We start from the raw sequence: 503,761 nt of genomic DNA on the forward strand, positions 1-503,761 counted from the left end.
GAATAACATGTAACTGGTTTCCAATTTACTGTGCCATTTCCTACATGTCCAACTCTGGATGTATTACTCAACATCTAGAAATCTCTTCCCTCAGTTGTAAGTAGGGGCAGAAGGAAGACAGAATCCACTTCATAGGGTTAAATTATATAATATAGTGGATTGTTAGTGCAGGCTAGCATTCCATTCTTTCTCTGTTATTTATATGTGAATATACACACATATTTATATAGATGCAAATATTGAATGGAAAGAATAGACCTAGGATGACCCCAGGTTTCAGGCTCCAGAATGATGGTCATTGAGATGGGGAGTATTAGAGGAGGAATGGATCTGAAGGAAAAGGTGAGTTCAGTATTGGAAACATTTGAGTAATTTGAAATGTGAAAGTGAAGTTGCTCAGTCAGTCCGACTCTTTGTGACACCATGGACTGTAGCCTCACAGGCTCCTCCATCCATGGGATTTTCCAGGCAAGAATATTGGAGTGGGTTGCCATTTCCTTCTCCAGGAGATCTTCCCAACCCAGGGGTTGAACCCGGGTCTCCCACATTGTAGGCAGACGCTTTACCATCTGAGCCACCAGGGAAGTATTTGAGTAATTTAGGGATATTTAAATGGCCTAGGGCATTGGGTAAGTGTTGCTTTAGCAAAAAGAACTCGACCATGAATAGACATTTGAGTGTCATCACATTGTAGATTATGGTTGAAGTTGAATGGATTCAACTCAGGGATCAGAATACAGAGGAAAAGCAGAGGTCATCAGTGAAGGGTGTAAGAAGGGAGAGTAGTTGGGAAGATGACTGAAAAGCATGGCTGGAAGAGTGGAAGAAAGTCCAGGAGCATCACAGTGGACAAAGGAAGGAATAACCAAATGGTACAATATTTCTCAATCCTGGTTTTCATCATATAGGTCCTAGGAAGCCTCTGCAGGGTTGTATTTAGCCGAGCAGTAGAGACTGAGGCTGCATGATGTGACTTGGAGAGTGAATGGGAAGAGAGAAAGTGGCGACAGGGAACCTAGGGAGCTATTTCCAGAAACTTGGCTCTGACCAAAATGGAGCAATTGAACAACAGCTGGCCTGAGGGAAGGTCAAGGAATGGCATCTTAGTTTGCTCGGACTGCCACAACAGAATACAGCCAACAGGTGGCTGAAACAACAAAAAATCCATCTTCTCTGGAGGCTAGAAGGCTATGATGGAATCACTAGCAAGTTGTGTTTCTGGTGGGAGCTCTCTTCCTATCTTCTGGATGGCTGCCTTCCTGCTGTACTCACATGGCTTTTCCTCAATGTGTCCAATGGAAAGATGGAGATTAGGATCAGGGCCCACCCTTAGGACTTCATTTCACCTTAATTACCTCCGTCGAGACCCCATCTCTGAACAGCCATGCTAGAAGTTAGGACGTCATCGTATGAGTTTTGGGGGCACACAAATATTCAGTCCATAACAGAGGGTTCTTATGAACAAGATAGAAAGGATTTTTTGTGTGTATTGATGCAGAACAACCAATAATGAGGGAATAACTAAAGATATAGAAGAGATAACATGGGCTATTGGAAAGATGACGATAAAATCAAAGCAGAGCTTTGGATCTCAGAGAGAAGGGAAAAGTGTTGATGCCAGTGGAGGTGAACATCAGTAGGTGTCCTGGGAGGAGATTCCAGCCCAGTGTAGGAAGCGAAGTCATCTGAGAACAAGAGGTAATCAGGAGCGGGGTGTTAGAGAGGCAGGTGAATATGTGATTGCTGAAGGTCCAGCTGTGCTTGGAGACTACAGACTGATAATGGCCCATTCTTCCCAGTTGGGTAGTGATGTCTAGTTTAGGCAACCATCTGACACATCCCTGAGGTTGCTGACCTGCTTAACTATTGCTGCCATTTTGTATCATCTGTCATCTACAGACAGCAAACTGAAGCTTGAATTAAAATTCCTGCTTTTGAGACCAGAAGAACAGGATGGAAAAAGTACAGTAACATATCACTTTCAACTACAGGGGAACTTTAGTTGCCGGGACTGTAAGAGTTAATGATGCTAGGGGCATTTTTGGGCTGCATTGGTACAAGCACAGTATCTACACCAGAGAAGGTGAAAGTCTGTATTCAATCTGTGCCTGTCAGGTTATTCTGGAGAATTTTGAACACCACACATGAGAAGAACATGAACTGTACTGTAGTCACACAGACCATTGGATAGGAGTCAAGCTGTGCCACGTGACACATGAGTACAGTCACTGGGGCACATTTAGCCTGAAGAGAAGACAGCGGTATTAACTGTTGATTTAATCAGTGTATTTATCTTGTGTCTTATGTGCTTCCACTTGAAGAAGTTTCACACTCGCTGGTTCCTTGTTTTCCTCTGACTTCCCTGGGGGATAGGGATGTTATCACCAAGATTTCACAGATGGGGACATTGAGACACCTAGAGGACAAAGACAGGAGACAGCCTGGGTGTCCAGCATCCACCAACTTGCTCCTTAACCATTTGGTCCTTGATTTTCATAACAAACATTTCCCTTCTGTCTCTTCCCATAAAAATCCCCCCATCTTTCAGAGCCCAGCTGACATTTCCTTCCAAAGAATCTTCCTCAGCATCATTGGGCTTTCAATGATTTTTGCCTGCTTTGAAATTTGACAGTATTCAGAACATTTTACTAAGCACCTAAGCAATATAAATTGATATCTGTTGCTAGAGTCTGTAGTACTTCATTCTATATTATTTTGTGCTATTTACTCCAGTGTTGGTCCCCTCTCCCTACGTATAATGAAAGTAAGGATTATGTTTTATTTTTTTCATACCTCTCATAGGGCCTAGCCAGTGTTGAACCCTGAACAGATGTTCAATATTATGCCTTTGCTCCAGAGGGGACAGTAGCGCCATCTTCTGAGGTTGTCCACTCTTCACACATTCTTGAAAGAGGAGTCTGAAACAAAGAGCAGTGTCTCTACTGTGGAGATGGCAGAATGTGAGGGCCCCATGGACGTCTCCCACTTGTAGGTCATTCTCAATTGGTTACAAGTATTAACATTTTAGCAGCTAGTAAGAGTTGCCAGTTATCTCCTTGACATTCTTGTGATCAATATAGTACACTGTCAAAAGTGGATTCTCCTGAGATTCAAAGGGATTGTTTTGTTTTTAAAATATTGTTCTGCAAGTATTTTTATTTTTCCTGAATTAATCCTTAAAAAACAAAATTTTTCATGACTGATTTGAAGCATCAGTTTTTCCATTTTAAGTTTTACTTCTGTCCTGATTCTGTTTTTAAGATCTTATGAATTTGATGGCAATACTTTTGATTTCCTTTGCATCAGCCCCTCCACTGGCTGGTTATCCAACACCAGTCCTAATACACTGAGCACACGATCCTTCATAATGTAACCTCAGTCTCATCCAAACATTCACTCATATAGCTTCTGCCCCCGCCTAATTCTGGAAGCATCTCAAATGTGTCTTCCTCTTCTATACCTCTATGCCTTTGTGTGTGCTGTTTCTTCCATTGGAAAACGTACCCCCCCTTTTTTTTTGCGAAGGGAAACTGCTACTTGCCCTTCAAAACCAGACTGAAGTTTTGTCTCTTCTATAGAACATTTGTTTTGCTCCATAAGCAGAGTTAATGGCAGCCTCCTTTGTAATCTTTTTCTCTACAATGGTGCCTCATATATTGCACTGTAATTATCTATTTACATAACAATCGCAACAAGTCTGAGGGCAGAAGCCATGTCTCTGTATTCCTAGTGCTAAACATAGCAGATGTTCAAGAAATGTAGTCTTTGAATGAATGAATACATTGGGCTTCTTGGTCACAACAGCTGAAATAGACTCTGATAATCTCAAAAAGAAAATAAAGAATTTTTTGGATGGCTACTGGGGACAGATCAATGAATGGATGGAAGACTGGATTTGAAAAACGCGCTGGACCCAGGAAGAACCCATGAGGGGAAATCAGGAGGGACAAATAAATTCTGATTACCATTTATATCATCGTATCCCTCCCACTGGTTTCTCAGGCTGGGGTTCAGTTCAGTCGCTCAGTTGTGTCCGACTCTTTGCAACCCCATGGACTGCAGCATGCCAGGCCTCCCTGTCCATCAACAACTCCTGGAGCTTGCACAAACTCATGTCCATCGAGTCAGTGATGTCATCCAACCATCTCGTCCTCTGTTGTCCCCTTCTCTTACTTTCAATCTTTCCCAGCATCAGGGTCTTTTCCAAGGAGTCCATTCTGCACATCAGGTGGCCAAAGTATTGGAGTTTCAGCTTCAGCATCAGTCCTTCCAATGAATATTCAGGACTGATTTCCTTTAGGATAGACTGGTTGGATCTCCTTGCAGTCCAAGGGACTCTCAAGAGTCTTCTCCAACACCATAGTTCAACAGCATCAATTCTTTGGTGCTCAGCTTTCTTTATAGTCCAACTCTCACATCCATACATGACTACTGGAAAAACCTTTGACTAGATGGACATTTGTTGGCAAAGTAATGTCTCTGCTCTTTAATATGCTGTCTAGGTTGGTCATAGCTATTCTTCCAAGGAGCAAGTGGCTTTTAATTTCATGGCTACAGTCACCATTTGCAGTGATATTGGAGCCTCCCAAAATAAAGTCTCTCACCATTTCCATTGTTTCCCCATCTATTTGCCATGAACTGATGGAACCAGATGCCATGATCTTAGTTTTCTGAATGTTGAGCTTTAAGTCAACTTTTTCACTCTCCTCTTTCACTTTCATCAAGAGGGTCTTTAGTTCTTCTTCACTTTCTGCCATATGGATGGTATCATCTGCATATCTGAGGTTATTCATATTTCTCCCAGCAATCTTGATTCCAGCTTGTGCTTCATCCAGCCCAGCATTTCATATGATGTACTCTGCATAGAAGTTAAATAAGCAGGGTGACAGTGTACAGCCTTGATGTACTCCTTTCCTGATTTGGAACCAGTCTGTTGTTTCATGTCCACTTCTAACTGTTGCTTCTTGACCTGCATACAGATTTCTCAGGAGGCAGGTAAAGTAGTCTGGTATTCCCATCTCTTGAAGAATTTCCCACAGTTTGTTGTGATCCTCACTGTCAAAGGGTTTGGCATAGTTAATAAAGCAGATGTTTTTCTGGAACTCTTGCTTTTTCAATGATCCAACGAATGTTTGCAATTTGATCTCTGTTCCTCTGCCTTTTCTAAATCCAGCTTGAACATCTGGAAGTTCATGGTTCATGTACTGATGAAGCCTAGCTTGGAGGATTTTGAGGATTACTTTGCCTGTGTGTGAGATGAGTGCAATCATGCGGTAGTTTGAACATTCTTTGGCATTGCCTTTTTTTGGGATTGGAATGAAAACTGACCTTTTCCAGTCCTGTGGCCACTGCTGAGTTTTCCAAATTTGCTGGCATATTGAGTACAGCACTTTCACAGCATCATCTTTCAGGATATGAAATAGCTCAACTGGAATTTCATCACCTCCACTAGTTTTGGTTTTAGTGATACATCCTAAGGTCCACTTGACTTTTCATTCTAGGATGTCTGGCTCTAGGTAAGTGATCATACCATCATGGTTATCTGAGTCATTAAGAGCTTTCTTGTATAGTTCTTCTGTGTATTCTTGCCACCACTTCTTAATTTCTTCTGCTTCTGTTAGGTCCATGCCATTTCTGTCCTTTATTGTGCCTATCTTTGCAAGAAATGTTCCCTTGGTATCTTCCTGAAGAGATCTCTAGTCTCATACTCCGGATGGGGGGAGTATGCCATTAGTTGACTCCGTGTCACATCAGACTCTGCTCACTTTGTGGACAGACTGGGTTGAAGTCACCTGCTGTTGTCAGGTTGCAAGGCTGGGAGTTGAGTAGGTACTATGACCACTAAGATTACACACAAAGGGGAAAAACAACTTTGAAAGGAAACTGGGATGATAGCAGAAGGAAAATGAAATGTGTTTAATTAAGAAAAAGACAAAAAGACTGACAAGTGTCTATTACTAAGACGAGACTTTGCAGAAAAGGAGACTATGTGACTTAAAAATCAACTTAATATTGGCTGGCTTGCTTACTAGCAAAATCGCTCTTGACATTTAGCACCTTTCTTTATTTTTCTTGATGAACTCAGAGTTCTTGCATAAATTTAATAATGTGTTATGTATCCCCTGGGTATCTGATTTACTGACTTGAGCTGAATGATTGGACTCAATACAGAAAAAGAGCCTGCAAACTTTGCCGATGGCTGTCGAGCCATCAAGGAACTAAGCTCTTTTGCTCCCTGGAGAAGCTAAAAATTCTAAAATGAAGTGCCCTCTGCTCTGGTTTCTGCTTTTCAGCATTTCTCTTCTGCTTTCACATACTTTTGCTGTTTTAAAATTAAATCTAAGAAACTCATTCCATATTTTTCATCATCTGCTTTTGAAAGTGAATGTTATGAATTTATGGTTTGGGTTTCTTTGATGTTAGAGTAGCAAACTATGCTTGCTTCACTTGTTTTCATTTCATTTTTTTAACATCTATGAAGCTTTGATAATTTGATTTATTAAAACACCACAGTCAATGTAGGGGAACTGACACCGTTTGGATTGTTGGAAAGCATCATCAAACATCAGGCACTAGTTCCCTATAGAGAACTTATGCCTGTTATGATGGACTCCTCCTCTTTGGTCTTCAGGGAAGTCTGGAATTAAGCAAAATTTCAAGCTACACCCCAAGGATATTCATTCCTAGGACATTTCAAGAAGTTTGAATTTGCTCCCACTCTCCTAATTTTGATTTTATACTTGCTAAGTTATTCAGAATGATCAGTTATTTTCTTATTAAGAGGCAAAAATGTTCCTTCTTGTTTCCTGTACTGTGACTATGGATCTGCTGTATTAAAAGTTTCATTTTATATAGTATCCCTTTAAATGTATTAAGGAGGAGAGGGGATGTGGAGTGGAGACAGAGAGATAACGCAGGAGAACTCTACCCTGAGTGGAAAGACTGGATAAGAAGACCACCAGCAGAGCTTAAAACTATGTACAAAAATGTTAGTGTTGAAAGAACATCTAGATGTATTCATTGCAATCCTGGTGGCTCAGACAGTAAAGAATCTGCCTGCAACTCAGGAGACTTGTGTTCGATCGCTGGGTTGGGAAGATCCCCTGGAGGAGGGCATGGCAACCCACTCCAGTATTCTTGTCTGGAGAATCCCATGGACAGAGGAACCTGGTGGGCTACAGTCCATGGGGTTGCAAAGAGTTGGACACAACTGAATGACTAAGCCACACACAATATCATTGGGTTTCAAGGAAAGGAACCACGTGTGTGCATGCTAAGTCACTTCAGTTGTGTCCAACTCTTTGCAACCCCATGAATTGTAGTCCACCAGGCCCCTCTGTCTATGAAATTTTCTAGGCAAAAATATTGGAGTGAATAGCCATTTTCTCCTCCAGGGGATCTTCCTGACCCTGGGATAGAACCCGCATCTCTTATGTCTCCTGTATTGGCAGGTGGGTTCTTTACCATTAGCACTACCTGGGAAGTCCAGAAACCATCATGTGTTAACATTTAGTAAGTGTGTGTGTGTGTGTGTGTGTGTGTGTGTGTGTGTGTGTGTGTAAGGGGGCCATTATAAGACTATGACAGGGACTCTCTTAGCTATCTGAGGAATGGAAAAAAGCCAGGTCACATGGGGACCAGAACTGCAAACTCAGAAACCGGGGGTTCTCGCCCTCTGCACATTTGTCAGGAATTGTACATTCTCTTCTTAAAACTGATCATTCAACGCACTGTATGATATAGGCTATTACAAGTTTCTTTCCTTGATAAAGTAAAAAGGCAATTAGAAATGTCAGGAGATTTAAAAAAATCATGGTCTAAAAATTAAACAATTTCAACTATGACATGGTTTTGAACTGATGGAGTATTGAGAGAGAATCCATTCAACTTTGGTATTAGGAATAGTCTCCTTAGCATGGCGCACAGGTTTGATAACATAAGAGGTACACATCTTTCAAATGGGTCCATTTGCACTATCAAACTAATAATTAATTTTTATTTAAATTCTTACTAAGTGACAGGCACTTGCTGAATGCTTTAGATAATTTCATTTAATTTTCAAACAACTCTATATGCTAGGTACTATTATCCCAAGTTTTTCAGATGAATAATTGAGGCACAGAGAAGTTAAATAACCATATCAAGTCACATAGTTCTTAAGTGGCAGAGTTATTTTAATTTATATGCTTTACCTCTATGATATATAATATTTTGGGCTAGGATATATTATCCCGATGTGGCAAGAATACACAGAAGAACTACACAAGAAAGCTCTTAATGACCCAGTTAACCACAATGATGTGGTCACTCGCCTAGAGCCAGATATCCTGGAATGTGAAGTCAAGTGGGCCTTAGGAAGCATTACTATAAACAAAGCTAGTGGAGCTGATGGAATTCCAGTTGAGCTGTTTCAAATCCTGAAAGAAGCTGTGAAAGTGCTGCACTCAATATGCCAGCAAATCTGGAAAACTCAGCAGTGGCCACAGGACTGGAAAAGGTCAGTTTTCATTCCAGTCCCAAAGAAAGGCAATGTCAAAGAATGCTCAAACTACCGCACAATTGCACTCATCTCACACACTAGCACAGTAATGCTCAAAATCCTCCAAGCCAGGCTTCAACAGTATGTGAACCATGAACTTCCAGATGTTCAAGCTGGATTTAGAAAAGGTAGAGGAACCAGATATCAAATTGCCAACATCCATTGGATCATCGAAAAAGAGAGTTCCAGAAAAACATCTATTTCTGCTTTATTGACTATCCCAAAGCCTTGGACGGTGTGGATCACAACAAACTGTGGAAAATTCTTCAAGAGATGGGAATACCAGACTACTTTACCTGCCTCCTGAGAAATCTGTATGCAGGTCAAGAAGCAACAGTTAGAAGTGGACATGAAACAACAGACTGGTTCCAAATCAGGAAAGGAGAACGTCAAGGCTGTATATTGTCACCCTGCTTATTTAACTTACATGCAGAATACATCATGTGAAATGCTGGGCTGGATGAAGCACAAGCTGGAATCAAGATTTCCAGGAGAAATATCAGTAACCTCAGATATGCAGATGCTGCTGCTGCTGCTAAGTCGCTTCAGTCGTGTCCGACTCTGTGCGACCCCAGAGACGATAGCCCACCAGGCTCCCCCATCCCTGGGATTCTCCAGGCAAGAATTCTGGAATGGGTTGCCCACCCTTATGGCAGAAAGTAAAGAGGAACTAAAGAGCTTCTTGATGAAAGTGAAAGAGGAGAGTGAAAAAGTTGGCTTAAAACTCAACATTCAAAAAACAAAGATCATGGCATCTGGTCCCATCACTTTATGGCAAATACATGGGGAAAATGTGGAAACAGTGTCAGATTTCATTTTCTTGGGCTCCAAATTCAATGCAGATGGTAACTACATCCATGAAATTAAAAGATGCTTGCTCCTTGGAAGAATAACTATGTCAAACCTAGACAGTGTTTTAAGAAGCATAGACATCACTTTACCGACAAAGGTCCATATAGTCAAGGCCATGGTTTTTCTAGTAGTCATGTATGGATGTGAGAGTTGGACCATAAAGAAAGCTGAGAGCCAAAGAATTGACACTTTTGAACTTTTGTGTTGGAGAAGACTCTTGAGAGTCCCTTGGACTGCAAGGAGATCCAACCAGTCCATCCTAAAGGAAATTAAACCTGAACATTCATTGGAAGGACTGATGCTAAAGCTGCAACTCCAATACTTTGGCCACCTGATGCGAAGAACTGACTCAGTGGAAAAGACCCTGATGCTGAGAAAAATTGAGGGCAAGAGAAGAAGGGGACAACAGAGGATGGGATGGTTGGATGGTATCACTGACTCAATGGACATGAATTAGAGCAAACTCAGGGAGATAGTGGTAGACAGAGAAGCCTGACATACTGCAGTTCATGGGGTTGCAAAGAGTCAGACATGACTTACTGACTGAACAACAATAACATATTATCCCAATCAGGAATAAATGATATTTACATAATCATTATAAAAATTATCTATAGATAAAGTATGTAAAATCTGATTATAATTACAAAAGAGAATGCCAACATTATTGATCTTGGAGCAGTATAGAAGTAAGTTGGGGCAAAGAGGGAGAAAGAGAAGGGAAAAGAGTATGTATTGCCTTATATTTCCCAGTAAAAGAGATATTATTTAATGTTACTGTATCAAAAGAGCAGAATTTTTAGTTATATAAAAGTGCTAATAGGACTAAAAATAAAAAATAAGCTAAAAAATGGAAGAATGTTGAGAATAACTAAGCCAATTTTTTTACTTTAAAAGTAGCACTCAATAGATTCTTCTTAAAATTGATAAATCAAGAAACAGTATAAACATGTTATTCCAGTTATGTGGATGGCTACCAGAAAACAAAAAGCTATAAACAGATGAACAAGTTACCTATGAAAAGTAGGCCTGGAGTGGAAGTCATGGAGTGAGATTTTTACTTTTTATTTTATACTTTTCCATTTAAATGATTATTTCCATGTGTATACATTATGTTTTATAATAAGAACCATGCCCATAATATTTACTTCAGTAAGTCAACAGCTAGGTTTCCATCCCAGAAAAATGCTCATTGTAGACGTACAGAAGTGGCTCTGAGTGAAATTCCAGAGGCTGGAATTACAGTCCGTGTAAGGTGTGCTAGGCAAACACTGTTGCCCCAATGGTCTGGGTTTCCCTTACATAAATCTTTAAATCCCCACCTATCCAACATACAGCCTAGAGATGGGAGTAAACAAGGACCCTCCTGCCTGAATTTCTTAGCCTCTTTTCTTTCACGTTTACCTCTGTGTGAGAAGGCGTAGTACGTTCTACTTCCTCTTCTGATCTCTGTCTAATGCTGATTCCAGGGTACAATAAGCCTCATGGCTGGACCTTAGTAGTAGATGGGGTACAGGAAGGGAAAATATCTTACTGAAAAGAGTGCAGAATATTGGGAGGCATTTCAAAAGTATTATCTCCCTTGTTGTTGTTTAGTTGCAAAGTTATGTCTGAATCTTTAGCAACCCCCTGGACTGTAGCCCACCAGGCTTCTCTGTCCATGGGATTTCCCGGGCAAGAATACTGGAGTGGGTTGCCATTTCCTTTCTCCAGGGGACCTTCCCACCCCAGGGATTGAACCCACATCTCCTGCTTTGGCAGGTGGATTCTTTATTACTGAGCCCCCAGGGGAGCCCCATTATCTTCCTAATATGTATACAAAAATGCATACAAAAGGTCTGGAAGAATACAGACCACTTAATGGCAGTGGGCATCTCTGAGGAGGGGGATGGGCAAGGCGGCAAATGTATTCATGTATTGTCGTGGCTTGTTGATTTTCTTTTGGTACTACTGATGTTTCAGTGCTTTCATATTTTTTACATTTTGATTATTGCAGTAGCCTGCAAAGTTCGTTTTTGTCTCTACTTAAGTTTTTTTCTGAATTAATAGAATTTATATTTTAGAATTGTTTTAGGTTTACAGAAAAATTGAGTGGAAAGTACAGGGAGTTCTCATGTATCTACCCTCACCTCCCTCCCCAGTTTCTCCTATTACTAGCATTTTGCATGACTAACATCTTGTGGTACATTTGTTACAATTAATGAAGCAATATTAATACATTGAAGAAGTGAAGTGAAGTGAAGTGAAAGTCGCTCAGTCATGTCTGACTCCTTGAGAGCCCATGGAATTTTCCAGGCCAGAATACTGGAGTGGATAGCCTTTCCCTTCTCCAGGGGATCATCCCAACCCAGGGATTGAACCCAGGTCTCCTGCATTACAGGCAGATTCTTTACCAACTGACCTACAAGGGAAGCCCATTGATACATTATTATTAGCTAAAGTGCATGGTTTCCATTTGGGTTCACTTTATGTTGCACATTCTGTGGGTTTTGACAAAGGTACCAAAACATATACCTACCATTAGGGTATCAAACAGAATAGTCTCACTGTCTTAAAAATCCCATATGCTCCTATGTGCTTCATCCCTCCCTATAATTGATTTTTTTAAACTTTTTATTTTATATTGGGGTATAGCCAATTAACAATGTTGTGATAGTTTCAGGTGAACAGAGAAGGGATTCAGACTTTCATATACATGGATCCATTCTCCCCCAAACTCCCCTCCCATCTTTATTTATTTTTTCAATTCGAGTATATATCCTTTGGGCTTCCCTGGTGGCTCAGATGGTAAAGCATCTGCCTGCAATGCGGGAGATCTGGGTTCGATCTTTGGCTCAGGAAGATCCCCTGGAGAAGGATATGGCAACCCGCTCCTGTACTCTTGCCTGGAAAATTCCATGGACAGAGGAGCCTGGTAGGCTACAGTCCATGGGGTCGCAAAGAGTCGGACATGATTGAGCAAATTCACTTTCACTTTCATATTTCCTTTACAGTCCCTCCCTGTAACAGACGTTTAAAAAGTCTGTGGTAGTCCTGATTCCTGTACTTGCCCTGTTGGCTATTCCTACTTGCTCAAGAAATGAAACCCAGCCTACTGCACCTGCTCTTTTCATTACTCACCCTGCTCTCTGTGATAATAGCATCATGAGTGGTCTTCAAGCACCTCACATCCTGCCACTACCACCACCTGTCAGGGGAAAACCCAGACAGGATGAAATCCGCATTCCCAGCTGTCCCTGTCTTCCAAGGAAGAGAAACCCTAAACCAGTAGCTGAAGAGTGAAACCAGACATCCCAGGGAAGGACTGGGGATGCCAGGTCTCTGGTGGTCTGAAAGAGGCCCCAAGTCAGAAGCCCAGAATTGCTGGGAAAACCAGCAGGAGGTGTAGATAATGCCAGGTAGCATCTCAGGCACTGTGAGGAAGGGGCCTCAAATAACAGGACTTGGGGTTTGTTCCTTGCTGAGTTATTAGGAACAGTGTAGAGCCCTTCTGCTTCCTGAAAATAAAAATAAAACCTCATTCCCAGTGTTGGCACAGAGGGCAGTCTCTTGTGGAGACAGCTGAGAATGAGGCTGGAAGGTATTTCTCTAGGTAATGTTTTTTAAATATTTTTACTGTGATTTAGAGTAAAAACATATTTCGTATTAACATCTAGTGCACACACAAACACATGCACACTGCAAATAGTATTAGCATCACTTGGGAGCTTGTTGGAAATGTAAGATACGGAGCTCACTTTTGACCTACTAGATCAGAATCTGCATTTTAATACAGTTCCCAGGTGATTATGATGCACCGTAAAATTTAAGAAGCACGGCTTCAGGGACTCCGAGCTAAAAACAAGTAAACTGTGCCTATGAACCTCAGGTGGTCTCTTCCATGGGTTCTCTCCATTTCAGACCAGAGCTCTTAGTAAGTACTTCAGGCAATAGGAATCTTGGGGTCCTATCTCCCATCTTGTCAAGACCCCACCAAATAATAATAATAATAATGGTAAGAATAGTGCTGCTGCTGCTGCTAAGTCACTTCAGTCGTGTCCGACTCTGTGCGACCCCAGAGACGGCAGCCCACCAGGCTCTGCCGTCCCTGGGATTCTCTAGGCAAGAACAGACGAGTGGGTTGCCATTTCCTTCTCCAATGCATGAAAGTGAAAAGTGAAAGCGAAGTAGCTCAGTCGTGTCTGACTCTTAGCGACCCCATGGACTCCAGCCCACCAGGCTCCTCCGTCCGTGGGATTTTCCAGGCAAGAGTAGTGGAGTGGGGTGCCATTGAATAATTGTATTATAGAGCTAAGCATGTGCTGAATACTGTTCTAGTGCCTTGAATGTATTAAGTTTTTTAATTCTCCTAACTTAATTTCTAGCTTTTTGCATTTTATGTATGAGAAAACTAAGATACAGAAACCTTAAAAAATTTTCTCGTCACATGGTAATAAATGGGGAAACAAAAGTATAAGGGAAAAAGCAGGAAGCACACTAGTGATGGAAAACAGTCAACAGATTTCCACAAGATGGAGAGTGGATGGGAGAAGGCTGTTGAGCAACACACACAGGTAGAGAAAATTACGACCTCACGTATTCTCCCTGGAAGGCTACAAAGGTGACTGGAGCCAGTCTGTCTGAAAAAGTCACCAAGAGGCTCTGTGCCTAAAATCAGCAGGTATGGCTGAGGCTCACGGTAATCACTGGGAGGGGAAAACTAGACAACTGCCCTGTTGCACATCCCTGTCATCCCTGGCCTCCCACCTTAGTGCATGAAGCACAGCAGCTGACACTCATCCAGGGCAGAAAATCTGTCAGTTCTGCTCTAAAACAGTTTGAATTGGAAACCTAGGGGAAAGCTAAGATGTCCCATATAAATAAAAATCTCATTTGGACATGAGGGAGTTCCTGGTTTAACAGTTGGTCAGAGTTTTATATCAAGTCCAGTTATTAAGTGTGAGAGTAAAAAAAAAATTCTCAGAACTGTGAGGACTTAGAAAGTTTTATCTTCCGTGCCCTCTTTTGTGGGAAGTTACTTCAGGAAGTACGCCAGCAAAATAAGGAAGTAAGCCAAGTTGCCATCCATAAATTAGCAGCTCTGACCCAAAAGAACAGGGACAGACAAAAATCTCTGGGATGACAGCAGTACAGCAGGCCCAGATGTGGGCAAGTCCAGATTGGTACAGGAGGAGAGAAGACTTTCAAAACAGAAGGACTTAGGAGGGGGAGGCCAATTCACTCAGTAGAAAAGATGTTATGATGGAGAGTTTGGGGCATTTTTGAGAATATGATAATGGAAAACACTATGAAAATTTTAAAAAGGGCCAGGGGAAGCTATATAAGAACTTAACCAAATGTGATGTGATTTAAAGCAAATGATAAATGCAGGAAAATAGACTCCATTAGTCATTGATGCTATAAATATTCTACTTGAGGTGGTCCTTGGTTAAATAGGACCAATAGGGAAGGAACTGCAATTCCAGCTTACTGCTTGCCTAGGTGTGGAAGAATACTTTGTTATAAACACGCAAATATTTTTCACTGGTGTCTAACTTTTAGAGTCAGCCTATTGGCAAAGCAGAGAAAAGTTAGACGTTATACAGACTATAAATGTCAACATCAGCCATAAACTGCAACCAACAGAAGGGAGGATGTAGAAGAAAAGGGAGAAGGAAGACAGAGCAACATAATTATTGCCTCATTTTTCTAAAATAGGGAGTGAAGGAACACTGTTCGAAGTGAATAGAAATTTGTGGGAATGTAAATTGGAAGAGTTTTTTTGGAGAACAGTTTGGCCATGCTGTTATTGTTATTTAGTTGCTAAGTCATGTCCAACTCTTTGTGACCCCATGGACTTTAGCCTGCCAGGCTCCTCCATCCATGGGATTTCCCATCAAGAATATAGGAGTGGGTTGCCAATTCCTTCTTCAGGGGATCTTCCCAACCCAGGAATCAAACCTACATCATCCTGCATTGCTGAGCCACCAGGGAAACCCTAAATTGACAATAGAGCTAAGCAAACTGAAGATGCCCCCTACTGTATACTCCAATCATTCTAAAGAATTGCTTACACATGAGTACGAAGAAGCTCGTAGCAACTTGTGGAACAGTTCAAAGGAATCAGCGTAGATGAAGAAACAGTACATAGTGGTTAAAACAGGGAACTCAAGCTAGATGGTCACTAATTAGCTGTTGAGATGTTGGGCATGTGACTTCCTCTCTGAATTTTCTTATAGATGGTTGAGGATTGCTACAGGATCATATTAGCCAAGCAATGGAGAGTACTTGGAGCAACGTGGCTGAGAGTAGGCACTCAGTATTGTTGTTGTTATTATTACTATTATTTTCCATCAACAAGGCCTGAATACTGCAGCACATTCATAGAAGGAATACAAGGCAACTGCTGAAATGAAAGGACTATCATTTACTGTGTTAACATGCATACAATTTGAAAACATCAAGTTGAGTGAAAAAGCAAATTATAAAGTGTTCAAAGTAGTAAAACCGTGTACACACATTTTTAAACATAAACAATACTATGTATTGGTTATAGATATGTACAAATGTGTATACAAAAGATATTTAAGAAATAAATAGGTGTTATATTATTCTCTATACTCATATTTCATAATAAACATTTAAGATACAAAACTAAGTTGCTGAAGCAAGAAATGGGGATGTAGTACTTTATATAAAGTTTTAAATTTCAAAGATAACTAATAGAATAAGAGTATAAATATTAAATATTGCAAGGAGGAGGAGGTGAGAAAAGGAGGGATAGGATCATTTTTTTGTCTTTTACATTGGAGAGGCAATAGATATTGTTTAGACTTGATAAATTAAGAAGTATACGCTCCTATGAGAGGTATGGAGGTTACTAACAAAAGAGGAGCATGTTCTACCCTTGGCTTTTTAGAACTATGGAGGTTACCAACCTCTAAGGGTAGAACTATGGAGGTTACCAACAAAAGAACTAAAACCAGAAGTTAAAATAAAATTTCTCTAGAGACTGAAACTGGATACAGTCTCTTATAGTATTTTATTCTGTGCTATGTATCATTTTGATGAAAGTTTAATTCAGATTTAAGCTTAATATAGATACAAAAAGAGTCTTGAGTTCTCCTTGAGACCAGAATTTTCTAAGCTTTACAGTCTCTTCTCCAATGACCAACATCACCAACACTGAGTCAACAGTGAGGCTGAAATAAGTGAGCCTCAGAAAGATAATCAATTGCAGACAGTAGGCACTGAGGTCCTACTGCACTTGAAATAACTGTTTCCATGGCCAGGAGTGACAGATGGGCTTGCTTATGTTAAGGGGGCTCCTGGATTTCCTTCTAGGGAGACAAGGGCCTTCTGCGAGACCCCTGTCTCTGCCCCACTCTGGTCAGTCAGGATTCTGGGGCAGGAGATAGAAGCAGTTGAAGTTTTAGAGACAGTTTAATGAAGAGATGTACAGAAATGTGGGCAAGGTAAAGTAAACCAACAAATAGTGCTGGGCAACCCTGGGAAGCTCAGTCACCACTTCTGGGCCTGCAGGGACGAGGGAAGGAAGCCCTGTGTGAGCTGGAGCCACTGCCGGAGATGCTGCTGTTGCTTTGTTCTGAGATCACCTGTGTGATGTGGACAGTCCCCGTGATGCTGGTACTTCCCACCCTAATGCCCTGCATCCTGCTTCCCTGCATGAGGGCTGTCCCCAGTTCCAGGGTTCTGACTCAGCCCTTGCACAGGACAGAGCTAAAGAGCCAAGGGTAGAACATGCTCCTCATTTTACAGATGAGGCCTAGGGGGAATAAAGTTATGTTGCAAGTCTCTTAACGCCTCAGTCAGTCAGCATCACTGGAATAAACATATAGGAGTCCCTATTGCATTAAATAGACCAAGAGTCATAGGTGTACGGTCCGTATCAGGCAGGAGTGGATCAGAGGAGTAGATCTCTGGGAGTGATGTGGAATGAAGCATTCAGTAAATGGCTTAGACTGTGTGCAGCCGTGTGCGTGCCAAGCTGCTTTCTCTGCATCTTGTGTTGAGCCTGAGGTCCCTCTGTGTCGGCGGCAGTGGTAATTGGGAAGGAAATATGAGTGTGGTTAAAAGCCAGGGCAAACTGATACCCATCTGGACAACTGGACTTCACAAGGACAACCTGCCTTTGCCCTCAACAATTCCAGTCTAGGTACTGGGTTGCTCTGCTGGAGAAGCTGGTCCCTTTGCCATGGAGTGACACCAGCACATGGCCCAGGACTTGGAGCCACTGAGGAGGATCTGTGGGCCCAGGCAGTGCCCCTCACTGAGCCAGGGGAGCCAGCAGATCAGTGGCAGAGTGAGCAGTACCTGATACCCACACCAACCTTCAGAGCATAAACCTGGAAGCACCATCACATCCATGAGTTTCTCATGTAGCCATCTGTATCCCGGAACCAAAGGGGTAAGGAAATTCTGAGGCAGGTAATTTCAGCTTGGCTAAGTGGACACATCACACATTTTGCATAGATTTTACTGACTTGAAAGTGCCTTGGTGGAAGCGAAGGCTCTATGAAGTGTTACAATTTGACACAACATCTAAGAGGATGCTGCACACAAGATACTCTGTAACTGTGTTCCATTTTGATGAAATAATCTAAATATTATTCTTGTTGGTTTGCAGTCCCGCACAAGTCAGCCAAACACAGCTGTGTAGCCTTCAGAGCCTTTAAATGATCCCCAGATGATGGCAGCCCACTCTCTACTCCTTAATTGCTTCTCCATTATAGCTTCCAAGTTGCCAAGTGTACCATTCATTTAATATCCCTCTACACTTAACGATTGCTCATGATCTGAAACCTTGTCAAAAAGATTTGAAGAAAAAGGGAAAAATATTAAGATCCACAGAAAAAGCCCTTGAAACTTGGAGTGGAAAAAATGACCAATAATAATAATAATAACCTGCTGTGGTGCAAGCCAAGAGGGCAGTAATTATAACACAGCTTTGGTAACCGGAGGGGCAAGAGCGAGGCATTTCTGCCCAGGTGAAGATAAAGCCAGCAGCCCCCAATATTCACAGCACCAGAGATGTTTCCAAATCCCACTTCAAATCTCGTAATCCCTTCAGTCCTTAACTGCTGGGGATGACATCACCTTTCCCTCTGTTTCAGACAGAGGCTCCCCGCTTCTTCTCCAGAGCACTGTTGTGGTCTAGCAGGCATGCAGCTTTCAGACTGACTTAGAAAATCCAGTCACACACAATTTAAAAAATTATGATCTCTTTTTTCCCCTTTATAAACAGATGCCATTAACATTGAATCTAAGCAAGGGCGTAACTGTCCTGGCTCACTGAAGGATTTGTGGAATGTTTTTCAATATTGTTGAAGGCATGGATTTTCCTGCTGCAGAAAAGCTGTAAATATGGCATCACTGGGAGGCTGAAAAGTGTCTGTTTTCAGGGATTTGCCTCCCCGAATGTCTATAAAAAGGGAAACAAAAAGTAGAACGAAAGAGTAATGTACAGGCATGCTTAAATCTAGATTTTGCTGCTACTTGCTTGAGTTATTTAAAGTTCTCTCATTCCACTCACAGGATTTTCAAGAAATAGGAGATTTCCCTTCCTTTTCCATATTCTCTCTTCATTCTCTGTCTATATCTCTTTATAGCTATCAGTCTGTCTCTCTAGATCTATGTAGTGGCACAATAATTTGACAGTTCTTGTTAACATAAACACACATTCATTCATACATACACTCACTCATTCATCAGACATTTCATGAGCAATTGTTATGTGCCAGACACTAAGTTCTAAGTATAAAAGAACAAACAATTCCTGCCTTGGGTCTTACCAGTCTATTGGTGATAATAGCCTTTTAAAGGATAAATTACAACATATTAAGGACATGCTCAGTGAGAAGAGAAGGGAGCAACTTATTATGCTGAGATAACCTTTCCCAGTTGTTCCAGAGAACCCTGGTATGAATATTTTCTGAGTCATAAAATATCCTTACAGGTCACTTTGAGTTAGTTTTGCAGTATTGAGTTAATTCAGTGGAAAGAAGAATCATCTTTCTCTGCCAAAACTTACCCTTATGTCAGGAAGAAGAGGGGTGGATGGAGAAAAGCACAGGGAGGGGGCCTGGACTCGGCCTGCCGAGGGACCAGCTTATTTAAATTCCCTGGTGCTATTAGGCTGTTAAGAATGTTGTGTGTACTCATGTGTATGCTTAATTGTCTACTCTTTAAAAACTCCCTCCTTCCCCTCTCTTCTTTCTCCTTCTTCTTTTTGAAATGGTCAGAAGAAATCACAAAGACAGGGAGAAATCTTGTTTTATTGTCTTTTCAGTAAATTAGACCATCACATTGTGACATTTGTCTGAATCATTTGGAAATCTTCATTCCAAAGTCTGTAAAATCCCATCCATGCCTCAGGAGGGAGGGGAGAATGTACTGTTGCCAAACTTCACACTCTCCCGATCCTTGCTAAATTTGGACCCAAGTGCAGAGAACTGGGGTTCTGCACTCACTTAGAACTGGCAAAAGGCAACTGAAAAAGGACTTCATGGCCATCAAAAGCTGTTATAGTATCATATGGTGATGAGTTTAATGGAAATGAACCTAAAACATCTGGTTCAAATTTCCTCTCAAATAAACAGCGTTATGAAAATTGGTGTGTGAAAAATATCTTCTGGGCAAAGGCACTTTGGATTATTCCTAAACTCAAACTGTCTGCAGTGATGGTTTAAGAAGAGGCCCAGGTGAGGCTGTCCTGTTGTTTCTGGTGGCACCTGAGTCTACACCCAATAGGGCTGGAGCATAAAGGACTGACCACATGAGCTATCATCTTCCTAATGCATAAAGGGGAGTAATTCATTCATTTCTCAGTTATTTACTGAGCATCTGCTGAAAGCCAGCTATGATGCTTTGCCGAGGAGAATCTGTAGGAAACAAGACAGACCCTGCTATTTGGGGGTTTGCCGTGTACAGACAACTTGAAGGTACACACATGAGGCAGGCAGGTATCACAGAACATGGTAGTTGTTTCAGATGGTCAAAGAAGCCTGTGAGTCACCAGCTGAGTGTGGGTGGACTGAGTCTGTGGGAACGTGGCCTCTGTGCTGAGAGCTTCAGCGTGTCTGGTTGACTGCTGCACTCTGCAGGGCCAGTCTCCATGCCTGATACCTGGCAGGGCCTCAAGAAATATCCATTAAATAAATGGTTCTCCAAACAGATACTGAGAGGGGAACTGGGTGAGGAGGAGAGGAGGTGTGTTTGGAAGCAGTGAACAGTGCATGCCCAGGGCTGGGGAGAGAAACTTTAGTAGGCAGGGGACAGAAGGGCTGGGCAGGGATGGGAAAGAAGGAAAGAGGCTAGAGGAAAGAGGAGTCCTGATACTGGAGGGTCTTATAAACCCAGTTAAAGGCTTAGACTTTATCGTATGGACAATGGGACATCCTTGAAGAGTTGTAAGCAGAGAAGTGACATGATCAGAGTTTTATTTTAATTTTTTAAGGATGACTTTTTTATATATATAAATTTTTAATTTGGCTACTTCAGGTCTTCGTTGCAGCACGCAACTTCATTATGGCATATGGGATCTCTTTTAGTTGTGGCATGCAAACTCTTAGGGCTTCTCCGGTGCTTAAGTGGTAAAGTGCCTGCAATGCAGGAGACACAAGTTTGATTCTTGGGTTGAAAGGATCCCCTGGAAGAGGAAATGGCTACCCACTCCAGTATTCTTGCCAGGAAAACCCCATGGACAGAGGAGCCTGGTGAATTATCAAGTCTACAGAGTCGCAGAGAGTCAGACACAGCTGAGCAACTGAAAGCACGCACGCACGCACATAAACTCTTAGTTACGGCATGTGGGATCTAGTTACCTGACCAGAGATCAAACCTGGGCCCCCTGCATTGGGAGCATGGAATCTTAGCCACTGGATCATCAGGGAAGTCCCCAGTTTTATTTTTGAGAAAATCTCTCTTGACTACCATGTGGAGGTGAAGGTGAAGGTGAAGTTGCTCAGTCGTGTCCGACTCTTTGTGACCCGGTAGACTGTAACCTACGAGGCTTCTCCATCCATAGGATTCTCCGGGCAAGAATAATGGAGTGGATTGCCATTTCCTTCTCCAGGGGATCTTCCCGACCCAGGGATCGAACCCAGGTCTCCCGCATTGGAGGCAGACGCTTTAACATCTGAGCCACCAGGGAGAGTGGATTTGTATATTACAGGCATCCAGGAGGCTTTTATAGTACTACAATGGAAATGAGAAAGTGGGTCTGACCTTAGATGGGGACAGTGGGGATAGAAAGAACCAGACAGGTTCCAAAGATATTTAGGAGGCAGACTCAGTGGGACTCAGTGATCACTTGATGGTAAAGAGTGAGGGAGATTCCATGAGAGGGGCTCACCTTGAGATAGAGATGTGCCAGCCAGTGATTCCTTAGGGAAGTGCTCCCGAGTGGGAGGAGCAGAACAGGAAGGGAAGGAAGCTAAGGCAGGGTGTGACTTTCAGGCAAAATCCCACAGACAGTGCATTGTCTTGCTGCTACAGGGGAATTCTACCTTATCTCAAACGATTTCAGCTGATTTACTTATTTATACCAAACTTGTTCCACTTAGGATATAAGGCAGACTCTAAGGATGTGTAAAATGCAACAAGACTGCTTAAAGATCTAAGACAAGAAGAAAGAAAATGGGGGAGAGCCTAAGAAAGATGCCGGGATTGAAGGTAAAATGTGTACTTTAACATATTCCCCCTATGTGGGCCACAAGCTTGGTTATAATATGAAAGGGAAGCTTCAATTATGCAACTTGGTGTTCAGAAAATAAATACCAACTTCAGAAGTGCAACTATTTTTGACACTAGAATGGGATGGAAATTTCTTCAGAATTATGATATGGGATAACTGTATGGTTTTATAAGTAACTTGCTTAAAACTCCTGGGAAAAAAAGCAATAAATCTCATGACAGTTTTAAAAATAATGATCCTCAACAGAAGCTGATAGCATCTCATCAAAAACAGAATTCAGCAAAATCCACCTGTCAGGGATGGATGTGCTGTGGGCCAGGTTACTGGTTCTCAGCTGTCCTTGCTTGACCGTGGGTAGACTTTAGAATACCTCATAAAGTGTCGCTTAAAAAATAATAGATGCCCTCCTTCAAGCAACCCACATTGTCCTTGCAACTGAATGCTTACTAATATTGACTCATCGTGCACTTGAATTTTCTTCTTTATTCTCTATCTCAGTTGTCAGTTCAGTTCAGTTCAGTCGCTCAGTCGTGTCCAACTCTTTGCAACTCCATGAATTGCAGCCCGCCAGGCCTCCCAGTTCATCACCATCTCCTGGAGTTCACTCAGACTCACATCCATCGAGTCAGTGATGCCATCCAGCCATCTCATCCTCTATCATCCCCTTCTCCTCCTGCTCCCAATCCCTCCCAGCATCAAAGTCTTCTCCAATGAGTCAACTCTTCGCGTGAGGTGGCCAGAGTACTGGAGCTTCAGCTTTAGCATCATTCCTTCCAAAGAAATCCCAAGGTTGATCTCCTTCGGAACGGACTGGTTGGATCTCCTTGCAGTCCAAGGGACTCTCAAGAGTCTTCTCCAACACCACAGTTCAAAAGCATCGATTCTTTGGTGCTCAGCCTTCTTCACAGTCCAACCCTCACATCCATACATGACTTCTGGAAAAACCATAGCCTTGACTAGATGGACCTTAGTCAGCAAAGTAATGTCTCTGCTTTTGAATATGCTATCTAGGTTGTAGTTACCCTCTATTTCTAATTGGCTGTAGACCTACATGACTTAGTAGACATTTGTTCTGAGATTAGATTTAATGTCATTCCATAAAAACTAAAAAATTTTTTAAAAAGAAAGATGCAGGTGTGACTCAGCAGCCATATTATCTATGCTTACAGCTGAGTCTGGGGAGGACTGTGGGTAGAGCAGTCTCCTCAGAAACCATTTGAATCTATGCTAATGCATAAGCTCACAAGCTGCCAAGACCAACTGTTCTACGCCCTATACCACAGTTATAATACTAATAGTTTCAGCCAAGAAAAAACTTCCAAGGATGTATATGCAGAAATCTATCTCGTAAACAATTTGCAGTTCTCGATCTGGCTTGAAATGCCCCACCTGCTCGTGATTTCTTAAACTTCAGTCTGATAGTCTCTGGGTGTATCCATGTCTCTGCATATGAACTTATTTTGCAAAACAGAGATAAAGACACAGACATAGAGAATGGACACATGGGTACCAGGGGTCGGGGGAGCGGTGGGATGAATTGGGAGAATGGCATTGACATATATACAACTACTATGTGGAAAGTAGATAACTAATGATAACCTACTGTAGAGTGCAGGAAACACTTCTCAATGCTCTATGGACCTAAATGGGAAAGAAATCCAAAAAAAAAGGGAATATATGCATAGCATGGCTGATTCACTTTGCTGTACAGCAGAAACTAACACAACATTGTAAAACAGCTATTCTCCAATAAAATTAATTTTCGAAAAGGTGGGTGAATACACTTAGAATGGTCTTCAAACTGTTCTCGAGCCACAGTTTTCCCATGGTGTTTCATTTATTCAATATTTTAAAACCGTCTTTAAAGGAACCAAGTAGAGAGTGACCTTGACCCACAAAAACTGGGGTCATTGACCTTCCTTTCTGAGACTAACAGAGCTGAGCCTTGTGGGACTCAGCCAGGAGCCAGGTTTCTTTTCACATAGTTGTCTTTGGGGAATGTATTTCTTGCAGTCAGGAAATACCAAATGGCACTGTGCCAACATTTCCTGTTGATTTCATCTATGAACTGTCTCTTAGATTTTCTCTCCTTCCCAAGTCTTTGTCCCCTCAACATAAGATATTATGACCCCTCTCTTTGCTTATACTCTGGTGTTGACCGGTCCATTTCATCTTGCACACAATAGCCAGATTTGTGTTTTCCTTCATAAGAAACTGTTTCCATTAATGTCACATTCCTGGTGAAGCATGATTGGTTACCATCTTCCTATCATGCTGAATCAAGAGTTCTCTAACTTTCAGCACCCTCTACAATCTGATTCTGTCATACATTCCCAATGTTATTAACCATTATCCTCTTTCTCCTCTGAATTAACACACTGTTTTGCTCATTCTTCTTCTATAAACACTTGTTAGTTAAAAACTTACATACTATCCTCTTTTACATTTATGTTTTCTTAATACATTTATTTCATATAATAAATGTATATCAGTTTAGAATTATGATATATTTTTAATGTATCAAACCTTTTATCATTTTCTAGTGATCTTATTTACCACTAGCATAGCAGCTTTTCTTCTTAAAGATCTATTTGATGTGATAGAGAAATGGAAATATCAACTTTTTTTTTTTTTTGGCTTACATGCCTGAAAGCTGGTTTTATACCCGATGTACTTAAAACCTTTCAATGTTCTTAAGAATATATCTATATATATGTTCTTAACAGCATATATCTAGATTTTCTTTTTTACATTTATTTTGGTTACCAATGTATTTACATTTATTTCTGTCATCTTATTTTGTACCTTCTATCTGCCTTGTCTCCTCTGTTAACTTTATTTTCCCTCTTGGATTAAATTTATATCCTTTATATTTCTCCTTGAATGAGAATTTTTTTGTATTAAGCTTTCTTTTTTGTCTGTGTCTTTTTTTATACTTGTTTTTGGTAGTTTTTCAGTGTGTAAAAATTTTACTCGACTTATTTTCTTTTGCATGTTGTAAATATTACTCCACTGTCTTTTGCCTTTCATTTTACTACTGAGCACTACTTGCTCCTTGATATTTGTTCTGTCTTTTCTTTCCAGATGTTTTCCTGACTTTCTTTATGTCTTTGCTGTTCCTTGGTTTCATTGTGATATGTCTAGATATATTTTTCTAGTTATCTTACTTGGGAGTCATTGGCTTCCTGAATATCAGGTTTGTGATTTTTCAGTAATTCTAAAAATAATTGAAACACTTACTAGACTTATGGTAGACTTTCTCAATCTGTCCATAATTCTTAGCCACTGTTTCATATTATCCATTTTTTTGTTTCCTTGACTAACTTCTGGATAATTTCTTTAAATTTCTTTTTCAGTTTATAAGTCCTCTTTTTATCTGTTTCATTTGCTATATAATTACCTGTTCTGTGCTTATATTTTCAGGTCTATTATTTCTTAAAGCATAGTAAACCTGTGTTTACATTCTGTGTCTGATAATTTCAGTTCATAACTCTAATTTTGCTGACTGTCATTTACAATGCCTTGTGTGTTTATGCTTTGTGACTGTGAGTTCATGTTCCTGGTACTTGTCCATGGGAGTTCTTTGAAACCTGAGTTGCAATTGGCAACTTCAGAAAAGATTTGTGCTTCCTGACATTCAGATGGCCAATAGGCACATGAAAAGATGCTCATAATCACTAGTTATTAGAGAAATGCAAATCAAAACCTCAGTGAGGTACCACCTCACACCAGTCAGAATGGCCACCATTAAAAAGTCTACAAATAATAAATGTTGGAGAAAATGAACCCTCTTATACTATTGGTGGGAATGTAAATTAGTGTAGCCATTGTGGAAAACAGTATGAAGAGTCCTCAAAAAACTAGAGTTGCCATATGATTCAGCAACCCCACTCCTGGGTACATACCTAGACAGAACTACAATTTGAAAATATACATTCACCCTTATGTTCATAGCAGCACTATTTACAATAGCCAAGACATGGAAGCAACCTAAATGTCTATTGACAGATAAATGAATGAAGAAGATGAGATACATATATACAGTGAAATATTGCTCAGCCACAAAAAGAACAAAATAATGCCATTTGCACAACATAGTTAGACCCAGAGATTTATCATAGTAAGCAAAGTAATTCAGAAAGAGAAAGACAAATATCATAGGCTATCACGTATATGCGGAATCAAAAATACCACACAAATGAACATATTTACACAACAGAAACAGACTCAGACATAGAGACAGACTTGTGGTTGCAAAGGGCGAGGGGAGGGAGGAGGGAAGGATCGAGAGTTTGGGGTTAGCAGACGCAAACTAGTGTATGTAGAATGGATGGACAACAGAGACTTATGTATCACACAGGGAACTGTATTCAATATCCTGTGATAAACCAGAATGGAAAAGAACATGCAAAAGAATTTATATATGTGTGTATATATATAAAATGGAGTCACTTTGCTATATGGCAGAAATTAATACAGCATTGTAAATCAACTATATTCAATAAGAATTTTTTAAGTCAAAAATATTTGATAATTATCAGACATGTAAGTAGATTTTATTTCATCCACGAGTAAGAGTATATTGATACACAGTAAGATCTGTATTTCCTGTTGTTAGCTGCCGAGGGGAAGTAACAACTTGGAACTACTTTTAATAATTCTTCACTTAAGATTTTTAGCCCACAGAGATAGTATGAATTCATGTCATAAACCAATATGAAGACTAACTCTACCCAGTACCAAGTTTTCTTGACAGCTGCCTCTATAGTGTGAGCTTATTTCCAGGCTACTGTAACTCAGACATGTGGTTCACTGGGATCCCAGCCTTATGAGAAGGTCTCCTGTTTGATTCCTCAGCTTGATTGGGTCCTGAGCCTTTCATCTCATCTCACATCCTAAGCCATCATCACAATAAAAGCCCAAAGTCACCAAAATTTGATGGATACCCCTCTAAAGTTCCTGCTTTCAGTGAATTTTTGGTCTCTGCAGAGTCATTACTTTCCTTTAGTTCAGCAAATCATTTAAAATTACTATTTAAATCATAATTTAAAAATATTTTATCAGATGGACTTTTCAGATGATCTAGTTGACCATATTTCTGGAAAAAGAAGGGAAAGCATTTACGTCTTCCTGCTTTGGTAGGTTATAAGCTCCTTGAGGAAGAGTTATTTCCTATCAATCTTTGTGTCTTGTTTTCCATGACTGTTATTCACGGTTCCTAGTACAGTGTTTAAACCATTAGTACGGTGGTACTTAATTTTATGTATCATCTTCACATGGCTATAGTGACAAACTCTTTGGTCAAACACCAGGCTAGGTGTTGCTGTAAGGGTATTTTTAAGATGTGATTAGCATCTACAACCAGCAAACCCTAAGCAAACCATATTACCCTCTATAATGTGGGTAGGCCTTATCAATCAGAAACCTTAAGAACAGGCTGAGGCTTCCCAAAGAAGAAAGAATTCTTCCTCAAGCCTGAAAGGTAGAAACCCTGTCAGAATTTCAAGCCTATTAACTTGCCCTCTGGACCAACTCTTACCTGTCTGCTAGTTCACCTTATGGGCCTCCCAGGTGGCTCAGTGGTCAAGAATCTGCCTGCAAATGCAGGAGACGCAGGTTCAGTCCCTGGGTCAGGAAGACCCCCTGGAGGAGGAAATGGCAACCCACTCCAGTATTCTTGCCTGATAATTTCCATGGACGGAGGAGTCTGGCAGGCTGCAGTCCATGGGGGTCACAAAGAGTCAGACACAACTGAGCATACACACATACACAGTTTGCCTATAGTGTTCAGATTGTCCACCCCCACAATTACACAAGCCAATTCTCTAAATAAATCTCTCTCTCTCTCTCTCTCACTCCACACAAATAAATATATCCTATTGGATCTGTTTCTCTCAAGGATCCTGCCTAATACAGATCCTCAATAAATATTTAGAAATATCTGTTAAGTAAATGTACTTATGAACAAAAGGCATTGAATAAGTGCTTGCTGTTTAACTGTATGATTTATCGAAGCTTCTGTCTGGAGATTTGCCTCCCTCTTAGGACTTGCCATTTTTTAAATAAAAGAGTATGTACCATTCTGCCTCAGCTCTGTTCTACTTTCCATTTAATAGTAAAGCTGTGGGAGAGATTTCTAAATTCATATCCTGTTCCTCAATGTATGTTCAGTTTTGTATGATATAGGAAAACTTTGTGCCAGAGTCAGAATGAAGACTGCTGCTCAGAACTGGTACAAGTTCTTAGGACATCCAGGAGAACCACAGGGCCTCTGGGACTACAGTCTCCCTTGTATAAGTTCGTGGTACAAAGTTCTTCCACATAATCTTCTGGCCAATACAGCATTTCTCGGCTATTTCTCTTCACATTTATTTTGTGATTCAGATCCTAGGCACATTTTGTTTTCAGGTTGGCAGAAAACCTGGGGATTAAAAATGGAAACTCAAAAGTCAAGGGTTACAAAAGAAATAAGAAAGAGTGGTAAACGGTTCAAGGGAGACATTTGCAGGCCTTCTGAAGGTGAAGAGCCTAATAAATTCCACCTCTGACTTCTGCAAGCTCATAATTCATGGTTTTATCCTCATATGGAAAGCCCTTCACTGCTTTCCAGGCTTAAAAGAAGTTGGGATGCTGAAGAGCTAGTTCTTAAGTTGTCACATGGCTGGTTTAATGGCAACCCACTCCAGTGTTCTTACCTGGAGAATCCCAGGGATGAAGGAGCCTTGTGGGCTGCTGTCTATGGGGTTGCACAGAGTTGGACACAACTGACGCGACTTAGCAGCAGCAACAGCAAAAGGGAAAGCTTTGAGTTGTTTTGTGTAGCTTTATGTTACAAAATTTAAGTGATTTAAAAAATCATAATTAATTTAACATGATTGTTACTCCATGGGGAAGACTTGGGGGCTAGGCCAGGAAAGGCTAGTCTAGCATTAAACATGAAGCTCTTGTTCATGAAATGCTCTGGTCAGAGCTGCTCTTTTTTGGCAACTCCAGGTCCTTAATCTGGGGGTGGCTAGATGGGAACACACATTTGTAACAAATCATCAAGCTGTGTATGTAAGGTGTATACTTTCCCCTGACATTTAGCTGTACCACTGTATTTCAGTTTAAAGGAGACAAAGAGGATCTGACAATGTAGAGGGCAGACTGGTGTTGAGTCCATCTTTTGAATTCCCGTTAGCACTTAGGGACACAGACTAGTGTCTCCTTAGTCCAGCCTTCTCGTCTGTTCCCACCTGTGTTCCTGACCTCTCCACAGCATCACCTCAGCCTCCACAGGAACATCATCGCCTTTTCCTTCCCTACCAGCAAATGGGAATTCAACTGGAGTCTTCTTGATAGAGAGGGAAAATCACATCAAGACTGGGAAGAAGGTTATTCTGGCATATGAAAACATAGCTCTGGTCCTGTGGTACACAGCTGTGGACTCTGCATTCACAGAGCTGACTCAGATCTTGGCGAGGATCTCTGACACGCAACCTCTGCTCTTTGAAGCTCCCTCTTCTACTTCTGAAGAGAACCCATGTTTTATAAGTTTCAAACTTCTCTCAGAATAGAACAGATATTGTAAATCTTGCTTGCTTAGTCGCTCAGTTGTGTCCGACTCTTTGTGATGCTATGGACAATAGCCCGCCAGGCTCCTCTGTCCATGGGGATTCTCTGGGCAAGAACACTGGAGTGGGTTGCAATGCCCTCCTCCAGGGGATCTTCCCAACCCAGGGATCAAACACAGGTCTCCTACATTGCAGGCGGATTCTTTACCATCTGAGCCACCAGGGAAACCCACTTATGGGAAGGCAAATATAGGGCCTGCCCTGGAGGTGAACGAAATTTTGACTTTATCTTCTGTTTCTCTTTGCATAGCTGGTGCTATGTTGTTGGCCAGTAGACATGAATACAGAACTACCCTGAGGTGGGATGTTTCAGCCCATAGCATGCTCACTTTGACTCTCTTTCATGTCTCTTTTCTGATTCAGTCAAGTTCATAGAAGCATTCGCTACTGGAAAATGAAGTTAAAACAAGCTCGGTTCTTTTCAAAAAAAAAAGCAAAACTTGTAATGTTTATTAAAGGCAGTAGGGGGCGGGTAAATACATCTACCTCACTCATCACAATCATCTTCCTGTCCTCCTGACCTCTTCCTCCCTCTCTTATCCTCCAACCCCATACTCTGTTCTTGAGCTATAGGCACACCCATAGCCACCCCTCCATCACCTTGTATTGATAGATTTAGGTAAAACATCCGCTTTCGGTGTATGAATGATAAGCTTTGGTAAGAAAATATTACACATTCACCAGATTTATGGGCACCAAATGAATATTTTTGTACATTTCTACATGGCCAAATGTGCCTAGCTGGTCATTCGTCAGTACTGCCTCAAAATAAAATGTTCTCCTGCCTGCCTCCCCAAATTTCAAGGGGAAAAAAAAATGAGAGTGGAAGCAAAGCATACACAGACATAGTTTGGCGGCTTAAAAATGGTCTTTAAAAGTTTTAGTTGAAACTTGGCTTTTGTCTCTCAGCCCTCAGGGGAAAAATATGAGCTTGTTTCCTCACTGAAAAAATATCATAGCCCTTGACAGGCTGGATTCTTTGATCCTCCAATATTACAGTGATTTCTCCAGCGCCCTCCTACACCCCATCCCTCCTCACCCCTCCCCACCCCCACGTAACTGGGGCTTTGTAACCTGATGCTCCATAAAGAGCATTTCCACAAGAGCATTAGGACATGTCCCCACATAATATTAAACCTGTCCCCCCATTGCCCTCCCCTTACTCCCAAGCACAGTCCCCTCCTGAGGCTTCCGCCGTGAGGCTGGGTTGGCAGGAGAGGCTGGCTCAGCTGTTTTGAATTAGGGGCAATGGGAGGCTTCCTTGTAATATATGACTTAATCAGGGGTCCCTGAAGTAAACAGTCCAAACTGCGTCTGGAAATGACCCGAAATTGGACTTCATAAACCTCCTTTGGCTTTGGAGCTGGGAAGGAATTTGAATCTCTCATAGGTGTGTTATACGTTATCGTTAGCAGATGGGTAGCTGTCCTCAGACCCCCGTAGGAATGAAGTCTGTTGTGTGGTGGTTGAGTACAATTAGGGTTACCAAATAAACTACAGGATGCCTAGTTAAGTTTGATTCAGATAGATAATATTTCTTTCATACCGCTGTCCCAAATATTGCGCAGCTACCATGGTGTTATTGATGTTATTGTGCCAGTCTTGTAGTATTACCGCAATAATTTCCAGGAGTGAAGGATCCTTGGTGTTCTTGATATTACCTCCTTCCTACTGAGGCAAGGCTCAGACCTTTGTAAAGCTCCATCTGTAAACTTTGGGTCATTGTTGTTTTTATGACTTCTCCTTAAGACTAGTATCCTGTCACTCTTTTTTCAGGTGAGTTAGCATCATGAGTTGCATTGGAGAAGGAAATGGCAACCCATTCCAGTGTTCTTGCCTGGAGAATCCCAGGGACGGGGGAGCCTGGTGGGCTGCTGTCTTTTGGGGTTGCGCAGTCAGACATAACTTACGCGACTTAGCAGCAGCAGCAGAAGTGTCAAGAGTAAGAAGGAAACTGCTGCCCATGGGCGGTCTTCCCCAATAAGCCAGAATTTAAAACCTTGAAGTGTTGTCATTATATGCATGAGGCCAGCAGACAAGTGAAAAGATGTTCGACATCACTAATGATTAGAAAAATACAGGTAAAAACTATAAGTTGGAGGTGGGAGGGAGGTTCAAGAGGGAGGGGACATATGTATACCTATGGCTGATTCATGTTGATGTATGGCAGAAACCAACATAATATTGTAAAGCAATTATCCTCCAATAAAAAATAATCTTTTTTAAAAAGAAAGAAAACTATAATAAAGTACCACCTCACACCAGTCAGAATAGCCATCATCAAAAAGTCTACGAATAATAAATTCTAGAAAGGGTGGGAATGTGAATTGGTGCAGTCATGGAAAATAGCATTCCAGTTCCAGTTCAGTTGCTCAGTCGTGTCCGACTCTTTGTGACCCCATGAACCACAGCACGCCAGGCCTCCCTGTTCATCACCAACTCCCAGAGTTCACCCAAACCCATGTCCACTGAGTCAGTGATGCATCCAGCCATCTCATCCTCTGTCGTCCCCTTCTCCTCCTGCCCTCAATCTTTCCCAGCATCAGGGTCTTTTCAAATGAGTCAACTCTTCGCATGAGGTGGCCAAAGTTTTGGAGTTTCAGCTTCAACATCAGTCCTTTCAATGAACACTCAGGACTGATTTTCTTTAGGACAGATTGGTTGGATCTCCTTGCAGTCCAAGGGACTCTCAAGAGTCTTCTCCACAGTTCAAAAGCATCAATTCTTCGGCGCTCAGCTTTCTTCACAGTCCAACTCTCACATTCATACATGACCACTGGAAAAACCATAGCCTTGACTAGACGGACCTTTGTTGACAAAGTAATGTCTCTGCTTTTCAATATTCTGTCTAGGTTGGTCATAACTTTCCTTCCAAGGAGTAAGCGTCTTTCAATTTCATGGCTGCAGTCACCATCTGCAGTGATTTTGGAGCCCCCAAAATAAAGTCTGCCACTGTTTCCACTGTTTTCCCATCTATTTGCCATGAAGTGATGGGACCGGATGCCGTGATCTTAGTTTTCTGAATGTTGAGCTTTAAGCCAACTTTTTCCCTCTCCTCTTTCACTTTCATCAAGAGGCTCTTTAGTTCTTCTTCACCTTCTGCCATAAGGGTGGTGTCGTCTGCATATCTGAGGTTATTGATATTTCTCCCGGCAATCTTGATTCCAGCCTGTGCTTCCTCCAGCCCAGCATTTCTCCTGATGTACTCTGCATAGAAGTTAAATAAGCAGGGTGACAATATACAGCCTTGATGTACTCCTTTTCCTATTTGGAACCAGTCTGTTGTTCCATGTCCAGTTCCTCAAAAAATAGACTTGCTATATGATCCAGTTGATCCAGCAATCCCACTCCTGGGCATACAACCCAGACAAAATGATAATTTGAAAAGACGTACGCACCCTAGTGTTCATAGCTACTATTTACCGTAGCTGAGACATGTAAATAACCTAAATCTCCATCAGCAGACGAATAGGTAAAAAAGAGGCAGTACATGTATACAACGGAATACTACTCAGCCATTGAGAGAGTGGACTAATGCCATTGACAGTAGTGGGGATGGACCTAGAGATTATCAGACAAAATGAAATCAGAAAGAGAAAGGTAAATGCCATTTGATATTGCTTGTCTGTGAAATTTAACATCTGACACAGATGCACGTATCTACGAAGCAGAAACAGACTCGCAAACATAGAGATCAGACTTGTGGTTGCCAAGCAGGAGGGAAGGTGAGAGCAGTGGATCGGAGGTCTGAGATTTACAGTCTGACCTATTATATGTAGAACGGGTAAATAGCAAAGTCTTACTGTTAGCACAAGGAATTATATGCAATATCCTGTGAGAAACCATAATGGAAAGTGAAAAAGAATGTGTATATATATATGTATGCTTGAATCACTTTGCTATACAGCAGATATTAACATGCCACTACAAGTTCATTATATTTCAATAAAATAATTTTTAAACAGTGTCAATATATGGATCAGTTCTGTATCTTAGAGCTTTGTTACCCTATGAGTTGTATTATTTGATGTTACTCAGATGAGTCATTACCATTCAGTTCAGTTCAGTCCCTCAGTCGTGTCCCACTCTTTGTGACCCCATGAACTGCAGCACGCCAGGCCTCCCTGTCTGTCACCACTCCCGGAGTTCACCCAAACTCATGTGGATCGAGTCAGTGATGTCATCCAGCCATCTCATCCTCTATCGTCCCCTTTTCCTCCTGCCCCTAATCCCTCCCAGCATCAGAGTCTTTCACCTGTTATTAAATAAAAAATAGAAACATACAAAAGGAACATTTGAGTTGTTATCATTTCCTCTAGTGGTGATAATTTAGAAATTTTTGTCATGTTTTTCAACTTTGTAACAAAGCTTTTTTACAAATTACATTTGTCATTGCTGTTTGATGCCCACAGAAAAATGGCTTATGAGAAATGAGGTAGAAATGTCAGAACTGCTTTAGCGTAATAATTGAAAAAGAAGTCAGAAGGTTCAGGGAGGTGGCAGTGTTAGAGTAGATTTTCTATGTAAGACTCAAGAATCTGCCTCTCGACTATGTTCCCTGGGAGGACTCGGAGTATGTTCTTCTCATAAGGGTAGAAGGATTGCATTATGGCAGCATCATCTGTATTTTTGAGCTTGTGGTAAATGATGAGAGATGTTGCATGGTCCTAGAGAACCCTTGGAAAGGCACAGTCCTGGGACCCCTGCTGCTGCTGCTGCTAAGTCGCTTCAGTCGTGTCCGACTCTGTGCAGAATCCCTCTTTTCTCCCAGTTGCTCCAACAGCAAATCCCAACATCCTGTTACATGTACCCCAATCCCAAATGGCTATGCTAGTGATGAATGCTGCTGATAATCCTGCCTAAGGATACCTCCCCTGTCATATGGCAGAGTCCTGCTGGGAGATGTACACCCAAAAGAGAAAGTTTTTTGATCATCCCAGACAAAGGTATAGCTGGTGGACTAAACAGGAGGGGAAAAAAAAACCCCATTGTATTCAAAGTTTATTAGATTGGGTAAAGGAAAAGGAAGCCCCAAATCACTCCTCATGCCAGTTAGGAAGAACAGGGCATCTGAGTATTAAAGGGATTATCCTCAAGAAATACAACAGGAAATGGGGGCGGAGTTTAGAAACAGTGACAGAAGGAAACAGTGTAAGATGAATTAGGTAAGATTTGCAAGAGTCAACAGTGAGGAAACCAAGAGATAGAACATGGCACAGAACACAAAACCAGAGAAGAGCTTGGTTAGAAGCACCAACTCCACACAGAAGATACGATAAGAAAAGGCAAGAGACGAAATTATTCCAATGGTGCAGGAAACTCACTTGCCTGGAAAATTCATAAAGAAAGGGCAGATACATTAACATCGTCAACAGAGGAGGCAAAAACAAAGATAGATAACAATAGAGAATCTGATGGTATGATCAAGAAGGGAAAGAAAGGGATTAAAACCTGGAAAGGAAAATTAAACAGGCAAAGATACAGAATTTAAATTTTTATTTTTATTTATTCCTGTTCCCACATTTTATTGTATTTCCCTGGCAGACGTCCCACACTCTGGTAAGTCTGGGGAAAGGGAGGGGTTGGCAGAATAATGTTGCTTTGGGGATTTGAATCTTATTACTTGGTGCTGTTAGTGCTGGGCAGACATTTATAAAAATTGCATGCTGTAGTGGCAGGTCATTTGTTTAAAAATGAATCTTGAGCTTCAAATTTAGGACAAATGTGCAGGGTTAAAAGAAATAAAGAGAAATACTAACAGAATGAAGGCAAAGAGAAGGTGGGGTGTCAGTGGGCAGCAGTTGGCTTGGTGGCAACTAGAAAACCTGCCAGTGATCAAGAATGAGAGAAACCCAGATGCCAGATCCCCTATGGACGAGAGACACTGACTTCCTGGAAGCTGTCTTTTTGGCTGCTTACTTCCCTAGGGATTTTCCTTTAAATTAATATTAGCCATAAGCTTAGACAAAAGTCACCGGAGTTGGGTTTGGAGGTGAGATACTGTCATAATTAGTTCTGCTTTTCACATTTTAATTACCATTTTTCTCTCTTTCTTTTTTGGGCCTCATCTTCTGCTCAGGAAAATTTTATTCCTGAGCACATCATCTTAGTCCCCTCATGTGCCTCCCCATTCTCTTCTGTCCTTCACTCCTCTCCGTCTTTGTGAGAGGACAGGAGGCATGTTAGGGCAACCCCTGTCTGAGGTTGGGCTCTGACCTCCTGCATTCCTCCTACGTTGATTCTCTCTCCTGGAAGCGGTCTGAGGTCCCACGGAGAGCCTCATGGCTGGGACCACCACTGCCTTTGCAGCAGCTTCTCATCTTCTTGCTCCTCAGGAGTGTGGCATCCTTCTTCCGAGCCAGGCACTGCAGGCTGCCTTCCTTTTCCTTCTTGCTGCAGCTTTGCAGAGTCATTTTCTAAAACATTCACCGGAAGGGAGAAGGAAGAGTTACTGGTGCCTTTTTTGCTAGGTGACTTTTTGTTAAAAGGCTGCTTGGGAGAGTATTTACAATCCAAACAGTCCACAGAGATTGCCTCCCCGTGTGATATCCTCTTTAGCTGAGTTCTCTGGGGTCCAGGTGGGGGAGACAGAGTCACCCACACAGGGCTCCCTCCCAGCACTGTCTGGCCTGGCCCCTGTCTCTGCAGAGTGCTGAGGCCGCCTCTGAAAAGCAGATCCTGTAAAGTGATATTTTCCCCTTTTCTAATCTCAGAAAAGCTGTCAGACTGGTTCTGAGCCTCCCCTCTGTTACAAAATTTGATGTGTGGTGCTGGGTTTTATCAAGAAACTAGTGTATCCAAGGCTATCGAGACAGATTTTCACAGGCAAATACTGGGTTGGACAAAAAGTTCATTTGGGTTTTTCCGTAAAATGTTATGAAAAAATCCAAATGAACTTTTTATCAAATCCATATCTTTGAAATGATTCTCAGTTGCTCAGCATCTTGCTTCACTTCTGTTTTTCTTGTTAGCTTGTATGCATTTTTTAAATTTCTTCTGTGTGGTACAGACAAAAGAAGCATTTTCCTCACTAGCATCCTTACGTTTATCTCTTTTAACTATGTTTTGGAGACTCAAGTGGCATTTTACTTCAAAATTCCCTCATACACATGGACTTGGAGAGATACAGACTAGCATATTTCCTGTATTAAAATACTTGCTCAAGATACACTGTTCTTTCTGGTTTATCAAACAAGCAAATGTGTCTCCCGAGAATTTTGAATTCAGACAGGAACAACTCCGTGAACCTTTCTGTGTGTGAATCACTTGAGCTTTGGAAAGGTTTCCTCGTGGGATTTATGATTGCATAAAATATCCTACTTCCACCTGAAATGTTTCATGAAATGATCTCTCAGCAAAGACTGTTAGTTTTATAATGGATAAACGGCATTTGAGAAAATAAACTCTGCATGAACAAAAAGCTTTCAGCTTCTTGTATATATTCTGTCTTCTCAGAAAACCAAAGAGCTCTCATGAGCTCATGAAATTTGAACCTCAAAGATTCAACTAATTAATCTATTCCTCTTTCCATATTTTATTCCCAGTGGCCAGTTTCACACCCATTATATTTAGGAGAACTGGAAAACTTGGGGGATATTTTCGGCCTGGGTTTTTTTTTTTTTCTTTAACTTTTAAAAACGTGCTATTGGCTCTCTCTCTCTTTTTTTAAATTTTGCACCAGCCAGTCCAACTCTTCATCTTGTTGAATTGCCCCAGGAGACTTAAGCTCTGAAACCCAATTCCCCTCAAGCAAAGATATTTCATAGTCTTTTAGAAGTGAAAAGCACCCCAGTTTCACCCATTTCAACAGTTTCAACACAGGAAAGGATCCAGGAGAGGGAGAAGGAACTGTACAATATTGGGGAACTTTACACAGCAAGAAGAGATTGTTGGAAGCTTCAGATTCCGTATGCTTTCCACCAGCGAGCCCTATAAAGTGGCCGACATCAACAGAGACAAGAAGGAGGTGTGAGTTAAAGATTTCACTTTTGTTTTGGGTTTAAAATGAAGCGACAGTGTTCCCTACAACTCATTTCTTTAGCTTTCAGACTGTCTAGAGTGTCTTGCCTTTGAGGCCAGGACTGAGGTGAGCTTATCACAATTTCCACAGCCTGAGGCCTACAACTTCACCTCGGGCTCCTACCATTCATTTGGCTCAAGTTCAGCTTTTCTCCAGCTCCTGCCCTCCTCCCCAGCCTCCTGGGGAGGCTCTGTTGCCTGATCTTTATTGCTCTTTTCCCACACTCCATTATACAGCGTGATATCAGCCTCTGAATTTATTTATTAGGACTCAAGTCTACAATATACAACCCCACTTTTCCTGTCTGACACGGCACCTTCGCAGCAGAGGGGGCAAGAGGCGCTGCTTGTCATTAACAGTGGTAGAAAGTCGGCACCCAGAGGGGAAGGGCCAGAGGCTTGCAAAAGAGCCAGCCCTCTTGGAGGCCCCTCAGAGCCAAACTGGTTTTTCAAAGTTTCACACTTATAGTTTCACGGTCCAGACGGGCAGCCACAAACAGCTCCTTGTGGGGGAGTGCATTTGCAGTTGGCAACCTTATACTCACATGTCTGGCCTTCACTTGGGACAATGGCTCCATTTTTTAAAAATTAGCTTTTTGCCTAATAAGCTTAATTTTTGTCATTGATGTTCCCATTCAATATGTGTAAACAATCTGCAAACCTAGATTGTGTATTTTTTTAAAAAACAGGTAATACATTTACATTGTGTATAACTCAAAAGGGTAATAAACATATGTATTTGTTGAGAAGTCTCACTCCCACCCCTGACTAAGTGGATTCATCCCCATCCCTACCCACGATGTGTAACCACTTGTATTAGTGTTTTTATGTCTTTTCAGTGCTTCTTTTTCTACCTGTTTTTAAAATAAGGCTTTTATTTTAGAATAGCTTTAAATTTACAGAAGCATTGCAAAGATAATATAAAAAGCTTTCGTATTCTTCTCATCCAATTTCTTCTATTGGTATTATCTTATACTACCATGTATATTTGTCACAACCAAGGAATGAGCATTGTATGTAAGTATGAACTAAATTTTACACTATCTTTCATGAACATCCTTTTTCTGGTCCAGGATCCCACTAGGATGCTACACTGGTCATCAGGTCTTTCTTGGCTCCTCTTGGTTGTGATAGTTTTACAGATTTTTACTTTTTTTTTAATTAAATTTTTACTGGATAAAGTTGGTTGATAAAAATGAAAGAGGAGAGTGAAAAAGTTGGCTTAAAGCTCAACATTCAGAAAACTAAGATCATGGCATCTGGTCCCATCACTTCATGGCAAATAGATTGGGAAACAGTGGAAATAGTGGCAGACTTTATTTTTCTGGGCTCCAAAATCACTGCAGATGGTGACTGCAGCCATGAAATTGAAAGACGCTTACTCCTTGGAAGGAAAGTTATGACCAACCTAGACAGAATATTGAAAAGCAGAGACATTACTTTGTCAACAAAGGTCCATCTAGTTAAGGCTATGGTTTTTCCAATGGTCAAGTATGAATGTGAGAGTTGGACTATAAAGAAAGCTGAGCACAGAAGAACTGATGCTTAAAAAACTTCAAAAAAACTGAGGTGTTGGAGAAGACTCTTGAGAGTCCCTTGGACTGCAAGGAGATCCAACCAGTCTGTCCTAAAGGAGATCAGTCCAGGATGTTCTTTGGAAGGACTGATGTTGAAGCTGAAACTCCAAAACTTTGGCCACCTGATGCAAAGAGCTGACTCATTTGAAAAGACCCTGATGCTGGAAAAGATTGAGGGCAGGAGGAGAAGGGAACAACAGAGAATGAGATGGTTGGATGGTATCACAGACACAATGGACATGGGTTTGGGTGGACTCCGGGAATTGGTGATGGACAGGGAGGCCTGGCATGCTGTGGTTCACGGGGTTGCAAAGAGCCAGACACAACTGAGTGACTGAACTGAACTGACATAAAACATTGTGTAAATTTAAGGTTATAGCATGGTATTGCTTTGATCTATTTATATATTGTAATATGATTTCCATTGTAATGATATTTATCATATTACATACTTACAGTACAATACTATTGTCTATATTCCATATATAGTCTATTAGATCTCTGTGGCTTATTTAGTACTCATTACAAGTTTGTACCATTAAACACCATCTATCTTATCCCTCAGCCCCAACTCCCCTGGTAACCACCATTTTATATTGTTTGTTTGTTTACAGTTTGACTTTTTAGGTTCTACATAAAAGTGTTTCTGTCTGACTTATCTTTCTTGTCATAATGTGCTCAAAGCCCATGCATGTTATTGCAAATGGAAGGATTTCCTTCTTTCTCATGGCTGAATAATATTCCATTGTGTGTATATACTACATCTTTCTTATTCATTCATCCACTGATGGGCATTTGAGTTGGTTGCATATCTTGGCTATTGTGAATAACTGCTGCAATAAACATGGGAGTATATACATCTCCTGTTTTCATTTCCTTTGGGTATATAACTAAAGGTGGAATTAATTTGTTGAGAAACCTCCCTATTATTTTCCATAGTGGTTGGGCTTAATTTCTATTCCCACTAGCCATGTGTAAGGATTCCCTTTTCACCACAGCCTCACCAGCACGTATTGTGTCTTGTCTTCTGAATGGCAGTAGTGAGGTAACATCTCATTGTGGTATTTAGTTGCATTTCCCTAGATTTTTCTTGCGTTTAATGATGCTGACAGATTTGAGGAGTGCTGGGTTGGGTATTTTGTAGAATACCACTTTGGGGGTTTGTTTGATATTCTCCTCATAATTAGGCTGGGAGGAAGACTGCGGATCTGTTGTGGTTGTTCAGTAGCCAAGTCATGTCTGATGACATGGACTGTAGCATACCAGGCTCCCTTGTCCTCCTCTACCTCCCAGAGTTTGCTTAAATTCATGTCCACTGAGTTGGTGATGCTATCTAACTATTTCAACCTTTGCCATCCCTTTCTCCTTTTGCCTTCAATCTTTCCCAACACCAAGGCCTTTACCAGTGAGTCAACTCTCTGCACCAGGTGGCCAAAGTACTGGCCAAGAGCTTCAGCATCAGTTCTACCAGTGAGTATTCAGAGTTGATTTCTTTTAGGATTAACTGGTTTGATCTCTTTGCAGTCCAAAGACCACAGAGCTGGACTGTTATTCTCATCTCATCATATTAGCAGGTACCTGCTGTCAACATGACTTATTGCTGTTGACATTGACCTTGATCACCTGGCTGGGGTGATGTTTACCAGGTTTCTCCATTGAGAATTGACTTCCTTCCCTCTCCTTGCTTTGCATACTCAGCTCTTTAGAAGCAAGTCCCTAAGAGTGGCCCACAATGGGGGAGGGGTTTACATGTTCCTTAATCTGTATTTGGTAAATTGGCAGGGCCCTTTGGAGCACCAAACGTTGTGCTAAGACTGTTCCTCTGAGCGGAGGCTCCAAAATCAGACTTTCTCAGCAGGATCTCACCTTCTGATACATTCGCACATTCTCAGAGGCAACTCACACACTTGCCAGCTTGCTGAGCTCTCAGGCTATCATTTTAATCATGCTTTAATAGCGACCCCTCTACATCAAAATCCACTTTTACGAGGGTGAATACCACAGTGCTCCGGCGCTAGGAAAATGCTCTCTCCATTAAATTTCAGTGGATTTACACTGGATTTTGTTTTAATCTGAGTTCTGAAAAAGAATGTGTGGCTCATAGGACAGTCAGTGTTTGGGGGGTTTGATGCATACAGACTTGTAATGGCGTGTGTGCTTTGTAGTCCCAGCTCTGGAACTTCCTGTCGGGAAATAAAACTCTTTGAACTGATTGCTGTTTTACCACTCCCTCCCACACTGTGGACTTGAGAAATTCATTCTCCTGGGACCTCAGAATTGCCACCTGCCAAGTGGAGAGGGTGACATGAGGCCCCAGCAGAGCATTTGGCTAAACACTTCATAACTGGAATCAGACGAACTGAAGAGGGGCAGCTCTTGATGACTAGAAGTGATGCACTGCAAAGACTCTGGGGCACAAAACTCCTCCTCTGTCCCCTGGGAAGGGGTCATGGGGCAAAGAGCCTGGGTGCATGATAGCATTCATGAGCTCTCCGAGGTTCTGGGGAAGGTGGCTCTATATGCCTATGAGCAGATATTGTCTGTCCTGTTATTGCAGCATAACATGGAAACTCCTCTTTTTTCAGTCAGCTTATAAAAATAAGCAAGGCAAAACAACAATCTTTAGTGGACATGCATAGTCTTGAAAAATAGAAATATAATCTCAGGAATGGGAGTTTTTTAATATGTATGTATGTATGTATGTACATATGTATCCAACTCCCAGCTCATAGTTGTGGGACAAAGGATCTTCAATCTTCATTGCAGCATGCAGGATCTTTTAATTGTGTCACGCAGCGTCTTTTTTCTTTCTTTCTTTTTTTTGGTTGCGGGATATGAATGCTTAGTTACAGCATGTGGGATCTACTTCCCTGACCAGGGATCCAACCCAGGCCTGCTGCATTAGGAGTGCAGAGTCTTAGCCACAAGACCACCAGGGAAGTCCCAGAATGGGGGTGTTTTTAATGAGAAGCAAATTACCTGTATCAACTGATGTGGCTGATAGAAGTGACTGACGAAAGGACAATCATTTACCAAATTCTGGAAGCCCCTTCAGTTCAGTTCAGTTCAGTTCAGTTCAGTTGCTCAGTTGTGTCTGACTCTTTGCGACCCCACAGAATTCAGCACGCCAGACCTCCCTGTCCATCACCAACTCCTGGAGTTTACTCAAACTCATGTCCATTGAGTCGGTGATGCCATCCAACCATCTCATCCCCTGTCGTCCCCTTCTCCTCCCATCTTCAATCTCTCCCAGCATCAGGGTTTTTTCAAATGAGTCCATTCTTTGCATCGGGTAGCCAAAGTATTGAAGTTTCAGCTTCAGCATCAGTCCTTCCAATGAATTTTCAGGACTGATTTCCTTTAGGATGGCCTGGTTTGATCTCCTTGCAGTCCAAATTACTCTCAAGAGTCTTCTCCAACAGCACAGTTCAAAGGCATCAATTCTTCAGCGCTCAGCTTTCTTTATAGTCCAACTCTCACGCCCCTTCAAGACCCCCCTAAATGTTCACCTCTGTTCCATCACGCCCCTTCAAGACCCCCCTAAAGGTTCACCTCTGTTCCAGCACAGTCTTAACTGTAGGTGAATTGCATCATGTCAGGTTCTCAGTACTCACTTGCTCTTTCAACCAACAGGCATTTCTCTAAGCCAGGCACTGTGTTAGTAGTAGTAGTAGTGAAAGTCAGTCAGTCATGTTTGACTCTTGCGACCTCAGGGACTGTAGCCCGCCAGGTTCCTCTGTCCATGGGATTCTCCAGGCAAGAATACTGGAGTGGGTTGCCATTTCCTTCTCCAAGGGATCTTTCCAACCCAGGAATTACTGTGTTAGTAATTTACCCTAAAAAGCATGAAAAATATTGTTCTAAGTGTCAGCACGACCTTCGTGACTCATTAAAATCTTTCAAATACACTTGTCCAGACCAAAATATACATCTTCAAGCCAAAGGTTATATTTTTTCTTGGCCACACCCTTCATCAAGTCATCTTTTCTCTTCCACAATCTGCTCTGGCCCCAGAGAGAGTCAGGAGAGGGAAGTATTTGCAGGATGTTGTGGGTCAATCAAATAGAAAGGATATGACAACTTGTTGTGGGTTTGTGATGTTTCAATTGGGTTGTTCCCAGTTGGGGTGACAGATTTGTATGGGGCAATCCTGTCATACTCCTCTTGCTGTCCTTAATCACAAAAATGTGCTGGAAAACTGGATGTTGTGGATAGACTGTGGAATTATGTGATTCCCACAGAGCATGGTGTTTGGCAGTGGTTGGCAGATGATGGTTGTCATTAAGTGCTTCTGAATTCTCTGAAATACTTTCTTGTGAGACAAACAGCTGAGCTTTTGGTCATTCCTGATAGAGGCCTAACTATTACATCCAGGGTTTGTCTTGTTCTGTGTGCTGAGTGAGCCATTGACTGATAGAGAGAGGTCCCCCAATGAAGAATATTCTATCCCCATCTCCCCATTACCTCCTACTACCATCAACCCCTCCCACCAACATGTCTTTCTCAGATATCCTTGGATGCCACCACTAGTCTTTTAACTGTGAATGTTCTAAAGAACTATGCATTCACTGATACGGATAATGCTTCAGTCCATCATTAGCCATTAGCAGACTAAATGTGTTTATTGGATTCATTTAGCCAACTCTGCCAGGCTCAGATAGATTAAGGGGACAAATTATTTTTTTGGTAAGGGGACAAATTATTTTTTTGATGATGGAGAAGAAAAATCTAGAACAACAACAACAAATCTAGATTGATTGGCAGCATAGAACACTGGTTAATCCTGTGACTCTAACAGTCAGACATCTGCCCTCATGATCTTCTAGTTTCATAACTTCTTTCCTTTTAATTATCTTTTATTGAAGGATAATTGCTTTACAGAATTTTGTTGTTTTCTGTCAAACCTTAACATGGATCAGCCATAGGTATACATATATCCCCTCCCTTTTGAAACTCCCTCCCATCTCCCTCCCCATCCCACTCCTCTAGGTTGATACAGAGCCCCTGTTTGAGTTTCCTGAGCCATACAGCAAATTCCCTTTGGCTATCTATTTTACATATGGTAATGTAAGTTTCCATGTTATTCTTTCCACACATCTCACCCTCTCCTCCTCTCTCTCCATGTCCATAAGTCTATTCTCTCTGTTTCTCCACTGCTGCCCTGTAAATAACTTCTTCAGTACCATTTTTCTAGATTCTGTACATATTCATTAGAATACAATATTTATCTTTCTCTTTCTGACCTACTTCACTCTGCATAATAGGTTCTAGGTTTATCCACCTCATCAGAACTGACTCAAATGTGTTCCTTTTTATGGCTGAGTAATATTCCATTGTGTATATGTACCACAACTTCTTTATCCATTCATCTGTCGATGGGCATCTAGGCTGCTTTCGTGTTCTAGCTATTATAGATAGTGCTGCAGTGAACAATGGGATACATGTCTATTTTTCAGTTCTGGTTTCCTCAGGGTATATGCCTAGGAGTGGGATTGCTGGGTCATATGGTGGTTTCATTCCTAGTTTTTTAAGGAATCTCCATATCATCTTCCATAGTGGCTGCCAGAACCCCTGTGACCCAGGTAGTTTCATAACTCCTTACTGCGTCCATTTGTACAACAGGAATGACAATAACAAGAGTATCTACCTTGTAATATTGCAGTTGGGAGGATTAAAAGAGAACAGTTAGATGAGTGCTTAGAAATGCCTGGCATGCATCAAGTGCTTAATAAATATTACGTATTGGAGAGAGACTTGAGCAACTAGCTGTTAGCATAAAGGCCCTGGGAATGTGGAGAGGAAGAAGAAACGTCCCAGAGTAAAACATAGTCCAAAAAAAGACTTGCATTCATGTTGCTAAGAACTGGTTTCTATCCCCGAGTGTGGAACTCATAAGCTCTTCTTCTCAACCCTCCCTCCAGTACCTTCCAAGATTCCATCCACAATCAACAAAGGGATTATCTGCTCCAGTTTCTGGGGAGAGTATCATTTTACCCTTAAACCAGAAGAAGGGGGACTCCCTGCATTTTCTGCCTCGGGGGTCAATTGTCGTCAAGTTTTCCATTCATTTCACAGGGATCATGTCCCCACCCAGTCACGGCAGTAGCTTAGGTGACAAGTAATTCAGTAAATTGACTGTTGAAGAATTGCTTGAGTCCAGTACAGACACAAGGACAGAAACAAGGTCAAAAGTTGAAGCTTAGAAGACAGAGAGAAAAGCAATCTTTTCAAGTCTAGACAGCATATTAACAGAAGGGCTTAATGTGCTTCTCTGTTTATAGGAGCTTTTTGCTGACAGCAGTGAACCTGAGCCCTTTCTTCTCCCCATCCTGCAAGTTCCCTTCTGCTGTGTTGTTAGAGGCTGCCTCTTCCCGTGAGCCTGTGGAGGACTGCTGCAGGGCAGGGGGAAACAGGGAGGGAAAAAATAACTGGAGGGTTTATATTTTGGAGGCTGAAGGTGAATTCATCACATCAATCTAATGTGTGTGTGTCTGTGTGTGTTTGTGGTGTGCTTAGTCACTGGGTCATGTCCAACTCTTTGCGACCCTATGGACTATAGCCCGCCAGCTTCTTCTGTCCATGGAATTTTCCAGACAAGAATACTAGAGTCGATTGCCATTTCCTCCTCCAGGGAATCTTCTGAACCCAGGGACTGAACTCGTGTCTCCTGTCTCTGCATTGGCAGGCGGGTTCTTTACCATTGACCCACCTGGGAAGCCCTCGGAGAAGGCAATGGCACCCCACTCCAGTACTCTTGCCTGGAAAACCCCATGGATGGAGGAGCCTGGTAGGCTGCAGTCCATGGAGAAGCTAAGAGTCGGACACGACTGAGCGACTTCCCTTTCACTTTTCACTTTCATGCATTGGAGAAGGAAATGGCAACCCACTCCAGTGTTCTTGCCTGGAGAATCCCAGGGACGGGGGAGCCTGGTGGGCTGCCGTCTCTGGGGTCACACAGAGTCGGACACGACTGAAGTGACTTAGCAGCAGCAGCGGCAGCAGCAGCAGCACCTGGGAAGCCCTAGCAGTTCACAAATATACTTTAGTCCCCCAGTGATTTTTTTCTAGAAATGTTATAATTGTAAGTGAGAGAATAGGCAGATTATCAAACATTTTTTGTTTGTATTTTTATTTTCCCAAGGAGAGCAGCTTGAGAATGATATTTTCTTTCATTTTTAATCATTTTTTTAATTATAAAAATTTCTATTGTTATAAGTCTAACTCTGACTGGTTAGAGTATTGAGCAGTAGCTGATGAGAATATAAATTCATTTCCATTTTCTGGAAAGCATTTTGGCAGCATATAATAAAAAGTCATCAAAAAGGGCATATCCTTGGCCCAGAATTTTCATTGCTAGGATTTTATACTATGGGAATAGTAGTATAAATATTTATATGACAGAATGTTCCTCACAGAATTATTTAGAATGCCCCCCAAATGGAAATTTTCTAAACACTCTGAAATAGGGAATGGGTTAGAGAGAATACAATGGGAATGCCAGGCAGTCATTCAAAGCCTTCCTTAGGGAAGCATGTAATAGCAGTGAGAGATAAGGTAGGGCTTCACATCACAGGCCTCAGAGGCCTTAAATTTGAGCTGCTATATGCAGGTGGTGATAACTCACAGGGGCATTAGAAGGACAACAGAAATGAAGATAAAAAATGAGTTGATGATGATGTCATTGTTGGGTAAAACACAGAATGACCAGTATAGTCATAATATATCATTCATTTAAATATTATGTATATGTGCATGACTTTAATACATGTATATCTTAATATATGTATACACATATAGTACATTATATGTACATGTAGATATGTATGTATATGATATGCATAGAAGAAAGACTAGAAAGATATACACAAAATGTCAAAAGTAACTCAAAAGTAACTAACTCTGGGTAGTGGAATTACAGGTGTATTTAATTTTCTTATTTCTCTGTATTTTTCAAATTGAAATTCTGAATACACATGGCTTTGATCATCAGAAAGTTTCATAACGTCAGGAGTAAAATCTACCATTGATCCCTGAGATTAAAATGCTTTATCTGTTCTCTATAAAGAACAAGAATTTTCAAGGGATGCAAAGTAACATGCACCTTCCAATGAGGCTCTTTAACCTGGAGAGAGACTGCAGGAAGGACTGACCTCTTCGGAGGCGTCCAGCTGTTGGAACAAAGTTCCACCACAGTCAGAGCTCAGAGCTGCGGAATCCGCCTGCCATTGTTCACCTGGGGCACCTGAATGGCTCTGGCTACATAAACCACTAGCTGTTTGTATAAATGGCTATTTTACTCTGGTCTGAATTGGAAAGAGTCTGTTTGATAGAACAGCTTATATAACTGAAATCTGAGACTGAAGGAAGGATTTGGCTTGGACTGTTGATTGCATGGGAGGGTGGGTTGGAAAGGAAACTTCCAGAGTGAGAAGCTCTTATTTTGAGGCAGTGAATTAGAACAAATTGTTCCTCGCACTCCACCTAACCACATTAATACAGTGGGATCTAGCCCATCCATAGAAATGGGTTCTATTCCTTCTTCCAGGGAGGAAACAGGGCTGTTTTTCTCCAGGGATCAAACAAAGTTAAGACACTCATGCCCAGACGCTGGTGGGAATGCCACATTTAATAGTCATTCCACGGTCCGCAGGCTGTGCCCCATTGACATTTCAACCCCTTCTGTTTTTAAAAGCTCAAAAACATTTTCATAAAGGTTTTCTTGGGGTGGGATTTTATTTTTGCAAGAGTGGGTGTGTTTGTTGGGTTTTTTCCTCTTTGAAAACTGTTTCAATTTTTTTCCTTTTTCCCTTCCTGAATTTTAATGGGTCTGAAAGTAGGAGTCTGCCAGAATTTGAACATTCAGAGAAAAAAACACTATAAGATCTTCTTTTCTCGAAAGCCAGCCTGGCGTGTATTTTTCAGGCCTTTCTCCCACACCCACTCAGCCTGAACCATGCAGGCTGTTTGGTGCCGGCCAAGGCCTCATGCTGTAAGCGCACTTGCTTCCTGTTTCGTCTTTCACTTCATCTGGACCCTGGGGCAGACTCAATTCTCATCTCTGAGGCTCTGTTATTTCAGTCTTTGGTCTCAATGTCACTTAATCAGGAAAATGCTAATTCCTCAGCAGGGAGAGGAAAGTCATAACTCTCTTCTTAGCCTTATATTAAATCCCCTAGAATCCCCCGAACAAGTAGCCCGATGCTCTTACCTCTATTTTTCCATCTGTAAAGGGAAAAACCATGAAGTGTGTTTAGTCTTCATACACAGTAATCCATGAAAGCCTTTTGGGAACAGTTTAGGTTGTGCCTCATTATCTCAAAAGGGGCAGAGAAAGTATCACATCGTTCAAACTTCATTCATCTTAATCAATACATACAAGTCAAATGTGTCTTGGTCCATATTTAGAGCAGAAGTGTGTACTCACGGAGGCAGAGTAGGTATATGTAAACTCTGGCCACACCCAGATACTCAATGACTGTTAGTGGGATCCCCTTTCACCTCCTGGTCACTTCTCTGTCCCTGCTGCTGCTGCTAAGTCGCTTCATTCATGTCCGACTCTGTGCGATCCCAGAAACGGCAGCCAACCAGGCTCCCCTGTCCCTGGGATTCTCCAGGCCAGAACACTGGAGTGGGTTACCATTTCCTTCTCCAATGCATGAAAGTGAAAAGTGAAAAGTGAAAATGAAGTCGCTCAGTCGTGTCCGACTCTTAGCAACCCCATGGACTGCAGCCCAACAGGCTCCTCCATCCATGGAATTTTTCAGGCAAGAGTACTGGAGTGGGATGCCATTGCCACCCCCACCAAAAGGACCTCCTTTTAACTCAGGACCCCAACTCCATGAAGAACTTGTGCAGATTTCAAACCAGAGGGATGACAGTCTCTTAAAATAGTTTTTATGGTAGTGTGAATCACTAATATGACTAATCCTCTTGGGGGCTGCTGCTGCTGCTGCTAAGTCGCTTCAGTCGTGTCCGACTCTGTGCGACCCCAGAGACGGCAGCCCACCAGGCTCCCCCGTCCCTGGGATTCTCCAGGCAAGAACACTGGAGTGGGTTGCCATTTCCTTCTCCAATGCATGAAAGTGAAAAGTGAAAGTGAAGTTGCTCAGTCGTGTCCGACTCTTAGCAACCCCATGGACTGCAGCCTACCAGGCTCCTCCATCCATGGGATTTTCCAGGCAAGAGTACTGGGGTGGGGTGCCATTGCCTTCTCCAAATCCTCCTGGGGGCAGTTGCTAATTTTTATTCTGGGGTGTCCTCTTGTAAGATCCATAGCCAGTTTATTAATAACTTTAAGGGGAGGAAAGAAAAACTACTACATGAATAGTGTATAGAAACAGGGAGATAACATCTCAGGTTCAGAGAGTGAAATGCACAAAACATTGGAAGATCTGTGAAGAAGGCATTCGTTCACTGTGGTCTAATAAGAGCATAGATGCTAGGGACTTGCCTGGATAGGATCCCTGCACCATGGTCGGCTATGTGACTAGGGCAAGTGACAGCCTCTCTGTGTCTGTTTCTTTGATCATAAAATGGGGATAATAGTGCTAGTGGCTCAGAGTTATTGCAAGGATTAAAGGATTTAATACATGTTAAGTGCTTAGAACCATACTTGGTAACCAGTCAACAAACACTAGCATAATTGTGAATCCAGATGAAATTTTATTTTTCTTCTTCCAAATAAATCTAATGAAATATAGAGAACTTCTCCCCAGGAAAAAATACAGACAAAGATAAAAATCTGTACAGACACAGAAAATTTATACACTAGCTCAGGGGTTTCCAAGGCCCTGTGTGTGTTAGTCGCTCAGTCGTGGCCGACTCTGCGAGTCTATGGACTGTAGCCCCTCAGGCTCCACTGTCCATGGAATTCTCCAGGCAAGAGTACTGGAGTGGGTTGCCATACTCTTCTCCAGGGGATCTTCCCAACTCAGGGGTTGAACCCAGGTCTCCTGCACTGCGGGCAGATTCTTTACCGTTTGAGCTACCCAGAAAGCCCTAAGTCCTTGTGAAGTCCACTCATATTCCTGATCCACTTGGTGGAATCTAGAGAGATCTGCTTTGGGCAGCATGGTGTGGTGGCTCAGACCCTGGGCTCTGGAGTCAGGCCAACTTGGGTTTTAAGCCTGACACAGCCATTGATTAGTTGTGTGGCTGTGAGCAAGTTCTGTGACCTCCTTACACCATATCTCCTCATGTATGATATGGACAACAGTACCTGCTCTGTGAATTTAGGCCTGTTGATAGAAATGGATTCTATGCAGTAAACTGGGGTAAAGAAATCATGCATTTATCTGGGAATGGAGATTATTGCTGTTGCTCCCAGTCTGTTTCCAGACACGTCTCCCTTTGCGGAAGAGCTGGGAATTGGCAATCTGGAACCATAGTTCTGAAAATGTCCCTCACAAATGAATTAGGGGAAGAGTAGCAACAACAGCAACACAATTTATAGCAACACAATTTAAACTGTGAGGTGACATATTTCTAAATATTTAAGAAATCGATACTGTACTAAAAGTCTAAATAAACATTCTTAAAATGATGGTGGAGTCAGATAGGAAGGTGCCAGAACTTGCTCCCAAGAGCTGGTTTATAATCCCTCCCCAGCCTTGGAGAGGCTTCCCAGGTGTCCCTAATGGTAAAGAACCCACCTGCCAAAGCAGGAGACATAAGAGACGTGGGTTCAGTCCTGGGTTGGGAAGATCCCCTGGGGGAGGACATGGCAACCCACTCCAGTATTCTTGCTGGAGAATCCCATGGACAGAGGAGCCTGGCAAGCTGCAGTCTGTGGTCGCAGAGAGTTGGACACAATTGAAGCGACTTAGCATGCACATAGCGTGAGTGGAGACTATGAATGGCGATCTCCCTACTCAGACTCTTCCCCCACTAACATCAGTTTTGAATACCAGGAGCCTGGTGCATTTTAAGATTTTTCTAAATGTCCAAAGGATCCAGCTTTCAGCAGGTAATATTTATGCACATGCCACATATGTTTATTTGTTTGTTTTTTAAGGACCTAAGGAAAATATACTGAAATGTTAAAGCTGTTATGCCTGGGATGTATAGATACAGATTATTTTAATTTTCTTCTTTACCTTTTTCTTTACTGTGGTCATCTGCTTTGTAATAAGTATCTATTATTTGAATAATTAATTCAACAATTAGACATTTGTCTATATGAACAGTACTCTGCTAAGCATTGAGAATACAGCATCCATTATCTCCTCATGTCTATGATCTAGATGGGAATAAGACATTGAATAAGTATTTACACTAATAATTTATGCTTCCAATGACAATAACTCCGGATAGAGAAGTCTAGGTAACTGAAATCAAGAGCGATTGACCTAACCTAGAGTCTGGGAAAGCTTCTCTGAAGAAATAGTATTAAAACTGACATCTGAAGGGGGAGAGGAAGAGGAAAGAAAGAGAAAAATATTCCAGATGTGGAGATTAGCATGTACAAAGACCCTGAGGCATGGTGATTTAAGAAGTTAAAAGGAGGCCAGAGTGCTTACTGCTTGGGGAAAGGAGGAAATTCACATAAGAGCAAGATGGCCTCAGAGATCCTGTTAATGGTCTTTGCATTTGATTTTAAGAGGAATAGAGAGCCAGGGTTTTAAGCAGAATAGTAACATATAGCTATTTCCATTTTGGATTTTTTTAAATAGAAAAACAAAAAAGTATTTCAAATCATTTGTTATTTATAGTTTAGATGTTCTTGAATTTAGAGCTTTTAAAAACCAACTCAGTAGACTCACCCTATATATTGAGTTGGCCAAGAAGTTCAATCGAGTTTTCTGTAACATCTTAAAAAACCAAACAAACTTTTTGGCCAACTCAACATAAAAATATTGAGTAAAAGTGTTTTTATAATAGGTGGTTATTCTTTTCCTTTTTTAAAAAAATATTTATTTAGGCTGCACCAGCTCTTCATTGCAACATAAGGTATCTTTGTTTTCTAGTTGTGGCACGTGAACACTTAGTTGGAGCATGTGGGATCTAGCTCCTTGACCAGGAATTGAACCTGGGCCCTCTCCATTGGGAACTCAGAGTCTTAGCCACTGAACCACCAGGGAAGCCCCTAGGTAGTGTTCTTGGAACATCTTTACCCAGGGAGGACAGTGACAGGAGCTTAGCCCTGCAGCCTGGGCCCCCTCTCAGTCCAAGGCCATGGGACATGCCAGTGTGACCAGAGCAGGTGGTGGAAGCCAGGCTACAAGGACCCTTCCTCTCACCACCCCAGGGAGTTGAGGTAGAAGGCAGCCAGTGAGCATTATGTCAGGAAACATGCCCTGGAAATGCAAAACGATGCAACTCCCAGACTGGCTGTGGTCAGAGCACAGCTGGACAAACTACAGCATCTAGAACCTGACAAGTTGTGAGGGTGTTTTTCTGCTCAGGAGTGCAGGGCTGGGTCTCTGTCATGTCAGTTAACTACAACTGGAGCTCAGGGGATATATCAGGGACCTCCATAAATGTACATCCTGAAATGCCATTTTAGAGATGCAAACACACCAACTTGGAGCCTACATTTGTTGTGAAGCTTTTGAGTTTATTGAAAACAACTTCTTAAACCACCACACTCTATCATCTCGTGAAATCACTGTCTTAGAAGTAATTGGTCACTTGGCCACTGAATAACAGAAGAGATGTTTCCAGCAAATGCTCCTCTCCAGCGTTCCTAAATCAACAGGGTGTGTCCTGGTTTCTGGGTTGTTTGAACGGCAGGGGGAGCTGCCAAAACCCACCCTCTCCTGGAGGAACTCAAAACTTTAGTGGGCTCTGGAGCCATGGTAACAGGCATCTGGTAGTCAACTTTTCCTGTAATAAGAAGGTATTAAATATTCACATCAGGAATTGGGACTTTTGTCGGCCCTGAACTGGTCTTCCAACCTGTTACCTATTATGCCTCACACTTTATATACCCCCGAATACAACAAGAAGAAACTTGTGAGTGTTCTATAAAACCTGCCACTGACATCAGGGTGGGTCTTTGAGGCTTATGGTTATCCTAATAAAAGCAAGGAATGTATAACAGGCTGTAGCCAGCAGACCACCAACCACTTTATTGTAGAAGCACAAAAGAAAACCTCTGGTAAACCTACCGTACCTGCCGCACAGCGTGTGGCTGTTTCTTAACCCTTGAAGACTCCGTTATGCGCACAACTTGAGACGACATCTGTATGTTTCTGGTTTCCCTTCCTCTGAGGTCTACTAAGTTACACACTTAGACAAGAAATACCTATTGATGGAGTGCTTATGAATTACAGATTGGAGGTTACAAATCAATTCAGGATTTTTCTAATATAAATTCAAACCAGATCTGTGAAGCCAGCTTTTCACAGGCCATATAGGCAGATGGGCAGCCAGGCACCCATGCAATAGGTGTGAAGGGGTCTTCTATGACCCCAGAGTCCTCTTTCTGGATGTCTTCCATTCTCCATAGCTTCCCTCATGCTCAGGAGCTCCGTGTCCTACTCCTGCCCAAGCGCAAACGCAGGAAAGAACCTATATCGGTGGAGGGATGGCAGGAAACTCTCGAAAGAGTTATTCACACTGCAAAGAATGAAGTGAAGTTGCTATTTAGCAAAACGTAGCCTGGTAAACATTGGAAAAGACCCTGATGCTGGGAAAGATTGAAGGCAGGAGGAGGAGAGGATAAGATGGTTGGATGGCGTCACTGACTCAATGGACATGAGTTTGAGCAAACTCCAGGAGATAATGGACAGGGAAGCCTGGTCCATTGGGGTCACAGAGAGTCAGACACGACTTAGCGACTGAATAACAATAAGGCTGGTAAAGAGAATTGGTGAGAGGCTAGAGAAGCACTCAAGGACTCTAACCATAGGGAGCTACTCCCACCCCAACATCAAGGGGCTAGATGTGGTGGAACCCTTATGAGAATCCAGCAGGAGCTTCAGCAAGAGAAGCTGGTGGTGCTGCCTACAGCAGCCAGTGTCCTGGGGCACAGAGTGCCCATGGAAGAGCAGAGAATCCATCTGGAGGGGTAAAAGCAAATGGCCAGCACAGGGTCAGACATCAGGTTAGGCAATCTATTACTTCACTCAGATTCTTTAGCATCCCAAGCCTAATAAGCATGAAAGAAAAGTTAGAGGTTGTGCAGGCATCTTATTTTTAATCCTTGTCCTAAAGGGTTTTCCAGCATCAAAGAGCAGGTATGGCAGGGAGAAAGAGGGAGCTGTCTCTGTTTTGAAACCCAGTAGCTGGTGGCCTCTGATCTTGGGATGCTTAGGAATGAGGGAGAGCTTTCAGAGGAGACCGGATATACAGGGGCACACAAAGTCTTCACCATCCCAAAGTGCTCTCATCCACTGGACAAGTATGGAATGCACTGCAGCATATCTGTATCTGAAAGAATTCTCCTATTCAGCTTATTTAGGAGTCATGAAGCCATGCCCCTCATCTCAATCCTGCATTTTTGACCAAGCCTTGCCAGTAACTTTCCTGCTTCTGGTCATGCTCCCTCCAAGCCACAGTCCTCCACATAATCATCAGAATATCCCATCCTAAAAAATCCCCACTTAAAATTCTGCCATGATTCTCCATTGCCTACAGCATAGACCACCAACCCCCCAGTGTATTCCCAGATACTTCTGCAGCCTTATCCCTTTTAAGTCTCCTCCTTGTCCTTCAGATACCTACCATGTCAGTACTTTTGCTCTTGTCATCTGAGATGCCTGAGGTCCTTTTCTGGGTCTTCTGCCCCTCCCATCTACCTCCTGACACTTACTGGTTGTTTTGAGGTGTGTCAGGAGCAAGACCTCCAGGCTGGGATTCAGAGATGCTGACCCCCCTCCTATACAGCACCCCCACGTCACACTGAAATGTCCCATCTCCTTATGGGAGCATCAGAAGGCCGAGGACGATGCCCTGTGTATGAACGCATCCTCTTAATGCAGCACCAAGCAAGAATTACTGTTAGAAACTGATAAACTAAACCAAATGACAACTTGCCAGCAAGTGTTTCCCAAAACCAGGTTCCCTGGGAATTAGACATTTCTTTAAGCCCTGTAGAAACACAACAGTATAGATATTTAATTAATGTTACTAGTTCTCCCTATATATTCTGTGTACACCTTAGCTGCTTACATATTAATGTAAATGAAAAATCAAACACTTATAAAGGATGTTTTTGTGGAATAACTAGAAAGAATAGAAAAATAAACCATAGGACATCTGATTTAGGGAGGCTTTAAAATACCCTCCAGTGGAAGAAGTAAAGTGACATTGTTACCTGAAGATAATAGTATGATCCTTTGGAATTACCAGCCTTGATAGGCTGACCTCTTTGTCCCTATGGCTCTTAAATTTTCTGTAATTCTAAAATGGCTTTAAAACAAACTACTTCAACTGCTTAGTGGAGACATAATCACTTAGTGTCTATTGTTTCACAATTGTGCAGCTGTAGGATTACTTCATATAGTTGGGGATTTGTTCCTAAGACATGGGCGCATTAAATGAAGTGGGTCGAACATACCTCACTTCTCACATGCTCTGGAAACATTATTTGTCCTTTAAAATTGATATCCTGTAGTTATCTTTTACTTCCTGGTATTCTCTAGTGCTCCTGGAATAGTGGGCTGGGCCACCTTGAGACGGCAGCTTCTTTCATTTTAACGGAGATCACCCACTGGAGTTACTGGAAAATGTCCATTTTTACATTCAGCATGTTATCTCAACCATCAAAATAATCTGGAGTTGGTTTATTTTTTAGAAAACTATTTGCTGCAGATCAAAAGTTGTCAGTCGTAAAAAGGATGTTAATAACAGAGAGACATCAGTAGTGTAAACAAAGCGAAAACACTGGCTGGCGTTGCACAACCTGCAGAAGGCACGGTGGGGGCTGGTGCTTGGTTGCTAATAGCTCTCAATCTATAGAGCAGCTCATCGATTCCACTGGCACAGTCTGGGGGTCTAAACAAGAAAACTCCATGGAGTCAAAAAGAGCAAGGCATAGTTCAGAAACTCCAAATCCTCTTGACAAGTATCCAATGCTGGGACACAAATTTGACACCAAATTATTTATTAAAGCCTCCCTCCCTCCACATACCACCACCATTGCAACACAGTATTTTCTTCAATGCCCTCTCCCCACTCCCGAATATGAAGTTCAAACTAATTGAATTCAGTGGCAATTGGAAACCCCAGTATTATAAAGAGTGTATTTCATTGTATATCAGTTCAGTTCAGCTCAGTTCAGTCACTCAGTCGTGTCTGACTCTTTGTGACCCCATGAATCGCAGCATGCCAGGCCTCCCTGTCCATCACCAACTCCCGGAGTTCTAATTCTGGATAAACATACTCATAAAACCACACCTCCCCACTTTTGTCTCCATCTGAAGAGGCATCTGTGGTGACTGCAGCCTCCTCAGCATAGCCGCTGCTCCTCTGACAAGTGCTGCTCAGACACAGGGTGCTTCTCCGGAAGTTGATGGTAGAATTGGGGAGCAAACGGAGTAGTCATCCACCCAAATGCAAACTGCAGAAAGCATCTGTTATGTAATTTTGAAGGTAAGATGTTGACACAACAATTGTGAAGACCATGAAGAAAAGGTATTGAGGTTATCATTTCATCCAGGAATTGCTATACTTAGTATTTACCCAAATGAGTTGAAAACTTATGTCCACACAAACCTTCCATACATGGAAGTTTACAGTAGTTTTATTTCATCCTTGCCAGAACTTGGAAGCAATCAAGATGTCCTTCAATAAATGAATGCATAAGTAAGTGACTGTATTTCATCCAGACAATGGAGTATTATTGAATGCTAAAAAGAAATGAGCTCTCAGCCTTGAGAAGAAGGAAATTTAAATGCATACTACTAAGTGAAAGAAGTCAGTCTGAAAGATTACATGTTATAGGATTCCAACTATATGACATTCTGGAAAAGGCGAAACTATGGAGATAGTAAAATGATCAGTGGTTGTCAGGGCAGGATGGATGAATAGGTGGAGCACAGAGGATTTTTAGGACAATGAAACTGTTCTGTATGATACTACGATGTTGGATACAGGACATTATACATTTGTCAAAACATGTAGAACATTCAACACAAACAGAGAGCCCTAGTGTGAACTATGGACTCTATGTGATGATGATGTATCAGTGTAGGTTTATCAGTTGTAACAAATGTGCCCTCTCCAGTGGGATGCTGTTAGTGGGGAAGGGCATGCATGTCTGGACAGGGAGTATCTGGAAACTGTGCTTTCCACTCAATTTTACTGTGATCCTGGCACTGTTCTAAAAATTAAGCTGTGTTTGTTTTGAAGTCTAGAGCTTCCCTTATAGCTCAGTTGGTAAAGAGTCCGCCTGCAATGCAGGAGACCCTGGTTCAACTCCTGGGCCAGGAAGATCCACTGGAGAAGGGATAGGCTACCCGCTCCAGTATTCTTGGGCTTCCCTTGTGGCTCAGTTGGTAAAGAATCCACCCACAATGCGGGAGACCAGGGTTTGATCCCTAGGTTGGGAAGATCCCCTGCAGGAGGGAAAGGCTACCCACTGCAGGATTCTGGCCTGGAGAATTCCATGGACTATGCAGTCCATGGGGTTGCAAAGAGTTGGACATGACTTTCACTTCGCTAGAGCACTGAAAAAAAAAAAAAAAAAAAAAGACGCAGAGGAAGCAGAGTAAAAGGGAGTCTTTTAGATATCTGATTTAAATATCAGTGTTTGGTCACCCAGAGGTATATAAAGGGGTAGAGTAACCAAAAGTGGTGCTTTATGTGTCATGCGTCTTTACTGATACAGCCCCATCCTCAAGCGACCACTTTGTTCAGTGTTAGAACCCCACTCCTGCATTCCTCAGTGCCAAAACCTGGCCACCCATCAAGCTGTTTCCTGCTTGGGCTGCCTGTGGGGCCTCAGGAGAAGTTCCTGAAGTGAGGAGGTGGGAAGACCATGCCTTCCCTAGCACCCCCTTTCACATGCACCCTGAGACTCAGGATCTGATCTGAGTGGCCTGTGTGAACCTGCTCTGAGTTCCTGCAGGAAGAAGTTGCTCCAGTTAAAGACTAACTTCCACCCAAGACTGAACAGTCACTGAGTATTAGACAGTCATTGCTCTGCAAGGTATGAGTGATCACCAAGGCCAGGCTGAACCCCATTGGCTGACAATGGCCTAGATGAACAGAAGTACACGCAGCTCCATTCCTTATTCCCTACTTAGAAGCCTGATAATGATACACAGAGAAGAGACACAGCATAAATTCAGGTTTGGGCTTCCCTTGTGGCTCAGCAGGTAAAGAATCCACCTGCAATGCAGGAGACCTGGGTTCGATCCCTGGGTTGGGAAGATCCCCTGCAGAAGAGAAACGCTACCCACTCCAGTATTCTGGCCTGGAGAATCCCATGACTGTATAGTCCATGGGGTCGCAAAGAGCTGGACACAACTGAGCAACTTCCGGTCCCATCACTTCATGGGAAATAGATGGGGAAACAGTGGAAACAGTGTCAGACTTTATTTTGGGGGACTCCAAAATCACTGCAGATGGTAATTGCAGCCATGAAATTAAAAGACGCTTACTCCTTGGAAGAAAAGTTATGACCAACCTAGATAGCATATTCAAAAGCAGAGACATTACTTTGCCGACTAAGGTCCCTCTAGTCAAGGCTATGGTTTTTCCTGTGGTCATGTATGGATGTGAGAGTTGGACTGTGAAGAAGGCTGAGCGCCGAAGAATTGATGCTTTTGAACTGTGGTGTTGGAGAAGACTTGAGAGTCCCTTGGACTGCAAGGAGATCCAACCAGTCCATTCTGAAGGAGATCAGCCCTGGGATTTCTTTGGAAGGAATGATGCTAAAGCTGAAACTCCAGTACTTTGGCCACCTCACGCGAAGAGTTGACTCATTGGAAAAGACTCTGATGCTGGGAGAGATTGGGGGCAGGAGGAGAAGGGGACGACCGAGGTTGAGATGGCTGGATGGCATCACGGACTCGATGGACGTGAGTCTGAGTGAACTCCGGGAGTTGGTGATGGACAGGGAGGCCTGGCGTGCTGTGATTCATGGGGGTACAAAGAGTCAGACGTGACTGAGCAACTGAACTGAACTGAGCAACTTTCACTCACTTATAAACTCAGAGCAAGAGTGAGTTAAGGCTAATCATCTTGTGACAAGGACTAATTTATCTGAGAAATTTGAAGTACTGACTTGAAGCCTACTTGTTCATACAGAGTCATTATCAAAGCATCCATTTCCCCAACATTGCAATCCTACCTCCAAAACCACAGATTTGTTTCCCTTCAATCTCTCAAGCCTGACATCTTTGTCCATATTTCTTGATTCTGCTGCCTGAAATAAAGGTTGGTCATGACTGAGCACGTGCAAACACGCACACGCGCGCGCACACACACACACACACACACACACACACACACACGCAAGTCCGTGAAAATAGTGCCAAAAGCAAGGATTCCTTTAAAAAGTACAGTGGGCAAGAGTGACCCCTGCTGGATAAATGAGGACAAACTAGGATAGCCAGGAACTGAACAGAACTGAACACAGGAAAAAAGAAAATGTTTTAAAGTTGTGCTTTTGGAGGAGAAGAAAAATGGTTTCATTTAATCATCTTTTTAAAATTTATTGGATTAAAGGACAAACCTGAAAGTCGTATTCCTTTTTAAGTTTCTAGAAACAAACTTGGTTGCGTGTTTGCCACTTCTGCAGCACCTTGATACTTACGGTAAGTGATTTTTTAGGAGCTCGTCTATTTTGCGCAGGGCATCTAAAAGCAGCTTAATGGTGAACTGTTTCTTTTCTATCTAATTGCCTGCCAGGGCTCTGAGTTCTTTGTGCACAGGCAGGAGTGTATCTGTTTCAGGATCAGGAGTAATTCTGATAAACCTGAAAGCATATGGTGAACTTCAAGACTGAGTTTTCAGAACTGCCTGGGGAAAGGGATGTGTTTGATATAGGTCAACAGGGTTGGAAACAGTCAAAGAAAACGTGACACATTTTACCAAACTTTTTCCTATGGTCACTGTGTAATTTGGATATTTTCAGAATCCTTGGTCCTTAATTTGGAGGATGAATGCTTTTTTTTTCCTAAAGAGAATGTTTCCTTATGCACAGTATATATCCTGATGCACTAAAATGTGCTGTGCCTTGCAATATCGTTTTTAAACACTGTTATAGGGGCATGGAGGAAACAGTTCAGTGTTTCAGTTCACTGCCTTTTATGTCAAAATGCCAAATCATACCTGTTTTTAACTCTGCCATTCCCTAGTTAGGCAACTTTGGGCAAGTTCTCTAAACTTCCTATGTCTCAGTTTCCTTCTTTGTAAAAGGGGGTTGCTTATAGCGCCCACTTCAACAGGTAATTGGGAGGGTTCAGTGACTGATGCTGAAACCTGTCTCCTATCATCCTGGGATAATCCCAATTAGCTTTAGATGAAAATGTTGAATCTTAGAGATGAAGATATAGATATTCATGATTAAAAAAAAAACATGCTGAAAGACTGGCACTTGTATATGTCAGTTGTTGAGAGGGAAGTCATTGATGGTAGGCAAGCCTTTAATTTGGGGCAAGAATAAAAACAAGTCAATTTTAAAGTTTCTCTGCCTATATGAACACCTCCAATGAAGCACAGAGTTAGAAGCCTCCAAGAAATTTCAAACCACTTTTCAGGAAGGAATCTGGTCTTCTGGGTGTAGATGGGTTTCCCCAATATATTGCCAGTATGCCATCTGTTCCTCCTTCACCAGCTCTGTACCTACCGGGGTGTTGGAAGAAATACTGATAACAAAGATCCATTCTCTGCCCATGAAAAGGATGCACTCTGTAGGGGGAGGAGGAAAAAGCTTCTGAGTCCTTCAGGATCCTGAGATTCGCACTGTCCTTCTTCACTGCAGTCTGACACACTCTCAGAGGGACTGTCGAAATCTTTGGCAATCATTCTCCTCCACTGACCAGGGTTAGACTTAGAGTTGAAGACATAGAACAGAGCAAAATCAATTCCTTTCAAGGCAATTAGCCAACCGGTTTAGCCAAACCAATTTCTAAACATTGTCCTTTAACTTCTTGGTAGGATTAAGGGTGGAGAAGGAAATGGCAATCCACTCCAGTATTCTTGCCTAGAGAATCCCATGGAGAGAGGAGCCTGGTGGGCTGCCGTCTATGGGGTCGCACAGAGTCAGACACGACGGAAGCGACTTAGCAGCAGGAGCAGCAGGATTAAGAGAGTATCTTTCTCGTCAGTAACTGGATTGTGGACCTCACAAACACCTAGCAGGAAAGAGGTTAATTGAAAGGGTTTAGGTTGTTATTTAGATGCCATGTAAATACCTAACTAGTCCTGGCCTTTGCATTTGGCCATATCTCGACAGGGATTATAGGATGAACTTGGCACTTGTGGGACTCCCAGGAGAAGTCTTGGGATTTGGGAATATATGCTTTTGAAGTTTGCCATCCACTTCAATCTGTTCTTTAGGCCAAATCCTCATAATCACACCTGTCCTCCTTATGAGGGTTTGATTGTGGATGAGGCAATTTTTGCCTTTTCTCCCCAAAGGAGAGATCATTATCTTAAAAAAAAGATTGTCTTATAAGAGGCAAGTTCAAATACAGATGAAAATAATAATACTACTTAGCATTTCCACTTCACCTTTCATCTACAGAGCTCAAAGTACTTGGCAAACATTAATTAATTCTCAGAACACCCTTGTGAGGTAAAGTAAGGGTATTATCTTTATAATAATATATAAATACTGGCTGATTCATGAAAGCAGCCACTTTAAAGGGACAATTCTGCAGGATCAATTTCAAAAACAACCTTCTCACCTGGTGTAGACTTAATCCTTTTGGGTAACACATTTGGGAGCGCCAAATACAACATTCTAGAGGAGGCGTATCTACCCTTTCAAAATGATTTCTTTAGTGACTTTCAACAGTCTTAGCTATTTTGAGGAATTTTTTCTCATTAAAAAAACACTCGTGGCTTATCTAAATGATATCAGTCTCTACATATGAAAGAATTCAAAACTGTCCTTATATAAAATTTAATGCTGAGAATTTGGGATCCTATTTCAAATGCATGTGGATTTGAAGGGGTGTAATAATTTCAGGATTTTGTAATGTTTTCTATCCTTGTCTTAAATTCTGAACACATTGCAAACCGTAGTTTCAAGAGTCATCAAAATGGGTACCAGTCAAAACAAGAGACTCTGACAGCTGGCAAAAGCTGACCAAGAATGGATTGGTCATCTTGCCCCCACTTTCCTCTCTTCATGTGGGTTGCAATGAATGCTTCACGCCAAAAGGTGGTCTATTTTTCTCTTGTATCCCTTCTATCTTCTGTCTCCTTTAGCAAATAGCATAGTATTCCCTTTCTCAGTTGCTAACCTGGGTCCTAGCAATTGTTCATCAGGACTGATTTCAGAGTGTATCACCTCAATGAAACTCACCATACATCACTACATTCCATCATATGTAACTTCATTTCTTGTTTTACCCACAACTATATATTTCATAACTTCATTCCCATTTACACTTGCTCTTCCTGGTGACAATGCTCATCTGTGTGAAGTTTGGCTGGCTTTTTGATCCTGGAAAGTCAATTTTTTAGGCTAGTAGAAATAATCCTTAAATTAAAAGATACTTGCTCCTTGAAAGGAAAGCTATGACAAACCTATACAGTGTTTTAAAAAGCAGAGACATCACTTTGCTGACAAAAGTCTGTATAGACAAAACTGTGGTTTTTCCAATAGTCATGTACAGATGTGAGAGTTGGACTATAAAGAAGCCTGAGTGCCAAAGAATTGATGCTTTCAAATTGTGGTGCTGGAGAAGATTCTTGAGAGTCCCTTGGACTGCAAGGGGATCAAACCAGTCATTTCTTAAAGGAAATCAAACCTGAATATTCACTGGAAGGAATGATGCTGAAGTTCCAATACTTAGGCCACCTGATAAGCCAACTCACTGGAAAAGACCCTGATTCTGGGAGAGATTGCAAGCAGGAGGAGAAGGGGGCAACAGAGGATGAGACAGTTTGGTGGCATCATTGACACAATGTACATGAGTTTGAAGAGGCTCTGGGAGATGGTGAAGGAAGAAAAGCCTGGTGTGCTGTAGTCCATGGGGCTGCAAAGAGTCAGACACAGCTTAGTGATTGAACAACAACATGTCTTTAAATCCATTTCCCATCAAGAACTATGTGGCATCCAGGAATCACTCAGTAAACATTGTCAGGATTTACTTTGTTCTGTGGAAATGGAAAAACATCCCCGGACTCTGAAACCTTTTTTTATAGTCTTGGTTGGGTAAATCCCCTACATGAAAATTTTATATATGTATCTCTGAATTTTCTGTTTATCGAGCCTTGTAAGTGAATTATTCTGCTCAGCCCCGTAAGAAATGGTACTGGTGTGTACCACTTATCTCTGGACTATGGATCCGCTAAGTCTATCTACTTGCCTCTGTCGATGGCTTTACTTAGCAGCCTCAAGAGAGAAAACCTGGTTTTGGTCTCATAACATTGGTTGAGCTGATGGTCTCCAATCTCCAAAGTGGGATAAACCAGATTCCTTCACTGTGTTTATTTTGGCCCGCCATGTCTCTTTATGGAGAAAATGGTCTAAATAAAGTGCTTCCTCTGTGAATTTTGACAGGAAACACTACTAATATGCTTTCCTTTTGTTGTGTGCCTTGCTCTTTTCTCCCAGTGTTGTTTAAATATTTTCAGGACAATGACATATTTATTAATTCACTCCTCTCTGCATGGGGCATGAAATGATTGGTTCCTCTGTAAAACCCTCTTAGAAAAGGTGGTTTCTCCAGTGAGAGTTAATAATATTACCACTATTCATGTTAAAAAAACGCTGAGACAATCTCTTAAAAATGGAACACATTTATCTAAAACAGCTGGTAAAGAAAGCACGCAGGCCCAGCCAGAGGCAGCGAGGCCAGAGGTCAGGGTTAACACCCATTTCGGTGGAACTTTGAAGCTGACATTTTACAGATTATATGTGTCTCAATGCACAGTGGGCATGGCATATAAATTGGACTTAGAGGCCCCTATTTGTTCTCTGCATTTTTATGAGCCCACAGAGCTCTTCTTTGAAGCAGCATACATCGAAAATAAAAACTCATTTTAATGTTGTGGAACTATTTACAATAAATCACCTTTACATCCTGGCTTTTTTTAAGTATAAGACCTCTCTTTCTTCACACACACACACACACACACACACACACACACACATACTCATGGGTAGCTTTTTTTTTTATATTTACAGTGTGGTAAGCCCAGCTCCCCTCTTCTCCTTGCTTTGACTTAGGAATCTGATCAGAGATGCAACTGTATTTGGTACCACAGGGACGCCTATTGTAAGTCACGTGAGATGATTCAGCTGCAATGAGCTATTCTTTACCCCCAGGAAAATCCCCTGATACCATAAAATGCTGGCTATAGCATGGCCCTTCAGCACTAGAAAAAAGCATCTGATTTCAAAGAGATTGAGTTCCACTCTGGAACTAATTATATCATTCGTTTTATGGATATTTTAAGTTGCTAGGTGTTTTAACTGGAGAAGGCTGGCGACCCAGAGAGAAACACGCATTGGCAGAGACTGCCATGGGCACTTTAGCCACCTAATTAATTTTCAATAAAAGCTCACAATAGTTAATTTGCTCTAGACTCAATGTAAATCAAATGGAGACAAATAGGTTAAAATTAGAAATGGGTGATAGAAACCATGTTTACGGTCAAAATTACCTTTCACCCTGGAAATTACACAGATTGACAGGGGAAGAAAATGAGACCACACAGATTTTTGTTCAAATTGATTCTTAAGTGAATTAAAGATTTTATTAAGGAGAAAACCAGAATCTCCCCTCCCCAGTTTGCCCCACTGGAGAGATCTGAGATCTACAAAACAAAACAAAAAAATGTTACTTTCTGGAAAAGTGTAGTTTAGAAAAATGGCACTTTAAAAAAAAATCAGAGAATGAAGACATTGTTTCCATTATACCAAGTTGCCTGGTGCCCTCTCTTTCCCCTGCGCCCCCCACCCCCACCCCAGGCTTAACATAGTATGGGTATAATAGTAAAAATACTATAAAGTTATGAAGTTCCCAGGTCTAAATTGCCAGGCTTGCCTACCCAATGCTATTCCTTTAGCTCCTTCTTTTCAAAACATTGGTTTCTAACATCAAACAACCATTTTTACTTTTACAAGAACACAGACACAGATTTCTTATGATTTTATAATGATACTTCAGGCCTCCAATTAAAATACCTAGACAATATAGATATCTTTGGCTCAGTCCATTGGACAAATATTATTATTAAGCTTCTCTCCAGGATTTTATATTTGCAAAATATTCTGTGGGCTTTAATCATTTTAAATTGCCTTAACTTTGCCCATTTTCTCCCATGCCTCTCTGTTATTCCTTAGGCAACCATTTCATTTTAACCCACGAACTACTCATGTGATGCAAGGTGAACTAAGCTTTTTTTTTTTTTTTAACATGTTGGAACGTTAGCCTCAGAGATAGTTAGCTTTTCCCTCGTCCTTTGCTGAACATGGCAATTTAAACCACCCCGGGATTCTATTTTTATTTCACTTTTGCCAAGTTCATGAAGTAAATTCCCTCTTTTCCACTCAATCTGGTTTTTCTTCCTGCCCCAAAGGAATGATGTTGTCACTGTAATGTCTTCTAATGCACTATAAATGCCGTGATGAATTGGAGGCAGGCTGGTTTCTTCTGAGCAGGAGTCCATTATCCTGTCACAGTGTTCCTTCCCTGTAACTTAATTTTTATTGTAACAAATGACTAAGTACCAAAAAATGAAACAATGTGATGGGCCAATCTAAAGTGGCCTGACTCTGATGGTAAGTGCAGTGGAGTGACAATTGTTTGCAGCTGCCTTCCAAGGGCTCTCTCCCTGATGACATCCACTATCCAAATTGGAGTTATCAAAAGCATTTTCTGTATGTTTATGTAAGATCTTCATCCACACTGACTGACTAACAATACTAATATAAATAAAGCACTTTGCGAAAGACATAAGCTAAGTGTTAAGAATGAGCATGTTAAGAGACCGTCTTAACTGTGTATTAGAATCACCTGGAAATTGGTTCAACTGTGCTATAGGATGCCAGCTTCCATCACAGAAGAAGCCAGTATATTTGGCCAAAAATGAAGCCGAGGAATATGCATTTTAAACAAGCATCTCTCTTAATTTTGTTCGAGTCATATAGATTATATTGTGAGAAGCCCTTGCTCAGAACTCTGGTCAATAAATCTTTTCAATAAACATCCGCTGCATACTTGACCTTATTTTATAACAAGACATCGTTTTTCTGATTGGCTAACATAGTTTTAATTTGAACACAATATATTCATAAATGGTCCATTTCCCCTTCTTCTGTTTTATAGATTGTCACCAACATGTCTGGAAGATTAAAATCACCTTTATATTACTGATGATAAAAGAATATTAATCGGGAATCCATAGATTCCAGGAAATTCTATCAACTTGGCATGCAAGTGAATAGAGGTTTTTTTGCAGATCAGCAGTTTCCACATATTCTAAAATGGGTCTGTGACCCCCCAAAAGGTTAAAGATCATTGTTCTAAAAATGGAAAAACTTAGCAGTATTGGCCTTATTAGTATGAAACTTCCACATCAAATAACTGGTTGTAATGTCTAAACAGTACAACTGATTATGTATCTAAATAGTACAACTGATATTAAGACTATAGCTTAAAAAGAGACTATAGTTTTATAGGTGATCAACATTTTATAATCAAATAAAGTTTATTTCAAACCTCCTTACATACTCAAACATTGTCTGATGTTTGAAGTTTAATATGTATTATAATCAGATTGTCCCAGAAGCACCGAAACTTTTTTCCTAAGAAATATTTAGTAATGAAGGATAGAACCACTAGGTTTCACTTCCAGTGTTTTAAATGGTGTCTATTTTAGAGGCAACATGAAACTGAACAAAGTTTGGAAGATAGTGGAATCTCAGCATCAATTCATCTATTAAATATTTATTGAGGGCCCATTAAGAAAAATGAAAAACGTTTGTTTATTGAAGCCTGAGGTTAGCAGGTCTGGGAATTTTCCCAGTTTCATCTAAACACACCTGTAAGTTCTCATGATAGAATCCTCCAATTGTAAATTCCCAATTGGACTGCGATTTCAATAAAAATCACAGTTGACGTTATCAATCCATGTAATTTATAAGGACAATGGGGCTGACTTTAAAAAGTTTGACCATCATTTACTTAAAAGCCTGGATGAGAATGGGAGAGTGTTGGGGAAAGAAGTAAAAGAATAGGTTTCTGAGTAAAAACACCTTAATCAATTGATGTCCATAGAATAATGATAGCTGTTTTGAATAATTATTGTTCATGGTTATAAAAAATGGGAGCCATATCAAAGAACACCAAATATTGTATCTCTACCTTAACAGCTGCTGGTAGTGAGACAAGATGTCCTTAAAATGGTCTCCAAGTATTTCATTTTAATCATAAACCATGAGGTGTTAAAGGGGTTAATGAGGTCTCAAGTCATTGTCAACTAATTATCTTTAAGTTGTTGTCATCACATTCTAATTGTTATACTTCTGCCAGCTCTGCCACTGGGGGTGCCCAATCTTAGAGTAATTGGTTAAACACTCACACACACTCACGCACACAAACCGATGGTTTCTAGCTGCTGTTTAGTTTGCTAACCTAAACCATTGTCACCAACACACACGTGCGTGCATACAAACACACATACTTGCATACAAAAAGCTTTTAGGAACTTTCATCTTTTTAAAAGGGCAGGGGGAGAAATAAATAAAGTGGTAGCCTGGCCAGCAGTAGGAGATGGTTGAAGCAGCACGGGTGGCGGAGCTGTATGAGAAACAGATGTAAGCTCTTTGGGGCCAGGGCAGGCCTTTCTCTTTACAACAAACTCAGCCAGCCAATGGAAAGCAATTAATGTCCCTGCCATCCGTCACCCACCCCTGGCCCCCAAAGATTATTCAGTCTGTCTGTTGAAGCCAAGAGCTTCATCCACCCAGCTGGAGAACCTATGATTTAGGCTCACACTTCACTCAAGTAGTACGCAGTCTTAAAAAAGATTCGTTTCATGGTCTGAATCAGCAGGGAAGTGCTTTCTTGCTGCTCCGTTTTGTACATTCTACCATCAGACAGGTCTGCATTCACCTATTGCTCTTTACATTCATCTCTTTCTTTTTCAAATTTGTTTTACTGGCCTGGGAATCATTTTGGAGTTGATAAAGGACAGGGACCAGACACAAATGGGTCATTGCCAGTATGGTTACTTAATCAGTTTCAAAGGAGTTAGATGTTACAAGCTTAAGGATTTGAAATGATTTTTTAACCACATTGAAAAAAATGGCAATTTCTCAAAAAGACAAGCAGGCATCTACCCTACAACTCAGCAATCCCAGTCCTAAGGATTACTCAAGAGAAATCAAAAGATACATCTACAGAAATAATTACATGGCAATGTTCATAGTAGCATTACTCATAACAGTTTCAAATTGGACACAACCCACTTGTCCATTAACAAGAGAAAGGATAATCAAACTGTAATACATGCCTGCAACAAAATACTACTGGTACACAAGAATACGGGGAATCGTAAAAGCATTAGGTTGATCAAAAGAAGGGAGATATGAAAGAGCATATACTCCATAATTCATTTATATGAAATCTATGAATGGCCAAAATTAATCAACAATAATAGAAGTCAGAAGTCAAAAAGCTTGCCTCTGGTATGGGGGATACTTGATTGTAAAGGGTCACATAGGAACTTTTTGGAGGTGATAGAAATGTTCTATATCTTGTTTTAAATGGTTGTGTTTGTGAATGCAATTGACATAACACACTGAACTGAACACCTAAGACCTGTATCTGGTACTGTGTGTAAATTATCCCTCAAGTTTTTTAAAATTAAGAAGTGAAGAATTTGGGGAATACAGATGTTGTACCAGGAAAAAAGAAATGACTGAGGAAATCAGGAAATAGAAATGAGGGGAAATCAGAGATGCTGGAGGATGTGAAACTCAATAAGGATGATTATACATGTGGATACAGAAATCCCTAGCCAGCTACCTGAAAGTTTCTTGCGTACTTACTGTGTACCAAGCACTGTGCTAATCACTTTCTTCTATCTTATCTATTTATCCTCCCCTTTTTCTTTGACACTCCAGTGCATAAAATTGGATTAGCCCTATTCCTTGGTTCATGACGTATTCTTATCTTTGGTCCATGCATGGCTAGTTTTATTCAGTTAGCTAGTTATTCATCATATATACTTGTAAGACCTTCACCTAAGAACTAACTAGAACCTTGACTGTAACCTATTATCTAGCTATATAATCCTATCTCCCATTTTCCCAACTTCCCCCAGCTCAAGGTAACCATCATCCTCAACTCTGTGTTTACCATTCCTTTTCTTTCCTTTTTACATAGTTTTATTAAAGCTTGTGAATTATTGTACAAGTAGATTTAAATGTTACTTAGCTTTAACTTTATGAAAAAATGTATTCTATATAATCTTTTGGCATTTACTTTTTCACATTATATTGCTGAGATTCATGTAAATTGTTATGTCTATGAGTCATTTAATCTTTATTATAGCCCTATGAAATAGGGATTTTTAGCCATATATTGAAGATAATATTGGGGCTCAGAGAAGTAAATTAATATGTCCAAGGACACAGCTAGGAAGTGGTAGAGACAAAGAATTAAAGCTTAAAATTGGTTAACATATTTTAACCAATATGTTACACTGCCTTCTCTGTTCTACACCATCTGTAATTTATAAGCATATCTCTATCAATACCTCTACCTATTCTTATCTATACCCACCTCTGTACATATATACATAGAAACATAAATGTCAGCATGAAGCCCAAGTTATGGAGCATGAAAGAATCCATCAAGTCTATGTAATAATTTACGGGTGGGTCCTTATACTCTGGTGGAGAAAAATATAAAAGTTATACATGCGTATCACTTCAAGGATTTTGGTCCTTTAAAATTCAGAATATACAAGCAGGTAATGCCTTGGGAATAGTGTCAGAAGGTATATAGTAGCATGTACCCATGCGCTTTCTGGGGTGTGTATTATAGAATAGCATCCTTCTTTTATTTCATCTCATATTCTAAAAGAGCAAATGCATGGGCCTTGTTTAAGCAAGTACTGCTCTGTACCTTATAACTGTATATCAGAGGCTGTAGAAACTAGATCACTCTCAGGATGCCATTACAGCCAAGCAGAATCTCATTAAAAATCAATTCCTCGGGTCCATAAAGCCAGTTTATTTTATCTTCCTGGAGTGCCTGCTGCTAGCCGTTACACAGTTCCATTGTGTGGCAGTCTTGTCTGTAAAGAACATTGCACAAAACAGCCATTTAAAGATTTTCCATTTTTATGTTAAACTTTATAATTTTGCAGTAGTTTAAGTTTACAGGGTTTGCTTCCCAAGTTTGAGATATCTTGTTACATGTGTTAGAAGTAGTATTGTTGATCCTAGGTCTCACTAATTAAATATTTGCCTTTATAAACTAGATGCTGTCCAATGTGAATGTGCAGATTTAATTGGGTAGCAGGGGTTCCGGAGCTAAGAATGCCTGATTTGGTCAATTTCTGCAACTTCTCACCCATGCTGCTTTCTGACTGTTGAATTGTACCCACAGCCTCTCTGGGTAATAATGCAAAAATCAGGTCGGGAATTTGCCGTTTGTTGTGATTTGAATTCAGGTATCTCTAAACATTCTAGAAATCAATATGTATCAGCCAAATTTTATAAATGGGGAGTTGAAAGCACACAGAGATTTAGTGACCTGTACAGGTCACACCCTCTGAATGAACAACAGAGGCGGAAGAAATTGGAGAGGCTGCTCTGGCCCCATCTGGAATCTTTTAACTCTTCTGACCCCCTTCAGCGATTTAGGGGCTGGCAGATTTCAGAGATCAGTGAACTTCTTGGAACAGTGCTTGGCAGTGAAACAGAGGCTTGGATTCCTTAGATTTTAGCTCTTCCAGGATGCAGGCTCGGTTTGCAATTTAGAAGACAGGGTGTGTGTTGTGAGGGGAATAAGAAGGGATGGACAAGTGTGAATTGGGCTGGGACTGGAGTAGGAAAAGGGTTAAGATGGCTACAGATACCAAATCCTCGTCCCCCGCATGCTTGGGACTAAATAAGCATATCATTAAAAAGATTTTAGACGTTGAGATCGGAAGAAACCAAGTCCAAAATAAACCTCAGTATAATCTATTTAAAAAATTTCAGTGGAAAGCAACAGGATTCTCCTCTGCTGTGAACTCCTGCAATTCTGACAAATGTATTTCTCCTCACAAAACCACCGCTGGGCACCATTCTCCAAGATGCCTTATGTAGAACCCCGTATCTACAAGATGGTGATTAGTGTTTGAACAAAAAGAGGTACTTGCTCAAATATGTTTGCATAGTTTGGCAGTATTTGATCTCACTCCTGGAGAATCATAAGCTAAAAGCTCTGAAAAGTCCTGCAGGGGGAAAAAAACCTATTTGAACTTGTCTGATCATGGACTTTCCCCACAGTGTAGCAAAGCAGCTACAAATAGCATCTCATGAAAATAGAAATAACCTGCAGGAGACATTTCAGGGGAATGATTTTTTATGTATAAATTAATTTGTTAATGTTTGGCTGTGCTGGGTCTCCGTTGCTTTCCATGGGCTTTCTCTAGTTACGCTGAGAAGGGGCTACTCTTAGCTGTGCTGTGCGGCTTCTCCTTGCGGTGGCTTCTCTTGTTGTCGAGCACAGGCTCTAGGCCCCTGGGCTTCAGTTATTGCAGCATGCAGGCTCGATAGTTGTGGCTCTCTGGCTCTGGAGCAACGGCTCAGTAGTTGTGGCTCACGGGCTTAGTTGCTCCGCAGCCTGTGGACTCTTCTTAGACCAGGGATCGAACCCATGGCCCCTGCATTGGCAGGCAGATTCTTATCCACTGAACCACCAGAGGAATGATTAATCCTTCAACATTAAAACAAAATATTAATCCTATGCCCAGTCCACTGTAAACATTTCCATCTAAATCTCAAATCACAGAATTCTATCACTGGAAAGGCATCCAGTGGTTTAGTCCACCAGCCTCATTCTGCAAAGAGGCACAAAGCGTTAGATAACTTATCGGAGTCACATGATGGAAAAGCGGCCATGCACAGGATCTCCTCCCAAGTCAGTGCTCATCTGTGTCCCCATCCTGTCGCTCAAAGCACGTAGTTTTCATCTGGGCTTGAAAACACAAAACTGAAAGCTTCTTCACCAGTATCCTTGTTAATGTTTGCCTAGGATGAGACTCGATTAGGGGAAGAGTACTAGAACTTGAAAGAAGGGTGCTCCAGGATTGGGGAGAATTTTAGAGACTATGAATGCTTCCCTGGTGGCTCAAATGGTAAAGAATCTGCTTGCAGCACAGGAGACCTGGGTTCGATCCCTAAATCAGGAAAACCCTCTGGAGAAGGAAATGGCACCCCACTCGAGTATTCTTGCCTGGAGAGCTCCATGGACAGAGGAGCCCGGCAGACTCCAGTCCATGAGGTCACAGAGTCAGACATGACTGAGCAACTTGCTTGGATTGACTGAAAGCTTTTAGAGCACTTTCCAGGTGGTGCTACCCTCCTGCCAAGGCAGGAGACATAAGAGACATGGGTTCAGTCCCTGGGTTGGGAAGATCCCCTGGAGGAGGGCATGGCAACCAACTCCAGTATTCTTGCCTAGAGAATCCCATGGACAGAGGAGCCTGGCAGGCTATGGTCCATAAGGTTGCAAAGAGTCAGACATGACTGAAGCGACTTAGCAGGCACGCACGCAATGCTTTGCTTTTAGAAATATTCCAGATTCAGAAAGCAGGCAGTGCCCAGTAGACACTGAAGATGTGTAAAGCCAGCAGGTGGGAAAGCTGTCAAACTCGAGAGTGTCCAAGGTACAGAAACGGTGGAGTTGCAAGGAGACACTAATCATTACAGGGAGAAATGCTCACCAGCCTTTGAACCAGGGGTTTGACTCAGCACTGGAACGGGGATGGAGAGCAAAGGCAGATGGAAATGTATCTTCCAAAGGGCCAGGAGAGGATTTGTCTCATAAGAAACGTGTAACTCGAAACAGCTTGATCTGCCTGAGTAACCTATAAACCTGCTATTCCCCATATTTGTGTACATTTTATGCTACTAAAAATTGGCGTAAGAATCTGTGTCTGCGTACGTTAAAAAAAAATCTGATTCTATGAGCTTGGCTAAGGAGGGAGGTGAGGAGGGTGGGTATAGATGGTGGGGAACAAGAAACACATTTTTGAAGGAGAAACGAAAACCTGATTCCTTGGTCAGGGTGGTAGAGGGTGGGGTTGAAGTGAGTCTTCCACCAGCTGAGCCTAAATTGACTGGGAGGCTTTTATTTAGAACTCTCTCTTGGCAATATTTTATCACAGTATGGTTTCCATTCTTGGCTAAGTAAAAGAACTGAGGTGGAATGGAATTAGCTCCGTCTTAGCTCTGACAAGACAGTCATAATAATGGGAGCCATCTTTTCCCCATAACTTTGAAAAACATGAAAGCAGATATTGGCTCTGAACATGTCTGATGGTCTAACTTTATTTCCTGTCAACAGAAATAACTCTGATTTATATTTGGTCATCAAGTTCACACACTCACATACAACTTGTACTGAGAGAGCACAGAGAGATGTAATATACAGACCTGTGATGTATGCCTGTCCAGCAACGCTTCCTGGTCCAAAGGAGACCTCAGGGACTGAGAAAGACACTTCAGTATTCTCACTCTCCTCACACCCTATCCCCCTGTGCATCCTTCCAGTGACGTATATTACTTGGGCTTCAGATGAGCTCCATGTCGGCTTTGATCTTTGAGCCCCTCACCTACACTCTTTGTGATCCAGAAGGTTGGTTGGCCTGTATCCAGTAATTACAGTGAGATGCTGAAGACTGAGGGGATGATCCATGCTGGCATCTGGCACATTGTTTTATTTTCTAATATCTGAGTACATCAGAGAAGTGAGAGAATTTTTAAAATTCCATTTCTTTTTCAAAATTGATCGATAGTCCAGACAGTGGAAATTGAGTGAATATGCCTTTTCAGTTAATGCCTTCTTGTGTCATCTGGTTTTGAATTCAGAAGCATTCTTTCCACTGCCCTGTTATTGTACCATATAATTCATTGAATTTAAGATGCTATCAATCATGACATGTCCCATCATTTTATGTATCACTATGAAAAAATTGCTGCCCATTAAAAGAGAAACTAGTAGCTCCTTATGTTTAAATTTTTGTATTTTATCCTTATTCAAGGGATTGTTAAAATACTTATTTAGAGTTTTATTATATGACCCACTTGTGCAGAAATAAAAAGGAAAGTATATGCAAAATTAAACTGGCTAACTTTCCCCTAACATGTCTTCATACCCAGAGCCCAACTGTTCTTAGTCCCTCTAGAGACAGATCTTTCAATGTCTGTGATTATGCACAATGCAGTGTTTTGCCCCAAAATATGATGATGGTGCAACACAATGACACCCACACCATGACCGTGGCCTGGCTGACAGTGAGTCTAGGTGACAGCAACTGGAAGAAGCCATGGATAGTGAGAAACCAGGAAATTGAAACACAACCTGATTTTAGAGATGTTAAAATGTGGGGGTGGGAGATGTCTTAGAATGGAAGAAATATGGTGTCTCTCAGTCTCAAAGCATGGCATGTACGAGATTTGTGTATACAAAATTCAGAAATATGTTACAAAAATTTCTCTTTTTGTTTCCAAGGCTCAACTTCAACCTCAGAAAAAAAAAAATGCGAAGTTTAAAATTAGCTACCTCCAAGTTACTGTCTAAGTTTAAGCAGTTCACCAGATCCTAGTGAGCATACTTACTTTGCTTGCTGAGAGACTATAGGCTTTCTTTTTTAAAAAATGTGGCCACGGGGAGGGTTTATCTGTCAGTTTCTTAAGACTGTGAGCCAGCTTCATGTAGTTCCGGGGAAAGGTGCCTGCCAATATTTATTAGCCTCTCACTATAAGAAACCCAAATTCTAATTTCAAATAAGTCAATCCTAAAGCTGAGCGCTGAAGAATTGATGCTTTTGAACTGTGGTGCTGGAGAAGATTCTTAATAGTCCCTTGGACTGCAAGGAGATCCAACCAGTCCATCCTAAAGGAAATCAGTCCTGAATATTCATTGGAAGGACTGATGCTGAGGCTGAAACTCCAATACTTTGGCCACCTGATGCGAAGAACTGACTAATTGGAAAAGATTCTAATACTGGGAAAGACTGAAGGCGGGATAAGGGGACAAGAGAGGATGAGATAGTTGGATGGCATCACTGACTCGATGACATAAGTTTGAGTAAGCTCTGGGCGTTGGTGATGGACAGAGAAGCCTGGCGTCCTGCAGTCCATGGGGTCTCGAAGAGTTGGACACGACTGAACTAAATAAAAATTTCTAATAAAAACCATTTTCCTGCCTATTTGGCAAAGTTATCTGGTGAAAAGTTGCAATGAAGTAGATGGCATGTACTTTTCCAAGAATAGTGTCAAGAATCTTCTCTTTATGACATAGCTCTAAAATAAACACACAACTTTTAGCAGAAAAAACAAATTGGTAGTAATCACTAGAATTATATTTGAAGGAAATAGTCCATATAATTTGAGTATAAATGAAAAATAAACATTCCAGTTTCTTTTTTGATAGATTAATTGGAATGTACTAAAACACAGAATTATTATGCAGTTTATAAGCATTCGTATTTTATTTACTCTCAGGAGCCTTAATTTTGGAAACTAGTATTCCACATGAGCATTCAGTTCAGTTCAGTCGCTCAGTCTTATCTAACTCTTTGTGACCCCATGGACTGCAGCACTCCAGGCTTCCCTGTCCATCTTCAACCCCCGGAACTTGCTCAAACTTCTGTCCATCGAGTCGGTGATGCCATCCAACCATCTCATCCTCTGTCGTCTCCTTCTTCTCCTGCCTTCAATCTTTCCCAGCATCAGGGTCTTTTCCAATGAGTCAGTTCTTCGCATCAGGCGACCAGCATTACGCAATCACCTAAGATTTTTTTCCTTTCCCACCTGCGTGAGGCCCAGAGGTAGTTAAAGGCTGGGATTCTGTCTCCGTCCAGCGGAGGGCAGTAGTGCACATCTTTAGAAGAGAGTCCGATTGCAGATTGGCCAGAGGCTCATCAACTAAGTTGTACATTGCGTTCCCCGTCTTTTGAGTCAGGATCTGGTGACAGTCCTTGGCAGGGTCCACAAGGCCATGAAGAGTTGGCTTCAGGGCGCCAGGTGGCAGAGTTGAAGGCTTCTCTTCCCAGTTCTGTGGGATGTACTCCCTCAGCCCAGGGTTGTGTGCTGCAGGAACGATTCAAGACTCTGTGATGAGCAAAGCATCTGGGACCAAGCCTTGCTGCTTGGCTGCTTGAGTTCACCTTTGACCACAAACTGGATGGGATGCGGTTAAAACATGACTCATTCCTTTCTCAAGATCTGTCCTTAGACTGCGTTTTCTCCTATTTTCTGCTCTGATGAAAGGCAATGAGGAGACATGGAGGCTTATAGGTCCTGTAGGAGCTTCTGCCTCTCTGTACCATCCCTGCCCAGAGCTTTGATTCCTTCCTGCCATATTTGGACAAACTGGGAATGGCCAACCTACCAGAATTCCCAGGGAACCAACCATTGAGTGTGCTTGGTGCCTTTGAACTTTCAATTAGAATGGAGTGCTTGGGCAGTAGTCCATCTAAAGTCATTTCAATCATTCAATTTAAAGAAACTGTTAAATCAAAAAGAATTTTCAGACTTCTTAACAAATTACCAAACGCTTGAGAATGACTTCTAACCATGTGCATTGCATGAGTCTATAGAAATACTGGAAACACCCCAGAAAGGAGTGGACTCTAAGAGTGTTATAGACCATCATGTTCTAAGAGTATGAGGACCATCCCCACCCCAAAAGCCTTTCACAAGGACAGGGCATATTCCCTGGGTTATTATTTTTATCAATACTATGCTATCTGCGTAGTCTAAGGGTGCATGCTCAGTCGTGTCTGACTCTGCGACCCCATGGACTGTAGCCCACCAGGGTCCTCTTGGGATTTGCCAGGCAACAATACTGGAGTGGGTAGCCATTCCCTTCTCCAGGGAATCTTCCCAACATAGGGATCAAACCCTCATCTCTTGCATCTCTTTACCACTAGGGCCACCTGGGAAGTCCTGCATAGTTTAAATGATGTTAGCAAAATGGACTCCTGTGTGTTCACTTTCTAGTTTAAGAAATAGAATGTGACCAGTACCTTTGATGCCCCTGTTTGCCTGTCCCTCATCCCTGCTTCTTTCTTTCGGCCTCCTCTTTTCTCAGAAGTAACCACTCTCCTGAATTATAATCACTTCTGGTCTTTCCTTCATGCTCTGATGGCCTCTCCCTTCCGTTCCATTGGTCTAGTTGTCTTCCCTTTTGTCTAAAATCACCCAGTTGTCTAAATAACTGAAACTTTGCAGTAAGTCTTCATTTCTGGTGGGTCAAGGGAAATTCCCCTTCCACCTCCTCACTCCCACATCCCCCTGTTCCTTTTTTTTTTAGGAGTGTCTTGCCTATGTTTGTTCCCTTATGAGATTACTCTTAATATTCAAAGAGGACGAGAAATCGAGTGCCTTAGTGTGGATCCTCAGTCTGATAAGCTGGTTTGAATCCTGGCTCTTCTTTACTGTCTGTGTTACCTTAGGCTAGTTACTTTACCCCTCTGAGCTTCAGGTTCCTCGTCTGTGCCCTGCAGATTCACAGGACTGTCATGAGGATTACAATAGGGGGACGTTGTTGGTAAGGTATTGAGAACATTGCCTGGAAGGCATCGCTACAGACTTTGAATAGCTGGGAGCTTCTGCAGTCACAGTGACCTCCTTGCTGTCTCTCGTCAACCATGTCACCTTGGACTAGTTTCTTTATTTTTCCAAACCTCTGTTTCTGCATATGCCCAATGGGGATAATATTAGGGTTTGTTAATAGAAGTTGAAGGAGGAAACCAAGGAAATTGCTTAGCATGTTGTCTGGGAAATGCTTAATAATTTCATTTAAGCATTTTAAGTAGATTTGATTTTATAAGTGAATTATACCTTCTCTTCTTGGAGAAACTTCTGGGTATCTACAAAAACACTTGCCTGGAAATCCAAAACGTTTGCTTAAGAGAAGAATGCTGATTGTAAAGGCAAGTTTGTGAAACCATCTCTTGCATTCTTGCGACTTTTCCTTGCTTTCATCTTTTTGAAGAGCAGGATTCTCAGAAGGAAAAAAACCAAAGCCAAACTCTTTCCTAGGCTGTCTCTGATTCCACAGCCTGCTTTGCTGGCTTAGGTCTGACCAGGCAAAACTGTTTCTTAACTTGTTTTCCAGAATCAGAGGAAAGTTTAACATAACAAAATTTTATAGCTCCTGCCCAGTAACATATATTACTTTAGAAAAATAAAAACACCTTTCCCTTATCATGCATTATTCTTTTACATGTACAATTTTCCTGACGTATTGAAGTAATATTCCATGGTTTGCTATGACTTGGAGGTTTATGGCCCTTCTGAGGCAGATCAGACTAAACATAATTCATTCATAGCTACTTAGTGCTCAGGGAAATAAACCCCTGAACTTAAATAACTATGGTGTGACCTCCGTAAAATATTATTTATGGTTTGAAAACTACTATTATGTAGATATCAAGATGTGCCAAATGTTATAAACCAAACATCAGCCGGCAAATGGGACCACTAGTATGCCATTTATTTTTGCTTTTCTTTCTGGATATTTCTCTACAATTGCTATTTTCATTTAAATGGTTTCTGGAGTAATTATCTGGCAGAGGAAAGCAGTGTTCATTTACATTTTATTATAGAATACTACAGTAAGTAAAAAATCCTCCTCTATAAAGAAGCACCACAAAAATATAAACATTCCATTAACTTATTGCAGTTTAGTAGGAGAGACACTGAGGACTTTTGAGTATAAAGTAACTGTCCCTTCTATCAATGAATTAATGTAACCCATCTGCTATTCATCGCTGCAAATTAGTTTATGGAGGAAAACTGGACTGCACATGTAAGTTATCCAAATGGGAACTCTAAGCTTAGACTTTGGCACTGTTAAAAATATATGCACCTTCACGACACTCCTTACTGTAACATTTTCAAAAGTTTAGGGTGTCATCTTTGTTTCCTCAGTGGTTTCCTATGCATTTAATGATATTGTAAGAAATAATCTGTTCAGTGGTAGTAAAGTAATGGAATCACAATTATTTCCTAATAATCATTCATTTGAAGACCTACCACAGGCTAGTCACTCAGCTTGGCATTGACAGTAATAAAGACAGATGAGATGAAAAAATCCTCAGTGCTCAAAGAACTAACAGTTTGAATATGGAGGTATATAACCAAATAAGCAGTTTCTAGACAATGCATCAAGTGCTGTGAGGAAGGAATAAGCACAAAGGGAAGACGAGGCTGAGGGCAGAGAGTGGAAGGGCAAAGATGGCTTGTGGAGGACTTCACAGAGCACAGTGACCCAAACACTGAGCAGAGTCTTGAGGATGACTGGGACACATTCTGATGGTCAAGTGGACATGCAAGATGAGGATGGGCAAAGACATGAGAAGATGCTGGGCTCAGGCCCCTTCAAATCATTCAATACAGCTGGAATCTGGTGGAGCCTTGGAGGAAGAAGGCATGAAGATTCAGAGCGAGGCCAACCATGAAGGCCTTGTAGGCCCTGCTTAAGGAGCTTAGACTTTCTCCTGCAGGCTGTGTGTGGACGTGAGAGAGTTGAAGTTGAGGGTCATGTGATGAGATCTGTGTTTTGGCTAGCTCCTTGTGGTTAGGATGTGGAATATAAACTAGAGCCCAATTAGCAGGCTCCTCCAGCTTCCAGATGGAAAATAACAAAGTCCTGGGCCAGGGCAGTGACAGAGGGAGACCTGATTGAGCGTGCATTTGGGATCTAGAAGCGACAGGCTCTGATAACTAGTTGGATGTGGGAAGAAACAGAGGGAGGAGCCAAGGAGGCAGTTCAGGTTTGGGGCTTGGATGACTGAGTGGGACCGATGAGTCATTTTCAGCATCTGGGGCTATTCCTGGAAGAATGGGTTTGGAGGAAAGGTCAGTGGGTTTCCTGCTGACCACGTGGAGCTTATGCTATTTGTAGGACATTTAGGCGTATCCCAGAGGCAGCTAGATGTGTGAGTTTGGAGAGAAGTTAGAATTGGAGGTAGAGATTATGCCATTTACTTATATGATGGTCAGTAATGTTTTTAAAGATTCATGAAAGGGAGTGAACAAATGAGCTAAGTTGCCTCCTAATGGTACAAAAGATACCATCATTCAGTTACTTACAAATTACATTGAAATATCAAGTCTTCAGCCCTAAAGCCCTGTAGGTAAAAACAAAAAGCAAAGAGTAAAAGTGTTTTCCATTCTGTATTTGGGCTTCCTTGGTGGCTCCACTGATAAGGAATCTGCCTGCAATGCAGGAGACCCGGGTTTGACCCTGGGTCAGGAAGATCCCCTGGAGAAGGGAATAGCTACCCTCTCCAGTATTCTTGCCTGGAGAATTCCATGGACAGAGGAGCCTGGTGGGCTACAGTCCATGGGGTCTCAAAAAGTCAGACACAACTAACACTTTCACACACTTTCACATTTTGTCATTTGGGTTTTCCCTGGTGGCTCAGTGGTAAAGAATTTTCTGGTGGCTCCTGTCTGCAATGCAGGAGATGCGGGTTCTATCCCTGGATCAGGAAGATCTCCTGGAGAAGGAAATGACACCGTACTCTAGTATTCTTGCCTGGGAAATCCCATGGACAGAGGAATCTACAGTCCATGGGGTTGCAAAAGAGCTGGAAATGATTTAGCAACTAAACAACAACAACATTCTGTCATTCACTATGGGTAGGAAGTGATGGAGCTCTCATTTTGGATTCTTTAATAAAAATGGAATGTCTTTAACTTATTAAAATCATAGCAAGACTTCATCAAGTCTTCCTTTGAGAATATTCAAGTGCCCCCATTGAAATGACTATGACTGCCTCATCCAGAGGCTGTGCTTTTGTTGTAGAACACTGCTTTCGTTGACTTTTGAACAAAATTGAGCAAAATAGAATGAATTTCTCCCTCATCAGTCTTGATGACTTTCTAAAACCTCATGCATTTTGATGGTTAAAATTAATGAAACTGTATAATAGTGTTAAGCACCTTGGACTTTCAGAACAACGGCCTTTTAGAAGAACAAAGTATCATAATTAATGACACATCATTCACAGTTTTCATCAGTAATGTAAGGTTTCAGCCACTTTAATAGGAATTCAGTTAAGAACTCAATGCGGAGAGAAAGGCTATTAGAGGAGGTGCTTTACAGTAATATCTTTTGCTTCTAAGGAAAAAGGTAAATCACACTAAAACTCATCAAAAAGACAAGCTGAGAGGTTCAGAAGGAGGTGAGCTACCATCCACTTACTGAATTTCTCCAAGGTTTGTCATCAGTGAGGTCACTGGTGGGCTCTGCCCTCTGCAGTGGGTTCCAGTCACAGCCAAGTCTCCCCCTTCTGGACACCCTGCTTCATGCTCCAAACTGCACCTTTTTTTTTTTTTTTTCTTTCGTTTCTCCTCTTGCTCCACACCCCCAGTCTATGTTAGGTTTCACTGCCTCAGGGTCTTCATTGTGCTATGCTGAGCTGCTCAGCCAAGTGCATAAATAAATGACACCTTGCTGTGGTGAACTAATTTACATCATTACCACTAACAGTGAGAATTATAACGCCAGGTGGCAAACCAGTGGGGAAGTATTTTTCCCTGAATACACGTTGTTAGTCTTATCAAAGAAACCATGGGGCATGGTAGTATATAGTGAGTCAACAACTGTTTGTAATTTTTGCAAATTCTTTACACAAAAATACTACTCTCGGGTAAAATCTCTCTGGGAACTTAATATATTTCAGTCAGATTCACTGAATGACTTTCTTAATGACACTTTATGTGACTGCTTTTGTTAGAGGGAAATTATGAGAAATTCTCCTGGGGGGAAAAAATTGAAGTCAAAAAAATTCAATTTTGTCATCTAAATCAGTCAGCTATGTTTTATCTGTGGGAAAAAATCTAGGGTGCAAAGAAATGCCTGATGAAAATAAAGGAAGAGGGCAATTACTATTATTACAGTTACTTGTACACAGTAACTGATATACCCAGGGGCATATAAGGAATTGATTACATTACAGCTCTACCAATAACTCTGAGTTTGCTCAAGACTTTTGAGATCCCCAATGACGAGAAGAGGGCACAGATACCATGATGCAGAAAGGGTTGTGGTTATATAGTGTGAAGTGGTACTTATTACTAAAGAAAATCCCAGACTGTTTTTCTGTCTCTGATTTGAAACAACTCTCTAGTCCTTGAATTGTTGACTTGATTCTGGAGATTCTTGGAAAGTCTTTCTTGTTACATTTTTCTGTACTGGGAGTTCCCGCCAACCACATTAGTTTCTCTTTTGTTTGTGGTTTACTTTACAAAGTAGATCAAAGCACATTTTCAGTCCAATTGTTGAGGTTCACTTTTCAGTCTCATTCCAAACAACACAGCTCTAGCTAGGAAGCATTTACTGGACAACATGAGACTTCAAACCCAGCTAGAATCCAGAGATACTAAACAAAACGCTACAGTGCAGGAAAATGTTTCATCTTTTGTTTTCAAAGTTTCTGAAGTTTTGTAGTCCAAAATACCCAATAAATAATTGTAATTTAGAATTTGGGTAAAATGCAGAAATGGAGAAGTAAGATTGCTGCAGTCACATTCTTTAGTAACTTAATACTAAATATTATTAAAAATTGACCACATTTTACTAAATTCAAACAACAGTCAAGGATTGTCTGATTCATACTACATGTTGATATTAATGTAAGTTCAAATTCTGTGTTAGGAAGTTAACACTGAAAGATTGAGTTCATCTGAGCTTTATTCTGAAAGATGATTTTCTTGCTGCAGTATAAATCTGCTAATAACAAATGAGCAAAGTGGATGGTAGCTGGTAACTTAAAACGTTTGTGGCTTTAAGATCATAGTTCAAAAGGATTAAGCAAATGTGATAACAAAGGCAACACAAATATAACCTTTATTCTCTTTCAAAAACCCAGAGAAGAGGGCCTGGAACCATATTCATTGATTTAATCAGAATACCTTTAATTTTGTAGACTCATTTAAAATTTTATAGCAATGAATACTGTAAAAATGGTAGTAATATACATGGTTCTTCTCAACTAAGTAGTAAAAAAAATGTGGTAAATTATAAAGAAGCAACTACTTGATCAAAAATTCATGATAAATAAAAATTACTCTACATACATATGATCATATATACACAGCCTAAAACAACACTACAAAATCTGACAGTAAAACTGTGTCATATTCAGGAGTTGGGAAGCCAACATACTGGGATTATAATATATTTTTTGGTTTATGTAAATACTGGGACAGAATCTCTTAAGTCAAAACTGTTCCAGAAGATCCAACAGATGTCAGCGAACACGCATGTTGTCTATGTCTATTATTTTTCAAAGAACCAGAAGAATAAAATAAAGTTAATATAAATTATTCAGTACAATTCAATATTTCTGTGACTCAATTAAAACAAAAAACAAAAAACTTCAAAATATTGCCCTGCCTTATGCCGCTGCTGCTGCTGCTAAGTCGCTTCAGTCGTGTCTGACTCTGTGCAACCCCGTAGACGGCAGCCCACCAGGCTCCCCCGTCCCTGGGATTCTCCAGGCAAGAACACTGGCAAGAGCAAAAATTGTAGTAACTGGAAAGTAGCCATAATAGAGAACAGGCACTAAGGGTTCTGACAGAACACCGAGTACCTGTTTGCTTTCAGCAAATAAACTTGTGCAGATGGTCTCACTTTTTAAAGTTCTTTTGCCATAAAAGGGTTTTTAAAAATACTATTATCTTACAATAACTTTATATACCAATATATTAAAATGAGTTTAGAGTAGTCAAAGTTTAACATTATCTCAATGGTTCAAATAATTTTTGAGTCTAGTTTACATAAGACTAATTTCTTAGCATTCACTTCAACATATTATTAAAAACAAACATGGTTCATTTGAGAACATTAACTTTTTTTAGACACAAGGGAAAAGGTATGAACAACATAAGCATAAAAAAATCACTAAGCATAAAAAATCATTTAGATGACAAGACTGAGTCACAATATGACTTTAGGAAAAACATTTTCCCTCCAAGGTCCCCTCCAGCTATCTGATTCTAAGGTTAAAACCTTCCCACTGAATTGTACAAACTGACCTGACATTTTCAAGTCTCTACACAGTACCTGGCAAAAAAAAAAAAAAAAAAAAATTCAATTTCTTGCACTAAAATATCAAATGAATTGTTGCAAAACCCTGCTCTGCAAATCTGTATGCCAACTAGCTGTTTTCACTACTCTGCATGTTACAGAGAGCTTCCTATGTTCAAGGAGGAGTGAGACCAAACTGGGAACATTATGCTTGTCACTGCCCCTGGGAAAAGATGACCACCTGAAAACCTGGACGGGCAGTGATGGAGTCACACCTAGCCTCAGACATATAAGGAAATAGGCAACAGTATCCTACTTGCTGCCTGGTTCAGGGCACTGATTCCCTTGAGGGAATACAGAAGGAATCTCCAGATGGGTTTGTTAAAACTGCAGCTTCGAGGGTCTCTCTAAAGCCTTAATGTGTCAGAGTTTCTGGGGATGGGGCCTTCTAATCTATCTACATTTTAAAACAGTATGTTCTCCTCCCCTTCTCCATGCCTCTGCTGGTTATTTGTAGGCTTCACTCTCTACACTTACCCCCACCCCCAAGAAAAGAAAACCACTGTACTACAGTGGTTAGAGCTCTAGCTTCAGAGTCAGAATCAGAACCAGGAGCCAATGAGTAGCTGTTAGATCTAGAAAGAGTTGTTTGACATCTACAGGTCTGTCTCTTCATCAGATGGAGTTTGAATAAGAATGTATAAGCAAGCGTCCATTCCTCGCTCAAAGAACCTAACATGTCCACTCGTGAAAGAGATGGGGGAAATTTGTAGGAATGTCTCGCTCTAGCAGTTCAAACACCCTAAAAGAGCCTGGAAGTGCCTGATCAGGTGTCAATTTCTCTCTCTCTGGTCCCCTCATCCACAATAGGAGGCAGTGTGAAGCGAAGTTGGAATTGGGTGACAGAGAGGGAGAAGCCTAAAGAAATTTGCAAGAGTTTTGGCAAGGAGCAGAAAGGGTACTTTGAAAGCAGGAATCACTCGTCGTCCTCCTCGTCGTCGTTCTGGTCCTGGTAGCGAATGTAGACGACCAGCATGACAAAGCCCACGAAGATGCAGAGGGAGCCGACCAGCAGGTAGGCGAAGCCCAGGAATGGATTCTTGCCGCCCATCCACGAGATGCTGCTGAAGATGAGGCGTTTGTGGCCGCTGAAGGCGCGCACCGGGTAGTTGTAGGTGATGTTGACGCGGTAGGCGCCCCGCGGCAGCCCGGCCGAGTAGTTGCCCTGGCGGATGCGCGCGTACAGCTTGCGGAACGTGGGCAGCGCAGCGGTGCGCATCCACACCACGAAGTCCTGGTTGATGAAGCCGGTGTTGTTGGGGTCGGGGCTCAGCTCGTAGACTGGCCGGTGCCAGTTGGGCGGGGGCGCGGTGCCCCGGAAGGCCAGCGCCAGGCTGCCGTTCACCAGCGGCGGGTTGCGGAACTTGACGTGGTAGTCGGTCCACCAAGCGATGCCGGTGCGGTCGAGCGGCACCTCGACGTAGGGCCCGTTGGGCTGGCGCTGGTGCCACAGCGAGAAGGAGTCGTTGAAGAGGCTGTTGGCGATGGCGCCGCAGGGCGCGATGGGCAGGCCGGCCGCGCTGTACTGGTAGGGGGCGCACTCGTTGACCGGGTGGCGCAGCGAGCCCGGCAGCCCGCTCAGCTGCGAGTCGTCGCGGGACACGCCGTAGCGCCGGTTGTTCTGGTAGAAATTGGTCAGCTCGTAGTAGAGGTACACGGGGCCCTGGAAGAGCTCGGGCAGCGAGAAGTACCAGGCGCACGAGCAGGGGGGCGGCGGCGCGCGGTCCTGGCCGGCCGTGGCGCACACCGAGCAGTTGCCGGTACCCCGGTCGCCGGTGTAGTCGTACGCGAGCTCCTTGATGCCGTTGGAGGAGTAATAGAGGCCCAGGCCCAGGCCGATGAAGGCCAGGCCGGCGCAGAAGAAGAGCGGCAGCGCGATGCTGGCCGACAGCAGCGGGTGCCAGGCGGGGAGGCGCTGCTGCGTGAACGCGGTGTTGTCGGGCTGGTGGGCGCCCCGGGCGGTGGCGCTCCAGGTCATGGCGCCGCGCGGACCCACGGAGGGGCGCTCGGGTGCTGCGGCCCGGCGGGGTGCCTCGCCCTCCGCGCTGGGCGAGCCTGGGGCTACTCCCGGGGCGGTTTCCGCTGGCTCAGGTGAGTTCTGGCCCCGGCCCGGCCTCAGGCCCCTGCACAGGTGAGCCTTGGTACCAGGTTCTTCTGGTGGTGGCTGGATCCCCTCAGTTCCGCCTCGGCCCAGGTGCTCGACCGGCTCCGCCCCTGCGGGTAATCGCGAGCCGCGCCCCGCCTCTTCTGGGGTGAGTAGGGCGGGCGTTCCCTTCCCTCACCTGGCGGACCCAGGGTTCGCTTGTCCTCTCCATTCAGGTGGGTCCAGACGCCAGCTCCTCCTCCTCGAGGTGAGTGGCGGCCCCAGGCTGCTTCTGAGTGGCTCCTACCTTGCTCAGGTACTTCTTCCCTTCCGCTTTCTCTGTGACCAGAGTGCCTGGGCCAGTCTTGCCCGAAATCATAGAAGCTGCAGCTTCTAGCACAAAGTTCCACTGAGGGATTGCATCATGCGTCCTGGAGCCTTGAAGTTTACAGGTAATTAATCCTCTTTTATCTAAAAGGCGGGAAAAGTGTCTCTAGCGACTCTTGTCTTTGTAGGTTAATTTAAGGACCCTTTTCAGTTATCTTTCAGCGATAAATGTTCATATCCAAAGAATCGCACTGTAGTAAATCTGTTTGGAATTCCATGCCTGCATTCAAATTCTAGCTTTTTTTTTTTTTTTTTAAGGGAAAATGATTTTCCAGCTAGGTGCCGCAATCTGGCTGTAGAACTAAAAAAAGTGAAAAGTTCTCTAAATATAAAATGACACTTAAAACAGAGAATTAAAGATGCAAGAGGTTCAGAGCCTTTAAATATCTCTAGCTGGTGGAGAAACCGCACAAACAGAAAAATGCACTTACATGTAATTTCTTTCTCTTTTCAGATTATTTGCCTGACTGGGGAAAAAAAAAGCCTTATCCAAAGTACCAAAAGATCTACTGCTATCCACAGTCAAGGATGTTATGACTTTTGGCCTAAGGAGGTGAACTACAAGGATTTGTATTTCTTAGTGCAGAGAAAACCCAAATTAGTTCTGAACATTGCTTGGGATTCCAACTTTTATATCTAGGTTGGTACAATATATACAAGAAGGTGTCAGGCCATTTCAACTTCGTGCTAAATCCTTCTTAGGTATTGAGGTGTTTCTGTCTCTCTTCCTGCTCATAAAATGCAAATAACTTAAATATTTTCTATATTACAGTTCTGCACCTAGAATAATATATCACATTCTGGAGTCAATTGAAATTTGGAAAGTTAGAATACTTGCTAAATTAAACAACAGGAATTTTTTTTGTATATATGTATATATTTTTTTCTTTTCTTTTTATTTTTCTTAACTCCAAAAATATTTTGTATTGGGGTACAGCCAATTAGCAATGTTGTGATAATTTCAGGTGCGCAGTGAAGGAAACTCAGTCATACATATACATATATCCATTCTCTCCCAAACCTCATCCCATCCAGGCTGACACATAACATTGAGCAGAGTTCTGTGTGCTATACAATAGGCTTTTGTTGGTTATCCATTTTAAATATGGCAGTGTGTACATGACCTTTTCAAAGTCCCTAACTATCCCTTCCCCACTGCAACCATGAGTTCATTTTCTGTGAGTCTCTTTCTGTTTTATAATTTCATTTGTATCATTTCTTTTTAGATTCCACATATAAAGGATGTTATATGATATTTCTCCTTGTCTGTCTGACTTACTTCACTTAGTATGACACTCTTTTAAGTCCATCCATGTTGCTGCAAGTGGCCTTATTTCATTCTTTTTAAGGGCTGAGTAGTATTCCATTGTATTTATATACCATGTCTTATCCATTCCTCTGTTGATGGACATTTAAGTTGTTTCCATATCTTGGTCATTGTAAACAGTGTGCAATGGACATTGGGGTGTATCTATCTTTTCAGGCCTTGTTTTTCTCTGGATACATGCTCAGGAGTGGAATTGCAGGGTCGTATGGTGGCTCTATTTTTAGTTTTTAAGAAACCTGCATACTGTTGTCCATAGTGACTGTACCAATTTACATTCCCACCAACAGTATAGGAGGGTTCCCTTCTCTCCACACCCTCTCCAGCATTTGATGTTTGTGGATATTTTGATAGTAGCCACTCTAACTGGTGTGAGGTGATATCTCAATGTAGCTTTGATTTGCATTTTTCAAATAAGTGGTGATTTTGAACATCTTTTCATGTGCCTATTGGCCATCTGTACATCCTCTTTAGAGAACTGTCTATTCTGGTCTTCTGCCCATTTTTTGAGCAGATGTTTGTTTTGATGCTGTTAAGTGTCATAAGCTGTTTGTAAGTTTTGGAGACTAATCCCTTATCAGTCACATCATTTGCAAGTACTTTCTCCCAATCTGTGGGTTGTCTTTTTGTTTTGTTTCCCTGATATCTCAGTTGGTAAAGAATCTGCTTGCAATGCAGGAGACACTGGTTCAGTTCCTGGGTTGGGAAGATCTACTGGAGAAGGGATAGGCTACCCACTCCAGTATTCCTGGGCTTCCCTTGTGGCTCAGCTGGTAAAGAATCTGCCTGCAATGCAGGAGACCCTGGGTTCAATCCCTGGGTTGGAAAGATTACCTGGAGAGGAAACGGTGTACCTACTCCAGTATTCTGGCCTGGAGAATTCCATGGACTATATAGTCTGTGGGAAAGAGTCAGACATGACTGAGCAACTTTCATTTTTTCTTGCTGTGTGAAAGCTTTTAAGTCGGTCTCATTTGTTTATTTTTACTTTTATTTCCATTATTCTGGGAGATCGATTAAAAAAGATCTTGCTGTGATTTATGTCAGAGATTGTTCTACTAATGTTTTCCTCTAAGAGTTTTATAGTGTCTGATCTAACATTTAGGTCTTTAATTGGGAATTTTGTTTTTAGCATTTTTCAAGTGTCAGTCTTATTATGCTAGGGAATGTAGAAGACAAAAGACAATTAGACTAAAAAGGACCCTTGATATCAAGGCCTTTTACAGTCTAATAGAAGACATATTACTTAAGAGTAAGAAAGACTCAAAATAGAGAAGAGACAGCATATACTTAAGTACCAGATTATACTTTACAAGAATGATATTAGAATTAAAAAGTAATCTTTGAATAATGGAAAATTCACTCTGTCTTATTGAAAAAAATGAATGCAGTTTGGAAGCTTTAGCTTTTAGAGCAGACTGAGGGAGACCCAGCTGACTTGAATTCCACTTCCCTCACTCCTGATCATCTTCAAGAGAGAAAATCCCAGCATTGTCCATAAGTTCCTATAGTATGATCCAGTCTCCACTACACCTGTCCGTCAATGAGATAAAAGAATAAACATTTCTCTGTATCATTTCGATGAGTTCCATCCATCTCTTTTATCATTGAGTCATCAGTTGGCTTGACATAGAGTCCACAAAATTAGTCTCTAGGAAGGAATTCAGTTCCTGAAACTTAATCTAGTGGGTTTTAAGTTTAACAACTGCCCTGCCACCGCCCCCCTGAAGTGTGAGCCCTCCTGTTGAGCTGAGAGCCTTACTAGCTCTCCCCTCCTCAGGCGACATTTGTTTTTTCATTCAAATAACTATCCAATAACTAAGGTCAGAGTGGAGTGTCCCAAAAGTCAAGAGAATATTTCAAGACAAGGAATGGTTAACAGGGTGAAACAGCTGAGAGTTTCTAATGAGATATGAAATGAAAAGGCACCTTTGGATTTAGTTTCTGTGGGAACGGTTTGGGTGGTAGAGTGGGAGGAGTCAGGTTATCTCAGATGAGGCAAGGAGGACCTGGAGACAGCCAAGGTAGGACAGCTCCTTTTAGAAGTATGGGGGAGGGGAGGAGAAAGGCAAGTGTTAATCATTTAGAAGAGTAGGTATCCATCTCAAGGAAAAGGCTTCTTTATAGATGACGGCAAGAGTTGGAGGGGAGAAGGGTTTGAAGGAAGACGATCATAGTTTAGGCAAAGTTGAAGAGAGGGGCAACAAGCTCATGGTACAAAAGTGGGAATAGGCAGGAGGTGCTGGGTTCGAGAGCACATGCAGGGTCAGGTCACCTCTGAAACTGGCAGGCAGGGAGTAAGGATGGATGCAGAATGCAGCTAGATTTTGGGCTTGGCTCAAGGGAAGAAATTTCTCATGTAAGAATTTCTGTACAGTAAAGTGTGTTTTGGTGGGGGCGGGGGTGGGGGTGGGGAAGCCTGAGACTAGGCAGGATCACCAGGAGCAGGAGAGGAAACTGGCCAGGGGTATATGAAGGGATGTTGGGTGGCTTCATCTAGCGAAGTCCTGCAACCCAGGCTGGGCAAAGACAGTGAACACATCCAGCTCATGGGGCCTTTCAGCTCAGATGAATTAGAAATAAAGATCTAAGATATTGCAGTTTATGGTGGACAGGGTAGCTAAAGTGATATGCTTTAGTCTTTAAGCAGAAATACAAAGAAAAATGAAACAAAGCTGTGGGAACAAAAGAGAGCACAGGGACACCAGCAGACTGGCAGTTCTAACGATGTTACTAAGCAGGTGGCATGAAAGCTGAGAGGGGAACAGCCCTGGCTTGAGACGGGATGTTGAAGAGTTTGCAGGTGGAGCAGTGTCGAGATCCAGGTTTATGTCATGCCTTCTCTACCAGCTTGTAAATTCTGAGAGGCCAGGGATGGGTATACATTGCTGTGTCCCTCAGTTCAGTGTATGGTGAGGGCTCTGACCTGTCTTTCATTTGGCTATATGTTATCATGATGCATTAAAGGATACTTGGATCATGTCAATCTCTCCCAGTTCCAATAAAGAAAGTTCATTCTAAACAAGTCTTTATTGCATCTCTTTGTCATGAAGAGAACTCAAAGTGAAAGAAAAAGTCATTTCCAATTCCAGTATTCCTAAAATCACTTTATTTTTTCTTTTATTTTCTAGATTTATCCATATAATTATTTAATTGATTTTAATTACAAAAATACATTATCATTCTATGTGTTAAATTACCTCCTTATGGAATGAGATGAATAAAGTAAATATTTCTGTTTCTTTGTGGTCTTCATAATTTTTAAATGGTTCCAGAATCCATGCTTCTGCCATATTAAACTACTTTACTATTGCTGGGCATGTAGATTATTTTTATTTTTTCAGTATTCCAAAGAATATGGTAGCAAACATCTTTTTGCATATAACCTTTCATTTTATATTATTTCTAAATTTCTAAAAGTAGGAAAGAGGCTTAAAAATCAAAGCTGTTAAAGATACATACTGCAGGAGTCTTTGATCTTGCTGCAACAATGTTTACTTGGCTACATTCACCAAAACTTTGCCAACAAAACCAGTTGTTAGCCCCAGAATGTGTTCAATCTGCATGAATAAATAACCAGGTACTAGGAGAAGCAATATAGGATAGGGGAAAGAAAGTTGCCTGACATTAAGTAAGTCCAAGTTCTATTCTAAAGTTTATCAAGAAATAGCTGTGTGACCTTTGTCAAATTAACTTCTCTGGTCTCCTGATTACTTATCTGTATGAGTGTGTTTGCCAAAATGATAGTAAATATCATTTTCAGTGCAAAGATATCTGGTCTTAGCCATCCTAAGAGATCTTTCGTGCACTGCACTGACTCACTGAATAAATTGTTAGCCTTTCTTGAGTACCTACTGTGGGCCAGTCACTCTGTAGGCCCTTCATATGCTGTAGCTCATGTAATTCACACCCGAAACCTAGGTGGTTGGTGCTATCATTAAAGCCATCAAACTGACACAGAACTAAGATTTAGGCTAAGGAAATGGAGACTAGCCAAGTTTTTATAGCGGTAAGTGGGAGATCGGAAAGTCTAAATTCCAGGCATCCTGCATTTTCAGTCACTACAGTGTAATGTCTGGGCATACTTCCTCTTAAAAAATCCCCAAAGACTTGAACCGATTTTTAACGTTGCAAGTCTTTTATAGCCCAGAGATAAGAGAATTCTGTTCCATTTATGCCAAGTCCCAGAACATCTGAGTTGCCTTATTTTTGTTTAACAAAAGCTTTCATTTTAAAGCCAACTTTTGTTCAGCATGTCTATTTCTCTTGCTCAAGTAAAAATAACTTCACTTGTCTGGCTGTACTCAGGTTTTGCATTTATTTCATTTAATTCATGACTATTTATCTTACCATAATAGAGCCAAGGGTTTTTAATTGGCATTCCCTTATATAAGTTTATACTGCTCAAGATTGCTGCCTATTACTCTGCCCATGGGGCAGCTTTTATTTAAAAGGAATCAAATTAAATTGCTTCATAAAATTACAGCATGTGTTCAGAAAAGTTTGAAAAAAATCCACTGTGCCTGGACTTCATTTTTCATTAAGAACTGTATTCAGCAGACTTCCTGTTTCAAAAATTATGGGGTGGTACCCCCTAGTGGAAGATACAGAGAAACTTGAATGAATCAGTACTGCAAGCACTGAAGGCAGAAAAGACAGGAATTCTTTCCACTCTTTGCTGTGGTGTGTTGGGATTTTTGGTCATCAACTTCCTGAAAAAACAGTGGAGGTCATGTGTAAGAAGAATTGGGTGAGTTGAGCTGCAAGGGGCAGTATAAAATAAACAATGGGACTGAGATAGGTGACCATAGGTCTCAGATGTTACTGGCATTGGGTATGGGATGGCCAGGTTATAAGGCTGGGCAAACCAGCAGTGATGGGATTGGACTTGAACTTTGTGCATAAAGTTTGTTTGCAGGAGTTGTACTTGGTGAGTTGGCAGAAGAGAGAGACATCCAAAATATCAGGAGGACAAGTTGGGTGACAGAATTGAGATAGAGGGGAAGGAAGAGCTTTGTAACTAGAAATAAGAAAGTGTATAATCAAAACTGAATTGGGCTATGCACTGTGAAAGGTGAGATGGGCATATACGAGGGTGAGGATGGGAAGAGAGAGGGGATATGGGCAGAGCAGTGTCTAAGGAACCAGCCTGTCTGTTGAGGCTAGAGGGCACCCTCACCTGGATGTGATATATCCTCTGCCTTTCCCTTTCACACAGTCATGATATCTCTTTGTGTTTTTAAAAGTTAATTTACTGAACTGCACTGGGTCTTAGCTGCAGCACCCAGGGTCTTTGATCTTCCTTGTGGCGTGTGGCATCTAGTTCCCTGACCAGGGATTGAACCCAGGCTCTCTGCATTGAGAGCACAGAGTCTTAGCCACTGGGCCATCAGGAAAGTCCTGACAATATCTATTTGAAACTTAGGAATTCCTGACTGAATCAGGAGTGAATAGTTAAACACTTAAAATTTTTTTCAAAAAGTTATCAGCTTTGAAATCAAATAAAGCAGATGTCGGTTGCCACATGAGGGCAAAGCCTTGTGTTCTAACACCCATAATGTGAGGAGGGAGGGCTCATCTTAGTAAAACTGAAGTGCCCAAGAAAGAGGTGCTTAATGGTCTTTGATAGCATCAATGAACTGAAGAAACATACTTCTAATTTCACTATCTAGGTCACTGATATAAATATTTAAATACCTTGGCCCAGAAGCTGGGAACCTGTACTTGTCATGTGTGCTGATCAATACGCCTTGTTTCTCTCTGTGAATTTGAAAGTGGTTGTGTCTAAAGCTTTCAGTTTTCTTTTAGTAGGAAGGATACTGTGAAGATAGCTGCATTGTGTCAACTTCTAAACCAGAGTTTGGGAATCTTAAAGGGACCAAGACCCTACATGATACCTGACCCAGTGGTTCCCAATCTAGCCAAGTAGCAAAATCATTGGGGGAGGGAGGTGGTGTTTAAAAATAAACATTTCTTATAATCTGATTCTTGCCACTAAATCATAAGCCCCAGGGGCTGGCACCCAGGAAGGTTACTCAGAGCAATGTGAGATCATTGGGGCCACTAATCTAGCCTCATAATCCATCTGGGGATTCATTTTGATTGTAGTCAGGGATTTTGGCAATGGCTGGCTATTGTTCAGACATGAGGAATGTCACAGGAGCAACTGAGGGAAGTGCATCTAGCTCTCATAGGAGGAGAAAGTCATCAAGCTTCTATCCTCTCCCTGTACTGTTTCTTGCCCCTGCTCCTCCCTGACTTCAGTAGGTACCCTCCACAGCAAGTTTGCTTCTCCAGATCTGGACTTCACATGCTTTGGGTTGCCACAACTCTGATGTATACATGGGTGATGGATCATCTTTTAGCTCCTTCTGACTTTGCCAGTTATGTTCTTTAGTTCAGGGAGACTCCAGCTTGGGTCACTGCTCCAGCCCTGGTCCAATCTGTTGTGGCAGAAGTGGGAAAAAGTCCCAAGATAGATACATGGCTGCCTGTGTCTACTTCTTCAGTAAAAGTTGAAGTGACTCTTCTAAAGGAGAGGGTGTGATCTGGCTAAGAACTCAAAGGCTGTCCACCACACCTTTGTAACCTCAATGAGAAGGATGCTTGAGCCTCTTTGAGTTTGAACACTTCTTGTGACAAAGAACTCACCAATTTGTGCAGTCCCTAGCACAAGCTGGAATCAAGATTGCAGGGAGAAATATCAATAACATCATATATGCAGATGATACAACCTTTATGGCATAAAGAGAAGAGGAACTAAAGAGTCTCTTGATGAAATTGAAAGAGGAAGTTGAAAAAGTTGGCTTAAAACTCAACGTTCAAAAAAACTAAGATCATGGTATCTGGTCCCATCGCTTCATGGCAAATAGGTGGGGAAACAATGAAAACAGAGACAGACTATTTTCTTGGGCTCCAAAATCACTGCAGATGGTGACTTCAGCCATGAAATTAAAAGACACTTGCTCCTTGGAAAAAAAGCTATGACCTACCTAGACAACTTATTAAAAAGGAGAGACATTACTGTGCCAACAAAGGTCCTTCTAGTCAAAGCTATGGTTTTTCAAGTAGTCATGTATGGATGTGAGAGCTGGACCATAAAGAAAGCGAGTGCTGAAGAATTGATGCTTTTGAACTGTGGTGTTGGAGAAGACTCTTGTGAGTCCCATGGACTGCAAGGAGATCCAACCAGTCCATCCTAAAGGAAATCAGTCCTGAATATTCATTTGAAGGACTGATGCTGAAGCTGAAACTCCAATACTTTGGCCATCTGATGGGAAGAACTGACTCATTTGGAAAAGACTCTGACACTGGGAAAGACTGAAGACAGGAGAAGGGGACAACAGAGAATGAGACGGTTTGATGGCATCACTGACTTGATGCACATGAGTTTGGGCAAGCTCCGGGAATTGGTGAAGGACAGGAAAGCCTGGCGTGCTGCCGTCCATGGCGTCACAAAGAGTCAGACACAACTGAGCAACTGAACTGAACTTCCTTGTCTAGTTCTAAGATTTGACAGCTTTTTGGATAATGACCATAATGTATTCTAGGTTCCTTCTCTAGAGGAATACAGAATAATCTTACTCCTTGCCCTTTAAGAACGGTGAAGATGGCTATCATGTGTGCACCAGGATTTTTATTTCCAGAATATTCTTACTTAGTTTCCTGATTTGGTCCTCTTTGAGTTTAGACATTCATCATCCTTGGCACCTTCCATTGCTTGATTTGGTAGATATTCTTTTAAAATATCTGTTTATTTAGCTGTGTCAGGTCTTAGTTGCAGCATGAGGATCTTTGAATTTCATTGTGACATGTGCTTATCTTTTGGTTGCAGCTTATGGGATCTAGTTCCCTGACCATGGATCCAACCTGGGGCCCCTGCATTGGGAGCCCAGAGTGTTAGCCACTAGACTACCAGGGAGGTCCTGGAAGATGTTCTTAATAAGAATTTTCTTACATAATGTCTTAAAAAATATCAAGGTGGCTTTAAAATATGCAATAAAACAACATACAAAAAGTACTCCAAAGCAGAAGACTGAAGGCTAAGGGAATATATTTTATAAAACAAGGTGGAGCTGAGGGAGAAGTTGGTTCATGAAGTACCTGCTGTGAGATTGTGTGACTTGCTGGGGGTAGTCTGCAGGCTTGCTTCTGAAGCTTTCTAGTGACCAACGCCAAGAGCGAGGGATCAACCATTGCATCCATAGGAGGAACAAACCATTAGCTCAAAAGAATGTGATTTCTGGTCCAAAGACTAGGAAGTATTTCCTCCTTGGGGTTTTCCCAGAGAGGATGTCACAAAACCAGGTAAACGATATCTTTAACAACAACCTTGCAGTAAATACTGTGTTTGTTTCCTAGCGCTGTTTCTTACGTCTGCCTGAGTGAGATACGCTGATGCTTGTGTAAAGCACAATTCCGTGAAGCCGTTCTCGGAAGGCCCCCAGTCCAGGCTGCATGTGCCACTCTGTGCTCTGCCCCACTGTCTATGAATGGTGTTAGAGGATCTATCAGTGGTCCTCAGGCTATGTTCTGAGGGGTCCATCAGTGGTGGAACTAAGCTCCCCGTCCCTCCTTTGCATCCATTTCTCTGATCCTGGGCTTTTAAGAAAGACATTGTTTGAACAAGAGTTCTTTGGTTAAAAAAGAAGTTTGAGAATGGCTGATCTTAAAGAACGGGTGCTCTGCTGTCCTTCAGGTAGTCTTTCATAAATATTGTTCATTTTCCGAAGTTTTCAATAGTTAAGGAGCAGCTGTGAGTTCCAAGATTAAACATCATGGTAAGTTTGGACTTTCCTGGTGGTCGAGTGGTTTGGAATTTGCCTGCCAATGCCGGAGAAGGCAATGGCACCCCACTCCAGTACTCGTGCCTGAAAAATCCATGGACGGAGGAGCCTGGTAGGCTGCAGTCCATGGGGTCGCTAAGAGTCGGACATGACAGAGCGACTTCACTTTGACTTTTCACTTTCATGCGCTGGAGAAGGAAATGGCAACCCACTCCAGTGTTCTTGCCTGGAGAATCCCAGGGACGGGAGAACCTGGTGGGCTGCCGTCTATGGGGTTGCACAGAGTCGGACACGACTGAAGCAACTTAGCAGCAGCAGCAGCAGCAGGAGACATGGGTGTGATCCCTGATCCAGGAAGATCCCACATCCTGCCGGGCAGCTGGGTCTATGTGACACAACTACTGAAGCCTGGGTGCTGCAACAGGAGAAGCCCCAGCAATGAGAAGCCCACGCACCACAACTAGACAGCTGCCCCTACTCACTATAACGAGAGAAAGTCCACTCGCAGCCATGAAGACCCAGTGTGCCCAAAAATCATTTAATTAAAAAACGAAAATGAAAAACATCATGGTAAGTTCCTAGAGCCCCAGTTAAACTCAGAGCCATGTGTTTTAATAAGCAAGCAAGCTAGGGAGGGATTGACAACTTCTTATTAACTCGGAGGTAACTCACAAGCACATATGGTGGACAGAAGGCCACTGCACCTCCACCTGGAGGTGGGCTAAGAAATGACCATCTGTTGTTTCCCAGATTCTCCTTAAGAAATAATTTGGCATTTGCTCTAACAAGTTGATATTCAATGTATAGCCTCAATGATTTTAGCTTGAAAAACTTATGTCTCTTATAATCGAACACTCATTTTATCCATAAGCAAATCTCAATAAATTACTCGCAGAACATCTACCTTTTATATTGAGAATGGTCTATGTATGTTTAAAAATTATGTAAAACCAGAAAGTTGATGGTTTTGGATTTAGAACAACTGGCTTTTCTTTCGCTTACTCCTTGGAAGAAAAGTTATGACCAACCTAGATAGCATATTGAAAAGCAGAGACATTACTTTGCCAACAAAGGTCCGTCTAGTCAAGGCTATGGTTTTTCCAGTGGTCATGTATGGATGTGAGAGTTGGACTGTGAAGAAAGCTGAATGCTGAAGAGTTGATGCTTTAGAACTGTGGTGTTGGAGAAGACTCTTGAGAGACCCTTGGACTGCAAGGAGATCCAACCAGTCCATTCTGAAGATCAGCCCTGGGATTTCTTTGGAGGAAACGAGGCTGAAGCTGAAACTCCAGTACTTTGGCCACCTCATGTGAAGAGTTGACTCATTGGAAAAGGCTCTGATACTGGGAGAGATTGGGGGCAGGAGGAGAAGGGGACGACAGAGGATGAGGTGGCTGGATGGCATCACGGACTCGATGGACATGAGTCTGAGTGAACTCCGGGAGTTGATGGACAGGGAGGCCTGGTGTGCTGCAGTTCATGGGGTCGCAAAGAGTCGGACACGACTGAGCGACTGAACTGAACTGAACTGGACTGAATGAAGGACAGGGAAGCCTGGTGTGCTGCAGTTCGTGGGGTTGCAAACAGTCAGACACGACTTAGTGACTGAACAACAGCAGTAGAAAATGGGGTCAGCTGGCTATTATGTCTTTCTGGTTCTTCATACTAAGATCATGGCATTGGTGGTGTCTGATCCATCGATGGACTGTTATTGCTGACTTTGAAACACAGTAGTGTTAAGTGTGGATTCCTTGTAAACCTTTCAGGTGAGAGTGGAAATGGGCCTGGGGCCTCGATATCGAGCTTGTATATCTCAGTCTACAACTGATTACAGTCTTCAGAGTCAAAGGTTATAGAAAAATGATAAAAGCAGCAAACTCAGGTTTTTCTTGTTAGATTGCTCCACTGGCTTGACAAGGAGTTTAATAATGACTGATGTTAGAATAGCTGTGCCCATAGTTCCCTTTGTGTAGAACATTGGCCCAGGAGTCCTAGAATTCCTTCAACAGGGAAGTGACATATACTTTAGATAGACCATCTAGTAAATTAGGAGAAGAGCACATGACTGCCTTTGGGGAAAATGTGATAGATGTAACTCTGGTCCAATCAATGAGGAAAAATTAAAACACTGTCAACAAGGGATCTTTCCTATCTACTCACAGAGCCATGTGATAACCGTTTGAAAGAAATATCTGTGAGACTAGTATGTGTGAGGATCCCTGTGTACTTAACTGTAAATGACTGGGCAGTGAAAGTGGGAAATTGTAAAATCAATCAAAGGTAAGCTCATCTTTATTAACTTCCCAGGTTGGCAAAAGGAATCTGTTAAGGCAAAGCCCTAGAAGGCCTGACTGACCACAGCCTTGTGATCCAGTAAGCCTCCTGCCTTCTTTCAGGGCCTGCCAGCTAAGGCTCAAAGAAGAAACTTCTGGCTACCTGTAGGCCTTTTTTTACCCCATCTCAAATGACCATTCCCAGGACAGTGCCCTAGTGTCTGGACAGGGAGGGTGACGGCAACAGAAAGCAGCCTTGGGAAGTGCTGGTCCTAGGTCTTCCTTCCAGAAGCAGGGGGATGACCCCTATTTGGCCTACCCCCTGTAAGTTCACACAGTTGACCTCTGGCAGTCCTTACATTCAACTGGAATGACATCTCATTCCCACATTGAAATGGCAGAGTTCCCAGTATCCAACTTGTACAGACACTCATCTTGGAGACCAAATCACTTCATTTCCCAAACAGTGAGTTTGCTAAGATCCGCGTTCTCTGTTAGAAGTGATCTGTGGGTGATCAGTCTTCTCTAAGAGTTTTACTTAGCTTGATTTGTAAACCATGTTCAATGATCTTGCCAGGTCCCAGTCTCTGTCTGCGCACAAAGCAGTCAGCCTTCCTTCAAGCTGTGAGAAGCTAGCCTCTGGGTAGCACCCATGATCTAAATATCAGGATTTCTCCCAGGAAGATCTTACCAGGGAAACTGCCCCATAACCTGCCAGTCCATAGAGTGGGCGACCAAGCTCTTCCGAGGTAATCAGTTTGCACTGAGAGTTACCGTTCTCATCGTGTGTGTCGCACCACTTCTCTTGCTATGCTTTGTTGCTACTGACTGAGGTGGGTGGTTGATTTGCCTGCCCTGTCTTCACCCCCTTCTTCGGAACTCTCCCCAGTCCCCCAAATATGGGGATTGGTCAGGGAGATGCTACACAGACTTGAAGTTTTATATTTGTTGTTTTACTTCAATTTAGAGTCATAATTGCATTTATTGCGATGATTTACATTCTGCTTCTTTAGTGCATTAGCCATCTCAGCTAGTTTTGTGTTATCTAAATATTTGATCAAAATAACCTTAACCCCAACCTTTAATCCTTCATTCAAGTCACTAATCAAAATGCTGACTGGGGGCTTCTCTGACGGTACAATGGACAATAATCCACCTGCCAATGCAGGAAACACGAGTTCGATTCCTGGTCCGGCCAAGACTCCACAAGCAGCCCGTGCCCTACTGCTGTTGATCCTGTGGTCTAGAGCCGGGGAGCTACAACTACTGTGTCCACGTGCCCTAGAGCCTCTGCCCCACAACAAGAGAAGCCACTGCAATAAGCCCGCACACCCCAAGTAGAGAGTAGCCCCCACTTGCCTCAACTAGAGAAAGCCTGAGCAGCAAGGAAGACCCAGCACAGCCAAAAATAATACGTAAATAAATAAATAATGAAATCAGGATTTCTTTTTTAAAGAAGTTACTGGAAAATGCTGACTGGATTTGCCTCAGTGTTGACTTGTTAACTGGTGTAGATTTATTTGATGGTAAGATGAGCTTCAGTGTGTTGTTGGAGATCTCTTTATTGTCATGGAAAGGTGTCCACAGTATACTGAAAACTGAAAACATTCATTCAATAGCATGCGTTTTTGATTCTATTGTTAAAATATTTGTGCATTTGTGTAAACATGATGGACAGGGAAGCCTGGGGTGCTGCAGTCCGTGGGGTCACAAAGAGTTGGACACAACTGAGCAGCTGAACTGAACTGATGTAACCATGGAAGAGAGAGAGTTGCATGCAAAAAAAGTCAGTGTTTATCTCTGAGGGGCCACACTACTAATAATTTCTTATTTGTTTTTTAATTCTTGTATGTATCTCCCAGAAAACTATTTACTGAGCATGGCTTGCTTTTATAAATAGAGGAAAGAGCAAAGCATTTTACAGTTTAAAAAATTCAAAAGAAATAAAGAGAAAGATCAAAGATATCCCTATGGCATATCCCTAAAGACCTTCCTCCAGATCCAAGAAAGTGTTTCTCAGACCATTGTGCTGAACACACTTATTTGAAGAGATTTTTAAAAATATCTCCCCTGGGAGAAGCACCAGGTGAAACTGCTATTGCCAGCCCCTGGACCAGTGAGTGGACAGAACCACTTAGTTATAAATATACCTTACTTGGGGGCTACTCCGGCGGCCCAGGGGTAAAGAATCTGCCTGTCAAGTAGGAGACGCAGGTTGATCCCTGAGTCAGGAAAATCTGCTGGAGAAGGAAATGGCAACTCACTCCAGCATTCTTGCCTGGGAAGTCCCATGGACAGAGGAGCCTGGCGGGCTAAAGTCCATGGGGTAACAAAGAGTAGGACATGTTAGCAACTAAACCACCAAGCTGCAAAATATCTTTTCTCTTCCTCTGCTCTTCAAAAATGGGATAGTAACATCTATCTTCAAGAATGGTGATAAGGCTGATGTGAAGTAGTGCACACAAGATGCCAAATTGAGTGCTTGGCACATGGTGAAGCCAGGTAAGTGAGATCCTGGTCTCCATGGCATTTAGCCCACAGTTCTCCAATTTCTTCTCAAACCATTCCTTATCACATCTCTTCCCTCTTCTTCCTTTCCAACATATTTTAGGAACTTATCTGAGTCCAAGAAGAAAGCAAAGAAAGTGATTGTTTAGTATTGACACCAGTTTGCAAAAATCATCATTTCTAATGATCTCCATGCACACGTGCATGCTAAGTCTCTTGAGTCGTGTCCAACTCTTTGCAACCAGACTCCTCTGTCCGTGGGATTCTCCAGGCAAGAATATTGGAGTGGGTTACCATGCCCTCCTCCAGGGGATCTTCCCGACCCAGGGATTGAACCTGCACCTCTTATGTCTCCTGCATTGGCAGGCGGGTTCTTTACCACTGGTGCCATGTAACATAATAAACCTTACATAAATAGCTTCTGTTTTAACTTTTTTATTTATCTCTTTTGCTGCTTTTTTGTGGCTTTTGCATTATGAAGTCCCCTTGGATTCTTGTAAGCCTGGCAGTTAATTCAAGAAACATTTGGAATTGTACATAAAGCTGTATGTGATTTTCACTCCCCAAAGAACTTAAAGGCAGGTAGAAAAGACTACACAATAAAATATCACTTTTCCCCATTATAACATTTTGGTGGAATTTTGGTCATTTTGAATATTCTATGTGATGAGGGAAGAGTGAAACAGCACACTTTATTGTTTAAATCCCTTCTCAATTGGAGCAGGCTATTTTGGAACAATTCTTACAAGAAGTTATAGATTTCTATAGCCTATGGTTCAAACCACCTCAGAAAGACTGAGACCAAAGAGACGTAGCCTTGTAGAGGCTCATGAAAGGAAGGGAAGGTGACTCATTTGACTTGGGAGCCCCACACCCAAGTCTCGGTCTGGGAGGCATTGTTCTTAGAGTCGCAAGCTTGACTAAGATGGTGCACAGCCATGCTCCTCCCATCGCTTCTCTCACTTATGCCCCCAGAGCTGGATGGCATGTGTGAGCAATGGAAAATTCCTTAGACTCCAGAGCTGGGCTGGCAAAGGGTCATGCCACATGCTGCAGCTTCCCCAACAGAATTAGTGCATGCCAGCTTAAGGTTCCTTCTCTGGAGTCCAAGATGCATTCGGCAGACCCATCATGTCCCCAGGGAGAGTGTATGAAATAATTATTTCCATGCAGAAAACTGGTCCCACATTAGCCTTGTAGAAAGCAAGATAAAATCCTTCTATTGATACTCCTAATTTACCTCTTTAAAAACAAATAGAATAATCATAGTTGAATATATTATTTCACCCAAGGTGTTTCTAATGATTTTGTTGTTGCCGTTTAGTCACTAAATCATTTCCAACTCTTTGCAACCCCATGGACTGCAGCATGCCAGGCTTTCCTGTCCTTCACTATCTCTGGAGTCTGCTTAAATTCATGTCCATCGAGTCAGTGATGCCATCCAACCATTCATCTTCTGTTGCCCCCTTCTCCTGCTCCCAGTCTTTCCCAGCTTTAAAGTCTTTTCCAATTAGTAGGCTCTTCACATTAGGTGGCCAAAGTATTGGAGCTACAGCTTCAGCATCTGTTCTTCCAATGAATATTCAGGGTTGATTTCCTTTAGGATTGACTTGCTTTGTCTCCTTGCTGTCTTGGGGCCGCTCAAGAGGCTTCTCCAGCACCACAGGTTAAAAGCGTCAATTATTTGGCCTTCCGCTCTCTTTTTACTCCAGCTCTCACATCCATACATAACTACTGGAAAAACCATAGCTTTGACTATACAGATCTTTGTCAGCAAAGTGATGTCTCTACTTTTTAATATTCTGTCTAGGTTTCTCATAGCTTTCCTTCGAAGGAGGAAGTGTCTTTTAATTTTATGGCTGAAGTCACTATACACAGTGACTTTGGAGCCCAAGAAAATAAAATCTGTCACTGCTTCCACTGTTTCCCATATATTTGCCATGAAGTGATGGGACCAGATGCCTATTTTAGTTTTTTCAATGTTAGTTCTCTTCCTCTCTTTCAGAATATGGTTTGGGGCCATGAGGTGGCGCTGTTCATCTCAAATATGAAAATCACATGAAATTCCAATGCCAGGCTGTGCAGGAGAAAGTAATATGTTTAGTTAAAATTGTCACATTCTTGTTTCAGTGAGGGCAGAAACGTTTTATTTTTTACATAAAAATTTCCACTATTAAAATTTTCTAAAAACAACCCAGAACATTATCCCACAGTCCTACATGAAACTCTCCTTGTCGAAAGCAAATGTTCCTTCCTATGTAACATAAAAGCAATGCCTCTTAGACTTTCAGACTGGAGTGTTGGAATCCTGAGTCGAATGAGATTAAAAAAAAAACACTCTTCCACGTGCCTTTTGGAGCATTATGCTCCTGATTTTCTAATATTGTTGATAAATTTGTACTGTGTAGCTATATTCTCTGACTTCAAGGTCCTTATTCCTGGAAGCATTTACAGATAGGATGCAAATTCATTTACGTGGTATCCAAAAATGCTAGCTTTAACTCTGGAAAAGAAGAAAATGGCTTTCTTAGGAGCTAGCTTCATGACTTTCTTTCACCAGCTAATGGAAGCTGTTTCTCAAGTCTTCTCCCCAGACAGAATATACCACAGTGCCTGCTTCACCAATTGTCTGCTGTTCCCATTTCCAGCCTTCCCTCCTGCTGTACTGCCAGTCACTCTAGAGCCCTGCCAGAGGCCCCTTGTCCTCCCCTCCCACAGTTCTCCCGGAGCAGTCTCTCCCCTGCCCAGCACTCTGGTTACCTTTTGGTGTCATTGTTTCCTAGTCTTCCATGTATCCGCTTCTTCCACTTAGATGTCTTCAGGCACTGTTATTCTGAAATCATCTGAAATGAGCTCTACCTACTTCCAAACTAGCGTTCCCTCTCTGGGGCAATGCCACCTTCATCCATGGAGTTGCCTATGCAGACATCTGAGATTCAGCCTCTGCCCTCTTTTGTTTTCATTCCCATCCCATCCCCATCCTTAACATTTTGTCACTACTCTGGGCATGGGTTGGATCATCTCTCATTTGGCTGATGATTGTTAACCTTCTCCTGGTCTTGGTCCCTCTGAGCTCATTTAAAAAAAATTGTAGCCAGACTGATTCTTGTATACAATAGGTATATCACCATGTTTAGATCCTGCTAGAAATCCTCCATAGCCTCTTGTCTCTCTCAAGACAGATTCAAACTCCTTGACATGAACATAAGGCCCTGGGCCTGTCCCACCTCTCTGGCCTTATCTCCCCTGTCTCAAACTCTGTACTCTGTCCTTTGACACACCTGTCAGCCTATCAGATCAGCTGGACTTTCTCCCTCCTACTACTTCTGCACACACCTTCCCCCCTGAAATTCTTTCCTCTCCACCACCCACACCCCACCCCCTCCATATCTCCTGTATACTTCCTAGCTTAGATGTCACTGCCTCTGGGAAGGGAATCTTCTCCATAGAATCTCCAGATAGGATGAGCTCTCTGCTTCAGTTTAGTTCAGGTCAATTGCTCAATCATCCCCAACTCTTTGTGACCCCATGGACTGCAGCACACCAGGCTTCCCTGTCCACCACCATCTCCTGGAACTTGCTCAAACTCATGTCCATCGAGTTGGAGATGCCATCAACCATCTCATCCTCTGTCATCCCCTTCTCCTCCTGCCTTCAATCTTTCCCAGCATCAGAGTCTTTCCCAGTGAGTCAGTTCTTTGCATCAGGTGGCCAAAGTATTGGAGCTTCAGCTTTAGCATCAGTCCTTCCAATGAATATTCAGGACTGATTTTCTTTACGATGGACTGGTTTGATCTCCTTGCTTACCACAGCCCTTATCACACTGTATGGTAACAGTGTGTTGGTCTACTTTGCAGGTTGTAGGAAACAAATTTCTTTCTTTCTTTGGCTGCGCTGGGTTTTAGCTGCAGCATTCAGGATCTTCAATCTTCATTGTGGTATGCTGGATCTTTAGTTTTGGCCTTTGAATTCTTAGTTGCAGATCTAGTTCCTCGGTCAGGGATGGAACCTGAGCCCCCTGCATTGGGAGCAAAGAGTCTTAGACACTGGGCCACCAGGGAATTCTCATATAAATCTCTTACTCTCTACCTATCTCCATCATCCAACACAGTTCTTAACACATAGTAGGTCCTCAATAAGTATCTTTTGAACAAATTAATGAAGACTTGATCTACACAGCTCACTTCCACTCACTCTTTATAACCCATCTCCATCACCTTCCCCACTCACCCCTCAGGAGTGAGTCCTTTCCATCAAAGACCATCATGGCCCTGAGCACAGACCTCAGTCAGAGCATGTATGTTGCGTGGCAATGGTGTGAACCATCTTCACTAGACTCTGCATGCTTCAGGGCAGGACAGTGTTCTCATCAATTTCCTGAGAGTGGAGAAGCAACAGGGTTTCCCTGCTTCCAAAGATCATCAGCAAAATATGATGAAGACAGACTAAGTTTTCATCTGATTTGGGGGTTTAGGCCTGGTTTTGTTTTTATGGCTATTACCTTCAACAAGCAGGGGCACCTGTTGTTTGTTCTCACTCCCCTCAGCTGCAGTAGGGGCCCCAAAAAAGCCTTGCCAGAAAAAAAATTTTAAACTCTAGGGTTTACAGCCACAAACCATCGCTTGGTGAAAACTACTCATGCAACCATTTAAGGGTGTTAGGTCCCATAACGTGTGAGTGAAGCTGTTAGAGTTTCTGGTATGTGTGAGGAATGTGTGTATGTGTGTGTGTGTGTGTGTGTGTGTGTGTGTGTGTGTGCGCTCTGACTCCTGTTTCCCTCCACTAGCCCCTCTGTGTACTCACTTCCTTCAGAGGATGGGACTTGATTAGCCCTTCTGTAGTAATACCATATAGTATTATTTCTTAAACACATGTGCCAGATGCTGTTGTAAGCATTTTACATGTGTTAACTCAATCCTTCAAAGCCTTTGACACAGGTGTTAGCATACCCATTTTAGAGAGGAGAAGACTAAGGCACCAAGAGATTTAGTAACTCACCCAGGAATGAGCAGAGGAGGCAGGATTTGGACCCAAGCAATTTGCCTCTAGCTCATGACCTTATTTATCTACTATATATATTATATGGAAATTTGACAGGAAATATATTTATGATTATTTTGATTGAGGATACTAACAGCCATAAAACATTGTCACATTCAGTATGTCAATATCTGTAAGTAAAAGGGCAGATTGTTACCGAAACCTCCCATCTCCTCTGACTCAGATCAGAGCATCCTCAACCCCAAACTCTGCAAAAAGCCTTGTAACCCTTTTCCTTGCAGGTGTTTAAGCCTACTTTCCCATCTCCCACAGACTTTCTTGAGATAAGCAGTCTTGCTTAGTTCTCCAAAAGTGGAGAGCCTTCTTTCCTGCTTTTTTTTCTTTTTATTCATTCATATTTTTACAACGCTGTGTTAGTGTCTGCCAACAACGCTGTGAATCAGTCATGTGCATACATACATCCCCTCCCTCTTGAGCCTCCCTGTCACCCTCCCATCCCACGCCTCTAGGTCACTGCAGGGTACCAAGCTCCCTGTGCTATACAGCCGCTTCCCACTAGCTAGCTATTTTACACATGGTCGTGTATATATGACAATGCCACTCTCTCAATCACCTCTCCTTCCCCTGCTGTTTCCACAAGTCCTTTCTCTCGGTCTGCACCTCTATTCCTGCCCTGCAAATAGGTTCTTCCTTTTCTTGATCACAGATCTCTAACTGCTAAGTTACTTTTCTTCCATTTTCCTGATGCTAATTTGGAGACTTCTTAAGTTCCACAGGCTCTCTTGCTAAACATTATTCACTGCGTCTAATAGTATAGCACACATCTTATCTCTAAGAGTTCATATATATTTGAGTACACTCCACCCGACTTGAAATCAAACCAGAGCACTGCAGCTCACAGGATGGCTACAGAAGTTAGCAAGCTCTATTGTTAATTGGTATAACACAAAGTGGTCATACGTATTTATCCATTATGAGACAGGCTACTTTAAAATAAATGTTTCAAAGGATAAATAAATTTTTTTTCATACAGATTGAATACTATCTGACATTTTAGAAAGTGATTTAGAAAGAGCTCCTTCCCATATGTAAACTTTTCTTCCTTTTATAATCTAAAGCCTGTGGCCTCATTTCCCCATTTCATTTTATCTCACAGTTTTCCTTTATCTTTTCTGTTTTTTCACTTAATCTTGGACTGGAACATTTTTGAGCATTTCATTCAATCTCCTATCTAATATTTGTTGGATGTTTTATTTTTCCTCTGGGGTGCTGGAATACGCTTATGGAATATGTTTCCTTAGATAACATGTTAACAGGAAGGGAATCCTATTTAAAGGGAAAATATTTAGATACTTTTTTCAAGACCAATAGTATATTCTGGCTCAAAGAACCTCCATATGAATATCATTCGACTACTTGCTCAATCAGTATTTATTGAGTACCTACTAAGCCTGGACTCATGCCAGGCACTGGGGAAATGAGATAAAAGCACAATCTTATCTTCAAAGAATTCATAGTGTAGGGTAAGAGAGTAACTATTTTTAAACAATAAGAATGCAGTATATAGGTGCTGTAACGCAGATATACGCTGGAGGGCTAAGGAGCAAAAGGAGAATTTATGTCCTTTGGGTGGCTCCAGAAAGATCACCTTGCAAAAGGATCACAGGACGTCAGGACTGGCCAGTTATTTTCATTGCAGAAAGAAACACAGTTGGGTTTGAACTGTAGAACTTTAATTCAGAAGGAAAAAGGAGTAAACATTTTTCAGATAAGGCTATAAGATCATGTTGGCATTATATTATCTAACATATCTTATGGAACTTCAAATTTCAATTATTTTAAAAATTGTATACTTAAAATTTCAGAATGTTTCAATTTTTTAATTTTCCTGTTGTTGTTTGGTAGATACAACCTATTTATTTTTAATTGAGCTGAAATGTACATAACAGTGAAATGTACTCATCTTAAGAATACAATGTTATGAGTATGCTAATGATACATCCTTGTAACCAGCACAAAAAATTGGCTGTGTAGAACTTTTCCATCATTCCAGAGAACTCTCTCAAGACCTCTAACAGGCACCAGACTCAACAGGCAATGACTGATCTGAAAGTTTTGTCTGTTCTATTTCTTTAACAGATATAGGGCTATTCAGATTTTCCGTTGTGTCAGTTTTTAATATATTATGTTTTTTCAATATTTCCAATTGTTTTAAGTTGTTGAATTCACTGGCATGATGTTAAGTATAATATTCCTTTATTATTCTATTAATATCTATATGACCTTTGGTGAGGTCTCCTTTTTATTCTTAATATTGGTAATATGTGTGAGTTTTTTTCCCTTTATAAATCTTGCTAGGGGATTAAATGTTACTAATCTTTTAAAAAACTGATTTTTTACTTTATTCATTTTCTGTGTTTTCTATTTTATTGATTTCTGCTCTCAAGTATTTCCTTTCTGTTACTCATTTTGGGTTTAGTTGGCTTTTCCTCTCAGCTTTTAAGACCTTATTTTTCTCCAATGAAAATACAAATATTTAAAATTCCCTGTAAGTACTGCTTTAGCTGTATCCAACAAATTTTGACATTTTTTGTTCCTAAATAACTCAGGTGAAAGTATTTTTTAAATTCCCTGTGATTTCTTTTTTGACATAGAAGTTATCTAGAATCATGTTGTGTGGGTATGTTGTAAGGGTGTTTCTACAAGAGAGTAGCATTTGAATCGGTGAGCTGAGTAAAGCAGATGGCCTTCCCCACAGTGAGCGGACCTCATCCAATCCACTGAGCACCTGAATAGAATAAAAAGGAAAGTGACCTCTTGAGCTGGGTTATTGATCTTCTCCTGCCCTTGGTGCTCATGATTCTTAGCCATTCAGCCTCAGTCTAGAGTTTATAACATTGGTCTCTGGTTCTCAAGTCTTTAAAGGACATCACTATTTTTGGGGGGGGGTCACCAGCTCACAGACAGCAGATCAGGGCCTTCTCAGCCTCCATAATCGTGTGAACCAATACCTTGTACTAGAATCCTTGTCTATCTATCTGTCTATCTGTCTGTCTGTTTACCCATTTACCCACCTATCTATCCTATTGGTTCTATTTCTTTGGAGACCTTTCACTAATAAAGTACCTATTTTATACACATTTGAAAATATGTATGCATTTGTATTCTGCAAATACTAAGTATGATACCCTGTAAGTATCAGTTAGATCACGTTGGCTGATAATATTGTTCAAATCATTTAATCCTTATTCATTTTTTTGTTTGTTTTGTTTCATTCTATCAGTTACAGAGAAGGGTGTTAAAGTCTTCAACTATGATTATGGATTTGTGTATTTGTCCTTTAAATTCTAATTTTTGCTTCTGGTACTTAGAGCTTTCTTAGTCCCATAGATATTTAGATTGTTTTATGCCTTCATGATGAAATGACCATTTATTAATAAAGAATTATTACTCTTCAACTCTGATCATTTTCCTTGACTTGAAGTTTATCTTGTATGATGGTATGAACACCAGCTTCCTTAGATTTATTTGACCTGTCTTTGTACTTTCAATTTCTTTGGTCCTTTAAAACACATCATGTGCAAACAACATGCAGTTGAATCTTGTTTTTTATTTATCCTTGCAATCTCTTCCCTTTCAATGGATTAGTCAGTTCATTTACACTTAATGTAATTATTGATTTGGTTGAATCTAAGTCTTTTATCTTGCTAGTTGTTTTCTATTATCCTGTCTTTTTTCTCCTCATATTCTTCCTTTTTGTTCTTTGTTTTGTTTAATAAAACATTTTTAGCACTCTATTTTATTTAATTTTAAAGAATCGGAAGAGCTGATACATTCATTTATTTAACAAATAATTGTAAAACTTCTGTATGCCTGCCATTGAGCCTGGTGTTACATACAATAGTGAATAAAGTGAATATTTCTGCATCTATTGAACTTATAGGATAGCAAATCTAAGATGATTAGTACTCTATTTTAATTGAATTCCTCTATTGGTTTTAAGTTATACATTTGTGTATTTTTTTCCAGTGGTTTCTCACATTCTCCAGCTAAACTTTCTTCCATAATGCAAATATTTCATGTGCTTTTCCAATATAAGAGCTTAATATGTGACTATTAAGACCTTGAAATGTGGCTAGTAGAACTGAGAAACAGAATTTAAAATTCTGCTTAATTTTAAAGTTTAAGGTTCAGTCACTCGTGGTTTTTGTCATTGCTGCTCAGACATGCCCAACTCTTTGTGACCCCATGGACTGCAGCACGCCAGGCTTCCCTGTCCATTATCAACTCCCGAAGCTTACTTAGACTCATGGCCATCAAGTTGGTGATGCCATCCAACCATCTCATCCTCTGTCATCCCCTTCTCCTCCTGCCTTCACTCTTTCCCAGCATCAGGGTCTTTCCTAATGAGTTCAGCTCTTCGCATCAGATGGGCAATGTATTGAAATGTCAACTTCAGCATCAGTCCTTCGAATGAATATTCAGGACTGATTTCCTTTAGAATGGACTGGTTTGACCTCCTTGCAGTACAAGGGGCTCTCAAGAGTCTTATCCAACACCACAACTCAAAAGCATCAGTTCTTTGGTGTTCAGCCTTCTTTATGGTCCAGTTCTCACATCCATACATGACTACTGGAAGCCTTTATTGGCAAAGTAATGTCTCTGCTTTTTAATATGCTGTCTAGGTTTGACCTCTGTATAGGATGACACATTCTTATCATTCTTTTTATTTTTTAATATTTCTTTAAAGATCAAAGCCTTCTTTTTTTTTTAATTATTTATTTGGCTGTGCCAGATCTTAGTTGGAGCATGCAAGATCTTTACTTGCAGCATGCAAACTCTTAGCTTTAGCATGTGGAATCTAGCTCCCTGACCAGAGATGGAACCTGGACCCCCTGCGTTGGGAGCACGGAGTCTTAGCCACTGAACCACCAGGAAAGTCCTCCATCCTCATCATTCTACTTAGAGTTAATCACCTCGTGTAAAATATAAGAACTTCATAATATTATCATTTTAACTCTACCTTCTTTGTTATTGCTTGTCATATATATTTACTACTACATGAGTTAAACCCCCTACAATATGTTTGTCTTCTAGCAGTCTTTTGTCACTTAAATAAATTATGAGAAGGAGAGAAGAAGACAGTCCTTCACGTTTACACACCTGGTTGCATTTCTGCTGCTCTTCCTCCTGCAGTGGTCTTGATCCTGGTGCTCCCTCCCTCCAGCGCAGGCTTCCTCTTGCTGTCATTTCCCATCATCCTCAAAAACTTTTCTGTTCCTATTTCTTATAGTTCACAGTGAATTATTCCAGCATCCATTTATCTGAAAATTAACAATATTACTAATATTAATAAATTATCTTAATATTATTTATTCTTATAGTTCACAGTGAATTATTCCACCATCCATTTTTCACTTTTGAAAGATATTATTACTGCATTTATAATTCTGGGCTAACTACTATTTCTATCATTTTCATGATGACATTCCACCTCTTCTGGGCGCCATTGTTTCTAGTAAGAAGGCAACTCTCACTCGCGGTGCTGTTTCCCTCTAGGTAATTGGCTTTTTACTCTTTATCTTTGGTTTCCAGTTTTTTGACTGTGACATACCTAGGTGTGATATTTGAATTTATTCTGGTTGGATTTTGTTGATTATACAATGTGTAGGCTGATGTCTTCTGCCAAATTAGAAGAGTTTTCAGTCATTGTTTCTTCAACTTTTATTCTACTCCATTCTCTTTCATATTTTTTTACTAGGACCCAAATTACATACACAAACACACACACAGATATATACATATGTGTGTAACATATACATATATATATATATATAGGTACATATATGTTTATATATGTGAGTGAGTGAGTAAATGAAAGTTGCTCAGGGTCTGACTCTTTTCGACCCCATGGACTGTAGCCCGCTAGGCTCCTCTGTCCATGGAATTATCCAGAAAAGAATACTGGAGTGAATAGCCATTCCCTTCTCTAGGGGATCTTCCCAACCCAGAGATTGAACACAGGTCTCCTGCCTTGCAGGCAAATTCTTTACCATCTGAGCTACCAGGGAAGCCCATATGTGTGTGTCTAAAACTTTTTACTTCTAATATATCCATTTGGTTTATTTCTTTGCTGATACTCCCCATCTGTTTACTCAAGATACTCATCCTCCTCTGTTGACCCTTAAGTATATTTATAATAGCTGTTTTAAAGAACCCCATCTGCTAATTCTAATATTTGGGTTCTCTTGGATTCTGTTTTTATTGACTGCTCCTTTTCTTGATTATGGGTCACATTTTCCCGCTTCTTCACATCTCTAATATTTTAAATATTATTCTTGAATATTGTTATAAGTGAGTTATGGAGAGTCTGGATTACTTTATCTTCCTTTAAAGGGTGTCAAGGTTTCTTCTATCAGGCTGTTAAATTACTGGCAAATCTTGACCTTGTTGGGCTTTGTTTTATTATTTGTTAGTATAGTTCTGTTTCAGTTTTGTCCTTACTCCTGGGCGTGGCCCTTTAGGGTATGGCCCTTTCTCTGGGGCATGGTATTTCCTCCTAAGGTGTGGCCTCTTTGGGGTTTCAGCTGAACACATTAGGTGCTTAGTAAGGCTGTGCCACTGTGTCTGAGCCAACATTCTCGCGTTTCCAGTACTACATGGCCTATGATATCTCGGCCCAGCTCTCTTACTTGCGTGAGCCCATTCTCAGGGCTCATGAAGTCTTATTCTGCACACTGGCTGTAGGGAAATACTCACGAAGTCTTCTTTGTCACCCTCCTCTGAACAGCTTCTTCCTTTTTGATATCCTGCCTTATAAATTCCAGGGACCATGTATATTCTAAACTCTGTCTGTACCCCTTTTGTTCAGCAGAACATGCATATCCCTTTGGATTCTACTTCCTTATCATTCTATTGGTGTCCCCAGGCAGAGACCTGAAGGAGACGTGGAGCTCTTGGTGTGTTTCCCTTCTCCCAAGTATCATGGTCCTACAGTGTTTACTGCCAAGTGCCAGAGATTGTTAACTCAGATATTTATGGTGGTTTTCAGTAGAGGGCCAGCCGAGTGCCAGCCACTCTGTAGGGCCAGAAGTGGGTGTCCTCTTCTGCATGTTTTGGTACAGTATGTGCACCTTAATAAAATACTAGAACAAAAGATCACTTTCCTTTTTTTCACATAAAGATCTTTATTTCATTGCTATGTCAGGGCACTGTTCTTGGTGATTATTATGTATTATTTGTTAAATTTTATTAGAGTATAATTGCTTTACAGTGTATTAGTTTCTACTTATGACGCAGTGAGTCAGCTATACATATTCATATATCCCCTCTGTTTGGGATTTCCTTCCCATTTAGGCTACCCCAGAGCACTGAGTAGAGTTCCCTGTGCTATACAGTAGGTTCTCATTAGTTATCTATTTTATGTATAGTATCACTAGTGTGTGTATGTCAATCCCAATCTCCCAATTCATCCCACTCTCCCCCTTCCCTCTTGGTATCCATGTTTGTTCTCTTCATCTGTGTCTGTATTTCTGCTTTGTAAATAAGACCATCTATACCAGTTTTTCCTCAGATCCCATATGATTATTATTTATTCTTAATCAAACCTCAATATCATTACTTTGTTGAACTTCCTTTAAATTATTATAATTACCACTTCTAAATCATAAAGATCAATAATTAACATTAATATCTGTGAGACTCATTATAGTGCTTATCAAACTTTGAAAAGACATTTTAAAGATATTAATACAAACTATGAATAGAACAAAGTATAATCTAATGTCCTCCTATTTAAAAAAATGGGATATAAAACAATTATGAGACAATAAAATGGTGTATATAAACCTTGCTGTTCACTGGAACAAAATCCAATTTGTAATTTTGTTAAAAATGACAAAAATAACCTTTTTCACTGGTTGTAATTTGACTGGCACATCAAAGTAAATGCTCGAAACAAATTTTCCCAACACTGAATTTCTAAGAAACTGATATAAATCATCAACTGTACATTAATTTATGTTTTATTGTTTAACAAAACATATGCAAGTGATATAAATGATACCACTGTTTGTATAACTCAATTAGAGAGATGAGATATGTTGAGTCTGTAGTTTACTTGAGACTAGAGCCCACTCTGAGGAGCTCTGGCCCCACATTCTGGAGACCCAGGAAATGTGTAATAAACAGCATGAGAAATGCCCACATTCTGGTTCTGGCTCCTCATCTGTAAGATAGGTTTGCCCTAAAATTCTCAGGCATGCCTTCCAGATCAAAGGACCCATCCTTTTTGTGTCTGTATTTTTACTTTCTGACCATCTTCTTATTACAATGCTGTACTTTTGTCTATCATCTTAAAATGTTCACTCTATACATTTATTTTCACCTCAAAGAAATGATAGCTGTATTTCTGGGTGGTTATTAACATTCATTGAATACTTATAAATGTGAACAAAAAACAAACCTGTGGCAGAATGCCAGGTAATTTTAAAACAAAAAAGAAAACAGTCACCCCATAAATATAATGCACTGAGTCTCTGATGGCTATTACAAAAATGGACCCAAACTCAGAGAAATAGCTTGTCCGTTTATATGGAAATATAGACTCTGGAATGATATCACTGCCTGCCATCAGTTATCTCAAACTGAGTCCAAGTTTTTAAAGTCATTTCCTAACTAATGTTAACAAGCCCAGGTGTTTCCTGATTTCAGTTGTTCAGACTCTCAAAAAAAAAAAAAAAAAAGAGTAAGGCAGGGAAATGTGTAAAATTCCTTTGTTGGCTTCCTTTCGCCCATATCGAACCCAAGTTTCATCTTCCTACTGTGAGTGGTTTTTGTGTTTCCCTGTCCATTTAGCCCATGAGCTTGTTTTTCTCGCTACTTGTTATACTCCTCAGAAGTCTCTTCTGTTTTTCTTGTTACCAGTGTTATTTTTTTCCAAGTTTTCCTCCATATTTAAAATCTCAGTATGAGTGATTATATACTTTGGGTTGTTTTGGGTTGTAATTACTGCATTTATTCTTTTTAAAAATATTTTTTCTACTTTTTATTTTATTATTGGAGTATAATTGCCCTAAAGTGATACATATGTTAGTTTCTGCTGTATAATGAAGAGGATCAGCTATGTGTATACATATGTCCCCTCCCTCGTGAGCTCCCATGCCGCCCCTCTGGGTGCGTTACAGTGCACAGCTGAGCTCGCTGTGCCATACAGCAGCTTCCTACTAGCTATTTTACACATGGTGGTGTATATATATCATTGGTATTCTCCAGATCTGTCCCACCCTCCTCTTCTCCCTCTGTGTCCACACGTCCACTCTCTCTGTCCTGCCTTGCAAATAGGTCCATCTGTACCATTTTTCTAGATTCTATATATATGTATTAATATACAATATTTGTTTTTCTCTTTCTGACTTACTTCACTCTGTGTGACAGACTCTACGCCCACCCACATCAATTGTTGTTGCTCAGTTGCTAAGTCTTTTCTGACTCTTTGCAGCCCCATGAACTGCAGCATGCCAGGCTTCCCTGTCCTTCACTGTTTCCCAAAGTGTGCTCAAACTCATGTCCATTAAGTTGACAATGCCATCTAACCATCTCATCCTCTGTCGCCTTCTTCTCCTTCTGCCCCTAGTCTTTCCCAGCATTAGGGTCTTTTCCAGTGAATCAGCTCTTTGCATCAGGTAGCCAAAGTACTGGAGCTTCAGCTTCAGCATCAGTCTTTCCATTGAATATTCAGGGTTGATTTCCTTTAGGATTGACTGATGCACAATTATATTTGAACTAAGAGAATGTGTCAAAAATCCTGCCTCTGACTGAAGAGCCTCCGCAGGTGCTGGGATTGAGCCCCTGGTCTCGAGTACCAGTTCCTCAGCCCAGGGGGATAAATGGCATAGAGTGTGAAGCAGCCAGAATGAGGTAGGGGAAGGGAAAGTGAACAACAGGGTAAGGCAGAACTGAAAACATTCATATAATGCTGTAGGACTTTGCATGTGCGTTAAAGTGCAGTTCTCATTTAATTCTGTGTTATTATGTGACTTCTTTAAGGTCATCTAGCCATTTTAGAGGATGCAAACCTGTCTTTGAATGCTTTTGTCCCTTATGTCTGGGCTTCTTGAACTGGAGTATAAAAGAATCACCTGAGATTGTTAAACTTTATTGAAAATGCCAATTCCTGGGTCATCCCACTCCCTGTTTCACTCCAAAAATCATGGCCAGATGGTCTGAATTGCACTTCTCTCACCTGTTGGCTTCTAGAGCTAAAATTATATTGATGGTATAGTGGTTATTTCCATTAAATTATTAGAAAGCAAACAGTACCTTGATTTAGTATAAAGTATTTACCTTTTCTAGTATCTAAAAAAAGTTTGCTAACTTTCTGTGTTCTAAACAAATACCTGGATTCAGAGTTTTAAAAAGGGCAAAGGGGAAGCTACTTGGGTGATTTTAATGTCCTCAAAATGATTGAGGCTGATGTGAAACTTTCACACTTCATTACCAAGATTTCAAGGATGGAAAGTCTTTTTTTATGCCTCCTTATTATGAACTATAAGCTCTTGGGAACGGGGGCCAAACTGCTTTTTTATTTCCAAGAACCGGAAGACGTTCAAGCTTCACTAGAAAGATGACAGGAAATGATTACAATTTGAAGGGGTTAAAGTCCACCTATCTGTGATTTGGTGTGGAGTTTTTAATATTAACTAAAAAAAATTAAATTACTGAAGTGTTCAGCAATTATAGAAAAATAGAAAAATCACAAAATACAGAAAAATGAAAAGAAGAAAAAATCATCCATAATAAACAACATTTATAAAGTTGCTTACCATGTTCCTGGCACTATTTCAAGGGCTTCACAAACACTTTCTATAGCGCTCACAGCAACCCACTTCACAGCTGAGAAAACTGAAGCATAGTAAGAATAGGTAGAGCCTGAAGTCACGCTGCTATAGGGGATAGGATCTGGGTGGAGGCAATCTGCCTCCAGAGACCATGTTTTCAAGCTCTCCACTAGCCAGACTCTATTCTATAATCCATTACCCCAGATAGTCATGCTCGCACTTAGGGGTCTACCCTTCCAAAAATATGTGCACACACACATATGCATACATGTACAGCATATACACGCACACTTTACACTAAATAGGATCCCTGCTTTCTTCACTAATAGTATATTGTGAACTTCTATAATGGCTACTATAGTAAATAGTAACTGCTACATCCTGGCAAAATATTCTATTTAAAGTGAAGCTCCTCCCCCTCCCTTTGTACAACTAAGAGAAAGCACAGCCATGAAGGCCCATGTGATCTTCCTATTAAGATTACTTGACTTGGCAAAAGCTGTTCCATGTACTAAAGTTTATTACTATCTACTATTCAATTCCAAGGCTGAAAGAACATGTTACACATGACCTAAAGGCGATTCTTGAAGGCTCTGAAAACCCTGAGTATGCTGCCCAGTGACCAGAATGGAATGCTGATTAGATGGTCACTGAGTCAACCTGAGAATGCCATCGATGAGACATAGAGAAAACCCAGCAAAGGGCAAAAGAAAGATACCATCAGAGCAAAATAATCAGTTTCCTCTCACAGATTTCTTACACAACCCGTAAAATCTAATAACTTGCTTGCCACTTAATAACCACTTGGTTTATTAATGGACTAGAACAAAATGATAAAAGTTAATGGAACAACCTGACCATTAGCTACATTAATAATAGGTTTAGAGAAAATTATTACTATTTTAAACCATATATGCTTGCTTTCTATTACTAGTGCTTTTTAGAAATATTAAATTGTTAAGAAACATACTAAAATGAAAAGTTATAGGAAGTTCTGTATTCAGAATTAAGGAATTTTACATTCTTTTAGTTTCAAAAGATATTTTTGTCTCATTTGGTGACATGCTACTGTAGGTTGTAATTATAGAAGTAGATACGAAGAAATAATTAAAGTTACTAAATGCAGATTTGCCTTCAGTTCAGTTCAGTTCAGTCACTCAGTCGTGTCTGACTCTTTGCGACCCCATGAATCACAGCACGCCAGGCCTCCCTGTCCATCACCAACTCATTACCAACTCCCGGAGTTCACTCAGACTCACGTCCATCGAGTCAGTGATGCCATCCAGACATCTCATCCTCTGTTGTTCCCTTCTCCTCCTGCCCCCAATCCCTCCCAGCATCAGAGTCTTTTCCAATGAGTCAACTCTTCGCATGAGGTGGCCAAAGTACTGGAGTTCCCCTATTTATCTCTTATTTTATATGAAGGTATGTCTTTTTTAAAAAGTCTACCAGATTGTAATCTAGGCCAAGGACTTTTATGAATCTGTTTTTTAACAGAATGCCTGTAAAGTTTTCCAGGGTTCCATACTATATTAGGATTGTAAGAGGTGGCTCAGTGGTAAAGAACCTGCCTGCAGTGCAGGAGATGAGGGTTTGATCCCTGGGTCAGGAAGATCCCCTGGAGCAGGAAATGGCAACCCTCTCCAGTATTCTTGCCTGGAAAATTCCATGGTCAGAGGAGCCTGGAGCCTGGTGGGCTGCAGTCTGTGGGGTTGCACAGAGTTGACATGACCGAGCAACTGAACGTGAGCATACTACTATTAGGAAAGGCTCTTGGGTGATGTAAAAGTTTCAAGTGAAAATATTCTAATGGGTAGATTCGAGTAGGTGAGTTAGGTCGAAAGTAAACCAACCATGGGAGAGATTTGTGTTTGTTCCGTTTATATTCAGAAAATATTTAACTTTAGTGGAGTTTCCTGTTCGAAAACAATGGCAGAAATGTCTTATCGAGTTATTACTCCCGATCACCAGGCAATGTTTAGGCAACCTGACTGCTTTTTTAGGGCGTATTGCTTTGATGTTTGTTCCTCTGTTCTGAGATCAGTCCCTGGAAGGCTGGTCTTTTGAGGAAGGCTGAGGAGGTGTGAAAGCTGAGCCAGTCTACTCCATCCGCTCTTTAGGACTTTGCCCCTCAGCCTTCCTTTCCCTCATTCCCTCACTCAGCACAGCTGTTCATCCATGACATAGACTGTTGGCGTCAGCACCCTGTGGCTCTCTGATCATCCCAGACTCCTCCCACCCCACCCTCCCTTCTGACTTGGCCTGTTTCTTCTTCCATGTCATTGAAGATTTTCCTTTTATCCTGGTTTCAGAAGCCTCACAGTGATGTGTTTAGATGTGGGTCTTTATTGCTTCATTCTGCCTAGTACTCTGTGTCCTTTCAATATGAGACTCATGTCTTCCTTCCATTCTGAGAAATGTTATTATCTCTGTGATGTATCTTACCTTTTTCTATGCTTTTTGGAACATGTATAAGGACATTGTGGCCCACCTTTGCCACATTATGTGCCTTTATGCATATACCCTTTTACATACTTACCTTTGCATATTTAAAAATGGATGAGAGGCAGCACTGCTATAACCGCTGCCCTGTGTACCACTCGCTTCTGCCTGCTGAGAATCTCCAACTTCCTCCTCTCTGTACTCCGTGTATTTGATAGTTTTCATTCCTATTGTGCAATAAAACCACCTGGGATAGGGGTTAGGCATGCATTTTTCAAAAAATGAGCCAAATCTTACCTCTTTCATGTATTAAGTATGTGATACAATTCACTTAACCATTCTGTCCCTCACTTTTCCTGTGTGTAAATAGAGACAATAATACTTACATCCATGGTTGTCATGGGACTCAAATGAAATGTGTGTCAAGTGCTGGTGAATACTTAATAAATGCTACTATGGCAGTCAGAGTAACAACTGAAATGTACCATATGCTTGACAATGTATCACACGCTTTGTATCTAATCATTAAATATTTTATCTTCAGAGCCCCCACAGATGAGTACATCATTATTCATTTGTAAATTCAACATCTTAAGAACTGTTTTCTTTTATCCATGTTGCATTCCAATTTTAATCCTTTGGTATACATATTTTATATATTTCATGACATATTTATATTTCTTTCTTTAGATTTTTAAAATGTTATTCACTATTTTTTCCTATGTTGTTTATCATATGTCATTCTAATGACTATGTGATATTCCACTGAGTTGTTATTCTGTAATTTACTCAGTCATTTCACTATTGCTGGAAGGAAAGTTATGACCAACCTAGACAGCACATTAAAAAGCAGAGACATTACTTTGCCAACGAAGGTCCATCTAGTCAAGGCTATGGTTTTTCCAGTAGTCATGTATGGACGTGAGAGTTGGACTGTAAAGAAAGCTGAGCACAGAAGAATTGATGCTTTTGAACTGTGGTGTTGGAGGAGACTCTTGAGAGTCCCTTGGACTGCAAAGAGATCCAACCAGTCCATCATAAAGGAGATCAGTCCTGAGTGTTCATTGGAAGGACTAATGCTGAAGCTCAAACTCCAATACTTTGGCCACCTGATGCGAAGAGCTGACTCATTGGAAAAAGAGGACAAGAGGAGGGAAAGATGGAGGACAGGAGGAGAAGGGGACGACAGAGGATGAGATGGTTGCATGGCATCACCGACTCAATGGACATGGGTTTGGTAAACTCTGGAAGTTGGTGATGGACAAGGAGGCCTGGCGTGCTGCAGTCCATGGGGTCGCGAAGAGTCGGACACGACTGAGCGACTGAACTGAACTGAACTGAGATAATGTAGTAGGAATTGTATGCTGCTGCTGCTGCTAAGTCGCTTCAGTCGTGTCCAACTCTGTGTGACCCCATAGACGGCAGCCCACCAGGCTCCCCCGTCCCTGGGATTCTCCAAGGCAAGAACACTGGAGTGGGTTGCCATTTGCTTCTCCAGTGCATGAAAGTGAAAAGTGAAAGAGAAGTCGCTCAGTCGTGTCCAACTCTTCGAGACCCCATGGACTGCAGCCTACCAGGTTCCTCCGTCCATGGGATTTTCCAGGCAAGAACACTGGAGTGGGGTGCCATTGCCTTCTCCGGAATTGTATATAGAGAAGTCCAAAGTTATAGTGTGACTAAGACAAGAAAAAAGAATACAGTAATTCCCCTACATATGAACCTCAAGTTGCAAACTGTCAAAGATGCAACTGAGCATTCCATCCGTGTCAGACATGAGTGAAATCGCAGCTTGCCTTCATCCCCTATTGCTGATGCTCCTTTAGCGCTACCATCTCTCCTCTCTCCCTCCTCCAGTCAGTAACTCTCCTTGCCTCTTCACTTGATGCCAGCCCCTATATGCCAGCTCTAGTACTGTACTATTGTACTTTTTGAGGTATTGTACTGTAAGATTTAAAATGTTTTATTTTTTGTGTTTGTTTTTTATGTATTATTTGTATGAAATTATTATAGACCTATTATAGAGCAGTACTGTATAGCTGATTGTGTTAGTTGGGTACCGAAGTGTAATTTTGTTGGACTTAATGAACATGCTCTCAGGATAGAACTCATTTGGATGTGGTGCATTTTACTGTAGTAATAAGTGGAGCAAAAACAAACCTCTAGTCTATTAAAAAAAAAACCTATAATATATACTTAAAGCAGTCTATACAGATACATGCAGCTTCCCTTGTAGCTCAGTTGGTAAAGAATCCACCTGCCATGCAGGAGACCTGGGTTCGATTCCTGGGTTGGGAAGATCCCCTGGAGAAGGAAATGGCAACCCACTCCAGTATTCTTGCCTGGAGACTCCCACGGATAGAGGAGCCTGGTGGGCTACAGTCCATGGGCTTGCAAGAGTCGGACATGACTTAGCAACTAAACCACTACCATACAGATATGCAAGTTCTACACTGTATTCTGTACAAGCCACTATTGATAAGGGTGGGATGCATATAAAGAGTGAACTTCTTTCTCCCCTGCCTTCATTAAAACTCAGGAGGATCAGCCCTGAATAACAGCTGTCATGTAGGTAAGGTTTGTATCGGCATCCAGTCCTTCCCTAGAGGGACTTTGCACTAGGTGCTGTCTATCACCTGTCTAGTGTCCCCTACGAGCCACCTAATGACACATGACATGGGCTGGAGACAATCAGAGTCTTCCTCAAGATTGATTTAAAGACGCCAGTAGAAAAAAATCTCATTCTACTGAGGCTGTTAAACTAGAAAACCAGGAAGTCGAGGTTGCTGGAGACCATCTCCCTGGCTGTTGGCAGGCAAGTTTAGACAGCAGGCTAAGAGCCACAAGCATAGGTGCTTCTTAAACTAAGGTCCGTTTTTTCACCTATGCCTTGGATGACATTCACTCCTGCAGTCTCAGAACTGTGCAAACCCTCTCTTTTCCTGCACAGCTCTCCTTACTCAAAAGCCTTCCACCTGGTGAGTCCATCTTCCTCCTCAGTTCTCACTCTCCTCACTACTCCAGCCAAATGTCTTGAAAGAGTATCTACACTCACTCTCTTCACTCTTATTTTTCACCTCAACCTACTCTAAACAGGCTTCCACATTTACCCTTCTACTGAATCAGCTCAAAGATTACTCAGGAACTGTCCAACTCCACAGGCTTTCTTTAGTCTTGTTTACTTAATGCTTTAGCATCCTCTGACCTAGCTGACCTTTCCTTCCTGCCTGAGAACTTTTGAGTCGGTTTCCACAATAACTGGAAAACACATCCTCTTGAGTTTTCTCTCACTTCTGCCTGCTGCTTCTCAACCCCACTGTCTGCCTCTCCTTTACCTGTAGATGTTGGGGTTTCTGGAAGTCTGCAGCCTAAGCCCCTTCTTTCTCTCAAAGTACATTCTCTTCCTATCTTTTCCTGTAATGGAGCTCTCATCCACTATTTTAGCTTTGATTGTGATCTCCATACTAATGGCTTCTCCACTTATGCCTTTACTCCTGACTCTACCTCTGACCTTCCCAACCACATAGCTGCTTGCCCACTTTGGATTTCCACGTAAATGTATCAAAGGGATATCAAACCTGACCTGTTTTGAACTGAACTCTTCACCCTCCTCTACAAATCTGCTCCTCCCCTAGTGTTTCCTAATCACTCATGGCTCTGTCATCCACACAATTGCTCAAGTCCATTTCCAGCATGCTTCTTTTAGCACTTTCCTCTTCCTCATTCCCTTCTTTCCATCCATCACTGAGACCTGCCACTCTGTCTCAGTTCCACCTCCTTAGCTTCATTACCGTCACATCACCCACCTCTGTCACCATCCTTTCCCTTCTAGACTTCAGCCACAGCCTCCCCACTGGTGTCCCCACGCCTGTGCTGGCTCCTTCTAGTCCATTTTTTGCACAACTCCAGAGAGAGATTTTAAAACCTCAATCTCATCCTGCCCTGGCTCTGCTTAATAGTCTTCCAGAGGCTTCCAGCTGTTCATAGTTAAGGTCCAAAGACCTACCAATCTGGTTAGTCTTGGCCCTCAACCCACCTTTACAGGCTCTGTTCAGCCACTTGCCCCTCCAGCCACATGGAATCCTCCTGGTTCCCCAAACAGGACAAACTGTTTTCTCAGGAACTCTGAATAAATAGATCCTTCTGCAGTGATTTTTTTTAGGTAACCCTTCTCTGATTAGCCTCCCCTCAACCCTCCGGTTACATTACCCCAAGATACCTTGGTCTGTTCCCCAACTTCACCCTCTATTTACTGTTTTTCCTCTCTTGTGGGACTGTTAAGCCCCAGGAGGGCAGGCACCATGGCTGGCCTGCTCACTGCTCTGTCACCACTGCCCACCTACGCCTGGCACTGACTGATAGGGCAAAAATGGAGTATTTGGTGGCCTCACCACCTAACCCCAGGGCACCTGTGTAGCTGCCCAGCATTTGGGACTGTCTTCTCTTAGTGCTGAGATCCAATAGCAGCAAATCCATCAGTGGTTCTTAAAGCTAGAGTCCTACTCTTTGGAGGAGAGGATGACAAAGTTGACCCAAATGATCCCCTTGACTTTTCCCACTGGGGCCATACAGGAGCTCCCTCGGTGTTGGAGAGCTTGCTTTACAGCTCTGTCTAAAGCTAAGGTGTCGTCTGGGCGATGTGCTACATCCCTGCCCCGTTCTTCTAAGGAAATGCTGTTTTTAAGACCCGCCTTTCCCCACCGACCATTGTTCTTTTCTGTTTTCATTCCACAGTGTGCCTAAGTGAACTGCTGAGAACCGAGTTGAGAGCCCCAAATAGGGCAGTGGGAAGAAGGGAATAGAAAGGCTGACCTGCTCCCAGGAGACTCAGAGTCGCCAAAGAGAATGTAATTAGGGATCTTAACAATGGCCTAAGCTTTATGGGAGACAAATTGGTTGAGGTGGCCCTCAGGGAGTGAGGAGATCCCAGGGGACAAAAACTGCAGGAGCCCCGAGTGGAGAAGCAGCTGGAGGCGGCCCCCTCTGACTCACAAACAGAGCAACAGCCTAGACTGTTCCTAGAAGAGGCGATTTCTTCGGCGCACGTGTACTGGGGACTGTGTCTGTGTGTGCGTGTGTGTTTGTGTGAGTGAACATCTTCTGCCCTTGTCCTGTAGGGCTGGGCGGACCAGGAACCGCCCCGCAGAGGAAGAGATTTAGTAGTCTCGGCCACGTCTGCCTTCAGAACCGACCTTTCCTGCTCTTTGTGCAACAAGACACACCTCTCCGAGGAAGGAGGCGGACATCATTACTACTGCCCTATTAAAACACACACACACACACACACACACTCACACACACAGCAACCGTGTAATTACTCTCCGCAGGAAAGGCGCACAACAGGATGGGCCCGAGCTGAACTCGGGATGAGCCATCCTTGTAAAGATTAGGAAAAGGAACCTCCCTGCCATGCACCCGTCTCCGGCCAGAGCCTCTCCCACATGGTCAGGCTGGGTGGCCAGACCACCTCCTAGGGTGAGAGGGTGGGCGCGGGCGTCCCCCAGCCGCGCGAGTTCCCTGTCCTCCTACCCGCCTTCCAGCTCTCGCTGGTTCTGTCTCCCACGCCTCAGGTGTTTACTGGGGCTGGGCCACAAGCCCTTCCCATTTTGGCCTGCACCTGGGGTAACCTCCAGCCCCGAGCGCCCCGCCAGACTGCTGCAGCGAGTGCGCCCGGAGCGGTGCGAATCGACCCGCGCGGGGCTCCCCGGGCTGCGTGCGCCCCGCCACTGCCCGAACGCAGGGCTGGGCTCCGGCTGCGCGCCACGCCCCCGGGCTTCGCACAGCGCGCGAGCCCCTTGGAGGGTGTCTGTGAACGTGGAGCCGAGCGGCTCGAGGCTCCTGCCCGGGATGCGGCCGCAGCTGCTTCCTGGTTTGAAGCTCGCCGAGTGGGGGAGAGCGTGAGCCCGCGGAGGCGGGGGCAGGAGCCCGAGCCGGAGCGGGCGGAGGCGGGGGCAGGAGACGCTGGAGGCTCGAGCTAACCGGACGGGTCGCTCCGGCTCTCCCGGGAGAGGCGCTTCCTGGCCCTGAAGAAGGGGCGAGTCCCGTGCGAGCCCCCGGGAGGCGCCGCGCGCTCGAGAGGGACGGTCGGGCGACCCCGGCCCGCGGAGGGCTCGGCGCCCGGCTCCCCTCCTTTCCACCTCGCGAGGGAGGGAGGGAGGGAAGGAGGGGAGGGAAGGTCCGGCGGAGGAGGCAGAATGGCCTGTCGAGGGGAGCTTGGGTGCTGCTTTTCCCGGGAGCTGCCTCCACTCCAGCGGCCGCCGCGCGGGCTGGCCTGAGCGAGGGCTCCCCGCTCTCCGGCTGCGAGACCGCGCGGTCCCTGGGGCGGGACAGCGGCGTCGGCATGTCGTCCGGCACCATGAAGTTCAATGGCTACTTGAGGGTCCGGATTGGCGAGGCCGTGGGGCTGCAGCCCACCCGCTGGTCCCTGCGCCACTCGCTCTTCAAGAAGGGCTATCAGCTGCTGGACCCCTACCTGACGGTGAGCGTGGACCAGGTCCGCGTGGGCCAAACTAGCACCAAGCAGAAGACCAACAAGCCCACGTACAATGAGGAGTTCTGCGCCAACGTCACCGACGGTGGCCACCTGGAGCTGGCCGTCTTCCACGAGACGCCCCTGGGCTACGACCACTTTGTGGCCAACTGCACCCTGCAATTCCAGGAGCTGCTGCGCACGGCCGGCACCTCGGACACCTTCGAGGGCTGGGTGAGTACCTGGAGCCCTCACTTTGGTGTCCACTCCACACCTTTCCCGTCTTTCATTTTACAGAACTTGCCTGGGACCCGCTTTCCCATCTTCCCAGGCTCGGCGGCTCAGGGAATTCCCTCCACTTTTGGTCCACGTCCAGGTGGCCCGTGGCACTGGTGATGCGACCGCGGTGGGTGTGCGAGGGCATAGTTGTGCCTCTAAGAAGCCATCCTGGATACGGTTCCTCTTGGGGATGGCAGCTTGGGCTAACGGAAAGTCGGGGGAAGGGGCGATCACCCCCTTCTCCCAGACTTTGAGTAAGGCGCCCCAGCTCTCTGCACGCGGGTGATACAGGAAAGGCAAGGAAGGTGTGTTAGTAAAGTGACTTGCTTTGGATAAAGCTCTTTAAGCGTTTCTTAAGCGAAAGGCATGCATTCTCGCAGGTATTATTCATAATGTTTATGGATACGTGTTGGTTCAGCCGCTCAGACGTGCACACGTGTTTCAGCATGCACATCCATTACATCCCAGAGGTAAATAACCTACACTAGTAGGGATCAGAGTGCCTGGGTCTGCAGTTGGCAAAGTTTTGTTAAGCAGTTTTTCAAGGAGATGAGATTTACGTGTGTTTGCAGGCAACTTCAGTTTCAGCCCAAGAGGTCTGATTCCTGCAGTTAGTGTTTCTGCTGTTACTGGTCTTGAGAGTTTCCAGGGCACCTCAGCAGTTTGTGAACCACCCCTGGTTTCTCACCTCACCTGCTTGAATTTCTGTGTATTGACAAGTAGTTGCCCGCAACTTCCTACTTGCCTGTGCTTTTCACATAGTTCCCATGAGGCAAAATGTCTGCTGCAAATAAATTAAAATGTCTAGAGACTCTACACAGTGCTAAAATGCATTTGCTTCCTAATCTTCATACTGCCTTTGTGATGCAGGTGTTATCCTTCCCACATGTACGTGATGAAATGATAATTAGAATGAAGTGGTCTGGTCTGGCCGAATAAGTCCTTTGAAGACTCTTAGGAGTTTAATGATTTAAATTCTGGAGGATGTCAGTTTTGAGGCCAGAATGTGAATCAGTTTTGAAAACCCTGTTTGAAATTAACAAGTGGGGGAATCAGATGGATAGTAAGAAAGACTCATTTAGATATTTATTTTATACTTTGAGGAATTGATACTTTTATCATATATTTTGTAAAATTATAGCTAGCTTGTGGAGTAGTCTCTTAAATAGGAGAAAAAACCATAACAACTGTTTAAGTGTAACATCAAATTATATCGAGTTAATTTCTCTTCAGCTGAATTTACTTTGTGTAATTTAGAAGTGGACTGGAGAGGAATGGCCAAGAGAGAGACTGACATTTTATTTTGTGAATTTCTGAATAGGAAGTAGAGATCAGTCTAGGAATCTGAATGGAATTATTAAATTAGTATCCAGTTAGGAGTTAGATTGGGCAAAGCTCTAAAGAACCGGGTTCTGAAATATAATGGTGCAGGCTGACCGATGGCCATTAGAAGCATGTTTTCCAAGAGAGATCCTAGACTGGTTTTCTTTACCCGTAACCCGCACATTTGAATCACCTGAGGGACTTTTAAAAACCCCTACTTTTAAAGACTCTAGACGAGACTCTCTGGCTGTGGACACCAGCATCAGTATTTTTCGGTTCTCCAGGTGATTCCAATGTGCAGTCAAGTTTGAGAACCTGTAGTCTAAATGAATACCACAAGGTAAGGGCTGGAAGAAGCAGAAGTATAGGAAGATTCAGGTTACTTGAAAAAGTGTGGTGCCTATTTAGATCTGCCTATTTTCCCACTGGCTGTAGATTTAAATGTAAATTAAATTTACATATCTTATTTGTCTGAATTAATTATATTTAGGTGTTTAATGTAACCCAGTAGTGGCGTTCTGAAAAATACGAGGGTTTGGTAGGGTATATCAGCATTTAAATGACCTTGACATTGGTGATTTGTCAGACACTCATTCAGTGAGGAGGCAGAGTTTTTAAAATTCTTGGTATTTTGAAATTGTGATGATAGGGTAGATAAAATAGGCAGTGAGTTTCCTTTTTAAAAAATTTTTTGTTAAAATAATTTTGTTAAAATATTTGGAAATATATGGAATCCTTGTTTTTTAAATGATCCTCTATAGGTCTAAAGTGGTTTTGAAATTTAGAATTACAGAATTACTTATTTGTCCTTAGCATATTAAATTGAAATGCATAGTTTATTCAGAAAGCTATAAATGGAATAATTTACTCCACGATAAATTTATTTTTTGCAACTGAAATTACAGATTGCTAAACAATGAAAATAAACTAGCAGTTTAATTGTCCCTAGATCAGGAGAAGAGACAAAAACAAGATACCTTTATTATTAGAATAAAACAAAGTTGTTATGCTTTTTTGCTTAACATAATTTCTAAGTATTAAGAAGATCGTCTTTGACATTGATTTTGTACCAGTTTCATTGATATTACCTTCTAAGCTTGATGAGAGAAAGAGATCTATTTTGTACAGTTATATTCCTAGTACCGAGGAGGACGCAGCAACCCATTCCAGTATTCTTGCCTGGAGAATCCCACTGGATAGGGGAGCCTCATGGGCTACAGTCCCTAGGGTCGCACATGACTGAAGTGACTTAGCACACACGCACACATTCCTAGTACCAGGCACAGTGCCTGCTGTGGATTAGGCAATCAACCATTTCTTTCCTAACTACATTTATTTCATTTAATTTGCATTATATCCAAGGAGGTAGTGAGATATAATATGACAGCTAAAGAAGTTCTTAAATGGAAATTCAGTGTTAAACTCTTCAATTAGAAAAGATTTCAAAGACCTGAGTTTCTGCCTAAAATTAGGAAAGTAAGAACCAGTCAAATCCTAGGTAAGCAGAAAGAAGGAAATGTAAAGATAGCAGAAATCAGTGAAGTAGAAAGCAGAAACAGTAGAGAAAAACCAATGAAACAAAAACATTGGTTCTCTGGAAAAACACACACACACACAATAAAATGGATAAATCTCAAGCCAGAATGATCAAGAAAAAAGATGACACAAGTTACCAATGTTAGAAATGAGAAAACATCACTATAGATCCTATGGACATTAAAAAAAAATAAGAGAATATTATGAATAACTTTATGCCAGTAAATTCTGCAATTTAGATGAGATGAATAAATTCCTTGAAAGATACAGATGACCAAAATTCATTCAAACAACTAGCTTTATGTCCATTAAGGCAATTGAATTTGTAGTTAGAAAACCTTCCACAGTACAAACTTGAGGTCCCAGGTGGCTTAACTGGTGAGTTCTATCATACATTTAAGGAAGAAACATTGACGATTACACAGACTGTTCCAGAAAACAGAAGAAAAGGAAACACATCCTGGCACGTTTCATGAGGCCAACATTACCTTTATACTAAAACTTGATGGATGCTTTGCAAATAAATAATAGAACTAAAGACCAATGCCCCTTCTGAGTGTAGATATTAAAAAATCTTAAATTTTAGGAAATCACACCCAGCAATATAACAAATGATCAAATGGGGTTATAACCAGGACTGCAAGGTTCATGGTTGATTAAACATTTAAAATCAATCAGTGCAACTCTTCAAATTAACAGAATAGTTTAATAACAGAAAAAAAAATTCATATGATCAGGTCAATAGATAAAGAATTTGACAAAATTCAATATCCATTCATGATAAAAACTTTCAACAAATTAGTAATAGAAGGGTACTTTTCAACCAGATGAAGGACAGCTGTGAAAAACCTACAGATAACATGTTGATGGTGAAAAACTGAATGATATTCCGCTAAGATCAAGAGTGGCAAGGATAGCTACCCTTACCACTTCTGTTCAACAGTGTAGTGAGTGCAGAGAGTGCAACAGGCGATTAATAAAGTACATGCAAAGGAAGAAGTTAAAGTGTCTATAGAAAAATCTAAGACACCTACAAAAGGGTTACTAGAACCAACAGGCTAGGTTTAGCTACGTTGCAGGATCCAAACCAATCCACAAGTTACTTGTTTCTTCAAACTCTCAGTGGACAACTAAAAACTGAAATTGAAAAATACCATTTAAAAGAGCATCAAAATATGAAATTGGATAAATCTAATAAAACATGCGAGACTTGGCCACTGAAAATGAGAAACCATTGCTGAAATAAGTTAAAGATCTAAATAAATGGAGAGAAATACTGTGTTCATAAGTGGGAAGATTCAATATTCTTAAGACCTAAAATTTTCCAAAATTGTTCAATATATATAATGCATTTCTAGTCAAAATATCATCAGGCTTTGTTGTAAAAATTAACAAACTGATTCTAAAATTTATATGAACATGTGAAGGACCCAGACTTAAATTTGGAAAAAGGATGAGTTGGAGGACTTAAAGTATCTGATTTCAAGACTTACAACACTACTGTAATCAAGGTAATGTGGTGTTAAAGAGAGAGAGAGATCAGTGGAATAGAAGAGAGTCTAGAAATAGATTCAGACATATATGATCAGTTGACTTTCTTTTGACAAAGATGTCAAGGCAGTTCCATTGTGGAAATGATAATTTTCTCAACAAGTGCTACTTGAATAATTGAATAGCTATATGCAGAAACTTGTGCATTGACTTTAATCTTACATTATACACAAAAGTTAACTGAAAATGGATCATAGACCTAAAAGTAGGATTTTAGCTGTAAAATTTTTATAAGAAAACACAGACGAAAATCTTAGTGACCTTGATCACCACAAGTATTTTTCAGATAGGACCCAAAAAGTAAGTACTATAAAGAAATCAAATCAGACTATTTAAATTAACTGTTACTTTTCAGAAGATTCTTAAGAAAAAGACACAATCCACTAGGAGAAATTATTTGTAACATGTACATCAGACAGGGGACTTTTAACAGGAATATATAAAATGACAATGAGAAAAATACTCAGTTTAAAAATGGGACGCAATGAGAAATGTGTTCAAATTAAAAATGGGACCAAGATTTGAATAGGCACCCTTCATGGAAAATAGCACAGTAAAAGATTAGTTAAGGAAAAGTAAATTAAGACCAAAACCCATGGGAAAGTCTAAAATTAAAGAGACTGATCATACCATGTGAGTGAGCAAGTAGAGTAACTGGAGCTGTCATATACTACTGTGAGGGATATAAAACGATAATCATGTTGGAAAACACTTTTGATACTTTCTTAGTGTTAGGAATGTACTTACTATGGGACCTAGCTACTCTTAAATGAAACCATTTATACATAAATATTTTTAGCTGCTTTATTTGTTATATAGCCCCCAAACTAGAAAATGTCAGTCAACAGGTGAATATTTAAGCAAATTATATATCTATACAATGGAATACTACCCAATAATAAAAAGTAATGAACTATTGATACGTGCAACAAAATGGATGAATCTCAAAATACGTACTTTATGTACTGAAAGAAGCCAGACAAAGAGAATACATACTGGATGTTTTCATTTATGCAAAATTATAGAAAAATGTAATTTGCAGTGATAGGAAGCAGAGCTGTGGTTGCCTGGGACCAGGGCAATGAAAGTGATGGAGGGATGGATTACAAAGAAGGCATAAGGAAACTTTTGAGGGAAAAGAACATATTCATTATTTTGATTGTGGTGATGGTTTCCCAGTTGTATACTTATGTCTAAGCACTTCAGATAGTTCGCTGTTAAGTATGTGGACAAGTATACCCAATAACGCTGTAGGAAAAAAACAATGAGGATTTATTATCCTTATTTTTCCAAATAAGATGTTAAATAAGTAAAATGCCTGAATTAGATTTGAGCCAAGGCTGACTGTTGAAAACTACATTGTCTCTTTAGTGAAACAAAAAAAAAAAATCAGAGTAGGAGCATTAAAAAAACAAACAAACAAAGTCATTCAATATAGTTTCTGACTTTTAGGACAGTCTCATTTTCTAAATTATCACTGTCAGCTTTTTTTCTATTCCTTCTTGAACTGGTTTATTTTGTAGAATTTCTTGGACTTGTGATACCCAAAAATTTGTCCAAATTAAAACCTTATTTCCTTCTTGTTTGCTCATTCTTCGCTCACTTTCCACACGGGGACCAGCGCCTAATATACTTACTGCAGAGCATGGGGACACGGGAGGAGGCAAGAGGAGCTGGAGGCTGCGTCATGGAAAGACCTTGGCATCCCCTCAGGAAGGAAGGACCTGCTTGGCAGGATCCCAAGCTGTTTTCCTGGTTCAGCCCTCCTGAAGACATTCTGTTCCCTCCAGCACTGGGAGGGCTGAGTTCTCTCAACTTCTCACTCAGGGTACCTGCCTGGTAGTCTTGTCAGAGGAAGCAGCCAGGTTACCACTGGGCAATCACTGATTATCTTTGGCCTTTATGTGTGGATCCAGGTACATGGATTTAGAGCATCGGATTGAATCTTACAGATTCATTCTCTGTTGTATTTTGTAGTTTTTTATTCTCATGGTTGTTTTTCTTTGGAGTCGATTGGGCTGGAGTGTTTAGGAGGAAAACATTTTAGCGTGTATCGGGAGGTTTATCCCAGTATATGTGAATTGTATTATTTATATTGTGTCTTCAGTTTCATGATAAGAATTTTGCTGCAGTGGGGCTGGCTGTTTCTCATCATGGTTAAGTTGTGGTTCAAATGTTTCAGGCATTTTCCAGACCTCATTATCTATTACCCTTCAATGCACTCAACACTCTCAGATCATTGTTAATCTGTTTTATTATACCCTTCTCTTTGGGGCTATTATCACCTTGAGATCAGGGACCCCCGTCTCTCTTATTCACTGTTCTAAGTCCAGCATCTTGGGCAGTGTCAGGTGTATAGTAGGTACTAAATATTTGTCAGAATGTGTTTTTGGAGCAAGTAGAATGTAAGCACTTTGGAAAGATTTTTACTTAAACATTCATCTTTTTAAAAAGAAAGAAATGGAAGTAATTGAGGAGTGACCAATTATTCTAATGATCAGTGTTCCATGTAAAAAATTAATTAATTACACATCAACTTGTGCTTTAAAGACTGGATAAGATTTTTATCCTTTGTATATGGTAATAAATTGAAAATTGCATTTGGAAAATTACTGGCTTTTGCTCATTTTAAAAGACTGATTACCAAACCTGTTAATATGATGTGACTTTGTTCATTGATAGTTTGTGAGCCCGACATGTTAAATTTGGTTGTACTTCAACAGTGGAAAGCTAATGAGGTTGGTGGGCAGAGTGAATCATTGTATCTTATGTAATTCTTAGTATAGTTTTGGTATCTAGCAAGAGTTTAGAATGATGACTGTTTGTGATAGTAAAAGTGCAATAATTTTTTACAAGGTAGGTAGCATTTACATAGAATCAGAGAGATGCCTTGGATTCTTTGTAGTCTTTCTTCTATTTTGCAAAACAGTTGGCTAGGTCTGGTACTCCATTTATGTTGGCTGCTGGCCCCATTTTGTTAGAATATAATGAAAATGAGGCCTAAAACTCAGTGCCTGATCACTTTCTTTCCACTTTCATCACTGCTGTATTCAAAATTATCTTTCTCAATTGCCAAGCTGATAATCATTCCTTTACTTAAAACCTTTCGGTGGTTCCCCACTGCCCTTAGATAAAGCACAACTATTTAAAATGGTATAGAATATTCTTCACGAGCTGGGCTCCGATATCCTCTTCAGCCTTATGGCTCACCTCTCCCCAGCCCACACTTTCATGCTCCAGCCACAGTGATCAGCTTTCCGTTCCTCAAGAGCCATCATGCTGATTCCTGCTTGTGCTTCATGTCTCGCTGTAGATAGCACTCGACCCAGGAAACTTTCCCTGACGTGCCAGGTCTCGGGTTGGCTCTCCTCCTCCTTAGTGTTCCCTCAGCATCCTAAGATCTCTACTGTCCCCTTCCCCTCACTCCTGAAGGGACAGATGTATGAACTGATTGGGCTCCTGTGGAAGTACATGATATTGGTCAGAGGAGTTCAGGGTTTAAAAGTGTGGGCTGTTGACTGAGGTTCATCCCCTCTGCCCCTGGGGTAGCTACTGACAAACTATTACATGTTTCTCTATGAAATGCCAAGCCCTGAATGAGCCTTCCTCCACCATTGAGCATGTCCTGTGTACCCGGCATGGTGCTCTGCCCTGGAGAGGCCAGTGGGCAAGACAGACATGGCCCTTTTCTTCATAGACCTCATAATTCCATGAGGGAGAGAGATTGGAGAAGCGGTGACTGGGGAAAACAACTAGGAAATGACAGGACAGAAGTAAGGACTATGATGCTGGTGAGTGCCTACTTTGGGGAGACCAGAAACATTTTCCTGGAGGAAAAACAGCTAATTTTTAAGGCTTCAGCATAGATTGCATGGCCACAGGTCTACTTCAGTTAAAGGATTTGGAAAAACCATCCCTCAAAAGAAGAAAAGGGACTTCTAACTTGATAATGTTTTCCCAGAGAGACATCACAGATCTTTTTGAAAGGTAAATGTTCCTGATCCCTAGAAAGCTTTCCATCTTCTGAAAGTTTGCTGCTGCTGCTGCTGCTGCTGCTGCTAAGTCGCTTCAGTTGTGTCCGACTCTGTGCAACCCCATAGACGGCAGCCCACCAGGCTCCCCCGTCCCTGGGATTCTCCAGGAAAGAACACTGGAATGGGTTGCCATTTCCTTCTCCAATGCATGAAAGTGAAAAGTGAAAGTGAAGTCGCTCAGTCGTGTCCTAGTCTTAGTGACCCCATGAACTGCAACCTACCAGGCTCCTCCATCCATGGGATTTTCCAGGCAAGAGTACTGGAGTGGGTTGCCATAGCCTTCTCTGTCTGAAAGTTTGGAGGGAACTAAATTTCAGTGTCTGTGAACAGATAACCTGAAAGAACATTTAACTCCCCAAGAAAGAAACAGTAACACCTTTTTTTGAGCCATCAAACATCCCAAGTTTTGTGCAGATCAGAAAAGAATCATAGATGTTGAAGCAGAAAGGTCATCTTGTTTGGAACAGTAACAAAAAGCCTGACAGCTCTTAGGACCATGGACACCCTGCAGATGTATTCATTTGGCAGAGATGTTTTTAACATCGACTCTGAAGAAATGGCAACCCACTCCAGTATTCTTGCCTGGAAAATTCCATGGACAGAGGAGCCTGGTAGGCTACAGTCCATGGGGTCGCAAAGAGTTGGACATGACTGAGCGACCTCACTTCACTTCACTGATGACACTTCATTCTGTGGGATTTGCTGTAGACCTCACCACTCCCTAATACTCAGTCTCCTGTTAGCTGCTTGATCCTGGGAGGTTTTTGAATCTATGATAGCTCAAGTGTTTTGTTTTCAGAATGTGGGAACCAAAGCTCTAGCTAAAGCATTATTGTTTCCTTAGCTCATGTGATATATGACAGACACACACTTATATACTAACATCATACACACACTTATACACTAACATCTACATAGATATCAAGATATACTTATTCAAATCTATTTAGATATGTAGTCATTTATTAAATATATTAAATTACATATTTGCTTATTTAAATATTTATTTACCTATTAATATGCTTCCTAAAATTTTAGTGGAAGCTGGCTTATTAGTAAATATATGGGAAGTTAACTTTAACTGCAAATTAGTTTGGTATTAACTACCCAATTAAAAAAGAAACTCTTTGTATTTCATTGTACAACTTACAGCAATATTTAAGTACTGTGCTATGAGAGTCAGGAGAGCTGGGGTCAAGGTTTGGCTTTGCCATCTGTCAGCTGTGACCTCAGGCAAGCCTCTGTGTAATAGGCTCTCAGCTCCCTGGTTTCTAGCAGGAGGGGATTGCACTAGAGTCTCTCTAGGGACCCCTCCATCTCTAAAGCTGCTGCCTCCATATGTTAGGCAATTACATCATTTCTTTGCTTTTGGAGTAATTGGTTTGGTTTTAAGCAGTCAAAATGACTTATGTCTTATCAAAGTTAGTAATTCCTAAGAATTAAATTGGTCCAAATCTAAATTGCTCAGGCTTTGAGAGGATTTAACTCATGTCTAAATGACTTTTAGCATTGGTAGTGATGTTGGTGTTGTTTCCTTGGCTTAGAATCAACCTTAAGGAATTGCAGTGGGTTCTCATTTTAAGTCGTGCAGTTGTATCTCTTGATTTACACTAATGGGCTCCTCATTCTATGGGACTGGTAAGTTATGTCCCTGTTTTCTTGCATCAGAGAGAGACTGAGAATCCCACCCTTTGAGCTTTTGCTAGAAGCCATTCTCACTAGCATGGTAATTAATGCTTTGTTGTCATGAGGTGTCTGTAGCCACCAGTCTATATATCCACCCTGCTTGATGACAAGTCCTATAAATCACTTGTACGATAGACATTTTAATTAGATGGCAGAATGGGCTCAATGGTATTGGCTATTGTAGTGTTTATGTGCTATATTGGAGAATTTTATGAGTTGGGAAATTTTTGTTGAGAATCATGGCCCTATATAGAGAGATTTATCAAGATTATTAGTGTATTTCTGTAGCACTAGTACATTAGAGCAGTGATTGTCAAAGCAGCTAGAATATTTTAATAGAATGACTATACCAACAGTGCTTTAATTATGTGCCGTCTTCTGGAAAGTTCCTTTGATTTTTACATACGTTCAACCCTGACACAACTTTGACCTTACAGGGGGAGAAATGCTTAAAAGGTAACCAAAAGTGTTTAGTTTGCTCTATGGTTAAAAAAAAAAAAGAAATTTGCCAGAGGATAGAACCAGGGTCAACATGAGCCCCTCATAATTACCTTAATGAAATAAGTCATATGGGGCCAGTGTGAGCATGTTCTCAATGCAGTGCTTGCTCTCCAAGTGCTTAAACCAGAACCACAAAGCTGAATTTTTCTTTGCAAGTCAGATATATCTCTTGCACTTACTTGGCGCTATTTCTGCATCTTCCATTTGATGTACACTTACATTCGATGTGTCTCTGTCCTCTCCCTGGGCTTCAGTGTTCTTGTCTGTGGTGGCAGGGGCTGGGCAACCTGCGCTCTGTGGCCTCTTCCAGTATCCGCGTTATGTGGCTCTGATCGTTGTTCCATTAGACAACGCAATTTCTGCTCCCTTCTGAAACGTCTTCTGGAGATTGTTCTGCTGATACTGATTTGTTCTAGGCTCTGAAATTATTTTTGGAAGAGCGCACAAAAGCTGTATTAGCAGCAGTTCCTAAACAAAATGCATTTATTAATTTGTGAGCTGTTCATCTCTTAAGTGCTTTAGTATATATTACTCTTGATTTATCACAGTACGGAAGAGTTCAGAATGGTTTTTAATAGACGCAGTGCTTTGGAAACCATGTTTGAACCCTGGATCGTTTTAGTGATGATAAAAGCTATGGACCCTGTTTCTAGAAAAACACACATGTGTGCATATTGACAATGTGCTGGGAACAGTGTCATCAGTTTCGTGGTCCCCAGAAGCCTAACTGTGGATACCCGGCTTCAGGTGTTAAAAGGTATCAAAAATGAGGTTGTTATTAATTTCTAATTCCTAGGGTATGTACTTAAAATGTGTTCTCACTTCTGGTTCCCGGTGAAATATACTAGATTATGACCCATTTTAGGACCTATTTGGTTGTGTCATTTAGGTATTTTCAGAAGTCTCTACTGTTGAACGGTTTCTTTTAGGTTTGCAATAGATGGAAAGTTAAAAAAATAAAAAACTGGGACATTTTGAATGCCCTTGGATTGATGTCTTCTGTTAAGATAACCCTCTGTAAAAAGAGATAGGATTTATCAGTATACTTAAAATATTTACCCTCTGCTTGAACTGTACTGGGCCTTATGGTGAACCACTGTGCTAATTCAAGACAAAACGATGGGATCAGTGGTGCTTGCCTGCTCCTCTTGTCCTGTGATGCCAGGTCTCCAGTGGCCTGGGTCTGTCTTGAAAGTGAAAGTCACTCAGTTGTGTCTGACTGTTTGCAACCCCCTGGACAGTAGCCTGCCAGGCTCCCCTGTCCATGGAATTCTCCAGGCCAGGATACTGGAGTGGGTAGCCATTCGCTTCTCCAGGGGATCTTCCTGACTCAGGGATCAAACCCATGTCTCCCACACTGCAGGCAGATTCTTTACCATCTGAGCCACCAGCCCAACAAGATTATCTGTTCCTGAGTTATAACTCACCTTACCAACACCTTGGAAAATAGCCTGATGATCCTAGAAATTGAGCTGAATGGAGATTGCCCAGAGTGCAACCCCCTAGGCTAGTCAGAGGTAAAGCTTGAATCTCGCTCTCTGGACTTGATTCTTTCCTGACACCATCCTAATGTGTGGAGGAGGCAGCAGGAAAGCCGTTCAGTGATTCATTGATCGATATTGAGCACCTGCTGGGTACCCCGCTCTGTTCTAGGTGTTATAGATGGGGCAGAGAACACAACATTCAGAATCTCGGCTCTCACAGGGCTTTTACCCTCTCAATAAGCAGGCAAACAGGTAATTAAAAGAATAGTCCATGGTGGTTAGGTGCTAAGTAGAGAATTAAAACAGGGTGGTGTGATGGAGTGTGACAAGGTGACTGCTTTACTTAGAGTGTCAGAGGACTCATAGGGTGACATTTTGGCTGAGACCCAAGTGGCAAGAAGCATCCAGCCATGTGAAGATTATAGAAAGCATCTGGGCAAAGGAACAGCTCAGGAAAAGGCCCAAAGGTGGCAACAGGTTTGACATGTGGAGGAACAGAGAAGGTATGAGAAAGGGCATAGACTTGCTGTTAGCAGGTGCAGTGTATTATCCCAGCTCTGCCACAGTGAGCCTGTCCCTTCAGCTCTATTCTCTCTTCTTGAAAACGGTGTTCAAGTTAGCTACCACAGAAGGCTGGTATAAAGATTAGATTTAATACGTAAACCATGCTCAGCACAAAATAGGTCCTCAAGAAATGGTAGCTTTGGCCACGTTTAATCTCCCAAGGAAATTAATATTTTGACAAGGACCTTCTGAAAATAATCATATTGGCCAAGGAAAGGCATTCGGATGGTTTCACTTTAGACAATGAAGGCGGTGATGTAGGCGCTTCCTGAGGAATGGGGGAGGTTGTAGTTTTTGTGTGTGTGCGTGCATACTCACTCATGTCTGACTCTTTGCAGCCCCCTGGGCTGTACCCTGCAAGTCTCCTCTGTCCATGGAATTTTCCAGGCAAGAATACTAGAGTGGGTTGTGGTTTCCTACTCCAGGAGATCTTCTTGACCCAGGGATTGAGCTGGCGTCTCCTGCATTGGCAGGCGGAGTCTTGATTGCTGACCCACCTGGTAGTCTTGTGGGCACCCCTCAAATGACACTAAGGCATCTGCCTGCTTGCGACCTGTTTCAGTGCCATAGGTTCCAAAAAAAAAAAAAGAATAGAGGAAAGGAAACAAAGACATCAAAGTTTATTCCAGGTTCTTGAATTTTTTAAATGATATATTTATTTTCTATGGAGTCATAAGTATTAATGGAATGTTTTAATACTTAGATAATTGTAGTGCAGTGATATAATTGATAGGGTTCCAGGTGTCTTACTCTTTTAGAAAACTATAAATGTGTGGAGAATTAATAACCATAGTGCCAGAATTCATAAAGGAAATAAAACCTCAAAAATTATAAGTGGGTAGTTGATTCTTGCTGACTTCTGCAAAGCCCATTTACCTGATTGAGTATAATTTGGGGAATTAACTCTGGATAATTTTGTCTATTTTTGAATAATTTTGGATCATGTCTATTTTGGCATCTGCTAGATCTCTGGAATATTTCTGACCATCCCTTCAATATCTATCTGGTCTCTGTTGAATGTAAAAAGACACATTAGCATTAGCCTAAGCCATATAAATCAGAATGCAGAATCTACAATGACAGAGTCACAGCATACAAATGCAGGCTTTGAGGAATATTTATTGGACAACGGCCATAATTAGCAGTGCATCGCAGTGTGATGGTTGAGTGTCAGCCAGATTGGGTTCAACTATTCATTTTGCCTCTCATTAACGAGGTTGCTTGCCTGGAGAACCCCAGGGACGGGGGAGCCTGGTGGGCTGCTGTCTTTGGGGTCACACAGAGTCGGACACGACTGAAGCAATTTAGCAGCAGCAGCAGCAACGAGGTTGCTCAACCTCTCCTAGCCCCAGCTTTCTGCTTGCAACTTACTACCTATCTCATAGGGTTGTGTGACAATACAGTGAAGACTTAGGTAAACTAGTACAGTGCATGACATATACCATTGTAGAAAAGTCAAAGCCACAATTACCACCACTCTACCAGTACTTAAATATGAAGTCATGATCCCAGCCTTTTCTGAAATTAGCTTTCAAAGCAGTAAAATGTTTATTTACACAGCATTTTGGAGTTTTTAATTTTAAGGAATTTAGAGGTCAGAATTTTAGAAAGGGTTTTTGAGTCTAACCTTCTTGGCACGTTTGCTTTTTATTTAGGATTCTGGTGTGTAAATCAATAAATAGGATGGTTATTGGTGAAAGAGAAGATGGTTTCCTTATCCTAGGTTTGGGGTAAATTCTGCATATTTGTCCATTTTGAAAGATCTCGAAAGGAATCTGGGGAATCGAAGCTAGAATTACTATAGTTGCAATGTTGACTAAAGTTAGTTTATGGAAAACCTTGAGTTTGAGTCTGTTGGGTAGCGCATCTGATGCTGAACAGGGAGAAGGTTCTGAGTTAGGGGCAATAACCAGAAAGAAGTAAAGTTGCAATATTTTAGTTGCAAAAATCCAATGAAGCTGCCTTTCAAAAGCTGAAATGAGAATGTTTATTGCTGAGAAAAGATGGTAAATAGCCTCTTTGAATAGGCATTAAAAGATGTTTCCTTGACTTAAGTTTGAAGATATAACGCATTGGATGTGAATTATTCTTTCATGCTTTTAAGGAGGAAACAATTTTATAAAAGTGCATCATTTGACCTTGTGGATTTCTGGGTGAATCAAGGATGCCAACAAGAGTGATTTGGTTTACAGAAAATATGACCATTTTCCCCATATCAATTATCTACAGCTTTATCAGTTAAATCAACACTCGTTTGGGGTCCTAGGTGTTTCATGGGTGATTTTAAGTTAGATGTGTTCTGATACAAAAATGTTTACTCTTTCAGACCAGAAGTTTCATCTGCTCCATAGTAAGGCCCAACAGCATTCATAGTGATGTTCAGTGCAGCCTTGGTTCTGGCTGCTCAGAAGTCTTGGTTGGCTCTTAAGCTTCCCGGAGAAGATGTTGTTTCTGAGTCTCCCTGCTGGGCCCCCTCGCCTTCTTGTCATGTACATCCTGTACCTGGGTTGTGGTTGTATTGATTTGCCGGGGCGCTGCTGTTGCAGATGTCTGGGGGCGAGTGAGAATGTGTTCGTGGGTGTTGGCCTGATGTTGGCCACTGACCTGCTTTCCGCCCAGTTGTACCGCTATCTGTGTGAGCATCCAGATATATCTGTGTGAGCACCGGTGACCCTCAGGGGCCCCCTGGTCCCTGGTAAAGGAAACTTGTAGACTGAAGAAGCCCCTCCTTGTTCTCATGTCTTGAGTTGGCCTCAGAATTCAAACACTGTCATCCACTTTTGCTAAGAGATCATCTCTTTAAAAATATTCCTATTTCAGATACAGACATTAATACATTGTGTGAGTTTAAGAGCAGCCTTAGGAGTAGTTTAGGGACAGTGAATATGCCAGTGTGATTTTTATTCCTTGGTTATTTAAATACATGTAAAAGGTGTGTGGCTTCCCTGGTGGCTCAGACGGTAAAGCGTCTGCCTACAATGCGGGAGACTCGGGTTTGATTCCTGGGTCGGGAAGATCCCCTGGAGAAGGAATGGCAATCCACTCCAGCACTCTTGCCTGGAAAATCCCATGGACGGAGGAGCCTGATAGGCTACAGTCCATGGGGTCACAGAGAGTTGGACATGACTGAGCGACTTCACTTTCACTTTCACTTTCCAAAGGTGTCTGGAAAGACTAAACCGAACCCTAGGTTCCCCAAATAAAATGTTAAATTGTGTTTAAGTGATAAGAGGTGGTTTTCAATGTAGGAAAAACTGACTCAAACCATCTTCTGGTATACCAGATGTCAGGACTCTATTAACAGCAGCCTGCCTTTGGTAAGAAAAGGAGACCAGTGAGGGGCATAAACTGGATAATGGTTTAACTGTGACCTTGAAAGAATAGTTGCCATGTAAGCTTATTTTTTAAAAACATATCCCGTTTCTGGAAAGATAAATAAGTGGCCTGTGAAGTTGCCTAATTAGGAGTCCAGTGTGTATTTTCTTCTCTGAGTGGAATTTCTGATGCTCATTGTCAATTCCTTCTGCTATAATTTGGTCCTTTTGGGCTTGTGAATGTAGAATTTTGATTTTAAAACAGGAAAAATAATGATTCTGAAAAATTGTTCCTGTCAAGATATCAAAGGAGACTTTCCATTAATGTCATTTCTATTAGTATTTTGAAGTCAAATTACCTGCTGACAGTTTTGCTTCAGTGAAGCTTACGTTAAAAGGAAGAAACTGACTGAGAGAATTAGAAGAAAAATAATGAAGTATCACCAAGCACCATCCCCAACTCCCTCTCCCCTTACTCTTCACAAGACCCTTGCTTCCTTACTTGTTTTTTGCTTGAGTCATTAGTGGGAAGAGCTCAGATTAGAGTCCTGGTTATACTCAGAATTTAAGTGTACTTCCTAACACCCAGAGTCTTCTCTGTAGTCAAGGGCCCTAATGTTCCAAGAAAACTGAAGCGCACAGGTGTGAACTTCCTGCTCCCACCTGTGGCATATCCTGCAGGCAGTTTTGAGATGAGGCCCAGTCCTATGCCTGCTCTGTTTGGGTTCCCTCTGTGTCTGTCTGGGTCAGGTATTTCACTTCCTGTACCTTCATCCTCTCCCTTCCTCCCAACACCTTTCCTTTAGAAATGACCCAGATCTCTAAGCACTCAAGTTCCCCAAACCCCACAGAATAAATGACCCAGGCCTGTCTTGGCCTTGATTGTTTCCCTTTTTAGGTGAGGCTCAGTGTCTCCCCTTCTCATCTCAGCCATCTTCCCAAAGAGCTGACTGCATCTGTCCTCTCCAGCCCATGCTTTCTTCCCAGTGCAGACTGCCTTGTGCCTACATCACTGTGTGAATACCACTCCTGCAAAGCCCAGGAATGACCATGTAATCATGTCACTTACTTCTGCTTCTTCCTTCTCTTTGCCTTCGTGCTTCAGTGTTTCTCCAGCACCTTCTGGGAATTTTTTTTTGTATCAATTTTACAATTTTTTTTTGTACAATTTTCCTATTGTATCTCTTTCCTCATCCTTTAATCTCCTTTAATATTGGTGTTTCCTGGGGTTTTATCCTTATATTGTTGTCTTCCTTACTCCAGATAGTCTCATCTGCTCTCATGGTCTTAATTGTATTGCATGTAGGCCAAGAATTTCTAAAACTCTGTCTCCAATGTTTGTCCCTGAACTTGATTAATGCTTCTTGGACTGGGGCAGGCTTAGGGCGAAGGGCTTTATTCTCTGTCTCCTTCAGGCTTTTGCAACAGTCTTGAGGGATGAGCAGTTCCATGGTTCCTGCATTTCCTACCCAAGGAAACTGTGGCTTAGAAGGTTCAAGAACAGGCCTAAGGTCTCATGTCTAATATGCTTGCTGGACAGAGCTACTTGGGCATCCTTCAGGTGTCTTGAAGTCAACACTGCCCACAACTAAATACCCCATCTTTATCCCTGCCTGCTCTTCCACGCCAGAGAAGGCAATGGCACCCCACTCCAGTATCCTTGCCTGGAAAATCCCATGGATGGAGGAGCTTGGTAGGCTGCAGTCCATAGGGTCGCTAAGAGTTGGACACGACTGAGCGACTTCACTTTCACTTTTCACTTTCATGCATTAGAGAAGGAAATGGCAAACCACTCCAGTGTTCTTGCCTGCAGAATCCCAGGGATGGGGGAACCTGGTGGGCTGCCGCCTATGGGGTCGCACAGAGTCGGACACGACTGAAGGAACTTAGCAGGGGCAGCTCTTCCATGCATTTTCCCTGTCAGAATTCATCTCATCATCATTTGGGCACCTGGGCTTCCTTGTGGAGTTTTCTCTTTCTCTTCACTTCTTTCCCATTTTCATCAGCTGCCAAGTCCTTCTGGATTGGCTTGCTGTACATTCTTGAGTCAGCTTCTCTTTTCCATCAGCACCATACTTGTTCAGACCCTATCACATAGATAAATTGTTTCAGTCGCCTTGGAATTGGTCACCACGAACCTACTCCCTCAAATCTGTCCTCCTAGAGCTGCCCGGATGAGCTGTCTAGAACCCAACCTTAACCTCTCTCCTGCTAGCTGTCTTTTAAAGGCTTCCCATCGCCTATAAAGTCCAGGCCCCTTGGGAAGATTCCTAGGAGTCTGGCCCTTGTCTCCCTCCCCCATTCCTTCTCGCATCTCTCTTTGTCTCCCAGTTCATGATCTAAGTACAGATGAGCTAATTAGGTTTTCTTGCTTCTATTCATGACTAATTGTCTTCGTTTTCAGTACAGATTGGGAGAGGAGAGCAGGTATTCCTTTGTAGTTTGGATAGAGGACTTGTTACATAATACTGGAGGAGACAGGGGTGAAGGAGGTCACGTAGCAAAAATGTGTCACTTTCTATGTAACCATACACACACCCACAAACAGGCCAGGGCATGAAGAGAAACATACCAACACACTCGGCATTCCCAGGGCACCTGCTTCAGCCGGAGGTGCATCAGGTGCTAGCTAGGGGTGCACAGTTCAAGGAGTTCACCTTGTAGTGAGGCAGATGGCACGAGCCCATTGTTTCATCATCGGGGAGCTGTGGAACAGAAATGAGTGCAGGACGCAGGGGATTGTAAACCTGCTTCAGGGAGGACGTCGTGGAGGAGGATACACCCAAGTTCAGTCTTCATAAGAAAGGCAGTATTCATCAGGCTTATGCTGGCACAACCTCCTGTCCCATATCTCCCTTGGGGATTTGTATATTTTCCCTAGAATTTTACCCATGTAGGTCATTTTATACAGGGCTCACACCTCAGTGCCTGTTAAAAGCAAACTGTATATATATGTATATATGAAGTAGATAATGTGGACTTCCTGTGTAGCACAGGGAACTATATTCAATATTTTGTAATAACCTATATGGGGAAAAGATCTGATCTGAAAAAGAATATATAGATAAAAATCCATGCCATGCTCAGCAGATAGGTTGTGTCCGACTCTTTTGCAACACCATGTACTGTAGCCTGCCAGGCTCCTCTGCCCATGGGATTTCTCAGGCAAGAGTACTGGAGTGGGTTGCCATGCCCTCCTCCAGGGGAATCTTCCCAGCCCAGGGATTGAACCTGCATCTCCTGCATTGTCAGGCGGGTTCTTTACCACTGAGCCCCCAGGGAAGCCCCATAGATAACAGTCATTTTGCCATGTACCTGAAACCAGCACAACATTGTCAATCAACTATACTTCAAAAAAATTTTTTTTAATTGAAAAAAAAATTTTTAAGGCTAAATTCATTTTAAAAATTAAAAAAAATTAATAAAGGCAAACCGTGTCTGGTTCAGGCCATTGGCAGGAACTTGCTTCATGAGGGCAAGGGACTATCCTAACCCTGCTGATTCCCAGTGGCTGGTTTTGGTAGGTGCTGAATAAATGGTTGAATTGGGTGTCTTGAGGGGAGGGGTAAGAAAGGGTTCTCTTCCTTACCCCAAGTCAGTGTAATGGTTGAGGCTTATGTGGGGTGGGCCTATGGCATTCTGAGCAGAGTGGCCTGCCTGTGCCATGTAACCGGACTGGCTCCTGGGAGGGGCAGCGTGTAGGCTAGATGTCCAGCTCTGTTCTGGACAGGAGTTCCAGACTCCTGCAGCTGAAGGGAGTGCCCTTTTAAAGGCTAAACTAGTAATTAGACTCAAGCAGAGGGTGGTGGAGGTGGAGCTAACTCATTTATTAGCATATAACATGATCACTCAAACTCCTGTAAATATAGATGCTGGTGGTTTGTCTTCTCCCAACTGCAGAAAAGCCTGGGAGATATGCCCTGGGTTATAAGTTACTCAAAGGGCGGATGCTCGAAAATCTCAAAATACCAGACTATGTCATATCTGTGGGCTGTGTGTCCTCCAGTTAATTACAGATTTTTATCTCCATTTATGTGAAGTTAATGATTATCTTGGTTTGGGCTCAGAACTATCTGCGTTAGACCCCTGGATCCACTGGGCTCGGTCACTGCCTACTATTTGGCTTGAGGCCTTTGTTTTTTCCACCAGAAGAATCGCACCGTAAGTGTTTCCACAGGAACTCTGCCCTTCGCCAGTGTCATTGTTGTGGCTGTATGGCAGAACCCACAGGGCGGAGGTGTTTTAGCCCTCACTGAAAACGCCACAGATCTTTCCGTCTCTCACTGCAGATTTTCCAGTTGTGTTCTGGTCCACCGTGGAGTCTTAAAACCGGGTTTACTATTGCCACGTAGGAACTGATTATTAGATGTCGTAAATGATCCTTTGAAGATCAGCATCCAGAAAGTCCGTTTAGTCTATGTCTCCAGCAACTAACATTAGACAACACCCTGTGCAAATCGCTGGTAAGGCCCAAGAACTGTGTAGCGTCTCTGTTAACACAGCCGAAGACATTACCGTTAAGTAAGCCAAGTTAAGACTTATCTCTGGCAAATGCAGTTTTGACCCTTTCAGTGTCTCAGTGGATCAGCAGGTAGTTGTTCTAATTGAATCATTTGCTTTACTTTTTTTCTGAGTGCTTCCGGAGGGCTGGGAATAGTTGGCTATTAACTGGACTTCATGTTATGCCTGATTTGTATTTATGGCAGACCAGTTACCCCTGTAATCAAGTAGTTATTTGGATTAATAAGTCAAAGGAATGGCTCGGAGGCTAGTGTACTGCCTGGAGAAAGGGTCACTGTAACTCTTGTTAGGAAATTAATGAATCTCAAATGACTATGACTCAAGTGAGAGATCTTCCAAAAGAGTGGCTCCTTAGAGAAATAGTGACCAGCTCATTGAAAAATAAGACACTAGGTTAGATAGAGAAGACTCATCTGTTCAGACTGGTTGATTTCTCTTTTAAAACTATGCAAGAACTAGGCTGTATAAGGAAAAGGTCTTAACTTTTCATTCATTCTGGAGCTATGAACCAGGAATAGACAATACAAAGGCAGAGTGACAGGTTTCTTTAGACATTTGTCTTAAACCTAAAACGTTTATCTAATGTGCAATAGTAAGACCTGGCCTTTTTTTTTCGTTCGTAACCAAGTGATATTTTGAATAATACTCACTGTGTAACAACACATGATACACTGTGAAAGTGTAAACATTAGTCTTATTGAGTCTGAAAATGTTTTAAAAAGTGTCATTTATAACTTATTAGGGTGAGATGAGTGGAATTATATATGGCACAAGGCAGTTGGTCTGGGTTATTTAGAATAGGTTTTTTCCAGGTTCTATCTTCTGTGGAAAGCACAGCCTTACCTCTTGGCTTTCTTAGTTCCAGGATTCTGACAGTCTTAAGTGTGAGCCTTCTACCCCCAGAATCACATCCCCTTCATGCTACACCAGGCCTATATTTTGTTAATGGTGGCTCTTTTGGATGGTGACGTTTTGCCTTTGGTAATCTTCCCTCATCATCCTGAAATGATGCCCATTTACCTCTGAAACACCATGAAGGTTCTCATTTGAAGGACACGACTTCTTATGTGCTTGAGAAAGAGGTGTAGCCTTGGTTTAGGCTGCTGATGGAACCGGCAGATCTCTGAAAGTTCCCCCAGCTCTGAGAATTCTGACGTCATCCACTTCCGCTGCCAGGCTTGCAGCTTAAAGACACTGGAGGTGGAAGAAGAAAAGGAAATAAATGAAAGACATAACTCCACTGGGCCAGTGGGAAGTGGGTCAGGAGTCAAGTGAGACAGTGCCTGGCACTTCTCAGCCGTCACAGAGCAGAAGTGTCTTGTGATGCATACGGAGGCAGGCCGACGGGTCTATTGTGTGCCAGGGGTTCCCAGGAGAGTAAGCTGCCGTGTGGCAGGTGTCGCACACTGCAAGCTGGGATGAGTGACCGATTTCATCCTTTCTTTAAAAAATTTGTTTACTGTCGGCTGTGCTGGGTCTTTGTTACTGTGTGCAGACATTGTCTAGTTGCGGCAAGTGGGGCCTACTCACTAGTTGTGGTGCATGGGTTTCTCATTACAGTGGCTTCTCTTGTTGCGGAGCACAGGCTCTCAGCACACGGGATTCAGTAGTTGCAATTCGCAGGCTCAGTAGTTGCGGCTTGCCAGCCCTAGAGTGTACAGGCTTCAGTAGTTGTGGCCTGTGGGCTTAGTCGCTCGGCAGCGTGTGCTGCTCTGTAGCATCTTCCTGGACCAGGGATTGGATCTATGTCCCCTGCACTGGCAGGCAGATTCCTATCCACTGTACCCCCAGGGAAGTCCCAATTTCATCCTTTTTTTTTTTTTCTTTTTTTTGTGATTTGTTGAATGAAGTATGGGCATCCCACATGGTGCTAGTGGTAAAAAAAAAACCCACCTGCCAATGTAGGAGATGTAAGAGACACGGGTTTGATCTCTGCATTGGGAAGATCTCCTGGAAGAGGGCATGACAATCCAATGCAGTATTCTTGCCTGGAGAATCTCATGGACAGAGGAGCTGGGAGGCCTACTGTCCATGGGGTCATGAAGAGTCGGGCATGACTGAAGCGACTTAGCACGCAGCACTTAAACAAAGTATTTGATGTTTGAAAGTAACTTCCCTATGAGAAGAGCCCATGGAGAGTATTGGGTGGCTGCTGTGTGACCAGACTTGTTCTTTTCAGTCGGCAGACCCAGCTCCAGGGCAGACAACAGCTGCAAGTACAGCTGGAACACCACCAGGGCCTGTAATCCACAGATTTGCTTGAGGATAAGAAAGGTGGGCTGGTCACCTGCTGGTCTGCTCTGATGAGCGTACTGGCCCTGCTGATCTTTTCTTGGGTGTCACTCTAAAATCGCCTCCCATGGCTGGTTATGTGATCTGTTTTCACCAGATCCAGATTGCTAGCTCCTTCGAGCTAGATGGATCTTAGAGATCATCTGGGACTTAAGTTTTCCTTTCATTTTTCAAGTTCCAGTGACTGCCTCGAGCTCCCAGTGGAGTGACTGAGGCCAGGCTCGAGTTGCTTTACCAAGGCTCCCACTTCATGTGATAGTTTTTCGGTTTCCACTTTGAGAGAATGACCTTCTCAGGCCTGCGACCGGCTCTTTCTGTTCCTGTCACACACTAGGCTGCACACTCACCCTCCAGCAGTTCCCTTTTCTAGAGTATTTCCTCACAGATCATTTTCCCCTTTCCCCTGTTTTTAGGGCAGCAGATCCCAAGATATTCACATACAGATACCCTCCCTTCTCAGAACCTTCTCCTGTGAGCACATTTATGGAGGACAGCCTTTGTCTCTAGGGTCTTCTGTCATCTGTGGTCCCTTTGAGGCTATCATGAAGAGAGTGTTTTCAAGTCTTTCCTAGAAGTTTCCATTTAATATTTAATTATTCCAGATCATGTAGATTTTAGACTTCACATAAAAAGACAGGGGCCTATGTTAGATGTATTAATCTCCCACGGCTTCTAGGTAACATTGACCACTACGTAGGAGTGGCAGGTCATTCATATCCTTTCCCCATCCATAGACCAAAACTTCCAGTATTTGTATCTGGGGACCAGGTTGACAGAGCCTCAAACAGTAATTCGATGGTGGTGCAAATCTGATGGAACTGTGCATATTGAAGAGGATAAATGATCCTCCACCGTGAGTCTCAACTTGTGCCTTCTAAGAGTTCTACTGCAGGGTCCAGAGGGAGCAGAGAAGTGATAAATGGAGTCGTGTGAAGGTGGGATCATGCATAATAAGAGTAGGTACTCAGTAAAGGTTAATTAGGTGTCAGGCTGAGTGCTTCACATACATTAACGTATCCAATCCTCAGAATGCCTTTGGGATGTATTTTTCTTATTAGCCCTTCCTTCTGAGGCCACTGAGTCTCAAAGAGGTTAAGATACTTGCCGAGTTAAGTGATGGAGCTGGAGTTTGAACCCCTGCAGAGAACCACCAGGTGGCATTACACCTGCTTCAGGTGATTGATTAGTAGCAAGATGTAAAACTTGGAGATGAACTTCCATGTATTTGCCTTTTAAAGGTATATATCTCCTAATTCTGATATTGTGCCAAAGACATTGTCAAGGGCTTAAGAGTTCATAGGCCCTGGTTACAGAGAACACGTTCCATGTGCTGAGTGTGCTTCTGCAGCAGACAGCGGGTCCTCGCCGTGGTGCCTGTCCTAGCAGTGGGGTGAGATCAGATGATCTCATAGCACACATCTGGTGGGCTTTCTCTGGGACTTACCTCTCCTCAAACTCTGTGCTTGCTGCACTATACATTTCTTCTACCTTTAATTTTATGCTCTTTTAGTAGAAGAGTGAATTACTAGGTAGAGACCTTGTAATGGAACTTACCAGTACAAGCTGGTGCAGAAAGTGTTGGATGTACCCTACAAATAGTCACTGAAGGTAGTCAGGGGAATTTCCTAGTGCTTAAGGCTATAGCTTCTGCTGATGACCCTTTTTAAAAAAAACAACTTTTGAGATATTTTTAAATTAACTGTTACTTTGCAACTGGTTCAGCACTTTCTTGAATCACTTATTATGTGTCTGGGGTTCTGTTAGACATGGATCATGAAGAAATAAAAAAATAGGTTCTCTGCCTTCAAGAAGCTTACCTCACAGAGGAAACAGACACCCCAGTACTTCTAGGGATCACAAATTTACTGTGTGTCCAATATGGCCTTAAGGCAGAATTCTAAAGAAATTAAACTTCTTGAGCAAAGCAAGCATGAGCAAACATTTCACGTATTTCTGCCTGTGTTTTGTGAATCATTTTGTTTTCTGTCCCAGACATCAACCAGACAACCATTATAGGAATGAATATTTAAATGAGTTCCTTTCCTAAGCATTAGTTTTTCTCATTCACGTCTTCATTCCGTAACTTAGCTAATGAAGTTCTCACAAGTCATTTTTAAGTTTAGGGATGGCTTAGGAATTGTACCATATATCTACTTGGACCTGTCTGCTGCCCCTTATTTTACAGTCTGTTCACTAATGATTACTGTGTTTGAGTTCCTTTGAGTTTGATAGTGAGAGGTGGGGACTGGTCCAGAGAGGAACCAGTGATAGGTATTCCAAAAACTGATGGTATTTGGGTGAAAATCCAGGAGACGGTGCTTATCTAAGGCAGTCTGGTTTGTGCCAGGTTTGAAGGAAATTTAATTACTTAAAAAATGCAATTGCTTTTTATTTCACATGTTTTGCTTGCCTCACTGTTTTCCTTGGAGTCATTGGGATGGAGTGTTGCAGTTTAAGGTGATATCCTTGTGCTGATGGTAATTTTCTGATGATCTCCAAGACTGTATGGAACGTGTCAGAACAGACCCATTCATCCCCCGCTCCTCTGTCACCTGCTCGCTCTCAGGCCTCGGTGCCCACATCCAGGTGGTTGGCAGGCACCTGGTAGCTCTTGCCTGCTGGGCTTAGCAGTGGTGTTTTTGGGCCTCATGCAGTTGGAACGTTTGTCATTTATTCAAAAATCCCCATTCTGTGGAGATTTGTGCTCTCAGTTTAGATTTAATGAAGAAACACAGCTGGAATCAAGATTGCTGGGAGAAATATCAATAACCTCAGATGTGCAGATGACACCACCCTTATGGCAGAAAGTGAAGAGGAACTAAAAAGCCTCCTGATGAAAGTGAAAGAGGAGAGTGAAAAAGTTGGCTTAAAGCTCAACATTCAGAAAACTAAGATCATGGCATCTGATCCCATCACTTCATGGGAAATAGATGGGGAAACAGTGTCAGACTTTATTTTTTTGGCTCCAAAATCACTGCAGATGGTGACTGCAGCCATGAAATTAAAAGATGCTTACTCCTTGGAAGGAAAGCTATGATCGATCTAGACAGCATATTCAAAAGCAGAGACATTACTTTGCCGACTAAGGTCCGTCTAGTCAAGGCTATGGTTTTTCCAGTAGGCATGTATGGATGTGAGAGTTGGACTGTGAAGAAGGCTAAGCTCCAAAGAATTGATGCTTTTGAACTGTGGTGTTGGAGAAGACTCTTGAGAGTCCCTTGGACTGCAAGGAGATCCAACCAGTCCATTCTGAAGGAGATCAGCCCTGGGATTTCTTTGGAAGGAATGATGCTAAAGCTGAAACTCCAGTACCTTGGCCACCTCATGCGAAGAGTTGACTCATTGGAAAAGACTCTGATGCTGGGAGGGATTGGGGGCAGTAGGAGAAAGGGACGACCGAGGATGAGATGGCTGGATGGCATCACTGACTCGATGGACGTGAGTCTGAGTGAACTCCGGGAGATGGTGATGGACAGGGAGGCCTGGTGTGCTGCAATTCATGGGGTCGCAAAGAGTCGGACACAACTGAGCAACTGAACTGAACTGAAGTGGTGGCCATTGTTAATCCAGGGGTCATAGGAGGCAAGACACCTTAGGTAAAGTCCCTTGAAGAGAGGTACTCAGTCTGTTTTCATTACAATTTGTTAATAATGTTTCTCTCTGTTTTACACACCAGAAGTCTAGTGTACTTGGTAATGAATCTCCTTAGTAATTTATATTGGCGGATCTGAGGTGTTAGATACTAACTAAAACATTTTACACTCTGCGTGTTAACTTCACTCACAGTTAAGTGTCCTCAGGGTAAGGAAGGATGCAACCACCTTTATGCAAAGAGAAAGGAAGAGAGGACCCAGCTTCTTCAGGAGTGGGATGAGGTGCACTTTACTGAGCCTGGCTGGGGCAGTGGGGTGAGGAAGAAAGCTAATAGGTCTGGGAAGGGAGTATCTCACTAGTTTCCCAAAGCTGTTTCATCCAGGTGCCAAGAAAGTTGTCAAAACCCACAAAGGAATTCCCCAATTCCTTTCCATTCCTCTTTCTGATATGATCTGAGATCAGTTGATTTACTGGCCAACCTTCCAGTTTCGCCTGCACTGCACTATATTTTTATATCTTTCTAAATGGCAGGCTATACAGTGTGGTGTTTTGGGGGAAGGGGTCACAGCCAGAGTAGGGTGCCCAGTGTTAGAATGCTCTGGAGGTGCATGGCTAGAAAGTGGATTTTGAATGAATAAAAGGAAAGGCTGGGTGGATCAACTAGTGAGGCCCTCTGAACCATGTGTGGCCTCTGGAGAAGCAGGAGGTGGGACCAGATTTGCCAGCAGATGGAGGGAAACAAAACTCTGCCTCTGATGTGCAGGCTTGATAAGCCACTTTTCTGCTTTGATTGTGCCAAAATGGAGGAGAGCTTCTCTAGTTCTTTATGGGGGCCAATAACAGAGAAAGTGAAAGTCGCTCAGTCGTGTCCGACTCTTTGCAGCCCCGTGGACTATACAGTCAGTTCATGGAATTCTACAGGCCAGAACACTGAAGTGGGTAGCTGTTCCCTTTTCCAGGGAATCTTCCCAACTCAGGGACGGAACCCAGGCTTCCTGCCATTGCAGGTGGATTCTTTACCAGCTGAGCTACCAGGAAAGCCTGGGCCTTTATTACTGGTGTTCTTAATTTTAGTAACTCTGCCGAGCTGCTTTGTGCACCAATCTTGGTATGTAACTTCTGTGGCTGAAGTTTTTCCTCTTCTTTCTCCCCTGTCACAGTCACCAAAAGCCAAGTAGCCCTTGGTGAATATCATTTTTCCTGTGAATCCTCCAGGCCTGGTTAGTCTCCCTTCCCCCCATCTTACACTTCCCTAGCCACTGGTACTTCTTCCTTGTAGCACTTTATACACAGTTATTTACAATTGATTAGTTGTCCCCTCCTAGACTCTAAGCTTCCTGAAGGCAGGGTCCAGGCGCATCCTCTGCTCCCAGCAGCTGCTTGGCACCTAGAAGATGACCAGTTAGGACTGGTTGTCCAGCTGACCAGCAGACTGACAGATTAACACTGAGGCATTCTTTGGAAGTGTTGTTAAATGGAATCAGTCTGAGAATTTGATAAAACGCTGATGGTATCAGTTTACATTCTTACAAGTCTGCCCTCGAGGCTTGTAAGTGGCAGTTTGTATACTTAGTGCTTTACAGGTTTCACAGGATTTTCCATGTTTCCTTTCACGTGCATTTCCTACTTTGACCCTCACAGTCTCTCTGAGGCACGTAGACGTCATTTCCTTTTCAGTTGAGGGGACTCAGGAGGTTACACAGCCTGAGGCATAGCTGGGGCTTGATGACTGATCTGCTGTCTTATGCTGTTCCTCCTCCACCCCCATGTTTATTGAGCACCTACTGTGTATCAGTCCTTAATGTTTGTTACCTATCTACTCTCTCATCAGTTCAGTTGAGATATTATCCCCATTTTGCAGATGTGGAAATGGAGGCTCTGAGAGGTTAAGTAACTTTCCCAGAGACACATAGTGTTAACAAAAGACACAGAGTCTGGGTCCAAGCCCAGTTCTCCTGTGCTGGAGGGCACAGCTGTTGCCACAGAGGGTACAGAGAGTGCCAGCTGAAACCTTGCTGATCCTTCTGGTGGGGAATGGGGAACAATACTTGTCACTTTAGAAATTCTGGTTGCTGTCTATATGTTCATTCTTGTGCTCATGGTGGTGTTAGAAATACTGTATTTATTAAATGTCAGTGAGATGCAGGACTGTGCTTGGGATGCAAGGATGAATGAAGAGACCATACAGAGAATTGTGACAGTATATTGTGTGTGTGTGTGTGTGTGTGTGTGTGTGTGTGTGTGTGTGTGTGTGTGTGTGTGTGTGTGTGTGTGTGTGACTCTGTTGTGTCTGACTCTTTGTGACCCCATGGACTGTAGCCCACCAGGCTCCTCTGTCCATGGGATTCTCCAGGCAAGAATACTGCAGTGGATTGCCATTCCCTTCTCCAGGGAATCTTCCTGACCCAGGGATTGAACCTGGGTCTCCTGCATTGCAGGTAGATTCTTTACCATCTGAGCCACCAGAGAAGCCCTATAAAGACCCCCCAAAGGTCTGTGTGTTACAGGACTGAAAAGCTGGGAAGATAACCGACACTGGTATTCATATGATGTTTCTTGCTTTCACGGTCAGCCGGTTTGTATTCTTTTTCTCCTCTCCACCATTGCTGTCCCTCACTGTCAGGACTGAGGTCCAGACGGTAGTCCATCCAAAGGCTACCTGTTGGCTACTGGGCTCTAGAAGAACGCCTATACACTTATTTGCCTGGCTTGCGTTGTATACAAACAGTATAAAAATAAAAGAGATCTGACAGATATTTAGATCTATGGACTTGTGCAGAGAATGAAACTTACTTTGGTCTGGGCAGTGTTTGTGCCTTGCCTGCTGGCTCCATACTCCTCTGGAGACCAAGAACGTCCCATTGTCTCTCTGGGTCATTTCTGAAACCGAGCCGGGAAGCTGCAGCAGAGTCTCTGTCCTCCTCTCTGCCTCAGAGTCCCGCGCCTCTTGAAGACACTACCAGAATGTTCTCTCGTCCCTATGGCTGCCTGTACCAGGAAACTCCATGTGCCCCAGCATCCTGGGAGGGAAGGAAGGGAATATCAGTTCTCCTTTGTGGGAACAGAGATATTGACTATTCCAACCCTTTAGACAACCCAGAGGGATGGGGTGGGGAGGGAGGAGGGTCAGGAGTTCAGGATCGGGGGACACATGTACACTCATGGCTGATTCATGTTGATGTATGGCAAAAACCACTACAAGATTGTAAAGTAATTAGCCTCCAATTAAAATAAGTAATAATAATAAAAAAAGCTATTCTCTTAGCTTAGACCTTCACATAATTCCAGAATATCCTTGGTGACTTCGATCTTAGAGCACTCAGAGGTCAGCCCTTTAGTGGCAGGGATTTCTGTTGAGGGATTGTAGGTAATGTTTCGACTCTGCCTGAAAGATCCCAGTCTGCCTCAGGCAGCCTCAGCCAAGGAAATGAGTGGGTTCTGGTGCTTCCTGTTCACCCCAGACCTTTGATGAAGCACCGCTTTGCTTTGTGGGTTAGGATCCCAGGGTAAGCAGTGTGTGACACGTGTTTCTTATCATGTAGTTTACGCAGTTTAAGCAATGCTCATTTAAAACGTTGTAGTGGCCTCATGAAATGATACTCGATTAAATAACTTAAAGGTAGCTGCTGCTCCCCCAAATAAATGATTGGGCTGTGGCACTAGGGGTGCTGAGTGAGGGCTGCATCACTGTCACTTACTTGCCTTGTCTTTGTGGGGTAAGGGTTCTTTTGAAGGGCCCCAGGATTCTGGAGGAATGTGTTTCTAAATCTTCATTCTCACAGATGACGCTTCTAGCTCGACTCCTGCACACTTCCTGCTCTGGGCCTGTGCGTGGGGGCGGTGGGGATTGGGCAGGAGGTGTGGTCATGGTTGGTGGCCTGTTGGGGAAGAGGGCAGGGAGAAGCAGGCTGATGTTCTGTGGCTTTAGCCTGTCTTTTCCCCTTTGCTTTTCCTTCTTCTGTGAGCATATATATATATTTAAGATTTGCTCTGTTAGTGAAAGCATTCCAGCTGGGAGGGACATATTCAAGTGAACTAAATGGTGTTTGGAGGCAGAGTAAGGGGCAGGGAGTTCTAGGGGAGACCTGAATGGTGCTGGTGGTTTTCCAGTTGATAGAATGGTCCTTTCCTCTGGTATAGATTTAGCTCTTTGGAACCCAAAAGACTGTAGAAGGCAGTGGCACCCCACTCCAGTGCTCTCGCCTGGAAAATCCCATGGACAGAGGAGCCTGGTAGGCTGCAGTCCATGGGGTCACTAAGAGTTGGACACGACTGAGCGACTTCACTTTCACTTTTCACTTTCATGCATTGGAGAAGGAAGTGGCAACCCACTCCAGTGTTCTTGCCTGGAGAATCCCAGGGACGGGGGAGCCTGGTGGGCTGCCATCTATGGGGTTGCACAGAGTCGGACACAACTGAAGCAACTTAGCAGCAGTAGCAGCAACCCAAAAGACAAGTCCAAATTAGTCAAGAAAATGACATGCTCTTGGCACACTGTGGTTTGTATTGAGGAAAAAGTGACCCAACTTTGAGCTTGAATTCTTAGTCATGAATTCAAGGAGTAGATGAGCTCTCCCATATGTCTTACTGTTTAGCTGTAAAACTATATAAAAAAAAAGAATGCTGTTAAGTTTGCATGGCTACTGTTCATCATGGCAGGTGAGCAGATTTCTATGCTGACAGCTGGGCTAACCCTGGGAGCAGTCGGTGCTCCCTCACAGAGAAAGTTACTTTGACATTTTTCAGTCAGTCATGAAGTGCAGAGTCTTAGCGCAACAGCAGTGTGTGGTAGGAAGGGTGGGAGATTGGGAATCTGAGGGGACAGTCCCAGGTTGACTGCTGAAGAACAGTGAACTCAAATGAGTCATCACTTCTGTCTACATTGAGGTTATCTGTTCAACAGAGAAATCAGGCCATTATCTCTAAGGGCTTTTCTGGCTCTCAGTTCTGCAATAACTGCTCTTGGAGACTCTCTCTCTAGCTGTTTTTGTGGGCCTGACTGTTGAATTACTTACCCTTTCCTTAAAATCAGGGATTGCCTCATTGTTCTTATCCTTTACCTCCTCACTCATGTCCACGTGGCCGTTAAAGAATACAGGGAATTGATATGGAAAGAAAGATGTCCCTGATATTACTGAGTGAAAAAAATCCACTTGCAGAGAAGTAGGCATGGTATGGTCCATTTCTAAAATAATAATGATAATGAATGGTAGTCATATTAGTATAAGTCTCTATCTTTTAGTTGAACTATTGGGGCCAGATGTGTTCCTGAACTTAGGACTTTGGTTTTACGCAAGGCCATGCATCCTATCCTATGCTAGGATGGCATCCTGTCCTCCAAAACATTAACATTCTGCAGTGAAACATGAATATTCACATTAAGTGGGAAAAATTAAGATGACAAATTGTCTTATGTTTTTGAGGTTAAATTTGACAACAAATGTTATAAAAGTTTTTTGTGTTTTGGAGCTTTTTGAGTATCAGGATTGTAAGTAAGGGATTATGGACCTGTAAAACTAAAGGGAAGAGATCTGGAAGATTATGTATCAAACTCGTAGCGATGGTTTTTTGGCTATAGAAGTGGGGTAGAATTACAAAAAAATTTTATTTTCCAAATTATGTGTTTTTTTCCCTATGGAGCATGTCTAATTTTATAATCAGAAAAAAGTGACTAAAGGTATGCATAAAACAGCTAAAAGCACACTTAACAAATCCATTGCAGTGTGTGTTAGGCCATTAAGATTTGAATGATATTTTTTCTCAAATTTTCAAATTTATGAAGTGTGACTATAACTTACATATACTTAAATTTTTTTCTAGATAGTAATATTGGAAAACTATAAAAAGAATATGTGATAGTAATTAAAAAGTCAGTGGTAAAAAATAAGTCCTTTGGAGTCCTATGTGGGAGGTCAGGAGCCACCTTCTCCTTACTGGGTTGTTGTTGTTCAGTTGCTAAGTCATATGCGACTCTTTGTGACCCCATGGATTGCAGCATGCCAGCCTCCTCTGTCCTTCACTGTCTCCCAGAGTTTGCTCAGATTCATGTCCATTGAGTCGGTGATGCTATCTAACCATCTCATCCCCTGCCGCCTTCTCCTTTTGTCTTCAATCTTTCCCATCATCAGGGTCTTTTCCAATGAGTTGGCCTTTTGCATCAGGTGGCCAAAGTATTGGAGTTTCAGCATCAGGCCTTCCAATGAATATTTGGGGTTGATTTCCTTTAGGATTAACTGCTTTGATCTCCTAGCTGTCCAAGGGATTCTCAAAAGTCTTTTCTAGCACCGCAATTCAAAAGCATCAATTCTTCGATACTCAGCCTTCTTTACGGTCCAACTCTCACACCTGTGGGCTTCCCTGGTGGCTCAGACGGTAAACAATCCACCTGCAATGCGGGAGGGGTTCGATCCCTGGGTTGGGAAGATCCCCTGGAGGAGGGCATGGCAACCCACTCTAATATTCTTGTGTGGAGAATACCCATGAACAGAGGAGCCTGGTGTGCTACAGTCCACGGGGTCACAAAGAGTTGGACAGGACTGAGTGACTAAGCACACAGCACTCACACCTGTACGTGACTACTGGAAAAACCATAGCTTTGACTGTATGGACATTTGTTGGCAAAATAATGTCTTTGCCTGTTAATATGTTGTCAAATTTTGTCATAGCTTTCCTTCCAACGAGCAAGCGTCTTCTAATTTCATGGCTGCAGTGATTTTGGAGACAAGGAAAATTAAATCTGTCACTGTTTCCACTTTTCCCCTTCTATTTGCCATAAGGTGATGGGACCAGATGCCATGATCTTAGTTTTTGGAATGTTGAGTTTTAAGCCACCTTTTTTAGTCTCTTCTTTCACCCTTATCAAGAGACTCTTAAGTTCGTCTTCACTTTCTGCCCTTAGAGTTTGTAGAGCACATTATACCAACCTATTATATAATAAAAATCACATGGAAGAAACAATTATATATTTAATAGCTGAAATATCATGTATGGGAAAACATTTTATGGAAATATAAGGCCTTATAGGGAAATATAAGAAATAAAAGATGTTATTGAAGTAATATTGCAGTTCTTTGAGGGCCCAGAATGAATGGAGTTGGTGGGAATCGGCTTTGTCTGAAAACTGACTGAAAAATTCCTCCAAATTTGAAGTAATTTGCAGATGTATGAAACATAAGTGGGATGGTTGGTAGTTGATTATTTAACTTTATCAGTTGATATATTAGGACATATATTATTCTTAATTTTTACTTTTTTCCATATTTGTAATCAAAATACACTCATTTATTACCTTTCCCCTCTTAATTGTATAATTACCATTTTTATGTTGCAAATTTGCAACATATGCATATTTGCAAATTATGCAAATTACTATTTGCAGAATATTTCAGTCACGGTTTACATAATTTGTTGACTCCTTATTGCTATTTCTAATTGTTGTTATTGTTGTTTCATAAAGAATACTCTCTGTGCCAGTAGGTCTTCCCTTTTATTTCCCCTCCTATATCTTGGGGTTGTTTCCTTATGAAAGATTTTCTGAATGTCATAAGAACTTAAAGTGTATCCATAATCACTTATTGAGTGCCTGCTAAGTGTTGAGGTTCTGGAGATACAGAGATGAAGTTTTAGAACCTCTGCATGAGTTATGTCCAGTTCCTAGATCTCTCTTCCCTGCCATCTGGTTAATTCTCCATTTAAATTCCACTTCATGGAGAGGTCTTCTGTGAGTCCCTCCAAAGTAGTTTGGGTTTTTCTGAACCTTTTCTTCGCATTTAATCATGGTTATAAACACATAGTCATTTTGGGATTATTCGTTTTATTTCTGCCTTCTTCAATAGACTATGAACTCTGAGAACAGGTCCATGTCTGATTTGTTCCCCTTGGTACTTTACTAGGCATTCCAATATCTCTAATAAATGAGTGCTTGAATAAATAACTCAATGCACATGAGTTTGAGCAAGCTTCAGGAGTTGGTAATGGAGAGGGAAGCCTGGCGTGCTGAAGTCCATGGGATCGCAAAGAGTCAGACAGGCAAATTATGTAAAGCAGTGACTGAAATTCATTTATTTATTGCTTTATGAAAATAAACCTTTCCCCCTTGCAACAGAGTTCCTGGAGGAAAACTCAGTGCCAACATGCTATTCAGTGTCTTACCTGATTTTGCCCTGCTCTGCAGTAGGAGTGGGCTTTTCTGCTAAAGCTATTGCTTTTCTGTACAAGTCCTCCTTGATCTGTCATTGTATTATATACCAATGACATTCACCATTTGGACTCATTTTGACATTTTTTTTCTTGTTTTCCTCATATTTAAAAAAATATGTTTTTTCAGGACTTGTTTTACTAGTGTTATCTGATGACTATTCCTATTTTGGTTTTTATGCCCTTTCAAAAACTGTTAGTTTTTTGAGGGAAGGGATGGTTTAATCTCCAATAGTATCTAATAAAGATTCATGTGGAAGAGGGTTGGTAATAAAAAAACTTTGAATGGGATACTTTGGGAAATTCATTTTCTTTTTTTAAAATTTAGTCTTGTATTGGAGTGTAGTTGATTGACAGTGTTATGTTTTAGGTGTGCAGCAAAATGATTCAATTATATAAACATATGTATCTATTCCTCTTTAGAGTCTGTTCCCAACAGGTTGTTACAGTAGACTTCCCTGTGCTATACAGCAGGTCCTTGTTGGTTATCTGTTTTATATGTCGTAGTGTGTAGATGTTAATCCCACACTCCTGATTTACCCCCTTTGGTAACGATAGGTTTCTTTTGTAAATCTGTGAGTCTGTTTCTGATTGTAGATAAGTTAATTTGTATCATCTTTATAGATTCCACATAAAAATGATATAGTAGATAGACACTCTCTAGGTCCATCCATGTTGTTGCAAATGGCATTATTTCATTCTTTTTTATGGCTGAGTAATATTCCGCTGTAAATACGCAGCACATCTTGTTTATCCGTTCTTCTGTCGATGGACATTTAGGTTGCTTCTGTGTCTTGACTATTGTACACAGTGCTGCAGTGAACACTGGGGTGCATGTATCTTTTTGAATTATGGTTTTCCTCTGGATATATGCCCAAGAGTGGGATTCTGGATCACATGGTAGTTCTAGTTTTAATTTTTTAAGGAGCCTCCAGATTGTTCTCCACCAGAAAATTAATTTTTTTTGAAACATATGTTTTAATGTATCCCTTGGGTCAAAGGACTTTTTAAAAGGATGATCATCAAATAAGTATTTAAATAATAGGACCAAAATTTATATTCTTACCTCTGTACTAAAAATGTACAGTAAATCAAATTTAAGGGAGAATTTGGTAGTCATATGTTCAAGATTTAAATCTCTTGACTACTCTTGCTTTGACTTATCATTTGCCTAATGGGTAGCTTCTGAATTTATTGCTTGGAACGTTGCTACTCAGGGCTGATGTTAGTATTGCTACGCCATGATTTTATTTGTAGCTGCTTCCACATTCTAGCTGACTTGGAATCTGGAAGATCTCCACCAAAACACCTGTATAATTCAATCTAAATTCAGAAGTGTCACTGTCAAGAGAGGCAACTTCAGGTTTATGAGACTCCTGTGAAGTCTCCTTTAATCACAGATCTCCTTATACATAATAGAAACTTGCAGGTGATTCACCAGGGGTGGAAGCCTGGAAAACAGACTGCCAAGGAAGGTAGTCTTTCCGGTAACACATTACCACCCTTTTGAAGCATCCAGAGAACCTGAAGAGCAGGAACTGCCAGGCAGACTGACTGAACGCTTGGCATTCTTTCATGGAAAGAGGACAACTCATCTGGGGTGAAAGAGGAAGTGGAGGGGGGCACAGAACAGGAGGGTGAGCTGACATTTCCATTGTTTTGTAGACTGCTAGCTCTAGTTGGGTGGTTGCTTGGGGGAGGGGAGGAGTTGGAATCATGCCCTTCATTGTCGATGTCTAAGGAAATGTACCATTTTATTAAGGACGGGAATTTGTATCCATTTTATCCTTGCATTGCTTCAGAATCTGGATTGCTTGTGATCCCTTATACTCTCCTCACACTGACCCCTGGGGTACTACTAATTATAGTTCTAGCATCATTTTAAGAATTGAGATTCTTCTGTGTAAAATTTCTGTGAAATCTAAGAGCCAAAAGATACTTTACAGGCTATTTCTGGCTTTGCCTCTGACATGTTTTGTTAGTTGGTTTTTGTCTCAATTGAGAAGCTTACATAGTAAGAGTCAAAGGACTTAATAAGGTGCTATTTTGATTATTAAGTGTTGTCTTGGGACATCTTGGAGGAAAAGAGTTATTTTCTTTGTTTCTCAGTTACTTTCAGTAGAACCCACTATGAAGAAGAATGAAGACTTCAGTAGACAGCCAGTGGCGAGGAGGGGAATGGTGGGTCATTTGAAGACTGGTTGGTTCCCTGGTTCTATGGTTTATCCTTGACCAGCAAGACCGCAGGCCCAGACCAAAACCAGGATGCCTTCTCCATGCCCGTATCTGGGCTACCAGATTGTGCAGGGAAGACTTGCCCCTGGGCAGTTGATGCTGTCCATTTCATCCCCCTTCTACTGAAAAGTTACTCCAAGCTTTTGGTTCTCCCAAAGGCCTCTCCATCCTTTCACTCAGACAACCCTGCATCTGACTTCATTAAAAAAAAAAAAAACTTAGACTACCTAGAATGATTTCTACCAATTTCCAGCTCTGATACCTGCAAACATATGTATAGTCACCTCACTTGCTTTCCTCTAGGTTTCTCCCCATACCCTCCTTCCTCCTCCTAAGCCTTACTCTGTTCATTACTGTGCCTTCCTCTCTAATTTTCAACCTTTGCGGATTGACTCTCTCTTTTCCTTTGGCTATGAATAGCTCTCAGTGTTTCCTACATTTGCGTTTCTTGTACTTACTAATGCCTGTTTGTTAAATCCAGTGGACGTGTGTAGTTCTTATTGCTCTGGACATCCTTGTTGTGTCTGATACAACTTGTCTACTGTCTTCTCCTGAAGAGTCTTTGGTTTCTAGAAGGGATGGTCCATGCCTCTGGTTTTCCTGCTGCTTCTCTCGTTAGTGGATGTGTCGTCCTTTACTCACCCCTTGCAGCTGGAGCTCTGCTCTGGGAGGGATGCTTCTCTCTTCTCACATACTCTGGCCTCAGGGCTTCATCCACTCACTGGGTTTTCATCACTGTGTTTGTGTTGTGACTCCCCGCCCCCCAGTTCTTTGCCTTATACTGCAGCCTGGTTTCCAGCATCGACTGGTTATCACATGTATATCTGAAAGGCACCCTAACTGTACGGGGGCTGAACATACCACCTTTCCTCCTAAGTGCCCCCTTTCTCCCATCTTCAGAGTCTATATTGTCTGGTGGTGAAGGTTGATGCTCTAGAATGAGACAGACCTGGATTCTGATACTTGCTGATATTTGATCATGAACAAATCATTTAATTCTCCAGCCTCAGAGTCTTCCTTTTTAAAAATGGAGATAAAAATAGTACCTGTCTCAGAAAGTTCTTGGGAGGTAGACCCTGATGCACCTGTTTGGTGCCTGGCTCTTAAATAAGAATACAGTAAATGTTTGCTCTGCTGGTGGTGTTCTCTTTTAGTTACGCTTATCCGTTGAGTCATCCTTAAAACCTATTTTCTTTGGTTCCTTTATCCAGCCAGTCACCCAGTGTGGCTGATTTCTAATTACCATTTCTTTATAGTCCTAGAAATTTCTGAGTGTCCCTCTTCTCTTGATTCTCATTACTACTACCTGCATGCAGGGTCTCATTATTACTCCCCAAGGTGAGACCGCAGTCTCCTGCCTTCTTTTCACACCTGCAAGTCCACTCTGCTGCTAGGTGTCCTGTCTCTGTCTAACAGGACCTTTCTCTTGGTTGAAGCCCTCTGGTGTAAATCAAAGACCAAGCTCCTTAATGTGGTATACCTGGCTGTCCCGTAGCCTTCGTGGCATTTTAGCTTATTTTCTGACACTCCCTGACTCCAGCTGTGTACATGAACAAAAATGTCCTGTACTGTTCCCCGTGCATGCCATGCTGTTTAGGCTCTTTCTCACCTTTATTATCCACCCTGCTGGGAATGCTATCTTCCCTGCTTTTGCCTTACCAATTCCTTCTCCTGAGGACTCAGCTAAGTTGCCACCTCCTCCAGGAAGCCTTCCCAGACCCTCCCAGGTTAGTCTGGTAATCTTTCAAGAATCCTGTCATTCTCTGTACTCATTGTGTGCCTGCCAGGTTGGATCATGATCTATTTATGTTCTTTCCTTTCAACATAAATCTTGAAGGGCAGACATTATGTATCATTCATACTTATATTTTTGTACCTAACTTGGTGCTTGACATGTAGTAGATACTTCTGAAATGTTTGTTAGATGAATGACTGAATTCAAGAACAAGCAAACTTCACAACAACCTTGGTTTTCTAGTTCTGGCGCAGGACTGGGTTTCAGCATTTCAAGCCATATCTGGGCAGCCACGGCTGAAGTAGAAACCCTGGTATTGCTTCCTTGGAGTTCCTCGTCCTAGGTAGCAGTGCTGGAGTGAGACTGTCAGCTCACGAGTGTCTGAGCCTGAAAATTATTCCTGTGAAGGATAAAATATGTCACATTAGTGGCTTAATTTTCTTTTCCAGAGAGCACTTTAATGTTTTCAAACCTGTGTTAGTGTTAACACTTTCTATTTGCATGAGAACTTCCCTGATAGGAGATATCACAGGTATTAAGTTTTCTGAGTAGTGTTACAGCAGGGCAGAGCTACTTTCCATTGATTTGGAGATAGAGAGCACATATACCATGAGACAGAACATCTTTAGTGATGGAAAATAGACTGACCTACTTGAGAGGCTGCTTGTTTCCTAATTTTCTATTTTAAAAAGATGACAGCCGAACGCTGATAAGCTTAGGACATTTTAGAACTCTGCTGCCCAATATTGCAGCTTCTAGCCACATGTGGCTGCTTAAGTTTAAATAGAATTAAAATTAAAAAAATTCAGATCCTCAATTGTGTTAGCCACTTTTCAAGTTCTCAGTAGCCACATAAGGCTAGAGGCTACCATATTGGGCATCTCAGATATAAAACATTTCCTTCATTGCAGAAAGTATTATTGGACACACAGCTCTTGAATGTAAAATTCTTGTTGGATAATATAGAGGTGGTTTTACAGCTCTATGCAATAAGAATTTTTACTGGGAGCACCATATAATTGCTGTATCATTTTATATAGTGTATATAGCATTTTATCACCCTATCATTTGATATTGTCTTGATCTTCAGGGACAGTGACATTCAGACATGAAATGCTATATTGTCTGTCTGGAAATGTTTTCTTATACAACTCATAGGGGGAAAATGACTGTGAGTTGAATAAATGGAATTATTTTTCTTTGCCTTACCTTACTAGAAAAACTCAGAGGCTAAAATATATCCTGGAATTAAATAACATTTATTAAAGAATGCTATCTCTCTGTGAGAAAGTGTGTGTGGGGGGGGGGCAGGGGTGTGCTGGATGAAAGGGAAACAAATGATCTGTATAGTTGGATATTATTAAAACACTTAAAAAATTAAAAGCAAAATGAAGGCAAGATCTTTTACTTTCTTTTGTTTTCTTTCACATTTGCCTTATCCACTGAGCTTCTGGTGGCCTGAGAAGTTTAAGAAGTAAGCATAGATTTAGTTTAACTGGAACCATGCTAGGAAACTCGAGCTACCTTATAGTACGATGGAACTCACTAGACTACTGCATTGTGGAACAGCAACTTTTAACACTGACTTCCTTGGATGCCAGTATCATCGAGGGATGGTGGGGCGGGGTGGGGGGGCGGATTGGAATGATTGTTCAGAAAGAATAAAAGTGGCAGACCTGTAAAGCTCATCTCACACAAAGATTCACCTGTGGCTGCCATGCACAGGGAAGTATGGTATGAGTCACTCCATGATTAAAGAGACACAGACGTGTGTGTGGTCATGGGGTTGGGGGGAAGAGGAGGGTGGGATGAATTGGGAAATTAGGTTTGACATAAATATGTTACTGTGTGTGAAATACATAGCTGGTGGGAATCTGCTGTGTAGCAGCGGGAGCTCAGCTTAGTGCTCTGTGATGAACTGGAGGGATGGAGTGGGGGTGTGAGGGAGGGCCCAAGAGGGAGGAGATGTATGTATACATATAACTGATTTACTTTGTTGTACAGCAGAAATTAATAAACATTGCAAAGTGGTTATACTCCAATTTAAAAAAATTTAAATAAAAATAAGAGGTCATGACAGGAAAAACAGAGACTCCAGGAGGCCATAGGTGATTCCCATTTGAATGGCTTCTGAAGTCCAGTTCAGAGGCTACGGTAGGTGGGACCTTCTTTGAATTATGGAGGCTATCATTTCATAGTAGCATCTTCTTTCCCCACTCTGTTTAAAACAGTGCCTGGAAATAGTCTTCAGTTTAACCCTTTAAAAGAGGAGGGATGTGAGCTTGAGGGTGAAGGACACAGAATTCTGCTTTGACCTTCCTGTACCTTTGCCTTCTTGGGGTGCTTCATTATTGAGGCAGAGAATAGAGGGCTTGTAATTTGGAGTAATGTGTGGAAAGGTTTGTAAGAGAGTGGAGAGCGAAGGCTGTTTGCCCTAGATGATAATCACAGTGGTTATAGTGTAGGCCAAATGGGTTCCTGACCCACATTACAAGTTTATTTTACCAATGAACTTTTACTTCTCAGTGAAACATGAGAATTTCAGGGAGTTAATCATTTGTGGACTCTTTTCTAAAACTTTCAACTCTGTCTCCTTTTTCACAATGGGGCTCATTTTATACCCTTTATGGCCTTTTTTGAAAAGAGGCAGCTTAACCTTATGTTGTGAATGTGGGCTTTGGAGCAGGTAGATAGGGATGGAAACCCATGGTCACTGCTTGTACAAGTTATTTAAATTTTTGAGCCTTGATTTTTACATCCTGCAAAATGGGAATAATAATGCTTACCTCATGGGCAAGAGAAGGACATTTTCACGTGTGGAATACAAAACTAAATCAAGTTGACTCATTTTCAGAAAGACCTTTGAAAATGAATAAACATGTCATTTCTTGATCACTTTTATGGTTATGTTGATCATTTTTTTTTTTTTTAGTTTTACCACGTGTATTCACTTAGTGTTATAAAACTTTAAGGAGAAAGGGTTCATGGTGAAACTAGACAGTCTCAGAATCTGTACTAGTGTCAGGGAATTAATCAGAAAATAAAACTGAATGTGCTCAAAGGATCAGTTCCTTTTAGGGGAAATCACTGTATTATTTAAAAGAAAACAAAGGGACCAAGGAAAATGAGAAAGCTGAGAAATTCAAAGGATGTTCACTTGTTCAAAAACCCTTGATTATTTGAACATTTTGCTGTTTTGAGGAATGTTGTTCACTGATTTCCATTTAGCCTACGAGAAAGAAACCAGCTTAACTTCTAGAGAGTTTTTGAGGACAGACTACTCAGTCTTAGTGATCACAGACCTTATCTCAGTCTTGTAAAAGTCAGGATTCATGTGACTCTGACACAGAGGAGGTGGAATAATCAAATGTTCCTCCCATGAACACTGTACAGCGATCACCACAGAAGGAAACAAAGTTCCCTTTTCCTGAGCTGCTTGGGCTAGCACGGCTGAAGACATGTGTCCTGTTGAAGCCACAGCGTGTATTGATGACCCTTTTGCACCCAGTACTGAGCTAATTCCCAGAGGTAGAAGATGCTTCCCAGCCTTAGAGACGTGTATCATGTAGAGGGGAATGTGGACGTGAGCACAGGCAATGTCAGCACCAGATGATGAGTGCTGACAAGGAGCTGGGAGAACACAGAAAACAGCTCCTTACCTCATGTGCATCTTTGTGGAGAAGTCACCTGAACTGAGTTCTGAATGATGAGTAGGACTTAGTCACACGATGAATGGGTCGGAGAGAAGGCAGCCATTGTTTGTAGGCTGAGGGAATAGCGTGAGTGTTAATGCATTAAACATCCTGTGTATGCTGGTAAGTGCAAGCCTTTTGACATTAATTGAATATGAAGCATGGGGTGGGGATCAAGGGCTATAAGGGGAGTGGTGTAGTTGGAGGCCAGACCATGAAGAGTCAGATATACTATGTGAAGCTCAGATATATGCTCTAGTAGATGGGGAGCCACTGAAGAAGTGCTTTTTAAAAAAACTTAACTTAGTTTTGACTGTGCTGGGTCTTCGTTCCTCCATGCCATTTTCTCTGGATGCGGGGAGCCTGGGCTGCTCTCTAGGTGTGGTGGCTGGGCTCCAGGATGAATGGCTTCAGCAGTTGCAGCTCCTGGGCTCTAGAGCACAGACTCCGTAGTTGTGGCATACAGGCTTAGTTGCTCTGCGGCATGTGGGATCTTCCGGGACCAGGGATCGAACCTGTGTCTCTTGCATTGGCAGACGGATTCTTTACCACTGAGCTACCAGGGAAGCTCGTCATTGAAGAATTTAACTCGAAGTGTAAATGGTCAGATTTGCCTTATGGGGGGTTGCCACGGCAGCTTGGTGGATCATAGGTTTGAGACTAAATGACAGGAAGCTGTCACAGTAGAGGATCAGCCATGCAGGAAAGCAATGGAAATTAGGTCTGGAAAGAAGATAGATATGAGAAATTCCCATGATGTGAAGCTTATGTGATTTTGATCAATGGGCTATGGGGAATGGATGAGATGGAAGAGACCAGGATGGCCTCTAAAATTCTGGTGGTGTTAATGGATCTAGGGAATGTAGGAGAAAGAATTGGTGTGGGGGCCAAGGTGGTGTATTGATTTTGAAGTGTCTATCAGCCAACTGAATGTGATTCTGAAACTCTGGGAAGATGGGTGGTTGGAGACAGGAACCTAGGAATCACCCAAACAGAGGTGGTCGTTAGAACCAGTGTGAATAATTTGATGCTCAAGGAGAACAGAGAATGAAGAAGGCAGTGGATAGAGAACAGTCCTAGGGAATATCAGAAGTGGAAGAATACATTCCTAGGAAAGACTTGAGAGGAGGAGCTCTCAAGGTGGCATCTGTGCTTGTCCTAGAAGCTGGTGGTCAGGGACAGGGAGCCTTTTGAGAGGTTTGTCATTGAGATACCTAACTCCTGGCCACTCTAAGTGTTTGACGAAGTAGCTAGCAGTCAAGGTAGAATGGATTTGAGCATTTGAAGAGATTGGAGATTATTTGGAATATCCAGTCACTGGAGAAAATGAGAGGTGAGCTAACAAAGAAGAGTGAAAGAAAGGTGAAGAGGTGCTGGGGCTTGAGATTAGAAATTCTGAATGTTTAGTGGCCCCGACATGCATGTGACTCCTTAGCCAGTGTGCAGGAGGAGAGGAAGCAGATGACGAGAGTGGTCCAGGGTGGGGTTTCGTCAATCAGATGTGGCAGAAAAGGAAGATGTGAGGACACAGGGGTGCTGGCAAGAATTGGGAAGGAAATGTGACCAGAAGGTGCCCTCGCAGGTTGAAAGGGAACAAACAGTTCACAGCCTTGAAGTGCTCTGTGTGCTCAAAGAATGGAGGCAGTGGGAAAAGGCTGGGGAGTGGTGTTGATCTCAGGACAGAGCAGTTCCAGGGTGTGGTCATAGGAGTGGGTGGCAGAAGTGGCCTGACAGAGACGACCAGATGAGTGGAGGGCAGCCCATAAGGAAAACTATAGAAAAGGGACTTTGATTCCACTTGGACAAACTTGTAAGATTCACTCTGAATCACAGGACAATATGTAGAATAAAACTGCATTTGGATGTTTGAGAACATGATAGATAGCTGTGTGTCCTAGATGTTTTGGGCAGTCTGCCTGGATGCAGGGGCATCTCCTCTCAGTGTCTCTGAAGACACCTGTTGGAATGTCTTTATTTAAAGTGGGGGGAAAAGTCTGGGCTTGCATCTCTTTAAGGAGGAAAATAAGAAAGCTTAGACAATGAATATAATTTATGGTACTACTTTATACTTTTCAGAGATATTTCACATTTTGCTGTTCAGTTTAGTGTGATGGTTCTGGGCAATCTATTTAAAAGTCAATTTTTAGTTTGCTACTTTGTGCAGAGAGGGTAGAAAGAAGTACATAACCCATATATTTCACTGAATGAAAGGACGGGTAATTAACAAAAAGATCTGAAAGTGCTAAGATAAATTTAAGTATTTTCTCATGCTAAGGAAAGCAATAGATTGATGCTGAGTTATATACACTTGAATTCCACCTAAAGTTTCATTTTCAACTTTATATATTTCTGTATTTGATTTTTTAACTGTAGTTATGTCTTTTAAGATGAGAGAAAAATAGAAGCAAATTGCATGTAGTGTTTCGTCTCCTACCATGTGCTGGGTGGTATGATGACAAAAAGATGCATAAGACTTGCATCTTGACTCCTAATAGCTTTGAATTTAGTTGAAGAAACGAGACATAAACACGGGAAGAGTTAGATAATTATGTAGGATGTAAATCACAAGGCACGACATGACTAATGGACAGACACATTGTTTGGACAGCAGATCTACAGAGTTCAGAAGAAAGGCCATTTCAGGCAGTGATGGTAAAGGAAGGGGTGTTATTGACAGAAAATGAAGGGAAAGAAGATCAGGGTTAAGTAGAGGGACTGAACCTTGGGAGTTATGAAGCCTTGTTTGACAGCTTCTGCCTGACCTTTCACCTCATTTCCCAATCGGTAGAAGGGAATGATGATGATATGTTGCCTCCCAAACTGTCAGGAGGTGAGACAGTGATTGGAGAGTTCTTTGCAGAAAAGTCCTGGTCCTTCCATAATGTGTAGAAGGTACACATTGCACACCTTTGGAAGTTTTAGGTTATTAGTTTCTGTTGTTCCCATTTACTGAGTTTTAGGTTATTTCGTTTCTGTTGTTTTCAGTTCAGTTCAGTAGCTCAGTTGTGTCCGACTCTTTGCGACCCCATGAATCGCAGCACATCAGGCCTCCCTGTCCATCACCATCTCCCGGAGTTCACTCAGACTCACGCCCATCAAGTCGGTGATGCCATCCAGCCATCTCATCCTCTGTCGTCCCCTTTTCCTCCTGTCCCCAATCCCTCCCAGCATCAGAATCTTTTCCAATGAGTCAACTCTTCGCGTGAGGTAGCCAAAGTACTGGAGTTTCAGCTTTAGCATCATTCCTTCCAAAGAACACCCAGGGCTGATCTCCTTCAGAATGGACTGGTTGGATCTCCTTGCAGTCCAAGGGTCTCTCAAGAGTCTTCTCCAACACCACAGTTCAAAAGCATCAATTCTTTGGTGCTCAACTTTCTTCACAGTCCAACTCTCACATCCATACATGACCACTGGAAAAACCATAGCCTTGACTAGACGGACCTTTGTTGGCAAAGTAATGTCTCTGCTTTTGAATATGCTGTCTAGGTTGGTCATAACTTTTCTTCCCAGGAGTAAGTGTCTTTTAATTTCATGGCTGCAGTCACCATCTGCAGTGATTTTGGAGCCCCCCAAAATAAAGTCTGACACTGTTTCCCCATCTATTTCCCATTTACTGAGATGCAAAGAATTAGCATATTGCTAAAAGTTTGGCCTTTTTTACAATAAGGAAAGACTCATAAAACTCTGAAGACATTTTATGCAAAACTACTAGACCAATGATTACTTTGGAAAAACTCTTTTGGTGTCCATGTATCCTTTTTTTAATCTTTATTTCCTTGAGCAAAGATAATAAGTAGTGAGCAAAGATAATAAGTAGTGAGCGAAACAAGAGGAACCCGATTCCAGTTTAGGAGGAAAATAATTTGTAATTCGCTTGTTCACCTGGAGTCCTTGAAAAAATTGGTGGAAGTTGCAGACTGGCTGGCAACTACTTTAGGTGCATCCAGGTTGGCCTCTGGCGTTTTGGAGACTGTGTGGCCTCAGAATTCATGGATTTCCTGGATATAAGGACATGAGTGTTAGTCATATCAACTTTGCTGGTAATTGCTTTGGGGATATGATATGAATTAGGCAAGGAAGTTTGTACCTAGACTGTAACTAATGTGGACCCTTCTTATACATCCATTGATCCTTCAACCACTCTCTAGTCCATGTTTATGCAAATATTTATACTTGCCCCAATTGCCAAAGACCTTGAGGCATCCAGCACTCTTGGGCTCTTAGTGTGACGGTGATAAACTTAGGATCGTGGACCTTTAGCCTCAAATCCACTGAGAGTACCTCTCTGTCTAGGGAGGTAGTCATTTTGGTGTGGTCTCACTTCCCTTCTCTAAGGTAGCAGTAGTAAGATGGACTAATAGTAAAATTCCTGAGTTAAGTATTTTGAGTAGGGAATTCTGTTTTCCTGACTATATCCAGTTGCCTACATCCTCCACTGGTCCACTCTTTTGCTGCTTATGGACCTGGTGACCCAAAGGCTGTAAGCATGATTTTCTCCTACTTTGCCAGATTGGGGACCTAGAGCTAAAAGAAGGCAGAAAATATGACAAAATATGTATGACAAAGAACAGTGGAGAAAGAGGAGAGATGAGAAGCTGAAGAAGGCTTGCATTACATCCACAGGGAGGGGATCGAGTCAGCTAGTGGTTCTCAAAGTGACGTGTCTGCCTTTTCCCCAATCTAAACGTCCACGTCTGACTCAGTTTCCTTGGAGGACACACACTAGGAAAATGAATCCAAGATGGCGCAATTCCTGCATTGCAAGTGTGTGTATGTGTGCGTGCTTGCGTTTGTGTGTCAGAGGTCAGCCCTGATGTAACTGCCATCAAGGTCATAGCAGGTGACGTCACAGTGGGTGAGGGTACATGCAGGCACCGCATGGCTGGGCTGCCCTTGGTGCTGTTCTCTTCCTGTGACTTCCCTATTTTTGGCACCCATCCTGGTGCCTAGCATACAGTAGGTGCTCAGTCAATGCTTGCTGGATGACTCACTGGATGAATGGGTGCTAACTCTGACTCCTGTTGGGAGTTTTGTGACCTGGAATCACTATGCAAGGAACGAGAAGGCTCAGAGCAGATTTGTGTCCTGCTTGTGACTTTCTTGTTACAACTGCAAATAATGTGTTACTCAGATAGAGAGGCTCTAAACCCGAGCTCGGGAATAGAATGCACAGTTGGGATTTTCTAGGGAGAGAGTCAGAATGAGTCTGTGACCCAACCTGGCTGAGGGGGGCAGGGTTTTAACCCAGCTTCACCCTAGCATGGGCATGCCAACCCATTCAAGTTCCAGCATCTGCTGGAGGTTCCTGACAGAGGTCAGCCTTTGCCTCTTGTTATGGAGAAAAAAAAAAAAAAAGGAAACTGTGCCTCCAAGATGATCTTGCCTTTGAGCCTGGTGTGTGTCCCGACCAGGAAGAAGACTTCCTGCTGATGGCCCTCAGCCTGACTGATTTGTCAGGAAAATCTTTAAAGGCGGAGCTGACTTTATGGAGTCTCTGCTCAGCAGACACATGGATGTTTCTGAAGCAACAAAGGAGGAACAGTTGGGCCAGAGGTCAGAGGACTTCATGCTGATGTGCCTGTTGGCAGCGCCTGTCACTCTCCTGTAGCGATCTTCCATCTGTAAAACTAGATACCCATTACCTCCTGACTGGAGCTAACAGGGAGAGCGTGCTGTGGAGGTTTGAACATTCTCGGAATGTGTACAAAAATTTAAAATATTAATAAAAATGTGTTTACGTATAAATGGTGATTTCTCTCCTGCAAATAAATTCATAAGACATTTTTGCAGTCTTTGAAATTGTATGTTTGATATAGACATCCAAAGCACAATTGATAGTAATTGGTGCTTATGGGGAATTTTTTGAAGGGTATTTAATAATATGTATGCATTTATTCATTATTTATTTATTCAGAAAATGGATGGAAACCTATCTAATATGTGCCAGACCCTGGAAACATACTTGGGCCCGTGCTTCCTTTTGACATCCTAGCTGTGTACTTGGCCATGTGGTTTGTTTTGTAAATCAGCTTTAGAAGAAAGCTGCTGCTTAGAATTTGCTGTGCAAAATGTACCGTAGAGCCATTGGGATACTTCTGAGCAAGTCTGTAACCACCTTCAGCGGATCATATATGACGATGCACTGAAACAGTGGTTCTTAACCTTCAGCCTGTGTCAGCATCACCTGGAGGGCTTCTTAAAGTACAGATTGCTGGGCCTACCCCCAGAGTTTCTGATTGACAGGTTAAGGGGAGTGGGGTGCTTAACTGTGTGCAGTTCTGAGAGATTCCTAGGTGGTACTGATGTGGCCTGGGCTTCCCTGGTGGCTCTCAGTGGTAAAGAATCTGTCTGCTAATGCAGGAGATGCGAGTTTGATCCTGGGTCGGGAAGATCTCCTGGAGAAGGAAATGGCAACCCACTCTAGTATTCTTGCCTGGAAAATCCCATGGACAGAGGAGCCTAGCAGGCTACAGTCTAAGCATCACAAGAGAGTCAGACACAACCAACAGCTGATGCAGTCTGGGGACCACAGTGGGGAGCCACTGCATTCGAGACATTTCTTTAGCCCTAAGAGCCTTGCAAGTTCTGCTCCTTTTCAGAAACTGGTGTGGTTTATTATGGTTAATGTGATTCATGGTTGTGATCTGGGTTCTCATTTTGCTTTGCTTCAGAAATTTGGATTGAAACTTTTAGCTCAACTTCAATAAATATTAAACCATTAACATTTAAACTTGATTCCAGCCTTGATTATCTACTTCATTTTCTCCATTCTATTCTTTTTACCTGTTTATATTTTGCAATTTTGCCATATAACTTTCTGTAAACTGCATTTTGTGGAATGTAGTACATATTGATAAATGATTGCCAACACTGTTCTTTTCTTGGGCAATTGGCTTTCAAATCAACTATAAAATACTATGTTTTGTTTTTTTTCACGTTACAATTGTAAACAGTTTGTATCAGTAAATATTTCCAAAAGTCATTGGGGGTATTTGGAAAACAAAGACCTTCTCCTGTCTACTGCAGTGAAGATTGATTACTTTTAAATTCGAAATCTAGAAATAATATTTATTTAGCAAGTGGTTACAGTTCCCAAAGCTATGCCATTAGGCTCTATAAAATCAGTAGTATTGGGAAAGAATGGTGAATATTGTTCAAAGTCATAATCTTTACTCAAGAATGGTACATTAACATAGCAGTTACTTTATATTAACTGAAATTACAGAATGAAATGAGGAAATCAGGTGTCTAGATCTCAGGATAGACCATTAGCCAACCAATCTGTAGTTTTGAATTTTTATTTTATTTTTTTATTTTTAATTTAAATTTATTTATTTTAATTGGAGGCTAATTACTTTACAATATTGTATTGGTTCTGCCACACATCAACATGAATCCGCCACAGGTGAGGGATGGTACGGGGAGGGAGTTTTGAATTTTTAAAATAATTACTCTATTAGTAGGGGATGCAGATATTGAATATATCAGACATATATTTTGTTACTTTACTGTAAAAATACGTAATTAGTGTAAATATCCCAGGTGGCTCAGTGATCAAGAATCCACCTGCCAAGCAGAAGATACAGATTGGATCCCTGGGTTGGGAAGATCCCTGGAGAAGGGAATGGCAACCCACTCCAGTATTCTTGCCTGGGAAATCCCATGGACAGAGGAGCCTGGCGGGCAGCAGCCCATGGAATCACAAAGAGTTGGACACGACTGAGCAGCTAAACAACAACAACAAACGAATGAATAGGTGTGTTTAACAGAATTGATTTGATGTATCATTTTCATAACAGTACTCTTGGTAAAATATATGTCTAATACTTGTCATATTTGAGGTTAACAATTGACTAAATTGTTTGAGTTAAGGGTAGAATTCTTGGCAGGGATAACCACAAACAACAGATTATTCATATATATCCACTTAAACTGTTACTTTTTTGTTTATTCAGTCATAAATATATGCTCTTTATAATTGAAGTATAATTCGCAAATCATAAAAGTTACTCTTTCAAAGTGTACAGTGCAGTGATTTTGGTTTTTACACAGGTTGTGCAGCCGACAGCACTATCTGACTAATGTATTAGCTATAGGAACAGTGTCTCTGGAAAAGTCAACATTTTAGTGGCAACTAACATGTCCACCTACTCCAGTATTCTTGCCTGGAAAATCGCATGGACAGAGGAGCCTGATGGGCTATCGTCTATGGGGTTACAGAAGAGTCGGACATGGTTAGCAACTAAACAACAAAATAGTGGATTGAAAATTTGAAAATGAGATAGGAGGCATAATAGGGTGAGAAAGTTCTCAGTAAACAAAAAATAGAGCTGTTTTCAAACAACCAGTGCATAGATAATACGATATAACATACAGAAATTTATATTTTTTGAGAACGTTACTATATAAATGGAGAAGGAAATGGCAACCCGCTCCAGTATTCTTGCCTGGAAAATCTCATGGATGGAGGAGCCTGGCAGGTTACAGTCCATGGGGTCATGAAAAGTTGGACACTACTGAGCGACTTCACTTACTATATAAAAGCAAACTTCACAGTTTCTTAGATTGTAGGATGAACAGGGAAGGGAGGTAATGGTGAGACGAGGGGAGGAAGAACTGCTTAAAGTGTTGCCAAGCTTTAGTGTGCATCAGTCAGTCACCCCAGGGGTTTGTTACGTGCGAGGCTGGTTTACTGGGCTTGGGCTTGGGGCCTGTATTTGTACTAAGTACATCAGGAGACTCTGGCTCAAGGGGCCTAGAGAAGTTCTTGCAGCCCTTACTCCTTTAGCACTGGGGAGAAAAATGAAAAACTGAGGTGTCTTGAAAACATTCTCCCAAGTCCTTACCCCCTCCACCTTTTTTTTTTTTTTTTGGATGAGGAGTTCCTGTTCAGATTTTTTGCAACTCTTCGTGAAATCAGATAGTGTAATGGGCATGACATCATTTGCGTTACACAGTGTTAGTGCCAAAAAATAAAACCTTGTTATGTTAGATGCTGGTTGGAGGCAGTGAGTGGCTCATTTCCCTTCTTTCCTGGCCCCTTGGTCTCTCTGTCTCTCTTTTTCTGTATCTGTCTCTTTCTCTCTTTCTGTCTTTCTCTTTGTCTCTCTCCCCCTATCTTTCTCTTTGTTTCTTTCTCTCATTCTCTCTTCTTCTACTTTTAGCTTAAGGGAAGACCCTTCACCAACAGCTCGTCTGAAAACAATCTACAGAAAAGGAATGAATGGGAGTTCTTCTTAAAAGATCAGTCTTGGGTTCTCAGTGGGGGCCTTCTCCAGGAGCATGGACCAACACCAAAGGCTGCAGTATGAAAAAACTGGCTCAGCCTGGGGTGGGCGCACTCCTCACAAGATGGGGAAATTTGGAAACAAGACTCGCTTAACGTTGATAGGGCAAAGCTACCTACACAATCTAAAAAAGCCAGGTCCTTTTGCTCTGCCGCCTCCGGCTGGCTTTTCATCTGTATATTGCAGGGTTCACGTTTCTCACCTGCAGTATTATTCCTAGTTCAGATTTCTCTAGAGGTTACCTGGAATCAGGGCTCTATGGAGGCACTTTTTATTTAAAAGCTACTTTTCTTAAATAGACATTTTATTTTAGAATGGTTCCAGATTTACAGGAAAGTTATGAAAATAGAGTTCCCACACAGCTCATACCCAGTTTCCTTTTTTAATGTCCTACATCAGCATCATACTTTTATCACAGATAATGAGCCAATAATGATGCATTATTGCTAACTAAACTCCATAGTTTGTTCAGATTTCTTTAGTTTCTACCTAGTGTCCTTTTTCTGTGTTGGGATCCCATTCAGGATACTGCATTATGTTTAGTTGTCACGTCTCCTTAGGCTCCTCAAGACAGTCCCAGTTTCTCAGATTTGTCTTGTTTTTGATGAACTAAAAACATGAGGAGTACTAGTTAGGTATTCTGTGGAATATCCTTCAGTTTGGCTTTGTCTGATGTTTAGATTGAGGTGGTGGAGTTGTGGGGAAGAAGACCAGAGATAACGTACAGTCGGTCATTGTTGTTCAGTTGCCCAGTTGTGTCTGACTCCTTGTGACCCCATGGACTGGAGCAAGCCAGGCCTCCCTGTCCCTCACCATCTCCTGGAGTTTGTGCAAGTTCATGTTCATTGCCACCCAGCCATCTTATCCTCTGACACCCTCTTCTCCTTCTGCCCTTGATCTTTCCCAGCATCGGGGACTTTTCCAATGAGTCATCTGTGTGCATCAGATGACCAAAATGCTGGAGCTTCAGCATCGGTCCTTCCAGTGAATATTCAGGGTGGATCTCCCTTAAGATTGACTGATTTGATCTCCTTGCTGTCTAAGGGACTCTCAGGAAACTTCTCCAGCTCAAAGTTCTAAGGCATCAATTGTTTGGCGTTCTGCCTTTTTTACGGTACAGCTCTCAATCGTACATGACCACTGGGAAGACCATAGCCTTGACTCTACAGACCTTTGTCGGCAGAGTAATGTCTCTGCTTTACAGTCTGTCATTACATCACATTAATTACATCAGCATGCATTCTACACACACATACTAGCAAATGCATTATTAATGTTGATGGGAACCTTGATTGCATGGATGAGCTCGTGTTTGTCAGGTTTTTCCCATGGGGTTGCACTTACCCCCTCCTTTTCCTTCCTGTACTTTTTGGGAGGAAGTCACTATGTATAGCCCACATGTAAGGCTGGAGAGTTAGGTTCCATTTCCTGGGCTGAGGGGCAGGGAGAAGTATGTACATACATGATTTGGTGTTCTGCTTGTGAGATTTGCCCCTCCACATTTATTTAGTTGTTCAACATTTTGTTTAGGTCAGTTGAACCTGTGGATGTTTATTTTATACTTTAGCTTACAATCCAACACTCCATTATTTGGTCATAGAAACTGTCCAGCTTCAGTCTTTAGGATCTCTTTGAGTAGGCTCCTATGTCTCTTGGTGGCATAACACCATCATTGTGGGTTTGTTTTGTTTTTATGTTTTGAGCACTTCTTTATTCTTCCTGGCACTACAAATGGTCCAGGCTTATTTTGTATATTTATTGCTCCAGCCATAGAATCAACCATTTCCCCAGGAGAGCTGGTTCCTTTGTTTTGGAGAATGGTATTAGAAACCACATTCTGGGCACCGGGTATTCTTGTTGCTAATGGAGTGTCATTTCATTTAGGTCCTCTCAGAACAAGGAGAGATGTATTTATACCAAGCCTTAAATGTACAAGGGTTTCCCTGGTGGCTCAGATGGTAAAGAATCTGCCTGCAATACAGGAGACCCGGGTTTGATCCCTGGTCTGAGAAGATGCCCTGGAGAAGGGAATGGCTACCCACGTCAGTAGTCTTGCCTAAAGAATCCTATGGACCGAGGAGCCTGGTGGGCTACAGTCCATAAGGTCACAAAGAGTCAAACACGACTGAGTGACTAACAGTTTCACTTTACATATCCACGTATCTGTAGGTATTTCTCTCTCTGTGTCTATGTATATGCATCTGTGTTAAGCCAAATATGAGTTTGCACTGATGCCTTCAACTTCAGTATGCTACACAGATCGTTCTAGCCTTTCTCCCTTACTTGTCTTTTGTCTACAAATTCTAATGGTGAGAACTTCTTCCCACCACCCATCATCCATTTACTTACATATGGCTTCAGGATGATTAACTGGTACCACCCCACCTCCAACCCTCAACTTTTCCAGCTAGGGTTCTGTGCTTATGTGAAGTTCCTTTTGCTTTAGTCTTAGAGTCCTCACTCATTTCCAAAGTTACTAGGTCAGTGCCTTTTCCCTCCATCCCTCAGTGAGGTTATTTCATAGTTCTGAGTGTACTTGATTCTTACGTTGCAGTTTGCGTTCCATCTAGGGATCACTTGACTCCCCCAATGCTTTTTATTTCATTAATTGCATCCATTCAAGTTGACTGTAAAGTTTTGTGGGTTTTGGCAAATGCTTAGTGTCCTGTATCTGCAGCATACAGCGTAGTTCACTGCCCTCAGAAGACCCTTGTACTGATTAATGAAGAACTTGAAATTATGGCTAGGCGAAAGAAATAGGAATGAGTATTAGAAAATGTCTTCTCATGAAAAGGCAAGGGCTGGTGGGGCCTTGTTTGCTGCTTTAGGAGAAGGCAGATTCTAGGGCCCAAGGATGTGTTTAGGTTAGAATCAAGTGACGTGACAGAGAAAAGTGTGGAGTGGGTTTTTCATTTTAGCAAAAAATCTCCAAAGAGTCCTAGTGGAAGTACCGCTGGTGGATCTGAAGTGAGAGGTGGGTGGTGGACATCCTGTTTCAGGCCTCTCTTCTTTTATTCCAAGTTCTACAGCGGCCTCAGCTCAGCCTTTGGCTGAACATTCTACCCAGAGTCCTACCAATCAGCTACATCTGAGAGCAGTTCTGGTTTTACTTCTGCGTGATGTTTGGAGACTGGTCTGCTATCAGGCTCTCCCCTGGCTGAAGCCCTAGTTGGCTTTCAGCTGCAGCTGCGTAGTTTCTAAGCGTTGGCAAAGTTAATTTAATAAGAGAATAGGACAGGTGAGCTTTAGGAAAGCTTCTTGGGCAAATATTAATCAGGTGTATTGAAAGTCATAAATATATTAGGATTCCATCCACAGGATGGTGGGAATGGCATTTGAGGACCTAGAATCCATCTCTAGTTCAGCCTGCCAATTTAAAGTGATTTACCCTGGGTGTCTCTGCAGTACAGTGGGGACAAGGGTCCTATACTTTCCCTTACTCAGAAGGCAGTTGTGACGATACATAGGGAAAGAATGTGTGAGATTTCTCAGGGTACCCAAGATAGATGAAGTGCCTTTCTGTACGCTCTTTTGCTGGCTTTGTTGTCTCCTGTCCTCTAAACATAGCTTTGCCTCTTGACTTTGCTCTATGAACTCACCCTCTGTTCTTGGCGGGGGTCTGTCTTGAGGTTCAGTTATCCTTAGTGTATGGATGACACCCCTCACTCTGTCTAGGCCTTTGTTTTAATTTGCAGGCCCCATCTGTCTTTTTGTCGAATATTTCTACCTCAATGTCTTCTCAAAAAAATCAGTATACTTAAAAATTAGTCATCCTAAACCAACTGATTCAATGGACATGAGTTTGAGCAAACTCTGGGAGATAGTGAAGGACAGGGAAGCCTTGTATGCGGCAGTCCATGGGGTTGCAAAGAGTCCAACACAACTTAGCAACTTAGCAACAACAAAACCAAGTGACCTTCTAGACTGTCTTACTTCTTCCAGGATAAGTCTTCCAAGCTTTCAGATCCTGGAACCCTTTCTGGTTTTTCATCATCCCCAGCCCTTAGCCCCCAAGCCATACTGAGCTCCTTCTGTAATATCTCCTTCCTGTCTCCTCCTCCATCACTGACCTGTACCACTGGAACAAACGCTTAACTGTGTCCTCTTCCCCTAGTCCTCTAACTTGTCTCCCAGCCTGTTCTTTACTATTGCTAGTCTAATTTTTCTTAAATTTAAAATCTCAACTTGGCATCCAAGGCACAATTTGAATTTCCAGCTTTACCTTCCTGCTTAATTAAAATATATAACTGAACTACATGTTCCTTCTTGCTTCAGTGCTGTGCGCTCTCCTTTTCCCCACCCTGCTTATCTTGGCAGGTTAAATTTTAGAGGGGAATTAAACTTTCAGGTAGAAGATTCAGTGGTATAAATGAACTTTAGGCAAGTATGAGGAGGACCTTTCCAACAGAACTGCTCAGGAGGAATGGGTACCACGGGAGAGGCCCCCCTGTTACTTTCTGGTTCCCAAGCCTGGCATCCCGTTAAAGGCCTTAATCTTCCTTCACCTCTGCAGCTTATGGCTTCTTTTCTGAAGCTGCTTCCTCCCATGAAACCACACTTGAGCAAATCCCCCATCCCTCAGATGGCATCTCTGGTTTTTCTTTCTTCCACCTTGTAAAATGAATTTGCTTTCTTCTTTCTCCCTTTCCTGTGCTCTTTCTTAAAAAGTTGAAGGCTCTTGGTGATCACCTTTTGAGAAAGATTCCTAGATGAGAACTCCAGCCTGATCCTCACTCCATAGTTTGTCTTTAGTTCTGTCTTCTTGCCAGATGTTTCTATTTGGGTTCCTTTGTGTCCAAATTTGAACTCGTTTCCTTCCTTCTAAAATGTGTTCCTTCCCCCTGAGTTCCCTGCCTGATTGATGGCAACAGAGGCTGGAAGGCTTTTTCTGTGCAGGGCCAGCCAGTAAGTATTTTTGGCTTTGTGGGTCGTAAGGTCTCAGTTATAACCACTCATCTCTGCCCTTGAAGCACAAAAGCAGACATAAATAATATGTAAACAAAAATGAAGGTCACTGTGTTTCAATGAAGCTTTACTTAGAAAAACAAGCAATGGGCTGAAATTGACCTGTAGGCCATAGTCTGCTGACTTTTGGTCTAGGTCACCTAGGCTTCGAATTCAATATTCCTTTGACCTTCCTACTGCTTGTGTTTGCTTTGTATGATTTTAATTTCTACTGACTCCACCCTTAAGAAACCTTTCATATTTCTGGATCATACTCTTCCCCCATTCATTGGTCTAGTAGACAAAATAACCTCTCTTACATGTTATTCTCCATCAACTTACAGAATCAAAACTTCTTGTAACTCCTCTTTAATAAGGTTAAAATTCTTGAAAGGCAGCTGTTTCTACAGTTTTTGCTTCTAACCTTCTCTCCTACTCATCTGTATGAACACTTCCCCATCCACGCTGGGTTAGTTTATGTTCTGATACTGTTTCTATCTCTGCTCATGATGTGCTGCTGACTCACAAGGATCTCCTCTCCCACTTACTGAAGCTTGTCTTCAGGCCTCCACTCAGGCGAAGCTCTGCCCTAGCCCAGTGATTGCTCCTCCCTCACTTTCTTTTTAATTGAACTAGAGTTGACTTAAAATGTTGTGTTAGTTTCAGGTATACAGAAAAGTGACTCAGTTATAAATATATATGTATATATATGTATACTTATCCATATATATATGTATATTTATCATTTTCCATCATCAGTTATGAAGAGATATTGAATATAGTTTCTTGTGCTATACAGTAGGTCCTTGTTTTTTTTTAATCTATTTTATATATAGTAGCTGCTGCTGCTAAGTCACTTCAGTCGTGTCCGACTCTGTGCGACCCCATAGATGGCAGCCCACCAGGCTCCCCCATCCTGGGATTCTCCAGGCAAGAACACTGGAGTCGGTTGCCATTTCCTTGTCCAATGCATCAAAGTGAAGAGTGAAAGTGAAGTCACTCAGTCGTGTCCGACTCTTAGCGACCCCATGGAGCCTACCAGGCTCCTCCATCCATAGGATTTTCCAGGCAAGAGTACTGGAGTGGGGTGCCATTGCCTTCGATGATATATAGTAGCATGCATATACTAATCCCAAACTCCTAATTTATCTCCCCACCTTTCCTCTTTGGTAACCATAAGTTTGTTTCTATGTTTGTGAGTCAGTTTCTGTTTTATAAATAAGTTCGTTTGTGTCATTTTTTTTTTTTAGATTCTACATATAAGTGATATCATATGATATCTGTCTTTCTCTGTCTGACTTACTTAGTATAATCTCTAGATCCATCCATGTAAATAATGCTATAAATGACGTTATTTCATTCTTTCATTCTTTTTTGGCTGAATAATATTCTATTGTGTGTGTATACACCACATTTTCTTCATCCATTCATTTGTCAATGGACATTTACGTTGCTTCCATGTCTTGGCTATCATTAATGATGTTGCTATGAACATTGGAGTGCATGTATCTTTTCAATTTTTAGTTTTCTCCAGATATATACCCAGAAATGGGATTGCTGGATCATATGGTAACTCTGTTTTTATTTTTTTAAGGAACACCCATGAAAAGTGAAAGTGAAAGTCGCTTAGCTGTGTCCAACTCTTTATGACCCCATGGACTGTATAGAACTCTCCAGGCCAGAATACTGAAGTGGGTAGCCTTTTCCTTCTCCAGGGGATCTTCGCAATCCAGGGATCGAACCCAGGTCTCCCACATTGCACGTGGATTCTTTACCAGTTGAGCCACAAGGGAAGCAAGGAACTTGCATAGTGGCTGTGCAAATTTACAATCCTGCCAAGAGTGTAGGAGGTTTCCCTTTTCTCCACACCCTCTCCAGCATTTGTTATTTTTATAGACTTTTTGATGATGACCAGTCTGACCAGTGTGAAGTGATACATCATTGTATAGTTTTGATTTGCATTTCTCCAGGTGGCTCAGTGGTAAAGAATCTGCCTGCAGTGCAGGAGACACAGGAGACACAGGTTCGACCCCTGGGTTGGGATGATCCCCTAGAGGAGGGCATGGCAACCCACTCCAGTATTCTTGCCTGGAGAATGCCATGGGCAGAGCAGCCTGGTGGGCTACAGTCCACAGGTTTGCAAAGAGTTGGACGTGACTGAAGCAACTGAGCATGCAATGATTAGTGATGCTAATTATTTAGCAAAAGATGCTAAACATCTTTTCATGTACCTGTTGCCATCTGTATGTCTTCTTTGGAGAAATGTCTGTTTAGGTCTTCTACATTTTTTTTGGTTGGGTTGTTGGTTTTTTGATATTAAGCTGTTTGAGTATTTTGGAAATTAAGCCTTGATGTTAGTGTCATTTACAAATATTTTCTCCCATTCTGTAGATTCTTTTTTAGAAATAATATAGTTTTTATTTTATTTTATTTATTTTTATTTTTTTAGTTTTTACTTTATTTTGCTTTACAATACTGTATTGGTTTTGCCATACATTGACATGAATCAGCCACGGGTGTGCATGAGTTTCCAATCCTGAACCCCCCTCCCACCCCATATCATCTCTCTGGATCATCCCCGTGCACCAGCTCCAAGCATCCTATATCCTGTATCGAACATAGACTGGCAATTCATTTCCTACCTGATAGAATACATGTTTCAATGCCATTCTCCCAAATCATCCCACCCTCTCCCTCTCCCACAGAGTCTAAAAGTCCATTTTATACATCTGTGTCTCTTTTGCTGTCTCGCATAGAGTGTTATCATTACCATCTTTCTAAATTCCATATATATGTGTTGGTATACTGTATTGGTGTTTTTCTTTCTGACTTACTTCACTCTGTATAATCGGCTCCAGTTTCATCCACCTCATTAGAACTGATTCAAATGTATTCTTTTTAATGGCTGAGTAATACTCCATTGTGTTTATGGTTTTCTTTACTGGGCAAAATCTTTTAAGTTTAATTATGTCCCATTTGTTTATTTTTGCTTTTATTTCCATTACTTTGGGAGATGGATCCAAAAAAACATTGCATGATTTATGTCAGATAGTGTTCTGTGTATGTTTTCCTCTAGGAGTTTTAGAGTATCTGGTCTTACATATAGGTCTTTAATCCGTTTTGAGTTTACTTTTGTGTATTGTGTTAGAGAATGTTCTAATTTCATTCTTTTACATGTAGCTGTCCAGTTTTCCCATCATCATTTAAAGAGACTGTCTTTTCTTCATTGTGTATTCTTGTCTTTGTCATTAATTATTGACCATAAGTCCATAATTTATGGATTAATTTAATGGATTTACTTTCAGGTGTTTTATCCTGTTTAATTGATCTATGTGTCTTGTTTTGTGCCAGTACCCTACTGATTTGATGACTGTAGCTTTAGGGCATAGTGTGAAGTCAAGCAGTATGATTCCTCCGGCTTTATTATTCTCTTATAAGATCATTTTGGCCATTTGGGGCCTGTAATGTTTCCATACAAATTTTGAAGCTTTTGTTATAGCTCTGTAAAAAAATACCATTGATAGGCATTGCATTGAATCTGTAGATTGTCTTGGATAAGATGGTCATTTTAACAGTATTGCTCTCTTTTCACCATTTGTTTTGTCTTCAATTACTTTGATCAGTATCTTATAGAGTGCAAGTCTTTTGCTCCCTTACGTAGGTTTATTACTAGGTATTTTATTCTTTTTGACGTGATGGTAAATAGGATTGTTTCCTTAAGTTCTCATTCTGATATTTTGTTGTTAATGTACAGAAATGAAATAGACTTCTATATATTGATTTTGTATTTTGCCACTTTACCAGATTCATTGATGAACTCTGGTAATTTTCTGATGGTGTCTAGGGTTTTCTCTGTATAATATCATGTCATCTGATTGCTCCTTTTCTTTTTTTTAAGAATCTTTTTTTGATGTGGGCCATTTTCAAAGTCTTTATTAAATTTGCTGCAATGTTTGTTTTATGTTTTGATTTTTCAACTGTGAGGCAGGTGTGTTCTTAGCTCCCTGACCAAGGCTTGAACCCACAACCCCTGCACTGGAGGGTGAAGTCTTAACAACTGGAAAGTCTCTAATAGCTTCTTTTCTTGATCTCAGTAGTGCTTTTGATGTTGTCCTTACCTGTTCCATTGAGAGTGTACTGGGTGGTATTTTCTATCTGTGTGGTATTCCTACTTCTCCATCTAAACTTTAAGAAGCTGTTAAGGGTGGCCAAGAGTCGGACATGACTTAGCTTCTGAACAACCACCAGGATGCCCAGTAGGTACTCAGTCGACATGGTAATGGTCATACGTTGAACTCTCCTTCCTCTAGATCAGCTCATCTCTTTAGAGACCATCTTATTTAATGGTACCATGATTATATTGGCCTCATACACTCTCTCTGTGCCCACTTCTCTTTCATGTTCAACTCCATCTCTGATTACAGAGTCTAGCTGTTGCTCCCTCCCCTACCTTTCCTTTTCTGCTCCCCTCCTGCAGCCCCTCTGTTGCTGGCTTAGCTCAGGTCACCTGCATCCTTTGCTAAGACCACTGGAATAGCCTTCAACTATGCGTTCCCACCACCAGCCTCTCTCCCCTTATTACCCAGTACCAGTAGGGCTTTGTCGTGTTTGTATAATCCTGAAACATGCAGATGGCCCTTAGTGGCTCCCCGTTCCCTTGGAATGAGGGCTAGCTTTCCAGGGTGCCAGGAAGCCGCTGATAGCTTTTCCTATCCAGCCTTGTTTCTGCCCCATCTCATTTACAGTCTGCATTCCACCATATGCAGCCCTGATAGTCGATGTGCATTTGCACATACTTCTGTCTCTCCTTCCCTAGCCCATCTGGAAAACTGCCACCTGTATATCGAGGTAGGGCACATATGCCACCTCTTTACAGCATTCCTCTCTCCTTCCCTCTGGAAGACCAAAGGGGGTGAAAGTGTTACAGTGTAACCCTTGGGAGAGACCTTGGGCTTGATGCATTTTCTAATGTTCCTTCAGATTCACAGTCATCTAAAGGAGACCAAGAGCCTGAGTGGTGAGAAATTAAGTAGACAGGTCTATAAAACATCCTGAATGCTTAAGTATGCTAAATATGTAGTTCTGACTTCTTGCTTTGGCTTGGCTTTCTTCCTCCATTATAAAGTAGAATAGTTCTGGTTTTATTTATATCCTTTTCTTAAAAAGAAAACTGAGATCTTATGTGGCAAACACTTGGAATCTCCATCTCGTAATATTTCTCTGTTCTTGTGGGAGAGTGGCCTCAGGAGGAGGCTCACTGTGGGGCTGACAGCTCACCTCAGGTCGCCCCCTGGGGTTGTGGAGGCCTCTGAGCAGGAAGGGGGCATGGATGGCGTTTCTCACCTCTATCCACATGCAAAGGTCACCTGTCCCCTTCACTTACTATCTCATCCTGGCAAGGATAGCATATGTTATCTTTCTAGAGGGGTCTACAAAACAGAAAAGAGAAGGGTGGAGATCATGTCAAATGTGTACTTTTAAGGTGTTCTTTGATGTAGGGAGCACAACTACTGTGGTTCCTCTCTCAGTTTAGGGTCTGGTCTGGCATGAGATTCTTGCTGGGGCAGATACCTTATTGGAGGAAAAAGAAAGTGCCTTCCTGGTTCTGGAGGGTGCTATTCTGGGAGTCCTCTGTTGGTTTCAAGGGTGGGCCTTTTCTGTCCATCTGGGGTAGCAGCAGCTCTGGATCTCCTTGGCTGGGCAGATACTTTCAGAGCTGCGATCCTTGTTCATAAAGGAGGTGTCAGGTAGCCCTCCCAGCACAGAATTGAACGCCCTAGGAGGTGAAGAGGGAGGAATTGTAGTGGAGTGTTTTGAAGAGCCTAAAGCATCCATCATCTAATTAACATTTTCGATTCCTTGGACACTGGAGTCAAAGATTGAGACACACACACACATAGCACTTACACAGTAGACCATTTCTATCTATCCTTAGCTCATTAAAAATGCTTTAGTCCTAAGAGATCCAGTCTGGATTATTTTTTCCTGATTTTTTCATTTTGAGCAGAGAGACTTTGGAAAACTAATTTTAATGCAAAAGAGTTCCAGTTTTGCCAGGAGATACACATCTTACACTAGGACATAGGGGTAATGGGCTCTGAGTTGAAATAATTCTAAATTTAAATTTATAGTGATTGGGTGTGTTGAGCTGGCGATGGGGCTCAACATTAGTAATTAAGAATTATCATGAAGCTTAAACATGCATTTGAGAGACAGACTCTTGTGTTGTCTTTACTTCCTCCATGGAGTTCAAAACTTGTTTCTGGCTTGGAATTGTAGAATCTCAGATATGAAAAGGGCTTAAAGCTTAGTCAACCTTTAGTGTCTAGGTGTGGAAGCCAGATGATCTGCCACGGGAGCTGTGGTCACAGCCAAGGGCTCTTTCCCTACCATCCTCTTCAACTATACAGAGTATCCGGGCTTAGCAAGATGAGGATTTAGTCACTGACAAATGATGGTATCTTCCTTCACTTTAAACTATAGTCAGATTTGATAAATTTCACCTTATCATCTCATTTTTTTTTTCCCTGTAGCTGGACAGGTGGATCAACCCATGATGCCATTTCTTTTTTTCTTTTAAACACCAAGCACATTTTGTATTGGAATATAGCTGATTAACCATGTTGTGATAGTTTCAGGTGAAGAGCGGAGGGATTCAGCCATGCATATACTTGTATCCATTCTCATTTTTAATCTGTGGTGCTTTTTAATGCGCTTTCAACTTGCAAACCTTGTCTGATTGTGAAAGTGGAAAGTCAGCAGGGACATAGGATTTGCCTTATTTACCCCCTTTTCCTTTAAACTCCTTCCCATGACAAGACAATGTGCTGTGTGTGTGCAGCGCATGACCCTGACTCAGGTCCTCCAGGCAGCTGACTGATGGGACCTGAGCCGCTCGCTGCATTTTGCCCGCCCCAGCACAGACTAGCCACACTCCATGGCTCCTGCCACGTGCCCTGTGAAGAGCCATCAGGTGACACCATCAGGCTGGTGCCACTCCCACTGGTCTTGGCAGCGAGGAAGGGAGGCTGGAACACTGAAGCTTGGCATTTGGCAGGGAGTGCCCTCAGGTGCTGAGGGCACAAGTCCAGCCTGAGTTCCCAGGGAGATGGGTGATGTGATTGACCTAACATGTCACAAAGCCCAGACAGGCGGGTTCAGTGAACAGAAGGCATCAGGTAAACCTGCAGCAACCCGCAGGCAGAGGCAGGCACACCAGCCTCGGAGCCTGCTGTGGAGCTGGTGCAGGAGCTTCCCTGAGTTTGGATCTTGGCTTGGCCTTCATTGCTGGGTGACCTTGGACAATAACATCACTGAGCCTCCATTTTTTCTGTCTGTACACTGGTGGTGGAATTACTTACCTCACAGAAGGGTAGGGGGAAGCTGAGAAATAGTGTAGGTCAGGTACCTGGCAGGGCCCCTGCACACTGATGAGTTCATGACACAGTAACTGCTATTTCTATTGCTAACAAACACAGCTGCATACCTCCTTATTGATTATTGGTACAATTCTGTAAAGAATTTTTTTCCCTCCAAGAATTTGAGCTCTCATTTTTAAGTCTGATGGTTGTAGCTGGAAGAGAATTGTGAAATGCTTTATCATGTTTTGAGGTTCTTTGGTTACTTATCCCTAGAGTAAGACCTAGAAAAGTTACAGAAAGGATTTACCTAGCCAAGAAGCTAGGTGTATCACACATGTCTAGCTGAAGATGTCAATTCACCATAGAGTTTAGGTGAACCTTCTGCTGCTGCTGCTGCTGCTGCTAAGTCACTTCAGTCGTGTCCGACTCTGTGCGATCCCATAGACGGCAGCCCACCAGGCTCCCCCCGTCCCCAGGATTCTCCAGGCAAGAACACTGGAATGGGTTGCCATTTCCTTCTCCAAAGCAGGAAAGTGAAAAGTGAAAGTGAAGACGCTCAGTCGTGTCTGACTCTTAGCGACCCCATGGACTGCAGCCTACCAGGCTCCTCTGTCCATGGGATTTTCCGGGCAAGAGTACTAGAGTGCGGTGCCATTGCCTTCTCCCGGTGAACCTTCTACCTCTGCCCAATAAAGGGTTGGTGTTTTTTTTTTTTTTTTCTTTTAATATGCTAGAGCCTTTTGCTTATCCTATGCTCAGATGAATATCAAGTAGCCAGAAGTTTCCTGCCTGTGATCAATTCTAATGCCTTCTGTGAAGGGAAATGGTTGTAAATTATTACCAGTTAATTAAATGAGTGTTTCCGTTGAGTCCTGTGTGCAGGCTTTTATCCAAGCCTGTTTAGAATCATGGAACATTAGAGCTTGAAAGGTTGTTAAACAATTGTCTTGTTTCATGGGCAAGAAGACCAGGTTCGGGATGTAGGTGATTTGCTCAGCTTCTGCAAAGTGATGCCAAAAGAAACACTGGCTCAAGATGTGTGGTGGGGGAGGAGAGAGAGGGGCTGGCAGTATGGGGGCACGTCAAGCAATCTGAATATGATCCCTAAGCAGTGGGCCTGTATAGTCCATATGCTACTGGTTTGCCTTGGAGCCATCTTGAAGTGCTTTTATATTTTATGAAGTACTGTCACAGAGTATTTATTGTAGGGTAAAATACTGTCATTCCTATTTTATAGGTGATGAAATTGAATTGGTCAGATGACCTCCCAATTTGGCTCACTAGACCAAATCAGCAGTTATTTGTTGAGTGATTACTTGGTTCAAGGAACTCTGCTAGGTCCTTCGGAGAATTAAAAAAAAAAAATTGTCAGCTCCCTTGGGATTGGAGCTTATAGACATAACTGCAAGTGATGAGATGTAAGTGTGAAATTTTATCTGATTGTTCAAGGGCATTGGTAAATACTAAGATAATAATCGAGAAAGGAATTTTGAGACTGGAGGGACCAATGCGCATGTCAGGATCCTCCTGGCAAAAGTTTCTTCCTTCAACTTCTGTAGCTACATCATCTTTGCCAGGTACACTCAGCTGCTCCTATCACCCTCAGCCCCAGGGAACTTCTCTGGGAAGTCCTGAGCACCTGGCAATGATCCTGACTCTAGGAGTCATCCAGCCAAGGTTGGGATGAGTGGATAGATGAAGAGAGAATGGCTTTCTAAGCAGAGACAGCAACACAAGCCCAGGTGTGGCTGCACCACAGTGAGGAGACAGACCTGACTAGCAGAGCAGGTTTAAAGAATGGAAATTTGAAGAGGTTTGGGTTAATTAGTGGGGATACAGAGGGGAGCTCACGGTGCCCTGGAAAGCCCGGTGAAGCAGAATGAGTTTTCTTCTGGAGGTACTGGGAAGCCTCTGGAGGCTTGGATGGAGGAAAGTTGATGAGAGTGGCACTTTGGGAAGAGCATTTGGGCCGTGAGATGTAGGCACTTGTTTTGTTTGTTTTTATACCATAGATGTTGTAAATTTTGGTGCAGTCCAGTCTATCATTTTCTTGTCACTTGTAATTTTGCTGTCATACCTAAGAAACCGTTGCCTAACCCAAAGTCAGGAAAGTTTATTCCTGTTTTCTTCTAAGAGTTTTATAGCTATAACTCTTAGTTTTAGGTCTGTGATCCATTTTGATTTCATTTTTACATATGGTGTGAGGTAGGGGTTCGCTTTATTCTTTTGCATGTGGAATACAGTTGTCACAGCACCATTTGTTAAAAAGAGTATTCTTTCTCCATTTAATAGCCTTGATGCTCTCCTGCCCACTTTTAATCCCTTTCTACCACTTGTTCTATTTCCCTTATCCATCCCCAAGCAACCACAGATATGTTTTCTGCCAATATAGAAGCTATATGTTTATAGCCATGTAAAACTATATGTTGTCTTGCTTTTTCTAGGCAGAATATTCTCTTTTGTGTTTGGCTTCTTTCGTTTACTATTCTTACATTTTGCTGCATATATCAATAGATTATTCTTTTTATTCTTGGGGCTTCCTAGGTGGCTCAGTGGTAAAGAATCTGCATGCAGTGCTGGAGACCCAGGTTCGATCCCTGGGTCGGGAGGATACCCTGGAGAAGGGAATGGCTACCCACTCCAGTATTCTTGCCTAGAGAATTCCATGGACAGAGAAACCTGGCAGGCTGTAATTCATGGGGTTGCAAAGAGTCAGACACAACTGAGCGACTAATACACATTCCATTGTATGGCTATATTGTATTTTTTTAAAAGCTCTTGTGAACATTTGCATACATATCTTTGAATATATGCTTGCGTTATTCTTCCCTAAATACAAGTCAAATGACTGGATCAAATGGGAGATGTATGTGTAACTTTTAAGAAAATATCAAACTGGTTCCAAAGTGATGGTATCATTTTACAATCCCATCAACAGCATATGAGAATTCCAGTTGTTCCACATTCTTCCATTTAGTATCGTCAGACTTTTTAATGTTAAACCTCCTAATAGGTATGCATTGTTTTTGCATTTTGGTTTTAATTTACATTTCTCTAATGAGTCCTTGGAAGAAAAGTTTGACCAACCTAGATAGCATATTCAAAAACAGAGACATTACTTTGCCAACAAAGGTCCGTTTAGTCAAGGCTATGGTTTTTCCAGTGGTCATGTATGGATGCGAGAGTTGGACTGTGAAGAAAGCTGAGCACCAAAGAACTGATGCTTTTGAACTGTGGTGTTGGAGAAGACTCTTGAGAGTCCCTTGGACTGCAAGGAGATCCAACCAGTCCATTCTAAAGGAGATCAGCCCTGGGATTTCTTTGGAAGGAATGATGCTAAAGCTGAAACTCCAGTACTTTGGCTACCTCATACAAAGTGTTGACTCATTGGAAAAGTTGACTCTGATGCTGGGAGGGATTGGGGGCAGGAAGAAAAGGGGACGACAGAGGATGAGATGGCTGGATGGCATCACCAACTTGATGGATGTGAGTCTGAGTGAACTCCGGGAGATGGTGATGGACAAGGAGGCCTGGTGTGCTGCGATTCTTGGGGTCGCAAAGAGTTGGACACGACTGAGCGACTCAACTGAATAACTGATTATGTTGATCTTGTCTTTATGTACCTATTTGCCATCTTTATACATGTCTTGTTTGGTGAAATTAAGTGATGAAGCTCATTTTTTTAAAATTGGGTTTTTTGTTGTTGTTGTTGTTTTAAAACAGAGTTAAGTGAGTTCTTTATGAGAAAAAGTTACGTATATTTTCTCCGGATCTGTAGCTTGTCTTTCATTCTCTTGAAAGTATCTTTCAAAGAGCAGACATTTTCATTTAGATGAAGTCCAGATTATCATTTTGTTTTTTAATGGGTTGCACTTTGGTCCTATATCTAAGAAATATTTGCCTAACCCACGGTCCCAGAGATTTTCTCTGATGTATTTTTCTTGAAGTATTAAAGTTTTAGGCTTTATATTTAGCTCTGTAATCCATTTTGAGTTAATTTTTGTGTAAGCTACAGTGTGTGAGTTCAAGTTCAGTATTGTGTATAGGAATATCCTATATGGGTTCATAAGAATGCCACATTTTGAAGGCCATTGCTTTCTGAATTTCAACAAGGACTTCGGAGTTGCCCTCCTCACTAATAGAAGTGGTCTATAGGAAAGAGGGCTTAGTTTATTCTCTTCTCCCTGAACGACTGTTGCAGAAAGAATGCTCAAGGTCTGACTTTGTAAGGGGGGCCTCCTGGGCACTCTGGCCTCAGCCCTGTTATAGTGTACATTCTGTAAGTGCCATAGATGATGACAAGGTAACCCAGGCCCTGATTTGGAAGGCCATGAAGCTGACGAGCCGAGAGACTGAATGACTGGATTTGGGATTCAGTGAGCCTTGGGACCCACAGAAGCGAGCTGAAATTCTGTAGAAAAATACAAAGCTTAGGATTTGGGGCCTAATCACTGTTTAGGATGTGGAAAGCAGAGCCTTATAGCAGGTAGAAAAGATGCAAAGGTTTTAGTTGATGACAAACTCAGGTTGGGTCACTGGATCTTCTCTAAAGTGTTCATGAAGTCTGTAGCTGCATCACTAAAGGGCACTGTCAGTGTTGACATCAAGGTTGTGATAACCTTGCTTTATCCTGTTAAGGTTTGGTTGCACCTGTGGGCTGATGTTCACTCTTTCATGGGGGTGTGGAGCAATTGGAGCTTATCTGGAGGAAACTTATCAGAATGGTAAAGGAGGAGAAAACCATGTCCTATGTGAAACTATTTGGAATATCCTTGTTGGTTTGTTAATTTACTCACAAAACCATTTCAGTCCTCTTATGTGCAAGGCAGTGTCCTAAGTGACCAGGGCATAAAGACTATAACAATAAGTGGGTTCCAACAATGGTCTCTGTAATGGTGTGGAGTTGTCCACTTGTCTAAAAGAGGTCTTGAGACTTACTTGGTGGTCTAGTGGTTAAGAATCTGCCTTACAATGTGGGGAACACCGGTTCTATCCCTGGTCCAGGAAGATCCCACATGGCGCAGAGCGGCTCAGCCTTCGCACCACAGCGCCTGAGCCCAGGTGCTCTAGAGCCCATGCTCTGTAATGAAAAGCTACCTCAATGAGAAGCCTGTGAGCAGCAGAGAAGACTCAGCACAGCCATAAATAAATCAATCCCACTCCCTTGTAAAAAAAGCCTGATGAGCCCCTCTTTGCCTGGCAAGGTAATAAAGCCATCCTTAAAAAGTAATAATAAAAATAAATAACTAAAACAAAAGTGGTCTCAGAAGGTCTTCCTGTAAAAAAAATGAGCTTTGAGTTGACTCTTGATGGACAAATAGGAGTTTGACAGTTTACAAAGAGAAGGATTTTCTAGATAAAAAGGCCGCATGCCCCAAATCACTAGGCAACAAGCTTCAGACAAGTAATGGGTATTTTCCACCATTTTGACCACATTCTCCATTATGCTGTCTGACCCAGAATCCGTTTTGTTGATCTCTCAGCTTATAAATGAAATAACATGCCTCCCCGCAGAGTCTGCAGGTAATTGAAAGAGGCTGAGATGTGGGTTGTGTATGTTTGGGGTGGTGAGGACACAGCATGCAGGACTGTGTGCCCTGCTGAGGAGTTTGGCTGTTATCAGAGAAGAGAGAGGACACATAGAAGGGTTTTAAGTTAGAAAGTCAGACTTTCACTTTTGAAATGTCAGTGGTAACAGCTGGAGGACAATGAGTCTGGAGACAGAAACCAGCTAGGACGCTGGTTCTGCAAGAGGCTAGGTGAGGCAGAGCGGAAGGATGGAGAGGAAGGGGTGGGCTGAGAAGATTCTCAGAAAGTGGACTTGGAGTTATGTGGTAGGATTACATGCACATGGTGAGGAGTGTGGGCTGCTGGGAAAATGTGGAATCAGGAATGGGGGGAGTCAGTTAGTGGGTACAAGATAAGACTTTGCACTCTGGACATGTTGAATTAAAGGGATTGTCTCAATGAGACGTAGAGATGGAGACTTTCAGAAAAGGTGCATAGATAGGTTTGGAAGTAAAGTCTGTGCTTGAGACTTAGGTAAGTGACCATACCCTTTTGGAGATTCTGATGTGTTTGTGTTTTCTCCTACTCCAAAAGATTCTCAGGTAGATTTTGAAATCATGAGTCTGAATATTCCTATGGGAGGAAAAGAGGACTTAGGAGCTGCAGGGTTTATAGAGAGATTCATGAAAGAGGAAGCTGGCCAGAACATCAGATACTGCAGAGAAGTCAGATGAGGGAAAGACAGACACATCTTTGGATCTGACCATCAGGTGCGCACATGGGTTACAGGAGCTGTTTCAATGCTGGAAAGACAGGGAAACAGATTGTAGGGGATGGCATAGGTGTTAGACGGTGTACAGGGGAGGTGATAATTGACTTTATTAAAAATATGACTTATTCTCTTAGGCTGCCAATTTGGATAAGCCTTTTTGGGTGCAAGTAATTAAAAAAAAACCACCTTACTCAAACTGGCCAAAGGAAAAAGAATGTATGGGCTCAAATAACTGAGAGATCCGGAAGAATAAAGCAGGGCTCGATCTGAGGCTTTGAATGACATCAAGACCTGGTCTCTTTCTTTTTCAGTTCTCCCTTCTTTATTGGCTTCATTCTGCAGCCAGTGTCACCAAATGGTGCCAGACATTCCCAAGTTTCTGTCCTTCCAGATTGAAGTTCAGCTGGAGTGAGATTGTATTGCTCCCTATAGATCCAGGATTCCTGATTGAACCTATTTGCATTCTGTTGTGCAAAGCTGCACCAGTGACTAAGGGTAGGGAGTAGCAAGTACTCAGATGGCAATATAGGGCATATGTCAGTTTCAGGCCGGTCATCGTGACTGAGGGAGTTCAATGCTCTGCTTGGCAAACTTGGGTCAGATGTCCATTCTGAAGCAGGGATAGAATCGCAGCTGAGCCATGGACTAATGTGAGGGCAGGGTGGTTCTCAAAGCTGAAGTGCTGTTGCCAGAAGCAGGCATGGATATTCTGCCTAGAGCTAAAATATGTGCTACAGCTATAGGGCACAAAACTAGGGTTGGTGAATGCAAGCTATTGGTCACTGCATTTCCACCAATGGAAGCTATTGGTCACAGAGAACGATTACCCTGGGGGACAGGAATGAAAGAGGTCAGCTGCAGAGGTATCAGTTGGCTGTCACTGACAGTGTCTGAACAGCCACCATGAATAGATGCCAAGCCATTGCACTGTGTAGATGTAGCAGTTAACCTCTAAGGCGACATTGTCAAACTGTTTCTCTGTAATACAGTAAGGAATACATTTTTTATCGTAAAGCCCAGTATGCCCTTAATTATGCATACAGAACTGCAAACAATTTTCATGACATAGTACTTTTCCTTCATATTTGGTTTGTTCATGTTTTCTGTTCCATTTAAAAATCTCTGTTATATGAAACTCATCACATGATTTTCATGTCTCACTTATCAGTTTCGACCTGCAGTAGGTAAATTCTTGTTCTAAGGTCAGAGGTCTTAGATGAACTTGGTTTACAGATGGTATTTGAGTCTGGCTTTTCCACCACAAGGGTGGCTTCGGTCAAAATTGAGGATCAAACCTGTTGCACTGTGAGAGCTCCTGGTTCTCCATGCTGGAGTCTCCTGCTTTCTGTCAGAGCAGCTCCTGACCCATGGAGTGGAGGGACCTTCTTTGTAGGCCATCAGGCAGTGTTGGAGGGAGTTCACGTGTTGTGCCACAGAGGTGGCCTGGCAGTCTGTCTGCCTGGGGCCTGGCAGCAGCTCCTTCTGTGCCAGCAGCAGTTGATGATGTGAGGTCAGTGTGTGTGCATGTGTGTGGCTCTGACAGGATTTTATATTGAAGATGAGGGAGTGGCTTTTAAAAATATTTTTGACTTGAAACAAGTCAAGGCAGAGAGTGGAGACAATTAGAGACTGACATCCTGTTTAGTCATCTCTCCAGAGAGTTCTATTTTCAGAGCTGTTCTATAAGGGTTCACAAGTGGTGTTAAGGTAGTTAAGGGGATATTGTTAAGTTAGCAGTAGTCGTGATGCAAGAAGCTGGTTTGAACACTGGGGTGAATTGCAGTGCGGTAACCACGTTGATAGTAGTAGACTGAAGGCAGAGAAAGGCAGAGTTTATGAGAATCAGCTCTTACGTAGATGAAGCTTTCTGAGTCAGTACAAACCAGTTTTGTACTGTTTGTCAGTACTTTTGAAAAGGTAAAAGCGGGGTGTGGTGTGTAAAGACAGGTGGCAGTGAGCTAGCGTATGGTCAATGCATTTTTTTCCCTTCAGTATGGGTCACGTGCTGGTATAGTACAGGCAGTAAATAGCACTGTCAAAGTCAGACAGTCTGACATTTAGCAATGTCAGAAATGCTGAGTAATGATATCATGGACTTGGAGATGTGAGCAGTGAAACGGGGGATGGTTAAGACCTTGCCCAGAGCCACTGTGCCGATCAGACTGGAGTCCACGTTCTGGTCTAGTTTGAACACTGTACCAGATGATTTGCAGCTCATTTAAATTTAATATTCTATAGTCACCTTCTCCAGACCTTTCTGTCTTCAGGTCAAAGGCAGGACTGAAGTCCTGGGCTAAACTTGATGAGGTCTTTATTGGGTTGGCCAAGAAGTTCATTTGGGCTTGGCCAACAAACATTTAAGGACAATTGTAAAGTTATGTATTTAATTACAATTAAAATATTGTAAATTTATGTATTTGTGTAAATTTATGTATCAGAATCCATGGCTTAGAGGTGTTCATGGGTAGTTCAAGGTTGGTGTGAAGAGGGCAGAGCCTGCCTACCTGGGCCCACGTGGTCAGAGCAGACATGGAGGGCACATGCCCCTTCACCCTGGGGCCACGCTGGGTGAAGGCTTTTGGGAGACGGGCATGTTTTCAGAAGATGGGATCTAGTGAGAAGACGTCCAGCTGCCTCATTGGCAGGATGTCCATCTTGTTTTCTCAGCTCATAGGTGAGAACAGAAAGGAACCTTGATGTTTCTGTGAACGGTTGAGAGTAGGGAATGCACACAGTAGAGAATGTACTGCCTCTCCTGGTGCTTCCTGAAGATGAATTGCACTCAAGTGGAAGTGGGATAGACAGAGACAGCACTCTTTCAGTCAAGCTTAATACTTCCCCAAACTACAGGTGTGCAGCTGACCATACCACATTGGTCACAGCCTTTTGTGTTGCCATTATTTCTCTACTTTATATACTTGCCACGTGGTTTAGCAAAATACTGTTCTTACAAATGCTGCACATCAGTTAGGGATGTTTCAGAAATGGTGACCTTGTGTATGAATGCTTATCAATATCTCAAACAGCCAAAATGGAAGAGGAAAAATTTCAAGAGAGGGGAAGCATTGCAAGGATAGTTTCGTTCAGATCTGTTTTTCATCCTTTACAACTTCTTTCACTGTTACTTGTTTCCCGCCCATCTACTGCTCAGTGAAAGGCTTAGATCTGATCTGTGGCTGTGATTTGCACATTGAGGCCTCTCTGTAAGGAATTTTTGAGATCCACCAAAAGAATACTTCAAAATTAGAATATAACATATTTTTCCCTCTCTTTCTAGGTGGATCTGGAGCCAGAAGGGAAAGTGTTTGTCGTAATAACTCTGACAGGGAGTTTCACTGAAGGTAAGAATGAATTTGGGGTGGTTTCTGGTATTTGTGTACTATTGAGTTCATACTCAATAGGAATTTCTATCATAGAAATTATAAAAAGAGTATTTTATAAAAGATACTTAAAAAAATTAACTGTTTAAATTAGGCTGGTTGGTATTTTATTGCCTAATGGTCTATTGGTTTTCGTTGCCAGAGCAAATATATTTGCTAATTCTGGCAATCTTGTGTTTTGGTTTTTATTCATCATCTTCTTAGTTCAAAAAGTTCTTGCCTTTTTTGATTCATGTCGATTAAACTGTGCTTAAATTTTTGGTTTTGGGCCAAACCTTTAGTTTGCCTCTTAATGTATTAAAAATTGAAAGATCATATTCTCTTCCTTATAATCTTTATCTCATCCTGTCCTTCGAGTGATTCTTTTCCTCTTCCCCTGACACTACCCTCACCTCCCACTTTCCTTTATTTTTAATTGAGGTAAAGTTTATATACAATGAATTGAATAGATCAGAAGTGAAGACTTTTATTTTGACAAATGCGTACAACCATATAACTAGCACTGCAATCCAAGACATAACATTTCCATCCTTCTGAAAGTTCCCTGTGTCCTTTCCTAGTTAATCCCCTGCTGCCAGAGATAGTAAATATTTTGTTTTGTTTTTTCACTATAGTTTAGTTATGTCTATTCTGGAAGTTCATATAAATGGAACTATATAACATGTTCTCTTCTGTGTCTGATTTATTTTGCTCAGCATAATTTCTGTGAGATCTATGCGTGTCATTGTGTATATTAGTATTCCATTCTTTTTTATTGGTGAATATTCCATTCTATAAATGTAGCACAATTTTGTTTGCTCATTCTTGTCCTGATGGACATTTTGGAGTTTTCCCTATTTGGGGTTATTATGAAGAATGCTTCCATAAATATTCTTGTACATAAATTACACCTTGATTTCTCTTGGGTAAATGCCTAGCAGTGGAATTGCTGAATAACACAGTAGATACATGTTTAACTTTATAAGAAACTCACATGATTTTCCAAAGTGGTTGTATTCTTATATTCCCACCAGCAGTGTATGAGAGTTCTAATTACTCCATGTCCTCACCAACAGTTGATGTGGTAATTCTCTTTAATTTTAGACATGCTGGTGGCTAGGGAATGATAACTTGTGGTATTAATTTGCATATCAAATTCCTTGCAATTTCTGTCCCTTTTCTAGTGGCTTTCCAGTGTTTCCAATTAATTGTTTTAGAATACATCTCTAAATATTTAATTGTTTTTGTTGGCAGGGTAAGTCCTTTGCAAGCTATTCTGCCATTACTAAAATCCTTGCAAAGTTCTGTAGAGGTGTGGCTTTATGGTTTGTCTGTTTGGTGTTGGCATTTTGCAAATTGGTGACACCTTTGAGAAATGATTTTCTCTTATCCCATTCAACCCTTCTCCTTCATATGGGCAAATTATCTTAAGGTTAGTATTTTTCAACTTGTCTCAGTTGTTGCATCTTATCCTTTTGCTCTGATATTGAAATTAGCAGAAACTTGGGTTACTTGAACATGAAAAAACTGTCCAGATTATAGTTTAGGGGTCTTCTGCCTGCTCACAAGTCTTTTGGTTTTGCTTGGCATTTTGAACAAATAAGATTCGTGAGAAAAAATGAATCTGTTCATAACTCAGTCAAATAAAATATAATGTAATATTACAGAACATTGCTGATAGAACATTCTTACAGCACATGGAAGGTGGGTACAACCATGGTATAGACAAACCCAGCAGTGAGTGTAGAGGCATGAATGAGGAGTGGATAAGATTCTGAATATGCTGAACTACCCGAATATGCTGCAGTAAGTTGCAAGGGGCCAGAGGAGTAAGGCCATGTGTGTTAGAGCAGGTCTGATGGTGCTGTTGTTGTTACATGACATCTCTTTTTAGAGTTATGCTGTCTCTCTAAGAATAAATTTTATTACATTTCTATCTTCCTTAATTGTACACTAGAAACATCAGAACAATGGTGCTGGGATAGTCCTCAATATTTTCATAGTATTAATTTATTAGTTATAGTGATAAAAAGAATGTCAAATGTTACTCGGGGTGAGTTCTTACTAGGCCATTGCAATAATATTCCTTTCAGAGGTGACCCTGGGTAAAATGGAAAGGCAGGCCAAGTTCATCTTGGGTAATTCCACCTCCCTTTTAAGTTAGTCCTTCCTGTTCTCTGTCTTCAAATGTCTCTTACTCCAGAAAGATGCTCAGTGATCTCCTCTCTCCAGGAACACTTGCTAATAAGGAAGACAGGGAATTCATGGGCTAATTCATACTACAGTGATAGTGACTGATATCTTAGCATTCTACCCCTCTTAGGTGTGCCTGTATATTTTTAAATGATGTTAAAAGGGCTGTTTTACTGATGAGAAGGAGATTTTTGATGTTCAAGTTTCAGGATCTGTAGCATCACTGTGTGGGCTGTATTTTAGAAGCTCAGAGCTGATCTCCCTGTCTGTGGGAGCCTTATCTTGCCAGTTTAGCTCCCAGGCTGGGGCTCAACTTGAGCTGGCATGTTGCTGCAGCCTTAGGGCACAGCTTCCTTGTCAGATGCAGAGAATGTGATGGCTGTCTCTGTGTGTGTTACTCAAGGAAGGAATGGAGCTCCCCAGCCCCCACATTCCTGCCTTGGCTGTGGCAGCACATGGACCTGGCTCTGTGAGAATGTCCCTGGTTTGGCCTCTCTCCTGTCAGCCACCCTAGGTCATCTCTGGCTGTCAGATGACAGGTCAGCTGGTAGAACGTTTGGAGCTCTAGTTCCCACCTGGGGTGCTGGAGGGCTTTACATAAAGAAGCAGGGTGAGGTCAGGCTTGCCTGGTGTGGCTCAGGTTGTGAAGGGGGCGTTGGCCTGGGATCCCAGAGGGATAGTCAAGGCTCAAGAAATGTTGGTTGATGAAAGAATGAAATGATGCCATTTGCTGCAACATGGATGGACCTAGAGATTATCACACTAAGTGAAGTAAATCAGGCAGAGAAAGACAAATATCATATGATATCATTTATATGTGAAATCTTAAAAATGATAAAATGAGCTTATTTACAAAACAGAAACAGAATCACAGATTCAGAAAATAAATTCATAGTTACCAAAGGGGAAAGCAAAGGTGGGGGAAGGATAAATTAGGAGGTTGGGATTAACATATACACACTACTATATTTAAGATAGATAACAAGGACCTATAACATAGGGAACTCTACTCAATATTCTGTAATAACCTATATGTGAAAAGAATCTGAAAAAAGGATACGTGTATAACTGAATCATTTTGCTGTGCAGCAGAAACTAACACAACATTGTAAATCAACTATAATATAAAATAAAAGTGAAGTTCAAAAAGAAAGTAATCTTGGGTGAGCCTCAGTGTACATCTGATCTATCTCACAGGGTTATTTTGAAGGTCAGATGATAGATGTGTAGGAAAGTGTAGAGTGTTCTATGAAGGCACATCTCCATGTTCCTGTTGTCATGGCAGCAAGATTCCTGTCATTCTCCCCACCCCTGCAAGGCACCCATGTATCCTCAGCAGGTGTACTTTATTTCGACACTGATTTTCTTTTATACTAGAAGCCTCAAGAATTTAGTGGACAGTTTCTAATGTGATGTTGGCTTATTGCCATGCCTGTTTCCCTTTCATGGCCTGCTCTAGGGGTTCTGCCATTAACCGAGATCCTATAATCCCAAGGCTCTCCTTTAAAAAGCAATTGCTTAAAAGGAGGTATGATCTGTGATATACCAGACTGGCATTAGGAGCTGCTGACTAGTCCTTATTTCATCCTGTCTCATCTTCTCATCTTTCAATAATTGTGCTGAATTTTCAGCTAAGGCAAAAGGGTTTTTATTAAGTATAAGACATGACATGAGAAATGACATGAGCGATGCCTGCCGAGTACAGACCTGTGATCTCATCACAGATGCTGGGGATATAAAGATGAACAAGATACAGACATGGGAACGAGCTCGTCCCCTGTGGGCAGATGCAGCCTATGTGTACAGTGTGGGGGCCCAGGGCCCAGCACAGGAATAAGTCCAAGCCATGGTGCTGGCTGGCAGGAACATGTGATCAGATCAGCCAGGAGATTCTGGAGGAAGCTCCACTGGGGAGGAGCATGGTGGAACAATCAATAGAAATATTGCTGGTGGAGGAGAAAGTTCAAGAGGGGCAGATAGCGTGTTCACAGGTATAGGGGTGAGAGAACAGTGAAGAGTTCCATAGACTGAACATAGTGAGGAGGTGCTGAGTGAGAGGGAGTGTGGCCGGAAGTGCGCAGAGACTTGGGAGGAGGGCCTCATGCACATGGCTCAGTGGTAAAGAGTCTGCCTGCCAGTGCAGGAGATGTAGATTCACACCTCCATTGGGAAGCTCCTCTGGAGAAGGAAATGGCAACCCACTTCAGTATTCTTGCCTGGGAAATCCCATGGATAGAGGAGCCTGGCGGGCTACAGTCCCTGGGATCGAAGAGTCAGACACAGACGAGCAACTGAGCCCACAGGCGTGCATAGGTTTGCCCAGGACAGTGTGAGTTTGTCTGCAGTACCAGTGTAAACCATTCACAGCATCACCTTGCAGTCTCATGAGGATCCCAGGTTAGAGGATAAACTGCATGGTTACACTACTTCTAGGCTCGCAGACATGATGGGGTGCCAGTGAAGGGTTTTAGGGAATGGGAAAATCTTACTTGGTAGCCATAGGTACATGAGGCTGGCGGCACGGGGCTATTAGGATCATAAGAGGAGACGGGTATAGATAGCCAGTAAGACACAATTAAAGTTTTCTAAGAGAGAGATTACTAGAACTGGAGTTAAGGTGGAATCTGTGGGGATGAATGGAGAGTGGGGGACAGCTATGAGAAATATGTAGGTCTTGAAACCAGCAGGAATTGGCAACTCATGGGGTGTCAGGGATGAAGAAGGATGAGACTCTGGTGATGCTCAGAGGATGTCATGCATTCACCAGACTAGAAACATAGCAGGAGAAAGTGATGAATTCAGCTTTGAGCAGGTGGAGTTTGAGACACTTGTGGGAAACCCAAGAGGAGATGCTTAGTAGCAGTAAGAGTCTAGAGTTTGTTAAGGGATCTAGGTGTGAGATATAGCTCTGGCTGCCAGTGGGAGCCAGTCTGGAGGCTGGGACCCACTGAGAAGATTTAGAAAACCAAGGTTGACTAAGAGCAGAACTCTGTGGAACAGCAACAATTAAGAATCTGGCTCACAGATTATAATTTGTGAAACTTACTCAAACTCTGTTGAAGGTTTACTTAATGAACACTCATTTTGTTAGTATATTTATTACTCATTCAATAATATTTGAGTGCTTACTGCATGTTAGGGACTGTTTTGTCAGATGGTAGAACATCTTCCAAATTGACATCAAAATGTTTGCTAATGAAGTTTGGAGAAAGGACAGAACATAAAAGAGTTTTAGAAAAAAAAATTATGCATAAATTGGTGTTAACAGCAGTAGCTTCACAATTTGATCATGAAGTGTGCTGTGTATAGATTTATGTTTAATGCTGAGATGAGAGGATGAGCCTGCTTCAAAACCCAACATTAAACTGAGATGGAGCAAGAAAAACTCTTCATGGAGATCTGTCACAGAGCTGAAAGGCATAACATTGTCAACTGGATCAAAAACCCGTCACCATTGTTCATATTAAGAAAGGTGTTATCACTCTTGATCAGATATAGAATTCCCCTCAGCACTGCTGCCAAGACCCAGTTGAACTGACTTATTGTTTTGAAAGGACTGTCTTATGTCATTTATTTCACTCTGGCTAAACCTTTCTGGAGCTCACCACTGGATCAGCCACCTAATCAAGCTGAAATTTTATTAAAGTGATGAAAGAAACCTGGACTTTTAATGCAACCTCTAGATGCTGTCACTATGGCTCTGTTTGATGGTCACTATGCTGGACTAGTTCTTACCTGAAAGAGTGGAGTGGCCAAAAAAAAAAAAGGTTTGAAGTATTGATGAAAATGCATTGAACTAAACTCATCACTTATATAATTGGGAGAGAAGCAACAAAAGAAATTGTTAAAATAGTGATATCCCCTCCCTCAGCAAATCAAAAAAGATGTTGCTGCACTGTAATGCTATTAAGAAATATAGTGTAAGATTTGAAGATAATGTAGTTTATGTAAGTGAAGTTTGCTTGAATTCAGAGTATCTCATACTGCAATGATTGGCCCACAGAGTGAGAACCAGATGACATGTGTTTCCTCATGGGAGTACACCATCCCATTTGTGAAGTAGTCTTGCCAAAAAAATCAAGCCCGGATCTGGTCAGGCTTCCACATCTAACCACCACTGTGGAGGAAATAGGGGGATAGGGACACATTTAAAATGACACCATGAGGTATAATCAGCAAAATTCAAAATGTGGAAACATTTGATAAGACAAGAGACTTGGTTCCTTTGAGTAAAAATTGGAAGAGAAAAAGAAAAGAGAAGGGAAAGACCAAAAATAGCAAAAGATTAAAAATTGGAGGAAAAAAAGGAGAGAAAATCAAAATAACACATGAGAAACGTATTCACCACCTTCAACATGTGAAACATATCAAGCAAGAATTGCAAAACTAACTCCCAAGATACAACTGGGAAAAATATATGACTGTATACATCATAATAATAAGGAATTATTAACCTTATATAGCTGTGATTGTGGCATTTTGGTTGTTTAAAACAGAGCATGTATGAGCGATACATACTGAAGTGTTTACTGATAAAATGATTTCTGAGGTATACTTCAGAATATTCCAGAGATGGGAGAGGGGGAGAGAGGGTACAGGTAAAACCAGATTGGCCACAAGTTGCCTGTTGAAGCTAGATGACAGTTACATGTAGGTTTATAAGTTTGACTACTTTTTCATGTGTTTGAAATTCTCCTTAATAAGAAATCAAAATTACACATTTAAAATACCTATTTCCTAAACAAAAAAACGGTATGTGGGTTGCCTCTGCAACAGCCAAATGATGCTTTAACTTTGAACACATGAAATCTATTCTCATTTATAATAAAGCTGGTGTTTTTTTATCTGTATACATTTTATCCTTAATTCCCAATTTTTATGTATGACGAAGAGGAAGAGTTAAAAATTTAAATGACTAGAGTACTTCAGAAATATTTTTAAAGATTCTAAATAAATACTAAGCTGTGAGTCAAAAACTGCAGGTAGGAAGAAATGAGTAAGACAAATCCTTTCGTTCTGTTGTAAAGGTCTCACTCATAACGAATGACAGGTAAGTCATCTATTAACAATTGCATAACACTTTGCCCTTAGAAAGTTTCATTTTAAGATAGTTTTCTGAAAGAATGATGTAAAGCAAAAGAATTAATGGTAGACGAATCTTGTGGACGTGTCTTTCCCCCAAAGTTCCCCAAGCAAAGTTGAGAGTATTCTGTACCACTGTGGAGGAAAAAGTGATTTCTTAAAAGATAAACAAAAATACAGTCTGACAAAGAACTTGTCATTTGTGGATTTGAAGCTCATCGAGAAAGCTTCACTGAAGCTTTGAATTGCCCCCTTGTTTCAGACTCTTGTTATGTTACTTAGAGCTAATACTCATTTCCCCTGGGGAGAGGATGGAAAGTGCCGGAATTTCGGTATCTGCCAAAAGTATTCTTTCTTCTAAGGGAGTGCACTGTAAGATCGAGTAAAGTTCTGATCTTTTTGAACCATTTTCGCTCAGATTTCCTGTGCCAGACCACTGGTTTACACGTAATTATGTTCTCTGCTAAATCATTATGGGTGCATGGACCGAGGCAGATGAAACATGTGTTAACTGCTTGAAGGCTGCAACTCAGTTTCTCACACTCTCTGTGTGTTATTTTTAAAGGGGGAAAAAGTCATCTCTGATGGTAGTTTTCAGTATTCCTTTCTCATGTTTCAAGCCTGGCGACATATTGTTGATTTATCTTTTTAAAGTTAGCTTTTTAAAAAAATACGTATTCTTTCTGTACATTCAACCTGAAGGACGAGTGGCTACTTTGGTTCTCCTGGTGGTCCAAGCTGTTCTGTGGCTCCCATTGGAAATGACTGCCGAGTTGGAGACAGGGCTGGAGGGTAACGAAGAGGCATTGAGGCAATGGGGAGAGAAGGAAAACTGGAAAAAGAAATGATCTTTTTAAAGAATTGAAACTAAACTGTCCGTGTTGTGGTTGACCTGATCCTCTTTCCCATGAGAGCAGGCTTGTTTATTGAGCTCCTTCTGAGGACCAGATGCTGTGCTCAGCCTGAAACTGAGCAAGGAGCAATAGCAGCTCTTGTTTCATTTTCTTCCAGTAGCAAGATAGCCTCTTACCCTCCTAATAGTTGCCCTCTACATGTTCATGCCATCATGCATATTATTTCATTTGCTCCTCACAACAAACTACTGAGGCGGATGTAATCCTCAGTATGCAAGTGGTGAATCCATCTCAGGGATGCTGAGTTGCTATGGTCTCCTGAGTAACGAGTGCCGGAGCCCAGACACAAGCTCAGACTGGGATGCTGAGGTCCAAGATCTTTCTAGGCCATCAACTATTGGGGAGGTGTTTCCATGTTTTCTTTTTATTCTACCTTGGATAAAAACTGTCCTATAGGTGATATAATCCCAACCTTCACAGAGTTTTGTTTTCTTTTGGGATAATGTTCTTTTGCAAGACTTTCTTTGGAGTCCGCCTTCTTACACCTAAAGGTTGACAGTATTCTGGGAAAGGTACCACCTTCTTAAATACCAGGTATAGATCAGAGAACTCTGGGAAGACTGAGCTTGAGATTTGCTAAGTTTTACCATCATCATCAGTAGGTTCTCTTAATGAAAGCATTAAACTAGAACTTGGAAAAACTATAAGTCAAATGAGTTCAGTTAGCATATGATAGCTATATTTGCCTAGTTATGTCTCAACCATTGTTGGCTTCATCCTGACTACTTCTCTTACTTTCATTGACTATTGATGATAAACTTTTAAATGGTTCCCAAAGTGTGGTCCTGCAGATCTCTGGGAGTTCCAGAATATTCAACTCTGATTATTCATTGGAAGGATTGATGCTGAGTCTAAAGCTCCAATACTTTGGCCACCTGATGTGAAGAGCTGACTCATTGGAAAAGACGCTGTTGCTCAGAAAGATTGAAGTCAAAGGAGAAGAGGGTGGCAGAGGATGAGATGGTTCTATAGCATCACTGACTCAATGGACTTGAGTTTGAGCAAACTCTGGGGATAGTGAAGGACAGGGAAGCCTGGTGTGCTGCAGTCCATGGGGTTGTAAAGAGTCGGACATAATTTAGGGGCTGAACAATAACAATGCATAAGGCACTCTGCTACATACTACAATACTGTTGTGTCTCAAGAAGGAACACTTGAATAATTGATCTACTTTTTCACCCCATGGGACACCATTTTTTACTTGAAAGAATGACAAACTGTAGTTATAGAGACATAGGATTTTGTCAGGTATTTTCTTAAAAAGGAATGAAACAAGCTTGTTATTTCCAAGCAAAAAGCTGAGTGTGATGCTGGTGATAAAATTGGACCCTGCAAGGCATGGATAGAATTTTAGAAATTTTATACTCACCATATGAGCTTGTCAGCTTACAGTACTTAAAAGACTTTTCTTATGAATTTGTTGTTTATTAACAATTGTGAGGGTTTTTTTTTTTAAATATTGTAAAATAGGTTAACATTTGGAAGAAGATCTGCATAACTCAGTAAACCTGCATTTTCAAAATGACCGATACAAAATGTTACAAAACCATGCATGAGTCAAGGACCCATTGAAAGCTTAAGACAGACTAATTGATTTCGTGTAACAGTATAAAAATCTCATCAATTATATAGATTCTACATTGCAACTGACTCTTAAACTACCAGTTGTCAAGTTTTGGTATAGACTCAAAGAAGCACCTGAAAAAGCTATTAAAACACTCTCTTTTCCACTACTGTCTGTACGAGGCTAGATTTTGTTCATATACTTCATCTAAAACAGTGTTGTAGAAGATAGAATACAGAAGCAGATCTAAGAATCCTACTGCCCTCTGAGTCACACTTTAAAGGGATTTGCAGAATTGTAAAACAATGCCACTCTTCTCATTTAATTTTTTTAAAAATAAAGTTATCTTTCATAAAAATGTTATTTGTTAACATGCAATGAATTTGTTATTGTTTTAAATGAATAAATTTTTTAAAATCTCAATTTTAATTTCTAACATGATAAATAACAGTAGAGAGAACCCACATAAACCAAAACTGAGCCATTGATTTTTAAGACTAGAAAAGGGTCCTGAGGCCAAATTATCTCTAGAATTTCTAGGTTATCTCCCCCTTAATCTTTCTTTCAGAAGTCCAGCACTTTTAGTGATGATTTAAAGAAGAAGGAACCAACAAGCTTTTGTGTATGCTCTATTGGGACTGACATTAGGTGACAATTAGGTGATATACACAACAGAAAAATTCAGTCATTTTTTTGAAACTGTTATCCTTTTTCTCTAATTATTTTTACTGTGTGGTGTACTTCTGCAGCGGGTTTTTGTTACAAGCCCTTTCTCATAAAAATAGGGAGGTCAGGAAATGACACCCAAACTACCTAGAAACCTATGGTGGTTTCTAACTTTAGAGATGCTGCTATTGGCAGCTTGATGCTAAACCTTTGCTTGATTTGAGCAGAACAAGGCAGTCGCAGTACTTCTGAGCAAGTGGTCAGAGCTGTTAGCACTAAAAGCTGAACCGCAAAAATAGCTCAAAAACCTATGGTTGGAAGCATCCGCAGATTCACCTTGTGTGACACTCACCCACCAGCACGTTCATCTGAAATCAAGATTCATGCAAAACATAGAGTCTGACTAGTATCTTCATTTTCTCAAGCTTAATATATATTTTTTTCAGTTGGAATTACACTCATGCAGAATTCTCTCAGTGGAGCTGAGATCTGGAGAAAACAAATGATTTAATTTTTTGATAGAAAAATTAATTGCTACAGAGTCTGGTTTCATTGTGCTTCAATTTCATTTCCAGCATCCCTAGTGCTCTCTGCTCTTATTGTTTCAAATGAACAAGGCAGCAGAGGTTCTGTGTGCCAGGCCAGTTACATTGACATCCCTTTTGGTAGGTTTTTTCCCCAATAACGCCTGTGTCAGTGGGCAGGTGAAGAGGCAGGAAGACCAATTTCTTCTCCCCTGAAACTTGTCATCAGCATTAGGATTTCATCCTGGTGTTTAAAATTTCTATTCAGCACTAGATGACTTCCTGCGTGAGGTTGAGAGTGGGCGACGGGAGCCTTAGTGGTCTAGGATTGAAGATACATTCCTTGTGTATATCAGAGATTGCCTTTGATTTTCTTAAGTGGCAACTTAGTTCTAACATTGTTTTACAGAAAGTCGGTTGCTATCTCTGTGAATTTACTTGGGTTACTGAATATACTGGATTGGGTAGTACTTCTAAACTATCACCACTTGGGTCCAGTGGATCAAGAGAACTCTCTCTGGACACACACTGTGTTTATGTATAACGTGATATATGTATGCGTGCGTGTGTAGGTCGGTACTTACTAATGACATTGAGTTTATTCCTATAGAAGTCAAAATTTGGTGTGTGGGCGGAGACACAAACAACTAGACAAATTAACATAATATGCCAAGTGATAAATGCTCTGGAAAAAATAGGGCAGAATGAGGGGACAGAGATGAGGACTATGTGTGTGCTGTTCTGTTCAAATTAGGTTGGTGTTGGAGCTGTCGACTTGAAAGGAAGGAGGGACCATGAGGTTGTGTTACGGGAAGAGGGGACAGGAAATACAAAAAAACCCTAAGGTGGGAGTGTGGTGGGTGAGTGAGTGTTAGCAGAGGGGAGGATTGTTACCAAGCACTGAAGTTCAGAGGAGGTGCTAGCATCCTTGCTGACAAAGTCTGCATGCTGTTAATGTCACTTCCCTCATCAGGAACACATCTTTGTTACTTGAGTGAAGTTCACCTATATTTGATGCTGTCTTACCATTTGGCTGAACATAATCTTTCTTCTTTGTCTAGGGGCCTACATAGAGCACCATATTTACATCCAATTATAGTGATTGAATGTAAGTTGTTAAGCAAAAACTTTTAAATTTATCATGAAGACTATCCTGAGTTCTGTGTATTCCATCAGGGTTTCTTATTGTTCTAAGCTACATTAAGATCAGTTGCATAGTTTAATATGCATTCAAATGTACTATCTGGCAATATGTAACAATTCCATACACTGCTAAATATAATTAGGTATAATTCAATTCCAGCTATAGGTTATTAGGAAATTACTCTTACTGTACACCTGACCTATCTAAAACACAGTCAGAAAATTTAGGTTCAGCTAGAATCTTCTGTTCATGAATGTGGTGGAAACTCACTTTTGTTGAGTTTTAATAAATGCTAATGACATGGCTTCAGCAATACATGAACTGTGAACTTCCAGATGTTCAAACTGGTTTTAGAAAAGGCAGAGGAACCAGAGATCAAATTGCCAACATCCGCTGGATCATGGAAAAAGCAAGAGAGTTCCAGAAAAACATCTATTTCTGCTTTATTGACTATGCCAAAGCCTTTGACTGTGTGGATCACAATAAACTGTGGAAAATTCTGGAAGGGGTGGGAATTCCAGACCACCTGACCTGCCTCTTGAGAAACCTATATGCAGGTCAGGAAGCAAAGTTAGAACTGGACATGGAACAACAGACTGGTTCCAAATAGGAAAAAGAGTACGTCAAGGCTGTATATTGTCACCCTGCTTATTTAACTTCTATGCAGAGTACATCATGAGAAACGCTGGGCTGGAAGAAGCACAAGCTGGAATGAAGATTGCCGGGAGAAATATCAATAACCTCAGATATGCAGATGACACCACCCTTATGGCAGAAAGTGAAGAGGAACGAAAAAGCCTGTTGATGAAAGTGAAAGAGGAGAGTGAAAAAGTTGGCTTAAAGCTCAACATTCAGAAAACGAAGATCATTGCATCTGGTCCCGTCACTTCATGGGAAATAGATGGGGAAACAGTGGAAACAGTGTCAGACTTTATATTTTTGGGCTCCAAAATCACTGCAGATGGTGATTGCAGCCATGAAATTAAAAGACGCTTACTCCTTGGAAGAAAAGTTATGACCAACCTAGATAGCATATTCAAAAGCAGAGACATTCCTTTGCCAACAAAGCTCCATCTAGTCAAGACTATGTTTTTTTCCAGTGATCATGTATGGATGTGAGATTCGGACTGTGAAGAAGGCTGAGCACTGAAGAATTGATGCTTTTGAACTATGGTGTTGGAGAAGACTTGAGAATGCCTTGGACTGCAAGGACATCCAACCAGTCCATTCTAAAAGAGATCAGTCCTGGATGTTCTTTGGAAGGAATGATGCTAAAGCTGAAACTCCAGTACTTTGGCCACCTCACGTAAAGAGTTGACTCATTAGAAAACACTCTGATGCTGGGAGGTATTGGGGACAGGAGGAGAAGGGGACGACAGAGGATGAGATGGCTGGATGCCATCACTGACTCAATGGATGTGAATTTGGGTGAACTCCAGGAGCTGGTGATGGACAGGAAGGCCTGGCGTGCTGCAATTCATGGGGTCACAGAGAGTTGGACACGACTGAGCAACTGAACTGATCTGAGTGACATCTGGAGAAGTAAATCGGTTAAAGGTCAGTCTGGGCATATACGAGACTTAGTATATAACTTTTTGAAGGTTAATTCCTACTGCATTTTGTGTAAACAAGGACACTTCCATTATCTGAGTCCTTCAATTGATAATTACCAAGTCCTGAAAATATGGCTTCAAAAAGTGTGAAATGGCAAGAGAGGAGGATCTGTTCTAGAACAATGAAATCACTTGAGAATTTTGAAAAATGCAGGGTTTTTTTTTTTTTTTTCCAGGCCCAAGACTGAATCAGAATCTCCTGGGAAGAGGCCAGGAAGACAGATTCCTAATAAGCACTTAGACTGGTTTTAATGGTTGGCCAAGTTTGAATGCCCCTGTTGTACTTTAAATCATATCTAATTTGATTAATGGAAAATTTTGGTGATTGGGAAGTTTGCAGGTTGAAAAAAAAAAAAACTGCATAGTAGAGTGTATTACTTTGCTGTAGTCTTTTAAGAGTTGACAAAACCCCAAATGCATTTTTTTAAAAAGAACCTTTAAAATGCTGTGACATAAACAGGTCGGGTTATAGTTTTTGCACCTTTGGGAGAAGAAAATGAGACTCAGAGGCTAAGGGCCTTGCTTAGTATATATGTATATGTCTAAATTTGGTGCTAATGCTGAGACTCAAATCAGCATTGAGCGTCTAAAATCAGGATGGGAATGTTGGCTTTGAGACAACGTCTAGGTGTTTCCCCTTCTGAGTAGCTGGGATCAGGAAAAGGCGATTTAAAGTGATTCCAGTTACAATAGAAGCCAACATTTAAAAAATAATATATATGTTTTAAAAGATTTGATTGGTGTTCTGTCTTTCAAAATGACAAGAATTATGAAAGTCTTTCATCTTTTATTTATCAATATTTGTGTTACAGTGGCACCTGTATGCTAATTCTTAGAACCAAGAACAGATTAAATAACTCAGTGTGTACTTTTCTGATTCAAAGGTTTGATATCTTCCACTTTACACTGACTTTCTCAGCACTATCATGAGGAGGGTTAATTTTGCAAAAATATTTGAAGGTATCATCAAGTTTTCCAAAGGCTGGGCATAGCTCCATTGGTGTTGATCTCTTATTTGTTGGTGATAGACCTGACACACAGATTTACTTTGTCAGGGGCTTAGCTGTGAATGGGCTTCCCTGGTGTCTCAGACAGTAGAAGAATCCACCTGCAGTGCGGGAGACCTCGATTCAGTCCCTAGGTCTGGAAGACCCCCTGGAGGAGGACATGGCAAGCGACTCCAGTATTCTTGTCTGGAGAATCCTATGACTAGAGAAGCCTGGTGGGCTGCAGTCTATGGGGTTGCAAAGAGCTGGACATGACTGAATAACTAAACACAGCACAGTAGCTGTGATTGGAGCAGGTTGTCAACCAATTCCAAGACTTGCATCAACTATAAGATCTCACTTTGATCCCGCGCCTGATTTTTATTGTGTAACTTGTATTATGGAATATAGCTGATTCTCAGAAAATGAAAACAGCAGCTGTTCACATGGTGAGCAAGAATTAGGATAGTTTTAAGCAAGTAGGAATGTCAGAGAAGGGGCTAGTTTAAAAGTGTTCCCTTGATGATTATGCTTTGAGCATTTAGTTTACCTATATTAATCTCACTGTTACAGGGATTTTGATAAAACTCAGTTGATGAGTTTGGGTGTCTCAGTGGAATGAAATGAATAACTTATTTCTTAGAAAAGGTGTAATAACTCTGAAATAAGTCTGGATGGCATCACTGACTCAATGGACATGAGTTCGATCAAGCTCCAGGAGATGGTGAAGGTCAGAGAATGCTGGCGTGCTGCAGTCCATGGAGTGGCAAAGAGTCGTACATGTCTGAGCAACTGAAAACAACAATAAAGTCTGTAGTGTTCAGAAATCATTGTGTAGAAGTGACTGCATGTCTGGGTATCACTGTCTCACCTAATGGTTGCTTAGAGTCTACCCAAAGGAGTGCCTAAAAATACCTGGAGGGGTCCTTCCAACAGTGAACTTTAGGGAGGTTCATTGACAAAGACAGAACTTAACTGTCAGAGGGAACCATTAATTTTGTTAAACATATTAACAAGTGATGACTCAGTAGGACTGATGCCTCCTGCTGGCCCTTCAGGATACCGTGGGGACACTCAACCAAGATGCAGAGGAAGAGTCCTGCTCAAGGGTGCCTGTTACCAGTCAGTGAGTGTCTTGTTCTATGCCTCTGCCTCAGGGGTTGCACTTTCTTAGTGGATATTCTAATCACTACGGTCTTCATAGTGCCTCTGTGAATGCTCCAGGGTCACTCCAAGTCCAGCCTTACGGATGTTCTGTTTCACGTGCAGGATATTCACCCTAGGCTAGCTTTGTCTGTTCAGTCCTCTTTCTCTCTGCCTCTAACCAGGAACCATGAACTTCCCGTGGACTAAGACGGGTTTGGTTTGGTATGTGGCACAGTGCAATGCTTTCGAAATGTTTCAACTTGAACTCTTCAGGCCCAGCAGGGTTCTCCAGGGTACCCCTGTCCCCAGCACTCCCAGTTGTCTTACTTCCTCTGACTTCACACCTCCATGTCTCCACCTCTCAGCTTGCAATCCCAGATGAGTGTGTGTTCAGTGTTTCTTCTTGGCAGTGTGTAGTAGCCGTGGGGCACTCCTAATTGTTTTTTTAAGGGGAAGGATCACTTTGCTGGAGTCAACTGAAAACACTTTCCCTTTGCTGAAGAATATAAAGGTTCCTCTCTTGTACCGTTCAGCATCCCAGCTGACCCCAGAAGCACTCCCACTTCTGGTTTGGGGTCAGACAGAGTCTCATGTTCTTGGGAGTTTTAGGGGGAATGGTAGGGAGAGAACTCTTTCTCTCTTATTTTATTTTTTTAAGTCAGGCTTTCAACCAGTCCATTCTGAAGGAGATCAACCCTGGGATTTCTTTGGAAGGAATGATGCTAAAGCTGAAACTCCAGTACTTTGGCCACCTCATGTGAAGAGTTGACTCATTGGAAAAGACTCTGATGCTGGGAGGGATTGGGGGCAGGAGGAGAAGGGGATGACCGAGGATGAGATGGCTGGATGGCATCACTGACTTGATGGACGTGAGTCTGAGTGAACTCCAGGAGTTGGTGATGAACAGGGAGGCCTGGCGTGCTGCGATTCATGGGGTCACAAAGAGTCGGACACCTCTGAGCAACTGAACTGAACTTAGATAATAGGTCTCTAGGTTCCTGAATAACCCCCAAAGTTCGTTTCTGGTGTTAATGTTAACCCTGTCATTAACAGAACCACACAGACACAGTCCCCTGGGAACTGCTGTCGGGGGAGGGGGTCTCTTACTGTGCTCAAGATGTGGAGTTGGTGGTAGAAGGGCATCAGCTTTGGATAAGATGGACCCGGCTCTGCTTCCTGTGCTTCCCAGCCATGTGTGACCTTGAGCGATGGTTGCCTTAGATGAAAAGCACAAGACTGGTGGTGTCTACCCCCAGGACTGCTGTGAAGGTTACATGAGATGATACATACTTGCACACACCCACAAAGTATTGTATGTGGCCTGATGCATGTTATGTACCCACCCAATTAGGAAGGAAATCCATACCTAATGTGTTTCCATGTACTTTGTGGTGAATCGTCTAAAAGACACTGGGAAAGATATAATGATATAAGCCTCGTTTCTTGGCCGTTGTTTCAAATCCTAGACAGCACTTGAACCTGTCACGTATTTCATGTTCTGGAAGGGCACATTTCGGGCTGTGTGTCTAAGTGCTTTTGATGGGAGCTGCCATCAGTGAAGCCCTGGATGGAAAAAAAGGTATGGGAAGGATTCTCTCCCTGTAATGGGGTGCTGTTTCACCAGTTTCCTGCTTGCTGGGCCTCAGGGATCATAGGTTGCCCCTCTTCCTAAATTTGCCCACCAGACCAAATACCACATCTTTTCCCAAGTCATCCCTTCAGGGTTTAGCTGATGCCTGGGTGGATGCTATTGTATGGTGTCTCCCTGTGAGGGCCGAAGGTGTGTGTGTGTGAATGTAACTACCACGATCGCTCCATAGGAATGCTGACAGGACAACAGGACAGGCATTAGAGTCTACACCCTTGTCTAGCATGACCCAGGGAGCAGTGGTTCCAGGGAACTATCCTTTGGGATCATATCGTAAACCAGCTCCCACGGTTGGCTGGTTCATTTGGTGCAGAAATACAGATGCAATGAGTACCTTCTTCCCATAGCTATTTTAAGAAGAATGAGTTAATAAGATATTTCTAGGTCCCAGAATGAAGGTATGTTTTAAAAGCAGATTATATGTGCTACTTGAGGATAAGATGGTTGGATGGCATCACCAACTCAATGGACATGAGTTTGGGTAGACTCCAGGAGTTGGTGATGGACAGGGAGGCCTGGCGTGCTGCAGTTCATGGGGTCGCAAAGAGTCGGACATGACTGAGTAACTGAACTGATATATGCTACTTGCTGTTAATTTCTTATCCCTAGAGGACTTAATCTGAAGTGCCAGCTTGGACATTTTAAGTTGTTGGGCAGCATTGGCCCTGGCTTCCTATCTTTTCAGCTGCACCAGGATTTTGTTAGGTTCGGTCATCAGCCTGATGACCAACGTGCTGTTCATCAACTCGAAACAGCACTGTTTTCTTTTGTTGTTTATTCATACCTTGCAGTTGGTTCACTGCATGTGGATGTTGTTGTAGCCTTTAGTCTTTTCCCAAATATTTGCCTTAGTTTATTAAATTAGTTTCTTATTTATCAGTCAAAGTGTGTGTTGACTTTTGTGGTTTTAATTTTACAGGCTTGGTTGTCTTTGTATTACCAGATGGTGTCTCTTGTTTGAGCCCATAAGCAGGGCTTGTTTGCAGGTTGGCTTGTTCTGTTTAGGGCTTAACCACACCCAGTTCCTTCTCAACTTAAGGATGGTGTTCTATTCAAGTGAAAGTCCATCTCTAAATCCAGTACTTAATTATTAATTAAAATATCTCTTGCACATCTTGGAGGCAAAATTACAACTTCATTGCACAAGAAGGAGTGCATGCTGAAAATCTGTGAACTTCTGTGTGGATTTGGGTTGCTGCATGGTACATGTAGGGAGGGCAATACAAATCCAAAGGGCTGAAGGTAGGGAAGCTTGACAGATGTTATCAAGCAGTGTTAAGGACTCTCTTTCTCTAGGGGTCTTGGGGAAGTGCTGCTGCCTGCAAGGGTGAACAGAGTCTAGATCTGGGTGCTTGCTTCCTGCTTCTAGCACTGTTTCCAACTCATGGACTGTGACGAGGGAACTATCATGGCTAAGGTCCTCTTTCTGCAGTCCTCCCCATATTCTTGGATGTTCCCCCATCCCTTCTCTCAGGTGGAGCCTATGGACTCCCTGAATTGAGGAGATGGGGATCGGAGGGTCCATAAAGAAAAAGGCAGCTAGAGATCCCTGGCTGGAATACCAGAGTGGAGACAGCTGCCAAGAAAAGGAACTCCACAAAGATGCAAAGTGACCCCTTTAGTATTTGAGTTCTAATCAGGATAAGGAAATACCTGAGGCAGGGGAAAGAGTCCTGCAACAGAATTAGAGAGAACTCTGCCTGGTGCTGACAAAGGGCCAGGAATACTGCCTGTTCCTACCAACTGGATGGGAAAATATCAAGATTCATGGAGCGCTGAGTTGAGTATACAGAAAGGTCTTGCTTGCCTGGTGAGGAATAACTAGCACTAGGCTGAGCACTGTTCTGGCCCACTTAAAAAAAAACATCTAAAAATCAAAACTTGATAGGATCAAACAATTTCCAAGTAACTTCACTGTGTCCCTGAGCAAAGTTCAAGATTCTGGAATTCAAAACTATCCAGTACTCAACAGGTAAAGTTGATAATGTTTGGTATCCTATCAAAAACTACCAGACCTGCAAAGAATTAAGAAAATGTGACCTATAATGGAAAATCAATTAATTGAAACTGATCTAGAACTAATACAGATGTTAGGATTAGCATTAAAACAGTTATGATGACTATTCCCTATGTTCAAAAAAGTTAAATACAGAGAAGGAAGATTTTAAAAAACCCACAAATTGGATCCTCCAACATGATGTACCTAAGTCAAGCCTTTTATAACTTAATCCTAATGCTACTTCCGTCAAACTCACATGACCCAAATGTGGCCCCTGCTGATTTATCTGATCACTAAGCCCGTCCTAGTCCATTCAGTGTTCTCTTGAGCCCAAGTTAGGGATCACCAATCAGTGTTGACTCAGTGATGCCAGGACTCAGTGGTACCTTTACCTTCCTTCATGCCTGCTCTGCCAGTGCCAGACGTAAGGAGTTATTCTACAGCACTGTTCCTGGGACAAGGAATGCATCTGAATTCTCGGTGTATAACCAGGTGCTCAGCAAAAATTCGTGTGTTTCTTGTTTTTTCAGCAACTCCAAAACCATTATACTTGCAAGCCTTTTTTTCCCTCTCACACAAATTCTGGTTCTATTACTCTGCTAAAATATATCCTGCAATAAGTTCTATCTTTATGTGCCCACTGTCCCTCAGTATGGCCATTTCCTTTCATCCTTTCTGCCGGTTGCCAAGGAAACCTCTCTTCTCACAGAGGCTACACCCTTTTCCTGGGCAGATTCATCGTCTCTGGCCTCTTATGTATTCTTGCTTGCTCACTTATCTGGTCTGACTACACTTTGTATAATCCCTTAGTTGCTTTTGGTTACTTCTCCTTTGGTTATATTGATGGAAAAAAATTCTTCACCTGATCCTCAGCTGCCATCCTATTTCTTTTCCACTTTAACAGCCAACTATCTTGGCATCACCGATTCAATGGACATGAACTTGGGTGAACTCCAGGAGATAGTGAGGGACAGGAAGGCCTGGCGTGCTGCAGTCTATGGGGTCACAAAGAGTTGGACTTGGCGACTGAACAGCAACAATAAATCTTGACAAATATTCTGTTTCTGCTCCTGACCACCTGCTTTCACCTCAGTCTCTGAGTCTCTCTTGTTCAGCCACCTCCTGATTACAAAACATACCAGCTTTTCTCAACAGTCTTCTGTTCTGACCTTGCTGCTGTATTTGTTTCTGCTTCCTGATCTTTTGGGAGCCTCAGATCGCCACTGCAGATATCTGCCCTCTGTTCTGAGTGGTGATCCTCAGCACCTCTAGGTCCTTCTCCCATTCGCTTCCATAATGACTTAACCTTTATCTTCTTCAAGACCCCATTTACTTGCTTCCCTGGTGCCTCAAACGGTAAGAGATCCAGCTGCAATACAGGAGACCTGGTGGTCCCTGGGTCGGGAAGATCCCTTAGAGAAGGGAATGCCTACCCACTCCAGTATTCTTGCCTGAAGAGTCCCATGGACAGAGGAGCCTGGTGGGCTACAGTCCATGGGATCACAGAGTCAGACGACTGAGCGGCTTACATACTTCATTTGAAGCAGGTGGCCTTGCTTCTTAAGCGATTAAGAAAATTGCAGCAGGTGTGACCTCCCTTAGCTACATCCTGCTCCTGACTTTATCTGCATTCCCACCGTCTTTGTTCCTTAGCCTCTGTCCCAGGGGACAGCTGTCCTTGCTTTTGCCAAAGACCTGAGCTTCCTCAAACACTTTGCTTCCATACCTCTAGTTCTTCACTTCCCTCTCTCTTGGATTCTTTCCTCAATCAGTAAACATAGCCAAACATTCTCAGCCTAAAAACCCAGCACTTTCTTGGGTACTTTCCATTGTTTTTCTTCTTTTTCATCCAAACATCTTCAGAGTATGCCCTGCCTGTGTACACTCTCACTTCTTCTTCACCTTCTGTTTTCTCCCCTAGCCACTCCTGAAGCTCTTGGCTTCCTTCTCTCCATTCTACTCAAGGAGCTCTTGATGAGGTCACCAGGGGCATCTGCATTGCCAGATCCAGTTAGCAGTTCTCAGTCCTCACCTTAGGACATCTCTACTGCATTTGACAGTGTCCTCACTCCTTCCACCTTGGGGCCCTCCGCTTTTTCACCTCCACAACACTGAAATCTGTTGATGTCCTCCCTGACTCTTCCTTCTCTGTATCTTTAGGCTTCTCTGCATCCTGCTTCAGTTTGTATTCTCCAGGGTTCCGTCCATTGCTGTGCTCACTCATATCCTTGGGGAATCTGTGTTAGTCTAGGGGTTTCACTCTGCCTGTTGCTCTCTACCCTGATATCTTCATCTGCAGTCCAGCCCACTCTCCTGAGTGGCGGCATTCCACATCCAGTCACATGCTGGGCACTCCCACTGTGGTTGTTCATTCATTCTTTCACTTAGCAAACCTGGCATCTCTGGTGGCTCATTGGTAATGAATCTGCCTGCCAATGCAGGAGATGCAGGTTCAATCCCTGGGTCAGGAAGATCTCTTGGAGAAAGAAATGGCAACCCACTCCAGTATTCTTGCCTGGGAAATCCCATGGACAGAGGAGCCATGGACAGTCCATGGGGTGGCAAAAGAGACACAGCTTTGTGACTAAATGCCAAATCTCCTATCTCCATGTTCTGTTGAATATGAAGTGCTGATGATGAAAGGAAGCAGCCCTCCTCTGCTTGGTGCAAATCCTGTTCTGATCCTGCTCCATCTCTTCTTTCCTCTGCCTTTGTGGGCTTCCACTCCTCCTCCTATATCTTAAAATTAAGCACTTACCCTTATAGGGTCTCTCATCTTCAGGGAGACTGTCAGTTATTACCTTCAGCCTCAGTTCTTCCCGTGAGCCCTGGTTAAGTGAAGTCTTTCAAACACCTTAGACTCAGACCCAAGTCATCATTTTCTCCCCTTCTCAGCCCCCTCTGCTTACTCCATTTCTGTCTTTGCTACTTCTCTTCTAGACACCAAGACTGAACCCACATATTTCCCCCACCTACACATTTTGTCTCTCCAGCTAAAACCAAAAGCACAGTTTCTGCTCTGCTTTTTACCTCTGTCTGTACACCCCACCCCCAACATGTCGATCTGTGAGGGCATAAAGTGAGGCAGAGAGAAGTGGTTCCTACCATTTCCTGTTTTAACAAGCATCTGCAGAGCCCCCACCCACTCCAACTTTGACATTAAGTAATCACATTAGAAGTGATATTTTTGGAAGAGATTTCACCCAGACTTCTATTTCCACCCAGAAAGGGAGCTCAGGAAAAAGATTAGTCATTGACAGATGAGGATGTGGAATCAGTTTAATGAGGATTCTCATTGGGGATGTTTACCGAAATTATTTTAACCACTCTTACTTTAGACTGTGCTATGTACAGTCTTCTTTCTCTTTGGGTGGGGGATTCCTTAACACTACATGGGGCCGATTCCATCACTGGCCTGTTACCTTCAGTTTCTTTTTTCAGCTTCATTGAGGTACACCTGAAAAATAAAATTATAAGATGTTTAAAGTATACATCATAGAGATTTGAAATACATATACATCATGAAAGGATTTATACCATCTAGTTAATTAACACATCCATCACTACCTTCAGTTTTTAAAGTTATTTTTAACTGTAGCAAAAAACATTTAACATAAAAATTTACCATCTTAAATCTGTGATAACTGTACAGTTCAGTGGCTTTTATTGTATTAATATGCAGCCATCACCATCTCTAGAACTTTTTTCAAAACTGAACAGAACTTTTGTGAAACTGAAACTCTACTCATTAAATAATAAATCCCATTCCCCCCTCTTTCTGTCTCTGAATTTGACCACTCTGAGTGTCTTATATGAGTGGAATCATGCAATATTTGTCCTTTTGTGACTGACCTATTTTACTTAGTATGAGATCCTTGAGATTCATCCATGTTGTAGCATGTACCAGAATCCCCTTCCTTTTTAAGACTGCCTCCATTCTAGAGGAGATCAGCCCTGGGTGTTCTTTGGAAGGAATGATGCTAAAGCTGAAACGCCAGTACTTTGGCCACCTCATGCGAAGAGTTGACTCATTGGAAAAGACTCTGATGCTGGGAGGGATTGGGGGCAGGAGGAGAAGGGGTTGACTGAGGATGAAATGGCTGGATGGCATCGCTGACTTGATGGACGTGAGTTTGAGTGAACTCCGGGAAATGGTGATGGACAGGGAGGCCTGGCATGCTGCAATTCATGGGGTCACAAAGAGTCGGACATGACTGAGTGACTGAACTGAACTGAATATTTCATTGTATGTAAATGCCACATTTTGTGTATCCGTTCATCTGTCAATGGACTCTTGGATTGCTCACCTTCAGTTTTAAAACATTCTAATATTAATATATTAGACTAAATTCTGCTCATTTTGAATGCTTCAATCTCACACTTAGTTGAGACTTTGTTGACTCACCTTTCCCAACTGTGACCCGGTGGCCTGGAGTGAAGAGGACAATGACGTCTATTTTTCTTTTGAAGTACAGTTGATAGATAACATGACATTAGTTTCAGGTGTACAATATAATGATTTGATATTTATATGTATTGTGAAGTCATCACCACAATAAGTCTAGTTTACATCTATTACCATACATAGTTACACAAGAAACAAATCCTTGTGATGAGAACTTTTAAGGTCTACTCTCTAAACAACTTTTAAACATGTAATACAGTTTTAACTGTCATCACCATGATGTACATTACATCCCCATGGCTTATAAGTGGAAGTTTGTATTTTTTTGGAAGGAGGGCACAGTCTCATCCTGAGATCCAACATTCCCTTCTGTCCTTTCCATCCCCGCTTCCTCCTCTTTCCTCCCCCAAGAGTGATTGTCTTGGAATCAGTCTCCCTCCCTCTGCTTCAGGCTGGGGAGGGAATAGCCTCTTTCCCCCCTCTAATGCTGAAGCCCCTCCCTTTCTCAGGCAGGTTCTGACTTTGAGGGAACACACAGATCGGGTAGTGGGGTTAAGGGTTCTGTTCCTAGGAAGCACTGCTGGGAGGGGGCTCTCAGAACTTAGATTTGGGGTGCTTAGTACCTTTTGTACTCAGTGAAAACTCGAGGACATCAAGAAAATTCCCACTCAACATCTTGCTACACTTAAAATTAAAAGTGACCTAGCTGGCAGGCTATAGTCCATGGGGTTGCAAGAGTCGGACATGACTTAGTGACTAAACCACCACCAGTTCTATATGACCATATCATCACTGGCCGCAAGTGCAGTGTCTCCAGAGGTGAGACCTGTCCTTGGGGTGAACTTTGAAAGGGCTTCCTCTCGTTCTCAGCACCCCAGATTGCTTTACCGAATAGAACCCCTGTTTGTGTCTCCTCTTTTGGTGATCTTTCCTGATCTACCATCATTGTAGCTGAAAGAGCCTTATTTCTAGGGCTGTTTGTGCGGTGCAGCAACTTTAAATGGGCTGGCTTAGTGGTTTCTAACTCTTTTGGTTACTAAGCCTTTGCTCAATTTCCCAGTGTCTCACATAAGTGTAGCTAGTTGGACTCTGTGTCTTTTTGGACCAGTAATGTACTTAATGGCAAAATTAAATTCTGGGAATTCTTTAATTAGATTTTAATTTACAAAAGTATGTAAACACTACTTATATATATGTTAGATATATTTTGTGGTCTGAGACAGTGTTTGATGCATTGTGGAGTCATCTTCCTTTATAAGGAGTCCACCCCAGCACTTATAAACTCATAGCTTGGGAATGGTCCCAATAGCCAATTTTCTGTAACAAAAAAAAAAGAAAAGAAAACAGCCTATGGAGTGATTGAATCTTTATCTGACAAAACTTGAAATGAAAGCGTCGAGGTTGAAAGTATGTTTGTGTGCACAGCTGGTTTGGGTGTGCGGGTTTTTGTAGATGCTTCTAAGGACTGATGAGGAAGCCACACCAGGCTTGTTTCTCTGCTGGAAGGGCTGAGGCAAGGTCATCTGACCCACTGATTACATTTGAAAAGGGAGAGTGTGTCTTTTGCCACCTCAAAGGGCAGCTGTTTATTGAATTTATCCACCCTGCAATTGTTTTCCATATGGAGTGGTTCCTGCAGAAAGATCTAACATCTGCACAGGTCTATCCTGTTCCTCGACTGTGTTTACCAAAGTGAGTTCTGCCCTTACATTCACACCATGAACTGCACGTACAAGTGTGAAGGCGAGTTTGGCCTGCCGGGTCCAGTTTGGGGAGGTCATACTTTGAAGCATGTTGCATGTTTGACAGTCAAGCTCATTGAGTCATTCATTAAATAGTAAGCCCCTCCTGCAGATGGTGACTGCAGCCATGAAATTAAAAGACACTTACTCCTTGGAAGAAAAGTTATGACCACCCTAGATAGTATATTGAAAAGCAGAGACATTACTTTTCCAACAAAGGTCTGTCTAGTCAAGGCTATGGTTTTTCCAGTGGTCATGTATGGATGTGAGAGTTGGACTGTGAAGAAAGCTGAGAATTGATGCTTTTGAACTGTGGTGTTGGAGAAGACTCTTGAGAGTCCCTTGGACTGCAAGGAGATCCAACCAGTCCATTCTGAAGGAGATTAGCCCTGGAATTTCTTTGGAAGGAATGATGCTAAAGCTGAAACTCCAGTACTTTGGCCACCTCATGCAAAGAGTTGACTCATTGGAAAAGACTCTGATGCTGGGAGGGATTGGGGGCAGGAGGAGAAGGGGACAACAGAGGATGAAATGTCTGGATGGCATCACTGACTCAATGGACATGAGTCTGAGTGAACTGCAGGAGTTGGTGATGGACAGAGAGGCCTGGCGTGCTGCGATTCATGGGGTCGCAAAGAGTCGGACACGACTGAGCAACTGAGCTGAACTGAAGCCCCTCCCCTGCCAAGCACTAGCTTGTGTCCTAGGGATAAAAAGGTGACTGACAGCATCCCTGCCTTCAGTCTGGAGAGGAATAAACACGGTCAGTATGGCAGGTCATGGTTTGCATATAAGGGGTCAGCGCACCTCCTGGAAGGCCTGATGGCCTCAGGAGCGAGGATAGGGATAGAAGGTGAACCTGGGCTCAGGAAGAGCCACGTGTGATGGGTTCTGTGGATTCTGTGTTTGTATCTGGAAGGATTAGCCTAAGCCAGGAGTGTCAGTTTCAGGTACTGAGAGATGTCTCAGAGACCCTCAGAGGACCAGGAAGCCTTTATAGAATTATCCCTTTGCTTGGCATCAGAGATGCCACTTAATCCCTGGGTTTTGCTTTAGAATTAGCAAATAGAGAATTCACCAGCAGAGACTGAAAGCCTCTTGAAGTCTGTCTCACAAGAACAAGGATGTTAACCCTGAAGCCTGGGCCATTTTCCATCCTGAGAATTAAGCTCTGCCATTTCCTAAATTCCCATCATGGTTTCAAGTGAAGAGGCCATTGTTCATTTTCCTTCCTAAAAGAAGCAATATATTTAACTTCTGGCTTTCTGCCTGACTAATGGAGGGTTGATCTCTATGAAGCCAACACCCGTGGCTTCCCAGCAGGACAAACCCTCAGCTTCCATTGATCTTCTCCAGCTCGGGTTGAAGTTATTTAGATTCTACACCAGCTCAGTAGGAGTCTTGTGTTAAGTCCTACTAGGTGGCTACCTGGCCTTGATTCCCAAACCGTGTTTAAAGATAAAAAGACAAGGTCTTACCCCTCCTAGCAGCTAGAGCTTCTCCAGAGACCTATTATGGGAATTTAAAAGCAAATGTCTGATGGGAAAATATGTACTATCTGAGGACTTTGAAGCTCAATACAAAAGAGCCTTTATCAGATGTTGAATAGTTCAGATCCAGGCAGGTGTCCAAGAGCAGAAGTTTTCAAACTTATTTTTAAGCAACAAAATACTCTTTCTTTTTCCTCCAAATGAAATCTACAGAATCCAAATACCATAAGGTTCTTTCAACCTTGGCACGATTGACACTTTGGGTAGGATAATTTTTTGTCATGGGGGTAGTTCTGTGCATTATGGGAAGTTTAGTAGCATCCCTGACCTGTACACTCTAGATTCCAGGAGCAATCCCACCCTCATCCCAGTTGTGACAGCCAGAAATATCTCCAGACATTGCCAGATGTCCCCAGGGGGCAAAATCACACCCAGTTGAAAACCGATATAGTACAGTATGTAAAACTGATTTTAAAAAAAGAAGAAGGAACCAATGCTTTGGAAGTGGGATTAAACTCCTTCCAAATTTTGTCCGGGGTCCCTGGCTCTCACTGATGGTATTTAAGGAACTGGTATAGGGCTTTGAGCTACTACACAGGGACATAATCCGAGAGGGATAGATTGTCATTTTTAAGATCTGGAACGTGGGGAACTGCTTAAAATGAAGAAAATCTAAGAATTAGACTTACAGGTATTTTGGATGTATGCTGAACAGTTACCTGTGTACAAAGATGTACTTTGTAGGTGAGCTTCGATGTACAGAATAAAGGAGGAGAGGTGGTTGGAAGAGAGCCACCTAACTCCCTATGCACTGGGCTTTGGCTACCATGTTTTATCACATTTTACCAGAGATGCCAGCCCTGTGCCAGAGCCTACCCTTGCTGCGTGAACCCCAGCTTCCACAAGACTCAACAGAACCAGATTGCTGCATAGGATGGGCTCGTCCCTGCAGCCTCTTTCAGCCAGATGCTGGCTGGAACCCAATTTGGACCATAGTTGTTTCAAAATCACTGGATGGATTTTTACACTTCTACGCTTTGTACTTAGGGAGTAATGTGTGCTTTTGTATGTGTGTGAGTGACCACGCCTCTCCTTCCAGGAGCCCAGTGCTGTCTCCTGTCCCCTGCCATTCTGAGCACCAGTTAGGGGTAGGGGTGGGGAAATATAACCTGGGCACGTACCACTCCCACCTTCTCCTCCCTAACCCAGGCTGATGCAAGTGTGTGGAAGTCTGTGCCACAGGCAGACTCTTTAGCCTAGGTATGTGGGCATCAGTGTAAAAGACAATACTGCTGAGTGAGTCACTCTCATCTGTGGGCAGATGCATGGGCTCAGGAGGGAGGGGATTGACTGCCCAGAGGCCTTGGCTTCACGCGGTCTGTTCAGCAAACTCCTTCTAACCCCATGCCACAGCTGGAGTCCTGCTTTGGATCCCTGGAGAGCTCGTGCCTTGCTTGAGGGCTCGCTCCTCATCCCAGCCGTCTGCCTGGCTGCTTGTGAAGGTCTTTGGCACTTAGAGCAAAGTTCTGTTTTTCTCAAAGATGGTATTGCAATGAGCTATGGGGACAAGTAAATGAGTGAAACTTATGTTGTCTGTTCATTTGTGAATCTCTAACCCTTCTTAGAAACCTATTCCCCCAAATCCTGCAGGAGCCCTGTAGAGGTTTGCTTAGAATTCCTGGAGGAGGCTGTTAAGGGCCGGTTGTGATGTGTCTTCATCACCCTGATCTTTCCCATTGCTGCCGCCTGGGCTAGAGGGGAGAAGCTTGGGAGGACACCTTAGGTTGAAACTGAGTAAGGGAGCTGAGACCCTGAAGCCCCCTCTGACTCATGATGGGGACGCTCATAAGAATATTTAGAAAAAGGGGCTTCTACTCCTTACTTAAGGTTTGCAATCAGTTTTATTGACTTGCATCTTTGCTGTGGTTTATTGCTCTAAGTACACAAACCATTTAGCTAAAAACAGAGGCTCAGCAAAGGTTACCACTGAGATAAGTCTATAGTAGACATGATCTAGTGGATGGTTTGATGAATGACCCAGGTATGTAACTGGTTTATTTTGAAAGGAGAGCAGCATTCCTAGGACTCATGACTGCATTTCCTGACCTCTGCACTTTTGTCACCGTTTATCATCAAAATATGCAGCCAGTTTTAGGTAATGCTGGACTGTGAAAACTAACCGTGTAAGATTGAATGAGTTTCAGAGATAGGAGTTGCAGAAAGTATTTTTATACTTATATGTGACTTTATAATGTATACATTGTTTTTACATGTATCTTCCTCTGTAATCATCAGAAACCAGCCCTTGTGACCTGGGTACTCTCTTGTCCTTATCTCAAGAGAATTTCAGGAATCTGATAACATTGAATCCTCTTCCTTGATCTGTGAAGGCTCATTCCTGCCCAGGTCTGTTATTCATCTTCCTTCTAAATCTCATCTCCTACTAGTCCATCACTTTCACTGTAGTTCCAGCTGTATTAATAGTATACTCCTTCTAGGCTTCCCTGGTGGCTCAGAGGTTAAAGCGTCTGCCTCCAACGCGGGAAACCTGAGTTCGATCCGTGGGTCGGGAAGATCCCCTGGAGAAGGAAATAGGAACCCACTCCAGTATTCTTGCATGGACAGAGGAGCTTGGTAGGCTACAGTCCACGGGGTCACAAAGAGTCGGACATGCCTGAGTGACTTCGTTTTCACTTGTAGGTATCTGAACGTGGCAAACTCTTTTATACTTCTGTTTACTTACTCATTCACTCACTCACTCACTCGTTCATTCTTTGCTGGTTGGATGCATGCATGCTCAGTCGTGTCTGACTCTTTGTGACCCCATTGACTGTAGCCCACCAGGCTCCTCTGTCTATGGGATTCTCCAGGCAAGAATACTGGAGTGGGTTGCCATTTCCTACTTCAGGGCCTCTTCCTGACCCAGGGATTGAGCCTGCGTCTCCTGCATTTGCAGGGGCATTCTTTACTGCTGAGCCACCTGAGAAGCCTAAGGATACATCTTCCCACCCCAACATACCCCTAGTTCACAGTCTAAACAGATAAATGAGAGTCTGTGTGATAAGGATTTTGGTGTTGGGGCTGGAGACACTACCCGGAGGGCAGTTAAACCCTGACTTGAATAATGTTCAACGAGGCAAATCTTAAAGTCATCTTAGTGGGAGGCAGGGTAGGAGAGTAAGGAGAGGAGAGAGGAAGGCAGAGATAAGGCTGGCCCAGAGCCCAGGGCATGGCAGGGTTGGATGGGTGATAATGATTTGGTGTAGAGAGAGAAACCAGCATGTGCGCTGCCTTCAGGACTTTGCCCTGAGGCCTGAAGGCAGCCACTAAAAGGCTTTTAAGTAGGAGCTGGGTAGTAATGGCTCAAAAAGACTTTCTTGAGGGTTTCCTGTTCCTTCGGCTTCTCCCCACCCCCACCCCGCCCCCAATCCAGCACTGGTTTGGCTTTGGATTCAGCCACGTCTCTTCTGCATTGCTTCAGATTCTGGGCTCTTTCCAGGCTCCTTCCCCTGTCTCATAGCATCCTGGACACACAGCCTAGAAATGAGGCAACAGTTGCTTTTGTGCTTTAACAATTAACCTGAGGGTCCTTCCTGCTAGACCTCTTGGTTCCTGCCCCAGATACTCTGATTTAGTTTGGAATAGAGTCTGGGAGGGCATCCGTTATGGCTCAGCTGATAAAGAATCCGCCTGCAATGAGGGAGACCTGGGTTCGATCCCTGGGTTGGGAAGATCCCCTGGAGAAGCGAAAGGCTACCCATCCAGTATTCTGACTTAGAGAATTCCATGGACTGCACAGTCCATGGGGTCGCAAAGAGTCGGACAAGACTGACCGACTTTCACTTTCAGAGTCTGGGAATCTCCACTTATTAATAAGAAATATTCCAGCAGACCGTGCGCTCAATGCAGCCCCGTGTCTTCAATACGTGTGTGCGTGCTGTATTCACTCATACACTTTGTCTTAGTCACACTTAAAACTGTGTTTAACAGAGTGCCTGGTACAGATGTGGCATGCTACAAATGTTTGGTCTAATGAAAAAACAAATTTATATGTGTAAGTGTTGATGTCAAAATGAAATCTCCCAGATGATTCAGAGGCCAGGGCCTTTTACAGTTCACTACATTAAAGCTGCCACATTGTCATGGCCCTGGAGAAGCAGGCAGTCCCATTGAACTACAGCATTCTACATACCCAGAAATGGGAAAGAAGGTGCCTTTCACTTGCATTTCAGGATTTTCAATTGTGTGTTGGTATAATCTGCAAGGATTCCACTAATGGAAGCCTGTGAGGATACAAAACTGGAAAAAGTAGCTCTGGCCTCCAAGACATCTTTGGTCTACTTGAGGCAAAAGGGAAAAATGCACAGTTGACTGACTTTGTGAGCTGGTGAAGGCCAGGTGGGGTGCTGTCCATGGGAGAGCATCAGGCCACGAGGGGGGGAGGAGGAGGAGGAGGGGAGAGCACGAGGGGCTGGAGGGGTCTGCAGACACCTTGGGAAGAGGAAGCACCTGAATGAGGGTTGGCTTTGGGAAGGTGAGCAGCTAGTCATGCTCGAGAGAGTGACCCAGGCAGAGTCTGGCCGGAGGAAGGGCTCTGAGCGACAGAGACACCTGTTTGGAGCAGGTGTGTATAGAGGGGCCGCAGGTATTACTCTGGAAAGGGATATTGCTTCAAGCATAGGTGGGCCTTAAAGAAAAGGCTGGGGATCTGGGCAATTGCCTGTTTCAGGCAAGTTCAGCCCTTCCAAGGTCGGTTTTCTTTTTCTCCAACTCTGTTCACCTTAGCAAAGTCATGCATTTCTGAATTTAAGAGACTGAGAAGTGAAAGCCGCTCAGTGCTGGCTGCCAGAATACTGGAGTGGGCAACCTGTTCCTTCCGGAGGATCTTCCCAACCCAGGAATCGAACCCAGGTCTCCCACATTGCAGGAGGATTCTTTACCAGCTGAGCCACAAAGGAAGCCCAAGAATACTGGAGTGGGTAGCCTATCTCTTCTCCAGTGGATCTTCCTGACCCAGGAATCAAACTGAGGTCTCCTGCACTGCAGGTGGATTCTTTACCAACTGAGCTATCAGGGAAGTCCCTATCTAAGAGATAACTATATACTACTTTTTTTTTGGAGAGTTCTGGCCACACTTGAGTTCCTAGTGAGTGGAAAGCAGGCCAGGCTGCATCCAGGGAGTTTTGTCTGGCTTTTCCTAGGGAGGAGGGTTCTCGTATTCCCTCCTATTCCTCATGCCCATGCCTTGCTCACGCCACCAAGCTGTCATGTTCCCTATGGTGCCATGTGTTTGCCAGTGCCTTCAGTGAAAATGGTTTAAAAAAAAATCAGAACTATGATTTTCTTAGTCACTAATCCAAAACACAGTGCTCAGGCTACCAGACACGTGATCTAGACTAAAATTTTTGGTTCACATTGGCCCTGTCATTGCTGAAGCCAGGTTCTTCGCTCTTTCACAAGTCTGGGCAGACAGCCTGTGATGTTTCCATCAGAGGTATCACTTCTTAACAACCCTTTGATCCAAGATAGCTTCTTTGTAGTCTTAGATGGAAATTTTGCCCCAAGGAGGTATAAGAGGACTCCCGTTAAGACTTTTGTTTTCTTTAGAGCTGGCCACAAATACTGGCAGAAGAAAGTCTCCTGTTATTACCCTTGTTTATTCTGTTTTATGTAAAAGGCTATCGCTTATTTTAAAATCGTTTCTGTTCCCAGCCTTTTATCTACAATTACAGTGTGAAGCTGGAGTACCTCATCCTTGTGTTCATGGAGGAATTTTCTCACACAACTACAAGAAAATGCAGAAAGTTTTGTTAGAGGAAATTCTACTCTCTCATCTCTCATGAGTTATTGCTTCAGGAATGCAGTTTACCAAAGTGGATTAGAGTCAGCTTGTAATGGGGAAATACATGTGCTCACAAGAGCAGCGACGTGGCTCTCCCCTCAGAATTTCCACTTTGTCACCAGTCTACACCAGATGCTGAGAATAGGCCGTGACTATTGTGGGGTCCTTCCCAAAACAGGTTGATTGAGAATTGGTCCGCTTTATTTCTATGAGCTTGAGCTTTCACCTGGCACTTAAACACCAAAAATACTTCATTGATGTTAGTGGGGACTCATATTGTGGGAAAGTAAAACATTTCTGTCCATCAATCATTGCCTAAAAGTTTTTAAAAAGATGTTTTTTTTTACTAGGTGAACTTTTCCTAAATGTCTCTTTAAAATACTCCCTTTTCTGAAAGGGGGAGTGAGTGAAGTGGATCAACTTTGAGTAACAGTAGTTTTCGCTTTGTTGCATAGATGGTTTAAAGAATTTTGAGTGTCATTGTTCCCATCTCACCCCTGCTTCACATTCATGACCAAAGGTTACAATTAAGTGCTTGCGGGCCACCTTGGTGGCCAGCTGCCTGTGCAGCGCTTGGCCACTGGTGGACTTGCAAGCCATTTATTTAGTCCACACCATAGCTGGCCTGCAAGACAATCAGAAGTAAGTTCTTAAAGCAAAATTAAAGCAAGAGGACTTATCTCTTGTTATGGAGAACTCTCACAGTTTTACATTGAGTTTCCAGGTGATTTGGAGTAGAGGGAAACATGAAAATCTTCATTCCTTACAGATCAAGTGAAACCAGTTCCTATCTTCTCGTTAAATACAAGTAAGAAAGTGAGAAAAAGGAAACCAAAGGCCAGAAAGAGCACAGAGACTTTTTAGGCTCCTTTCTTCAGAATTACATTTAGGAACCAGTTTGTAAGCTTTGGGCAATAGCTCAAATAAAACTGACTTAACATTCTGCTTCTCAGGGGCAAATGGTGGAGGTTTATAAATGCTTTACAGTTAGAGTGCATGCTCTGATCCCCTGTTTTTGATCTTTGCGATCAAAGATGGCTATGAAGAAAATATCTGTATAGTCAAAGGTATTTTTTCCCACTAGTCATATACAAATGTGAGTTGGACCATAATTCTGAGCAATGAAGAACTGATGCTCTTGAGTTGTGGTGCTGAAGAACTCTTGAGTGTCCCTTGGACTGCAAGGAAATCAAACCAGTCAATCCCAAAGGAAATCAACACCGAATATTCACTGGAAAGACTGATGCTGAAGCTGAAGCTCCAATACTTGGTCCACCTGATGCAAAGAACCAACTCATTGGACCAGACCCTGATGCTGGGAAAGACTGAAGGCAAAAGAAGAGAGCGGCAGAGGATGAGATGGTTAGATAGCACCACTGACTCAACAGACATGAATCTGAGCAAACTCCAGGAGATAGTGGAGGAAAGGGAAGCCTGGCATGCTGCTGTCCATGGAGTCCGACTCACAAAGAGTGGACATGACTTAGTGACTGAACAATAGCAAAGATCAGCATCAGTAGCTAGAAATGCTACTTCCAAATGAAGAAGGTGAGTGGCACATCCATTGTTGGTGCTTCCAGAGTCTTAAGGAATCCTGGAATCTGTTCTGCAGACTCTGCCATAGTTGCGGCAGCCGTTGCTAAAACCAAGTGTATTTTAGTCAGTAAAGAACTTGACAAAGATATAACATGATTCATTTTAATGAGGCTAGAAAAAAAATATGCATCTATATGCTAGGTAGGTCTGCCTGCAATCCTGGAGACCAGGGTTTAATCCCTGAGTCAGAAAGATCCCCTGGAGAAGGAAATGGCAATCCACTCCAGTATTCTTGTCTGGAGAATCCCATGGACAGAGGAGCCTGGTGGGCTACAGTCCATGGGGTCACAAAGAGTCAGACATGACTGAAGCGACAGAATAGGAGTTGTAAACAGAGATGAAATAGAATCAATGTAATTGAGGTTATTTTATTAAAATTCAAAAATATTAAAATTTAACTGGATTATTTTACTCAGCTAGTGATGGTACCAAAAAAAAAAAAAAGAGCATGCCTCTCTGGGAAGCCTCTGTATTAGAGAAGCTAAGTGCTGAGTGCTTTCTCATTGTTCCCTGGGACCTGTATTCCTGGCTATGTCAGTCTTCCCAGATAGAATGTCCTCCCTAACCTTTATAATGTACCTTGGTCTAAGTTCTACTCTTCTTCCAAGACCTAAATGAAATGCCGTCTCTGCTATGGAGCTTCTCCTAACACCCCAGCTCTCAGGTAGTTCTTCTCACCCCTTAACTCCTCTAACACCTGTAGGTAGCACTTAGCCTCACTGCTTGGTGCTTTTCATCTCATTATAGCTGTGACTGAAACTGGAATATAAACCTATTGGGATAAATGGCCCTCAAACTTTTTTCATCAAGCAGACATCAGTGAGCAAGTTTTGAGCATGAACCCCACATATATGTATATTTTATACAAGTTATGTATATATAATTATATATATATGGTGTGTATATAATACTATAGTTGCTATAAACACAAAGCATCACAGAATTGAAACAAGAATTTTGGATCGACATGTACATACTGCTATATTTAAAATGGATAACCAGCAAAGACCTACTGTATCGCACAGGCAGCTCTGCTTAATATTATGTAACTACCTAAATAGAAAAGATGGCAAAACAATGAAAACAGTGACAGACTTTTTTTTCTTGGGCTTCAAAATCACTGCAGATGGTGACTGCAGCTGTGAAATTAAAAGACGCTTGCTCCTTGGGAGAAAAGCTATAACAAACCTAGACAAGGTATTAAAAAGCAGAGACTTAACTTTGCCAACAAAGGTCTATCTAGTCAAAGCTGTGGTTTTTCCAGTAGTCATGTACAGATGTGAGAGTTGGACCATAAAGAAGGCTGAGTGCCGAAGAATTGTTTCTTTTAAACAGTGTTAGAGAAGACTCTTGAGAGTCCCTTGGACTACAGGGAGATCCAACTAGTCAATCCTAAAGTAAATCAGTCCTGAATATTCATTGGAAGGACTGATGCTGAAGCTCCAAGACTTTGGCCACCTGATGCAAAGAGCCGACTTACTGGAAAAGACCCTAATACTGGTAAACATTGAAAGCAGGAGGAGAAGGAGATGACAGAGAATGAGATGGTTAGATGGCATCACAGACTCAATGCACATGAGTTTGAGCAAGCTCCAGGAGATGGTGTGCTGCAATCCACGTGGTCGCAAAGAGTCAGCCACAAAATGGAAAAGACTCTGGAAAAGGATAGATACCTGTATATGTATAACTGAATCACTTTGCTGTACACCTGAAACTAACACAACATTGTTAATCAACTATGCGCCAATATAAAATTAAGAGTTTTCTTTTTAAAGTGAGGACTGTGAGAAACAGATAAATAGAAGGCCAGTAGTTTCTTCCTGTACTCCACCATAGTAATTTGAGAACCTCTTGGAGTAATGTTACCCTACTTCTTGGTGTTCTTGGCCCTAGTAAATAGTAGACACTTGACAAATATTTGATGATGGTGGTATTTAGGTATTAAAGTGAATAGGTCAGAAGGTGACTATTAGGGATTGCTTGATCCTTGTATTTTCTTCATTCTGGACATGTGTAATTCTGTTTCCTCTTCTTGCAGCACTCTTCCCCAGTTTTCCTGTTCCTTCCCTTCACTAAGCACATTTTTCCTGTTCCTTCACCTCCCCTTCACTTGTCCTGAAATTTGCAGCTTCCTTGTCCTTAAGAGAAGCCACCTCTAATTGCCCCTGTGTGGGTAAGACTTCTGCCCTTCCACACTTCTGCACAGTAATAGCTGTTTATAGTCTGCCTCCAACATAGACTTTCATTTGTTGAGGGCATTGCTGTACCTTGTCCACCATCATACCCCTACTTCCCATTGCAAAGTCCAGCATTTAATAAAAAGTCAAAAATCTGTGGATTGAATACATGTAGGATAGAGAAGTGCTCCCCTGGTGGCTTAGATGGTAACGAATCTGCCTGCAATGCAGGAAACCTGGGTTCGATTCCTGGGTTGGGAAGATCTTTTGCAGGAGGGAATGGCAATCCACTCCGGTATTCTTGCCTGGAGAATCTGCATGGACAGAAGAGCCTGGCAAGCTACAGTCCATGGAGTTGCAAAGAGTTAGACACGACTGAACAACTAAGCGCAGGATAGAGGAGCAGGAGGTGGTATGTCCTCAGAGCCTGTTTGGGGACCAAGGTTATAGCAAAACTGACCTGCCCTTTAATGTCTAAGATGGGGCAGAATACCTCTGTATCCCCAAAGTGATTTGTGAGTTGAATGACAGGTTAGGGTTGAGAAGTCTGTTGCTCTTCATTTTCGCCTAGAACCCTAACAGTTTGTTGAACTGTTGTGTATTTAGACTGTGTTTACTAGGTTATGATAAAGCTCTGAATTAAAACCAAAATATACAGACTTTTGTAAGGTGATGTGTTGAGCTAGTACTAAGTGCCCTAGAATTTGGAGGCCTTTTTCCCACTTATCCAGCTATTTGGTATATACTTATACACATTTCTGCTTTTCCTCGAAAGATAAGAACTCTTATTCAAGGATATAGAGTGGACTATAAATGGTAATAAAGAAAGAACCCTTGGAATGCATTTTAAGAAAAGAGAATTCATTTGTCTTTGACTAGTGGAATGTTCTTTCTGGTAGCACAGAACTAATAATACTGGAGCATGAAGATGGGAATTTATTGCTAATCCAAAACTCTGCTTTTATCAATGGTTTCAATCCTTGTCAGTACCAAACCTTTGTTTACATTGTTTTAAAAAGTTTAATTTATTGCCTTTCATTTGTTCCTGTTTAATTTAAGGCATAAAGCAATTGTCAAAAAACAAAACAAAAAAGCCCACGAATCTAATAGCCAAATGTATGCTTCTAAGTTGTTAGCTTCTAATAGGATGTGACTGTATGATATAAATGACATTTGGTTAGAACAGCTATCTCTCTCTCTTTTTTAAATTTTCAAATAAAGCGGACTGAGGTTTAAAGCCCTGGCGTTGCTGTTGGAAATTAGAGGAAATTTGGTTGTGTGATAAAGATGTTTTACCTTCAGTGTTAGGTTTTGAATTAGTCTGTTTACAAAGAGCAGTGGTGCAGTGGTTTTAAAAATCCTGTTGAATCAGCAACGTGAGGGAGCAACATTGCTTTCGTTCCAGCCATGTAGCTGGAAAAGGAAATGATTAGACATCATACTCTTCATGGCTAATATCCTGTGAAGTTTTTCTAAACTCATGAAATCAGGACTCTAGAGCTTAGAAGGGACCTCAGAAGTCTACCAGTGGAAAAGGGGTGGGGGGGGAATGAAAGGGAAATGGAATCAGCCAAACTAAAGGGCAGGATTCTTTTAGTTCTCAGCAGGAAACACATGTTTATCTGGAAAAGATTTTGGTTGGACAGGTTGTTTGTATAAGAATCTTTTTTGTGAGGAAGGAAGACCAACCTGAGCTTGGAGGCCGGGGGTGGGGGGTAGGAGTGGGTGAGGGGATGGAGAAAACAGTCTGTAAACTTTGAGTGAATGAGGAAAAAATGCAGTTTTCAGATAGGAAAACTCTACTTTCATAGGGATGAGATGCTAATGCTATTAGCTTACTTTTAAGTTAGCCTTGCTGCATTTTCGTTTTATAAGATATGAGTAAATGGTAACTTTAGCATTAGTTACTATAAAAGCAGAAATGGTAACTTTTAAAAACATAGGGAAAACTTAAGTCCACACAAAAAGCTGCACATGAATGTTTATAACATCTTTATTCATAATTGCCAAAATTCGGGGGCAACCAAGTTATCCCTCAGTAGGTGAAAAGATAAAGTGTGGTACATCCACACAATGAAATATTGTTCAGTGCTGAAAAGAAATGCACGATCAGTCCATGAAAAGACACGGAGGAACTTTAAATGCTTACTCGTATGTGGAAGAAGCTAGTCTGAGAAGGTTGCATACTGTGTGGTTCCAACTCTATGACATTCTGCAAAAGGCAAACTGTGGAGAATCAAAAAGATCAGTGGTTACCAGACTCAGGGGGAGAGAAGCAGATGAATAGGCAGAGCACAAAAGATTTTTAGGGCAGTGAAAATACTCTGTATGATATTATAATGATGAATATGTACCATTATACATTTGTCTAAGCCTGTAGAATATACAACACCAGGAGTGAACCCTGAGGTAGTCTGTGGACGTTGGGTGGTTATGATGTGTTTGATGTCGGTTTATCCTTGGTAACAAATGTGTCTGTCTGGTGAATGACACTGATAATAGGAGAGACTACGCGTGTGCAGGGCAGGCACAGGAGGCATATGAGAAGCCTGTACAGCCTCTCAATTTTGTTGTGAACTGAAAACTGCTCTAAAAAATAGTCTTTAAAAATATATGGAAAGACGTTTTAATTGGAAAGTAGTTGGGAAATAGCACAGAGTGACACCACTTATGTAAGACTGCATATCTGTACAGTGTCTATATGTGGCATGTTAACTAAAATTTTCAGTGATTATTTGTATAGTAAGATTGAAGATGACTTTTTAAAAGAAGATGTTCTTCTTTATTTTCTTTATTATTTACATTTTCTATAGTGACCATATATTATCTTTGTACACAGCTACAATGAAAAAACAAAAAGATTATGTTACCTCTGCTCTGACAGGTGAAACCGCATCATGGCTTCATTATCCTCTGAAGTGCAGAAGGTTATCAAAGGGACAGGAGTCCATGAGTGGGGCATTTTCTCTCCAGTTAAATTTAGTAATGAAGGATAAAAGGAAATTGCCAGATAACTGGAAAATGCTTCCATTTTAAAGCATATAAAACCAAGATACTTTATCTAACTTAAGCTTCAAGTTGTGGATAATGTCATTTTGAAGTATTTTCCAGATACTCAGGATGACAATGAGAGGGATGATATGGACACATCTCCAGGGCTGCAACACAAATCTGATGGGACAGAAACATGTTTCCTCCTCATCCTGAAAGCAGATGGTTAATAATCCACTGAGCAGTGTTTACTTTTCTTTTAAAAAACTGAGGAATGAAGAAATGGCTGCTGGAAGTCCATTTATGGATGAAATCAGTGGGGGGAAATAAAATATTTGTAGAATCTTGCTAACAGAGTAGAAATTCTTACCATTGTTTTGCAGCAAGGAATTGTAGGATTCTTGCATTTGATCATAGGGTGCAAGAGGAAGTTTCTTTCATTAAGTTATGTGTGCAGAAAAGAGTAGGCACAATCAAAAGTTTATTATTCTAAGAATTTTCTATTTATACTTCATCTCATTCCACAAAGAATTTGAAGCTCCTTGTTAAGAAATTATATAGCAGTTAAATATAAATAAGAAACCAGGGCCAGGCTAAGTATGAATTCATTCTATGGTAGATACTATGAGTGATCCACCCATATTTCCTCTCAGCCACAAAGGACGGGTGGAAATGTTGGAGAATTAATGTCCCCTTTCCTTGAAGTAGCCATTAACCAATGTCAGATGAGATTTAGAGGATAAATATCTCAGTTTCGTTGCCCCTTGAGTATGGTCTACCAAGCCTTTGAGATCCCTGAAGGAGCCCAGGTGGCAGGATGAAACGGAGAAGATTTGATGGGTTCCTGAGAGCTGTGGGTGTTGGGATAGGGAGGTTGACATTGGTATCTGCTAAGCAGACTTGGTGGTGGTGGTGTAGTTGCTAAGTTGTGTTTGACTCTTGTGACCCCATGGACTGTAGCCTGCCAGGCTTCTCTGTCCATGGGATTCTCCAGGCAAGAATACTGGAGTAGGTTGCTGTTTCCTTCCCCAAGGGATCTTTCCCACCCAGGAATCAAATCCGGATCTCCTGCTTTGCAGGCAGATTCTTTCCTGACCGAGTTATGAGGGAATCCCACTTAGTACAGGAGTCTGCTAGGTTCTTAATGAAAGGAACCCTGGTCCTCCAAGCCCATTGCTACTGGGCTTATTCCCAGTCTACCTCAGTCTTCCTCTGCAGAGCCTTGGGGATGCCCCATTCCTGGGACCTCAGGTCTGAACCTCAGAAAGAGAGGACCGAGGAGAGAGACTAGTCTCCTACCTAAGGCCCACCTGAAAGGTATTTTGCAGTCTGTGGACTCAACTTTCTCTCAGATGTTGGACAATGGAAGCACCACCCTTTGGGGGAAAATCTACGCCCTATTACCTTAAAATAAAATATGATTCGAATAGGACAACTACAGTAAACCTAATTTCCCTAAGGAGTTTCACATCCACTGAATTATGCATATTTCATAAGTGTAGCTGGATGGATGAAGGATCGATTTTGGAAGGGAACAAACTTACACAGGGATACTAGTTAGGAAACTATTTCACAGTCCAGATGAGAGGAAGAAGGCATGAGCATGGGAGGGAAAGATCACAGAAGGTTTAGTTGGATCATAGAAGGTTTAGTAGGACTTGATGACCAATTTGTTGTGAGTGAAGAAGTATATGAAGACATCTCTCTGTTTTGTTTTGTTTTGTTGTTTTCTGATGACTTCAGGCAGAGGGGTGCTACTACCCCTAGCATGGCTTCAAGAAGTTGGGGAAGAGGGTTCGGCCTACAAATGTCAAGTTTTAGATTTGTCTTGGGTATGTCTTGAAGAGATGCTGAGAAGCTACTTAGAAACAAGTTTAGTAGTTAGAAGCCAGAACTAGAGCTGCATATTTGGGAGTCCTCAGTACACAGGCAATTGTTGGAAGTCAAGAGATCTTATGAAGTCTTGGAGAAGATGAATGAGCAGCCAGAAAGACCAGAAAAATGAGGTGCAAAGAACCTTGGGACATGCACATGTTTAAAGGTTGGGTGGATGAGACTAGCTGGTGCAGGAGACTAAGAAACTGTGGGCTGAGAGGAACCAGATGTTGTCGGAGCCAAGATCCCTTTCTTTAAGTACTGAGGAGAGTACTGGCTTCTAATGGAGCCTGGATACCATTTCTGATGGCCTTATCCAGGACCTTTGTTCTGCTCCTGTTTCTGCTAACAGAGGAGGCTGGAGGCATGCGTGGGTAGGGGCGGGGGGATGAGCTCAGCTTTGCTAGTGCTATGAGCCATGAGTCCTACGTGAGAGAGTCAGTCTAGTACAAATTATTTTTCTCTTCTTCTGTTGCCATTGATAGTCATCTCCACGAGTTTGCATGATGGTAGATGTTTTTGTAGGCTGGGCTTCCTCAGAAGCCAAGTCCCTGAGAAACATCTGTGTATAGCTTCTGTAGAAGCAGGTCTCATTATACATTGAGTCTAATCACTCGTTCTGAATTTGGAAATAACTGTGAGTCATGTGGTTCAGCTCTTTTTAAAAAACAGAAGATTCTCTTCTGCTCAGTGCCACTTAGGGGCTTTTGCCTGCCATTTTTCATCATCACCGCTGCTGGTACAGATTCTCAGAATCTTCTCCCCATCCTGGTTCACCAAGCTCCCCTTCCCCTTCTAAACAACTGCTAATCTCTGCCCATTCGTCAAATCTTCCTTAAATAATCAAAGGACTAGGTACACATCTCCTGTGATTCTGTCTTCACTCACCACCCACTAAATGCTCTCTCCCACTGGTGTTGTGTTCTTGTAAAGATTCATTTAAGTTATGTGTTTGCCTTATACATGTGCTAATCATTCTCTCATTATCATTATTGTCTCAGACAGGAGTCATCTAAGTTAAACTCTTAAGCATTATTCTTTATCACACGGTTCTGCAATCACATGGCTTCTTCTTCAGTGTGTTGGATAATACTAAGCAAAATTCTCTTGCTACCTTATTACATTACCTTTCAGGGGTGTATTTTGGAGACATAACAACATAATACTCTGTTCTTTCTTGACTAGTAACTTGTGCTCAACACAAACGTTTTCCTGTTTGTTTTTCCCACAGTTATTCCCTCGCATGTGCACACATGATAAAACGAGTATCTCAGGAAGAAGAAAAAAAGACACTTGATAGCACTGCTCAGTAGTTCAACACAGTAAACAGGGTCTGGCCTACCCACTTCGATCACTGGCTGCTTGACCTCGTTTAACCTTCCTGTTAGTTTCTGTCTCCTCACCAGAAAATTTACTGCTTTCCAGGGGGAGACCCAGTTGATTCTAGGAGACCTATTGTTAATAATGTTAATAAAGGACAAAATGCAGTATGATGTTAACTGTGGTGGTCCTGGGATAAAATTAAGAGTGGAGGATTCCGGGGGTGGCTCTGGTACTAAGTAGCTAGATGAGCCTTGGAAATGTTGTTGAACTTCTTTACGAAATGGTTTCCTAGGTACTGATTCTTCTTCGAGGCAATTGGATGACTGGATTAAAAATCCTTTCTAGTCTTTAACACTGAAGTAAGCGTTTTAACAACAGTTATAATTGGTAACAGTTGCCTCCTGCCAGGTTTTTGTCTAATTATGTTACACTTATTATTTCAGCAAGTCCCCAGAATGGCCCTTTGAGGAGGGTTCTCTAGCCTTTATGTTCTACAAATGAGGAAACTGAGGCATAGACTGAACAATGTGCTCAAGGTCTCCCAGTTTATAAGGGGGAGATGCAGGATTCATAGCTGCACTCCAGATTCCAGGCCCTCACCTGCCTCACTCACCTGCAGGCCTTTATACCTGTGGTTGCGCATAAAGGCCTCAGGACCTCTTCTGCACAGCCCCTTGAATACCAGTTACAGAGTATAGTAAACCAAGTACCGGTGCTGCTGAGCAAATTCAACTTAAATTGCGTTCTACACGAAATCAAAAGTATTTCCTTTATGTATTCTATATCAGTAATTCTGAAAATTACAAAATGCCATAGATTTTTTATCTCTGATTTTAACTTGGAAATTTGTAACTATGATTTCTGCTTTTGACTCACATCAGAATGTTTCCAAAGTACTTCGCTTTCAAACATGGATTTCTATGTCTGGTGTGCATGCCTGCGGGCATGCATGCTAAGTCACTTCAGTCATTCTGACTCTATGTGACCCTATGGACTGTAGTCAACCAGGCTCCTCTTTCCGTGGGATTCTCCAGGCAAGAATACTAGAGTGGGTTGCCGTGCCCTCCTCCAGGGGATCTTCCCAACCCAGGGGTCGAACCTGTGTCTCTTACGTCTATCTGCACTGGCAGGCAGGTTCTTTACCACTAGTGCCACCTGGGAAGCCCATGTCTGGTATGTGAAACTTTAAATTCAGATAGGGAGAGCAGAAGGCTAAAAAAGATGGAATAGTTACCATTTTCGAGATAAAATTAAGACAGTTTGATGGAGACTTCTGAAAGCCATCTCTCCCCTACAAATCCTCCTGCCAGCAACATAAGTTTCATACCAATAAAATTTTCTACAAGGATAACTTACCCTGTGATGGCTTCTCAGGTTCTGAAAAAGAATGTGTGGGATGACAATCAGATTTTATGAAATACAGTTTTATTTCAAAATAGTTAATCATCATTACATTTAACATAATTAGTCTCCACCCTATGGTTGGGAGGGCTTGTGAAAACCAACTCCTGGAAAGACAGATCAGGGCTCTGCCCATTTCCAGAGAGGGCAATGTGAGTTTCCACGCTGGGGCATGGAGCCAGCTTCCTATTTACTTAGAGGCATTGAGCACCTCAGGAGCTAAATAGAAGTTGTGATGCAAGTTTTGGCAGCAAAGCATGTTAGGATTGTTTGATGTGCTCAACTAACAGATGATATGAAAGATTTCTCAAAGCCCAGGGTGGTTTCAAGTACAACAGGATTAAATTGTCTTTTTAAGCCCTTCTCAGGCCTAAATCAACAGGAGGCCATGCAGACAATGAGGAAACTCTCCCTGCACTCTCAAGTGGGGGTTCAATCTGTACTCAGAGTAACAGAGTACAGTCCCAGAGTTCATTCTTCTGCTCAGGGCAGCCGGCAAGACAGTGGTGATACGGAAAGCCATATGAAGCCACGGCAGCCCCAGTTTTCTTACATGACTTAAATTTCTTGTGGATTTTGGAGATGTGGGTAAATGTGTATGTTTGCTTTTTAAATAAAAAGAGGTACATGTGCAAACGAATGCAGAGGAAGGAAGAGTGAAGTTTGGTTACAAATGACCATGTATGAGGTCTGGTGAGGCACCTGGGATAGGAGGTGAAAGAGACACAGTCCCTAGTTTCCTGGGGTAAGGGAAAAGATGGAGGTGTGCTCCCAGGTTGCTATGGAAACAGGGTGAGGAGAAGCATTTCACCCTGATTTAGGGTTTGGGGGCAGCCGCTTAGGCTCTGAGACACACAGGAAAGTCTATGTTAACTCATTTGGGAAAAAACCAAAACCAAAACCGAGGAAAGAACATTCAAGGAAGGGTGAAAGGCAGGAGTGAATGCAGGGGGATGACTGACTTGGTGAACAACTACATGCAGTTTCTTCCTACATCCTTCTGGCTGTAAGATCACCTAGACGTTTCATAGGTCAGATTACTGCAATGGTAATAGCTGTTGAGGGGGGAAGAAGGATTCAGTTTATGAAATGTTAAAACTGCAAATGAGCTGACCTTTTAACCAATCTTTATAGCATTAAGGGATTATATAAGTAAATTATTGGTAATTAGACTCCCAAGGGAGAATTTAATTTGCATCTAGATGTGATATGTGTTCAGTAATTCAGTACAAGTTTTACTTTGGCCACTGCTGGGCTGGGTCTTAGGTTGGTGATAATGTAGATCAGATATAGGGTGTTATCATCTAGGCTAAATTTCATCATCTGTCAGCAAAGCGACATTAAAATCTGCTTATTTTGTGGTTACTAGATGGCTTCTAGAATTATTGTGAAAGAGAGCAGTAGAGTGATTTCTGTTCTTGTGTGACCCTTATCCAAAGTTGTAAGACCTTCTTAGGAATACTGATTATATAATACTTTCCCTATAGGACTGAGGACTTGGGGTATATTTTCATCTTCTTTGGATAGATGGGAAACCTACACACACACACACACACACACACACACACACACACACACACACTTGGGGTATATTTTCATCTTCTTTGGATAGATGGGAAACCTACACACACACACACCCCCACACAACCCCACACCCCCCCCCACACACACACACCCAAAACAAAAATTAAAGTAGGTACGATTTTAACCATACTAGAGCCTCTGGAGAATTGGTGTCTTAGCCAAATTTATTTGTATGTTTTTTGCATTTCATTCTCTAAGATTTCTTGTATTGAACTTCATTTTTACTGTTAAAAAGAATAAAGCATACATTGATATGATGCTCTATAAATACAACTGATATATATTCCTGCTTTCTGGTATTTTCTGTAGGAAAAAAATCCTAGAGGTTGAATTGTTACATGCAAAGAAATGAACATAACACTTGAACAAGGTGACAAAAGCACCAACTTGAAAAGATATCTGCACCCCCATGTTTGTAGCAGCATTATTTACAATAGCCAAGATATGGAAATAACCTAAGTATCTGTCAACTATGAATGAATACAGAAGTTGAGGTAGTATACATACAATTAAATATTACTTAACTATAAAAAATGAGGAAATCTTACCATTTTTGTCAACATGGATAGACCTTGAAAGCATTATGCTATGTGAAAGAAGTCAGAAAATGACAAATACTATGTGATCTAAAAAACAAACAGAAAAACAAAACAATCAATTCACAGAAAAAAGATGTCAGATTTGTGATTACCAGAGGCAAGATGGAGGTGGAAGAGGAATTAGAGGAAGGCAGTCAAAAGGTTTAAAATTTGGTTATAAGATAAATAATTATTAGGGATATAATGTGAACAGCATGATGACTACAGCTAACATTTCTGTATAATAAATAGGAAAGTTGAGACTAAATCCTGAGTTCTCATCACAAGAAGAAAATATTTTTTCTTTTTATTATATCTATATGAGAAGATGAATGTTAGTTGAATGTATTGTGGTAATCATTTCACAGTATTTAATCAGACCATCATGCTGAAATGCCATAAATATATACAGTGATATTATGTTAGTTATTTCTCAATAAAACTGGAAAAAACATTGACAGGTATTGTCAATTGGTTATCAAAAGAAATCATTCTCAAAATAGATACATGTGTTGAATGCTACCATGTGTCTAGCTTTACACAAAACCTTTTTAATGCATTACTTCATTCAGTCCTTGGGGAAAAAAAAAACCTAGGAGGAAGGTAGTACCTGATTTATAGATGAGAACAGGGAAGCTTAGCAGGGTAAATACATCCAGAGCACGATGGGGCCAGGACTAGAGAGACACGCTATCCTCCTCCCAGCAGAAGCTGGAGGTGCTTCTTTCCCTACCTGGTTGTAGGAATGGGCATGTTAACCATCTTTATAAGTATTTGCCAACTTAAGAGGTAAAATGCAATTTACCTCGCGATTCTTACATGGCTATCTTGGATGGGATTGGACATCTTGGCATGTTTAATGTTTGTTTGCATTTATGATTTTATGAATTGCCTGTTCACTTCCTCTGCCCCTCCTTTTTACTAGATTTTTATCCTTTTTTCTAAATGATTTATACATATTATAAATGTAACATTTTGTCATGTGTTACAAATCCTTTTCTCCTCAGTTTGTTTCCACTGTTTTGTTTATTGACAGTAGGACTTAAATTTCGTAGGTTACAAATCTGTGGATCTTTTATGGCTGTAGAAATTTGTTATCCTTATCCCGTTCTAGGAATATTTTTCCCCCCCTCTGTGGTTTCTTTCTTTCTGTAATTTCCACTTTAACATTTATCTTAGATTATTTAGGTGTAAGAAGTGAGGTAAAGATATTTTCCAAAAGGCTACTGAGTTGTCTGAACACTACTTATTGAATAAATCCATCTTTCCCACTGATTTGAACTGTATTATCTTTCAGCCAAATTGATTTCTAGTTTTGGACTGTTCTTGAAGGGGTAAAGCACTGTTTAAATTATTGTAATTTTATAATGTGTTTTAACATGTACAGCAAGTCCTCTCTCATTGAAATTTTTGAACAGTTTTAAAATATTTATGGTACCAAATAAACTTTGAAAAAAAATGTTGAGTTTAAAAGCATCCTTTGGGAATGTTGATTGTGATTTTGTTCAGTTTAGAGATTAGTTTAGAAAGAATTGACAGCTTTATAGTGTTGAGTGTTCCAGTTTAAGAACTTCATTTTTACACATCTGTTCATCTTCTTCAATTGATTTTATGGTCTTTTTTCATATAAATCTTGTACTTCTGATAAATTATTTCCTAGATAGTTTGGTTTTTGTAGCTATATTAATGGGATTTTTAAGATTATTCTAATCAGTTCTTTTGACATAATAAATACCTTGGCTTTTAATGACTTATTCCTGTCCATCATACTGTACTCATTTTTTAATAAATTAGGCTAAATTCTCCTGGGTTTTCTAGTCATACATTAAATAACTTCAAATAATGGTATCTTTGGCACCTTTTCCTGGTAGTTTGATCTTTAATTTTCATATCTAATAATTTTAGCAACTACTTTCAGAATAATATTAAATAATAGTGGTGATAATTAGTCTTATTCTTAACTGTCACTGGAATTTTTAAAAAATTGCCATTTAGCTTTTGATCTGTGAAATCATGTGTTAGTCATGTTAAAGAGACACTCTTCTAGTCTTTTTAAAAGAATTTTTTATTGGATTACAAGTTAAATTTTACCAAGTGCCTTTTTAACATCTATTGAAACTGTCATACTTATTCTTTTACCTATTTATAGAATAAGATATAATAGGTTTTATAATAATATGCCTATTGTTATGCTTCTGAGAAAATTCCTACTTGGTCACAGTGAGTTTTTCTTTTAAGGTAATGCTGAGTAGTACAGAAGTTTCTGGTTATTTGAGTATAATTGCTACTGGGAAAAGTCTACCTAAATGACTACTTCAGAATTAGAGGTAGTCCTTTAAAATCTTTATAATTCTTTCTAAAAAGTTAGACTATTGTTTTATGTAACTCTTAGTGAATTTTGATCATTATGTTTACATGTTTACACAGAAATCTACTTTTTTTCCCAGGTTTTAAAATGTATTAGCAGATTATTCTTGTATGATTCCTCTAATTTCCTTTGGAGCAGTGATTTATTTAAAAGCATTATTGAAGAAGGAATCTTTATTTTACAATCACAAGTCTCTGCATACATTGGGAATATTCTAGAATAGTAAAGTGGAAAAGATCCTTTACCATCTTTAAATGGTGCACGGTTCTCAAGTCTTCAGATTAGGAGCCACCATCTTTAAAATGTGAGATTAGAAAAGGAATTTTGAATGTATTCCCAGTTAATTTCTGTGTATTCCAAATTAACAGAGATGGTGCTGGAAATGATGCTTTTGGGCAGGGCTGTCACTGTGCTGGGGGCAATTCCTCCACTAAGTTTTGTGACGACACTAGCATGGAAGGAGAGTAATGAGCAGTCCCATTTGCCAGCCAGTCAGTGAATCTAAGGTCCTAGACAGCTGGACAAGTACCATGTGACCACGCTGCTGTTACATACTGGGACCTCAGAACCCTGGGGAACCCAGGCTCTGTGCTGGAGAGACTAGCCCAAGATAGTCAGGCAATGGGAATCTCAGAGTTCCATAGGTCCAACAAAGTATGAGGATTTTGGGGGCTGTTTTGTATCTTAAAGAAAGAAAATAATAATAATAACCTGGGAAGTATTTGAACTATCCAACTTTCTCATACATTAGATGCAGATAGATTGATTACACTCTTTTTTTTCCCCCTTCTTTTAATATATAGCTACTCTCCAGAGAGACCGAATCTTCAAACATTTTACCAGGAAGCGCCAAAGGGCTATGCGAAGGCGAGTCCACCAGATCAACGGACACAAGTTCATGGCCACATACCTGAGGCAGCCCACCTACTGTTCTCACTGCAGGGAGTTTATCTGGTAAGAGGCTCCTTGGCTTCTCTCCTGCCATGAGCTGAAACTTCCTCTGGTTTTGTGTGATTTCAGGAGAAAACATGATTATTAAGAATTGTTTTAGAATCTGATTTTTTCCCTCTTATTCTAATACGTTGACTTAGAAACTTTAATCCCCAAACCAGCAGAAAAAAATTACACAATTTACAGATTAAGTTTTAAATGTTATTTCTTTTGCTAGTCATTTTGGTAAAAATGTTAATGAATCATGAATTGGTCAAAAAGCAATAATTAGAGAGGCTAATCAATTAATAAATGGTCTACCCTTGAAGAGGAAAGAAATATCAACAGTATTTCTCTAAAAAGGCGTGAATCACATGATGACTTACAGAAATTAATTGTTTCAGCTACACTAAGCACACAGCAGTCTTCAGCCTTATCATATGTAGCTGAAGGTAATAGCTTTCAGTGACCACATACTATAATCCCTGACATTTAAGAATTAAGATAGTTAATAGTTGAGAAATTCTAGATGATTTGGAATAATATCTTATTATATATGTCACTCAAGCTTAAGTCTAAGAGGCAAATCTATAATGTGAAATAAATTTAAGTAGTAGTTATCTTCAGTTAGAAAGTGAAGGTGAAGTCACTCAGGTGTGTCCAACTCTTTGTGACCCCATGGACTCTAGCCTGCCAGGCTCCTTTGTCTATGGGATTCTTCAGGCAAGAATACTGGAGTGGGTTGCCATTTCCTCCTCCAGTCTTCAATTAGAGGCAACATTAAACACATTTACTTGCAGAGAGAAAGAAGAAATACCCCCTTACTTGCACAAAACATACACACACTCTTCTCAGAAGGAAGAAAAACACTCTTGTATTTTGCTTTTGTTGCAAACTTTAGTCATTTTGAAGGAAAGTTATGACCAACCTAGACAGCATATTGAAAAGCAGAGACATTACTTTGCCAACAAAGGTCCGCCTAGTCAAGGCTATAGTTTTTCCAGTGGTCATGTATGGATGTGAGAGTTGGACTATAAAGGAAGCTGAGCGCAGAAGAATTGATGCTTTTGAACTGTGGTGTTGGAGAAGACTCTTGAGAATCCCTTGGACTGCAAGGAGATCCAGCCAGTCCACCCTGAAGGAAATCAGTCCTGAATATTCATTGGAAGGACTGATACTATAGCTGAAACTCCAATACTTTGTCTACCTGATGCGAAGAGCTGACTCATTGGAAAAGACCCTGATGCTGGGAAAGATTGAGGGCAGGAGAAGAGGATGGACAGAGGATGAGATGGTTGTGATGGCATCACCAACTCAATGAACATGGGTTTGGGTGAACTCTGGGAGTTGGTGATGGACAGGGAGGCGTGGCATGCTGCGATTCATGGGGTCACAAAGAGACACAACTGAGTGACTGAACTGAACCGAACTTAGTCATTTTGTTTAAGGCAGAAACACTTGGTTCATTTCTGCATATTGATCAATTGCTTTGTATTATGTGGGCTTTTTTGTGATTACTTTGGATTTTATACCTTTTAGCAAGTCAAAATCCAGGCTTTAGCTTGTTTCTGGTCTTTTAAATCATGAACAGGGTTTAGTCTATTATCCTTTTAAAGTATTACTGAAGTCGATTTGCTAGTATTTTTTTGACGATTTTTTGCATCTATGTTTATCAGTGATATTGGCCTGTAATTTTCTTTTTTTGTGATATCTTTCTCTGATTTTGGTATTAGGTTGATGATGGACACATACAATGAGTTTGGAAGTCTTCCTTCCTCTGCAATTTTGTTAACTCTTCTCTAAATGCTTTGTAGAATTCATTTGTGAAGCCATCTGAGCCTGAACTTTAGTTTGTTGGGAGGGTTTTTAAAATTATTATTATTATGGATTCAATTTCAGTTCTGGTAATTGGTCTGTTCTGATTTTCTATTTCTTCTTGGTTCAGACTTGGGAGATTGTACCTTTCTAAGAATTCTTCCATTTCTTCTAGTTCTTCCATTTTATTGGCATATAGTTACATATAGTAGTCTCTTATGAGCCTTTGTATTTCTGTGATGTCAGTTATAACTTCTTTTTCATTTCTGATTTTATTGATTTGGGCCCTCTCTTTTTATCCTTGATGAGTCTGGCTAAAGGTTTATCAATTTTGTTTATCTCTTTGAAGAACTAATTTTTAGTTTCATTGATCTTTCCTGTTGTTTTTTAGTTTCTATTTCACTTGTTTCTGTTCTGATCTTTGTGATTTCTTTCCTTCTACTAACTTTGAGCTTTGTTTTTTCTTTCTCTAGTTCTTTAGGTGTAAGGTGAGGTTGTTTATGGAGCTCTTTCTTATTTCCTGAGGCAAGATTGTATCACTATAAACTTCCCTCTTAGAATTAATTTTGCCACATCCCATAGGGTTTGGATTGCTGTGTTTTCATTCCCATTTGTCTCTAGGTATCTTTTCTTAAATTTCCTTTTTTATTTCTTCGGTGATCCATTGGTTGGTTGGTAGCATATTGTTTAGCCTCCACGTGTTTGTGTTTTTTGAAGTTTTTTTCTTGTAGTTGATTTCTAATCTCATAGTGTTGTGGTTGCAAAGATGCTTGACATCTCAATTTTCTAAAATTATTGAAGCTTGTTTTGTGGCCTAGCATGTGATCGAGGAGAATGCATCCTATAGGATGTTCCATATGCATTTGAAAAGAATGTGTATTCTTCTGCTTTGAGTGATGTGTTTTATAAATATTAATTAGATCCATCTGGTCTAATATTTTATTTAAGGCCTGTGTTTCCTTACTGATTTTCTGTCTGGATGATCTGTCCATTGCTGTAAGTAGTGTATTAAAGCCACCTAATATTATAGTGTTACTGTCAATTTCTCCCTTTAATGGTTGTTAATATTTGCCTTATATATTGAGGTGCCTCTATGTTGGATGCATGTATATTTACAGTTGTTACATCTTCTTGGATTGATCCTTGATCATTATGTAGTGTCTTTCTTTAGCTCTTATAACCGTGTTAATTCTGAAGTCTGTTTTGTCTGATATAAGTATTGCTATTTGAGCTTTCTTTTGATTTCCATTCACATGGAATACCTTTTTCCATCCCCTGGATTTCAGTCTGTGTTTCTTTAGATCTGAAGTGAGTTTCTTGTAGGTATCGTAGATATGAGTCTTGTTTCCATATTCTTTCAACCAACTTCATTTACTAAATGAAGTCAGACAGAGAAAGACAAATATCATATGATATCACTTATACAAGGAATATAAAAAATTATACAAAGGAACTTAGTTACAAAACATAAATAGACTCACAGACATGGAAAACAAACTTATGGTTATCAAAGGGGGAAGGAGGGGACAGGGATAAAATAAGGATTCATGATTAACAGACATACACACATATATATAAAAAATATAAAAACAAGGACCTACTGTATAATACCAGGAACTATATTCAATATCTTCTAATAACCTATAATGGAAAAGAACCTAAAAGAGAACCTATCTGTAATAAATCACTTTGCTATACATGAGCAACTAACATAACATCATAAATCAACTGTACTTCAATAAGATAAATTTAAAAAAAGAAATGACCCTAACTTTGTACACATTAAAAAATTAAAAGAAAGAGAGTCTTGTCTAAACCAAAGGCCCTATACTGGTTGTTGATATGATGAAGCCTAAAGTTATAGTCTTTAACAAAATATTCCTATTCCATTTTTAAATGGGAAAAATTAGCATCTCTGGAAACTTTGAGCCAGTTCTCTTCTTTACATGCTCCAGTTAGCTGTAGACACACCCCTCCGTGGGTTTGCCCAACCAGAAGAGTGACTGTCTATTGCTGTTTATTTCATGTCATACCATTCAACTTCTCTTCTTCACATGACCTGGCTACTACAGGTGTTTAGTAGGCATTTTGGGTGAGAACTTGTGATCTCAGCTAACATTCTAAATGAAAAGTTGCTTGATAATTTAACTAAATGTTTTTCTACCAGGGAACTTTAACTCCAGCCTACCTCCTCACTCCCTATACACACACTTAAAATAGTGGTATATGTGTTATATATATATATGATTAAACATATGGACCTTGGCATTCATTCTCATCACCAACTAGATATGTGAACCTGGACAAGTTATATAACCCATCAGTGTCTCTTCATCTGCAAAACAGAGATAATAATTTTATTTTATTTACATAGTAAAATTTTATGTACACTTAGAGTGCCAGGCACTGTTCTAAGTCTTCATCAACCCTTTTTATCTTCATGATGACCTTATAAAGTAAGTACTGTTATCATTATGCCTTTTATACAGTAAGAATCAATGGCTCAAAGAAGTTAACAATTTGCCCCAAAACACATCCAGGCCATCTGACTCTCTGATCTGTGCTCTAGGTCATCCTATCACGTGTGCTACCTCACATGGCCTTTGTGAGGATTAAGTGAGATAGTACATGTTAGCTGCTTGGCTCATTGCCTAGCACATCCTACAGGCTTAGTAAAATGCGATCTTTATTAATGAGGGTGAAAACTGTACCACTGTCACTCAGACTGTATTAGGGAGAGACAGAGATGGGAGCTATGAGCATGATGGGCATCTTGTGGTTGTACTTCTCCCGTGTAGACTCTGGGGTGATGTGTGCACAGAGAAGAGGAAAGATGCTTCAGGTCAGTCAGGTCCACTGGACTCGCCTGTTTACCTCCGTATGTATATCTGCATCTAAACTTCACCTTCTACACATCTTTCTGTGTATATGAGAGAGAATGCTCAGTTAGGCGGTAGAGTGACACGTCAGCCTGAGGTTCAGTCACACACAGAGAAGGGCTTATTTTCACTAAGGACTAGGGGGATTGCCACAGAGGTTGGTAGCATGAGAATTGGCAATACTTACCTGTTTTTATGATTTGGAGTATTCTAATTTGTCAATTTCCTTTTTGTCTTATGGTTACAAGCACTCAAAAAGGACGTCATCACGGCTGCTTCTCTGAAATTTTATTTTTTATAAAGGACTAGAGGATGAAATTTGTTTTCCTTAAGTACTGTAATTATAGGAGTTGTTGCTGAAATGTTTGACTAATGGTTACTTTTTTCTCTATTGTCTTGAACCAGGGGTGTATTTGGAAAACAGGGTTATCAATGCCAAGGTAAGAAAACATTTTTGAAAGTATATTTAATCTTGTTTCTGTGTTGAGTGATTATACCAAGAGGAAACAGGGTACATTCCATTAATATTTTGATAAATAACTCTCTGTAGGTCAAATGAGACCCCATAACAGCATTATCACAACTTAATCAAATTGACATTTATAGAATACTCCATCTAAGAGAAGCAGAATACACATTCTTCATAAGTTTTCTAGGAAAATTTACCAACAGAGAACACATTCTAGGCTATAAAACCAACAATAACAAATATAAAAGAATTGAAATCCTAAAAAGTATCTTCTCAGACAGCAGTGTAATGAAACTGAAAACCAGTAACAGAAAGATAATTAAAATACTTCCAAGTATTTGGAGATTAAGCAATATATTCTAAATGGCTCATGGGTCAAAGAAGATTTGAAAGGAAATTTTAAAAATATTTTAAACCCAGTAAGAATACAGTTTATCAAAGTTTGTGAGAAGCAGTGAAAGCAGTGCTGAGAGAAAAATTTATAGTATTAAATGTTTAGATTACAAAAGAAGAAAGATAGAATCAATAATCTAAGTTTCCATCTCAGAAAGGAGAGAAACTTAAGCCTAAAATGAGTGGTGGAAAATAAATAATAAAAATATAGTGGGAAACAGTGAAATTTAAATTAGGGGACCAATAAAAGCCACTAAATCCAAAGCTAGTTCTCTGAAAATATCAATCAAATTAATAAACCTGTAGCCAAGCTGACTGTGAAAAACACAAATGCCTCAGAATATAAATTTTTTCTGTGTGAAGGATTCCCTCTTATAAAAAGACCAGTTAGTTCCCTGGGCACTCTCAATTCGGTTCTCCTGAGAATTCAATCTGATGAAAGCCAAATTTGTTTTAGACTATAGTACTATTTACTGACTTGTCATCTGTCTTTACGTATTTAATCCTGGAAACTTTCATGTGTCTTGAAAGATCTTAAAAATGATGTGTATTTTTAATATTGTTTCATTGCTCTTTAATGGAAATTGGGCTGTGTCTACACTCTATCAGTTATCTAAATGAAAATGAAGAAAAAGTTATTTATAAAATTCTAGCTATTCAAACAATTGATTGAGTCATTCTGCAAATACTTAGTGAATGCCTACTTTGTTCAAGTCATGCTGGCTGGGAATCCTGAGTACACTGGAGGCCATATGTGGAACACTTTAAATGAGGGAGGCCAGCTAAAAGTTTAGGAGATCAGAGGAGGGAGAGAGTTTCAGTCTAGAAGGGAAGTCATGGGGAGTGTGTTTCCATGGAATAAACATTTTTAAAAGTTCCGTGACCTGTTATAAATTTGATTTAGTTAAGTGATAGAAAAGGAAGATATCCTGGGAATTGAGAAGGATGTGGACAGTGTGTGGAGGAGGGTGAAGAGTTATTCCAGGAAGAACAGCTAGTCTAGTTTTTAATGGGACAAAAAACCATCAGAGAAGAAATGTGACAAGTGAGTCTGGGGTGGGCTTGAGAGACCCTGAAACTCACCTGGAAAATTTCAGCTCTGTTCTGACTGATAGTGAGACACGATTGAGTGCTTTAGATCATGGGGCTGAGGATGTCAGCAGCATACTGTGAGATGATTCCTCTGGAGGTAGGCACAGGAAGGATTAAAGCCAGGAATGATGACATGGGTTCCAGACTTGAGTATGAATAGTTTGAGCATGAGCAAAGGCCTGAGTTAGGGTGAGGGTAAAGAATATAGGAAGGATGGGAGCACAGGCTTCCCATGAGCCCAGCACCTAGCCCTTGTTACTCTCCTGAAACTGGCTAGGCTGTCAGCCTCTGATAAATGTATAACCGCTGGATTTCGTTCCCCAGTGTGCACCTGTGTTGTCCACAAGCGCTGCCATCATCTAATTGTTACAGCCTGCACTTGCCAAAACAATATTAACAAAGTGGATTCAAAGGTAAGATAGCAGTTTGCTGATTGTCTACACACGCTTATGCGTGCACTTTCTCTCTCTCCCTCTCTCCCTCCCTCCTCCTTTTTCTCTCCCTCTCCGCCTCTGTGTGTGTGTCTCTCTCTCCCCCTCTGTCCCTCTTTGCCGCACCCCCCACTTTCCTTCCATATTCCTTGAAGCCAACGATGGTATCAGAATTGAAATGTCTCTCCTTGTTATATTATGGCATTGTATTTCTGTACTTGCTTAGCTTAACCTGTCCTTAAGATAATTCCATTAGTGATCAGCTGGGTAAAAGCTCTAGGGATCAGTTCTTCTAATTTGAAGAGAGATTTGGAATTGTGAGAAGTTCCCTGAGTTTGGCACTGGATGACTGGTATTTGAGTGTAGAATCCAGCCTCTGCTAGCTAGCTTCTCTCTCAGCCTAAATCTTAAAATAGGGTCAATACTGCAAGATACAACTGATGTGATAAATATGTTGTTAACTGTAAATTGCACTCTCTAGATAAAGTGACTGTTGGCCCCTTCTAGCCTCTCAGGGAATTTCAGGGAGGATGTTTGTTTATACATAAATTCTTGAACTTCTCTCTTGCCATTCTGCGTCCAGCTGAGGTGGGTATAACGCTCTAAATTCTGAAGGTAGAAGGAGGGTGAAATATTACCAACAGTTAGTGGTAAATTCACGGGTTCACTGAAGAGTCTGGCTCTGAATTGATGGTCCTTTACAGTGTACACCCAGGACTGCTATGGAGTACACATAGAGGCGTGTGTTCTTTCTTTTGAGAAAGAGCCCAGGAAGGTTTCAAGAGGAGTAATATTACCCCATTCCTTGTGATGCCTGGCTCTGTTGTTATTGCTTTAAATTTGATGTAGATTAGAGCATATGCCTAATCTAATGATTTGCTGAAAATAGTATGTGAGATTACACCTGGTCCAAGAAGTGATTGTGCGTGACATAAAAGCAGAATCTTTGCACTGAGATACCAAAATCTAAAGACAGGCAGAGGCTGGAAGGGAGGAATGAGATCACCACTTGAATGTCACTTTGGAATGAATTCCTTAGGTGAGCCCATGTCCTCTGGGTTCCACCCTCTGCCCTGTCCTCATGATATAATGAATTTTTGGAAGACCTTGTGGTGATAGTAAGTGTATGTAGTCTATAAAAGGCTTGTTTAATCCTGAAGTTCAAAGGTCCTCGGAAATGGACCTAAGTGTGAGGGGATTGGTAGGGAGAGACACACAGCTTGAATATGAAAGATGAAATGAAAATTCAAATTTCTTTTAATCTCCCAAGATGGAGAACAATCTTGTATACCACACGTTTCTGTCCAGTCTTGTTCACTAGAAAACGTGGTCAGCCTGCATTGTCAGGCCTGGGTGATTCACTGCTGCTGAGCAGTAATGATGTACCCATCTCAGGTGGGATAGTAACACTGTGAATTTGGGGGGCTCCTGTTAACAGTTTTTGCAGAAGGTGTGGCATTTCAGCTCTCATCCTCCTGTTTCCTTTTCACAGACTGCTGAGCAGAGGTTTGGAATCAACATCCCACACAAGTTCAGCGTCCACAACTATAAGGTGCCGACGTTCTGCGACCACTGTGGCTCCCTGCTCTGGGGCATAATGCGACAAGGACTTCAGTGTAAAAGTGAGATGCTGGCGTGTGGGGTAGCTGCTTCCTCATGAGAACACCTCGCTGCCAGCTTTCCAAATTCTGCAGTTCAGAATCTGACCTAGAACTGATGGTTTTAGACCTTTTATAAACACACGTCTCAGTGACTCTAGATCGTCCCTTGTCGGGCATGTACAGAGAGCTGCACTTGATCCACAAATGTCCTGACTACAGCATGTTTACGCAGTTGCTGAATTAAATGTCCCATCTGGTTAGCTAGGCTGCTGGCTATCCTCTGTTCAGTGCTGAGTACAGGCTAGTCGTTGTGCATTTCAGTAGGTATATGAAAGAGGGAAAAATGGCATCTGGTCAGAAATGGACGATAGTAGGAGGTGAGGTGGTCAGCAGAAAAGGTTGGGTTATGGGTAAAGAACTGGCAAGAGAGGTGGTCTGATGACCTCACCAGAAATAAGCAGAAACTGCGTTACAAAGGCATAGCTGGAGCTGCCCTGTGTCTTCTCGAAGAGCTTGATAGAGATTGGAGGGTAGGTGGAATGAAGGACTCTTCAGCTTTGGCCCCACGTGGGCTTGCACTTCAACAGCTATGCCCAACGGAACCTGAGTTTTGAGATTTTGCCTTAGCAAAGGGTCGGGAAATGGGGGCTGATCCCTGTCCTGTTAGGAGTTGAGAGGCTACTGGCCTGGAGTCATCTCTCACTGAGTGTTTCTGAAACAGTCTGGCTGTTGTGGGATGCACTGTCCCCTGCTGAAATACATGTGAAGTTCAGCTTAAAGCCTTAGATACATTCTGAGTCACCAGAGGAAGGCAGAGTTCATGTCAATAAAACTGGGCAACTTCCACTGGCTGGATTTACCAAACCTGCTTCTATTACTGAAAAAGGGCTAGTCCCTTGTTTTTAAGAAAGGCCAGTTCTTTTGTTTCTCCAGAGCCCCATTTGATTATTCTTTTTCCATGTGTGCTGTGTGTGTGTGGACTTCCCTGGTGGCTTAGAAGGAAAAGAATCTATCTGCAATGCAGGAGACCTGGGTTCCATCCCTGGGTGGGGAAGATCCTCGGGAGGAGGACATGGCAACCCACTCTAGTATTCTTGGCTGGCGAATCCCCATGGACGGAGGAGCCCGATGGGCTACAGTCCATGGGAGTCACAAGGATTCTTTTTTCATAGATACGTGAAATAAATTCTTTTTCAACCAAAACAGTGCAGACAGTGCCCGTGTGGCTTTGTTTCAGGCACTGCTTGATCATGAGGTGGGCGGTGTCCCTTTCTAGGGTGAAAGTCACTTTCTGCTCTTGTATGCTCTGTACAGAGCCATGGGTGGGGCTCATCTGCATGGTTCTTGTCCCTGTTGGTGCTAAGGATAGCACACCTACGGAATTCCTATCACTTTTGCTTTTCTTGTCACGTGGTGCTTTAGAAAGGCCACTACTGGCTTGTATGTCTCCATACCAGCCTTCCTGAGAGAGGAGGATGTCCTATGAAGCTAATAAAGCTTAAGCCTCAGAGTCCCTCCCTTGCAAGGCACCTTCCAAGCTCTCTACTTGATGGAGTGTTCTTTTTCTTTTTTTTTTAATGATTTTATTTATTTTTGACCGCGCTGGGTCTTTGTTGCTATACATGGGCTTTGCTCTAGTTGCAGCGAGCAGGGACTACTCTGTAGCTGTGATCCAGGGGCTTCCCACTGCGGTGGCTTCTCTTGTTGGGGAGAACGGGCTTCAGTAGCTGTGGCTCCCAGGCTCTAGAGCACAGACTCAATAGTTGTGGCACACCAGCTTAGTTGCCCCACAGCATGTGGGAGCTTCCCGGACCAAGGATCGAACCAGTGTCTCCTGCATTGGCAGGCGGATTCCCAACTACTGAGCCACCAGGGAAGCCTCAGAGTGTTCTTTTTCTCAAAGAAGATAACCCTAAATTGCATAAATTTAGCTCCCAGAAATTTTGGAACTGTGCATCCTTCCAAAGATGGGCTGACACACCCCAAACATGTACTATGCTGCTTCATTTCTGCCTCCACTCTGCAGAACCAGGTCAAGAAACCATATCAGAACTTTGTGCTGATTAAACCTCAGGTCTTTCATCATCCCAAGTCAGCTTCCTGTGCACCAGGAGCTTAGTCTGCTTCGCTCTGCTCTTCCAACTGTCACTTACTTTGACCTTTAAATCAATTGCTTTTTGTCACCCATGAAGCCACAGGCTGCAAGCCCTGAGAAACACAGCCACACAGGATGCCGCGTTCTGTGCTGTGGGGGCCAGCCAATGACAGTGCTCAGAAAGAAGGCTGTACTTAGAGGTTTTTCTCTCAGACTCACCACTTCACTGTTTGAACAGCCATCTACACATGGCTTTGTAATTACTACCTTTTTTTGAGAGGTACAAGGAAGAGTATAAAGTCACTTGGCATGTTTCCTTGTTACTTAGTTGACTGAGCTGTCACTCGGATGAACATTTTAATCTGTGTGGAATCATGCTGGGAAATCAGTGATGATTGTTAAAGTGTAACATAGTTGAATGTCTTTCATCAAGTTGTGGTGAGAAAAAAAAAGGGTATTTGAAATTTATTATTCTTCAGTATGCTAGGTTTTCTGCTTCTGCACAAAACAGAAAGTCAGGGATTTACTTACACTCTGCTGCTGCTAAGTCGCTTCAGTCATGTCCGACTCTGTGCGACCCCATAGATGGCAGCCCACCAGGCTCCCCCGTCAGGGATCATTATTTGAGTCAGTTGAATTTTAAGAGAAGATGGCATTGTTCAGCCTGTGCGGTTGCCCGGCCACAGTCCCTCAGGTCATCACGATTCTGTTTTACATCTCATGTTGACGTGGCTCTTTTCTGAATGTGGATTCGTTTCTCCTCTTCCCTCCAGTATGTAAAATGAATGTACACATTCGATGTCAGGCGAACGTGGCCCCAAACTGCGGGGTAAACGCGGTGGAGCTGGCCAAGACTCTGGCGGGAATGGGCCTCCAACCCGGAAATATTTCTCCAACCTCGGTGAGCCTTTACTGTTTTCCCATATTATAACCTGGACATTGTTCCCAGATGTGGTGAGTCCTCGCGTCGTGTGTGGCATGATCCAAGTCCTAGTCTCAGCAAATACGGTAAACAGATTTATTGCATTTTTAAAGAGCATTTTCTTCTACAAATAAGATTCTGTATACAGTTATGTAACAACAGATAGTGAGTGTGCAGACATTGCAACAAGCAGAAGAAGGATTTTTTTTTTTTTTTTTTGATAAATCAACTTCCTATCATTGTGGTCTGGTGAAAAGCCTGGAAGCCAGGGGCCTGAGTTCTATTCTTGATGGGATCCCCAGCTGTACAGCTGACCAGTAACTGTGGGCCTCTGCTTCCTCCTCTCTGAAGTCGTTTAACTTGAAGAGCTGACATTCTCCACAGCCCTGGAATCCAGAGTGTGAAGTTTTTGTATGGATAGTGAATTTATCTCCGGTCCAGCCACAGACAGGAGTTCCCTTCTCTTGGCTCTTGGGGGTGGGTGGAGCGGGTCTGTTACTGTGTGCATTTTGTCTTCTCCCCTCCCTGAGTGACCCATACCCTCCCCTGGTCTGTTAGAGCTTCAGCCACATCCTATTGCTGCCTTGCTAGTTGGGGTCTGCCGAGAGCTGGGGAATGATCCGTGGCTATGGCTGTGGCTTCTAAAATGTGTAGCTTGATGTCTGGTTCAGGAAAGTTCTAGACTGAACTGGCAAATATCTTCGGATACTTAGGAAGGGAAGTGCGTTCACTGTCAGGTGCTTGGTTGTCCAAAAAATGTCATCACTAACCACCTCGTTTCCTTTGTTTTCACTAACCACCTCTACCAGGTGGAGGGCCCCATCTGGTAGATCGGGGCCTTGGACTGACACTGTATTCTTGATTTGAGGAAAAGTAAAGTGAAAGTGGCTCAGTCGTGTCCAACTCTTTGCAGCCCCCTTGACTGTGGCACACCAGGCACCTCTGTCCATGGGATCTCCCAGGCAAGAATACTGGAGTGGGTTGCCATTCCTTTCTCTGGGAATCTTCCTGACCCAGGGGTTGTCTCCTGCATTGGGAGGTAGATTCTTTACCATCTGAGCTACCAAGGAAGCCCTGGTGGTGCTAGTGGTAAAGAACCCACCTCCTAATGCAGGAGCTGTAAGAGATGCAGCTTTAGTTCATGGGTTGGGAATATCCCCTGGAAGAGAACATGGCAACCCACTCCAATATTCTTGCCTGGAGAATCCCATGGACAGAGGAGCCTAACGGGCTTCAGCCCTTAGGATTGCACAGAGTCAGACATGGCTGAAGTGACTTAGCATGCACGCACGCAGACTGCTGTGCCTGAAGAGTGTCAGGTTAGGGCTTTCGGCCTGCCCCAGAGCTTCTGAAACTCTGTGGGAATGAGCTGAGCCATGCAGCACAGTCTCCAGGAACGGGCAGTGTCACATGTCATTTGAACCAAGTATCTTTAATGTTCCGACACTTAATAGTGAGAAAACCCAAATTACCTATTATCTGAGAGTTCGTCAGTAAAGAGTGACGTCTTCAGTCTATCAAAAGAGAAGAATGGGTTAAAAGAAAAAAAAAGATTGAAAAACACTGGCTTGAAGTTTTCTGGCCAGGGCCAGCCCAGCCAGGGGAAGGATTTAGGTGGAGGAAGTGAAATTCAAGCTGGTAAAGTTTTTCTGTCTTTGAAAAATTTATGAGGAGAAACTATTAGAACAATTGGATTTTAAAAAATGATCCATTTTGTATCTTCAATCACTGTTTCACTTGGTTGAGTAAATACAACCCTTGTAGTTTCAGGCTGTTTGTTGCCCAGCTATTTATTGCAAACATTGCTTAGAAGTTGCCCCAAATTAGCTGTTTTTTCATAGGTCAAATGCTCCGAGATGTTAGACTTCTGGTCTCTTGTCTCTTCTGCTCTGCTTGTCTTATAAATATCCCAGGATGGACATCTGCACCGTCGCCTTGTCTGTAGGTAGCATCTTCTGCAGGATGCCGCTGGAGAACTCCCTGGAGAGTTCTTCTGGTTCCATCTGGTGAGCTAGGAGCTCTCATTGTATTGGCGGTTAACCTTTCTGGAGGGCAAGTTGACCATGCATCAGAAGGCTTCAAACTTAAATTCTTGGTTCAAAGAGTTCCCTTTTTGGAAAGTTATCTGAATAGAGGATGCTAATGATGGTCTTGTTGATAGCGATGACGATACAGCTTAGGTTTATTGAACGTGCCAGGCACTGATCTAAGAGCTTTAGGCATAGTTATTCATTTATTCCTCATAACGAGCCATCTGGCAGCTGCTGTAAGATCCGTGTTAGGAGTGGAAACTGAAGCACAGAGAGGTAGGTGACTGGTCCACGGTCACAGGGTTGGGTTGCAGACCTGTGATTTGAACCCAGGCAGCCTGCTTGAAAGCCCAGACTCCTTATCACCCTGATATGAAGATTTGCATGCAAGTATGATCACTGAGTGTTTTCTATACAGAGAAAAATGGGGATAATCTGTATGTCCAGTATCAGGGGAGTTATTGAATCAATTGTGATATATCCATAAAATGAATTATTGGACAGCTTTTTAAAACTCATGTTCTTGAAGGACATTTAGAACTGTGCATAATATGTTAATAGCATGCAATTAACATAATATGTTAGTATGATAATAGCATGTAAAATGTTAAATTAAAATTAGTGTTATGAAACAATTTCATTGTCTTTTTAAAAATTAGTCAAGCGTAAAGATAGATGTGTGTATATTTATGTTGTTTTTATTTTTGTTGAAGAGGGCTGATGAGATTATAGGTATTGTCGATATTATCCTTCATATATTTGCTCATTGTTCCAATATTTACATTAATTTTCATTTCTATAATTTAAAATGTATATTATAACCTTGCTTCTTTTGTTCTCTTTGATTTTCTGAGCTGTTGTGAAATCTGCTACTTGTAGGACATGGACACCAGATGGCGCTCTTAGAATGTGGTCACCTGTAGAAAGCAACCAGGTGGCCCAGGCTGAGACAGTGTTTCTGTATACTGCCATTTGAGCACAAACTGAAACTCAGTGGCTTAGATATATTTTTAAGTGATTCTTACCCAAATAGAGTAAGCACAGATCAGGAGTTTATGCTGAAGCAGCTTTGAGCGGCAGAACCTGATCACATGTCAAGCTGTATTAATCTCTCCCCATGTGCTACATTGAGGGGTGAAGCTGCAAGTAAGGTCTTCTCTATCTGTAACTGCTTCAGGTTCCACTGGGATTTCTGATTCCATGTATTTCTTCTTTGCAGAAGCTTGTTTCTAGATCAACCCTAAGACGACAGGGAAAGGAGAGCACCAAAGAAGGAAATGGCATTGGGGTAAATTCCTCCAACCGACTTGGGATCGACAACTTTGAGTTCATCCGAGTGTTGGGGAAGGGCAGCTTTGGGAAGGTGAGTCTTGGCTGCAGCTGTTTGGGTTAAAGGAAGCCTGCTCCATGGAGGTTGTTTGTCTGGGCAGGAAAGAATCCATATGCCTGTTTCCCACCTGCCATCGGCCTTCTGCCCCAGGCAAGGCCATACCCTAAAGGCTGCAGGAGTTCTCCGGCTCACGCTCCTTCCTGCTGCTTTGCCGTAGGTGATGCTTGCAAGAATCAAAGAAACCGGAGACCTCTATGCTGTGAAGGTGCTGAAGAAGGACGTGATTCTGCAGGACGATGATGTGGAGTGCACCATGACCGAGAAAAGGATCCTGTCCCTGGCCCGCAATCACCCCTTCCTCACCCAGCTGTTCTGCTGCTTTCAGACCCCTGTAAGTAGGACTCTAATTCACCACCCCATGGCCTCCTTTCTTCAAAAGTTAACTGCAATATGTCAAAGGTTTCATAAAGTAGCAGGTCAGAAACTTTGGGGGGTGGAGACTCCCGAGGTAGGGTCATTTGAAATACCCAATGACTTCTGATGACCAGAACCAATGAACTAACCACTTCCTTTCATGCTGTCCTGGAAAAGGACCAGTTTGAGGGTTGTGTGTCCTAAGATTAAAAATGTCTTTGTACGTAAGTCTTCTCTAGCAGAGTGAAGGTTACAGAAGTCCAAGAAGACAGTAAACATCATGGGCTGCTTATACTGGTGACTTTGACCTTGGTTCCATTGCTAAATGCTAAATTCTTTCTGACCCGGGGAAAAGAGTTCAGACCAGGATAGGCCCAAAGAGGGCACCTTGATTTATTATGTCCCAAGGCCTTACTTCTGGCCTCAATCAAGGACCATTTGCTTGATTCTGTGGACTGATCCTGGGATTCTGTCTACCCTATCATGGGATGGGAACTTCCCTGATGGCTCAGATGGTAAAGCGTCTGCCTGCAATGTGGGAGACCTGGGTTCAATCCTGGGTCAGGAAGATCCCCTGGAGAAGGCAATGGCACCCCACTCCAGTACTCTTGCCTGGAAAATCCCATGGACGGAGGAGCCTGGTAGGCTGCAGTCCATGGGGTCGCTAAGAGTCGGACACGACTGAGCAACTTCACTTTCATCATCGGGTGCAGTTAGGAATGCTTTCGGGTGCGGTTAACAGAATATATGACTGATAGTGGTTTATACAATAAACAGAAAGGATGAGTTTAGTTCATAGTAGAGACTTTTTTCTTGAGAAGTCTGATGATAGCAGTATTAAGATTGTATGAGATGCTTAGTGTCATTAGGCATCTCTTGCCCTTGAGGTCTCAAGGGACTTGCCCTAATATCACAGCCCTAACCATCACACATCACATGCCAGCATCTGAAGCAGGAAGCACAGGGAGCAGAGGCAGAGGGGCTTCATGCACTTTCCTCTTATCAGGGATAGAAAAATCTTTCCTAGTCTTGAGTTATAGGCTCATCCTGAGTTGCAGAGGACGCTGCAGGAGCGAATATCTAGCCGAGATAAGCTGCTTTGTCACAGTGGGCTCCCATCCACTTTGACTCATCCCTGAGGCGGGGCATTCTGCAGCCCAATTAGACTGGGCTCAGGACTGGGCTTCTGCTGCCAATGGAGAGGGGAGAGGGCTCCTATGAAGGCATCGGGAGGGTCTGGCAGTTATTTCCCAATCTTCTTGCTTCTCAAAGGCATTCTGAAAGAGAATTCAGGACACGTCCCTTGTCTCCGCCACCATCAGGGATGTAAAGGCCGTGGTAGGAGTGGGATGGGGGCATCACACCTGGTCCAGGGATGCTGCAAGGCATTTCTAGAGAAAGTGACAGCTACACTGGAACCAGAAGGACCGGTTAGGATTAATCAGGCAGAGAGAGTGAAAGGGAGTAAGTTGTCCACGGTGAGCAGCTCCGGGCGGGTCTACCAGTGAACAGGTCTCCTGTGGCAGCTCAGTCAGTACGGAAAACGCCTCCTAAACAGGAGATGCAGGTTTGGTCCCTGGGTCAGGAAGATCCCCTGGAGGAGAAAATGGCACCCCACTCCAGAATTCTTGCCTGGAAAATCCCATGGACAGAGGAGCCTGGAGGGCTAGAGTCCATGCAGTTGCAAGAGTCGGACATGACCTAGCGACTAAACCACCACCAGTAAACAGGAACAGAAAGGGTGAATGAAGCCCACAAGTGTAAAATGTGAGGTTGAGAAGGGGCCTGGTGAGAACTGGGCTGAAGAAGTGGGGCGGGCCAGGACCAGGCTGTGAGAGCCTTGAGGGCTCTGTTAAAAGAGCTTGTATTTTAGCCCTAAGAATGAATGAAAGACATTGAAGCAGAAGAATGACATACCAGATTGCAGATTTAAACTATGTAAAAGCAAATTTTTTGTATGCGGTGGGTAATATAAGCATTCTCCAAGTATTCACCTCCTTTCTTTGATTGAAACTATTATTAGTACTTTCATGTATAGCCGTTCAGAGAATGGTTTGTACACAAAAGCATACATACATACAATATATATGCGTCCGTATTTATTTAAAAAAACATAAATGGTGGTATATATTTGCACACCATTCTGTACCCTCCTTTTTAAAAATGCTTGTTTATTTTTGGCTGCCTTGGGTCTTGGCTGTGGCACACAGACTTCATTCCAACCTGTGGGCTTCTCTCTGGTAGAGGCACGTGTGCTCAGTAATTGTGGCACTCAGGCTTAGTTGCCCTGAAGTGTGTGGGATCTTAGTTCCCCAACCAGGGATCGAACCTGTGTCAGCTGCATTGGAAGACAGATTCTTAACCACTGGACCACTAGGGAAGTCCCCCACCCCTGTCTTCTTAAGGAAAAAATCCAAAATGGTTTTACTAAGAGAGTAAATCTCTGTAACACATCTTGCAAAATTTATACTTTTTAAAAATTTGCATATTAAAAATGAAATATAATCGGCATTTAACATTGTTTTAGGTGTGCAAAAAATGATTTTGTATTTGCATATGTAGTAAAATGAGCACCACAGCTAAATCCAGTTAGCACCTATCAGCACACTTAGTTACAGAAGTTTTTTCTTGTGTTGAGAACCTTTAAGAAATACTTTCAGCAACTCTCAATATTCAATACCATATCATTAACTATAGTCACCATATTGTACATTGCATCCCCATTCACCTTATTTGTTGGAAAAAAAACATAATTTATCATGAGATTGTCTCATATTTGTATATACCTGACTGCCTCATTTATAATGGCTGCATAGTATTCCATTTTAACACCATAATACACATTATTTAACCTATTTCCTGTTGGTATATACTTAGGTTATACTTAACTTTTATTTCAATCAAATTTACAATGAATCCCTTGTACTTTTATCTTATGTACCTGTGCTATGATTTCTATATGGGACACTATGGGAAGTCGTATTGCTTGGTCAAAAATGGATGGATTTATGATTCTGATGGAGGCTAGTGGGCCGTCTCTCCTATCATGGCTGAAAATAGCTAAGACTTTATCACTTATATACCAGGCACAGTTCTAAGTGCCTTATGTGTATTATTAATCTTTATGGTAATCATGTGAAGTAAGTTCTGTTAACATCACTCCCATTTTACAAATGAGCCAACTGAGGCAGGAAGAAATTTAGCTTCCAAGTGGCAGAGGTTTTAAAGCCAGGCAGTCTGACTGCTGAGCCCAAGCTCTTTCCATTTGCTGGTCATATTTCTAAATTCACGCTCCCAAACCACATTTGAGAAGGCTTATTTCCCCTCCTCTCCTGTTATGATGCTGCCTATCATTTTGACGGCTGGAGAGATTTTTTTTTTAACGTGACTTTGGCGTTCTAATTGTCATTTCTCCAACAGTAAGTGAGGCTGAGCATCACATATGTATCAGGGCCCCTTGTGTTGGCAAAGGCACACGCGCAGCATGGAGAACCTATGGAGTAGGGAAGCCAGGAGGCAGGAGGACAGGTGAAAGGGGATGCGTGGCGTGCACCCCCGTGCTGTCCAAGCACCTCAAGGTCCAAATAATAGCTCCTTGGGCTGCAGTTTCCCTTGCATTCCTTCCTCTTGCCTCTCATGGTCTGGGGCCCTTTGAGGCCACAACCTCTTCATCAGAGCCCCCAGTGGCTCCAGGAGTCCCGGACCACGCTGCCCCTGCCACCATGCCCCTGATTCTCTGCTTCCCATTTCTGGGTCCATGGTCCCATCAGAGCTCAGTTCTGCCCATCCGCCATTGCTACCTGGAGTAACCTCAAAACATTATTTCCCAAACTCTGTGCTTTGTCCACCTAAAGTCTTTTGCTGGTCCTCATCTAGCTGTTTTCTCAGAGAAAAGTGGGGTGAGAACTTTTTTTTCAGAGAAAAGCGGGGTGACGGTTCTGGGTTTGAGAACACCCTTGTGAAGAAGGCAAGACTGGTGGGTGGCACTGGTTGTCCACCTGGGCTTCAAGCTTAGCTCCTCCTTGTTTCATGAGCCAGGCAGGACTACATTCAGGGCCGCACCAAAGAGCCGATAGTTTTCTGTGACGTTGGGTTGGATGATATTAGCTGGTGGTAATCTTGGAGTCAGACAGCTGACTGACGTGGGCATGCAGAGGCCACTTCAAGTTATTCTAATGAACAACGAAAGTAGTGTCTCCTGCCCACCTCCAGGGGGCTTTTACCTATCCAAGGAAGTCCCCGTGATTCTATACAAGCAGTCTGAGGTCTCACAAACAATTAGATGATCTTGTAGTAGAAAAGAAATTAACCTGAAACAGATTGGAAGGCCCATGAATATAGAATATACAATGCAGAATTTTCCAGGAAAATGTGAACTGTAAAATATCCCCAGATATCAGTGTCTCCATGTGATTTCCACAGTGTTCAGCTGATGTATGTGTGTATCATACGTGTTCAGTCGTGTGTGACTATTTGTGACCCTATAGACTGCAGCTGGTGTGTGTATGTGTGTGTGTGTGCGTGAAGTCGCTCAGTTGTGTCCGACTCTTTGCGACCCCATGGACTGTAGCTTACCAGGCTCCTCCGTCCATGGGATTTTCCAGGCAAGAACTCTGGAGCTGGTAGAAGACTTTATTAACATTGGCCATCTATTTTTAGTGACAGTCTCATATATGGCCACAAGGTGGCAGTCGTTACCACAAGGTGATTTTTATTTCTGCACCAGAGAGGAGCTGACTTTCGGGTTTAAAATTTGTATGTTGCAGTAGATGTCTCCAAAGCAAAGGATAAAGGTAATTTTCCCCTCCCCTAAGTCTAGATGATAAAGTGGTAGGAACAGCTTAAAAGAATCAAGTGCATTTTTCTTATGCTGAGGTAAAGATATGCAGCTTTCATATTGCTATAGTTTAAGCCATCTCTCAGATTTGCAAGATATCAGACTCTACATATGCATGTCATTTGCTCTCTGCATCAGTTCATCTGTCAGAAGTCCTCAGTCACTATCCCTGTTTGCTATTGAAAAACTAAGTATAAAGAACAGAAAATGCCAGTTACTGTGAGAAATTACAGCAGGTAAATGACTACTTTTCAGCAACTGGGTTTTGCAGGCCCTGACATCTAAAAGAAGATGCTGATCAGTGTGTCACGCGAAACTGTAACAGTCGCCCCTGCAGAATTTAGAAGGGACCCGATGTGAGACGTGGGAGCCACTCTCCAGCATTTGTATGTCACTTCATTGTGAAGATGCTGGTAGAAACAGCACTTCTCTCACTGTCCAGGCCTGCGGAATGAGTGTCTCTGAGGCCCAGGAGAAAGGAAGCAACTTGCCAAGGCTCCCTTGAGCTGAGTGGTGGAAACAAGGTTCATCTCTGGGTCAGGCTGACTCTGGAGTCCGGCTCTGTCCACTTGGTATCTTGTACAACATAGAGGTTGTTGATTCAGCATCTGCTTAAGCCCCTCCTGTCTGCACTGGCTCCCCTCCAACCTGTTGATATGGCAGCAGCCTTGCCCTTGGAAAAGGAAGCTGAGTCCTTCCAACTCTGTTTTCCTCTGTCTGAATGGCTTGCAACTCCCTTAAAATTCCTTTGAGCCCTAGAGTTCTCGTGGTGGAGATGAAAGTGGGATTGCTCTGAGGACCAAAGGTGAGAATGCAGACACGCTCTTGCCACATGCATGACATGGTTCAAAAGTGAACCAACTGGGTATGGTGATGACTGCCTCCTTCCCCACACCAAAACATGTCCTGGGACTCCCAGGGGCCAGCACAAACCCTACATGACGGTGACAATAAGCACTCACAAAATAGGGATTTGGGAGCTCTTTTTGTTCTTGGTCAAAACAAAAAGATAAGCAAATTTCAAATATTAGATAATTTATCAAGTTTGCTATGTAGAATTATGGACCCATGAATTATTGCCCCAGATTTTTTTTTCATAATACATATTACTTGCAAGTACATCATTCCATTGGCATTCTCATAAATTTCTGAAAGCATTGTAAATTCTAATAGTTGGTGAATAATTTGTTAATCTGGATCATGGCTTACAGTCTGGATCAATGCTTATACTCTTGGATCTGTTGATTTTATTTCTGATAACCTAGCCAAAGAAAGCAACATAAAGAATAAGATGTTATGCATTAATATGGTTAATTTTCAGTACATAATTTATACTAGCAAGATACTGGAAACAACCTCAGTCTTCAGCAATGGGAATCTACTTAAAAAATGTACTACTTGATGAAGGTTTTTGGCCAGTAGAGATAGGATTGAATATTAAGTAGTGTAACACACTAAAGTAACACACTAAAGATTGTGTGTTACTTTCAGAAGCATCTAACATATATGATTTATTCCATACAATTCTTACATCAGCCCTAGAAGATGGATACAATTATTATCTTTATTTTGCTGAGTGATAAAGTGAAGGAGGAGCTAAATTACTTGCCCAAAATTAAACAGAGTAAATGGTGGGACAAGAGATGGGAGGCCAGGGAATAGTACAGAATTTATGATAATTAGCAGTGTGAATCCATTTCATGTTCCTCCTGGGAGAGCAACTTGGCAAACCTGTCCCCTCCTCAAAAAAAAAAAAAGCCAGAAAGGAAATGATGCCAGTAAACTATCAGGGACTCTTATGAAGGCAGTGGAATTATGGATGATCTTTTTCTTCTTTGCTCTGTTTGCCAGTTCCTGCAACGTGCTTCTGTTTCTTTGTCGATGGGGTGGGGGAGTGAGGCCTCCTGAAGCCAGGAGGGCCCAGGCCCGGGCTGCTAGCCTGGGGTACACTGCCTTTCCCACCCTTTCAGGTTAAATTCACTTCACACTCCTTTCATCTTAATCAGGGACTGTTTTGTCGGCAGCTGAGCCTGCTGGCATTTATGGCCTGGAATCCGGGTCTCCCCACCCCCAGCTCCCGGGGCTCTCCTTGGCGCTCCTGGAGCCTGGCTGAGAGCTGAGGGCCGAGACCAGGAGGAACAAAGAGGCAGCGGCAGCAGGAGGGGGAGCGGCAGAGTAAATGCTGGTCAGATGCTTGAGGCTTTGTTCAGAGACCCAGTTTGTTAGAGCAAAGGTTTCTGTTTGGAAAACAGGACACGCTGTGCCCGGTGCCCAGGCCGCGTTGGAGCCATGAGCACGTTTGTGCGCTGGTGATCTGCTGCCCTGGGCGGAGGAGGCATTACACAGAACCTCCTTTTACAAGGACAGCAGCTGGGCGCTCTCACCTCCCTACTGATGGGGTGTCGTCAGGTGGCCCCTGCGGGGGTTGCTCACAGAGCAGTGCAGCTGGAGTTCCTGGCAGGGGCCATCGCTTTCTCTAAGGGGCCGCACCTCAGTGTCCATCAATAAAGCAGAAACCCTGCCTTTGAAGGGCAGGGTGGCTAGGAATCTTGTGACCAAAGTGCTGTCAGCTCACCTAACCGGTGCAAACTGACCTCAGTGCACATAAGTCACACTTAAAATATGTCTGAAGATCACCCGGCAACAGGGGTGCAGGGGAACAACCCTGAGTTGAGTTATTTTCTCTGTCATTATATTAAATATTAGCAGAGGGCTGTACATGTCAAAGAGAGATGCACACAGGAGAGATGGGCAGCAGGCTCATCCTGTTGCCCTGAAGTGCATTTTTGGAATCTCGTCAGGAGGGGACTGCACTGCAGCCTTCCATAGGCGAGCTCTGGGTTCTCATCCTGGCCGAGCTAACAGCACCCTTGTCTTGAAGAAGGTCCCCTGCCTATTATCAGGCAGGAATAAAGGCAGGTTAAAAGAAAGACCATTTCTTCTTAACCTGTTTGGAACTGGGCTTCCTCCTTCCGTTGAGCAATGAGTGCCATAAACACAATATGGTCAGCTTATGGGTCACTTGGTATAGTTTGCCTTTGGCTCAGATCAAAATAGAAAACCAGCCAGAACGTGGTGTTTCCCAGTTGGGCATGTTCCTGACATTAATCATGTTCCCACTGGGGACAGAATGCACATGGGCCATCTCTGGGCTCTGAATTTCTAGCGAGGGGCGGAGGGGGCTGATTTAGGACCTTTGCTTCTGTCCCCGGAGGCTTCCCAGCTTCTCGACTATCTGTGACTCAATAGGGTCGTGAAAATGAATGAGAAATAGGAGAACCCGGAGTTCTTGCTGTTCCTTTGGCTGTCTCTGCTCAGGGAGGATGCCAGAACACTTGGTGTGACCAAAGGGCTTGAAAGGGTTGGCATGTGTTTCCTTTTGAGGTTATTCAGCTGCAACTGGCCTTGTCACTAGCTGTCACCCACGGTGATGACCTAGAGATGGCCTGGACCCCCCAGCTCCAGTGTGTGGAGGCGGTTCACAGATGGTGTGTCATTTCCTTTGACTTGGCCGAGACTTGCCGGGGTCAGACTCGGCCCCTGTGTGTCTGATGACCGGCAAAGCTCTGTGGTAGGGAGCATTGGTTACGGTTTTCCCTAACCATGCCTGGGAACCTGCCAAACTATGGGTGCTCAGACCTCAGCGGGGCTCTGTTCTAAAGCTCCGGGCTGGAAGTGCTGGGAGTGGCTCCAGGCATGAGAACGTGAGGGGCTTTCTGCCAAATAGTTTAGTGACAAGTCAGCCAGTCCAGAATCACACTGATGGAGGGCAAGGGAAAGAAACAGTGTTTGCAATGCTCAGTCTGGCTGGCAAGAGGAGAGTCATACACGTGGCGTAGACAGTATAAGGACTGTATTTCCTCCCTGCTACAAAAGGGAAGGTAGCTGAAAAGGAGCTCTGGATTCTGGGGGAAATTTTTACCTCCGGGCCAGTCTTTCCTCAGAAGGGCAACTAGAATAGAAGACTAACAGTCCAACCAGCACCCTAGGGTGGCCTGTGGGTATTTCCCTGGGAAGCTGGGTTGGCCTTTGTCAGGACCAACTAGGACCTTGGAGCCAAGACCTAAGGCAACATCTGTGGGTGGCTGGAGCAAGCCCCTCCAGAATCATGCAGTCTAGAAACCCAGCTTCACTGGGTGGAAACCATAGACTCTAATGTCCTCTAGTTTTGAAATACTTGCTTTTTCCATAATTACTTCATCACTGGTCAGAACACAGCTATGTCGATCTCTTCTCAGGCTCCAGGTTGAGGGCCTCTCAGGACAAAGACAGCTCGCTCTGTCAGTATAAACTTTGCCAGCCTGAAATTTCAGAGACTCGTCCACCAGTTGGTGAAGATCGGGGGTGTTCGTTCATTCAGCAAATGTGCACAGAGTTCCTCCAGGGTGTAGGCCCGGCTCTGAGCCCTGAGGACACGGTGGTGGACAAAGCAGGACGGAGCCCCTTCCCTCATGGAGCCAGTGTCCTCCTGGGGAATTCGGGACCTGAGTAGCAGGTCCAGAGCAGAGAGAGTCACCCCTCTGCGGTGGGCTGGTCATGGTCGAATTTCTGGGATTACTTTTAGGGCAGGCTCAGAGCAGCCGTCTGCTTACAGGGGAGTCCAAGAGAAGTGTCTTGAAGCTGTATTTGCTTGTATATTCCCATCTGGTGCAGGGAATTGAAGACCTGATGGAGATTCCTGGGGGCAGGGAGGGCAACAGGCTTGGGGTCCAAAGCAGGACATGTCATGGCTAAGCAGCAGCTAAGCTTACTTGCCACGCTCACTGTTGCTACAGAGTTCCTTATGCTGCTGGGAAGACTGATCTCTTCCCTGAGAGCCCCGCAGGAGGCTGCAGGGACAACATTCCCTGCCCCCACCCCTATATCCATGCCTTCAGGACTGACTGCTCCTGTGCAGGGTTCCTTTTCCTGCCTTCTGAAGCCAGAGAGTACCTCGGCTCCTCCCACCAGAGACCCTCCGTGCTGCAGCGGCAGAGGCTCTGGCAGGCCCTGTCTCCCCTTTAGGGCCCCCCAGGGAGTTCCTGTTTCTGTGCAGCCATCCAGCTTTCAGTATATTTGCACAGCAAAAGAGCTTGCTGTATTTGGAGCTCAATCCTACTCACTTCTTTAGGATGGTCTGTGATGATGTCTTGCTTAGGTCTTACGAAGGGAGTCTTGGAACTCTTCCCAGAAACTCAATTTCATCCTTATGGTATATGATATTTTCAACATTAAAATGATGTAATGTTTAATTCCCAACCAAAACAAGAGGATAGCCCTTCCAGCAAAATGCCTGCCCTCTTCCCTACATACATTCCCAATCCTATGCCCGTGGGAAGTGCCTTATCCTTGCCCTTCTTCTCACTCATTTCAGATCTCCTTGCAAAGTGGGAAGTAGCCCGTACCCATGACTAGCCCAGACCTTCTGTGCTAGTGTGTGTCTACCAGTGGTGAAAGGTGGTTCAAAATGAGTTGGACACATCCAGCAAAGTAGGGAGCTAGACCTACAGACTGGTTCAGGTCACTCTTTTGGGAACCTGCGGAATTGAGATCCTGCTCGTAAACTCACCAGGGGCTTCCCTGGTGGCTCAGATGGTAAAGAATCTGCCTGTAATGCAGGAGACCTGGGTTCAGTCCCTGGGTCAGGAAGATCCCCTAGAGAAGGGAATGGCAACCCACTCCAGTATTCTTGCCTGGAGAATTTCATGTATAGAAGAGCCTGGCAGGCTGCAGTCCATGGGGTCACAAAGAGTGGGACACAACTGAGCAACTAACTCTTTCACTTTCATAAATTCAATTTGTCCCTCTTTACTTTGTCTTCAGGTCAGATCTGTAGCAGGAAGTTCCCTCCACATTGCTCAGAACTTTATCTCCACAGCCTTGGCCTTCACCAACAGGTCAATATGTCAAGGAATTAAATGACTGATCCCCTGGGGAAGCGAATGACAGTCGCAACCTACTCCAGTATTCTTGCCTGGGAAGTCCCATGGACAAAGGAGCCTGATGGCTACAGTCCATGGGGTCACAAAATCAGAAATGCCTGAATGACTAAACAACAGCAATATACATATATATATGAAGTTACTTAAATTTACTAAAAATTTTATATAAAATTTAAATCACTTATTTATGTAATGTGATGAGATTTGCCCACTGCTAACATTGGGGGCAGGATAATCCTTTTTTATGAGAGGGTCGGGGCTATCCTGTGTGCTGTAGGATGAGAGCATCCCCAGCTTCCATTCACTAATGCCAATAGCACGTCCCTAATTATGACAACCAAAAAAGTCTCCAGACATGAACAGATGCTCCTGGAGGGAAAATCTCACCAGTTGAAAACCCCTGCCTTACGTGAGCATCTGGTGGTCCAGCCTATATATGGCAAGTCAAGTAAGCTAGATCAATTTACTCTCTACAGAGGTCCAAGAAAATGAGTCAGATCTTCTTTATAAAAACATAAATATTATATCTTTTTTTTTTTTTCCTGAGTTTGTAGACAGAGTTCCTGTTTAGGGGCTGCTAACAGCTGTCAGCAGCTACACTGGCATTTGAGGGAACTGGGGCCCTGAGCTAAGAAGAGGAGGTGGAAATAAGGGATCTGTTGAATGTGAGCAGGAGTTAGCAGGCTGCCAGCTGTTGTGATGGGGCAGAGTTATCAGAGCGTGGGGCATCCAGGGAACAAAAGATTAGCTCAGCGAGCATATATTTAAAATGAACCGGTGATGTCATAAAACAAGCAGTCCGTATAGTGCAGCTCTCACGTTTGGGCATTTAATCATTTCTGCTTTGCCAACAAGGCACTGAATGAGTGACATTTTATGAAGCTCATCATCGTCACTGTGGTCTTAAAGGGGTTCCTATCTGTGAGTCAGATTCCTGTCCTCTGTGTGCTGCATATAACTGGAATTTACAGACGGAGATAAAGTTTTAAGAAACATTTCCCAATCAGTGTAGAAAAAAATGTTCTGGTAGCAATACAAGTGTGCTCTAGGGGAAAACAGACTTGCCGTTTTCTTGTGTTTGTTTTCCATGTATGGAAATGTCATTTCAGCTTAAGATACGGATACAGCCTCCCATAGAGGCTGTCTGCAAAATTGTGTGGCCTCTATGTATTAAAAGTAAACCCTAAAAATGAATTAAAGACTTAAATGTAAGGCTAGACACTATAAAGCTCTTAGAGAAAAACATAGGCAGAACGCTTTTTAATATAAATTACAGCAAGATCTTTTTTGACCTACCTACTAGAGTAATGGAAATAAAAGCAAAAATAAACAAATGGAATTTAATTAAGCTTAAAAGCTTTTGCACAGCAAAGGAAACCATAAACAAGATGAAAAGACAACCCTTAGAATGGGAGAAAAATATTTGCAAATGAAGCAACTGACAAAGTATTAATCCCCCCAAAATACAGACAGCTCATGCAGCTCAATATCGAAACAAACAACTCAACCCCAAAATGGACAGAAGACCTAAATAGACACTTCTCCAAAGACAGACATTTAGATGGTCAATAAACAGGTGAAAAGATGCTCAACACCCTTATTATTAAAGAAATGCAAATCAAAACTACAATGAGGTATCATGTCACACTGGTCACAATGGCCATCATCAAAAAAATCTACAAATAGTAAATGCTGGAGAGGATGTGGAGGAAAGGGAACACTCTTACACTGTTGATGGGAATGTAAATTGATACGGTCACTATGGAGAACAGTATGGAGGGTCCTTAAAATAGAATTACCATATCACCTAGCAATCCCACTCCTTGGCATATACCCACAGAAAACCTTAATTCAAAAAGATTTATGTACCCCAGTGTTCACTGAAGCACTACTTCCAATAGCCAGGACATGAAAGCAACCTAAACGTCCATCAGTAGAAGAATGGAAAAAGAAGACGTGGTACATACATACACCGGGACATTACTAAGCCATAAAAGGAACAAAGTTGTGTCATTTGCAGAGATGTGGATGGATTTAGAGACGGTCATACAGAGTGAAGTAAGTTAGAAAAACAAGTACTGTATATTAATTCATATATATGGAATCCAGAAAAATGGTAAAGATGATCTTATTTGCAAAGCATAAATAGAGATGCAGACATAGAGAAAAAAGTGTACGGAGACTACGGGGAAAAGCAAGGGAGTGGGAGGAACTGGAAGATTGAGAATGATATATAGACACTACTATGTATAAAATAAATAACTAATGAGAACCTACTGTATAGCACAGGGGACTCCGCTCAGCGCTCTGTGGTGACCCAAATGGGAAGGAAATTTAAAAAAAGGAGGGGGATTTATATATGTCTATGGCTGATTCACTTTGCTGTACAGCAGAAACTGACACAGCAGTGTAAAGCAATTATACTTCAACTTAAAAAAAAGACAAGTAGATCCTAGCCACCAGAGACATTACCTGTTGATATGTTGAATGGTAATATTGAATGTATGTTGCATTTTTAATTCAATTTAGGAAATGTTTCCTGAATCAGGGACATTGTATGCTAGGGACTGAAAGAATAAGGAAGAATAAAATGTGGGCTTGTCCTCTGGTTGCTTTCAGTCAAGGATCACCCTATCCTAAATAGGTACTTTTCATCACTGTGTGATAGAAGATAGTCATAGCTTGGCCCTTGGGAAGGTTGGGAGGACCTTCCATGGCAGGGGCTATTCTGAGCTGGGTTTTGAGGATGAAGAGGATTTGTATAGGAGATAAGGATCAAGACCATCCCCAAGGAAAAGAAATGCAAAAAGGCAAAATGGCTGTCTGAGGAGGCCATACAAATAGCTGTGAAAAGAAGAGAAGCAAAAATCGAATGAGAAAAGGAAAGATATAAGCATCTAAATGCAGAGTTCCAAAGAATAGCAAGGAGAGATAAGAAAGCCTTCCTCAGCAATCAATGCAAAGAAATAGAGGGAAAAAACAGAATGGGAAAGACTAGAGATCTCTTCAAGAAAATTAGAGATACCAAGGGAACATTTCATGCAAAGATAGGCTTGATAAAGGACAGAAATGGTATGGACCTAACAGAAGCAGAAGATATTAAGAAGAGGTGGCAAGAATACACAGAAAAACTGTACAAAAAAGAGCTTCACGACCCAGATAATCATGATGGTGTGATCACTCACCCAGAGCCAGACATCCTGGAATGTGAAGTCAAGTGGGCCTTAGAAAGCATCACTACAAACAAAGCTAGTGGAGGTGATGGAATTCCAGTTGAGCTATTTCAAATCCTGAAAGATGATGCTGTGAAAGTGCTGCACTCAATATGCCAGCAAATTGGTAAAACTCAGCAGTGGCCACATGGCTGGAAAAGGTCAATTTTCATTCCAATCCTAAAGAAAGGCAATGCCAAAGAATGCTCTTACTACCGCACAATTGCACTTAAGTCACACGCTAGTAAAGTAAAGCTCAAAATTCTCCAAGCCAGGCTTCAACAGTACATGAACCGTGAACTTCCAGATGTTCAAGCTGGATTTAGAAAAGGCAGAGGAACCAGAGATCAGATTGCCAACATCCGCTGGATCGTTGTGTCACGCGAGTGTATGTTCCTCGGTTCTTTGTCTAATCACAACAAAGATTTGCAGGGATGGACATTAGAGCCCTCGGCGCGTCACAGCTCTCGGGTCTTGGACAAACTGTGTTATAGCTCTTAGGCAAATCAGTGTTACAGCTCTATTTTATTTAGAAGATAGCAGGAAAATCCATCCTTGAAGCGTGAGGGCATGCCAACCCAAAGACTTGAAGAGAAGAGAATGGAGGAGCGTGTGGGAGAGAGAGAGGAAGAGAGAGAGAGAGAGAGAGAGAAAGAGCACATGCATGCGGGAGAGGAAGAGAGAGAGAGAGAAAGAGCACATGCATGCGGGAGAGGAAGAGAGAGAGAGAGAGCACGCTTTGGCTCCTCCTTTTATATGTTTTCCTCCACCTGGGCCTGCCCTATGCAAATTGGGCTTAGCCAGGAGTGCTGTTTCTTCTACCTGAAGTCTTCACTCTGGTCCTCGGACCTTCCTTTGACCTTTCTTGTTTTTTTTAGCCACCGCCATTTTGGACGCCTTTTCCCTATTCTACCTACCTAACAATTGAAAAAGCAAGAGAGTTCCAGAAAAACATCTATTTCTGCTTTATTGACTATGCCAAAGCCTTTGACTGTGTGAACCACAATAAACTGTGGAAAATTCTGAAAGAGATGGGAATACCAGACCACCTAACCTGCCTCTTGAGAAACCTATATGCAGGTCAGGAAGCAACAGTTAGAACTGGACATAGAACAACAGACTGGTTCCAAATAGGAAAAGGAGTACGTCAAGGCTGTATATTGTCACCCTGCTTATTTAACTTCTATGCAGAGTACATCATGAGAAACGCTGGACTGGAAGAAACACAAGCTGGAATCAAGATTGCCGGGAGAAATATCAGTAACCTCAGATATGCAGATGACACCACCCTTATGGCAGAAAGTGAAGAGGAGCTAAAAAGCCTCTTGATGAAAGTGAAAGAGGAGAGTGAAAAAGTTGGCTTAAAGCTCAACATTCAGAAAACAGAGATCACGGCATCTGGTCCCATCACTTTATGGCAGATAGATGGGGAAACAGTGTCAGACTTTATGTTGGGGGGCTCCAAAATCACTGCAGATGGTGATTGAAGCCATGAAATTAAAAGACGCTTACTCCTTGGAAGGAAAGTTATGACCAACCTAGATAGCATATTCCAAAGCAGAGGTATCACTTTGCCAACATAGGTCTGTCTAGTCAAAGCTATGGTTTTTCCAGTAGTCATGTATGGACGTGAGAGTTGGACTATAAAGAAAGCTGAGCACCAAAGAATTGATGCTTTTGAACTGTGGTGTTGGAGAAGGCTCTTGAGAATCCCTTGGACTGCAAGGAGATCCAACCAGTCCGTTCTAAAGGAGATCAGTCTTGGGTGTTCATTGGAGGGACTGATGCTAAAGCTGAAACTCCAATATTTTGGCCACCTCATGCGAAGAGTTGACTTATTGGAAAAGACCCTGATGCTGGGAGGAATTGGGGGCAGGAGGAGAAGGGGACAACAGAGGATGAGATGGCTGGATGGCATCACCGACTTGATGGACATGAGTTTGAGTGAACTCCGGGATTTGGTGATGGACAGGGAGGCCTGGCATGCTGTGATTCATGGGGTCGCAAAGAGTCGGACATGACTGAGCGACTGAACTGAACTGAGGAGCCCTACAGGGACAGAAGGGGGATGGGTCTTCCAGACGGAGGTAACAGCCATGCAAAGACACAGAGGCTTAAAAGTGTATGATGTGGCCAGGAGCCCCCAAATAACTTGATGGCGCAGGATTGAAGGAGAGGAAATGTGGGGAGGAAAGAAGACATCCTGTGCTGAAGGGTTTAGACTCTTCAGAGGTGAAAGCAACTGGCAGAGGATGTGAAGTCAGAGAGCAACCTAAGATCTGCGTTTGGGGAGGGCTTTAGGTGACTGTCTGCAGAGGAGACTGACAGGGGCAGCCCTGGTAAGGCCTTGAACCTCTGGTCGGCAGAACCTTTCTGCTCCGAGGCAGCCGTCACAAGAGTAGAGTCAGGGAAACACGTAGGAGGTGGAATTGGTAGGACTTTTTAGAGTAAAAGAGTGAGAGGATTGGCTAGAGTTCTGACCCACTGGGAGCCTGGGGGAATGGAATATATGGGTTCACTCTACAGAAAACCCAGTGGTAAGATTAGACAGGAACCCAGATGAAGATTAGATTTGCATCATCAGTACCCTCCTAGTGGAGAAGGCGATGGCACCCCACTCCAGTACTCTTGCCTGGAAAATCCCGTGGACGGAGGAGCCTGGTAGGCTGCAGTCCATGGGGTCGCTAAGAGTCGGACACGACTGAGTGACTTCACTTTGACTTTTCACTTTCATGCATTGGAGAAGGAAATGGTAACCCACTCCAGTATTCTTGCCTAGAAAATCCTAGGGATGGGGGAGCCCGGTGGGCTGCCTTTTATGGGGTCGCACAGAGTTGGACACGACTGAAGTGACTTAGCAGCAGCAGCGGCAGTACCCTCCTAGAATAGTACCGGTATCAGTTCAGTTGCTCAGTCATGTCTGACTCTTTGCAACCCCATGGACTGCAGTACACCAGGCTTCCCTATCCATCACCAACTCCTGGAGTTTACTCAGACTTATGCCCATTGATTTGGTGATGCCATCCAACCATCTCATCCTCTGTCATCCCCTTCTCCTCCTGCCCTCAATCTTTCCCAGCATCAGGGTCTTTTCAAATGAGTCAGTTCTTCACATCAGGTGGCCAAAGTATTGGAGTTTCAGCTTCAGCATCAGTCCTTCCAATGAATATTCAGGACTGATTTCCTTTAGGATTGACTGGTTTGATCTCCTTTCAGTCCAAGGAACTCTCAAGAGTCTTCTCCAACACCACAGTTTGAAAGCATCAATTATTCTGCACTCAACTTTCTTTATAGTTCAACTCTCACATCCATACATGACTACTGGAAAAACCATAGCTTTGATTAGACAAATTTTTGTTGGCAAAATAATGTCTCTGCATTTTAATATGCTATCTAGGTTTGTCATAACTTTTCTTCCAAGGAGCAAGCATCTTTTAATTTCATGGCTGTAGTCACCATCTGCAGTGATATTGGAGCCCACAAAAATAAATACTCTGTTTCCATTGTTTTTCCATCTATTTGCCTTGAAGTGATGGGACTGGATCCCATGACCTTAGTTTTCTGAATGTTGAGTTTTAAGCCAACTTTTTCACTCTCCTCTTTCACTTTCATCAAGAGGCTCTTTAGTTCTTCTTGGCATAGCAAAAACTGTAATTTTAAATGTTGCTATAGGTGTTTATAGAAGGAGAAGAGAGGAGAGTGAAAGTCACAGTCACTCAGTCGTGTCTGACTCTCTGCGACTCCATGGACTGTCCATAGAATTCTCCAGGCCAGAATACTGGAGTGGGTAGCCTTTCCCTTCTCCAGGGGATCTTCCCAATCCAGGGATCGAACCCAGGTCTCCTACATGGCAGGCAGACTCTTTACCAGCTGAGCCACACGGGAAGCCCAAGAATACTGGAGTGGGTATCCTATCCCTTCTCCAGGGGATCTTCCCAACCCAGGAATTGAACCGGGGTCTCCTGCAATGCAAGTGGATTCTTTACCAACGGAGCTATTAGGGAAGCCCTAAATTAGAAATTTCTAAGTGGGGGAAAAAAGAAGAATCAGAAGGAAGAGGTTTCGTAGGAGGAGGCATCAAGTGCCATGATGAAGTCAGTTCACCAAAGGATTCAAAGCTATCCATTGAATCTGGGATGTGATTGTTGGTACTGCTGTCTTAGTTACCGTTCTCATCCTTGGGGTTTGAAGGGCACTTCTGAACTTTATTTCACCAGCTGAAACTTCTTGACAAAGTCAACACAATATCCTCTCCCCAGGGTAAACCTTTTTCATCTACTTCTGATTACTTTGTCCCTCATCTTATTATAGCTATGCTTCTTTTACTTGGGTCTCAAGAGACCCAGGTTCAATTCCTGGGTTGGGAAGATCCCCTGGAGAAGGGAATGGTCACTCACTCCAGTATTCTTGCCTAGAGAATTCCATGGACAGAAGAACCTGGTGGGCTACAGGACATGGTGTTGCAAAGAGCCAGACACAACTGAGCAACTAACACACACACACACACACACACATACACACACACACACACCCATATACACTAAGGTCTGTATCTTTCTTCCTCAGTGGACCATGGAGATCTGTATTTTGCTCAATTAAAAAAAAGGTCGAGAGATTGTAGGGGGGTTTAGGGGATTTTATTCCCCAGTCTGAGGGCCAGAGAAGAACAATCTTGTGGCCGCACTGGAAAAATCAGACTCAAAATAGCACATGGAAGGCACATTCCAGACAGAAACTGCAGCACATGAAGCAGAGGAAGGAAGAGCCTCTCAGCCAGTGGATTCCCAGGCATCTTCTCAAGGCAGACATGGATATTCGTGGCCAGATTCAATACCTCCCTAACTGGGAAAAATGTTTAATCAAACAGCTGTAACGCGGAATCTCTTCCTAGAAGGCAGGCATGTCAAACTGATCCACAAATCAAAGGGAGAGATGAAATCTTCTTAAAAAAGTTGCAGAGTTTCAGAATCTCTGTTGTGAAAAGGATCTAAATAAGTGAAATGGTGTAATGGCATTTTTAATCTTTATTTTATCACCGTATACAAACTAAATGCATAAGTGTCTTCAATAGCCTTGCTCCTATTTGATGCTGAAACCAAAATCTTTGTGCAAAATGATGATTTAAAGAAATCCTATTCTGTATACTTTTAAGTGCCCCAAACTTTTTTAAAAAGTGACTAATCAGAAACCCAGCGCTCTGTGACAACCTAAAGGGGTAGGGTGGGGTGGGAGATGGGAGGGAGGTTCAAGAGGTATACATACATATACCTAGGGCTGATTCATGTTGATATCTGGCAGAAACCAACATGATATCATAAAGCAATTATCCTCCAATTAAAAATAAATAAATTTAAGCAAGCCAAAAAAAAGTGAATAATCACCTAAGACAGTGGTCCCTAACCTTTTTGGCACTAGGGACTGATTTCATGGAAGACAGTTTTTCCACGGACCAGGCTGGGAGGAATAGTTTCAAAATTATTCAAATATATTACATTTATTGTGCACTTTATTCCTTACCTAATGCTGCTGCTGATCTGACTGGAGGTATCAGTCAGTGGCCTAGAGTCTGGGGACTCCTGACTTAAGATTTCTTCTTTGGGAATCTACATTCAGAATTAAAACACCATGTCCAGTTAGTAGTCATCTGCTGTCAGAGATGCTTGTTTTTCCAAGCTAATAAATCTGATCTTTATCATAGTACAGTGACTAGATTATTAATACTATGTTCTCTTGTTCAGATCAACTTAAGCAGAAGTCTAGCTAATTGTAGCATTTCATAGAAATAGCATCGGGAATACTATGTAACTGTTAAAAAATCACGGTTTTGATGACTAAGTGCGTGAGGAAATATTTGTAATACAAGTGAAAAAGAAGGGGTATGTTTTTTGTTTTCTCCCTTTCTGTTCTTTTTCTGTTCTTTCGCATGCTGTGAAGTATTAAGTATAATTAGGACATAAGGGGGAAACCAAACATAGTTAAAATTATTTTGTAAATATCTTATGTGCTCTAAAATCTGTAATTCTTTGGATGCTAAAAGCCATAAATAATTTTGTTTCTCCTCTTATTTAGACTTCTATCTCTGGGTGTCAGGATTATAGCTATTTTATTTTCTCCTCAATTTTCCATGTATTTACTTTGTAATTACATTTGAATGAAGAACATGTAATTACTTTTATAAACAGAAAAGCCAAAGCTTTATAAATAAAGGGAGATGACATGGTGTCAAGCAGACCTAACTTCTCTTGAACTCTTCCACCAACTATTTTAACTGTGGGCAAGGCACTTTACTTCTTTGCGCTTGACTCCCACACAATGGCCTATAAAACTAGTCTTTGGCAGTTTGTTCCAGCTTTTCTGATATTCTGGTTTAAATCTTATCAGGAAGCAAAGACAGCCTCCTGCTATGTTAGTTCCTTGGGTTTGTTAACCCTTAGCATGGTCCAGGCACCAGGGGTGGTGGTACTGGAGATATATCATTTGGCATCCGGGCTCTGGCTTGAAAGGTTGAAGGTTTTCCAGAGAAAACAAGACCAAGTGCAGAAAGCCAGAACAGCCAGTTCAGTGATACTGGGGAAGATATGTGTGGATCAGAGGCGCAAAGGAGACTCCACCAGAAAGGGAGGGCTTGAGTACCAACTTCACTATATCCCCTATCATATGTTTGCAACTTATTTATGCTTTAAGAAATATCCTGGCCCAGATGCTTCATAGGGTGTTGAACTGCAGGTTTGATTGCCAAACATTTCTCTCATCTGGTATGTATGCCAGTAAGCCTTGTCGAGTTACATTACAAGAGAAGACCATAATGTGTTCAGTTTACCAGGAGAACACTTGGTTTTTGGAAAGAACTGTGTGTCTCTCCAGGTTTCAAATGCAAGCTCCTTGGGGCTTGTTATATTGGAGACATATTTTATCTTCCCAAAAGTGTCTGAGCTCAGACAGGATGTATCATGCCTGTGGGCTTAACAGAAGACTTGCTGGGTGATTGAATTAACTTCTCATCTCTTCTGGGCTACACAAAATGGTAAATTAAAAAAAAAAAAACGAACAAGCGATTTGCTTCCCTCCTTGTTTCTTGCTTGAAGCCTTTGTGATTGTTCTTAATGTGGTTAAGTTCAAGTGGTTTCCAGTTCAGGCATGGTGCAATCAGATTTCCTCACCAGGGTGCTTTTCCACTGTCACCTCTTTGACGTCAGTAACTGTTCCTGTTGATCTGAACTCCCTATTCACCCTGTAGATGACTTCGTCAGAGAAAAATCATAAAGCAGGAGGCACTTACAAGAAATGCAGCACAATCCTGTCTATTCCTGGAGGTTTCCTTTCGCTTGTTCACAGCTGGCCAGTTTGATACCAGATTGATATGTTACTTATTTAGAAGTAATTTCAAAGCAGTTCTTAGAATTTGGATGAATAAGTATAGATGTGGCTCCCAGCCTAACATTATCTTCAAACAATAACTAAATTAGTCTTTAACTTTAAATGTTGTTTCTATTCCTGGAGTTATTTCCAAAAGGTAACCTATATCCTCACTATAAATACATGTTTTGGTGAAATTTACATGTGTCAATGGCAGTGACTATGGGTTCTTGCTTTAAACAGAAAAATCTTTCTCAATCTGTTTATGAGAACAAATGAACTCCATCAAAGGGGAGAATAGCCACTGTAAGAAGTCCTGTAAAGTTTGCAGTTCATGGGGGAGCACATTTGCCTTGCAATAATAATTGTGATTATAATAAAGCTCTTAAAATAGTATGAATTGTCATCTAACATTAGAAAAATGAAAAAATTTGTTGGAGAGGAAACTTTGGTTAATGTGACTTGGCTTACCAAATCTAGTTTCGTGACCCCTTGTTCAGTAGTCAGGTCAGAGAAAGATAAGTCCTCCTTTCAGGTCAAGGCCATGACCATGCAGTATTAGGAAGTGCTCCTGCATTCCAGCAGCTGCCCTGGGCTCCTCCTGACTCCCTGAACCCTCGAGAATCCTGTCCTGAACTGAGGATCAGGGAGCTGCTGCAGTAGCATTTTGGCTGCTATTTCGTTCCAGTGTACTTGCCAGGCCGAGTGCTCTGTTGTGAGTACCATCTCTGCATCCACGGCAGGTGGTTCTCTAGTCTGCAACCCCCATCCCAGGGGCCAGAGCCCCAGGAGCAGAGAGCCAGCGTGGCTGCAGCCTGGGGGAGGTGGTGATGAGGAAGAAGATATCAATAGCACTACTACTAATAGTTGCTTCCCAAGTGGCTCAGATGGTAAAGAATCTGCCTACAATGCAGGAGACCCAGGTTCAATCTCTGGGTAAGGAAGATCCCTTGGAGAAGGGCCTGGCACCCTACTCTAGTATTTTTGCCTGGAGAATCCCATGGACAGACAAGCCTGGCAGGCTATAGTCCTTGGGGTCACACAGAGTCGGACATGACTGAGTGACTGTTACTAATAGCTGGTAACTTTTATCCAGCACTTACTATGTGCCATATACTGATTGAAATTCTAAGCTTAAATCACTTCATCCTCCAGTACCTGTGAGTTCAGTCATCTTATGGTCCCCATTTTGCAGATGAGAGTTTTGAGGAAGAGAAAATAGAGCACAGCAGGAACTGCTTTGGTATCTCGGGCTCCCTGGCTCCAGAACCCATGGTCCTGAGCGTACTGTGCTTCCCTTTAGCTACACCAGGGACTTCAGTGCTGGGCACAAGGTCTTCCAGCTGTAACTTTGATCCTGTTTGTGGTATGTAGTAATAACAATAGTATCTATTTGTTGAGAATGCTGTTGTGGGTCTGGTGCCATGCCAAGCACTTGGCTTCTGGTTTAATCTTCACACAATCGGTGTAATTAGAGATGTTATTACCCTAGATTTAGAAATCAGGAAACCTCCTGCCCCTTAAAATTTGGTGAATGTTTCAGTTAAAATTTTACTGGTAGAAAAAGAAATAGGAAAATACTAAACCAGGGTCATTCAAAAAGGGAGAGCTGAAAACAGAGATTCAGAGGTACAGTGGTATCTCATGGAACCCAAGGGCACATACGCCAGGTCTCTCCAGAGACCGGAAGCTGGAAGGGCGTGAGGGACCCAGACAGTTTGCTTCTCAGGCATCATGCTGTCTGTCTCTGCCCTCATCCTTCCCCTTCATCTGCCCATCCAGGCTTTTACCGCTGTGATACACCAAGACTTTTCATGGGTTCACGTCACAAAGGCAGAAGCCTCCGCTCCCTAGTTCGTGTTTCCTCAGGTCCTGTGCACAGCACAGCCTACTTGAACACCCACCCATCTCAGTTCCAATTTTCTGAGAAGGGGACGGGGGTGGGGTTGGAATGCAGTGTGTCCAGCACTCACCTGTATGACTGTGCCAGGACAGGTCTCAGAAAGGGCTGAATGAGCTGAGCTGACACCTCTCAAGGTACCTGGCGCGCTGACCCTAAGGCCTCTCATCCTTGGCCCCTGCTCTCTCTAGAGTCACCCTCCTTGGGTAGGGTCACCTTGCCGCAGGTACCATAGCACTTTTATCTGGATGGGTAGGGCTTTTTTTGGTTGCACTGGGTCGTCTTTGCTGCACATGGGCCTTGTCTAGTGGCGCGTGGGGACTACTCTTTGTTGTGGTGCATGGACTTCTCACTGCGTGGCTTATTTTGGTGCGGAGCACAGGCTCTAGGGCTTCAGTAGTTGCAGCACCTAGACTCAGCAAGTTGTGGCGTATGGGCTGGGTAGTTGTGGCACACAGCCTTAGTTGTCCTGTGGCATGTGGGATCTTCCCAGACCAGGGATCAGACCCATGTCCCCGCATTGGCAGGCCAACTCTTATCCACTGTACCACCAGGGAAGTCCTAAACAGTTGTTTTGTCTCTAGCTTTTCCTCGTGGATTGCACATCAGTTCTACCTCCTAAAGAACTGTCCTTATGAGGGGCTTTAGGGAATGCACACTGCTTATACTGACAGTCACTTTCAGGTCACAGGATATTTTTATCCCCTGTGGCCTGGGGAAGTAGCAGCCCAGGACTGACAGTAGCCCAGACGGACCTGGCCCAGCCTGCAGCGGGTCAATGGAAGCAGGCAGGTGATGACAGAAATTCTGTTATTAACCAGGCACCAGCTCCTTGGCCTCCTGTAACTCACATGGGCTGGGCTGCGCTAAGCTGGGCTAGGCTGCATGGGACAAAGGGATTTCTGAGTTGCTTTTATTCCTCCATAATAATGACTTGCGTTTGTGGTTGGTTGAACCAGGGACAAAAGAGAGGAGCAAGGGACAGACAAAGGGCTGGGCCACTGGCTTTAGAACTGAGGTTCAACTAGTCTGCGGGACCTTTAATCTGCTGCTATGCACATTGGGGCAAGACTTCCCTTCGAGGAGCCAGAGGCTGTGCAGGTGTCCAGGCTCAGCGTCTAGGAAATTGGATTTTAGAAAAACTGGAATGCTGTCTATACAGGCTTACATACAGAAGCAGCCGTCTGCCCTCCCTGCCCACGGTGGGATTTGGAAGCTCTTCCGTGCCCCAGAAATGACTCATGGCAGCCTTAATCCACCCTGCCATGCAGTGAGGGCCTCCCTAAATGCATGGATCCCAGCAGACGCTTCCTCTGGTAGCTTCCCATTTGGGTTTGTTCAGCGTGACTTAGTGTTTGTGAAGTCACCAGCAAGACTTGGTTTTAAGCACCACAGATAGTGGAGTAGTTGGAGAAGGAAATGGCAACCCACTCCAGTGTTCTTGCCTGGAGAATCCCAGGGACAGGGGAGCCTGGTGGGCTGCTGTCTATGGGGTTGCACAGAGTCGGACACGACTGAAGCGACTTAGTGGTAGTAGTAGTAGTATCGTGGAGTAGTAGGCGAATGGTGATCTTCTTCCTCGTTGCTTCATCTCTGCCTTTAAAGGGCATTTGCTTAACATGAAAGGTTTCTAGCTTGATGGCATTCATTCCATAGGAGTAGAATTCACCGAGAGTCGCTGGTTTTTGTAGCTGATGTTTTGTTATTTGTGGCAGGTTCCAACACTTCCTGGAGTCTTTTTCAAGCCAAGCCCTTGAAAACGCATAGTCGCCACATGTTCTAGCCCAGACACTGGGCCTGTAATTATGACCAAAGCCTTTAGTGAGGGATCCTGTGTATTCCTAGGTCTAGGACCCTCTTTTCAGCTATGGGTAACCTGGGGAAAGGGTGAAGGGGTGCTTCCTAACTAGCCTTGGCTTTTTGTACCAGCACTTGATCATGAAAGCTGCATGTGTTAGAGTGAGGCCCCCACTCAGCACCCTCCGTGCTTGGGGAGTGTCCCCCTTGGCAGTCACCGCACGCTGCCTCACACCTGACACTCCCGCTGTTCACTCACCTTGACTCCTGCTCTGTCCATCCCCACTCCAATCTGACTTGTGCTTCCTCAGCCTTCAAGGCTAGTGAAATTGGTTCCTCCTAGTTTTCCCCAAAGCCCGCCCCAGCCTCCAGGCTGCTTCTGCGTCCCCAGTCTGTGTCCCATGACGCCCCCTGTGCCCATGTACTGCGCTTAGCACACTGGGCTGTTGTGCTCCTGAGAGCAGGCCTGGGTTCTCCTTCATCTCACGCTACTCAGTCCCCACCCAGGGCCTGGCAGCGTGTGCCCAGTAAACATTTATTCCTCCTTGTTGAGACTCTTAAAGTGAGCCCAAAAGGTCTCTCTGAAAGACTCAGTAGACTCCATACAGCCCATACCAGAACTCAGACCCCGTACACCCAGTGGAGCACTGGGACCCAAGTCAGAGGCTATTGAGTCTCTCTCTGGATATGATTGCAACTAGCCTGATGGCCTGGTTATATCAGGCATCAGAGGGGCCTTAATAATGAACAACCGGGAATGTAAAGACCCTTCTTTCTGTTGACTTCCTAATCCCACCTCCTATTGACTGAGTACCTGCTCTGAGACAGTCTCAAAATTGTCCTTTCCAATGTCCCATCTTTCATATGAAAATCAGAGAAAATGGAGGAAGCCGTGAGTGACTTTGGTTTGTTTCTAATTGTGAGTAATAGTCATCATAGAAATCTTCAACAATATGGAAAAATATAGAAAACAGATAAATGTCATCCGAGATTTCACAGTTGAAAGCAACTCGTCATATGTAAGCATTCTTTTTTTTCATCTTTTCTGTGCATGTCTGCATCTCTGGCTATAACTGAAATCATTCTGTACATTCATGTGTATGATTTTTTTTTTCTGATGTAAAACATCTTCACCATTACAGCTGCCAGCAGCGGCAACCCCTACTGTTTATTGCACGCTTTTTAGAAGCCCCACCTGAGGACATGTTTAATGAAAACTTATTGCTGAGGATGGCTTCTCACTCACCCCCAGCTAATGATGAGTGAATCTTCTTTGCTCAAAGCGAGAGATTTTTGTCATTTATCTCCACCTCTGCAAAAGAAATTGTGGAGAAATTGCTGCCAAACGTTAACTGTCTCTGCAGCAGACATTTTTAAAAAATAGAGTGAACAGAATTGTATGTAAACAGAAGGTCTCTTCACAACAAACACATTTTGTTAGCTGATAAACATGCTTTTATTTTTCTACCTTGTGACCTTATTGTAGGTCTTTGGTAAGATGGGCCATTACTTTTTGTTAAAGCGTCATTGTGTCTCAGCTGGCTTGTTTTCCCTTCCTGCTTGCTCAGAGTCATGTGTCGCCCAAGGGCTATGAGCTGTACCCTCTGTTCTAGGTGGTGCCAGACAGGAGGTTAGAATTAAACTCTGGGTGAAAAGCAACCCCTGCTTTCTCGGTTCTAAAGTTTATGACCTTTTCCTGTGCATCCCAGGTGTGCATGCCTCCCAGGACCCCCTGCATTATCTGAGAATCTGCCTCTAGGGCAGGTGGTGGGACTGAGACGAGAAGCGCGACCAAGGCAGGAAGGCAGTATTTCCTTCCCCAGATCTGGAATTTAGCCCAGAGTCTGGCTTTTCAGACTTGAAGTTATGAGGATTGTTTTGGGGGCAAGCTAGAAAGGGATACAATTTCCCTTGGAACGCCCTCATCTTTTTGATGCCTGCTGTTGTCGACAGTTGTGCTAACTTCACTGATGTCCACAGCCTACAGAGTAGCCACTTACCTACTGACCCAGTTCCAGTAACAAGGCATTTTGAGCTATTGGAATTCACGTGGCTGCCAGACACAGCCATGGAAAGGTGGACAGGCCAGTTAACAAAAATGTATCAGATGTACCTTCTTGCTGAGGCCTGGATCCTCATCCAGGCCCCCGAGGCCCCTCCAAATGAACACAGCAGGGGCATAATAACGTCCATGTGGCTGTAGCTCTTAGATCTGTCTCTATCACAGGCTCACCCTCTGCCCCACCCACTGCTAACCTGTTCCTTCCACACGAGCCTGCCCCATACAAGAAATAGGGGGCCATATTACTCACCCAAGCTCGTCCTGCCCAACTTGGCCTCTCCCCTGGCCAGTCACTCCCACTCAGTTGAAGGCCTCTAGCTTAGTCAGATGACTTGGTATTTTTAGTTTTCTGTTGGCTTATATTGGCCAGCCTGGAGAGTTATTCTACTGATGTTTGGTGTTTGGTTTTGTGTGTGTGAATCTTGGTATTGCATCTTTACTCCTCAAGTGTTGCTTCCCATTAGCAGAAAGAGATGTTTCATAGACCCAGAGGATTTTTTTTGTTCCTTCTAATTAAGGTCTGTCTTAAATTGAGAATAAGAGGTCATTAGTTGTAGTGTCTTACAATGGGGAAGAGCCTGATTAAACCCATGATAGATAAGGAGGTGAATAGGAGCACACACAATCTCTGCCCTCTGTCTACCGTTCAGCTGTGACTGTATGGCAGCCCCTGGCAGAGATGGGAGCACTTGAAACCACAAATAAAAATGCTTCTGGGTACATATACATATCCTTTGTGAATTGGTAAAATACCAGGTTCCTTACAAAACAACCTCCTACCCCCTAAAAAGATGACCAGTGGCCCTGATGGCACTCATTCTGAAGGTCTTGGCTCACGCATCACTTGCTCAGAGTGACCTTCCTGGCTCCACAAACAGATGATATGATGTCATTGCTTCCCCCACTTTTCCTTCACAGCATTTACCAGAATTTGAGAATTTACCTGGTTGTATGACTTTGTGTTTTTATTTTAAAGTAATGTATATCTCCCACAGCAGATGCTCTGTGGATAGAGACTGTATTTTATGCCTCTCTTACTCTTTGTTGGGTTCCCAGCACCTAATCCAGCACTTGGTTAACCTGGGACTACATACATGCTAATGAGAGGGAGCAAGCAAGTCCTTTGATCTCAGAGGTTCCCAAAGCAAAATGTTTTACCCTGTTCCTTTTGGAGACACCACTTGTCAATGGGGACCTGTACACTTTTTCCATTAAGCAATGTTACTTTCCACAACACTTTATTTGTAACACTTGTACAGTACTTAGTACAACAACTGCATCAATGACTCTTAAGAGCCTATTTAACCTGCTGGGTTAGAGTTTTATTCCAGATGGAGACAGCATCTCACTTGACTTTAAGTTCCCTTTTCTGATTCAGGAACCTTCTGATGGGCTAAATGGAATTTCTAACATCCAGGCAACTCTGAGGCTCTCATTAGACTGTTGTCTGGCTGATTGGTCAAAAATGTTTTCCTTTTTCTCTGATTATTCTCTGCCCAGGTAGAGGGAGTATAGGGCGGTGATTACCATGTTAAGTCCTATTAGAATAATTGTGATGTTAGATCATGAAGGGGACCTATGGAATGTCTCTTACTTGCTGTGAATGACCCTGCACGTTCTGGACAAAAAAAGAGTGCACCTTTTGATTATGTTGCTCTCTTTCAACTTATGAAACTCAATGATTTTGGTAGAGATAGTGACATCATTCTCACCTTACTAATGCTGAACATCCAAAAAAAAATTAAAGATTACATGGTGTTTAAGATGCAGAATTAGAACCAAAAAGCTTCTGATACCTTCTCTACTTTTTACTTAATGCAGAAATTCAAGGTTTTGTGGAATTCTTTAAAAGAGATCCAAGTGTTACTATCACCACCTACCACCCACCCTCACCCCAACCCCCACCATCCCAAGGATCTAATCCATCAGGCCGTCCTGCTTTGCCCTGAGCCGCTGTCAGGATGTTCCATTGAGCACCTCCATTTAACAACCTCTTCTCCCCACACTGCAGTCCCAGATCATATGATGCTGACTGGTCTCTAGGCTGATGGCTATACCACGTTTGATCCTTTTTTGTGTGTTTGTATCCAGGATCGTCTGTTTTTTGTGATGGAGTTTGTGAATGGGGGCGACTTGATGTTTCACATTCAGAAGTCACGGCGTTTTGATGAAGCACGGGCTCGTTTCTATGCTGCAGAGATCATTTCAGCGCTTATGTTCCTACATGACAAAGGAATCATCTATAGGTGAGTTCTGGTTGCTGGTAACCCCTCTCAAATGAACCTCTCATCCCTGGTTCATTTCCCTGATTCAGCTTATCCTTCCAGTTCTCATGATGAACAGTTGAACTCTTTTTGAAATTCACGAAGCTTTGCGTGTCCTTTAGAATAAATGAATAATACAATGATAAACACTGCCTGCAGACTAAAGCTTGTGCCTGTGTGGTATTTGTAAAATAGGCTTGAGAGTCTCAAAAAGACACTGTTCATAAATTTGTTCAGCTGGGGTTTTCAAGTGGCTGAACTTGCTGGTCACTTCTGTTTTAACCTTGGGAGTGATTCATTCCATCTTCAGAATCTATGCCTAAACTGCAGAGCATGAATACCTCTTGCCCTAAATGGCTGTGATAAGAATCATGGTCAGATAGGCTTGCCACTCACCAGTCCAGGAGCCAAGAGGTGACCTGTTGACGAGTAGGGTCCTGCTTGATGATGTCTATCATGTGAAGTCCCCTCCTAAATCTTGTTTGATTTCATTTCATGACACATAAGTCTTTATCGTAATATATCATATGTTAAATGGGCTTGAAATCTGGTTAATGTTGTTAGATCTCAGAGCAGATAAAAGTAACCTTACTCAGACACAAAGCTGAGTATGGTGGAAAATGTAATAGTGAGTGTTAGGTAATTTTCATCCTCAAGTTTTCCTTTTTTCCCATTGTCAAAGTCTTTCTACCCTTTACATCACATTGTAACTTAGTTGCCACATATGCCTCATTATTTTTCCCTCTTGAGAAGCAATTGTTTCTTCCCTTTGAGAAAAATTCTCTCTCAGGTGCATTCATGTAAAGAACTTCCTGATTGAAATTTGCCGTTTATTAGCTTTGCTGTTCCTTTGTGAGCTGATGACAGTATGGACATCATTATTAAAGTGTGAGAGAGCTTTAAAAACTAAATATTCTTAAGTACCCTGAGAGGAAAAAAAATAGGCAAAGAGAAGTGAGATCAGTAAAGAATGCAGCAGGACTGGTCCATGGTGCCAGAAAGAAGTGGAAAAACGAGATGGAGCAGGCTTGGTGCAAAAATGTCTTCTAGTAAATTCGCAGTGCAGAGCTGTGGAAGCTCAAGTGCTCACAGTGCTCTGCCACAGCCCCAGCTGTGAGGTAGCAGAGTGGGGAGCTGGCAGGATAGCCAGCAGCGGGGTCGTCCCTTGAAGGTAACCAGGAATCTCTTACTCACTCCTAAGTCATGAGACGGCCACAGGTTACTTTGTGGAAGCTCTGTGCTTCCTTGACCCGGCCATGCTGTTGTCCTGGCGGCTCCAGCAGGGCACGTCTCCTGTCTCAGCCTTGAGCCCAGCGCATGATTGTTGGTGGTTGCTGACACGGTGGTTCTAGGTCCTTCCTGGTGGTGGTGTGGGACTCTGGACTCTGTGTTCTGTTTGTTCTCCTCTCCGTGGCTGAGCTACCCATCTCTGGTCTGCTGACCCCAAGGAAAGCCTTCCCCACATTTAATTTTTAAGAATAACCACTTTCCTGTTTGACAAGGGCTTGTGTTGTTAATTTTAAAACAAAACAAAACAAAACAAATGGCAACAAAAGCTAAATGGAGTACTTGTTACAGGCCCAGTGCTTGACCGGCATTTCTTTCTTAATCCTCCTAATAATAAATTATATAACACTAGTGTTATCCATGCTACTTAGATGAATTACTGATCTTCAAAAGACGTAATAACCAGACTATTAACTGGTAGTGGAGCCAGAATTCAAATGATGTTTTTAACCACTGAGCTACACTGTCTCCTCTGGAGAGATTTAAAGGCTTAGAGTACAACTGTAAAGTAAATTTTCAAGTAAACCCCTTGAAGAGTGGACTTCTTACTCCCTCTTTGGTGATAGAGTGACTTTGATTTGTGAAAATGAGGCAGAATGGGTATCTTGGTTCATTCAGGCTGCTGTAACAAAATAGCACAGATTAGGTGGCTTATAAACAATGGACATTTATTTTTCACAGTGGAGTCTGGAAATCCAAGATCAGAGCACCAGCATGGTCATGTTTGATGGAGACCCTCTTTCTGGTTCCTAGCTGGTGCCTTCTTGCTGTGACCTCATATGGTAAAGGAGGCCAGGGATCTCTCTGGAGCCGCTTTTATAAGGCACTAACCCTGTTCATCAGGGCCCCATCCCCATGACCTGAGCACCCCTGAAAGGTCCTACCTACTAATACTATCAACTTTGAGAATTAAGATTTCAACATATAATGTGGGGAAGGGAAGATACAAATATTCAGACCAGTAAGGGGGGAAAACACTTGAATACTTAAATATTCTGGCTTTTCATAGCCTTCATGCAAGGCACATGCTTCATCTGCCTCTCCATCTCCTTGTTTCATTTGTTTGAAATGTGGAGGATGGACAGTGTAACTTGATGTGGTTTCTGGTGAAGCAGTATCAGCCCACATCTTGAGAAATTTTATTTCAGTTCTTGGTCTTGCAGTTTAAATCTGAGAATTTAATGTACTCTTTGACTTGAATTCCACATGCAGTCTCTAACTGATATGCTTGACTTCGAAGGGAGCACATTTAATTAGGATAGATTCCAATACTATTTTTTTCCTGTGTATTTATTTCATTGGATAATTTAATTCCATTCAGGGTATTGGCCTGAGAGTAGAGTCTTAAGGATAAGCTTTTGGATGCCAAGTCCCTGGAATCCACACACAGTGAAGGGCACATTTGGATCCCAAGGGTATGAATTTGATGCAGAGAGCACAGGAGGAGAGTTAGACAGCCTTGTGTATCATACGTGTCCTGGGATGGCCTTTATCAGAGCTAAAAAGATCTCCCTGAATGATACCTCTGATCTATTCAAATAGGATTGTTGTCATTTGGCTGTTTTGTCTTATTTTTCCAGGGGAGGTATTTCTTTTCCAGTGAATTACCAAGATGGTACCATTTGTAAGTCGTCATCAAATGGGACTTTAGAAGGTACTGCCTTAGGCTCGCTCTGACATGACTGTCTTCTGTCTCTCTGCCAACTGTGCCTTGTGTGAGAGGAGACAGGCCAGTTACATTCAGGTGATTTTCTGCTTACGTTCTGACCCTGATTTCTCAGATGTGTTCATGTGTTCACTTGCATTTCGTGGAGGAACAGAAGTCTGGCTCTTGGGCATTACAGCAAGGAAAAAGTCTGCCCCTTTGCCTTTGGTTGGAACGTCTGGAGCTTTGGTGTGGCTGCAGACCAAGTCTAGAGGGCTTTGAATTAAGCAGTCAATGAGTCACTTTGCTAAAGGAAAAAAAGACCATTCATTCCTTTGTTTGGGGCTTGTTGGCTGATTAGAAGCCCAGATAGTACTCATGAATAATTTACATGGGCACTGACTTTTTTCCAAAGTCAAGCTTTACAGAATTGGGGAAACAAAGGGCCCCGCATCCCATTTACCTGACTGCCAGCATTACGGGCACCATTTTCTATCCTCTTTTGAAAGCTGTATTAAAGTTTACTCGCAGGAACTTACTTATGGGAACTGAGCCATCATTGACATTTCAGCTCCCAAAGCCAGCCAGCACCCATTGGATTTTCTGTTTCTGAGAAAACATGGAATGTATCTAAAATAGGTTGAGAGAGGAAGAATTTATAGAAGAGCTCAGTTTACGTTTTGATTCATCCTTCTGAGGTTATGCTTGAACACAGTGCATTTCAGTGCAGTTTTCACCTTACACGTCTAGCTGCTTTGTGCCCTGTGCAGTTCTCAGCATGTGGGGTGCGTGGTAATCAGTGTTTACTCCTCAAGCTCCAAGTGTTTCCTGGGGTCACTTGCTCTCCTGTTGCCCAGATGTCAGACTGGTCACAGAGGTGACTGCCAGACTTGACACATTGTCTTGTACTCGTATGTGTACGCAGCACATTAGCTTTAAAGGAAAATCACTTTTGAGTTCTCCTCAAATTAGAGAACAATCACTACCTAACTTGACTCTTTAAGTAAATTTAGAATTTGAGAGGATTAGCAATCTCCCTGCCAGATGAGATTTTTAAGCTTCTGAACACAGCTGTAGCATCTGCATGAATACACCAGTCTCTAATATCATCTGACTCTTGTTTCTCAAAGATACTGTAAGGGACCATCAGATTCCTTGTTGACTTCACATTCCTGTGTGATCTAAAGTTAGCTGAGCATTGCTTTGCTCAGAGAGCCCGTGCTAGAAGCCACCTCTGTGAGCATTGCGTTCAGGTTTAAGAAGTCAAAGTCATCTGCTTCCAGATCAGCTTGGTATTGGGTCGGTGGTAGTAGCATATGCTTGAGTCATTGTTCTCTGTTATCTACCTCTTCCCTCTCTTGAACTGGGCACCTGTCTGATTCCCATCTCCTGGGGCCTTTCTAACTCCTAAGTATTAGCAGAACTTACAGAGTCCTCAAATGTCTTTCATTTGAGCCTAGAATTCTGGACTCTTACCTGTATTGGAATTCAGTTCTGTGTTTATATTTATTCTACTCATTCTAGTGATAAAGATGGTCTTTTTAGATAAAGATGAAAGCCCAAGTTAGGAGTTCTGTTTTCCCTTTGCCATATAACACCTAATTCCTTCTGCCCCAAGAAGTAGGTTTACCCTTTCTTGATATGCTTGATACAAAAACAATTACAATTTGTCATTTTTATCTTCATATAGCAGTCCTTGTTTCTTTAGGATGCACAAGTTGTGAGATTCTCAGTATGTTAGTAACTTTCACTTCGGATTTGGCCATGAGCCCTTACCTAGCATTGTTCCTGGAACTCCGAACTTTTTAATCATATTCTTGCCCTCTCTCTTCTTAGCTTGTTCTGCCAGTTGGTGGCCTCATTCCATGCCTGCTCTTCCATCACCAGAAAGTGACTTCAATCCCTAACTCCCAAGACCTTTTTTCAAAGGTATGATGGAGAGCTCTGAGAATTACCAGCTTATTAGAACAGCCTGACTTTTCCTCCTACAGTGAAACTCATCAGCCCTCTTTGTCCTCCCTTGCACAGCCTCTGGGGATATTTGACAAGTATTTATGGAGCATCAACTCTCTGCCAAAGATATGGATACAGTGATGAGCAAAAACAAAAGTGCTGTCTTGTAGGCAGTATGGTTGAGTGAGGGAGAAAGACATCAATTACATGATCATATTAATACAAAATCGCAACTGTGACCAGTGCTATGAAGAAGAATGCATTGCATTGAATGAGAACGTCTCATAGGGTGTTTCAATCTGGTCAAGGAAAGGTGGAAGATTTTCCTAAGGAAGTGACTCATGAGCTGAGGTAACCAGTAAAGAGGGAAGGAAAGAGCATTCAAGACAGAAAGAATAGCAAATGCAGGTGCTCAGTATCAGGAGGGAACATGGCAAGTTCAAAACCTTTTAGAGAAAGAAGTCCAGTATGGTTGGGATCTAGGAGGCATAACTTGCCTTAGTTGACATTTCATTAACTTAGTGTGCTCTCTGTCCTCTGATGACTTTAAGATTTTATTAGGCACTCCTTGTAAATAATTTACTTACAAGTTGGGTAAGGCTGGTCATGCTGTCAGTCCCTGGAGGAGCCATCCGCTCACAGTGAGTTCCTTGTGTCTGGATCTACGTGTTTATATTCAACAATGACATTACAAAATGTCAGACCTCCAAGATTACTTAGTGCCAGGTTCCCTGTTACGGATGAAAGAACTCAAGCCTGAAATATCCAAACAGTAAATTGCTTCTCAGGATGGATGTTTTCTTAGGAGGGCTCACTTGCAACTTGTTTTTCATCTTCAGAAAAAAACATCACCGTTAGGAAATTTTCATTCAGTCTTCATGGAATGCTGAGCTTAAGGGCTAAACAGGACATTCAGAAGCATGTGGTGTTCACTCCATCTCACTGAGGAAAGTGCAGTGGAACTCAGGACATAATTAGAGCTCCCACTGGTGTTAGGCAGTAAAGATACAACATGAGTAGATGTGGTGTCTGCCCTAAGGTTCTTTCTGTGGGGTGGGAGAGATGGCCCGTAAATAAGAGCAGGTGGGTTCCAAAAGTGAAGCATGCCCAGGGCATTATGGGAACACAGAGAACAGCCACTTAGCCTAAGATGCAGATTTAGGCAAACTTCGTATAGAGATGATTGCTGAGCTGAGTGTGTGAAGTTAAAAGCTGAATAAAGTTAAGTAGGTGTTTAGGTAGAGGACAAGCTCTAGAACTTAACACTGAGAAGTATGAAAGTCCATGGAGGGTGGGGTAGAAAACGACTAGAAATTTAGTAGTACTATGCAGAGTACATCATGAGAAATGCTGGACTGGAAGAAACACAAGCTGAAATCAAGATTGCCGGGAGAAATATCAATAACCTCAGATATGCAGATGACACCACCCTTATGGCAGAAAGTGAAGAGGAACTAAAAAGCCTCTTGATGAAAGTGAAAGAGGAGAGTGAAAAATTTGGCTTAAAGCTCAACATTCAGAAAACGAAGATCATGGCATCCGGTCCCATCACTCCATGGGAAATAGATGGAGAAACAGTGGAAACAGTGTCAGACTTTATTTTTTTTGGCTCCAAAATCACTGCAGATGGTGGTTGAAGCCGTGAAATTAAAAGACGCTTACTCCTTGGAAGAAAAGTTATGACCAACTTAGATAGCATATTCAAAAGCAGAGACATTACTTTGCTGACTAAGGTCCGTCTAGTCAAGGCTATGGTTTTTCCAGTAGTCATGTATGGATGTGAGAGTTGGACTGTGAAGAAGGCTGAGCGCCGAAGAATTGATGCTTTTGAACTGTGGTGTTGGAGAAGACTCTTGAGAGTCCCTTGGACTGCAAGGAGATACAACCAGTCCATTCTGAAGGAGATCAACCCTGGGATTTCTTTGGAAGGAATGATGCTAAAGCTGAAACTCCAGTACTTTGGCCACCTCATGCGAAGAGTTGACTCATTGGAAAAGACTCTGAAGCTGGGAGGGATTGGGGGCAGGAGAAGAAGGGGACGACAGAGGATGAGATGGCTGGATGGCATTACTGACTCGATGGACGTGAGTCTGAGTGAACTCTGGGAGTTGGTGATGGGCAGGGAGGCCTGGCGTGCTACGATTCATGGGGTCTCAAAGAGTCGGACACGACTGAGCGACTGAACTGAACTGAACTGAAAGCCTAAAGATTCAAGTATGGTGGGAGATAAGGCTAGAAGAGTTGATAGAAATGAAGTTATATAAGGCTTAATATTCTGGAGAAGTTTGAATTCAGTATCACTTGAGGTTTGGCACCATTGCCTGTCATAGGAAATGTAAAATTCCATTGGCTTAAATTAAGTAGAAATGAATTTCTCTTCCCTGTAAGAAGTCTTGAGGCAAGAGATCTTGCTCTGCCATGAAAACTCCATGGAGTCCTCTGGGGCCCAGATTTCTATCTTTTATATTCTGTTATATTCAGAGTCACCTCATGGTCTTAAAATGGTTGCTGTAGCTCCAAAAGTCATCTCTGTATTCCAATACAAGGCAGTACTGGAATAAGAAGGGCGAGGGACATTCCTTCCATTGAGTCTTCTCTCTTTAGAGATCCTCCCTGAACTTTCATACAGTACTTACCATGGAATTGTCCAAAGCTTGGTCATACTTGGCTATACCTAATTGCAGTAAAGGCTAGTATGTTATTACATGGCTAAAAATTGGGGTTCTCTTATTAAGGGAAAAGAAGGAAAATAGTTATTTGATGAAAACTTGCACTATCAGATACAAATTTCATACCAGGGAATTTGGCTCTATGTAGCAGGTAATGGAGAGTCTTTGAAGAATCTTTAGCAAGTTGGATGACATGACTGGCTTTATATTTTACATATATTTTGTGGGAGAGTGTGTGGATATGTGCATGGGGGCAGAAGGGGAAGGTTGAGTTTGTGCCTATTATTGTGTTCTGGGTAAGAAGATAATGAGGCTCTGATACATTGGTAGTAGGTCTGAGGAGAAGGCCAATGTTTTTGAGGTACCAGCATGTAGAACAGACTCGGTTCAGTGACTGGGTGGACCCAGGGGGTGAAGGAAAAACCTGGGGTCATACCTGGGTGTTTAGTTAGAAGTCTGAATGAATGATGGTACCATTAGGTACAAGAGATCATGAGCCTGGGAAGAGATCTTGGCAGGTGAAGAAGATGAGAATTAGAAACATAAGCTATCAAGTACTTAAGACACGTGCCAGTGGAAATGCATAATAGGCAGATGGACTTGAGTCTGAAACCCATTGAAAATGGGCAGGAACTAAATATTTGGAAGTCATCAGGACATAGCTGTTAGTTCAGATCATAGCACTGGATGAGATCATCATCATCTTTGAACTGAAGGAATGCTGGGCATAGTTTTCAGCCCGTTTTGTGATGGTCCTGAGGACATGGGTGGGTTGCTGAACGCTGCAAGCCTGTTTACCGGTCTTCAGTGAGGGGTACCACTGACATAACTTCCCTGCAAGGTGTTAACGAAACTGCAGTCAGATGGAAGTGGACATGTGAAAGCTCTTTGAAACATGCTATGTGGACAAATGAGATTATTCTTTGCATACATGCTATCAGCTGATTTGAATTTTCTTTGTGGCATAGGCTTCAGCTGAAATTTTGCTCAAAATGCATCCTCAATAGTAGAGAATTGGGCCTCCCTCATGGCTCAGCTGGTAAAGAATCTGCCTGCAATGCATGAGACCCCAGTTTGATTCCTGAGTCAGGGAAGGTCCGCTGGAGAAGGGATAGGCTACCCACTCTAGTATTCTTAGGTTTCCCTTGTAGTTCAGCTGGTAAAGAATCCGTCTGCAATGCAGGAGACCTGGGTTCAATCCCTGGGTTGGGAAGATCCCCTGGAGAAGGGAAAGGCTACCCATTCCAGTATTCTGGCCTAGAGAATTCCATGGACTGTATAGTCCATGGGTTCACAGAGAGTCGGACACGACTAAGCGACTTTCACTTCTCTTCATAGAAATTGGAGCTGTGGCTTGTAAAAATCAACCCTCTGAAGACCAACTTAGACAGCATATTAAAAAGCAGAGATATTACTTTGCTAACAGAGGTCCGTCTAGTCAAGGCTATGATTTTTCCAGTGGTCATGTATGGATGTGAGAGTTGGACTATAATGAAAGCTGAGTGCAGAAAATTGATGCTTTTGAACTGTGGTGTTGGAGAAGACTCTCGAGAGTCCCTTGGACTGTGAGGAGATCCAACCAGTCCATCCTAAAGGAGATCAGTCCTGGGTGTTCATTAGCAGGACTGATGCTGAAGCTGAAACTCCAATACTTTGGCCACCTGATGCAAAGAGCTGACTCATTTGAAAAGACCCTGATGCTGGGAAATATTGAAGGCAGGAGGAGAAGGGGACAACAGAGGACAAGATGGTTGGATGGCATCACTGACTCAATCGACATGGGTTTCGGTGGACTCCGGGAGTTGGTGATAGACAGGGAGGCCTGGTGTGCTGCAGTTCATGGGGTTGCAAAGAGTCAGACGTGACTGAGCAACTGAACTGAACTGATCTGAAGACCAATCTTTGTAGTTCTTAACTAGCTGGGCATTCCACCACACCACTGTTGATGTCATCTATGATGTCATGATGGTGGCAGCCACTGACTTTGCAGCCCACAGTCCCCAGGATCTCTTTAATGATTCCAGAAAGTTCTCAGGACCATCAGTTGTTGATTCAGTTGTTCAGTTCAACAGCACCTATCAGGCAGTGTGGACAATCTCATCAAAAGTGATGTTTCCACTGTGTTTAATGTTTTTCTGCTTCTTTCTGTCTCTTGGCAGTTCCCTGAAAGCTTTGATATCAGGGCAGAGGCAGAAGGTACCACCTCAATCTGGGTCTGTTCTGAATGGCCAGTTTTACTGTAATCCTCAGCCCACTCCAATAACCACTTGCCTTTGTGATGTCATCACCAGCCTTTTTTGGAGACAGACCGAGGGGGCCAATCTTGGGGCCCAGGGCAGATGTGGCACCAAATCCCCCTCCAGTGCACCTCATGTGTATGCCTTTGATCTCACTGGGGTTGAACTTAAGCAACATAGTGGAGGCAGCTGGTGTCAGATGAACTGGGATTCAGGCTGAACAACAAAAGTTGCACCTTGGCCTCCTCTGAGCTGAAAGAAGACCGATAGGCCTCTGCTCTGATATCAAATTTGATTATGCTTTTCTTTCAAACCAAATCATTTTCTTCGCATTTTAGTCACATTTTGATACTGTGTGTAGTTACTATACTTACGTGTACTTATCGTTAAGTCTTTAAGATACCTTCCTCAAAACTATAAGCCTTCAGAATAGGAGAAAATAATAACAAATGAGGCAACTGACAAAGAATTAATCTCAAAAATATACAAGCAACTCCTGCATCTCAATTCCAGAAAAATAAACTACCCAATCAAAAAATGGGCCAAAGAACTAAACAGACATTTCTCCAAAGAAGACATACAGATGACTAATAAACACATGAAAAGATGCTCAATATCACTCATTATCAGAGAAATGCAAATCAAAACCACAATGAGGTACCATTTCACGCCAGTCAGAATGGCTGCTATCCAAAAGTCTACAAGCAATAAATGCTGGGGAGGGTGTGGAGAAAATGGAACCCTTTTACACTCTTGGTGGGAATGCAAACTAGTACAGCCACTATGGAGAACAGTGTGGAGATTCCTTATAAAACTGGAAATAGAACTGCCATATGACCCAGCAATCCCACTGCTGGGCATACACACCAAGGAAACCAGAACTGAAAGAGACACATGTACCCCAATGTTCATCGCAGCACTGTTTATAATAGCCAGGACATGGAAACAACCTAGATGTCCATCAGCAGACGAATGGATAAGAAAGTTGTGGTACATATGCACAATGGAGTATTACTCAGCCATTAGAAAGAATACATTTGAATCAGTTCTAATGAGGTGGATGAAACTAGAGCCTATTATACAGAGTGAAGTAAGCCAGAAAGGAAAACACCAATACAGTATACTAATGCATATATATGGAATTTAGAAAGATGGTAATGATAACCCTATATGCGAGACAGCAAAAGAGACACAGATGTATGGAACAGTCTTTTGGACTCTGTGGGAGAGGGCGAGGGTGAGATGATTTGGGAGAATGGCATTGAAACATGTATAATATCATATGTGAAATGAATCACCAGTCCAGGTTCGATGCATGAGACAGGGTGTTAGGGGCTGTTGCACTGGGATGACTCAGAGGGATGGGATGGGGAGGGAGGTGGGAGGGGAGTTCAGGATGGGGAACACGCGTACCCCCGTGGTGGACTCATGTCAATGTATGGCAAAACCACTACAATACTGTAAAGTAATTAGCCTCCAGTTAAAATAAATTTATATTTTAAAGAAAAAGCTTCCTTAGGAAACCCTGGAACATAGGGGACAGGTTGTCACACTTGGAGACTCTACTCTTACATTTTGTTTAAATTTCAACTGTCTCTGTAATATATGGGGAAAACAGTCAAAGTCATTTTGTTTGCTTCATTTGAAGCAAATATTTTGGTTGTTCGTTTGAGGGGAGATTCAAGAACACTTTCGTAAGGTTACTAGAGTGAATATCCTGGTGCCATTTCTCCAAGGACCCAGATTAATGACAGAAAGAAATTTCAGCCCTGAAACACTTTGATTGTTTCTATATGTCACTTACAAGATCAGAATACAGATCCTGGCCTACCTCATCAGTGTTTGACCTTTACATCAACAACGGCTGTGGTTATTTGGGGCTAACCGATAAATGTGTTAATTGGTTCCACTGGCTAATGAAACCAGACCACCGGTTTTGCTCTATTCCCACCAAATTGGTTAAGCAATCTACTGCTTCATTATAATTAAATACAACCTTGGATTTATTTGCTATGTTCTAAAATAAAATCATTGATCTTTAGGTATCAGGTGAACACTGCCATTTGTAAAAAGTGATTCAGTTGTTCGGTTCAAAAACTGCTTATGAAATGCCTTCTTAATGCAAAGCTTTATGTCAGACTCTCAGAGACTAAAAGAGGAGTAAAGAGAGGCCTTGCCCTCCAGCTTCGGTTTCTTGTTCATTCCTTTAATACTTTCTGGTTGAGCATCCATTGTGGGCCTGGCACTATTCAAAGCTCTGAATAAAGCTGGCAATACCCCCTACCCTCCAGGAGCTTAAATTCTAACACAGGTAGTCAGACAAACCAAAAGTAAGTATATTGAGTGTTGGGGTGATAAACTCTATGGAGAAAAAGCTCTGTCAGGGAAGATAAAGCTTGAGGAAAATAGTTTTACTGTTTATTAACACATAGGGGATTAAGAAAATTTTCTCTTGTAAGGACTGTTTAGCAGATGAGCAGTGACCTAAGGACTTGAGGAAACAGGCTCTCTGTGAATGTCTGGGGAAAGAGAATTCTGGTCTGAAGGAACGGCAGGGCACAGCCTGTGGGAGAGGGCGTGTGCTCTGCAAGGACAAGGATGATGGTGCAGAGAGGTCTAGGATAGGAGGAGATAATCTGAGCTCTCTCCCTGATACTGCTGTACAAAATAATAGCCACATGCACTGAGCTTTTATCTTCTGTGGATAAATGCCTCTGTAAGAAGTTGGACATATTTAGTTTTACCTTCTTATGACATCTCTCTAAGAGGATTATATCCTCCTTCTTTTATAGATAAAGAGGCTCTGGGAAGTAAAGTAACTTGTTCAAGGTCACGCAACCTGTGGTAGAACTCTCCCATCCTATAAAATAATATATAAAATGTATATATGACTATGTTAGAAATCCTGGTGATTTCACTTTTTTTATGATTATGTGTAAGTTACTGAATAACATTAACACCCTAAAGTTATTAAGGGGCTGTACACAAATATTTTTATCATAAAAATGTGTATGTATAGTCTTCATGGGATATACATTCTTTAGTGAGAACAATCATTTTCCCCTGTTTTTTTTTAATTTTGAAGATAAAATTGATTCCTCTCTAATTATAAAAGGAACATATAGCAACCACTGAAAATTTTAAATTAAAAATTAACCTATAATCGTACTGAAAGATAATCATTTTTGTTTACATATATTTCCTTAGAGTTTTAAAATGTTTTTACTTTTTAAAAAAAAAAAGCAAAATTGATATCATACTATATATACATTTTTAACTTAATTTTTTTTCACTTAATCTGTCATGATCATTTTCCCCCATCATGAAAGTCATTTATATTCTCTTTTAAACCTAATATTACATGATGCAAAGTGGTCTATCACATGATCCTACTTAACTTATAGTACATTTAAATTGATTTATTAATAATAGTGAGTGTATTATTTCTTTGTATATCTCTTTGGATCAGTCTTTGATTTTTCTTTTTTTCCCCTGGAACAGATTCTTAGAGTCTCAGATACTGCTGAGTCAAAAGACATTTGCATTGTTGTAATTTTTTTTTCTGGGATTTGAGGAACCTGGCTTCCAGTTCTGTCTTGCCACTTCCCAGCTGTGGAATTTTGAGCAAGTTACTTAACGCCTCTAAAGCTGCAGTTTCTTCATTGATAAAATACAGATCGGAGAAATGCACCCCTGAGAGGTGCATGTGAAGCCTTTAGCCCGGAGCCTAGTATGTTGTGCATGCTCAGTAATGTTCACTTTTTGAACATTCTTTGGGAAAAAATGCATCAAGGCACACATTTTAATGATGGGTATTGGTGTTATCCCATGGATTGTATTGATCTTGCCAGTTCACTTCCTCCGACAGATCTTAAATGTACAATTTGATAGGTTTGACAAGTGTACACTATATGTGATCAATTCTCCAAATAATAGAACATTTCCATCATCTCAGAAAGTTTCCTTTCAGTTCTCCCTAATCAACCAGGTTTATTCCATATGGATGTTGTACAATGTGAATATCCGTACTAGGAGCCTGAAAGTGAAATCGCCTCTCAGTAACACCCTTGTGAGTATAAGAGGATGCAGTTCTTTTAGGTGACTGAATGCAGTGATGGTCATGGTCGGAAGAAAGCCCCCAAAGACCTCATTTTCTGTCAGCTTTACTCTTGGTAGAGAACATAGTTCCAGGAGGATAAACATCAGCAGTGGGTTGTCTGAGTATCTGAGGGATAGGTGGTTTTTATTTTTTGTAATGTTTTTAAAATGTTCTGCAAAAAACAACCATTGCCTTTTTAATAATTAAAAATGTTATTTTCAAAAGGGATCTCATATGTGATACTGAATATACCCTAATGCGAGTGTTTTTATTATGTCAAAAATAGGTGCCTTGCTGCTGCTGTACCAGTTAAGCTCTGTCAAGCCTTGGCTTTCAGGCTGTGATCACTCTTTGTCTGTGAGTCACATTTTGGGCTACTCAGGATGCCATAATGAACACTGTAGACTGGGTGACTTACACAACAGAAGTTCATGTCTGTAGTTGTAGAATCTGGGAAATCCAAGATCAAGCCACTGGCCATTTTGGTTTCCGGTGTGAGCTCTCTTCCCAGTTTGCAGACTGCCACCTTCTTGCTGTATCTTCACATGCCCGATGGGGAAGAAACAAGCCCTCTGATGTCTCTTCTTGTAAAGGCACTACTCCTGTCGTGGGGAGCCCCCCTCATGACCTTATCTCACCCCCATTACTTTCCAAAGACCCCATCTCCAAGGATGAGGTGGTCAGGGCTTCAGGATATGAATTTGGGAGGTGTGCAACCATTCGGTCCATCGCAGTGGTTCATTCATATGTTTATTAAGCTGTCAATGTTTTCTATTATGAGAAGCAAGGTGCTTTGAGTCTACTTGATGATACAAAATTACCCGGAAATAATTTCAACCCTGAGGAGAATAGCACCTGCTGGAGTTGAACACACCATGGGCTGACATGAGAGAACAGCTGGGGATTAGCTGAGGGCATTACCATTCTTTTGGCTCACTGAGCCATGTATGTTAGTCTTGGAGTTATATTTTCCAGTGTGTTGAGACCAAATCCTCCTCCTGGATCCCAGTACTTAAGCCTGGCAGGAGAAATAGCTAAGCGGAATGTGGTGTGACCATTTGCCTTTTGATAGATAGCATGCCTAAAGGTGGAATCTTTTTCCATTGTCTTGCAAATGTCAAATTGTACTTATCAGCAGACTTCCTAAGAAGAAATTATTCTAAGAAGAAATTATTCTAATTATTCCTAAGAAGAAATATAACTTGGTACAACCACATTACCTTTTGGCAAAGATGCCCAGACATTGATGAATTCTGTGGGTTCAGTTGCAAAGAGGAGTGAGTGAAAATGACGAGCAAACTGCTTCTCACCTTGAAGAATGACATCATTGAGGGATCCAGTTCCCAAAATGTGTGATGCTGCTCACAACGGGGAGGTGGCAGTTTGACTGTGTGACCTTTCATTTCTCCTTCCTCAACCCCAGAGTACCCTCCAAACCTTCTCTCTCACATACAGAATCTCTGCTCTGCATCCTAGCCTGCATTCTTCGTATTTACCTGGTCCATGGCCCACTGACACAAGTTTTGAGTCTTGGGGTTGGAAGGAAATTCAGTTATACACCCTTCTCCTTCGAAGCATGCAGACCTAATAGTCTGCTGTGTGGTCATTTTGCCTGTACTCACACACCTCCACGTGGAGAGGAACTTGTTCCCTTCACTTCTAGGCATCGATGACTACTGGAAATTTCCCCACTGTGTTGACTGAAACCATAGCTCTCAGTATCTTCAGTTCACTGGTTCTGAACCACTCAGAAAGAGGAGACTGGAAAAACACAGATCTTCTACAAAAAAAAAAAAAAATGCCTTTCAGATATTTGGCGGCAGTTTGGTTCTTCCAGTGTAGTTTGTCTGCCAAAGAAGGAAATATGATTAGTATGATATTGTTCATCCTGGTTGTCTTTTTCAGTCACTGATTTCTGAGCAGTCATAAGCCATCCATGTAATTTTTCATTCCTGATTAAGTATCTAATTGGTGTGTTACATTCTCCTTTTGTAAAATCAGCAGTATTATAGCTAGGAATTGGTTAGCTCGTTTTATTCCTCTTAAATAGGACTTAGGCTTTAATTGAACTTTGTTGGTGCTGATTATAGGGGTAGCAAGCCTAGTGGGAAGTTGATTGTTGGTGTGACGTTAGGCTCCTTGGAGTTTTCCTTTTGCAAAGGTGAGGCATAGGATGAGTACAGATGTGGGGATGGAGAAGATGAAGACCTGAACACCTCGACTTAGAGGAACGTGTGGAACTCCTAGTCCAGTGACCCATCTCAAAGTTGTAAATACCAGGCTAACATTTCAGTGGCCACAGGCCCCATGCTGATTGCATGGCAACACTGCAAATGAGAAGGTATGGACTTACAGTTAAGAGCAAGACTTTGGAATCAACCTTGGATTAGAAACTTACCTCCGCAGTGTGCTAGCTCCATGATACTGGATGAACTCATGAATTCCTCTAAATCTCAGTTTTCTAATCCATAACATGGGAATAACAGTACTGCCTGTCCCATCATTTTATTGTGAAAATTCAATTCATGTGGCTTATTTCTGATAAGCCTGATACCATGTCTGATATCAGTTAATAACATCAGTACATGTTATCAGTTAGAAAATAATCCAGGGAAGAAACGTGAACAGTAAACCCACTTAACAGGTGTACAGATTTAATAAGGAAAGGGTAAATAAATTATGATATATCCGTTTTGAAGAATATTATGCAACTACTGAATGAATAACTGAGTTAGACATATTTATTCACCTGAGTGGTTTTCTCCTGATAAATTAGTGAGAAAAATAAATAGTATGTATGCTTATTTAAGACCCATTTTTTGTTTAATTAAAAAAAAACCAGCAAAGCCAACTGTACATAGACATGTACTTGGAAGAAGTGGGAGAGCAGAAACAAGTCTGGGATGGGTCAGACAGTTCTTAATTTTTCATTATGTGTCTTCAGATTGTACCACAGATTGTGGTAAGAATGGGTTACTTTTGTGATTTTTGAGAACCAGCATTTTTAAATGAAAGAAGCAAAAGGGGTGGGGGCAGAGGAAGAGGAGAAATCAATCGCCAGAGCACGAGAAGGGATGGCCAGCCCGGGAAGGGATGTTCTCTGGCGGGGGGTGCAGGGTGAAGAGCTGGGAGCCTCAGGCTTTCTCTCTCATTTGTCATGGCTCTGTTAGAGCCTGGCATCCAGAGCTTTGCTTTCCTTGTTCATTTTCAATCGGTACCCCTCCATTTCTGGCACATGGTATAGAATGTTTCTTCTTTGTTTTTTTCCTTTCTGTGTTTATGTCTAGCAAATGAGCTTGTCTGGGGAGATCACATTGGGAGAGATAAATGATGGAAAGATGGATCAGTTCAGTTCAGTTGCTCAGTCGTGTCCGACTCTTTGCAACCCCATGGACTGCAGCACGCCAGGCCTCCCTGTCCATCACCAACTTCCAGAGTTCACTCAGATTCACGTCCATCGAGTCAGTGATGCCATCCAGCCATCTCATCCTCTGTCATCCCCTTTTCCTCCTGCCCCCAATCCCTCCCAGCATCAAAGTCTTTTCCAATGAGTGAACACTTCTCATGAGGTGGCCAAAGTACTGGAGTTTCAGCTTTAGCATCATTCCTTCCAAAGAAATCCCAAGGCTGATCTCCTTCAGAATGGACTGGTTGGATCACCTTGCAGTCCAAGGGTCTCTCAAGAGTCTTCTCCACCACCACAGTTCAAAAGCATCAATTCTTCGGCGCTCAGCCTTCTTCACAGTCCACCTCTCACATCCATACATGACTACTGGAAAAACCGTAGCCTTGACTAGATGGACCTTAGTCGGCAAAGTAATGTCTCTGCTTTTGAATATGCTATCTAGGTTGGTCATACTTTTCTTCCACTGAGTAAGCATCTTTTAATTTCGTGGCTTCAATCACCATCTGCAGTGATTTTGGAGCCCCCCAAAACAAACTCTGACACTGTTTCCCCATCTATTTGCCATGAAGTGATGGGACCAGATGCCATGATCTTCGTTTTCTGAATGTTGAGCTTTAAGCCAACTTTTTTGCTCTCCTCTTTCATCAAGAGGCTTTTTAGTTCCTCTTCACTTTCTGCCATAAGGGTGGTGTCATCTGCATATCTGAGGTTATTGATATTTCTCCCGGCAATCTTCATTCCAGCTTGTTTCTTCCAGCCGAGCATTTCTCATGATGTACTCTGCATAGAAGTTAAATAAGCAGGGTGACAATATACAGCCTTGACGTACTCCTTTTCCTATTTGGAACCAGTCTGTTGTTCCATGTCCAATTCTAACTGTTGCTTCCTGACCTGCATACAGATTTCTCAAGAGGCAGGTCAGGTGGTCTGGTATTCCCATCTCTTTCAGAATTTTCCAGTTTATTGTGATCCACACAGTCAGAGGCTTTGGCATAGTCAATAAAGCAGAAATAGATGTTTTTCTGAAACTCTATTGCTTTCTTGATGATCCAGCGGATGTTGGCAATTGGTTTCTGGTTCCTCTGCCTTTTCTAAAACCAGCTTGAACATCAGGAAGTTCACGGTTCACATATTGCTGAAGCCTGGCTTGGAGAATTTTGAGCATTACTTTACTAGCGTGTGAGATGAGTGCAATTGTGTGATAGTTTGAGCATTCTTTGGCATTGCCTTTCTTTGGGATTGGAATGAAAACTGACCTTTTCCAGCCATGTGGTCACTGCTGAGTTTTACCAATTTGCTGGCATATTGAGTGCAGCACTTTCACAGCATCATCTTTCAGGATTTGAAATAGCTCAACTGGAATTCCATCACCTCCACTAGCTTTGTTTGTAGCGATGCTTTCTAAGGCCCACTTGACTTCACATTCCAGGATGTCTGGCTCTAGATGAGTGATCACACCATCGTGATTATCCGGGTCGTGAAGATCTTTTTTGTACAGTTCTTCTGTGTATTCTTGCCACCTCTTCTTAATATCTTCTGCTTCTGTTAGGTCCATACCATTTTTGTCCTTTATCAAGCCCATCTTTGCGTGAAATGTTCCCTTGGTATCTCTAATTTTCTTGACGAGATCTCTAGTCTTTCCCATTCTGTTCTTCTCTATTTCTTTGCATTGATCGCTGAAGAAGGCTTTCTTATCTCTTCTTGCTATTCTTTGGAATTCTGCATTCAGATGCTTATATCTTTCCTTTTCTCCTTTGCTTTTTGCTTCTCTTCTTTTCACAGCTATTTGTAAGACTTCCCCAGACAGCCATTTTGCTTTTTAGCATTTCTTTTCCATGGGGATGGTCTTGATCCCTGTCTCCTGTACAATGTCACGAACCTCATTCCATAGCTCATCAGGCACTCCATCTATCAGATCTAGGCCCTTAAATCTATTTCTCACTTCTACTATATAATCATAAGGGATTTGATTTAGGTCATACCTGAATGGTCTAGCAGTTTTCTCTACTTTCTTCAATTTAAGTCTGAATTTGGTAATAAGGAGTTCATGAAAGATGGATATAAATAGGGTATTAGTTGTTGACTAAAGAGCAGTGTTGATGTAACTTATTTAGATGTGTTAATACATAATCTGATAAAAAGAAATGTTGAGCTGTTCTAAAAGATTACAGTGAAAGCTAAGTCCAGCCTCCCAATTTCTCTTTCTCAAGGCAACCAGTTATCCATTTCTTGTATGTCCTTCCAGAAATGGTTTACACATACATAAGCTCTATATTTAAGGGTATTTCCTATTGAAAAACAAAGGGTGTTATAGTATATACTCAAAGAACAGAGGTTTTTCCTAAGCCTTTTGAAAGACCAACTCTGAACTCCTGTAAAACGCTAGAAGTTTTGAGACTCCTTCTCTTCTCTGAGAAAGGTCTGTGGGTGAGGGCTCAAACCTGCAAAGAATTCTGCTCTTGTTGGAAAAACTGTGTAGATCTGTTCAGATCATGCAACGGGCTTATAAAAGTTTATTGCAGTTATGTAGCTACAAAGAGAAATTTATTTCCAGCCCTACACATCCTGCAGTTGCATCAGTGGTTATTTATAACTGGAGTAAGGAGCAGCAGCACACACGTCCACGCTGGCTGCATGGGGCTTGCATTGCTTTGGGGCAGAGTGCTCATTTACCAACAGTTTCTCAAGCCTCTTTCTCTAAGAAGCACTGGAGCGGGCGCTGTCAAAGGGAGGAAAAATAAGACATGAGCTCTTACGTTCTGAAAACATGTGAGAACTCTCCAGAGCCTGTATCAAGCAAGTTGCTGTTGTTTAGTCATTGAGTTGTGTCTGACTCTTTTGTAACTCCCTGGGCTGTAGTCCCTCCAGGCTTCTCTGTCCATGGGATTTCCCAGGCAAGAATACTGGAGTGGGTTGTCATTCCCTTCTCCAGGGCATCTTCCCGACCCAGGGATCAAACTCGAGTCTCCTGTATTGGCCAGTGGATTCTTTACTGCTGAGCCACCCAGGAAGCAAAAGCAGGCGTTAAATGTTTGTTTAATACAAGCATGAGACGCTTGCCCCTCCCTAGTTTGCCGTTAGTGAGGATTTTAACACTCCTTTGACGAAGAAATGGAACAGAGCAACACAGGAAAGCAGGTGATAGTGAGTCATGAAATTCACCCTTTAGGAGAATAGGTTTTGCCATCATGAGCCTTTCCTGAGGGACCTAGGGTTCTTGGGTTAATTCTTGGAGGAAGGAGGAAGGAAGACCTGTTTGGGGGGTTTGTGCTTATTTATTTGTTCTAATTCCTACATTAGTCGCGGGAATTGAGAAAAGTATGCTGGGGTGGTGAAATTAATTTAAGACTCCATTGACAGCTTGAAATTAATTTAAGACTCCACTGACAGAGGAAAATTTTGACAAAGCGAACCTGAGGGCTAAATGTTGTCAGGATGGCTGATTTTATTGCTACTCTTAAAAAAGGGGAAAGATTCAGTTTTGGCCTGAAGAACACTGAAGTTTTGTTTTCTTGTCTGTGAAGACACAGGTTCAAACCTGTCAGAGGCAGTCACTGAGTTTCCTTATGACTGACTTGTATGTGTGGCATCAATTTTTTTTTTCCCGTAAGAATCTGGATGAGTAATTCAGAAAGTTAAAAAATAGCAAAGGAGAAAGAAATGAGAAAAGCTAGCCAAGGTCTCTCCCAGATGCCAGGAAGGTCCACACAGACGGGAAACGTCTGTGAGGTCTCTGTTTGTTTCTCTCCATGCAAATCCTCAGCCACGCTCCGCAGAACTCGAGTGCTCTATCTGTTCAGCTGCCATTTAAGAAATAGGACTCTGTTCTCCGTGGCTTATTCCTTGGGGTTTCAGAATGTAAAATATGAAGTGTGTATAATCACAGTTCCCAGCATGTCTTGGCATTTCAGCTTTGGCAGCGAGAATGGGAAAAACTGAAACTTTTATGGCCGGGGAGGCTGAGTATAATCTTTGTGCTATGGCACTGCCAGAGGAAGTATGTTAAAAAGCACTTTCCCTCCACAGTCCGTCTGAGGGGCGGCTGGCTTTGTCCAGTTTGCAGCAGCTAGGGTATAGTTTAATGTTGTGTTTGCATCCAGACAAAGAGGGGAGTGTCGAGGGCTTACAATGCAGAGCATTTTCACAGTATCTCACTAGATATATAACCCAGGAAGGGTGGTCTGGGTCACACTGGGTGTAGAAAGAGTTAACTCCAGAACCAATAACTTTCCAGAGAAGCTCAAGATACGGTGCTTCCTAAGAATCTGTTCTCAAGATAACAACTCAGCAGAGGGTTAAGATGGGAAGAGTTCAGGAAAGAGCAAGCACTTTGTGGGACTTCCCTGGTAATCCAGTGGCTAAGACTTTGTGCTTGCAGTGCAGGGGGCCCAGGTTCACTCCCAGGGCAGGGAACTAGATCTCTCATGCCCCAACTGAGAGTTCACATGCCACAATTAAAGATCCTGCACACTGCAACTCAGCATGGCCAAATAAATAAATTAAAAAAAAAAAAAGAACAGCACTTTTTAAGAGAAGAATTACAAGAAATTGCTTCTACCTTCAGTGGGTAGCTTACACAGTAGAGAGGTGGGTCAGCCCTGTGTCTTACTTTTCCCAAGAAGTCCCACCTTGCTCCTGTGATTCCTCCTGAATAGCAGCCCCCTTTTACTTAGAGTCCCATTTTGGACAGTGTATTGTACAGTCACCCTACAAAGAGGTGTCCACATTCTACAACCCTTTTTTTTTCCTTCCTGTGAGATGACAGAACCAAAGACAAAGGGATATTTTTTAGGAGTATAAAGGGTTCCCCTTCTGTAGGAAAGGAATTCTCCCAGTATTTTCCTTTCATGGAGTCTTCTCCCCCCAGGCCATGAATTGGAAATTTAGTTCTTAACCATTTAAAAATATCTTTTTCACGTTGGTCACCATCTTGATCTGAAAGACACATGGAAGAAAATTGCCTTTCCCCTGAGTCCCATGTTTTATTTCCTTTGCATGATACCTTAATATATTTACATGAGATACAAATTTGTTAGTAGTCTTAACTTCATGGGTCCACATTCATTATTTATTTGTGCATCTGTTTATTTACCAATCATTCATTTATTCATGCAACAAATCTTCACTGAGACCTACTTTGTGTCTAAGGATACCATAGTGGCCAAGACAGGCCAGGACCCTGCCTACAGGAAGCATATATTATAATGTAAACATATTAAAAGTAATTGCCAGTTGTAAAAATGACATGGAAGGAAATAAGTGAGTTTTTCACATTTAGTTTTACTCAGTGGAGCTAAAGAAAGGGGGAGAGAGAGAGAGAGATGAATAACTCTCTGTCCACTTCTTTCGTTGTTGAATGTCTAAAGTATTTGACCTGGGGTCTCAAACTCAAATGGCTGCAGAATATGGACCCAAGGGGACACAAAGTCACACCGTTCTAACCAAATAGAACTCATGTATCCGTACAACGAAAGTTCAGTTTAAAAATGAAAAACAGGGACCCCGAGGCCAGACCAGCAGGAAATGGCCACACTCCATTTGGCCCTGGCCACTCACTTCCTCCCAGACTCTCAGACGTCCTTTAGCTCCACATCAGTGCCCACAGGCCTGGTTCAGAGTCTCCCATTGCAGCTGGTCCCATGTGGATCTCTCAGAGGAAACGAGGGCCCATGTTAGGATGTTACAGCCACAGGGAGCTTTTCCGCCTTGCTTTGGAAAACATTGAGCTATGTATGCCTCCACAGCTTGGATGGCAGACAGACTCTGCTCCAAGAAATCTGCTGGAGAACCCGAATGCTAGCAGAAATGTCAAGAGGATCGTCTTTCATCGTGGAATTTCTGTACACTTCTGCAAGTGCCGTGAGTCAGCAGGAGGGACGTCACCACACTGCAGCCTTAGGCCTCAAATCAGAGTGGCTCCGGCAGTTGCCCAGCTCCACAGTTGTGTGCGGGGGCCACGCTAGTCCTGGAATGCAGGCTCCTTCAAGCAGATGATGATGCCCTTCCGAAGCCAAGTCCATTTTCCTTGAGTTCTTGGGTGGGCTGACTCTGGAAAATTCATTTTCATGTCTTTAGCCAACTCCCACCCTCCTGCCACTCCCCCAGAAAATTTTTCTTTGGTGCCAAGAATGAATCTCCTAGGAAACCAGACACTATCCTTAACCTAGATTTGCGCAGATGGGAGAGGCTATCAGTCCTCCGCCCTGTGGTTCCCTGGAGCTCTTTCTGAGACCAAGACAGAAAGGGAAAAAGAGAAACCCGAATAAGGAGGAAGCTGACTGCCTCTTATTCCTATTGGCCACAGTGACTCCTCCTGAACAACATTTCATGCAGTACTTTGGTTGTAACAGAAAGCTTTTGCACCCAGTGGCCTTCCATGAAGTCTTTTTGAAGGCATTGATGTCTTCAAATGGAATTACCTAGACTGTTTCCTTTGAAGGTGAATCAGTATGCATAAGTCCTACATTTCCTGTTAACATCTCCTTCCCTGTGGTTCCCTCAACTTTTACCATGGCAGCTGACAAGGAGAATGCATACGAATAACTACCATATATCCTTGATTCCAAGAAACCAAAGATCACAAAATGCTGGTGGTGTCTGATATGATGAAAATGAGAATACTGGCAACTGACAAGTTTTTTTTTTTGTCATTAGTTTCAAGGAACTTCCTGTTTCAAAAGCATTCCATGGGATGCAGTGGGCACGAATCTTAGCATCAAGCAATACAGGTATTGGAGTTTCATTCTTCTCTAGGTAGTGATAGACGGTTTTTATTTTTGTTTTTTTCCCCCACTCTACATATGGTGAGTGTGGCTTTGGTTGTTCAGTTGCTCAGTCATGCCTAACTCTTTGCAACCCCATGGACTGCAGCATGCCAGACTTCCCTGTCCTTCACTAGCTCCTGGAGTTTGCTCAAACTCATGTCCATTGTGTCAGTGATGCCATCCAACTATCTCATCCTCTCCCACCCCCTTCTCCTCCTGCCCTCAATTTTCCCAGCATCAGGTTCTTTCCCAGTGAGTCAGCTCTTTGCATCATGTGGCCAGAGTATTGGAGCTTCAGCATCATTCCTTCCAATGAATATTTAGGGTTGATTTTCTTTAGGATTAACTGGCTTGATCTCCCTGTTGTCCAAGGGATTCTCAAGAGTCTTCTCCAGCACCACAGTTTGAAAGCATTGATTCTTTGACATTTAGCCTTCTTTGTGGTCCAACTCTCACATCCATACATGACTACTGGAAAACCCACAGCTTTGACTATATGGACCTTTGTCAGCAAAGTGATGTCTCTGCTTTTTAATATGCTGTCTAGGGTGGCTTGGTTAATGATATTATTAGAGCTATGACAGTGAAAGGGAAACAGAAACCTAGATGGCAAGGGAAGTGTATGATCAGCTGGCTTTGAAGGCTCTTCCCTTTTTTTCTCCGCTAGTCGGGCTTCTGCAGGGACAGCGTATAAAGGGCAGGGTTATGTGCAGACACCGTTTTCCAACGTGTCAGAAAAGCAAAATCAGTTTACCCCTTCCTCTGTCTCTGTCTTGGTAGATTTGTGTTCCTGGTCATTTCTTTCCCCCAAACTGGGGAACCCAGTCTCAGATAAGAGGAGGTTTGCCTATCCTAGTATTATTAATACGTAGGGTAAAAGTGAAGAAATGCTGGTCAGGTGGTTGAATGTATCTTACACACAAGGCCCCTGTTCTGTAAATGGTCTTTCTTTGATTGATTTCTCTTGTCTGTAAATGTGTCTCAGTGAGCAAAGCTTGAGGACATTTTTCCACTCATAATTTATAGTCAACTTATTTGCTATGTTCTCAAACAGTGCTACTAATTAGATTCGCACACATCCCATTTGGTGTCACTTCATTGCCATCCAGGTACTCACCTTCCCAAGGCGAGCATTATTCTGTCATGTCCAGAATTCCTCTAACGTGTTATTAGCAAGGATGGTGGACCTGCTTCAATCCAGGGTCTGGAGAGCTGTGCAAAGGCAGAAGGGGACTCTTAAATGAAGTCTCAAATCCTGCGAGCTCTCTTCCAAGGAGTCGCTCCTCAGCCCCTGCCAAGAGCTTTTGGTTTCCAGGAATCACATTTGATGCAGGTTGTGAGTTATGGCACCAATGTGTGTTTGTCTTAAACGGACTTTTCTGTCTGGAAGGTGCCCTTCACCCCTCCTGACACGCTGTGGTGCTTTCATTTGCCCTTGTTTGGCTGGAGTTTAAAACATGCAGGCTCAGAGTAGACCATGGTAAAGTCTTTCCACAGGCTTTGTTAGACCATAAAGGAGTCATCTCCACCATTGAGCTACTCATTCAGTATGTCCTGCACATCTGCTTTGTACTGGCTTTGTACCTGAAGACCCGAAGATAAATAGAACAAGGTGCTTTAGTCTACTGAGGGCTCCAAACACATACGTAAATTGACAGTTTAAGACATGGTAAGGAATGATGCTAAAGCTGAAACTCCAGTACTTTGGCCACCTCATGTGAAGAGTTGACTCATTGGAAAAGACTCTGATGCTGGGAGGGATTGGGGGCAGGAGGAGAAGGGGATGACCGAGGATGAGATGGCTGGATGGCATCACCGACTCGATGGACGCGAGTCTGAGTGAACTCCGGGAGTTGGTGATGGACAGGGAGGCCTGGCATGCTGTGATTCATGGGGTCGCAAGGAGTCGGACACGACTGAGCGACTGAACTGACTGAACTGAACTGACCACAAATTCTCAAAGTGAAGCATAAACAGAATGCAATGAGAACCCCCCCTAAAAAGGAAGCAATTAATTCTGATGCAGAGGGTCAACAGAGGTTTTGGAGAAGAGACGGCATTTGGGCTGTGGGTTTTTAGTTAACAGCAGAATGTGGAAATGCCTGCCAGGTAGCTGGACCACTGGGACCAGAGGCCTGGAGACAGGAAGTGTTCCCTGGGGACTCGTGAGGACTCTGTGTGGGTGAAGGGCCAGAGCAGGGGCAGGTGGCAGCTTGAGGTGAGCTGAGGTGAGAGCGTGGAAGGCTTGGGATGTGGCCTAGGAAGTTTGGGTTTTATCTGCCTGTCAATTGAAGTTATCAGAAGATTTTGAGAAAGAGAAAGAGACTAGTAGGAAGTAAGTGTGGCGTGTTGAAACAGAGGGCAGAAAAGCAAGTCTGGAAGCTGGGAGTTCCACAACTCCAACCGTTGTGGGATAAGCCAGTCAAGACCTAGTCATAAATCATGGCAGTGACAGTGATGGGAAAAAGAGAGAAACGGGTGGCAGAGTGGAGGGAAAGCTGAGAGGACTCTGTGGATATGGGGACCATGGAGTAGGCATTCAGGTTGACTCTGAGATTTCCCATGGAGAACTCTAAAGCTTTTAAGTGAAGACAGCAGTGAGAAGCATCCAGTTTTATCCTTTTGTGTTTGAAGGGCTGAAATATTCCTAGTAGCAATGCTCCCAAATCGGTTAATGGCTAACTTCTCATACACCTCTGGATCTCCGGAGAGAGGTGTCAGGGTCAAGGTTTCAAATGAGAAGCCGTCTGTCCAGGGTGCTATTTGAATCCGGGGCTTTCACCACACACACCACCAGCCAGACTGTGCACTGGGCAACTCCAGGGAGTGCCGCTCCGTCAGAGTCTGTGACGACGTGCATGATGAATTTCCCAGGAGGTGGTGGTAACATGTCTTGAGAAAGGGGTGCCTTTTTCTAATTTGCACAAAGGCGCCATATGGTCTAGCATCTGTGCTGGAAATAGACCCAGGCAAGGGCCAAGAACAGAACCTCAGGGAACCGCCCACCCTTCAAGGGAGGGTGGAGGAGGAGCCCAGAATGGAGATACTTAGGAGTGGTTAGAGACTTAAGGAAGACTGAGTTTGGTTGTCCTGGAATTACCTAACAAAGTAGTCCCAGCTCAGTGAGCTCTCAGCTTACTTGGTTTAAGGACTCAGGTGTAGCCTCTGCAAATAATATCCCTTAGTTTTCCCTTCTCACACATCCCATGGGATCCTAGGCAATGGGCTAGTTAAGAGTCTTCATCTCTTTAGGATATAGCATCATCAAATCTCGGCTCTTCTTGCCGAGGACCAGCCCTGGGCAGGCGAGCATGGTTCAGAGTGAAGAGATGTCTCTGAAATGCTCACTCCAGAGCTGACCCTGATGACTCCTAGGGGGCAGGCTGTGTTCACTGTCTCAAGGAAAGGGCACTCTCTCAGGCCACTCACCCCTGTCGCATTTGGCTCCGGCCAGCTAGAAGGTAGGAGTTTCCAGGAGCGCTCCCAGACCAGAACAGGCAGAACCTCTCTGGTGGCCCTGAGTCCTGACCTCTGAGGGCCCAGTGAGGCAGAGGAAGCTTCTTGCCTCCTGAGCCATGCAGAGAGGAGAAGGCATTCCCAGAGCCATGGCTTGGAGGCTGTCTCATCTGTCACCACAGATGAAAGCAGCGCTCACAGCCTCCCCCATGTGTACCCACAGGATGGTACAAATGCTTTTTGCAGAAGAGAAAGCATGTGCCCTGCCTTGGCGATGAGTCTCTGCCCACGCAGACCTGTCCTTGCTGCCTCCCAGCACTTGTGACCTTGTTTGCATTGGTGGAAAGTTATAGGAGGAGCGATAGCACCGTCTTCCTGGCCGGAAAGGTGTCATGAAACCCAGACCAAAAGTTCCGAAGTTTGCATCTGTGAACTTGGGGGACCCAGGCCCCATAGGCAGATGAAACATTGTTGCGAATGGCCGTGAAACTCAGAGTGAAACTGGAGTTCATCAGTGTGGGTGGCTTGTACATTACCTACATCAGTCGGTTAGAATGTGCTGTTTTCAGAATAATCACTTAGATCTTAAATGTTGGTGATTTTTCTTTCATCAACTGATTCTCTGTTTTCAATTTGAGTGAGGAAGAGTTCTTTCTCCAATAGGGAAAAAAAATCACTCGTTCCTGAGGCTTGTTTGTTTGGTTCCTGACCATATGTGAACCTAAGGTCCCTGGCTTCAGAAGCCCTCATGAAGCCTTGGGATGATTTCATACCCTACATCCTGAAAGTGGGCAGGTGATTGAAATACCATTTTAAAAGAAAGATCTCTGAAGCACAGAGGAGAATTTTTCCATGGCTTCAAAGAGAAAGTGTAAGTGTAGAACCCCAAAAGCTGAGGTTTAGGAAATGTGTTTTCAAACTGCCTTCTCTGGAAAATGCGGGGAACCACTAGTTCCCAGGGAATCCCAAATAAACTTGGGATTTACCAACTTTCAAAAAGAGAGTAGTACCATATGGTGGGAATTGTGTTCTTTAGTTCAGGCTTAAAGGCTTTTCTGAGATTTTAAAGTTAATTGTTCTGTAATATTCCATCCCTTCTGGTTTTGGAGTTTTCCATGAGATGCCTTAAAAAAAAAATTAGATGAGCTTTTCAACTTGATGAAGGACTTCAGGAATCTCATTATTCTTTTTCTTCCTGGAGTGACCTTTTAATTTTATGCAGAATGTACAGAGGTGATTTGTCTTGTCTGGTTATAATACCACACTGTTGTAAGGATGTTTAATCACTAGGCACACACATTAGTCATGGGTTGTTGTACCTACAAGCCCAGCTTTCTTATATTAGCTTTAGGACTAGATTGAGAGCCAGAGGAATGAGTACAACTGGCTCGATGGTACAAAGAACACAATCCCAGATACAGATAACATTTCCTGTCATTTCTTCCTCATTTCTAAGCACCCATGATACACAGAACACCAGCTAGGCATTGGACGGAGAGACACTGGCCACAAGAATTTTACATTTTATATATAAAATATATTTTATATATATTTTATATTCAAGGGGTGTATAGATAAAGGGAATGCAACCAGAATTCAGGGTAAAAAACAGGGCTTGTTCAGTTCAACCAGCACATAATTGTCCACGCAGCCCTGTGCCAGGCCCTTTGCTCTGAGGTTAGAGAGCTGAAATAGGCTTGGGAAAGACCTACAGGGAAACAGTGATTACAGTCAGTGCAATCAATGCTATAATTAGAAGTGTGCACCAAATTCCCACGGAGCATGGAGGAGAGACACCATGCTTGTCTGAGGAAGCGACACAAGAGCTTTCTGAGACGCAGAGCCTTCAGTGAGACTGCTGTTGTCAAACAAGCCTGGTAGAGGGGAAGGAAGAAGGATGCTGGCCAGAGCTCCTCAAACTCTCTGCGGTGGTAAACCAGTGGGTTTTCTTCCTTTCCAATCCATTTAGGACCAACGCTTGTATAAAATGTAATAAACTTTTTATTATTTTATTCACTTTATAAGAAAAATGAACTTTAAAAGAAAACACACGTAGAAGCCCAAATTTTTATTAGATTGAGCAGGCATAAAATTACTGTCAAATAGTTGTAAAAGTGTCTCCTAAATACATGCTGACTCTCAAGGTTTCTGCTTACTTCCTTGCTACCTCATGCATTCATTTTCTACTTCACTGTGGGCCAGTAGCAGTTTGCAGGTGAGTACCAGTCTGCGGACCACACATCGAGCAGCACTGCTCTAGGCACAGAGAGCATTTGTCCACCGGAGAGCACGTTGCTCATCTGGGAATGAAAAGCAGACAGGGGACAGTGTAGGGAGGAAGTAAGGCTGGCAGGGCCGGCAGAGGCCAGATGGTAGAGTATTACAGATGCTATAGCCAGACGGGAGCCTCTTAAATTCAGATGTTCAAGGGACAAGATCAGAATCGTCATTCCAAAAAATAACTGGCAGAGCATGGAGAATGGAGGATTGAAAAGGAGAAAGAGACCAATGAGGCAATGCAGTGATCCAAGAGATGGGCTGGATAGAGCCTGTGGCAGTGTAGTGCAAAGAAGGTATCCAGTTCTAAATATAAGAAGGAGGTGTAATTTTCATTGGATGTGTTTAATTGGATGTTAACAGTGGAGAGGAAGTGGCTTTTGGTCCCATTCCATTATTTTCCAGATGAGGAAACTGAGGCCCAGAGAGGTGGCAGAGCTGAGACAAGAAACTTTGCTTTCTGGCTTGAAACAAATGTCCCTGTCCCTTGACTGACTGATCAGACAGTGCACCAGCTAGCACCTGCCTTCCAGCTTGCCCCCTGACCCCTGTGCTGCCTCTCAGGAGAGGGTAGGATGCACGTCCATCAGAAGGTTCTGGTGTGCCCAGATGCCAGCCTGCACACCGACCCCCCCTTCCCCTCCCCTGCGCTGCCCAGCAGCTCTCAACCAGAGGGCCTGACTCCCTGTGCTCTCGGTTCACAACTGCTGTCTTAATGTCAGAAGCCACTCTCAGGCTCACTGTGTCCTCTGATGGGCAGTTAGATTCACATACATCCTGTTCAGTCAGTCAACAGAATTCTTAATATCCTCCTTTCACAGGAACAAAGGTTGCTCTCACCTGTCAGCCAAACGTCAACAGGCAGTCACCAAGCACGGCCAGTTTTCCTTTCTGGTATCTCTTGGCTGGAATTGGTTTGGTTCTAAACGGGTCAGGAAGATTCCTGTCTGGAGTGGGGTAGACCTGAAGGTGTGTTCAGAGCCCCAAAGCTTCCTGGGGTGCCATCCTGGTCCGAGGTCACCCCCCAGGACAGGACCCCAGCAGGCAATGGCAGCTACACGTTTGCTCCAGAGATCCCAGAGAGGTGCCAGGGTATCAGCACAAACCAGAATCAACCAGTTTCCTAAGAGTCTCCCCCCTCCAGCCTCCCTTAAACCAGCTTCTCTGGGGTCTCAGAACCAAACCGACACTAGAAGGCGAAGAGGGCAGGCTCCTCAGAATATCAGCCATTTATTAAGGGCAAGGCACTGTATTAGGCACCAAGGGCAACTGAAAAATAGAAAAATGAAAACCAGGAAGCACCTCCTTGGAGGTCAGATATAGTTGGGAAAACAAGAACCAAAAAAAAAAAAAAACCCAGCAGCCCACGGCAAGATTTGGAACTTGTACTGTCTGCCCACCCCTTCCCTTGAATACCTGTGACCTTTGTGGTTAAAGGAAGGCAAACACCAGTGCAGTGGCCTTGATAGAAATGCTTCAGTGTAAGCATGGTGCTCAGAGTTGACTACTCATTTGTGAAAACATGTGACAAAAAAAGAGACTTCGATACACTGAAAAGATACCTTCATTTATCATCCTGTTGTTTGAACAGTGAACAGTTAGTAGCAACATCTCCCAAAAGTGGCCTTGTGATGTCTGGGTTTTATCACTTCACTGAATGTATGAGGCCCATCTCCATGATTGGGTGTATGTCCCAAATAATGAGGCAGGGAAAGGGTAGAAGATGAGGTGGAGTTTTATTTGATTGCATTGTGAGGTGTGGATTTCATGTCAGTTCTCCAGAAAGGAAATAAATGTCTCCAGCCACAGTGATGGTGGGGCTTACCTGGTGGCTCAGACGGTAAAGAATCTGCCTGCAATGCAGGATACCCAGGTTTGATCCCTGGAAAAGGGAATGGCTACCACTCCAGTATTCTTGCCTGGAGAATTCCATGGACAGAGGATCCTGGCTGGCTACAGTCCATGGGGTCTCAAAGAGTCGAACGCAACTGAGTGACTAACACTTTCACAGTGATGTTATTGATAGCAACAGTAGGATTTAGTGACTTTCTTCTTCTCCAGCTTATACTGATTAAAGAGCTTCTCAGGTAGTCGGACACAACTGAAGAGACTTAGCAGCGGCAGCAGCTTCAGGTAGCACAGTGGTAAAGAATCTCCCTGTCAATGCAGCAGACACAGGAAACTTGGGTTCAATCCCTGGGTGGGGGAGATCCCCTGGAGGAGGAAATGGCAACCCACTCCAGTATTTTTGCCTGGAGAATCCCATGGACAGAGGAGCCTGATGGTCTGCAATCCATAGGGTTGCAAAATGTTGAACTTGACTGAGTACACACGCATGTACATACTGCTTATAAGAATGGTATAGTTTTTTAAGGAAAAAAACTGAAAATAGAATTCCCATACAACCCAGCAATCCCACTGCTGGGCATACACATGGGGGAAACCAGAATTGAAAGAGACACGTGTACCCCAATGTTCATCACAGCACTGTTTATAATAGCCAGGACATGGAAGCAACCTAGATGTCCATCAGCAGACAAATGGATAAGAAAGCTGTGGTACTTATACACAATGCAGTATTACTCAGCTATTAAAAAGAATGCATTTGAATCAGTTCTTATGAGGTGGATGAAACTGGAGCCTATTATACAGAGTGAAGTAAGTCAGAAAGAAAAACACCAATATAGTATATTAACGCATATATATGGAATTTAGAAAGATGGTAATGATGACCCTATATGCGAGACAGCAAAAGAGACACAGATGTAAAGAACAGACTTTTGGACTCTGTGGGAGAAGGCAAGAGTGGGATGATTTAAGAGAATAGCATTGAAACATGTATTTTTAAAAAATGGTATGGTAGCGAACTGTACCTGTAGTGAACTGGCTGGCAGATGAACTTAAACCAATCTTTTCCTGCTGTTCTGGGTGGGGCTTCTGATGCCAAACAGAGCATCTTAGTCCTTCAGAATGTGGTCTCAGCAAAGATGTGCAAAGGAGACGAAAGTTTTGGGTGATGAGGTTGTGCCAGTTCTTCAGACATTTTGCTGGTGGTTGGCGCCGGGCGGGGGCACCTCTAGGCAACCTGCTTTGACTTCTTGATCTCTTCCCTGCAGAGCCATTTATAAGCCAGGTGTGTCACTTAATAATATAATAGACTTCCCTGCCCCAAATGCAGAAGCTTACAGTAGTTACTTAGAATTTAAAAAGTCTGTGTATACTCCATTATTTTTGATTCCCATAAAAATCTGAAGTAATAGGCCATGCTGTGATCTGTTATCTGGTCTTTTGGTTGATGAGGAAATAACAACTAATGCTTCCATAGCACTTCAGTGCATTGTGGGCACTGTTTTAAGCAATGCATATTAAAAACTCGTAATTCCCATAAGGCAGGAACTGCTGTTATCTGGATTTCACAATAAGGAAATAAACATGGTGGTTAAGTAACTGGCCCAAGATTACACAGCTGGTAGAGATCAGGGCCAAGACTCCAGCCCAGGATGCCTGCCTCCAGAGTCCCTTCACCACACATTACACTACCTCTTGGAAACAGGCAGGCAAAAGTTGGTTGAACGACCTCCACAGGGTTACCTGGGGAGGGGGAAGGAAGCACACTGAGAGGTAAACGGGGGCTCTATTCCTCCTAAGGGCATAGTTGAGAACTCGCGATTGGCCTCTGTCTATCTGTCATTCTTGGCCACAAGTCCAGGTTTGCTCTGTCCCCAGAAATGGTCACTCTGGATTGTTATCAAATCATCAGCATGGCCTATGGTTCCCTAGGAAATGTCAAATATGCCCCATAGGAGGATTAGAAATAACTCAGTTGGTAAAGAATCCATCTGCAATGCAGGAGACCCGGTTTGATTCCTGGGTTAGGAAGATCCACTGGAGAAGGGATAGTCTATTCACTCCAGTATTCTAGCCTGGAGACTTCCATGGACTGTATAGTCCATGGGGTCACAAAGAGTTGGACTTGACTGAGCGACTTTCACTTTCAGAAAGTAGTTATTGCTGCATGAGACTTTATATTTGCAATAGATCTTTAGATTGCTTTTTTAATATACATAGAGGCATGTATAATGCTGTGGCATGGGTTATTTATGAAGTGAAATCCAAGGTTAGGTTCTGTTTAGACTAAGATTGATCACCTTGTGACCTTAACAATGTTTTAACAGAGAAACTGAGGTGCTGGGAAAGTGACCAAACTGAAATAGCCTATATTTATTGGATCAAGATTAGTCCAGCATTCAGGCAAGAAGAATGTTAATCTCCTCTCAAAAGGTGTGTTTATCTGCTACTTTTGCTTGCAAGTTAGGTGATACTTTCCAAAGCAAAACTAAGATGCACAAGCTAAAAATATTTTTCCTCCTGACTTGTGAATTCTGTTGATATTTAAGATCATAGGAAGTTATCATGATTCTCACTTATGCATTTAACAGAGTAATAAGAAGAATTGTTGTGTCTGACTCTTTGTGACCCCATGGACTCCAGCATGCCAGGCTTCCCTGTCATTCACTATCTTCTAGAGTTTGTTCAATTAAAAAGAATATTACTACATAAAACTGGGGAGTCTTTGGACAACATCTCCACATATAAGTGCTCATATATTTCAAAGTGAACAATATAAATGGTTTCTTGAAAAACATGGGCTCTTTGGTGTCAAGACTAAGTCCTGAGAATGGATAGGGTAGGTGTTGAGGAGGTAGCCTGACTTCTCCCAAAGGGGATGTCTTTTAGGGGAAATTTTGATGCTTTGCACATTTTGCTCTGATATGCATAGCATTAGGAGGAAACCAGTAAAGTTCCTTCTTGGAAAGAACTCAGATGTGTGTTGCTGCCCTGCACCCAGCTTGTGATCAGTAGTCTGGAAATGACCTGTGGAATATTCCAGGCCTACTCTTGGAGTTTGTAATCTGATTGGGGAAAGCAAGACTTTTTGTGCAAAACAGATGACAAAGCAGTGCCGAGCATAAGCCATAACTAAGATGTGAGCTTTCCATTGAATTCTTAGGACCTGGGCGTGGCTCTGAACTCCAGGTGTCCTTGGGCTTTTCAGAGACTTTCCTTTAGATGGCTCAGGTTTCTTCTCCACGGGGAGAGCAGATAACTGGATGAGATCTATAGGTGTGGCTGAAAGTTCTGGTTCAAGTCAGCCACGGTCTCCCTCCATCTCCCCTCCCGACCCCTCCCCTCTGAAATTGCTATTGTGTAAGGTATTACTAATGCTGGCAAAGATTTGTGTTTAGCCATTTGCCAGGCATATCCCTTCCTGGGTTGGGGCTATAAACTCTACTCCTTCCTGCCATAAGCTGTTCCTCATCACCCCCTGCCAGTAGTACCCATGTCCCCTTCACATATCCTGCAAGGCTGCATGTTCCTTCAGCATCTACTGCAACAACTCTTGCTACTTGTTTACCCCAGGTAGTAACCCTGGCAAAGGAGGGACATTACTATCTCTTCTCAGTGGACTCTTCAGGGAACTGCCTCCGTGACAGGATCTAGTCCCATTAGTCAGAAGAGCCCTGGGTTTCCTTTGAGGGATCCAGTAGCCACAGCTGGACAGGTTAGCATTCTCATTGTCCCTTATTTACACTGTCTCCATTGTCTCCAGCAATGATGGCAGCAACCACAGCTGGCATTTCCTAGTGCCGTGTGCCCTGTAATGTTAACCGAGTTGCACTCTATGAACCTGTTTGTTGGTATTGGTGCTGTGTGTCCAACATAAACGTGGCAGGATCTGTCGACCAGGATCCCCATCTGGTCCACAGCTGCCCCAATTGTCCTTAGACTCCTCCTGCTTAGGAGGAGCTGTGTTCTGATTCCTCCTTATTGGAAATCTTGCCATCCTCATCTTTGTGCACATGCCCTGCAAGAAGCCAGCCAGTGAGGAGCTTCTGCCTGCCTACCCTGACCCCAGCTTGCAGGCTCTCAGAATCCCCATGACTCCGTGATGCTGTTGGTGATCTTGCAGCTGGAGAACCTTTATTTCCTTGTTGTATTTCTGTGGTTGGGAAGCCAAGCTGCCCTGGCAGGTGGTTTTCCATGGGTCAGTTGCACTTGGCTCTCTGCAGTGGGGGGCCTGTGTAGTTAAAGGAGGATTCAGCTTGTTGATCACTATGTTTCCCCTGAGTCATCAAGTCCAGGTCTGACATTGTACCCATCATCTCTTCTCTGTTGGAGCTAGGCCCGATGGCCAGAAGGTCCCTGGCCACCAAGGGGCTGTCATCTCCTTGGTGTCTTTGTCCCAAGCCCTCCACTCTGCCTCCTGCTCTCCCACAGAATGCTGCCAGGCATCTCGTAGGAAGTGTTTTGACAAGAAGGATCGGTGAGAGTTTTTTCTTGGCAACTATAAAATAAAAGTACTGTAAGGAGCTCCTAAATAAATTTGTGCTGCTTCAGCCAGGGAATTTCAACCCTCCTGGAAGTGTAGGGGAGAGTGGAATGAAAAAAAAAAAATGTGGAAGGCTCAACTGCCAGTTTGATGGCTCATTCATCTGATGGTCCTCCGGAGGTGTGTGATCCACACGGGGTGGACATTAGCCAAACTCATTGCCTCTTGCATTTGTCCAGAGAGTCAGCGAGTGTTTTCTTTGTGCTTCTTTTTTTTCCTACCATCAGACAAGGCAGGGGGAACTTTCTCAATCCCTCCGCTCAAGCTGGTCCTGTGTGTACACAGGGGTGATGGTGGAAACAAGCTGCCTGTGTATCGAGTGCACCAAACAGCAGAGCTGGATGGAGCCCAGCACCTGGCCTCAGGGGGTTCGTTTGTGAGTCTCCAGCTCTGTTTTAAAGGGGATGAAATAGAGTCATTGCCACAGAGTCATTTTTTATGATCATTTCCCATCTCAAGTAGCTGTTGGGAAGAAATATGAAAAGGTAGGGGGAAAAGAGCCACAAAGGAGCTTCTAACATTTTCTGGGTTGGAAATTGTTTTACTGTTTTTCATTCACTGGAAAATAAGTTATTTTACATTCACTCTCATAATGATGAATGTTCATGCTTCATATATTAGTTCTTAAGCCAGTGTTGCAATAGATCAGCCTCAAAAACACCAGCTAAAATGTCACTTTATGAGGACAAATGGCATGGGGACCTCATTTAATAATTCAGAGCGTTGCTTCATTTAGCAGGGGCCTCGTTTTCATCTTTAAGTTTGTTAAGACTTTAGGGACATATCATGGAGCATCTGAAAATATCAATGCCATTCATGATAATTACGTACATGTGACACACTTTAAATAATTTCATTGGCTAAAAAAAATGAGCTTATGACAACAGGTCAGAATTCTGAGTACACAAATGTTCACATTCCCTAAGGAAGTAAGGTGCTTTTTTTCAACATGCCCTAGCAACCTGGTTTCCAGAATAAATTGTTTCCACTCCTACCAGTAGATCACTTTCCCTACACATCTTCCTTGGGAATTATAGCCTGAAAGAGTAGAGAGACTAAAGAAAAGGATTAAAGCCAAAATATATAAATACATATCTTATGACTTTTTCCTGGTTGTCAAAGTAATATGTAATTCCTACAAAAAATTTAGAAAGTACAAAAAAGAAAACATTCATGAACATATCATCTAGACATGTAATCTTTTAGCTTTTCCCAACTCTCCCTTTTCCCTCTTATCTTTCTTCCTTCCCTCTCCAACAGTTGTAACATAATTAAGAGAATATTGAAAGTACAATTTTGTGTTCTGCTTTTTCATTTAGAATTGTATCATCCTGGAAATAAGTCATGAAACCCAACAGCTATAAAAAGATTGATAGATTTGATTATATAAAAATATGAAAGTTATCATAAACAAAACAAGCTGAACAATAATATTTGCAACCAGTATAACAAATTGCTGCTGTCCATTATGTGTAATGAATCTCTACAATATAATCCAAAAACTAACTCAAATTTTAAAACAGGTAAAACTTGTGACTAGGCAACACACAGAAGAAACACAAATGGCCATTAACCATACAGATTTTTTTTTAAGTTTAATCTCAATAATCAAGAAATGAAGGTAAAACAGTGAGATCATTTTCCCCTAGCAAATTGGCAAGGATGGAAGGGTGATTACATCTAACTTGAATAAGGAAGGTAAGTGGATGCTCTTGTACACTATTGGTGGGAGTATAAATTGGTGCCAGCTTTTTAGAGGGCAGTTACTCAATGTCTGTTTAAATTTTAAACATTTGTACACTTTAACCCAGCATTTCCACTTCTGAAAATGTAACCCTCCTATAAGAGTGCAAATAATGTTCATTACTGCATGGAGTAATGTGTTTAAAGATGCAAGCAATTAGAAACAATCTACACGTTTATGGAGAAGGACCTAATTAAATTAGGGAACATCTTTATAATGGAATTTTATGTAACCATTACAAAGAATGAGGCAGATCTACAGGCTATAGAAATATGTCCAAAAGTTCATTAAGTGAGAAAAGTAAGTTACTTCATAACATTTGTTAGTGTAGCATTAAGAAAAGATTATATGACTACAAACCTGTTCTTGTTTTCTCCATAGTTTTTTTCAGGAATGATGGAATTTAAGATAATGAAAATAGTATTTGTATAATCACAAAAGAAATCATTTTCGAAAGACAAAATTTCTGTCATAGACATTTCCCTGTGTTTGTTTGTCCTTCATTATACCTCATACAATTGTAATAGCCTTCATAAAATTCTGTCATGGATATACCATAATTTATTTAGCTGTTACCCTCTTAATAAATAATTTAGCTCGCTTCCAAAATTTGCTCTGTTATGCACAATACAGCAACAAACATCTTTGTAAAGTAAAAGGCCTAAACCTACACTCCCCAAAGGATCCCTTCATGTAGCAGAGGTTGCGAGTTTAACCTAGAAAGAATTCATGAAATGGTTTTGAACGTGAAAGGGTAACATTTTCTAAGCCTTTTAAATCTTAACAGGACTACATATGGTTCATTGGAGGCAAAAGAGTTGGATCTTTCTTTCCTGGTACTCAGTTGTGCTACCCACTCTGACTATAATTTATCTCACTGGAAAAGACTGAGGACAGGAGGAGAAGGAGGCGACAGGGGATGAGATGGTTGAATGGCATCATCGACGCAATGGACATGAGTTTGAGCAAGCTCAGGGAGATAGTGAAGGCCTCGGAAACCTGGCGTGCTGTAGTCCATGGGGTCGCAAAGAGTCGAACACGACTGAGTGACTAAACTGCAAAGTGTTTGTGGTCTGAGTGTGAAAGTGGCGAGGGATATTATCCTCAGGATGCTCTTTCCAAAGCTTCATCCCAAGCCTTTGCCTTTCCATTCCATTCTCTCTCCCCAGGTGAACTCATCCACACCCAAATAATGACTTGTCATTTTCTGTCTCTGGCCTGGCCTTTCATCTACGCTCTAGCAGTGTATATTCAGCATTAAACATGTCTACGCAGATGTCTAAAAAATACCTCGATATGTCCAAAATCAATTCTTTGAGTCAGAACATGCTCATACGTTCTTCTTTTTTTACCTTCTACGTCTTTCCATTACTAAATCCTGTTACTGTCTTCCCCTGATAGTTCTCCATCTGTCTAGCTCTCTTTACATTCCTGCCCCGCCCCTGGTCCAGATCACCATCAGTTCTTTTCTGAATACTCCAGTAGCTTCCCCACTGGTCTCTTCATGTTCTGTCTCGTCCCCTCTGACCTGTTTTCCTTGTAGCTGGAGGGGCTTATTGTAAAATCAGATTAACGCCATCTTTCTCCTGTATAGGACCTTTCAATGTTTTTTTTTTTTCCCCTCTTGGACCAAAGTCTGAAATCCTTATTGGGCCCTGCTGTATGAGGCTCCTGCTCTTTCCTGTCTCCTTTAATCTTCTGAGTCCCTTGCATATTGCCTGGCTCATGGATGGTACCCAGAGATTAGTTGGATGAATGAATGGCTGAATGTCTTCTGTTAGATAGCACACAAATGGCATTACTATAACATGTGATAAAACCACATTTTAGGCTTTTGCTTTTTCAGTGACGTTTTAGAATTCTTTTACCAATTTAATACAATTGGCCCTGCTTCAAAAAACTGTCAAGTTTATATAAACCCTGATATTTAAAACACAAACTAACCCTAAATGGTTTTGTTTTGAGACTAAGGTCATAATTCAAATTCACTCTCTTGGCAAATGCCACCTCTTAACTCTTGCCTACACGTCAGCTTTTCTTCCTTAGAAAAGTTACCCTTAGAGTTATCATCATAGTATTTAACAACTAGAAAGAGATTTGCTATGTGTTCCCCTATTCCTGTACCTTCAAGGATTGTGTGAAATTAATCAACTCCTCCACGCAAAAGTTAAGAACCAAACAAAAAATTTATTTTTCTGGAATTTTGATTATGCATTTAATAATGTGTCACAAAATTGTGACACGTTATTTGGCAAATCAGTCTCAGGATATTTGTTGATTATCAGATGGTTCTTGTTTTAATTGATGAAGTTCTCTCAGGAAACCATCTACTAGGAGAATTAGCCAGTGACACAGGAGCACTGTATGGAAGAGAGGGTGCCTACTGTGGTGGGTTTGGAGCCCAGGACTTAGAGGGAGGTGAGCAGAACTGAATTCAAATCCTGACTTTATCCCTGGTTCACTAAATGATGTTGATGTAGACCTTACTTCATAGGGTTGTTTTGAAGGTAAAATAAGAATGCGGATGAAGCATTTAGCATTTAGTGAACACTCAGTGTGTGTTACTACTACTGACACTAATCGTTGTTATTGTTGTTGTTGTTTTGTTATCATCATCATCATCCACAGAATGTTTTTTCAGGTTCTCTAGACACACACACACACACACACACACACACACACACACAAATGAGCAAAGAGACAAAAAGCAATATACTTAAAATAGTATATTGACTGTATATTTTAGGGTAACCAATAGCAAAGTTGTACTTTATCTAAGAAATAGTCTTTTAGATTTAGATGTTAAAATATGGATAGATGAGACGATTTCATATTTTGGATTTGCTTCCAGAATCCGACTAAAGAGATGGGTCAAGAAGGGAGTAGAAGTACAGTTGAAACACGATTGGGCATTGATAGCTGTTTTTGCTGTGTGATCACTACAGGAGTCGTTATGTTATTCACCATACTTTCACATCAGTTTGAAATGTTCCATGATACAATTTTTTAAGAAACATTAAAAATAGCTTCTGAATAGCCTCTTAGACGCATTGTTGTCCAAGGAACCAGTCTCAACTCACTGCTCTTTATTTCTTTTGGAAGAATAACTGAGTCCAGAGATCTAAGCAGTAAGACCTCCTGTCATTCTGTTTTATGACTCTCAGAGTAGCTCATGCTGGAAACAAAACAAATACAATTTTTGAATTTCCTTTGTTTTCAACCACTTCAGAATCCTCTCTGAAACCGCTGTGGGCATTTTAAGTAACCCTCATTACCCCGGCAAGAACAATGCACCTTTCAGACCGTCAGGGAGGATAAAATAACTCTTTCTACCCTTCTGTGCTTGCATAACAAAGGTAGAGCTATTAAATACCACTGCTCAATAAGCTAATGAATGATGAGGCCATAATTGTGTATTTGGTGTTTTAGGATCTGAGCCTGTGCCCTGTATGAACTTGTAATCTTCATCGTGGAGCCTTGTTAACTTCGGCTGCTGACTTACATGTTGGCTGGGGAGGCTGAGGAAGTCCAAAGCCAAAAACTGACCTCTCTGCCTATTTCATATTCAATTCAGGAGTCAAAGAGTGGCTTTTTTTTTTTTTTTTTTTTTTTTGCTTTGGTGAAGATACCTATTTACCCTTAGAGTGGAAGCTGACAATAGCCACAAATGGCTCTGTGTTCTCCTCTTTCATATGTGTGTGAGCCAGGGGAAAGGATTATGCTTGGGTCCTCTCTGCTTTATAATTGCCCCTCCTAAAGTGGTGTCTTTTCCCCAGCTCCACTAAAGCAAAGAATTTGAATTTATTATATTTCAGGGCTCTTTCTTTCACCCCTGGCATCTCTCTCCAAGAGGAAAAGCACTTGGATTTTTGTAGGTTTAATTACTTTGGCACAAGGGTCCCAGTGAAGTTTATGGAACTTCATTCCTTCCCCCCAAAATAAAATAGGCTCTGAATTGGCTGGTGCAACTCACTGTGATCCATCCAAAATGCCTCTGTTTATCTCTTTGGTCAGCATCTTGTGCCAGGCATGCGCTGAGGCTAGGGAGCAATAAGGCTCAGCCCCAGCCAAGGGGTGAGACAGGTGTATAGACAGAATGCAGCGAATGCAGTGAAAGTCGTTGGTCATAGAGCTGTGAACTGGGTGCTCTGCGGACATCAGCACAAACCTCACAGTGGAGGTTTGAGACATTTGGGCTGAGGGCAGAACTGAATCCTCAGGTTATCTTATGCTCTTAATCAACCCCCCCTTATTATTTCTAGTTGAGAGTTTTATCCTGTTAGGTAGTTCAGTTCAGTTGCTCAGTTGTGTCCGACTCTTTGCGACCCCATGGACTGTAGCACACCAGGCTTCCCTGTCCATCACAAACTCCTGGAGCTTACTCAAACTCATATCCATTGAGTCGGTGATGCCATCCAACCATGTTATCCTCTGTCATCCCCTTCTCCTCCTGCCTTCAATCTTTCCCAGCATCAGGGTCTTAGGTAGTACTTGGTATGAAACCAGCAATGGCATTTCCCTCAAGGCTGGTCCAGTTCTGAAAATGCCTAAAAGGAGACTGCAAAATCAGGACTGAGGTGTAGAACTGGCCTGTCTGCCCTGGGGCATCCTATGACCAGGCGAAGTCACATCCCTAGGGCCACTCAGTTCCTTGCCCTGAGCAGCGGGGCCATGTCCCAAGACTTCTCTGTGCAGAGGGCATTGTGATGGGCAGCGTATGAAACTGATGACAAAGCACTTTTCCCTCCCCGAACAAGTCCTGATACCTGTGACAGCTGCTGAGTAATAAGCAGTCAAACCGCTTAGCTGGGACGTTAGTCACAAGCTCTCTTGAGCAATCTCAGGTCGGCTCTTTAGACCATTGTAAGTTTCTGTTAGCACTTGCTTCTTCTACCCAAGGAGATCCTTTCCAAGCTCTCAGCAGGCACAGTGGCTTCAGGAGATTTTAGAAATGCAGCCACCATTTCTGGCAGTGTGAGAGTCAGAGGTTTCTGAGTGTAGGACCACACAGAGGTGGGCTGCTGGGCTGGAACATGGTGCTGATAAAGCCAGCCCCGAGGCTCAGATCCCCTAAGGCTTTGATCCCTCCTGGAGCTGATGAGAAGTGGCTGGCAGATATTAGAGATGACAGTGTTTGGACTGATGAGTCCCCAGAGGAGCCAGACAACCAGGCACTAATAGGGCCTTGAGTCTGAAATCACTTCTAGAAGAACAACTGAGACCATACTCTTGACAGTGGCTATGACCAGAATCCTTCCTGCTCCCCTGCAACACACACACCTGTTCTTCTGGGATCCTGCCTTCATGTGGGCTAATAAATCTTGCTCATACTGTGTGTGTGTTGAGAGGGCAGGGGAGGAGGACAGGGTTTCCACAGACCAGAGCCTACTGAAAGCTTGTGTGGGAAGTGGGATTCTGCCCAGGGAAAGGGGCAGGAGGCTGACTGGGGGGCCGGGGCCGGGTCTGGTTTAGAGGTGGAGGAGCCTCGCATTGCTGAAGTGGCACCCAGCATATCTCCGCCTGTCACCCGGGAGACGCCTGAAGCATGAGCTCAGAGCGGAGGCTGGCCTGAGAAAGTGCTGCAGCTCTCATCTTGCTTATCCAGGGATTCCTGGAAAATGGGACTTGGTTCTCCTGCCTGCGTGGCTTCCAGTGACCCCTGTCTGCAGGTCCCACATGGTCCGGCCGCATCAGCTCTCAGGGCCCAGTGTGGAAACCAGTCTTGCCAGTTCTGTCATCACCTGCCTCCCCCGAGTCGCAATGTGATCCTGGGCTGGACAGCAACCATCCTCTTCTCCCCTTGGGCCAAGCAGCCCAACAGGCCTTTATTGTCAGAGCAGAGATGGGAAGACATGGGAAAACAGAGCCACGGATGCCTCGACACGGCCCCCTGGGGATGCGAAGGCCCAGAGCAGCAGTCAGTAGCCCCCGCTGTGGAGAGGCCCAGTGAGGGGCCGCCACCACTCCGCATAGCACAGCCCCGGGAGGCCGCGGCTACTGCAGCTTCCCACCTGGCAGTTGACTGCAGACCTCCAGGTCAGGGTGGTGGTCTAGCATCACTGCTGGCTGGGCAGCCTCCTTCCCTGCTAAGCCAGTGTGGTTGCCTCCGAGCACATCTTTCCTTCAAAGATCAAAGGATAGAGTTTGTCGCCCTGTAGGCAGGGCTGCTCCCCCAATCCTCCCCCAAGGCTAGACTGAGAGGCCCACAATAGGATGTAGGTGTGTGGGACTCTTTCCCAGCTTGCCGTGGTGCCAGCCTCCCTCTGTTATGATGCCTGGTAGGTGTGGCAATGGGAGACAGGTGGTGCCAGAAGCCTATGTCGGGGAGGGGGTGTTTAGGAGAACTGCCTTTCATTTGCAGACAGTTTTATTGACATTTGACCCATGTTCCTATTTCTGTCAATACCCTTCACCAAGCAGTTCTGCTGCTGGAAACTCACTTCCCTTGATTCTGCCCTTCCAGGTTAGGGGAGGGAGGGTGAGTGCTTTGCCTTGCACTCACTATAATGTCTGAGGTTTCTATGTATCTGGGCTATACCCAAACAAACCCTGTTCTCACTTCTGTTTTGTTTTTCCCTGGTCATTAATGTCCCCACTAACCCACTGAGTCTAAGGCAGAAACCCGGGAGTCATCAGTTCTGCTGCTGCTTCTCCTCATCTACCTCTAAGTGGTCATCAGGCCTTAATCCTGATAGTCTTTTCCCAAGCACTGCTGACTGATCCCTACTTTCCATTCCATCTGTCACTGTCCTAGTTCAGGTCTTAACATCTCTTCCCTGGACTCTCTCAGCTTCCCTCTAGCTGATCTTTTCTCATCAGCTGGAAAACTTAGTTAGAGAGCTTCAGTGGGTCATGTTTGCCTAATATCTAAGTATCAGAATTCCTTGGTGTGGTATGCAGGGCCCTTCACAGCATGGACTTAACTCGGCGTTCTAGCCCTGGCATTTTGATGGCCCCAGTGTTTCATGTGAGTCCTCGTATGCCACATGGGGTTCCTGAGCCCACCTCATCTCTGCTCTTGCTCTGTGCGCTGGCCCTGTCCACCTGCCCACGGTGACCGTCTCATACCGCCTCCCACCTGGAAGACCGACTCACGCTGTAAGACCCAGCTCAGTTTCTGCCTCTACTGTGGCACAGACCTCTGTCCTGCCGCTAATAGGAATGAATTGTTCCTTCTTGTTTTTCTCTCACAGCACGTGGTTCCTACTTCTCTCATGCCATTTGTATTATACAACACTTGGTTCTGTCTCCCTCCCCCATCACTCTCCTTTCCTCTTTCCCCCAATATATGTGTGTATGTATACACACATATTTATGTATCTACACACACACACACACTCATCTATGTGTATATACTTTGAACAAAGATTTATTGAGTGCACTATGATAGGCACAGTGTGAACCAGATGCATCTGATGCCTCCTCCATGGAGCTGACAGTCTGGTGAATATCTGTCTCCCACACACACAGTGCGGTCCTTAGGGAGAAGGGTCGTCTTGCTCTTGATGCCCATCACAGTGTGTGCTGCACAGTGGCCACGTGCAGGTCTTCACCGAGCGAAGGCCAGTGGGCAGAGATAGATGCCACAGAACAGGGTGTAGGGTGGGTGGATGTCTCTCCTGTATAGGTGGTCAGTGGGAAGCCTGGCAGTCACATTGTCAGTTTTTAATGGGCAGCCTGTGTTTTGATATGTGGTTAGCCCATTCAGATGGAACCATCATCCAGGACTACGAGGCAGATTTCAAGAGTGGATCTCAATCTGTTATCCACATAACACAAAGAAGTGTGTCCCCTTTGAAGGGTGGGTGCAGAAAGCTCTCCTGGCTGTCTGACCCGCCATCTCGTGACCCAGCTCAGCCAGGTAGATGTTTTGGGGCCCAGCTGCCCCACCATATTTGCTGCTCTGTGTTTCTTGCAGAGATCTGAAACTGGACAACGTACTGTTGGACCACGAGGGCCACTGCAAACTGGCAGATTTCGGGATGTGCAAGGAGGGGATCTGCAACGGGGTTACCACGGCCACCTTCTGCGGCACGCCTGACTACATTGCTCCAGAGGTGAGTGTGCTCATTGCTTAAGCAGCTTTGGGAATCCAGACTCCCCAGCAGCCCCATCGGAAAGGCAAGGCCAAGCAGACGCTGCAGCTTGTGGGCAGCGTTGAAAGCTAACACCTCCAGACTCCTCTCTGGCTCCTTGGGTGAATGATGGCTGAAAATGTCCTTGGTTCCTCCCAGTACAAATTCAAGTCCAAAAGAGTTTTGTAAACTTTGCAGTTGCTTCAGGCTTTAGCCCTGAATGAGGACAAAGTGTACTCTACACCTGGCCCATTTAATTTTCTTCTTTGTCTCTACACAGAGCTTTGATTCTGGCCTCATTTGGTAGAAATAACCACAAGCTCTTGAATTGCCCCCATTTGAATGAGTGAGCCCATCTCCTCCTCCTCCACAGATGTAGTCCCAAAGCGCTTTCTGGTTCGGATCTGCGTATACTATTACTTTGGCCTAAGTAGATCATAGATGTTTGACCACCGGAATGAGAAGGCCTCTGATTTGACCCCAGGAAAATATACCCCAATCTGGAGATGGACTGAAACATGCATGCCAGGGCAGGAAATTCCCTTGCTTTACTTCAGCTCCTAATCCTTCATTTTCTGTACTCATTAAGGGTGCATTTGTTCATCAGATGCACAGAGCTCCTCTCACGTCACCCCTTTTGCACAGATCCTCCAGGAGATGCTCTACGGGCCCGCGGTGGACTGGTGGGCTATGGGCGTGCTGCTGTACGAGATGCTGTGTGGCCACGCGCCCTTCGAGGCAGAGAACGAAGATGACCTCTTTGAGGCCATACTGAACGATGAAGTGGTCTACCCTACATGGCTGCATGAAGATGCCACAGGGATCCTGAAATCTGTAAGTGTGACATACTCAGCCAGCTTTCCAGCTATTGCAAACCAGCTTGCTATGTGTGCTGTTTGGGTTTGAAGTTTGTGATACTATCTAATGGCTCTAACTGAAATGTGTGTTTTAATCTGTAGAATCAAAGAACCAGAGTTTTCTCAGGCTTTTTTGTCCTCTTATGCAATAGTTATTTTGGAGCCAACTGCCCAGGTGACGCTAGTGGTAAAGAATCTGCCTGCCCATGCAGGAGACACAAGAGATGTGGGTTTGATCCCTGAGTCAAGAAGATCCCCTGGAGGAGGAAATGGCAACCCAATCCAGTATTCTTGCCAGGAGAATCCCATGGACAGAGGATCCTGGTGGGCTACAGTTGCAAAGAGTCTGACATGACTGAGCAACTGAGCACACGTCATAGCCATTCATAGCATTGTTGGCCAAATAGCAAGTATTTCTACCACTTATGGCTTCAGTGTCAGTGAAGTGATGCTCCTGTTTCATCCAGTCAGGACGTATGAGGCTGTTGGGTCATGTAAATGGCACTACCAGTTGTTTCTGTACTGATTGTGTTTCTGTTGGCAACATCCAAGGAGCAGGATGAAGGGGCCTTTCCAGTAGTGTTGGGAGAGGAGACGTTTTTCAGACTTGGGCAAGATCTCATTTGCTTCCATGTGGTCCTTGTGCATGTCAGGTACCAGGCCCACAATTTAGGTGCAGTGTGGAATAGCGTGTAGCAAAGGTCTTTCCTTTATGCATTTAAGGCAATGTGATGGAAGCCTTATTTTCAAGTGTGGAAGAAATGTGGATTTGATGCTTTTATGTTGAAAATAAGAAAGTAACAAGTAATATACACAATGGATAACACGATCCTACTGTGTAACACAGGGAACTCTGTTAAATGTTATGTGGCAGCCTGGATGGGAAGAGAGTTTGGGGGAGAATGGATACATCTGCTGTCCACCTGAAACTATTACAACATTGTTAATCAGTTGTGCTCCAGTATAAAATAAAAAGCTTTAAAAAGAAATAGATGAAGAAAACCAGAAAAAAAATTAAGAAGGAACAACCAACAAGAAAGCGAAATTCTTCCAGGGCTTTGATCCGGGGCCCTGCCAAGTACCAATAACCTTCTGATTCTAGGAACTGTTTAATGTACAGAATGATAACTAATTTTTTAGTATTGTTTATTACCAGGTATATGACATCACCTGTTGTCCTTACAGTCTTATATATCCTGTAGATGCTGAATATACCAGTAAAGTATAAAGTTATAAAAAAAAGTTAACATGTAATAAGAGAATAACGTAATTTGTGTCAATACCCTATTAGGAAATCAGGTTATTATTTCCCAGTGTATGCACAGGGAGAATAAAGATGAATATTCTTCAAATAGGGGAAAATCAGAATAATCCATTCTCTCTGGGGGATATCTATGGGATAAAAATTACTTTGCCCAAATCATATCACTTCCTGTGATTGGAGACAAAAAAAAACTAAATTCAGGAAATACTAGCTTTGTTGGTGAAAGACTTGTCTCTCTGGAAATCTCCAGTCATATAATTAGTGTCATTTTGAGGACATGTTGTTTACAGATCACTCTGTCCTGGGGCTGATGGCATGATTGTTCCTGAGAAGTCTCCACTTCTCAGGAAATGATCACAGAAATCCTTCTCAGGCAAATATTGCCCAAGTGAATCATAATTTATAACTTAATTCTCAAGTTCAGGCACTGGTGCTCTCCTGATATTGAAGAAACTTTACTTGCAGATAGAAATAAAAGTGAAGTACTTTGGGATTCTACCAATTGTCTTCTATCTACCCTGTTTTCATAAGAAAATTTTATTTGTATATTTAGTAGAAAATTTAGACTAAGGAGAATGTGGCTTTTATAATTTCATTAATAAAAAATCAGGGAGAAGGGCTTATCTTTATAGATTTATGCCTTAAAATTTCTCAGCCCTTGGAAGGGAAATGTACTCACCTCAGCTGGCTCCAGCTACCTATGATGACCTAATCTATGATAACACAACAAATTGTGCTGCAGAGTTGGGCTTACTTTTGCGTTATTACTCTATGGTCTGGAGCTGGGGTCCTTCTGACTCCCAAGGCATGCTAATCCCCTGTGGCCTGCAGTGACCACCATCACAGTACTAATGGTTTTCCATGACGCACATATTTAGTCCAATGACCACAGCTGATTTAGCTTTTTTACTGTTTAAAAGAAAGACCCCAGAGTTATATATATAATTCAAATGAAAATGCTAGTTCATGCCATAAGGAAATATGCATTGTTGGCCTTAGTGTATAAAAGTTATTGTGCTTGGTACCATGAAGGGTAGGAAACAAAAGTCAGTCTGTGCCTCAAGAAACTTTAATGTTCCCTATTTAAGGATTAACAGTCCAGTTCAGTCTTTCTCTGATAAACACTTAATACCTTTTGAATCCAGGTCGGGAGAAATCTTTAGAGACTACATCAGCATTTGAGTTGACCATCACCCACATCTGCTTCTCTTTAATTGTTGAAGAAGTCCTCAACCTCTTTTTAGCATTTAGAATCCTCTTAAGAGAATTCTTCCCCACTAAATCTGAGACACAGGTTTCACCCCTTTTAACCCAATCCCTATAAAACCTAGAGTAGCTACTAAGCAAGGTTAAGATTCACATGGAACTATTAAAATGATTTATATTTAACCAGATAGATCCAATTACTTTTTTAAAAGTTTTATTAGTGTATAGTTGATTTACAATATTGTGTTTCAAGTGTACAGCAAAGTGAGTCTATTATACATGTGTTCATTATTTTTCAGATCCTTTTCCCATACAGGTTATTACAGAGTATTGAGTAGAGCTCCCTGTGCATACAGTAGGTCCTTGTTGTTTATTTTATGTATGTAATATGTGTATGTTAATCCCTCATTTATCCCTCTCTCAATTACTTTATATCTTTGATATATATAGAAGCATTGCTGGTAATTAGTGTATATGTTATCTAGGAGCATCCTGCCTCCACAATCTTTGTTCTGGGAGAAAACAGCCTCTGGTGCCTCACGAGAATTTGCTCTTCACTGAGGACTGAGTTGTTCCCTCTCCCTGCAGACTCGCTTCTGGGAAGCTGTGAACCTCTTCCCTTCCCTTTATTTTGGCCCCTTTCTAGTGCCAGCAGCTCAGTGGGTGATGCTGTGTCACCGGCTGAGCACTGACTTTCTTAAGTGGCTCTCTGTGTTCTCTGTTGGGCATCTTCCTGAACGAAGCAGCTCGGGTTTCAATCCATGCAGGCTTATCTCCCAGCTGTGTTATGCTCTGGCTGAGTGACCTTGGCAAGCTAACACACCTCTCTGAATCTGTGTCCTTGCTCAAAAGATCTGTAAACTGAAGTAATAAAATCCATGTCACAGGGTCACTCCCCAGATTCAGTGAATTAGTACATGTAAGCCACGCAGGGACATGGTAAGCATTCTGTTTCTTCCTCCCTCAAGGAGTATACCTTAAGAGCAATTTTCTGAAAAACACTGGAAAAGATGTCAGAGAAAATTACTAAAACATATTCGCCGAGAGGATTTCGGAGACAGCTTTGTACATTTCAGCCCCCAGGCCTAAAAATAAAAGGCTTAAATGCTGTAGCTGAGGAAATTCAGCTGTTCTTGGCAGAGGGCTGAGATATTTAAACAGAAGTGTGATCAAAGAAAAGGAAGAAACCATTGAGGAGCTCTCAAGACGTGGGGAGAAGCACCCAGGAGGGAACTGTCAGCGCCTGGTGATGGAACTGGCCTGCAGAGCAGAGCTGTCCGAGGACAGATGCTGGCTCGTTCACCTGCTGGCTGCGGGAACTTGGGCACACAGTGTGATTTTGTCATGCCTCGGCTCGTCCTCTTCTGTACTCTCGGGATCGGAGATGATGTGAGGGGGATACTTGGAACAGTGCTGAGCAGAGACTAGATGCTCAGAAAGCAGATGCCAATGTCATCAGTGAGAGCAGGGTGCATTTTTAGGCTCTTTGCCCTTTTCTCTGAAAAAGTATGATTCTACTTATTGTATTAAGAAGAGGGTTTAAGGTAGCAAGTCATACCTCACAAACCATTCAAACTGCTTTCTGGTTCTAATTGCAACTTGATTTAATTAGACCAATATAGTGGGTTGTTTGTTTTTGTTTTTTCCTAGAAGAAACCTAAAAAATCTTTTATTCCAAATCCACTCCAATTCCCTCATTTAATAGATGAGGAAACTTGAGGTCCAGAGAAATTGTGACTCACCAAAGGCCATTCAGCACATTACTTAAAACAATCAAACAAATTAGAACTCTTGTGTAGCTCTCACGGGAATGTAAAATTGTGCAGGCACTGTGGAAAGTGGTATAGCAGGCAGTTTCTCAGAAAATCAAACTTAGAAGTACCATATAAACTAGCAATTCCACTTCTGGGTGTATATCCCAAAGAACTGAAAGCAGGGGCTTGAACATATTTGTATATCAGTGTTCACAAAATCTAAAAGGTAGAATTGTGCTCATTTCACATGCTGGCAAGATTATTCTCAAAATTCTTCAAGCTAGGTTTCAATAGTACATGAACCAAGAACTTCCATTTGTACAAGCTGGGTTTAGAAAAGGCAGAGGAACCAGAGATCAAATTGCCAATATCCACTGCTGGATCATAGAAAAAGCATGGGAATTCCCCAAAAAATTACTTCTGCCTCATTGACTAGGCTAAAGTCTTTGATTGTGTAGATCACAACAAACCAGAAAACTCTTAAAAGAGATGGGAATACCAGGCTACCTTACCTGCCTCCTGAGAAATCTGTATGTAGGTCAGGAAATAACAGAACTGGACATGAAACAACAGACTGGTTCAAAAATCGAGAAAGGAGTACATCAAGGCTGTATATTGTCATCCTGCTTTTTTAACATATATGCAGAGTATATCACGTGAAATGCTGGCCTGGATGAAGCACAAGCTGGAATCAAAATTGCCAGGAGAAATATCATTAACCTCAGATAAGCAGATGATACCACCCCTATGGCAGAAAGTGAAGAGGATCTAAAGAGCCTTTGATGAAGGTGAAAGAGAAGAGTGAAAAGGCTGGCTTAAAACTCAACATTCAGAAAGATGGAGATCATGGTGTGTGGTCCCATGACTTCATGGCAAACAGATGGGGAGAAAGTGGAAACAGTTACAGATTTTATTTTCCTGGGCTCTAAAATCACTGTAAGATGGTGACTGAAGCCATGAAATTAAAGACGCTTGTTCCTTGGAAGAAAAACTATGACAAACCTAGGCAGCATATTAAAAAGCAGAGACATCAGTTTACTGACAAAGATTCATATAGTCAAAGCTATGGTTTTTCCAGTAGTCATGTATGGATGTGAGAGTTGGACTATAAAAACGCTGAGCGTCAAAGAATCGTTGCTTTTGAACTGTGGTGTTGGAGAAGACTCTTGAGAGTCCCTTGGATAGCAAGAAGATCAAGCCAGTCAATCCTAAAGGAAATCAACCCTGAATATTCATTGGAAGGACTGATGCTGAAGCTGAAGCTCCAAACTTTGGCCACCTGATGTGAAGTGCCAACTCACTGAACAGGACCTAATACTGGGAAAGACTGAGGGCAAGAGGAGAAGAGGGAGAGAGAGGGTGAGATGGTTGGAGGGTATCACTGACTCAGTGGACATGAGTTTGAGCAAACTCTAGGAGATAGTGAAGGACAGGGAAGCCTGGTGTGCTGCATCAGTGGGGTCACAAAGAGTTGGACATGACTGAGCGACTAAACAGTAGCAAAAAGTGGAAGCAACCCAAGTGTCCATCAACAGGTGAATGGATAAACAAAATGTGTCATATGCATACAATGGATTAGTCACCCTTGGCAAGGAAGGACATTTTGATGCTTGTTACAACATGGATGAACTTTGAATGCATTATGTTTAATGAAATAAACCAAATACAAAGGGACCTCCACTTACGTGAGAACCCTAGAGTAGTCAAATTCATAGAGATAAGAGCAAAATGGTGGTTGCCAGGGGCTGGCAGAGGGGTTGGTAGGGAGTTAGAGTTTAAGGGATGAGAAATTTCAGCTTGGGAAAATGAAAAAAATTCTATAGATGGATGGTGGTGATGGTTGTACAACAATGTGAATATACTTAATCCCACTAAACTGTGCACTTAAAAATGGCTAAGAAGGTAAATATTGTGTTCTATATCTTAGCGACCCCATGGACCACAGTCCACCAGGCTCCTCCGTCCATGGGATTCTCCAGGCAAGAGTACTGGAGTGGGTTGCCATTGCCTTCTCCGATATTATACCACAGTGAGGGGGAAATACCCTGGGATCAGAATCCAGTTTTTTCTGACTCCTAGTCCAGCGTTCTGAGCTAGCCTACACCTGGCCACTCCCCATTTTTATTCTCCTTTTCATTAATAAGCATCCTTTGCCTTTAGAGCCCCACGTGTTTAGCACCCAAATAACTCCCTGATATGATTCTTTCCAACTGTCCTAGAAACATGAGCCACTGAAGGAAGCTTCCAGGGTGCCATGTACTTAATACTCACAGAACATGAATCCGCCAACCATCTAACTTTCCATAAAATAAGATATAATGTTTAGGATAAGAATGTTAGTGTTATTTAAAGATTGTGCATTTGAGTCTTTCTCTGTTGACCTGAGATGAGCCTGTGACCATAAGAGAAACTGATACATGAGGGAATTAGGACCCCTGTCTCATTCCACCCAGCAAATACTCATCAGAAGCTTTCGCTTGGCTTGGCCTTGTGTGAAGTGCCGGGAAGCAAAGCTGAAAAGACACAGCTTCTTCTGTTGCTCACAGCCTCATAGGAATGAGAACACGTAAACGGATACTTAGCTCGCTGCCAAGGAGGAATGATCAAAGCTCTCTCTGGGGTCAAGGACAGGGAAGTGACATAAGGACAAGGCAGAGGAAGCAGCGTCTCAGCTGGGCGTTGAGAAACAAAGGTTCAGTAGGGTAGACGGGGCGGCGGGGGGCAGGGGGCAGGTAGGGGAAGGATATTCTAGACAGAGGAACTAACTTGTGCAAGTACTCAGAGGGGAGCAGAGCATGTCTGTTCAAAGAAGTGCAGTCACCAGTTCTACCATTGGTGCGTTAGGTGAGGGTGAGGGCTGGGAAAGATGAGTTTAGGACGTGGGACCTCTGAGGGGTCCGGGAGATATTCGGAAAGTGGTCTATTCCTTGCAGTTGGTCCCGTGGGTCTGGAGCTCAGGAGAGAGGTGGCAGGGGAGCAGACGTGGACGGGGGGAGAGGGTGAAGAGTGAAAGAGGGGGCCTGGGGACACCAGTGTTGAAGGCGTGACAGTGGAAGAGGATTCGCTAAGGAGGTTGAGAAAGAATGGCTTCGGGTGTGTAAACATCTCTTCTGAAGCCTTTCTGCTAGTTTGACTTGTGAAATAGGCCGGGGCTATTGCAGTGTGCTTTCGCAGTGTGCTTTCCTCAGACACTGATGCTCACAGTCTTCCAAGTAGTGCTAGCCAGGTTCAGTGTTAGTCCTCGGCCTGGAAACCGAGGGCTTGGGAAATGCATCTGTTAGGAGCTAGGTAGGCTGAGACATTTTTAAGGACTCTGCACAAACTTTCATTTTGTTTTGCAATTCCAGATCAAGGTAAGATACCTTGCTTCCTTTAAAAATATGGACTTCAGGCCTTTCCCAAGGATTTTGTAACCATCTGTGATTCTGGGGGGCTTACTGACTTCAAAAGTTCCTAATGTTATGAACCTGGAGGGTATCATGCTTAGGAAAATAAGTTAAAGGACAAATATTGTAGGATATCACTTAGATGTGGAATCTAAAAAATACAACAAACTAGCGAATGTAACAAAAAAGCAGCAGACTCACAGACATAGAGAACAAACTAGTGGTTACCAGCGGGAGAGGGAAGAGGGGAGGTGGCGAGACAAGGGGAGGGGATTAAGAGGTGCAAGCAACTGTGTATAAAATACATATAAGCTACAAGAATATATTGTACAACCACAGGGAATATAGCCAATATTTTATAACTATAAATGGAATAGAATCTATAACATTTTAATCACTGTGATGTACACCTGAAACTAATATAACATTGTACATCAAGTATATTAAAAAAAAAAAGAGTTCCTAATGTTGACTCCACTGGGTGTTCTAATCCCCAAACTATCAGGAAGTCATGCATGCTCTTCTGGATTGTAATCATTTGTCATGGAGCTTGGTGACCATTAGAAACTTAAACACAGAATTTCAGAGATGGAGGATGTATAAAAACAGTTGGTCTAAATCGCTGGTTGGCAGGGGAAGCAACCTCACATAATAGAATGGAAAGAACACACACTAGTCTGAGGGTCGCAAGACCTCTACTTGCCACTGCTACCCAGTCTTTATTCCTTAAGGCAGTGATGATAACACCTCTGGTACCCACTTCACATGGGATAGCACCATGAAAGCGTTTTCAAAGTGGTAGGCACAATGCAGAAGGTGTTAGTATTATTAAATTATGAGTAGTAATTTCACAGCACGCTGAGAGCTGTCATTATCTTCATCCTCTCTTTGAACATCCACCAACATCATCAAGATTATTAAGTGCTTAATTGTACATGAGGCTGTGTTAGCTTTTTATTTTGGAGAGAGCTGTGTTTCTGTTTTCCCAGGAACCTTTTTTTTTTCCAATTAAAATTTTTTTCTTATGCTTTTTTAAAATTGAAGTGTAGTTTAGTTACAATGCTGTGTTAGTTTCAGGTGTACAGCAGAATGACTCAGATATATATATATTATATATGTAATGTATATAATATATATCATTTTCCATATTCTTTTCTGTTATAGGTTATTACAAGATGTTGAATATAGTTCCCTGTGCTATACAGTAGGTCCTTGTTTTTTATCCACTTTATATAGTGTGTATCTGTTAATCCCAAACTCCTAATTTACCTCTCCCACTCCCAAGCTGAGTACCTGAGGGCACCCCAAAGAGGGATTTTTAACAGATAACACACGGAGAAGGAGAGAGCGCCCACTGGTGAGCCATGCCCACGCAGCTCCTCTTATCTCCGCGTGTGACCCTTTTCTGCTGGGTCTGCCCTTCCCCACGGGAGAGGCAGGAAGGGCCAGGATCCCTGAGCCAGCCCTTCACATCCGCTCTCACCACTGTCTCAGTGTGGTGGGTCATCCCTACTTGGCTTCCTGAGATTTCCCGACAGTCTTGCCTGTGGATCATAAGGTCAGCAGCATTCCTGGAATTGGCGTCTTCTGGATATTTTCCTGCCCTTTTTTTTTTCCTTCAGAAGGAAATGCTTTCTAAATGCCGCCTTACTTTAAAATAGAAGGTATTATTATTATCCCATGTCTGTAGAAACTGTGTGGATGCGCATTTATATAACACTGTAGAGTCATAGAAGTTCATGACCTGGAGGCTTTGTATGGTGTGATAACATCAGTGAGTCCCCTGAATTCAGAGTGAGGGGTGTTCTTGTCTGTCGTTCACGGTGAGGGAGGGGCTGAACAGGGTGGGCACCGGCATCTCACGCAGCATAACCCCTAACCCCGTATTCCTTTCCTTGCCTCACTCATCATCTTGCCGTTCATCATCTTTACCCCCACCACAGGACTGGATAGCCTTACACCAAAAACTCAAGGGTCTCCCCAGAGTTCACATAAACGTGGAGAGAAGGCTGAGAACTTGCTGGGGAGAACACTCCCCGTGGAGCACAGAGTCAGTGGGGGAGGGGAAGTGGAGTACAGAGTTTTGGGCCCAATTTTCTACTTGAACATAAAAAGCCCAAGTCATTAAGCAGTGATCCTGACAACTAAAAATAACCACAGTATCCACTCCAATAGAGAAGACTATTTTTCTCACTTGCCCTTTTGTCTCTCCTGTCTCATCTTCTCTGTGAAGGTTTATGTTAAATGCATGTTCCAGAAGCAAAACTCTCCTACCCCTGCTCTCAACAGGTTATATAAAAACTGGCAACATCCACAGAAGGTAGTAGAGAAAAGATAAATAAAGATACGCGCTCTTATGTGAAAAACAGATGTACACTTTCTAGATTGCTGACCTTAGAGATGATTAAAAAAATTTTTTTTTACTTGGTTTCAGTATAAACACATTTTCTGTTGGCCACTGTGTCACTGAGTTTCCTAAACTGGTATTCAGTTATCCAAAAATGCTAATAATCATGACCCAGAAGAAAATATATGGTTTGCTCAGAGCTTCGGCAGTTGCACTGAACTTTGGCTTCATCAGCTCCAGAGAAGCTTGGCAGGGGCAGTCCTCCTGAGTCCCAAGAGCTTAGGAAGGTGAAGGCCTCCCTGAGGTGAGCGTTCCTTTGGGCTCCATCATCTCCGGTGAGCGATCACAAGGCGCCAGTGCTGACTCAGGTTAGTCAACGCCCTTTTCTCCTTCTCACACAGGTGGCCAGGTTAAATAAGTGCTGAAAGGGGTTTGGTGCGTTCTCCTGAGTCACCTTTGTCAGTTCAGGAAGCACTGTAAACTTGGCCTCAGAAGGAGATTATAGCGTGCTCTTGCTTCTGAGCTTCACAGAAATTAAAGTGTATGCTTGCGTGTGGGCTTATCTTTCATCACACCGATCAGATTTCATTCCTCTGTTCATTGTCTGCAGGAGTCTCTCTCACCTCTGTGTACAGAGAGGGAACCACAAGTAATCAGGGCTCCTCTTTTAACGCTGAGTGTGTCCCACACCTGTCACCAGGCAGTTAACCGGAGTGGCACTGAGCGTGTTCCTCAGCACTTCCTGCTCCCCTCCTCACAGAGCTGGGAATGCTTGAGGCAGTAGCCAAAGGTGGTCAGCCAGGGGGAGGCCAAGGAAGCAGAGGGAAGCCAGGGTCTTGCAGAGGAGCGAGCTCTCCACCATTACAGCCGATTTTTCAAATACTGTTGCGGGGAGAATCCAAAAGTCAGTTACCAAAAGATCCTTTAAAAAGAGGATGGTTAACGTGCAGCCTGACAGTGCTTGCCCATGGCCTGGACTGGAGTTCCCATAGGAGGAAATGGAGCTTTGGGCTCCTTACTGAAACTGACACTATAGAAACGGGTCATGTACTCACAGACAGACCAGGCTGGTATAGGCAGAAGGCAGAAAAATGCTGATCATCCTAGAGACTTCATTTTTGCCATGTTATTAAAGTTACTGTTCTCAACTTCCTTCCCCCACTTTAGATTGTGAGGACCTCTGTTCTTAGAAAACTTACATTTTATCTGTGGCTAGCAGTATGAAGGATTTTTAAAAATGAAGTATTAATATCACATGACTCTTTAATCTTCATATCTCAAACAGGATAAAAATGTCAGATTTTATAAAATGAGCCTAGAAATCTTTTCTATGTAGAGATTTGCTAACTGATGTCTGTGGGTCCCAAGAGATTGAGCTGGAAAAAGTCTAGTGAACAGAAGTAGCACACTTTAATTTGTCACTTCCAATTATCACACAGCGTTCCTTTTTAGCAGGTGATGGTTAGGTTTGGTTTGGACACCCAAGACAATGTGTATCCAGAATAAAGAAGGGCGTTGGACTGGGTTTCATCAAGGGGAAATGAAGATACTGGGTACTATGCCTCTGGCGGGTCTTGCTCCCTTTCAATAGCTGTGTTTAGAGGATCATAGCTGTCAGGAGAGCTTCCCTTTCCTTTAACATTTGGGAGTTGTTTTTGCCTGGAGAATCCCAGGGATGGGGGAGCCTGGTGGGCTGCTGTCTCCGGGGTCGCAGAGTCGGACACGACTGAAGCGACTTAGCAGCAGCAGGAGAGCAGTTAAACCCTCATCATCATTCAGAGCTGCTTGGGACTGGTTTGCCAGGAATAAAACCATCTTGGCCAACAACATTGGCATTGGCACAAGTGCCTGACCTTGGGCTTCCTTCTCTGAGACTCGCTTCTGACCTTTACCTCTTTTTTTAACCAACACTGTAACATAACTGTAATGAAGCTACTGAGATAGCTTGGGTTTCAGGGGAAGCTATAATGAGTGTAAAACATCGGCAAGGCAAAGTGTTAAGAGCAATGATAAAGAATTAACTATATGCCCATGAACAGCTGCTGGATTCCAACCATAGACAGGATGAAAAATATCAACAAACCTGCTTACTAGTTATCTGTTTTATATATAGCAGTGTGTATAGGTCAGTCCCAATCTCCCAATTAATCCCTCTCTCCTTGCCCGCCCCCCAGTAACCTTAAGTTTGTTTTCTGCATTTGTGACTTGTTTCTTTGTAAAAAGGTTCATTTGTACCATTTTTTCGGATTCCACATATAAGCAATGTGATATTTGTCTGACTTCACTCAGTATGACAGTCTCTAGGTCCATCCATGTTGCGGTAAATGGCCAGTATTTCATTGTTTTTATGGCTGAGTAATATCCCATTGCATATATGTGCCATATCTTCTTTATGATTCCTCTGTTGATGGACATTGAAGTTGCTTCCATATCCTGGCTATTGTAAACAGGGCTGCAGTGAACACTGGGGTGCAGGTGTCTTCTCAAATTAGGGTTTCCTCCAGGTATATACCCACGAGTAGGACTGCTGGATCATATGGTAGCTCTATTTTTATTTTTTTAAGGAACCTCCATACTGTTCTCCATAATGGTTGTACCAGTGTATATTCCCACCAACAGTGTAGGAGGGTTCCCTTTTCTCCACATCCTCCCCAGCATTTACTGGAGATTTCTTTGATGATGGCTATTCTGACTAGCGGAGAAGGCGATGGCACCCCACTCCAGTACTCTTGCCTGGGAAAATCCCATGGACGGAGGAGCCTCGTAGGCTACAGTCCATGGGGTCGCTAAGAGTCGGACGTGACTGAGCGACTTCACTTTCACTTTTCACTTTCATGCATTGGAGAAGGAAATGGCAACCCACTCCAGTGTTCTTGCCTGGAGAATCCCAGGGACAGAGGAGCCTGGTGGGCTTCTGTCTACGGGGTTGCACAGAGTCGGACATGACTGAAGCGACTTAGCAGCAGCAGCAGCAGCATTCTGACTGATGTGAGGTGATACTTCATTGTCGTTTGGTTTGTATCTCTCTAATGATTAGGGATGCTGAGCATCTTTTCATGTGCCTCTTGGCCATCTGTATGTCTTCACTGGAGAAATGTCTATGTAGATCTGCCCCGTTTTTTTGTTGGATTGTTTGTTTCTCGGTTTCCTAATCTGCATTTCCTCCCATGCTGCCCCATCAGCTGACTCCGTGCCCAACCTCATCCCTCTCACCATGGCCCTGAGCCACATGGCGCTGCTGGCACAGGTGGTTCTCGGGTCTGTGCCCTACCACCACAGCCCGCTGGAAGCGGGGTGAGAGAAAAAGGTGGCTGACTAGTCTTTATAATGATGTCAGATTCTACCTCTGACAGCGGCAAAACACACAGATCCCAGTGGCTGCAACATATACAAGCCCGCATGTTATCTGCCCTTGATGCGGGGGAAGCCTTCACGGCCATGGCCATATTCTGTTCTGTGCCCTGTATTCTTTCTCTGCTCTCCTGCCTCAGGACTCTCTGCAGCGCCATAAAATTCATTCTTCCTAACTAGGAGTCTTTCCCTGGAATACTATGGGGATGTTCTGTGGCATGCCCTCTTAGCTTCCCAGCACTAACTGCCAGCTCTGTGACCTCTGGTCTGAAGTTGAATGGAAGGAAGAGGTCTTTTTGTTTGCTCAACAGCCAGATCCATCTGTTAAGTAGAAAATACAGTGTTCTTTCTCTCCTGAAAGAAAATCTTATTAATCACTCTGTTTATATAACTAGTCTTCTTCCTATGAAATCAGGTTCTGAAAGAAAAAATACTTTCAATCATTGCGTACATTTGAATGAGTTTCAGAGTACATTTGGATCCTATCTCTAGATGCATTGTTACACAGGGTGAGTTTGAACTCTATCCTCTGGAACATCTGACAACTCAAACCCACAGCCGCCTCAGGTGTAGCAGAGCCCGCAAGACATAACAGGTACTGTCTGATCTCAGATTTACAAGAAGGTGTTCCAACGCTCTCTTAACCATGCACTCAGCACTTCCCTTCTGTTGTTAAAGCAGATATAACTGCACGTTAAAACCCGAGTATCGTCTGTATTATTGTTTTCAGATTGTCTTTAGAAATCTTTGCTGTCAGAAAAGCAATCTTTGAGAAATTTTTGCTGCTTTTCCCGAGACCATCACTACCACCCCCCTGTTGGAGTCTGGGACTGTGAAAGCAGAAACAGATCTTGTGCCCTTTTCCTGGCTACCAAGTAGAATAGCAGAGAGAGACAGAGCCAGATAAACCTTGGGGCCAAGGCTCAGCTCAGATATTCCTCTCTGAGAGGCATTTCAGTCCATGCCCCTGCATTTAGGTAGAACAGGATGGCCCTCCGAGTGGTTTAACAAGATGCTTGCTGAAACTCACTAGCATTGATTAAGGGTTCTGTGCTGGTATTTTACATTCATTTACTCATCATAATATGAGGAAATTTTTTTTTTAAATCTCTATTTTATAGTTGAGGAGTCTAAAGTCCAGGGAAGTTAATACATTTGTCCAAGGTCTCACAGCTTATGGGGGAACTGGCATCCAAACACAGTAATGAAGCTGGGGAGCCGAACCACTTCCCCTCTGTGCCTGCATATCAGAGGAGCTCTCACATCCTTTATGTACCCACCCCTGGCTGGCAGGAGGCTTTGCAGGACATTCCTGTACGGACCTGGCCCATATCACTTGTGTTTCCTCAGGCGGGGCACCTGGCTGACTGCTTCCCACTCTGGTCCTGCCTTCTCTGCAGCCTGGAAGGAACTGTCATTTCTCATTCTCTGGGCAGGTGTGCTTTGATTCCTTTAGGACCCTCTTTCCACTTTCATGAGGGCCTCAGGAGAAAGGGGAATACAAAAGGTGTTCACACTTTCTTGCCCCTGATCTCCAGTTAGCTGGAGACTTAACATTCGAGGTGGAATCAGATTTTCCACCCTGGCCTTCTCACTCTTTACAGCTTATAAAACACTTTCATTGAACCTAGCAAACATTCTGCTTCCTTTAGTAAATGCATCCAAAATCTTTCATGGAGTCACTTTATTTTCCTCCCGGGCTGACTTCCTCTTTTGAGACCACAGTCAGGGAGAAGGTCAGTTGAGGTGAGGCAAGTTTTAAGTATGACCTTAGACATGGATGAGTGATGCCTCTAAACACCGCGGTTGTTAACTTGTTTGGCTTCGTGTCCAGTAGGGACATAAGCAAATAGAGAAAGTTTTCTGCAACGGGATGGTGCTGTCACCATCACAGCAGCAGGAACATGGTGCTTAAGGGACCATGGGCCTGACTTAGGGATGCACACCCCCTCTGCCCCCAGCCCGCTCCACTGATGTGTGCCAAGAAAGATTCCAGGCCTGGGACTGATGTTCAGTGTTCCCTGAACCTCCCATCTCTGCATCTTTTCTAGGGGGTGGGGCTTAGTCATGGCGCTATAACCCCGCCCCCCCTCAACTGGCCTTCTGCTCCCTCAGCACCAGAGGTTACCCCCCTGCTCCTCCCTGAAATGGTCCCCCTCCTAGTTTCTGTTCCATGATCTCTGTCCTCCTCTGACTGTCTCATGAGCTCTGCTGCCACCCTGGCCTTCTTCTCACCCTGTGCCAGGGCTGGGAGCCAGCACAGGCATATGTGGAGCCAGGTGTGAGGCTGTGAGGAGTGCCGGGACCAGGGGTCATGTGCCCCAGCCAAGGAGGCAGCCATGCCCAACTCAGGTCATTTTCACCAGGAAGTAGTACAGGTCCAGTGTTCCAGAATATTCCATCTCCCAAGAGAATTTGGAAAACTTGACTTTCATGTGATGTGACATTTGCTACTTCTTTGACTAGTTAAAATTATTTTCAAACACTCTACGTGGGCCAAATAAAATGTCTGTGGCCTGGGGCTGCCCTCGATTCTCTTCTCCCTCCACGTCCACCTTCCCTGCATGCCAGCCTCCCTCCCAGCCTCAGCTCTATCTTACCAAATGTTGTCATCATCCCTGAGAATCAAGACTTCTCACCCTGGTCAGGCTCCTCCTGGTGGATGTCTGCACATCACAGATGCAAAGCTGAGCTCACCAAATTCCCAAATCTGTCAGGTCTTGAGAAATGATCGAATGGTAGATGTTTATTATGTCTTATTATTATTCCTCTGACAAAAGTCATCGCTGCTCCTATTTCTACTTCTACTGACACCAGTACTCCCAACTATAATTGGTTCCTCTTCTGTCACCCGTTTCCATCACTCAGCATCCAGAGAGGACCCTGGGACCTGGCCGCCCTCTTCTCTCTGCCCCCTAGTTCCAGGCATTGTGGAGTCTGCTCAGTCTTCTTTCACAAGCCCTCCAGGGCTTGCTTCCTGCCTTTCCTTTTACGAACGAGAGACTCTAGTTTCCAAACATATGTTTTCTTGGCAGTGAGCTCAGCCTTCTAAATAGTCACCCCCATGTATCTCTTCCCTCTCTACTAGGGATTTAGCCATCATGTCGTGGCTAGAGTTATCTCCTAGGTCAAGGGCAGCTCTCATCATTCACGTCATTCACATTATAAACTGTAGACAGGTCCTGCTGGCTCCCTCGTGGTTCCTTAGCTGTCCTTTCATGCCAGCCCGAACACCCAATGTCGCGGGTGCTTCCCTGCAGCCATGCCAGTCTGCATTCTCAGGCATGTGGTAATTCTATCCACCTCATGTCATCAAATGTCCCCTCTTCTGTTAGGCCACCGCCTGCCTTCTCACCACCAGCCCCCCAATCCGAGTGGCCCAGTTTCTCTCCGAAGCTTCTGCTGCACTTGACTATGTCTTCCTTTTATCCAGCTGTGTTAGTTAAAGCGGGCTCTCCTCTGCCCGCTTCTCTCAATCAGCTCCTTCATGGGGAGACACTGTCCTTGTCATCTGTGCACTGCCTGCACCACCCCCCACCACCATGAAGCCTAGTGCACTGCCTTGCATAGACACCTGCAACTTTTATAAATTGAACTTTTTTTTTCTTCCACAAGGAGGATGGCAGTATCTAAAGGGCTCAAGATATTCAAAGTCAACACAAAACTGCCTGGTCATTTGAAGGAATATTATCAGAATTCTAAGTGTAAGCTAGTGGAAAGCATCATTCTGCCTGACTCTGTTCACAGGGATGAAGTCTGCAGGGGAGAACAGCCACGCCTTGGTCTGCTTTTCTCTGTTCAGTGCCTTTCCACAGTGCCCCTTGGAAGCTTGGCTTCTGTGCCAGGGCAGGAAAGAATGGGCAAAGGCGTTCAGACACTGGGGCTTCTGCCACCCTGGCACCAAGAGCCCCACACTGTTCCTCTTGCCCAGAAGAACAAGTTGTACCCACACATTCACGAGGTGTCCTCTGCTCACACCGTTGGCAGGCCTGGGAGTTTCCCATAAGCCATCTGGCTCTGTTCTGCTGCCCTTGTAGCTTGAATTTTTTGCAGCATTGTCTTTTGTTAATTAGCTTTTAGAACTACTCCATCAGGGATTGTATCCCATTGACTTTCCTAAGAAGGGAGTCTACTCGTTTCTTCGGTGTGTGTATTTTCCCGTCTTTCTGAGTTGCACACACTTATCTAGGCAGAGCCCACACAGCACGAGCGCCTAGCTCTTCCAGAATGGAGTTGTTTATGAGACGTTTCCTATAAGTCTGCTGACCACCCTGCATGCCCAGAGCACTCACTGCTCTGAAGCTCTCAAAGCTGCTTTTACTTTAGAGTTCCACCTCCAAATTCAGCACCACCAGGCCTTTCATTCCCCGTCTCTTGGAAAGAGGAGAAACCATTAAACTCCATCATTTTTTACTAGCTCTCGTTTGAAGCTCTTGTAGCACTTTATGAGGTCTCTCCTGTCAGTTTGCTTAGGGACCTTGGCAGCCTCCTCCTTCCACCTGATCGCACTCACCTGAAGCAATCCAGGAGGTTTGGCAGCTTTGGACACCTGACATGGCAGGGCTGGTCATCTCCCAGCCCGACCCTTTCTTATGTGCACCTTCAGGATCTTTTCAAATTTACTGGGTAAATTCCACTCCAAGGAAGTTATCAACTTCTGCTCATTACTTTTGCCTCGTGTTCTTAAGCTAGACTTGGAAAGGGGTATTTGGGGGCTGTTATAAATTCAATGAAAGATAACGATTTAAATTTTTGAGAAGTTTTTATCCAAGGCCATTTTCTTTTGATAATGGAAAAGTATGTGTCTTTAAAATTAGAAATGACATCCTGCCATGAAGAGTGAATTATCCTGTACTGGTCTTTGGTCCAGAAATGATCAGAATGCCTGTACTGACCACTTCATGAAAGGCGAGTTGGCCCAAAACATCTTGATAGGAGGTCAGTTGTGAGGAAGTTGCCCAATTGATATAAATTCAGAGGATGGATACACACACACAATCCTTAAATGTGTGGCAATGTGTTCCAATTCTGGTCTATGTGGCAAGAGTCTCAGTCATGAAACATTTCAAAATGGAAGAGCAGGAGAGAAGGGAGCATCTCGAAGGAAAAAAACTCTTCAGTCAAAACTATAATATCTTTGTTGCATAAATAAAAGTGTCCAACTTTGTTTTTCCTGGAGCCTGAACACAGAACTTTTAAGTTTCTCACCCTTGCGGCTCCTTCACCCAGAGCGTCAGAATAATGACTCTCTCTCTTCTCTCCGTGGTCTTGTCAGAGAGCGGGAATCCTGGCCGGCTGGTCAGGTCACTGAGAAAAATGGCACAGCTGTTCCGAAAAGTAGCCCCATTCATAAGCTGCCGGCTGTCCTCAACTGCAGTGCTGGAGAAAGGCACACTGTTTTATAGAGAGTTTCTTTTCTTTAAAGGGGGGGAAAAATACATGGTATTTACAGGAAAGAAAACTGGGCCCTTCGGTTTTATTTTGGTTGCCACGTCTGAAATGGAAGTGGGGAAGGCCAGAAATACACACGAGCAACTGCGCCTTGACAGGGTGATTCATAGTGGTTGTGCCGCCTCTGATGGAAAATTCAGCTGGTTAAGCAAGATCAGCCATGAAGCCTCACATCATCTCCTCTGCCAGGGTTGATGCCTACCGTCTTGTGACAGCCTTACTGTGTGTGATTGTATGATTGACTGTCTTTCTCCCCCTCTCAGTTCATGACCAAGAACCCCACCATGCGCTTGGGCAGCCCAAGTCAAGGCGGTGAGCATGCCATTTTGAGACACCCTTTCTTTAAGGAAATCGACTGGACCCAGCTGAACCATCGCCAAGTAGAACCACCTTTCCGACCCAGAATCGTAAGTGTCCGAGACCACCTGAGTAGACCTTCTTTCTTAAAACTGTCTCAGTGTTCCACTCGAGCAGCTAGATGGTCGAGGGAATGACCAGACTGGAAGTTCAGCCAGATGCTTTACAGGGCAGCCTCATCCAGGACTCCTCCTTGCCCCCAAGGCAATAGCTCTCGGTGTGCCGTACATTTCAAGAAGTGTTTACCTCTTGCTTGCCTTGGCCCCATCCTCTCAAGTTAAAATTTCCTGAAGAGGCCTTGAAACTTTCCAGGTTTACCCAAAAGAGTTTGGTTGAGAAATTCATTGTTCTAGCTGATTTCCTTATGCTCCTTAATCAGGGAGCCTTTCCCAAGCCCCCAGGAAAGAAGAGAGGATGTGAAATGCACCTCAGGGCCCTGAGCCTGGCTCCCTGGCTTGGAGAGCTTAGGTCTGTGTCAGCCCCTGCAGCACAGGGCTCAGGGCAAAGGAGGCCAAGTCCTTTATGTCTAGGAAATACTGGGAGCACTGTGTGTGCCTCCCCAAGGGAGGAAGCTAAGTAGGGCGGCATTCCTGAAGGGGTCCAGCTCTTAGACTGAGAGCTAAGCTGTTTCTCATGGGTGAGTCAAGAGAACCACAATGGGAAGGCAGAGAAACTGGGCTTCCAGTACACCATGAGTTAGGGGGACGATGGATGCTCAGAGAGAAATATCATTGACTCCAGGAAGAAAAGTGAGAGATCTCACAATGGTAAAGATGATCTCTCCAGCATTAGTTTATAAAGATGTAAAATACACGTTTCCATATGTCATTGGCTTAATCTGTAACAGCCTGCTAGGTTGAGATACCAAACACCCAGAGCATAAAACCACTTCCTTTCATGGGCATCCCCCTGCCAGCTGTTCTGGGAGGAGGGGAAGTTTTGCCAGCAGGGCAGAATGAATCTGCTGGTGAGTGAAGTAAGAAGCATTTGTTCCCTGAACTCAGAATTTCCAAGAAGTCTTTGAGGAAAATCTCTTCAATCACATAGTGTGAATTTACTTAACGTCTGTTGTCTTGTGGGCCCCTGTTTGGCCTGCTGAGCAGTGGTACCTCCACGAAATGGACAGGGTGAACCAGCTGGCTGGGTCAGGTGAGCAAGTTAATTCCTTAGCTTCCCAGCCTAAGACTGGTCTGCTCAGCAAGCTTTTTATGAGGCTAGTGAATTGGCAGTTAGAAATGCCCTAATAATACACGATGCAGTAGAATTAGTAGAAAGCACTGTTTAACCAATTGTCATACCTGGAAATAATGCTGCCGAGAGAGTTGCAGGGCCGTCCTCTGAACTCACTGGCAAGGGCTAAGTCCCACGGAAGATTAATAAGCCTCATGCACAGAATCTGAAAGTTTCCTTGTTTCCTTTTTGACAGAAATCCCGAGAAGACGTCAGTAATTTTGACCCTGACTTCATAAAGGAAGAACCGGTTTTAACTCCAATTGATGAGGGACATCTTCCTATGATCAACCAGGATGAGTTTAGAAACTTTTCCTTTGTCTCTCCAGAGTTGCATCCATAGCCTGTGGTGAATGGGAGAGATGGTATGAGAAGCAAAAGGAGAGATTTTTCCAGGAATTTCCTCTGTGGGGAACTCCTCAGTGTCAATGTTAGAACAAGACCCTTACCTTCAGGGAACAGGTGGAGAGCTCTGTGAAGGACGGAACATCAAGAGATCAACCACTTCAAGTTCTGAGGGAGCCAGGGTCCTAGAAATATTGGATACCGAAATGAGATTTCATGAAGAAACACACTGCTCAGCTCTGAATTTCCATGGCTACTTCAGGTTCAGGATATTAATAGGAGCCAAAAGAACAAAAGGTGTGAAGAATAAACCAGATCCTAGAACTTCCAATCACTCAGGCATTCTTACTTCAAGGGACAAACCTAGACTTTGTATGGCCCAACTCCCAGCTCTTCTGTAAGCCAGTGAGCCCCGAATACTGGCAGTCTGCAAGAAGTCTCTAAATGCTCATGAAGAACTTGACGAGAAGGAAAGGGATGGCTTTCCAAATAGAATGACTTACTCTGAACAAGAAATAGTGTCCATAAAGCTCATAAAGCCCAATCTTGACAACAGTTGGACATCAAGGCAACTGCTACAGCTTATTCTTTTATCTTTCCATTCACTTCATAGATATTTATTGAGTGCCAAGTGAGACGGCGCTGCAGTACCCAGCAGTGTGAACAGATTTGCTCTCACCAAGCTTTTATCCTTAAGTTACCCGAAAGGTGTGTGCATTCTGTGAAATGCCTCTCCACGTTGCCTACGTCATACTTTGTCTGCACATAACTTTTTTGAAGGCAGCTTGCTGCCCCAACAGCAACTATCCAAATACTTGGCAGGTTGACCAGCAGATGAGCTCAGCAGCTTGTAGACTGGTGGCATCTCATCGTGGAGGCAATGTGCCGATATTGCTCTGTTCTCATCACTGGAGAACCGCTCTCCACTCGGGTCCATGACCAGACTTATGGCTTATACCTTAGCAAGTTATTTAAATTATATTTTAAGAGACAAAGATGTTTGTTATGTGTTTTAATAATTAGAAATGGCTCTTGTAAGCAGGACATGTATCAAAGAAGGACCTTATCATATGTACCCATGTATGCAGTTGGAGAATTTTATCTGGCTGAAATAAATGCATTTTGTAACAAAAGGGATTTTACTTGTCCAGAAGGATTTGTCCCATCCCCACTAGGAGAGGAGATATGTAATTAAAATAAGCTTTGAGCAAAACAGATAGAACTTTTGACTCAAAGCAACTTCCTGAGAGCAAGGGTTGGCATCCCATTGTGTTTGTCACTTAAATGAATGTGGCCTGTCTCTTCGTAACCACAACTTTCGTTCTGAGTCAGGGTAGGTAATGCTGGCCAAGCCTCACTGGCACAGACTCATCCTCAAACTCTTTGTAGCTAGACATGGTAATTGCTTATTTCTCATCCAGTGAGAGCAAGTTCAACAGCCCTCTTCCTGCTCTTTACTATGCCATCTGATTATGCAGGTTCCAAGTTTGCCATAGGAGGGGAAGGGAGAAATGGAGGCAGTGCTGATGTTTACCTGCCTCTCCTAGGAGAAACACGCATCACCTGTGCTCACACCAGATGGGCCAGAACAACATACAGGACTGGGGGTTACAGAGGAGCCAAGGGGTATCTGGGCAGTAATGACAGTCATTACTGTCATTTTTGTATTCCAAGATGGAAAATGGCTTTTAAATGAAGAGAATATTTAGAAGCCTCCCTTTATATTTCACTCTCAGCCATTCTTCGATATACTCACTCGTAATTTTACTAGGTCGTCACGATACCCCTGTGAGGCAAGCTGCTCATTCTACCACTAGGTGCAGTGTGAGCACCAAGGTACATTTTGTACCCAAGAACAAGAGAGAATCTGAGAAGTTGAGTTAGTTGATTACCTGAAGGTTTCAGACTTGGTAAAGAGTAGGTCCAATCTAGAGTCTAAATCTTGGATGTTCTAATCCAACAGACTTCTGGAAAGGGACTCAAGGTCTGTTTGGCTTTCGTAGCAACTTTGCAGCTCAGTGTCTCCTTTTGCTCTGTGGGGCTGACTAGCTTCGGTCTAGTCCATAGTACTCTTGCCTTGAAAATCCCATGGACAGAGGAGCCTGGTAGGCTGCAGTCCATGAGGTTGCTAAGAGTCAGACATGACTGAGCGACTTCACTTTCACTTTTCACTTTCATGCATCGGAGAAGGAAATGGCCACCCACTCCAGTGTTCTTGCCTGGAAAATCCCAGGGACGGGGGAGCCTAGTGGGCTGCTGTCTATGGGGTCACACAGAGTCAGACACGACTGAAGTGATTTAGCTGCAGAAGCAGCAGTCCACAGTGTAAAGAACCACGAAGAACAGAGCAGGCCTCCTGTGCTTGTTTACAAAATCCACTATCACAGGCCTGCAAAGGACCCCAGTATCTTCTAGACCTAGCAGCTTCCCTCTTGCCATCCTATTCCCAAGTCTGCCACCTGGGTCCCCTAATTTGGGTTCAATCCATTCTTTTAAGATAACTGCAGCTCTGTCAGATTATCTGACAGCCAGACTTGGCAATGATAGGATTTCTAACATTTCTGCCCCATCCTTCTTTTTATATGTGAGGAGAGAGAGGAAGTACAGGATGTTGACCTAAAACTCAGAGAGTCTTCGACCCTGGAGTTGGAGCTCTGTTTCATATCTTTCATCTGTCCTCCTAAACCTTACTTCCCTCTTGAGGATCACAAGGCCATGGGCCCGCACTTCCTGAGGCGGGCTGGCCACAAGCCATTTGATCAGCGGATGCTTAGTCTGCCAGGCCTGCTCAGTCCCCTGAGCTCCGTGGGTACCGTGGAGGTCAAGATGAGGTCACACTGCCATTTCCCTCCCCCAAGACCATCTCACCTCTTCAAAAAGGAATCTTGGAAAGTCTTAAGACCTTAACACTCTTCTCCCTCATCCCCACACCCATTTGTCCCTGTTCTCCCAAACTATTCCATGCTACCCTATTAGCCATGCAGCCCTGAGTGTTTGAAAGGAAAATAGAGCATTTGCTCTGACATGTTGATTATCTTTTGACTGTAGAAGGAGTTTTCGCTTACTAATGGATAACAGTTATTGCACGTTTACTACAGATGAGGTGCTGTTACACTTTTCAGTGAATTTACTCATTCAGTGCCCCAAGGGGTGGGCAGTCTCATCTCCATTGTACAGATGGGGAAACTGAGGTATTGAGTGATTAAGGAATTTGTCTGAAGTCACACAAGTGAAACAGTAGGGTCAGGATTGATGCCAGGCAGTTTAACTCCTGAGTCCCTAGTTTTAGCCCAAATTGTAAAAATTCCTCTATTAAGGTCAATTTTATTGTTCCCACTTTTGTGAGGTATTGAGCACAATAAAAAGGGTGTAAACTGGATTTAGCAGAGCGCTAGATAAACTGCCAGCTGGGCAGGACAGTATTACTCATCCGGTCTGTAGAACCCTTTATCAGCAGTGAAATTGTGTGATTTGCATGTCAAGGCCTGGAGTGGCTCACCCACGCCCCGCAGCGTCTGTCCCTTAAAGGAACTGGGGCAGGCCAGAATGATGCAATCAGGACTTGGACCTTCCTGAGGAAGAGGAAATAGTCTGGGTCAAACTGGATCCTGTAAACCCTGTGTGAGCCCCTGAGGTAATCTCTGGGCTTTGGAGGTGAGAGTGCATGGTGAGGGGTGGTCCCGTCCCTTTCTCTTTCCTCCTGGAGGAGCCCTTGTGTTTCAGCAACCCACCTTGGCCACCCACCCTGCTGGTAACATGGAATCATCAGAAAGGGGACATTCAGCCTGGGGCTCACCTGGGCAGCTGCATGTTTACAGCTACAGAGCTGATGTAATTTGGTAACAAAGAAAAGACCAAATTAAAAGCACCCCATTTATCACTTGTTGATCTTAATTGGGTAAAGGTTGCTATAAAGATATTCCAGTCACAGATCTGGCCTTGACTGTATCACAGGCCAACACTGTAAGGCTTTATGTCCCCTCTGTTCCCAGATTTGGTCATCCTGATTGCTTTGTCTGGCTGTGTTGACTTAAAATTACTAGGCAGCTCTCTCTGATTGCCCCTGGCTCAGAGTTGCACCAGGTCCTATAACTTCATTTTACGTCATCTAGGGATAAGACTCTGACACTGCCAGAGACATGTGCAGTGGAAATGTCATAAGTGGTCATATGGCACTCTAAACTAAGGTGCACCTTGGACAGATCAGGTCCAAGTGCAGCTATCAATGAGGCTTTATCATCTCTCTTCCTTCCTGTGTTGAATTAGAACCACGGCTAAGAGTGCCACCCTCAGCTTCTTCCTGTTCCAGAGGCACTCCCATCACCTCCACTCCCCTGTCAATTCCTCTTTCTCTCCTCCTCATCTTTTGCATTCTTTATTCCCTTGTGTAATAAGCCAGCTCTATACTCTCTCCCTCCCTCTATCATTTGGTTTTCAAGCCCAGTGGGTCATACAACCAGCTTTCAAAACACAAAGATGACATAAAATCCTGATTTGCCTATCTTATATGCTCTTTTAGGGCCCAGAAATGGAAGCCATCCATCCCTTGTATTGCCACATCTTCGGCTTCACCCCCCTACCCACACTCTACCTGCTATGTCAGGTATTACCCTGCCTGCTCTGCCCACCATGGCTCAGTGGTAGCGATTATTACCGTCAGCTATTTCAGAGGACAAGGGAAGATTGCAGGTGATGTCCTCCAGGAAAATGGGCAAGTGGGACCTCCATGTTCTTCACGCTGCCCATCTCACCTATGGGGATGCCATGCTAGCTCCAAGTTGGAGGGCTTTGTACTTTCCTGAGTAGTTGCCTGCAGAGATTTCTCAGGAGATTCTTTCAAAAGGATGTTCTTTCAAAAGGATGTTCTGAGTCTGTCCTACCCTGATTGACATGCAGAGTCGGCATTAAGCTTGAAACTGTGCTGCTCACCCTTAAAAAAGAGGCTTAGGAAGTTCCCATGGTTTTCCATAAAATGGTTCTTATCTTAAACCTTTCAGGAATTCTTTTGTTCTGCTGGATTCAACTCACTCTGACCAGATAACACAGAACCACAGCCCAACACCAGCACCTGTTGGGCATGCTCTGGACACTCAGCACACACACCATGGTGAACACGCGTGCTCACAATGTCCACTGCACCCTGGCATGAATTAGGATTTGAAACCAATCATGGAACACAGGGCCTTTTCTTTCTGTTTGAAGATATCTATGAAGATTTCTGGTAAAACCAGAGACCTCATAGTCCTATGTATTCCTACTGGAACTTGAGCCATAGCACCCTTGTCCTCACGCAACACCCAAAGACCACCCAGAGCTCCCTTTCTCACACCACCAAGGCAGTTCTTACCCACAGAGGTTTCATTCCTCCAAAGGCACCGACCACAGCTGGGAGGATTCGGGCTAAATAAAGTGAAGATTGTGCAGGCACCGAGTGCAGTCCAACATTCAAGTGGCTGAAACAGGAGTCTTCTTTGGAGACATCTCAAATTAGAAACCGAAGCTGGTCTAGCAGTCATTTGATCTGACAGTGTCAGAAATTGCCTGGATGATCTCGGAAGTTCTTCCAGCCTTATGCTCTCAAGACTACAGGTGAACAGTGGAATATGGTTCATCAGCCTCCATCAATAGATGTCCACTCCATACTAGCCTCACCACATGCAAAACCTCCATTTCTCAGATTTCCTCCCCACCATCCCTCTCTGTGCAACCTTCACACCCTGGCACACCCCTACACCTCCACAAGCTCTCTCTCCCCCAAACCCCCCTGAGGCTCACACAGATCTCTTGTCCCCCAAAATCACATATCCATATCTCATCTCATGTGGAGGTTGCCCCTCATATTTCTCAAGCTTGTCCACACGTGAAAAGGAAAAAGGCTTTCTAAAGTTACCATCAGGCCAAGATCACAAGAAGGATAAGCCCTCTTCTAGAAACTGATAATATAGCACTCGTAAATGAAAGAGAAAGCAATATTCCTCAACTCAGTTCCCTATTTTCTCAAAATTATTTTCAAGGATACAATTGTCATTGATAAAATGAATTGTAGGCCAAGGGAGATAAAGAGATGATATCAGTTATTTAGGTAAGTACAGGCAAAATTGCAGAATTATTTAAGCTGTAATTTATGAGCACTGGAAGGGTTACTAATCATTAGGATTGTACAGGGATTCATAAAAGACATGTCTTGAAAGTCTAATCTTGTTTTCTTTGTTGACGGTTACTAGACTGGTTGATCAGGCATGTATGATCTGTTTCACATAACTGAACTTCAAAAATATACATGACAAAAAGTCTTACTTCCTTGTGGCCCAGCAGGATTCAAGGAACAATGGTACCCAAAGTATGGTGATTAATAGATTAGTATCAATCTGAAATAGTGTTCTGCAACCTAAGGTAATTCCTGCTTCCCTAGGATTAATAGACAAATTTCATGTCTTCCTTTAGTCTTATTTTAGATTTCAAACATCATGACCTACCACAAAAATAAAACAGTTAAACACAGTGCCACTTTGTTTTCCAACTACACATGCTTTCTCAGGAGATTCTGGTACATAGAGCAAAGTGGAGCTTAGAGATCTATTCGCTCATGAAACTAACATTTATTAGGCATCAACTATATGTCTACATGCTTTTGTGGCTGGAAAAACAAAACAAAACCTAAAAGATCCCTGCATTCTAATCTAGAGATGTAACAGTGTTTACCCAAACGAATCCATTCAGTGGTATAGCAGCTTTGTGGTCTTATATTCCACATAATTGTGTCTGTAGCACCTGGCCCATTGTACGTGCTAAAGAAATATGTGCTGTTGAATGATACCATCAGAGCTAGGTGTCAGCCACTCACTTTTTTGACTCCAAAGATAATACTCTTGCTCATCTCTATGCTGGAATAAATTTAAGAAATATAACTTGTACGTGGGTCTGAAGAACCTGAGTATATTGGGGCAAGATGGAGATGATAGCATGAGTAAAAAGTAGACAGAAGCAAAGAGAATAAATTCAATGTATGTATTCATCCAACAAATGTTTATTAGGATTTATCAGACCTTTTGCTAAGTGATGGAGACACTATGACAAGCAAGATAGTCACAGTCCCCAGCGTCCTTGAGCTTATCACCCAGTGAATACAGGGATAGGGTGCCATGACTGCCAAATCAATAAAAATGCGATCAAGGCCCCAGCGTTCCCACTGCACTGTTTCAGAGGAGCAGGTGATGAGCCCATTGAGCTTGCTGTGATTAGACTGTGCCCGAAAAACTGCACTCAGTTGAGGATACCAGCGTATAGATACAAAGCTCCATTGTGACCAGAGGAGAGTCAACTGGGTGATGGGGAGAAAAAGCATGCAACACAGCAATGAGGGGGTAAACTGGGCATGAGCCTGAGAAGGAAAGGACCTTCAAGTATACAAAAAACTACCGTGGTGATCATTAAGGCTGCTCTCCAAGTGTTTCCAGCTCTCTTTCTTCTGGGCATAGGGTGAGAAACCATTTTGGGCCCCGTTATGGGTGATGAAGCCATGTGAAGAGTTCTAGTCAACAAGTTAAGAGAATGATGTATAGTACATGTCAGCTAGATTATTCACTGCTAAGAAAGCCTCTCTTTCCCCTTCAGTGAGCACACTCTCTCTTTCTCCCAATAAATGGCCATGTTGGAACATGATGACTGGCTCCCTGAGTGATTAACATGAACTAAGAGCAACTAACACTTTCACCTGCAAGCCCTCAACCAACCCTTGATGGATATTTTACAAGATCAGCAATAATTATTCGTATTTTTGTTACTGCAAAGATTGTGGTGGTTGTTTGCCACTGTGGCATAACGTAGTCCATCCTGACTATTTTCTTGGGCTCCAAAATTACTGCAGATGGTGACTGCAGCCATGAAATTAAAAGATACTTGCTCCTTGGAAGAAAGGCTATGACAAACCTAGACAGTGTATTAAAAAGCAGAGTTATCACTTTGCCAACAAAGGTCCGTATAGTCAAAGCTATGGTTTTTCCGGTAGTCATGCACAGATGTAAGAGTTGGACCATAAAGAAGGCTGAGTGCTGAAGAATTAATGCTTTCAAACTGTGATGGCTGGAGAAGACTCTTGAGAGTCCCTTGGACTCTCAAGCAAAGAGATCAAACCAGTTAATCCTAAAGGAAATCAACCCTGAATATTCACTGGAATGACTGATGCTGAAGCTCTAATACTTTGACCACCTGATGGGAAGAGCTGACTCACTGGAAAAGATTGAGGGCAGGAGGAGCAGGGGGTGACAGAGGATGAGATGATTGGATGGCATCACCAACTCAATGGACATGAGTTTGAGCAAACTCTGGGAGACAGTGAAGGACAGGGAAGCCTACAGTGCTACAGTCCATGGGGTCATGAAGAATTGGACATGACTGAACAACTGAACAACATCATCCTGACTAATGCTTGCTATATGGAGAAAGTCTGGTAATTTAGAGCTCTCAGGGTTAAAACTGGAATCTTGTCAGGCTGCAACAGGGGTTACAGAATTTGTTTTAGCATAAAAGCGTACTTTTTTCACAAAGGTACTCAAGCATATAATCCACTTTCTTGGGAAAGAAGGAGTTCACCATCACTGGACATCTTCAAGGATCTTTGGTGGGATGCTGGACAGGAAGTCGGACCAGACCATCTCAGAAAGGCTCCTTGCAACCCTAGGAGACCATCACAACACAGACTGAATGGGCTTAGCATGCACACTGTAAATGTGCCACACCCCAGGGCCCACTGGGGCAGGCTTGGGGCTGGCTCACCATAATGTCCCCACTGGCCAGGGCCTCTGCTTCTTTCACTCTACCACGAGTATTGAGCCTGTGCTCAGCATTGCTCATGGGCTCAGCAAGTGTGTACCAGTTGCACAGCAGCTCAGATGACAAAGAGGTAAAACAAGTGGTAACAGTTCTCTTGATTCACCATCATGTAGACTGATGTAGCCTTCTGGGACTCCTGTCTGCATTAATAGCATCCTGGGGACATTAGGAAACCACCGAATTCACCCCTATTGGTTTGTCCCTTATTGTGGTGATCTGCTTTCTAAGAAGAAGAGCTAAATGTCCTTCCTAAGCAGACCTCCACTATAAAGATCTTCTCAGGGGATATTTGTGTTGAGAGAAAGGCTGGGGAGAAATACGGATCTCAGCATCAAAGGCTAGATTCAAGCACTTGCCCTATCTTCTCACATTCTGCTGGAGCTGGCTCATACTGGCTCACAGGAACCAGTCAGACACATCTCTTTCCAAGTCAGTGATGAGTGAGCTCACTATGGCAGCTTTAAATCGGGCCTGGTGGAACTATTTAGACCATGAAAATCAGTAAATGTTACAAATCAGGGTTTGGTTTGGTTTTATTGGACAGCTTACCAGCATGCCCTTGGTTAACAGTAAGAAAGTCACAATTTTAAGAACCAAAATGATCTGGTTTGTGCTCTACTGGCTGTTGTCATTAGGGGCAATGTATTGAAATTTCCATGAACTTTAGTTTTCTTATCTGTAAAAATGGGTATAATAGTGATGATCAAACTATTAACTACCTAAGAGGGTAGTGTGAGGATCAAATGAGATAATGTTCACAGATCATTTACTAAACTAAACAAAGCTCCTTCACCTTGGAGCACATAGAGACAACCACCTCCAGGGACAGAAAAAGAACACCTTGGAATCGCAACTACTTCTTTTTTAATGTGTAAAACCTTCCCAGAAGTGTCCCAACCTTACCTCCTCATAGTCCATCAGCCAGTTTTGCATCATATGACTATACCTAAAAGCACTCACTTTGCAAGGGTAACAGAAGTTGAACCACAGCTCCTGAGGGTGACCTAGAATCCCAGGTGAGATTGGTGGGATTTTTAAAGTTCCCAAGATGGTTTCAATGTGCATTTACAATACAGAACCAGTGGCTTAGAGTCGAAGTCTTGGACAAATTATGACTTAGCCCACTGGGCCCAGAGAGGGATTCATTTTCTCCTGGAGCATAAGGATGGAGGACACAACCAGGGTTCAAGGAGTGTGAGAGGGATAAAGGAGGCTGTGTATCAGGTAACCAACAATGTTGGCCCCAGCCTGCATCCCCAGCCACTGGAGCTTTGGGGGCCAAAGAGTTCAGTGTGAAAAACCAGAGGTATTAAGAAACCATTCTTAGAGGCGAGATACTCAACTGTTTGAAAAACAGAAATGAAGTCTTAGATTGAGATTTGAGAAAATAAGGCATGGAAGGGAAAAAGTTAAGAAAGCATTTTCAGTTCTGGTTCAAGATGGCATCATAAGAGGTTCCCGAATTCCCCTCCTCCCATGGATATACCAAATCTACAGCTCCCAAGGGAGCAAGTACCACTGAAAGAAACCCAGAAACTACCTGAGTCCTACATATTTGGCAAATGAGAAAAAAATCCATATCAAAATAGGTAGAAGGTGCTGAGACAGAATCTTGCCAAAAAGCCCACCCCCAGCTCAGTGACACACAACTGGGATGGTAACTTGCAATTCTGAGCTTCTCTCTGAGGAGTGAAGGGTTTAGTCTGCATATCTGGTGCAACAGCTTTTAAGATTTCCACCTGAGAGATGAGCCCCCAAAACATCTGCCTCTACAAGGCAATTGGGCTTACATCCATGAGATCTACAAAGCTATCGCAAATTAAGAAAACAGTTCTTAACTGACTCCCATAGATTCATCAAGGTTATGGCCCCAGGGTCCAGGGAAGAGGCAGCAGAATTAAATGTCTAGTCTTTCTAAAAAATAGGCATATTTGTTTATCTTAAAAGTGATGGCCTGAGAGGTAGGCTTCTAAGGCATCTAGGGGACAACTACTTAGCAACTAAACAACAACAGTTGCTCCAGAGACTGGGGAGGCTGGCAGGTGCCATCTGCTTCACACTCTGCTTCTGTCTCAGTCCAGGTCAAAAGTATCTCCCAGAAAGGAACTTGTGTACACAGCTGACACCCCAGCATTTGCAGCTACCACCCAGGAGATGCAACCCTTGATAACCTGACTTTGGTGGCCAGCAGAGCGTGTATTTGTGGGTTCCCCAGCACAAAAACAGAAAAACAGTTCTTAACCAGCTTAACCATACCACTCAAGGTATGATACAGAGGCAACAGACTGAAAAGCCCAGTCTTTCCATCACAGAGGCCTATCTCCATATCTGAAAAGCTATAGCATTGGACTTCCCTGGTAGTCCAGTGGCTAAGAATCTGCCTGCCAATGCAGGGGACACAGATTCAATTCCTAGTGCAGGAAGATACCACACACCTCAGAGCAGCTAAGCCTGTGAGCCACAGCCACTGAAGCCTAGAACTCCTGCATGCTCTAGAGCCTGTACTCTGCACTGAAAAGCCATTGAAATGAGAAACCTGGGCACAGCAGCTAGAATAGCCCCTGCTTGCCACAACCAGAGAAAGCTCGTGCACCGCAACAAAGAACAGTTGCAGCCAAAAATAGAGAAAAAAATTTGAAAACAAGCTGCAGCCTGAAGGTCAGGTTTCTAACTTAATATATTCCTAAGAGCTGACCGCCATCCTCTCCAAAGACGACAGAGGCCAGTGGATGTCCATCTTTGCAGTCTCCCTCTGTCCCACCCCAGGGTCACCAGCATCTCTGATAAAGCAGTTTGTGCATACATGTGGTACCCTGGCTTTTGTGGCTGTCACCCAAAAGATACATCCTTGAGAGTCTGATGTCCAGTGGGGCTGTGTTAACAGGTTCAGTTGGAAGGTAGCCAACAAATCAATGGTTCTTATTTTTATAAACTGGCTAGCCTCCAGGGCTCAGTACAAAGGGAGCAGACAGAAATGCCTTCTCATCTTCCCGGTGAAAGAGGTATATTTGCATATTCTAAAATGCTGCTTCCTGGGGGTGTGGCTTCCAATCAGCCCACATCTGGTGTTGACTGAGGTTCCCTTGAGATTTCCCCACTGAGATTAACACTGATAGGTCTTGGCCCTCCCTCAAATACTGGGAGTCATCAAGAGTAAAGATAGCTGCTTAAATAATCACAGATGATTGAGAGACAACCAAGAGGTAGGGCAGAGTTGAATGAGAAGTTTCCTTTTCTCACCAGGTCACTTCTTCAAGACTGAGAGCTGGGTCTTTTATCTAACGCACAGAAACCAATGCAGAGACTAAAGAAAAATGAAAAACACAGGAATATGTTCCAAACAAAATAACAAAATAAAAATCCAGAAAAAGACCTTGTGAAATGGAGACAAGTAATTTACCTGATAAAGAATTAAAATAGTGGTCATAAAGATGCATACCAAAGTCAGGAGAACAATGCAAGAACAAAGTGAGAATTTCAACAAAGAGAAAATATAAGAAAATACCAAACAGAAATTACAGAGCTAGAGAGTTGGACTGTAAAGAAAGCTGAGCGCCGATGAATTGATGCTTTTGAACTGTGGTGTTGGAGAAGACTCTTCAGAGTCCCTTGGACTGCAAGGAGATCCAACTAGTCCATCCTAAAGGAGACCAGTCCTGGGTGTTCACTGGAAGGACTGATGTTGAAGCTGAAACTCCAATACTTTGGCCACCTCATGTGAAGAGCTGACTCATTTGAAAAGACCCTGATGCTGGGAAAGATTGAGGGCAGGAGGAGAGGGGGACAACAAAGGATGAAATGGTTGGATGGCATCCCCAACTCAATGGACATGAGTTTGGGTAAACTCTGGGAATTGGTAATGGACAGGGAGGCCTGGCGTGCTGCAGTCCATGGGGTCACAAAGAGTCAGACCCAACTGAGCGACTGAACAGAAAGAGTGAAATAACTGAATTTTTAGAAAATTCATGGTGAAAATCACTGCCAGGGAACAGAATAAAGAAAAAAAGAATGAAAAGAAATGAAGACAGTCTAAGAGATATCTGGGACAACATTACATGCACCAACATTTGCATTATAAGGGTCCCAGGAGAAGAAAGAGAAAAAGGACCTGAAAAAAATATCTGAAGAGATAAAAAAAAAAAGTGGGAGCAGAGGGAACATACGTCAACTTAAAAAAGGCCCCATATATGACAAACCTAAGCCAACATAATACTCAATGGTGAAAAGCTGAAAGCATTTCCTCTATGATCAGAAAAAAGGACAAGGATATCCACTCTCTCCACTTTAATTCAACATAGTCTTGCAAGTCCTAGTCACAACAATCGGAGAAGGAAAGGAAATAAAAGGAATCCAAATTGGAAAAGAAGGAAAATTGTCACTGTTGGTAGAAAACATAATACTATACATAGAAAATGCTTAAGATGCTATCAGAAAACTACTAGAGCTCAATGAATTCAGTAAAGTTGCAGGACATAAAATTAATACATAGAAATCTGATGCATTTCTATATAGTAACAATGAAAGATCAGAAAGAGAAATTAAAGAAAAATCTTATTTACCATACCATTAAGAAGAATATAATGCCTAGGGATGACTTACCTAAGGAAGCAAAAGATCTGTACTCTGAAAACTGTAAGACACTGATGAAAGAAATCAAAGATGACCCAAATAGATAGAAAGATATACAGTGTTCTTACACTAGAAGAATCAACATTGTTGAAATGCCCATACTACTTGAGGTAATCTGTAGATTCAATGCAATCCTTATCAAATTACCAATCACATTTTTCACAGAACTCAAACAAAAACAAGGTTAAATTTCTGTGGAAACAGAAAAGAATCTGAATAGCCAAAGCAACCTTGAGAAAGAAAAATGAAGCTGGAGAAATCAGTCTCCCTGACTTCAGACAAAGCTATAGCCTTCAAAACAGTATGATACTGGCACAAAAATAGAAATATAGATCAATGGAACAGGCTAGAAAGCCCAGAAATAAACCTATGAACCTATGGTCAATTAATCTATGACAGGAGGCAAGACGATACAATGGGAAAAAAAGACAGTTTCTTCAGTAAATACTGCTAGGAAAACTGGACAGCTACATGTAAAAAAAATGAAATTAGAACATACTCTAACACCATACACAAACAAACTCAAAATGAATTAAAGATCTAAATGTAAGACCAAATACTATAAGAGGAAAACATAAGGAGAACAATCTTTGACATAAATAACAGCAATATCTTTTTCAAGCTGTCTCCTACAGTAATGGATGTAAAAACAAAAATAAACAAATTGGAACTAAATTCAAAAGCTTTTGCACAGCAAAAGAAACTATAAACAAAAAGACAACCCACAGAATGGGATAAAATATTTGAAAACAATGCAACTAACAAGGGACTAATCTCAAATTTACAAACAGCTCATACAGCTCAATATTAAAATAATAATAATAATAAAATGGGCAGAAGACCTAAATAAACATTTCTCCAAAGAAGACATCAGTTCAGTTGCTCAGTTGTGTCTGACTCTTTGCGACCCCATGAATTGCAGCATGCCAGGCCTCCCTGTCCATCACCAACTCCTAGAGTTCACCCAAACCCACGTCCATCAACTCAGTGATGCCATCTAGCCATCTCATCCTCTGTCGTCCCCTTTTCCTCCTGCCCCTAATCCCTCCCAGCATCAGAGTCTTTTCCAATGAGCCAACTCTTCGCATGAGGTGGCCAAAGTACTGGAGTTTCAGCTTTAGCATCATTCCTTCCGAAGAACACCCAGGACTGATCTCCTTTAGAATGGACTGATTGGATCTCCTTGCAGTCCAAGGGACTCTCAAGAGTCTTTTCCAACACCACAGTTCAAAAGCATCAATTCTTTGGTGCTCAGCTTTCTTCACAGTCCAACTCTCAAATCCATACATGACCACCGGAAAAACCATAGCCTTGACCAGACGGACCTTTGTTGGCAAAGTGATACCTCTGCTTTTGAATATGCTACCTAGGTTGGTCATATCTTTCCTTCCAAGGAGTAAGCGTCTTTTAATTTCATGGATGCAATCACCATCTGCAGTGATTTTGAAAGTGAAGTCTCTCAGTCATCTCCAACTCTTTGTGACCCCATAGACTGTAGCCGACCAGGCTCCTCCGTCCATGGGATTTTCCAGGCAAGAGTACTGGAGTGGGTTGCCATTTCCTTCTCCAGAGGATCTTGCCTACCCAGGGATCGAACCCAGACCTCCCGCATTGTAGGCAGACTCTTTACCGTCTGAGCCACCAGGGAAGCACCACCCTTGTAGTGGTGATTTTGGAGCAGTGATTTTGGAGCCCCCAAAAATAAAGTCTGACACTGTTTCCACTGTTTCCCCGTCTATTTCCCATGAAGTGATGGGACCGGATGCCATGATCTCTGTTTTCTGAATGTTGAGCTTTAAGCCAACTTTTTCACTCTCCATTTTCACTTTCATCAAGAGGCTTTTTAGTTCCTCTTCACTTTCTGCCATAAGGGTGGTGTCATTTGCATATCTGAGGTAATTGGTATTTCTCCCGGCAATCTTGATTCCAGCTTGTGCTTCTTCCAGCCCAGCGTTTCTCATGATGTACTCTGCATATAAGTTAAATAAGCAGGGGGACAATATACAGCCTTGACATACTCCTTTTCCTATTTGGAACCAGTCTGTTGTTCCATGTCCAGTTCTAACTGTTGCTTCCTGACCTGCATATAGGTTTCTCAAGAGGCAGGTCAGGTGGTCTGGTATTCCAATCTCTTTCAGAATTTTCCACAGTTTATTGTGGTTCACACAGTCAAAGGCTTTGGCATAGTCAATAAAGCAGAAATAGATGTTTTTCCGGAACTCTCTTGCTTTTTCCATGATCCAGCGGATGTTGGCAATTTGGTCTCTGGTTCCTCTGCCTTTTCTAAAACCAGCTTGAACATCTGGGACTTCACGGTTCACGTATTGCTGAAGTCTGGCTTGGAGAATTTTGAGCATTACTTTACTAGCATGTGAGATGAGTGCAATTGTGCTGTAGTGTGAGCATTCTTTGGCATTGCCTTTCTTTGGGATTAGAATGAAAACTGACCTTTTCCTTCCTGTGGCCACTGCTGAGTTTTCCAAATTTGCTGGCATAGTGAGTGCAGCACTTTCACAGCATCATCTTTCAGGATTTGAAATAGCTCAAATGGAATTCCATCACCTCCACTAGCTTTGTTTGTAGTGACAGACATACAGATGGCCAATATGCACATGAAAAGATGTTCAACACTGCTAATTATTAGAGAAATGCACATCAAAACTACAATGAGAAATCACCTCACACCAATCAGAATGACCATCCTCAAAAAATCTTCAAACAATAAATGCTGGAGAGAGGGTATTGAAAAGGGAACCCTCCTATACTGTTGGTAGAAATGTAAATTGGTACAACCATTATGGAGAACAGTATAGAGGTTCCTTAAAAAATAAAAATAGAGCTACTGTATGATCTAGCAGTACCACTCTGGCCATAATTCAAAAAGTTATCTGCACCCCAGTGTTCATTGCAGCACTGTTTACAATAGCCAAGACATGGAAGCAACCTAAATGTCCATCAATAGAGAAATGAATAAAGATGTGGTACATATATACAATGGAATATTACTCAGCCATAAAAAAGAATGAAATAATGCCATTTGCAACAACATGGATAGACTTAGAGATTGTCCTACTAAATGAAATCAGACAAAGACAAACGTCATCATATCACTTATATGTGGAATTTTTAAAAAGGATACAAATAAACTTATTTACAAAACAGAATCAGACTTAGAAAACAAATTTACAGTTACCAAAGGGGATGCCTGGAGTAGCAAGGGGAGGGCAGGAGATAGGTGTTTGAGATTAACATATACACACTACTATATAGGAAATAGGTAAACAACAAGGGCCTACCTTATATCACAGGGAATTCTACTCAGTATCTTGTAATAACATATAGTGGAGAAGAATCTCAAAAAGAAATATACATGTATGTATGCGTGTATGTGTATATGCTGCTGCTGCTGCTAAGTCACTTCAGTCGTGTCCGACTCTGTGCGACCCCATAGACGGCAGCCCACCAGGCTCCCCCGTCCCTGGGATTCTCCAGGCAAGAACACTGGAGTGGGTTGCCATTTCCTTCTCCAGTGCATGAAAGTGAAAAGTGAAGTGAAGTCGCTCAGTCGTGTCCAACCCTCAGCGACCCCATGGACTGCAGCCTTCCAGGCTCCTCCGTCCATGGGATTTTCCAGGCAAGAACACTGGAGTGGGGTGCCATTGCCTTCTCCAGTATGTGTGTGTGTGTATGTTATATATATATATATGTATGTATATATATATATAACTGAATCACTTTGTTGTACACCTGAAACACAACATTGTATATTTACTATACTTCAATTAAAATAAATGGTAAAAACTAAAGATATCAACCTTCCCCCATATAAACAAGAGAAAACAAGTGTTGGCACGGATGTGAAGAAAACAGAAGTCTTGTACGCTGTTGGTAGGAATGTAAACTGGTATAGCCACTATGGAAAACAGTATGAAAGTTCCTTAAAATTTTTTTTAAAATAGAACTACCATATACAATCCTGAAATCCCACTCCTAGGTATTTGTCCAAAAAACAAGCCCCAAATTACTACCTTAAAAGATAGATACATTCCATGTTACTTCACTGTAGCATTACTTACAATAGCCAAGACATGAATTTACCATAAGAGGCCATTACGATGGATGCACGGATAAAGAATATGTGTTAAATATATATGAGAGAATATCATTCATCCATAAAAGAGAAGAAAATTCTGCTATATAGAACAACATGGATACACTTTGAGGGTGTTATGCAAATTGAAATAAGTTAGGCAGAGAAAGACAAATACTATATGATCTCACATGTATGTGAAACCTAAAAAAAAAAAAAAAAAGAACTCATAAATACAGAGAATAGATTGGTGGTGGTGGGTGCAGTGAAATGGGTGAAGGGAGTCAAAAGGTTACAAACTTCCAGTTTTCAGATAGTAAATTCTGGGGATGTGATATACAGTATGGTGACTATAGTTACCAACAGTGTATTGTGCATTTTAAAGTTCCTAAGAGTGAATTTTAAATGTTCTCATCATTAAGAAAAAACTAACTATGTGAGGTGATGGATCTTATTGTGGTGGATTGATCATAACTTATTATTTTATGATATATACATGTATCAAATCATTATGTTGTATGTGCTGAGTCACTTCAGTCTTGCCGAACTCTTTGCAAGCCTTTGGACTGTATGTAGCCTTCCACGTTTCTCCGTCCATGGGATTCTCCAGGCAAGAATAGTGGAGTGGGTTCTTTACCACTAGGGCTGCCTGGGAAGCCCCATTATGTTGTATACCTGAAACTAATATAATGATGTTGCCATTTCCTTCTCCAGGGGCTCTTCCTAACCCAGGGATCAAACCTGGGTCTCCCATATTGCAGGCAGTTTCTTTACTGTCTGAGTCACCAGGGAAGCTCATAATGATATCTCAATAAAAAGCAAAATGATCAACAGAAATAGCCTTTTAATTACCAAATGTGCTGTACTTACTCAGTCGTGTCCAACTCTGTGCAATCCCATGGACTGTATCTCATCAATCTTATCTGTCCACGGGGATTCTCCTGGCAAGAATACTGGAGTGGTTTGCCATGCCCTCCTCCAGGGGATCTTCCCAACCCAGGGATCGAACCTAGGTCTCCTGCATTGCAGGCGGATTCTTTACCGTCTGAGCCACCAAGGAAGCCCAATTACCAAATACTTCTCTAATTAAAAAGAAATATTCTTTAAAAGAAAGAAAAGAAAGCTTTTACAACTTATCCTGAGAGGGTAAGACATGTTGCTCTGTTCATTCTATTCTTCCTATATTACAGCTCTGGAGGGAGCCCTGTGAAGACCTCTAAGATTCTGTTCACTAATTTAATGAGGTGGTGGGGGGAGATGTGAGTTCCTGACACCAGCAATTCCTGACTCCAGCTGTGTCTTATATTTCAACTCAATTCTGACACTGTCTACAGGGAGATAGCCTCAGATGCCCCCAGTTAAGTCCTACAAAACTGCCAATAGCAAATTCACCTGCGCTTCTGACCAAACAGCTGTAGAGGTTTACACAGCCTCCTCCTGGGGTTCAGTTAATTTGCTAAAGTGGCTTACAGAATTCAGAGAAACCTTTACATAGATAACCAGTTGACTATAAAAGGCTGTAACTCAGGAATAGCCAAATGGAAGAAATATGTAGGGCAAGGTATGGAGAAAAAGCAGGATGTTTTCCCTGCTACTCTGCCCAAATCTCTGTGTGTTCACCAACCCGGAAGCTCTCCGAACCCATTATCACGTAAGTGTGGTTGGTTACAGCATTGCCTTTGGCTACTGAACTTAATCTCTGGCCCCTCTCCTCTCAATGCAGAGGGAGGGTTGTGGGGTAAGGGGGTGGGGGGTACTGGAAGTTCCAGCCCTCTAATCACATGGTGGCTCCACTGGTAACCAGCCCTCATCCTTAGGTGCTTTCCAAAATTGCTTCATGAATATAACAAAATACATCTTTACCACTCTCATCACAGGAAATCCCAATGGTTTTAAGAGCTCTGTGCCAGGAATAAGGTCCAAGACCAAATATATGTGTGCTAAGTCCCTCCAGTCGTGTCCAACTGTTTGTGACCCCATGGACTATAGCCCACCAGGCTCCTCTGTCCATGGGATTCTCCAGGCAAAGATACTGGAGGGGGTTGATGTGCCCTCCTCCAGGAGATCCTCCCAACCTAGGGATTGAACCTGCATCTTATTATGTCTCCTGCATTGGCAGGCGGGTTCTTTACCACTAGCACCACCTGGGAAACCCAATATATTTATTATAAATCACAATATCATGACCACATGTGCTTCTTGCAGGCTAACATTGGGACAGAGCCACAGGGACAGCAGAATTTTCCACTTGGCTTATCTTCCCAGAATGCTGGGGCCCTGATGAACTTAATCCATTTGTCAGGACCCCCAAATGGGGTCAGCACACATCACAAACCTAAACCTTAGGCAGCCTGCACTTATGGGAAACACTTGTCAAGGAAGTCTACACCACAGCCCTCCAACTCAGCTATAGCTAGTTCACCTGAGCCTCTGTTGGTCTTATAAGCCCCTGAACGCCCAGTCATGCCTTTCTTCAGCATTGCCTCTTCCCCTGAACTAAAGGACTCCCTGTTGCCTGAAATCCCTCAAGGGGAGTGCTTGAGACACTGTCCTCCCCCAACCCATGGATGGTTTTCCCTTGAGCAAAGGACAAACTAGATGGCTACTAGATTTAGTTTTATCATTTGACAGGCCCCAGCTGAGATTCTAGGGGCTGACTTCCCGAGGCTCAGAGCTGTCTCCTGGACTTCAGGGGGGCTACCAACAGTAACTGCTGAGACTATACAATGGATCTTGAAGAATATGGACCTTGAGTCAGGAGACACAGACTTGAAACGTGACTCTGCATTCGCCCTACAGTGGCAAACTCCCAAACTTCACTCTCATCATTGATGAAATAGCAATAATAATACCCACCTTACATGACTCGGGTGGTTAAAAAAAAAAAAATAGGATGATTTGTAAGCTCTTACCTCTCTATACAAATTATAGTTGCAGTTAGCATAATTGAAGAATCAGGTTTAAAAGCAGGGTCCTTTAGCTGAGTCAGCATTTCCCCATCTAACTGTCTGAAAACATCAGTGGAAGAGCTGGGAGGAGAAGAGGGAGAAATGGAAGCGGGCGAAGTGGGGAAGAGGAGGAGGGAGAATCATGTTCCAACTCATCCTGGAGGAGGCTCAGAGTTCAGGCACTGCTGCTAAGAGCAGGGCCTAGTTCCCAGCTCCATCTGTCATATTCCCCAGACACCTCCACTCTTGTTAGCTCTCCATTTGCTGAGGAAGGGATAAGGGAAGTGGAGCCAAGGAGCTGTATTTTTTGTTTGTTTCCTACTACAACCTGTCTTAGAGGCAGAGCATAAGTAGTCCAGAACTTCTCCTCGCCTCACTCTGCACCTCCCCAGCTGCACCCACAGGGATTTCATCCCACACGGAAGCCAAGACCCTTCAAAAGCAGGAAAGGGACTCAGATTCTCCTTCATGTGTCTTTTATGTGAGAGAGAAACAGGGTCTGTCTCTCTCAGCAGGAACACTCCACTTGGAAGAGAGGTACTAGAGGGCCCAGGGCAGGGCAGTGGGATCTTGGTCAAGAAACAAACGGGGTCAAGCAAGGTCATTTCCAAACCAGTTCTTATTTCTGAGGAAAGGCCAAGACTGAGCCAGCCTGGGACATGGTAGCTTTCTACTCAGATAAGCTGGAGAACTGGTCCCTGGCAGGACCAGGGAATGGGTCTTTGTGAAATGCTGGGCAAAGCCAGCAGGAGGTCTTGCTCCTTCCTCAGCTGAGTGTTCCGTTAGTGGAATCAGGCCCGTCCTTAACTTCCCGGATGACCTGGAGCCACACGTCAGCTTCCACATGACTCCAGGGCCAGCCAGACAACTGCATGGTCCTGCTGAGAAAGCCCACAGGCATGGGGATGACTGGATCGGGTCTCGAGAGGGACATTAAGGCATACTGGAAATAGTTTGTCTGGAATCTCGTGTACTTGAGTCCTCAGGAATGCATGGTCTGGGTAGCTTTCTGATGTGACTTACAGAAAGGTCTCATGGGGATAGAGGAGGAATATGGTAACAGCTCTGGATCACCTTGGAAAAATAGCGCTCATTTGCCAGCCTGGCACTGCAATTCCAGGAAACAGCTGTTGGTGAATCAGCAACCGTCTCTTTTCCTGTGGTTTCAGGAAGCTCGTTCAGGGCCTCACCCTCCTCCTCTCCAGGAGGAGAAACCACTCAGCCACACATGGCCTCTTCTGGGAGGGACTGAAGGGGGCTCCAGGGAAGCTCCCCACCCCCAAAGCTGGGGGAAATGGGATGACATGAAGGACCTCACAGCCCCAGGGCCTACCTACATCTTTTGAAAATATTCTCCGGATTTCACTACAGAAAATCCATTCCAAGTTCTGGATTCTCTCCTAGAATTCATCACAACCCAGACACCAGGTAGAAGTCTCTACATTCTGGGTGATGCGACTTGCTTTTGCCTCAAGTGTTATCAATCTCTTAATTACAGAGCCATCCAGGGACTTCAAAGCTGGTCCTCTGTGGGTTACTAGGCAGTGGATGGGGTTTAGGTAAAGGAGGGGGTGACCAAGTTCCCACTACCTTGCCCTGGGTCCTCTAGAACCTTTCCTCCAAGTGGAGTGTTCCTGCTCTCTGCCTTTGTACTGGTCAACCTCTGACCTCCTTCTGAGGTTACTGCTTACCCTGAAACAGCTTTGGACCACTGGACCTACCATTGGTGCCTTAGTTTTTTCTCACAGCCAAATGGATCTAGGCAAATAGTTAACAGATTTTGAGAGGAGAATCGCTTCTGATTTTCATACCCACATGAGAATTAGTTATGTGTATCTGGCTCACCTCCATGCTATTACATTCAAACACGAGTTTAGACTTCAGTGACCCACATTCAGACCTAATGATTAAGAAAGCAAATCCATGTTCACGGATGATTCAGAAGAACTTGAAAGATGAGCTGAGTCAATATGACTGTGGAGTTTTTAATCCCTCCACCCATCCCGTTGCCATGTACCCACCTCCTTACCTTTCTCTGAATGTCAGCAGCCTTGATTGGCCAAGACTCACGTGAGTGCACTGCAGAAGTTGGAGAGAGATGGCTGAGCTGGCCTCAGACACCCTCCAAGACTTTTCATCCTTGTGGCCTTTTCGGGACATGAGCCCTCTGGCTTCGGGGAAGACAGGCAGCTGTGCAGCTTGTAGCAACCTGAACAGGGAAGCAGAGGGGGAGGGGTGTTGGGATAGCAGTCAGCTTGGGGCTTCTAGAGCTCCAATTCTAGGGAATCTAATCATCTAAGTGGAGGTTTTGGTCTCACCTATGGACTAGGGACTCTCAGCAGTGGGAGAGGGATTTGAAGGAAACTGTGAAAACTTCTAGATAAGCTTGGAGTCAGGATGGATAAGGAAGAGAAAAACAAACCTCCTAGGGACCTGGCCCTGGAGTTCATTTCTTGCCCTAATAAACTTCTCAGGTCCCTCTAGTGGTAAAGAACCTGCCTGCCAATGTAGGAAACATAAGAGACACAGGTTCAATCCCTGAGTTGGAAAGATCCCTTGGAGGAGGGCATGGCAACACACTCCAGTATGCTTGCCTGGAGAACAGACAGAGGAGCCTGGTGGGCTACAGTCCATAGCATAGCAAAGAGTCAGACACGACTGAAGCGACTCAGCACAGCACAATAAATAATGTCACCCCAGCTCCTTTCCTTCCGCCGACCTTCCTTTGCTCAGTTTCCACTCTTTCTCTGCAGCTTCTTGGTCATATACAGACTGCCCCAGTGGTTCTCATCAGCTACACCTGGAAACCTGTTAGAACTGCAAATCCTCAGACCTCACCCCAGACCTACTGAACTAGAAACTCCAGGGGAGGGGCTGGCAAGCTCTATTTTAACCAGTGCTCCAGAGGATTCTAAGTTCTCTAGTTTGAGAACCAGTTAGGCTGCAGGCTCTGTGAGGTTCTGACCACACAAGGCTTAGCGTGGTCCAGGGCACCAGGGGCATAGCCCTGCACAGAACCTGCTGTAGGAAGTAGAAAGGTGATCAAGGAGGCCACCTGGAAATACCCAGAACCTGGGTGTTCTGGTTGGGTGGCCCTGGCTAAGCCACTCACCTCTTGGGCTCGTTCGTTCCTCTTCAGAAGTGTAAATGGGGGGAAGCTGGTCTCTGAGGCTGGAGTAGTTCTCGTGTCTCTGAGTCCTGATCTGGCCAGTGTCTGCTTCATTAGTCTTTTTTGCTAACTCCCTGCCAGCCTTCATGGCAATCGTGAGTTTATCTTGTCCTTGATCAATTACTATATGTGAGACAGACAGAGAAATCCAATGTAGAATTGAAATAGAAACACCTATAGTAGAGGTCAGAGCCTCCAACAGAAATGGGGCCATGCTTTGAGTGTATGTTCTCAGCAGGGAAGGAGCTGGAGGGAGGGGTCCCTCCTGTTGAGAGCTTAGCTGGGAAATAGTGAGGAGGGCTATATTATTAGGAGTCCACATAGCTAATTAAAGCAACAGGCTTTTAATCACTCACTATGATGGTATAAACAAAAGTCTACAACTGGAAAAAGTGTCCGTTTCCCTCATGGAGCTCAAAACCAGCCTAGGGTCAGGTGGACATGCCTAAATGTCAGGGTCATCTCTCTCTAAAGGGAATTCCTTTAAAAAAAAAAAAAAAAGGCAGTTTATGGAACCTGGAGTTGGTGAGGGGAGGGGAAGGGCTATGAGTGGAAAAGTACTGGGTATTGAGAGAGGCAGGGAAGAATCTTCAGCTTCCATACAAGGAAGCCTCAGGAAAGACAGCATCTGAAGAAGACTTCTGCCCAAGGCCTCAGTCAGACAGACACAGAAATGAAGGGGCTTCTGAGCTAGGAATGTAAGTATACAAAGAGCAAGACCGGTGGGGTGGTAAGTCCTTGACTGCACCTCCCTCCAGGAACTGCCATGTGCAGGCTCCACACCAAGGCAGGGGCCTGCCAGGCAAAGCCTTTATAATTGCCAAAGATTAGGCCTGAAAAATCACACAAATCACACATAGATTTTGAACCAGGACTTAAGACTCCTCACCTCTCCCGTGAGCCTCTTCTCCCACCTGCCTCTTAGTCAACACTGCCAGCTTTCAAGCAAGGATCAGGGCACTTGCCTCTGTCAGAGATGCCATGATTTTGTCCAGATGGAAATCACTTTCCACCCACTTTTCTAGTCTTGCAGTTCTTGCTTTCTGTCCTTTTAAATTGCAGGTATCTCTGAGAAATAATTTGAGAGAACTAAGTGCAAATGCCAATGAAAAGTTCACATTATTGGCACAAATAAGACTTTAGGATGAATCCCCAAATGACCAGAATTATCTTCCTGAAAGATGACCCAGGGTGTGGGGAAAAAATGTTTCAGAACAAGCCCTACTGATGCTTAAGCTGAAGCTGAGTCACTCACTCGTCCCTGCCTATACTATTTTTTACTATAGTTTATGTGTATAAACTATACACATATGTGTATAAACAGATGCGTCCTGTCTTCCCTTGGACTGTGAGCGTCTGAGGGCAAAGACTACACCTTAACATGCCTATGTGCTCAATCAGGTCCAACTCTGCGACCCCACAGAATGCAGCCTGCCAGGCTCTCCTGTCCGTGGAATTTTCCAGGCAAGAATACTGGAGTGGGTTGCCATTTCCTCCTCCAGAGGATCTTCCCAACCCAGGGATCGAAACTGCACCTCTTGCATCTTCTGCATGGGCAGGCAATTCTTAACCACTAGGTCACTGGGCTTCTCTGGTGGCTCAGAGGTTAAAGCGTCTGCCTCCAACGCGGGAGACCCGGGTTCGATCCCTGGGTCAGGAAGATCCCCTGGAGAAGGAAATGGTAACCCACTCCAGTATTCTTGCCTGGAGAATCCCATGGACGGAGAAACCTGGTAGGCTACAGTCCACAGGGTCGCAAAGAGTCGGACACAACTGAGCGACTTCACTCACTCAGGTCACTGGGAAGCCTGTATATCGCCCCAAATACATTGCTCTCAAATACATGAGGATAAGTGGTTGGGATACAGAGCCTCAAGCAAGAACAAAACCAGTTCTTCTGTGATCTGGAAATATCTAAGTCTTTATGTTAATTTTTACACACAATTTTGTCCTTTCTTCCCAAGTGGCTTGTACATATTTTCATGTTTCAGGCCAGATCGCACAGTGCCTGGCCCATAGAGTTAGCTCAAAAAAAAAATACATAATGTCTCAGAAGAGTCTTTACCAAGAGATGAAAGGTGGAACTGAAAATTTAATCCTCTCAAACCCCATGAGGATCCATCCCCTGGCGTGTGAGATTCCAGGCATGATCAGACAGGATTGCCCCTTCCTGGAATCCTTCAGAGAGTGGCCACAAGCACATGGGGGATATTTCTGGGAACAGTGAGCTATCAGCAACCCCTCTTTGCTTCAGCTTGCACCAGGACTCAGACTTAACTGGTGGAGATTTATGGGTTTGTCTATAATGTATCTGATGATTCTTATCATTCATCACAGTCACCATTTGAAATTTCCGGGTACAAGCATCCCTAGCTCTTGACCATGGCCATCAAGGTGGTCCTGAAAAGGAGTCAGCAAGCCAGAGAGCAGGTCTCCTGCTTTCTAAAGGATGATTTATATAATTTAGGTTAAAAATCTGGACCCATCCACTCTAGGCAGGCACAGCCCGGCCTACCATCCCAATACATTCTACTCTAGCCTTCCATTCATCCCTCCCCACTGACCCTCCTGCTTCTTTGAAGTCATGTGAGTAGGTCCTAGATTTACAGCCCAGTTCAAATGAGCTTTCCCTGTCTTCCTCTGATGATTTCTGATCATCCTGTGGCCAACAGTCAGACTCTGGGTCTTGGAGAAGAAAGCCACCAGAGAAGTTCCAGTTCAGCATTCCTCTGAGGATCAGTGGTTCTGACTGCTTAGCAGTATTTCCTGGAGGAGAGTTTCCATAATATCGCTTCCTGGAACTTAGCTCCAAAAATTCCAGTTTAGTCAGTGCAGGTGATGTTCAATCAGCTGTATTTTCTTAAAACAAACTTTACAGATGATTCTGATGCATGAGCAAATTTGGGAACCACTGGACAAATTCTAAGCTCTTTGAGATCAGGAATGATGTGAATCCTCCCTTCTGCATATCCCCAATGACTAGCACAGCATCTGGCTCAGAGCAACCATTTATATTCATTGAGTCAACGGATGCTGAAAACGTGGTGGTGGATTGGAAGTACAGTCAACCTAACATCTTACCTAAGGGCGAGGTGAGGGCCGATGGGATGCAGAAGGTCAAGCCAGTCAGCGTGGGGCTAGGGACAGGAATAAAGCAGCAGAGCTGCGGTGGGAGTAAGTAGAAGAAAATGGGGAATTTGAGCTCCATGTGGGAGAACATGGCCCCTGCACTGGAATATGCTACAGTCTTTAAAGATGCTGATGCCACTGTGTTGGGAGTTCTGCCTCTTGTCCCACCTAAGAAAGCAAATCTAATTGGTGACTTCCTGGTTAAAACCCTCCAAAGCAAAATGAAGCAACCAAAAAACCCCGCCAAAGGCCTGCATTGTCAGGATGAAGTTCACACTTTTCTCTGATTCAGAGTCCTTTCCTGGCCCCTCCCCAGCTCATCCCAGGTACTGGCTCCCACCTCTCTACAGGGCAGCGTCACCCCGCCTTCTCCCAAGGTTTTCGCTCTGCCTGCGACGCTCATTGCTCATTCGGATACCTGAGACCGTCCAATCACAGTTCTCTTACCCCAGGAGACTGCCAGCTCCCTGAGGGTAGGTCGGCCTCCTGTGTTCAACGCCTAGCCATCAGTAGTTCTAATATTAATATTTCAATGAAGACAAACCCACAGCAGACACTCAGGACTGGCGTTATGTGTTGTTGTAAAATTGGATTCTAGAAAACTGGACACAAACTAGCGCATCGATTTGGATCTAGAGAGGAACTGGGAGATGCGAGGGGAGTTGTGCTGAGAAAGAGAAAAGTGAAGGTGGGAGGGTCAAAAAATAGAACGAAAAGTGTCTTGAGCTATCCGACCCTGGGGGTCAAAGGCCGTGGGAGACTGTCCTGTGGTCACACTCAGCCAAGGCAGGCTGCCAAGAGGCTCCACGCCGAGAAAACCCCGGCGGCGGCTGTACAGGAGTGACTTGTGGGTGACAAGTGGGCGGGACGGGGGCGGAGCTGCACGGACAGGGTCAGGTGCACCACGCGGGCGGGGCTCAGCGAGGCCGGTGCTGGAGGCAGCTGATTGGCCTGCTTGACGCTCGGATGCCTTGATCTGGTCTGACAAGTGGAGGCTGCTTTGAGAAGCGGCCTGGATTTTTGGCATTCAGCGAGCTAGAAATAACTGGCTGGGCTCTTGGCGCTGCGGTCACAAATACCTTGCCCTTCGGAGATGACAGCCCAATTGTAGGGGCTTTTCTGCAATGCAGATCTGTTCTCTGAAGGCAGGCCTGAGTTCTAGTCCGGACTCAGCTCCCAACTTGGTTCAGTGGAGTCACTGGAATTGGCTGCAGCTCAGCCTTCCCTCTGTAAAACGGGGTTTTTAGCTGACCCCCTTCCGCCTCTGTTGAAAATTATTCCGAGTGGCTGCCCTGACCCTCCCAATCCCCCGGCCTGAGCTTGATGTCGCGGCTTCTAGAAGCCTGGAGCTCCAAATGCTCACTCTGGGAGGGACTAGAAGATGATCCTGTTTGAAAAGGTACTGATTAACGTTTTGTGAATCATGGACCCTGTGAGTCTCCGATGAAAGCTATGAGCCCCCACCCTAGAAAAATTTACACACCGATCAAACATTGCTTATAAACTGCAGGGAGTTTCTGGCGTAAATCACAGACCCCTGGTTTATAATCTCCAGTCTAGTCCAACTCCTCCTCTTGCGGGTGAGAAGACTGGCCTGAATCAAGCCCTCAGCGTTTCCCTCAACTTCCAATCCTTATACACCAAGAGCACTGCTTTTTTCCTCTTTTTCCTTCAACCATCCTCCTCACCGAGTACCACATTTGGGCACTCTCTACAGGGAAATTATCCTATAAATATTTATATAAAGAGTGGGATGTCCTGTAGCAGAGAAAGTGAAAACTAACACCCCCAAGTCTGCAGAATTTCCTGCTTCTCTCCCAGCTTTCACCTCATCCTTTGTGTGAGTCTGGGGAGGGGGGCTAATAGGAGCTGAAGCTGCTGCAGCAGAGAACTCCCCAGCCCCTTCAAAATCAGCACCATCCACATTGTCACATAAAACTTCCTACTCTGAAACCAACCAGGAGCTGCCTGGCAGCAGGCAAAAGCAGCCAAAGCAGCTTTCACAGTGGCTTGCTTCCTCAGAAGTATCTTGTTACAAATGGGCTTCTTGAGTAATGGGGAACTCCTGGGACGGCCCCTTTTAATGTTTTGCAAGAAACAGCTCTAACAATGGATGATTCAGGAGGCTAGTAATTGGCCCTCACTCCTACCACATTGTTTTGATAAAGTAACATAGCCCAGCAGTGGGTAGGAAGGCAGTAAATAAAAGCCAAACCTCTCCCTAGGCAAAGTGTGCACGGCACTAGTGGCACTGCCATCACCAGGTGCGTGGTAGAAAGGCAGGCTCTGTCCCAGACCAACTGGGAGATCTGCACTGTAAAGAGATTTTGAGAAGATCTGCATAATGGCTTGAAGTCTGAGAGGACCCCACCCACCCAAAGTCAGGTCTTAAGTAGAGTCTCAGTCATCCCTTACTCCCACCTGGGAGAAACACAACAGGTGAATGAAATTCCTCCGAGCTCTGCCTGTAGGAGACGATGGTCACACTCACAAGGAGACCCAGTACTATCTATACCCTGCTCCCTCAACCAGAGACCTCATCTACCTGTTTACAGAGTCAGTCACCTTGTTACTGCCATTCAATTATTTTATTTTTGGGGGAAAACAGAGAAGTCTTCTATCTGAAGATGAAAGTGACAAGGAACACCTCCTAAATAAAACCCAGTTTGGCTTTAGCTTCGGTGTTCTCTAACCGCATTGATACTGGAATCAGCTCCAGGGTCTAACTACTGAATACTTTAGGGGACATGAGAGGGGGGTAACTCTCTGCAATTGCCCATTTGTACTGTCTAGTACTCTTTTCACGTGCGTTTGGAAATGAAAGTGCAGAAACTGTGGGTGGCAAGGAGGGCACAGACCGCTGAATTCCAGAGTGGGCCTGACAGGAAGTGGAAGAGAAGTGCAGAAGACTGCTCAGGGAAGACAGGCTTCGGTGACACCCTACTGAGACAGAGACCTGATTTCCCAGGATGTCCCTCCCTGCCTGTTTTCTGCAAGTACTGGCGTTCTATGCCTTTAAAAAAAAAAAAAGAAAAAAGATGCTTGGCCAGCTTATGGAAAATGTAATGTGGGCACTTTACTGCCATCCTGGCTTTTAAAGGGGTCAAAAACAGACAAGCTTCAAGGTGTCAACTGCTTTGTTTGCAGCCTTAGAAAGACACCCTTGATCTTTTATTGTCCTGCCTTTGCTCAGAGCAGCAAACTCTCCCTGGGGAAATGGCTTATCTTCAAGAGAGATGCTGTTATGGCTGAAGATGTTTTAGCTTCACTTCCATTCTCTGACTCCTTGTGGAAAGTAATTGCTGCTGTGGTTTAGCCCTGTGCCTTTTATTCTTCCGTCTGTGCTTAGGTGAACAGTAGCTAAGTGGACACAGCTGCTTAAAATTCAGGACATAAATATCTCCACAGAGAACGATTCAGACAACAGGAGAGAGAACCAAGAGTAAGCAAAAGTGCACAGTCCCAGTTACAAATTTGTGGGGTGGGTTCATTCAGCTGGTAGAACAAAGTGATTGTTACTCAGGATCCTGGGTTAGTGAGAGGATCAGAGAGCCACTGGGACTGAATTACATCCCAGCATCCAATTGAAAAGAACAACGAAACTTCACCCCCATCAAGTACATGTTGGGTGGTTTATTATAGCTACTGGAAAGGGATTTCTTTATCCCAAAATGGTTGATTAGAGGCATCTCGAATCACAACTTGAACAGACTCTCAGCTCCAGGCAGCCACATAACTGTGGACCCAGCTTTTTACAGCTCAATTCTCCTTGCCAATCCAATTAGTTTTTTTTCTTTAAAGCTTAAACTTGCCTTCTCCAGGAAGACTTCCTGAATGATCTCAGCTTACCCTAATGTAAAGGAAATTTACTGCCCAGGAGCAAAATCTCCCCCCTTGTTTTTGTGTAACCTTGGAATCATGCTCCCCTTGTTTGTTCTTGTCTGCCTACACAGATCCATCAGCAGTAGTTTTCCATGTTCTGCATGTCTTATTATCTCCCAAGCTCCTACTATACCCAGTCTGTGCTTGACCAATACCAGTTGGGTTTACTGAGACCGTAACCTCTAAGTGGCAGGTCCCTGGTTTATCCATCTGAGACCCAGGGCCTCTTCAACAGACAGAAAAAGGGTTAGGACTATTGACTCAGGGACATTCTTGGCTCTGTGTGAATGCTTTGTTTTTAAAACAAGGGTTTTTGCCTCCAATGTATTGAAGAGACATAACCCCCACTGTCAGCATATTTTTAAGTATCTGCTTGTGTCGGATCCTGCTGTCAGGCCAGAGTCCGCACACACAGATTCCCTCACTCTGCCCTGTGCACCCACCAGAGATGGGGCAGCTGGTGGAATGTGTTCAAGCCAGGTCTACCATCTAGGAAAGTGAACAGGGCATTCTGAGATTTCCTCTCTCCTCAAATTTCGCCAGTGTTCTGAACAGCCAAAACTAATGAAAAGAATGGGTTTGTTTTATTCACAGGTGTTAATGCTCCTCCAAAAGTAGTTGTTTGGCTAGCTGAGATGTTGAAGGCCATTGACCAAAACAGTCTGCAGGTGTGGATCGGAGCAGAGCTCTGGATTTCTATAGAATGTGGCAGTCTTCCACTTCACGTCACCTTCATCCTAACAAGATCGCTGTATTGTGTGTCTGCTAAGTGCAAGGCACTGTGTAGGCATTAGAGATAGAGTGGTGAATAGACATGGCTTGTATGTGGTGGGAGAGCCTGGAACTGATCCAATAAGTAAACAAGCAAGGCTATAATTATCAACTGTGATAAAGGCCCTAAAGGAAAAAGAATAGGATGCTCCACAAAACATTACAAGCGCTTCTATCTGATCTAATAGGGGTGGGGAGGGGAAGATTCAGGAAGGGCTTCTCAGAGAAAGTGATATTTGAGCGAAACACTGAAAGAGAAATAGAATTTAAAAAGTAAAGAGGAGTAAGGGAGGGCTTGAGAAACAGCTTGAGCATTGGAGGAGGTGAAATAAAGTCCTTGGATTAAGGGGAATGAAGAGAGCAGGGATCAGGAGAGAGAGACAGGGGCTGGGACAGGTGTAGGTGTAAACAGTACTGAGGTTCCTGGCTTTTATTTTAGAACAATAGAAAGTCATTATAAGCAGGTGATGAGAACATTAAATTTGTTTCCAGAAGTTTGATCTGGTGAGACAATCGTGAACAAAAACATCATCACTTACTTCTTTTCCAAGTCTCCCATGAAGAGTCTAATGAACTGCCCAAGTTCTTCTTCTGAACCTCTGAGCCCAAGTGAGTGATACCTCCCCAGACCCACTGAAAAGCCCAGAGGGCTTGTTGAAAGGTGTGGGAGTCCTGCTAAAACTCACTGTGAAGGCATTCAAATCTGTGATGCTTTACTTCATGAGTGCTGCCTCCACTCCCAAGGAATAAACCCTTAAAATTATAACCCTTGGCTTCCCATGCCCAGGCAGGCTCGCTTCTGTTGGATCACAGTAATCATGGCTTCAGCTGTGAATTACCAATCTCAAATTAAATGATTACCCCAAGGTCAGTGGACTAGTCAGCTACCATACCAAGGCCAGCTTTCTAGTTCCCTGTACCCCAGGCAGATGTGCCCCTCAGGAATGTTGTCGGGGCCTTGTAATATGGGTCAGTTAGAAGGAGAAAGAAAGAATGTGTGTTCCCCAGACATTTTTTCTTTGATGCTCATGTTTATTCCAAGAATCAGTTCCCAGGATCACCTTCTAGAGTGGTAAGAAGCTCTCTTTGACTGGAAAGTGATTCTTTATTTGAAAACCACGCCTATCCTTTGCAGATGATGGTAGCTTTCTCGCTGGTTGTCCCACATTGCCAGCTCCTGAAGCTCCTGGTACAGTTGAAACAGGCCTGGGAACAACCCTTGGGTTGCTGGAAAGACATCTTAATCTTCTACAGGTTTTGACCTGAAAAGTAATCACTTATTCACTAGATTTACTTGACAGATTTTACAGTGTTGGCAGCTTGTGTCTGGGCCTTTCCCCAGCCCTCTGTGCAGAAATGAACCCAGGGTTACTCATCTTCTGCATTTTAAAGGAATTATGGGAGAGCTCAAACAAGCCACTGAAAAACCTGTTTTATTTCAGAACTTGTGAGTGTGGATATTTCAGGCCCCAGTAATGCCATTGAAATTAGAGATGACTCTTGTGCTTTCTACTTCCATCAGAAAAGGTTTCAAGGCATGTGGGGTTTTATGGGTGGTTTTCCCCAGAAGAGAAGCAGCTTAAAAAATTGGACCTACATGTCCAGCTTTGTCCTTGCAGACAGAGCTCCCTCCCATCACCCCATTTCTCACTTCATGAGCTGATCTATCCTGACAGCTGCCAAATCAGTCGTCTCACTCCTGGAGCTGGCTTTGGCACTGCCACAGTTCTCTCCTTTTAGAGCCCACTCTTCATCTCTTCGGTGTTTCTTCAGCCTTACTTTGGGGGTGAATTACATGGATATAAAGCTCTTCATAGAAAAGTATAGTTTCAGTTAGCTAATAGAGGTTCTAGAGGATACATCCATCTATGGTGCCAGAACTCATCCACCAAATGCAAAGTTACATTTGGACATAAATCATCTACAAACAATTCTGAAGAACACAGAGGCCGGGAGGGAATCCTATGATGTCTGTTATTGTCTAATTTGTATGTGTGTGTGTGTGCTTTTCTGACTCATGCACCATTGGAATGTCTTCCTTGTTCTGTTCTTCAAATTAGAACAGTTCCTCTGTTTGGGTCTGTGACATGTTTACTAAAGGGCAGAGTCTGAACCCAGTCTAGAGTCTGATGAAAAAAAAAGTGTTTTTCCCTCAGTCACTGATCATCCCATCTGTCACCAACTGATGGAACAGCCTTGGGGAAACCACATGACCTGCTTCTCCTCTTTCTTTCTTTGTAAAATAAGGAGAATGCTGGTCTTATGCTCTAATAGAGCTATTGTGAAACTTTTAATTTGCAGTGTGTGGGTGAACAGTGACAAGTTTTAAAACAGTTTATTAATATAACCATGCTGTTATGTGAAGTAGGGTTTTCTTATCCTTTCTCCCTATCCCCCCTGAGGGGGAAAAAAAAAAAAACCCAAGAAACAAAATCCTTGCCAAACTATGTGATGGCATGCCTAATTTAAGTCCTGGCCAGAGTGGAAAAGGCTGACACAATTGTGGCTTTCATCCCTGGGTTCCCAGGAATACACAAACCTGCATCTCTGCTTTGTTTGCTTTCCTGCTTTCCTGTCTCTATGGCCTGGGCCTCATGTTGGGGTGGAGGAGAAGTCATATAATTCCTGGAGGCATAATCTGTTGCATATTAATATAAATGCCTTAAAGAGTTTCAGCCTGGCTGCCCATATTTGGAGGGATGAAGAAAACATTTTGTGTGTGTGTGTGTGTGTGTGTGTGTGTGTGTGTGTGCTGACTCTGACAGTGTCTTTCTCACACTGAAAATTACTGGGGGCAGAGACAAGTCTCTGCCATCCATTTTTCATGATGCAGTGAGTTCTGGGCAATGAGTAAATGCTTCTGTGGGTGAAAGGGCTCTGGTCCCAGGGCTGTCACCAGCTATCTGGCATGCCTGGGCTATGGCTCTCCATTTCTCTGAGTCTCATTTTTAGTTGGAGATTTCAACTGGTGTTCAGTGAAACCCTTTGGTGGAGGGAGGAGTAGAGACAGGCTCTGTTATAATTATTATTTAGCATTTGCAGCAACTTTATAAAGTTTGTGCTAATAGAAAAAAGTTGAACTTTGCTATCTTCTAGCACTATTTATGGCCTGAAAAATTCCACCAGAACCCTCACTGATGCTCCTATGAAATATTTATTTTCATCTCATCCTATTTTTCTTCTTTTTTTCTTCAAAGCTAGTAACTGTCGGAGAGCAGAGGTTAGGAGAGGGCCTCACACTTATGTCTGGTAGATTAGGAATTCTCAGTTTAGCCCAGCCAGTCTGGAAAGTCTTTCTGTAGTGAACAGCTGTGATGGGGATGTGGTCAGGTGAAATAGGATCAGGGCTGAAATCCCATAGCATGGTCATCTCCCAAGACATGATGATACTCAGGCACAGCTTAGAAATCTTCGAGTTGTTCCTAACCCTTGCCACTCACCAGTAATGAAATGTGAACTTGCAGGATTGGTCCCATGTTCTGTCTTCTGAAGTAATTTTAATTAAAACAGACAGACTCTGGCATAAAAGGAAGAGGTAGGGAATTTGCTGAAAACCTAAACTGTGCTGTTAGAGGTGGCAGCATTTGCTAGTCTCTTTCCAGCTGTCAAGATGCTGTGAGTGCCATCAACCCAAAGGTTGCTATGACTTGTATCAGATAAAGCAGGACCAAGACCACGAGTCTGATGGTGGGCCAGAGAGAGTGGTGTCCCAAACAATGCCCCCAAAGTGAACCTGCTGGAAAATGAGTAAGGTCCCCAAACCATTCAGATGGCCAACCCCAGTAGACCCGCCATAAGCTACCAACTAAGAAAGCAGTGACCACACATATCTCGAACCTGCATCCCCCTCTTTCGTCTCTGGCAATTACTCTCCACCGTGCAACCTTTCCAAGGCCCTCAGTCTAGAACTTTCTCCATGTTCACCAAAAAGGTTTGTCTGGTGAGAGAGACCCTGTGACCTTGTAGGGCTGGTATGCGTGCTTGCTAAGTTGCTTCAGTCCTATCTGACTCTTTGCAACCAGGCTTCTCTGTCCATGGGATTTTCCAGGCAAGAATACTGCAGTGGGTTGCCATGCCCTTCTCCAGAGGAATCTTTCCAACCCAGGAATCAAACTCAAGTCTCTTCTGTCTCCTGCCTTGGTAGGTGGGTTCTTTATCACTAGCGCCACCTGGTAGGGCTGGTAGACTTTCCCAAATCATCTGTAAAGCTCCTCTCAAAATGGCACATTGACCGTCTCCTCCCTCTTCTCTCTATGCTTCTCTCCACCCTCACACTTAACTCCTCAACAACCCCACAGTGTCACATATTCCTGCTCTTCTCCACATAATGCCAAGCGTCTGGAAACAACCTCTCAGCCATGTGTTGACACTTCAGTGCCTTTCTGAAGTTAAGAGGCAGATAGATTTCTCAGGAAACATTTAAAAGGAGCTTGGGTTCCACTGTTTTGAATTATGGCACATGGAGAAAGGAGACCAAACAAAGTATTTTAAAAGGCTTAGAGAAATCCGAGGGTCAAAGCTTCTTAAATAAATGTTATGACCTAGTTGGAATGTGGCACAAGTTGCCTTTTTGGTTCATTTATTTAAAATAATTGTGTGACATCACTGTTTAGTCACTTGTCTGTGTTTATCCCTAAGGCAATTCCTAATGAATAATGCCAGCAACCGTGAGATGCTATTTCATACACAACAGGCATCGTGGTCTACTGTGTTCCTTTGCAGAACATGCAGTTTTCCCACACAACAGGTTTTCGTTTTATCCAATCAGTGAAACAGAACCTTTAGAAGGAAATTGTGTCTGGCAAATCCCTATCCTCCTTAAAAGACACTATTTCGATTTTAAAATAAAGGCTCCTTTAGAAGCCTTTGAGTCAGTTCTAATGAGGCAGATGAACCTAGAGCCTATTATACAGAGTGAAGTGAGTCAGAAAGAGAAAAACAAATATTGGATATTAGCGCATATATATGGAATCTAGAAAGATGGTACTGATGAACCTATTTGCAGGGCAGCAATGGAGACACAAAGAGAACAGATTTTAGAATACAGGCAGTGGCGGGGAGGAGGGAGAGGGTGCAACGAATGGAGAGAGTAGCGGGGAGAGTTACATTACCATATGTAAAATAGAGTTAGCATACGTAAAATAGAGTTACCATACGTAAAATAGAGTTAGCATATGTAAAATAGAGTTACCATACGTAAAATAGAGTTAGCATACGTAAAATAGAGTTAGCATACGTAAAATAGAGTTAGCATATGTAAAATAGAGTTACCATACGTAAAATAGGTAGCCAATGGGAATTTGCTGTATGACTCGGGGAACTCAAACCAGAGCTTGGTAACAACCTGGAGGGGTGGGATGGGGTGGGAGGTGGGAGGGCGGTTTAAGAGGGAGGAAACATATGTGCACCTATGACTGACTCATGTTGATGTATGGCAGAAACCAACACAATATTGTAAAGCAATTATCCTTCAATTAAAAATAACTAAATTTTAAAAAGAAGATAAAGTCTCCTGTAAGCTTGGTTTGCAGAGTGATGCTCTTAGGTACCTCCAGGTTCATGACTGCTACATCTTGGTGCATTGCTCTTTCTGTTACGTGGTGTTTTTGCCTAAAGTTCTAGTTATTCTGATATAAATGAGCCAGGTTTCTCTTTATTATTGTTATGTGGTACATCTTTCTAGTTCATTTATATTCACACTTTCTCTTTCAGTGTTGTTTTAATTTGGTCTCCCGTAAGCGGCATATAGCTGGATTTTTTTTTTTTAAATTCACTGTGATAACCTTTACTGTACTGTACTTAGTCGTTCAGTCGTGTCTGACTCTTGGCGACCCCATGACTGTAGCCTGCCAGGCTCCTCTGTCCATAGAGATTCTCCAGGCAAGAATACTGGAGTGGGTTGCCATGCCCTTCTCCAGGAGATCTTCCCAACCCAGGGATTGAACCTAGGTCTCTCACATTGCAGATGGATTCTTTACCATCTGAACCACAAGAGAAGCCCACTGATATATTCAAATATGTCACAATAAAATTTAATGTGACATATTTGAATTTCTGCTTCCTTTTTTGGGGTTTTCTCCTTACCATAATTTTTTTAAGTTTGGAAATTTCTCCTTTTCTATCTTCTACTGTACTAACAAGGTTTCCATTACTTACAGTATTTTATTTTATTTTTATTTCTTTTTTCCTTTTTTTAAAAAATTCTTTATTAAATCATACATTGACATGAATCCGCCATGAGTATACATGAGTTCCCAATCATGAACCCCCCTCCCACCTCCCACCCCATATAGATACAAATTTACTTGCTGATTTCAGTGGTTCCCTTTAATTTTTAAAACATATCTATTTAACCCTGAACTTTTTTAAACAAAGGCTAAAGTTATGCATCCTCTTCACTATTGTACAGGCCTCATAGATTAAATATGGCATTTCTTTCCATCTTAGTATTGCTGTGTGGAGCTTGAATTTCCCCCTTTTAAATACGTAAAAAAAAAGAAAAGGTTAATATGTATACCCTAATGGTCAATAATTAATTAAACTTATTGATAAGTGTAATCAATTTCTATTTCATCATTATTTCTTATATTTTGGCTCACTTTTCTTTGTGAGTAAAAGTGAAAGTTGCTCAGTTCAGTTCAGTCACTCAGTTGTGTCCAACTCTTTGCAACCCCACGAATCACAGCATGCCAGGCCTCCCTGTCCATCACCATCTCCCGGAGTTCACTCAAATTCACATCCATCGAATTGGTGATGCCATCCAGCCATCTCATCCTCTGTTGTCCCCTTCTCCTCCTGCCCCCAATCCCTCCCAGCATCAGAGTCTTTTCCAATGAGTCAACTCTTTGCATGAGGTGGCCAAAGTACTGGAGTTTCAGCTTTAGCATCATTCCCTCCAAAGAAATCCCAGGGCTGATCTCCTTCAGGATGGACTGGTTGCATCTCCTTGCAGTCCAAGGGACTCTCAAGAGTCTTCTCCAACATCACAGTTCAAAAGCATCAATTCTTCAGCGCTTAGCTTCTTCAGTTGTGTCCAATTCTTTGGACCTCACGGACTTTATGGTCCATGGAATTCTCCAGGCCAGAATACTTGAGTGGGTAGCCTTTCCCTCCTTCAGGGGATCTTCCTAACCCAGGTCTCCCACATTGCAGGCAGATTCTTTACCAGCTGAGCCACATACCATTCTTTAATATTTTTAAACAAGTTTTTTTTTTTTTTTTAACTCTGTTCTTGTGATAACAAATCTGCTGTCAATGCAGTTGTCATCTCTTTCTAGATAAGATAACAGATGTTTCCTCTCTGGAAATTTCTGAGCTAAATTTCTTTACTGCTAATGCTGTGCTGTTTTACTTCAGTCTGTCTGGTGGGCATGGGTTTTCTCTATTCATCTTAAAGTATGAAGATGCTTCTCTTTTTTTAATCTGAGGGACTGAGAACTGAATCTTGGTTTTAGTAAAGTTGATAGGGGAGGCAGGGTTGGACGGGAGAATGCCTGATAAGAATGGTAATACTTGGCAATTATGTTTAGGCCTTTCATGAGTGGGCAAAAGTGAGGCTTTATTTATCCCCACCAACTCCTGGCTTCAAGCACTAAACTGGCTTTTATTTCCTGCCTCAGGTGGAACTCTTTAATTCTCTTTACTCTGCAGACACTAGGCAGTGACCTCACCCTACTTTTATTCCTGGGGCATTGTAGACTTATGGTTGTGGAGATGTTTATCCATGAGCCAGCTATACAGTTTTTGGTTTCTGCTTTATCTCTTATTACTATGAGTTTAGCACCAAAATTGTATCAAAGCATGTCTGTGGAGCCATATGATTGACTGGAAGTTCCTTACACTCTTCAAACATTTGAACATTGTGGATGGGAGTATTAGTTAACTATTTCTGTGGGACAAACCATCCCAAATCTCAGTGGATTAAAACAGTAACTATTTAAGTTATGATTCTGCATATCAGAAATTTATGGTGGATCAGCTGTACATTCTTCTGGTCTTTGCTAAGTTCTTTCATGCATCCATGGTCAGCTAGAGGTCAGCTAAGGAGCTTTGCACCTGGGGATTAACTGGTTTCAGCTAATGCCAACAGGGGTGACAGGATTGACTTCGCCATGTGGTCATTCACTACCTAGCAGGCTCCCTCAAGCTTGTTCCCTGGTAGCTAAGCAGAGTTCTAAGACAGAGAACAAAAACTCACAAAACCTTTTAAGAGCTAGGCTTAGGAAGGGCACAACATCACTTCTGCTGTGACTTATTGGTCAGAGCTGGCCACATGGTCAGTCCACATTCAAAGGGTGGAAAAGTGTTCCATCCCTTGATAGGAAGAGATGGAAAGCCACATTGCAAAGGAGCATGGATGCAAAGAAGATGGCCATTTTTGCAAGAGACATACTACCAATGGAGTATGAAATTAAATTGTTGTGTGATTGATTTCAATTAGATATAAGGAAATATATCAACAGTAGGGCATATGAGTGATTTTTGAGTGTTGGGTATAGAGGAGTTAGTGGCGGAGGCTCTGCATCGGATTCAGGACAACCAGATGAGTATTTGCCGTAATCAAGGTATGAGCTGGGAGCCATGAGAGAGTCACAGAAGAACTACTTTCTGCTTTTCAAGTAGTGATGACTTTAATAAAGAATGCAGGGCAAGTCTCCAGCTCTATAACAAGGCAGAATATAATACTTTGAGGTGACTGGACAAGGGAAATCTTCGGAATGAGGTAGACTACAAGCGTAGGCTGAGAACAAGAAACCATGAGAAGATTAAAGACTCAAAAGAGACAAAGATTATAGGAAATTGTTGCGTTTTGGCCGGCACCCTTATTTAATTGGTAGAGGCCAAAAAGTTAAGAAATGCATTCATCCTCAAGAAACAAAGGAAAAAAAGAAAAAGAATCCTAGTTCTCCCAGCTGATTCTTTTAAAAGTTAAACCAGAAAGCACTTATTGCTTTTAACTTAAAGAACACTTGTATCAACAAGAATTCTGCACACCTCAGCCAAGATGGGTCCTAGCTTGTGGTGACTCTGGCAGATTTTCAGGGTGTTATCAAGAAACCCCTTTCATACCAAAGCCATCTAATTTTTTGTGTTCTCCTGCCCAGGCCAAATGAGCCCAGGAATTGAGCCCAATGGCTGGTGCTCAGAGGGCATTGACTTGTAGGTCCTTAATCTCTGCCTCCATGAATGGCAAGAGTTCCTTTTTTGTGTGGAATTAGCTTGTTCTAAGGAGAAGGCAATGGCACCCCACTCCAGTACTCTTGCCTGGAAAATGCTATGGACGGAGGAGCCTGGTAGGCTGCAGTCCATGGGGTCGCTAAGAGTCAGACACGACTGAGCGTCTTCACTTTCACTTTTCACTTTCCTGCTTTGGAGAAGGAAATGGCAACCCACTCCAGTGTTCTTGCCTGGAGAATCCCGGGGACGGGGGAGCCTGGTGGGCTGCGGTCTATGGGGTCGCACAGAGTTGGATACAACTGAAGTGACTTAGCAGCAGCAGCAGCTTGTTCTAAAGAACTGAAGGCCACCCTTGAAAATGTCTTTTGGCCTCTTTTTCATTGTCTACACCAACCAGTGAGTTTTTCAGACTATCAAAATTTGACTTTTGACTTTTTGACTTCCCAGAATTTATTGACTTATCTGACTAATTCTCAGGTTGAAGGCCAGACATGGCCTGGTCTTCAGTGTGTCTTAAAGGGCCAAAGGACCACAGCCCCCAAGGCAGCCATGTCTATCCAAGCAGTTATGCTTCATCACGTTTTTGTGTTCCTTGGAAACCACCAGAACTCTACCCACTAGAGCAAAATGAATCTGGTACAGGTAAGTCAGACATTCCCATAATGCCCAGTGTTCTTTGCAAAGGTGGAGAGAGACGATACAGAGCTTAGTCAGTCATCCCAATACAAACACTAGAGAATGTTTTTGGAAATAAATGGGAAATATTTAATAACTGTGTCATCATGCTTCTGTGCCTGAAATGAATTTAATCCAACACTGCATTATGTGTGTGAATTTGTGTTACATGAAGGATTCTATTTTAAACTCAGGAACAGTGAAGAGATGGAAAAAAATATATTTGAGGGTTACTCTGACTTGACCCCAGGCTTTATTTTTGCACCTTCACCACATCTATTTAATTCCCCCATCCTTTCAGTTCTCACTGTATGATATTTCTAGGGTCCAATCCCTTCTCTGGATCCACACTGCCACTACCTTAATTTGCAACCTCATCATCTTCCAATAGGTCATTGTAAAAGCTTCTCTTATGGGTTGAATTGTGTCCCCGCCCCCAAATTTATACACTGAACTGTTAACATACAATACTGCAGAATGTGACTGTATTTGGAGACAGGGCCTTCAAAGAGGTGGAGGTGAAGTCGCTCAGTTGTGTCCGACTCTTTGCGACCCTGTGGACTGTAACCTACTAGGCTTCTCCGTCCATGGGATTCTCCAGGCAAGAATACTGGAGTGGATTGCCATTTCCTTCTCCAGGGGATCTTTCCGACCCAGGGATCGAACCCAGGTCTCCTGCATTGGAGGCAGATGCTTTAACCTCTGAGCCACGAGGTAAAATGAGGTCATACCAGTGGCCCCTAGTGATCCAATATGACTGGTGTTCCCATAAGAAAAGAAGATGAGGACACAGACAGGCACAGAGGGTAGCCCCCTGTGAAGAGGGAGGGAGATGGTGGCCATCTCCAAGCCGAGGAAAAAGGCTTCAGAAGACCAACCCTGCTGACACCTTGATTTCAAGCTTCTAGCCTCCAGAACTGTGAGAAAATCTGTTGTTTAAGCCACTAAGTCTATGATGTTCATTATGGCAAACCCTAGGAAACCAATATAGCTTTCTATCTGGGTTGCCTCTCAAATTGATACTTCTAAAAGTATCTTAATCATTAGCCTGACTGTCACTTAGCTGCTAAAACCGTTCAGTCACACCTCACCTCTCAGTGTTTTCCACATTGTTCTCAGGAACAATAGTTCTGTAAGATGTCCCCCCAGGCTGTGAAAGTTTGGGAACTGTGTAAGTCTTCATCTGGAGGAGTCACAGTGTGTGTTTGTATATTAAAGGTTCTGAGAAGTTTTACAGTCAGAAAACCTGATTATCTTGGTTTAACCCAGTGTTTGCCATATTTATTTCACTAGAAAATTTTTTCTTGCCATAATACACATTATATCTACTGCAACTTGTGTTCTGTAATACAAACCAGGACATGCTACTCTATACAACAATACTTTAGCATGTCATATAGAATGGGGGCCACTAGATTTAGCAAACAAAAATTCAGGATATTTAGTTGACTGTGAATTTCAGATAAAAAATTATTTATTTCTCTAAAATTCAGATTAACTGACTGTCTTGGGTTTTGTCAGGCAATCCTGTACAGAACCCTCTTTGACCCTCTAACATAGTGCACAGACTGAACCAAAATGAATTTGGTAAGTTTTTCTCCAATTAGTATACCAGGAAAGGAAAAAGTCAAGGTTGATTCTTGTCTTTGAGTTGGATTCTTTCAATTTGCCACCCATTGTGTTCCCTTATTCTCTCGTTCTCTCCATCCTGGTTGTACATTAGAATCACCTAAGGAGCTTTTAAAACTACCTCCACCTCATCTCAAACCAAGTGACTTAGAATTGGGGGGGTTACTGAGTGGGGCAGGGGGTGGTTGCTGAGTGTCGGGGTTGAAAGGCAGGGCTGGGAGGAGAGTGAGGCAAGTGAGGTTTAGGGGGAGTAGGATTTAAGGAGGCTCTCCCTCTCAGGGCTGACCTTGTCCTTGCACAAGCCCAAGAGTGAGGGCCTCCTTAAATACCTTGTCCCTGCTAGCCTCACCCTAGTCAGCTCTTGTTAAAAAGAATGCAGGATTGTCGAGAAGAGCCTGCAGGGGGTTTCTGAGCTGCCCTGAGTCCTCTTTCCACATTTTGATACTTTACCAGGAAATGTCAACATTCATGAGCAACAGATATGAGCTCTAGCCCATAAGCATGAGTCAGGAGAGGCTTCACCAGGTCAGGTTTTTCTGACATGTGAACTTGCAGCCAGCTCTAGTTTTTTCTGGAAGGCCACTTCTAGAAATTACAAAATGCTGGGGTTCCTCTTTTTTGGTTCAGGCTGGTGATGTTTGAGTAGCCTCTAGTCCCTGGCAACCCATAGCTTCTGTTTATTAGGAATGGTTTTAACCTTCTGAAAATGTAATGAAAGTATACGCTTCACTTTTCTCTCCAAGGTCTATAGATGCTCATCCCCACTCATGGTCCCTCTTCCTCCTTGCTTTCTGCTTTTTTGTCAGTGATTTCACACCCCATCACTGACAGTCTGGTCAGAAAGGAGCATCGTTAATCCTCGCTGGAGGCTACATGAGGGCAGCTCTCCTGAGAGCAACAGGGGCCAGCCTGGCTTTGAGTGGCCAGCTCTGGACCCTCTTTATTCACCAGCCTCTGAGTTCCACGAGCACTTTACCCCATCCCACTGTTACTGGCTGGCAGCCAGATCCTTAACTGCAGCTCCCAGAGACTCTCCATGTTTTCAAACGCCAGGGAAAGAAACTTTGTAATTTTCCAGTGCTGAGAAAAGATAGTATTGGTTGATGGGAGCTCCCCAGCATAGTCAAAATTAACTTCTTTCTATTGTGATAACTGAGTGATTTTCAAGGATGTTCTTCTTATAATTGGATACAAAACCTACCTCCTCAGAGGAGAATTTGGAAGAGAAAAACACAAGGGAAAGGGTCAGATAAGGCAAAGTTCATGGCCATTTCCAAGTAATACCAAGATCACAGAATCCTGTGGGTGTATCTCACTTGGCTTAATAGCTGTGTCCCTGTAAAATTTCACATAAATGGAATTTTTAAAAAAATAAATCATTGTAAGTGCATAGGAAAGATTGCTAAAGAAAGGAAGCCTGAAGGACCATACTTTATAAAGTGAATGATCTTTATAGAATGCACATCATCCCTCCCACGCAATGCACTGATCTTATTTTTATAAGCTTGCCATTTTTCACAGGCTGGATTTTCAGGAGATAGGGGTGCCTGTTACTTATAATGATGACTAGTCTGAGGTCATAGCTGTTCTCTGAAACTACTTTCCTAATGCACTCTGAGGAGTATGAGCAGCTTCCAGGGTTTGGTGGAAACTTTTAGCTGAGAAAATCAGTCCTGTGTGTAAGCTGACCCAGAACCCTCCTGGCCTACTTCCAGACTGATGTGGCCTTTGGGGTACCCATAAACATTATCAATGACTCAACATCAGAAGACCTGATGGGGGACACGCTGAGGCTAAATGTTGCCAAATGCAACAAGAACCAGCAGTATGGTGTGGTGGATAGAAGCATAAGGTGTGGAGCCAGACTTCTCTGCCTCTGTCCTCTAGCTGGGTGACTCCCTGAACCTCAGTATCCTCATCTGTAGGATGGGGCGAATATCATAGTACCTACTTCAATTAGCACCTGGAATACAGAAAGTTCTCAAAAAATATTGGCTATTTCAAAATTGCTGGTTTAGCTCTAGACAGGAGAGGAAAAAAATAAAAAAATAAAAAAACCAAGGATGCTTATGTCTACTGGGTGCTGGTCTAATCCAGGTATGTGCTTTCATTTAATCGTAGTGTCACATACACACACAAAGGCACTAATATTATTCCTACTTCTCAATAGAAACTAAAATTCAGAAAGGTTAAGCAGTTTTCCTAATGTCACACAGCAGATATATCTGAGGCCAGTGGTATGGCTCTTTCTATCCTGTCTCAGGCCTGAGGAGACAAAAGCCTGAAAGTGACTTTTCAAAGATGATGGCTTAGAGCCTGAAGGGTGTTTGGACTTAGAAGTAAAATTGATTCAGGAAGTTACATCAAGGAAATAAGGAAGGGAAATTCTTTTATTTCACAAAAACTTTTATGAGACTCCACAGCGTGCTGACACTCTAGGTACAGAAGTGACTGAGGCCTCACCCCTGACCTTAATCCCCAGGGGTGAGAGCCACAGTCAAAGTAAAATTATGGTAAACATCAGCCAGTGTTAGAATTTAAAAGAATGTGCCATTGAATCCCTGACTTAAAAATGACCAACTTTACCTGAGGAAGGTTTCTAAGGGAGGTGACCTTTGAGGGCTTTATACTTATTATTTTATTCACTCCCCCTGTACTTGGGAAAGTGGGCAATATTATTACCCTGGGGCAGGGACCACTAGTTACCAGGATCTAAAGCCCCTTCTTGGACTTTCCATGTGGCACTAGTGGTAAAGAATCTGCCTGCCAATGCAGGAGAGGAAGGCTCAATCCCTGGGTCGGGAAACCCCCTAGAGAAGGAAATGGCAACTCACTCCAACATTCCTGCTTGGAGAATCCCATGGACAGAGCTGCCTGGCGGGCTACAGTCCATCGGGTCACAAAGAGTCAGACGCGACTGAGTGGCTTAGCAGCAGCAGCAGCAGCAGCAGCCCTTCTTATTATGAAGAGAGCCCTGACTACCTTGGGGAGGCAATATGGCCAGTTCAAAATCTACATCTTCTGGATTCCTTTGCAGGCAGCTCTGGGCCATAAAATGGCAGCAGAGGTCATTGGGTTAGACCGCCAAAAAGGTTCTTTAAAAAGGTATAGGCTGGTCACATCGGCTTTTTCTTGCTCTTTCCCCCAGCTTCCTGCTTCTTTCCTAGAGTGCAGATTTGATGGCTAAGTCTCCAGCACTAACTTGTGACCTTAAGAAAGGAAGCCTCAAGCTAAAGACGGCAGGACAGAAGGAGCTTGCGACCCTGATGACCATGACTTACTGTCCCAGCCTCAGACTGGCTCCTTCCAGACTTGTTTGTTTAAAAGAAGGCAAAACAAACTTTTATCTTATTTAGGCCTGTGTTATTTTTGGTAATTGTTACTAGTATCTGACCCAGTCCCGAGCTGGCACGTGGCTCTGAGGCTATTAGGAGGTGGTGCTGAAATCTAAACTCAAGCAGCCTGACTCTCCAACCCACATTCTGATCCACTGTTGGGGCAAGCCATTGCATCCAGGGCAACCACGTTTCCTTGACATTGTAATCCTTTTCTGCCAACTGTTTAGCCCTAACATCAAGTGCACAGCCTAGTACTCAGAGCACTCAATAATGTATGTTGAATGAATACACCAAATAATTGCCCCTCAACCATTTCCCCAAGGAAAATGTTTTTCTGAGGGATTGTACGATGGTCCCTGCTTCTTAGTTATCCCCAGGCCAATGTCAGTATGAAGTTTGTGAGAAATCTGAAATGCTCTGACATGTTAAAATAAGGGAAAGAATAATAGAAGTGATAGACAATAAAAACTTGAAGATATATATATATAAACCTCACTTAATTAAGTAGAATTCTTTTAATGGTGAAGCAAAATTGCATAATTCTGGAGGCAATACTAAAAATGTAATTAAATGATGAAAGCAAGTGTTTCTATCCCAAGTCCTTTATTTAACTTATTAAAAAATTTTTTTATTTATCTTTTTACTGATTTTAAAAATATCAAATATGACTTTATAAAAACTTAAAAGTGAAGCCCTCTTGCAACTCCTTCTATACATCAAAACACACTAAATATTTTGTAAATGAGCTCATGGTGTATGTACTATTTTGCAACCTTTACTTTTTTCAATTCACATCATATTTTGGACATTTCCCAGTGCCTTGCATTTAAATTAACTTGGTTTTATTTAAGGCAGAAGGGTACCTTTTATCCCTATGGTCTTCTATAAAAATTGTATTTGGATGTATCTTTGACTTTGCTCTTAAAGTATCATCAGGTGTTTGCAAGAGGTAGTTGATGAGAAGGGCATCAGAGATTAACTTACTCCCAGCCGGACTCAGCTGGGCTCTGGAGTAGTCAGGCTGAAAAATGACCAACTCTAGAAATAAAAATTTCCAAAACATTCTGGATCAGTGTTTTGTGGGCAGCAAGTCATGAAGCTCAGAGTCAAGAGCAAACTACTTAGTCCTGTCAGGATGGTCGATAAGCTTCTAGGGTCCCTGATAAAAGCCTCCTCTGACTCCTTCCTGGCATCTGTGGGCCTAGGGATGGGATGAGGGAGAAGCAGGTAGCAGCCTGCAACCCCATAGAGAGTCTGTTCCTTGACCGGCCTTCTCCCGGAGCATTGAGAGCCTATGGGGTACTGGGCACTTACCATTTTGGACTCAGGTATTGGAGAGAAAATGATCCAAAAAAGACTCTGATGCTGGGAGGGATTGGAGGCAGGAGGAGAAGGGGACGACAGAGGATGAGATGGCTGGATGGCATCACTGTCTTGATGGACGTGAGTCTGAGTGAACTCCGGGAGTTGGTGATGGACAGGGAGGCCCAGTGTGCTGCAGTTCATGGGGTCGCAAAGAGTTGGACACGACTGAGCGACTGAATTAAACTGAACTGATTGGAGAGAAAATGATCCAAAAAAGAAGTCTGCTGATGTGACCGCTGCCCTCGTAGAGTTTAAGCTCTAGATGAGATGAATGCTATGAATCTGACTCCCACCACTCCACCCACATCAAACATGCTCACTGTCCATGATTGCCCCAAATCCATCAATCAACCTACCCAGCTACTGTAACCTGAGCTTGCTTGGTAAATGTTGAGAGCAGCTGCTGTAAGCTTGGGTAGCCAGCTGGGCACAACCGAGAAGACTTTGGGGAAGAGGCAAGTTAATCATCAAGCAGGACTTTAAAAGAGGGAAGGAAGTGCAGAGGTCAGGGCCCCCAGCAGCACAGATGCACAGATCTGTAGCTGATGTGCAGGCTGTGGTGGTGGGGTGGAGCGGTGGGAAGGTAAAGGAAATCAGTGAGGAAATTAATGCAGGCAAGAAGGAATCAATGAAGAAATTGATAAGGGCAGGAAGGAGAGCTTAAGATGGGAAATGGGCAGGGAAAAGAGTGGAGGTGTGAGAGGCTTTTGAACCTCCATTAAGGAGATTGACTTGGATAGATGGGCAACAAGGATGAGCTGTGCCTTGGGCAGGGGCACCCCCAAGGAGAGCCAGGCAGGCCACAGCTGCACCTGCTGAGCGCATTCATGCCCTGAGTCTGGAAGGCAGCAGCTCCACCAGGAACTTGCCAGCACTTCTCTTGTGCAAGCTGAGAGAGATTCGCCCACTCTGCAGCCAGCATGACTGCTTCATGGGCAGAGTGGTTCGGGATGTTCTAGTTGTCCAGCTGACCCAACTAGTATTTCTCCCTCCAAGAAGGCAAAACAGCTGGGCCTGCCTTCCAATCCACAGTGTCAGTGTCCTCCAGGCAGAGAGCACAGGGATCCCTGGAATCAAATGATGCTGGGTCCACAGACTAAGTGCAGTGAGAAAGGGCACACATCAGGGCAGCCATGGAGCATCTCAGTAAGAGGGAAAGGCAAAGACCTTACAGAAGCAACGCGGACTGACTCAGAGGTTATCATACGAGTGAAACAAGTCAGAAAGAGAAGGACAAATGCCATATATCACTTATGAGTGGAATCTAAAATGTGGCACAAATGAACCTACCTGTGCAACAGAATGGGATTGGGGACAGGAGGAGAGGGGACGACGGGTTGGGATGGCTGGAGGGCATCACCGACCCGATGGACGCGAGTCTGAGTGAACCCCGGGAGTTGGTGATGGACAGGGAGGCCTGGCGTGCGGCGATTCATGGGGTCGCAAAGGTTCGGACACGACTGAGCGACTGAACTGAACTGAACTGATGAAACAGAAGGTGAGTCACAGACATAACGGACTGGTGGCTGCCAGGGGGAGGGCGTAGGGGGAGGGATGGAGTGGGAAGTTGGGGTTAGCAGATGTAAGCTATTATATATAGAATGGACAAACAATAATGTCTTGCTATATAGCACAGGGAACTATATTCAATATCCTGAGATAAACCATAATGGAAAAGAATATTAAAAGAATGCATATATGTGTGTATATATATATATATAACTGAATCATTTTGCTATACAGTGGAAATTAACACAACATTGTAAATCAACTATATTTCAGTTTTAAAAATATATTGATATAAAAAGGATTTGGACTCAGGTTTGGTGATTTGGGGGAATGTGTGAAGAGGGGCAGCTTGCTCTGGACTGGGTGTTATCAGGAAACAAGAGTAATCATTCTTACATAGAAGACAAGGAGAAATGAGATGTCTAAGGCTATAAATGGTAAAGAAACGACAGACACTCACATTAGCCCGGAAAGGGGACAGCTTTGGTGATTTATATGATTTGGCCAATGTTCTTCTTTTTGTCTGGGTCGAGCCATGATTATGAAGTAATCCTGTTTTGTTTTGCTCCCTCATGGTCACAGAGTGGCCTTGTCTGATGACGGTGTTCTATGGAGTGAGCTATGTTTAACAGGAGAACACCATGGCCCCACTGTGAGTGCCAGGCTGGGTCCTGGCTCTTTGGAGTTGCTTTCTGTTTCTCGATAAGAACCAAGGACCATGTCTGAAGGCAGCCAGGAACCCTGGAGAGAAAAGAGTCTGAGGGCTTGCAATGCTCATGTCTAAGTGGAAGCTCTTCCTGGAAGGCTGGAAGAGAAACTTGGGAAGCCAGGTGCTCGTGCTGTAAGGCTGCCCCTAGTCCATTCATTCTGTTAACAAATATTTACTGAGCAGGTAATATACTTGGGCACTTGGGACAGAGCTGTGAGTCAGAGAGTCCTCCTGGAGTGTCCACATTAGTGAGGGGTACACATAGTATGAGTGGACAATAAAGAAGATAGTCTTGGGTAGTCATGGATTTTATCATGCAAGTAAAAGTAGTTGATAGAGAAGAGAGTGACTAAGGGGATACCATTTTGGAAAGGTGGTCAGTTACACCCTGTCTGAGGTGGTGATAAGAAGGTGCCATGTGAAATTCTGGGGTGAGAGTATTTTGAGCAGAGGAAACAGGAAGTGCCAAGGCTTCTAAGAACAGGAAGAAGATACATGTCTCTGCAAGATGATGAGTGAGAGTGAGATGGACCAAGATGAGGTCAGAGAGGTAGGCTGGGTCTCCTTGTCTGGTTCCCCCCACCCCCGAAGTCCTAGAGATGATCAGAAGACTTTAGAGGAAGAACCAAGGACCTCACATCTCCTCTGAGATAGCAGAGATGTGCAGCTTATTGACCTGTCTCTGCATCTCAAGTCCTGTCTCTTACCAGCCACAGCCTTTCCCTCCAGGCCTGGGGTTTAGGATATACCAGGAATAGCCTGGTCTTTTCCTTGCCTGCTGAAGTCAATCATTGTTTAGAAGGGTGTGTTAGTTTCCTATTCCTGCTGTAACAAATTATTGCAACTTAGTAGCTTAAAACAGCACCTTTTTATTTCAGTTCTGGAGGTCAGCAATCCTAAAATCAAGGTGTGAGCAGGGCTATGTTCCTTACAGAGGTAGAATCTGTTTCTTTTGTCATTGCTGTTTTCCATACCATGCAGCATACAGGATCTTAGCTCCCCGACCAGACCTGCACGCCCTATGTTGGATGCTCAGAGTCTTAACCACCGGACCGCCAGGGAAATCCCAGAATCTGTTTCTTCTGGATGTATCTGTTTCTTTTAGAGGCCACCTGCATTGCTTGACTTGTGGCCCCTCCCTCTATCTTCAAAGCTGACAGCATAGCAACCTTCAAATCTCTCTATGACCTCTCCTTCCACCATCACAGCTCATTCTCTGATTCTGACTCTCCTCCTCTATTATAAGATCCCTTGTGATTATATTTGGCTCAGCCAGATCATTCAGGATAATCTCTGTATCTCAAGATTCTTCAATGAATCACATCTACAATTGAAAAATTACATTTTGCTGTGTAAGGTAACAGAGTCACAGGCTTGAAGAATTAGCACTTGAACATCTTTGGAAGCCATTCTGTGACAGTCATCTGGAGAGCAGAAAATGAAATCTGATCCAAGCCATTCTACTAGGATGTGTCTTTTAACCAGTATGGGTCTGCTTATTTGCTATAAAAATAGGATGGGGACTTCCTGCTGGTCCAGTGGCTAAGACTCCACACTCCGAATGCAGGACCCCAGGTTTGACCCCTGGTCAGGAAACTAAATCCCATATGCTGCAGTGAAAACTTGGTGCAGTCAAATAAATAAATATTAAAATAAAATAAAAATAGGATGAACACTTGTCCTATCTACCTCAAGAAGTTGTTATATCACATGAATTAAGGTAGCATATTTGAAAAAATAAGAAATGCTATAAAATATATATAAAGAATAATTATGAAGTATTACCAAGCCTATGAAACATGGGTATTAGCGGTACATGAAAAGCAGTATTATATATTAATATAAAACACTGGAATTGAAAGAGCTGGGTTTGAGTCCGCTTTCCAAAATACTTGCTGTTACCTTGAACAGGTCACTTAACATATTTGGGTTTCACTGTGTGTGAAATTTGGAAAATGCTGTCTTCTCATTAGGGCTTCCCAGGTGGCTTAGTGGTAAATGCAGGAGACGCAAGAGACGCGGATTTGATCCCTTGGTGGGGGAGATCCCCTAGAGGAGGTAATGGCAGCTCATTCCAGTATTCTTGCCTATGAAATAACATGAACAGAGGAGCTTGGCAGGCTACAGTCCATAGAGTCGCAGAGTCAGACACGACTGAATGGCTGAGCATGCACACATCTTCTCACTAACATTATTGTAGAGTTTAAATTAACATTGGCAGTGGCACTTTGTGAAATGCTACACAAATGTTGTCTGTTAAATATTCCATAGGCAGTCACCCAAATACTTCTTCCTCGATGCATGATGAATCCAGGCAACAGGGACGTACTTGTCAGACCAATGCCAACAGGTCTGAATCTCCACTGTACGAAGTGAATAAGAAATGAAGAGGAGAAACAAGGGCCTCTCTCTTCCCTCTCCCTTCAGCTACTGAGGGACCAAAAGGCAGCAGGAAGAAACTACAGCATTTAAAATGGCTATTCGGGAAAATGCAAAGTATGCCCGCTGAGAATATAGAAGCTTCCTGCAATGAAGAGGTTTCGATAGAGGTGGGCTTTCTCTGGAAGAATCACCTCTGGTCACAACATTCAAATAAGTTGCTCGAGAGCTGCCTTACTCATTCAGTACCTGTTACCTAACCATGAGCATAGCGTTTGGTTAGAAATGGGCATGAAACATGCTTCCTGTGTGTGGGCTATAGACTCACACATATTTATTCAGCACATCATTTCTGAGCACTGAACTATGCACTAAACACTCTCGTTGGTGCTGGGGACAAAGTGGGAGGGAGAGACAGAAAACCCCCTACCCTCCAGGAGCTTGTAAGTTGAGGAAATGAATACTAATCAAACAATTCCACAAAAGAATGTAAAAGGACACTCCGAACTCCCCCAAGGCAAGTCCAAGGCCTCTGGTGCTGGGGGAACTTAGCACAGAGGTCCTAACTTGGCCTCCAGAAAGTAACAGCTGAGCTGAGATCTGCTGAGCAAGAGAATTTAGAGGAAAATGGATGGAGGAGTTTTCCAGGCTGAAGGAACCGCAAGTACCAAGGCAAAGAGGAAGCATGGGATGTCTGAAGACTTTAGAGAAGGCCAGTGTGGCTGGACTCCTTGAATGAGGGGTACAGTGTTCGAGATTTAGACTGGAGAGCTATGCAGGGTAGTTCCAGCCACAGGGGTCATTATGTGGGCAGACAGGGTGACTGACAAAGTCAGGACATAATGTTTTACCCAGTGCCAGGTTTTGTTTTGATTTTAATGTTCCCAGGAATATCCTGTTGTTGCATTTCTATAACCTGAAAAATTCTTTAAATATGTAATAATCACAGGAGATGATTCTTGCTAGATTAAGAGAAGCACCTTAGGTCACCTTGTGTAGGTGAAGAGTGCCTTAGGTGTCCATACCTGGCCCTGCAAACTGGCTCCGAGACAGGATGCAAAAACCAGACCAAATACTATTGCAACTTGCTGTTAATAACGTCTGTCTCAGTCTTGTGCTTTCCCAAACATCTAACACAATGATCACATTTGACTCCCCCCAGATAGCATGAAAGTGAAAGTGTTAGTTGTTCAGTCATGTCTGATGCTTTGCAAACCCATGGACTGTAGCCCGCCAGGCTCCCCTATTCATGTATTTCTCCAGGCAAGAAAACTGGAGTGGGTAGCCATTCCCTTCTCCAGGGGATCTTCACAACCTGGGTCTCCTGCATTGCAGGTAGATTCTTTCCTGTCTGAGCCACCAGGGAAGCCAGTTTGAGCAAACTTTGAGAGACAGTGAAGGACAGAGGAGCCTGGTGTCGCAGTCAGACACAGCTTAACTACTGACCAACAACAAAGTAAGTGTGAAGTAGGGCATTTTAACAGTGAGGAAGATGTCCAGTGACTTGACTCAAATTCCATCTGCCCAAAGGGGACACTTGAACTGGCATGAACTGCTTCTAGATTAAAATGGTTTTTCCCACAGACCACCACTGAGTCACCTACAAACTCTCTCTGACCTCCTTAATGTCATGGAACTCTAGAATTTTCCAAGTTGTAGGGAAACTTGACAATCAACCGACTTGTTGAATTCTCTCATTTGGAAATTTCAGGAAGTTTGAAAAAATTTGAGAAGCCATAATATTTCAGAAAAAGACTATAAAAGTGGTATTTTCCACTAAGGGAAGAGGGAAGTCATTACGAAGTTCTGTCTACTGACTCACTGTTGGCTCCCTAGCACATGCCGTGTAACGGAACGACTCTCCTCCCGTCACTAGTAGCAGTGACCTTAGGAGACCTGTCACTTTCCTTGGTACCCCCTGTTTTCTCAATATAAAATAAAAATGTAAAGTGACTACCACTGATGACAACAAATAATCTTATAATTCAGCCCATACACACAGAGAATTGAAACAAAAGTTCCAATGATATGTACTTTTCCTTACTAGAGCAATGTATGATTTTCTTTAAAAAAATTTTTTTTTTAATTTTATATTGGAGTATTGCCAATTAGCCATGTTGTAGTAGTTTCAGGTGGACAGCAAAGGGACTCAGCAATACATATATATGTACCCATTCTCCCCTAAACTCCCCTCCTGTTCAGGCTGCCACATATCATTGAGCAGAGTTCCCTGTGCTATACAGTAGGTCCTTGTTGGTCATCCATTTTAAATATAGCAGTGTGTACACGACCATCCCAAACTCCCTAATGATCCCCTCCTCCCATCCTTCTCTGCTGGCAACTGTAAGTTTGTTCTCTGTGAGTCTGTTTCTGTTTTATAAATGAGTTCATTCACTTTTCTATTTTACTTTTTCAGAAAAAGCTCTTTGCAATCCGCTAAACTGATTTTACTCCCCACTAGAATTTGAAATTCTCAGGTTGACAAACTCTGGACTGGATTCCCTCTGAGATGCCTCCTAGTCTGGTTCCCTGACATTCCTCAGGGCTGCCCAGAATCCTTTGGGGTTTCTTTTGTTTGGGGTTTCTTTCGTTTGGGGTTTCTTTCTAGTAAGGCAAGTGGCTACTGTCTCTGAACCTGGCAGCTCCAAAATGACTTGGAGGTTGACACTATCAGATTTTTGCACTCAGCAACTGGCACTGGCTGGCCTTGTGGCAGTTTGTCCCTACGTGGATAAACAGAGCATGAACATGGCCTTCTGATCACAGATGGCTGAGATTTGGTGGAGAAAGATCTACATTCAAACTATAGAGTTAGAGAACTTGGCCAGTCTCTGCCAGCTCCCACCCCAGATGTCCGCACACCACACACACTACATACACACACCACACACCTCACCCATGAACATACAGCCCTCATAGCTGTCCCCTTATTCACCACACATGCACACAGACCTCCTACATGCTGTATACATGATTGCATGCCATGTGTATACACATACACACTCACCATATACTACATACATCCCCCACAACATACATACACACAGACCACACACACACATTGGCACTTCAACAATGACACCACTGAAGCACTTTGTTTTTAAAAATTGCACTCTTTTAAAAAAATCAGATAGTAATACTATGGTATTTCATGTACATTTTTTTCAAATTTAATTAAATTCTCACATTATAAGTGCTTATTTTCCATGTTTTGTTAATTTTTCTTCTAGTCTATAATAGCTTGACACTATATATTAATGCTTATATCTTGAATAATTTACACAATTCCTTAATGTTTTGAAATAGGCTTATAAATGCGTGCTTTTGAAAAGTACTGCACATATTGCTTCATTGATATTTTAAATTTTATAAATTCTAAAGATTTTAAACTCTTGTAACAGTGTCAAGGCCAGTATTTCACTATGAAGCGAAGTAAATGTCGAGTCTTAAAATCTTGACATCATCATTTTGCCTTAGAACTGCCATCACCCACAGGGAGGTGGAGAAGTACTGGTTCTCACACCCTCATGATGATTCTGAAGCTGCTTTCAGTGTCTTGCCCAGTGCTTGGCATCTGGAAATCTTGCAGGAAACGTCTGGTGAGAGAGTGGCTGAAAAGGAAAAGGGGGCGTGGGGAATAGCAGAAGAAAGAAAAGAAAAAAAGAAGAGGGAGAGAGACAAAGGAAGAAGGGGAGTGAATAATCCAAGTGGAGTGGATAGAGAGAGTGAGATAGAACAACCGTATGTTGCTTTTGCCTCAGACGTCTTTCCCTATGGAAAATGGAAATCAAAGACCATTTCCATGATGGATCTTGTTCAAAATATTATTGCTGGAACCCACCTGGTAAAGTGGCAGTTTTGTGGGGTGTTCATGGAAAATTCAGCTTTCCATCTGCTAGAGGAAGCAAATCTTGCTGAGACATTTGACAGACACACAGTTGTTTAGTCTTGGACATGCACTTTTCCATGGTAACAGAAGCCATGTCATGGAAACATATGCGTCACTCATCTGAATTGTTTTCTTTGCATCTCTAAGAATTGCACATGAGTTTTGGAAGTAAGGATAGGGTTTTATTGTTTCTTTTAATGATAAAACATTTAAAATGGTTATTATTTTTGAATCATTAGAAGATACAGATAAATATAAACAAGAAAACAAAGATTACATATTAGTCAAAGCATCCAGAGGTGATAATTATTAACATTTGGTATTCCAGATTTTGTTTTAATACAAAAAATAGATGCATATATTATATATACATATACATATATTACATTATGTAATCTTTTGTTTCGTTGAATATGATGAGGACATCTCTGTCCATTTTTAAAAATATTATTACACAGCTTTCTGTTCCCCTATGGAAAATATTTAGGTTTGCCAATTTTTGATTATTCTAAATTACACAGTAAAGAATATTCTTGTGGAGGCATTTTTTGTGCATTTATTTCCTTAGGATATTTTCTTAGATGTGAGCATTTAAGTGTCAATAGGCACATTTTAAAATGCTATATCAATTTGCCAAATTACCCTCCAGAAACTCTGAACCAATTTACATTCTCTTTAAAGTGTATGAAAGTACCTATTATCTCACGCCCTCATCAACACTAGTTATTATCGTTCTTTTCAAACTTTTCTAGTTTTATAGGTTAAAAGGTATTTTCATTTTTATTTTAATTGGCATTTCATATATTCCTAGTGAGGTAAAATGATTTTCACGTTTTTTGGTTATTTGCATTTCAGCTTTTTTGTGTAACCTGCCTGACAGTGTTTCAAGTGTATTTTTCCATGTGTTTTTTGTCTTTTCCCTAATTTCTAAGAGTTCTTCATAATGTAAAGATATTAACCCTTTGCTGCCATATATGTTGTGAATTCTTTTTTTAGTTTTTCATAACTCTGAATATGTAGACATACAGATGTTTTATTTTAAGGAATCAGTATACCTACAATTTTCTTGTTGTTTCTTTCTTTTGATTCATGGGTAGAAAAGTATCCTTCATTCCAAGATTACCTTTGTTTTTTCACATTTATATTTTCAAGTCATATAGAATTTGCTTCGTAGCATAAGGCAGGGATCTAAACTTTTTTCCTGACTTGCCAATGAGTTGTCTCATTAACATATGGACTAAATAATCTGTATTCTTCCTACTGATTTGAAATGACTTGTTTACCACACTAAATTCTCACAGACACCCGAGTTCTTCTGTTTCTTGTTTTTTGTAGTTTTCTGAAACTCTAAATCCATGTATGTTTGTCTTTTAGAACTAGCTATCATTTTAACTATCTAGATTAAAAATTCTTATTCTGTAGACTCCACAAGATGGTTGAATAATTGATGCTACTTTTAATAGAATGAGGTCTATTACCATCCTAAGGAGGTGTGGGAAAGGGGAGAGTTTTCTCCCTGGGTCATAGGGTTTTGATATGGGAAGATATAAAGATAGTCTGTTCCAAAGCCCTAATTTTACAAATATTAATTGACTTGCTTATGGTTAACATAGCTAGCAGTGCAGAGCTGAGACTCAAACCAAGTCATATTCCCCTAAATCCATGCTGGAGGAAGATGGTTACAGTGAGGGTCTATCAAGGACAGCAAAAGCAGAGTTAATAAAAGGAGGATCCTTTCTGTTCTACATCTCAGGAACTTGCAGGTAAATGGGAGGTTTCTGGAGCACCACCTTGAAAAAGCAGTTAAATGTACAGGAGCCCCTGCTGTTACCTGAGTCCTTAGAAAATTCAGCAGAAAAAGGGACATCACGGATGCACTAAAGAGTGAGCACACAAGTACACATGCGCAGTCAGTAGGAGCAGCTTATCCAGACTCGTGAAAGTCCAGGCATTTTTCAGGAGTGCCGCTCTCACCCTGGTTGACTCTGTGAAGGTCACTGAGGTCAGACGCCAGCAAGAGACAGCAGCGGAGAGGCAGGAAATGTGTGGGGCTCTGGGAACATAGCAAAGGAAAAAAGCTTTTTGTAGGCAAGGTATGAGAGGAAACTCTGACAATGTGAGGAGGGCCCTGTGTAGGTTGTGTTTTCTTTCCTCAGTCAAGAAAACTCTCAAACTGTTCCTTCTTTCTTATTATTGGAGTATAATTGAGTTACGATATTATATTACTTTCAGGTGTACAACATAGTGATTTGATATTTTTATAGATTATAGTCCATATAAAGTTGTTATAAATTATTGGCTATATTCCCTGTGCTGTACATTACCTCTTTGTAACTTATTTTATATGTACTAGCTTAATTCCCTGCCCCTCTTCCACCCTCCCCCAACCACTCTCCCCTCTGTAACCACTTCATTTATTAAACTGTGTTCTATAAAAGCCGTCCAGTTTCCCTGCCACCTCCCCCTGGTGGAAATCTCTTCTCTAGCAAACCACTTTCTATCTGACATCACTGAAGTTTTTAAAATACCATTAGTTTAAAAAAAAGTTTAGTTTCCTACAGATATTATGTACTTTGACTTTTTATTAGGAAGATGTAGACATATGATTTAAAATTCAAGAGGCGCAAAGGACTATAGTGAGAAATCTCGCTTCCACCCATGGTCTTCAGCTACCCAGTTCCTTGTCTAGGAAAAACTAAACTCTAGTTTCTTATATACCCTTCCAGAGTTGTTTTCAACATATCCAAATACATAAGTACACGCATATATTATTCTGTGAGAAGTTTTACACGGAGTAGCATGCTACACACACTTTTCTGCACCTTGACATTTTTACTTGATACAGTCTGGGGATGCTCCATGTCTCTACATAAAAAGCTAATTCATTCCTTGTCATAGCTGCATTTCATTACACTCTAATGCATGAATAAAGCATATTTTTAAAACCCGTTCTCTCATAGATAGATGTGCTTTTTTATTTTTTTATTTTAATTGGAGGCTAATTACTTTACAATATTGTAGTGGATTTTGCCATACATTGACATGAATCAACCATGGGTGTACCTGTGTCCCCCATCCTGAACCCCCCTCCCACCTCCCTCCCCACCCCATCTTTCAGGGTCATCTCAGTGCACCAGCCCTAAGCACCCTGTCTCATGCATTGAACCTGGAATGGTGATCTGTTTCACATATGATAGTATACATGTTTCAATGCTATTCTCTCAAATCATCCCACCCTCACCTTCTCCCACAGAGTCCAAAAGACTGTTCTATACATTTGTGTCTCTTTTGCTGTCTCACATATAGGGTCATCGTTACCATCTTTCTAAATTCCATAAATATGCGTTAGTATAAGGGAACATTTCATGCAAAGATGGGCTCAATAAAGAACAGAAATGGTAGGGACTTAACAGAAGCAGAAGATATTAAGAAGAGGTGGCAAGAATACACAGAGGAACTGTACAAAAAAGATCTTCATGACCCAGATAATCACGATGGTGTGATCACTCACCTAGAGCCAGACATCCTGGAATGTGAAGTCAACTGGGCCTTAGGAAACATCACTACGAACAAAGCTGGTGAAGGTGATGGAATTCCAGTTGAGCTATTTCAAATCCTGAAAGATGATGCTGTTAAAGTGCTGCACTCAATATGCCAGCATGTTTGGAAAACTCAGCAGTGGCCACAGGTTAGTTTTCATTCTAATCCCAAAGAAAGGCAATGCCAAAGAATGCTCAAACTACTGCACAATTGCACTCATCTCACACGCTAGTAAAGTAATGCTCAAAATTCTCAAAGTCAGGCTTCAGCAATACGTGAACCATAAACTTCCAGATGTTCAAGCTGGTTTTAGAAAAGTCAGAGGAACCAGAGATCAAATTGCCAACATCCACTGGATCATGGAAAAAGCAAGAGAGTTCCAGAAAAACATCTATTTCTGCTTTATTGACTATGCCAAAGCCTTTGACTGTGTGGATCACAATAAACTGTGGAAAATTCTGAAAGAGATGGGAATACCAGACCACCTGACCTGCCTCTTGAGAAACCTATATGAAGGTCAGGAAGCAACAGTTAGAACTGGGCATGGAACAACAAACTGGTTCCAAATAGGAAAAGGAATATGTCAAGGCTGTATATTGTCACCCTGCTTATTTAACTTATATGCAGAGCACATCATGAGAAACGCTGGGATGGAGGAAGCACAAGCTGGAATGAAGATTGCCAGGAGGAATAACAATAACCTCAGATATGTAGATGACACCTTATGGCAGAAAGTGAAGAGGAACTAAAAAGCCTCTTGATGAAAGTGAAAGAGGAGAGTGAAAAAGTTGGCTTAAAGCTCAACATTCAGAAAACGAAGATCATGGCATCTGGTCCCATCACTTCATGGGAAATAGATGGGGAAACATTGGAAACAGTGGCTGACTTTATTTTGAGGGGCTCCAAAATCACTGCAGATGGTGACTACAGCCATGAAATTAAAAGACTCTTGCTCCTTGGAAGGAAAGTTATGACCAACCTAGACAGCATGTTAAAAAGCAGAGACATTACTTTGCCAGCAAACGTCTGTCTAGTCAAGGCTATGGTTTTTCCAGTGGTCATGTATGGATGTGAGAGTTGGACTGTAAAGAAAGCTGAGCACCAAAGAATTGATGCTTTTGAACTGTGGTGTTGGAGAGGACTCTTGAGAGTCCCTTGGACTGCAAGGAGATCCAACCAGTCCATCCTAAAGGAGATCAGTCCTGGGTGTTCATTGGGAGGACTGATGTTGAAGCTGAAACTCCAATACTTTGGCCACCTGATGCAAAGAGCTGACTCATTTGAAAAGACCCTGATGCTGGGAGAGACTGAGGGCAGGAGGAGAAGGGGATGACAGAGGATAAGATGGTTGGATGGCATCACCAACTTGATGGACATGGATTTGAGTGGACTCCGGGAGTTGGTGATGGACAGGGAGGCCTGGCTTACTGCGGTTCATGGGGTCGCAAAGAGTTGGACATGAGTGAGCGACTGAACTGATACTGTATTGGTGTTTTTCGTTCTGACTTACTTCACTCTGTATAATAGGCTCCAGTTTCATCCACCTCATTAGAACAGATTCAAATGTATTCTTTTTAATGGCTGAGTAATACTCCCTTAGTGAACTCCGGGAGTTGGTGATGGACGGGGAGGCCTGGCATGCTGCAATTCATGGGATCGCAGAGTCAGATACGACTGAGCAACTGAACTGAACTGAACTGAATATTCCCTTGTGTATATGTACCAGAGCTTTCTTATCCATTTGTTTTCCAATGGACATCTAGGTTGATTCCATGTCCTGGCTATTGTAAACAGTGCTGCGATTAACATTGGGGTACAGGTGTCTCTTTCAATTCTGGTTTCCTCGGTGTGTATGCCCAGCAGTGGGATTGCTGGGTCATATGGCAGTTCTATTTCCAGTTTTTGTCCAGATTTTGTCATCACATACAGTGCTGAAGTTAATATATTATTTTACACATCAGCACATTTGTAGTAAGAATAAAGTCCTAGAAGAGGAAATATGAGATACAAGAAGATGAGTACTTGTATTTTTTTTAATTGCTAAATTTCCCCTTCTAGAGATAGTACCAACTAAAAGCCCTCCCAGTAATGTTGAAAGTGCCTGTCTCACATCTTTGCTAATATAATGTGTTATCAACTTTAACTGTGATAACTGAACACTGGTGTCTCAATATAGTTTTAATTTGTATTTCTCTTATGAATAAGATTGAGAACCTTTTTATATATTGAAGGACAATTTGTATTCCAGTCCTATAAATCCTTTATACTCTTAGCCATTTTGTGTCTAGTATGCTATTGATCTTCTTATTTTTGAATTTTTAATATTTATTGATTCTTAGCATATTCAAAAGCAGAGACATTACTTTGCTGACTAAGGTCCATCTAGTCAAGCTTATGGTTTTTCCAGTAGTCATGTATGGATGTGAGAGTTGGACTGTGAAGAAGGCTGAGTGCCGAAGAATTGATGCTTTTGAACTGTGGTGTTGGAGAAGACTCTTAGAGTCCCTTGGACTGCAAGGAGATGCAATCAGTCCATTCTGAAGGAGATCAGCCCTTGGTGTTCTTTGGAAGGAACGATGCTAAAGCTGAAACGCCAGTACTTTGGCCACCTCATGCGAAGAGTTGACTCATTGGAAAAGACTCTGATGCTGGGAGGGATTGGGGGCAGGAGGAGAAGGGGAAAACGGAGGATGAGATGGCTGGATGGCATTACTGACTCGATGGACGTGAGTCTGAGTGAACTCCGGGAGATGGTGATGGACAGGGAGGCCTGGCGTGCTGCGATTCATGGGGTCGCAAAGAGTTGGGCATGACTGAATGAACTGAACTGAAGAGCTTTTTATACAGTAGAGCAGCTAATGATTTATTTGTGATTTTGGTTGCCCCTATTTTTCCAATTTGTTCTTTGTCTTTTAACTGTTGGTACTTAGAAATCCTTTTATTTTATGGCTTCTGTGTTTTCTGTCAGGCTTTCCCAGAATAAGATTGCAAAAAATAACTTATGGCTTATTTTTGTAAACTGATGGCTTATTTTTTACTTTTAAATATTTGATCTCTCTGAAATTTATCCTGGTATGAAATTTTAGATGTGAATACATTTTTTTTCCAGATATGTAACCAATTATTCCAACACATTTTATTAAATAGTTTTATTCCACACTAATTATTAAATAATTTTTCTTTACTAATTTGAAATACTGACCTTATAATATCTATACTTTCAAGGTATCCACATATTATAAGTTAAAATGAACTTTTCCTCTCTAACAACTGTCCTCAAAATCTTTATAAAACTTATAATTTCATGTGTGCATGCTCAGTCACTTCAGTCGTGTCTGACATTGTGGACTGTGGCCCACCAGGCTCCTCTGTCCATGGGATTCTCCAGGCAAGAATACTGGAGTGGGTTGCTATGCCCTCCTCCAGGGGATCTTCCCAACCCAAGGATCAAACCCCCTTCTCTTATGTCTTGTGCATTGGCAAGTGGGTTCTTTACTACTAGTGCCACCTGGGAAGCCCCAGTGATTTCATATCAGTCTCTTAAAAATCACTGGAAAATTGCATTTTCATTATTTTCTTCCCTTTACTTTTCTCCCTCTTTTTGCTTTAATGTTATACTTTGTTATGACAGAAGTCCCCAGTGAACCAGGAATAGAGAGCTTCCTCAACTTGATAAAGAATATCTACAAAAAACCAACAACTAATGTCATATTATACTTATGATAAAAAAACTAATAACTTCCCAACCAGGATCAGGAGAAAGGCAAGAATGTCCCCTCTCACCACTCCTTTTCAGCACCATGTTGGAAGCCCTTACTAATACAGTAAGATGAGGAAAGGGAACAAAATGTATCCAGATTGGGAAGGATTAAATAAAATTGTCTTTATTCACAGATGACATGATCATCTATGTAGAAAATATGAGTCAACAGTAACAACAACAACAACAACTCCTAGAGCCTAGAGCTAGTAAGTGATTATAGCAATGTTGCAGTATTTAAGGTTAACATACAAAAAAGTCAGTTTCCTTCCTATATATATATATGAGCAATGAGCAAGTGGAATTTGAAATTTAAAACACAATACCACATACATTAACAGCCCCCAAAGTTAAATATTTAGCTATAACTCTAACAAAATATGTGCATGATCTTTATAAGGAGATTTAAGAAACTCTGAGTGAAATCAAAGAACTAAATAACATGGAAACTCCATGTTCACAAAGAAGAAGACTCAATATTGTCTAGATGTAAGACTTCACTTGATCGATAGATTGGGCTCAACCCCAGTAAAAATCCCAGCAAGCTATTTTATAGATATTGACAAACTGGAAAAGGCAAAAGACTCAAAATAGTCAGTACAATATTAGAGGAGAAGAACAAAATTAGAGGACTGGCACTACCTGACTTCAGGGCTTATTATAAAGCTATAGTTGTCAAAACACTGTGGTACTGAGGAAAGAATAGACAGCCTAAAAATAGACCCATATAAATCTAGTCAATTGATCTTTGACAAAGGCAATACAATCCAGCAAAAACGTTCCTTTCCATAATGAACAACTGGACACCCATATATCAAAAAAAATGATTGGAAACAGAGGTCTTATGCCCTTCACAAAAATTAATTCAAAATGCATCATAGACCAAAATGTAAAATTCACAGCTAGAAGATAACATGGGGAAAACCTAGATATCCTTGAGCATGACTTGACAATAACTTTTTAGGTATAACACCAAAGCCATAATCCATGAAAGAGATAATTGGTAATCCAGACTTGACTAAAGTTAAAAACTTCTGCAAAAGATAATGTCAAGACTTTGAAAAAGCAAGCCACAAATAGGAGAAATATCTGCAAAAGATACCTAATAAAGGACTGTTGTCCAAAGTATACAAACAATGAAGAAACAGTCTGACTTTTAAAATGGGCCAAAGGGACTTACTTGGTGGTCCAGTGGTTAAGACCTAGATTTCTAATGCAGGAGGGGTATATTCAGTCCCTGGTCAGGGAGCTAAGATACCATGTGCCTCATGGCCAAAAAACCAGAACGTTAAACAACAGAAGCAATATTGTAATAAATAAAGACTTTAAAAATGGCTCACACAAAAAAGTCTTTAAAATGGGCCAAAGACCTTAACAGATTCCTGATCAAAAAAGATATACAGATAGCAAGCAAATATGTGGAAAGGAACCCCGCATCATTTATCATCAGGGAAATGCAAATTAAAGCCATAATTGAGATACCACTTCACACCTATTCAAGTGGCCAAAATTCAGAACACTAATAATACCAAATACTGGCAAGGATTGGAGCAGCAAGCACCCTTACACATTGCTAGTGGGAATGCAAAATGGTACAGCTACTTTGGCAATCTGGTAGTTTTCTTACAAAATTAAACATAATTTATCATGTGATCTAGCAATTTCTCACTCTGGCATTTACCCAAAGGAGTTGAAAACTTCTATCCACACAGAAACTGTGCACAGATGTTTATAGCAGCTTTGTCCATGACTGCCAAAACCTGGAAGCCACCAAGATGTCCTTTTGTAGGTGAATAGGTAAGTAAACGATGGTACATCCAGACAATGGAATATTATTCAGCACTGAGAAGAAATGAGTTATCGAGCTGTGAAAAGACATGGAGGAATCTTCAATGCATATGACTAAGTGAAAGAAGCCAATTTGAAAAGGCTACATGTTGTATGATTCTAGTTGTATGGCATTCTGGAAAAGCAAAATTACAGAGATAGTAAAAAGATCACTGGTTGCTAAGAGTCTGGGGAGGGGATGGGAGGGGAGAAATAAATAGGAGAAGCACAGAGGACTTCCAGGGCAGTGTATGATACTATAATGACAGATGCATGTTATTATACATTTGTTCAAGCCCATAGAATGTACACCAAGAATGAATTCTAATGTAAACTTTGGGTGATTTTGATGTGTCGGTGTAGGTTCACCAGGTATTACAATGTACCACTCTGCTGGGACATGTTGATAATGGAAGAAGCTATGCATATGCCGGGGCAGGAAATGCATGGGAAATCCCTGTACCTTCCTGTCAATTTTGCTATGAATCTAAAACTGCTCTAAAGAAAATTGTCTTTATACAATTTCTCCTCCTAACCTCTCTCGCATTTTTCGTACACAGATATTGCCCCTACTTTTCGGATCACTTGTGCCTCTTCTTCCCTTTTAAGGAGATATTGCAAATTGCTCCCCTTTCTCCCCGCCCCCATCATTAATCCTTCCTCTCATCCAGGTGGTTATAGCTAAGTGGCTATTTCAGTAAGACTGGAGTTTCAGAGTCAAGGCAGGGCTTTTAGCGTACAATCAGGAGTTGTCAACACAGAGGTGGCTGCTGAAGCCCAGAGAATGTTGATCTGCAGCAAAGAGTATGTAGATAAAAAAGAGTGATTGCTGAAACTTGTATTACACAAAGAAAAGTGAAGGAGGATCTAGAGGAGAAATTGCCATGCCATGCTAAGTTGCTTGAGTCATGTCCAACTCTGTGCAACCCCATGGACTGTAGCCCACTAGGCTCCTCTGTCCGTGGGATTCTCCAGGCAAGATTACTGGAGTGGGTTGCCATTTCCTTCTCCAAGGGATCTTCCTGAACCAGGGATCGAACCCACATCTAAGTCTCCTGTACTGGCAGGCAGGTTCTTTACCACTGGTACCAGCTGGGCAGCAATGGAAAAATAAAAGATGAAGAGTTCAGAGTCTCTGAGGAGCCAGATAATACAGAAAGATCAATGAGGTTAAGGATAAAGAAACAAAACAGTGGATTTGGTGACAGGAAGTTCATTGCTGCTCTTTGGAGCAGGTTACTTCCCATATTCAAACCCATCCACCCTTTCCATTTCAATTGCTTCCTCTCCTGGGTGGATGGAATTGCCATCAGCAGAACAGTACTCCCAATAGAACAGTTAGAAAAGGCAAATAAATGAAATACAGAAATGATTTATTTGAAGGAAGCAGAGAGCTACTGAAGTAAGGAAAACTGGAAAAGCTCAGGCACTGGAAAGGGGGAAATGAGAGGAAAGACCTGCTGCTTCATACATTTGTATGCTCAGGGCTTTTGCAGGAGGCTGAGAATCCCAACTCATGTCCATTGAGTCAGTGATGCCATCCAACTATCTCATTCTCTGTCATCCCCTTCTCCCACCTTCAATCTTTCCCAGTACCAGAGTCTTTTCAAATGAGTCAGCTGTTTGTATCAGATGGCATTGGAGTTTCAGCTTCAACATCAGTCCTTCCCATGAATATTCAGGACAGATTTCCTTTAGGTGGACTGGTTGGATCTCCTTGTAGTCCAAGGGACTCTCAAGAGTCTTCTCCAACACCACAGTTCAAAAGCATCAATTCTTTGGCACTCAGCTTTCTTTATAGTCCAACTCTCACATCCATACATGACTACTGGAAAAACCGTAACTTTGACTAGACAGATCTTTGTGGGCAAAGTGATATCTCTGCTTTCTAATATGCTGTCTATGTTCGTCATAACTTTTATTTCAAGGAGGAAGCTTTTAATTTCATGACTGCAGTCACCATCTGCAGTGATTTTGGAGCCCCCCAAAATAAAATCTGTCACTGTTCCCATTATTTCCCCATCTATTTTCCATGAAATGATGGGACCAGATGCCATGATCATCTTTTTCTGAATGTTGAATTTTAAGCCATCTTTTTCACTCTCTTCTTTCACTTTCATTAAGAGGCTCTTTAGTTCTTCTTCATTTTCTGTCATATGGGTGGTGTCATCTGCATATCTGAGGTTATTGATATTTCTCCCAGCAATCTTGATTCCAGCTTGTGATTCCTCCAGCCCAGCGTTTCTCATGATGTACTCTGCATATAAGTTAAATAAGCAGAGTGACAATATACAGCCTTGACATACTCCTTTCCTGATTTGGAATCAGTCTGCTGTTCCATGTCCAGTTCTAACTGTTGTTTCCTGACCTGCATACAGATTTCTCAGGAGGCAGGTCAGGTGGTCAGGTATTCCCGTCTCTTGAAGAATTTTCCAGTTTGTTGTGATCCACACAGTCAAAGGCTTTGGCATAGTCAATAAAGCAGAAGTAGATTTTTTTCTAGAACTCTCTTGCTTTTTTGATGATCCAGTATATGTTGGAAATTTGATCTCTGGTTCCTATGCCTTTTCTAAAACCAGCTTGAACATCTGCAAGTTCATATTTCATGTACTGTTGAAGCCTGGTTTGGAGAATTTTGAGCATTACTTTACTAGCATGTGAGATGAGTGCAACTGTGTGGTAGTTTGAGCATTCTTTGGGATTGGAATGAAAACTGTTCTTTTCCAGTCCTGTGGCCACTGCTGAGTTTTCAAAATTTGCTGGCATATTGAGTGCAGCACTTTCACAACATCATCTTTTAGGATTTGAAATAGCTCAACTGGAATTCCATCACCTCCACCAGCTTTGTTCGTAGTGATGCTTCCTAAGGCCCACTTGACTTCACATTCCAGGATGTCTGCGTCTTGGTGAGTGATCACACCATCGTTAATATCTGGATTGTGAGGATCTTTTTTGTACAGTTCTTCTGTGTATTCTTGCCACCTCTCCTTAATTGGTGATGGACAGGGAGGCCTGGGGTGCTACAGTCCATGGAGTCGCAAAGAGTCAGACACAACTGAGCAACTGAACTGAACTGAGAATCCCAAGGGAAGATGCAGTGCAGTCTGGCAGAGGGCTGCAAAGGATCAAGGGAAACCAGCAGAGTTTTGGTGAAATACTTGGAAAGGCCTCAAGCATACAGCCTGTTTTCCTCTGAGAACTTTTGCCTAATGCTGGGGCTGGCTGTTCAGAGCAGGGGTTTTAAAATGCAAGTGGAAAACCTGCCCCTGAAAAGCTGAACTTTTTCAGCAGTCCTGTAAGACTGTAATTAGAGTTTAGTACCCACTGGGGGTAGGGCCTTGCAGAATACAATGGGCTTTTTGTTGAAAGTCCAGGAAGTCAGAGACGAACCAGTGGAAGACTGAGACTTACCAGAGCTATAATTCAAACCTGACTCAGCAAATCACTAATTGGAATAACATGATCAGCTACCATTCCATCTGGACAATGTGGGGATGGTAAATCCTTCCCGAAAGAAGTCATCTGAAGTCTGTATGACTTAGTACACATAATGTCATGTACTCAACTCAAATGTACTGGGGGCTACCAAAAGACAGGATCACATGAATGGAAATACCCAAAGAAAAGCAGACAGGGACACACAAGTATTTCAGATGTGAAGTTAGCCAACAACGACTGACAACTCACTACCATTGGATTTTTAAAAGGGAAAGATGGACAACCGTGATGATAAGGTGGAATCAATCGCTTTGTCTTCCATAAGTTTTCTTGGGTCCTCCATTTCTAGAAGTCATCTTTTCCTTCACATAATCTTGAAAGTTTATCTGTACTTATTTTTGCCCTTAGCACCTTTTACAAGTGAAGTGAAGTCACTCAGTCGTGTCCAACTCTTTGCGACCCCGTGAACTGTAGCCCACCAGGCTCCTCCATCCTTGGGATTCTCCAGGCAAGAATACTGGAGTGGGTTGCCATTTCTTTCTCCAGGGGAACTTCCCAACCCAGGGATCGAACCCAGGTCTCCCACATTGCAGGCAGACGCTTTAACCTCTGAGCCACCAAGAATATAGGTGCAAGTGTTTAAAAGCATGAAGTTTTAGAAGTCACACTGGGTTCAAATTCAGAATCAGACACTTATTAACTACATGTCCTTAGATAAGTTGAGTGAGTGAGTGAGTGAGAGTTGCCCAGTCGTGTCTGACTCTTTGTGACCCCATGGACTGTAGCCTGCCAGGCTCCCTTGTCCATGGAATTCTCCAGGCAAGAATACGGGAGTGGGTTGCCATTTCCTTCTCCAGGGTTAGATAAGTTACTTATCTTTTTTAAGCCTCAATTTCCTTGTCTACAGGATGGAGTCAATAATAGTACTTTCCTCACAATGTTGTTTTGAGGAATTCAAATATACTCTCACTAACTCAGTTGCAGTAAAAATGTGTTTAATTTTTAGTTATGTGCTCTAGGTTCCCTCACAGTTTCTGCTGAGAAGTGTGAAAGGAACTTTAATATTTGCCCAATCCATTCATTTTATACAGACTTAATACCTGGAATATTTCTTTAGAGATCTCAGTTCTTCGGGAATAAATGTTAGGCCTTTGCTTCTTTCCTCCAAGATGTGTCTGGATACCTGAGGAGAGGTCTGTGGGTCAGGGACCTTGTGGCAGAGAGGAGAGACAAGGTCCTTAAATCCATCCAGCTTCCTCTAGTTCCCTTTGATCTCTGCTGTGAGATAGATGAACAAGTCTGCTCCCTGGACTGGTAAGCAGTAATATGCCCTTGTTTCTGTCTGGCTATTAGGGCTCAACAGGCTGGAGCCCACCACTGAATTATAGAGCCCCAGCTACTTGCCTCGAGATTCCTCTCCTTTCACAACAATGGTAGGCTTCTGCTGGGCCCCTAATCTTCCCAGCACCTGCGTGTCTTCTCACTGAGATATAAAAGAATTATTGCTGCTTCAGAATACGTGTCCTCCTTATCTACTCCCCTAGTTCCCTGTGCCTGTCCTTCATAACACTTCACTAAATTGATAACTTTATATTTTTATGGGAACATTCATTTAATGTTTCCTCCCACACAATATTACAGCATGACAGTTTCTTAAACTGTTCATCATGGTATTTCCAGTGCCCACTATAACAGGTACTTGATCAATATTGCTAAATCCATAAGTGAGAAACTCCAACTTCAAGTCCCTATGATTGAAGAACATGGATGGTGTTGCCTCAAATATTTTCCCATTCACACCTTTGTTAGTTTTCTACCCAAAGGCCATTCCCCATGTGTTCTCTGCTTCCAGAACATTAATTGTGTTTGGTTGGCAGAATGCCCAGTGTGGAGACTAAATCATGAATTGATCTAGATGAATCATGGCAATCTTATTCCATTTGTCCAGTAATGGATTGCCACATTGTTCTGGCTAATGAGCTAGAAAGATATCTCTAGGGGGCTTCTGGGAAAGATTTCTGTCCTTGATGGAAGGAGGAAAAAAGTATAAGCAGAGAGCTCTCTTTAGCCTCTTGTACCCCCAACCTCTCACTTCTTAGATGTGGTAAAGTGAGGCTGTTATGTTTAGAACCGTGGCAACTATCCTGCAACCGTGAAGGAAAGGCCTGAAGAAAGGCCAACATGACCTCACTGAACTTCTCTACCAAGCATGGCACTACCTCCAGATTTCCTGTTGTGTGAGATCATAAACGCCTTCATTATTTAGGCGAGTATGATTTGAATTTTACATTGTAGGAGCCAATTTTTTTTTTCTGATTCACTATGAAACGAATCCAATTTCATGTCAATTCCATGACCTAGAGCTGGGTAAGCAGGTCAAAGATCCTGTTTTTACCCCCAGACAAGTTACAGTTTACCTCAGACATAAGCCTCATTGGCATCCTGGGTTACATGTCAAACTTGGCTTTAGGTAACACCTCTAAATCCCACTGAACAAAGAATTTCTAAATTGTCACATCTGGTGACCAGGTAGCTACAGGTCAATGGAATGGGATGAGGAAGTAGAATTGAAGAGGCAGAGGAATGAGGGCTGAAGCCAGGAAAGCAGAGAGACCAAGAAGCCATAAAAAATAAGAAGTTAAAAGATTGGGGTGAAGGAACAGTCTAGTCAAGTAAAAATAAGAATCATAGAGGAATTGGGAAGGGAAAAATTTAATTGCTTAATTGTCTAGGAAATAATCTAACAAAAATGCACAAGATGTTTTTTTGTAAAAAAAAATTAAATTCCAAGAATGAACATAAACAATGACCTGAAAAAAATGGTGTGTTACTTCAATTATATGGTATAGTTTAGTATTTTAAGAATATCACTTTTTTACAAATTATAGATCCAATGTAATTTCAGTAAAATACCCTTCCTACAATTTGAGGGACTTCGAAAAACTGGTTTTAAGCTGTGTATAGAAGAATAAACATTCACAAGCAGCTAATTTCAAAAAGTAAATAAAAAGATGCCATACTAGATATTAAGGTATATCACAAAGACATGATTTTAAAAAGGAAAAAAAGGCAAGTTAATCAATGGAACAGAATAGAGAACCCAGAAATAGACCTAGCTATTGACTGGAATTTGGTGCATGGTAAGAGGGGATTTCACCGATAGAAAGGGAAACCTCTGAATGACCAATAAGTTTATAGAGATTCCCATCATCACTAGCCATCAGAGAAATGCAAATTAAAGCATCAATGTGAGCTCACTTCTCAGACAGCTAGATACTATCAAGAACAGCGAAGGCACACTGCTAGTGGAGTGTGAACGGGTGGAACCACTCTGCAATCAGTTCTAGAGAAGAAGAAGATGCAGTCTCAGCCCTGAGTATGTGCCCAGTGAAACTTGAATGCGAAGATCGTAATGATACACATTAAGGATGTTCATCATGGTGCACCAACATGTGTGTGTGTGTGTTAGCAAGGACTTGGAGGCAACCTAGTGTTTATTAATAAAGCAGTGACTTCATTAAGCATAAACATAAACAGGATGGGCCACTAGGCTAGTGAGAGGTAGTAAAGGAGATTTGCATAGAGTAATAAGGATGGGTCGCCAAAGCCTAATGATGAAGAAAATAGGTAAGAAGCAGAATGAATTCCATAGCATAGAACCATATTTGTGAAGTAAGAGCACACACACACACACACATACAAGTGGCAACACAGAATATTTTTAAGAATATATATCTAATGTGTGGAGGTAGATTGGAAAGATACGTAGAAGTTCAGGTCAGTACCCGTGTTGGAGAAGGGAATGGGAAACGTTTAGTTTATCTTGATTGTGGTGATATACATACACATCTGTCTATATATACATATATCAAAACTTATAAAAATTGTATACTTTAAACATAAGCAGTATTTTGTACGTCAATTATACTTTAGTAAAGAGACTAAATGGATAATGACAGTGGTGTGTAAACTGATGAATGATTATTCAGTTCTTCTGGGGTCCAAATACACATATATACAATGCAATACTGCTCATCCATAAAAAAATGACATAATGCCATTTACAGTAACATGGGTGGACCTAGAGATTATCATACTAAGTGAAGTTAATCAGAAAGAAAAAGACAAATACCATATGGTGTCACTTATATGTGGCATCTAAAGTATGACACAGACTTATCAATGAAGCAGAAACAGACCCATGGACATAGAGAACAGGCTGGTAATTGCCAAGGATGGATTGGGAGTTTCAGGACAACAGATGCAAACTATTATTTATAGATTGGATGAGCAACAAAATCCTCCTGTATAGCAGAGGGAACTATATTCAATATCCTGTGATAAACAATAATGGAAAAGAATATGAAAATGAGTGTATATATATATATACATGTATATATATATACAAATATATATATGTATAAAACTGAATCACTTTGCTGTACAGCTGAAATTAGCATAACATTGTAAGCCAATTATACTTCAATAAGGTAAATTAAAAGTTAATTAGTGAATTTAAAAAAATAGAAATGCAGTGTCCAGAGAACTCCAGTGGTTCTTAAGTTTTCACGTGCATGAAAATCATCTGAAGTGCCTGCTAAAAGAACAAATGCATGGGCCCCACACTCAGAGATTCTGAACCTACATGTTACCAGGCGCTCTAGATGACCTTCCTGTCAGTGACCCTGGATCATACTTGAAGACACTCTGAACTAGATAAAATCAAGCTGCTGGGAGAGAGGGAGGAAATGAGTGAGCAGAGGCGACGAGTAGAACATCTGCCTGGCACCAGCAGCAAGGGGCCGACACTCCGGCAGCTGGCGCCCTCAGTGTGGGCTGCCCTTCTTCCCCTCCCTCTTATGGGAGTTGATCCCAGGGGCCTTAACCTGGAGGGATCTGGGTGATGGAGATTGACAACAGCCATCTGGGGCATGCATCTATGGGTAGGAAGCCCCCAGAGGCATCTTCCTCACCAGGCTGCTGGGAGTCTGGTGCCTCCCATGGTCCTGAGCTTAATGTGATCACCCTCACTCCCAGGCGACTTCCGGGAGCTGGGCTGCGGGGAAGCGGGCTATGAAGAGAGCGAAGATGACATATGTGGGGCATCATCAGAAGCACATGCTGGAGTCTGACCCGATGAGAGAAGAATGGGTGGAATCATCTCTAAGCAAGTCTCCTGGTAGACCCCTTCAGTGTGCAGGTGGTCCAGGATTTTCGCCATAAAATAATGCTGTCATCCCTCCGGTGCCTGCTTTGCTCTTGTCTCCTTTGGTCCCTGCATCTTGTCTGTACATCAACAGCTGGGCTGTTTTCTGGCACCGTGTGCACCACGTGGAGGAACTGCTTAGTAGCGATGGCTGTGATTGTAAGCAGACATGACTTAGTCTTAAGCTTGTCCGTAGGCATGTCTAATGGCGCACTCAATCCTGTTTCTCCAGGCAGAGAAGTCTACCTCCTTATGAATGGAATACAGCCACCCAGTCCAGAATGGATTGGTCTCCGTGCTATGGTTATTTATCCAGGCACTGTTCCCCTAATGGCCCAGAGCACCGACAGGAGCTTGGACTCACTGTCCTCTTCCTAATATGTAGAATGGCCTGGTTTCCTAAGGACAAGGAAGGTTTTTCAGATTTATACAAACAGACCAAGCATATTTGTGGGTATCCAGGTAACAAACCCAGTCTGAAACTCCCTCTTACAGCATGATTCATGGCCCCAGACTAAAATGCTAATGTGAACAGAGATGCTCCAAGAAATCAACTTCAGTAGAAAAGATTAAGAAATGGTCCCAAATAGAATTTTCTCTAGAAATCCTTTGATTCTCCAACAGGGTCTTTTTGTCACAAATGTGGATATTTTCATATCAAGGAAGGAGAAAGAAAAAAAAGGAAAGAGAAAGAATGACACAAATATTTCAGGCTTATTAATTATCAGTCAAGTTTTCTCTCTGTCCCTAGGACATTCTTGAAGTCAGCTGTTTGATGCCAATTGCGTGTGATGTGTAAAAGCGTGTGAACCTAAGCGTCTCCGTATGTGTCTCTGGAACTGGATTTCCAAGCCTGGTTGAATGAGACCCCGTGCAGCTGCAACTCCCATGGTGCCGAGCAGCCTGGGCAGGCTGACAGAGCCATTCTCTGTCTAAGTAATGTGTTTGCTTAAGCATGAACATTAGTGTCAGAAACGCTTAGTGCAAAGCAACTTTTCGGGGGTGAAGCAGTCATTGCCAAGTCTGTGCGTCTGGGAATTCGTTATGTCTGTTCGTCTGGGGTTAGTGGTAGGTTTAGACAACTCTTGTATTCTCTAATGAAGTTGAAAAGATTAGAAAAAAAAAAACACTCTTTATAAAATCATCGTTTGGGGGTGAATCCAGCTGCAGCACTGGTAATGTCTTCCTGAAGAACTGAATATCATAGCTCTTGTTACGAGGGCCAGATCCACTTGCCCTCATCAGCCCCATCTTCTGAGATGAGCAAAATGAAAGTTATTTTATACCCGACCTTGCACAAAGCTAATGTGCCTAATTAGCAGAAGATCTGCTTCTAGGATAGGAATCTGATCTTGATCAGTAGAATCCCATCTTTCAGAGATGAGGGCACATCTTGGGCAGACTGTGTATTTTTCCTTGTCTTTCTCACAGCCGCATTGCCTGTGAACTGAACTGACAATCTCTCTGCCCCTGTTGCCTGCAGGGCCACAGGCATCCACCTCAGAGGTAGCTGCCAGCGCTGAGCTGGGGGCAGCCAACTGGACCACACAGTTCCGGGCTCACAGCCTGCCGGCTGGTTCATACCCACTGGGCTTCAGCTTAAGAAGGGAGTGGAGCCAAGACAGCGCTATGAAATCATCTTGTTTTATCTTTGTCTTTGGGATAGTTATTAATAATATATGCACCTTGTACAAATCAGGTCTCTTTCCCCTCCACTGTGTCCATCGTTCCTCTCCTGAGTCAGCTTCTATGACCAGCTTCCTGTGTGATGGTCCACGCAGTGGTGTACAATGGTGGGGTGATGGGAGAGAGAGGGGTGCAGGCAACTGGGGGGTACACTACTGCAGAGAACATAGAAACAATAATAAAACTGACAACAAGCCAGTCTGCCGCTTTTTGTCACCAATGCTGACAATTTAAACTGTGTTGATAATAAAACACTTCTCCCGACAAGTTCTGAACAATTGTTTGTGTTGTTGTGGCTCACGACACAGGTGGACTCAGCCACGGGTGTTCTTTGGAAAGTATGTTTGTGACAGTCCAAAATCATCCAAGGTCCCTTTTCCGCACCTCTTGTATCCCTAATTACTGTGGTACAACACATTCCTACATTTAAACAGATTGGAAATAAGCAAAGATAGTAGAGCGGTTGCCTAGACAAAGAAACAGAAAAATGCATGATTTCAATTCGATTTGACCACACAGAGCTTTCATTTGTATCTAAAATTTAAGACAATGAAACAGATTGTAAGCTGCATGGTGTAGTATTTTTGTTTATGTGCAAATTTCAGTTCATCCATGAAATATTTGGCTGAATTTGAAGATCTCTAAAGTTAAAATTTATTCCTGCTGAAAACTGTTAATTGTTTGAGAACTGAAGACCTTGAGAGTGAATGGCTCCTTCAGTTTTGTACCTCACTGTACTGCTAGCTGTGCCTCATACTGTGGAAATCCAAAATACACCTGCTTACTCTTGGTAGCAGCAGCTGGGGCATTGACAGCTAACCTAAGCTTGGCCCATCAGGTAAGGCAGAATTCCACCTGGAATTTTTAATCTGGAGCAAGTGACTCAAAGATGGAAGGAGAGTTTGGAACCCATCTTTGTAGAAGTGGTGATAGTGCCAGGGTGGTATCTGGCCTTCTTATAAACCTTGGTTTCTACTTGTTTGTCAACTGGGCTTGCAGTTCACTCTCAGAGCTCCCTGATAGCCTTCTAGTGAACTCCTTCTCTGCTTAGGTTAACCAGAGTCAGTGTGTTATTTGTAGTCAAAAATTTTACTGGTATTCCTAATTCACAAGAATAGGCTGAGGATAAACTTTGAAGCCCAGGATAATTATTTACAGCAGACAAACAAGAGCCCTAAAAATGTAGAGCAGTGGGCTTCCCAGAAATGTCAAAGCATATCTCCCAACTTGTCAAAGCCCATCTAACATACCAACTATCCCCAGCCCACCCTGGTCAGATCTTAGTAGATTCAGCAAGACAAAAACCCAAGGCTCTCTTGGATTAGAGAGACATTCATAGAGTTTTGGGCTTCCCAGGTGGCTCAGATGGTAAAGAATCTGCCTGTAATGCAGGAGACCCGGGTTTGATCCCTGGATCAGGACCAGTTTTCTTGCCTGGAGAATCCCATGGACAGAGGAGACTGGCAGGCGACAGTCCATAAAGGTCGCAAAGAGTCAGACATTATTGAATGACTTTCACTTTTATAGAGTTTACTCCATTTAAAATAAATTAAGGGCCAAACACATTTTTAAAAAACATCTAGTTAAGAGTTACAGTTAAGGCAAAAAAAATAGAAATAATAGAAGAACAGAAGGTAACTTGTCAACAGAAGTCTGAAAGCAAAGTTAAAAACATCTCATCCAACCATTTATTTTTGTTAATTACTTATTCTTCTCTGAATGCTCTTGGATCAAAGGAATGGAAATCTCAGTAAGTTACAGATAAATGTTAATTCCAAAACATACTACAGGGATGGGTTACATGCAGTTCAGTTCAGTTCAGTTCAGTCGCTCAGTTGTGTCCGACTCTTTGCGACCCCATGAATTGCAGCACGCCAGGCCTCCCTGTCCATCACGAACTCCCGGAGTTCACTCAGACTCATGTCCATACAGTCAGTGATGCCATCCAGCCATCTCATCCTCTAAGTATTCAATTCATAGTTGACTTCTTTCCAAAATTATTGATTCTATTCTTATATCCACTGTAGTTATAGCAAACATCTAGCTTTTGTATTAGGGTCTATGACTTTGAGTAAGTTCTTAAAAATCTCTAGACTGAGGTTCCCTCTTTTTTCCTTTGGGGTAGCGATGTCATCTTGGAATGACTGAGAAATTTTAGATAAAGCACCTACTACAATGCCTGTCACATAGTAGGGCACCTAGGCAATTTTTCCTTCACTTCAATTCAGTCGCTCAGTTGTGTCTAACTCTTTGCGACCCCATGGACTGCAGCATGCCAGGCTTCCCTGTCCATCACCAACTCCCAGCACTTACTCAAACCCATGTCGATCAAGTCGGTGATGCCAACCAACCATCTCATCCTCTGTTGTCCCCTTATCCTGCCCTCAATCTTTTCCAGCATCAGGGTCTTTTCCAGTGAGTCAGTTCTTCGCATCAGGTGGCCAATGTATTGGAGTTTCAGCTTCAGCATCAGTCCTTCCAATGAATATTCAGGACTGATTTCCTTTAGGATGGACTGGTTGGATCCTCTGGGACTCTCAAGAGTCTTCTCCAACACCACAGTTCAAAAGCATCAATTCTTTGGTACTCAGCTTTCTTTATAGTCCAACTCTCACATCCATACATGACTACTGGAAAAACTATAGCTTTGACTAGATGGACCTTTGTTGGCAAAGTAATGTCTCTGCTTTTTAATATGCTGTCTAGGTTGGTCATAACATTTCTTTCAAGAAAAGTTATGTTTTCTTGGAAGAAAAAATGTTTTGGAATTAACATTTATGTTAATAAAAAGGTTTTAGAATTAACATTTATTGCAGCTTACTGAGGAGATTTCCATTCCTTTGATCCAAGAGCATTCCTTCACTTAGCCTTCAGTAAGCACCTGCTGCGACAAGAGCTATTTAAGGCATCAGACATTTCCTCATCAGTTCAGTTCAGTTCAGTCACTCAGTTGTGTCCGACTCTGTGACCCCATGAATCGCAGCACGCCAGGCCTCCCTGTCCATCACCAACTCCCGGAGTTCACTCAAACTCATGTCCATCGAGTCGGTGATGTCATCCAGCCTTCTCATCCTTTGTCGTCCCCTTCTCCTCCTGCCCCTCATCCCTCCCGGCATCAGGGTCTTTTCCAAGGAGCCAACTCTTCGCATGAGGTGGCCAAAGTACTGGAGTTTCAGCTTTAGCATCAGTCCTTCCAATGAACACACAGGACTGATCTCCTTTAGAATGGATTGGTTGGACCTCCTTGCAGTCCAAGGGACTCTCAAGAGTCTTCTCCAACACCACAGTTCAAAAGCATCAATTCTTAAGTTCTTTATATTCCTACCGTATTTGCTGTCTTCTTTCAGCTACTTGCTAAGATATGATTAGGTGGTCTTTCTAAATATCAGGATGAATAGCCACAAGTACTGACTTCCTTCATCTATCTCCTATCTGCTCTTTCTTCACATGTGTGAGCGCACAAACTCACATGTGAGCGCGCACGTGCATGCACACACACACACACACACACACACACATATTTTCTCTCTCTCTCACTTCTAATTTAAGGACTCTGGTGCACCTTAAGAAAAGTCAGCTCCATCTGTCAGTCCTACCAAAACACCTCCTGCTTCTGCAAAGCTGCCTCCACCTTTCTGACTCATCCAAATCTGTTCACTCATTGTATGTCCTCATGGCATCATGTGTGCTTGTTTCACTAGGCTTACTGTGAAATAATTCTGTGTGTAATTGTCGTGAAGTTCCTGCCTGGTTTACCCCCAGACTCCATGGAGAGGAGTGTCCATCGCTGTCTCTCTTACGTCTGTACCCATAGCTCTTAGTATAATGCCTGGTGCCCGGTACCTGAAATATATTTCTTGAATAAATGGAAAACAGTTCTTGAAACCCCACATCTTTTATGGAATCTTCTGGGATTCAGGCTCTCCATAGCATCACCTCTGTGCAACTCTCTCTACTCTAAACCCTAAAAATGTCCTATCATTTGCCCCTGTCATTCCAAGGCAATAAGCATATACTACATGTAGTTTATCAACTTAATTCAAGTTTCAACTTGAAGTCCATAACAGTGGCCCAGATAAATGGACAACTCAAGCAGACTTTTTGGCCCTCCATTCAGCAAACATTCGTTTAAATATTTGTTCAAATTTCTTAAAGAATAGACCAAGGAATTCATGGTGGTATGGTGCCTACTGAAACAGAACTATGCCTCACCTTTCAGTTCAGCTCTGGTTCAAACTAACACACTGCAGCCCACAAAATGTTCTGACAATTAACTGGAACCACCACAACTTTTAGAGGGCAGTTTAGAGACCATCAGCTTTTCCTTGAACACTCTCTTTGGAAGTCTCATTGCCCCCAGCCCAAGCAATTTAACAAATTATTTCTTCTAATCACACACAGCAATCTCCTTGAGAGGGATCCTGGTAAACACAATTTTTTCCATCTTAATACATTTCTAGAGATGCTTCAGGACCCATTTTAGATCAACACCTCATTACATGACCATCTGACTCATTTTTAAATTTGACTCCTGGGTTCATTATGCCAATTATTTGGGATTCCTAATAAAGAATGTGTATGTTAGTTAAAATAGGTTCATGCCACAGCCAGAAATCTCAATACTGGAAAGACGAAAAGTACAAATAAGGGGGTAAATCTATATCCCTTAAGATGTTCTTTGCTGTGTCTTTTTTTGGAGAAGGGGTAACGGAGAGTGAGAGATTATTGGATCATTAAGGTAATGATCAAAGGGAATACTTTTATAGGAAGGAATTGGCCTCTGTGACTATGAGACCTGGCTGGGCAAGTCCAAAATACATAGGGCAAGCTGTCAGGAAGGGCAGGCTGGAATCTCAGGCAGGAGCCGAGGCTGCAGTCCAAGGCAGAATTCCTTCTTCACACAAAGCTCAGTTTTGCTCCCAAGGTCTTTCAGCTGATTGCATCAAGTATATCCAGGTTATTGAGGATAATCTCCTCTACAGAAAGTTAACCGATTGTTAGATGTTAAGCACATCTAGAAAATACTTTGACAGCAACAAGATTAGCATTTGATTGAACAACTAGATTTGGCCTAGTCAATTAATACATAAACCTGCTGTTTTTCCTGCTATAAAAACAATTATAGAAAAATGGACAGAACAAAAAAATATTGCCTAGAATTCTATCACATACAGAGAACCACTATTAATATTTTGCTGTGTTTTAATGAATGCCTTCTAGTTTTGTCTTTCTAGCAATTTATTTATTTATTTATAATAGCAGGAAAAATGGAAATAAATGACATGCTAAAAATAAATAAGGAAATAGTCGTGGGAGTTACAGTATATGCATGTGAAACAAAATTATGCAGTCTTTAAAATTTATAATTATAAAAAATTACCAACCAGAAAAAAATACTTCAATTGAAAGAAAGCACAGTACAAAATTATACCCCCACCATGACTGTGATTATAACTATGTACAAATTGTGTAACATGGTAACTTAAACTAGAAGGAAACAAAAAATAATGCAACAGGGAGGGAGGGATGAAATAGGCAGAGCAAAGAGGACTTTTAGGGAAATGAAGCTATTCCGTATGGTATTATAATGCTAGGTTTTTATCATTGCATATTTGTCAAAACCCAGGGAACATATAACACCAAGAGTGAACCATGTAAATTAACATGTATAATGTATATAACTATGTAAGGCAAACTATGAATTTTGGACAGTAATGATGTGTCAGTGTGGGTTTACTGATTGTAACAAATGGACCACTCTGCTGGTGGATATACGTTTGGAGGGCAGAGAGTATATGAGAATTCTCTGTTCTTTCCGTTCCATTTTGCTGTGAGCCAAAAACTATTCTAGAAAATAAAGTCTCTCCAAAATTAAATAAGCAACAGAGCAAATGTCAGTGCCCAGCCCAGAGCCCACCATCACTTAGGATTTTAGTGCCCTGGATGAGCACCGCAGATGACTGTGGTGCTGCCACACACGTGACTCTGCCTGGAGACTTTCTCTGTCCTATGGACATTCTGCCAGAGCAAGGGGCAAAATTAAATTGCTGGAGAATTAACATCCTTCAGCAAGGATGTAGTGGGGAACTATTCACAACCAGCAACTGATGAAAGTGGCTGGGTATATACCTGGCCCCTCAGGCAAGATATCCTGGAAGTGGGACTTGCACCCTGACCCCAGAGCACCCCTGGTAGGTGAAAGGCCAGCAGAAACCTGCTCTAATTCATACTCTCCTGGCTTCCTTCCTGTCTCACTGTCCCCTTCACTGAGGCTTCCTCATCTCCTAAATTAACTACTTGCCTTGTCTTGATCTGGTTCTAGAGCGTATGTTTTCAGCAGGGTTGATAAGAGTTCCAAAGGGATGAAGCAGTTATCTGGGAGAGTGTTAGCATGCTGTTTGTGTGTCTGTGCTTTACACACAGAAGTGTACTAAAGCACAGATATATGCACAGTACACTAACATTTGGAATGTATCTCAGGTATTAAAAATTCATGCGGGAGCCCATAAATAAACCCATGTGCACTTAAGGTCAATTAATCTATGACAAAGGAGGCAAGAATATACAATGAAGAAAAGACAATCTCTTCAGTAAGTGGTGCTGGGAAACTAGACAGCTGCATGTAAAAGAATGGAATTAGAACATTCTCTAACACCATATACAAAAATAAACTCAAAATGAATTAAAGACCTAAATGTAAGATCGGATACCATAAAACTCCTAAAGGAAAACATAGGCACAACACTTTTTGACATAAATTGGAGCAATATTTTGGGGAAATCTATCTCCTAAAGCAAAGGAAATAAAAGCAAAAATAAACAAATGGGACCTGATGAAATTTAAAAGCTTTGGCAAAGCAAAGGAAACCACTGACAAAATGAAAAGACAAGCTACTGAACGGGAGAAAATATATGCAAATGATATGACCAATAAGGGGGTAGTAACCAACATATATGGACTTCCCCAGTGACACAATGATAAAGAATCCACCTGCAACGCAGGAACTGCAAGTGATGTGGGTTCGATCCCTGGGTCGGGAAGATCTCCTGGAGAAAGGCATGGCTACCCACTCCAGTATTCTTGCTTGGAGAATCCCATGGACAGAGGAGCCTGGCGGGCTGGCGGGCTACAGTCTATGGGGTGGAAAAGAGTCGGACATGGCTGAAGTGACAACACACACACACAGCCAGCATATATAAACAGCTCATAAAATTCAACATCAAAGAACCAACAATCCAATTTTAAAATGAGCAGAAGAACTGAATAGACATGTTTCCAAGGAGGGACTGCAGATGGGCAACAGGCACATGGAAGGATGCTCAGCATGGCTAATCATCAGGGAAATGCAAATCAAAACCACAGTGAGATGTCACCTCTCACCTGTCAGGGAGGCTATCATCTGAATGTAAATAACAAATGTTGGCAAGGATAAGGATATGGGAAAAAGGGAACCCTCTGAAACTGTTGGTGGGAAAGTGAATTGGTGCAGCTGCTGTGAAAAATAGTACGAAGTTGTCTCTAAAACTCTAAAAATAGAACACCATATGAACCAGCAGTTCTACTCATGGATATATATCTAAAAAAAACAAAAACACTAATTTGAAGAGATACATGCACCCTGATGTTGACAGTAGCATTATTTATAATTGCTACAATATGAAAACCACCTAAGTGTCCATCAACAAATGAATAAAGATGTACACACCCACTCCCAACCCCCATCATTTCATTCCCCTTTCCTGACAGTCTGGTCAGAATCATTTTGGATTAAGAGCTAGAATCAGGGCTTCTTCCCTTTTGTATGCAGTAAGAAAAAAAAAGTTAAGCATATAAGAAAACTCTGTCTTTATGAGAGTTAACTGGGGTGTGAAGAGTGTGAGAATGGAAAGAAAGGGTCAGGAAACCCTATCTGGCAGGTGGGGAAGGAAGAGGCCCTGGTCATGCCCAGGCTGGAGGGAAACCATGGAGGATCCACCTGAGTCCCTTGAACTTTCATGACAAGGGCAGGAGATGAAACGGGCACCAGGGAAACTTGGAGCTCAGATTCTGTCTAACTGGGACTCTTGAGGGCGATCGGGCTCTGGGAGTGTTCAGAGCGTCAAGTGGAGAAAGACCCTAGCTGCAGAAACCTGAATGTTATGAAGGGTTCGGGGGATGGCTGGGAAACCTATAAGGGGGTTACAAATATCATGGGTATTTGGCAGCCAAAACAAAAGATCAGGTCAGTTCCACATTACTACTCACTAGCACGAGGCCTTACATTCTTGAAAATGGCCCAAGGAAGATTTTCTATTCCAGTATTTATAAAAATGCTAGTCAACGTGTTCTATTGTCATGTCTCATTTTGAAATCAGGCCAGAGATTGGTGAACACCATTGTTCCAACTTTGCTCCTGGGTGACAAAGAGGCATGGTGCTCTCACTCAGGCAAGACCAGGGTTCCAGGAGCTCAGCTGGGTCATTGGAGGGCAAGGCTGGCTGGGAAAGGAGGGAGACGTCTGCACAAAGGCAGATTCTCACATGTCTGGTGGCTTAGGTGGCAGCGGACTAGACAGACTCTCAAAGTCCCTTCTTACTCCTGTGATTCAGCGAGCGTTATTGTCTTATGTAAGTGCTCAAGAAACTTTCTCCTTGTAAACTAGTCCTTGGAGAAGCTTGTAAAGCTTTCGTGGCACACGAGGTAAAATTTCACTCTGTTCAAAGTGCAGCATTTGTAGAGAGTGAGTCATCGTGATTTCCAGCTTTTCCAGCAAATGCCTTTGGCTGTTAAGTGATCTGAACTTCGGCTTCCCACCCAAAGATGAAACTGAGGAGCTCATCTGTAGACATACAGTTTTAATTTAAAAAAAAAAAAAAAAAGCATCTCTTTGTTGAGAGCTTATGGAGTGCCTCTTTTCATGAAGTATTTTATTCCTACAACAAGCCTTTGAGATTATGGTGAGGTTATTGCTGCCTGTGGTAAAGATGGGAGAACTGATGGTCAGGGAGGTCAAGCAATTTGCCCCAAGATCACGTCACTAGTAAATGGAATAGATAGTTTCACTCTGGGAACTGTACATGACACTTCCTTTCAAAGAGACAGAACACTTCCTTTATTAGAAGGTTACACACTCCTAAAGGTAGGTGGGCAGACAGCAAGAATGACCTTTGATCACAGAGGTACCTCAGCATGCACTTGAGATGGTAGGGTTCAGAAGATCAATGAACGGCAGTAGATCATTCAGTGTATTTACCTGTGACCCTCCACAGTACCCTTTGGCTTAGCAAAGGGCTCCCTAAGTACCTGAACTTCCTCTCAGGGAGGGATAGTTGCTTGAAAACAGTAGATTTAGCTCTGAAGACTTTGCATCATACTGGAAAATATCCTCAGGTTACCTTCCAGTTGTGCTGTATAAAGGACTATAGTGTCATGAAAGGAACCTGCTCCTCTTGACAAACATTTTCCAATGTACCCATCTTTGGATATCCAGTCTCAAAAGTCTCATCCACTCCTGCGAGTTCAGTTCCCTGGATAACTTCAAATCCTCTTTCTCCACCTGTTTCCGAGATGGCCACCGTCACATCCTTCCCTCTCTCTGGGTTCATGCCATCCCCCAAAGAGGGGCAGCCTATTCCTTCGATCTTCTTAAATATGAGTGGATCTTAATGACTTGCATGACCAGTAGAAAGTGATGGAAGTGACATTCTCTGACTTTCAACCTAGGTCAAAAGAAACCTTGCTGCTTCCATCTGAGTCTCTTGGAATAATCACTCTTGAAAGAGAGTTATCATGTAATGAGTGTGATTATTCTGTGAGAGACCCTGGAGGAAAGAGAGGTGCCAAGGAGCACCAGCTGCCACATGTGTGGGTGAAGCAGCTTCTTGGAAGTGGACCCGCAGTCTCACACACCACCTAACTCAAAGCCAAACCATCCAGCTAAGCCCTTCTTGAATTCTTGACTCACGAAACCATGGGGCCAAATAAAAAAATTATTGTAATCTGTTCAGATGGCGGATAGTCTAAAAGAGCTGCCAGTTATAACTGGCAAACATTCTCAAGTCTCTTGTAACTTAAGAAACAATAATACAAACAAACAAAAAACACCACATCTTCCTCTCACGATTCTAAATCTCTTCCCCCTTGTTCATGCCTAAATTCTGAGTGGTGTTCAACAGATTTCTCTACCTTCTCCCTTCCCACTCACTTCTCTGCCCACTTTTTATCAAACATCTTGCCTCTTCTGAAATTGCAACAATCCTAACGGCTTTGTTATTACCGACACCCTTTTGTCATTATCGTACTTGGCTTCCCTGCAATCTCTGACATTTGTCTGCTTCCCCTTGGAAACGCCCCCATCTTCTGGGCTTCTTTTTTCTCACTGATGCTTCCTTCTCAGCCTCATTCTTCTTCATCTGCTGACATCTTAAAGGAGTTGGATTCTTTAGGATTCGGCCTTCAGCTCTCTTCTCATGCTACATGCTCCCTGATTGTCAGATGTGTCTTACAGATGATATTGTGTTTATTAAATCCATCAGAGTGAATCAGAAGGTGAAATTTAAATTTCAATATTTCAAAAACAACAATATTACAATAGCCAAGAGGTGGGAACAACATAAATGTCCATTGGCTGATGAAGGAACGAAAGGTGATAAGCATATATAATGGAATATTATTCAGCCTTTCAAGGAAGGAAAGCCCTTCACATGTTACAGTTTGAATGAACCTTGAGGCTATTATGCTAAGTGGAATAAGCCAGTCATGAAAAGACAAGAGCTGTGTGATTTCTCTTACATAAGGTATCTAAAGGAGTGAACTCACAGAAATAGAAAGAACAGGTGGCTACCAGGAGCTGAGGGGCAGCAGAGAAAGGGGAGTTATTAAATGAGTATAGAATTTCAGTTTGGCAAGGTGGAAAAGTTCTGGAAACTTATTTCACAACAATGTGAATCTACTTCACGCCACAGAAGTGTACACTTAAAAACGGTAAGATGGTAAATTTTATGGTGTGTGTGCTTTTTAACCACAATAAAAAGTGCAAAACACAAGGAGGAGGCAAGGTGAGAGATGAATGGAATAGGAGTTTGGAGTTAGCAGACACCAACTAGTGTGTACAGAATGGCTAGATAAGGTCCTACTGTATAACACAGTGAACTATATTCAATATCTTGTGATAAACCATAATGGAAAAGAATATAGAAAATAATTTTACAAATATAGATAACACAGAACCACTTTACTGTATAGCATAAATTATTACAACATTGCAAATAAACTGTACTTCGGTTTTTAAAAAAGTACATGAAGGGGTGAAAATCACCAAAAAATGCAAAAAAAAGAAAGACAATTCTTTAAGATAGTAGCAAGTTGTGTGTCAGTGTTTTAAATAGTCTTTATTTTTCAGAGGTCCATAAATACTCAGTTCTTCAAAACTGGGTACAATTATGTCCCACTAAGGGATAGCCCTAAACCTTGGATGAAGCCGTGTATTATGTAACCCTGTTACTTCCTCATTTGAAGAAGATAACATCCTTGTTTATACTTCCTGGGGCTCATGGAATTACAGAGCAGGAGAGAGTTAGAGATGATGTAGTTTTACTTTATTGTATCCCACAAAGTCCATCGGAGTTGCAGAGTCCAACTGTTACGCCATGTGACTGGGGAAGATTAAGTCCTACTGATCTCCTTCCTGATTGACCCCCCAGCTCTTCCTTTTTCCTGTACCACCTTATCTTTGCTGAAGGGCAGTAGGAAAGGAAGGGACAGAGGAAGAAAGATGCCTGAAAACAATAAGAGCGAACGATGTGCTGATGCTTCTAAAGGCAGATTTCTCTCAAAAATATAATCAGTTACCTTCTAAAAGATGATAAAATTGTGTAGAGTTGTACAATGTTTACCCCCAACTGATATTATCGTACACTTAGTTCATGGCATAATTGTTTTGTGATTCTACTATTAAGGGCAGGAAAACATGAAACAGAGGAGTGTTTCTGAAAAATCCTCATCGGTTTTTTGTGTGGATATATTTAGAAGGTGACCAAACATTCAAAAGATCCAAAGTAGTTCTCACCAGAACTGTGATGCCAGTATCCTAGGACCCAGGTAATCAATAGGGCAAAGCAAGATGTGATGAGTATAAGGAAGCGCTAAGAACATTGCACAAAGGGGGAGATATTTATTGTCTGTTCTATCCAAAAACTTTCTTAGGAACAGTAGCAGAGCACTGTTGGAAGCAAAGGAATTTCACCTCCCAAATTTTAATACTGCAATTTTGGATCCCCTGTCTTTTAAGCAGCTTGGGATTAAACCAGATTAACAAGGACATGGTTTGTGATAGTCATAGACTGGTGATCTCAGAATATTAGTAGCTGGCCAGAAGATGTGCTGCAAATAATTAAGATGATGAGGCAAAGGTCAAGATTATGATCCAGGGGAATACATGTCTAGCTCTGACTACCTCTACTCATAAAAATTATGACTGCTGCTAATCTCTTCCCTGGCTCTTGATTATGTTGAGCTGAATAAATCCCTGGTTCAATAGCATCAGTTTTCCTCTACCCTGCAAAAGGAGGAGAGCCTGGGACTGGCTTTGTACAATACACCACAGTCTTGATTGCTGAAAGGCAGAAAGTGTATGCAGACTCTTCCCGCCAACGCTGGGCTCACACTTCCTTTCTCACTTTTCTCATTAAGGTTAGGAATGAGTCATTTGTACTTAGTTAAAGAAGAGAGGGGCTCTTTGCCAATACATGCATGTAACTATCCCGAATCTGAAACTGTTCCCAGACGTAAGATTAGTGAGTGCTAAGACATCTGAGCTATTCTCCCACCCCACCTAACTGAGCCCTTTTTTTCTGCCTCACTTCCAGGAACCCTATCATGGTGTGTGTACATCAGATAAAAATCTGGAATGATGAGTTATGTTATCATCATTTCTCGTATTTTTCAAAGAAAAATATATCTAACTGGCTTCACAGTGGTTTGTCTATGACTATGAACTATAAAACAATTTTGCACTCAGTATTTTTTGAAGTTGTGTGTTTAATAAAACCCATATTGGGTATCAACTATGTTTCAGGTACTGTGTACTAAATGCTTTATATACATTTTCTAACTTAATCCTCACATTAAAGAAAATAATTTTTAGATGAGGAAAACTGAAAAAAAACAGTCCAAGGCATGGGACTTACCTGGTCGTCCAGCAGTTAAGAATCCACTTTACAATGTAGGGGATGCAGATTCAATTCCTGGTCAGGGAACTAAGATCTCACATGCTGGGGAGCAACGAAGCCTGAGTGCCACAGCTACCCAGCCCATGACCTCCAGAGCCGGCAAGCCACAGCTAGAGAGCCCTTGCCACAAGGCAAGATCCCAAGCGCCTCAACTAAGACCCAACGCAGCCAAATAAAGAAGTATTTAAGAAAAAGAAAAAGAGTTCAAGGAGCTTGTCCGAATCTACACAGCAAGCAAAGAATGGAATCAAGGCCTCAAAACTAGGTCTGTCTGATGCCAAGCAGACAGACTTGGCTACACAGAGTTGTTCTACATAGAGTGAAGGGAAATTATATACACATAGTGAGTATTAGACTTAGCCAGTGTCTAATCTGACTGGCGCTGACAGATATAGATAATGACATGTATTCAAATTTTTTTTACCATTTCTGCCAATGGAATCAGGTTACCAGTCCTGTCAATTATTTGCATTTAATCCTAATCCTATGCAGGCATCACATGAGTCCCTGTGATGGTTAATTTTATGTATCAACTTGGCTGTGCCACAATGCCCAGATATGTGACCGAATATTATTCTGGATGTTTCTGTGAGGACGTTTTTAGATGAGATTAACGGTTTTTCCTGTGGTCATGTATGGATGTGAGAGCTGGACTGTGAAGAAGGCTGAGCGCCGAAGAATTGATGCGTTTGAACTGTGGTGTTAGAGAAGACTCTTGAGGGTCCCTTGAACTGCAAGGAGATCCAACCAGTCCATTCTGAAGGAGACCAACCCTGGGATATCTTTGGAAGGAATGATGCTAAAGCTGAAGCTCCAGTACTTTGGCCACCTCATGCGAAGAGTTGACTCATTGGAAAAGACTCTGATGCTGGGAGGGATTGGGGGCAGGAGGAGAAGGGGACGACCGAGGATGAGATGGCTGAATGGCATCACAGACTCGATGGACATGAGTCTGAGTGAACTCCGGGAGATGGTGATGGACAGGGAGGCCTGGCGTGCTGCGATTCATGGGGTCACAAAGAGTCGGACATGACTGAGCAACTGAACTGAACTGAACTGAACCTTCAAATCAATGGACGTTGACTAAAGCAAATTTCCCTCCATACTATGAGTAGGCCTCATCCAAGCAGTTGAAGGCCTGATCAAAACAATAGATAGACCTCCTCTGAAAAGAAGGAATTCTATGAGCAGACAGCTTTCGAACTTGGACTTCAGATTTTGGACTAGCAGCCTCCTTAATGATACGAGCCAATTTCTTGAAATAAAACCCTCTACATATATAGATAAACATTTTATTTATTCTGTTCCTCTGGAGAACTCTGACTAATAAATTCTCATATTCCATAAGTCAGAGTGCATCTCTGAACAGCCACAGGCCAATATGAGAAACAGTCTTCTTTTTAAAAAAATATTTTGTTTTTATTTATTTGGCTGCACTGGGTCTTAGTTTTGGCACTTGGGATCTTTAGTTGCAGCATACAAACTCTTAGTTGTGGCATGTGGGATCTAGTTCCCTGACCAGGGATCAAACCTGGGTCCCTTGCATTGGGAGTGCAGAGTCTTAGCCACTGGACCATCGCATTCTTAGTATCAGAAATCATCAAAACCAGTGGTTTAGAGCTTAGTAAAAATACAAAGGCCAGGCCCTACCTAACACTTACTGAATTAGACTCTCCAGGAATAGAACCTGAGCATGTCTATTTTCATTAAGCTTCATACTGATTGTGACCTCAATTGCTGGTTAAAATATAACTGCATTATAAAAATATAACTGCATTATATGAAACTAGAAGCATGGGGTATGTCACATGTCACATACATGTAACAAACACAGTATGTCAAGATAGACATGGTTCTGCTGGGGTAACAAACAACCCAGAGATCTCATTGCTTGTGCTACATGACCACTGCTGGTTGGTGGAAGGCTCTTCTGCTCACTATAGTAGTCCTTCACTCTGTGTATTAGTCACAGTTCTATGGGAAACAGATGGCATATTCAAAGAAGTAATTAAAGACAGCTTAATAAGCAGACTATTTACAAAGGTGAGGGATAAGGTTGAGGGAAATCAACAAAAGAAAGTGCTAACACTGGGGCCAATGACAGCAGCTCCCAGAACCTAAAGAGATTAAATGCTACCCAAGAGGAGGTGGAGATCTTTGGTAGAAGAATGCAACCAGCCCATGGAGACCTGGAAAGGAGGGAGTGAATGAATAAATATCCCAACACCACTCTCCTTCTGCCCTCTGATATCTGGCCAGTACCTCTCATTACTCAAACGCACCCAGAAGAGACAGGACAAGGGATCTGCAGCCATAGGCCGTAAAAGGCAGCCTCCCAGGGCATAGAATGTCATGGATAGGGTGGAATCTATAAAGGCAAATATACAATACCTAGTACATTCTGGAACCCAGGCTAGTGCCACCCTGAATATTGACAGTCAGCATTGTAGAAGGGAAGAAAATGAGGCAATACCTGAACTGGCTTTTAAGCTTCAGCCCAGAATTTCATTCACCAATGCAAATCGCATGGCCTAGCCTGACTTCAAAGGATTGAGGAGCAATGTGGAGATACAATCCTCCTCCAGGGAGGGGAAGTAAATGGTGACAGTAAACTATGCAAGAGAGGCTAAATGGATGGCTAGAAGTCACGTGAGGGGAACACTTGTTTCTTACTGTATTTCTTTTCTTATCTTTTGAATTTTGTAGTGTATTAACCATATTACCTCGGAGAAGGCAATGGCACCTCACTCCAGCACTCTTGCCTGGAAAATCCCATGGATGGAGGAGCCTGGTGGGCCGCAGTCCATGGGGTCGCTAAGAGTTGGACACGACTGAGCGAGTTCACTTTCACTTTTCACTTTCATGCATTGGAGAAGGAAATGGCAACCCACTCCAGTGTTCTTGCCTGGAGAATCCCAGGGACGGGGGAGCCTCATGGGCTGCCATCTATGGGGTTGCACAGAGTCAGACGTGACTGAAGCGACTTAGCAGCAGCAGCAGCAACCATATTACCTGCTCATAACAATCAGTAATAGTAAAATATTAAAATGTACACTTGAAACTGATATAATGTTGTATATAAACATTCTATATAATTTTTTAATTTTAAAATAAAAAAAACAACTATAATGAAACTACTGTGATCAGTCACTATACTCAATATTTGTCCTTCTTTTTGGCTACCCAGCATGCGAACTATTCTCCTTATGAGAAAGAGTTAACCTCCCAGTGTAGAAACTGAATATGCCAGACACTAGCTTTTCCTGCTTCCTTTGCTGCTAGGACATTGGCACCTGATTAAGTGTTTGCTAATCAGATTCAGTTGCCCCAAACTTTAAATTGGAGACTACAGATACAAAGAGGGGACTGAACCAAATCCCTCCTGTTGATGGCTAGTAGCTGGGATGGCAGCTACATCCAATTTCCAGAGTCATCAGGAAAGTAGCAATACCCAGGTTTCAATTCTGGTGATTCTTGGAACACCATGGGCAATGTCTACCACCCAGCAGCAGCAACTGCAGTTTTAGTGCTCACAGGACTAGTTCCAAGGCATGATTTTCAGCTTGATTTTGGATGTGTATCCTCTAAACCTGATTCCTACTCCTTCTGGAGAGTTTAGGATGTATCCAATAACTTTCTACTAAATTACACTTTCTGCTCAAATTAGCAAGTTTTGGTGTCTGTTATTTGCAACTAAGAACCCGGATTGTTACAATGCCTAGTTTCTGGCCTGTTATTGTAAGAAAGAATAATTATAAGAACTAGATGAAATTTTCTTTTAACTTTCCATTAAGAAAAGAAACTGAAAGGACTGGGTTAGTAAGTAAATAGCAGCTTAACCTTCCTTTAGCAATTCTACATGTGTAAAGCTTTTTTGAGCTGGCTGCTTATCATTGCTTAGAACAAGAGTTACAGGGCAATATGGATTTTAAGCTATTTGAAGCCCTGAAAATTAAAGTGAGCTGGACAACAGTTTAGATTTTAGGATTTTGTCTTAATTAGATAGGATCTTTGGAAAGTGAGGACACTAGTGAAATAGAGTGAAAGCCAAATTGAAGTCAAGATACTCAGATTCTAGTGTAGGACTGTATCTAACAAAGATGACTAGATCTCTGTTTTTTTCCTATTAATCAGACAATTGCTTAGAGTCCTTCATCTCTGATACTTTATACTTCTAAATTGTTAAAACCCAGAGTGAATTCTGTTCCCTGTTGGATAATACAGCTCAAAAAGGCACCAGCCAGATAGAGTCAGACTGAATTACTCTGTATTTAACTTCTCTGTACTTAAGATGCTTTCACTAAAATGCGTGTTTAAACATAGTGCTGGGCAATGAGAAAGAGGTTGCCAGTTATCTTATGATAACTTTGACCAGTAAATTTATCTATAAGACACAGTTTTTCTTACTGCTTTATATTTTCTTAAGCTCAAAACCTAAGACTCTAGTGACCAGAGCTGCATACGAGACAACTCATCAACCAAGAAGATGGGCTTATTATATCTGTTTTCACGTTTGTTTTATTCATAATTGCAAAACATGGAAGCAACCAAGATGTCCTTCAGTGGATGAATGGATAAACTGCGGTATATCTAGACATGGGGATATTACTCAGCACTAGAAAGAAGTGAGCTATCAAGGCATGAAGAGATATGGAGAAACTTATAATGCTTATTACTAAGGGAAAGAAGTCAGTCTGAAAAGGTTGCATATGATTATATGATTTCAACTACATGACATTCTGGTAAAGCAAAACTATGGCCACAGTCAAAAGATCAGTGAAGCCAGGAATGAATAGAAGAGGCACAGAGGACTATGATAGTGCACGATACTATAATGATGGATACGTGTCTTTATACACTTGTCCAAATCCAAGGAATGTTCAACACCAAGAATGAATCCTAGTGTACAATATGGACTTTGAGTGATAATCTGTCAAAGTAGTCTCATCAGTTATAACAAATGTAGCACTCTTGTGGGAGATATACATTTTAAAAAAAAACTGTGGGTGTATAAAGGCATGGAGTATATGTATGGGAAATCTCTGCATCTTCTGTCAATATTGCCATGAGCCTAAAACTGCTCTAAAAAATAAAATTGTGAAAAATAGACAAGAATCCCAAAAAAGAGATTCAGCAACCAAAAAGATTAAGTGATTATGTATATATTCTCAGATTGATTTGAAGGGAAAACTACCTACCACTCTACTCAGCAATGGGCAGGCAGAGGAAAAGGTGCGTCTTGAATCTATTCATCTACACAAACTATTTCTAAGTGCCAGAGGGGAAAAATGCAGTGCCTTGCATTAGTAGACAATCTATGCTTTTATTCAATAAGATGTATCACTCCACCTTCTGTTTTATCCTTATAGTTTTAATGAAGTATATAATATAATCTCTTCTAAAAATCCTGGAAGAAGTTCAAAATTGAATCTCCTCCTAGCTAATTTAATTTAAGTGCTTTGTAGCAATTTTAAAATCACATCCCACCCCCCAAATTGTACGCAGCTGGGAAATAGTGTGGCTCTATTCAGAGTTCAAAACAACCTCCATTTCTCATTGCTGGCTCAGATTTCTAAAAATTACAGTCTGTGGCTGAGCCTAGCAACGAGAAGAAATTTAAATTTGGAGAAATTTCGAGAAAACCATGTTCCTTGACAAAGAGAGCTTCTTGTTCAAATGATGAATTGGGCAAAACTTGTCTTCTATGTTCCAACTTCTTTCTTCTTGATTTCTCTTTCCGTTAACGCTTAGATACTTTCTGGCAAGAAATTATAGATAAATACATAAATTCATCAAGATATGTTTTCCGAAAGGATTGATAAACTTATTTACATTTAGTTGAGGAGTTGTCTACAGTCCACTTCTATATACTGCTCAGCCCCATTGGAATCTGGCTTCAGTGCTAATCCCTAAAGCAGCCCCCCACAGGAATCTCTTTCTGAGCTCACCAATAAACTTCTAATTGCTGAATCCAGTGGATTCTCCTCAGTCCTTTTATTCTTTAAGAAGTTTTACTGGGGTATAGTGCTTTACAATGTTGTGTTAGTTTCTGCTGTACAGCAAAGTGAAGCAGCTATCCGTTCACATGTATCCCCCTTTTGGGGTTTCCTTCCCATTTAAGTCACTACGGAGAACTGAGTAGTTTCCAGTGCTATATAGTTGGTTCTCATTAGGTATCTTGCATTTTATAGAGGAATGGATAAAGAAAATGTGGTACATATATACAGTGGAAAATTACTCAGCCATAAAAGGAAATTGGGTCTTTGTGGAGATATAGAAGGACCTAGAGACCATGATACAGAGTAAAGTAAGTCAGAAAGAGAAAAACAAGTATTGTATGTTAACACATATATGTAGAATCTGAAAAAGATTGGTATAGACGCAGGTTCATTCCCTGGGTGGTGAAGATACCCTGGAAAAGGAAACCACTCCAGTATTCTTGCCTGGGAAATTCCATGGACAGAGGAGCCTGGCTGGCTACAGTCCATCAGGTCACAAAGAGTTGGACACAACTGAAGCAACTTAGCACAGCACAGCACAAAGACAATCTTTATCTACAAAGCAGAAATATAAGACACAGATGAACAGAGCAGACATGTGAATACCAAAGGGGGAAAGGAGCAGGTGGGATGAATTGGGAGATTGGTATTAATATATATACAGTCAGTCCTGTAGGAGAGAGATGATGAAAATTGTCATTTTTCCCATCTTTCTTGCTAGCTAAACTGTTTCATTTGCCCAGACCTCAGGGATGAGTCATGATTGATCTAACCAGTCATGGCAACTCCTTCCACTTTGTCAATGAGTAATCTAACAGTGGGAATGAGCTTTGGTCAATGAGACATAAGGAGAAGCCTGATGGGGCCCCTGAGAAAGAGTTTTCCTCCTGGAAGGGAATGAGGTGCACAGAGAATGCTTCATTGTCTCCACGCCCCTTACTTTCTGCTTGAGATGCTCTCAACTGCGTGGAGTAGCCAGCCTATTGAGATGCTCTCAACTGCGTGGAGTAGCCAGCCTATGAGCCTTAGGGAGACACTTTTGATACACTGACAGTGGCAGAGCAGAAGGATGGAAAGTGGCCACAAAACCAGAGACCACCCACCTCGGATGTCTTGAGAAGTCATCTGTAATAACGTCATTCATTTTAATTCCATTTCTTGCAGCCAAATGTATCCTGATTAATATACCTTCTCTCTGAAGCGTATGCTATTGTAGACCACTTTTTCCTTAAAAACTGCTCTCCCCATGAGCTCAGTCAGCTCTGGTTCTCATCTCCTCTTTCTTAACATGTCCCTCAAATATATTATTAGGGGCTTCCCTAAAGATAAATCTTTAAACCTCTTTTGTGCTTAATCCATGTAGTCTTTTGAGGAGGGTCCTTCCAGACCACCACTTTTATTCCCAGCCATACTCTGACAAGTCCCTCAGACTCCTCAACCAGGCTCTGTCTCAAGATGTTTAAAACCAAATTCAATCATTTTCCTTTGCACGCATTTTTTTCCTCCATATTTCTCGTCTCAGTTGATGCTAGAACCTCTTCCCAGTCACCCAGGACAATAACATGGGCATGATTCTAATTAGGACTCCTCCTTCAATTAGTCACACCCTCTTCAAGTTTTCACCACAGCAAATGGGTTACAAGGTTATGTCCAGTAACCTCCTACTTCTCTAAAATTTTTATTATTTTTAATGGGAAAGTACAAAAATTCTAAAGTACTAAGACAATACTCTTTTTATCCCTCATACCGACTGTCTGAAAATTCTTTTATTTTTAATTAGAGGATAATTGCTTTGAAGGTGCGGTACATGGAATGGAATATTACATACATACATAATATATACAATGGAATATTATTCAGCCATAAAAAGGAATGAATTTGAGTCAGTTCTAGTGACGTAGATGAACCAAGAGCCTGTTATACAGAGTGAAGTAGTCAGAAAGAGAAAAACAAACATCATATATTAATGAATATATATGGAATCCAGAGAAATGGTACCGATGAGCCTATTTACAGAGTAGGAATAGAGACTCAGACACAGAGAACAGATGTCTGGACACAGCAAGGGAAGGAAAGGGTAGGATGACTTGAGCATTGAATCATATACATTACCATTTGCAAAACAGATAGCTAGTGGGAAGATGCTGTATAACACAGAGAGCTCAACCCAGTGTCTGTGACAACCTAGAGCAGTGGGAGGGAGGGTCAAGACGGAGGGAACGTATGTATGCTTACGGCTGGTTCACATTGTTGTATGGCAGAAACGAGATACTTTTAGAACCCCTCCATCTTCTCCACTCTCACTGCTGCTACCTCATTAGCTCACACTTTCTAATCTCTTGCTAAAACCTTTAAAAGGTTCGTTCTTTAGTCTTGCCTTTCCCACTCAATTCTCCATACTGCTCAGGATGATTTCTCTGTGGGTCGAATATTAAAGAGCCACTCCTCCACTTAATCCTTCCTTGACGGCTGAGAAGGGTATTTGAGGTCCTTCCTCATTTGACCTTACAATAATCTCTAGTTTCATGTCTGATGAAGGGCCCATTTTTTTTCCTATAAAATCTAATTTCTGCCCTCACTTCACCTCTACTTTATCCACCTGTTGCACTCTCATTTATCTTCAGTTCAGGTCTTATTTCAGTTGTGAAGAGTCTTTCTTTGTCTTCACCATCCTCCTTCCCTCTTCTATCCTCTAAGAAAGTTATATATTCTTCCACAGTATATTGTGATATTATACCATGGCTCTGTCAACCAATTCAGGAGTCATTGATAACTCTGCCAAATTTCCATTGGATTCTGAGCACAGTGAGAACAAGGACTGTCTTATTCATGTTTTATTCTAATATCTAACAAATTACTCATAGAGAGTAACAATAAATGTTTAGTAAAGGAAGAATTAAGTGAGCGAATGATGTTCTAATTCTCAGGGCATTTGCATTTTACAAAAAAAAAAAACCCAATAAACCACTAATCCATAAAAAGGAATTTCTAATTATTTGAAGTACCGTCTGAGTGTCCAATGGGGAGATACTTTGCTGATGCTGGTGAATCACACTACATGGACAGTTAACCCATAATAATATCCCTCTCTTGCCTGTAAATTCTCTTCCCGAAAATGTTAGAAATTTTGGTCTCTCTGAACAAGGCATTTGAAAGCCCATAGGTTGTACAAAACTAATCATAGCCTTTAGTGAACATACAATAACGTTTTTGATGTTGTAATGATTCCTTTAAAAACCTTGTGTAAAAAGTACAGTTCTTCTTAAAGATGAATTCAGAAACGTTATGGAATACATCTGCAATATGTATAGACAAGAGGTATGACTTTTTAATCATGCTGTACCCTGAAGATCTAGTTATCAGTAATTCCCCATAATTGTTAGTGTGCACACTGTGCTTAACAATATATGAGCAGATTCAGTCATTTCCAAGTCATGGTTGTCACTGATTACAGTACAAGTTGTACTGGATCTTCTCTCCTTCCTTGACTGAGATCTATGCTGCGCCCTCCTGTGCTCCGCGCCGCCAAGGGGCCGACCTCTGCGGATTGCGTCTATTCGGCTCCTCGGCTCTCTGATTTCTGGTTGGGTTTAGCCAGTGAGGATCACCAGGTACAGGTCAGGAGGAAGAAGAAAAAGACGGAGATTTTCTACCCTGCCAGGTCATAGTCTGGCAGTGACGGCATTCCTCCATTAAATGCCACAGGTCCTCATGGGTGGGCGTCTGTAGCCTCCCCCTCCTCTTCTCTCTTAGGCAGAGAGGTCATAGAAATGGTAGCAGCACCCCGCCATTGTTAGCGCACAGGGGTTTCCCTCTCCTCTCTTGGTTTCCCTCTCCTCTCCTGGTTTCCCTCAACCCTGCCCTCACCCTTGTATGTATTCCCTTCACTGAAGTCTCTTTATTCAGCTGGTTTGAATGCCATCTGTTTGCTGCTTGGACCCTGCCAAATCATATGATCAGGATGTTCAGGGAGGCAAGGAGGATTACTTTATTTACACCATATCCCATCTTTGTTTGCTCAAACCACAACCACCTGTGGGTACAAAAAGGCCCCAATAATAGCAGTAAAATAATATTTTGGAGTGGTCAGCTGCAGGATTTTGGTTTGCTGTCTCTCTGTGTAGTTCCAACATAGGAAGAACTACAAAAATCCAAAAGGGAGACACTCGTCTGCTTTAGAATTAGGACACTTGCTCCCATTAAGCTGGATCAAAGAGCCACCATGGAAGAGCTGATAACCCACAGGACACATTAAAACATCACTGGTCAAACTAGTGCTCTGTGACAACCTAGAGAGGTGGGATGGGGTGGGAGGTGAGAGGGAGGTTCAACAGGAAGGTTCAACAGGAAGGGGACATGTGTATACCTATGACTGATTCATGCTGATGTATGGATGGCAGAAACCAACACAATAGTGTAAAGCAATTATCCTTCAATTAAAAAAATTTTTTTAAATCACTGGGCTAATAAAGCATCACAACAAATATAACAGGACAAAGAAAACAATATTACTCAGAAATCCTTTCCAGAAGAATACTCTATGTGGTTGGTAGATATATTTCCATGAGTTGTTAGAGCATGAAATAAAAGAGGATAAGGCACTCCCTCTTCCATAAGCCCTGCTACAGTAATAACACTCCCTCTTCTAAGGAAAATGGGGTGGGTTTACATGAAAAGTGGGTTGGGTTGCTGTTTGTGGGCCATTACTTCTCTATTCCATTTTCTTACATGCAAAGTGACAGTAATACCTGTATCAGTCTCAAAACATTGTTGTACATTGCTTATTAATTTCTAGAGTAATATTCTTTGAAAAACTTACAGATGGCTCATTTTTTATTTTAGCAGTTTTTAAATATTTTTAAAATGTTTTTAAATGTTTGCTCATGATTTTGATTTTTAAGCTGACGTATAATATAGTTTTATGAATTAAGTAGATGTTACCCAAGGAATATCATAACCTTTAGATGTTCTGTCACTTGAATAAAAATTGGAGCTCTCCTAATGTAGAAAATGCAGGAAATCTCAAGTTACCAAATGAACGTTCTGTCTCTATGCTATCTTGGCCAAGTCAATGTTTCAGTCTCAAATTTTCAATCTGTAAAATGGGACTGTTTATATTTGCATAACTTCTAGGATTTTGCAATTCCCAAATAAAATACTACTAATTATGGTGCAGGATGATAAAAAAGGAACTTCCCTAATGAATCAGTGGGTAAAGAATCTGCCTGCAATGCAGGAGACGCAGGCTCAATCCTTGGGTCAGGAAGATCCCCCGGAGGAGGAAATGGCAAACCACTCCAGTATTCTTGCCTGAAAAATTCTGCCAAGTGGAGATTGGCAGGCTAATCTAAAGTGTTGTAAAGAGCTGGACACAAGAGTGTGACTGAGCATGCATGCACGCATGATAGAAGAGATCATCATTTTCACTGATCTTCTCTCTAATCAAAATCTAACTTTTAAGGCTTTCTCCTAATCTTTCAGTGTTCTATGAGAAAATCATTATTTGTGTTCAGACACCCATTGTGTCCAATCCTCCTCTCCTCCTAGATGAGAAAGACAACAGAGATGACTGCTTAGCTTTCTCGCCACATGAAATGTTCTAGCTAATAAACAGTGGAACCACACAAAACCCATACACAATTCTCTAGTCGCACTTCCCCTAATAGCGTCTAAGTTCACATGTTTCCGGTTATATAGCTACAGGATGATAACTAAGCCATTCTGACTTGGCAGTAGGTATAACAGCAGATGGGAAGAACCCTTTAGGGTTACTTCATTTACATTTCAATTAAAATCTCTGCAGATGAAATATCATAAAAATTATTTGAAAGGTAGAAATTTCAGTTGCTATGTTTCAAACACACTAAGATTATTTTTAAGTAGAAAAGATCTGTTATCCTCTTCAATCACATATATCTACTTACTTTTATGTGGAGCCAGTTCTGGGTCCTTAGTTATGATCCTAAATGATCTTATGTGATCTTAAGTGATCTAAATGTGAGCTAACATTAGGACTGATTGTACGATAAACAACAACTTTTTAATATAAGTATGCCATATGCAATATTTGTGATATGTGAGTGTGTGTCTGACTCTTTGGGACCCCATGGACTGTAGCCTGCCAGGCTCCTCTGTCATGGAATTCACCAGGCAAGAATACTGGAGTGGGTTGACATATTTGTGGCAAAAAGTTATTCATTATTTACCTGAAAGTCAAGTTTAACTAGATGCCCATGAAATATTGGAAACAAACTTACCCATTGTTTGTCTGAAGTTCACATTTAACTGGGCAACTTCTATTTTACCTGGCAACTCCACCTGCATACTGCCTTAGTCAACAGGGCATTCATTGCTATTTATACTTAACAGCTATTAAACCTGGAAGGGTAAGCACAAACTAAACAATTACTCTAAGCAATATCCTGTTTGACCTAGCTGCAAGCTATGAGCTATAAAAGATTTATTAAGGGAGGATCGGTTGTCAAATTTGTTGAACACTTGTTATGAACTCCCCCTCTTATGAACTCTTTTGACCTCACCTGTGTCCACAGTCTACAGATACAGGTTCTGCTCCAGCCACCTCTGTGGCACCAATTCTGCGTGGGCTTCAATCACTCAGGTGGGAACAACCTGACAATACCTTGCCTCATAGTCATAGTACAGGCATATGGGGCCTTCATATTGCTGCTGAAATGCGATACTGTGAGGCCCACTTGCTCCTACATATGGAAGAAATTTTTCATCAATGGGAGACGGGAGCTGGCAAATACAATTTTTTCTTTTCCTCCTCCAACCCTGGCTATTTGGAAAAGGAGTAGTTCACATGAACTTTCATACAACAGTCCTGGGGGGATTAAAGCATCGGTTGCATTTGATACCAAGTGGTGCCCAGATTTTGTCTTGAGAACTGCTGTCTGGAAAGCTCTGACTAAGATATCATATTATCAATATCTGGTAATAAAACCATCTGCATGATAGGAAAATTTAGTTTGTAGTCAAGGGACTTGGGCTCTAGTCTAGCTTCTGCCATTTGCTAAGTGAATGACATATGTGGTTATTTAGTCGCTAAGTCATGTCTGACTCTTTGTGACCCCATGGCCTGTAGCCAACCAGGCTCCTCTGTCCATGGGAATTCCTAGGCAAGAATACTGCAGTGGGTTGCTATTTCACTCTCCAGGGGATCTTCTCGACCCAGGGATCCAACCCACATCTCTACATTAGCAGGTGGATTCTTTACCACTGAGCCACCTGGGAAGCCCAATATAGAGATTATTTAACTTTTGCATCTTTCATATTTTCATCTGTAAAATGAGGGTAAGAATTTGTATTTCATAGTTCTAAAGACTCAACGAGGTAATATGCATAAAAAGCACATTAATAGGGACTTCTCTGGTAGTCAAGGTGGTTAAGAATCCACCTTGCAATGCAGGGGACACGGGTTCAATCCCTGCCTGGAGAAGATTCCACATGCCGCAGAGCACCTAAGTCCATGCACCACAACTACTGAGCCAGTGCTCTAGAGCCCATGCTCCACAACAAGAGAAGCTGTCACAATGAGAAGCACGCAGATCACAACTAGAGGGTAGCCTCCACTTCCACAACTAGAGAAAGCCTGCAACAGCGTAGAAAACAGCACAGAAAACCCGCACAGCCATAAATAAATAAATAAAAAATTTAAAGCACATTAATAGCAATCACTGATAATTTTCTCTGTCAGGCACTGTATTAAGTGATTTATATTCTTTTCCACTAACCCTATGGGTTAGGTTCTATTGTCAACTCATGTGACAAACCGAGGCACTGAAAGGTTAGGTTACTTTGCTTAAGATTATAAAACTAGTATGGGTGGAGCCAGAATCTGAAACTAGGGAGCCTGATTCTAGATCTATGCCCTTAACCATTACATGATACTCTTCATCTGGTGAACAAAATAGTGTCTGGCTCAATATCCATTCCCTAGTTGCAGAATACTGCATTTATTTGGGATAATGTGCCCACTTCATTGACCAAAGAGCCAATATTCCTTGCAATGAGGTGCGATCATATAACTAAATTCTGCCTAATCTGTGTTAATGATAATGTTATGTGGCATTTCTGGGAAATTTCCTTAAAATGGAGAGGGGCAGACCTTTCTCTTGCTCCTCCTTTCTTCTGACTGAAATGTAGACACAAAGGTTGGAGTGCAAGCAACCATTATCGGCCGTAAAGTGACATCATGAGGATGAGAGAACAGTGAGATGTTGTGGAGCCAGTACATGGACCATAGGTAGCCTACCTCAGATCTTCTTTTAGGCTAAGAGAATTACTCTTCAACTTATTTCAGTTGGTGCTGTTTTTATATTTGTGTGTGTCTACGTTTTCTATTATTATTATTATCTAGGTGGCCAAATTTAATCCTCACTGATATAAAAGTTGACAAAATTTTTGGCAGCCTGTGTATTCGTTAATATTGTAAGGCACAAAGTCAAACACTAATTTAGTTAAAGTTATTACATTTAATATTGATAAAGGGAATATCCTTAAGAACTATTGTCCTACTAAGCATGACTTTTGCTGAAAGTCAGAAGTCAGGAAAAATGTAAGCTACTTATTACAAGAATCAAAATTAGTTGATATTGCTACACACATTGCAGAACAGCTGCTGTCACCTAAAATCAAAATTCCATTTTTTCAATCAAGACTCATCTCTCCCCAGAGAAATATGCTGCTTACTTCAGGTAAATATATTCCTCTTTCCATCAGGACAAGGCTAAAGAAAGAATGTATTTATTTACCAAAGTGAAGTATCAAGCCAAATCTATACCCATAATTACTTTCAAGGCCAATAGCCAAGAAGACCATGTTGATAAAGACCTGAAAATTAGCACATTAATCAAGCAATCAGTATTCATTCCTGACTATTAGGCAATTTGGCAAAGCATTGGAAGTTAATTTTATGATCCCTTCTCATAACTGTTGTATCAGAGAAAACATGTGTTTATATTTTTTTAAACAAACTTGCTATTTATAATGATCCCCACTTATTTTTGTTGTTGTTAAGTCACTCATTCCTGTCCCCATGTGACCTCATGGGGGGGTCAACTGTTGTTCAGTCAACTCAGTCGTGTTCCACTCTTTGTGACCCCATGGACAGCAGCACACCAGGCTTCCCTGTTCTTCACCATTTCCAGGAGTTTGCTCAAACTCCTGTCCATTGAGTCGGTGATGCCATCCAACCATCTCATCCTCTATTGTCCCCTTCTCCTCCTGCCTTCAATCTTTCCCAGCATCAGAGTCTTTTTCAATAAGTTGGCTCTTCACATCAGGTGGCCAAAGTACTGGAACTTCAGTTTCAGCATCAGTCCTTCCAATGAATATTCAGGGTTGATTTCCTTTAGGATGGACTGGTTGGATCTCCTTGCAGTCCAAGGGATTCTCAACACCACAGTTCAAAAGCATCAACTCTTCAGCACTCAGCCTTCTTGATGTTCCAACTCTTACATCTGTACATGACTACCAGAACAACCATAGCTTTAACTCTACGGATCTTTGTTAGTAAATTTATGTCTATGCTTTTTAATACGCTGCCTAGGATTTTCATAGCTTTTATTCCAAGGAGCAAGTGTCCATCCTCACTTATAATATCAATGAAATTATATTTCAGCCTTATAAAAAATGCTTATGTTGTCAAAGAAAAAATAAAAACAATGTGACTCATGGTTAATGAGAATTTTTTAAAAAGCAATCAAATAGAATTTATGAATGTGAATACCTAATCTATTTCTTATTTGTACCTTTTTCATTTTGTTATGGTAAATACAAATTTATTTTTTGAACTACTAGAATTAGAACTACTAATTCTGTAGTTCTACCAAGGCAGAAGTTTATGCATGCTTATAAGTGTAACATATTGTCAAGGAACTTCCACCATTTCTGGGTTATTAATTTCTTTTGCATCCCTTTCTTCTCTTTTTCTCCCATTCAAGAAAGAAAATCTGATGCAAATTCTGGGGACATTGCCATGGGTACAATCTTAATATTTAATTTAGAAAGGAAGGTAAATAATCTGCAAAATTCAGCTATCTAATATGACCAACTTAGATAGCATATTAAAAAGCAGAGACATTACTTTGCCAACAAAGGTCTGTCCAGTCAAGGATGGCTTTTCCAGTGGTCATGTATGGATGTGAGAGTTGGACTATAAAGAAAGCTGAGCACCGAAGAGTTGATGCTTTTGAACTGTGGTGTTGGAGAAGACTCTTGAGAGACCCTTGGACTGCAAGGAGATCCAACCAGTCCATCCTAAAGGAGATCAGTCCTGGGTGTTTATTGGAAGGACTGATGCTGAAGCTGAAACTCCAATACTTTGGCCACCTCATGCGAAGAGTTGACTCATTGGAAAAGACCCTGATGCTGGGAGGGATTGGGGGCAGGAGGAGAAGGGGACGACAGAGGATGAGATGGCTGGATGGCATCACTGACTCGATGGACATGAGCTTGGTAAACTCCGGGAGTTGGTGATGGACAGGGAGGCCTGGCGTACTGCAATTCATGGGGTTGCAAAGAGTTGGACACGACTAAGCGACTGAACTGAACTGAACCGTACCAGTACTGACATCAGATTCATTCCAACATGAACTCTCTTCCAAAATGGTCCTTCTCCTTTCTTCTATCCCCATGGTCCCTCTCAACTTAAATATTGATTGTTTAGAGTCTATGTTTAATTTTTAAGAGATGAACACTGTGAAATAGAATTATTTACTATTAATGAGGTTCAAAATATTATTGATAGTTTAATTTCTTAGTACAACCTTTTCTAATTTAAAGAAATAGAAACTATGACCTTCAAGAAACTACATGCCTTGATTGTGTTCTTGTCTTAAGCTTAATCTGATCTGCTAGTTACAGTTGAGTTGATAACAGAAGCTTTTCAGAATCCTCTACTTGGATTTTGTAGGAGTTAAGATAGAAAGAGTAGTCCAGCAACACTCGCTTCTCCCCAGAAGTAGGAGGAGAGGAGAGAGTAACTCAGGAAAAACTACAATTTCCCTACATAGTATCACAAATAAACAAAAGTCCTAAATCCATGACTTCATCACAATTTCCTCCTTTTGATATTTTCCCGGTGGTGTCAAATATGAAACAGCCTGAACTCATATTAGATTCGGGAGGATCAGCACAGAGTAAGTAGAAAGGGAAATGACAGAAATATGATTCCTATTATTACATATAGAGGAGTATAAAATTGTCTATAATTTTGTATTTAAATGTTAGATTTCACCTCTTTATAGTACGTTTAATTAAATTCCTTAAAAATAAGGTCCTAGAATGTCTTCCAATGTATATAATTCTGGGAGTTTTCCAAAGGACATGCAAGGAATTATAGATACATTGGCCAAGAAACTACTTTATTTCAACAGAATTTAGGCAACCTGGAAGAAGAACCAGGTAGCATCTTTGGAGCGTCCTTTTAAAGTATCAAATGTCTCAAGAGAAACCGTGGAAAATGTCAAAGGGTATTTTCTGACACTGGAAAGTATGAGACACTATTTTTGACTGCAGAGCAATTTAGCCAGGCACTTGAGAAAGCTAGAGTGAGGGAATAAGAGTTGTCTTTCAGAGATGGCCAGAGAGAAAGTCATTTCTCTTCAGTGTTGGCAAGAGCTATGAAGGTTCCTGGCAGTTAGGCTAATATTTTTCCAAAAGAAAACCATTGAATCTATCCATGCATATAGACAGATATTTGGTTGACACTGCACAGTTCTATGCCAACATGGAAAATACAATTTTAATGTTAAAAAAATATTAAAAATAGGTGTTCACAGTTAATTGCCTTGATCATGAAAAAACTTTATTCTTTTAAAAAATATCAAATTTTCCATAATATTTTTCCTTGATAAGTCAGCCAGGATAGATTAGAAGAAAAATAAGCCAACAATTAACATGATAAAATAAACTACCACCTAGTGTTCAGCTTAGAACCAGACCAAAGGAACTCAAGGGCTATTGATGGAAGGGAAGAATAAATGAATGAGTAAGCAATCTATTTGATGGAGCTGTTTTATATTTCAATTAATTGAGGAAAGTTTTCCATCAATTGAGAAATTATACTTTTGACATTTTTAGGCATATTGCTCTTTCTGGAAATTATGAATATTAGTAGGTTCATTTGCTTGTATTTAAAAAAAATATAAAGCCAATTCCTGAGCAGAAATTGTCTTCCTTTTTGCTCTATCTGGAAGGCATAGATTCTATTCTTTGTGTAATGGTAACATGTTATTTTAATATACATAGGAAAGAAGAGAAAAAAGACTTGGTATACAGCCCTATTTTCTATGGTTTATGGCTGAAGTTCAATTAACACTAAACTTTGACAGAGGTGCCATGATACAGACATGGAAGAAGCATTAATGGTCAGTTCAGTTCAGTTGCTCAGTCGTGTCTGACTCTTTGCTATCCCATGAACTGCAGCATGCCAGGCCTCCCTGTCCATCACCAACTCCCGGAGTCCACCCAAACTCATGTCCATAGAGTCAATGGTGCCATCCAACCATCTCATCCTCTGTCATCCCCTTCTCCTCCTGCCTTCAATCTTTTCCAGCATCAGGGTCTTTTCAAATAAGTCAGCTCTTCGCATCAGGTGGCCAAAGTATTGGAGTTTCAGCTTCAACATCAGTCCTTCCAGTGAACACCCAGGACTGATCTTTAGGATGGATTGGTTGGATCTCCTTGCAGTCCAAGGGACTCTCAAGAGTCTTCTCCAACACCACAGTTCAAAAGCATCAATTAATGGTCAGTGACCTGGAAACATGATGTAGCTTGGTCTTCTGTTTATGGAGTGAGATAAATAAGAGAACTGATCTGCCCTATGAAAGGACTTCCATTACCCCTACCTATTTTTTTTTTTTTTTATGAAGTCAAAAAGAACAGATCAAGATCAGTGGTGGAACTGATGCCATAACTTCTTTGTTCCTCAAGGTACTAGACTGAAAAACTTGACCTCACAATTTGAAAAGACATCTGTGATTCTGAGAGCTGTCCAACAGACAAGTGGTCTATAATTTGACAGATAAATGGTTCCCCTTTGCCATCAAAGGAAACAGTAAAGCCACAATTATGTAAAGAACCTCCACCCAAAGCTCTGCGTTTAAGATGAGCCCATCTTCTTGATTTCAGGAAATGGAGGCTCAGAACCTTGGCAAACTTCACTGACAAGGGCCTGTTTACATTGGCACTTGTTCTTCAGGCTTCACAAGTTTTATGGATTAGCATGAAATTTCCCTTTTACCACTTCTCTGTAATGGTCTCTTCTATAGAGAGACACTCTCAGATTTTGCCTGATGTTCTGGCCCAATCATTTTAATTTTATTGTTACTTATTTTTGACTGTGCTGGATCTTCATTGCTGCACATGGGCTTTCTCTAGTTCTGGTGAGCAAGGGGCTGCTCTTTGCTGCAAAGTATGAGCTTCTCATTGCTGTGGCTTCTCTTGCTGGCCCAATTATTAACAGAACTTGTTTCCACTCTCAAAATGGCCCCAGTTAGGACAATAAATTATATGGCCATCTCATGTCTTATTGACCTACTGTGGAAGTCAGTCTCTCAAGGGTTTTCCATGAATACTGAAATCTGCCTGTATCCTAGACATCCTAGATTTGAAGACATCTTGGGTACTACAGGTAATTAACTAAAAAAGGAGACCTGGGACAGGATATATCATCTTTGAGTGACTATGACTAGGTAAATTGTATTTCCTGGCCTCAATTTCCTCATGTAAAATCAGAGTGTTAAAGTAAAGCCACTTTCCCTGGTGGCTCAGATGGTAAAGAATCTTCCTGCAATGCCAGAGACCCAGGTTTGATCTGTGAGTCAGGAAGCTCCCCTGGAGAAGGGAATGGAAACCCACTCCAGTATTCTTGCCTGGAGAATCTCCATGGACAGAGGAGCCTGGTGGGCTATAGTCCATGGGGTCAAGAAGACTCGGACACAACTGAGCAACTTTCACTTCAAAGTAAATGAACAATTTAGCAATAAATGTCACCTTGTCTAAAAACCATAGAGTTTTGGTCCTCTGCTCTTTTCTCCAGTTCACTCCTAGGGCCTGGGCACACCAGAAGAAAGGTCAAGTGTGACAAGTGACTCAAAGACAGTACTGCAGTCTAATAACCTCAACCATTATTAATTTGCTGTAGCTTCTTTATCACCATTCTAATATTCAAACATAAAGACTCTGAGGTCCCAAAGACATTCAAACCAGCTTGAGTTGGGCAGAGCTTCTAGGCTGCTATGTACAGAAAACTCTGGTCTTCTGCTTTATTGACTATGTCAAAGCCTTTGACTGTGTGGATCACAATAAACTGTGGAAAATTATTTAAGAGATGGGAAGACCAGACCACCTGACCTGCCTTCTGAGAAATCTGTATGCAGGTCAAGAAGCAACAGTTAGAACTGGACATGGAACAACAGACTGGTTCCAAATAGGGAAAAGAGTACATCAAGGCTGTATATTGTCACCCTGCTTATTTAACTTATATACAGAGTACATCATGAGAAATGCTGGACTAGATGAAGCACAAGCTGGAATCAAGATTGCCAGGAAAAGTATCAATAACCTCAGAAATGCAGATGACACCACCCTTATGGCAGAAAGTGAAGAAGAACTAAAGATCCTCTTGATGAGAATGAAAGAGAAGAGTGAAAAAGTTGGCTTAAAACTCAACATTCAGAAAACTAAGATCATGGCATCTGGTCCCATCCCTTCATGGAAAATAGACGGGGAAACAGTGGAAAAGATGACAGACTTTATGCTTTTGGGCTCTAAATCACTGCAGATGGTGACTGCAGCCATGAAATTAAAAGCCGCTTCCTCCTTGGAAGAAAAGTTATGGCCAACCTAGACAGCATATTAAAAAGCAGAGACATTACTTTGCCAGCAAAGGTCCGTCTAGTCAAAGCTATGGTTTTTTCAGTGGTCAAGTATGGATGTGAGAGTTGGACTATAAAGAAAGCTGAGCACCGAAGAATTGATGCTTTTGAGCTGTGGAGAAGACTCTTGAGAGTCCCTTGGACTGTAAGGAGATCCAACCAGTCCATCCTAAAGGAAATCAGTCCCAAATATTCATTGGAAGGACTGATCCTGAAGCTGAAACTCCAATACTTTGGCCACTTGATGTGAAGAACTGACTCATTTGAAAAGATCCTGATGTTGGTAAAGATTGAAGGCAGGAGGAGAAGGCAACACCAGTGGATGAGATGGTTGGATGGCATCACCGACTCAATGGATATGAGTTTGAGTAAACTCTGGGAGTTGGTGATGGACAGGGAGGCCTGGTGTGCTGCAGTCCATGGGGTCAGAAAGAGTCAGACACAACTGAGTAACTCTGAACTGAACCTATTCCATTTTGTCCCCAAAGTATCATACCTGAGAACAACAATGTTCTCTTCAACTTCCTGGAAGACCTGACTCTCATTTCTGAGAAATACAGGTACATGGACATATGTCACCATTTACGATTCTATAGAATTAGGGAGGTTCATGTCTCAACCAACCCAACTTCCATCTTTTGCAAGCATTCATTTTACACTCTACCTCTTCCAAAAGGATTCGCATTTGCTCCATCTCCTCATTGATAACTACAATCTTGTTAGTTTATTTATTAATTTTCTTTATGATCCAATAACCTCTACGTAATTACTAAGGGCATTTGCCAGGTCAGAGATGCAAATGAAGTCAGGATCTTGGCAAGACAATGTCATGCACAAGATAAAGTTTTGGGATGGGGTGTGAAGGAAGAATCAAGAGAAAATGGAGGATGCTCAATAGAGAAAAAGGAACAGACGATAGAGACAGGAAACTACCAAAGTCAAGAAACAGAGTCTTTGTAGTTCTCAAGGGGGATGACTTGACCTTATCATATGTCCTTTGTTTTTCAGTTTCCCTGTACCATTTCAATCAGCCCTCTTTTCATTCAACGTCTGAGTTTCTATTCTTTGAAACCAAATAGTCCCTCGAGACCACAAAAATCCCTGTTCAACAGACCTTCTAGTATAACTCCAGTCTAGGTGAGTGTATCAGTAAGACTCTCAACAGCAAACAGATGGAACACTCAACTTGAAGACTTACCAAGGTGTGGGGTATTAGTATAGCCACAGGGGACAGTACAGAAACCCAAGGTTGGTAATTGCACAGCATTTACCACACTGTACCTGAAAGCACAAAGGAAGGGAATGGTTGTGCCGTGCTCAGTCTCTCGGTTGTGTCCAACTCTTTGCAACCCCGTGGACTGTAGCCCACCAGGCTCCTCTGTTCATGGGGATTCTCCAGGCAAGAATACTGGAGTGGGTTGCCATCCCTTTCTCCAGGGGTTCTTCCCGACCCAGGAATTGAACCAGGGTCTCCTGCATTGCAGGCCGATTCTTTACTGGCTGAGCCACCAGGAAAGCCCAGGTGAATGATTGCTAAGCTGCTAAGTCACTTCAGTCATGTCCAACTCTGTGCGACCTCATAGATGGCAGCCCACCAGGCTCCCCTGTCCCTGGGATTCTCCAGGCAAGAACACTGGAGTGGGTTGCCATTTCCTTCTCCAGTGCATGAAAGTGAAAAGTGAAAGGGAAGTCGCTCAGTCGTGTCCGACCCTTAGCATGGACTGCAGCCTACCAGGCTCCTCCATCCATGGGAATTTCCAAGCAAGAGTACTGGAGTGGGGTGCCATTGCCTTCTCTGAAGGGAATGATTACTGGAACTCAAAAGGAGAGGGTCCAAAGCAGAGAAACACCTTGAGTGTTTCAAAGTGTGCACCTTGAGGAGCAGTGATTTAGGTCAAGGAACACAGCTAGCCCGAGGCAACCTCTCAGAGAGGGAATCAGGGAAAATATATCCTGACCTCACTTTTCTGCTTCCAACACTCTATTGGTGTTCCCCATTGGCCAAGCTCTACCTGAAGCCAGAGAGCAAGGAAACCTATCAGTGTTGTACATAAAGCTCATTGTCCCGGAATAGAGATGTCTGCTTCATTGATGTCTATGTTGATCTGAATAAATTTCTGAATGCAATTTCCTGGGAAGTAGTTAAACCTCCCAAACTCACAGTTCTGGATGAGAAAGCACTGTCTGTCTGGAAGGTGGGATGCAAGTCCTGCCTAGTCAAAATGCATGTACACCAAACCTCCCAGAGCATCCTTCCAGCCCAGCAAGGCCAGGGGCCGCACCTCACCCATCTGCAGTCTGCCTCTGGTTTTGTATATGTCTGCCTGGAAGGAGAAGCCTGCCTGAAAAAGGGAGCCGTGGGCAGTAATGAGAAGTGGCAGCTGAGTGTGAAATCCTGCCACTGGCCAGCGGCAACTGAAAACAAGCCCGAAAATAGCTCAGGCAGAATCCCGGCTTCAGGACAGGGAGAGAAACTGCTTTTATCAAGAGATGTCCTTTAAAGCCATTTAGAGAACATGTGGAAATGGTATTGTTGTGTTATTTTTATTCCAAACATCCATTCCCAAAGGAAACCTGAGCCACAATGCCTTTCTGGATCTCCGGGGAAAATTGGATTCTTCTATTGGCGTGGAGAAAGTGACGTAGAAGGACTCAGCAGATGACAATTTACAAGAACCAGGGTCCAGGAAAAAGCTGAATGTGAAACATGAAGAGAAAACGCCATCTCACTCTCAAAACTCCTTAGTGTGTCTTCTCGTGGAGGAGAAAAGTATCTCTTTCAATTTTATCACCCAATCTTTCTAAAGTAGATCATGTTTTCAGTTCTTGAATTCATTCTATGAAATCCAATGTGACTGCCAAAGGAATAACTGTATTTTCTTCACTATCTTTATCAGCCTCTCACAACTGCTCCCTGAAAATCTTGAAAAATTCTATTAAATATTGATATTTGTGCTATTTTCATCACAAAAGCAGTATCACAAGCCTCAACGTGATCACTGATTCCAGAGTGTACATTCTAAATCAATATAATTTGATAGACTGGTATTGAGTTTTTTCTGTGCGTTAGACACTCAGAACACTAAGATGAGTTTTAAATGACCCGACCTTCAAGGAAATGGACACATAAACATAGGGTTATAGTATAGTATAATAAGTAAATTTATTTTCTAAAAAGTGAGGTCACTGTATAACAGAAGGAATGATCAAATCTTACGCAGGCAAACAGGCTTCCTGGAGTAAATGTATGAATCTGGCTTTAAAAGATGAATAGAAGTTAGGAGGTAGGTAAATATGGAAGGGCATTCCAAGCAAAAGGAAGTGTATGTGCAAAGGATAAGAGGCCTGAAAAAGCAAATTGTGTCTTCAGAACTATCAACAAGTTGGCCCTGCTGAACCTCATCCACTCAGGGGAGAGGGGAGGAAGGCAGATACCAGGCAGTTAGCAAAGGATGATCAGCAGGGGTGCATGATAAGTAATCTAAAACGGCATTTGCAAATGGTTTCTCTTCCGTTTTTATGGGGCTTCCCAGATGGCAGTAGTGGTAAAGAACCCACCACCAGTGCAGGAGACATAAGAGACACAGGTTCCATCTCTGGGTCAGGAGGATCCCCTGGAGGAAAGCATGGCAACCCACTCCAGTATTCTTGCCTGGAGAACCCCATGAACAGAGGAGCCTGGTGGGCTACAGTCCAAAGGGTCACAAAGAGTCCGACATGACTGAAGCAATTTAATTACATTTAATAATTAAATCAGAGTGTCTCTCCATATAAAAGTTTCATCTCAGTTCTCTTCTAAAATCTGAACTCTGAAGTGGGAGGGAATGTGGCACTAATTTCATCATGCTGTGAGTTGACTATCGCCTGTGTGCCCCCAGGGGCACAAGTCACTTCAGATAACACAGTCTTTCCTAGAGTCCTGGTAAGGAAAGGAAGTACTGCTACCAGGCTACACAGAAACAGCAAAGGATAACTTCAAGCAGAAGTATGAGATGGTCCCATTTTCATTTAGCAAGATCCCCATGACAGCACTGTGGATACCGGGCTGTTTTGAATGGTGAGAGGCACAATGTGTCCTAAAGCTGTTGTAACAAATACCGCAGATAGAAACTTACTTTCTCAGAGTTCTGCAGGCCAGAAGTCCAAAACCAAGGTGTGGCTGTGGCTGCACTCCCTCCGGAGGCTCTCTGGGAGAATCCTTTGCCTCTTCTAGCTTCCTGCGGCTGTTGGTTGTCCTTGGTTTGGCTTGTGGCCATATCCGTTCAATCTCTGCCTCTGTCTTCACATCCCCTTCTCCTCTCTCTGTCTCTTCCTCTTCTGTCTCTTGTAAAGAGACTTGTCACCACGTTTAGGCCCCACCTGGGGAATGCAGGTTGACTCATCTCAAGATCCTTAACTCAGTTATGTCTGCAAATATTCTTTTTTTTTTTTTCCCCCAAATAAGACATCACTCACACGTTCTAAGAATTTGGACTTAAACATGTCATTCCACCCACTTCACAGAAGAATCCTATTTCTCAACCTATGATCAACAGACAAGCTGCCTTAGGATCTCCAGGAATGCTGCCCTCTGTCCGTTGCAAACTGCTGGACTAGAGACATGGACTCAGTAAGGAGATAGCAGCAGCCATGAGGATGACCTTGTGGTATGGGTGTGGGAGCTAGAATTAGAATGATCAACACTCAGTGGTGACTTGAAAGCGGAGGGGAGGAGGACGAAGGTGAACGTACTGACTCCCGGATATCTGGGAGTCACAGGGCCTCACAAAAAGACAGGAATACAGACAGAAAATGTAGAATCCCAGCCATCTCTGGGCTTGTAAGGACTAGTAAGATCATTTGTCCAGCCCTTCAGAATTTTCCTTTTTGTTTTCTTTAACAAACAATCCTGCAGCTTCTGTTCAAGCAGGTTTCTTTGCAGAGTCTGATTTCATTGTTGACTGTTTCTTTCATGAGCTTGTAAACTGAATGCAGGAAGAGGCCATGATTGTTGGGCTTTCTGTTGTTTCCCCAGCATCTACCTGAGTGTCTGGCATATAGAAGATGCTCAATACATATTTTTGAAGGAACAGATGAATGAACAATTCCAGTGACTGGAAGATGTGGGGACTAAGAATTGGCATGGGCAAGACTAATCAAGGGTTATTACAGTGGCTACTCTTCAATTTCAAGCAACTATACTTGTAAATTCTTGCATGTGCAGTCACTTATTTTGTTCCCCACATTGAGCCTAAGGCTTCTTCTACATGAAGATTTCTTTCAAATGCTTTGAAGAGAATTTTTGTGTCCCTTGAGACTCTTTCTCCTTGGCTGAATGTGTTCATCTTCTTTGACCACATGGCCTGTTTTAGAACTCTACTACCTTCTCCTTGTTCTCCTTTCACATTCTTGACTATTTGTGAGTGTCCACCGAGTTCTCTGCACCAGGGCTGTGTAGTCCATAGGACACAATAGTCGCAGTCCAGTTTATCCTTGTCTCTCTAAAGTTATTAAAGATAGCAATCCCCAGAACTAAGAGGAGCAGATACCATACCCTTCGTACTGGATATGTGCTTTTTACTACTATGTCTAAATAAGAGTTTATTTTCTTTCACTTGCTCTTTTGCAGCACTAGACATGATGTTCCCTATTGTCTGTACCACCATGGGCCATGAATGAAGTGGTTTCTCTTTTGGGTACAAGGATGTCTTAGTCTGCTAGGGCTACTTTCACAATATAGACTGAGTGACTTAACAGAAAAGTAGTTCTGTTAGTTTTGAATCCTGTGACATTTGTCATCAGCATGCCAACATGGTTAGGTTCTGGTGAGATCCCACTTCCTGACCTATGGATGGCCACCTTCTTTCCCTGTCCTTGTGTGGCAGAGACAGAGATCATTCTTCTCATGTCTGTTCTTATAATGACACTAATCCACTCACAAGGATGCTAACCTCATGCCTTAATTACCTCCCCAAAGCCCCACCTAAAAATACCATCATATTGGAGGTTAGGAGTTCAACATTGGAATGTTGGGGCAACTCAAACATTAGTTCCATAGCATTGAGCACACATAGAATTTGAAGTACACTCAACATTCAACACTAGAACCTTCCATCTCTTGCAAAATATGTAATTACACCCTGTAAAATGGTAGTGCAATGAACATAAATGAAGCCCAGCAACCTGGAGGGGCAGGGTATCTTTTCAGTCATCTGTGAGAAGCAGGTGCTGTGTCAAGCCAGGGAGAGGAACCAGCTTCTTGGGGGCTCAGGTTACATCTTCTGTTCAGGGAAGCACATCAGAGTCATATACAGAGTCATATACAGCCAAAGTGATTTTTTTTTTTCTGTTCTATAGTTTTACATGTTTTTTTTCCTATTTTTATGATAATGAAATAAACTTTAAATAAAACAAAAAGAATTCAGCCAAACTACTGGAACAGTTGCAATGAAAGAAAATTCCCTTTAGTTGAATTCTTTTTATTTTATTGCAAGTTTATTTCTAATTGTTCACTAATGAAGCTCCAAGCTTCAGAAAGGATATTCTCCTTTAAGGGAACACAGATGTTTGACTTAAAACTCTATTTTTGTGACATTTCAATATTGGTATCCTCATATTTTACTAATGAAATTATAAGAAAACAAAATCTGCTTGTCCTACAGCAATTTGGCTGCAGTTCAAAAACTCTTTCATTAACATGAAATAATATGTTATGCAAATCTAATTGCAGAAGAATTAACCGCACTTACCAAATAGTCATCTGTGATCCAAAATGAAGAAGAAGCTATAGGGAAACAATACCAGCAAATGGACAGTAGCAAGAGATTCTAAGGAATATCCACATACCTCTGTTGTGGTCATTTCTGGGTCTATTTTGATGTTTTCAAGTAAAAGTCTGAAATCTTCTACCTCATTTTTTGGTGTGAAATGGTGTTTATTTGCCTCTTATTGTACTTCAAGAATATTTGAAGTAAATAAATGGAGTTTGTTTGCGTTTATAAGCCTTTAGGTTTGTCAATTATAGCTAATCCATTGGAGTTACAGCCAAGAGACAATGGTTAGAAAGAAGGCAAAGGTACCAATCAAGATTTAGTGAAAGGCTGGTGTGGGTATATTAGGTGTGCACAGGTAAAACTGGTCAAAACTTTTTGGTTGTTTTAATTTGCCTGGGTCTTCCACTTTGAATTAAGACATGTAGTCAGTCAGAGCACTTGGCTCTAGAACTGTTTGCATTCCCCAAATGCTGTTGGATTGTCTGTTCCCCAGCGCCAAGCCCAATGCCAGGTACATAGTAAGTGCTGAATATCTGTAGAATGAATAAAACAAGTGAAATAAGGAAAAAAAATTTCAACACTTTCTGATTTTCCCAATAGAAGTACACAGGTCAGTAAACACTTCTAAGTTCTGACACCAATATTCCAGGGACAAAGATTTGGCCCACCCAACAGAAAGCTATCCTTCACATTACAAACTGAACACTAAATGAATTGATCATTATTCTTCCTTTCTAATGATACTAGGATATAATCAACATTTAGTCTTTATAAAGATATCTGCATATTTAAAATTTTCTGTTGTGTGTAGACTGTAATTTTATCTACAAATGGTTTCCAAACTAGACTGTGACATTGACCAGTTGGTTAATTCAAGTGTGTTCAACTGATCTCAATCATTGCAGGTGATTTGGAAATTCAGTGATACTCTTTGGTAGTTCCAGTCACGTCCCACACATACATCTGTCTCGTCCAAGCCAAGAAGATTGCAGCAAAGGTGTGTGTGTGTGAAAGCACTTGTGTATTTTTTTTGTTTGTTTATTTTACTAATATTAATCTCTGTCAGTCCTAGAGGAATTTTGCACCTTCATTTGTTTACATAAGCATACAAGTAATCATAGAAAGTCAACCTGGCGATATTCAACTCAGAATAGATCTGAGTGTATCTTGAAATAACATTCTTCTTCAAGTTTTCTTAGTAGCTTCCAGCATGCTCAAGGATTGCCAGGGTATGATTAACTCTCTTAGTTCAGTTCCCATCATTATGCAATGCGTTTTAAAATGCAGGAACAAATAAATGATGTCATAGAGACAAAAACTCTGCAGGTAAAAACTAGCATAAAGCAGATAAGCATTCTTTGGCTGGGATACAGAGCTCTAAAACCTCTAAAAATAATTAAACCTTACTCTGAAAACACTATGTATCTGATGTGAACTGCCCAAACTTGTTTCTGAATAGATTCACTTTATGTCCACCGACGGGTTTCTTTAGACATTTTAAATTTATTCATAGAGTTTTAATACACTAAATTCATGTTCATGCAGTTTAATCATGAATCACTGAACTAGTTTAATGCTTAGTCCATTCATTGATCTGAGAGCCTATACCTTAACATGTTCTTACATGAATACATACATGGTAAGGTGGTTTCCTTAATTGACTGGTTTAGATCAATGAGTTGGTGTTGATGAGGTCCTCATATTGGCTAGGGAGCAGGAAAATGAAGTTGGGTGTTAACTCATCTCTAGTGGAGGAAACATGGGATTAGGAATCAACAGATTTGTAGTTAATCTTGGCTGAGCCTTCAAACAGCAGCATAACTTGGCTAAAGAAGGACAGCATTCTTGCTACTGCTGCTAAGTTGCTTCAGTCGTGTCTGACTCTGTGTGACTCCATAGATGGCAGCTCACCAGGCTGCTCCGTCCCTGGGATTCTCTAGGCAAGATTACTGGAGTGGGTTGCCGTTTCCTTCTCTGCTCTTGAGCCTCATTAAATTCTCAGGACATGTTGAGGTAGGCTTAGGCAGGCACTCCTGGTATCCCCTATTATAGGAGAAAGTAATTAGATATTTGCCCAGACTCAAGTCGGAGGTTAGAGGCAGAGCCAGGATTCTCCCTTGAACAAGTTGGCTACTGTACTGATACTGTGATCATGGATGTAGAAAAACTTTTAAGAAAACTATTTACTTATCCTGGCTGTGCTGGATCTTAGCTGTGGCATGTGGGGTCTTTGTTATGGCATAGGGGACCTTTTAGCTGCTGCATGCATGTGGGATCTAGTTCCCTGACCAGGGATTGAACCCAGGCCCCCTGTATTGGGACCTGAACGTCTTACCTACTCCACCACCAGAGAAGTCCCCATTAAAGGACTTTTAAAAATATAAAGAATGATTATTCCGACATAAGGAAAGTTCAGTCACCATGTTCATGTGCCAAAAATTGGAATGGGTGTGGAAGGAATACACAGCTGATGGTGACGATGATGGATGATTTTAGGGGTAATCACTATTTGATTTTGGAGTAGGAAATGGCAACCCACTCCAGTATTCTTGCCTGGAAAATTCCATGGACAGAGGAGGTTGATGGGCTACAGTCCATGGGGTCACAAAGAGTCAGACATGACTGAGCAACTGAACACATATGTACCACTTGATTTTAAGGAGTAGCACATGTTAGTCAAATGAATCAGTTAAGCTAAACATAGTCTTACTATATCATTCAGCAGTTGCACTCCTAGGTATTCACTCAACTGATTTGAGAATTTATGTTCAAAGAAAAACTTCCATAAGAATATTCACAGCGACTTTATTTATCATCACCAAAAACTGAAAGGAATAAATATGCCCTTCAGTGGGTGAATGAGTAAACAAACTGTGATACATCCGTGCAATTGATATCATTCAGAGATAACACGAAATGAGCTATCAAGTTACAAAAGGCATGGGATGAATTTTAAATGTATAGTGCTAAGTGGAAGGAGCCAGTCTGAAAAGGCTGGCTATATGATTCCAGTTTTCTGACATTCTAGAAAAGGGAAAACTATAGAGATAGTAAAAACATCAGTGATTTCTAAGGAAGAGGGGAGGAAGAGTTAAGTAGATTAAGCACAGGCAATTTCTTGGGGTGATGAAACTAATCTGTATGATACTATAATTATAAAGGCATGACATTATGCATGTGTCAAAACCCAAAGATCTTCACAGCACAAAGGCTGAACCTTAATGTATGCAAACTTAAAAATTAGTTTAGGAAGTTGAGGGCTTCCCTGGTGGTTCAAACAGTAAAGAATCTGCCTGCAATGTGAGAGACCTGGGTTCGATTGCTGGGTTGGAAAGATCCCCTGGAGAAAGGAATGGCTACTCACTCCAGTGTTCTTTCCTGAAGAATTCTGTGGACAGAGGAGCCTGGAGGGCTACAGTCCATAAGGTCACAAAGAGTCGGACACAACTGAAGCGACTTAACATGCACACATGCACGTATATACGGGGATTAGTATACACAAGTATAATTCCTTGTTTTCTCACCTGAGAGAGCCCAGACGTAATGACATCCCAGTGGCAAGGAGCACTGCTAGTGCCCAGATCTTGGTTTCTAATACCACGGGCCAAGAAAAGGAACCAGGGCTCCTCAGAGAAATGTGGCCCTACAATATGGCTCTAGGACTAGGTCAGGAAAGACACAAAATGGTCCTGGAGCAACTTGCAGTTCCAGAAAGTTAGGAAGTATTAAAACACACAAACACTCACACACACACATATACACACATACCGACAGGAGGATGTTGAAGTCATACAAGAGCCAACTGTAAGAGCTCCCAGTGGCCAATTCTGGAAACTTGAGCAAAAAATAAAAACGTAGTGTTAGACTAATATAATCCAATATATAACAATAGACACCTATGAGTCCATACTAATACAAATAATTGAATAAATAAATAAATGGAGCAAAGAGACAAATCTCTCATGCAGAAGAATTCCAAATAGTTTATGTAGATGCCACACCCACAAGGAGGTGGAACCTCTTTAGTGTTGACGATGCATCATGACTTCCTTACAAAGAGTACGGTATAAGGGGACATAAACATGCCTATGGCTGATTCATGTTGATGTTTGGCAGAAACCAACACAATTCTGTATAGAATCCTTCAATTAAAAACATATATAAATTTTAAAAAAGAGTACAGAATGGAAGGAGCTTAACCCTGCAGAAACATAAACTAATCAGACAAACCACGTGATTGAGATGGTGTTGATCAGCAGCAATAGGTCATATTGATAGAATGGACCTTGCTGTGATATAATGCAAGTGATCTTTGTTGTGGTCTTCCTCAAAAATCAATCATGCAGTCTAATCAATAGAAAAATATCAGGTAAATCTAAATTAAGTCACATGCTACCAAATCCTTGGCCAGTACTCCTTAAAAAAAATTAACTCTGGAAAAATTCTCACAACCATAAGACTAAGATACAAGTAGATGTAATGTGGTATCCTGGATGAGATCCTAGAATAGAAAAAGGACATTAGGTAAATACTAAGGAAATCTGAGTAAATTTATAACTTTGGTTAATAATAATATGTCAATATTGATCCATTCAAAATTACAACAAATGTAGCATACTAAATAAGTTAATAATAAGAGAAACTGAGTATGGAGTATATGGGAACTCTGTACTATTTGTACTGTTTGTGATATCTGAAAGATACTGCTTCTCACACCATAAATAATATTTCAATGTGAGGATAAAAGGTGTAATCAGACACAACTCAGTAAAAACAATCAATTTATCTCCTTGGATGTAATGATAGTAGTCACAACTACTTCCTACAGATGAATATAGATGTTAGAAAGGGATTTTTAAATGCAGAAGTATATTTAATTTATTGGCTTAAATAAACAATATTCATTTTTGGATAGTTGCCAAGGGCAAGGTACTGTATTCAGTTGTGTAACTAGCTGTCCTCAGAATTGCTGCTATTAGAAGTTCAGTGCCTAACTAGAGTATCCTTTTCTTGGAGATGGTTTATTAATGGACTTCTTTTACAATGAAACCTATCACAGCCAGGGTGTAACTGTTTTTCAGCCCTTCCAACAACCTGGTGAGATGCCTGAGCTGATGGATGTTTGCAACAGAAGTTATGGAAAGGAGTGTTTGAGCTTCTGTATTGTTCTTGGCCCTACAATATGATCAGTGAGGAAACCCGAGTTTTCCCCATTCCCAGCCCTGTAAAACAAGATCAGATGACTAAGTGTGAGTTGAAAAGAAAGCATGTGCAGTTATCACTGCCTTATCTTGCCCTTGCTTGGAAGTAGGTCTGAGAGGAGGATGGCAAAATAAGGGCAACAACTAACACATGCTGCATATATATCCTGTGTCAGGCATGGTGCCAGGTTCTATACTGGTGGTCAGTGCTCATAAAACTGTGGGCAGTAGAGTCTTATCCTTAAGGTTTGAAGGGGGCCCAATAAATTCCACTCCTATTTACAACTTTAATTCTCAACAAACGGAGATATAAGACCAATGAGTGACAGATGGAGATAAAATCACTGCTGTGACTGATAAAGTCTCTCTTACAGTGCTGGAGAGAGAGGCAGTTAGTACAAACATTTTGGAAAATTAAAGCTGAACAAATGCATACGTCGTATGCATTCATGCTAAGTCACTTCAGTCGTATGCTACTCTGTGTGACCCTATGAACTCTAGCCTGCAAGGCTCCTCTGTCCATAGGATTCTCCATGCAAGAACACTGGAGTGGGTTGCTGTGTCCTTCTCCATATGTATACTTTATGCCTCAGCAATCCACTCATCGAAATATAACCAGTAAAATGTGTATGTACATATTCAGTGAAAGATATATTCCAGAATGTACATAACAGCACTATTTGTAAAACTGGAAAATACCCAAGTGCCCAACAACAGTAGAATAGATAAATAAATCTTGGTATATTCTTGCAATGGGTTATTATACAATGATAAGGAAGATTAAACTACAGCCAAATACAAAAGAGTATAAACAGTGTGACTCCATTTACGTTAAATACAAAATAGGCAAAAGGAATCTGTGGTTTTAGAAGTCAGGACAGATGTTTGCCCTTGAGTAGGGTGTGAACAGTGACTGGGAGGGACCAGGCATGAGGCTTCCCAGGGTGCTTCTCTGTGTGTTTGGTTGTATTAATGATAGAGAGCTACACACATAAGCAGTGTACGTTTTATTATGTACATCATACTTTAATATGATGAGAAGGCAATGGCACCCCACTCCAGTACTCTTGCCTGGAAAATCCCATGGGTGGAGGAGCCTGGTAGGCTGCAGTCCATGGGGTCGCTAAGAGTCGGACACGACTGAGCGACTTCACTTTCACTTTTCACTTTCATGCATTGGAGAAGGAAATGGCAACCCACTCCAGTGTTCTTGCCTGGAGAATCCCAGGGATGGGGGAGCCTGGTGGGCTGCCGTCTATGGGGTCGCACAGAGTCGGACATGACTGAAGTGACTTAGAAGCAGTAGCATACTTTAATAGAAAGTTTTCTTTAATCCTCTCTTGCTCCCACTTCCCTATCTAGCTACCACTTCATTCCTCTCCTTTTTAAAACAAAGCAAATTTTTAAAAGTACTATTTTTAATATGGACCATTTACAATATTGCTTCTGTTTCATGTTTTGGTTTTCTGGCCTCAAGACATGTGTGACCTTAGCTGCCCAACCAGGGATTGAACTCATACCCCCTGCATTAGGAGGCAAAGTCTTCACCACTGGGCTTCCCTGGTGACAAAGAATTCGCCTGCAATGCAGGAGATACAGGAGACATGGGTTCGATCCCTGGGTTGGGAAGATCCCCTGGAGAAGGAAATGGCTACCCACCACAGTATTCTTGCCTGGAGAATTCCATGGACAGAGGAGTCTGGAGGGATACAGTCCATATGGTTGCAAAAGAGTCGGACACAAATTAACGATTAACACTTTCACCACTGGACCACCAGGGACGTTCCCAAAGCAAAACGTTTTTGAAAGAACTGTCTTTCTTCAATGTCTCCATTCTCTCTTGGACCTGCTGCAACAAGGATTTTAGCCCTAGACTCTCTATAGCTTCTCTTATAAAGATTAATGATGACTTATATATGGCTAAATTCAATTGCCAACTTGCCTCATCTTACTAATCAGCAGCATTCCATACAAATGATTATTGACTATATTTACCTGGTTCTACACTCACTCTCACTCCCCTCTCTAGTAAACTCATCAAGTCACATAGCTTTAAATACTATGTATATCTTTATGATTCCCAGACTTTTATATCTTTTGCCCAAATCTCTCCTTGGCACACCTAACTTGTATATCCCATTGCTTACTCAACATCTCCATTTGGAGATCTAATGTGTGCTGTGCTTATTTGCTCAGTCATGTCCAACTCTTTTCGACCCCATGGACTATAGTTCACCAGGCTCCTCTGTGGGAATTCTCCAGGCAAGAATACTGGAGTGGGTTGCCATGCCCTCCTCCAAAGGATCTTCTCAACCCAGGGATTGAACCCAGGTCTCCCGCATTGCAGGCAGATTCTTTACTGTCCGAGCTACCAGGGAGATCTAATAAACATCTAAAAAGTCTGATATCCCCCCAATCTGCTCCTCCTCCCACATTCTTCTCCTGTTCACAACACTTCTCAGCTCTATTGCATCCTTCCAGCTGCACAACCCCCAAATCTTGGAATGATCCTAAATGCTTCTCTTTTTTCTTACATAACTAATTCATGAACCAGAACTGTTAGTTTTACACTAAAAATACACTTAGAATTTGTACACTTTTCATTACCTCCACTGGTACCATTCTGGTTCAAATCATTATTTCTTACCTCCTTACCTCTCATTCTCCTAAATGCTTCCCTTTTGCCTCTCACTTCCTCACCCCTTGTTTCTGCACTTACTACCCTACAGTTGATTTTCTACACAAAGGATCCTGAGAAATAATAATTCAAATCATGTCCTTTGTCGCTCCAAACCCTCCTCGTGGTTTCCACCTCACTCAGAATAAAAGACAAATTCCAAATTATGCTGTTTTAAACTCTGCATAATCTGACCTCACTTTCTCTCCCAGATCTCATCTCATGCACCCTTCCCCTGCTTCAGCCACCCTGGATTTTTTGTAGTTCTTCATACAGTCCATCTATCCCCCTGACCCTGGGCATTTGCACTGGCTGTATCCTCGCTCTAGAATGCCCTTCTCCCAAAGTACACATGATCTGCATTTTTATTTTCTTCAGTCTTTATTCAAACATCACCTTTTGAAAAAGCATTTCTGTGCCAACCTGTCTAAAACTTCACATACTTATCTCTCTTTTCTGCATATGTTTTTCCTCCTTGGCACTTATCACCCTCATATGTGAACATTTATTTGTTCATTTGTTTATTGATTCATTAGTTGTCCTTCTCCCCACTAAATTTCGAGCTCTGTGAAGATAGGCATTTTTAGCTGTTTCATCTCTTTGTACTCCAAACCCAAGACATCATTAGAACACATCCATTTAATAACTAACTGCATGTGGCATTGCAAGTCTTACCGTAAACGATATCCCTCTTCTGGTATAGAGTTCCCTGAGAGTCTGTTTTCTCTCACAGAAAAAGGTATGTTTATCTTTATGATTTAACCAAATTTACCACTAATTTCTCTAGGACTACTGGTATGTCTTTCAGGATCCTGAGGAATATGCTTCGGAGTCGTGAACATGGGAAGCTGAGCCAGACTGCAGTTCTCAACCTGATCCCATGGTTATACAGGTCTGCTGGCTCACGGGATCTGTCTGCTTGTCCACTGGAAGGCTCCAGAGCTGGTTCTTCTGCACAGCCTAGGACTGTAGCCCAACATGTCAAAACCATGAGACTGCCATCTGTTCAAGTTATGTAATTTGAGATCTGGAACAATTTTCAGTGTGGGATTTGCTGCCCAAATAGAATCATTTTCGGAAAGAAGATTAAGCTTTCTTTGCTGGAAAAAAGAGAAATTACCAGAAAAGTGATCATTTCACTGAGTATAAATAAACCTTGCTCCAGAATACAATAAATGAGAAAGACAAATTTGCTTCATCAATATTTTCCTGTTTTAAAAATAAACACAAGGTGACACTTTAATTTTGTAAGTGCAAAATAATTCTTAATGGGAAATGGAATTATCCATTTAACAGATCTAAATTTTGTTTGAAGCATTTGCCTGCCCTATAAGACACTAAGCAGAATCAGGGGGTGAGGGAAGCCTTGATAAGCTTATTGATATTATAGAATATGGTCTTTCTTCCTAGGAGAGAAAGTTACCTGATCCACCATTAGTGGAACAGAAGGCTTGATTTGTTTTTCTAACAGAACTTATGTGACCCACAGTTACCTTATATGACCAAAGGAAACCACTTATGAAATGACTGCCTGGAGTTAAGGATTAAAACTGCAGCTTTGTAGACTGGAATTTCTCTCACTAAATTTATTCACCTAAACAAGGCTTGATTCAGTGCCCTAATTCTTACTGACTCTAAACTTTAATGAGCTGGGGACTTGTGTTAAACACCACTCACTTTTCTACACGGAACTAGCACTATTATTTTGCCTGATTACAAAAACAGAGGTCAATATGTTTTGCAGATTCTTCTGGGGTTTGTTTTGGATATGTAATGTCTCCTTTTTACAAAACTTGATCATATAATAGCTGAATTATATATGTATACATGTATACATATATAAAATATACATATATAATAAAATTATAACTGAATCACTTTACTATATGGCAGAAATTAATACAACATTGTAAATCAGCTATACTTCAATAAAAATACTCTCTCAAAAAAATAAGACAACAGTGAAATTTGTCACACCTATTGTCTCTCCCTTTCATAAATGATTTCTCTGTAGCCTGCAGTGTTATTTGATAGCACTTTACCCCAAAATTGGAGTCAATCCTCTTAAAACTTGCCTCTATTTTACCAACTACGCTCATTCTAAAGTAAATAGAATAAGTAATATTTTAAATTCTTTGTTGTCATTTTAACAACTAAGTTCACCATCTTGTATGGGCACAATTTGTGGTGTCCCTAAACAGTTATAATAGTGACTGATCACAGATCACCATAATAAATGTAATAATAATAGGAAAGTTTAGACTATTTCGAGAATTAACAAAATGTGACACAGACATGAACTGAGCATGTGCTGTTGGGAAAATGGTGCTGACAGACTCACCTGACCCAGGGCTGCGGCAAACCTTTAATTTGTAAGAAAAGTAAAAAGGCAAAATCTACGAAGCCCAATAAAGCAAAGCACACTAAAATGAAGTATGCCTGTATTTTACTGCCTGTAGTCAGGCAGGGAAGAACTCTCTGATAAAGCAGACTTGAGTAAAAGCCAGTGGGAGAGAGAGCTCTGTAAGACTCTGGGGGAAGTCCTTTCTGGGGAAGGGAATAAATAGCAATTGTGAAGGTGCAGAGGCAGACAGAGCTCTGTGCATTGGCAGGACAGCTCGAAGACCCCCAGCATCACAGCGTGGGATAATGCTGGGGGAGAGGATGTTGCAGAAGCAGATATGCCTTTTTCTAAGTTTCTTTCAATCCTTCCGATAACCTCAAGAAAATCTCAGTTTGATGCAAGCTTGTGTTTATTACTCCTCTGATGCAAAATGTGTTACTCTAACTTTTAACAAAAGGGATGACAGATTGGAAGATCACAGTCTTCTGAAGTGACAGTATAAAATAGAATAATGTTGGATTTTATTTATATTCACGCTTACTATATATTATAGCAAGTAGTTTCCTGTTTATAAGAGTGATACAATTTTCCTTTTAAATAGACATATTTAAGTTTTCAATTAACTCAACTTCAAGAAAAAGAAAATATTACATAAGAAATATATAAAGAGTATATAGTTGGAAGTTGCAAAAATCATAAAGGGGACTGGCAAATGACTAAAGTTTGGGAAACAGTTCTAGGCCATCCAGCTAGCACCTGAACTCTCTAAACATGAATCCAAACCCACCAAAGCTCTTCTGTTTTCTAAGATGATTCAGTTCAGTTCATTCAGTTCAGTCGCTCAGTCATGTCCGACTCTTTGCGACCCCATGAATCGCAGCATGCCAGGCCTCCCTGTCCATAACCCAGAGTTCACTCAGGCTCATGTCCATCGAGTCCGTGATGCCATCCAGCCATCTCATCCTCTGTCGTCCCCTTCTCCTCCTGCCCCCAATCCCTCCCAGCATCAGAGTCTTTTCCAATGAGTCAACTCTTCACATGAGGTGGCCAAAGTACTGGAGTTTCAGCTTTAGCATCATTCCTTCCAAAGAAATCCCAGGGTTGATCTCCTTCAGAATGGACTGGTTGGATCTCCTTGCAGTCCAAGGGACTCTCAAGAGTCTTCTCCAACACCACAGTTCAAAAGCATCAATTCTACGGCGCTCAGCCTTCTTCACAGTCCAACTCTCACATCCATACATGACCACAGGAAAAACCACAGCCTTGACTAGACGGACCTTAGTTGGCAAAGTAATGTCTCTGCTTCAGTTCAGTTCAGTTCAGTTGCTCAGTTGTGTCTGACTCTTTGCGACCCCATGAACTGCAGCATGCCAGGCCTCCCTGTCCATCACCAACTCCCGGAGTTCACTCAGACTCACGTCCATCGAGTCCGTGATGCCATCCAGCCATCTCATCCTCCGTCGTCCCCTTCTCCTCCTGCCCCCAATCCCTCCCAGCATCAGTCTTTTCCAATGAGTCAACTCTTCGCATGAGGTGGCCAAAGTACTGGAGTTTCAGCTTTAGCATCATTAGTAAATATAGATATAAATTAATCCAGATGCACTAGTCAGTGATACTCCCAACCCCGAGTAAAATAGCTGCTTTTGGACAACTTTAATTTAAACATTCTCTTTGGAAGAAATATCAAGACATCATGGCTAGTGCAAAAATCAGGCAGAGAGTTGTGAAAGTGTTTTCCCATTTATATTATCTAGATGATTTAATTGACTGTTCTCCCTAGTTGTTTCTGGATTTATGTGCTAGTTTGTTTTTAGATGTGGTGCTAATTTAGGTGGAAGTCTTTCTTAAATGAATTAGTGTCACAAATAAAAGGATACTTTCAGTGGACGATGGTTTAGATGGTTGTGTTCTACCTACTTGCTGATATAGTTTGAATGCCTCAGTACTGTCTATTTTAATGTTTTTGCTGAAATTCTTTCTAGTGAGATTTAAGCAAGGAGATGGGTGAGAGTTGCTTTGTATTCTCAGCACTCTCTGGAAGGAGAAAATAAAACATGAATAGAGCTATTCCAAGTACAGGCCCAGGCTGATCACTAGCGAGTTAAATGGTGCAACACTGTATCCATCTAAGTGTAAATATTTTGTTCATGTTTAGTGGCTCCTAGAAGAGAGAGTTGGGAAATGATGTACCTGCTTTCACATAGAAGAAAGCCCCACTTGCACAAAATTTTAAATCATTAAAGAACAATTGATATAATCTGAATAATTAGAGGAGAAACTAGTCACTCATTTAAATTATCTGTAGGATTTTTGAAATCTATGTGACAAAACATATTAAAAAGTGATAAAGCCCTTTCTCTGTGGAATCACCATGGCGGCTGGGACCCTGTACACATACCCTGAAAACTGGAGGGCATTCAAGGCCCTCATTCCCGCTCAGTACAGCGGAGCTCAGGTCCGCTTGCTCTCAGCACTACCCCACTTCCATTTTGGCCAAACCAACCGCATCCCCGAACTTCTCCGTAAATTTCCTGCTGGCAAGGTTCCAGCCTTTGAGGGTGACGATGGATTCTGTGTGTTGGAGAGCAATGCCATTGCCTACTATGTGAGCAACAAGGAGCTGTGGGAAAGTACTCCCGAGGCAGCAGCGCAGGTTGTGCAGTGGGTGAGCTTCACTGATAGCAACATAGGGCCACTAGCCAGCACCTGGGTGTTCCCTACCTTGGGCATCATGCACCACAACAAGCAGGCCAGAGAGAATGCAAAGGAGGAGGTGAGGCGGATTCTGGGGCTGCTGGATGCTCACCTGAAGACGAGAACTTTTCTGGTGGGCGAACGCGTGACGCTGGCTGACATCACAGTTGTCTGCACCCTGTTGTGGCTTTATAAACAGGTTCTGGAGCCTTCTTTCCGCCAGGCCTTCCCTAATACCAACCTCTGATTCCTCACCTGCATTAACCAGCCCCAATTCCGGGCTGTCTTGGGAGAGGTGAAACTGTGAGAAAATGGCCCAGTTTGATGCTAAAAAGTTTGCAGAGAGCCAGTCTAAAAAGGACACCCCACGGAAGGAGAAAGGTTTTCGAGAAGAGAAGCCAAAGCCCCAGGCGGAGCGGAAGGAGGACAAAGAGGAGAAGAAGGCGGTTGCCCCTGCTCCTGAGGAGGAGCTGGATGAATGTGAGCAGGCGCTGGCTGCCAAGCCGGAGGCCAAGGATCCCTTTGCCCGTCTGCCCAAGAGCACCTTTGTGTTGGATGAATTTAAGCGCAAGTACTCCAGTGAGGATATGCTCTCCGTGGCCCTGCTGTACTTTTGAGATCACTTTGATAAAGATGGCTGGTCCCTGTGGTACTCTGAGTATCGCTTCCCTGAAGAGCTCACCCAGACCTTCATGAGTTGCAACCTCATCACTGGAATGTTCCAGTGATTGGACAAACTGAGGAAGAATGCCTTTGCATTCTCTTTGGAACCAACAATAGCAGCTCCATTTCTGGGGTCTGGGTCTTTCGAGGCCAGGAGCTTGCTTTTCCGCTGAGTCCAGATTGGCAGGTGGACTACGAGTCATACACATGGCGGAAACTGGATCCCGGCAGCGAGGAGACCCAGACGCTGGTTCGAGAATACTTTTGCTGGGAAGGGGCCTTCCAGCATGTGGGCAAAGCCTTCAATCAGGGCAAGATCTTTAAGTGAACACCTCTTGCCATCGCCCAGCCACCTGCACCTGCCCTTCGGGGAGAATGGGGGTCATTAAAGGAAACTGAACATTAAAAATAAATAAATAAAAAGTGATAAAAAAAAAATTCCTCCCCACTCACCAAAAAATTCCTGGGCTAAATCAGGAGGCTGTAGGTGCTAGACTCAGCTCCTTGAACTACTCTAGTGTCTGCTGACCTTGAAGAGCTCACTTGTTTTCTCTGGGCTTAGTGTTTTAACCCTGAGAGAAATAGATTAGATATATTCTATTTGGGGTAAAAATGCTGTGCTTTTTTATGTCAACAGCAAACAAATATTATCAGACTGAATAAATCGGATATCCAAAATAAATAGAATATCTGGTTAAAACAGTTTCTGAATGACCAAGTAATGAAATTACAGAAAATAACAAACACAAAAGAGATACTTTTTAAAAAAGTAGAATTGTCAGAAAATACTAAATTACATTTGGACATTGAAAAGCCATGAACGTATTCAAGCTGACAAAAAAGAAACTCTTTGAGATAAGATGCACACACAGTCATGTTGTAGCCATAATACTGCCCAACGCACTGGACCAAAGAAGGAACAAATTTATTATATATTTCCATTTCTCAAACATGCACACCATCTGGGTCATTGTGACATGGATCGAATGTCAGGTTACTCCTCAACAGAAATCTATGCATAGCTGTCAGAAAGGAGATGTAAGAGCTCCATTTCTGAGCAGGTGTATAAAGGGAGCAATAGCCAGCAATAGCCAGGTAAAAATACTAATAATAGTAGTATTTTTAGGGCCACACTTAAATCATTTCATAATAATATGCCTGTCATCATATGTCATAATAATATGCCTACTTGTATATTGTGTGGTCTGAATTAAAATTCAATTATATTAAGTTTGTCCTGGCAAATCTTTCTCTTTTCTGCTCCTTTTAATGGGCCCGGTCACTGACTCAATACTCAGAAACAGGTATATTCAACCAACAGAGGAAAAAACTTTTAAAAACCACTTATAAAGCAAAACTGTAAGGGCTAGGAGGAGCCTTGGCTACATTTGTTGAAGAATAAGATAAAATTAGCTTGTCTGTCCAGAGGTCTGGGAATGGATTAAATTACTTCCTGGGGCTCCTTTAAGGATCAAGATGCCATAGAAAATTTCAGTAACTGGCAGATTTAAAGGGTGAGAAGACTGTTGACTCATTTTTAAATGCTACCTATCTCTGTACTTAGGTAAATACTTGTGAGTATATTTTACATTGGATTCCTTGTAACTATTTTCAGAGAGAAAATTTACTTAAAAGACAGCTGGGTAATATAATGAATCTCAGTGGGTGGAGGTTCTATGTCATAATTTACAGGAAGTAATTTATCTGCCTGGTGGGTGATCAGGATATGGTGATGACTAGACTTGTTACTCAAATGATTTCCTAACAACAACTTCAAAGGCACCGATATTGGAATTTGAATCCATAAAAGCCTATGTGGGTTCCCACTCCCTTTTTCAAGGACCACATTTTCCAATGAATCAGAAATCAAGGTATATATGGAGTTTCAGATGTTATCTACCATACCAACCATCCTCTGATGCCTAAACATGTCACAGGATGAGCTTCTGCTAGAAAAAAAGTAAATGTCTCTGCTACATATTAGTGTGCATTTTTTCAGAGCACATTCCAAAACATCCATCAAGATTACTGGAAAAAAAAAAAGAACAGACATGTAAATGTGGAGTCTGATAGGTACCGAAAGCCCAAGGGAGCAGACATTTGTCATTTTTAAGCAGAATTCAAAAATTCCAAGAAGCAAAAGAAAAAAAATTACCAAGTAGCACCTTTCCTACATCCAAAACTAGACCGTGCATGAGTAATATCATGCCGATTATGAAGCCCTGACACAAAACCAACAAACAAAATTATACACCAGAATTGCTGGAGCAGTTGCAGATAAGCTTGTTTGTTTTATTTGGAGTCCCTAACATCTCTGAAACACAAAGCTGAGCCATAAAAAGTGCAACTAACCACATATGCTAGGTTTTTTTCACTTCTAGAATTGGCCAGTTTTAAAACTCCTCAGTGAAGAAGCTACATCATTGACATTAAAGATGTTTTTCTAACTTGTAGCAGTTAAACAAAACACCACATTTTAAAAAAACATAAAAACAAAACCAATAAATAAACAGAATTGTGGAATTACCTGACAGTGTGTTAAATTATAATACTTTAGCAGCAGCATCTGTATTAGACTGGAACACAGAATACCTTAAATGTGTATTGTATTTAACTTTCCTCTTCCAGAAGAAAAAGAAGTAGATTTTTTTTTTTTTTTGCAGTAAATAAGCTGGCATTGCCAGAGAAGGCAATGGCAACCCACTCCGGTACTCTTGCCTGGAAAATCCCATGGACGGAGGAGCCTGGTAGGCTACAGTCCATGGGGTTGCGAAGAGTCGGACATAACTGAGAGACTTGACTTTCACTTTTCACTGTCATGCATTGGAGAAGGAAATGGCAACCCACTCCAGTGTTCTTGCCTGAAGAATCCCAGGGACAGGAGCCTGGTGGGCTGCTTCTATGGGGTCGCACCGAGTCGGACACGACTGACGTGACTTAGCAGCAGCAGCAGCAGCAAGCTCGCATTGCATTAATCAAACAAAAAGCGAACAAGATGTCTGAACCATATGCATTAAAGATTTCAGAATGACACGGCAAGCAAATTATACACGCAACGCTTACACTTTCAGAAAAACAGGATGCTCAGAGAGACCTAAGTTACGTGTGGGTACTATGAAAAAAACGATGAGGTGGGGCATAGCTGGTTGAAGGTGAGATCTGGAGCTTTTTTTCCTTTAAAATACTTTGAGCTCATTCATGTGTGTGATGCCTAAGTCTTTCATGGAACAAAGAAAAGCCACAAATATGAACAGACCAAAAGTTCTCTTCAAATGGAAGACACAAATCAGAATCTTTACGGAGGTTTGCCTCTTCCTCCTCTTTAGAAGTGATTGGCACACACTTAGGTTAGACTCAAGGTAACATGATAGAAAAACTTCCTGTCAAGAATCCACAGTGGTCTGTGCTGCCCTTGATCTGCCCTATCCCATGGTCATTCAGTAACAGGACTGACTTGAGTGAGCAGTTCCGCTAAATGAGTCTGGTTTGGTGCCCTTGAGCTCCAAGGTCATGTGACCAGATGTGTTCTGATGCTCCAGAGGTCCAATGGCATGACTAACCTTGCTGAGTCATGCTATACTTGTGGGGCATGAAGCATCAGTGCTTTAATTGACATGCCCTTAGGAGCATTGGGAAGCAATACCTACCCTTTCCCTTCACTTGGGGTGTGTCAGGGACACAGGACAGAGTCCCACACAGGCTGTAATTCATATGAGCCAGTCTTGAGTAGATTTTTTTTTCAGTTAAAAGAGTGAAAACCTGACCAATTCTTACAGATTTAACGAAGGAAAAGGCATTTTCCTAATTTTTCTGTCCATGCAAGTGATCATACTGGGGGAGAATGAACAGCAAGGCTATTTGTTGATCTGTTCCCTCATTCCAACCCCTTGATGTGGGAAAGAAGAAGAAATTCTGTCTTTGAGGAGATTCTGCAGATGCCAGGGTATAATCAAGTTCTGGTAAGATTAAAAAGGTCTTATACTTGTACAGACTTCTAGAGCTTGCCAAACTCTTGCCAGGTGGCTCAATGGTAAAGAATCCACCTGCCAAGCAGGATACACAGGAAACTTGGGTTCAATCCCCTGGAGAAGGAAATGGCAATCCACTCCAGCGTTCTTGCCTGGGAAATCTTATGGACTGAGGAGCCTGGCAGGGTTGAGACCACAGGGTCTCAAAAGAGTTGAACCTGATTTAAGCAACTAAATAACAGCAGCAGAAACACTTTCACATAAATAATTTCATTTGTGTCTGTTAGCCTCCCATGGGATGTCAGGATTGTTCTCTTTACATATGTTGATTTTAAAAAAAATTAAAAGATGCTTGCTCCTTGGAAGAAAAGTTATGACCAACCTAGATAGCATATTCAAAAGCAGAGGCATTACTTTGCCAACTAAGGTCCATCTAGTCAAGGCTATGGTTTTTCCTGTGGTCATGTATGGATGTGAGAGTTGGACTGTGAAGAAAGCTGAGTGCCAAAGAATTGATGCTTTTGAACTGTGGTGTTGGAGAAGACTCTTGAGAGTCCCTTGGACTGCAAGGAGATCCAGCCAGTCCATTCTGAAGGAGATCAGCCCTGGGATTTCTTTGGAAGGAATGATGCTAGAGCTGAAACTCCAGTACTTTGGCCACCTCATGCGAAGAGTTGACTCATTGGAAAAGACTCTGATGCTGGGTGGGATTGGGGGCAGAAGGAGAAGGGGGCGACCCAGGATGAGATGGCTGGATGGCATCACGGACTCGATGGACACGAGTCTGAGTGAACTCTGGGAGTTGGTGATGGACAGGGAGGCCTGGCATGCTGCAATTCATGGGGTCACAAGAGTCAGACACAACTGAGAGACTGAACTGAACTGAACTGATTTTTAAAAAACTTTAAATGTACTGTAATAAGTAGATAAGTGATGTTCATTATACAAATGCTGTTTCATTGTTTTCTACAGTGCATGTAGAAAATATCACCATAGAGGCCATCTTTCAGCCCCCACAAATTTCACATACCGCCCTACTCTAAAATATACGGAAAAATGATTTTCTAGAGAAAGTGACAGTTCACACTTTTTTTTCTAAAACAGGAAGTAGGCACCACAGTAGGAGAAAAGGGAAGCTAACCTTCCTCTTTCATGTTCTCTGGAGCTGTGATGCAAAGCAATGATGCAAAATATTTTAACCCCAGTTAATCACTATAAGAGAAAACATAAAGTGTCAGCATTAAGGGTTAACATAAACTATTTTTTAAATGACAGTCTTCAATTTGTGATGTGGGTTAGTGAATTAAAATGAAAATTCTTAATTATTATTCTTTGTTCCAGGGTTTTTATTTTATTTTTTAATTGAAGTGTAATTGATTTACAATATTGTGTTGATTTATGTTGTATAGCAAAGTGGTTCAATTATGCATATATATATAGTCTTTTTGTATTCTTTTCCATTATGATTTATCACAGGATATTGAATATAGTTCCCTGTGCTACACAGTAGGATCTTGTTTATTTATTCTATGTATAACAGTTTGGATCTGCTACCATTTTTAGGTTTTAGAAGGTTACTTCATATCTACTCTGATAACCAAAGTTTCCAGGTTTGGGGGAAATTTGTCCCCCTTTTCATTTATTCAATAATATATGATTACTTGAGTGGTGTAAATATCACTGTCCTTTTTGCAATCATCACAAAGCTTCTTTTGTAGCCTTGATACATTTTTTGATCACTTCTACTTTTTCTAGTGGCATTCCTTCTTTCCCTTTGCCATCTGTCTGTCTCTCAATCTGTTGTCTGACTCTGTGTTTCTCTCTCTCCATACCTGTCTTTCACTCTCTTGGACTTTTTCCCTCCTCACACTATCCTCCTCCATCCTACTCCTGTTAACGGATTTACTGTACATGTCAAGAACCATCAAGAACAGTATCAACTCATAAACACCTCCCTGCCTCCTCTTATGAGTGCCTTTTTAATTCCTACTCCATCTTTCTCACCCTATCCCCAAATATCTTATGACAGGTGCCTGAGGCTACACCTTAAAAAACTGTTTCTAATAGTTCATCTTAGGCATCCAATAGTGAAAAACTGGAGGTTGGCCAAATATCTCTCTGTGGGGCTGTTGGTTAAATAAGTTACAGCGAATGTATGAAATGGAATACCGAAACCTCATCAATAGTGCAACTAGGTACTGACATGGAAGATGACATATTTTTGCACAGAAAAAGTAGATTACAGAGCAGTATGTATAATATGAAGACCCTTTTAAATATACATAATTGTGTCTTAGTCTGTTCAAGTTGCTAAAACAGAATACCACAGACTGGTGGCTTATGAACAACATTTATATCTCACAATTCTGGAGGCTGAGAAGTTTAAGATCAAGGTGCCCGCAGGTTTGGTGTCTGGTGAGAGACTGCTTCCTGGTTCACAGATGGCTATCTTCGAGCTGTAGCCTCACAGGGGAGGAGAGGCAGGGGGGCAATCTGTGGTCTCATTATCATAGCGTAACCATTCTTAAGGGCTCCACCTTTGTTACTCAAAGGCTCCCTCTCCAAATACCACCACTTTGGGGATTAGGTTTCAACAAATGACTCTTGGAGGACACAAATATTCAGTCTACAGCAATTTGCATGGCAATGGTCTCAGAAGAATTTATTCCAAATTGAGAGAAGGGATTGCCTCTACATAGTGAAATTAGGCATGACTTAATTTTTTTATTTTTATTTTTGTGATAAATCCATGTTGTTGCTGTTTTTTTACAAAATTAAAATGATTCTAAAATAGGAGTTTTATCAGTTACTCAAAGTATGATATCAAGAACACACTCTCCCTAGCTTCTCACTGCTACTTCCATTTTTCATGTAGAAAGCAGGAGGAAATATTTCTGATGGGTTCTCCACCACCAGAAGACAGTCCTCTGAAGCAGTCTTCTGACAAACTGAAGCTGTCACTGGCCTCATTCCTTTCCTCCAGATCACAGATCTTGCAGCAGGCAAAGCAGACAGCCCTGGAACCCAGCATGGCCCCTCCTACTGGTGACAAAAGCAAAGCCCAGAAACCCTAGCTCTTAAGAACAGACCTGACTTGCCTCTGAGTTAGAGAGTCCTTGCTCTTCAAGGAAATTGTCATATATAGGTATCATTAACTTTAAATGAGCACCTTCCTAGTATGAAAACAATCTGTCTTTTTATTTATTTATTTTTATTAGAATATAATTGCTTTACAATGTTGTGTTAGTTTCTGCTGTATAGCAACGTGAATCAGCCATTTGTATACATATATTCCCTCCCTCTTGAGCCTCCCTCCCAACCTCCTATTTCACCTCTCTACGTCATCACAGGAGTGCCAAGCTGAGCTCCCTGTGTTATACAGCAGCTTCCCACTAGCTATCTACTTTACACATGGTAGCATATGTATGCCAATACTACCTTCTCGATTCGTCCCCCTCTCTCTTTCCCCCACTGTGTCCACAAGTCTGGACTCTACATCTGCACCTCTATGCCTGCCCTTCAGATCAGTTCATCAGTATCATTTTTCTAGATCCCATATATGAGCATTGATAGAAGATACATACTGCTGCCAAAATTCCCTCTTTACTTGAAAATTTTACTAAACTCTGAGCATTGAATTTTACTAAATTCTGAGTGTTCCTTGATTTGACTAGTCTTATGACATTTGAGTCTGTTCTCTGATACCCTCATTTGCATGTTCTGAAATAATGAAACAAAACTCTTATAAAAGGAATTTCCACTTTGTGTGTGTGTTTGTGTGTAAAAAGATACAGTCAGAGGACTAGTAAATTGAACAACGTATGATTTAAATCAATAAAATTTGCTCTTGGGCTCTCCAAGTGGCTCAGTGGTAAAGAATTCACCTGCCAACAGGAGATGCGCAAGAAACATGGGTTTGATCTCTGGAATGGGAAGATCCCCCTGGAGAAGGAAATGGAAACCTGCTCCAGTATTCTTACCTAGGAAATCCCATGGACAGAGAAGCCTGGAGGGCTGTAGTCCATGGGGTTGCAAAAGAGTAGGACATGACTTGTGACTAAACAACGACAACAACTGGTTGTTAGTTTACTGAATTATGAAATGTGCTGTATTGATAGCATTTTTTTCCTCTTACTGTTAAAACCACTAATACCATATCAACATTTGCACTTTGCAATGCCTTGTTTGTAACTTCTGATTTATTCAGCCATGGCTCAGATTTGGTAGTATGAACCCTGTCTGAGGTTACCTCTGCAGATCCTTTCCTGGGAAATCAATTGTGTATCCAAGATTACAGGATTCAGTGAAATGCTTAACGCATCTAAACAAACCTGCTATCTTCTGTTTATTTAGCAATATCCTTTATATACAGAGTTATAAGTATAACAGCAATGATTTCTAATTATTCTTATCTGCTCAGTAAATGACTTAACAACTGGGGCATCTTACTGCTTTTGTTTCACTTGTATCATGACAATCCTGAGGGCAATAAACTACCTATGCTAACAAGTATTCAGTGGTTCTGACTTCTTATTAATTCAGATTGAGCACTCAGGTTGCTTGAGTTCAGTTTTACTGTAAGAATGGATCCACCAATTAATATTGCTTAACAGTAGTGTGTAGGGATTAGGCATTCATGTGTTCATTCAATAAACTTACATTACTGAGTGCCTATTCTTTACCAGGTGTTGAGTTGGCCCTGAGAGTATGGACAGAAATTAGGCTGATTTTTCTATACTTCAGGATCGCTCAGGCTGATGCAGCACCCAGATAGGTAAGGAGTTAGCCTCCAGAGAAGTACGTGCTATGATAGAAACTCCAGTTTTCTGTGTGTTGATGACTCTGAGCTCATATCTCTCTTCTACACAGTTAGCTTTTTTTTGCATATCTCCACTTGGGGGTTCCTCAGAAAAACAGAACCCATTCTGAATATTTAAAATAGAAAGTTTAGTTTATTAACAGATATATATGGAATCTAGAAAAATGGTACTGACGAACTGATTTGCAAGCACAGATAAAGACAGAGATGTGGAGAATGGACTTGTGGACACAGGAGCGAAAGAGAAGGTGGGACAAGAGAGGGCACTGAAGTTTGCACACTCAGTTCAGTTCAGTTGTTCAGTCATGTCCGACTCTTTGTGACCCCATGAATCGCAGCACGCCAGGCCTCCCTGTCCATCACTAACTCCTGGAGTTTACCCAAACTCGTGTTCATCAAGTCGGTGATGCCATCCAGCCATCTCATCCTCTGTCGTCCCCTTCTCCTCCTGCCCCCAATCCCTCCCAGCATCAAGGTCTTTTCCAATGAGTCAACTCTTCTCATGCGGTGGCCAAAGTTCTGGAGTTTCAGCCTCAGCATCAGTCCTTCCAAAGAACACCCAGGACTGGTCTCCTTTAGGATGGACTGGTTGGATCTCCTTGCAGTCCAAGGGACTCCCAAGAGTCTTCTCCAACACCACAGTTCAAAAGCATCAATTCTTTGGCACTCAGCTTTCTTCACGGTCCAACTCTCACATCCATACATGATTACTGGAAAAACCATAGCCTTGACTAGACGGACCTTTGTTGGCAAAGTAATGTTTCTGCTTCTGAATATGCTATCTAGGTTGGTCATAACTTTCCTTCCAAGGAGTAAGTGTCTTTTAATTTCATGGCTGCAATCACCATCTGCAGAGATTTTTGGAGCCCAAAAAATTAAAGTCAGCCACTGTTTCCCCATCTATTTGCCATGAAGTGATGGGACCAGATGCCATGATCTTGGTTTTCTGAATGTTGAGCTTTAAGCCAACTTTTTCACTCTCCTCTTTCACTTTCATCAACAGGCTTTTCAGTTCCTCTTCACTTTCTGCCATAAGGGTGATGTCATCTGCATATCTGAGGTTATTGGTGTTTCTCCTGGCAATCTTGATTCCAGCTTGTGCTTCTTCCAGCCCAGCGTTTCTCATGATGTACTCTGCATAGAAGTTAAATAAGCAGGGTGACAGTATACAGCCTTGACGTACTCCCTTTCCTATTTGGAACCAGTCTGTTGTTCCATATCCAGTTCTAACTGTTGCTTTCTGACCTGCATACAGGTTTCTCAAGAGGCAGGTCAGGTGGTCTGGTTCCTATCTCTTGAATAATTTTCCACAGTTTATTGTGATCCACACAGTCAAAGGCTTTGGCATAGTCAATAAAGCAGAAATAGATGTTTTTCTGGAACTCTCTTGCTTTTTCCATGATCCAGTGGATGTTGGCAATTTGATCTCTGGTTCCTCTGCCTTTTCTAAAACCAGCTTGAACATCTGAAAGTTCACGGTGCACGTATTGCTGAAGCCCGGCTTGGAGAATTTTGAGCATTACTTTACTAGCGTGTGAGATGAGTGCAATTGTGTGGTAGTTTGAGCATTCTTTGGCATGAGATATGTACACTATCATGTGTAAAATAGTTAGTGGGAAGCTGCTGTATAGCACAGGAAACTCAACCTGCTGCTCTGTGATGTCCTAGAAGGGTGGGATGGCAGGTAAGAAAGAGGCTCAAGATGAAAGGGATATAACTGTATACTTATAGGTGATTCACATTGTTGTACAGCAGAAACTAACACAAAATTGTAAAACAATTATACTCCAGTTAAAAATAAATTAAAATAATAATGATAATAAAAAGAGAGTTTAATACTCCATGGGAGCAAAGAGCTGAAAGGCCAAACAGGAGGCTTTGAGGGAATCCTGCATCTAGCAACAGCAGGAAACATCACCACTCCTAGACAGGAGAGACCAAGCAAGTAATGTGTCACTCAAACACAAAGTGTGGGGTTATTGGAAAAAAGTGGAGCAAGCCTGTCTGGAAAGAGCTAGGGCCACAGAGCAGTCGCAGCCACAGCTGGAGACATGCTGGAGGCTGGAAGGGAAGAGGAGCAATATCCTGGCTTTTCCCCTCCTCTTATTCTCTAATCTCTTGCCAGTGCCTCCCATGCCCAAACCAAGCCAGAAACCAGCTAACATGAGAGCGCAGGGATTATAGCCAGCAAGCCGACACACAACAGAGCAAGGAAAATGATCTG

At 42.3% G+C, this 503,761-nt stretch overlaps 2 protein-coding genes and 2 pseudogenes across 2 annotated transcripts; 2 read left to right on the forward strand and 2 right to left on the reverse strand.

The window, feature by feature from the left end:
* Nucleotides 1-85,620: 85,620 nt before the first annotated feature.
* TMEM30B (transmembrane protein 30B) lies at nt 85,621-86,682 on the reverse strand. The gene has a single exon (XM_052647270.1). The coding sequence runs from the start codon at nt 86,680-86,682 to the stop codon at nt 85,621-85,623; it is 1,062 nt and encodes a 353-aa protein (XP_052503230.1).
* A 40,001-nt stretch (nt 86,683-126,683) lies between these two features.
* On the forward strand, nt 126,684-363,793 carry PRKCH (protein kinase C eta). The gene is made up of 14 exons (XM_052646249.1): nt 126,684-127,046; nt 200,499-200,562; nt 250,235-250,385; nt 255,461-255,495; nt 257,334-257,422; nt 258,933-259,062; nt 261,910-262,037; nt 265,308-265,451; nt 265,636-265,809; nt 295,009-295,163; nt 341,028-341,166; nt 341,830-342,018; nt 361,064-361,207; nt 362,584-363,793. Exons 1-14 carry the CDS (start codon nt 126,684-126,686, stop codon nt 362,728-362,730), a joined length of 2,052 nt encoding a protein of 683 aa, XP_052502209.1. The 3' UTR covers nt 362,731-363,793.
* LOC128053812 (60S ribosomal protein L12-like) lies at nt 304,647-305,225 on the reverse strand (annotated as a pseudogene).
* A 127,971-nt stretch (nt 363,794-491,764) lies between the features above and the next one.
* Nucleotides 491,765-493,146, forward strand: LOC128054252 (elongation factor 1-gamma-like; annotated as a pseudogene).
* Nucleotides 493,147-503,761: the final 10,615 nt, after the last annotated feature.

This window comes from Budorcas taxicolor, chromosome 10, assembly GCF_023091745.1.
Source record: "Budorcas taxicolor isolate Tak-1 chromosome 10, Takin1.1, whole genome shotgun sequence".
In the NCBI taxonomy this organism is placed as follows: domain Eukaryota; kingdom Metazoa; phylum Chordata; class Mammalia; order Artiodactyla; family Bovidae; genus Budorcas; species Budorcas taxicolor.

Bases quoted from the DNA above. Each gene is read 5' to 3' on its own strand.
- PRKCH (XM_052646249.1), top strand. From the start codon at position 126,684: ATGTCGTCCGGCACCATGAAGTTCAATGGCTACTTGAGGGTCCGGATT. The intron at 295,164-341,027 runs GTGAGTTCTGGT...TGTTTCTTGCAG, and splicing joins GACAAAGGAATCATCTATAG to AGATCTGAAACTGGACAACG. The intron at 341,167-341,829 runs GTGAGTGTGCTC...CCTTTTGCACAG, and splicing joins CTGACTACATTGCTCCAGAG to ATCCTCCAGGAGATGCTCTA.
- TMEM30B (XM_052647270.1), bottom strand. From the start codon at position 86,682: ATGACCTGGAGCGCCACCGCCCGGGGCGCCCACCAGCCCGACAACACC.